At 38.6% G+C, this 493,082-nt stretch overlaps 2 protein-coding genes and 1 long non-coding RNA gene across 8 annotated transcripts; 1 reads left to right on the top strand and 2 right to left on the bottom strand.

The window, feature by feature from the left end:
• Nucleotides 1-5,152: 5,152 nt before the first annotated feature.
• LOC135576389 (uncharacterized) lies at nucleotides 5,153-10,981 on the bottom strand. The gene is made up of 2 exons (XR_010468091.1): nucleotides 10,585-10,981; nucleotides 5,153-8,627 (listed from the first exon to the last, which is right to left on the bottom strand). It is a non-coding gene; the product is annotated as an uncharacterized LOC135576389 (long non-coding RNA).
• Nucleotides 10,982-11,213: 232 nt separating this feature from the next.
• On the top strand, nucleotides 11,214-369,771 carry SYT1 (synaptotagmin 1). Of its 4 annotated transcripts, none has more exons than XM_065041224.1 (11): nucleotides 11,214-11,468; nucleotides 94,403-94,513; nucleotides 138,966-139,027; nucleotides 238,895-239,083; nucleotides 273,461-273,645; nucleotides 287,282-287,395; nucleotides 290,496-290,663; nucleotides 293,997-294,164; nucleotides 315,811-315,928; nucleotides 361,991-362,124; nucleotides 366,617-369,771. In XM_065041224.1, the coding sequence occupies exons 4-11, from the start codon at nucleotides 238,912-238,914 to the stop codon at nucleotides 366,821-366,823; spliced, it is 1,266 nt and encodes a 421-aa protein (XP_064897296.1). In that variant the 5' UTR covers nucleotides 11,214-11,468; nucleotides 94,403-94,513; nucleotides 138,966-139,027; nucleotides 238,895-238,911; the 3' UTR covers nucleotides 366,824-369,771. The 4 variants fall into 4 exon arrangements, with proteins under 4 accessions (XP_064897296.1, XP_064897289.1, XP_064897283.1 ...); XM_065041211.1 differs by having other exon boundaries at nucleotides 11,215-11,468; nucleotides 287,273-287,395; XM_065041217.1 differs by lacking the exon at nucleotides 138,966-139,027 and having other exon boundaries at nucleotides 287,273-287,395.
• Nucleotides 369,772-394,212: 24,441 nt separating this feature from the next.
• On the bottom strand, nucleotides 394,213-477,014 carry PAWR (pro-apoptotic WT1 regulator). Of its 3 annotated transcripts, none has more exons than XM_065041336.1 (7): nucleotides 476,891-477,014; nucleotides 475,897-476,548; nucleotides 435,626-435,754; nucleotides 414,427-414,461; nucleotides 405,269-405,416; nucleotides 403,786-403,890; nucleotides 394,213-399,109 (listed from the first exon to the last, which is right to left on the bottom strand). In XM_065041336.1, the coding sequence occupies exons 2-7, from the start codon at nucleotides 476,389-476,391 to the stop codon at nucleotides 399,023-399,025; spliced, it is 999 nt and encodes a 332-aa protein (XP_064897408.1). In that variant the 5' UTR covers nucleotides 476,392-476,548; nucleotides 476,891-477,014; the 3' UTR covers nucleotides 394,213-399,022. The 3 variants fall into 3 exon arrangements, with proteins under 3 accessions (XP_064897408.1, XP_064897396.1, XP_064897401.1); XM_065041324.1 differs by having other exon boundaries at nucleotides 476,837-476,989; XM_065041329.1 differs by lacking the exon at nucleotides 476,891-477,014 and adding an exon at nucleotides 476,729-476,830.
• Between the last annotated feature and the right edge of the window lie 16,068 nt (nucleotides 477,015-493,082).

The following is a 493,082-nucleotide window of genomic DNA, read 5'->3' on the forward strand; positions in this document are numbered from 1 at the left end:
CCCAATTCTAAAACACACTTTAAACTCCCAGTCTGTTCACCACGCCAAGAAAAGAGTTTCTTCATTGCTAAACTAGCTTTACTACTAGCTTTACTATTGCTATACTAGCCTTACTATTGTATTTGTTTTATATTATACTACTATAGTCTATATATGTTATACTATACTATTGCTCCTATACAAGTTTTGCTACTTTATTTACTATTTCATTTTATTTTATACATTATTTTTTGTTTACTTTACAAAAGACACCATTTTATTTTATTTTTTTATTAACTTACTATTTTATTTTTATTACTCTATACTAGCTTTACTACTACCACACTAGTTTTCCTACTTCTGTAGTATGGGTAAGCACGTCAGAGGGCACAGAGATCATAACACTTCATTGTAGAAAAATATAGGTACCATCCTCCCATCTCTTTATGAGCCTGTTCATGACAGCTTGGAAAGGAGGTTTCCAGTATATGATGAGAAGGCAGAAAGAGTAAGCAAGGAAAAGGTGCTGAGAATTTATTCCAAGGTTGGATTATATGAATGAACATTAAAAGCCTAAGTATAAATCTAGACCTACATCAAGAGTTGTATATAGCTACTACATATATTTTTGCAAAGGTGATTCATGGAGTACACCAAGAGTTGCATATATATACTGTACATACTTTTGCAAAGGTGATTCATGGACTGAGTCTGTACTGTCTTTGGAAGCAGCACCTTGATGTGCACTGAAGTTCCCATCCAAGGTGTGTCCACCAGCTGCATTTACTTTGCTGCAACCTGTAGAATGCAGGAGGCACATTGTGTCCCACATTGGTTTCCCTTCACTACAAAATCTTAGCAGTTGTAGATCATTACAGACCATTATTTTGCATTTATTGGCACTCAATATCTATTTCAAAAACATGCTGTAATTGTCCCAAATACAGGGGTACTTTCTGCTTCCCAAAGCCCACAGTGCATCACAGGCACTCTGAATCTGCTGTGCAAACATCCTGCCTGTGAGTGGTCATTCATTTCCACCCCTCCGTCAGGAGAACCAGGACAGCATCTGTTAAGCAAGTCCTAACCTCCTAGCAGGGTAGACTGGGTAATAGCTACATGCGAGTGCAGTCTACCCTTTGCCTGGCAACTTTGAACAAATTGAACTTATTCCAGCTAGTGGAACAACATGCCTCTCCAGGCCTGGAACAGCTGACAGCAGGTTTTCAGAATGACAGTGAATTTCAAGACAAGAATAATCACATTTGCCTGGTGTTTGGCATACTCCTCTGAGCTCCTGATCTAAGAAGGAAGTCATTACCCCTTCAAGCTTAGTCATTACTGATCATTAGTTTGAGCTAGGAGAATCTTCTGTCAAGATCACAGAGATGCACGCAGGCCTCCTATATATCATCCATGACTGAATGGTTTCAGATGACAACCTGTACTCCTCCAGCACCAGGCATTACACAGCTTCTTCAACTTTTCAGAGCCATAAATGGTGTTCACATCACCAGCTGGTCACCATCCCAGAGGCTCCTGTAACAGGAGTATGGTTCTGGTCCCTCAAAGGCTCGCTCATGGCCTCCCTGACACCAGTTTCATGAAGGAGGTGTAGAAAGCTGCCCCATTTTTGGCTGGTTCTGATGAAGGGTGGGGGTGTACATGCACAGCATTTTGGTTCTTCAATTTAGAGCTGTGACTCTGAACCATGAACATGAATCAGCAGTGTGCCATTGCAGCAAAGAAGGACAACTACAACTACGTTGGCTGTACCAGCAAGAGAAAAGCCAGGAGGTCAAGGGAAGAAATCTTTCACTTCTGTTCAGTACTTGTAAGACCACATCTGCAGTGCTATGTCAGTCTGGGGCATTGCAGTACAAAAAAGATACTGACACCCTTGAGTGAAGATAGGAGAGGGCCGCCTAAATGGTTATGGAATCTTCATCCTTCAAGACACTCGGAATTTGACTGAACAAAGCCCTGAGGAACCTGTTCTATTTGGATCTGCTTTGAGCATGTGGTTGGAGTAGACAACCGCTAAAGGTCTCCCCAACCAAAGTTATTTTATAAATCCATGACTATGTGTTATTAGCAGCAAACCTTCATGACTATGAAATTTAGCACCTGGATACATCAAATCTTATTTTCTCACATAGCTCTCTAACCAGCTCCAGAAATAGGAATAGAAAATCAAATGGATCCTCTCTGTACTACAAATACAGCTCTTCATAGTATGGCAGTGAGGGTTAGAGGTCCTTCCATAAAGGTACATAGGTTGCTGGGATCTCTTTGGAGGACTAGAAGCTGGCCAGACACGGTATGATAGCATCCATAGTGAAGAGAGCCAAAGCACAGAATCACAGAATGTTAGGGATTGGAAGGGACCTCGAAAGATCATCTAGTCCAATGCCCTGCCAGAGCAGGAACACCTAGATGAGGTTACACAGGAATGTGTCCAGGTGGGTTTTGAATGTCTCCAGAGAAGGAGACTACACAAGCTCCCTGGGCAGCCTGTTACAGTGCTCCGGCACCCTCACCGTAAAGAACTTTCTTCTCATATTTTAATGGAGCCTCCTGTGTTCCAGTTTATACCCATTGCCCCTTGTCTTATCATTGGTTGTCACCGAGAAGAGCCGAGCTCCATCCTCATGACACTCACCCTTTACATATTTACATACATTAATGAGGTCACCCCTCAGTCTCCTCCAAGCTAAAGAGCCCCAGCTCCCTCAGCCTTTTCTCATAAGGGAGATGCTCCACTCCCTTAATCACCTTTGTTGCCCTGCACTGGACTCTCTCCAGCAGTTCCCTGTCCTCCTTGCACTGAGGGGCCCAGAACTGGACACAATATTCCAGATGTGGTCTCACCAGGGCAGAGTAGAGGGGAAGGAGAACCTCTCTCGACCTGCTAACCACCCCTCTTCTAATACACCCCAGGATGCCATTGGCCTTCCTGGCCACAAGGGCACAGTGCTGGCTCATGGTCATCCTGTTGCCCACCAGGACTCCCAGGTCCCTTTCCCCTACACTGTTCTCTAATAGGTCGTTCCCCAACCTATACTGGAACCTGGGGTTGTTCCTGCCCAGATGCAAGACTCTACGCTTTCCCTTGTTATATTTCATTAAATTTTTTCCCGCCCAACTCTCCAGCCTGTCCAGGTCTTGCTGGATGGCAGCACAGCCTTCTGGCAGTCACTTCTCCTAGTAAAGCCTTGACAGTTTTCTTTGAGGAAAAAAGGTTATTTGCATGCCAAAAGCATCAGCTCGTCTCTGTGCTCATTCTACATGATGCCTTTCCTGGGACAGCTTCTGAATGTGTTCATCAACACACAGAGTCAGTGGACTATGAGTCAGTGGCAAAAACTGGGAGTGTGAAAATACAACTATATTGAAATACCCACAATATGTTTGGTCAGAACATTCTTCATGTTCTGATTATCACTAGAGGGTCAGTGCTGTTTTTCAGGGCTGCTCTGCTGACAACAGCGTGAGGCTGCCCAGCCCCAGACAAAGGTGAATCTATTGCCATTTTGATTCCTGTAATCTATCGCAGCTCAGCCTGCAGAGTAGAGTGTGTCACAGTAAATGAGACATTAGTTTGTAATTAAACTGGCAATTAAACTGTAAATAACTTCAGCAAATAACCTTTTTTCCTCAAAGAAAACTGTCAAGGCTTTTCTAGGAGAAGTAACTGCAGGAAATATCAAACAAGTTCTCTTTAAATAGAAAGCAAACTAATATAAATCATTTGGAAAAAGTCAAATGTGGACATTTTTATGAACCCCTCTAAGACAAAAAACGGAATGACCAGTTTCCTTAAAAAAAATCAATTTGGTCAGAGATAAAGCTTAATAACTTTCAGAGGGAAAGCCAAAGTGAAGTGTTAGTTAATAAAAAAACCTTAGCATTGAACAGACCTTTTTAACTCAGGAGGGATGACTGTTGCTCTAATAAATCCCGAGGTTATTCTGCAGATACCTTCATATTTATGAAGGGATAATGATTGTAATGTCTTCCTGTGATTATGGTGGAGAAAGTGTGGGTCATAGATTCCAGCAGAAGGGAGAAAGTGAAAGCATGAAGCAGTCCACAGTAAGTCTCAAAATATCTTAATCTAGTTTCTCATCTTTAGAAGGAACATTTTAATTTAGAGTTCCAACATCAAAGACCATATGAAATCACCATTTCTTCGAAAATCCATACTTAAGGACAAGAAGGTATTGGCCAAAATCCTTAAACTAATTAGTACCAAACACTCCTCTGGGCTGAACTTTTCCCTAGGATCAAATTGCTGAGCTTAAGCTAGCAAGCCCTTAGTCTGATCCCAGTGTAGGCAAGGATGAGCTTCTGGTGATGAAAATCTTTATACTTTCTCAGCTCTGTCCTGAATTGCTTTTTAGTCTGTTTTCATTATTTTCTTTCTGTTTTTAATTCTATCCATTAGACAACATTCCTGACTAGTTCCTTCTGTTCACATATAAACAAGAATTAAAAAACCACAATGACTTCTTGTGAGTTTTTTATTCCTCAGCAGGGAACAACCTACTATTGTACTTCATCGTCAGTCATAATTCTGACTGCAGGCTCAACCTCTACCCCCAAAAGAAAAGGACCAACCCTGATTCTTGCCAAAACAGGTCTAATGTCAAGGCTGAAGGGGACAACTGTGACTGTCCAGATAATTTCTCACTTAGGATGAGCAATGTTACCACAAAACATATTCCCAAATGAACAGGAAAGACAGAGAAGAAGGAAGGTAAGAGGACAGGCAACTAAAGAGGACAAAAGCAAAAAAATGGGAAGGTGATAGGGGATTATCATTCAGACATTTATGAGCACCTGGCGAAGACGATCTTGCCCAAGACTAAGAACTACCGAGTAAGGAAGAAACTATGTCTCCAGTGTGCAACTGGAGTCTCTGTTCCCTTAAAACTTCATTTTTAAATGCAGGACTTGAATTAAAATTATTAATTGCTACATTAACACTTCTTTGGGTCTCTAAGATAGCTTGATTTATAGAAGACAGCGGTTGTGGAAACTGTGCTTTTAAGACAGGAGGTCTTACTGCACATTTATACCTGTTCAACTAAAAGGAGAATTAGGTTCACTGGGTATATTTTATTTTTTCTTTGCCTAAGTTTTCAAAAACAAAGGAAGGCTTTTTTTGGCCCCTTTTTTTTTTTTTTTTTTATACTGACATATTGCAATGATTAAAAATTCAGTTTTGACTTGGGTAAATATCTACCAAGGTTTGCAGAAGAGACATTACCACTGACCTTATCATTTTAACGACACTGCCACAGTAAGGGAGCTTTATTCCCTTCTTCGACTCATGTAATTTGAAGGCTATGGCATATACTATAGAAAAAGCAACACAGGAAATAAAACAAGCCCTTTAGTTTGCAAACAAAATGGTGCTGCTGATAGACAGAATTGCCAGAGGTAACTAGTTTACTGTATTGCATACTGGCTAAAACATAGCTATGAAGAAATTGAAATTAAAAATTCTTCTCTCCTGATAATATTAATGACATAAAATTTCCAGTTCATTTAGCCATGTGTTTTGCAAACTTTTAAGCCCAATGAAGTCTAAACATCAGAATTGTACAATGACTGCATTCCTGCAAGAGAAGTAAGTACATTTTTTGAAAAGGACAGAAAATATTATGAAATGGTGACTTCTGTAAAAAAAACTAACAATTTTACGGTTCAGCGTTTTAAATATAAATACTAGGGTAATTTCACTGTGGCTTTGAATGAAATGACAATGTGAGCTAAATGAACATGAACTCCCTTGAGAATTATTTCTTGGGCTACTGATTTTCAAAAGTATTTTCTGGAATGTAAACGACATTAACAAGGTTTTTTATCCTAGTAACTCTATCCCATTTTTTTCTTCACATCAATGTTCTTGGCCTGCTTTGCATAATTAAATGGTAGAAGTTGCCATGCTTCACAGCTGGGCTGGCTTTCTGGCTTTCTTCTTATATGTCTGCTGCATGGTGAAAGTTTTGTGACTATCTCAAATTAGAGACATGAAATTCAAGAAGCCTGAAGCCATGAGATTTTACCTACATTTCAGTGATACATTCTAATGTGGATATTATCACCGTTGGTCCACTCTCAGACTGGTGTAAATACAAGCATATTGTGCACTTCACAGGCAATTCTGTCTCTGTAAACAGAGGTATCCCTATTTTGTACTGGAGGCAATGAATCTCCTCTCTTATGCGCGTTTTGACAACCATCAATCATGCATACCAATTTGAAAAGACCTTGTTAAAGTCTCCTCAAGTCTCCTCAGAGGTAACAGTGACTGCCATTACACAGCTCTTCCTCATGCTTTGTGAAGGTCAGCTCCACAAAATTAAATTAGAAATCCTACTTCCCTTCTTTTTTTTTTTTTTTTTTTATTATGCAGTCATCCATATGATACATACACTTACCAGAGATTAGAGATTTTACATGGGAGAAACCATAATGTCTACCACTATAAGGGTAAGATTGGACATTTATAATATCTGGGCACTCTCTAAGCTAATGGTTCAGTAGTTCGTCATTTTATATAGTAGATTCTGCTTGAAAAGAAACCCATGACTTCAGTCAAGTTCATCCTACCTGCACTGAAAATGCTGTTTTTCTGGAGTATCACCCTGAGCACCACTTTGGCGAAAACTGATGTTCAAAGAGGGGAGGAACATTAGAGATGCCGAGCTGTCAACCCAAAAGAGAATCCCTGAACTAGGGGCACCATCTACAGGGGAACAGACACTGACTCAGATCTGTCCTTGAGTTACACAGCTTATGTCTGTGGAAAACACATGCAGGTCGGTTTGACTACAATTAAACACTCCCTTATACAAGAGTATTTCCATTTTCATTTTAATTTGTGCTGCCACAGGGTCCAGGAGCCCTGAGCACAGAGCAGAAGCTCTCTGTGCTAGCTGCTATACAAATGCAGATTAAAAGAGACCATCTCTGCATAAACAACTTGGAAGAAGCAGCAGATGTGTGCAGATCAAACACAAGAAAACAATGAAATCAAATGACACGTTGAGACAAACATCAGTCAGTGGACTAACAGCATATTTGATTTTACCCATTGATTTTTAGCTAGAATTAAAACCAAAACAAAACCCCAACACTTGTTCTCCACTCCCTCTATACAACTCACAATCTCACACAGTGCTCCAAAAATCACCTTCATAAGATGCTTTTGTTAGTCATGTACAGATGAATAGTTATTCCAGTATTTATTCATTTCACTGAAGGTTAATTCTCACTTACGGGACCTGTCTTTCTCACTTTACTTTCATGTCTTTCATGTTCTCCTGAGTTCATGAGGCTTGGCTTCCTGACTATGAATGTGCCTTCTAAATACATCATCACCCACTATATATTATGGAAACTTCACTGAAATCAAGAGTGGGATGACAGTGCCCTAAAATGGGATTCTAAGTTATTAGTTTTCAGCTGTACATACCAGCCCTTGGATTCCCAGTCAACTGGGAAAAAACAATCAAGAACAGGCGTTTCATTTGCTACAAGAAGTTTCAGAAATGTGTGCTTGAACTCATACAATCGGAAACTCATTTGAAAAGCTGTCCCATTTCCCTAAGCAAAAGCCAATTCCTTTGTCTTCAGGCATTAAAACTACTCTAAAAATGAAAAACTTGAGGATAGAAAAAACCAAACCAGAGAAAAAACAGGAGTAAAATAACATGACAATGAAGAGCAAAGTAAAATCATCTTTCTTTTAAAGATAGGTACTTGTGATCTTGTACAGCTGAAGGCCAGTGAATAATTTCATGATAGTCAAGGTTCAGTCTCTGCTAGTTTACAGTCCTAAACTCTGCCTGATAAGTAAATTAACATGCCACCAGTATTATTTAGTCATTCACCTGCCACTAATTCTCCTTCATGATTTGCCTGACTCCCCATCCTGTATATCTAATTGTGGTGTTTGTGATACACGGTCACTCAAAGGCTGACGTAAAAAAGAAAACCAATGGCAGTTTGTGCCCAAAGTCAGAGCCCTGATTGCTGTTTTGGATGGCCTGCAACTGCTGTTGCTCCTGAATTTGCCTTATTTCAGTGACTGTCCTTCTAGTATCTGCTCTTTATAGGCCATAAAACTTACCAGGACAGGCCCAAGAATATTTTTGTTTCATTTGCTTTGGTCCAGGCTTTCTCCTTTTTTATGGAGCAAGCAGGAGTCTTTTACTTTGAAAACCTAGTTTTTATGGCTCATATTGCTTTCTAATCTTGAGGTTTAATCTTGAAGTCACAGTATACACAGAGCAAAAAATAAAAATTGCAAAGACAAACATTGCATCATTTCTGCCATTGCTTTTTTATTCAGATTCCTCACAGATGCTCCTGTACTTCTAGCTCAGCCAAAGTCTAAATTAAAAACAAGGGAAATGAAGGATATAACAGCGCCTGGTTCTTCATTTGTACTTAGCAGGTTCCCGATGGAACTTCTGAATAGTAGACACTATTTAAATTTCACTTTTGATATACTAACGCACATTAAAAAATAAACAAAACAAGACAGGTCTTGGGTTTAGAAAATCATTTCTTCTGGCTTTGCATCTTTCTTCTTTTTACTCATGATAGTGTTGATTCTTCTTCCCTTAACACAACTGTGGAAGACATAACAATAAATACAATTATCTGTGTTTCATGAGTTTAGTGGGTAGCATTTGGCTAGCACTCCAAGCATTCATCAAATGACTCCTGAGCTCTTCTAGAACATCCTTGTCATTCAGGACATGTATGTTATCCCTCAAGTTTCCCAGCTTCCTTTGGTTTAACTAACCACCATGCCTGGACAGTAACTACTTATTTAATTGTGGATGCAGCAGAGAAACAAAACTCGCTAACTGGACTGAGGACCTCTTTCTGTATGAATAAGCTTTTGGGCCTGAAAGGAACTGAAGGGAGTGTGTGGACTAGAAGGAATGCAACTTTTGCAGCAATTTCTCCATTGCAAATTACCAGATTCAGAAAAAAGACAAAATCTCTCCCACCACCCTCTCAGACCCTACCACACCTGCTCTTTTATTTTTTACTTTTTTTTTCATCTAGCAGAATAATCACATATGGACTACCACAGTCAGAAGTAGAAAAGTGATGGTATACTCTTCAGGGCTACTGTTAGATAGCATTTCTGCTCCTTACTGTCTGTAAACTAAGAGGGGGCCACTGGGCTTAAAAGATGTTTCTTGTCTTTACTCAAATACTACGAACAGGGTATCACGTGTCATGCCTTGTGAATGCCAGATTCCCACAGACTTCTGGCTGTGTGGCTGTTAGGAACACAGCATCAAGCCTGCATAATTATTAACATTGAAATGTGTGGGGTTTTAACTGACCAGATAAATGACCTAGAGAAAGTAGTCCTTGATAACTACTGATTTTGGAGAGAGAAAACAGCCACATTTTTAAGTCCTACAGGGTAATGTGGGCAGAGGTGACAACTTCTGCATATGCAGTTTTCATTATGGTGACTCCTCCTTTCCATAGCTCAGCAAGAGCTGGTATTTGCTTTCCTTTTCCCTTTCATGACCTAATGTTCCCATCCAAGACCCCTATTGTGGATATTAGGAAAAAATTCTTCACAGAAGGGGTTGTCAGGCATTGGAACAGGCTGCCCAGGGAAGTGGTGGAGTCACCATCCCTGGAGGTGTTTAAAAGGTGTTTAGACGAGGTTCTTAGAGACATGGTTTAGTGCTAGAGTTAGGTTATGGTTGGACTCGATGATCGTGAGGGTCTCATCCAAGTGAAACTCTATGATTCCAACAGACCTAAAAACACATGTCCAGCACTGACTTGATCAGAAAATGTGTATTTGAAGTGACCAGGAAGAGGGCTGTAATTTTCAAAGGTAAATCCTACCATAAAAGCATGGTGAATTGCAGGATGACATTCTGTTGGAGGCACAGTAAGCCACTTCTGGGATGTGCCTGGGAGATTCTTGTCATCCCAGTTACCTGCTAAAGATGTCATAGGGGCTCCTCTTTTTGCCAACATTTGCGATTTATCATACTGAGCTATAATTTAAATAACTTTCAGTCTTGTATACTAAGTGAAACCAACTAAATTGTTGTGGAATACAAAACTACTTCTGTTTTCTTAGAAGAACTGTAATTAAGCAGCATGCTGTACTACTGTGCATCAAGCCTGGGCTAGAATCTGTATGTTCAGTACCTGTGACCAGTTAAAGGTTATGGGAAACTCCTACATAAATACCACACTACTATTTTTACAATTTTGCTGATTAAATTTTGTTTTCTTCCTGAGCCTTTGAGGGTATAGATGCAAAAATAATATATGCTGAGGAACAAAGAACTTTAATCCGTTGTGCTTTTAAAAGCTAACCTTACATCTAAATCTATTTCCATTTCCCTCTGGAACCTAGGCAGCTTTTTATGTTATATTAAACATTAGACAAATAGGGTAGATCTAATTAAAAGTTGAAGAAATGTGCTTCCCTTAATTGAATTTGTTACAGTTACATTTTGCAGACCAATGTTAATCAAAGCTCCAGTTCAGAGTGGATGGATCAAGGGAATTAAGTCAACTCCTGCACGTCCTTACCTGAACACGCGATATGGTCTGCTCTCGCCTAAGCCACAGACGCCCATAACGACCCAGTGCTCAGTCGCGACTGCCCGGGGCGCGCTGCCCGAGGCTCCGCCGCACCGGGAGGGCCGCGCAACGCCGGTTCGCTAAAAGTACCAAGTACCGGGGGGCAGCGGCAGCTCCTGGGGGAGGGCCGCCGCCGCCTCCGCTCCCCGCCGCCCTGACGCTCCGGGGCCAGCGCCGCGCTCTGCCCGGGGCACCCGGGTCACCCGACGGCCGCTGTGCCTGTGCCACAGCGCCCTGTGCTGCCCGGCGGCGGCCCCGTGGGCCGCGGTGCCAGACGTGGCCGCCATGCGCGGGGATGCCCTGCTCATCCTCCCCCTCCTCCTCCCCTGCCTGCCGCCGCCCGGCCCCGCCCGACGGGGCGGACAGGGACCGCACGGCCGCGGGATGGGCGAGGCCGGCACGGCGGCTCCACCCATGCTGTGCGCCAGGCGATTGGGTGGCAGTGCCCGTCTCCCCGCCCCCTAGCCAATGAGGGCGGCGGGCCGGGGGTGATGGGCTGCCTCTCGCGGGAGGGATTCCTAGAGACGCTGCAGTGTGGCGGCGCTCCCGGCGCCGCGCAGCCCCCGTGCCGCCTCCGCCTCCCCGCCCGCCTTGCCTTGCCCTGCCCGCCTTGCCCTGCCCGCCGGCGGCCACCGTCGCTGAAACTTAACGCCCGGCGCGCCGCCAGCCCGCCGAGCGCAGGGACTGGGGCAGCTGCCTGCCGTGCGCGGGGGCGGTCCGCCGCGCACCCCGCCGTGCATCGCAGCCTCGCCCCGGGAGGTGCCCGGCCGCGTGTAGTGCCGCCGCGGGGAGAGGCTGAAGGACGAGCCGGCTGCGCCCGCCCCGGTTGCCAGGTAAGGCAGCGCTCCGGGGCCGCCCGCAGCCGCGCCCGGGCGATGTCGCCTCAGGCGGGGGGGCTCGCTGGGCGGGGGTGCGCCCGCCAGCCCGCTGCGCGGCGGGGGGAGAGCACATGCTCCGGGGGCGGCTGGCGGCGCCGCCTGCCCAGCAGCTCTGCCCGTGGCTGCCGGGGGGCGGGGGCCCGCCCCCGGAGCGCTCCGTGCGGGGGGGGCGGCTTAGACAAAGGGGGCGCCCCCGCCCCCCACCGCCGCCGTGCTTCGCCGTCGACCCCCGCCCCGGCTGCGGGCGCGGTGCGCCGTTCGCCCTCCATGCCTCCATCCCTCCCTGCGCGCCGCTGCCCGGAGCCGGCGCCCAGGCGGCCACCGGGCCAACTTGTTTCTCCGGGTTTCACCTGGCTGCCGCTGCCGCGGTGCCCCCGCCCTCGGCAGGGTGGTCTGTCCCGGCGGCCGCCCCGGCTGGGGCCGGTGGGACTCGCTGGTGTGCCCTCCCCGGCACCGGCCCCCGAGCGCTGACCTCCTCTTCTGCCTGCAGGGCTACATCTAATCGTTTGTGTATCAATTTACAAAAAGCCTTTCCTCCATTACTTAGGCTGTCAAGCTAATGCGTTTTCTTTCCATGCAATTTCATTTCGTGTCCTCGGACATCATTTCCCTCATCTTATTTAATACCACTTGCCTTGCTCCGATTTTCAGGTGTGTTATGGTCTGGTCCATATGCACGCACGGTATGGATAGGGGATCAGTGCTCTTTAAAAGTTAATTTTGCCTATCAAACTCTACTAGGTAGAGTAGTAAGAAAGTGGCAAAGCATGTTAATATTTCTTTTGTTTCTAATTTTCTGAAATAAAGATATCAAAAGACTACCAGCTTCTGGTAGGCAGTGTAGTAAGTAAATTAAATGTAGTCATTGGAATGAGCCTTTATGGCACTTTCAACAATCTGTAATTCAATCATCTCTGATACAAGCTGCCTTTTGCTATTATTCATCAGACCCAGCTGAGTGATTTCTGTCAGATGGGAAGTGGTAGAGAGAAATCTCTAGGTAAATGTAACTGAAAAGCTTTCCAAGTGGAGTCCTAAATGAGCACAGAAAAGCACTTGGCCACAATCTTGAGACAGATGTTAGCATCCAAATAAATCATTTCTTTTGATTGTCCGGGGGATGTCAAGTCTTATTTTCCTTATTTAATAGCAATTTGTGGGTGAAGAAGAATGAGCTCTGTGTTTTATTACATTGTAAACTCAATGCAAAATGCTGTAGTGCAATAATATTTCACTGTCTCTGAAATAATATTTTTCTGTACAAAGGTCAGTAGAGTAATTTTAGATACACATATATGTTGTAGACCACAACTAGACTACTAATCAGTCAGCGGCAATATTGATCCTTTGAGTGGCTATGCAGCCTGCCATCCGTGTTGTGTGTTAATCTGTTATTTGCCGTTTAAAGTGCTTTATTGTCCGAGAGAGTTACTTCATCATAAAAAACAGAAGACGATAGTGGTAGACCTAAGGGGAGACTCTTTTCCCTGGTGTGTTGATGTCTAGAGCTACAGATGAGCAATTGTTTTAGGAGTGACCCTGAAAAGGGGAGGGGGAGATTTTGGGTACAAGGACAAGTAGGTGGCAAAGTAATTTGCTTTGTGAGGATATGAAATGATGTATCCTGCCATGCTTAAATGAACCTGTTCAGGAAAAGTGTAAGGAGATTCCACGTGTGTCTAGAATAGTATTTTGTTGTCTATCTTGGAAACAGATGACCTGATTTTTGTCTTGAGTCGAACATGTACCTTCTTACAAGCTTTATGGAAGTGTAGTTCTATTAGTAGTGTCCAAGGGGAATATACTTTAATGCGGTCTATTACTTGGCTTGTGGTATAGTTGCTCAAAATTTGCATGCATGCAATTCATAAATTGAAAACTATATAGCTTAAAAACATAGTGTAGGCAGCTTGAGTGAGAAGAGATAATTTAAAAAAGAACCACAGGGCAGAAGATAATGACATACTGTAGGAAATAATCATACTCCTGCACTTGCAAAAGCATGAAATGTTCCAGTGTAGCCATTTCATACAAGCCCAATTTTCCTTCACATTAAGAGTGCCTAAGTGAGCCTTATTAATGTTTGATGCTAAAGATGCTAAATCCATTTTAAGGATTGATGCTGGAATTTAAAGAGGTAGCTCACAGACTAACAGTGCAGTTCTAACACTTTCCTAGAATAAATGTGAAAAAATAATCGTTTACCATGTATGCCGTAGCAGTGCAAGTGGGATATATCCTTCTCTGTAACGCTCTACGGGTGAGAAACCCTTTAAAACCATAAATACGAAACAGTGTTTGATTTAACAATCCAAAATGTTTTCTTATCTTAATCATAACCGAAATCAGATATAAGAGCCCAGAAGTTGTTCAGTGTTGGTTAGTGTGGTAGTTGAGAAGGTGTGAGAATAAGGGAAGGTTCTGTTTGTCAGAAACACGGAGGGGGGGAATCTATACTTTTCCAGCTAACATAGAGAGACTGGAAACATAAAATCAATTTTTATGGCCTTTTGGCAGGGTTGGCTGTAATAAGTAAAAAGAAGGAACAGCTTAGGGTCTTGGCAGAAGTTTTTAAGCCACTCAGCTCTACAGAACTCAGTTAATTGATGTTTCCTCACATGAGGATGAAGCTCTTATTTAGTATATCGCTGTCTTTTCTTGTCCATTCAGCAGTCTGATTACAGTTTTAAAAATACTTATGTGTGAATGTGTGTACAGGATTTACATTTACATACGTGTTTAAACACATAGGTAAATTCTTACTGGGAACTGCATTCCGAGTAAAGAATACATGCCACACATATTAGCTGCCGTGGAAGAGGTATCGAAGTTTGCAATATGATTGAAAAGGACAAGAAAATATTTCTACATATCCAGAAGAAAAGCATGGAGGAATTATTACTCCTGGAACTGTGATCTCCTTCCCTCTGCTGGTGATGCCCATACAAATATGTAGCTTCACAAAGAGAAATATTTTTATCATTTGGTTTACTTAGATTCTCTATAGAATGTTATTTTAAACATTACTCAGTGTCTAGGAAGAAGCTTAATTAGAAATACACGAAAGGGAAGCTTGTTAGCCAACTACGAATTTGTGTTTACCACTGACATTTACTAAAGATATTTGAGGTTAAAATAAAAGCATTTGCCAGACTGAATAAACAAAGCATTATGTTAACAAATATTTTCAGGATTGTTATGTACCAATGTCATCTCTTCTAGAGTAGGCTTTACTCCTTCCTAATACACCCCAGTAAGAATGGGGATTAGGAAATGCTGGTTATACTGTTATATCTTTTACAGAAGTACCGGATACCAAAGCAGAATGCATTAGGAGGAGGACAACTGACAAGGGGCTCTTCATGATTTCTACTGGTGAGGGGATAAGAGCAGGCTACAAGCAATCTGTTTCAGGGACTACGTGGACCAGCCGAGTGATTTGCATAAACAGTGTGTGGGAAAAAGTTGTCTGGTTTAAATAAAAAAAAAAATATATATTTTTTTTTTTCCTGAAGCATGTAATGATCGAAACCTAGATAACAGCTGTAATAAAAACATCTGTTTAAGTATTACTTTAGACAAATGTCTAATCTGAATGTTTTAGGGGCTGACTTTTCTATTCTATTGTGTTGGGTTTTTTGGTTTTGGTTGTTTTTTTTTCCCCATTGACTTAATGAGTAGCACTTCATGGGTCTTCTGTTTACTATATATGCTTGTGAAAGAGTTGTGTATTTTTCTTAACCTGTTTTCTTATCACTACTGGTATGGAGGTATTTCCCCAGAACAGCAGACATTGAACACTTCTCCTTCTCCATCCTAGAGGGAGTGATGTTGCCGTCTTTTGAATTCTCAGAGGTTTGCCAGCTCAAGATGCCACTTCTCTTTTCTAGCCATCCCTAAAGATGCTGGGAGAAATATGTCAGAACACAAAGTAAATCTAGAATGTCTCCTGCACAGCGTAGTTATCTGATAAGCTATTAATATTTATATGGTTCTTCTAAATGGAACACCATACAAATTTTGAAGTTTAAAGAAATTATCCAAACTATTCATTATTCATCAACTCTGAATAATTATATTAATATGATATTTCAGGAAAATAAAATTTTATTTAGAAGTAGCTAAAAACAGTTTAGTTGCCTTAATGGTGCTGTCTGTAAACTTCCTGGGCATTATTCAGGATTTATGGTAGTAGTCAAATGTACTGTAGTAGTTTTAATAATGTAGCCACGGTTATAATGAGTAGTTAGTACAGTGTCTCAAATATGGGAGGATACATGCTCAGTGATGATTTAATGAAGTTGATTAAAAACCCATTTGTAAGTTTTTCTTTTGTACCTTTATCTTGTGGGTATTGTTTTTCTATGTGGTTGAATATCAGTGTAGCAGTTGCAATATGGGAAAGCTGGTAACCTACCCAGCTTGGCTCAGAGATACAACATCTCCTGCAAACTCCCTCATCGCTGTGTATTTTGAATAACCATCTAGATATGGCAGTTGAAAATAACTGGGGTGCTTTTGTGGAAGGTCCTGTGGAAATAAAGATTCCTTGGCAGATGGTTTGTCTGGTTCAAGACCCTGTCTCTAGCGGTAATACTTTTTCTGGAAAATGCATGCACATATGTCATTGACAGGTGGACATTAGACCTAACTCTTCTTATTTTGAAAACTTAATGACCACTTGTAACATGTAGTTGTAATTTTATATATAAAATTTTACTTCTTTCCAAAGCTCTGGATAAAATTTCTTTATAATAATCTATTTGATTTCTAGTTGGGGGTTAAAGATTAATATTGCAATACATCCCAATAAAAATAGTTTTGAAAGTTTTCTTTTATTAAAAAAAAGACCATTTCTGTTTCTTGTATTGACTGCAGTAAGGCATTTGATTTAGCTTAGAGTGATTTTCTGATTGGAAGAAATCGTACTGTAGAAGGGCACCATTGTCCATATGAACAGATAATTTTAATTTTTTTTTACTTAATAGTAAAAATAGACAGAATAGACAGTGTAAGGGGAACTGCCATCTCTATTATTCCAACTCCATTACCTTTAACAATGATCTGGAATAAAACACAAAATCCATATTCTTGAGACTACCTCTTTTTGTTTTTGTTGTTGTTTGTGTGGGGTTTCTTTGTGGCAACAATTTTAATAGATAAAGTTGGAAATAGTGGTGTTATAGACTGATTGTAATTTGGTTTCTCATTCTACCACATCAGAATAGTTTTAACAAAATGAATTGTAATACTTTTGCCTACTTCTAGTAAAAGAAAAAAAGTTATTTCTCCTTGAAGAGTGGCTCTGAGAAGACTTGGGGATTACATCCAGACAACATCTATCATTATTTTAAGGAGAAGCCATATGCAGCTGTAAACACTGAAGCCTTGAGAGTAGGAAGCATGCCCAACTTCAAAAACAATGTTGGACGATTAGAATTACTTTAGAGGAGGCGCCTAAGAATTGTGTCACTTGAGATGTACCAAATCTGCTTCTTAATGAGACTCCTAAAAGCTTCCCATTCTCTTTGGAAAACTGTACATTCTGAGAGCTTTCCTGTTTCCCACACAGTGGAAATACTGGTATTAAATTGTGTTCTAGGAAGTATTAATAAAAGTTCATGTGCCAGCCTGGTCAGTAGGCAACCCCCACTGGAAATAAGGTGCTTTTCTTTGTCTGTTAATAGACTATCAAGTGTATGGGCCGATTTACTGAGGAGATGACACCTTTCTGCTTGAAGTTGCTAGATCAGTATTTTTCTCTGTAACTAGACCGGGTACAAGTTCTAGATTTGATGCAGAAAATGCTAGATTTCTGATTTGTGTTAATCCATGAGAACAGAGTAGATAATCAGCTGTCCTCCTGGCCCTAAAATCACCAACCCATTGGACTTGCTGCCATTATCTCTAATTGAGTTTCTTGGCTTAAAACATTTTATTTTTTTTTTTTTTGGTAAAAGGTCTTGTGACATGTTGTTCTTGTAGTGTGAAGAGGTTTTGTCTGAATTTCTCTTAAGATGCCCTTCTGTTGTTATGATCCTGTTTTTGTCCCACCTTACTGACAAGCAATTTCTGCTTATTTGTCTAACTGGTGTTAATCTTTAAGACCTGATTTAAAGACCATAGAAACTGATAACTGTTCCTTCCACTTATTTTGTTCCTCTGATGTGTCTTAAAACCATAAATTGTGTTATTAATACAAATTCTGTTTAAAAAGAGAATGCCTATTGTTCTTTCAAATGTGGGAGGGCCAATATCATGTGTCCTATCAGTCTGGCCTGGGCTTGTGTAAATAGGCCTTGACTAGTTTGCAGATGCCCATCAGTCAGATGCTACCTGAAGGACCGTGTTGTGCCCAACCTGATCTGGAGCTGGCCTTGCAGGTGGCAATCATCGTGCCTGGCATCAGAGACAGGGAACCCTGTCATGCATCTGCTTTGCACCAAGGTAAACTTGTCTTGGTGAGAGTCTTCCATGTCCTTTTTCCATGTGTTGAGCCATGGCTGTTTGATTGGTGGTACTGGTGACACAACAGGTGTCTCCCATGAGAGGGATACAGCTCTGCTGAAGTGACAAGTAGGAGTTATTTTTGAGAGTGTCCTCCCACTGAATTGCCGAAGATATGTCCTTGAGTAGTCCAGGCGAGGGTGGAAGACAAACACATTTTTGACTGTGAGTGGAACGATGGTTGAGTGGCAGGCTTTCTGGATCCTGAAATTAAGGTTTACGTAGTTTCTGACAACCCAAGTGTTTATTTAAAGATGTATTTCTTAAACTGTTGCATTTGATCTATTTTATCTGGGACATATTAATATTTCCTCAGGAAAAATCTGCCAGTAAGATGCCTGTTTATCTTTTCTGTAGTTCTCATATTGTCGTAGTTGTTTTTCGTATACTAATAACAAGTAATTATCTTGCACTTGCTCTTCAGATTCGTCCTTACTTCAAGCTTACTTAGCTTACTCAGCTGCTAGTTAGAGCAGAGAAACACCGGGAAATATCCATGTGACCTTGACAGAGGTTGGCTGCTGCTTCATGATATGCTGCAGCTGCGTAAGGCCTTTGCTGCTCTTATCTTGTATATCTGTGGGTTTTTTTTGCAAATCCTACATAACAGGATTAAAGGTTGTTTTCTGTATTAATTTGTATTATATTTAATGCTCTTTTAGCTTGATGAGAAAATGCTAGAAGTGAAAACTTGAAGAGAAAAACATCTGAGACAAAACCACCTAACGTCACGTGCTGTAGTTCTTTCTTTCATTTGTCATTTTGAAAATATACGTGCGCTTTTAATAATGACTTGAACCTACTTTAATATTTGATATGCAAACATTGGCTTTACAAATCGTACACTGGCTCATAATAGTGAGCTGTTTACTCTAGAATAAATTATTCTTTATAAATATTGATGGAAGTTCAGTGTTATAGGTGAATAAGGCATAAAACTTGCTGTGAAAATTGGTATTTTAGAAGAATAGTAATAAATATTTTATCTCAGTGACAACTCAGACTTTTGAGCTGAGTGCTGTTCATGTAGTGTCAATTGGCTTCCAAAGGAACAACCATCCAGATGTCCATTAAAGGTGATGAACCAGACTTCTGCAGGCATAGTAGATACTGTGTATACTGTTACTGAAGGATTCAAATGTATCTGTAAAGACAAAACCTTTTTCTGCCTTTCCAGATAGCTCATGGATATCTGTACCCATCAACAGGATTCCATATAGGTGAAAGGAAAAATAATTGGCACAATTTTAATGGAACCTGTCAATACTACTCTAGTTATAGTTTTAAAAATTTCCTTTTAGTATTAACAAGAAACCAGGAGCATTGAATTTGCTTTGGGTTGAAATTTGGATCTTAGAATGGCTCTGCTCTTTGTCTACTTTTATCTTAAAATAACTTGAGTTCAATTGTGTTAACTGGTTTCACAGAATAAAGCTAAATTATTTGCTGGAAGGAATCATCACCTGGCATCCCATAGTCTGTGGTGTTATTGCCCTCTCCTACTCAGTTTTGTGCCCTTTTTAGTGATGAAGAAAAGTAATCTCTTCTGGGAAGGTAAAACTCCAACCTCTTAGCATAGTTTGCAGTGTTGGCTTTATATGTTTTAAGTACGTGGATGTGTGAATTTGGAAGGCTAAACACAAGAGTGGACAGAAGGCCATAGGTGGATGTACTGAGTGCTAAGCCTAATTGAAGGCATGTTCAGATTGTTATAATTAAGAAATTAGTCCATTTTTTTTTTTCTTAGGCCAAATATTGGCTATTTCGTGGGTCCTTTTGGAATAACGTATTGATGATTTTGAATAGCTGATGTAAGCACTTATCCTTGAACTGTGAAAAACTCTAGTTCAGCCTGGCCTACTTATAGCCATAGTACTGGTAAGATACTTAAAGGTAGCCGCTTCAATCAGGCTTAGAGATAATTGTGGTGAATAGATTCCAAGTACAAAGTTTGAGATGTGTATTGTAAGTAGTGTGGAACTGTGCTTAGTGTTTATCTTAGGCTGAAGTACTTATAAAAAAAATGGTGGGGGAGTGTACTGAAACTTTCTGACCCTTAAAGGCTATCATGAAGTCTAGAGACTGTGATTAATCGATTTTTAGTTTAAAGCTATCACCCCATTATTTTTCAGTGTATATGTTTTCTGTATGTATGTGAAATGTTAGTAGGACTGGGAGGAACTAAAGGATTAGTAGTGAAGTGTGCAAGTGCAGGGGCTGTGTATCGTCCAGTGACGGTCAAAAACACATTGGTGCTAAGGTGATGTTCCACTTAATCTCTGCATAGCAGAGATTGGAACCAGTGTTACCTAGTTAGTTGCAGCAAGTTCATTTCTAAGACTGAGGTGCAATAAGCACATTCACCATAGGGGCCAGTATCCTTGCAAATGTGGATACAGACAAAGCAAGTACAATAGCTATCAGCTGCAGGAGTAGTAAATACGTATGTTTTTTCATAGATAAGGTGCACAGAGCTAGCCTGCAGTGGACACGTGCTGAAATTCGTTTCTTATTACAAAGCAACTGCTTCAGGCCACATTGCTTTTTCCATTGGACTTAGCTTAGTATTGTACGTTCAATTCTCGCTTGCTTAGACTAGAATTCTTGTTAATGTATTTCTCAGTAAATCGTATTTACTTTTACTGGATGAGCTGAATTAGGTCTTTTTTTTTTTCCTTCAAAGCACTTACAGATGAGTTGGAAGGCAAGATAAAAAGTCAGTTATTGTCACCATCACTTTGAATAGCTAGTTTGGCTTTTAAACCTATCTTGGTTTTGTAGGCTGCTTGCTTGCCTGCACGCATGGGAAAAAATCAAAAGCAGTATTTAATTTTTTTGGCAAACATCCTAATGTGTGGTGGTGGGCAAGGGCTTTTTTTGATGGTGGTTGTGGTGAGGGGGATGGTTTGTTTGTTTTTTTGCCTCCCGGTATGGAACAAAGGAAAAGATCTGGGGACGATGGCTTACCTCTCCACATCCTCTGTTAACACAGTGAATTCCAAATGTGGGTTGTAACTGGTGACAGCTGTTTCATCAAGAGCTGTTCCATGTTTGCGAGAAGCAGTGTTTGCTCTGCAGTCTTTTTAGAACAGGGCCTGACATATCTTGCAGTGTGTTTATACTGTGCCTGACATAATAGGATCCAGATCTTTGACTGGGGATGTAGACTGTTGTGCAAAACAAATAGTAATTAGGCCAAATGTTGAAAAAGTGCAATTATTTAAGACCCCCAGAGATCGATAAACTATTCTTTGCTGTAACCATATCAACCTTCTTCTTCAAAGGGATTTTAATTGTATCATGGAAACTTCATACTTGAAAATATGAATGCTTGTCTGTTAGGCACTCTGCTAGGTATAAGCATATTTTGCTGGTAATTAAGGTTGTACCGTTCATACTAGGGGACTTGGACGCTCAGTTTAGAGCTCTAATTAGAACCTATGCTGAGTTACTCTTTACAACCTCTTTATCTTCATCCTGGTGTAACTTATGAATGTATCAGTTTAAATAGAGGAAAAAAGTTTCCTATTTCCCAGTAATCTGATTTGCCACTTTCCCATTGAAAACTGTTTGGCTTGCTACTGAAGAAAGCTATTTTATGCATAATGCCATGCTCACTAGTGGGATTTGAATTATTTGCAGGTGGGATGATACAAAGGGGCTGGATTTTAGCCTTTATGTGGCCAGGAGGGAATTTATCTGGCATAAGGAAGATAAACTAGTTCCAGCTCCAGTAGTACTTAAGAGACTAGTTACTTCATGCCAGAAAGCAATTTCTAAAGGTTGCTATGATAAAGGAATTAGCGAAGTTCTGCTACATCAGCTTCCCCAATGCAGGAGCCAGTTTATCTGTCTGGAGCTTGATGTAATTATTGGAGATTTCTGCTCCCCCTTTCTATGAGAAGTTGATACAGGAGAACATCTAGTCCTGTCCTTACATGATAGGATAAATGGGTAAAACATCCAAAGCCAAAACTGTCACTGCCCAGGTAGCCTGTCTTGGAGGTAGACCTGAAGATTTCAGGTAAAGATTTTAGAATTAGCTTTTTGTGAAGCATACGAGTCTGTACACATCAGGTGGTCATTTATATCGTGCAGGAGCCAATCAAAGTAGCAATCAAAGTAGTGTCCTATTGATGTGGTGAAACATAAATCCCATATGACAGATGGGGTTCAATGGCAAAGGGAGATTAAGGACAGGACTCATCTCATTTAACTTTAAATACCCTCAGAAGGTGATTCATTTGACCTACCTTAGGCGTCTGTCTTGGTGCGAGACGGACTGCTCTCTGGAGGTATCTACGCCTTTCCAGTGACTGTAAACAGTCTAAGATCACTAAATGAGACTTAATCAGGCACTGTTTTGATTAACCTGACATGGGACACTTGAATCATAAGCGATGTGCCTGAGGCCTTACTGGGACGCATGTGGCAAGGCTGAAAACTGAACCTGGGTTTTCTGAATCCAAATTAATATTGCTAATCACAATACCATCTCTTTTGTGAAGTGGAGAATTAGATCTGTGACTAAAACTATTGTGTGGTGACTGCTTAAAATTGCTTTTTAACAGTTGCAAATAAAAAAAGTAATTGGTCTAAAGGGGAGTAGTGGTGTATTTGGAAGTACCCCATTAAAATCCAGCCCAAATTATTTATTTTACTGCAGTTAGTATTACTGTATTTGATTCATGGGAATATGTCAACCTCAGTAGTGCCGTAACTGTGCAAGAGACTAGGTTTAAAAAGAATATTTGGAGATAAATCTTTTGCAGTGTAGAATAGCAAATTTGTCTGCAGAATCTGTGCAGTGCTATTGGGAAGGAATAACCTTTTATCTTGAAGTAGAGTTCTTAATAGTAATGAAAATTTTACTATTAGCTCCACAGCAAGATGGACATCTTGTCAGTAAAACTGTAAATGAAGGTCCATTGTATTGGCATAGGCAATATTTTATTCAGGCTTATGGGCAGTTTGTTGAAGTTGGTCTTGTCCAGTTTGTGCTGATTTAAGTGGGCTTGTGTGAAAGGAGCTGCCTTACGTTACTGTGAATCACAACAGTTAAGTGATAGTGTTTTCTGAAACCTGAATACTAAAGCTGATATGAGGAGTGCTGTCAGCCTTGCCAGACTCTGGATCTTGCCCGAAGTGTGCAGGGAACCAAGTAGGTCTGCACAAATGATAGCGATGGAAATAATCACACTTGGCCAAGTGTGGGCAGGCTTGTCATGTTGCTTCTCCTCTGGTCACCAAAACTCTTGGAGAAGAGGAGAAAAGCAGCACCTCAGGTATTGCTAGAGTGTGTGTTTTCCCCCTCTGAAATACAGTAAGTTTTGCACCTGAATGCGCATGATGTTTTGGGGGGTTAGCTTGTGCCTTCCTTGCCTGCCGCCCTGCACACACACCCACATCACTCCCCATTCCACCTCAACACACTTTATTGGCTGTAGGTTTGGTATGTTTCATGACTGAGATGAAATCGTTTTCAGAGCTGCAGTGCAGACCCTGTTTAAATAGATGTGTGTAATTTATACATACAAATCTGCTCAGATGAGGATGGTAGTATGTGACCCCCTTAAATTCGTGGCATCACATCTCTTTGCATGGGAATACACTGTCATATTAAAGATTCAAGGAGTAAAATATTTTTTTTAATGAAGTGCAGTGGGAAGAAAAACGTGGGGAAAATTCTGCTGTATTAAGATAAAACAGAGGCTATTAAAGTGGAGAATAAAATCTGATGTATATTTTAAGCTTATGGAATTTCTTCCTCTAAAAATTGGGAATTGGCTATTGTTTTCACGATACTGTGTGTAGTAGAAATTGTATCTTCATGTTAGGTCTAAAGTAAAGTTAAATTAGAATGGTCTAGAAACAAAAGCCCAGTACTCTGAAAAATTATATCACAGCAAAATGGTTTTCTTGTTGACATCTTTGGTCACGAGAATTTCTCATCCTTTCTATCCTCCCTCCTTGAGTTAACAGCTAAACATGATGTTTTTATAGCTAAATGAAGCTTTATAATCTAGACATCAACTATATATAAATGCAGAACAGTACATCTAAAATCTGTCACTCTGTCAGAGTACAACTGTTTTCTCTATGAATATGGAAATTGTCACTGATCTGCATTCTTTCCCTGCCCTACTTTCCCCCCATATGTTGATATTCACCCATGTGAAAGAGGCCAATTATACTTTAGCCGTTGTATAAATAATGCAGAAGTTGTCAGTAGCAGAGGAAAACTTATGTTAGAAAGCTGAGAGAGTGAATAAGGAAATAAAAGCACCTTTTATTGAGTGTAGTGATCTCTTGTTTCTATGTCACTTCATGTTAAAAAATTGTATATATAATTTTTTAAATTTTAGTATTTAAAATTCTTCATCTGAGGACTGGCTTTCATAATAAAGTCCCAGTTCAATCTTTCATCAGAATATTTTGCTCTGTGGTGTTTTTCCTTTTTGCTTTTCCCCATGCCCTCCTGGGAGCAGGCACTGGGTCTTTCCCCTTGGCCAGGAGAGGTACTGGGCAGCGCTGGAGCTGGAAGGATGCCCTGGGATCGCAGCAAGGCTCGGAGAGACCCTGTGTTCCTTCCCCCCGGCTTTATGGAAAACATTTGGAAAACACAGTGCAATCTGGAGTTAGGCTACCTTGAAAGTAAATTAATTAGGCTCATTAAAGGTGGAGTTCTGAACTTCAGAGCAGCTGGGGTTGGCTCTCGGTAGCTGTTGTTGATAGAGCCAGGGCACAGGCTGGCTTGGAGTCTCAATGAAGTTGGCCAAGCTAAATAGCACCTTATTAATGTGTTTTATTGATGGCCAGCTCTTCTTTGAGCTGGTGACAATGTGATCCCAGATGATGTGCAGAGTTTGTTTAACTTCTTTTCTCCTTCTTCCAACTACAGTTTCTCTCGAGTGTTATTCTGAGAGAGAGAGAGAGGGGATGCTGGGGACTTCAATTTATATATAAGCAACCACTCAGAGGGTCTTGCTGACCTGACAACAGTCTTCAGCAGTGTTTTCTAGGGTGCATGTCTTCTGGGTCTGCAATGCCTCAGCAGCAGATGAACGATGTACTAGCCCTTGGCTCTCGTAACTGACTCTCTGCTTTCTAGTCGTGATGCTCTTAATGCAGTTGTTAAGAAGGATACTTAGGGAGATAAAGAAGAGCCTGCATCTTTGGTGAGGATTAAAACAGGAGTAATAAGGAGATAAGGGAGTATCTCTTTTTTTCTTTTTTTCTTGATCAGGGAACTGAAATGTTCCTTGCTATCTTTACTCTTTCATGATTGAGCTGTTTGCTTCCAGATGGCTCCTATGCACATGAGGACGGGGACAGCCATGGCCCAATCTGTTCACCTGCAGGGCTCTCATCAAACACAGCCCAAGGTGCTGGGCACACTAGCACATTCAGAGCAATTCGGCAGCACATCCTGTAGCAATTACTATGGTGCTTTCATTTCCAGATATGAAAGCTTTGAAGCAGCATCCTTTTGTGGGAGGAAGAGACTTAAAGGTTCAGAAACTGAAAGGCGAAGCTGCAGCCACCTATCACCTTTCTCATGAAAATTAATTTAGTAGGGTTTCTAGATGTGTCCACAGTAGCAAAACACTTTGAACTTTTTTGTTCCAAGTTTTGGTTTCAGTAAACTATTTTTTTCCCGCTCTTCTATAGCGGAGTTCTTAATGTAACATCACATATGTCAGGAGAAATATGTAAATAATTGGGTTTTTTACTTTGCTTTTGACAAAAGACATCACAGAAGAGAGATGATATGTGAAAATGCAAAGTCAGCACCACGTGTTTAAGGGTAAAATATCACTCTTGCAGAAACCTTAAACAACTTTAAACAACTCTTTTATTTATTTATTTATTTATTAGGAACACCTAAATATGGTTCTGGAATTGATTTTGCTGATGGCTGTATTAGGATTTGAATTTACCAGACACTTTCCCCACGCTTTTCTTCCTTTACAGTGTTCCCTTCTATCCCATACTTAAAAAAAAAAAGGAGGGAAGAACGATAAGAAATAAAATTAAACATAGGTATCTGCAATGAGCGGTGGTTTGAAAGCAAATAGCACTTAATATACTGGAAAGGCTAAGAGGTGTCATATATATACATAAGAAAAAATAACCATCATTAATACAGTAGTCAAGGTGATTAAGTATCACCCTATTGACCCTGAGTTTATCACTGATTCAGCTGTTCTGCAGTGATTAAAGTCTGGATTTCTCAGTGTTCCTGTTTTATCCTCCCAGAAAACGTGGTGGTGCTTGGTGGGTGAGCCCTGATGTCCCTATGGCCAGGCACTTATTCTATGCAGTGCTCTGTGTGAGTCTCTAAGCATCTGGAAGTCCCTCTGAAGTGGAAGTAATCTGTACAAGTGGAAGTGTGCTCCTGTTTAAACAAGCCCCAAACAAACAAAAAAACCCCAAAACAACAATGCAAAAAAACCCACAACAAACACACACACACAAAAACCACAAGCACAAAACCCCAAACCAAACAAAAAAACAGACAACAATTAAAACCTTCACATTAAAACTTCTGAAATAAAGTACGAGATACTGCTATCAAATGGCTACTGTGTGTAGACGTACTTTTGCTAGGAAGAGATCTTGGGGGAACTTTCACCATGCCGGTTTTATTTTGTAAGAGAAACATGGCATATGTGAGCTGAGGATCTCTTCAGACAAGACTTTGTTGGTATGTCCGTTTGTGAAGGTGTACCGGAGAGACTATGAGTATTCCATGAAATATTTCAGATAGTGTATGAAAATGGCACAATTTTCTATTGTTTTACTTTTCAAATCTTTTAAACTCCTGTTAGAGTTGCAGAGCCACTTAATGCTGTAGTCTAAGCAATGCTATTGAACCCTATGAATATTATGGTTTATTAGCAAATGTCTGATCTGAAACCTTAGTCACCTGGCTATTATTACAGCCAGATTTTGTCTCAAGACCTATAAGTGGTTTAAATTTCCTGAAGTTAGTTTAGAAACTGTCACTCAGAAACCTCTGCTACATTTTAGCCGTGTTTAAAAATAACTAAGTGTGTAAGTTCAGATGGCTATATGTAGTGTTAGGACAAGGGGGTAATGGTTTTAAACTGAAAGAGGGCAGATTCAGGCTAGATATATGGAAGCCTTTTTATGTTGAGGGTGGTGAAACACTGGCACAGGTTGTTCAGAGAGGTGATAGATGCCTCATCGCTGGAAATGTTCAAGGTCAGGCTGGACGGGGCTCTGAGCAACCTGATGTAGCGCAAGATGTCCCTGCTCATTGCAGTGCAGTTGTACCAGATGACCTTTGAAGGTTCTTCAAGCCCAAACTATTCTATGAAATAAATTTCTGTTGCTTAAGTAGCTTTACTTTCTGTTCAGCAGCAGGAACCAGTCGTTACTTGAATCACTTGGTGACACTGAACACTTTAGACATATCAATCTTTGTCAAAATGAGAAGTCATTTATAATTCTGCATGTTATAAAAAAAGAACATGACCCTCTAAATTGTTCTTGTTTGTACTTGTGACAAACAGCATTGTACAAACTCGAGTTCATTTAAACTTCCAAATTCCAGTTATGCCAGTAATTGGGCCTTAAGATTACTGTCCTTGTTGTGGAACAGAATGTCTTAATACTTTTTACTGACAAGTGAACAAAAACTAGGTGTACTAAAAGTATAAGGAGTTCATACTTGAAGAATGTTGAGAGAGCTTATTTTTTTGCCTTTTTTTTTTTTTTTCATATTTTGACTTTCTGAGCTGATTTCACTGTGACATTTATAGATACAGGCAATTGTTTGGGTTCTGGGGGGGGCAAGTTCAAGCTGCAAGAGATACCTGGAGCAATATAGAAACCTGACACTAAATAATATCTCAGATTTTTACATGGAAACTTTTCACTGCTGTTTCAGTTTTCAGTAGATTATAGTTTTGGAACTAAAAATCAATTATGCTGACAATAGCAGTACTCACATTACAGGTAAGGAGTTCAAAGTTTTTTTTTCCTGCAAAGAATAGAAGCAAAAACTGCACAGGAGTTCCCTTCCTTGGTGGAAGATAGTGACATATTATTCTGTTCAGTTTTAGGTTGTGCTTCATTGCTTTTGATATAGATCTACTTGGGACATATGCCCAAACTCAAGATGTGGCCAATGTGCTACTATGATTATTTCATCGCTAAAGAGCTTTTTTTTGCCAGAGAAAGAATTATCAAAGACAGATGCTACTGTGACAAATAGCTTGATACAGACTAGAATAGATGCTGGAAAGTTTAATAGTAAGAATGTAACGGTGTCAAGATTATAAATGCATAACAATCTTGTCCATTTTAAGTAGATAGGGGAGGTAATACTGGACAGAAGATATCCCCGAGTTTTTTGGGTGAATGGCAAAACTGAATAGCTAAATTACTATTACTGTTTATGCAGGTCAGGGTTTGTAAATGACTGGTTCTATCAGCAGTTCCCAGCTTGAAGCACGTTTGGAAGTGCTTTGTTTTCAGCATGTGCTTGGCATGCATCCTGCTAAAATCAGGCTTTATGTGCACTTGACCCAAAGGCAAGTTTTATTCATACATTAGAGAAACTTTGAGATAGAGCCACTTTGAGCACAACTGCTACGACTATAGAGAAAAACTGATGCTGTTATAGGCCCATCTTCCCCATCCAGGGTGTCCTGGGTACCGATCAGATGTATCCCATGTAGAATCTTTGAGATAAGCATAAATGTACTGTGTATAACATGTGATTAATAGGTAAGATACACTTTGCTAGACCCAAACCCTTTGTCTTCTCACTACCCACTGAGCAGTTGTACGTGAAAGTATTGTTATAAATTTTGGTACGTTCTCGGTATCAGCTGACTTAAAGGTAGCTGTCTAGCCCAAGCTGTGAAGGATGATTTTCTGTCGTTAATAGACAGAAGATGGGATACTTCACTGTCCGCATCTTAGATAGATGTTTTAGGATGAGGAATCATCCTTTAATGCTGGAGTTCTTTGACTGTTGCCTACAGTGGGAATCAAAGTAGCTGCCATTGATCTAGGAAGGTGTGATGTCTGCATCAAAAAGATTATTGAATTTCCACCATTTTAAGGTGGAAAAGTTAAATGGAATTTTTAAAGTTTTTGTTTAGGTAAACATTTTTCAATAATTTTTCTAATCTTCTATCTGTGAAAACAAGTAGATGATGCTGACTTCTGTTCAGCAAGAAGAGTTACTTGAGAGTAAGTTTCATGGTAAAGAGCTTTGTGGAGAGTTGTACTGAAAGTATAAACAGGTAGTGAAATAAAGGCAATAAGGTACTTTCTTTTTCTTAATTTACTTGTGTGTTTTAATTCTGGGTTTTTATCAGAGGAATATTGTTCATTTTTTTTGTTCCTCTTGGACTTTGGGTATAGTGTCTTAAAGCATGATACTGAAGATGACTTTGAGTATTGAATAAGGAAAAATTAAAATTGATCAGTTTTAATTAATGCTTGTTGTAGTACAACCATTCTACTGTATCTTATTTTTTTCTAATCTGATCAACCTTCCAAACTTTAGCGTGTGTTTTACTTCACTATATCTAACGAAAGCATAGAAACCTCTTTATGCACAGTGGTGTAAAAACTGGACTAAGTAGGTTTCTACGTGTTCACTATCACAGAAGACTATTGAATAAAGATGAAAAGCATGTCCATAATACTTTGTTACCAGGATGCACGTGTCTTGTGTCCACTAATTTGATCTTTATTTGTACTTGTAGCTGATACATGCTTCAATCAGTACTCAGGTACAGATTCTCATTTATGATATTTTGTTTCTGCAAATGGGAATGAATTTCTAAGTCTTCTAAGGAACAAATAAAATACAAACTTCATGGTGACATAAAATGTTACTAAGAGGTTTCTGTTGAGTACCTTTCAGTGCCCTGCTGTTTAGATGATCACTTAATGGGATCCAGAGAGACCAGCCATTAAGCATTTTTCTCTTAAGGTCTTGGAAGCAGGATACCTACTGGTGCACCAAAACTGATTTCCAAATATTGTACAAAATCTCAGCAGAAATCTCAGCAGAAATCTCTTGCTTGTGCTTCTTCTCTTTCTCTGCATATATATTACTGTGAATCCCACATATTTAAGTAGTAGTGTTACTATTATACTTCAGCTGAGTTGAATGTGCACATATGACTATATAGATAAATGTACAGTATCCATTGTCATTGCACAACTTGCACATTTCTGCCAATAATAATGCTTTTAGCCTGGCTTGGTTGTGAATTTTTCTGGCAATGGGTATTTTTAGGAGCTTGTGTCTTCCCTCATATTCTCTGTCACTCTGTATTTGCGGGAGAGAACTTGAAGATGCTAAGTAAGTGTCATTTAGCCAGGGTACTTCAGGAGTGTCCTTAAAGTAGAATTTTGGGTAGCCACACTTAGGGCATTTAAGTATTACGCATGCAAATAGCCTTTTCTTAAGGGTGAGTATGGAAATATGTGTGCGAATACTGAGTATTTTGTATCCTTAAGAACAGTCCTCATCCTTAAGGACAGTGTGAACTTGCGTGATTGTTCTGTTCAAATTACCTGTATTAGTTATCCATCAGTTAAGTTAGAAGAAAATGGTTAGAATAACTAACACTTTAAAGCTGCTAAATTAATTTTTATGCAAATAAGATGTCCTTTTAATAAAACACAATAAAATGACACATAAAGAAGCAACTACAAAGTCTACAAATTGATGATTGTAATGCCAGTGTCAAGCACCAGAAAAATGAAGAGGCGTATGAAGAGTATCCACTGTCACTTGCTATTTCTTTCCTAAAGACAGATTTTCAAGCTCTTCTCTGTATCACCATAAGCCAAAACCTTTTTTTAACAATTCTGTTGGTGGAGCTTGGGTGGATCGGATCTCAGGTGTGAGAATACTACAAAATTCTAAGGGATGACTGCAACAAACTTTAATTCCCCATATATTCCCCAAACAAATAATAGAATCTTTTTGGTTGGAAAAAAGACCTTTAAGATAACCAAGTCCAAGATAAGTGCTTAGGCTTTTGTGCCTAGTGGTAGCAAGCACACTTCATAGAATCATAGAATCATTTTGTTTGGAAGAGACCCTTAAGATGATGGAGTCCAACCATGACCTAACTCTAATGCTAAACCATGTCCCTAAGAACCTCATCGAAATGCCTTTTAAACACCTCCAGGTATGGTGACTCCACCACTTCCCTGGGCAGCCTGTTCCAGTTCTTCATAACCATTTCCATGAAGAAAGCTTTGTTGCCCTCCTCTGAACTCTCTCCAATACCTTATTTTCTTTCCTGTAGGTGGAATACAGTTCCAAAGACTTAAGTGATAGCTTCCAATAACAGTGGGAAAAAAAAAAAAAAGTGGCTTTTTTTTTTTACTATTATGCAATATTAAAAACAAACAAACAAAAACCCACAAAAAATCTCAAACTAACCAACCGAAGAAAAAAACAAAAACCCACATGCATAAGCCAGACAACTTTTTTTTTCTTTTTTTCTTCTTTTTGACCTGCCCCTAACAGGACCCTGGTCCATAACAACACAGTAAGCAATCAAATAGTGAAATGTTTAGACAATTGATGGCTAGAGTGGTGGTTGCTTGTTTAACCTTGTGCTGAGGTTACTTAGTCCTGTTTCCTCAAAGAACCTTAGACACTGTGATGCTGAAAAATCATCATAATCTTGCCATTAGGCACTTGTTACTTAGTATAGATTTTAGAAATTTAGTACAGGAACCATAACTCCTTATACAATGAGTTGAGCATCTCAGAAGAAGTTTTCCAGAAGCTGAAGTAGTAATCCTCAATGCTGAAAATGCTGTAAAGACACTTCTGTATTGGTGCTACCACCTAGTTCCTATCTTTGGGTTACCTGCAAGTGTCCTTGATGGCTTGGGGTTTCAGCAGCCCTGAGCCCTCTTCTCAAAATAAGTGTGCATGTATCATTTTCATAAAGGTACCTTTGTCTGGTTGTTTGTTTGGTTTTTTGTTTGTTTTTGGTAGTGGTGAATATTCTTTATACAGTGATCTGTTCCTTCAAATCGGTCCTCTAGCAGAAGGAGTTCAGAATGAAGATACTTGGCTTTCCAGTCTTGTTCTTAGGATTGCTTCTTTATTTTTTACATTCTTAAGACACTGGATAAAATACATAAGTGGCTACTATTTCCTGGGTTGTTAATTAAAATGGGAGATAGATACCCCTTCCTCATCTGACTGGTTTTGGATTTAAAAATATTGCCTTCAGGTGAACACTGCAGATACCCAAAGCCTCCCCCTGATGTACCCTCAGGAGATAGGTAGGTAGATGGATAGATAGATGGATGAATGCTCAGCGTAGGTGTCCCAAGAAGGTGGAAATTACAGAAGACAAACCTTGGTGAACAGAGGCATGTATTCAGAATTTTTGATACCTATAAAGCTTAACTGAAAGATGTAGATGCCAACCTCTTGGTAAAGAGATTGGGAATTGTGTTCATGACCTGTCATCAATCTGTGAAGTGGTCACATGCAACATTAGAAATTCTCTCTGGCCTTAAGGATGTTTTAATGAAGAAACCGAAAGACATTAGTCTAGAAGAGCAAGCAAGCAAAAGGGATCTGTTGTGCATGTTTGCTCCTATGAAGACTAAATCTCAGTAGAAGTTAAGTATCTCTAAGACTTGACAGTTTCAGCATGTAGACCCAAGAAGATAGCTGTCAGAAACTTATTGAAGAAGACTGAAGTAAATTGAACTGGGATTTAAGATGAACTTTTGGAACTGCAATGTGAATAAGAAGGGGTTGAGTTAAATGTATTCCCTGCATTACAGGTCCCTGCATTACAGGTCTAAATTTATTTTAATAAAGCTTGGAAGCTTTAGCCAGTGTAAGTCTATCAAATAGTACGCAGAAAAAAAAGTGGTTAAAACTGTGCAATATCATAATTTAGCCATCAGTAGTTCTGATGACATATGTTGTTTCTTGTCACGTTGCTCATAATTTCAGATGTTTGATATCTAGCTTTTCTGTCTTGTTTTTATGAGCTACTTAAACCCTACAGATTTAATGAATCTCTCTAGACCGTGCATTAAAAAGAAGCCTTTTTAATGTGCCTGAGACTTATGTAATATGAAAGAAATTGAAAATTTGTTTCTATCAGTCAGATTGGAATGCAAGTTCACAAATTTAACTTTATAAAAGCAGAATTGGTGTATGAATATCATTGTTTCCAGAAGTTAGCTGTGTGTAGGAGCATGTGTTGAGCTGATTTTTTCGTGAGTTCTCTATCTACTTCAAGAATATTTATCATAGCTATTAAAAAGTCATGAATTGACCTAAGATAGAAAACTGTCACAAATTTTTGTTTTACAAATTACTTTAAAAGTTTATCCTCATTTTGATTTGAGTGTAGAAACTCCGTTACATGATGAAAAGTCAGGTAGTCATGATTCATGGAGTTTAAGCATTCGAGGGAAAAAGACTCCAGTTAAGTGTTACAATAACCATGCTGTAGTTTGAATGTGAAATTTATGTTGAATAGGTTCATTTAAAAATGTAGGAACTGAGCTCTAATATTTGCTTTTGCTTATCCAGAATCTGAGTCCAAGGAATAAAAATGAATTGATTTTTCAGTCTAGCCAGCTGCTGTTCCTGCTCACTACTCTAGTGGCATGAAGCTCCTCAGTATGTGACGGAAATATGTCACATGAGTTCCAGCTAAATTGAGTTCAATTAATAGGAGTCACTGTGTATGCTGTTCACTCCCACAATTGCATATTGATCTGTTTGTGATTCTAATGCTCAGTGATTACTTCACGCTTCTGTCATTGCCACCTACACACTGGCAAACTTGATGTTACATCTGGGCACATGAAAAAGGCTGCTACCTGATTTATTTTTCTTGATGCGATAGGTTCAAATAGAATATAACAACACCTAAAAGCTTAATGTGTTACTAGTGGTAATTACTTATTTAAGTAAAAGCTGTATCCAGTTGTTCTGGTGGAGTCATGTAAAAAACTGACATTGGGCTGTAGCTACTTCCTAGCGTTTATGTATTCAGAAGTCTTTGCTGTGATCTGTCAATTAATAAAAATTGAAATAGTCATTGTAATATAAGTTCATTAAAATAATTAGTATAGTGTTAATAATTTGGAAGTATTTCTGATAAACATGCCCAGCAAAGCTGAATTCAGTTACTTCTCTCCATGAACTCAATGGCCAAGCAACCAGAACATGCCCAGCACCTGGGAGCTATGTGCCACCAAAACAGGTAATAGCCACTTTGTCTTCCTGTTCATAAGTTAGTTATCTCAGGATCTAATGGTGACTTGCACAATAGTTCCCCTTGACTGGAGAGCCCTGGTTGTGGAAACCACATAGCCTGTTTCTCTTGAGTTCGTGCTTTCCCTGCAGCTGCCCAGATGGTGTGTGGTGGGAGCCTGTCCCCATTGCTGATGCTTGGGTGGTAGTACCAAACTGGATGCAGATGCCATTCTTGGAGATGAGAAGTTGTAGGGGAGGGGCAAAATGCCTGGTCAAAGGCGTTACAACTTGGAGGCAGTGAATGTGAGTCAGGGAAATAGGAAAGAAAAGGGATCTGGGTGTGAGCAATGAAAGGGAAGGGATGGAGGCACTCGTCTGCTTCATTTACTACACAGTTTCCTATTACTGCAGCAAATGAAGCTGGGATTCTACTGACAGTCTCCTTCACTACATAACCCAAATTAATCCCCAGAGCATCCTGTGCACTAAATGAAGCAGGATCCTGTGGAGAAATATAGTAGAGCCTTAAAAGAAAAAAAAAAAGACACTTTGCACAAGCAATCTCATTCTGGCTTTTCTTAACTTTAGTGTGCTTATCTTAGCAGCTGCAGCATTATTTTAAGCTAAGTTTGGTGGAGGAGAGGGTTGTGATAAATACAGATAAATTTTATGGACAACTGCGAAGTATGCAGGAAACATCCAACCTGCTATATTCCTATGGAATTGCAGCTCTTCCTGACCTTATTGTGTCATTGATTTGAAGAGGCAATTTGCCTTCTACTTAATCATTTTTACTTTCAAAATACTATGAAAAGAGAAGGCTCAGACAGAAAGCTGAGAGGGGGGGTTTCTTAAAGAGGGAACTGTGGAAGGGAGATACTTGCGGAATAGCTGTTACAGTTACCATGAAAACGATTTCTAAATCCTTGCACATCTCCTCAATGATTTCATCTGTATTATGTAAATAGCTATTGCTTCCAGGTGTGTTGACCCACCTAGCAGTCTGAAAGTGAGCACTCTTTGTGAATTATTTAATAGTTGGATTACAAATATTAATCATGAAAAGGACTGAAGCATTTTCTTAGAACACTTTTTGAATCCAGAGCTTTGTTTGCAGGTCTCTTAACGCAGCCTGGGACTGTAACTAATAGGTGCGCATGAAGAAAAACATTTCACTCTGCAGCCTTTTCCACCCACGTCTTCAGGGTTGCCAGAAATCCTATCTGTCAGCTAAAATGATGTTAAAGTTCTACACTGCTCTAATCCAAATATGACAGAGAATAGGATTAGCAGGAGCTGTTCAAATGTGATAAAATAAATGAATAAAAATGAGTTGAAGAGGAAAGCATGATATTAGTGGAACATGACCCAATTATATATGTAAAAATATACACTCAACAAAATAGGTCAGAAATACTTGACTAGATGCATTTACATATTGTTTTGAATGTGGAGTCTCTGCGTAGCTGTAATAGTATTATATAAGATTTTGATAGCTGTGTATATTTGTCTATAATGAACTCCCATAAATATATGTAATTGAAGTGAGATACTGCAGTCTGACTCTTTTCTAGAATGTGAAACTGCATAAACCGGGATGTCAGGCTCCTGAATTGATGCAGGCTTCATTTTGCTTCCTCTTTCTCTTCCACAACTCTGACAATAAAATTTCACTAGGTAGTTTATATAAATTGAGAAAATAGATTTGTTGATCTTAAAAGACCTGGGGTGCCACTGAAAGAAAAATGAAGTTAATTCGTCCAATAATGAATTTCTCAAGAAACAGGCTTTAATAGTGCTTACAGATAAACAACACAATCTCAAAGGTAGTCACAGCTTCCTAAACAGTAGTTGAGTGTAACTCTTAACTCTCAAATTGTATTGTGAATTTTTTTATACTGAAGAAATGTTAAATTAATCTGCTAATTTAAAGAGGCAACATGCATAGCTTACAATTTGAAGTTGTTATCCGGTTCTCCTGGCAATATTAAGATATATTGCAATCGGCTGCTCTCAGTTTCTAATGATAATAAGGAAAATATCTGACGTGGACTGAAAGAAAGAAGACTTTTTCAGATCAGATGTAGCTATTTATTTTGGTTCCCATGTTTTTCTCCCCATGTGAGTGCCCTACCTCTATATGTTGATTAGAAAGTCTAATTTTTGTAATATTAAAATAAAAATATATTTACATGTTTCTAGGCAACCAGAACTACTACCATTAATTGAAGAACATGATAAATCAGAAATTTATAGGGTATTTGCTGGCATTTGTTTTAAAATCTGGGCTTATTTTCTTTGATCTGTAAATAAAAGTAGTCTGAAGATCAGTGTCTTTAAAATAGCCATTGAACTTAAAGTCAGAATTAGTTGAACAAGGAAGTGACCTTTTAGTGTATTATGAAGCTAGTTGAAAATGGTCTTTAAATCCTACTTTATCTTTCCTTGGCTAAAGAAAGCCCACAATTAGAGGCTGGGTTAACTCTTTCCTCAAGAAAGGTGAGAGCAAACAAGACAGCAATGAACAGAAGAAAATAGCAGTAGGGAGAAGGAAATTTATTCTATCAGTCTGCTAAAAACTGAGCTACATATATTGCTTTTATAGATAAGACTTCTTCTAATGTAAGGAGGCTTTAAAATACTAGTATATCATAAATTCCTGTTTCCTGTATAACAATTTCTTTTTGGAACATTCAGAAGAATGTACTTACTGTTTGTGGATGGCTATTTAGAAAACTAGCTGTATCTAAGAAACCAGACATATATTTCATTGCTTCATTCTGACTTAGCGTGATTGAAAAAACTTTACCAAATGGTATGAATGTATAGGAAGACATTGTCTTATCCACGGGAAATGCAGATATTAATAATGGATGCTCTTTTTTCTGATGTGAATTCAGTCAGCTGTAAATAATTACAGGAGGCAGAGCTCATTTGGTTTGTCTGTTAATAGATATCACATCAGATGTATAAAATATATGTTTTAGAGTTGATTTCCCCCAGTTATACCGGGATTTGTACACATTTGTCCAGTGGCAGGATTTGTCTCCTTATATGTAATATGCTGTATAGTATATTATGGGTTTTTTTGTGGTGTGGTATCTAGAAGGAGACATCCTCCACCAGAGGTGGAATGCCAACCTATAGTAGCTCAGCTTGGGCTGCCATCAGACCTCCCCTCATCCCTTTTCCCCCTGACTTTGTGGTCCTACCTCCTCTTATGCTACTTCTTGCACTGGTACTACCAGATGGTAAGTCAGTTCAAGGAACTGAGCCAACAGAAAGTGGATCCAGGAGAGGAAAAATAGTAATTATTTTGGCTGGCTCAGATCACTGGACTTGCTTATAACCTACTCATTTGAGCATGAGTGCCAGCGCAAAGAAGGAGCCACGACTGCATGGCCAAGGGCAGGGAGAAGAGCAAGAGACTGGAAGCCTTCATTTAGATGCTACTATGGAGCTGTGCAGTAAGAAAGAGCTTTCTAGATGAGCTGAGGGTCTAAAAGCAGTCATGATTGATTTTCCTTGTTATGTGGTTGGGGAGGGGAGGGAGATGATTGTTTCTCTTTGTTGCAAATCTGCATTTAACTGTTTCTAATAGAGCAGAGTACAATTATTCCTTTATTGGTAAATTCTGTCTGTTAAAAGGGTTGATTTGGAACTTATCTTGAAGGAAGTACCTTACACTGCATTTCGGATATCATGGTTTCCTAGTTTGGCATTCCCAAATGTCTACCCCTAAAGAATCTTGAATTATTTTTTTTTTTGATAGTCATTCTTCCCTGTGCAATATGCAGACGGACTGAACTTTAAAATCATTGCATTGGTGCATTCATACACAGAAGTAAAATGAATCTAGTATTCCAGTCTGTAATGTATCCTGACCATGTTATCGATCCAGGCACATTAGTGTAAGGCACTAAGCAATTCAGCACTACCTAGTGTGAAATTCTAATTTCAAGGGAGCTTCAGATTTTATGCCTTGATACAGTTCCTTGCAAACCCAAATAACGCAGTCATAGAGATGGAGGAGAACATGAAGGTCTTGCCTGTACGCTATCAAATGTCACTTCATAAAATTCCTCATTTCAGTGGCCCATAATGAGTGTGTTCACATGGTATAAATGGCCAAAGTAACTTCCGTCCACTGGTCTTTCATTTGCTACAGTAGACAGCAGCTGAGACCTGGGATTCTTGCCATCGAACCAGTGCAAAGCAGAAGAAACAAGATGGATAAATAAATAGCTTTTAATCAACAATTTTTCAATTTCCAATATTTGTTCTCAGAAGAAACTTGTATGCGCCAGTCCTTTATTATTTTTTTTTTTTTATCTTGTGCAAATATTAAATATTTACTTGGCTAGGAATATCAACAAATTTTAGTGGCCTTTTTATCAGAAGCTCTACTGTGTCCATGTTTTAGTTGGACTTTCAGTCTGGCTCATGAATAATTGTTAGTGAACAGGCTTAAAATCCATGGGAGTTGTTTTTCTAGAAGACTCTTGAATAAGAGCCTTAGAGTTTAGCAGTTAACACTTTCTTAATATTGCATCTGTGTTGCATATTGCATCTGTGTTTTTTTTTTTAATATTCAGGGTGTTGGAAAATTGTGTTTCCTGCATTCTTAATGACCAACCTCATCTTAACTTGCTATTGTAGAGAAGGAGCAAGGTAACTGAGAAGCAGAGAGCACAGATGGTGGACCTGAGCAGTACGTGGCAATGAGTAATCCTACATTACTTTTTCAGGTTGCTTTTTTCCTTGAGTGAGGGGAATCTAGAATTTAATTTTAAGTTTAATGTGATGACATTAAAAAGTCATTACTTTGAAACTACTGAACTGGATCATCATACCTGCTATTGCTTCACCTGGGTTAAACTGTATTTCAGAGATCTCTTGTCACAGATATCTCAGAATAACTGGGCATTCTTTATAATAATACTCTGCACTTGCAGTTTTATTTTTAAGTTCTATATGACATCTGAGAGTGTAACAAACACTGAAGTCTAATGCCCCAGCTTCAAGGTGAGACCTCTTCATCCATGTCATGAGATGTCAACTCCTGTGAGAGTCAGATCCACTGCTGTATCTAGTTCAGAGCTCAAATGAGGTACCTACAATCTATTGCTACTTACTTGATTAGTGTTTAACTGGCTTTTTGAAAGCCATCTGAAAGAATTTTTCCAGGTTTGGGAATGGGCTCCACATTTGAGTCCGATTTCAAAGACTGTTCCACTTAGACTTAACTCAGTGTTGAAGCATTTAAGAAATACAGTGCCATAAACCTTTCAAATACCTATTGGATCAAGCAAGTACTATTATCCTGGTTTAACTTATGGCTAACCTTAGAATTTATGGTTGTTTCTTCTTTATTTGTATCACAGACAGCTTTGCTAGTGTTGAGTAACTCCTGTCTGGTAAAACTAGGGATGAGGTTCACATCTTCAGCTGCTGTTTCTCTGAAGCCAAAGTTTAATTATAGAGTAACTTCTCCCCCATATTCAGCTAACTGTCCAATATACATACTGAAATTAAAGTGAGATGCTTTACTATTCACTATTTTTTTTTTGTTTGTTTAGTAATCCTCTAATTAATTAAACCACTAAAGTTTTTCTGCAGTGATTTTTTTTTTTTAAGGTCTTCATGAAACTTTTAAAACTCGACAGACCTGAAGAAGATACTTGTGGCTTAAAATATTGTCTCCCAGTGATTTATTAAGGTGTGCTGTAGCCTATTTCATCTAGGCAATCACCTTGTCTGTCCTAAAATAAACTTTGATGATATTACATATCAAAATCCCTGACAGAGTTACTGGCTGCCTGGCAGTGAAAGAACTAGATCTAATGAAATGTATCTAACAAAAATAACAGGAAAATAGAAAAAGGAGCACCCCTTCTAGGAGGAGCCATTTGAAGTACACCACAGTCTTGCTTATTTCTTTGTTGCCTGGTTTGTTTTCTTGAACTATTCAATATACTCATCAAGGACTTGGATGAGGGAATAGAGTGCACTGTCAGCAAGTTTGCTGTTGACAGCAAGCTGGGAGGAGTGGCTGACACACCAGAAGGCTGTGCTGCCATCCAGCGAGACCTGGACAGGCTGGAGAGTTGAAAGGGGAAAAAATGAATGAAATTCAACAAAGGCAAGTGTAGAGTCTTGCATCTGGGCAGGAACAACCCCAGGTTCCAGTATAAGTTGGGGAATGACCTGTTAGAGAGCAGTGTAGGGGAAAGGGACCTGGGGGTCCTGGTGGACAGCAGGATGACCATGAGCCAGCACTGTGCCCTTGTGGCCAAGAGGGCCAATGGCATCCTGGGGTGTATTAGAAGGGGGGTCGTTAGTAGGTCGAGAAAGGTTCTCTTCCTCCTCTACTCTGCCCTGGTGAGACCACATCTGGAATATTGTGTTCAGTTCTGGGCCCCTCAGTTCAAGAAGGACAGGGAACTGCTGGAAAGAGTCCAGTGCAGGGCAACAAAGATGACTGAGTGGAGCATCTCCCTTATGAGAAAAGGCTGAGGGAGCTGAGTCTCTTTAGCTTGGAGAAGAAGAGACTGAGGGGTGACCTCATTGATGTTTATAAATATGTGAAGGGTGAGTGTCACGAGGATGGAGCCAGGCTCTTCTTGGTGACAACCAATGATAGGATAAGGGGCAATGTGTACAAACTGGAACACAGGAGGTTCCAGTTAAATGAGAAGAAACTTCTTCACAGTGAGGGTGACAGAGCACTGGAACAGGCTGCCCTGGGAGGTTGTGGAGTCTCCTACTCTGGAGACATTCAAAACCCGCCTGGATGCGTTCCTGTGTAACCTCATTTAGTTGTTCCTGCTCCGACAGGGGGATTGGACTAGGTGATCTTTTGAAGTCCCTTCCAATCCTTGACATTCTGTGATTTTTATAAAGCTGTAGATACTGATTTAGGCTGAAAGATGGGAAAGCAGGAATCTGCCTTGAGTGTTTGTGGTGTGGGTTTTGGGGGGGGGAGAGGGGGGGGCAGGGGTGGGTGTGTTAAACCCTGGTTCTTGAGTATTTAGATGCTGAATTTTTCTTCTTCAACTATGGAGGACATGCAGAAATTTGGTGGTGGTGGGGGAAGTAGCCAGGCTTTACAAACCTAAAAAGGAACAACGTGATATCATATGGGCCAGGGCATGAGATGGTTGAAAACTGCTTGTGGTTTTGCTTTGTCTGTATAGCTTGTGGTGTTTTGCTATTATTATAGTGCCTTTTATCTCATAGACCATTTGACTGAGTGCTCGCATTGAGAGTGGTTCTTAATGGAAGACGGTGAACGTTTATCTTGCTCTGTTTGGACAGCAGGTCCCAGGAAACAGATGAGAACAATACACTGGTGGCAGTGATCAATTTTAGACTTAGGATCCCTCCTTGTTTTTATTTTTGGTAAAAAAAATGTTGATTTTGTTGAAGTTTACCTCCCTTAGACAAGGGAGGAAACAGGCACTGTAAATCCCAGGTGAAACTTGGGTTGCACTTGTGCAAGAACCCAGTTTTTCGTGCAGCAGTGAAATGACGAAGTGTGGGACAGGACAGATCCCTCCTCATCAGACCAACCAATCTCTTGATGAGTACCTCCATGTCAAGCTGATTCATCTTCACCTCAAGGGTGAAATGTGCAGAGCCAGCAGAATTATCATCCAAATACTGCATGAATGCTATTCCAAGCACTTAAGCCTTCAGCTTAGTGATTTATTTAAAATACTTCAAAAAAATGTCATTAATGTTTTAAAATTGATGATAGGTTTTTTAAGAATAGGTTAGTATGCAGACATTATTAAAACGAAAAGCTCCCTCCCTGTCTATAGCCTGTTAGCCCTTTTGTTCACTTTTGTAGCAGTATCAGGCAGACAGACTGCACTTAAAAATTTGTAAGTATACATGGGATTTGGAAACAGTATAATTCTTTTATATGGTCTTTATTCCTTTCTTCTTTTCATTATGTAATTTCTATCTTTTCATCAGTAAAACGGGGTTGTTAAAGCATTGTGAATGATGATGTTGTTAATGCTGCTTGTTAAAACATTTTGTTCCTCTCATACCAAGCCGAAACAGCTTGTAGGATGAGATGGTAACTAGAAACATCTAATTACCATTGATACTTCTGTTTTCTGTCACAAGGAAGATGGAGATCAAGCCAAAATATAATGATATCTTCTCTGTCTCTGAAGTCCTGGGAGTTTGGTTGTAAGTATCCACTGAAGAGATGGGTGGTGTTATACCTGGTGTCAGTTGTTAGCTGTTATAACATGTAAAACTTGTCTGAAAGCTAATTATGTACACTGCTAGTTGGTTTCAGATAGTGGATTTTAGCTCAAGGAATAATTATTAAAATCGTAATAGGCCAGTGTTTTTACCGAGTGTGCCTCATAAGTGGCATTTACTCACATAACATTTTATGCTAAGTGCTGTTTAAGTGCATGTGTATACTTGTGAGTAGAGTTACGAAGAATCAGCATTGTAGCTGCTGTGGTCTGTAAATCCACTAGAAACTTTTGGGGGCTTATTATAAACAGAGGAAGTCACACACCTTTGGATCAAAGAACAGCCTTTATTGCTAAAGGTTAAAAGACAAACAGCTTTCCTCAAAAGCCAACTTCTCTTTGAATGAAGAAAATACTACAGAGTTTGAGATCGGTGTTGCTGTACAAATGGTGAATGGCTGAGCCATGGACTAGGTACCAGAAACCAGGAAACCAAAGCTATGACAGAAGGGAAATAGCAGAAAAATTTTGCTCTTCAGGCAGCAGTTACCAGGCTCAATGCTGCTGCTGCTCTTTGCAACACCTGCTACCCACTTCAGTGCGAAAATCATTAAAATACGCTGACGTTTGAAATATAAGATAGCTTGCAAAGAGATTATCAATACTGTATCTACTTATAAGACTGTCGTTTCATTCTCCTAGGTTTGCAGTGCAGGCTTGAAGAACAAAAGAATGGTTATAGTTTATTAGTTCATAAATCCTCATTTGAAGCTGCATGGGCTTTTGAAATACACTCAAGGCTGTTCTATTTATTTTAAGTTCATTTATTTCCATCACATCCACCTTTCATCCAAACATCCTCTGACAACTTTATTTCAGTTAACACTGCATATTGTAATTTGGGCTGCTGGCTTGGTGATGAATGTTTGAATTTATAAAATAATATTTTTATCTGTATCTTATTTCAGCCTATTTAAAGCCTATGTCTCGACAAAAAAACCCACACCTTCTTTCCAGTCTGTAAATCTGTCTGTTGTGTTGAGTCCAACCTGTCCTGCAGAAATCTTAGCTTTTTTGCAGAGAAGAAAAATAAAAATACGTATTGTCTGTATAGACGTGAAATATGTATAAAATAACAGTAAAAGCTCTTTCATGCCAAGAGGAAAGTTTCTGTGTTGTAACACTTGAGATAGAGTTTAAGTCCATCTTGTCATATTGAGGCATAGCAGTTCTGGGATATGTTTGAAGCACATCACATATTCTGCCCATGAAAGGAAAGAGAAAGGTATGTAATGACAGAGTCTCCTCTCGGGTAATCTCTGAGATGGTAAGGTAAGTGGTAAGAAGGGAGAGAGCTGTGAAACCTTACAAACAATCATCTTTTAATTAAAACTTGTCTATCAGGAAGGTCTTGATAATCATAGAATCAGTTGGAAGAGACCCTCAGGATCATCAAGTCCAACCATAACCTAACCTAACTCTAGCACTAAACCATGTCCCTAAGAACCTCGTCTAAACGCCTTTTACCCTCCAGGGATGGTGACTCCACCACATCCATGGGCAGCCTGTTCCAATGCCTGACAAACCCTTTCTGAGAAGATTTTTTTTCCTGATATTCAATCTGAACCTTCCTTGGTGCAATCTGAGGCCATTTCTTGTCATCCTATCACTTGTTACTTGGCAGAAGAGTCCAACACCCTCCATGCTACAACCTCCTTTCAGGTAGCTGTAGAGAGCCATAAGGTCTCCTGTCAACCTCCTTTTCTCCAGTCTAAACAGCCCCAGTTCCCTCAGCTGCTCCTCATCAGACTTGTGCTCCAGACCCCTCACCAGCTTTGTTGCCCTTTCCTGAACTCTCTCCAGCACTTCAGTGTCTTTCCTGTAGTGAGGGGCCCAAAACTGAACATAGGATTCAAGGTGAGGTCTCACCAGGGCTGAGTACAGTGGGCCGATCACTTCCCTAGTCCTGCTGGCCACACTATTCCTGATACAAGCCAGGATGCTGTTGGCCTTTTTGGCCACCTGGGCACACTGCTGGCTCATGTTCAGCTGCTGTCAGTCAGCACCCCCAGATCCTTTTCCTCCAGGCAGCTTCCCAGCCACTGTTCCCTGAGCCTGTAGCATTGCCTGGGGTTGTTGTGACCCAAGTGCAGGACCTGGCACTTGGCCTTGTTAAACCTTATACATATAGCATCAGCCAAACGATCCAGCCAGTCCATATCCCTCTGTATGGCCATCCTACCCTCCAGCAGATCAGCACTCCCACTCAATTTGGTGTCATCTGCAAACTTACAAAGGGTGCACTCAATCCCCTCATCCTGATCACTCAAGCTTTGATTTAACAAAGAGCAAATTTCAAATAAAATACTTTGTACTTTGTAATTACATTTTCATAGAAGGCTGATTTATTTGAGGAAAATGAATGTTTTTTGTAGCAACTTAAATTGGCTTTTCTTACTTAAATTTGAGTTCTTTAATATGATTTACAGAGTCAATTAAAATAATTGTGTAACTTACAGCTTAAGTATTATATCAACATTTGTGAATGTGAGTCTTAATACAAAACTTATATGCTGGTACTGCTAGGTTTTACTGAAGTAATTAAAATGATCAGAATAGGAATTATTTTAGGCTATGTGTAAAATGATCAAAGATATGTGCTTGTTTCTTTAGAAGTAGTAACACATGGAGAGTTACTTCATTTGTCAGCATCTTCACAGAGCTTTTTCTCTTTAACCACAATAGCGGGCATGTTTTGGGATTCATCTTCTGTTATAATTTTAATTTTCAATTTGAAATGTTGCATTTTTTTTTTTTAAAGTTACTGATCAGAATATCTTTTTGACAATATTGACTCATCTTGGTTTTACTTTGAGTTATGTGTTTGAATAAGGCAATCAACTTGTTTAAACGGGAGGAAAAATAAAATCAAAAAACAACACACAAAACCACCACAAAAACGAACAAACAAACAAAAACCCAAAGAAAACCCTTCTAAAGCACAGGGACCAGCAGGATATTAATGTCTGTGGATGATTAGCAATCAGCTTGGAGGAGTAACAAATGTATCACAAACCTCTTTTATGGTGGGGAGGGGTGAGGATGGGGGAAGCCCTGCAACGAAGCGCTTGATATGCACACCCCACGATGCTTCCCAAAATATGAGATATAAATGTCTTTTCTAATCTTTCTGCCCAAGGCTGATTTTTCCTTTGGAAAGCATAATAAAGTAGCAGAATAATTAAAACTTACAGTACAAAAGATGAAGCAACGCAGGATTCTAGATTAGTTCCAGTTGTTCCAATTTGAACATCAATAACGCGAAGTAGTATCTAACTGTTCTAAAGATGTATACCCTCTGAAAATCATAACAGAATTAACTAGGCAGAAGAACATTAAACTAGAGATAATTCTGGTTGCTGTTTTTCACTGGGATTGAGAATGCTAATGCTTTGGTTTGTAACAGGATACCAGAGCAGGTATAGTGATGCTGAGGGGGCTGTTAAGCTTGCTTGTGTGTGCAATCACATTTTTTTTCCTTGTTAGACAAAAGCTTTTATTCATGTATTTATACTAATCAAGAAATGCATTTTAAAGCAATTATGCCATCTACAGAATTATGAAGTGCATTAATCAACAGTTCTGATCTGTCTGATGAGTAATTTTTAATCATAAGCAAAGAAGAAAATACAGATGTATTGTAAATAAAGGTAATTGAACTCCATATTCTGTACTGTGTACAGATGTATATAAAGAAACGGTATGGCCTAGACTAGTTGATGGAACATATAAGACGACATTGGTTTGTGCAGGTTTTAAATGAGCTAGGCATGTAAGGATGGCTCGCAGTCAGACATCCCTCCGTGCTGTTTCTTTACTGTCCAGCCGTACACCTTGTATGGTCAGCACTCAAATAACCTCCTATGATGGTGCCTGAGTGTGTAAGAGCAGGTTTCTTGCTTTGGTGGGTTTGTTGTTTTTTGTAATAAAGGCTGAAACCAACTTAAAAAACTCCATAACAAAACCACCTGGTTTGAGTCACCTTGATCTCTTCTGCAGCTGGTTTCTCCCCCTTTGCCTTCGCTGATCTGGGAGTGGGAGGGCAATTAGTCTTTTTTGGTATGTGGGTGGAGATAGTGGACTTGTCCAAAAAGTGGATGAAGAGAATGATTTTATTTACTTTTTGTTAAAATAACTATTCTTCTTAGTTTCCTTACTTCCCTCTCACATTCTCTTGTCAGCCATGCACTGGGAGGGAGCTATAAGTAAAATAGGGTATATTGCCTGTTTATTTTAATACTTTGCTATAGAACTGGTAAATATTTAGCTTTATATTGCTTCTTTTTCTTAGGAAGCCTTTGAAAACAGAATTTACCTAATCCAATGCATGTAATTTTTCTGACAGAGAATGACTTGGTAATGTCATCACATTAATAAACAGTGATCAAAACCGTCCATTAGAATTCACATATCTAATGAAGATATTTGTTTTATTTCTCTGATTATTTTAATGAATTTTATGCTGCTTTCTGAACTGACAGTAAATATATTTTTATTTGGCTATTACTAAATACCATTCCAGAAATTAAGTGATGTTAAGATCTAGTCATGGCATTAATTATGAAGTATTTTTGTCCAGAATGAGTCTTTACTGCCTTTGGTATATTATTCTTCAGTTTACAGTTCAAAGACTTCCTTTGACATAGTCTTGAAGATTATCAATTAATTTGACTTGGTGTTTGGGTGACATTAGAGAGAGAACTTCTTTTTCTCCTAAAAACACATCTTTTTCTCCTAAAAGCATCGCTATGTTTGATAAGTATCTCACTCCCAGGGATAGTCAGGTGCTGTGTTGTGGTGGTGCTGTGGTTTAACCTGCTATCACATCACTCTCACTGAGTAAACTGCTGTTCTCAAACAGCACTTGAGTTACTTGCAAACAGCCTGAATGAAATGCTCAGTAAAGAAGAATGTGTCTCTCCTGCTAACAGCTCCCCCATGTTCACTTGCACAGTTTTCCACAGCTGGAAAATAATACCATGAAGGACTCATCCGCTCCCTTATGGAGACACGGTGACATTCACCAAATTCAGCATGAGTAAACAGTATTCAGGCCTTGGCCAAAATAAGTGACATAATGCTTATGGGTAAGAAAATGTCAGTGTTCCTAACAAATTTAGATTACAGTTTATCCATCTGATGTGTTTGGAATATTGAAGGGCAAATTTCGTAACTATTTCCTTGGATCATCCCCTTGACTGAGTTTAGACAAAAGGGGAGTATGAATGGTCAGCAGTATGAAAATGTCACAATACTTATGTCCTTTATAACTAGACTTATTTCATAGCAGGAAAATTACCTTAGATGTATAGTTTTGATTTGACATAAAAATAAAAGAAAGGAAAACTGAGCTGTGTTTCTTTCTTGAACTAGTGCATTCCCCTCAGTCTTTTATATAGACACTATTTCCTTAGCACTTTATGTAGTGCTTTTCAGGTTCAAAGCTCTTTACACAAATTATTTTAATTAGTTTTCACATCTCCTCTGAGAGAGGTAAGTAAATATCATTATCCTCATTTTTACAGACGGGACTCTCATCTGGAGAGGCTAAGTAACTTGCCCAAGGCCACAAGGGGGAATATTGTCATAGACAGTCTTGGAAACTCAAGTGCTGTTATATTCTGTCCTTTGTTTGCTAGATGACAACTTGAGTTGTTAGTAGTTATTCTTGCATTACAGAAATACATTCTGTGATTTTTACCTCTTTGGTCTTAGTTTAGAAAATCTGATTTCTTCCTTGCTTATAGTCAGAATTTTAGGTACTCAGAAGACTAGTCAATATTATCTTTTAAAAGTATAACAGATGGAAAAGAATGGAAAGGAACCTTGATACTTTAGAAATATATTACATGTCTCTAACAGCTATACCATAAAAATTGGAAAAGTAACAAAGATATATATTATATACATAATGTTGCTACAACTAAAGCCACTTGCTGTTATACTCTGCTGACTGTGTTGAGGCTCGAGTTACCAATAAATTGGGAAATGGGTGAACACTTGCAGGTGTCCAATCAGACAAAGATGGAGGACAAATGGGAAGGTCTTTTAAGGAGGCTACTCTGAACAGTACTTCTAATGATTAGGACAAGAGCTCAAGCCTGGTTCATGCCTTCTCTTGACCTAGCAGAGGCAAACCTTCTCTTTGCTAACTTGAGCTTGAATTATTGTGAGACTTTTCTGTCATCTTTTCCTTGTTTCACAAGGAGGATTGTTGAACTTGAATGATTTACCCAGATAGAGGCACTGAGATGTCTTAGATGGTGTGAGATTTCTCTGCCAGGTGCTACACAAGAGCCATCAGAAGTCTGCACCCCCCTGCAGGGGTGGGTGGGCTTCTGGAGTTGCTTAGTGTATCCTAGGGGGTGGGTACATCAAGTAGCATCCTATGCCTCCCCGTTACCCTTCTGATTGCGTTTTCTAAGTCCTGTAAAACACATAAGAGATTATAAATGCTCTTCTCAGTTACCTTGCACAGGCATTTGTACCAGAGCTGAAAGATTAAAAGTGGATGGAGCCCAAGCAAGACAGTGACATAACACGCTTTATGGATCCAAGTGAACGAAAAAATACTGAGTGTTTTGCCAGACGTTCTGGAAGCTATGTGCTCAGCATATGTGCAGTGAGAGATGTCTGATTAACTACCAACGGGGTGGCAAAATTAGTCATCGGTTGAAGGGTTAGGTAATACTTCATGACAGCGATTAAAGTAACCAAAGTCTTTATGAATAGTTAGTATGTAAAGCCTGAAAAAATAAATTGTCATTGGCTAGCATGCTATCCTCCCTTCCAAAAACACGTACTCCCTTTTTATATTGAGCTGTGGATTATTTTCTCTTTAAATTCAAACAAAATCTATCTAGGAGGAATCAAATCACATATCACTGTTCATAAGATGTGTTGTCAAATGCATTTTCTCCTCAACAGCATCTCTTTGGTTTCAAAACATATGCATTCATTTAAATAGTATTTACAAGTGTCTTATTCTTTTACTGAAAACATTGATACTTTTCATTTTTTCACATTATGAATACAGGATCATTTTAAACTGTTTGTGGGACCCTAAAGTAAATAGTCTTTCATTGGATTTTACCAATTGCAGGAATTAACTATACAAATGAATTCATAAAGTTTCCCCATTTCCCAGCGCTGAAGTCCCCCAGGTTTGGTTGCTTCTAAAGCACCATCTAGAAATTTTTTTAGTAAAACTTTAATGGTACATGATTAATTTCTGTGAGTATGAACTAATGTTATCTTTCACTTTCCCATAGTGGCTTGCAACCTTTCTATATGAGATCACTGCCAGCACTTCAAGACTTTTATTTACTTTATTTTTCTTTTTCTTTTTTCAGACTCTTGGTTGGGCATTATTTAGATGGTGAATGTGCCTCAGTTAGCAAAAAGCTGAAGATTTGTGCATTAGTGGTGAGGAGGTGATAGTGATATCATGTTCTCTGACTTCTGACTCTCTCTCCTGCCTCCGTGTTGTCACTGGCAGTAGAAACCAGTGTTGTCAACCTCGTGTGTTCTGCAGTCATATTTTAACTACTCAAAAACTAAAACGCTGATTTTGTTTGAATTTTGAAATTTTAAATCTGGCCACCTATGTTACTCCTGTGTGTTTGTAACAGTATGCAGCAGAAGGACAGATACTTTCCTAGGGCTAATTGAAACATGAAGGAGAAAGTAAAATATGTAGGTGTGATAAAAGCAAAGAGTTTTTAGGAAAATGTTGAAGGGAATATTTTGGAAACAGTATAGCCTTATGCTTTGTTTTAAACAGAAATGAGACTTTAGAAAGGAGCTGTGTATTCCTGTTGTCTCCCTGCTTTTTGCTTCTTACAGGTAGGTGGGAAGGCCTGTTGATTTGGAAAGCCAGCATCCCATTGCCAAACTCACCATCAGGATCAGAAAGAGAAGCCAGGGAACCAGAGCAAAAAGCCTTATGCTGATTATATCAATATCAGGAGTCGTTGATAATGGATCTCTAGGTTAAATCAGAGCAAGAGATAAGCTAAGATTGCAAGCCAGATACCTGCAGCAGGAGCAAACACTGAAATCAAAGGAAGAAACAAGGTGTTGAACTCATCCTGCTGCTCAGAGGTCTTCCATGTGGCTGCCTGCTGACTCCTTGAGATAGGTCCACCTCTTGTAGAAGTCACAGCTATGATACCTAATCTGCCCCCAAACAGACAGTGATTGATTACTGTCCGTGTGTGACAGGGTCTTCTAAGGCCGTGAAATTGGAAGAAATTATTGCAGAAGATAACAATTTCCATGCAAAAGCTACTTCCTGGCTGCAAAATTCTGAACAAATGCTTAGAAACAAAAATTGTTTTCGAGTGTTGCTCTCTTTAAAGCAAATGTTATCTTAGGACAAACAACAAGGGAAAGTAACAGGACAAAGTGGTGAATAATAGCGTTGCCATTTTTGATGCTATATTCACTTCTCACTGAAGCATAACGTTCCTGTCATGTTCAGCACTGAAGTTTAACTAAAGACTTCTCAGGAAGTTCTGTCTTTTATTTAAATCTTCTGTGCTGCTTTCTTGTGCTGAGGAATAGCAAAAATTTGGCTTTGAAGTTGAATGGATTGCAAGCTGCACAAAGGGTAATTTTAATGTTTTTAGTGTATATATGTTCTTGGCGTGGTAAACAGGTGACATTTTCTTGGATGGTTAATACCCGAATAAAAGGTAAAGCAAGCTAATCTCACTTGGTAGTAACTGGAATAATCTTCCCTTTTGTTAAGGTCACTTGATTTTAGTGCAACTAATAATGTTCATCTCAGATTAGGCACAGGAAGACATACTCCTTCTGTCGCCTTCTGAGGTAAAAATATCCAAAAATCTATTTATTTGCATATGCAGGAGTGATGGACCAGCCAGTCACTTCCTGGACTGTAAGGACCAATTATATTCATATAGATGGTTTGATCTTTTCCGTGTTATTAATGAGAGATGGATCAAACTCCAAATGAATCATTTCTGGGAGAAAAACAAGACAACTGAAAAATAGTCAGATATTATGTAATACCTACTAAACTTACAAAAATGAATCATGTAGCAACAAAAGTGGGAGCTATGATTACTAGCTTTGGCAAGGGAACTGCTGTTGCCAGGAAGAGTCCAATTACTTGAACAGCTCTAATATGTAAGCATAAATCTTTTTTCCCCCTTTTTCTAATAGGATGGGGAAAAGTGAGGTTTCAGCTTGGAGCTAGAACATAAGTAATCTTTGAAGAAATACTCTTCAGTTTTCTCCTATAAAAACTTAATTTGGTGTGCTTGGCTGAAGTCTTACTTGCTGCAGGAATTATATCCTATGGTAATACTGGATGATAATCACACTATTGGTGACTTTAAAGAGTTCACCATATGATCTAGTCCTGGCTAGTAAAACTACGTCTTGTAATGTGTGCTAAATTAAGGTTTTATATACATGTGGAAAGGGAGAGACAGAGCTTTTGCAGTGCCTTGTTTTATAGCTTTTGCTTCAGTGTAACAATCCTCATTTTTACATGACAGTGAATTTTTTTGTTTAAACATGAATATACAAGTTTAAATTAAGCTTCATTTATGTAGCTAAATGGTGACAAGAAAAAATTTTAAAAACCTGGTTATATGATATATCTGCAAGCTAAACTCCATGCCATTTATTAAAATGAAGAAGTATTTTTTATCTTTGCAAATAAAATTTGAGGGTTTTTTTTAGCAGAAAGGAAGAACATGGACCAGCATACTGGTTTCTTGAATATAGGTGAAAATATAGTCTTCAAATATCTGGGCTTCAGACTTGAGGTACAGTTCACCTTTTACTGTGGTGGGTAAGCTAGGTATCATTTTGCAGAACAGAGATATAAGCCTGTGTTGATCTCAGGTGGTTCTTCTCACAATTTAGAACGTGTGTACAGGATAAAATTACAGAGAAGATTAATGTTAAAGCTGTGAAGTCAAGCACTAAAATCTAGGCAATGCTGATTGTAATGTTGCCCAGATAACTTTATTTCCACTGTCTTCATATGTTAGTGTAGGGTTTTTCCCCACTATCATACTGGAAGAGAAGAAGCAAATTTTTATTTTTTGATCAGCGTCTCTAATCTCCAAAGATTATTTTCAGTCTTATTGCAATCCTCAGTTTTGTTTACTGCCCATGGCATTGTCCCTCTGAGGCAGAGGACTGAAAGCTTGATATGTAATTACGAGACCCACAGGAGGGCTAAATGAAGGTTGTCTGTATCTTGCTCTATATGGTATGAGTAAGATGCAAAACATTATTGATACGAGAATCTGAGGAAATGGATGTGGAGTTCATGTTGTCATTAGTTTTATGCCACCTTTGTGTAGCAAGAATAACCAGGTTGGGTTTAGGAACAGCCACAGCTAGCAATTTTTAATAGCTTCAGCCTGACCAAATTTGTATGTCTTTTCATGGGTCAGTGCTTTTGACTCCTTTCCCATATCTCCTCCTATTTTCAACAAAACAAATGGACTGGAAAGAGTGTGGGGAAGGTGGAGGAGGAAGGCGAGAGAATGCTAGTACTTAGAAAATTGCGTCTTTCTTCTTCAGCTGAGTTTTTGAAAATGAGTATTTCAGTCTCGGAGCTTGTCATGTGTCCCACCCCCGCCCTGAAGACTGGCAGAGTAGGAAATGAAGCATAGATTATTTTAGCCCCATTGTTCAGTCTGACAACTAAACAATGACTGTCTAAACAAAACAAAATTGGCTAAGTATAATGTGGGTGTTATGAGCTCTGTATTAGCAATGATCAAATAAGACTGACTATATTTTAATATGATTAATCAACTAGATACCAACAAACTGGATACCAGTTGAAGAACCTGTTTCTTCTAAGAATGAATGTCGAAAGGAGAACAACAGCATAGATCCATTTAAGCCAATCCTAAAATAATGTTGCTTAAGGAGAAAAAGGAAATTAAATGCCAGGTATGATTATTTTGGAAGTCATGGAAAATTGTTTATGGGACCTTACAAGCCATTTAATGATCAGTGAGACTAGAAAACAGTAAATGTGTTTATTGATTGAACATTAGTAATTTAGTTTCAACCCACCATGTTTAGGGTGTGATTCATGGTGCACTAAAGTGGAAACTTTTCAATACCGTGTGTGGAATCATCTGTAGTAGTTGAAGAATACTTAATTTTGATGTAGCCATTGCAGTGTTATTTCTTAAAGGAATGGATTAGTTTAACTCCATTATGTATCTTGGTCAGATACAAAGGGAAGAATGGTTTTAGATACCTTGTTCTTAGTGCAAAATGCACTTAGATGCAAAATGCAGTTGAACTTTATTACACCAGATTAGCAAACCAGCAAATGCTGAAGACTTAGGAAGAGACAGTGCTGGGCCCATCAACACTGACAAGTCCTATTGTCTTGTTTCTGGCCAGTCTGCAAATCTAACCTGACAAAGGCGTAAAGCACCAAACTCAAAGGTCCAGAGCAGTCCTGCCAGGTTTAAAAAGTACGTACAAGGGCAGGGTGGAGGGAAGAGACCAAAAAGAGGAGAGCGGGGAACATTGGCAAGTGTCGAAGAAGCCAGGCCTTACTCTTAATGGGATGGAGATTACGCAGTTGAATAAAAGTACAGAAATACACTGTTTAAAAAAAAAAAAAAAAATCCTATCACAGATTTGCTGTTGTTTATAAGTAAACCTGTTTCTCCAGAGGAATGCTGTTGGTGATAATTGGAGAGCCAGGCTTTCAAAGAAGAGATGAGCTGAACCTTTGACTCACTCTTAGAGTGGTGGGAATACACAGGTTACTTTGTCTGCATTATTTCTAAATCTGGAAAGCTGTGAAATGTCTTACTGAAACATGAGTCCTCAGCTGTTAAGTTTATCTGAAAAACAAACAAAAACAACAACAAACACAACAACAAAACACCTAAAAAATGTTGGTGGAGGTTGCTGCCATTGTGATAAGCCTTCGCAGTCCCAGGAGTTTGGACCAGCCTTTAAGTGATTATGGCCAGCTAGGCAAAATTAAGCTAACTTAACTGAATTCAAACCATACCTTCTGATTAGAGGTCATCTAAACTTTGGAAGAGCTGGTCTCCAGGTAAAAAATTCAGATTTTAGTGCATTTCAGTTACTTATAAAGCAGATGAAATTGGTTACAGTATGTAGCTGGTGCACCAAAGAGCTGTTGTCAAAACCTAGTTCTAGACAACATAATCCACCTGACTATGAAATGCAATAGCAGCTGTGATTTCTAATAATAATACATTTTTCTTTACACCAAAACACATTTATGTTGACATTTAAGTATTGCTCAGCTAAGATGTTTTGCAGCTTGAGGGAGATGAAAATTTTCTCTTTGTCAACACATCATGATTCTGTTTTCTGAGTGACTAACTTTGACAGTAGGGAAGGGGAAAGGACAGAACAGCAGAATGGTCACTGAGGGATGACCGTTCCAATAGAACCTTCCCCCTGCTCTGCCATTTTTCATTTGGGTTCTGTGGTTGCTCTGTTCTTACCTTATTATTAATTGGCCTCAGTGCCCCATCAGGATCCCTCTCTGTGATAACCTTTCCCACCATCCCACATGGTTGTGTTTGAAAAGCTGGTGCCAGCAGTCAGAGCACTTTATCCAGATACTGGATGCCATTGCCAAGAGAAGCTGGTGACTCCAGGCAAGGGGAGAAAATGCTGTAAGACCTCAGCAAATCTGCCCACCACAGCACCACTGGCCATTGCCATCTGGCACAGTGCTCCGTCATAGCTTCAGGCTCCAGAAGGTGTTTTGGAAGGCCTGTAGAGTGACTTCTGATCTCACAGAAATACTTCATTCAGAAATATTCACCAAGAAAATCTGTTTTTTTTCCCACCTGTGTCATTTGTTTACGGTCTATATTTGCCACAAAATTTTGACTCCATAATTGGTGGTGTTTGCAAATATCCAATTTCCTTGATGTATCCAATGTAATGTAGTGCTTTTATGTCCTTTGGCAAAGAGATTTTTAACCTAGGCAGCATTAAAATATCCTCACTTATTAATGAGGCATTTTAGGCTGACATTGAATATGATCAATAGGCTGTATACAATGGAAGGATGCTGCCTCTCTGAACTACTCCTTAAGGAAAGAATAGTAGCAAAATTACTTCACGTCATTTCTCTTATAGCTCGGAATGAGTTACATAGACTGATCGTTACTGTGAGTTACTGCATTTATAAGGCCTTTTAAAAGTTTAGATTACGGCTCACAGTGGTATCTGCAACTCCTCTTGATTTCCTCAGTGCGGTCATATGAAATCTTCAGAGATTAACCTGTAGCACTGTTCTGTTATGTACATTGAACTTGATCTGTTTTATTTTTCTGAGCTGGCAGTTACACCATGTTGTGGGCACATCCGCGAGGTAGTGTCTCTTCAAGTTATTAGTAAAATTACATCCTTCATTATTTTTATTTTTTTACACTGAGAGAATATTTTTCAAGCCTATAGCAAGCAGGAGGCTCAGGAATAATTGTTAGTCCCTCTTGTGCTTGTGGTGGTGAAGTTTTTTTTTTTGCTCCTTGTGACAAAAGCTTCACAAAAACCAATAAAAGGAACTGATATCACTGAGGCCTCATTCAGCTGAAATAACAGTATTCTGTGGTCTGATTAACTTACACAGGGTTCGTCAATGCCTCTGACATAATTTACACCAAGGCTATACTTTCTGGAGAGCTACCAGCAGAGAAAATAACTGTTTTGGTTTTTATGCTGCATTCCTTTGTCATACACGTGTCCTGTGGACTCTTACACGGTGTAATATAAAATAGTGGGACGGAGATCTCCATCTGTCAGGGAGAGGTTTGGTTAATCCAGACTTGCGTCCCTTCCCTGCAGCAGAGCTGCGGTTCATGCATTCTCAGCTGCGTAGCAGAGATTTTCTAAGCCCAGAAGAGCATTTTGCAGTGTGAGCAGCTGTACGCCGTGGCTTTTCTCCTGTGTCACGAGTAGCTACGTCACACGATGCAGACAACCTGTGTATGCTCATATCGTTTTCCCCCGCCCCTGAGACAGTGGGGAGCCTTTTAGTGGGGTCACACATCACCGCATAGGAAACAGGAAAGCTCATGAAAGGATGCGTATGCTTTTCTGTGAGCGATTGCTGGAAGAAGTGGCTAGGTAGAATTAGTGCCATAAAGGCTATATTGACTTTTTTTATTTACATATCCCACTTCTGTCTCAAGTATTTTCATTGTCTTGTAACTCCAACTTCCTAGTGGTGACAGTAACGAATAGCGGTTGTCAGCCTGTTCATTTTCAAATATGTTCAAGTAAAATTTATAGGTCGGAATTAAGATATCTTGTAAAGCTTTGAGGTTTTGACAGTTTAATGTTGAGAGGAATAAGTAGAGAGTCTCAGGAAACTTGAGTGTTTTTTTCTGGAAAATAACAGCTCTGCTGTTCTTATAGATGGATTCACCAAAGCAATTTTGTAAAATGATGCTAAATTTTGAGGAACAGCATGGTGAAGGGCATGGGTAAAGTCTATATTTCTCTTCTTCCATGACATTCTCTCACTTGGAAGAATCCACAGACCTTTTTTTCTTTCTTTTTACTGTTTGAAAATGTGGAATAACCAAGTGAAGCCTAACAGTATGATATTTGTCTTCATTTGATCCCTGCTTTTTTTTCACTAATCTCCCTGATTTTATAGTTGTCTGTCTCTTTTGCTTTAGAGACATGCATTAATAGTTTAGTTTAATTGAAAAAAACAAAACAGAACTGAACAACCCCCCCAAAACTAACTAACAAACAAACAACAACAAACCCAAAATGAAACAGAAACAAAACCAAACTAACAAACAGGGGGTTAAAAAAAGTTCTTAAATGGTGTATATAGTATCAGTGTATGGGGAGGCCATTTTACAAATGCTAAATTTTCAAATGTTCTCTTTTTGGTTAGTAAAATAAAGCCTGGAATTATAATAGCTTTAGGGGGAGGAAAAAGCCACACCTGTTTTTTACCATGAACTGGAAAGATCAATGTAATAATTAAAAGGCATTTTTTGTAAAATCATGCAAAATAGAGCCTCTGCCACTTTGGCAAAACAAACCCACATATCATATTTTTCTTTCTCTGCACTGCTGATATTTTATCTCCTTTCGGATTGTCAACATCATCTGTTTGATGATCTTAAAACTTTGTCAGAGTTGTCACATGTGACTCGTGTTCAAACTTTATATCCATTATTTTGTACGTGGGAAAACTGTAGGAGGTTGAGTACAGGTTTAAGGAAATAACTTTCTGTAACCCTTTTTTCCAGCTGGAATAGGCAAAGGCCTCATGATACATAGGGGAGAGGTGTAAGTGACTTATACCAAGCTACCTTGTAAGTGGGGTTAGAAATCTTATGAATCTTGCTTGGACATGCTGAATTCTCCAAGCCATGATGGGGAACTGGCTTGAGCTACTCCTCCCAGTCCATGTTGCACTGGGGAAGTAACAGGACAAGAAAGTCCATGGCATAAATATTGTTTCCAGGTAGTTCAATCATAGAATCATAGGATGTCCTGAGTTGGAAGGGACCCACAAAAATCGTCAAGTGCAGCTCCTGCCCCTGCATATGACAACCCCACAGTTCACACCATGTATCTGAGGGCATTGTCCAGTCTCTTCTTGAATACTGTCGGGTTTGGGGCCCTGACACCTCCCTGGGGAGCCTGTTCCAGTGCTCCACCACCCTCTGGGTGAAGAACCTTTTCCTAATGTCCAGCCTAAACCTCCTCTGGCACATCTTCCTGACATTCCCTTGGGTTCTGTTGTTGGCTGCCAGAGAGAAGTAGGTCTGAGCTTTGTAAGAGTTAAACACGGAGGTAAGGCTACTGTGTGCTCATAACGCGCCCTGTTGTGTCTAGGTAATACAGCACATATGGGCTTCTCTCAGGAGCCATGGGAACAGTGGGAGAGCGTAGGTGCCATATGTTCTGCTATACCTAGTCACGGCCAGGAAGTTACGGCCGATGTGGCAGCTTAAACTTATAATTTCCTTTTATTGGTGTGTGTCTCAACTTTAATGTCCTCATTTGCATAAGTTTAAATAACTATGTAAATTATAGCTTTGAAACTGACATATGGTATTTTATGTGCACATCTATCCTCTAATGTATACTTAAGGAATACAACACTTTGACTAATAGAGCCCAAATGCTGCGCTAGAGACATGTTGCTTGCTTCTAGCATTCCTACATTTCATGCCTCAAAGAAAGAAAAAAAGTATATTTATTCCAGGACAGTTACATTATGTAGGTGGCTGTTGAGTCTATCTGGAATTCAGACTGAACACAGTATAACATAAACAGTACGTCACTCTGGAGAACAATGGTTTTACAAAGTCCAATTATTTAGATGTTTCAAAGCCCAGGTGAAACTAAAATTTCCAGTCCCTGAACTTTTGAGGATGTTATTGATGTAAAATAATTATTTTGGCACTCTTGACAAATCCTTAGTTAGTCATCTCTTTTTCACACTTGCGAAATTGCAGCAGAAAGCAGCAGTACTTATTCCTGATATAATGTTGCATACAGTTTCTACTGTGCAAAGACAAATGGTTTAGTTGATGCAACGGCCTATATTCTTTATAAAATTGTGATTTACTATATTTAGGGTCTACAGGACAGCTTGTGTTTGTTGAACTGGATGCATTAACATCATCCAGGGTGGTGGGGGTTTTTTGTTTGCTGCTTGTTGGTTACCTTTTTTTTTTTTCCCCCTGTTATATACAGTACCATGAATAGCTTACAAATAGGAAGCAAGTACATACAACAGTTATATTTTATATTCTGATGTTATAGTGTTTAAATTTTGCACATACTATGCTATTGTTCAGTTTTCTATTTCGTCTCCTAACAATAGATCAGATGATCTCAGTGAGGGTAACAGAGCACTGGAACAGGCTGCCCAGGGAGGTTGTGGAGTCTCCTACTCTGGAGGCATTCAAGACCTGCCTGAATGCCTTCCTGTGTAACCTCATCTAGGTGTTCCTGCTCCGGCAGGGGGATTGGACTAGATGATCTTTCGAGGTGCCTTCCAATCCCTGACATTCTGTGATTCTGTGTGATCTTTTGAGGTCCCTTCGAATCCCTAACATTCTGTGAATGCAGCTGATGAGTAATATGTTATGCAGTCACAGGGATGATGCAGGAGACTTTGACAGCTGACACCATTGCTGGGGTCACAGTTCACTAAGTGTTGATCTGTGCTCCTACCACTGATTCTGTGTAGGCTCTGAGACTCTTGAAGCTGCAGCCCTTTACTACACTGTCCAGTCACCTGCAAAGCCATAAAAGGTTTTTGGTGGGACCTTGCAGGACACAGAGAAGTTAGTTTGTGGAGAATTCCCTTGGGACCTTCACAGGTTTGGCATGCAGTGTGTCAGGGAGCCTTGCAGTTTGTCATCGTTACTGCACCAAGAGTTATTCTGGACCAACTGGATACCTTTGTCCTTTGTCTGTTTGGCGAATAGGAGCTGGACACCTGGGTATGAAACACTTAAAAGATGTCTGTAAAATATTTATATAGGATGTGAAAGAAGAAATGAAAGAAAGGTGATGGCTACATCTCTTTGTTACTAAAATTAAATTGGAAAGCTCCCTCCCTCTCCTTCTCCCCCTTCCCCTTTCATTGAACAGACTTGCTGCGTACATCTGAGGTTTCTTGGCTTGCCAGGAGTTCTGTATTTGTCTAACCCCTGGTTGCATCCATCTTTCTGATTAATTTCTTTCTTGAAATCCTTCAGAGAATCAATGCAGATTGATATTTTCTCCCCAAAGTTGTCTTTTTCTTTAATCAGCATATTTAACTACAATAAAGATCCTTCTGTTCCTTTGGAGACATACATGTCTGTTTGTTAGACACGGCGTTATTTTCTATATTGATTAAACAGTTAACAATTCATCACCTCGATGAGAGATAATAGTCTCCCCATATCTCCTCTTCAAGACTTCAGGCAAGATGCCAGACAAGTCACTGCAAACAATAGGAGACATTTTTGGAGTGTGGTACAGACCAAGAACTGGTTCAGCCTACTTAATGCAATAATAAATGTGTATATCTTCTACCTGGCAGAAGTGATGATAATAAACCACTTTGGGTGACACTGGATTTAGAATGACTGACACCCTACATCTTCTATCACAGGATACCGTGGCACTGGGATAAGGGCCAGGAAAGGAGAAAGTGAAATATCTTATGTTCTTCCTTACATTAGCTGTGATGTTGTTTGCTAAACAGGTCCAGAACTTGATGCTTAAAAATGTAGAGTGGAAGAAGTACCTACTTGTGGCTTCTCCTGTGAATGAAAAACGGCGTTTTGCCCATAGGTGATGTACTCTTAAATTCCTGTACGAAGAGGGATATACAGCAACCAGTAAGTCAAAGAAAGACTGTATTGAAGGTTGCACTTAGTTTGCTTGCCAGACAAGAATTTTGTTTCAAGTAACTATTGTTATTTCATTTAGTATGTGTGACTATTATTATTGATCTACATAAAAAGCTTTGAATATAATTTGAATTTCCCAGAATATGGGGTCAGTATGGTATTTATGTGTAACATTTAGTCAGACCTGTATTTGTCATACTTAACTTGTTCACCACTTTCTATATTATATTTTGATTGTATTATAAGAAAAGGGACTGTGAAAAGAGGGGGTGGATGATAATTTTGGTGAGAAGAGTATTGACGCATTGCTTCATGTCAGCAAAGCAGCTTGTGAGCATAGATGTCAGACATCACAACAGTAGCATTTCCTTAAAATTCATACTATTGTTGCTGAAAATAGAGACTGACCCAGCCTTTTTAAATTTTCAAAAGTCTGTCAAATAGTAACATGAATATATTTGCTGAAAAAAATGAACCTGAATTCAAGTAGCACCCAAGGATGTTCAGCTGTTTTGGTTTTGGTTTGGGTTATGGTTGTTTTTTGGTTGTGTTTGTTTGTTTTTTTTGAAAGAGGATGGCAGTCTAGTATTTTTAATTTAAGTGGAAGTGAGATATCTTAGATGATCTGAGAACTATTATACTCAGAAATAATGATAAACTAGAATTATTCCTGGAGACTCTTTTGTGAATTGTGTTTTTAATAAGAATCCATATTTAAGTGTTTAAAATCCAGATTACAGTAATAGTATTGAGTCAATAATAAATGATCGTCGTTCTGTTACATTCTCTAGGTATTGTAACATGATTCATCACGTACATTCAATGTGTATGTAGCTTTCAGATGTTATATGATAAATGAAAACACTTGGTGTTTGTTTTGTTCTAGTTTTATGATGTGTTAGCGTACCCGGCTGGTACTCAGGAGCCTTGAATTATGGTCCTGGCTCTACCACTGGCCTGTGCTGACCCTGGGCAAATTATTCACCATCACCATCTGTGCTGTTGGGAAAGTGGTGCTGCTCTGCCTGGTAAAATGCTTTGAGATTGACTGATAAGTGCCACTGGAGGTCAAGTGGTTCCTACTTATGAGCCAACACACACAGTCCTGCCTTTTAGGATTAGTGGGCAGTATAGCAAAGGCTTTACCTCAAAAATGTATCGGTTTGTTTGCTTCTTCCATTTTTATTCCAATGTTTGGAGTAAATGTTAGAGAGTCCGTGATATGACGATGGCATTAAAATGGACAAAGATTGTAGGTGAAGCCTGTGCTCATCTAAATTACGATCAAAGCGTTGCATTGCTCTGTGTCATGCATCATCTATATCATTCCCTCTTTCTTCTTGCCCACCATCATTAAATGAGCATTTATTTTCCTTGTAGCATTAGCAAGAGGGAGGGAGCAAAAAGGTTCAGATTTGCTTTTATTCACATTAATAACAATATTCCTTTGAGGACCAAAATGATCCCTTGCTAGTCAGATAAGGAAATACAGCAAGGTTTCCCCATCCTACCTCAATGCGCGCAGCCTGTTGTACCATGATTGCCTGTGGGCAGGAGTGCCAGCTGCCATAGGCAGATGTGCACATAGTACAGGAATGTGGATTCACACATTCTTCCACATCTCTGACCTACTTGAGCAACCTCCCTGGGACATAAGTAGCTGGGTTGTTGATGTGCAGGTGCTTTTTTATCCTTCTGATATCACAGTATCCGCGTTGGTCCCTTGCATGGTATATGGTGTACCTGGGCATGTTTTACTGGTTATAGCTACTACATTGTAGTGTAGCCTGTTCTTTATTAATTTGAATATTTTTTATAGTTACATTTAAAACGAGCAGAAGAAACCTTGATTAGGAACAAGCTTGATTAGCTCTGCCCATTATGAAGCAATCAAATGCTTTTAATTACTTCCATGACTATATGTTTGTTTGATAATATTCTTTCAAACTGAGGCTTTTAATTGCTTCTTTAATGGTTCATTTCTCTAGAAATGTCAGTCATATTATTCTTTCCACTTTCCAATCTCCTTGTGCTTGTATATAAATTTCTGAAGGGTGACTTCCCTATGACTTGTATGTATGCCTAAGTATATATTTTTTTTAATAGCACCAACTTCTCCTGTCTATTATCTTTCCTTGACAATGATTGTAGAAGTACACACTGCAAAAACCATCTGCGAGACTGCAGCTAGCTTCTTTGTACCAGCTGTCCATTGAAGGTCCCTTGTCTGGCATATGCTGCTGCCAAAGCTCTATCTCATGTTTTTCTTTCTGGTCTCCAGGGAAAACTCCCCTGTGGAGCAACCCTCCTTTCTACTTCAGAAGCCAATGACTTGCTTGTAAACATTACAGTCCTTATGTGTATTGCTAGGAAAAAAAAAACAAACCAACAAGAACAACATCTACTGAAAAGCCCTGCAATTTATCAGGTGGTGCAAGACCATGACCTTGGCTTCCTATTATTCCAACCTCAGAGGCAACACAAAAGGTGCCACCAGGAAATGAGAACCTGGCTGGTTGATTCCTACTGGTTTTTCACAGTGCTTGGTGAAGATCACTTATCACGCCACCATTTTGAAGGGACTGAGAAAACAAATTCACTCAGCTAAGAACTGCACAAAACAGATCTGACTTCTCTGGTGTTTTGAGTAGTCTTTCAGTGAGACAAGTGTGTAATGATGCAAAATTGCTCCAAGTCTTGGAGTTAGGTACCTCAGAAAGGGAAATCTGAATCACTCTGGGTCAGGGATAGCTGTATCTTGAATGCTCAGCCAATTTTGTGTAGTAAGAAGTATTAAATATAAAAGCCTGCCTGTATTTTAGCCGAAATATACAAAAAATATATATTTATTTTTTTCAGGTTGTTATTATTTGTTCACACAACAGTCTAGTCTAGTTGGAACATACTCCCATTTTTTAACATAGGTACGCTCTACTCTGTACATATGCATAAATTCATCTGCTTCTTCGTTCCTGGGCATGAGCTGGGTTGATGTCCAGCTCCATCCAAGTGTGCTGTTGATGTTCACCTTTCTGAGAAGAGGTCCTGCTATATCTGTGCTGTGTATTTGAGCACAGGCAAGAACATGCAGCCATATTCTTCTCCTCCCAGTAACGCCAGAAAAGTATTCCCATTCTCTCTGCAGTGCACATGTGCAAAAATTATACTTAACAAGAGCATTTTTTACTCTGATTTTTAAAGCAATAAAATGTGCTTTTGTGTTTTCTTGTAGATACTTGACTAAGAACTCAAATGAAAGATTGAAATACCTATTTATGAGATCTCAAATAGTAGTGCAAAGTCTTTCAGACTTCACTTTGCTCCCCTTTTCAGGTTTGACCTATCAAGATTTAATGAGATGTGCAGTGTTCAGAATTACTCTAACATATTTGTAGTTTCCATTATTCTCTTTAAATGCAGAAAGTTTCTATGGGAATTTCTCTTAATGCTTGTTTTAGTCTATTGATGGAGTGACAAGTAGTACTGAATTTCTTTAAATTAGGACTGTAACTATTGATGTTTGCTTAAAATGGGTCCAGATTAGTTGTTAGAGTTTATTTTAAGTCACTCAGCCTCATCTGGGACTAATTCTGACCATGATACAGGAGAATTTCTGCCGTCAGTTGGTTGCACACTGATCCCATTTTGAATGTAACAGCACAAATGCCCGGAGATGGACCATTAAGTGTTCCTTCCATTGCCATCAGGGACATACAGAAAACCAACCATAGCTAATGTTAAGGGGGAAGATGAAAATGAACACTTCATTCCTATAGTCACAGGCACTATATAAAAATTCTGAATAGAAAGATACAGGCAAAACACACAACAGCTACAAAATTTGATTAATAGGAGTGTTAAAAGGAAATCTGAGATAGCTAATACATTCTTTTTCTATTTCTGTTGCAAAGGCACTCAAGCTATTTTAGAAACTGAAGAGTTTGAAGATCCAGATTGAATTATAGAAATTCTTGGCAGTATTTCTCTCCCTTGCAAGGCGTAACACCAGTATAGGTTAGTAATTCAATAAAAAATCATAGTTTCATGGTTTAGGTGTCCAGTCTCAGTCATAAAAAGCATATATGATTTGTGTATAATCTATAGAGTATCCTCATACTGTTGTGCTTAATCAAATTCCCCCAAAAGTGTGATTAGTTCCAGAATACTTCAAAGGCTTTTTTTATTGTCATTTTTTTACCAAGAGCTTCAGTCAGCTCTAACAGTGGTAGTAGTGTAAGAAATATGTGTAGACATGGTGTCAAATATGATTGCTGGAAAAAGAAGGGAGCAAAAGTAAAGCAGCAAGAAATATCGCTGTGAGGTGAAAGAATGGAAGAGAAAAGAAGGAGAAAACGAGAACAGTTAAGGAGGGTGGGTGAGATACTGTTGAGGATCAACATACTCTTGAAGCAGAATAGAGCAATGAACTAAGTTCCTCTAGATTGGACAAAAATGGAATGCAAAATTGCTCTGAAAAACACTAATAAGCAGACACCAAAGCTACCTTCCACCCCCAACCCCCCATTTCTGGGAAAACACTGTGTTTTACAAATCTCTCAAATAAAACAGAATTTTTTTAGAACTCGCAGAACTTTGCCACTTTGGTTTTTCCTGTTAGGTGTAATGATTTGGTAGAGGGAAAGAACAGTCAGTGTATTTGGTTTATGAAAGTTTATTGGTGTGGAGGAAATAAAGACAAAATAGTACCTCTCATAGCCCTAAGTGAGGACTTTCAGTGCTTTTTGAGCTAATTGAATGCAAACTCACTGATGCAAGGAGACTTGATGGCTTCCTTGAGACTGAGAGACATGGAGTAAGCGCTCTCCTAACTGTGCCTTGCCTAGGCTGTGTGAATGATGGGGTTGGGAGAGGGGGAAGAAGGCAGGTAAAATGCTGGCAGCAGCGAACCTGGCAATGAACACAAGGTATTAAATCATTACTGGAACTTGGAATATGATTAGGGAAAGTTAATGGAAAAGTAAGCCACTGTGCCAAATGACTGTTGCTGGGTTAAAGGAAGGCTAATTTGCAACACCGTAATGAAATCAAGCATGCTGCCTTCATTGCTGACATTAAACAGGAGGGAAAAAACAAAGTTGTATGTGTTGTGCATTCATGGGCACTCAACTTTAGGTGCTGGATTTGAAAGCTGGAATGGTGCTGCCAAGCTTGAGTAGCAGTGATTTCTGATGGGCTTTGGAAAGTGCTTGGGGATAGAGAGGTGTGTAAGATGGACTGAACTCGTCTGCCACGTACACTCTTAAGGTGGAGGGATTATAAAGATGTCTTGTCTGTCCTCTACCTTTGAAACAGAAACAATTTTCAAGACGTATCAGCTCTTCTAGTGAAATTCAGAGGAGTGGAGATTTCACAGCGTTCTTAATGAGTCTGTTTAGTCTTGGACAGCAGTTAGGTGACTGCTGGAAAGTTTGTCCTGACAGGAGGTCTACGTTTGTGTTGCTGTGATTTCAGACACCTGCTGAATGTTCTGTCCTGAGTGAATGGGGAAGACGCTTTTCTCTCTCTCCTTTTTGCAGGAAACAGTGTAATTTTATTGCACCTAAATCTTCCTCTAAACTAAGCAAGTGCTGCTTATCAGTAATATTGTTTGAAACTTCTTGATGGAGGAGGGAGTATTGCCTTAGGGGATTTTTTGTTTCTGTGTTTTTTGTTGTTGTTGGTTTTATTTTCCTATGATCTGGAAACAGTGAGTAGAATTCAGCTTACCTTTTGGATCTCTACAGTTATGACCATCAAACTGATCTAGCATCTCTTTCTATAGTCAGAGGAGAGAAACATTCACTTCTAAAGTGAGTTCCTCTTAGCTGCTTATTTTAGCTCTTTTTATTTTTTAATAACATTCATAAAATGAGTAATATTTTATATTGCTTTTCCAATTTATATTATAATCTTCACATAAACAGCAGAAGTGGCAAAAGCCAGGCTATTCAAATTCAACATGGGTCACTGGGCTGTCAAGAATTTCATATTTATGTATAATATTCTTCATTGAAATACAATACAAATGCAATTAGTATTTTTAATTTTTCATATATGTGTGTGTGACTGTTAACACTTTCTGTAACTAAAATTAGGTAAAGGACAGTATATATGATGTTGTTTATTAGTGAGTTTGACCTGTTATGTAATCTTCCTCAGATTTAAAACTGCTGCTCTTAACCATCATTTCGCATCTTAAATAATAATGAAGTGGCCTAAATCTTTTAAACAGTGTAAATATTTCATTAAACTTGAGTGATTATTTTGGAGGAATAGCAGAGGCAGATGTTGAAGTAGAGTAACTCTTTTGCAACTTCCCAAAAAGGGAAATCACTTGACCCAATGTACAGTTTCTTTAACAAGTGAGTAATGTTTATCTAAAACATTTCATCTTGCTAGTATATGTGGATGCTCCTGGCTCGTACTGTGTCAAATGAGTTGTTTGCCTGCTGGGTTACACAGCAAATGGGTGCGGGTTTCTTCGCAGGGACCAGTTCAAGCTCACAAGATTTTGGGATGGGAGTCATATAGCAGGGCTGACGAGAATATTTCAGCTCATCCTTGGTTGTGGTTGCATGTTTTGTTAATCAGCTCCAGAAAGCAAGCATGAGCTTTGCGTGGCAAAGAACTGTGGTTTTCAGAGAAATGTGGGTGGGATTTATGCATTCGCATGGCACGAGACATAGAGAACATGCTACTGCTTTATTTTTCAATCCCTGTGCAAAATGAGTATCAGAGGAAGAATGACAGCCAGACCAGATTATAGCTTAACAGGAACAGTGCCAGAAACTCAGTAAACTTCATGTAACACTGCAATTTATCATACTTTTTTGCCTTTTCCAGGGAGGCGTTTTAGTTTTAATTGTGTCCTTATCCTACAGGCTATTGCCTAGGCAACATTCCCACTCAGAAATTACCACAAAAAATTACTTAGTGTCACGAGCATATACTTTGCATAATTTTATTTATATTCTCCCTCAAATAGAATGTATTTTATATTTTATGTGTATCCCTTGCACGGAAGGTGGCACAGTATCATTTGCTTTAGGGGGGCTGATTCTCTCCTTCATTATATCAGCTAGTGTAAATGGAAAAAATTGTGATTTTAGTCTCATACAGAGCCACTCAAGGCTTCCTAGTACATCGATAAAAATGATATTTCCTGTCTAAAGATGAAGGGCCTGTACCCTTGCACTGATGGGAGTGGGGAAGGAAGAGGCAGAGCCCTGAACATCTGGCGGGAGGAGAGAGCTCCCAGGCAGCTGCTCCAGCCACCCTGCGCTTCTTCCCGATGCATCACCTGAGGCCTCCTGGGGGAGGCAGGCCGGCTTTTCGGGCAGAGGAGCCATTTTCCAACTGGGGTCAGCTCCCTTTGTGTCGCTCAAGGCCTCTCAGAGCACCGGTGTGGTGAATTCAGTCCTACTTGTGCATGGCACCGAGCCGAGCGGTGCAATCCTGGCACCGCCCAAGGATGGCGGAGGAGGTTTGTCACCTGGGACATCGGCCCTGTCGTGCTAAACGTGTGCAATTACAGCCTTCTCACATGTAATTACTCTAGAAATAGGTATTTAAGTACAGGTTTGCTGTACATAATGTAACGCTAAATACTAGCAATTAGCATAACTGCTTTCTATTTGTGATGATCTGAGGATACAGAACTGTATAGGTGTCTGATTTTTTCTTTTCCCTAGGGACAAAATACTCCTTTTCACAGAATCACAGAATGTCAGGGATTGGAAGGGACCTCGAAAGATCATCTAGTTCAATCTCCCTGCTGGAGCAGGAACACCTAGATGAGGTTACTTCCAGTCTGTGTTGTGCCAGTGAAATAGCTTATTTTAATTTATAATTCACTGCATTTATCGATAGTAGCAATTATGTATATAACAATGTAAGATTACTTCCTTAAATTCAAAATGCAAGAGGAGTCAAGTCCTACAGTGAATTTTTACTGTGATTTAACCTGACATTTCTCTATTCAATATCTTGCTTTCTGCTTATGTGTATTTAATATATATAAATTTGATCATCTATTACTATCAAATAAACTGAATTAGGAAAAGGACATGTATTGTTCAAATAATTTTGCTTGATAACTAGGTTTAAACCTGCAGAAAACACAGTAGAAATGCTGAAATTCTCATTAAAATCTGTCTAATTTCTCTTTTACTCATTTTGTTGCACATTAATATGAACCAAAGTTGTTATTAGATAATTTATTGGGCAATTTTCACAGGGGCAACATGGTTATCTATCTGTTATTCTAGAGATAGTCAACTGTAAAACATACTCTATAAAAAGTTTCATCAGAAACAAACCCAGAAGTATTAATTTTAAGCCCAGCGGAAGTAATAAGCAACAAAACCAGAAAGTATCCAGGTAGCTAGTATCTGTCCAGTAAAAAATGCTATTCACATGAACACTTCTCATCTTCCACGAGTTTTTTAAAATGGAGGATCATATATCATCCTTGGGAACTGAGTAGCTTTATGATAATTTCTTGAGTAGTAGATTGGACTAAGGGACCTCAAATTAATCTGTATGGCCATATCATGGAGCTCTGCTGACATAAGGGGTCTTCACTGGAACAACACAAAAAGGCTGGTTTCTTTTTTGGAAGGGAATAAACTATTTTATTTGGAGAACCCTGGGAACACTTCTTAAAAGTATTGAGACTTGCCTTGAAGTCACTGACTGCATACTCATGATCTTGTATTTTAGCATGCTCAACTGGTAGTACTTTAAAGAAGCAGCACACCAACAGCTTCCATTTAGAAGCTATATTAATATCCATGTATGTTGATCAGTTTCATACAACCATTCTCCCCTCCCCTCTTAAAAAGAAATGTATGTATATATATATAACACTGAGGAAATCAGATTTAATAGATATCGCTTATTTAAAAATGAAGTGTTACAAAGTGTAATAAGATGGAGTATCAGCCTAGGTGTTCCGTTTTAATTTTGAATTATCCTGGTTTTGTGTCCATTACTTAATGTGCCCTGTACCTTTGACTTGTGGTTTAGAAGACACTCTTTTTTTGTTTGCCTTGGTGGATATATCTACCTTAGGTATTACATATAATTTTGTTAATTACATTGTGTTACCAAATGTTTTGGTGCTTATAATAGCATGCCATTTACCAAATAGTAAAGTAACCTCTGCTGCAAAATATGTAGACTATTTAAAAAAAAAAAAAAGGTGTTATATTTCTTAAAGCAGCCTCTGGGGCTTTAGAGTATACTTTAGTTAAAGTCACACCTTTAGAAAATGTTTGGACTTTTCATAAGGTTAACACCTATATTAAACAAAGTGCTGACGGGACTTCAGTTAATCATGCCATAGAGTGAGAGTTATCTCAGAGGAGAAGTATTATATTTAGTTTGGGGTGCGGGGAGGTCTTAGTGGATGTGAGCAGCCACTTCTGGGTAGCGCCTCAAACAGCATTTGCCCAGGGAGCTGCAACAGCAAGAGAACAGCTGCTCCCTTTGTATGCTTTTGCAGTTCACTTAACAAACGGCTGATTAGAAATTGAGCAAAAAACGGTATTCAGCACAAAACAGGAAGGTATCTTGTGCTTCTGAAGTGTGCACGTGACACGGTGAGAGGAAAAGGAGATGCAGTAGGAACAGGCATTGTCTCCCTAAAGAGATTTGGCTTTTCAGAGCCACGGAAAATCAGTTTTGCTTATATCATGGAAAGAGAGGTGCTGTAATCCACCAGCAGCTTCTTGGAAAAAAAGAATTAAAAATGAAGTCAAGATCTGTAATTGCATGGCTGAGATCGTGTTTTAGGGCCCACTGCTGTGATTTGCTTTAATTAGTATAAGCATTCCTTGAAATGTTTAATATCTTCTGTTATGTGAAGACACTATTCAAGATGAGGACCAGTAGTTGAAGTTGGAGGTTTCTCTTGAGTTCTGGTGTGAACAATGCGCATCGAATTGATTACTAGAGACCTAACCTTCATCTCCTAGGTTGTTTCCAAGCATTTTCCTATAACAGATACTCATGGGTTCCAGCTAAAATTCAGGGAAGCCATGGTGGTAGCTGCCTGCAGTTGGTAGTAAATGGCAACCAATTTGCATTTACAGGGAATAGGAGAGGACGGGGTCAATGAAACATGTGCTTTGGGCATAGAGCTTCTCCCCATTAATCCACCTGGGCAACTGAGATGCCTTTTGGCAAAAGAAATAGCAGAAGATACATCCTGACTGAACAGAGAGGTATGAATAAAAGCACCCTTGCATAGAAGTACTAGTGATTGCTGTCATACGTTATCTTTTCACCTCATGCCATCACCTTTTCCTGTCTATCTCTCGAAGAAACGGCAACAATACTTGCCTGTATCATGGGAATGCTGTATTGACTACATTAAAATGGCAATTTAGATTTGTTTAGAAATCTTCAGTGACCCCCAGGCTACAGGCCTGCAATTAATTGAGGAGATTTTTTTTCTTTGCAAACTGTTTTAATTATTGTCACTTGTGCTGTCACACATAATCAATGGAGCCCCATTTGTGTTTCAGCTGGAGCTGCCTCTTCATGGACAAGTAAACAGCACCTTCTTTTAATATGGAATAAATTGTTGGCACCCGATGCTAATTCAGAGTTAGAATTATTTAAAAATCCTCACTGCTGTAATCCTGACCGTGACTGCTCAGAGTACTTTAATGGTACAAAAGCTATTGTAGAAAATAGGGCAAGTGTGGAGAATGGTTTTGCAGCCCCTCTCTCCTACCATCCTCTTCTGCATACAAGTCCTTAAAAGCCAGACCCCAGTACGAATGCAGTCCAGGCTGTTTACAATGGGCGAACACCTCAATTCAAACAGCTGTCAGGGAGCAGGTATTAATCATGCCAATATTCAGCAAGCCATGTCCGAGAGCTTTCTTGTGCGTTCGAGCTTAATATGGATAAAGCCAGCAGAGAAAGAGAAATTGGAAAAGGTGGCTTCACTGATAAGAAAACCTACCATAAACTTTGAATTAGTGACAATGTGTACCAGATTTGCCTCTGGAGTGTTTCATTAGTATTGTGTACTGCCTCTACTGCATGTTAGCTTTCTGCTGACATGTCACCCGAGATAACAACATCATCTATTTAACAGGCCCAGGAAAGAAACAAATTAGTTTCCCACTGTCCTAAGAAAACACTGCATTCACAGTGTTTTCACACTTACTCGAAATTGTTCTACTTTTCTGATTTAAGCATTTTTGTGAGGAAACAAACAAACAAAAGTATTTTTTTTTTTCCCCAAAATCATATGACTGATTGGATCAGGGAGATAAATCTTGTTCAGGAGGTGAATCAATGTACAGTAACATCACGCAACCAGCTGCTCTCTTTGCATAGTTTGCCATGTAGATTGCTTTTGCAGAGCCCAACAAGGATGAAACCAATTAGCTAATTAGAAAGTGCCAGAAATAAGAGAGAACACTTAAGTGAAAACAGAGATAAATGTAGTTCTCCAATCGTTTTGCTCAGCAGTACAAATGTAAGGATTTCTAGGAAAATCACTGAGCAATATATTTTGCCTAATATTATATTTATACAACATCTTTTTTTTTAAGCTTATTTAAGAGATCTTGATGAAACTGCAATACTAAACAAGTACAAATTCTGCAAATGAAATGGCAGATTTTAATAAATGAAACAGCTGGGCATTGATCAAAGTCAGTACTCAAGAGCTACATAAAAGAAGGCAAGCTCTAAAACTGAGCATTCTAATAGTTTTAGAGTAACATGAAATAGTTTTTTTCAAGTAATATCTCATTTAAATGTAAATTTGGGGTTCAGTTATCAAAGAGATTTTTTTAATAATTCTGTATTTCTAGGGATCTAGGATCAAAGTCATATATTGCAACCCAGCAATTCAAGATGGCTGGTGATGAGATGTGAATTACCTTGGAGGTAGCATTCAGAACAAATACTAAAAAAATGAATGAACAGAAAGTGAATTCTGGAGGTCTCCGTGTTTTAAAAATCCAGCCTGTACTTTTCAGCTTTCAAATGAGCTCACAAAAACTATAATTTATCAGATTCTGTCAAGACTAGTGCAGAAAAGCCCAAGGGCAGGAGAGAAGTCGGGAATGGTGGTAGGTTTTGCACTGACATGGTGCAAATGCACAGCAACACATCCCATGGCACCACTTATGTCAATGGGCACAGGGCAGACCATATCTTGTGTTGGAGAAATGAAGCCAGTTGAGTGTAAACAGAAGCATTTATAGCTCTCCCTGCACAGATAGCTCGGTGACCACAGTATAACCATTAATACATATCCTTGAACCCTGCTAGAGCAAAATGTCTTTCATTAAGCTTGACACAAACATCCTAGACCTACATGAAGCTCTCTAGGATGGATGCGTCTGTAAGCAAGGTCCAAATGTCTTTTTTTCAAGTTTTGTGGTAAAAGAGGATGAACGAGTTTTTATGCAGAGCAGGTTGAGCTGAAGGCACTGAGCTGTATTCTTTTATCCCTGAACACATATAAATCCTGTGTAACTTCACTGCAGTCAGGAAGTATTGGAAAATAACTGTCATACTAATAATAGAGGCACAAAATTGAATACCTGTTTGTTGCAGGGCACTATACTTCTGTATAGTCAACCAGATAATTGTTTTCTGAATGAAGTTCTTATTACACTGGTGTTTAGTCTTTCTTTTATATTTGTGTATGGTAGATCTCTGATATTGCAATCAGTGTTGCCTTTCCTCATTTACATTAGGCTAGGGTCAAAACAATCTCTAGCTATCAGTACTTGTATATTTTCTCACTGTCTGTTTTGATCTATGTGGTTTCTTATGGATTTATTTAAAATAAAGTTTAAATAACTTGCAAATAAAAGAAGCGAATATTGCAGTAGGCAATTGGATCCAAGGCATGGGTTTGTGCTGAGAAATGTACAGTTGACTTAAAAAAATAGTCTAAGGATAGTATATACATTTGCAAAGTAATTTTGTGAGTACTTTATGTCCCCTTCAGTCAGGTGTCTGAAGCTGTGAGCATCATGAGCTGGTAAGTGCTCCAACAATATGGCAATGCAAAATGTATAGGATGGGGAAGTTTACTGTACTGTAATATCCCAGATGCTGAGCTGGGGACCATTAGCCAGAATGTTGTTCAGTCAACAGCTGTATTAGTAACTTAGCTATGAAAATTCATAATCAAGCATCTCCTACAATGGCTTTCCCAACCAGTTCTTTGCTCTTCATTTGGTCCAATAAAGAGTCCCGACCTTATCATAAAAGAAAGGACTGCCAAGGTCTCGTTGACACTTACTCCTTCTTGCTCCTCAGTCATTTCTGTTCAGGCAAATGAAAAGGTTATTGCTCTTTAAATATCCCTTCAGAAGGGTCTATGATAATTGAACTGTCTGAATTCATGTATCTGGTTAGATAAGACTCTTTCTTTACAAAAAATAAATACTTGACTTTTGTCAGTTCTTACCTCCTTAGGAAGAAATCACACATGTGAGCCTGTTCTGGAAAGTGGCTGTTAATGGAAGAGCAGCACAGATACGCAGTGGCATTATGAAAGCTCTTTTTTCCCTCTGTTCATTCAGACTGCATCAACTAAGTGCATGTTTTATACTGTCTGAACAGTTATGTAAAGACAAAGCAAAACTGTTATGCCTGTACTGTTTTATGGTTTTAAACAAGTAGTAATATATATATATTGGGAGGAGGATAAGTAATAGATTTGCAATGTGAGAAATGGAATTCTTAATGGCTGGTACTGGATGGTATTTTTCTAAGTATTTTGTTTGATTTAAGACAGAGTTGATATTCAAGTATATGAACTTAGCAGTTCAGTAATAAAATGTAGTTGAAGTGGAATGATCACAAATGTCTCTGGGGCATGCAATAGTGAATTCTTGAAAAAGTTAAATAGATTGTTTTAATTAGCACATTTACTCTATGGAAAAACAAGAGTATGATTCTGTAAACAGATAGAGCTGCTCATAAAAAATACTTGTTCCTATTTAAGGAATTTTGAACTCTCTTCAGTTGCCAACTCCAGCTCCTTACTGTTTCAAGCAGCGCTTTGTACTGGTCCAGCTCTGGAGCTTATGAAGCTCGGTGTTAGTCTGGGGAGAGGAGGGGACCTGCATCCATTTCTTCTATTCCAAAGCTGTTCCAGATTCTCATTGTTCTAATGTTTAGACTTCTCTTTTTTTTTTTTTTTTTCCCTCCAATTTTCAGCCTAGCTTTATTTATATGGCCATCTTGTATTCATTCTTTCTTATGCCAGCTGTGGCCCCTAGACTGAGTAATTTTTTTTGTTGTTTTTAATCCTTCACTGTTCAGTTGCCTGGCATATTTTGTCTCAACTTCCACTTCACCAAACCAGATATGCTTAAGCACTTTTAGTCTCTTTTTGTCAGATAGATTTTCCATTTGTCTGATCATGTTGGCACCTCTTTTCTGCACCTCTTCCAATTTAAGCTTATCGTTCTTTAACATGAGTGAACAGGGTTCCATGGCATATTAGAGATGCTGATGATTAGACTTCCCCATCTTGTACAATAGCATCAGTACTTCCTTCTCTCCTGAAAAATCTTTTTTGATGCGGCTTAGGGTTACATTGCCCGTATAACACTGACAACTCAGAGCTAAATCCTATGACTGATCCTTTTCCACCTCAGTCATTTTCAAGTGATGAACTTCTGACTTATGGAAGAAATGTTTTTATTAGTCCTTAGGGGGATGGCCTTGCTACATGTGTGATAGATCTTTATTTCATTTATATTGTTCGTGTTCTCAAGGTAATTGGGTTCTTTGCATATGGATATCCTAATGCTGCTCAATGTTGTTTATCTCCTAAAAAAAAACCAACAAAAACATAAGATTTCGCCAGTATAGTACTGATAGTTTGGCCAAGGTCATTATGAAAATAACGAGATTTCTCCAAAGACTGATCATTGAGGAACTCTTTAATAGCTTCCCTCTAGCCTGATGCTTTTCAACACTAAGCACTTTCATTTTCCCTTTAGTTAGTTTCTTATTGACTTGATATTTCTGATATTAATCCTAATTTCCTCTAGACTGAGTAATGATTTCCCATGGGGCACCGTATGAAAGATGCTTTTCTGAACTTCAGATATGTGAGATCTCTCACACTCCCAATGTTTTGTAAACCCCAGAACCTGGATGAAGGCTATTGATACGATATAGTGTGATCTGCCTTCTCATCCTCCCTTGACCTATGTGTCTTTTCTCTGAAAACTTCCTCTAAAAACATACAGATTATGGAAAGGTGTATTAGAAATTAGGTTTACTGACCACCTGCTGCTCAGACTGCTTTCTCCTCTGTACTGTTCAACTTTTTCCTGTCTGTAGGACAAGGTAGGGATCTTGCTGCCTGAAGTGTCATGTTCCTGTTCTTTCAGAATCTGGGCTGGAGGCTGTCTTGTCACCCTTGACTTAGTCTTCTTGAGCTTTTCTTCTGTCTAAGCTGTATAAATAGCATAACTGATCATGTCTAATTTTCACTCTTGTTATCTGTCCTATCTTCATCCCTGCATTCAGTATTTCCAGCATAATTCTAAATTCTTCACCATTCTTACTCCATTGTGATCTTTCTCATTTTTTTAATTTGTATTTTATTCATATAGGTGAAAAATATTTTACTATTTGTTTTTATTTAAATACAGAGATTTTATCTTCACTTTTTATCATCATCTACGTCAACCACTGGCAATAAGACTAGTGTATTTATTTATTGCTATTTCTACCTTTTGTATATATGTGTGTGTGTATACAGAGAACGAATACTTTAGAGTTCTAAAATATACTTAAACAGCAGGACCCTCTGAATTTTTGTCCTTATATCCATACACAAACTTTGAAGTAACTTTTTATTATAGTACACTGCGTATACATAAGGTTAGGCAGATATTCAAAGGAGCAGCATAATTTATTTGCTTAGGTTTTTACTTAGCTTAACCTGTACAAATAAAATGAAAGAATAGGTTTAAAACTTCATATTATGATCAATGTTAAAAGAAGGCATTGGCTTCTCTTTTGTTGGTTAAGTCAAGATACTGTTCAGATCAAGTGGGGTTCAGGAAGACTGAAAGGAGGAAGTGGGAAGTGCCAGTCAGGTGGTAGTTGGGAGACTGTTCCCCAAAGACAAGTTAATTTATGAAATCACTAAGGAAAAAAAAATTGAACACTCCAGAATGAAAACCTGCAAGTTAAACACAGAGAGCAGAAATAGATGCAAGACAAGAAGACAGGAAAAGAAAAAAACGACGAGGAAGGTCATTGCCAGGCAGTGACGGACAGTGAAGAGGAAGTGAGAGCCAGACAGGTCATGGGGTGTAGGGATTTCAATGGGGTAGAACCAAGTTCTCTGCTATGAGAAGAGTGATGACTGAAATTTCCCACTTAAGGCAATGTGAAAAAACAAGGGGAGAAAAGGAAGAGAAAAAAGATTTTGAGCCTGGAGGAGGAAGATGCATGTTCACTGTAGGCAATCACAGCTTCAGGGGTACAGTGAAATAAAAACTAACACAAAGTAGAACAGTGTACTAATGCATTGTAATAATTTCTTCAGATGAGAGCAGAAAGTGGCAGTCTACGATTCTGGCCACGTTTGGGCTAAGTAAAAAAAATGTGAGAGGTCAAAGTTTGTTTGTTTTTGTTTCCCCATCAAAAAAATTCTGGTAACTTCTGCTCACATTCTTGACCTCCTTTATCTGTATGATGTATTAGTGGGGGTCTTTTTTGCCCTTTGGAAGGAGTACAGTATTTTTCAAGCTTATGAATAATTCAGGTACTCCATAATGTGTTGCATTACTTGCCAGATGCTGGGTGGCTGATGTAATTCAGCTTGCTGTTTAAAAAGAAAAAAATAGTTTAATTGCTGACAGTATTCAGTACTAAGAAAAAATCTGGCTCTTTTGCATATATTTTGATAACAGATGCTGGAATCATAGTGTTAGAACTCTTCAGTATATTAATTTAGAAATACAGAGCGGAGCCCAGAACTGCTTATCTCAAGAGATCATAGGGTTTCTTTTGAGGTTTCCTTTATTTTTTTTTTTAATGACTTATTTTCTATTAATTATTTAATGGTATGTAAAGCAACATGGTCTTGATTTATTTGTAACTTAGTGTCTGAACTGAGAGATTGATGATACCAATAACAATATACCAAACTCTGGGGAACAGTGTTGTTTAATTACATCTGCATGGCCAAGACAGGGACCATGAAAGTGTCATGAGTCATTTGGGTTGCCGAGGGCTTGTGTGCGTGTGTGCATGCACTTGCCAAATTTCTGTTGAGTAACATCTACAACAAGAGGTCAGGATATGGGGATATGCGTTAGAACAGAGGTGGCCGAGCTTTCACAAAGCTCTGCTGGCTCCTTGTGGCTGGAAATCTGGTGTAAATTAGAATAGCCCTTCGCTTGCTCAGGATGGTGTACAGAAAGCAATCCATCACTGTGCCTCTTCATCCCCCTTCAAGTACCAGCTCATTCCTTCAAGCAAAAGTGAAGGATCTGCGATAGACATACAGCTACTGGGCAGTTACCGAGGTGAGACACTCTTGTGTCTTCTTGAGTGGTAGAAAACAGTTCAGTAAGTTTTAATGAAACTGAGAGTCCAATCTCGCGGGCAGTGCCAAACATCCTACATTTTGGGGAAAAAATGGATGAAAACTTTAAAACAGAAGCTTAACTCTTGTGCTTATTGGAGCACCTGATGAAGCTCCTGCCAACTTCTACTATGGGACTGATCTAACACCTGGTCAAGAAAAGTAGATTCATCATGTGGGGTGTTCAGTATACGTAAAGACAAAGACACCACTGGTAGAGGAGTCCAGTTTAAGACAAGAGACAGCAGATGAATATGACAGTGAAAGGGGGTTCAAGTCCCCAGAAATCGATTTTAAGGAATGCGTAACTGTTAGGTCAGTTTTGATCACAGCCAAAGTTAAACAGCTCAATTCTGCAGCCAATGTGCTTGATAGGGTTTAGCCAGGTTAGTAGTACTACTGACTGCATTAATAAGTATTATACTATTCTTTGCAGACATTATGGGTTGAGGCTTTAAAACTAGAGACAGGAATGACTGTTTTGCTTTCTGAAAGTTTAGTGGCCTCTGCAGCTTTGGGATCAATCAGGCAATATGACTCCATTTGTTGTAAACTTTGGTTCTGTTCTCAGCTATTTCATCCTCAGAAGTTTCATTTGTAACAAAAAATAACTAATGAAGGCTATGAAATATGGTGTCACAGCCTCTGTTGTTAGCAAACTTCTAATATTATTTTATAGTATTAGGAGAATGTATTCACTTTAAGTAATTTGTTGCTCTCATGATTTTAAGTATTTAAAGAATCCTTCTAAGGGTTAATTAAGCTGTATGGGGGGGGAAAACCTTGTACAACAAATACGTTCCCAAGGTTTATAGCTTTATGGGTCTACATGGGACTCTTAGCAAATCTGTTCTTTCTATTAGATTTAGGTGAAAGGGGTAAAGATGATCAGCTGACTAGATTTTCTGTCAAAGAATTATATAGATGTTCAAGTGATTTAAAGGAATAGGGTAAAAATGCTCTTTTATCTCAATGGCATGCCAGTTTAATGAGCAATATTGAGAATGGTTGTAAAGAAACAGTACCTAATGAAATAAATTCTCTTCGCACAGCTTTAACAATGCAATTAAAACATAAATGCTATTTATGGAAAAAACTGTTGTTAAAAAACTATTAGAGTAGCTTGTTTTATTATGTTCTTTCGCTGAGAGACAATAAAGACTGAAATTCAATTTTTCTGTTTTCAACTGAAATTCTATTGAATTTTCATACTGGTCATTTTGCTCTTGTTCTCCTCCTTCCTATATATTTCACCTTTAAATTAAGAGCATTTTTTTTTTTCCCATAAATAATTGGGTCATTTTTAGCTACTGTCAGTGATTTGTTAGTCAGAGTAAGGCTTAGTGTAGTTTCAGCCATGGTCCTATGAAAGCTTCCAGTATTACCTGCTGCAAAGAGCTTTGGTGGCAGCTCACTGCCCTCTTCTCCAGTACAGCCCCTTGGACATCCGTGTCCTCTGCCACGTAAATGAAGGCGGAACATGCTGCCCTGAGATGTTCAGTTCTCATACTATTAGTTTTGTTCTGAGCATGGGCTTCAAAGAATGCACAAGCACATGTAGAAATAGTAATGGATGTAAATAGTCCAAGACAGCAGATGAACCTTGTGTTATAAGTCCTTATTTTCATGAGTTGAATGGTGTATATTAGAATAGCCATAACAGAATGGTTCAATATTTTCAAACTGATACATTTAAAAATAAGCTCTACACAAACACAACATTGTGACTAGATAATATGTCAGTGCTACGCTGTTCTGTTTGTTTGTTTTTCTACTGCCTCAATAATTATTGTGGTGAGATGCTCTCTTTATTTACTGGCATTCTGTAGGATCGCACCAGTAATTCACCTGAAATGACTGTCTACAGTCTTACAGGGTCTTATTGCTGAGGTTGTTTGAATGCTAATGTAGGTCATAATTAATCAATAGTGATTGTGCAAAACATAAAGCATTTATATGATCTTCATAAACGACACCTAAATTCTCCACCAGAGACAGCCTGAAATAGTAGCAGAGCTTGGCCTCACATCTCTTTGTTCCAGGCTCATCCCATTTGATGTGCCAGCGTGCTGCCTTAAAATAGCCTCCGAGGTGAGCTGTTCGGATGTGCTGTTTGAACTGAATATAGTTTTGTGTGCTCCTATAGTATATAAAAGAATAGAATACCAAGAGCAATTCTAAGGAGCATACAGCAAAAAATGAAATATTCTTTTCTGCTAATCTTCCAGAAAAGGAATTTTAATGTATAAATGAATATTATTTCTTGAAATACCATTTTGAGGAGTTAATTAACAAAAAGCTGTATGTGGCTATTGAAAGACTCATGTTTTGCTTCCTTTCCAGGTATAAAATAGCCTTTGTCTTCAGCTTCTCCCAATGTTAAGAACAAGTGCATTTTTTTCTCAGCTGTTCTTTATGTTTTGTCTTTACACCTTCATTCAGATGGTATATATAGCTTACATTCTCTGTTTTGACATTCTTGCTGAACCATCTCTGCTGGATAGGGCTTGTAGAAGATTTTCCTGTAGAAATGGGACTTATATGTGGCAATTTCCAAAAGTAACTGGGTACTGTGTCCTGACTCAGTGAAACCTGGACAGACTGCAGGACTGGGCAGAAAAGAACCTAATGAAGTTCAACATGGGCAAGTTTAGGGTCCTGCACTTGGCGAGGAATAACCCCAAGCACCAGTAGAGGTTAGGGGCGGACCTGCTGGAAAGCTGCACTGCAGAGAATGACATGGGAGTTCTGGTTGACAACAGGTTGACCATGAGTCAGCATTGTGCCCTTGTTGCCAAGAAGGCTCCTGGGGTGCATTAAGAAGAGTGTGACCAACAGGTCGAGGGAGGTTCTCCTCCCGCTCTACTCTGCCATGGTGGGGTTGCATTTGGAGTACTGCATCAAGTTCTGGGCTCCCCAGTTTAAGAAGTACAAGGAATTACTGGAGAGAGTTCAGCAGCGGACTACAAAGATGATTAGGGGCCTAGAGCACCTTTCTTATTGAAGACAGACTGAGAGAGCTGGGTCTGTTCAGCCAGGAGAAGGCTGAGAGGGGATCTCATCAATGTTTATAAATATCTCAAGGGTGGATGTCAAGAGGATGAGACCAGACTCATTTCAGTGGTGCCCAGTGATAGGGTGAGGGGCAACGGGCACAAGCTGAAGCTAAGGAGGTTCCATCTGAATATGAGGAGAAACTTCTTTACTTCGAGGGTGCCAGAGCACTAGAACAGGCTGCCCAGAGAGACTCTGGAGTCTCCTTCTCTGGAGACATTCAAAACCCCCCTGGACACATTCCTGTGTGATCTGCTCTGGGTGAACCTGCTTTAGCAGGTGGGTTGGACCTCTGGATCTCCAGAGGTCCCTTCCAACCTCATTCTGTGATTTTGTTACCATTCTGTGACTCTTCAATGCCGATACATCAGTAGCATGTTTAAACTCTGGCTTATTGCTATAATGTTTTTCTTTCCTTTGACTGCATATTTGCACAGTTCCCAGCACACTGAAACTTGTGGCTCAGCTGAAAAAGGAATGAGTTTTAATTACCTGGGGAAAATGTGGCAGAGAAAGATCTGAGATCCCATAAATACACGAGATGAAGTAACCAGTTCCGTCATTCTCTTTGTTGTCCTAAAAGTCAACCCACCAGCAATTAGAGGGATAGTTAAAAAAGATTAATTTAGGAACTTAAATGAAGATGTGAAACCAGGTGGTTAGCAAGTTCATTAATGTCAATTTATGCCAGCAGTGACATAAATCCACAATACTGTGACTACAAAAAAAAAAGTCTTCTATGTGGTTCATTTGTAACTCTTACTTAAGCGTGAACCAAAAACTGAAATGACATGAAGATGAGGGAAAACCTTGGTAAACATTATATCGCAATATATTGTATAAAGGCAGTATTCTAAAACCATACATACACCAGGAAAAACAATGTTGCAATTGCAGAACTTGGAGATTAAGCTTATTCTGTTACCTACGATGTTCTTTTTGTCAAAAGATAGAGCGAATAGATTTTTTTTTTTTAATACCCTGATTTTAAGGTTTGCTATATTGATTTGAGTGTTATATTTTGATGGTTACCCTTTGGAAAAGCAGATTTCTTATCGATGTTACTAAGGATATTTTAAAGAAATATGTGGGGGTGACCAAAGCTAAAGGAAAATACATAGTAGGTTTTTCTGAAGTGACTAAGCATAATAGGTCCCAGACTTCTGCGAAAGTCCACGGAAATAAGGTGCTTACTCATTTAGATGCTTTCATAAACTCCATTGGATGCTTTTGTGCATCATTAGACATCTAAATACCTCATCCACTGGTCTAAACAAAGAAGTTCATGCACTGGCAACATTTACAGTGATGGAAGTCAGGTATGCTTTGACTCAGATCAGTAGGCTCTGTTCATTTATGCTTCTGTCTGAAAATGTTCTGCCTGTAATCTGTTTGGTTGCCAGATGACAAAAAAAAAAATCAACTGAAAAATTACATTTCAAGAGGACTAATAAATGTGTTTTGAAGATGGGGAGACAAAAAGTAAAATTACTTCCATATGACACAAAGCTATTAGAGGTCTGATAAATCTGGATTAGTTTCATCTATAACAATGGCTGATATTAAATCCTTGGCCAAAAAATAGATAATTGGAATCACACAATACACAGCTCTTCAGTTTGGCATCAGTTTCATAATACAATAAAACTTATCATTTGTAAGCTTGTCTGGTTTTCAGAAAAAGACTGAGAACAATTTGATCTGTCCTGGTACATCAGACAATATGGTGCAGGTGGTTTAAAAACAAAACAGTTAATCAAGCAAAATTTTACTTAAACTACCTGATGATTCATCATCCAGTCTATGCGGACTGTCAAGTGTGCCTTTCTGAGCAATTATTTATAGAATATTTAAATAGCCTGGATAGCGTGTGCAACTGTGGGGAATGCTATTGTAATATTAATTACTTCTTCAGTTTGTTTCAATTCAATATAGAATGACAACATTGCAGTGAGTCAACCTTCTGTTTTCTTGAATGCAATGCAATATACCATTTATACTGGAAATTAAGTTCTAACTCAAGTATTATTTATAATGTTATAATATTCCTGAAGTGAACTTCAAAATGGTATGAAAATCAGAATGACTTATTAAATCATCTGTCACTTCTTTTTATATATACATATTATCAGAAACTTTAGAAGTTGTGTGTTTATCAATAAGGGCCACTATTTAAACTTCTACTTGCATGACTCCCATTCAAGAAAAAAATTACTTGGAAACACCAACAGTGATTATGACAGAGTAGTTTCTTAGTGGGCTGGGTGCTAGCTGGATTTTTTAGAGAAATTGAAGAAATGTATAGAGTAGAAGGAAGCTGAGAGATGTCAAATACGCCAAGAATGAGATAGTCCAATACTGGACAAGCTCTGACTGTAAATTAAAGGGCAGAAATTGGAGGTAGTAGAAAGACCAAAAAAACCCCAAAAGTTAAGTAATTTTTCTATTTTTCTTCTGCCGGTATTTGGAGAATGGAACGTGAAGGGGATGGAAATGAGACTGATGGCAATGGAGGTGACATCTAGTTTGAGGACCGTGACCTCAATAGCTGCATCTAGACTGCATGACTTGTGCTTTTGGGGATCCTGGACTGCCTGTTCATCAGTGTGCCTGCAAACCAGGGTGGAAATGATAGGAGAAAGAAAATGGGGAGAAATCATTTGTGTGTGGTTAGATGTTGTCCTGACAAACTGAGACATGAACTGTGAAGTGTATCTGTGTTGGGTCTGACTGGGATGGAACTAACTTTCTTTATCACAGGTCATATGGTGCTGATTTAGGTTAGTGACTAAACCAGTGTTGATAACACACCAGTTGCTAAACAAGGCTTGTACAGCATCAGGGCCTTCTCTTACTCTGCCCCCAGCAAGTAGACTGGGGGTGGGCAAGAGCCTGGGAGGGGACACAGCCAGGACTGCTGACCCAAATCAACCAAAGGGTTGCTCTCTACCTTATTATGTTGTTGTCATCACTTAAAAGAATGAATCCTGTGTGCAATTGCTAACCTAAAAGATATTTAAGTCCTTTCAGTTTTAGGTTGGTCTGCTCATATAACAAAGAGTCACTTGCAAAACACCTAATTAGGAGCTACAGACTGAACTACTAACTTTGCAGCTTTAGACCATTTGAAGCCTGCACAATTAGTTGAGTCTTGCATTAACACATATCTCAAGACCGTTGGATTAAGTGTCCTTTAGATGAATATTGCTCATTATATGCTAAAAGGATTATGTAATGCAATATGCAAATGTGTAACCAATTGACTCTTTAGGGTGTGAATGTAGTGATAAGGTTTTGTATATAATGCCTTTTACTTTTCTTGCTGGCAAGCGGGCTTTATTCCAGCATCCAGACTTGCGCAACTCTGTAATAAATATCTCGTCTCTGTGTGCTAATTTTGGCTCATTTGTATATACACTGGATAAAGAACCCTGTTTTGGGACAGCAGTGTCATTCTCAGCAATAAAAACTTGGGGTTAGTCTTTCCAAAGTAGTTGTCGCTTGGAGGCTGCGTGAGCATTGGGCTGCTGGTGAGAGGTAGGGAGTGATTGCCTTTGCTTCACTTGTGTATTCTTTCTCCTTCTTTTTTCCTGTCACTTATTAAATTGCCTTTATCTTGACCCACAAGTTTCTCTAGTGTTTGTGCTTCAGATTCTCTCCTCCATGCAGGGAAGTGGCATGAATGAGTGACTGGCTTAGTTTTTGGCCAAGGTCACCCTACCACAGTGTCTGAAACTTGAGAGTCCTCTGAATCCCACTGTTTAGAGATAAAGTGGTAGTGTCTGTTTATTTGTAGTTAAAAATATTTCACTAAAAATTTGAAAACAAAAGAAAAAAGGGTAATATTGACACAGATGTTGTCTAATAAACTGTCAATGACCATTTGGGTTTTTTCCTAAGTTCTTCTGGCACTGTGTTACTACTTCTCTGAGAAGATCTTCTGTATCACTTAATATTCTGTTGTAGGTTCTCAGAAAACACTTGTTTATTACTTCACACCTTTTAAGCCTGATCATGTAATACTGACAAGCCTCAGAAAATCCTTAGAAAACTAAGTAGGTTTTTTTAATGTGTTTTTAATGGAGTTTTTGTGAGCAGTATTTTTGAAGTAGTGATTTAAAGACTTATGGAGCCATTGGTCAAGAGATTTTGCTCATCACATGGGGGGACTATATCCATGAGTTTGAACTTACTTTTGGTATTCAAATAATCAAGCAATTTGTATCTGGTTATTTTCTTCACTTCTGTTTTGAGTCTTGAGAGAAACAGAACTATCTACAATAAGGTCACGTTGTCTTTCAGAATGTCTAGTTGAGGTGAAAACTAAAAGACTATAAAACTACATTTCACCTACACCCACACAGAGGCAATATGGATTAGTTTCCTCTCCTATTAGGTGTTGTATAGGCATTTCCTTATAGTTAAGGAAGTTGTATTTCAGAGACAGACGAAAATAATGAAAAATGGTATCATTACCACATCCTGGCTAGTGTGGGATTATGAATTCGATATGAATACATTAATGTTCATTAGTCTATATGCATATATATAAAAGTTAAAAATAGAAAATGCAGATTGAAAAAAATACGTGGGCCTTGCACTCTTTCCTTTGCCAATGCAGAATTAGCTGTGCCATGTATTTGTTTTTCTGAACTAATTTTAAAATCTCATGTATGCTGTAATTTATATCATTCCTGTTGAAAACCTGGTTTCAGTGTTGTAAGTTGACTGTGATGATCCCATGTTTACCTGTTTCCTAATAAGCACAAGTGTAAAAACTAGTGATGTAAGCTGTGTTGCAAAATGGGCAATAGGAACTCCAAACTTAAAATCACTCCCACTCTTAAATGACTCTTTATTGTAACTTACCATGATTTGACTGCTTTATGTGTGTGCCTATTCATTGCTTGAGTGTAGCATTTTAGTGTATATCCTGACAAGGAAGCTTCGTGGACAGTGGATGAAAAAGAAGTGGTGATGAACTTTTCATTCCCTCTAAACAGGAACACCAATTTTCAAGGGAGCTAATTAAAATCTTTATCTGATCCCTAGCTGTGAGAGAGCTCTGCCTGAATGCATGTGATAGGTTCATGCCTTTTGAGATTTCTAATTTGATTGTATATTCTTTTCCTGGTTTTATGGTTACAGCATTTTTATTTTTTATGTTCATAAGTTTTTGCCAGAGGAAATGGCAGCCTTCCTTTTAAATGCCGCAGTTGGGAAACAGTGCTTTGCAAGTGGGATGTTTTTTTTTTTCCTTTGTGCATGTGAGAAGAATGGTAACTCAACACTCATCAAAGCTGTTTGTAGGGGAAAATGCTTCTTCCAACCAAATTGGCTAATAATGTCTTGTTTTGAAGAGAGTCCAACCTGAGATAACGTACAGGAGCTCCTATTGCCAAAGCTTTGTGAAGATTGTTTTGTCATCTTAAAAAGGACGTGCAGAGTTTCCTAGGTACAGACTGGCACATTGTACATCAGCTGGATTTCAGCAAAGAACATTAAACTCTTAATTTGGCATTACAAGTTGTCAGCTGGTCACATCAGTTGACTTTAATAATTGCTAATTGAGCAAATGCACAGAACTGGAAGACAGAACCTCAGAAACTTTCCTTTTTGCTGTCAGCTTGTTAGTTTCATGTGTTGGAGTTGTTTTCACTTGTAGCATGGAAAAAAAAAAAAGTTTTGTTTCCTTCTGCAGTGAGTTCTATACCATCAGACTGATCTTGTGTTTGATGTCTTTCATAAATTGAAGGTCACACTCATAGTTTAAGCTTGAAATTGTTCCTTAGTAACAAGTAAATGAGTTGATCAGTGTGGAATTGTGTTGGTAAGAGAGGTCGGAATGAGAGTTTGAGGGTAGGACTTGGCACAGGACTTGGCACAATATAAGGAAATAATATAAAATTGATGCATTCACTCTGTAGTGAACTATTGATTCTTAGATTCTTACTTTTTATTGCATGCTTCAGCATTTATGTGGAGGAAAAGAGTTTATGCTAAAGCAAGATGTCTGTCACAGGCTGCTTTTGCTATAGTAGAAAAAATAATGTTAATGATCTGAGATGTAGCTAAAGCAAAAAGAATGTTATCAAATAACATCTTTACATAAGTGAAGTGGAAGTAGGAGGGTGATAGTTATACAAAATTTCCACAAAGACCAATAAGATAGGGCAGTTCTTGAAATACTTTTCTTGGCTTCTGTCAGTTAAGTGAGAAGACCAAGAGTGTTACTTTTGCTAGTGCAACCTAAAGTGTGTATTTGCATGTATTTATTGCTTGCTGCTTTTGATTAGGAAGTGGAGAAATGGAGCAGAATTTCCTTCATTAATTGTTTATAACTTTAATAGCGGAACAAGAAATTAAGTCCAAATTCTCCTGGTGAAAAATATCCCCAAAAGGAAAGTCAAAAAATATCCTACTGAGACCAGAGAGACTAGAAAACACATATGAGCTTGAAAAGTGACATGAGGACAGGCACGTTTTCTAAAAGGCTGACAGCTTGAAGATATTGGCCACATGTCACTGAGGTCAATTTTTTATAAATATCTAGCTATGTGCTACCATATGGATGCTTAAAACAATATGGAAGGAAAGGACACGTTGAAATTCACAGTTTCTAGATCAGGTGGTTATAAGCCTTTGTGTTCACATGACTGTGCTGCAGTCAATTTTTGTTCTGCATTTGCTTTACCAGGTAAGATGGAGTTCCTCCTAGTTTATAGACCATCCTGTTGGATTCTGTGTTTACACTTGTCTGCCTCACAGTGGCACATGCTACATAAGGATAGAAAATTGCTTTAAAAATTATTATTATTTATTATTATTATTGCCCTTTTCCTTCTCCATTCTGAGTAACAGGAAAGGCAGGCATGTCGCAGTGGTCTTTTTGCATATTTTAATCCCAAAGTACTTACAGAATAACTGTTTTGAAGGTTCGTATACATTTCATTTGTAGTATAATATGAAACTTTCTCATGCGTGCTTTTTGAATCCTGTATTTTTCTAGATAACTGAGTACTTGTACTCTAGGTACAGTTGTACTACTGCTAAAGGAATGATGATCATAGACATACCAAGTTTAAGCCATAAATTTTTTTCGGTAGAAATTAACTCACATGTAATAGTAAGGATTAGTGGGGAATGTGAATGCATCATGCAGTGGTTTTGACTGATTTCTGGAATACAAAGGCATCTGTTTCCTTGTTTAGGCAAAAGCATAGGTCAAATTCAGAGCATCTCTTGTTCGAATGGAAGAATGGTCCCAAAGATTCAGAGTGAGGATTCTTACAGCCTGGGACTTAAAGAGTCCAGTGTCCTGTCTCCAACAAGTCATAACAGATTTTCAGGGAAGAGAGGAAAATAGTGAGAATATATCACACATTTCTTGAAAATTCCCAGCCTCTGACTGTTGTCAGCTCAGGGGATTTCCTGAGCCTGCTTTGGTTTCTCTAAATCTCAATGTATCTCTCTTCCAAGTTCTTGTTCAGTTTGCCCTTGCAGCTTTTTAAAAACTTCTTTCACCCTTTAGTATGTTTCTGAGCATTTCAAAGATCTTCCTTTATGATTGCTAGTTTTCCTATATACAACAATATACTCAACTCTGATATAAAAATACAGTTGTAGCCCTCTGTTTTGATACCAGTTGTTGCAGAAGATCACAGAAACTCAGCTTTACAACTGAATTTATTTGCAAACAGCTTTACAGAAGGAGAATATAATTTTTACAGCAGTAACAATATAGAAATAGTCAGTTGATACTTTTCCTCACAAAACTGTATTGCATACCTCGTCTCTATAAACATTGTATGATATCCTGTACACAGATTGGTACATATGGTTATCAGGATGTTTGCAGACCCCATTTGATCAGCAGTAAAATGCACTGGGATCATAAACTCTGTGTTTTTATTAGTACTGTGGCAGGTATTCATATTTAACACAAGTTATTTTAGAAAGCTACAAGGATGGTGATAAAAACTGGATTTTGCTGATAGGTTGAATAGCAGCCAAGGTTTAAAATGGAAGGTCAGACGGGGACCTGATATAAATAACATGGGCTGGAATGATGTCTATATGTTGCAATTCTCATTTAAGGTCATTTATCATGTAACAAGCACTTTATAACACTTCTTGACTTGAAGCTTAGAAGTTCTGTGCAGTGTAATTAAGAACCATTTGCAGTAAAATAAAGAGATCATCCAAATCTCTACATATGTCACCTGATAAATTTAGGTCAGTGCTGACTGGAAGATCTTGCTGGTCTACAGGTGCCAGGTTTTTAGAGACTCCTGTGGTTGTTGCAGAGTGGAGATAACTTTAACGTGCTTCAGATGGAAAGAAGTGGGTTTTGTTTAGTACAGGAGATAAAAATACAGTCAGAATTCAGTAAAAAAAACTGTAAAGAAATATCATTAGTGTCTTATAGAATTAGAAAGGTTTGGGGTTTGTGGGTTTTGGTTCCTTTTTCTGCCTAATATTGCTACTCCATGAAATTATTCAGCATCATTATATGATTCTAAAAATTCTGAACTTCGAAAAGGGAAACCAGCGCACACAGTCTAGAGATACATTTTGAAAATTAGCTGAAGGGATTAAAGAATATCTGAATATTGACCCCCTACAGTTTGTGTTTGTTATAAAAATATTCAGCACTACTGAATTGCGGTGTGAGCACTAAATGATAGGGGTATGTAATAGTCAGAGACGTGGTAGGTGGGCTACAGCTGTAGCATTTGCATCAACAGTGGAATAGATTATTATACATACCAACAGGTACAGATTAATTAAATAGTTTTCATCTGAACATTGGTTATTACTTTGTTGTTGTATTACGATCACAGGTAGCGTTTCTGCTTTCTTTCAAAAACATCAAATAAAGTTTTCTAGTGAAAAAAAAACACCCTCAGCTTTCAGAAAAAGGCATTTTATCCCGATCATTTGTGGTAGATAAGGCAAAGGATGACATTGTAAGTTGCTCAGATTGATACTTTTCTTTCTAAATCTGCTTGCACTTTACAACATAACTACAGGCGATCCCATAAGTTTACAGATGTAAATTGCCAGTGTCAGTATGTGTTGCATGTGAAGCAAAATTATACCTTCAGCCAAGAAATGCCTCTGAAGAAGAACCTGCCTAGTAAGCCTCATTGTAGCTCTAAATCATAAAAATGAACAGTTAATCTTTTCTATGGAGAGAGGGTTTGTTGTTTTTTTTTTTTTTTTCCCCAGAAAGCAATGAGAGCAAACTGATTTTATCTTCGTCTTCCTGTGTTCCTGGTTGCATCTTTCATAAGCTGGTCATCAACCTTTCTTGATCAGAAAGCCTTTTTCCATCATCTTTTAATGCCCACTGCCTTCTTTTTCTCTCCTTTTCTCTTTTTTCCCCTGAATGTTCATCCTACTGGGGAGGTATCTGAGAACCAGACTCTTGATGGAGAAAGACTGCTTCATTTAAAAGGCACCACTAGATGAAGTATCTTTTTATGTAATTAAAAGAGCAAGACACAAAATGCAAAAGGAAACTTCCTCACTCCAACCTCATTTTGTTTATGTTTTGCATGTCTATGGAAGACACATAAAGATTTTCCACAGACACTATTAGTATTCTGGTAAGCTCTCACTTGTGATCCATAGACTGTCAAAGTGCTGACAGGTGCAGTATTATACAGCGATGCAAAGATTATATTTGTGTTTCTGTATGTACCCTACAAAAACCCGAAACATTCAAATGTCTCCTTGCTACTCTGTTCCAGCATGCTCAACCCATCTGCTTGGTTTTCCTGCTATGTTTTGTCTCATTAGTCATGTTCACATGTATTTCAGGCTGCTTAATTTCATTACGCAAAGTATTATGCAGTGTTCGTCCAATAAGTGAGAGAGGTTCATTCTGCTCCCCAAGGGACTTGTAAAAAGAAGTTTTAAATCGCTAAGAAAACCTGAAAATTCTTGTTGAAACATAGATCACGTTTCACTGTTACCTTTATTAACATAGTAAAACTTACTTTATTGATTGAGTTATCCATCCTTCCCCAACTCCCAAAGGTTAACTGCCGTCTCCTTAGAAATATTTGCTTCAGACTAGGATTTTTTTAACACAATTAAGATCTCAACACAACACAAAGTGTCATATTTGAAAGTTTCCTTTTTGGTGGAGTTAGTTTTTCTGCCTAGTAATGAAGTTGCCAGTTCTCAACAGAATGTGCTTGTGGCCATCCCTGTGAATATCCACTAGAATTAGCAAAATCGTCATAAGCCTTTTTAAAAATGATAGAATTCACAGAGGAAAGAGAGATCTGTTGATGCCAAAGATGTAAAATCTCAATTTGCGGTCATTGCTGAGTGTGCTCAAGCTTCTCTAAAACCCAAAGGCTGTCTATGAAAAACTTGTGGCATTCCCATGGAATGACTCAATATAGTCATGTTGGAAGACAAAAAGGATAGAAGAAGAGTTTCCAGTGATGGCTTTGGGTAACTCCTCTGAGTGATGGGAAGGAACCAGCCCCAACAGTGAGAACTGGGATGTTGCTGGGACCCCGGTGGGCAGAAAAGCACCAGTATGGGAGAAAATTGGTCAGCATTGGGCTGAGGAGGGAGTGACTGAGCCTTGATGGGCAAAGGCAATGAAGATTAATTGCCTGGAGAATGGGAAGGAACATAAAAATTGGAGATGGAGTGGGAAACTGGGACTGACCAGACAAAAAGAGTGAGAATTGGCAGGGAGCTCTAGGAAAGGCATATTTAATAAGGAATTGGTTACCCGGACAGCAGATGTAGAATTGCCAACACACTGGCAGGAGCATCAGCCAGTAATCCTAGCTGAGGGTGACTGGGACTGGTTGAGAACTGAGAGAGGAAGGCACAAAAATGGAATTCAGTGGGAACTGTGCTTGCAAATATAGGAACATAAGGTACAAACTACATGCTCTAAGGAAAAAAAGGGGGGAAAAATAAGGATCCATTATTGGGTGTAAAAAAATAGTGGATTCTTTTTATCTTGAAAAAATTTCACCATGAAAATAATAATTTTATTTTATTATTATACTCTGTACAGTATCTAAATTTTAGAGCATTTATAGAATAGGAGGTGTGGACCTTTTAAATTCCTTAAAAAAACCCCAACCTAGGTACTGGAGAAGCATGGCTCCTCCCGCAAAATAGATGACTCAGAGACTGTCGTAAAGCCCCAGAAAGAAGCTGTTTTAAACTTTGAGTGCTCTACATTGCAGTGCTGTTCTTTTATTAATGTTGTGGTTTGCATCTAATGAGTTTAATTTTGCTTTATTGTTTTGATAAATAAATATATTCTATCCAGACAGCCACAAGGTGCAAAATAATTGTTGACTGCAAAAGCTGGAACATTTGTAACCAGCTTTCCCTGGTATTTATTTCATTAAAATCCCGGGTCCTGGAGTCAGTTAAAGGATTTAGCCTTTCTTTTATTTTCTGATTGAAAGGGCACATTGTGTGGTGGTGTAAATTCTTGTTGCCCTATGACTTTAGTGACTGTAAATGCAATGCAATGCATCTTGTTGACACAGGCTTTATTCACTGAAAAATTAGAAGGCAAATTGTAGATTTTCACGTTTACAGAAAATTCAATCATTTTTACTGTTGTGGCTAACAATATTGATTTCTTAGTACTTAAACAGCAAAAAAGGAGAGCTTCCAAACTATTAAAAATACTTTCAATGAACTTTTGAATTGTGCAATGCTTTATTGTTTAAAAAAAACTTTATTTATAAGAACTTTTCCTGTTTTAACTATTACCAAGGCTGGCGAATTGAAATAGTGCTGGCATTTCATATTAAGGAAAATAATCAAAAGCACTTGATGTAAGATATGGGGACCAAGGACAGCCTTTACGGTGTATGATTAAGGTATTGGGCAAGTATTCAAGACATCTGATGCTGAGAAGCTCCCTTAAACCAGACTCCTTGTGTGACATTCATTGTTTAATTTGTACCTCAGCTTCAATCTATAGAACAAACATGTTGATATAACTTTACTCCTATACTTTGCCTGTCTCAGGGATTTGCTTTATCAAAATCTTAAAGATCTCTAACAGTCTTGTTCAAACAATTTCCAGCACAGTAAACATTCGGTCTTCACTGGAGCTTCCAGTCATAGCTGTGGGGAAAAAACAACATCAGTTCTCTTAATTTATGAGAACAGGAGATTCTGTAGAAGGAAAATAGAAGAGCTGAGAAGGAAGAAAAAAATAATAATCCCTCGTATAATCTGAATAGTTCTGTGAAATTGTTTGAGTCTTATGTCACTTTTGCCCCTTAATGCAGACTGGTTCGAAATGGTCTGATTGTGTGTAGAAGTTAAAAAAGATGCAACTATGAATCCATGTCTTTTCGGTATCAAATGAATTCACTGGGCATGTTAACTTAAGGATGGGATGCAGCAGTAGGGAAGTACGATGTGTGTGACATCACTACAATTCTCTGTAGTTGGCTCGCTGATGAAATCTATAGAAATGTATTGGAGCACACTAAGGAAACAATCCAAATGAGTTCATGATGAAGAAAACTTGGTCATGGTTTGTTGATTGTTTTGTTGTTGTTGTTGGTTTTTTTTTTTTTTTCTGTGTATTTTAACAATCTGATTAACTCTCATGATAATCAACTTCTGGCAATCAGCAGCTGAAGGGCACTGAACAATCCAAGTATAATTAAAGGAGTTTTTAAGCAGCAGTTGTTTGTGGTTGTGGGCAAAGATGGAAAATACAGCTGCATAGGTACTGGATAGTGTTTACATGGAATGTTTTTCTCTTAAAGGGAGAAAAGGGATTTTTTCCTGAGCTGTGAAGAAACTAGAAACTGACTGATAGAGCCTTCATTCAAGAGTTTCCTGTGAAAAGAAAACTGTGTTGATGCCAATCATATAAGGTATTTAAACAAACATGGATTCTGTTACCTTCCATACCCTCTTAAATGCTTTAATGCATGATGCTTTCTGAGAAATAAAATGGATGTAGTTAATAACCTAAAGAAATAGCTTTTTTATGTAAAGTCTATTAGATTAGTGAATATATAATTTTGTGGTAATACATAATATTTCATACTGACATTAAAGATGGAAAAAAAAAGTCTATATGCATTTAGCTGTTCAGATAGTAGCTGTATTCTTTGCCTTTTCTCACCATCAACTTGCATTTTATCAAATCCCAAGCTGTCATGGTTCATTATCCATAGATGATCTTGAGCAGCCTTGCATCATAAAAAAATATGCTGTGGCATCTGCCGTTGTGCACCACTATACAGATCACTTCTGAGTAAATTTTATCTTTGATTTATACATTCAGCTCTTATATTTTTGAATGTAACTATCTTAAGCAATGGAAACTGCATATACTACATTACTGTGATTTTTCAGGTTGTAGATGTAATGTCTCCTGTGCCTTTTTAGCTAATGAGTTCCATTTGAGTTAATGCTTGTACAACTCAGTCTCCACCAAGCAGTCACATCACTTCTGTAGTCAATTCGTAAGCTCCTGTACCACTGATGTAGGCAGCACATTGAAATTAACAGCTGCAGTTATAGTGTCTGTCTTGCATTCTAGATTCTATCTTTTGACGTTAAATATATGTCAGAATTGTATTAATAGAGACCAATAATGTCCAGAGAGAAATATATTTACTAAGGAAGTCTTTATTTCCTGCAAGGTAATTACATTGGTAACAGACTATTATTATTTTTTTTTTGAAAGACAATTAGTAAAAATGCACAGTGCCCACATATATTAGTAAATAAAGTCGTCTTCATTCCTCTAATTTACATCTCTGTTTAACTATCGTCATTAGGAGAAAAGGAACATATATTTTTCAGGGATGATCTAAGGTAATTTCACTGCTATTCTTTTTTGATGATACAATATTTGGAAAATAATTTATTATGCTACTATTGTTACTGCTTCATCTGGAAAATACTTCTTTCAGCAATCAACAGTGAAAATTTATTACTACCCATTTTAGTTTTATTGTAGCACTTCTTGACTTCATAACTATTTGAAATTAATCAAAGAAGCTGTTTTTAGGAAATTGCATGGATCCTTTTCTGAATATGTTAAATCTAAGTAGCATTGCATACTATAGCCTAGATAGGCTGTCTTCACTCAGTTGCTTTGATGTTTTCTCCAGAGATGAGGAGAGTAAGAGAAACAATCTTCTCTTAAGATTCCGTATAATTGTCAGACTTGATGAAATTTTGGTGAAACATTATGCTAAACCCACTCATTTTAACAGACAAAAATAGTTTCAATGTAGTCTGAAGATATTTACAGGACTTCTGTTTGCACATCACGGCTCTCATACCAGTTAATTGTTTATACATGCCAGGGCTTGGAGGCTTCATTTGTGTTAGAGCTTTTTATGCTTTTTCTGTTTGTGTAGATGTTTCCCAGAGAGCTTGTGGAAGTGGAGATTTTTCACAGGTCAAATGAAAAGCAACAACAAATAAAGACAATGAAATGTCAGAGCTCTTCTCAGTGAAAGTTCACAAAACAAGTGAAAAGCCACACGAAAATGCAAAGCAATATGTCCTCCAAGTAAATTGTCCCCAAAGAAAATAACTCACTTGGAAAGAATAATACTGTTCTTTTGTGTTTTACAGCAGATTGTTGTGAGAATAACTCTCAATGTGTGACTTTAGCAGTGGCTGTCATTCTGCCCACAGCCTACCTTTTATTTTCAGTAATAAAACAGCACAGCTCTGTGCTGAATACAGAATAAGCGAGGAGAGAGAGAGAGAGAGTGAAAAAAATATTTTCTAATTCCCCTGCATGTGTTCCTGTTCCACCAAAACTTGCAAATGAATTTTGATTGAAGTAGTAGTGTGTTCATCACAGTGATAAAATTAATTTCCATCTCTGTTCACTATCATGTGTGTCTCAGTTACAGACAGTTTCTTCTGAGAATATGAAATACTGTCTATGAATGTGTCTGGGAGTAAGTCACCAATGTTATAACTCAAGCTAATTTAAATGAAGGCAAATGTTTTAGGATCTGAAAGTTGAATTTCCATTTGAACAATGGCTTCAAGGACTTGCATGCACATTTGACTGTCTCATGCCCTGAGGTGGATTGCAACTAAAGCGGTTATCCACATATACCCATCAGCCACAATAAGGTTCACAGGAATGTGAAATAGAATAAAGTTGTCTGTAAGGTAAATATGAAGTGGAAAAGCAAATCAAAGCAAAAATTGAATATGAATGAATCCAGGAGAATTTTTTAAAATGTACACTGGGAACTTAGGGTGCAACAAAACCCGAGAATCTGATGCAGAAATCTGAGCTAGAAATGCTTCTTAAACTGTCACTCAAGTCATAGAATTTTAATGGTAGGTCTCTCAGTGTTGTTGTCTATATGATACAGTACAAATTGATATAAAGGGGATACTGTAATAAATAGAGTCAGTAGCAAATATCTTCTGAGACTTTTGGATTATTAGGAAGCACTTGCTGAAACACAAAATAATTGCGGATGTGTTAAAAAGAGTCTCCCTATTTAAAAAAAAATCAGCTAAATTTGTAAAAATGCTCCTTTAATTGTTTTAGATGCAATTTATCCTTAATTCTACTTTCCATTTAGCAATATTCACGGTGTGTTGATTTTGGTGTTGTTTTTTGCTTGCATGTGATGATGGTAGCAAGGATGAAAACAGAAGCGATCTATTACTTCCGTTGTAGTTGCTTTGGACATTTCTAGAAATGGAGAGTGGTGCTCAGGCCAGCACTGGGGGAATCTCCACAGAGCAAAAGAAGAAGGCTGAAAATAGTACATGTCCAGAATCAGGAGGCCACAGACCAACCAGTCGCGATAGTCTGATCCCATTTAATTCAAGAAACCATGCAAAACTCTCATTCATTCTTTTTTCTTTTCTTGCCTTGGTATTTTGTTTCTAGCCCATTTATGAAAACACAAAGAAATCCTGGAATTCCCATTTCACTCTCATGCTTGTAAAACTCCATTAACCATGATGGAGCATGTAGGACTACAAATAAAATACCATTTCAGTCAGTGAGTTTGGCTGATAGAGAAAATGGGTGATTGATTTTAGGACTTATACGCAGCATACTTCAGTAAAACAAAATATCTTATAAACCAGTATTAAATATCTCCTTACAAGGCAAGGGATATTACTTATGTGTTCTCTAAATTGGTTGAGAAAAATGATACTTTTCCAACTTACTCTATTTTTTTTTTCTTTTAAATAGTTTTAGTATGTTTCTACATTTTACGTTCAGCAAGGTCTTATCTATTGGGAAAATGTCCACATATGATCATGGGAGTGTTCAAGAATCAAGGACTAAGGTATTGTTGCAAAGAACACCAAAATTACAGGTGAAAAGTGTTGCTACAGTTTGCAGACTTGTCTGAGAGCAAAGGTGGATAGCCTGTAAACCTGTTTCAAAAATATAAATATTTGCACTATTGCCTTTTTTTTTTTTGACCTTTTTTCTGAACTAACATTTTCCTTCGTGACTCTTGGGAGCCAGCATTCCACCGATAAATGAAAATCCCTAGGCTGTAGATGGGTACATATTGCCTCCTCTAATAATTTCCATCTTAAAGGTAAACCATTAAGTAACAATGAAAATTGAATTGTACATAGATCTGTGGTGCATGCATCCATTAAAAATAAGGAGAACAATAAATGCAAAAATTAATTAATTTGTTGAAATTGAAGTTATTATTGAAGTTACTTCAGCAATAAATGCTGCAATGAGATATCTGGGTCTTGGCAATTGAAACAGGTATACTAAAGGCTTTTTGGGGAAAAGAAATTTCAGAAAGTAATGTAGTTAAATTTAGATCTTACTCTCCCCGTAAGAAAAAGAATAAAATTGCTGGTGCAAAAAAAAAAGGCTTATTTCTTCCCACAGCGCTGCATTTATTGTGTTACAGTCTAAACCAGCAGCAATTATACATAAGCTGTTAAACAAAATGAGAACAATCAAACAGTTGGCTCACTGAGCCAGAGGTGGTACTTGGAGTCCTTGCTGTTTCTCCCAGTCAATCTCAGCATCAGCAATGGTCAGAAAATAGATGCTCATTCTCCTGCATATGTTTATGTGGCAGGGGGGACATGACTTGTCTTTCCTTTTTGGCAGGCAAATAAGAAACTAAAAACACTTGGGGAAAAAACTAGATTTATGGCGGAAATATGCACCTACAAGCGCATACCATACCTGGAAAGAGTATTGTGTATTTTACTGGCTGGTTAAAAGGCCCACTAGATAACTAGAGGATAAATCCAAGAATGTGGCAAAATTCAAAACAGTTCTGAATTTTTATGGTAATGAGAAATGTGGCTGTAAATTCTTGCAAGTTTTTAGGGTGAAGAAAAAAAATGCCACATGTAGGGCAAAATAAATGGATAGGTGGGTAGGATACTCTTTCACGGAATTAAATAGATTCCAGATAACTTCTGCCATAGGTCATGCACATTTTTTTAAATAATTGATGTTGTCATTTGTCAGAAAGAAGATAACAAGGTTAGGTAGGCCATAAGTTTAGTTTGGTTCAGAAAGTCCTCTGGTCTTATCACAGGTTGGGTCAAGTGATGTAGAAAACATTTTGAGACAAATTGGCTAAAAAAAAACCTGACAGGATATTTCTGACTATCTTTACATCTCAATAAATCAGAATGGACATTTTAAGAAACCCCAAGTTAGGGGAAGAGCTGTGATCCAGGTCTAATAAGAATAGTTATTTTCTGAGGTACATTGGAATCATGAGCCTGAAAGAGTCCAAGGTTATAGTTTCATGATAGCATAAAGCGACATTTTTGCTGGAAGTGATGATCTTATGCTCCCTTTTTGTTCCAGCAGTAAAAGTTAAGAGAGTAGTTTTCAGCCAGATAAGCTTTATTGCTGCCACACAAGGAATGGTGCAGTGATGTGCATGTGGAAAGCAGGGCAGGATCTCTTCTCTTTTGGCAGCAGCAAAGCCTTAAATCAGTTTAAGCAGCTTCTGAAAACACTCCAGAACTTCGAGCCTTCGCAGAAGGTGGCTGGGGCCAGTGGGTGCTGACACCACCATTTACTTTCTACGTAGCAAGTACTGCTCACCTCACTATTAGCAAGTGTGCTTAGCATAGTAATGAAGATTGAACTTCAGTCACTTTCATATAATTGGACTACCCCAATTAGTGAAAAACAGTTCCCGAATTTGATCCTGAAGGTGGTGGGTTGACCTTGGCTGTCTGCCAGGCACCCACCCAGCAGCTCTCTCACTCCTCAACAGGACAGGGGGAGAAATTAAGATGGAAAAGCTTGTGGGCCAAGACAAAGACAGGGAGATAGTTTACCGATTACCGTCACAGGCAAAACAAACTCGACTTGAGGAAGATTAATTTAATTTATTGTCAGTTAAAACAGATTTGGATGGTTAGAGACAAAGATGAAAACTAAAACACCTTCTTCCCTTGTTCCCAGGCTCAACTTCAGTCCTTCATTCTCAGCTCTTCTGCCTCCTCGCACTGGGCAGTGCAGAAGGAGAGTCTTGAAAACTTGAGGCGTGTTTTCCTAACCTGATCTAACAGACACGTGTTTTTCAATAGTAGACCAATAATGATTGCATGGGAGCTCTTCTTTCTGAATTCCTCTGTATATATAAACAGAATAAATCCCATCATGTATTTAAGTAAGTTGTTGTTTATTGGTTTTGGTTTTTATTTTTCAGCAGGGCTGTGCTTATGGTAGATACAAAGTTATTTTCTATGTTATGTTTTTGTATCTATCCATTACTGATATTAAGTATTGCTGAAAATTTGTGCTAGAAATGCAAATTAGTAGGGTTGGGTTTTATTTGCCACGCTACAATTAGGAGCCCATATGTCATGCAATGCAGCAAGTTCCTTGCACAGATCATTGTGTGACAGAATCTTGTCTGTAAGCTTTCATATATGGCATTGAAAAAGATAAATATTTTCCTTCCTCTAAAATATTCAAAAATATTTGCCTTCTGTATCACTTTGAATCTTGACAGGCAGGAGGTGGACAGCCAGGTCTCCAGTTTGAGTATCCCTTTGGGTACCCACCTCTGGACCATTGGTTAGGATACAGTCCTGAGATAAATTCATCCTCTGCTGTTCTCCCACTCTTTCTTTTGGAAACTGGATGAATGCTAATTCCTGCATTATTATTTATAACTTCTGTTTCCCAGTGTCAGAAAGGTGCTACACCAACCAGAGTGATACATTGTCCTTTACAGCCTGACAAACTGTTTGGAACTGTTGGCACAAACAACTGATTTATTTTGTTCTCACATTAAAAAAAAGATGCGATATGAAACCTTGTATATTTTTAAAAAAGGAATTCTTATCTGTGTCTGACAGATCTCATCACTATGAGAGGTCCAAAATTTGTGGTTCTCTCTGAAATTTAATTATCTGGCACTTTCCAACAGCAGCTTGTCTACTACTGACATGCAGAATTTCATTTTGTTCAAACATCTTTTGTATGTATGTCTCCTTGATATTGATAACAGTGGCTCGTGGTAATGCTTATCTCCTTTTGATTCTGAAAATGTAATAAAGAAAGAAAATACAAAGTAATAGCTACATGCATTAGTTAGGCAGACATCCATCAAGTCTTTGCATCAGACTTAGCTTTTCAGGTATCTCAGGAAACAGAGATTATAAAAGCAGCTTTAGCACGGGAAACATGCCCACCAAATCAAATAAATCATTGTCCAAACACGGAATGAACCAAGACAGATAGTTCTAGTTCACTTGTGAGTTTCTTTGTTCCTTTTCCAGATAGTCGTCTGAAAAATTGTTAATTACTAATTGCCATGGTTGTTTCTATTCATAACTACCATAATTGGAGTCTACAAGGTATGTGATGCTTGGGTCCAGTCCTCAAGTTCTGAGAGATGTGGTGAGGATAGGAGGTCAATACAAAGAGAGAAAATAGTCTTAATATCTGGTGTCTACAGGTAAGAGTAGTCACCTGGAAAAAAGTGTACAATTGCAAGCATGTAGAATTTAATACATTCTATAAAAGAAATCTGTCATTAAAGAACTAGCAATATAAATACATGCAGCTGTAGACATAACTCTTGCTTTTAGTTGCCAATTTAAATGATTGAAAATACTGGATATTTATGTGTAGAATGTGTTTATATACATGACTTTGGTCTGTACTTGTGGATAATCAAATGGACAATAAGTACAACCTAGTGTACTTACATGTATTTATTGGGATTATTTGGGATAAGATGTAAATGCATCTTAGAAAAATAGGAAATTTCAATGGATTTATGTTCCAATATATGCAGAGTTTTATTAGTACCATGTTTGTTTGCAAGACACAATATATTTATGTTTATTTTTTTTAACATATATTTCTTGGTTGCACAGTGCTATATGTGCTCAATTATCCTGTTACAGGGCTTTGACTTTGTACCTCTTGGTTTGAATAGCCAGATTCACTGCTGACTGAAGACTGCAGGGAGAAACCTGTGTGTTTCATTGGCAGGATATCTGATTTGATGAGAAGAACAGTGGCAATCTGCTTTATATTGTGGGAAAACTAAAAATATTTTTGGTTTTCTGATAGCCTGTCAATAGGCTTTGATAGAAGCAGTAAACAAGTACCACAGAAGAGTCTGCACAGTGTGGCCTGCTTTTCAGGAGAAGCAGAGCTAGAAACCAGGATTTTCTGAGTTCATCATATTGTTTAAAAGCTTGTATGAAAGAAAAAGCAAGGTTGATACAGCTGTGTGACAACCATATCCCTGATGATCGAAGCACAGGTGAGGAAGATGTATACCCACGGATCAGGGATTGCATATTTTCCCTAGGCAGAGGAAGCTCATATTGAGTAGCTGAGGCTGTTTGCATTTCAGTTCCCAGATCAGGTCATGCTTTTGTGGTGGCTTCTAAATTGTTTATTACAGTATTGTCAACAGGGAACCTCCCAACCGAAGTACACCAGGCTGTACAGCTAGAACTATAACAAAAAGCTCTGAAAACAAGCAACTGTCACTCCTAACTTACACCAGACAGTGTCCAAGAGAGGACATATCATGCACACTGCCCAGTGCCTTTTTTGTGTATCCATGTAAAAGACAGGATGGACAGGAGGATCAGTTAGGGCGAGTGTCAGCACAGCCAGCAGGTGGGACAATCAAGGACATCTGGTATATTGGCTTTTGTAAGTAAGGTTTAATGTGTACTGGAATAGTACTTTAAAAAGTTACAGAGGGAGCAGGTGGAGACAGGAGAGAGAGCTTCCATCTTGTCATGCTGTTCCATCTCTGTGTTAGGAACAGATGGCTACAGTGAAATGGGATTCCTTTCCATTCTGTAATCCCGAATGCCGATTAAAAATATATATATCTATATAATTTTTGTGGAAAAATTACCCACATAGAGGTAGACTATGCAGCTCTACATTTCAGGGACAGAAGATACAGGACAACACATGGACATCCTTAGAATTTGTGATTAGTTTTGGCAGGGAAGATGCAAGCCAGCTTTACTGTATTTTGTGAAAGACAGCTGTTACTACTTTTATTTGACAGCAAAAGTCTAACCAGCATCAGTTAGAATTTCCTTCTACTGCAGCAAATAATGACAGTTAAATAAGAGTGACAAATAGTTTCAGCACAAAGTAGTTACACATGAAGGGTGTTGGCTGTAAAATTTAATTCCACTGCTGCAAAACGGTATGTAATTCATATACAAGGGTGTGCCTAAAGTATTTGTAAGCTCAAACTCATTTTGCAAATAAGCCATTGTTTATAACACAGTAATGTACAGATTAAAAAAAAAAATCCTTTTGATCTCTCTCTACTGCTGTGCATTCTGCTGTTTCTTTTTCCACTAGCAAACAAGTGGTTGTTTCTAGATAAATACATTCTCCGTGTGTGCTGCTGGAAGAGGGATAGATTCAGATCATGCTACAGTGAACCGTGTTTTAAAATGTGCATTTTGTTGTCATTTATAAACACCATGGAAGGCAAACCAACCTTGCAAGTCTCTATCCTCTGATCTTCTGTGTAGAATGTTATCTAATAAATGTGAGAAACATATACTCATGCATGCAGCTGTATATGTGTAATACCAGATTGTGCTTATGGCTGCTCAGGCATGTTTGTTCTTGAGCAGCATGAGGAGGTTGGGTAGATAATGTTAACCTACCAGTTACTCCATCACTTTGTGAATCAGTGGCTTCCATTACGAATCAGTACATTCTTTATAAAGAAGAAGGACATAAAAGACATTATTTTGTGTTGGGTAATTTTTACATTAACTTCCCTGTCCTACTCTTTTGTGTGTCTGTATGACTTCACTTACTATTATGTATTAGCAATCTTCAGTTTGATGATACCATTTGAAAACCTCTTTTCATGTTGTTTTATTGACAATGATATTGGTTATGCTAGAAGTTCAGCTTTTGGGAAAAAAAAATGACATCAGAAGTTAAAAATGGCATGGTAACAGTGGCACAATGAATAAACTGGTCTCAATAAAATTAAAGCTAGTTCAAACTCTTGGTCTATGGAAAAATTATAAAAGTAAAATGTTCAAGCATAAATCTGTGTAAGTGTTCAGCCCCAGCTGGCAACTGGGACCATGTGTCTCTTGCTCACCTGGTCCCCCTTCCCCCATGGGATGGGGAGGAGAATCAGGGAACAAAAAGTGAAACTCGTGGATTGGCATAAAACCAATTTTAACAGAGCAGCAAAAGGGAAAAGATGAGCAACAATAGTAGCAATGAAAGAATACACAAAGTGAGGGATACACAATGCAATTGCTCACCAACCAGGAAAACAAAGAGCCGGGCAGCAGTTTGCACTCGAACAGGATTGTGCCGCACCGCGGGCCCTGGGAAACAAAGAGTATCCCAGAGAGCAGTCATTCCCCGACCAGCAAGTGTTCCTCCTCTGGCCAGCTGCCCCAGTTTTATACTGAACATGGCATTATATGGTATTGAATACCCCTTTGACTAGTTTTGGTCAGCTGGCCTAGCTATGTTCCCTCTCAGCTTCCTGTGAGAATTAACCATATCCTAGCCAAACCAGCACAGTGGCCATGTTCTGCCACTTCTCAAAGGATCACGTCCTCCCACTTGGGTGGTGTCAGCAGAACTCCATAGCCCTTCCTGGCTTCCAATACCACATTTTGAGAGGTACCGGTGTCTGGTGGGGGATTTTCTGCTTGTGTCTGGGGGTATTCGTTTGCATCTGTAAATTCCCTGATCATGTGTTTCTTGAATAACAAACTCTTTGCAGGGAGCGTGGATGTTTTACTGACATGTAAGTAATTTCCAGTGAAATCCAGGAGTTCCTTTCTCTTTTCAAATACAAGTTAGCAGTGATTGAGTTGTGTTTCACACAGGCATCACAGCCAGCCCTTCTGATCTTTACAGATGTTTACAGATGAGGATATGTGTCTGCAAATCAGTAGCATGAAAGCATCCAAAATAAGTTTTTTTAATAAAATTGAAGTGTTGTGTACAGATCTTGTGAAAGGATGACACCTTGAAATACACATTGTGTCCCACCTGAGAATTGTTGAGCCAACTTTTGCTTGTTTGGTTATGTTGGTTTTAGTGAAACAATTTGTGGATTAAGATGCTAGCCAAACACACTAGTCACTGTCAGCAACTAATGAACTCAGTGCTTGGCTAGGACTGGAGATAAATCTGAATCTAGTTAAAATTACAACATGTTGTTCATTAGCTTCAGCAAGGGTAATTTCTGAGATAAAGTATTGCTATCACCCAATGTGTTAAATAACCAGTTGGACTAAGCAGGTGGTGGGCAGAGATCAATGACTTTCCATTAAACAATAGGTAATTTCTCAGTAGGAAATTACTCACATTCCCAAATAGGGTCACATACCAAATTTCCTATGCAGGCTTATAGTTGCAAGAAATCTGCTGGTCAAGTATGTGTCCTCTAGAAAATGAAGAGGCAGAAAATCTTGCAGACATTTTGAAGGGTGATCTTATTTATTCTGGTATACCTCAAGACTTTGTTGTGCTTGATGCTGCATGCGCATAGGGTCTCAGATTTACACTCAGGTTCACTGCTAATTTACTTGTACGATGAATGTTTCCCAGTACTACAGTGAAAGTGTACTGTTCTAAAATACCACCCTGACATATGATATTAGGTCTATGGAAGTACTGACTTCTTCATATACTTATGTCTGCTTACGTATAATTTTGTGAGGAAAAAGGATGCAATGGGATAAGAATGCAGATATAGATACAATACTCAGCCTTTTTTATTAAATCTTACATAAAGCACTTCATATAATTTAAAGGGAAAAAGTTCATTATCTTTGCTTATCATTTAGCCACATCATGGCCTATTTCATATTGAAAACAGAAGTGTCAATGCTGAGAGTTGCTCTCCAAATGTTTCCAATGTAGTTGTTTCAAGTTTTACATGCTGGATTTTTTTGTTATGTATCTCAACCTTAATTCAGCCATTCCTGATACTGTTCTTCCACTAATGTGCTACTTCTATTTAGAGATCTGATAGAACTAACAGTGGGTTGGAGGGAGATGACCTGCAGAGGGATGGGTGTTTTTCTTCACCCTTCTCATAGATATTCATAGTATCTTCACTGAGAACATGTCCAACCTGTTCATTTGACTTTGTCTGTCTTTGGTTTACTACAATGCATTGATCTTAAAAAACTGGTTGGCATTTCAGGAGCTACCTGATAGGCCTTTCAGTTGTCCTGCCCTCCAGTTTCTCTTCAGAGAAACTCTGAAGAGCTGGAGGTGATTATACTTTCTGCCATTCAGTTTTTCTGTCTAGCCATCACAAGTACTTGAAACTGGATAAAGCTTCCTGAATTTTTAAACATAAATGGTTGTTTGTGTCTGTAAACATTCCTGGCTTGATATGATAGTATCTTGCACCTACCCGGTCATATACAGAAGGAAACAAAAACAGTCTGACATAATGGGATACGAATGAGAGGTAAGAAAAAAGATATAATTATAAACGATAGATCGTTATTCTTTCCTGAGGTTTTTACAGATATATAGAATAGATAGATAGGTCTAGACAGTGCTGCTACATGTTGACACTGCTATCAACGAACTTCTAGTTTGCTTCACATATAGATATTAATGAAAAAAATGAATATAAAAGTGAATGGCTGTGGGAGTGTTCTTTTAATATTAAAAAGGAAACAATTTTAACCATATTTAGATGTATTTTTTTCTCTAAGGATGTGAAGCTTACCTTATTAATATTTTTATTATTTTTATAGCTATGTGTTTTTAACCAAACTATGGGGTTTGTTTGGGGTTTGAGACTTTTATCCCATTTTAGAAACATTAACAATGTTTAATTTGCATGGATTAAGATGAATGGTAGAGTTAACCAACAGGTTTGCATTAGAAAATGTGAAGGTTTTGTAAGTTTTCTGTAAGTAGATCTTGTCCTCTAATGATCCACATAATACAATAATTTACATTTTTGAGCTGGAGGGCACAGCAGAAAATTTTCAAATTATTGTTTTATAAATCTAGTATATGTGGTATCCGTTATGCTACAGAAATGCTTAATTAAACCCACTTTAAAATAGTTTCACTCTAGATGCAGATTTTGTAAGGAATTGTATGGAAAGAGTTTCATAAGGGAATAAAACATGTCAGAGCACTGTCCCAGTAGGTTAGCTGTGGTAGTAAATTAAAACTCATCAAGCCATATGCTTTCTACTCATTCTTCATAATTTACTTTTATGAATAACTTTATCTTGTAGGTATGGTTATGGAGATGGAATAACAATATATTTCTAGCTTCAAGATGAAAGATTAACTATACTGCATCTAACTCTTGAAGACTAATTTCTGTCTAAGCCTGTTTTTGAAAGTGTGCTTAGAATAATTTTTTTTTCAGTAACTTCTTTGTTTGTTGATCTTGAAACTGTGTGGCTCTTGAGCATCAGCTTCAAAATTCAGGTGATGATCCTGTAAACAATCTGATTCTGTTTTTATTGAGTTGCCCTGAACTCTTGCCTCCAGCTTATTCAATTTATATTCCATGTCAACATTAGCAGTGCATGTAGTATAGCCTTGCTAAACACTACATTTGTTTGATGATTACAATGTCTTTGCTGCTACATTCTTATAGGAGAATTAGAAGAATGTCTCGTCCTTTGCCCATCCTTAGAAACCTGTGGAAAGGAGTGGCAGTAATTAAAGTTCTTTCTAAATCATTAATTTGATCATTAAAATTGTGTTTGTGTCTCTGTGTGCATATATGTATGCATTTTCTTTTCTATGTTTGCAGAAAAAGAATATGTGTGTATATATCAAGAGAGATATTTCCATTTGTTCGTATACCTATGTGAATATCTGTGTATAGGCATGTGGCAATCTTTAGCAGTTTGTTGGTTATATAGGGATAAATTTGGTTTACAAGATTGCAGAGATCATGCCTGAGATTACATTAGAACTTTTCTGTATTGCAACTCCAACCATAATGTATCTCACCGTATTTGTGGTAGATTTCAAAACATGTTAAGCAACAGGAGTATCCACTTCAAATAAGTGTGAAATAAAAGTACATCATTTTATAGGCGCTCACTTTTATCTTGGATAGGCTTCACAACATTAAATAGATAGTGGAAGGCTATCTAATATGGTGCTAGCATTCAACACACATTGAATTTTAGACTGTGCAAACATTAAACTTACATTTTTAAAGTTTGAAGTGAAGAAGTATCTACATCCCGTGTAGCTATTAAGCAGCCCCTTAATTTACATTTGACAAAAAATAAACATGAAATATGAATCCCGTAATGTGTAGCTAGCTAAGATGTCTATAAAGGAAAAAATATTTAATATATTTTTTTTCTTTTTTAACATTGTAATTTTATTTGTGCTGCAATGAGAATAATTTACATGTTTATGGGCAGAAAGCTCAGTAATATTTTCGGTGAGTGTGGAGCAAGAAAGAGACACTGTTGCCTTGCCTCTACTGAGAGTTCCAACCTCTAAATAAATATCTTACAGGTAGGGATGACTTTTTATTTGCTACATGAGGCCAGTCATAATGTTTTGGCAGAAGGCTACAACTCAGTATGAAATAAGAATACCAGACATATTAAAAGGTTTGTGCATACAGAAGTGTTAGAGAGTGTTAACTAACGCACAGGTTACAATAGATCCCTAGTGGTATCGGCTGTCACAGTTGTACATCGTTCACTTTTAGAAGCATTTTTTCTTAATTTCTCTAGCAGACGATATTTCTTACTAGCAGTGCTTCTCATAGGAATGTATTTCTAATCTGATTTAGTTTTTCCTTCTCATTTATATTAATCTTACTTGATGATCAAATTTAAAACTGAGATTTTCTTCACTCTTCCTCTTGTGTGTTCTTTTCCTTTCACTTTAACTGATAGTGGTTAATTTTTAATTTGAGGTACCAATACCTCTGTCTCCTTGTCTGGCAGATTTTGTTGTGTTATTAGACTGTTTCTGAAGAGAAAGCTTTTCAAATCACCAACACCTTTTTTTTCCCTGTAGAGATGAAACTTCTGTCTGGCTTTTCTCTTTGTATGGTAAACTCTTACTCACTTTCTTTAGCCCTGAGTATTTGCGAAGTACCAAATATACTCCAGAACAAGCAGATGTAAAAATCTCTGTGAATTATTTCAGGCTAGTTTTAGGAAGTTGGTTGCTATTGCTACAATTGGTATAGTCATCTAATACAGGCAAAAAGGCTTATATTGGAGCGCCATTAAGTTATGAATGGAATTTCACATTGATGTTTCCCGTAGCGTGGGCTCCAATTGCATCATCCCAGTTAGTGCTTTCCAGATACCATGTATTTAAATTCAGATGGGATACAAATTAAACCAGTCTCTAGTTCGGGGTCTTGCAGCCAAACAAGATGCACTTAGAAGTCTGTGAGGAATGCTTTTATTACAAAATTACCTGATTTGTTTCATTACTATATGCTGTTGAGGTAGAAAGATTAATTTAGCTAATGTGAGTTAGAGTTTGTGATTCCATGAAATTGATTTTTGAAAAATTATGTGATTATGGTTATGTTGAAACTAATAAAGATCACATTGTTTAGGAGCAGCTTGAAAGAAGTTACAAAATGAAGCACAGAGAGAAGTTATGATTTTGTTAAGGCTGTTGAATGTATATGAAATAGGATCTGAGGAGCAGATCAGGAGAGGCTTACGACAGGTGAGCAAGAGTTGAGGAGAAGGCAAGAAGATTATGATTATCAAGACAGAAAAATGCTAGACTGGGGACAGTATTTTTAACTTTGAAGAGAAATAGTGCTATTTGTTTGTTGGATTTTTGTAAAGAAGGAAGAAGCAAGATTTAAATATCCTGATCCACAGCAGAAACTTTCCTATTAATGAGGCTAAGCACTGAAGAATAGCTAAGCCAGAATATGGGTAAAAGATTTAAAGAAGTCAAAGTTGCTCTGGACTAGCCACAGTAAGCTTGAGCTGCTAACAGGCCATTTAGAGTAATGCATTAGAAAGTCAAACATGCGGAACGGGGAACTGTCTGGTTGTGAAACAGAGATGAGTCATTGACTCACAAATTATAGCTAAATCCACATAATAGTCACCAGAGATGAGATTAAAAGGTAGGAGAGCTCCGTACAACACAGAAAAGAAACTATAAGGCAAAAGCCAGATGAGTGAAAACTAAACTACAGGACCACAGAGTCTGAAGTAGATCTTAAGAGAAAGAGTATAGACAGTAATATGAAAGGCTGTAGAGGTGTTAGGATGACAGGATTTAAGACTCATATAAGAACTGATCTGAGTTGTAGAAGACACTGGCAAGGAAATAGCAGGACATACATTTTATAAGGAGGCTGTAAAACTCTGCTTAAAAATGCATCAGAAAGGTAAGGGATGAAGATAGGGCTGTGACATGAATAATAAAATGGCAGATGAAGATCCTTTAGTTTAGAATGTCTATGGACCAGTAAGCAGAAACAGAGATTACTGATAAACTGGATGGAGTAGGAGCAATGAATGGAGTCAGATAGTATAAGTATGGTAGTGTGAAGAGGAGCAAGTAGTAGGGCAAGATGAAAATGCTTTAATCAGTAAACTTAAAAAGAAATGAAAGAAAAGGCAAAGGAGAGAGGAAATAAGCCTAAGCCTATTGATTTTCTTTCAATTCAAAGCCTGAGATCCTGAACAGGTTACAAGAGGAGATAGTACGTTAATAGGTCCTGCTTTTCAATGTTTAGTCATGAAAAGAAAGTTTTGAAATACCTAACAACTATTGCAAGGTTAAAGATTCAAGCCTGTAATATTCTGCTCAAACAAACAGCCTCGATCGCTCTGAGTATATTTTAGCACATGTGGAAGCTGAGGAACAATACAGATTCACCATCTCCATCCAGTTGCCTTTGGACAGATACAGCCAGTTTACCAGCTGGCAAATAGTGATACTGACTATTTAAGCAGCTGTGAATCCTCTTGACAGTCTTTTACTACCTTGATATTTTCTGTTGCTTCTTGTGCAACATAGAAAAGTATCACCTCCATTTCCTCTGGTATATTACTTCCTTATCCATCCTCCGATCCTTATTTTTCATTCTTCTGCATTTATAATCTGTACAGTACTATTTAAGGTACCATCTATGATAATTTTATTCTTCTTTCAAATACTGAACAGATTGAGAACTCTTGAAGCCTTTCATCATAAAATAACCTTTTAATCTCCAGATAAGATCTCCAGGTCCCCCGTGTTAAAAAATTGGAACGTCCGTGACTTTAGTGTCCTGAACAGCTTATGACACTTCAAGACTGCTGTATATCTATAGCTTGCATTTTGAAGTTCTTTAGTTGTGGTGGTGGTGTTTTAAATTACCAACTCTTCTTAAAAAATACAAATTCCACTATCTTATTTTAGATTCTGGTAACCAGCTATTTCTATTTTCTTTGTCTCAACAGCAGTGTTTTCTGACTAACTCAAGTAGCAAAATGAACTCCTAGTCAAAGTCATCCATTTCTACAAGTGGGTGGAACATTAGAAGGCAAAAGCTAGCAAAAACTCACCAGGTCATGTTTACAACATGAGCTTAAACATCAATTACTGAAAATGTTAATACCTGAATTTATTACTATCTGCTAAATCAATATGCCTTCTGGAAAAGTTTGTCTTCAGAGCAGGAAGTGTTTGGAGCATGGAGAAAAGTAGCCTGTATATCAAAGGCTGAACAGTTCAATTTGTCAAAAGAAGTTTCCTTTGCAATATGTATATTTCATTTTTTAAACTATATTGGCCCATAACTTACTGACCGAAATTTTGGTTGTGAGTTCATCAGACTTCTCTTTAGTAAATATTGTTATACCTTTCTTGCAATTATTTCAACTCACACATCCCTGCACCTTGCAGAATAAGCAAGTTTCTTCCATTAACTTTGATCCCTTCTTGAATCTTGTCTATTAGAAGATTGCGTTGGTTGCGTTTTTTTCCCATTGAAAAGGTAAATGGCTAAGTCATTCTTATCTGCTTTGCATTTAGGAAAGCTCAAGCTCAGAGACTAACCTTTAAAATTATATATACAGGTATTGCAAAGATTAAAACCCAGAAATGTTAGATATAGTCCCCGACACGAGGATTTTGTTTTAATGGAACCATTATTTCTCTTGGTTTATAAATAATCCCCTTGCTTATGCAACCTAAGACCATAGTAGGCTTTTTAAACAGCTGTTTTGCCTGACTCTGTACAGATGACCACTACTGCTTTTTACTGTGCTACCTGAAATGTGATATACAGGTCTATGTTGGTCTTGGTTTATATTCACCAAATGTACACCACTTCCTATCTTACATTTCATGCTACTGTTGTCTCTCCATATTCCTATTCTGCTTCAGCTTCCTTGCTCTGGCAATATTTTCTTTATTACATTCGTTTTATTTACAAATCATATTCACAAAGTTTATTTAATTAATTTTAGCCAATGTTTAATGTATTAATAAGAATAATAAGTAAAAATGTTACCTTAGAGTATTATAAACTCAAGGCTGTGCTAAGGAAGGGCTTTTAGGAGCTGATCACTTCATGTGGTTTACGGGAAACTGATTTGAACAGGAGGAATAGCAGAACATTAAATTTTTTTATTTTTTCATTTTTAAATACTTACGATATTTTATTCAAAACATAAAAATAACATCAGGAAATGTTAAGTTCTTCCTTCAAGGTGTTAGCTACACTTCAAGTATTGTTGTTACTATTACTGCAGAAGTTTGACTGATGGCAATCTCAAACACATTTAGCACCTCTATGTGAGCTCAGCGCTAATAGCTGTGATGATAGCCCCATATATTACTGATACTAAGGGAGACTTGGATTAAACGTATGGTGTTGGGCTTTGGGTTTGGGGTTTAGATTTGTTTGGGTTTTGTTTGTCTTTTTTGTTTGTTTGTTTTTGTTTATTTTTTGTTTGAGTTTTTTGGTTGGTTGGTTGGTTAGTTTTGGGTTTTTTTTAGAAAACATATGTCTGTCCTTTAAATAGCATTTTCCAGCAGTGATCTTCAACTGAGTATCTTTTGTGCTGTTTATTTTTACAATGCTGTACAAAATGGCTGTTCTATTTAATACAATTTCTGATATATGAAGGGAACTTTTAAAGTAAGTGGGCAGGTTTTCAAAAATCAGAATCAATTTAAATATTAGCCAACAACATCAGTGACAGAAATGTGGGCCTGTAACTGACTCATATATCTAAAGTAAAAAATACATTTCTAAAATTAATGAGTATTTGAGTAGATGCCAGACTTGTTGACTAATAGCCTTCTTTTACTTTTATACTAATTCCACTGAGGAAAATCAAAACCATTGAATGGCTTTCTTAGAAACATAAAATGTAAAAAAAATTCCTATGCAACCTCACACTCAGTTCAGAAAATTTCTTTCCCTTTTGTAATACAGGCTGCCCAGGGAAGTGGTTGAGTCATCATCCCTGGAGATGTGTGAAAGATGTATAGATGAGGTTCTTAGGGACATGGTTCAATGCCAGACTTAGGTAAATGGTTGGACTTGACTTCGTGATCTTAAGGGTCTCTTCCAATGAAAATGATTCTATGATTCTATCTATCCTTACACTTGTCTCTGCTTTCCTCTGCAATTTAGTGACATATTTCTATTAACTTCTAAATTTCTGAGCTAAACTTTTCTGCTGCTCCTCCAACTAGCTTTCACTTGCACTTCTATTCATAAACTAATCTGAAGGCCCCAGAGATGAATTCCTTTATTTATCCTCTGACATGCTCCTCAAGTTTGATTGAAATACAGTCTATTAAAATTACCCTTTTGCTTCTCGCTTCTGGTGAAAGAACTGGAAGCTTACCAAAGTCACTCAATATTCCCAGCCAAAGTTTGACTGCACTGTGGTTGCAGTGAATTGCCCTAATAAGTCCAGCAGTTTAAAGTGTTTGATGAATGTCAGTTCTATATAAAATCAGATTTAATGTCAAAGACACAGTTTTTCGCACTGTCCTGGTTTTTAAGTACTGATATCCTGTTACAGAACCAAAAAAAAGCCAGCACAGGCAGAATGCTATGGTTGAAGTCAAAGTGAATGTATTTTGAATTGGCAATTTTAATTGAACTGCATTAAAATTCTTTCAGGTATTTGTGATATTAATGGAATTCTTTAAATTGATTTGGTTAAATAAAACCGTTCAAATTTACCCTAAAAATAAGATCTGATGTCAAGCTTGTAGACATCTTGAAAGCAAAATTTTGAATTTTCTGTTTGCTTAGAGTATCACAATACATACTTAAACTTTTAAGTTTTAGGTATCTATAATAAAAATGTTTATTTTGTAACTCAAACTAAATTGAATTTCCATTCTCTCCATTTCTAAATATTTTTTTTTTTCAGTTTTGCCAGAAATATCCATGGTATTAGTATCCTTTCTAAGAGCTTTTGTGTTCAGCTTTTGTGATTTGAAACATCCACACTGAAACAGAACAGCTGCATAAAAATACAGCGAGAATGCACTGAGAGTGCACAGGAGCTGCTGAAGCAGTCCAGTCAGGTGAATTCCCTATAGTTTCTTTCTGCCTATCTGCTTAGTGTCCACTGCATGACTTCTGTAAAACTGTGCTTTTCTTCTCCTCTCTCCTATCAGCTAGTGGATCTTCCAGGTGGACACAGTATTCTGCCCGAGTTCCTCTCAGCTGGAACACCAGCTTTCATCTCTCAGCTAGGTAACTACAGCTCACAGCAGCAGTTCAAATGTATACGAGAAAAATCTCCCTTGCAAGTTTTGAACAGTTCAAACTCTGCTTGTGATACATATATATTTGCCTGCTATAAAAAAAAAAAAAAATGGAATTACTTTTTATGAATTGCTTCAACTGTGCAAGCATATCCTGCCAAACATTCATGGTCTCCATTGTGGAAATGAAATTCTGATGCCATATCTTGTGGTTTAATCCCAGCTGGCGACTACTCACCACCCAGCCACACACTCACTTCCCCCTGCCCCGGTGGGAGAGAATCAGAAGAGTAAAAGTGAAAAAAACTTGTGGGTTTAGATAAAAACAGTTTAATAAGGAAAAGCCACACGCACAAGCAAGCAAAACAAGGAATTCATTCACTCCTTCCCATGGGCAGACAGGTGTTCAGCCGTCTCCAGGAAAGCCGGTTTCTATCATACATAATAATTACTTGGGAAGACAAACATCATCACTCCAAACGTCTCTTCTTCCTCTTCTTCCCCAGCTTTATATGCTGATCATAATGTCATATGGTATGGAATAGCCTTTGTGCAGTTGGGGTCAGCTCTCCCAGCTGTGTCCCCTCGAAGCCATTCATGCACTTTCCACCTTCTCGTTGCCAGGCCAGTTATGAGAAGCTGAAAAGTCCTTGACTGCTTGGCAACAATGAAAAAGTGTGTTATTGACATTATCATTCTTAATCCAAAACACAGCACTACATCAGCTACTAGGAAGAAAATTAACTCTATACGAGACCAACACAGGACACCATATTAATAATTTGGTGTGACAGATAGGGGGAAAACATTTCTGTGGAATTAACTAGGGAGTACAACATTTCTCCACATTCAGCTGCTTGACTTTGCAGATTTGACAAAACCATTGCTGAATCTATGTTTAATCTGTATGTGTGAGTCTGTGAACAATTCTGTGTGTTGACTGAGTAACCTGTATATTAGACTAAGAGCTTCCTATTGCTTTTCTATAAAATATAATCTCCTTAAGGTAACTAATAAATGACTGTAGTTGAATGAGTAGCTAACTTAAGTCCAGTAGGTCACTAGATGGATAGCTAGAAGAGTTACTGGAGCCTGCAGTTACATGTCTTATCAGCATAAACACTACAAATCCAAGCATGTTACCAGTGTCTGACAGAAGTGCTGTGTCTGCATTAAACATCTTGATGAATAGTTACAGAATGCTATACTGCTGTCTCCAAGTCTACCCCCAACAGCTTGCCTTAAGCAACTTTTTCCTTGCATTGCAGCAGACACAGAATGTGGGAAAGAATATAGAAAGGCTATTTGACTCTCTTTAGTTGTATAAAATATTTTCCTTTTTTATACCTCATTTTACTAGCAGCTATTCACATTGGCATAAATGGAATAATCTTTTCTACCAATAACCTTACAAATTGGTTTAGAATGCCACACTTCACTGTGTAGTGACACTTGCACTCTAAGCTGCTGCAAAACCTCATTTTGTGAAACTAAACCCATGTCAGTTTACATGGCAAGAGAGTGAATACTACATTCATAGCTCATATAGAATCTGACAGTTCAAAACTAAAACAAATTTTTTAGAAGGTCAACTCCCTTCTTCATTAACCTTGATATTAATAATGTTTGTGCCCTGGAATGTAAATTAAACACGTTGCCAAGGTCCTTCTCCATCAAAATAAATTAACAACTTTTTAATTTACCTATCTATGAACTCTGGTTATTTTCAAACATGTAATTTTGATCTACCTAAATCAATTTAACAAGAGACAAGGCTAGGATGTGAGTCATTTGCTTCATGCCAGTGGGTAGCATTATGCTGCTAAAGGAAGAAATTCTGACAGATTTGTGCGTCTGAGAACCTTCTTGACTGTCAGCAATTGACAAAATTTTTGTAGCAGCTGATGTCCAAGCGTCGGATCCAGTGCACAAAAGATCTCATCTGAGAGAGATGTACACATTAGTCATGGTAAAAGCTATTTGGACGCTTCCTTCCAATAATTCTCCTTAAACCCCAAGAGATTCTTAGTTTCTGGTGTAGCTCTACTTCATAACAAGAGAAACCCAAATTATGAAATGTAGGTAATTGTAGAAGTAAAGGATGGCGATAAAAAGAACTGTTCGGCAAATGCTAACAGATTGAGAAACACAATTACCTGAAGTCAGTACAGAGTCAAACTGTGATATCTGTTCTTGCTGTTTGGCTCCTCAGAGAGCAAGTTGAAAGGGATTCAGTAATTCTGAGATGGAGGGCAGTCAGCACTTCTTGTAAAGAGCTTTTGGGCTTTCAATTAGGAAAATTATTCTTGTCTCACCTTGTTCTGTCCCTTCTTTCGTGACAATGAGCTGGAATCATGACCTGAAAAAACATTACAATTTCAGCTTCCCATACCCACGCTGCAGTTTATAGATAACAGCAAAATACTGGCTAGGGCTGGAGTATAACTATGCTATAAGGTACAAATATGCCTAGCAAAACATTACTTTTTACTCTGTTTGTTTTGTAATCCAGTGTTGCCAGAATCAGAGGTTTTGTATTACAAGATCTGTGTTTTAACTGTAAGCTCAAATCAAGTTTCTTAATGTGTCCACTAGTTTTTTTAATAAAACGTGCATCGCTTTTTAGAAGCATAGAAATGGGTAGCAGTATGGTCATATCTGAAAGGACAGGCTAGAGTATTAGGAAAAGCTGTTTTATTTATGTATTTTGAATAGAATTTTGATTCACATAATTTCATTATGGAAATTCTTGAGAAAGAATACTATAAGGCTCCTAGATGGGAAGCAAGAACAAATATAAATGCAAGTGCTCTTGAACTCAAGCAAAGAAAATTGAGTGATACTTTGGGATGTCTTGAGACTAATGAATATGAACTGCACTTGATTTTAAGACGTGATATTTTGATCCCACCATGGCCCTCAATGAAAGACTGGTTAATGTGCATCCTGGGTTGGCTTGTTCACTTTTCATTTTGAAGGTCCAGAGGCAGAAATTAGTTATGTATCTTGGTTGGTTTGATTCTGTTCCCTACCATATATTACAGGTCACCAAAAAGAGAGAAATGTTTGTATTGTCACTGTTATACAGGATCAGTTTAATGTGAACATGACCTCTCGAGAAAGATGTTTGCAGACTTGAAAATGCTCTATACACTTAGTTCTGCCTCCCACATCCCTTTGTAGTGTAGCTTTACAGCCTGCTGGCCTGCTCTGGTCACTCAAAATTGCAGGTTGGTTATAATCTTTACTTCCAAGATGGACAGTAGTTACATGGAGCTAACAGCAGCAGTCTCAATGTGCCATGTCTGCTAAAAGAATTTCATGCTTTCAGATAGTTGTGCTATCAGGGTGATAAACACTTGTTACCCATACTAAAATATATTGCTTAATTTTTTTAAAAAAATCCATATATTAATATATACCCACTGTGATTTTCAAAAGGTCTAGAGGTTCAGGATGGTGTCCTTTTCCATGTCCAAAAATAAGTCAGCACATTTTTCTGCTGGGGATTAGTGCTTAATATTCTGAAGTCAGGCATTTTAAAATAATTTCTGAATATAAAACCAATGTGTGATAAATGTAAAATAGTTTGTCATCGCTTCTGGTTACTGTATGTAGAACTGAATCACTTGTGGGAATAACAGTAAGTATGAACTACAAACATTTCTGGTTTTGACATCAGTTTCAATTATGAACTAGGATGTTGAAGCATCCACACTTCTACATTGCAGTAGCTGAGACATATTTTCAGTGGTATAATTGTAGGAAAAAAGTACTGAAACTAGAAATTGCCTCATTCTTGGTTAGTATTTGAAAACAATGAGTCAGAAAATCAGCCAGAAGAGATCATGAGGTCAAAGAGGAGCAGGAAGAATAACAGGAGAATTGAGCTGAAGGAAATAATTGTGGGAGGGATTGGAAACTGGACACAAGAGTCAAAAAGGACAGCTACATTTTACAGAGTTGTCAGGGGATGAAAATTAGAGACAAAAGGTGATAAAGAATAGATTAAGGAATAAGAGCTTAAGAAGGATTTGAGTTGGGAGCAGGAGAAAGGAAGGCAAATGGAAGAAGAAGAGTGAAGAGAAGGTAAGAAGGAGATAGAAAAGACCCAAAGGGAAGGATGACTTCTCTTGAACTGATTAAAGAAGCTGATATATCACAGGACAGCAGGAGTGGTAGAGGTGAAGTGAAAACTATATATAAGTAGAAAGTGTGATATTCATTAGGCTTGGAAAATAATTGCTTCTTGGCCAGGACAGGGACTGAACTGAAAGAGGACAGAACAGATTTGTAGTGAAAGAAATTGATTTGGCCCCATCTTTTCACCCAAGGGCATTCAGACCGAACAGAAATAGGAAATGGAATTTGAAGGTTATAGGTCAGAAGAAGAATGGAGGAGGCGGAGTGATTGCAAAATATATGTTCAGTGAGCTGAAAATAGCTCTGTATTGTTTTAAAAGGAATCTCATATTTCATGAGATCCATCAGGTTTGTCCTGACCTCGAAACATAAATCTCTTGTAAAAACTGACCTACCAGGGAACTAATGGGTGATTTACTTTTTGCAGAGTACAGGATGTTCTTTCAGTCCCTGAGTGTTGTCAGTGCGATTAACATATTTACCTAAAAGCATTTATTTTCAACAAAATCTAAATAAGAAATCATTTTCCAAGCTGCCTTTTTTTTTTTTTAAAAAAAAAAAAAAAGCCAGTTAGCTAAATAAAAACAAAATAATTTTTTTCCTATCACTATGTTTACAGACTTAAATTTCTAAAAAATCAAGAAAATTAATAGCTAAGGAGAGCATAAATCTTTAGTTTTTCTGTCAGGAAATTTTATAATGTGCAAGGTTCAGTATCTAAAGAAAATGAAAGTTCTTTGGGCAATTGATAGCAATGAGGAGGACTCATAGAATGTATTCTCATAGAATGTATTCCTGCTATGGCAGTGACTAAGACTCTGTATTATGAAGCAACCTTGTTTGTACAAGGAGAACATAAAACCCAAACTAAACAGACAATCCTTACTTCCAAGAACTTATCAGGTAATAGGTTAAATGTGAAACATTCCTCAGGCTTTAAGAGTAATGGTGCAGTAGGTAGCTAGAGAATGAAAGCATATAAGATTGTCTAAAACGATGTCTGCTTTCAAATAACTATAGATTTTATAAACCTTCAATTAAAAAAAATCATATGGAATCAGTGTCAGCATTACAAATGTACTTTCATTGTATAGGAAAAGGCATGCTGGAAGAATTGGATGAAATAGTCATTTTATATTAAATACATTCTTCTGTAGTTAATAAATGTTCTGGGTTTCAATGCAATAATTTTAAAATCATTAAAGATATTTTTTTTCGGTATCACTTTTCACAGCTCAGTGAAAGACCCCTTTGGATATCAACATTTGTAATTTGAATTACTTTTCATGTACTTGAATATTTACAGTTTTCTTTATTGAATGTCCTTTTTTATTTAGAAGGGAATGAAAAATTACCTGAGAGCAAAGGCAGCCTTTTTCTTTTTTTTTTCTTTCCCTAAAAGAACTGATTTGCCAAACCTGATCCTGCTAAGGTTGAAATGAATTTTAATATTCTCATTGGTTTTCCAGCTATAGGGTGAATTTCTTTCACATTTGGAATCTCTGGTTCCAGAATAGAAAAATTATTTTAACTTTTCATCTCTTTCCCAAATCATGACAAATGTGAAGTGGTAACATTTGCGAGCTAAAAAGTGTTTACTAGCAATGTATTTTTATACGTTTTTTTAAAATTTGGTTACTTGTCTAGAGTTCATCTATAGATGAAGAAGGGATTGGCAGGTAGATTTATTTCTTTCAAGATTCAAATTGAAGCGTAAGAAGATATTAGATACATCTTGTCTAAGAAGATGTAAGATAGATAAGAAGGTTGAAATATAAATGTGTACTCCTGTATTATTTATTTGTATTTTATAACTTAAATACTTTTTTATTAATACATCAGATACTTTTCTTTTGCCAATGTTAATTTCAATGATAAAGAACTATGGATAGTTCTCAAATAAGGTAATATATCATTACAGAAGTAGATGAATGGAGATAATTTAGAGGTGAAGGACAACACAAAACAATTGGAATCTGCTCTGTAATATTTATTAAAAAAATATAGCTGGTTTTCTTTATAATTAGATTGAGAAAGTGGAACACGAAGACTTTTTAAGAAAAGTCCAGTTAAGTATTTTTCTTTCAAAAGATACTGTTGTTTCTCTAAAGTAGCAAGATTATTGCTTCAGAACATTTTAAAATTTAACTTCTGACAACGTTTTTGGTTTTGGAATTAGATGCCAGTTGTGATGCGTCTCTGCTTGCAATTTTAACATCATTTTGAAGAGAGAGAAAAAAGCACTTCTTTTCATCTATATAGTCATTAAAAAACAATGTCAAGATATTTTGTTCAACCTGAGATATCAGGGAGTGTAGCCAAAAGTTAACAATGAAACTATGTGGTAGGCCTAAAAGGTACTCAACTAGTACTGACAAGGTGGACAACAGGGTGTTCAGAGTCTCTGTGAGGAAGATCCAGGAGATGATCTGGTCTCTGTTGCATGTTAGTATTATGTGAATTTTAACATTTGTTTGTTTACCTTTTACTGGCATATGGGAATGGAATTAATTTCAAGATTAGACAAAAGCATGCAGGAGGTAATGTGTTTGGCATGTGTGAAAACTATGTCTGATGGTGCAAGATAATCATATTTGAGATAGATTATCTATCTCAGGGCATGCTTGGTCCATGTACAGAAATAAATTACCATGCAGCCATCAAAAATTAAAACTGTAAGCATCCCTGAGTAGAAAAACAAAGCAGAATTAAAATGCTGTGATTTTGTGGTTGATTTATTGTCAGAATGCATCTGGACCTTTTCCACCAAATTTCACCATCATGCCTCTCTTCTACTTGGCTATGAGTTGGTTCGTTGGTTCAGTTATACAAACATATGTTTAAGTGCAGAAGTAGTCTCAGAGGTTTCCAGACTACTGAAAGTAGTTGAGTCTGTGCTTAAGCATCTTCCTGAGTGCCTTTATCTCTCTACAACTATAGCTATTGTTTATGGAATTTGGCATCTCACAGGAAAATGCCTTCTGGTCATGTTAAGCTGACTAAATATAAAGTAAATAGATATTTTTTGATCTGAGGGGAAGCGTATATGTTTAGAGTTGAGCAGTGAATGAAGTTAACCTGCCAAACAAAAAGGCAACTAAACAAACATTGCATTTATTAACTCCTTAAAAAACATAGGGGAAATATTACCTAGGGAAAGGAACGTATGGATCAGTGACCTGGATGAAGGGACAGTGTACCCTCAGCACGTTTGCTGATGATACAGAACTGGAAGGAGTGCCTGATGTACTCAGGGTTGGTTACATAAGAAATTGTTAAGTTACACAGAATTGTCTGACTTTGCTTTAAACAGGGTAGGTTGAACTAAGCAGGAAGATGAATGAGGCTGTCCCAGCCAAAAAATGTCAGGTCCTCTATTTTTTTTTTTAGTAATCCTGTTACTTTGGTTCCCAGGGAGAAGGGGTTTTTTTGATGCTTTACCAATAATTTTAGACCAGATCAGTCTTTAGTACTAAGGACCAGCCAAGGCCAGCAGCCTAACTAGCTCAGTGCTATCCCTGGAGCCCACAAAGGTTGAAATCCTTCCTGCAACTTTCTTGACCTAGCTGAACTTGACTCTGTTTTGTCTTCCCCTTTTAATGTTAAGATGGTAAGTGCCCTTGGCCACCTTCATTCAAGGGTAAATCCCAACATCTGCCATCTCCAGTGCAGGGCTACCTGTTACCTTCAGGCAGAAAAACAGGCTATATGGCACCCAAATTCAAGCAGATCTGACTCATGTTTCTCTGCATAGTATTGTGTCATGGATATACTCTTGGTGCACAGGCAATAACTGACAGCTGATAATTTAATTTCTTTCTAGGTTCTTCATTATTTGAAATGAGTTAGCCACTTCATTCTAGGTACTGTAACAGAAAAAATGGGAAGCTATGATTTTTATTTATTATGTTAAATCCAAAAATTCAGACATGAAGTTTTCTACTGATGTTTGGAAAACTATTGTAAGTAGTGATTTTAATAAGCAGACTTGTGGTACAGAATATCAATATACTTAGCAGACTTCCAAAAGAGATGTTCAGCATCACAACCCTTGTCAGTATCACAACCCTTTGCCTCCTGCCAAGGTAATTATCACTATCAATGACAATATCTTTCAATCTCTATTTTAGTTACAGTGCTTAAGACTTCAGAAGGCATTCAGGTGGAATAAAGACCCAGAACCTTGTTAAATAAGGTCTCTCACTCAGTCTCTGTGTGCCGTATCCAGGCTGGATCACACCATCTTCCTTCATTATTCTTGCGCCATAAATTATATAGCATTTGTTGCAGTTGTTATTTCAGAGTGGTACACTGACCTAACTGAAGGTTTTCACACAGCCTGGGTGTCAAAGACGTCACTGGTTTTGCACAGAATGCTATAAATCTCTAATTGCTGCCATGGAGGTGTCTAAATTGGGATCATCTTCCCTCTTCCCTTGTGTAATTCAAGAGTCTATAGCCCTGTATCTTAGATATGGGTGATCCTTTAACAATATATATTTTAGGTGGTAATGTCGCATGACATATTCTAAACACTATACCTTTTTGTATATTCAGAAATGACAATTTTTCAATGCGTTGTTTATTTGCACTTTCAGTTTTATGCTCCTACTGGTGTGTTACCAAAAGTAAATATTTCTGCCTCCGTCTTTTAATCATATAAATAATGTATGTCTGTCATAAGCATATATATGGACCTAATTCAGTAATTTTTTGGTGTAGCAAGTAATCCCCAAGTAAATCCAGGATGGCGGAATGCAACCGAGTTGGAGTTTGGTTTTCTGGGGGCACTGGGTAAGGAAAGGGGGAATATATATGTGAGTGGATACAGCTTGACAAAGGCGCACACACTGCAAACACAGATATGTGCCTATACCTAAGGTAGTATGTTTTCATTTAGGGCTACCATACATAAAAATGCCTTATCATAGCATTTTAATTATGTAACACAATAACTGTGACTAGAAAAAGGAAAAAAATAACACACAGCAAAAAAAAAATCTTTATGAGAGTGCGACATGGAACAGTAAAGAATTTAGAATTGTTACTGAATTCACTTCATTATGTTTGAGCAATCTAGCAAATACTGTCAACTGACAGAAAATACTGGTAAGAGTCTTACAGTCCTTTGGCCATACACTACTTCCTCATCTTTGTTTAAACCACTCCATTTACGTTTTGGTTGAATAATTCCTATGCTGGTGAAGAGATATTACTTTGGGATTTAGTAGGATAAATGTAGTATTAATAGTAGTGGCTGGTGAACCACGTTAAATGTATTATCAAACATGTTGTTTCTTTGTAATATGGCCTTGCCTGGAGAGTCAAATGTGGTGAGCCCTCTACAGATGAATAGTGAGAGGCACTTGTAGCTGCAAAGAATTTTGTAAAACAAGATGGTGAAAAAAGCGAATAGAGGAATAAAAATTTTTCTCTTTATAATGCATTATAAAAGCAATCTTAAGGCATTAGGGCCAAAGGAGAACTCAGACTGTCCTGTAATTTAATTCTGAAAATCATACAAAGTTCCAGAGGTGCAAAATTTCAGTCTCCATAGGAAACAGGTTAGTAATGCAAAGGTGAGATTTTTAAAAACACTCAGGGTTGCCTTGATTCTCTCATGCCGAAGTCAACATTTTTATGGACATAAGCTAAGATGCAGTCCTATAGTCTGATCATTTTAAGTACTGATCCTTATAAGTGGCAGTGTTATTCAAAATACTACAGACTGTAATCCTTCAAGCTCCTTCATGAGTTGGATATTGTGTTTGCGTTATTAGTAGGGAAACCAAACAGTGATGTAAACATGGTATCAGAGCACGTTAGAGACCAAGCCAGTATTACAGCTCTAGAGTTCTAGACTTCTAACCCTGTATTAGCGCCAGCAACTCCACTTACCTCCACAATAATAGCTTGGTATTCACTGAGGGGAAAGGTGGAAACAATAAAATAAAAATTTAGTTCAACCAGTCCTCACTTAAACTAATGTGAGATGATTTCAGCTACCTACTTTATTTTGCTTTTCTTAGTCAAGCTTTAAATTTCACACATACTTGAATTTTACTATTTCCCTTAAAATATTTTAGAGCGAAAGAAGGGTTTTTTTGGTGTGCGCACAGTGCTTTCTTTCCCTATTCAATGCTGTTATGCCTGCTTACAGTGCTGGTCATGTGCCAAATACTGCACAAACTTCAATTTTTCAGATACTTCCTACTCTCTCTTTTCTTATCTGCCTGCCTCATTTCTTCAAAATCTGCCTTTGGAGGGTTCTCTTTGCTTTTCCTAACATTATCAGTGATCTGTTTAAATGGTTTACTATGCATGTGTACAAAGCAAAAAATGAAAGCAGATGTAGTTTTTCAACAGGCCAAGGTAAGGATATGATGTGGAATATGCATTGAAGATAGCAGTTAAAAGTCTAGAAATCACATTGGTCTGTTTTGTTGTTATATCGCATTGCAAACTCATATTTAGGAGGGAGCACTGGGTAAATTACAAGATAGTAGATCTGACTTTCATGTCAAGCAAGAATTGCTCTGCAGTTAGTGTAACTTCTGGTTCTTTATTATGTGTTCTTAGGGTTGTTGCAAGATTCAGTATGAAAGTACTTTAACAAAGTTTCTTCCCATATGCTCAAAGGAACTGTTTAGGTGCAAAGAAAGTTTAAGGAGAAAGTAGAGAAGAAGGAGAGAAAGCACATCAGGAAGGAGCAAATGGAACCAGGGCCAGGGGAGGAGACGTTTGATTTCTTTGGTCTTTTATATTTTTTCTCTTACTGATTTCTAATCTTAGAGCGACTTACTGTCTTTAATTTTCTGATGTACAGACTGAGCTTTAAGAAAATAGTTAACAGAGGTGTTTGATTTATTGATATCTATCCATGTGTGTGAACACACCCCTAATGTTCCTGTTTCAAGTTGCCCATTTGTTCTGTTCATAAAGCAACATTCCACATAGCATACTACAATCTCTATGTGCCACAGAGCTTTGCTGAAGGCTGACACTGTTATTGTGTTCTAGGGGGATTAATTTTGACTAAGAGCCCATAGTTCAGTTATTCTTGAGCCAAGACTGTAACCTTATAGGCAAAACACTGATTTTTGTCAAAGGGAAAAGAAACTGACAGTCAGCTTTGCTAGAGTATGTTGAACATGCATATTTAATGTCACTGCAAAGCATAGATTAGAAAATTGTCTGCATACTTCATAAGTGATAGTAGAAATTGATTAAAGCAATTGATTGTATGCTGTGCAAGGAAGTATTTACAGTCATTACATTAATGCCAAAAAGCACCTGTCAGCTTCAGAAAGGGCATCTGCTGATTTGTTGACAGGCAATTTCAAGTTCTCTTTTTGCAGAAACTCATATTAAGGGCTTCCTTGAACTAGATGATCTTTAAGAGAGATTTCCTTTTTGCCAGATGCTGAAATGCAATTTTAAATACATCATGTGGTGTTTTCTTGATTTGTTTAAAATCCATGCTGAGAGATGCTGAAACAATCATTCTGCGTAGCGATATTTCTTATGTTGTCCTTTCCTAGCCGTGAATGAAGTTATGCTCTCATCTGACTGTTTACCAAAGCTACATTTACATGCACCTTCCTACTGGCAATGTATTCCCTTACATCTGCTTTGTTTAAGAAAAAAATAATCTTAAACCATGTTTAGTGCTAAATTTTGCATTGGATCATTCAGCAGAGAATTTCAGCGTTTCACTGTTAAGCAGCTTCTCTCTGTCGGGATTGCTGTGAGATCTGTAGTGTTACAGCAGTCTGATATAGAAGAAAGGGAAATAAATCCCCCTCTGGAGCTAGACTGACTACAGAATTGAGGATGGAACTGTAGGAACTGGACAAAGGGACTAGAAGAAGTCTCCTAACCTAATCACAGTGTTGCTCCCCTGAATTAGTCTAGCATAATGTGTAATACAGCCTGGTTTAAGGATATATTGCAGTATCAGGTGCTCAGTAGCCAGGCTCGGTTTGTTAGTTAGAAAAATAGATGAGGCACATTTTGGATAATGATATTCTGTGCTGAGGTAGAGTGCGTCCCTGCCTCGAGATGATTCAGACATTTGTTATGTTTTCTAACTTTCTGTTTCTGCCTCTTCTGGGCCATGGGTAGTACAGATTGCTTTTGTTTTATAGTCTTAGCTAATGTGTTTGCAAATTGCTATGAAAGAATCTCAGAAAATTACGCTATACATCAGCTGAGACAGAACAAATGGTTTTTCCCTTCAAACTGCTCCAGTGTGCTATTTGAGTGCAAATCAGTGGTTTTTATGAAGTGGCTAAAGTTTGGTCTCCATAAGCTATATTACAGAAAATCTAGTAATCAAAAATTAAACAGGTTTCCTCAAGATGGATAGGAAGATTAAATTAAAGAGTGGTTTACATTAACATTTGGCTCTACAAAGAGGGAGAAATATTGCTATGTGGAATACTTAGCTTCATTAGCAAAAGTAGCCCAATTAAAATATTTGCCATATGGGTTTTTTAGGGATTTCAAATAGACCTTTCTTGAATTTTCCTTGATTCAGAGATGCTAACATTAAATGTGACACATAGGATGGTAATTCCAAGGTAATTATTTGATTTTCACTAAATAGACACTTCCATTGGATTCCTTCTGGCAATATCTAGCTCAGGAAGTTTATTTTATAGCCAAATACAATATCAAGATGTCTTTTCTTTCCTCAACTATGTAAGGAACAATAATGATAACTACTTCTTTTAATATTCCTAGCCATCTGTGCTTCAACACTTTGCAATGTCTGATGTGCTACTTTTTGATTAGGCTATCAGATTTGCTGAATGTGGACTTGATGCTTCCTTTTTTCCTTTCATGTAGACTTGCAAAACCACCACTTGTCTTTTATCCTGCTTTTTGTAATAATATCTTGGCATGTAGTCTGAAAGGAGTGGCTGTTAAGCTCTTCTGTCGCGGCCCAGGGTGACACCTGTGATTAAAAGGTCTGCCTGAATTCCGCAGTCTCTAGGTTTTTGCTTGTAGTTTCAAGATGAAAAAAGTCATGATACTTCAAAGTTTCATCTGTAGGACTGCAAATCCAGATGCATTTGTCAGGCCTGTGCACATACTGTGTAAAGAAATGTTTTAAGATACTGGAATGAGACTTCTAGATGATATTATACAATTATGAATTTAGTCCCAAATCCCAGTAGCTGTAGGCTGGTTAAAACTTTTACTGTGCTTCCATGAGCGTGGAGATGAAATTTTCTTCAAATGCTAGCCCTACCAATTTGTTGACTAGGGAAGGAAGCCAAGGTGGCCAGGTGGTATGTTACTATGTGCGATTTACTACAGAAAGTAGCATGGCTTAGCCACACGACACTGAGACACCACTGGTAATTGGTTGAGAGCTCTGATGACTAAATTCTGTCCCATGCACAGCCGGCCAGGCTGATGACAATTTATCTCAGGCTTTGAGACATTTCTGCTGAACTGCGCAGCTGCTGCTGAGTTGGCTTTGCAGCTTCTGAGAAAGTAACATTTGCCACCATGGCCACTTACATACCCACTTAGTACTTTTCACAGGCTGTTGTCATCACTCAAGGTTCACTGTTGTCATTTAGGTGATATGTTTCTTCAGGAAGTTGTAGACTGACAGTAAACTCCATTTTGCATTTCTCTTGGCATTCATGTATTTTAGACCCAGATAATGCTTCTCTCTACTATTTTGCGTTTGGTTTATTTGTTGCTCCTCTGTGTCTAGGCAAAAGGAAGAACACTGAAGAAATGGAAGATCTACTGACTGGTCATCTGATTACTTGTTTTTGAGGACTGCTGATACTGCTTAGCACGTCTTATTTTTAGTTCTGTGATGGCACTATATACTGCCTCTTCCAGGAGACACTGCTGTCTGCTACAACGACAGTCACTAAAAATATAATTTTCTGGACAGTACTGAAGAAGAAAGACACTTGACAGTGTCAGAAATAGGCTGCAGCAAATGTTACAAATGTGAATGTAACAGTTTTACAAAATCCGATCAGTTGAGTTCTCTGATTTTCAGGGACATCTCCACAAATCATGTTATTTTGATGCTAATTAATTTTATTTTTTTTTTTCTTGAGATTTTGTATTGTAGAACCATAACTTATCAAAATGCAAATTTTAACAATTGCAAGTTTTTTTGACTAATTAAGGAAGTGTTTCCGGGTTCGGCTGATATAATATTCACAGGAAGCTGGGAGGGGACACAGCCAGGAGAGCTGACCGAAATTAGACAAAGGGATATTTGATACCATATGATGTCATGCTCAGTATAAACCTGGGGAGCTTGCCAGAGGCAGGGACAATTGCTTCTCAGGAGCAGGTCGGGCACTGGTTTTCCATTTGGTGAGTGATTGCATTGTGTTCCCCACTTTGTGTATTCTTTTATTATTGTTGTTTGTCTCTTCCTTTGCTGTCCTGTTAAATTATTTTTATCCCAACACATGAGTTATTCTTCCCCCCCCCCCCCTCTATTCTCTTCCCCGTCCCCCTGGGAGCAAGGAAGAGTGAGCAAGCAGCTGTGTGGTACTTAGCTGATGGCTGAGGCTAAACCACAATGGTCATTTTTGGTGCTCAGTGTGGGGCCTGAAGGGTTGGGATAACAAAAGATCCAACCAGAGCGTGTTAAAACATATTTATTGTATGCGTTTATTATATTAATAGTATCTGGTCACAATGTTGGGGTTTTTTTTCCACATGGTTGTGTTATGTAAATTCTTACATTCTTTGTGTATTCCCTGTGATGCTGTTCATCACCTCTGGGAGACAAATCAAGATTATAATTTTACCGTCCTGTGTAATATTGACTTATGAGAACATCACTGGCCATGAGTTTAAGCTGGTATTTGTATGCAGCATTGTTGTCATGTCCATACCTTGGGCACCATGTCAGATTTTATTAGTAGTCACACCCAATCTATGGGGAAGACAAGGAGGGATACTTTTGCCTGCTTTTTCACCTCCCCATTCTCCCTCAGGATATCCACAACAGTTATTGAGAATTTTGAACATCCTTGGGATGGTGAAGTCAGCATGCTCTTGTTGCTGTGTCTCATGAATGTGCTTCAGGTCTTGTTTAGGGTTACAAAAGGTTTTTCAAGAATACCACCCAGAGATCTGCCCTGAGGCTGGATAGTCATGGATGGCGTGGCACGTGGGAAAACATGGATAGGTGTCTAGAGATCTTGTCATCTCCAATGTTTTGGGGCTTCACTCCTGAAAAACTACAGGACCCTGATGAAGTGACAAAATATTTAAAAGGAAAATGCTGTGGCTATTCCAAAGAGGCACAATTTATTGCATTGTGCTGGGCCTTAGCCAGTATCTGCCAAATGGTGCTCGATATTATGCAGCATCCTCAGGGAGAAGAGAGGGAAAACAGACAGAGAGGCACTGCGGCTACTCCCACCCTCATGACAAGCACTGTAGCTACCCCAACCCTGACAACAGGTACTGCACCTGAACCAGAGAACCAACCTGGAAAGCAATCTTTAAATCTTCAAGTATGCTTACCTTATTTAGTGATCCTATTATTAATAAATTCTCGTACCAGTATGAAAGATAAGTGCTTTCTAGTTTGGTTATTAATTTTGAGTTTTTCCTTCTTTGCTACTGCTAGCCACATAAAGGTACAATGTATCATCTCTTCTTGTAGAGAAAAAACTTCATTTAAGTTGATGACGTTTAATTCTCTTATTAGTTTAAAATGTGGTTCGACAGAATGAAAAAGTCAACTGTGACCATGAAAGTAGTGAAATTTCACATGAAGATTAAAAACAGTGGTCTTAGGATATGAAGCCCTCAGACAGATAGAGAAGGGTGAAAGGGAGCAGAGATCTCTTGGTGTAGAACGAAAGATGTTGCAAAGTGGGTGCAGAGCAAGCAACATTAAAACGAGTGTGAGAGACCGTGGATAGCAACTTCAGAAATCCATGTGCCTGTTTTTATAGGATTTGTTTTGCTGCTTTTCAGGAATCCAAGCACAATGCAGGCCATTACTTCATTGATGAGTTAAGGAAGAGGTAGAGGTAGGCGGTAATTTGGTTTTGTCTGTATTTGGACGTGGCAGACTTTCATATTTCTTTTTAATAATTTTCTTTAGGAGAATTAAAAATGGCAGCATGAATGAAAAATACAGTATGTGAGAGAAAGTGTGGGATAACATTATACCAGTGGTAAATCTTTTAGTGTACATATCTAGGTGAACCTCAGAATAAGTCTGTTTACGATTTTCTCTTACTCTAAAAAGTTATCTTTGAAGGGATGCATTTAAGTGGCTAGCAAATATTGAAGTTGTTGCCACTCTAAGTCTCCTTAGCGTAATACAGAAACGTTATTAGAACAACTCATCCATAGATTACATTGCTTAATCTGCTAAGGTGCTGGTATTCGGTCTCGGGTTTTACGGGTGAATTGCTTGCCCACAATCGTGCATTTTTGTAAAGCAGAATTGAGAAATAAATTTAAAAACCCTTGCACCAAACTTCCAGAACAAAAAGATCAGCAGAATTATGTAACCTATAATCACTTCCTGCAGTGGATGTTGCAGCAGGTTCTTTTGTCCTGTGGTAAATGCAATTAGATTTTGAATCTCTAAACACTGGAATGCAGCTGAGTGTGCATTGAAAGTACTGAATTTCTTTGGGGTGTTTGTAGTTAGATGTCTTGTGTTAGTTCCATAAAATACACCAGCTATTAATGTAAAGATCTATGTTATCTTTCTAGGAAGGATTTGGGAGACTGATTAAAAACCTTCACTGTGCTTCTAAATAAATCTTGGTCTATAGCTGTAACAAGCAACCTAAATATGAGTTTTGAAGCCAATTTTGCTAGGAACTATATTCTTATCTTTTCATATAATCCAAGATATCTCATCTACATAGTGTTATGAAGCAACTCATGAAGGACAGGATTTCTTTTTTCTTAAATGACTCAGAAAATAATGCTCGCTCTTTATCTTTTTGTCTAAGAGAGCCTGAAAATAATTGAAATTAAATTTGATGAAATGCTGTGTCAGGAGTGCTGGTTGTTTCCAATGAAGCCTTGAAAATTTTCAGTCAGGAAAATGAAGTTACCCTCTGATGTATAAAGTTTTTAGGGGTTTTTATGACTATTAAATGTTAGTAGTATTCTCATGATTTCATATTTGCAAATGGAAAAATGTAGGCTTCATGTAAAGTTTGAAAAATCTACTATTTTCTAAGAAAATTGGTGAGACATACCCAGCAATCAGAAAGCAGGAATGGCAAGCTATGCACTGTGAAGATTCCTCCTGGAGAGTCTCCACAATTACTATATGGCAGATGCAGCAAAGTGGTTGAAGTGTCCCTATATAGTGTGAACACATTCAATTTATCTACTTTAATGGTCTGTCATATGCAAAGATTTCCTGTGAGTCTAAGTCACGTTTGGTGTACATCCACATCTCTGGAGCATCTGATATCCTGTTTATACAGCAGGACTCCAGTAGTTCACTGTGAAATGGGTGTTAGTAGAGGAAGAGCCATTTATTGTCCTGGTTAGAAACTGTGTGGAATGCTAGTGCTGGTTGAAATCTGATAATCCTTTGGCATTCCTGCATATAGCCAAGACTTGTAACAGGAACATAGGCTTGAGTTGATTCATATACTGGTTTGTGACTATTGTCACTGACTGTATTGTCACCATTAATAGGTTTTCTTCCATGAAAAGAGAATCTTTCAGTGCCCACTGATTCATATGATTGTTTATTGATCATGAAGTTACAATACTGACCTAAGTGTGGCTGATTGAAATATCAGAGTGGATGGCTCTTTCAACATCAAGCCAAGTGCGAGGACAAAGCTGGAAAAGGCTGTTGATGAGCAACGGGAGGTCTGAATCCACCAGGACTAAGAACCAAGGAGGGCAGCAAGGCATATTCTGTGCCGTGCTGGTAGGAGAAACAGAAGCTGAGAATGTGAGAAGCATCATGCAGCTGGGAGAGAGATGCAAAGGGCCTTGAGGAGCAGCTAGCACCTACTGAGAGTTAGTAGCTGCTCCTTAGCCAGTGTATGAATTGTGTGTAGCAGAAACACAGTATGTCAGATGGAGGTGTGGAATTATAGCAAGAAAAGACTAGCAGTTTCCTATGGGAAAAGGACCATAGAGCCTTCATAGAACTGAAACCCTTGGATCTTTAGTCTGCTAAGAAATTTTGAGGAAGCCATGGTTGAGCAGCATCTTTGAACATTAGGCAGTAGGTAACTAAATACGAGTGAACAGAGGCCAAAAAAAGCAGCTTCATTGCCAGTATTGTAAAAAGTACTTCCAGGGACAAATTCTGCAGTAAGCAGAGTCCTTCACTAAGTTGAGAAATCCCTAGAGCTGAAAATTGTGTTTGAATAACCACATAGGTCACAGGGTTGGGATGGCTGAGCCACAGTCTGAATGGGCAAAGGAAGCAGATTCTAAATACTGGTTTTACCAGTAGTGCCCACAGTGACAGAATGTGTATTCTGCTAAATTGTTGGCTGCTCCCCTATATAGGTACTTTGTCTTTACAAACTGTTCTGAATAAATGCCAATGTGTATGAATGAGGATGGGAGAATTTCTCCTGCCCCACCAGGAAGTATATGTATAACCAGTATCTTTTATTTTTCAATCTGTTGCTCTAAATTTTTCCTTTGACTTAAAAAAGTCTCTTTGTCCTCGTTTATTTTTTTCCTCTTTCATTTCCTCTTTCAATAATTGTTTTCCTTTCCCTTAGGAAAACCAGCATCATGCATAGATACTTATCCATTTCCATGAACTTACTTTCTGTCCTGGTTTTTCCACCTAGTTTTGAGAGGACATAAGATCTGGTAACAAGTTCTTACAGGCAGAAGTTTGCCCTTTCTTGTCACTGTACACTGACACCTAATGGCAGGCACACATCTGAGTTTTATTTTTTTAAAGCCTTAGGTTGCTTTAAAACCCCCTAAACTGTTGCAGTCCAAAATATGAGAGCCGGTGCATACGTTTTTGTGTGGCACTCACTGTGTTAATCCCATTCTGTGTACAGTCTGAGAGGCTTTCCAGAAAAGGGGGTACATAGAAGTGCTTAGCTTTCCTACTACTATTTTTTCCCTTACCAGACTTTTCATGAAATTCGCAATGAAGATGGCAATAAATACTTTTTTTTTTTTCCTAGTTTGCTTATTTGCTAGAGCACTTTTTATTGGATTTTGATTTACAGAATATCAAAGACTACTGAGCCTTCTTTCATTCACTGTTCTGCAACTCACTTTGTGCACGGTCACCTCGTCCATGATATGTGTACCTCCTTGTCAAATAATATTGTTTTTTACTCTTCTTTACTGTTCTCCATCGTTTCTTACTGGCAAGGAGGCAGGGCGATAGGTGAGAGGGGAAGAATTCTGTCATCTAATATATGGTAACTTAGAGAAGTGCTATTTAGGTGTTTTTTTGTGGAGATGTATTTAAAATTAGTTTCAGTTTTGTTATATTACAGGCCTGAATTCTGTCGTTAATGACCTCAATAGTGCCTGTTTTAATGTAATCCCTGCTTGCTGACTGCTGTTCCAAGAATAAAAATTTAAGCCAAAAGATTTAATGAAATCCTTTGGGATTAGTGCTCACTGGGCTGGGGAAATTGCATATCAACCTTTTCTCTGTACTCTAACCATACGGTTTGGTATTTGAATAGGAGGGTGTCCAAGAGAGACAACTCTGAGTTCATCAATAATTTACATTTTTGTTAGTTACAAACCTGGTATTTGGGATTCTGTTGCCATAGCAATCCATCTGGGCCTGAATGGGTAGTGTTTTAAGTGGCGGCTGTATAGGGATTCACAGTGTGTGCTTTAAATCCCTTCTAAACTAATCCTCAGATCTGTTCTGTGACTTATTTGAGGCTTCAACAAAATCAATGTTACTCACAGTAAAAAGTTTACGCTGAGCAAATTAAGCCCATAAAACATTAGAATATGCATATGATTAAGGACTGTAAAGTTCATAATGTATGACAATTTCTGTTTTAATATGTGAAGCAATTAATAAATGCCCACAACTCCATTTTTTTCAAAATACATTTAATTTGTTGCACATTATGCAACTAGAAATTATCCAGACTCTGTACTGGTTATTAGCTAATTTAAACTTCATAATCGAATGCTAGCCTCATTTTCCCAGATGTCAGTTCTATGTTTTACAGGATGTCAGTCTATTCATAACACTGTATAACTTCCACTTTCAATTAATCTGATTTTCTCTCTTATAAATAATTCTAAAGCAGAGAATAAAATTTGAAATTCCCATTTTCATTTCTGACATTACTGAGTTAGGTTCTGAGGCTGCGCTGCTCAATTCAGTAGGCCAAACACCAGCTGATTTTTTCTCTTTTTTTTTCTCATTATTTGCTCATTTTGCCACACAGAATTTCAAAATGATTTGTTCTAAACTTCCAAGATATGCTATGTAAAGGGATGTCCTCAAGTTTGAAAGATGATCAATGAACTCCTCAGCAAACCTAAGCTAAGATTCAGCTCTGTCAAAAGCAAAATTGTCCTGAAACTACTTTCCAGAGCTTTTAGTTCTTCATAACAAGAATGCTGTCCAGTTGTGCCCTTTAAGTGTCACTAAACCATGATGATGATGTATTAGTAGTTCATCATTACTCCAGAGTATAGAGATTCAGTTTGCAAATTTATTCCTCAAAGTTTGAAAGAGAGAGAAAAATATTCAAATAGCAGCCATATGCTCTACTACTGAGTGTTTAGCCCATAATCCTAAAGAGACAAAAATTGTTTCTTCATGGGGTTTGTAAAAGATCATATGGTTCTTCCTGCCTGTAAAAATGGTAACAGAATAAAGAAACTGCAGATGGCCTAAGAGATCTTGAGAAATCTTTAATTACCATGCAACTTCCCTTTTGTTTTTTGTATTACAGTTCGCAATGAATAGTGAAACTTGTAATAGATGGGGCTTAATTTTTCCACTTAATTTCTACTCTGTATCTGTGTGACTTAAACTAGAGTGTCCTGAGAAAATCTACGAAGAATCCCTTCCTTGCAGTGGAGCTGGGTATTGTTTCATGAGCAAAGCTATGCATGTATATTCCTAAATTCAGTGTGGCTGACCGAACTTCGTTTGTTTTAGAGGTCCAGTCCTTCTACTCCAGCTTAATGGTATTATTTCCATAATTGCTTACCACTCAAGGTAACTGAGAACAGAGAGCTTAGAAATAACTAAGAAAAGCCTTTGTTTTTATTGCTTTTGCATATCTTTATGAATAACTGAAGTTGCAGATCATTTACATGATTACTTACCCTAAAATTACATGCCCTAAAGTATCTTCTGTTGGTACCATTTGTAAAATATAGATTATGCTTCAAAGGGATATTACGAGATGTATTGAGGCATATCAAAATGTGTTTCTGTTGATATTTCCAATGGTTTTATTAGGAAAAGTCTTCCCTTGCAAATATTATTGAAACGAAAACGGAGCCTTGGAAGATACTAGCGGCATGACAGATGCTATTTGTAGCTCTGGAAATATAGTTGTCACTGCAGGGAATCTCCTGCACTGAAGACCCATAGGAGTCCATAACCAAGGGTGAATGAATTAATCTTCCAACACATCTCATAAAAAATAGCCTGTGTTTAATAGTAAGTGATAGAAACACAGTTGAATGTCTCTGGCAATTTTTTTGATCTTTCTCTAGAAATGCAAATCTCTCCTTTTTATTTCTCTCTACCGATTTTAGTTCTGCAAATCCTTGCGAAGAGTGCAAGTCTCCTTGATTACTGTTGATTTTTATTGATTGGGTTTTACTTATTTATTCCAGGCCTCCATTATACTTCCGATATGTTTTGGAAACTCAGTCTATCAACTTCAGTGGAGCAGGCGGGCTGTCTCTGCTTGTATTCATTGAAGTAGCACACTTACTTGTGGTTTCACTCAAATTTGCTTCTCTATTCTAGCACATAACCTGTATTTTTGTTCAGTTATTTCCTATTAATACTCAAGTAAACATCTGTCTTTCCATTTTCTGTCTTCGCAGCAGAAGGAAATAGTTAATCTTCTGAAAGGCTCAGTAATAATATGACACAGCGTGACACAGACAGCTTAGAGAAACAGGGGAAGATTGAGACAGGGCACCGCAGAGCAGGTGTGACTCTCTGTGTTCATTTCTCTAAGGCACTTGCAGCTACCTCTCTTCAAATGCAAGATGTACACAGGGAGCTGAAACAAAACCCTGGCTCTGAATGCTGGGAGAAGGTTGGGATTAGAGCTTTTAATTTAAACCTGTTTTGGAGTACGTCTGAATTTCAAATTCCTCAGTTTAGGAGGGCTGGTATGACAAGGAGAAGCAAAGGTTTCATTGAACCCCTTCAAGAGGTATTTGAGTACAGTAGTTCAGATTAGCCCTGTCATGGCCTGTACCAGGACATTTCATACAGCTATTAAGGAGCACCAAGCTATGTAAGGCCTGATAAGACTATTGTCAGATGTATTACAGACTTTGGGAAAGAAGTGAGTTGATCCCGCAGCCCTGTTTTACACCAGCATCTGAATTACTCTAAACTCTTTTGATATAAGGAATTTATATCATTTTCAGCTAACTTTGCATTGTTTGAGTGCTCCACAACTCCTCACTAATGTCTAGGACATAACAAAATCGGCTGTTGGATAGAAGAGCTAATCCATACAGTTCAAAATTTTTTAAACTTAGTAACAAAGTAATATTGTGTGCTTTGGACTCATGGACCATATAGCCCTCAGCTTAACACCTGTTACTTGTTGCCTAACATGTTTCTTCAGTAGACTGACATGCAAGTGATTTCTGGGATATCATAGATATTGACGGAACTATACAGAAAGCAATATTATTTTTTTACTAAAGAAGAAGGGGAAAATAGATATTTTTAATTGGTTATGTTCTGAATCCCTTACTTGGGTCATGAAAGATTAATGTTAATCTAGTTAATCTAGTTAATTTAGAGTGAGATGCTGGATGGAATCATGATTTGACTTTTTTAAAGACCAGAGTAAGGGTCGATGTGATATAGCTTGACAACTTTAGGTAATGACAGTTTCATTTTTCTTTGACAAAGTTGATGGAAAATTAAAAATACATTTACCTATCTTGGTAACTGTGCGTTTGGCTCATTTTTTTAACTCCATCAGAATTGGTCGTCTTTGCATTTTAAGTGCCTTCACAGCTTGATCCTGCCTGCTCTTTCATGTCGGTGTTGCCCTTATTGCAACCCTTATTGCCCATCAGTCCCAATTTTCTCCCTTCTCTCATGCAACCGTTATTAATGAAAATTGTTTATAGTGAAAATCTGCAAAGCCAGTTCGCTGTGTTCCTTCAAATCCTGCCTTCAAATCACCTCTGCTGTGATGCCTGTAAACTGCCCAAGAAAGGCTAAGCAGCTGGTGTGCTGTGATCAGTGCTTATTATGCTAATTGTCTGCATGAAACAATGGGAGTAAGGCATGAAACACCCCTCTGGAGCTTGTCCCTCTCCAGAAGTGGTGGGGAAGGCTGTGGCTGTTGTTGCAGGTACATGTTGTTTCTTCTTTAACTCTTCAGTCTAATGGGTTAATCCAGGCAAGATCTAATACAGCACGAGAATTTAATTTTGAGCAGAGGATTGCCAGACTCACAGGTGGGAAAGCCTTTCACCTTCCCTGAGTTGGGGAGAGCTGCAGGTGCCCAAATGTGATTCAGATGCCTAGAATTTAGTAAGAGGTTTCAAAAGAGATTTGTGCCCTGAACCTGTGGATTTTCCATCTCTGCTGCTATTGTAGTACCTACCACTGGAAACTTTGTTTTTTAAGTAAAAGGATTGATATGGATTTTCTCTTCTGGACAATTTCACAAAAACCCAAGGCTTTAAATCTTGGAGTAAACCAAAACTAAATATGAAAATAGCAAACTTCTATGGCACAAATGAAACTAGGTGATTTATTTTATATGGATGATAAATGCATGTGTTTGTTTTTGTTACAGAAACGTGGAGTCCTGAATAAACAAAGAGAAGCGAGTTAAGCACACAGTCTGTATTGTGAACAGTAAGTGACCGGATTGTATACTCTGAAGCTGAATGCTATTTGTACTTCCATTTTTGTATTTTTTTTCTTATTCACAGTTCTTTTAACATGTGTAAGAAATTAATGCAGTGAGCATTTCTGCCTTTTATCCAACTCAGTTTCATTTCACAGGGGGAGACTTTTATTAATCCTATAATCATCTTAGGTAAGAGGCCCAGATAATCCACCCAATGTGTCTTCATCACTACCCTTACTGAAAATATTGCCTTTTTCTTCTCAGTAAAAGTGAATTGTAATACTAGAAGGTACAAAGCTAAAAATAGTATTAAACTAATGTTTGCTCACACCTGAGATTTTGCAGAAAAACACGTAGATTTGAGTCAGTGTAGTCAGATCTTGTTGGGTCAGGACACAGGTTTTATGGGTTTGTGTTAACCACTTAATCACTGATTAATTGTTCTGAACTGCCATGGTCAGAGCCGTGTTGTTCACTGTACAGTATGACCAGTCACAATGCATGGCTGCACTGGTCTCTAATAACTACGGCTTTATAAAACATTGAGAAATTAAGACTACTTGCTAAGGCAAGAAAATGAGCCGTGGTTGTGTTGTGGATGATGTTATTGATGTTGTCCTTTGGAAAAAATCTCAGGCTGCTGGTGTAGCACTGGTTGTGATACCAGTTATGATACAGACCCTACTTTTATTGCCAGTCCTAAGTAATATTCCATGGGAAATGCAGCAAGGTATATGAATGTATTGCATTACTGGGTATTAATATCCTCTGAGATATAGACCTAATAGAGCCTGCTTCTTTATGGCAGAAGATTGTGGACAGTAAGTAATGTAGAGAGAATATGTGCTCTTCAGAACCATTCTGCTTATAGAATACACACTTGACAGTATGTCATACAGTAGAATTGAAGGAATTTTATTGTCATATACGAAATCTCTTATTTAGTCAAACTGGCATATGGAACAGACTCATTTTGGATAGAAATAAATCTTGAATATTTTTTGGCAAGCAGTAAAAAGAAAACTCTTTTGTGGAAAATAATATATGTAAACCTCAAAAGCTAAAAAATACCCAGTATCTCTCTGGGTAACCAAGTTCAATTATTAGTTTTAACATCATGCTTAATCAAATGGCATGAAAGGAAATGTGTGACATTTTGCTGAAGCTGAGGGCAACGTAATGCTTGTTTGAAAATCTGTATGGTTATTTATACAGTGTACTGAACTGTGCTACCAGTAGGCATTTTTCAGACATATACCAAATCATGCACATGTTCCAGAAGGTCATTAGGGAAAAAAAAAAACATCTTTATAAAAAACTTCTCAAAACTCACCTAATCTTTCTGTTCCTCTTAACTTTCCATTGCTTCTTCTGTCATTCATAGTTTCCTTCAATTTTCTCTTCTTCCCTCTCAACTTGTGGTTTATATTCCTTATGTGCTATCATACCTCTCTTCACCTTTTATCTTTCCAGTCTTGTACCTACATAGCTAATCTGGTCCAGCTTCACAGTTTCTCCTCACATCTCCCACACAGGGCCATCTCTTCTGGCTCTTGGCAGAGCTGCCTTGTGGAATGTTCCAGATCTTTGGCAAATTTTGAGCTTGCTTCTTCTAATATGAAATAGATACTCTGCAGACCAAAAGCATTATTGGCATTGTTGGGTAATAATACACTGAATAATGCTATATACCTCTTTCTAAGGAAGTTATGAAGGGTTGCAACAGATTGCAATATGGGTCAGATCCTGCAATTTTTATTTAATATGTGGAAAGATATGGTGGAACTTTTGGGAGCTGTTATCTAACTAAATCAATTATGCTTTTCCCCTGGATCTTAAGTTTTGGCAGCAGCTGACTGATAGTTACGTGCATATATATTAGCAATTCAAGCCATTTGTGTAATGCAACTGATGTAGCTATGCAAAAAATAAAGGAGATGTTATAGACCTGTTTGTAGACAGTAAATTTCACTACTGCAGATGCTCAAAGCTTTTCTCCTCACTTGTATTTCTGTGTCAAGTGGTCAGAACTCGGAGGCAGCTTTTTCAGTAGTGTGGATTTATCTGTGTATAGTGAGAAAAAATTAATCAACTCTTATTGGACTGGTACTCCATCACATACAAATTCGCTCTCTCCTCCTGGCAGAATAGGTTGACAGAACCTTTTCATAGTATCCATCAGTTAATTTTATCAGTCATGGTATTATGATTATAAACTACAAATGATCTAACAATGAATATATAATTGCAGAAATGAAACTGTACGGTGGTTATTTAACATTTGTAATGTGTAATTTATTTAACACTCTCCTAGGAATATACATGGGAAATTAGAATAATAAAACAGAAATAAAATTACATTTATCTCTCATCCATCATCAGTGAGAAGCAATGTTACCAGCTCCATCAGGCTATACATTCAGCCCTGTAGGGAAGTTCATGTATGCTACCTTTGGGCCTGCTTAAAACACCCTTGTGAACCGTATGTTATACATACACCAAGCAACAAGTCATTTGTCTAACACTGGGACTGACAAATTGTGGATCTTTGTTTTAAAATATTTATTTTTCTCAACCTAAATGAAAAGCTAAAATTTAAAATATCCAGTGCTAAGAGGCAAAAATGTTGGATTCCAGATATAGGAAGAAGATAAAATTAATATTGTTCTTCTTACGAAAAGGAGAAAATAAAAGTCATAATATATACTATATTTGGTCAGTTTTAATTGTTCTCATCTTTGTTTTAAATGCAAACGCCATTGTCATTTGGCTTTGATATTGCAAAAAATCGCAGTCATCCTTTGTGGAGGAGGGAAAAAAATCTTGCAATATGTGTTCCAAAAAAGGTTCCTGTCATCCTCACATATTCAGCAGCAATCATTCATCTGCCACATGCTTTGGTTTATCAAATAATTGACATCTTTGGTGACTGCTGGTTAATAATAGTTTTTTCATTATTCACGTTTCATAAAGACAAGTTCAGGAAATGTGACATAAAATTAGAGACTGCACAAACAAAGCGCTAATACAGGAGGAGGAAGGCCAAGCCCCCCTCCCCTGTGAGCAGATGAGAGGAGGCTTGGCCTGCTGAAAATTATTGTACAGGCAGTTTGACTCCATTATATGTAGAAGAAAACTCATGTTAGACTTACCATTAGCTCATGAGCAGACAATATTATTGTTGTTTACCCTAATATATGTTTCAAAAGCTACTGTGTTTTATATTTTACTATTTACCATATTGTATCTAGAGGCCTGTAATGTACCAGAGATGAAGCAGCTAAATGAAGGGTTCCGTGGTTTTGGAAGGGTCAGTTTTGTAAAAGTTGAATTTATGAGCCTTCAAAAAGAAATGAGCCTGTGGTTTCTGAATGTTCTCTACTAATCACAATAATCTTCCCTTACATTACGATTTCAATCTTTCATTGTAATATAGTAATCTAGAAGCAGCATGGAAGCGCCCTTATTCCCTGTGCTCCCAGGTTTTGTCATTGCCCATTAAAATTCATGTGCGTATACTGCAGGCTTGGGTAAAATAGTTCATTTGAGTGTTCATACTACCTGAATTCTTTAATGAGGTCTTCCCCTAAATTACTAAATTAGTTCCAAGTTTCTTTTTTTTTTTTTTTTTGTCTCCCACAGTGGATGTATGATCTTCTGCTAAATTATATGGCAACATTTGCACAGTGTAAGGTTTTTTATTTTGTCTCTGTTTTGTTTATCGTGTTGTGACTATTCCGAGTAGTATATTCTCTGTGACTCATATGCTTACAAAATTCTGTGACTCAAAACCTCATATTTCTTTTTTTTATCGATCTTGTGTTACAGACACAGCTTTGCATTTTTTAATGTGAGATCTCTGACACGGATTTAGATTCTGTACTGCTTTGAGGTATGCTAGTTATGCAACCTAATTTTGCAAAATGGCTGTGTTTGTACTTCCCTGGGGCTTCAGTTTAGTTGTCATCTATCATTTTAGCACCGTGATTGATTACTCTCTACTATTTAATTTATCTGCTGCAGCTTCTCAGCTTTTTCTTCAGTTGGTAAACACATACTTTTCGAGGCACATTTTCAAATGATGTGTTTTCCAAGTGCCCCAGAAGTCATGTAATCATATTTTTCTCAGCTAGGAATTTAACTGTTTAAGCCATTTAATGGTTTCAATAAATTATTGGTGGATATTTTCTGTATTACTTGGAAGATTTGCACTGTAAATCTGTGTTGCATTTTCCACTTTTCAATGTTATCATATATATTTATTCTGAAATGCAAGTGTATTTAACAACTGCTTCTTTGTCCACCAAAAAACAGTAAAAGAAATGAGCACCCTTTTTAAGTGTAGGAGCCAAATGCCTGAGTGATGCTGCTGCTGTAGACTTTAACCACCTTTGCCCATTTGGTTTCAAAAGCAAAATATTGGTTAGGTTGATTTACTCCTTGAAATTTCACAAGCCAGCTTCAGTCAGTAGGGTTAATGTGTGCTTGTTTTCTTGTCTTACATACTGTTTTCCTGTATTGTAATTTGCTATTTTTAAGCATTACAGTGAATATCAAATTGGATTTGATTTTAAATCAGGCTGTTTCAGGGTAATATCAAGTTCCCATTTTAAACAGATGTTTTTTGTTTTTTTTTTTGCATTAAGTCATACTGTGTATACACATGGCAGCAGTTTTACACAAGTACTGAGGCAACTTCCACGAAGCTACTGTAATGAACTGCATCTATGATCCACATGTCAAAGATGTTCCAATGTCAAATTTCCGTTTCTCCTGTAGTTTTTATTATGGCTCTATGTTATCTGTGGTTCTGAATGGGGAGGCTGATAATTTGTTTTGATTTTTTTTTTTACTTTTTAGTTACTGACTGCATTTAATATTTGTGATTAAAATCTCTCAGTAAGACTTATACTGTGTCATCATAATGCAGCTTTGCTGACGTCGGTAGCTGCTGTTGTAGTCCTATCTCTAAGTACAGTCAAACAAAATGAATAGACATCTGCTTTTTGGGGGCAGTTTGGTGTTCTTTTTTTTGGGAGAGCAAGCTTTAATCAGTGTTTACCTTTTGTTTGTAATTCTTGATCTCTTTGCACAATCCTCTTTTAAAGGCTGCTGGATTAGCTTCCTGGTAGGTAAATTCCAGCCCACATTTCCTTACAGAATTGGAGATAGCCAGTTCTGTCCGTGCTCTGTCAGTCTTGCAGTGACTTCGATTAGGAACTAAGAAGACAGACTTTCTTGTCAACTCCGCTGTTTCACGTTTATGGTATATGAAGGTTAACTCAAAAAATAATTAATACGAGTGATTACATACATGCAGGTTAAGGTGTATGGAGTTGGTGACAGAGAAGGTACACTATGTGGCACTTTTGAATTCTCTACAAGTATAAGTTAGTTCTTCAGTGATGACTTTCTTTGTTTCCTTCGTTCAAAGTTTTGCACTATAAATCTTATTTTGAAGACATATAGCCGTCATAAACATCACATTTTGACAGCTTTTCTCATGTGAATGAAACTCATTCAAATAAGTTTATTCAGAAGTGAGAAAAGATGCATCTTAGACCTGTTTGCAGTCATATCTTTAAGTTACTGGTATAATAACAACATTTATCTCTGAAAATGCAAAGAGAATAGGATATTCTGTTACTCACTTTCTTATGTAAACAAAAATGTTTTGCAAAGTCATTATCAAAGATAGCACATAAAAATATATTTCATGATGTTGATCTGCTTTGTTTATATAGATATCTGAAGTGCATGAAAATGGGCAATGTAGAATTTTTCTAGCAATAAATAATTTTGAAAATACAAAATTCAAAATTAAGTATATATGGAAAAAAACATGATTGGGCAAGGGGCGATATACTTTAGAACAGCTACAAATTAGGAGTGATTGGGGTGCTCTGGAATATATCAAATATGTTAGCTGTGTGTCTGCAGTGTGCTTCTGCTGCTGTACCTTCAGTTTTGTCCTGAGAGCTCAAGATGAAAGGACATGGTTTTGATGTGAGAGGAGCCTCTACACAAGGGCTCTTCCTATAATGTTGACTGATCTATTTCATACTCCTGACTCTTGTAGCTATGTTATTAAATGGAAAAACAGTGATTTGAGCTGAAGGCACGAGTTTTTCAATGTGGCGGTCATAAAGTACGTAGCATACAGGGTGTGTTTCCAGTCTTGCCAATTGAAAAGCTTTAGTTAAGCCATTAAAGATACTGAGATTCTGGTTTTCCCATGGGCTGTGTATTTCGGAGTTTTTCTCATTGCTGCCTGATGTCCATGACTGCTTCAGTTTCTCAAAAATCTCAACATTTAGAAGTGTATTTTTTACTGAAAGATGAGATTCTCATGCGGTCACATGGATCCAGAAGCTGGAGCTTCCAAGGATAACTCCCAAACATTTATTGCAAAGTCTGGCAACACTGTGTAAAATGTGTGATAGCCTGGAGGTCTCTGATAGTTCTGTACAGCAGTACACTTTGATCTTCCTTGTAATAGGTCTCCCAATACCTTTTCATCTCTAACAGAAGTAGTGCCCAGGCTGCTTTTATACAATAAGCCTGTTTCCCTCACCCTTATAAGTTGCAATGCCAAGTGAGAACATTGTTTTAGGAAGAAGGATGAGTAAAAAAGGTATACAATGTCATTTAGACTGTGCAACCTTAACCATTTTTGATGGAATTTTGGTCTTAGAAGTGTGTCTCAATGTTTGAATCTTTAGTTTAAATGAAATGCTTAACACGAACAGAGTTTATTTAAAGATCTAATTTTACTTGAGGGATAATAATTTTAAGAACTTTAAACTGCATTAAACCATTAGTTAATAAACCACTAGCTATTAAATTGTTTATAGTTTATCCTGCAGATAACAATGATTCCTTCTGGAGAGTTATGGTCTATTGGGCAAATATGCATTTAGGGAGGTTTTAAAATGAGAGTTACATCCAAACTTTATAATTATGTACTTAGACATTTCTTGAGGAGAATAGAATCAGTAGCTTTTTATGTATGAAGCCATATGCTGCTCAGAAACATGTAAATGTTAGCAGTACACAGCTATGCTTATAATAAGGAATTGCTACATCTGAGTTGCTGTATCATCATCATCATTTTTTTGTTTGCTCTGAAATTTGACTATTTGCAGCCTCAGTATCTGGAGTTATGGCCTGTCAGTGTAGACACTCCAGTTGCACCCTGGAAAACCAGTCCACATCTCAGTCCTTGTGGACTAGTTCCATATCCATTTAAAAAGAATAAAAGTATTTGAGACCTGACTTCCTTTAAAAAACAATTGTTCAAAAAAAAGGTGGGTTATTTACAACTTCATGCAGCCATTGTTAATGCACCAGAGTTTCGCAAGCCCTCTCTCTGTTTGTTCTGTTTTCATGTGTATTTTAAAGACTGTTTCTTCCAGAAGTAATAATTGTCATTTATATTAATAATCTGCTGAATAAGCTCGTTATATTAAATCACAAGTAGAATTCTACTTACACTTATCACCTTTGAAGCAGAAGCGGTGATTTTAAGCAATGTGGAAAGGGTGTGATGCTATCCAGCCCCATCATGGATCATCTGCAATGGCTTTTGCAGCTTTCTGGCATTCACCAGTGTGGCAGCTGTACTTTCCCATTTCTATGTGGAGCTGTCCTTTGTGGTTACTCAGTAGCGAGACTTCATTTTCTCCAGTCTCTTTGTGGCAGAACTTGTAGGGATCATACTTTGGGCTTCGAAGATGATGAGAGGCTTAGAACACCTTTTTTTATGAGGAGAGACTGAGAGAGCTGGGTCTGTTCAGCCTGGAGAAGAGAAGGCTGAGAGGGGATCTCATCAATGTTTATAAATAACTCCAGGATGGGTGTCGAGAGGATGGGACCAGACTCCTTTCAGTGGTGCCCGACGATAGGATGAGGGGCAGTTGTCACAGACTGAAGCACAGGAGCTTCCATCTGTATATGAGGAGAAACTTCTTCATGGTGAGGGTGCCAGAGCCCTGGAACAGGCTGCCCAGAGAGGTTGTGGAGTCTCCTTCTCTGGAGACATTCAAGACCCGCCTGGACACATTTCTGTGCAATCTGCTCTGGTGAACCTGCTTTAGCAGTTGGGTTGGACTAGATGACCTCCAGAGGTCCCTTCCAACCCAAACCATTCTATGATTCTGTGAAGTTCTATCCTGACTTAGAGGAAACCATTTCTTGTACTTGTCAAGCATTTTTGGTGTGATTTCATTAATGTGTATCTTTTGTATCACATTTTCATTGTGCTATTTCAAAAAAAACCCTGATCACTTAACTAGCTTTACTTTTAATTAATTGGAAGGGAGAAAGAAAAAAGGAAGTAAAAAAAGGTGTGGGGGAGGGGAAGGCATGAGAGAAATCCAGGTGTCTGATACTAAAATTTTCAAAGGATATGTTAGTGGACATCAACAACTTGCTTAAACCCTCTTGAGTAGCTTTCCTTTTAAAAATGAATATGGTGGCACATAACTGTCCAGGGGGTTCGGCATTCACTCCTGTGGTGAAATTCATAGTATTGTTACTGGCATGAAAAGAATGAGGTGATGCCATCCTAGTATTGTGAAGGCCTTGAAGAACGACAGGGCCATGCACTGCTGTTACTTATAATTATTCTTTCAGACTCTGCGACTGTTCCGAGTATTGTTTGTCCAGTAGCACATACTTCTGAGGAGGTGCCAGCATGTTAGTCTATTTGATGTGTGCATCAATACCTAATTGTTTTTGATGTATGTTAAAAGAAACTGAGATTATATCTGTTGTTAACTATGTCTTTTAAAAAAAATGGCTTGCTTGGTGTTTTCTAATTTTGAAAACGCCTGTATAAGACTGTGAGCAAATCCTGCAAACATCAAACAGAGCTTCTTGCTGCATTTTTCACCAATATAAACTCTCCCTGCTTCCCCTATTCATTCTCCTGGGAAAAAACAGCAGACTTCACAAGCCTGAATAATGAGATGGGGCTAGGGAAAAGGAAAGCTCTCGTATAATTATCCTAACCTGCTACTACTGTGACATCTACCCTCATATTGTTTCTGATTCTCTGTTCTACCATTTTTGTTCATATTCCCATGTCTCTCCCTTTGCTACTGTCTCATTGGCAGCTCTGCCTAAATCTTAGTTTCCCTTGTAGAGCTACCTTGACCATACTCTTCTGGAAAAGATCCCTCATTCCCCATTGTCACCTAATTTGTGTTCTTGTAGTTTCCATAGTCCTGACCATCTTCATAACAGTGCTTTCAGAAGGGTAACAATAGGGATAAAATACAGCTTCTTTCACTTATATCTGCTGGAGTGCTGCAACTAGGTTGTGACTGACCTTGCAAGGAGGTACTCAAGCTGGGATGGTACCCATTTATGTGATCAGCAATGTAACCAGACATAGAGAAAGTACTTGCTTTTATGTGCACGTTTCTTCCACACCATGCCCAGGTATTTTACTGTCATACTATAAAGCAGTGAGGGAACCTGGGGTTTGTACCTATTCCCTCTGTGTTTGTTTTCTTGACATAAGCTCAGAGCAATTTGGGCATCTCTTTATCCCACTCAGCAAACTGTCTTTTCAGCTTTGCTTCTACTTCTTCCTTTTCTGTGTACTATGGACATGGGGCTATAAGGCTACATTACTTCAGATGGAACACACTAAATTTGCTTATAGATGATACAAGAATACGTTATTGTGTCTTTTTGTTGATTGTGAAACCCGTAGCATTAGCATATAGTACTTTCTCCAAATTATCTGCCTGTAGCACACTCTGTCTGATCTGTTTGAAGAGCTGCTGTTTTCTGCTGATTAGATATCTTACTAAGAGCTCAAAAAAACCCCACATTTATATTTCTTCCTTTTCTTCTTGCATGCATGTGTGCTTGCTTTCTCGGTTTTGCTTTCTGTGTCTCTCTTGCTTTTTTTCTCTGTTTTGCTGGAACATTATGTCCTCAGTTGTCAAATAGCTTTCTCTCAGCTGAAGTTCCAATGCTGAATTGAAAGAAATCAGCCAGAAGCTCAGGAAAATGATTCATTTTTACAGTGAAACTGAATTTTAGGAGTCTTAAATGAAGAAAAGTGTATTATTAAAAATGCAATATTAAGCTTGTGACAAAGAATCTCTAAGATTGAGCATATAAGAATGGAAATGCTATTGTAAGATTATGAAACCTTTAAGGCTTATTTGAATGATCTGGTTGTTTCTACAGGCTAAATAAAGCTCTGTTTTATTAATCCTAAGTGTCCTTTTGTTTGTTGCAGTATATTAAATCAGGTTTACAGCATCTCTTCAATATTAGCTTCCCAGGAACAAAACCACCAAAGTGCAACTATTGGTCAGCTCGAATGATACAATCACAGAATCCTAGAATGGTTTGGGTTGGAATGTTACCTTGAGGATCATCTGGCTTCAAGCCCCCTGCCATGTGCAGGGACACCTTCCACTGGACCAGGTTGCTCAATGTCTCATCCAGCCTGGACTTGAACAGTTCCAGGAATGGAACATCCACAGATGCTCTGGGCAGCCATTCCAGTGTCTCACCACCCTCATGGTGAGGAATGCTGAAAATAAATATGGATGATTAAGTAATTTGTTATTTTTCAGGAACAGCACATCCATTTCTGTATGGTATCAAGAGGAGATATTAAAAAAAAAAAGTGTATGGGGTTCAATAAACTGTTGAACAATCTGTGATTACTGACTAATAACTCATTTTGTGAGTTAATCTATTGGTCAGTAAAGGAGAAGAGACAGGTTATGAGTTATGAGTATCATAAAGTACATGGTACAAGAAAAGCAGTTAACACTAGAACTGTATGACAGTTGTGAATCATTGCTGCTTAAAGATACAATGGCTACGAGGACACATTGAAGCCTTCTGTAAGGATTCTCTATAAAGTTGATTGAGATATCAGTAAAGCATTTTTATAGCACTCAACACTGCTGTGTTGCCAAAGTTAATGGGTAGCTTTTGAGAAGTGAATCAGCATACAGGATACATGTCCCTGTTTAGCCTTTCCTACTTCCAGTATTCCAGTATTCCAGTTACCAAAATGTTACTTTGACAGGTTTTTTTTAGCTTAGGAGTACAATATAAATGCTGTCACAACTTCTTTAACAGAAAGTTATGGCACAGTAATGGGACAATTCACTTAACAACTTGAAACTCACAGATTTAGAATTACTGAAGCTATGTCAGTTGATTTTACACTCTGGTTAGCTCAAACTGGGGATTTAGAAATACTTATCAGGAGATTTAGATAATGCTTATATTTAAGCTTTTTTTTAAGTTAATTGAAGTGTAGTTAGTTCTTCTCACAGCAATAAGCAGGAGTAGCAGGTGAGCCCTGGGTTTCAGTCACAATTTAGAATGTCATAAACACCTGACTGATACTGAGAAAAAAAAAGAGAACAGGGGGTGTCAGAGTGTTTCTAAATAGAAGCATCCATCAACTGTCATGTTGCTGACTTCTTAAATTCACTTATGATGTTTGGACTTGGTGTGGTGCCATGGTGCCAGTAGAAAAAAAGATTTGCTTATTTATTTTTCAGGGACTAGAATTTTTCAGGCCACATATGGAAATAGTTATACTCAGAAAATGTACTCTGCTGTACTGGACAGAAAAGAAAGAATTAGGGACATGCAGTGACAATACAGAAGATGAAGGACAAAAGATTGCAGTTATTTAAATTTAAAAGGGATCTCCATAGTAACTGCATTCATTTAAAATACTTGATACATGTATTGTTACCTCCGAGTTCTCTGATTGGGTGAAATTTATTTGGTCTCCTAGAATTTGATGTGACTTTTACCATCGATTTATCTCAGAAAGGGCAAGTGGTTGAAATTAAAGAAATAAGGGTGAGCAGGGTGAAATACGGGTGATGTTCTTTGGTAAGATAAGAAGTAATAGAAGTGTATGTAAGAAGAGGCCCAAGAATTACATTGCGAAGGTGGAATATTTATTTATTTGAGTCTGTATATTTATTTATTTACATCTGAAAGATGTAAAAATGTGTAATGGAGCAGACATTTGTTGCAGGTATGATTTAGCTTTATTGGTAACCAAGAGCAATGGCAACTTAGAGCTAGAAGAATATAGGTAGAGATTTTGTCAAAATACTGGTAAGCTCCTCTAGATACCCTGATGAAAAATTACCACTAGTTGTTTTTGTCTTGTGGTTGCCTTGACCTCCAGTATATTTTCTGTAAACTTCTGTCATTCTCACCCAAAATATGAGTAGCCATTCAGAAAGCATTACATTTTTCTAGATTGTGCCTGGTAAGAAAAAGTAGAAGTATTTGTCAGTGACAAATGGTGTCTGATCTGTAGGCAACAGTTTTACTCTGAAATGATGTAGAATGCTCTCAGATGTTCTCACAGGTGCCTGTAGTTTATATTGATGCTTGTTCACAGATTAAGTGGTTTCAAGTGTGTTTTGCATGTGTAGTTTTTGTACACCATTAATGAAGAATTGTAATTCAGTTGGTTTTTGGGGAAACTGATAATGGTACATGTACATCACTCAGTTTCAGTACCTTTATGGAGAGTGTGCTGCAGCAGCTTGAGGACGTAAGAGAGTGTATGTATTTCTGTGTGCTAGTACTTGACTATTTATTTTATACAAACATATTTGCCTTGGTAAGCAAAATCTTCTATTACTTTTAAGGTTTTTTGACAGGAGCTATCCTCATTCATTATCTTGTCATTTTCTGGGACAGTGATGCTTCTCTGCTCATCACTTGTTTTTCCCTCTGGAACAACGAGTTCCAAGACAAGACCTTCCTTAGAAGAAGCCTGAAGTGAGTTTTGTTGCTTTGTTTTCGGGGGGAGTTTCATATATCAGTGTTGCTAATTACCTTATAAATTTGTGATAGTATCACCAATAAAATACTTTACAGTCCACAGAAACCTTACAAGAATTTCCATAGTTACTGTAAACTTAACATGTACTCTGCTTGGATTCTCTCATCTTCCCTGGACATGAATACCCAGTGCCTTATTAACTCATATGAACAATGTAGTCTTCACAATAGCTGTTCTCAGAGATAACCTATGCAATCACTTACACTTTTGTACAGACGAGGCAAATGCTTTTAGTGGTTTTCAGCTATACTTGTGTATGGAGGGTAGTCTGGCAGATGCTTTGCCAATAAAATAGTGGGATCTGTGGCAAGATCCTATGCAGGCCATATCTTCTGGCACAGCTCATGGTCTGCAGAAATGTCCACTAGAAAAATGCTGGCTGGTGTGGGGAACTTTTGAGGGGAAAGATTCAAAGGCTACTTTCTTGTGGCTTTTTCATGAAACTCTTATTCAGTTTTCCAAGAGAAAAAATTTATCTTCTTCAGTGGAGAATAAAGCACATTTCTACTGTAGTTAATTGTGGTTGCTAGGTAGGCTGTGAGTTCTAGGTAGGTAAATCTTGCTAATAAAGAAGGTGAGTCAGTTCTAGAAGATCTCACTCTCTTCTGTTATGATATGTGGTTTTATTCCTCCTTGGCTGTTTTGGCATTTTTTCTTTTTTTTTTTTTAAATATATGTGTTTGTGCTTGACATTATGATATTCTTGGTGTTATGCATTTTACTATGTATGTTCTTTACGTTTAATGTTCTGTGTTAATTACTTTTGGATGTGCAGGTGGCTAGTAAATGTTTGTTAGTTGTCTGTACTGTCTAACCTCATGAGCTTTGAAACTTGAGACTTTGAAAATAGCTTCAAGAATTTTTAATGATCATCGTCCGTGCCAGGAGACCTCGTACTTTAAGAAAGTTGGCTTTCTGTTTCTCAGTCACCACTACAGGACGGACAGATGTCAAAGCTGTCACATCCAGAGCAGGAAGGCAGATAAACACATTGTTTTCTGCTTGGTTTTGCTCCTGCACTCTTCTCCCGCTTACGTGACTTGTCTTTGTGCCTGGTTGTGGAAACTCAGTTTTGTCTCTAGTGCTCACAGTGAATAACACTTGTTATTGGGACAAGCAATCAGTTCACCTCCAGGTTACTCAAATGCTGCTTTTTAAACCAGCAGCTGAGTGTTACTTCAGGAGAGCCCACTAGACGGCCCTTCCCCAGGGACTGAGCCTGTCTGATCCAAAGCACTGTGTGATGCCTTTGATTTATAATTGCTGAAACGCCACCCATTTATTCCAGTAGAGCTGTCAGGATACACAGGTAAGTTTTTAGCTTTTTAATTAAAGATGCATATCTGAGGTAACCTAGCAAAAGGAGTTTGCCTAATTAACTCTCTTTAGTTCACCATTCTGTCGGTTGCTGGCAATTAGTAAATACATGGTTTCTTTAAGCCTGATTTCTGTAGGTGAGTGATTTAGATATTTATTGTTGTGGAAGAAGAGATTAGTTAATTTCCATGTCTTCTACTATGATGCCTACTTGGACTTCCTAGGTCACAGAGTAGCTTAAACAAAAACATGGAAGGAATACAGAGCGGTTCACACATGGAGAGGTGACACTGAATTTTGTCCTAAGATGATGTTTTAGCTACTGCCTGCAAGAATTGATAAAAATTACCTTTCAGTAGAAATTGTTAAATTCTGCAATTCTGTAGTCTTCTACAAGTGACATTTGAAAAGGTGTGGGTTTATTTTTTAAATTTACAGCTATGTTTTTAAAAGTCTATTTACCGTAGGACATGTTCATGGTCTCTTGATGATTCAGTACATAAAAGGGAGTGAATAATGGTCTTTAATAGAATTTGGAATAATATGTAATATCCCTATATCAAATGTCACTATATAGTGCAGTTGTTTTCTGGACTGTGTATAATTATCCCAGTTTCAGTGGAGGTAACAGGCAGCTGTGAAAATGATCAATTCTTATTGCCTAGAATGTTATTTTCTGTTCCACGATAAAAGTTACATGTGGTCTTTATACCTAAATTAATATTATATGTCAAAGCTTGAGGAACAAAGAAAGGGCTTTGGGGGGAGAAGAGATGAAGTTTTTATGTATAATTGAAAGCTACAATGGAAAGGACATTTTGGTTAATGCCAGTTCCCATGGTTACTTGCAAATAATTATGCCGTTTTAAAAACAAAACATTTTTTGCAGCCTTACTTTGAGGCAATTAAGTGTCCAGGAGTTAGATATAGTTAGCTGTGTAAGAATTAAATTATCAACCTTGATCTTCAAAATTCATCTTAGCCTACATATTTTACACCTGTGCATACTGCAATTTTATAGGCTTTGCTAAGACTAGATCTCCAGATTAGGCAATTCTGTCTGGCTTGAATAATCTTATCAGTTCACTGTTGTAGTTCATTCTTACCTCCCCAAGTTTTATGGTAGGCCATGGAAGCCTTTAGAGAAACAGTTATTGTTTACTAGCGCAGCATTTATTTTACTTTTAAGAGTTTTGCTCTTTTCTCTTAGGGCTTTTTTAAATTGTGTACCTAATTTTATTAAAACCATTGAGGTCGTGGAAACGGCAATGATGAAAATACAGCCTGCCGCAAAGGTTGGTCATAAGAGACCACTGTTCTTTTTTGCTTCATTAATAACAAACGTAAGTTTATCTTATTAATAACAGGGGTAATATGATTATTATATTTGTAATACCGTATTAGCATTATGTGAAAAATAAACAGATTAGTTTCAACTGCCCAGGTTTTTCCAAATTAAACAAAACTCTTCACTGTTTTGTTTGCATAACTGCCCTACATTGCCTGCCTTGGAACTGCACGGTATGTGTCATTGCAGAATTAGGGAAGCACAACAGATACAGCTTAAAACTCATGTTGATCACAGTTCTAAACTTCTATTCTGGAAAGATTTTGACACTTGTGTATGAAGCATTTTTAGATGATTCTTTCTGTTTAGGTATGTGTGATATTTTTCATGTTTGCAGCATTATTTTTATGATTTGTCAGAAACAGGTGTAACAAGATAAGTCATTTCATATCAAACCTACTGGTTTCCTGTTAGTCTTTCTTGTCATTTTTTCGTCAAGGCATTTCCGTATTGGGACAACAAATCACTATTTTTGTAACTAATACCTGTGGTAAAATGTTCTATTTAACCATTTTATATACTTATATTTTTAAAGCATGAGAAGCACTCAGTTTATAGTTAGATTAACCACCCTTTTCTCTTTCAGTGTAACACAGAGATCTGGATCCCAGTAATTCCTCACATAGCACTTTGATTATTTTATGTTCTGATTCAAAATCTTAGTATCAAACTTTCTCATAATCGTGAGTTGTGATGGCGTTTTTAGGATGAAGATTAACCATACAATAATGAGAATGAGGAAATGCTACTTGGTCACATTACTTGTTACTCATTTTGCACACTGAGAAGGGAGCAGGTATCAGCAGGTATCTCTGGCAAAGGAAGCAAGAGAAACAATTATATTGATTCTGAAACTGTAGAATCACATAATCATTGAGGTTGGAGGTGACCTTGAGAGGTCTCCTATCCTGGCCTCCTGCTCAAAGCAGGATCAGCACTTCAGTTTAGGCCAGGTTGCTCAGCGCTTTCTCCGAGCAAGTCTTGAAAACCTCCAAGGATGGAGTTCCTACAGCCTCACTAGGCAACCGGTACCAATGCTTAATCGTCTTTTTGTGGAAGTGTTTTTTTCTCACATTCAGTTAGAACTTCTAAGTCTGAATTAATGGTTGTTGTCTCTTGTTCTCTCACAGAACAGCGTGATCTATAAATACAGCTTACTTAAATTAGTATTACATGCATAGCAATAACAAGTCTGTCATGTCATGTTTTGACCTGAATTCATGTACAAAATGTATAAATTGAAGTGTATAATGTATGAAATGTAAAACAGCTTTTAAGACAAAATCCAGAAATGTTGTTAATATAAAACTTTCAATAATGATATTTATTTTTTCCTTATTTACTTTTCAAATCTCTCTATTTAGGGCAGTTTTATCAAGGTATAATATCTCAAAATCACATGTTTTTTCCTCTCTGGTGGAAGAGTTCCTTGGCTAAAATGTGCACAAACAGATTCTCAGAAAGACGCTCCTTACAGCTTCTCAGAGCTGCTGCTTTATGAGAGCACAACATCTGGGCTGTATTGTGAAAAATATATTTGGAATTGTCATTCAAGCAAAACAAAAGTTCTTTATCACCAATATCCTTTATCAGTCTGGAAAGCTTCCATTCTGAAACACTGGGAAAACAGATGTAAAGCATATCTGGATTTAATTATATTAATGAACTTGAAAGGAGATTAGAAGCTTTGCTATCTTGTCAGTTCTTCTAGTAGGGGATCATAAGAGTGACCACACAACTATGTAGGGTCAGTTCCAGGGGAGTACATGTCAGCCTTTTTCTGCCAAAAATCATCAGTCTTCTTATGTTTTTGTTACTAGAATCATAGAAGTATCTAGATTTTTAATAAGTCTTAAATTTACAAAGCTGGACAAGGCAGCTTCTTAAAAAAAACAAAAAACAAAAAACAACAAAAAACAAACAAACAAAACACTTCTTTCCCTATTCTGCCTTCATTTTTCTATGTCATTCTGCTCTTCTTCCCACCACATTTCCATTGAGGAGTCTTCTTGTCATCTTTTAAGTATTCACTTAATGGTCTCCCATTTTTCCTTTTTTGTACTTTTATCTTACTTCTGTGCTCAGTATTTTCTCCTTCTATGCAATTTTGGTTCCCATTTCTTGCTGCTTCCCCTTCTACAGTCACATTTAACCAAAAATGTGAGCATAGGGGCTTACCCTTTTAGCCCCTACAGTTGTTGTGAGCTTGAATTTTCCTGAGCATGGAATTAGCTTGCAGACTTCCACAGAGCTGACTCACAAAAGCATGGTTGTCTGGAAGGCTGGAACAACCCAACCCAGTCTGGGTATATGAAATAACATGATACACTACAGTGGGCAACAGAAACTTACTCCAGAATCCTCCATGCATTGGTTGACATCTACTTGTCAAACATAAGGCTGCAATGAGAATGAGCTTCCCACTTCAGTTCACTTGTAAATGTGACTGCATGTTGAAAGCACAGACTTTACTCAGCTAAGCAGTTGCTCTATTGTAAGTGCTTATTGTCCATTTTGTACTTAATTTGTTCCTGGTTTTACCTTGGAAAGGAGAATATCTCACTGTGGTTAGTTTCCTCTAGGTTTTTCATTGGAGCATGACTCTTGCTTCTTTGGATGTATTGGGAAAGCCCAAGCAAGGTGGAAACCCTCCTTTTCAAGCACCACTTCAACACAAGTCAAGGCATTCAAAATCTGCAGACTGAGGCCAGTTCAGTTTCAAAAAACTCATAAAGAAACACAATATTCTTTGATTAAATGTCCGTGATTGGATTTGGAGTTGTTTGGATTGAAATTATACTCGAAGAAATTAAATGTTTAAAATGAGCTAATGGGTTACAAATCAATACATTTTTAATGGCCTGAAAAACCTACCCTCCAGCTTATTATTCATATGTCTGAATAAATGAAATAATGTGATGCAATGACTTCTGCAGGTGAAAAAACACATGAAGCAATCCCCCAAAAATATGAATAAATGAGTTCAGTATTGTCTAAAAATAATGCAAGTGAGTTCTGTTCTGTCATAACTTATTTCACTGCGAATTAGTGTTATTCTTCGTATATGAATAGCAACAAAGTAGGATGAAAGGTTATTGAATACATAATGACTATGAAAAGGCTACCAGTAGAGGTAACAGACTGTTTTTTTTGGCAAAATATTCTTTGTGATGCTGGATTTTTAAATATCCATCCTGAATTCTGCAATGACATTAGAAACAGGTGACCCTGGGCTTTGGTCCAACATATCATAACAGACTGCGTTATCAGGTAATGTTCTCTTGATGATACAAAGTGTTATCATTATAAATAATGCTTTCATCATATGATAATGTTTCATCATGTATCCAACAAGTCTTGTCTATGGAAAAGACAAATGGTGTTTTTAACATAGAAACAAGATGCATTTTCAGTCCTGTGCAAAAAAAAAAAAAGTCAGTGTTCACATACTTGTCCTTGGAAAAAGATTAAATTTGGATTGTCACTGTGATGGTGAAGCAAATGTAGTCTTTTTCCCACTTATATATATTTGTATAAAACTGCGGCAGAAATGTGTTTATGGGGAGAAAGAGACAGAGAGAGGACTTATTGCACTTTATGTTTATAGAAATATATATGTGTATATTTAATGATGCGTACTATATTTTTGTGTAATGATACGTGTAGGTTCATGTCCATAAGAAGGAACACTTTCTCCCGTTTCGACATTAAAACCCCAAAATAATAAGCTATAGCTAGGCAGTGCTGAAAATACTAAAAGAAGGAGCAGTTTTTGATATCTAATGGCCACAAGCCAAAGTCTGGAATGGAAATAATTTATCGTGAAAAAGTCTCCAACAAATTTTTCCTGTGTTTTTCATACAATTAATTTAATCTTATAATAATGTAGTATAATTGTAGATGCATTATAGATACCCACACACATAGATAGACAAAAAAAAAGGTACAGTTTTTAAATCAAACACTGGAAAATAGGAATTGCTAGTAATAAACAAGCCTTTCCATTGGCTTCAGCATAGGCAATTTTAGTTGTGTAATCATATCCTAAAGGAATGAGGCAGAGGATTCCAGAATACAAGCAAAATGCAGAATGCTCAGGGAAACAGTGGACACTTGGGCTGTTGTTTCATCCTCTTTGTTCAGTGGGGTATTTACATGTGCTATTCAAATCTTTCTCTGAAGATGGGATTATTATTTTTTTTTTCTGTCAGCTTTTCTGTGATACTTAACATCATTATCTAGCAAGGGTAATGGTATGGTACTTAGTTACTAAGAAACTTGCAGCACCCACGTGACAAGAGAAAAAGGTTTTAGTTCCATTTTATAAATGAGTTGCTAAGGCACATAATGCACAGGAGTGTCCATTCATTTTGTGTGTCCAATGAGCACACGACCTTTAACACATCTTGAGTCTTCCAGAATGCTACATTTTTCGTAGCATATAATGCATTAAAAGCCTCCCTTGGAGGGACTTAAAACTGGAAGGAGGCAAGACACGCTGTTAGCAGATTTCACAGTTATTTGTGGAGAGTAGAGAAGGCCTGAGAAACTGAGTTCAAAGCCAGATACTGGTGGGGGAGCTCTTCTGTGTGGCATTGCTCTGGGCTTCTATTTCTGCAACTTCTGATGCTTTTCTCTGCATTTATTCCACCTATAATAGTTCTTGCCTTCTCCACACACAGTCTTCCCTGGACTCTTCCTGCTAGCTTGTCACATCCTTATGTGCTCTTTCCCAGTCTCTATCCATCTGTCTGCCCCTTTGTGCTTCTTTTCCAGTCCCTTCTTGCCTTCTGTCTCTTCTCTCCTTTCTCTGAGGCAGATGCTGATATGTTTTCTCTGGCAGTCAATGACAGAACCCAAGGGAATGGCAGGAATATGTGCCAGGGGAGGTTTAGATTGGACATTAGGAAAAGGTTCTTCACCCAGAGAGTGGTGGAGCACTGGAACAGGCTCCCCAGGGAGGTGTCACGGCCCCAAGCCTGACAGTGTTCAAGAAGTGATTGGACAAGCCCTCAGACACATGGTGTGAACTGTGGGGTTGTCCTATGCAGGGGCAGGAGTTAGACTTGATGATCCTTGTGGGTTCCTTCCAACTCAGGACATTCTGTGATTCCTCCCCGGGCTCTTGGCCTGGCCATGTCCATTCATGCTGCCTCCAGTTTCCATCCCTTCTTCCAGTCCAGTTTCCTTGCCCAGTGTTGGTCCCAGAACATGCAAACATAAACACTCCGACCTGCTCTCCCCTTAGATGATGATTCTTGTCTCCATCTATTCCTTTCTTTCTGATTGAAAGCCAATCAAGGCTTTGTCTTTCATGCTTTTTCATACTGTGTGGTTGCCTGTAAGGCTTTGTGTAGAAAAGATGGTCTTTTTATTTTGAAATCCTGTATGTGGCACTGCAGAAATATTCCTAAAATTTTCTCTTCCTCTACAGTAGAAATCCTTGGTCCTTCCAGTTCTTAGCTGGAACACGTTGACTGCAGATGGAAATTGGATGATAGGGATGTAGCTGCTGATCTTTAGTCTCTACTGCAAATAGACGAACTGAGGAAATCTTTTTTTCTAAAGGCTCATTGATTAGATGGATTTAGACCTTCACAAAAATCAGCACATTTCTGGTGCCAGGGTGAATCTTCTGCCAGGCTGGAAACAGGTGGGGAAGTAAAACTTCTTCTTGAAGGATTTGTGAGAAATGTTCTTTCAAAAAAATGCTCTCTTTTCCCGAGTCTTATATTTTAAATTGATTTGAAAAAGCTACGCAGTGTAGGAATATCAATGGCCAGCAGATTTGGCACAGTAAACAGACTCATATAATCAAAAGTACTGACAGCTCCTAAGAATAGGCCTGAGGTTGTTGCCTTTCATATAGTGTTTAAAATAAATTCCTTGTGTATTTCTCCTTATGACAAAATTCATAAGCTGTGGATTGAAGATAGACATCTTTTACAGTAAACTGCTGAATTTACTTCTTTATTAAAGGCAGTACATAAATCATTCTCATTAAGCTGGAGGACAAAACAAGAAAAAATTCAATTATAGGATCTAATAGAGCATTGTGTTGAGATTTAAATGACTGCCATGAAAGGAAAAATGAAGCATTTGTTAGGCTTCCAATAAGTGACAGTTTACTTCTATTGAAGAACTTAAGCCTATTTTCATAAACTCATTTAATCTTGTACCATATTCCTTTTTCAAGAAATCTGGTTAGTACATGTTTACAGAAAGCTGTTGTGTTGTTTTGATTGTCAGAACCTTGGAAATATCAAGGTCAAATACAGAATTGCAAATTAATGCAAAAATGCATTTAATATACTGATAGATGTTCTACTCAAATGTTCCTATTTTTACACTTATAATTTTTTAATTGTAAAAGGAATTAATTTAATGAGCTGAAAATGATGGCGTAGTGTTATTTGTTGGATTGGAACACTTTACTTGAGTGATATACAGGTTTTCTCATGGAACTCTGCCAATATAATTTAGTCCAGAACAGGAAAAAAAATTACCAACCAAACTAATACTTAAAACTCCTATTCCAGTATTGGCTCAACAGATGAACATCACAGGAGTATTGTAGGAAAGGAAGAGAACAAGTAAATAGTAAGTTAATATAGGTCATAACAGTGACTAGTGGGTATTTTGATAAGGCTGAATCGAGAAAATGATTTTTTTTTTAATGGTAGATACCAAGTCTAACAACTTACTCTATCCTAATGAAAAAAATATTTTTCCTCTTTATTTTCCAAATTTCCTCTTGAAAATTCACCATACTTACAAATGTGTTCTAGAAGACATTGTTGGCTTCTTACACACACTCAGTGTATTTAAGGCAGGTTTCAGTTAAGAATGTCTTTTGAAGAAAAAGTATTTGAGTCTATGTCTGCGAGTTTTTCTCCTTTCCATATTTGAAGTTACAAGTTAAATAAAATGTGTTATTATTTCGTGTCTCAAGGAGATCCTATTATGATGTCTTTCTTTATAAAATAGTAGTTTGTGAAGGTATGGGAGTACCAAGCTATTTTCCTTTGTTAATTTTAAAGCATAAATGCACAATATTAATTAGAAAGCAACTCGAAATATGTTGTCCTACAGTATAATGTCAAAGGAAATGTGTAAGTAAATGTAAACAGACATGAGCTTGGGATTGATTTAGCAAAAACTCTTTTTGGAACATACTGACTTAAATCCTTCCCGCACTACAAAGGCTGGATCTGGGATAGTGGGAAGTGACACAACTGCTGATCCACGTATTATAGAACAGTGGGAGGTTAGAAGTTAAGAGACTCAATATCAGGCCTTGAACAACGTTGACAACTTTTTGCTCCTCGTATTAGTCCCTCCCACTCTCTTTTGTACTCTAGTTCCTGAAGAAGAAGAAGAAAAAAATATATATGTTGTGAGCTGTTTGACTTGTCAAATGAATTGTCAAAAATTAAAACCTACAACTCTGGTTTGGCAATTTGCTGTGGTGATCTTAGGTTATCTTTGATTGTGGGTTCTGTAGCTAAGGATGATGAACAGCTCCACAAAAATCCCAACAGTTAATCACTGCAATGCTTTCATTTTCACCTCATCTTTTCTTTTATACCCTACACCCTGTTTGCCATATATGACAGTGAAGCTGGGAGGGAGAACCGTGTGAGAGAGTCCTCGTAATGCCTGAAAGTACAGACTGTCCCCAGCCAGCAGACAGAATGAGACTGGGCTGTCGGTCAGGATACAATTTTAAGTTAGAGACAGGATGATTTTAGATAAAATGGAGAACAAAAACCACTTGGGCTCTGGTCAGATGTCTTTTCCTGCTTCCCCCACAAATAAAACATTATTTCATTTTCAGGGCGCACCTTGTGGTCTTATCCCTCTCTTCAGGCTGCCCAGAGGGGTTGTGGAGTCTCCTTCTCTGGAGACATTCACACCCCCCCCCGGACACATTCCTATGTGATCTGCTCTGGTGAACGTGCTTCAGCAGGTGGATTAGACTAGATGATCTCCAGAGGTCCCTTCCAACCCCAACCATTCTGTGATTCTTCTCCTTCCTGCTACTCCCTTCTCCTGCATAGCTTTTCATGCCATTTCAATATGGGAAACTGCAGAACAGGAATAATCTTATCTTGCCATTAACATAAACACTTGTGGAGGAAACACGTAATCAGTCTGTGCTTCACTGTAGCTGGACGAATTTTACCGAAAGCCGTGTTTCCAGAAATGCTGTGAGCCTCTGGTCTCTGTCATCAACCAACATAGTCTGCAAAAACCCAGAGGTAATTCTTTTGGACTGTTTCTGATCATGGGTAAGCTGGTTAGATCCAGGGGAAGAAATTAAGCCCAAATTTATGTTGTCCTGCTTCTCATGCAGTTTTCAGCCTCCCTGGAATGAGAGCTCCACTTGCGTGAAAATGTCATCATCTAAGTGACTGTTAAATTGTTGTGATTTTGTAATAGTATTAACTATCTGATGCCATTTCAATAGTAAGTAAATATAATTAATTTTAAGTTCCCCGGGGGGATTTGAAAGGATACAGTGTGGTAGCTTAATGCTGATTATTAGTTATTAGAACACAGGTTTGAAGGGGCTGCGTGCAGTACAACACTGCTTTGTGTCCATGCATGAGGGAGCGAAGATGAGCAGGAAGGAAAAGGAGAAGAGGGATATCAAATCTGAAATCTGACATAACACACGAAACACAGCTGGGCTCAGTTTGGCTCCACCTGATCTAGCACAAGAACAGAGGTTTCCTTCAGCCAGGATGTATTTAGGAGCCACCATTACTCTCTGGAGTTGCAGGGTGGCAGCACCAGCATAGGATTCCCACAGTGGTGAGGCAGGAGAGTTGGGAAGAAACTGCATCATGATCCATCACTACATTAATAAAAAGGGTTTGCTCTTTTCTGTCTCTCACCTCACCCTTCAGGAGGGCACTATCTACTGCTAAGAAAGAAAAGGGCAACAGAGAACAGAGATGAGAGAGGATTGATTTACAGCATGTTTAGAAATAAGTTGTGCTTTTTGAACGGTGAGAGCTTCAAGCGCTTCATGAACATGGTGGGTCATAGTGGGCTGTGTGGTGGAATGGCTTACACCAAATTCAGGCTTTTGAATCCTATACTTATCTGGCTGAATGGTTAGTCACATAAGCATTGCCATTGGTTTCAGTTGTCAGGGTCATGAAAAGCTGTACATGAGCTGCATGTGAATTCTTGGAGCTTGGCTACTATTTAAATCTGGGCTATCTACAGCTAAAGATCAAGCCAGAAGGCTCCCATGCCATGCCTGGAGCTCCCTGGCAGTGCTCCTGTGCAGTCAAATAAAAGCTTGTGAGTGTGGAGGGTTTCCCAGGCTATGATTGCAGAGGTGAGACTGAAGATGGGTAAAGACTCTGGAAATAAATCATCAGTACTGAGACCAGTTCAAGCCTCTCTTTGATTTGCTCTAAGTGGTATAAGAGAGCTTACACATCCTTGCTGTAACAGAGTAACATGATAACTGTAACCCAGTAACAGAGGCATGATAACTTTTAAAAGTTCAGCCATGATTTCTCAAAGGACCATGGAAGCTCCTGCAGCTCTTCATTGATGTGCTGGTTCAGAAGGAGCTCAGTCTCTGCCTAGAGCACTAGGGCTGTGGTTGGTCTTCTGATGCCTTGCCCTTCCTGGCTGGGGTAAGCAATGTTTAACAGCTCAGGCCAAGCAGTTTGGCATAGGGAGGGACAGTGTGTCTGGGCTGAAGCCTTGGTGAAATATCCACTGTCTCCATGCTCCTCCACTGACTCCAGAAGAAAGAAAATGTGAAATACAGTATGGAAACCAAACTACTGTTGCTGTAGCCCAAGAGGAGAAGTACGTTTTTTGGGAAAAAAAAAAAAGTGGTTTGTTGCTGTGGAAACTGAAAGGGGTCTGTCCCTTCTTGACTTCGGGATACATCATTCTCATAATGTCATAATGTGTATTCACCCCTGCTGATGGTTAGAAAATGGAGCTGCCAAACTCAGTGTATCTACTTTTGACTGTCAAATGTGAGGTGTTTTTATTCAAACCTCTGTCCAAATGCAGGAACTGTGCTCAGTAATGGGGCGGGGGGGGGGGGAAGTGTGCTGGAAACACTTTTGAAGATAAATAAGTGCTTACTGGACAGTAAAGTTTAATGTCAAGCTAACTGCTGGTAATTTCATTTTCAAATGATGTCTTTTTGATGGCCCAAGGCTACTAGATTTCTCTTTTCCCCCTTCTTGTTATTTCATCAATTCAAACCTGAAATGTGAAGTATGTTTATTAGGAAACCAGTGTGGTCATTGCTTTGAAAGGATGATGCTGACAACGTAGCTGCTTATAAACTATCTGTGCGTTGCTTTGCCTGAAATTTGGACAAGCTAGCCACTGAAGCAGAAAAAGCACAGCCAGTGTTGTCAAATATTATTGGTGCAATGTGCCTTTATATGTGCCTGGCTGAGCAGCATCAAATGGCATTTGACATGGTTCTTTCCCAAGGCCATAGCTTGCTGCATACAGCAGACTCTCAGTGAAATAATTTTTATGTTTTATATTTGTACATATACATAGACACATTGTGTTTATAATCCATCAGGGTGATTTGTGTGAATTTGTAAAATATTCTTCCACATACCCTACTTAATTTTTTCATTTTATATTAATAAGCCACTTTTAAAAAATCATGGCGTCTTTCCCAAAATAGTATCCCTGAGTTAAATAAGCCTCAATGCATCTAACTGATATACAGCAGTCACAAATATGTTTTCTGAAGTAATAGAAACAGGTCTAAAATTAGTGATTTTGCAGCTGTTAAATTATACAAGTGCAGGGGGGTTCTCAATTATTTATTGGATGAAGACTTCCAGACCTGTAAGTTTGCTTTTTTATGAAGTACTGAACTCCTTCTGTTAGCTATAGGTACGAGGCAATACAAACAACGTTTGTTGTCTCTGCCCTTAATGCAAATAGAAATCCAGCTGCATTATGTAACATGTTCTACGCAGAAATCATGGGAAAATGCCACAATGTATTTAAGCAGCATTGGTTTTGATCAAGTTGACGCTTTAGAAGCATTGCTTTAAATGCTACTTTCCTTTCTTGTTAGGATTCTTCTGTTGAATATTTGGTTTGCAATTTGTAAAAATGTTATTTCAGAGGCATAATAACTTTGATGGCCATGATGTGCAAATTTAAAATGAAATAGTGTTTGCTTCTCATCTTTTACTTTTTGTACAGATCTTCTTCTATCCCAATAAATGGTGTAAAGAATAGATGTTGTCAACAAGAGCAGATATCTGGTATAGGTGTGAAGAATTCAGCATGTACTTCTATTTTAGCTGGATTTTGACTAATCTATACCAAACAACAGTGGCATCTTTTCCGCATGCTGTTTTTATTTTTCTGTTCGCTTTAGATAGAGATGAAAAACACCTGCCAATCCATATTGAAACGTTTGTGTGTCATTGATTGCCGCCTGCAGGGACTATCCCAGTAATGACTGTATAACAACTTGGGGGTGAAAATGATCTCTCTGTCTAGTCTTGGGTGGGATAACTCCCTATGGAGAGAGACAAAGTGGTCAAAGCCTCACTGCTACTTTGCCATAGACTTGCCTTTTCTGTAAGATTTTGTTCACCATGCCTCCTGCTTGCTGCTGGCAGCAAACATGGGTTTTTTTAGCCCTGGCTTATGAAATTACAGTTTTATTAAAGCCTGTGCAGCATGTTTTTAACTTGGTAAGAAAAATCTCTGCATTAACTTTTAACTCAGATAATAGCCTAGCCTGTTTTGTTTTAATTCTTCCAAAATCAAATTCCAAGAAAATAAATATGTAATGGATATTTTTACAAGCTAGAAATTAAGTTTAGTAGGGTCATCTTGTTCAGGCTATTTAGGATTTATCATCTTGTCACCTGTTAGCTCAACTGAATTACAAGTTGGTAATCATAAGTGCACCATTAGTGTGTAATATGTTGCCAATTTAATGATTTATGTTTTAAAGTAGTTTCAGGAACATCACTGCTACTTGAGTTTTCCTCCTAATTTAGGCAAAGTAGTTGTTATTTCAGTGTTCCTTTTCTTCCCCTGAAGAGTGAAAGAGGTAAAGGCAGGATAGGGCAAGAAAGAGGAGGAAAGGAGTATATGGCAGAGAAACTATTAATCTACTGTTGTTAAATGCACAGAATAAACCAGCAGGATCAGAAGCAAGAGAAGAAACCTATAATCTTTTCCAATTATAGCTATATTGGAACATTAGTTCTAAAGTTAGTTAAAAATATTTCAGGCACGAACTTAGCGTTCTCTTGAAAATGTACATCGTGATAAGTGTTGAAACAGAAATAATTATTTTGTGGTTTGAACTTACTGTGGTTCAGTATTATTTAAAAGAAACACATACAAATCATACGACTGCTAAAGTTTTATATACAGTGTTTGGCTAAAGAAGAGGCAGGACGTTATCCCTTCCAGAAGATACCAGAATTTCCAGGCAATCTTTATTCTAAGGACGATGGCTGTTTTCAGCTTTTCTTTTAACAGAAAATCATGCTTTTAAATACATCCTCTTAATGGAAGTTATTTTTTCTTTTCTAGGTGATACATATTTTCTTTTCATAATTTAACTTTTCTAACTTCTAAAATTGATTGACATTGCATTCAAGTTTCAAAATTATTATTCTTTCTTTTTTTCCTATAAAATTGTATTTTTTTAAAAAAGTCATTATTTGCTTTAAGTTCTTCTCTACACCATTCCTCCCTTAATTTGCCTGCCTTTGGACCATTCTGGCCAGGTGTCAACCAAGAGATGATTTTATTTTCTATGTTTTCTAATCACGTAAGGCTTAGGCATGCTTGCCGAGGTGCTTGGGAAATGTGATTTGTGAGTATCCTACTTCTGAGGGTTTGAAAGAGCATGATTTTCAGCACACACTGAACATTAGTTCTATGAAAAATAACAGCTCTTTACCATGAGCTAAATGGTGCCAAGTCATCAGTTTAGAAAGTCGTGGATCTAGCACATTTGTTATTGTCCAGGTGAAGAACTACATCTTGTCAGTGGTGGCTTCTTAATGATTTTGTAATTCCATTGAGTTCTTATGTTCTTTTCTGAGCGAATATGCATTTTCCTAAGATGGATCTGATTTAAGAAAAGCAAGACTTTTTGTGATCTCAAAATTGATGGCTTGCCACATATGATTTCAGAGTATGTGAGCAGCACACTAAACAAGATATTCTGGAGAACAATTTTGAATTGGTCCACTATATTAGTATTGATTTTCTTTGTCCTTTCGAGCTTCCTGATACAAATGTGGAAATAACCGCATGAAACACAAACCAGAAGCCAGTGTCTCTGTAAGTGCACTACTTAGCAGTGGTCTGCTTATGTTTAACACTTGTTTAATATAAAGACAGCAATAAGATTAAATCAGGGTTAGTATTAAGTCCAGCCCAAAGTAGGGTCTTCAGCAACTTTCATTGATTTCAGGCTGTCAGATATAACCAGAGTATTGAAAACTGCTTGCTTTAACAGTGTAAACATTTTTTCTTTCATTTCATGAAAACAGTTTACCCTGGGCAACATATAATGGTAAATTTTCTACTACTTCATTCAAATATTCCTTCCCATCCAAATCCTCAAATGTGCATTAAACTGAAAATTGAAAATAATTTGCCAGTAAAAGCAACAACTTTGCAAATGTGCTATTTTGAGAATAAAAAAAATATATGCAGTTACTGATCTTTTTTTTTTTCTTCATTCTGTAGCAACAGAGGCTTAAAGTTTTTTATTTCCAGCTCTAGAAACTCCTTGTAGCCTTGCCCTTGTAAGTGCATGGAAATCCTAAGTAATCACTCACCCAAGAATTCATTTTGAGGGAATATAAATATATTTATTATAAGAAATAATTTCTTGTGTCTGAACAATAAGTTTGAAGTGACTTCTCTTTTTCTAATTTAATTTCAGTTATCAAATCTGCTATGATACTAGAATACCTTTTATGAAATACATTAGAGAAATACATCAGAAATGTAGAAAAACATTAGAGAAGAATGAACATTTATGATTAAATTTTGTGTTTGTTTTAATAACTCAGACCAAACAAAATGGAGTATAATAAACATCATTCTTTTTATATCACCACTGAATTAATTTTAGTATTTGTGAAATTGTAAAATGTGTGATTCTTCTCCATTACCTCTGAATATTACAGTACTTTTCCATCTCTACATGGGCTGACCAAACTTAAACTTCCCTTTTATACATTGCTTTGAAATAAATGGTAAAAAAATATAAGAATGTAACTACCTGAAATAGTCTCGTGGTAATATTTAGTGTTTGCTGCTTTTGAAATATATGTATGAGTGTGGGAAAATAGCCAGTCAATAAAGACATGCAGTTCTTTTTGGAAGGAAGTTAAAACACCTTGTTTGTTCTTTCCATTCAGGGCTGACTTGGGCACTGGACAGGCCACTGAGTTCTCAGCAGTTGCATTGCTTCAGGGTCTATGAATATAAGCAGGTGGAGGACTCACAGGACTTAAGAAGCATTTCACATATTCATTGGGGAAACTTTATATTTCTCAAGATTTTTTATCCCAAAACAGGGTGCATCAGAGGATTGAGTATCAATTAGCATCAGAGATCTGAGCAAGATTTCTGTAACTGAATAAGATTAGCTGCTTTGTAAAGACTTAATCTGTATGATCAGAAGTGCTCTGAAACAAAACAGACTGGCTAGTGACCTGCTTTCAAATAACTACATTTGTTTTCTCTAGTGATTAACAGATGATCCCATCATTCTCATTTGCAAGTTCCTCATCCTCTTCATATGTTTTGGAATTGTGTTGTCTGTCCGCAAGTACCAAGGAGCTATCTTTGTGATAGGAAACTGTTCTGGACTAAGTGGCTAAAGAATGTTCTGTCCTGGAAGTGAATCTGGTTTGTTACCTGTCTCATAATCACCACTGGACTAAAAAGGGGAACCAGGATCAACAACAGTAAGAAAAGATGATGAGAAAGGGTTAAAGGCAGACAGACCTTGTAGAGCTAGTTCTATTTGCTCTGGAAATCTTTTATCCTATACCTCATACTTCTAGTGTGAGGATTAGACTTAAAAGTTTCTTGAGGAAAAAACTGAGCAGCCTGAAGAGAAAATAGCCCCACAGAATATTGAAATTTTACTGTGCGGACAGTAGGTGGATTTGTAAAGAGACTGAGAGCAAGTTGACTCATAAAATCCTCTATCAATTAATCATTTAAAAATATTTAAATCCTGAAACATGTATAAACACTAAATGGCGGCATCTTATCCAAATTATTAATTTAGCAACTTTTCTTGGGTTAAGACTGGTTTTGATGAACTGATTTAATATTTCAATACATATATTCATTGCAGTATTACTTGGGTATCTCATTCAAATTTGAAATAAATATTTTATGCTATTTTGCAGATTTAAAAATCAGGTACTAATGGAGTTGTCCATGGACTTATTGTAGAAACACTAGATAATAACTGACAAAGGATTTGGGGTGTTTGTATTAAAGACTGAGATGCTCTGTAATGGAATTGAAATATATGAAACTGCTTTGATTTATATTGCTCAGAATAGATTGTTTTGGTGCTTTTATTTTCTGGGGATATTGCATACCATAAAATATCACTTAAAACTGTAATTAAACAGTGTAGATGAAAGTAATGCAAAGAACTTGAAATAATTCTGATGGAAAAAAAATTTAATGTTCAATATGAAGCAAACACAAAGTTGGCAAAAAGTGATGTCTGAATGAATCCATAGCCATTTTAAGCATGTGATGATATTCACTCCTATTACTTTTGTAAATTATATTGCACTTCACAGTAAGAGGAAGCTTTTTATTTCAAAACCAGTCCAAAAGTTGGTCTGCCCTGTTATTTTCAGGGAGTTCAGATGAATTATGTTATACCAAAATTATAATTCTAAAGAGACCTGAGTTTATCGGAGCCAGCTGGAGCTGCTCTTTTGTCCCCTGTCCCTCATTATTCAAGAGCAATAGTTGGACCATTCACAAGTTTCTGCTGCTAGATTTGAGAAGGATACTAGGTATAATGGAAAATGTGTTTTCTAATAAACTGCTGTAATCCACAATACTGTGGCAGTCTTCCTGTAACTGATGTTGAGAGTGCTCTTTGTGTATCTTTCATGTGGCAAAATCCACCGGGAATGTGGGATCTCTCTCTGTTGTCTGTCCTTGTGCTTTCCTTTATGGCGTGAGTTACAGATGAGTGTGATACTGAGCTCTCATAAAGCATGATACTCCTTTATTTACTTGGAACCCCCACTACAAAAAGGTGGAAGCCACACGCATCAAGCTAGTTTTTTGAGTTTGCACTTTGGTGTGTTGATAACTAAATAAGAAATCACCTGGGGAGAGACTTTGATTGCCTGTCAAGAACGATCAGGAGTCACTGGCAGAGAAAATACTTATTCCAGCAAAGTATTCCTAGTGTAGACATGGTCTAGTAATCACAGAGACCCTCTGAGATGAAAACAGCTTCAGTGCAGGATACGTTAGTTGTTAGCAGGTAGCTTTAAAGGAGTAGGCATGGGGAGAGTGCTTTCGCTATGACTCATCTACCACTCTGAGTCTGCCTTCCTAAAAAGCTGAACATGGAACTTCATCTTATTCTTGGTCTTACTCAGTTGAAGGCAGGGCAAAAAATGTGTTTTTAAATCAAGTTTGCAAAGCAGACAATGGTGGTAGTTGTAATGAATTATCAGAAAAATCTGTCTTCATCGTAAGCAAAGCAGAAAGGTCATGGACAGAGTGAACTTGGAAGGAAATCACTGCTTGCAATTTTCTACAATTGGCATTAAAGAACAAAGTCACCTTTGAGTGGAGAACATTTGCATTTTGGATCTTCAACCAAGGCTCCAAGTTGGAGGCCTGGCATTTCCTATACCTGTTACTCCAGGGTCACAGGAATACCAAATTCTCCTCTTTGTTATGTATGAACAGGGAAGTTTTCTCCTGAATGAAAAGCATTTCACTGTGATCTTTGTTCTTTACTGAAATTTAATGTAAAAGCTCATTTAGAGTTCTTATGATGTTGCTGTGCTTTCTTTTTGTTCTGAGCCTGTTGTATAACCAGTGTAAATGGCTTTCAGCAGAAATTCGGTGGTTGGGCTGAATTTTACTTCTGCTAATGCTTAATGGAATTTGATTACTATTGTGATAGTCAGTAAAGCACTCATTATACACCAAGAGCCAACTTGTTTGAATACTATAGAAAGTTGAAACAAAAAATGCAGTCGCTATCTGAAATAATTCGACTCTGAAGTACACACGTTACAGATAAACTGTGTTCTACGTTTTGTAGGATGGTGTATTGAGAAAGTGAATGGATTCCTCTGTGATGGTTCCTAGATCACAGGTAGGACCATGAAAGGGAGAATGACTTCAGTTCTGCCAAGTTGCTGCAACACAAAATCACGGGCAGGAAAAATAGACATCGTATGGGTCAAGTCTGGCTTGCTGGCACTTTCGGCAGCCAGCTCTACAGTGCTAGTGTGGATTTGTAATGTCGTGATCAAGAACCGTACAAATAACACGTAGCAGGACTTGGTTCCTTTTTTGCCAGTCTGTCTTTAGGATCTTTTTTATCCTATTGTTATTTTAGGACACAGGTAATCAATCAAATCTTAGTTACTGTTTCTTCTACAGGGCTGCTGCCACGTGTGAAAGTTACAGTTACAAATGTGTACTGAAATCTACCTTTTTGTAATAAAAAGAGAAGCGAGTACTAGAAAGCCACAGGATGCTATTGCCTTTAGCAGTTATTTGTTTGAACTGCCCAGGTGGAAAATTGCTTAGAGACTTCATGGTCATTTTTGCAGATTGTAGCAGCCTAAAGGTGAAGGTGTGAGGTGGAACGTCTTAGACATTGTCACTGTTCCAGTGTCTGTTTGGTAGTGAAGACAGTTTCTTTCTTGGTGAGAAGAGAGATGAAGTGGAAAAATCCATAAAGTATTCTCTATGACAATGTGAATTCTCATCATAGGGCGGGGGTGGTAGCTAACAATTTTTGAGTGTATAGACACCACACTGTACAAACCGTTAGAATGTGAGAGGGGAATAATATGTTTGTGCAGTGAATTCCAAAAACTTTTCTCTAGGTTATCTGTTCTTCTCTGGCTTCTATATTAGTTCCAGAACTATTTGCATGATGTGGTTTTGTCTGCCTGGGTTAATAAAAATTAAGGTATAAGCATTAACTTTAAATTACTTCTGTGGGAAAAGTAAAATCTGGTTTGTTCAGAAAATAAATTAGAACAACCAAACAAAGGCGGGAAACAGAGTTGGGAAGGATGTAAATGGGGAGACAAATGGATTGGACTAGAAGAAAGTTATTTATTGTGAAAAGTGAATGACATGCTTCACGTTTAGGTCAGTCTATTTTATCTTAAACCTTGTGTCAAAATTCAACCAGCTTTCACCCACTGTAATTAAATTTTGAATTTGACTCTTCTGAGCTAGAGAAACATTTTTGGTGACATGGATAGAAAAACATTTGTGAATAACAGACTGTCCCTTACTCAATTCTGTTATGTAATTTAGTACATAACAACTTCAGTTGATGACAACTGAAATTATCTCTCTATTATCTGCAGAACAATTTCACTATAAACAGTATTGATACAAGCTTCTGCTGATTGCCATAGCAATATACTTCATCTTTGCTCTTTAGGTTCAGCTCTTCATGTGAAAATAGGTCAGTTTTTGTTCTCTGCTATCTATCAGCATGTGTGTCAATCAAGGAGGTGATGAACATACACCCGTTAGGGGTTATATTTAAGATCATCAACTCATTTCATGTAGGCTTCTAAACAGATGGTTTCTCTTCGTCCCTAGAAACATTATCTGAATTTGAACCACTGATGTGAATGTAAAAAAATCTGTTTATATTCACCGATCTGCTCAGTCTAGCTTCCCTCTATTAAAATATTAAAGGCACAGATTTTATTCTGTATGAAGAAAGCATATGAAAAATCACTGTACTGGATTAATAAGTAATTAGTGGAATTTCCTTCAATTAAAACTGAACGCACAAGCCTGCAGCTTTGCATATTGAGTACATTCTTTAAACCAAAGTAGGTATCAGTATAACTTGAGACAGAGCTGTGATATACAATTTTCCAGCATATAGTAGTCTGATAAATTTTGAAGGTGATTTGCTTTTTCTGCCTTTCTTTTCCTGATGGTTCTTTTTAAGCTTTTCTAGCTTATGTTTTCCACTGGATTTTATTAAGTTTCTCAACCATTTAGCGAATAAGGAAATACCATTACACTTCAGAACATAAATGTGCCGCCTAAATTATTTCTGGTAAAGCAAATAAAATACCAAAGTCATCTTACGGATTTCACTGTGAATGAGAAACCTCTTCTTTCAGTTGTGAATACTCCTACCATCCAATGACAGATTTAAGTTACACACTGTGGTCCATGTTTTTTGTCTCATTATTTTATTTTTTCCCACTCTTGCATATTATTGCTACTGTTTGATTTGATGTATGTCTTAAAAGCCACATTCAGGATCAACATGCATAGTTATTCTATGTTGTTGGATGCGACATAATATAAAGACACCAGAACCAGATCTAAGTGAGTTATTGAGGGTACCTGGAACAGTCTATCAAGGGAAGCATAAGTCTTAATCTGTAGTTATTTATTCCTCTTAGCTTGATACAGACATGCTATCAATACAAGACAATTCCTGGGAGACAACCTTATGATTTACTGTTATGTGCATTGCATGTACATGAATGCAAAAGTGTTTCTAAATTGTCTATGTTATATATATTTTTTCATTGTACATTTGTTGTAATGTAGTGCAACATATTGTCTGTTTATGTAAGATTTATTCTATTTAAGCATCAGCCCTGAATTTCAGAACTTCTCAAGCATTTAAAGTAGTAGAGGCTGCTGTTACTGCTGTTCTAATGTAAATCAAATCTTCTGGAAATATTTGGAAAAGTAGTGGAAAGTAGTTAGTAATGACCACAAAACCATTATGAAAGAGTGCATATACTTGGAACTGTGAGAAAGAGAAATGCAGTTAAAATGCCTACTCCTAACATTACCACTTATTTTGACAGCCCTTCTTTGTGAAAAGTGTTGGTACCATGTTGAAGTCAAAATGATAAATATACAAATAAGGGATGAGGGATGGATACATGACTATGTTAAACCTGCGGAGTGTTCTAGATTGATTCTGACAAGCAAAGAAGATGAGATTTCTGTGTTGATAGGCTAGTGTTTGGGAAGCTCACAGAAAAAAAGTACTTGCATTTAGACCAAGATAAAAAATTACATTTATATGGGGTTTTATTTGTTTCTTTACTGGAATATATGTTTTGGTATTTTTAAAAAGTTACCTCCAGATCTAGAATTTTTGGTTTCGGTTTACTTAGCTAAATGAGGTTTAAGTATCAAAAAAACTCAACCCACTTTTCCAGGTATTGTATTCAATTAGCCTTACTTTTCTAATTAGGACTTTAATTAACACAGAAGAGCAAGATTAAAGTGGTTCTCAATCTCAGGTACATGGAGAGGATATTATTTCCTACCAAATGCAGAGGAAGATAAAATGGTCATTGTTCACAGAAATCAAGCATCTGTGATTTGTTATAAACCTCTCAATATTTGGGGTGAGAATGTTTTTAGAGCCATATCTCCGGGAATTAAGTTGTTTACATGAGAATCGCTTCTCTCTTTAAGGTCATTTTCTAATTCTTTCTGGGAAAAAAAAAAAAAAAAGAAACAAAACTTTTACTCTGTTTAGGGTTGTTCTTTTTTTTTTGTGGTGGTGTTTGTTTTGGGGTTTTTTTTTACAGCTCAAAAACTTTACATGCTGAAACTGATCAATAGTTATCCCTTTAAGGAAAAGAAAAAGTTTCCATATACCAGTCTCATGATTTTGGGATTCCTTAAAGGTAGTTTCTGAATACATGGGGGTAACAGTACATTGTAGTTTTTCTTATCTTCATGAGTATTTCAGCATTCACAGCTTAAGTAGAAATCAGGACAGCACTCAGACTACTTGTTAAAACATATCCTTGTAAGAAGCTTCAGGAGTGAAAGGGTTTCATACTGCATGTTGTGTATTTTACTAGCTAAGCAGGCTACCCAAGGCAAACGTGACTGCAATGTGTCTTCATCATAGTAGTGCTTCTTGCTATGGAGTAGCAATCAGATACGATACTTTTATCATAGTCAGTAAGCCATTTCTACTTCTGGAGGATGTCATGTATTCATAAGGAATGATTCAGCACCTGAACCATTGTTTTGTTTACTTGGATGTCAACTTAGTGAATTGGGAGACTATGATTCATGCTGGAATGAAATACCCAGATCTAAGTTATCTTGTGGTGATACGATGTGAAGCTGTCACTAGGGAGCTTTTCCACACTGCACTACTAGAAGTCATGGTTGACTGATGATACTTCATCCTTTACAGCTATGAGGGATCTCTTTAATTTTCTTGTCACAAACTAAAACTATAAACTTTTTTTCCTTAGGCAGAGTCCCTATTTCTGACCAGAAAGGAAGTTTTAATTTAAAATCCTGAAACAAAGTCAGAATGATCATTCTTTTTTTACTTTTCTTTTTTTCCTTTGGTCAGAATGCAGGAAGGTATGAAAATGAAAACTTAAAGGGATCAGCAATCTTAAAAATGTTCAGGCTTATGACTCTTCAGTTTGAGTTGGGTAGAAAACAGGGGTTTAGGCCAAGCTAGAATTCGCTGTCCCTACAGAAGCAACAGCATAGCACTTCATGCAAGTGCATAGTTGTGGACTTTAAGGCAGACATTTTTCAATACTTAGGATACATATATGACTTAGTCACCCATAGTTTTCTTCATAGCCAGTGGAGAAAAGTATGCACTTCAATGACACATCTGCTTTTGATATCTACTTTAAGAAAAGAAAGGTATACTGTACAACTCGACAGGTTGGTCCAATATAGTCAATGCCAACTCTGCAGTCCATTGACTGTAAAGATCTTCTTGGATAACTAGGTCAGATGAAAATGCCTGTATTGTTAATATCTGTGGGGAAGATAGGGACTTGCAGATTGAATTAATCACACTATCTTAGATGTATTCCTTACTTACAATGAGAGGAGTTGTGCTCTAGGCACTTATAAAGATAGTTCAACTGTAGATGTCTATCTATATGGTAGACATCTAAAATTAAGACAAGTTGTTGACTGTTCTGTTCTATACTTAAATCCTTTTGACTTCCTTGTAAAGAAGCTTTGTAAGCGTTTAACTTATTTGTCTTCATCCATTACAAATTCTGTGGCTATTGTAGACACTAATAATTTAGAATTCGGGTTATAGTTTTTGTGTTTATGCATATTGCTGTAAGTCCATAGTCCTAACTCACTTCTAGCCAAGTTTGCTTCGTTCTTGGCTTGTCTTGATGCTGCTTTAGTAACATATGCTGTCATGCTATGTCCAGCACAGATTTGCTTTTAGAATCTTGCTTCTACCACACCAGAAGTGGATATGCTTCAGAAATCAACAAGTGTTAGGAAAATTCTGTTGAAATAAATTGTGCTGTTCTTTGGCTTATTCAGAGAATATCTCTTCATCTTCAGCGAAGACAGGGGAGAGTTCATTGCAAAGCATAAAACATCAATTCTCTTTAGTCACCCCCAGGAAACATGTTTCTTGTAGTGATCATCTCCTTTCCTCCACATCTGGCTCTACTTTGCTCCTCTTTCTTTTTCCTTTCCCAGGAGAATTCTACCATTTAAGGGCTTTGAGGCACAGATATCGAATTTGTTATTTTTGACAGTAACTTTGGCCTTATAGTCTAGGCCCAGCTATCCAGTTTTTGCTGTGAGTTATCCTAAGGTTCACATTAGCGAGACACAATTTTTGTCTCAGGATGAAAGGAGGTGGGAGCTGCTGCCTCCTTAGTTAACTTAGAATTTAAATTATGACTTCTAAAGGTGCTAATGACTTCTGAGTGTCAGTCTAGCTAGTATCACTTATTAGAGGAGAAAATTAAAGAATATGCTGCTGCCTCTTGAGTAATACAAGTAACTGAGCTCACCTCCAAACTGAACATTCCTGGTTGTCTTTGTTTTAAATTTCTCTGTATGTCACTCAGTATTGTTAAGCACACTTATTCTTTAAGATGCTACAAGAAGCAGTGTGAAGGTAGTGCTTGGGTCAATAACTGTATAGTACTGCCAATTGTAGTTGAGGATGTCTTTAAGGTATCTATCTTTTTAAGAAATGCATTCCGTTTGGCAATCTAGTTCATTCCCATAAAAGACATGAAATAGACTTGAGAGTCTTTCCATTAATGAGTTTTCCGGGCTGTAGAGAATAGCTATTAAGATGAAAAAACTGTGATTTAGTGAGGTTAAATTAGATTTGTTACTACTCACACCTGAACTCCCTTACAGTAGCTGGAGTGAGCTTCTAAAGCAGGTGAAAAAAACAGAGCATGAGGCACACAGCAATTTTTCATTGTTATTACAGGTGACGTATCTAAACTGGCAGTATGCAGGCACAGGAAGGGCATATAAATTATACCAAAAGAATTTCTTTAGACTTTTTCAAAAGCATCAACAGGAGTAAGAAAGGGAAGGAGCTTCAGTGTGAATGAACATCATCATCATCTTTACCTAGCTATCTTTCAATGCCAAAGGAAAAAAAAGTACTGGAGAGAAACATCGTTTTGGACCTTTGTTCTGCAGTAAGGCAAAAAACAAATATAACATTTGAGGAGAATATGTACTAACTTGCCCTACTTCCCAATATGGTGTGGATATTACAGTCATTTTTCATTTTGAAAAGAATGAGATTACAAACGACCAATTCAAGGAAAATATTTTTCATTGTAGGCAGGATCTTTGAGTTCCAGGGGTATTACTAAAAAACTGTGAATATCCTACCACCTCAAGTTTTAGTAATATTAGATGAGAAGTAGTTTGCTGGGTGCTAAGAACTGCCACTTCCTGTCATTGGCACCTTTTGGAAGAATGTTTGACCATGACAGTAGAGGACTACAGGCAAAACTGGGCAACAGCTAATTTAGGTATTGTAAGTGCTGTTTCACTCTTTCCTTAAACTACATAATTGTAACTGAAATGAGGCACAAACACCTCTATGGTACTTGATACAAATGCGTAATTAGAGCATAAATAGATTTGTACAAACTAGACAATGTCTTTTCGTAGAGTAAATGAAGAGAAAGATTTTTCCTCACCTTGTTGTTAACTTGTATTAGGTCAGCCACACAATCTTCATGTACTGAAGTGGTACAGTCATCACATTTTCAAAGACCTTTCTGTCCTAATTGCCTTTTCCCTGTCCTGCAAGAGCCTATAAAGGAATCTATCTTATATAGCTATATTTTTTATCAGAGTGTAGTTAGTACGTATGGAGGCAGTCTCCCTCACCTCACTGGTTAGCCCACAGCTAGGTTCTGAAAAGTTTCTACTTTTCAGTATGTCAGACCTAGAAATTGTGTCCAAGAAGGTAGCAAAGTGCCACCATTGCAAGTGTGAAACTGAAAATAGTTTATCACAGGCTTGAAGCCATTCTCTTCATTTGTCCATTATTGGCCTTTCCCCCTTTTCTCCAATGCAAGTATTTTTTCCAAAGAAAAGGAGAAATATCTATCTTTGTTCCATTACTGTCATGGTAGTACTTGAAAATGATAGCGTTTGGATTGTAACTACTCCTGATAAAGGACAGGATGACAAATTTGTCGCGGGTGAACGTGAAAGTTCTGCAATAATAGCAGTAGGATGAGAAATACGAGACCTCGCCTCAGGCAGCGTGTGCCCCCCCAGTGCCACAGGGCAGTGGCAGCTGCTGGCCGTCCCCATTGCTGCCTCACAGGCACTAGCAGACCTGGCACACTGGCATTGGTTTGCAGCTCTCGATCATCCTCAGTGCTTTCCACCCCCGTACCGCACACCTGATGTTGTTGTGGGGTACTGTGTGAGTGAGGTCATGCCAGTGACAGACAAGCTCTTGCTTGATTGGAATATTTGTTTTATGAACTAATATTAATAAGGCAGTGACATCTAAAAGTAGTAAAGCGATAATAAGGAAAGAAGCTCTACCTAAATAACAATGATTGCAAATAATAACACTTGTAACACACAAACTAACTCACAGCCTGCTGGAGTTGCACCCTACCTGTAGGCCATGCCCCAGCCACACCATGGAAGCCATGGACCATGCACCTACCTCAATAGGTGAGGCTTCGTGCCTCCTCCTGTGAGGCCATGCCCCCACACTGTTGCCATGCCTGCAGGATTCTGTTGCTTTTGGGTCTTCAGATGATGTTCCTCAAATACCTCATGGTCTCATGAACATCCTATTTGCTTTACTATGCTGTATTTGTATCACCAGCCTCTTGGTCTAAGCATGTCACGGTTTGCTGAATCAAATATCCGATCATTATCCCTTTCACCTCCTGCTGCCAGTTTCTTCCTCATGTTAATTCTGAGTGCTGATCTCTGGGCAGAGCTCACCTCTACCTGTTCTCTCTGGTCTCTGCTACCATCAGTCTCGAGGTAAACATGAGTTACTTCCTCACAACAGCTGTGTGCCAGATCCGACTTAGTTCTCCCTTCTTACAACTCAGTGCTGCTACGGTGAGTGCAATTGCCTCTGTGTGGACCGCTCAACACACAGTTCTGGGTGAGCTTGTCAAGGGGTACCCATGCCCCTGGCTGTAGGGGATTGTGGGGATGGAGCATTGGGAGTGAAGTAAGGGATGTATTTGTCGAACATGCAGTCCTACTGCCTTTGCCAGAAGGATGGGAAGTTGAGAAAGTGGATGAAATGGTACGAAAGTGGGTTTATTGCCATTTTACAGCCTAATGACGGTGGAAGAGGTCTTAGCAATTAACCTTAATGGGAGAATTCCAATCCATCAGTCAGTTTTTAGCCTTAATCTTATATTTCAGGTACTCAAAAGACAGTATAGCCTCAAGGAAGAATTAGCCAAAGTTTCTGTGAAGTTCTGCAACTTGAAATCAACACGGTAGTTAGGTCTTGCTCTGACTTTTTCTATTAATACAACTTGTTTTAAAAAGTAATCCACAAATGCATTTAATTCCAGAATTGTAGAATCAAATTATAGTCCTCATGTTCTTTTCTGCTGTTTCATCAACATAAACATAAAACAGCCTGTTAAGATTAAATATCACACCACTAAGGGACTACTGCTTCCTAAGAATAAAAAAAAATTGGCAGTTGCTTCAGTCTTGCTGAAGAACTTTTAAACTTGCACTGAAATGCATTACAAGCAGCTTTTTTTCCCTGCCAAATACTTGCAGCATAGTGTCAGATTGGCTGTTGATTTATAAGATATTTTTACCAAGTTTATTTTAAAATAGAACCATAATTCTTTTCCTGTTGAGTGGCACTAAAGCAAAGTTATATGATGTAAGCAATTTAAAATAATTGCAAAGGCTTGAAAGCTGAACACTAATATGTAAAGGGCAGATTCTAAAGTTTTTCTTCACTTTTCTTAGACAGAATTCCTACTCTTTTCGCTGAAATTTTCACCTTGCACGTCCTGACTTGAAGCACACACAGGACCAGATTAATAGAACAGATACAGATAATTATGCTTTGTCTGCCAGATCTGCATCTTTCATTGCATGTGGTTATCAGTACCCCAGATAAGTTTCATCTGGAAAATAGCCGAGTGTGAGCATACAGTGTTGACGTGTGACTCTCTATTTTATATTCTCGATTTACCTTGCCTGGATGCAGTGTCAAATCACCTCAAAAGTTCTCACCCAATATGATTAAGTTCTTTGCGAGAAGTATTAATTACTGATGAATATTTCGGATAGAACAGAAACTTTGTGAGTGCAGTATGCTACAAGAATGTTCTGTTCTTTCTCCAGCAGCAGCATTGCTTTCTAGTACATTTATACATCTTTGCAATGCTTTTGCAACAGGTTTTCAACCATTTTGTTTCCATAGGTTAGCTTCAGTTGCACCTCACCACACTTCTGGAGCTTGCCAACATCAGAACAGGGGTGAGATCAGATAGCAGTGCTGGTTTGACATATTTTAACATATGAAGCATGAAGGTGAAAAGTGCAGTCAGCAGTGCCAGTCAAATGGATTAATTCTGTTGCTGCAACTGGAAAAAAATTACTAGGGCAGGGTAAATTGATCATCTGAAGTTGTTGGTTTGTTGTTTTTTTAAAAATCGTTGTGCTCTCTCATCTCATTTTCAATGATTTGAGAGCTAAGGAGAGGGATTTATTTTGTCCAGTTGTAGATACCTATAATTCTGGTGTGTAAGTTTACAGTACAGATCTGAGCTGGTTTTACAGCCAGTGGAAGAGCAATTCATCTTATTTTATTTCAACCTCTATTATAGGATGGGATGACTCATCTTCTAAGGGAACTGTTTCTGGCCATTGACTATGAAGGAACATAGTGTCTGTCAATTAAATTAGGGCAGATGTACTTGCCATGCAGCTTGCTGTGTCTGCCTCCTGGAAATATAAATCATATCTGAAACTTAAAATACTTAAGGGAAATACACAATTACTTCACAGAACTGGAAACAGCAAGTGTTTGGGTGGAGTTGTATGTGCACTAGTAGTGAATCAAAACTTTAGGTTAAAATTTATAGATAAAGATGTTATTTTTTATGGTTGTCTGGTTTTCCCAATAAACAGTGTATGGTTTTTGTCTCAGGAGGAAAGTAAGATAAGATACTTCTCTATAGTTAAACAAATGGTTCAATAAATGGCTCAGACGTGCCTTTGCCCCATGGATGTATGGTATTCTGAAAAAAGAACTGGGAAAATATCTGAGAAGTGTAAAATTATTTTACTTGATGCTGACATATGACACCCTAATTCAGTGTAAACATTAACTACTGTTTTTTTGCCAGAGCAAGTGAAGCCGATACTTTAAGAAAATAAGTCTTAGAAGCAAAAATCCTTAAAAATTTGATAAGTTGTTTGGTAAAATTTAATATTTAGATCACAGTGATGAATTCCCTAAAAACTAGTGCCAAATAATTTCTTCAAATCATATCAGTTTAGTGTGTTTTGTAGTGGAAATTTCAAATAAAGACAATTGAAATTATCTTTAAAAACATTACTATGCAGATTTTGGTATCAACAAGAAGTCTGGCTCCACAGTAGGTACACCATGACCTTAGTCTCCTTTTTCATGGGAAATGATTTAATGGTTACTGCAATGCTGTGAGTCTGAGGGGATGGCTTGATATTTATATTAGATCAATATCATAATTAGGGAAAAAAACTTCTACAATCTGACATATCTTAATTAACTTTGCAAAATATTTTCTGGGCAGGCAGGGTTCACAAATCATTTGGTTTCTCAACCGTTTCTACTCTGTGTAATTTTGATAAGGGAAGTTCATTAAATAAAAAAAAAAAACCTATTAGAAATTGTGTATGATGTATGATAGTAGGAATAAAGACAAAGCTAATGTTACTAGCATTCTATTTATGAAATCAATCATACTTATAGTTTGATCTTTTTTCTCATGCACTCTCGGAATCATTTTACAGTCTCTTTAATTATACTTGCTCTTCTCCCTTTGTTTGTTATCACTGGACATTTTTCTCCTGCCCCTTTTCTGCCTTCTTTTTTCAATTTCCTAAATAGATTATGAATGTAGTTAAGAACAAGGTGAACTTTTGAACTTAGTGTTCTTCAGCTGATTAGAAAATGGGCATAATAGGGAATCTCATTTTTAACAACGATTTCATAAGAGTAATTGAATAGCATCTTTCAGCTGGAGATCCCAAAGTGCTTTGTAAATGTGAGACAGTATTATTATTGTTGTTCAACAAATAATAGAAAAAGTGGAACAGATAAATTTAGGCATGCTTTTAAAAATATTTGCCTTTGAAGTAGGGTTCTGAGCCCTTTGGGCACTAAAATTCTAGGTCAAGCTTAACTGAAGTAACTACCTTGAAGCTCCCTCTGAACCTGCTGAGAGCTGTTGCAACTCTGTGCCTAAAAATCAGGAAAAAGGGTTGAGGAGAGAACAATTGCACATTTATGGAATGAACAGATGAACTTAATACACAGAAAGTCTTAATCTTCTTGATGTATACATTTGTCTTACCACATAACTTTTTCATGGTGCTGTCATCCTCAGATGCCTAACTATGGCATTAGAATAAAATTTCAGACACCTTTTAAGGGCTTCATCAATGTAGTTTTGCTCAGGTCCTAGAGACCTCAAGCACACAGAAACTTTGCATCTCTACTTTTCTTCAAAGGCATAATGCACAAAGCATCTTGTAGAGTTTGATGGGTGAAAGAAAGAATATGGCCTATAAATGAGCTGTAAACATATCACTTTGCATGAAAGAGAGCTGGCTGATTTAATTAAAAAATTAGGTGATGCAGTTTTCTGTATTGGAGCTGTGATGATGAAATGGATTTGGGGTCCTATAAAAACTGGAAGCTATGCCTGTGCCCTCTCAGATCTGCTTCTGTTGGGATCATTCAGAGATTATTATGGTTTCAATTGGGCCAGAAACAGTATTATTTTGTTTTGTGTTGCCACATAAAATACAGTACTATTTTACAGTGCAAAGTATTTATAGCAACAATAATGATGTCTCTTGCTTTGTGTTCAGAGCACTCAGCCGGTTGCAATGCACCAGTTCCTATAAATCTAGCATTTATCACGTCGTAACGTAAAAATACATTTCCATTCTTCACAGAGTAGATGCGTGCGTATATAAAGAACTAGGCTATGCATGTCCAAAACCTTTGCGGAAAGGTTTATCTTGTCTGCAAAAGAGGAGACCTTGAAGTGATGGACAATGTAGTCTTTTTTCGTGTGAAAAGGTAGTTAAATATTTTGGATTAAAGAATTCTTTGCACTTGAGGAGACAGAGAATTCACAAAGGTGGTGGACAAGCTAAATTGACCAGTAATCAAATCTTATCTTTCCATGTAATTCCTATTGTTGTTTTATGTGTTTATTCATCACTTTAGATGACTTGTCAGATGTGAAAAGCCTTTCATTAACTGTTGATGCTTCCTTTGTCTTTAGCTAACATCTAACAGCAAGCAATTACTTTTATTTCCAGATCATGAGAGGAAACAACCCCATCTTCAGAGCAGTATTTGGCTTTGAGGGAATTAATGATTAGAGAATACTTCTTAAAACCTGAGCTGCTAAACAGGGAGTCTGACCTATATTCCGTCCTCTGCCATGAGCCTGTCACAAAAAGGACTTTATTCTTAAAGAATAGTATTGCAGAAAGCATTAAATGTTCTTTGTGAAGATTTGCATGTTGTGCCCTCAAATTAGTTAAGACATTTGCCATTGACTTCAACATGGTCAATATCCCTTGAATAGTATATGCTTGGTGAAAAGAATTTACATAGATTTCTTCTGTGTGGCACATGCAACAGAATTTAAGCAATAGATTTGATTTTCCTAAGCCATCTCTTGTCCTCCTTTGCTTAGTATTTTTTTTATGTGTTTACTCATGTTTCCAATATCTGGCAGTGATACTTAGCTCAAGTATTACAAAGGGTGTGTTTTAAGATTTATTCTACATACAAAGATAATTGCATCAAGTTTCCAGTGTGGCTTGAAAATGCAGAACCTGCTGGTCTGATTCAGCATTAAAACTAATTTCACCTGATTAAAAAACAGATTCAAAGTGCATATGTTGTATCTTGAATATTGGTGAGTTTCTTGTTGCATACTCAAATCTCAATCTAACCTAAAATAAATTAGGGTAATTATTCAGAGGAAATATATCCATGAGTCATGATAAAATGTTTTGTTGCTGTTAGTAAAAATGAAAACTAGTGGAACATGAAAATATACTTCTAATTTTTTTTTTTACAAATAAGAAACATCATTGTATAGATTCAGATTGTGTAGATTTCACTCTAACTGAAGAGCTAGAGTTCACATCCATGTCTCTACTGCATTCTGACCTTCACTGTCTTCCCAGCACATACTGACTTGCAGCTGAGTGTTCACACAAGTCATCTACTGAGACCCACACTCCTGCCCACCTCTTTAGATGGTGTCTTACCTGCTGTTCCTCTTCTCCATCTGTTCAGCTGTTTTACCACAGTCACTGTGGCCCTTTGTAGTGCTGGCCCACCTCTTTGTCCTTGTTTTTTACTGCCTGTGACTCAACCATTCTCTCAATGCATTCGTATGGATACGTTGGCTAAATGCCTTTTCAATTTGATAATTCAAGTATAAATATTCACATAAAAGTAGTTGGTTTTAAGAAAATTTGATGGAGCATAACTTCAAATTTTAATTTCTTTATATATAAATTTTATTTTTAAAACCTGTTTGGGGTTTTGTTGCTTACTTTCTTCAAATGATATACTGGAAAAGAATTAAAGGACATCCTTTGTAAAGCACGGCTAATTTTTATAGATCCCTGTTTTTTTCCTGTGCAAAAACAAAATATGTGTTGAATATTCTAATCCAATTCAGTAATATAATGTTAAATCTCTATAAAAATATAGAAGTAGCAAGCTGCCACCTTTTTGAGTGTTAATCTCCTGGTGGTAATACTTTTTTTTTTCCCACATGGTATTCTTAGTCAATATAAAATATTCCCCCATCTGTCCTGTTTTGGTTTCAACTGCTGCTGGCTGTGGCAGCTTCTGAGAGTGTTTGTGTTTAGGAACATCTTTCCGTAAAACATCCCTTCAAAGGAACAATGTGTCACTAAAAGCCAAGTGCATGCAGGTGCACTTTAGAAAAAGGTGTTTACTGATGCATCTGCCTCATCACTAACAGTTGACACTCACATTGTGAGATTAAAAGGTTAACAGCTTAAAGCTCAAAAATAACGCGTCATCAGATGAATAGACCAGTAACTGGATTAGTTCCCTGAGTCTTTATATTCTTATTGTTGCTGATGATTATATTAGCAAGTTTGCTGTCGTCAGTAGGCTGTTAATAGGTAATAACTGAGTGGACAAAAGTTAAAAGCAGGCAGTATCGTGTCTTAATATTGTCATAATTGCAAGTATTAAAGAAATCACTTATTCAAGCAGTTGAAATAGTTTTGTATTAAAATGGAAAGTATCATGCAAAAGGTTAGAAAATAATGTCTGTGAATGTGACTAAGGTTATATGTAGAGTTCGTATGTGCTCTATGTATGATTGACAGGGAATACTAAGGTAGAGTGCTTGAAAATATCTGTAGCAGAATAATGCTCAGTTCTTAAAAATATAACCTTGCATTTGTTTGCATGGATCCAATTCTGCAACCTAGGATAGCAGTCTCTTCTGCTGACACTTTCAGTGAAAACGATGGGGTTTTGGAATCTGTTAAAAAGACTTTTGACCATCATGGAATAAGCCTATTACAGCTGAATTTTCTGTGTGAGGATTGTTTGTTTTTCCACAATTTTTAGTAAATTTATTTCAATTTATATTAAAAAAATGAATACATGGGGACAAACTTTTGCCATTCTTGCTGCACATCCTTGGCCCAATACCAGTCCAAAGATCTGCCTATTAAACATCCCTAACACGTGTGAATGTCATGATTCCATGCAAAGGTAGTTATTTCCATGGTACTATGTCTCTCTTCTAAAAGCTTTTCCCTGACTGTTCATGCATTTGGAATTTGAGAGATGTATGGATTGTTATGTAAGGCGTTATCTTTTTTAACACATTCTCTCCGGCTGTGTTCTACCAAGAGTTTATTGACTTTTAAAGTGCTTTCTGTGCCTCTAGGACCTCTTTAGTTACCACTTCTCAATGCTAAAGGTCCAGCATAAAATATTATTTTGAACCTTCTATGAAATTCACTTACTTGGCTGTAACTTTGCAATAAATTTACTGCTATTCTGCTAGGTAGAATCTTGAAGTATTTGCTCTTTTTGCTTTCATGGATAATTGGGCAAGGATTTAGCTCTTGGGAAATAAGAGTGTAATATTTCACAAATGTGAAGAATGAGCATAGAACTGTCTGACCTGGACTTCAGACTTCTTGAGGAAAAGCCTCTTGGATGCTGATTTTTGTCATGATGAGCCTTCTCACTAGAGTCTTTCTTCTCCCTTAAAAATTAGCTTTAATTTTGGCTTTTACTGACTAACCCCTGCCACATACTTGTTTAGAGTTTACTAAGTTTGATCTTCTTTGGTCCTGTTTCTGAAAGATACTAAGCAATAATAATTCATCCAGCATTATAGAATTAGTGGCTCTGACGGAATGAATAAAGTCTGTGACAGACAAAGAGCAGCTAAAGCCATACTTCTGTATGTGAGAATAAGCAGGTTGCCATACTCATACTGTATTGTGGTTATGAAATTCTTTCTACTCCAACAGTCACTAAGGCTACTAAAGCTGGAAGTCTTAAGTCAGTACATTGGGGTAACTTACATCTAAATATTTTTAGAGGATTGGCAAAAGAACTCTCTGGATTATTAATATTGATTTTTACTATAGCTTGGAGCACGGGGATGTTCCAGAAGCCTGTGGGAGTTAAGGTCGTGCTAACCTAGGTAATTATAAGCCAGTCAGTCTGACATCGGTCTCAGGCAAAATAATGGAAATGCAGGTGTGGGACTTGAATAGTAAAGGCCTTAACTCTGCTGAGGAAAACGATGTTTTATAACAAAGCTGTTAAGACATAAGGAAGGTAGCTCAAGTTACAGGATGGTGAGTGCTACTCAGAAAAAACATTTTTAGGTGCTGTAATGGATAATAGTGGATAGAGCTTAAATTTTTCATTGAGAACAGTAGTCAACAAGAGTTAATGTAATCACTGAACATATAAACAGGGTAATATAGAATAAAATAAAGATAATTTTATCTGCAACTGGTGAATACAAAACCTAATCCTCTTTCCCACTGTTCAGCAGGGATGTTGGAAACCTGAAGAAGGCTTGAAGAGCTACAAAACTCATTAGAAAATGTTCCATATAGTGATATAGTATCTTGAGGAGTTTTATTCAATTCATTTAGCCAAAAAAAAAAAAAAAAAGGGAAGACTTGATAATAATCTGTAATTGCATACGTGGAGAACAGAAGACTGAAAACAGAAGGCTTAAAACATAGCAGACAAAGATGTAAACAGATTAGCAATTGAAAGTAGATTAATTCATACCATGGATAAAGAACCATGGTGACATCTCTGAAAATAGCAACTATGAATTCTTTAAGACGGTAAGTCTATAAATCAAAGTCGTGATTTTCTAAGACAGACTCTGCTGCAAATAGGAATTGCTTCTGGGAATTCCCAAGCCCTTTGTAATACTGCAGGTCAGACTGCACAATAACAGTAGTCCCTTCTGGTTTTCTAATCTGCCTCTGTGAGTCAGCAAAGCAGGTATGGCTTTGAGTTGCACTGAAAGTAGTATGTGGCTGTAATTGGGTCTCAGAGCACATGGCGTCGTACTAGAATAGGCCCCTATGGATACCCACTGGATACCATGAGGTGATACCCTCCAACTGGCTCTTGATCACAAGAATAACACTGAAAAATGATTTTGCACTTTTAGCCTAATATTATAATTTATCTTTACAAAGGAACTTCAAATATAATTGCAAATATCAGCATAGCTCTCTGAAAATATGTGCGTAAACACAGAAAGATAAAGAACTCACAGCAATACTAAGAACAAACTAAGTTGTATCATCCATGGTACAGAGATTTGTAATCATTTGCCTTAAAATACAGACTTCCAATACAGAATGTATCTTTCTCTTCTATTTAAAATATACTCTTTTACTCTAATGTTTGTTTTGTTTAATTTGCCATATGACAAAAATGGAAACACGCAATGCTTGATTGTGCCTATGTGTTTATATTGCAGTACCTTCTCAGTGAATATATGTTTCTTATATTGCAGTACCTTCTAAATTACTATATTCCAAGGTATGAGTTAGTATTTTTAGGAATTTTCTGTCCCACTTTAGATCTTTGTAAGTCTGCAGGTGGTTAAGTGAGCAATGTCTCAGACTGTTGTAAGTAAACACACTAGAGTGAGAAAATATTCAAGACTTTTTCAGATTTGTATGGACTTTCTTGGCTTTTAAGTAAGAAAGGCTAGTTAAATTACTTGTAGTATTAATGCGTTATACTAATTAAAAGGTATTTGAGCAATCTGCAGATTAGTGTTGGCCTTGAGGGAAGAAAATCCATTGGGTGAGCACACTTGAATATCATTAATAGAATTTTACTTTTTATTATCTGTGTTAATTCTTTTGTGTGCTCAACTGATGTCACTGGTATAGCCACAGCCCTCCATCGAGGCTATGCTGAAGCTGAGTGTAGGTCAGTTGGAACATCATGCCACCTGGCCCTAATGCCATCACATATGTGCAGTCTGGTGTGAGGTTTGCTCTGGCTAATCTGCTGGTATCAACAGGTAGGAGCTATACGTGGATGAGGAATGTGAAGGGAATTCACACTTGTCCACGTCTGGTTGCTTTTCAGCTTTTCTGATGCTGCTCAGGCAGGTGGGCCTTATGCTTGGGCAGTTTCTGCGGTAATTATAAAAATTACTTATAATCATGTATGAGACCACTGGCATCTTTATCCACTTTGTGTACTCTGTTTACCAAACAAGAACTTAATGAAGGAGCACTGAAAGAAAAAAAAAGAGAACCTGAAAAAGAACAGAAGATAACAGAACAATTTCCTGGGTTTTTTATTGTCATTATTAACAAATATTCCCTCCTTGATATCTGGTTCTGCAGAAGACATATGTATAGTTGCACATATCAAGCAGTGATCTCTGTGACTACTAAAAAAAAAAAAAAAAAAAAAAAAAAAAAAAAACACACCAAACCTAAATAACTCTAAAAATATCAGTAACATAATAACAAACTTCATCCATTCACTTTACATAGTTTCTAAGTAGCTAACAGATTCTCTGTGGCACAACATGGGACGATATGAGTGGCAATCAGAATTTGATACTTATTTCCTCAGTATGCAGGACTTTCTCCAGGTTCTTTAGTTCTTTTTGGTGCTTCTTTTGTGAAGGAGACAGATAAAGTGTAAAGTAATAGTACTTCTGCTGTTTTGTAATGATTCTATTTCCTATGTTGTTAGTTGAAAGAGAAAGGAGTAGGGGGTTAATGTTAACATCACCAGTCACAGCTGCAGGTCTAGCACAGGAACTATATAACCCATGATAACTTGACTTAGTTCATGTGTTATAGAACCCATGGAGCCATAGGACATACTCCAGGGCCCTGCATTTTCTCTTCAGGTACTTGGCTTTTTTCACTAATTCTCATGAAAGCTCTATCTGAGCAAGTAGCCTACAACAAAATACTTAAGAGGATATAATTGGATGTCTTAGGTGCATAAAACACTATGGAAGAGAAAAATAAGCTTTTGAGATCTCATCATGGCTGCTGATAAAAGACTGAAACCTTTGCCACACTAGATTTGAAGTTACTGAAATCGTTGAGCCATCTGATGTACAGGAAACATAAAATCAGAACTGTGTTTCAGCTAACAGTAAACTTTTCTGTATCAGCACTGCAGGAAAAGCTTTTCTCTGACAGGCTCAAATTGTGGCTTGTTATGGGGTGAATGTGATCAAGTGACCTCATCTCCAGTCTACTTCTCTATCTGCAGAAAGTACAGACTGACTTCCTGACTCCACACAATATATGGATTGTCTATAAATACATGGCACGAAGACTGTTTTGTTTGCCTGAACTGCAGCAATCTTCACAAAAGAGCCCTAGACTTCTGTGCTCTCTGTTCTATGCAAATAATTAAGATGTTTGTAACCATTGTATTAATAAATTTTAAAGAGTAATTATTGTAGTAAGTGGCTCCTTACTTAAGTATTATTAAAAAGCAGAAGATTGTGAGAAAAGGCTAACTGAAAATAGTAAAACGAAGGAAGCAGAATGCAGCATAGTGAAGGCAAAAAGTAAGAACAGAAAAGACAGAACACTGCAAACTACAGTCTGTGTTGCTTACGGTACATCTTTGATTCACAGTGGTGGATGTTTTGCTTGAGTGATAAGAAGAGATATAAAGAAGGGATATAAAATTTCAACCATGGTGTGAAAGCAGCGTGCATTGCAGGTGTGAGAATAAACACACGGCTTTCCTCTCAGATGAAGCAGCAGACAGCAACGTGCTGCTCTCATGCAAAGGGGCCATGTTTGTTTTCTAGCACTTCATCACCACTGGTGAGTCCCAATTCATTGTCACAACATCTCAGCTTACTGCAACCCAAGTGTGTCAGCACAGTCCTGGGATTGCATGGCTCTGTTCAGCTTAGTATCTGGCTTCACATGTCTTTTCCCTCTCCTTCCTGGCTGAATAAAGGGAGAAAAGAGACTTCACTGAGTTTGCATCTCATGTTTGTAGGCTGGTCCAAGACAGTCATCTGTTTTCCTGAAGAAGTGCTGTGGAATTGCTAAGAATTAAATTGCTAGAGGGCTCCCGTGAACTCTGCACAGGTGACCATGGTGTAAAGGGTGGGGAAGTTTACAGAGCATGAATTAGAGTACACAAAATCCCAAGACTGTTTTGATACCACTATATAATTTTTGCAACCCCATCCTTCACTCCATCCATGTCTGCCAATGAATATAGAAGTTACCAAAATGAGTTGTTTCTTAATGTCCTTTGCCTATATATTTGTCCTTTAATGTTGAATGTCATTTCTGTCTGTGGTCTAATAGCTCCCTGCCACCAAAGTCAGGAGTATCTGCTTTCCCTGCCTGTGCACTTACCAGTTCTCCCAACTCTGAAACTTGCTGTGAGCCAAGACATTTTACTGATCCAGCGAAAAGATAAGCTAGCAGTAGAAGATGGATAGATTACAGCTGTACTAATAGGTAGAATTATTTCATAGCAGGAGCCACTGAACATCTAGGAGAGTAGAAAGAGTTTGTGGAACGACGTAGCCAGGAATAGGGAAAGAAATAAGAAATGAAGGCAAAACCTCCTCTTCTTGGTATCAATAAGCCCTTAAATCAGGTCAGTTCCTTACAGCCCCCCATTTTGATCTTAGATATCAAAAATCTTATATCCTTTTCTCTCTTTTCTCCGTTTGTCTCATGAAAGCTATATCCTCTCAATGCCATGTTTGCCTCTCCTTCCATTTCTTAAACCACACAGCCACAGTTTTGCAACTGCCCCCTTAAACACTAGACGTCAAGACAGGCACCCCAGTAGAGTCAACATAATTCCTTCTAGCAATATATTTTTTTTTGCATTCATAACCAGATGTCTGGAAAATTAAGAAGACACAGCTGTATATTTTACCAGATAAAAATAATTGTTCCTTGTTCTGGTGTCAGCTGTGGGATTGCTAGTTGGAGAGTACATTTTTTAGGTTTGCCCACAGGGCGAGTGTTTTGAATGCAAATGACCTGTGCTGCATCACTGAAGGAACAGGCTCGCTTTCCACAAGTTCTCTGTTGAATCCTTACATTGCTCTGTACTTTTATACCCTTGTCTTGGATGTTTTGCTAGTCCTGAGGCTTACAGGTCTTACCCCTATGCATAGGAATGTGTAGTTTCGTAAATAAAATAATTGGTCTCTTTTTTTGGATTATGAAGTACCTGGTTTTACTGTTCTTTGTGCTTGTGCATATTCATACCACTACAAGAGTGTTCAATAAGTGTTAACATAAAATATAGGTGAACTTAAATACTGAAACAAGCTGCAGAATACAATAAAAACAGGCAAAAATAGGCCGATTCTTCAGTCCAGAGTAAATAATGAGAAAATATGAATTTGCTGCAAGACTCTAGTAAAAGTTTTAGACTAATATGGGATTTCTGTGTCCTTTTGATATTAAAATTGTAACATCTGTAAGTTTTATAGTTTAAACAGAAGTCCTGCGTAAGAAATGAGTGGACTAAAATCAGATCTGTACTAATTTTGTAGTAAATATAGTATAGCTTTTTACTCTTCAATACAATTTTACAGATTCATCAATAAATATAATTTGTGTGTATGTGTGTCTGATATGTGTGATATTATATGTTAGTAAGATATTACTTTGCCAGTATAGTCCATTATGTTATACAGTCTGTATCCTCAATTTCAGTTTCCTTTTGTGGTGTATTTGCTTGTGTACCAGGACCCAGCTTAGCTAGGGAGAGGGAATTAGCATATTATTTCTTGGGGAATGCCCTTGAACATGCTTGAGTAGCTGTCTTGTGTGAGATGTGAGCAGCATCGCTTGAAGAAAGGGTGGAAGTTTGTTTCCAACACTATCCAGTGACCCTGGGTTGCTGTGCCTGCCTTATAACCTCTTCAGGCTGTCAGGATTGGTGTTCAATGAGCCACAAGTGGCAGAGATGGGCCGGTTTGTCACCTGTAAGTCAGCACTGGGTCACTTCACAAAGAATTTCGGTAGAGCTTCAAACAGGGTCCATATGGGAAGCCAGATAAGAATCTAATCTGACTTTTTGGCCTGAAAATACCACCAAGGAATGAAAATCAAACCTGAGGCCTTTCTGTTGGTTCTGTACAGAGGCTGAGGGCAGAGTGTGTTATGCTGGGGGAGACATGCAATTAACTAAACTGGACCTTTTTTTCCATAAATGTATTTATTTTCAGAAGCTTATTTCAAATTTAAATAGGGATGTGGCTGACAAGCTAACCAAATATTAAATGCTACCAAAAATCATCCTTGGTGTGACCAACCAAGAGAGACAGGCAACATGATTCTTTATTAAAATCACATGCCAGGGAACATTGTGTCACTTGCTGTGATGAATGGATCAAGATGTTGCATTCTGGCACAAAGCTTAGAAATGGAGAAAATTGCAATCAATCAAATACAGCAACATTAGTGAAACTTGGGTGAAAAATCTAGTAAAAACCTAGGAATATAACTGTGTAACTGTCTCCCATTGTTGCTCATTCAGCTCATGCAATCCCATTGTGTGATTTAAGTTTTGTTCTCATCACAGTTTTAATCAAAACTTTATTGTGAGAAGAAGAATTCCATTGAAATGTCCATGAACTGTTGCTTGAGGGTTTTTTTTTTCCCTGTGTTTTTTTCCATCATTTAAATTTGAGAATGTCTGCATGTGGATACAATGTAGCATATTTCAATAGATTTAATTGTGGTAGTCACGTTAGACATAGAAGAAAGTACAAAATTTTTCTTTGGCCTTGGTAATAAAAGATGATGTGCTATGAAGTTGTGAGATACATCGGTCCACATCAAAAAATGCCATTTTACACCTTAGGTAAACCCCATCCCATGACAACAGATATGGGTGCAACAGAATTCAGGACACAAAACAAAAATAAAATCATAGAATTTATTTATATACTTACTTCTCAGTTGATTGTGTCTTTCATTGCTGTACAAGTTATTTGAAATACATTTCTCTGTATCTGTACATATACATGGCATCCTAAACAAGTTTGGCTCCATTAATTTTGTAGTAAATAATATTGCTTTTTGTTTCCCACATACGGAACAGCAACTATATGTGCATGTATACCTTTCTGTGTGTTAAACTGAATGGCCATTTTTGTTATATGTTACACTGTGTTGTATGCTTTGTTTTCAGTATTTTTTCCTGTTTAAAAATTGGCATCATTCCTGGGATGGAAAGAATAGCTGATATTAGATGAAACTTGCAAACTAATAATGATATTTCATTTTTCTTTTATTTTTTCCTTACTTTGCTATAATATAGTAACTGTGTACTGATCATAGATTTTACTTTTCTTAATCAAGAAAACATCTTTGCCATTATAGTCTACTTTTGGTCAATAGCCTTGGACAGAAGCCAAAGTGGTTGTCACTGTTGAAACTGCAACTACCATTTTGGCCTTTTTGTCTTGAAAATCACAAGAACTAAACATCACTTCACTCGGTCCACAAAAAAAAGATGTAAGAACAAGATTTGTAAGAGCTGGGAAAACTGAAATTAAACTGATGAGAGAAAATACATTAAGGCTCAAACTCACAAGGCATTTCTAAGTCCAGATTCAGTAGATTTTAATAGTTCCTGAATGCCTTTGCAGATATGGGTCATGATGCTCTAGGACAAACAAACAAACAAACCAACCAACCACCACATTTCTAGTAAAAGACTTTTTCACAATTGCTGTGGAACACATGGTGGTCTCCATGACACCAGCAGAATCAAAAATTACCATCTTGGATTAATTGTTCTTTACATTATTTTTTTTCCTCAGGGTGAATAGGGACAGTTTCTGATCTTATACTGGTTAAGTGTTATTGCATTGATTAGTGATTTTAATTACTCCTTTAAAAGATCGCAATGTTACAGAAAGTCATTCACGTACAGATGAAGTTCTGATTGTCTATCACACAAGATGTAGTACATTGAGATAGATTTTGCTCTGAGTTGTGTGTGTATAAATCAGGATTAGCTGTATTGAAATAAATGTCATTTTTTCAGTTTATGTGTTTTAGTGGTATTTCTGAGAATAGAATGTGTCCTGCATGTTTTTAGATTAAAATGGAAAAGGAGACTCTAGAAAGAGCATCTAATATTTACTGCCTCGTACCCTCATTTGGTTAAATTAAGTGAAGAAACAGTTAGGGGTTTATTTCCTCTAAGTATCCACTTTCATTGCTGTTAAGCTGTTTTTACAAGCACTGAGACCCAATAAATGTGCTTATTTACTTCCTATATTGTACAGAGTTCTACAGAAGGACTTTCTTTTTTTGTGCTATAGAATATTTCTCTCATTTGAAACTTTATTTTTTTATTTGTCTAGTCATTTTATTTGCCTTTTCATCATTGCTGAATAACTGGGAGAAGTCTTAATTTCCTTTGTGATGTACATCTCCTAACCTCTGCCTCCAAGTCAAAGTATTTCCATTGATTTCCATCAGTGTTTCATTCATTCTGTTATGAAACATCAGGAATCCTTGCATATGGGAAAAGCCTGTATTAAAACAACAATGTATTTTTTCTTATATTTATTCTTCTCTATCCACTTCCATACAAATCCTCATTTACTTTGGTCTTATACTGTTGTTTGCTTATAACTTTGGTTATAAGTTATATATGAAGTGAGTGTATCTGTACAGAAGTTTAGCACGGCATCCAGTGATTTCCACTACCTTACCAAATCAAGCTTTGAGCTGAGTCAGTCTGGCCAAGTGTAACACAGATCCATCCATGAAAGTTTAGGGGGAACTTTTGCTCCTTGTTAGCATCATTAGTAAACACAGATTCTATTAGATATATTCAGAGATTTTATGAGTTAGATACTGTGTAAAATAAATAAATATACATACATATATACATATATAAGGTTTTAGTTAATTTTTATATCTATTTTTATCATATCTATTTACATATAAGTTTATTTTATATATATATTCATTTCCCTTCAGTTAGAATTCAGGACAGTTTCATTTAGCCTTCTCAGAATACCATATGTAGCTGAAATATTGTGAGGTACTAGAGTCAGTGATGTGAACACTGTGGCAACAAAAAATTGAGGTATTTTAGCCATGTATCACCAGTCTGCAGAGACTTCTGAATATTGCTGTATTTATTACTTTATTATCTGTCTCATTTTATCATCCCTCAGTGATCATATATAGTTTATTTTTCTCACTTTAAAGACCATTAAGTCTGAAACAAATCTATTTTGCATTTTTGTAATACGCCATATTGTTTTATATTGAAAGATAAATTTGAAGAAAAGTATATCAATAAAATGTATCCTTGAAATAATATTTAATCTTTTGATGTGCATACACTGTGATAAATAACACTATTATTAAAGGTCAAGTATTGGAACAGAGAGGGAAACTGGAGGAAAACAGTAAATATTAAAGTAAAATATATTGTTCTTTGGCCTTTCTTATAAAGGGCTAGATGACTCTGAACCCTGAAATGTCTTTCCTAATTTTTAAAAGGCAACAGATGAAAGGGCTTTAATTCTCTTTTGAAAGATCATTTGTTGGTTAAACTGAGTCATAAGAGGGTTTTTGTTGGGTTTTTTTTGTTTGTTTTTTCGTAAATCAGAGGCAAGGAATGCCAAAAGCATTTAGACAAATGATAGAGAACCTGTCTGCTTATGGCTGGTACTATTTTATACTGAAGAAGAACAACACAACTATTACTCTAAATATGACATCTGTCTAGTGAGATAATGAGAATCAATGGAATATAGGGTAACCTTTCTCATCTTGACTCTTTTTCTCATACATTAATTTTTTGGGGGTCAAAAATAAGGTGCGAGGTTCACATGTAAAGTAAGGCAATCCCACTCAGCAAAAAACAAGGCAAGCTATCAGCATTCTGAACATGCTGTGGGAAGGACAAAAAAGAGAAGTTTTTCTTGTGAAAATCTTGTTGGTGATAGAGGAGGAGGAGGAGGAAAAATTAACATCAATATTTAAGTGCAATTGGGTTGGATCAGAAGTCTTGATGATGCATCTGGGAGCAGAATAATGTAAATCGCTGCAGGTATAATTATGAAGGTAATTGCAATGCAGTATAAGTAGTACCAAAAAAAATGAAATTAAAAAATTGCAAAGCAAATAAAATCACGAGCAGCCAAAGGACAAAAAGTTTGTGATAAATGGTTCATTTAGACCTGCAGTGCTGTGTGGGCAAAATTGGATTGCAATCATAGCCATTTCAAAAATGAAAACACTAAGAGAAAAGGAAATTGGACAGAAATGGCATGGAAATTACAGCCTTTGATCTGTTTTTGAAGAACCGTTTATGAGACATCATCGTGAGTGGGCAGCAAATTCTTTCCAATCTCCTCTTAAAGCACTTGTGAAAGCTTGGAGACCATGAGACTGAAATAACCATTTTAGCATGGATTGTGGGAGCGTATCTCTCTCTGCTGACCTTTTTTAGCTTTTTAAGCGACACAAAATCACACTGAATTTTTAGTGCAGTAATACAGAATGTATATAATATATGCGAATATGTAGAACATAGCTTAGCACAATGATGTAGGAAGGAAACAATATTTTTCAGTAGTAGCACTAGCCTTTCATTAATTTTCTCCAAAAATCAGGAACTACAGGTGGGGACAGACTGCACGTTGTCTTTAGAGATGTGTTAGATCGAAGTGCAGATGGGTTTTGCAGCTTATGATTTTGAGAGCTCACTTACCCTGGGCTAAGTCTATGTCTAAACTTGCCACAAGTTATATTCCTGAGGAAGGCTGTGGCTTTTTCTTCTTAATAATACATCATTTTGAACATTCCCTGTTATCCTGCTGTCTTGAGGGAATTACAGTGTCACAACATTGAAGTTCAGTGTGTATAAAGAGAAAGAAGTAAATTCTTAAAATCAATAATGTATTGTAATTGCCACAGCATAGCCCAGCTCTGCATTAGCTAAAATTAGATTAAGCTCTGAGTCTATAAAACATAGGTGATCACAGTCTTGTTCAATCACTATTAAAATATCTGTAATTCTGTTGTGAAACATTAATGTATGGATGTATTTGGCAGTGCTCCTTATTCAATACCAGTAATTAAAATCAAAATGCATTGGGTTAGCTGTCCCATTCTGTAAGGTCTGAGTAATTAGCTTTCAGGTAATTGGTCAGATTAGTACGTGTACATAAAATTATTATTGTCGATGAGAAGAAATATGCTACAGCCTGATTTGAAGGATCATGAATGCTGTCACATAAAAGAATAAGCACACTATTTTACATTTCAGTAAACAACAGCTGGATTCTTCCAAGAATGCTGCTTAAATCAGATCAAGCTGCCTGGGGCGAAATCCCTGTTTATTTTCTTATTTTATTTGACTTGACTGGGTTCTGTTTTCATTAACATTTTCTATCTGACCTTTTGAATTAGAGAGCCTTTTTTTTTCTGCAGAAAAAGTCAAGTTTTCTTTGAATTTCTGAAATTTAGGGTCTCTTTTTTTTTTTTAACTTTCTGTAGCATTATTAAGGTGGAAAATACTCTCCATTTGAGTTTTTATTTTGGATTATTGGATTCCTAAATGCAAGGTGAAGCTCTATTTTGCTATTGCACTGCTGCTTTTATCATTATTAATTATTTATATGGTTTATGTATAACTGCTGTTCACATCTTAAGCAAATAAAAAATGTCATCCATGCCCTAAAGTGTTTGCAATCTAAAATTGGACAAAAAAAGCAACAAAAGAGATAACAGATGATAGCAGTTGGCTCTAGGAGTGTGAGGTTTAGAGGAATACGTTGTTGTTTACCTGCTGTCCTCTTACCACTTTCAGTTTGAACTGCTTGCTTTTAACAGATTGCAGACTTGCTGAGGGTACACTTTCCCCCATCTTCCAGACCATTAATGAAGATGCTAAATAGGACTGGACCCAGTGCTGACCCCTGTGGTACAACCTTTAGTTAGTTGCCTCCAGCTAGACTGTATACCACTGATCAACACCTGATCGCCCGGCTGTTCAGCCTGTTTGAAACCACCTCACTGCCTGCTCATCTGGCTTCTTTATGAGGATCTTACAGGAGATAGTGTTGAAAGCCTTATTGAATCAATGCTGAGAAGAGCCACTGCTCTCCCTTCATCTACAAAGTCAGACATTTCATCACAGAAGGTTGTCAGGTTGGTTAAGCATGACTTCCCCATGCTGATTAGTCCCAATCACCTTCTTGTCCTTCATGCGCCTGAAGATGGTTTCTGAGATTACATGCTCCGTCACCGTCCCAGGGATGGAGGTGAGGCTGACCAGCCTGTAGTTCCCTGGGCCCTCCTTCCTGCTCTTCTTGAAGTTTGAAGCAACATTTGCTTTCCTCCATTCTTTGGACACTTCTCCCAGTTGCCACCATCATTCAAAGGTTATCAGGAGTAGCCTTGAAATGGCAGCAGGCAGCTCCCTCAGCACTGGTGGGTGCATCCCATTAGGGACCACAGTCTTGTGTATGCCCAGTTTGCTTAAGTATTGCCTGACGTGGTCCTCTTTCACCAAGGGGTACATCCTCCTTGCTCCAGACTTCCCCTTTGGTCTCCAGGGCCTGAGATTCCTGAAGGCTAGTCTTGCCTAGTAGAGGCTGAGATGACAAAGGTATTCAGTACCTGAACCTTTTCTGTGTCCTGTGTCATTAGTTCACATTCAACGGTGGGTTCACATTTTCCCTAGTCGTCTTTTTGTCACCTATGTGCTTATGGAAGCTTTTCTTAGAATCATAGAATCATTTCAGTTAGAAGAGACCCTCAGGATCATCGAGTCCAACCATAACCTAACTCTAGCACTAAACCATGTCCCTAAGAACCTCATCTAAACACTTTTTAAACACCTCCAGGGATGGTGACTCTACCATTCTTGTTGTCTTTAACATCCCTTGCCAGGTTCAATTCCAGGTAGGCTATGACTTTATTAACTGCATGCTCAGCCAGTATCTCTGTATTTCTCCGAGGCTGCCTCTCTCTGTTTCCAGCTTCTGCATGCTTTATTTTTTGTGTTTGAGTTTTACTGGCAGCTCCTTGTTTGTCCATGCAAGCCTCCTGGCATTTTTGCCTCAATTCCCTCTCACTGGGATGAATCAGTTGCAAGTCTTGGAGAGAACAGTCCCAGCTCTCATAGCCTCTCCTCATATGACAGATGCTCCAGTCCCTTAATGACCTTTGGGGCTCTTCTCTGGGCACGTTTCCAGTATGACCATGTCTCTCTCAAACTGGGGAAAACTAAACTGGAAACAGAAGTCCAGATGTGGTCTCACCAGTGCTTTTTTTTCACAGATGGTCATAGCAAGGGTTTTAAGTAATGGATATGACAAGAGGAGATTGTGATTAACATGTGACTAGCACTTTTATAAGGGCAAGAGGAGTGAAGTTTGCAAGAAAGAAGAGGTAATTAAAAAAAGCAGTCTAAAGAGTGAACAGAGGGAAGTCAGTGGGATAGAAAGCACAACTAATTGGAAGCAGCAAAATAGAGCAGAAGGATGCGGTACATATATTGGGAAGGTGAGTGGGAGGGTGAGGATAAGAAGAAGTAGCTAAAGCTTGAGAAAAAGTTAATTGAAGGCAATGGAAACCTTTTATGTTTATTTCAGCAAATTCTGGTTAAGGAGCAGGTTACAGAAGTCACAGGTTGTTAGAAATAAGACACACCCTGTCTAGACTTCAGATTACCTGAAGTTCAGCCATAACAAATGCTTCTTGGGGCTTTGAAGCTGATTTTTTGGTTGGTGGCTGGTGATTGCTTTGGTACCTCAGTGGGATGTGCTTGGAAGAGGGACTGAGTATAATGACAGCTGTTTCAGAAGGACGTTCTAATTTGCAAAGGTGGTTCTTCTAGTGGAAAAAGCCTCTGCCTGGCTGAAGTATTATAGATTACACAGATGTTCCAAAGAGTGAGTATATTAGTATATCTCTTCAGAAAATAGAAAAGCTGCACAAAATTAAAACAGGGCCAAAGGGATATTTTAAATTGCCAAGTCCTCACAGGGAAGATAAAAGCCAAGCTGTGATTTACTGCTTAAATTATATACATTTTTATACTGAGCCATGAACTGCTGAGAAACTTAAATGGTCCTAATAAGGGCAGCAACAGATTTGAGCAGGTTTATTGTGTAAGAACAGCATTATATATTTTGTATATCTGTGAACCCTAAGCTCTGGTCGGACCACCCTTTATTCTTACTTTCTGGGGGAATCGTTGGTTTGTTTTTCTTTTTAAGTATTTCTGTACCCTTTTTTGTAACTGTTTTATAACTAGCTTGAGTGCTAATGTGCAAAACACATGCCAGTTATTTAGTTCTGCTGCTCTAAACTCCTTCAACCCTAAATCTCCAAGAAGTGTTTAAATGCCCTGTTGAAATCTCCTTGTTAGGAGTATTGCTGCTATGGTCGTCTCCACATAGGAAATGACTAACTTAATAAAATGTCCAAGGCTAGCATGTCTGTATCTGGTCTACATGAAATCCTGTTATAATTACCTATTTTGTTTAATTTCTAGAATCCAGCATCATCTGCATAATCTTTAGTTTCCAAATAATGAAAAGTATGTTCAACATTAAAAAAAAGAAGTTTCCCAAAGTTATCAGTTTCAAAATGCCACATGTTCTAGTATATGTAAGACTTTTGTGTAATGTGTCCAAACAACTGGCATGTCAGGTACCCTGTAAACTGAATAGGAGAGAAGGGAATTAATTCAAAAGGCTAGGAACAAAATAAATACTTGCCAGTAGTCCATTGGCTTCCTTTCCTTCAAATCAAGAGAGTTGTTGTACCATTTCTACTGAACCATAATTACAATCCTGTAAGTACAGATATCCACAGTATCTCCAGTGTAAAATACTTTATTCTAGAACACAAGTATATTAGCTGTAATAGGTATTAACAAATCTGTCTTCTGATAGCAAGTAATAGGCAAGTGGAAAAGGATTCAAAGATGACAGATTGATAACTAAGGCAATACTGTTCAACCAAGGATTTCATATACTTGCATAGGATTATGTGGCAATAGGGAATGAGGTAGATTTCTTAGCCATTTCTCAGTTTCTCATATCTGAGGCTATAGGAAAACATTACAGCTTTTGAATACAAAATGGAGAATTGCTTTAGAGGTAGTCAAAAACTCATTGTATTTTATTTGTTTTGTTTTGGAGAGGTGATGGTGATGTAGGTGATGGAAGACTGGGGTCAAATCCTTTTTTCCCGTTCTTACTCTTGTTCTTTGTTAAGAGTTCTTATCTTCTTTTCAAACTTCAAGAAGAAAATATGAAAAATAGCTTATATTACCATTCTGTGATACTTTGTAAAGATGGTGAAGGAATAGCTCATAAAAAGATATTTCTCAAGTTTTAACATACTGACTTTTTCATTACCATAGCAGGTGGTCATTTTCATATAAATGAAACTTGTATATAGCAACCCACCTTTTCACATGGATTCAATTACAGTGAATGCTTCCAAAAGCCAAATGCATGGAAAAATCCCTTCCTTTTCGTTCTCTCTCTAACCAAATAAAATGAATCTTTTTTCTTTTTTCTTTTTTTTTTTTTTTAATATACTGGTCATAGTGTAAATGCAATCATATATAAAATAATACTAAACTGCTTTTTATACTTTTGAGGTCTTTTTTTCTTCTTTCTGGTTTTCTTCCTTGTAGTTGATACTAAAGCTATATGTAGAGTAATTTAAGCCAAAGTGAAATTTACTTCTTCTGTTTATATATTTGTAAAATAGCTTTCATGTTTCTCACAGGCTCATATTGACCCGTGCTCTGCTTTTCCCCCTCCCTCACTTAATATTCTCATAAAACTCACTCTCTTTTTGGGGGGCAAGGATTGTCTCCCAGGCTGCTGTCTTCTAGAGAAAAAAAATACAGTGCAATGCATGTCACCTCATAAAGTTGTCAAGACATGGATTAATCTTACCTAATTTTAGTTCTTCCTATTCTGCTGTTAGCTCAGACTTAGTATGAAGAGTCAAGTGAGACAAATCCCACTCTTGAAGCCCTTAGTGCCCTAAGAGGTCCAGTTAAAATACTAATCTATCTAAGGATTATTGAAGTTACACAAAAAAGAGGCAACACACAGTACTGATTACTAATGATGTCACTATCATGTATTTGAAATGTATTACAAAAGTTGACAGTATTTTATGGGGTCAAAAAAAGCTTAAATAAAATATTTCCAAGGAAAATGAAATACATCTTGGAAAATCACTGTAAAGTGCCTAGGCAACATTTTAAATAACAATTCTTAAGCACAGCTTAGGGGACAAGAAGTACACCTTATCTCAGAAGTACAGCTTTTAGCCTGCATGACACTAGCACCGAAAATAAAAATAAATACCACTTCCAGTGGGATTCCCTAGCTGAACAGCATTTAAAGAAATTATTCCCTCCAATGAATTTCCGAAGACTTTACTGGTCTAGACTAGTGGAATCAGTGTCCTGGTGCATTGCTATAGTTCCTATATTCAACTCATTAGGTTCTGCTGTAGTAAAACAGATAAAATAACATAAAGAGTTTGCACAAAATTGGTCAGTATAACTGGGTGTCCTTACAACTCTTCAAATCTGTCTGTGTCCATCAGCGTACCAGCAGACAAAGGTGGAAATTTAAATCCTTGGCATTTCAGATCCTTTTAATCATGGGTGATGCAGACTTCCTCCATAAATGTCTGTTCTGTTGTATCTATTGTGCTGAAGAAAGATTCTAAATAAGTATGTGTCTGTTGTACTTTGGCAGAGGTGATTCTCAAGATGGCCAGTATATGTAGTAATTAGATTGCAGTTTCCTTGTCAAAAGCATTGTGATTTAAATTGCTATGCTAAAAACTACCAAATTCTATCCTAAGCGCACTTGCAGGGGTGAGAATGTTGGCATGCACAAATAAAGAGTTCATGATGGCTTAGTGATTATTTTGACATACAGTTTGTATATTTTTTAAATTACTGTTACTAATCTCAACTGCTGATGGAAAATATGTATGCATTAATTAGTACAAGGACCGATAAGCATATTAAATCAGGCACATTATTTTTTGCATATAAATTATGATATTATGGAGGAAAGGTTGTTGGGATGGACATAGAAGTGCTAATAGTGATTTGTAAAACAATTTTTATAATGAAAAGATATTGAAGTTGTTGATAAAAGGGAGTCTCAGAAGAAAGCATTTAGCTTTTTAGAACTAAAGAACTTTTCTTTCACAGAATCACAGAATAGTTAGGGTTGAAAGGGACCTCAGGAGATCATCTAGTCCAACCCACCTGCTAAATCAGGCTCACCAGAGCAGATTGCACAGGAATGTGTCCAGGCGTGTCCTGAATGTCTCCAGAGAAGGAGATTCCACAACGTCTCTGAGCAGCCTGTTCCAGGGCTCTGGCACCCTCAAGGTAAAGAAGTTTCTCGTTATATTCAGCTGGAACCTCCTATGCTTCAGCCTGTGCCTGTTGCCCCTCATCCTATCATTGAACCACTGGCACCACTAAAAGGAGTCTGGTCCCATCCACTTGGCAAACTCCTTTGAGATATTTATAAACATTGATGAGATCTCCTCTCAGCCTTCTCTTCTCCAGGCTGAACACACCCAGCTCTCTCAGTCTTTCCTCATAAGAAAGATGCTCCGGGCCTCTAATCATCTTCGTAGCCCACCGCTGGACTCTCTCCAGTAACTCCTTGTCCTTCTTAAACTGGGGAGCCCAGAACTGGACACAGTATTCCAGATGTGGCCTCACCAGGGCAGAGTAGAGCGGTAGGAGAAACTCCCTCGACCTGATGGTCACACTCTTCTTAATGCACCCCAGGATACCGTTGGCCTTCTTGGCCACAAGGGCACATTGTTGACCCAAGGTCAATCTGTTGTCGATCAGAACTCCCATGTTATTCTCTGCAGTGCAGCTTTCCAGCAGGTCCGCCCCTAACGTCTACTGGTGCCTGGGGTTATTACTCCCCAGGTGCAAGACCCTTCACTTGCCCATGTTGAACTTCATTAGGTTCTTCTCTTCGCAGTCCTCCAGCTTGTCCAGGTCTTGCTGAATGGCAGCACAGCCTTATGGTGTGTCAGGCCTTCCACACAGGTTGGTATCATCAGGAAACTTGCTGATGGTGCACTTAGTCTCTTCATCCAGGTCATTGATGAGCAGGTTGAACAGGACTGGACCTAATACTGACCCCTGGGTAACCCCACTAGCTACAGGTCTCCACCCAGACTCTGCACCATTGATCTGTGCTTTGCCATCCAGACAGTTCAGGATCCATCTCACCATGCATTCATCCAGCCCACACTTTCCTCACCCTATACTATCTGCATCCTATAGCACTCCCCTTTTTTTGCAGCTACTCTCTTTGTACTATTATAAGCACAAGAGATTGCATCTGAGTCCTCAACACTGGCTTTAAATAAAGATTCTGCATTTTCATTGCAAATATTTTTGGTGTACAGATTTCTTATCTTCGGAGGATGGATGAGCTTGTTTCAGTGTCTGTGATAGCGAGGACTGATATTATTCTATTTTGCAGTTCCTCACTACAAACAGAACATGTAAATCTATTGTGCTTTCCAGTTAAATAACCCATAGACTGGTACTTGAAGTACAGAGATAACTGTAAATTTCTTATTCTTCTCATAAAGATTTACTGAAAACTAAGCCATCGGCAGTTTTTAATATTACATTAACATCATTTCACATAATTCTTAACTAACATCTTTCAAACCTTTCTATAGATGTGTAAAACAGCATTGACTGGTCACTGAAGAGCAGTATCAGTGATTTATATGAAGTGTTTTATGAGTGGACATGGTTATATTAAAACTAATAGCCAAAGATGTCTATTTTTTATTATTTATATTTATGTGCAATTTTCAACTCAAACCACATCTAGAGTATTTTAGAAGTAGCATGTTACTGTTTACTTTATGGAAATTATGTCTGTGTAAGAACTGCTGGCTCGTGCTCTCTATATTCATCACGTGCTACTTAAACAAAGATGACTTTTTTGAGTCCTTAAAGCTAAGCACACAGATGCTACCCAAATAAGAAACCTCCTTTGAAGTAATGATGAGAACCCAAATCATGCATTCGTCTCAGAGCTGCCTGTGTGCAGCAACTCTGAATATTCTGAAGTCCTTGTTCTTTGGCAGTCAGTTTGAAAATTAAATCATTTTTTACAATACCGGTTTACCCTTGTGTTTCGTAACCACATCTCCTCAGTAAACATAGTGAAATCACAAACCATTGAATCAGTTCAGCTGAGACATGGAAGACTGTAGTCTAGAAATTCCACATCGGAGGATCAGCTCCATATTTCTTCCTGACAGAAGGGTTATATTAAAGAGAAATATTAATTCCCCAGAAAAACAAGCATAAATATTAGCTATTTTATATTTTCAAATTTGTTTTTATTTTAAACTCCATTTCAATAAGCAAAATAAACTGATTGAAACACATATTTGTTTTAAAATAATCTGAACAATGAGCATTTATAATTGCCATAAGTTTTCCGAAATTATAACATATTTGAGTATTTTTGTTTTCTTTTTGATTTATCATGCCTATTTTCATTTCCTATTGCCTGTGTTTTTCTAAAAACTGTAAATAATTTAGAGATGTCCTAGATTTAGAAAATGATGTTTTAAAAATCTATGATTTAAAGTGTGCCTGGAAAAGGCACTTTATTATACACAAAAATTTTCTTCTTGCTTTCATCTTAAAATAGGATTTGGGCAATGGTAGACCATTAGTCTGACCTCAGTAATATACAAGGATTTAGAAGATATTTTAAGAAAACAGTAATTAAGGGCATGGAGAATAGACCATGTGGAATTACCAAATATAGACCATACCAGACTAAATTGACCATGTTCTTTGATGATACAGAGGTTTTTTTCTTGAGAAAGGAAGCTCAGTGAATTTTAGCTATATGGACTTGCTAGTATTTGATACAGAAACACGTTTTAAAAGAGGTCTTAGTTATGTTGTAAAAGTGATGAACAAACTGTCAGAAGGGGTAGCCATGATGATGGCCTATATTTAAAGTTATTGGATAGGAAGGAGGCTATTGGCACGATTCTTAAAGGACCATTAATCTTGAATCAATGTTATTCATTTAACAACGGGCCCCAGAAATTCAGAAAACTAAAGAAATTTGCTTCTGGTACATATTGTAAAGCGTTGGCAACTTGTAGAAGGATTGATATCTTTTTGTGAAAAGGGTCAAGACTGAGGATAGGATCATTGGAAATACATGGTATGCATAACTAAAAAACGAGAAGGAATCGATGATTTAAAAAAATAATTAAAAAAAAAAAAAAAGGAAATAAAAAGTCTACCCCACCTGGGCTCTCATTCCTTGAAACAACAAAGAAGAAAACAAAATATCAGTTCACAGGTGACTAGAGAAGCCACCATGGAAAACTGAAAGATTTCTAGGAGTTATCGAGTAAGATGTTCAGGAAAAATTGACATGTGTTAATTTAGAAAGACACAGGTGAAATTCCACTTGGAATGCTATATAATACATCACGCTTCCACAGAGATAAATCCGTATTAGAGCAGGTGAAGAGAAGGATTGTTAAAACGATCAGAGGAATGAGGAAACTTATTGCATAAGCAAAATCAGTTAATGGTCAGATGTCTGTCACAGTTGTCTTAATATCCAAGGGCTGGACAGGGACCCTGGAGGTCAGCACAGGCTGGCAAATGGAAAACATACATTTCATGTAGTGTTTGAATGTCTGTGCTGTGTTTTCTACATTCCTTAGTATTCCATGTAAGAAATTATGATACCACATTTGACAATTTCTTAATCTTACCTTTGTGCCAATTTTTTATAAAGCCCATATTAAACTTTGTGCATGTGTGTTATTAAGCAGTATCTTCATGGTCTGTCATTTTAGTAGTTCACAACAGTGAACAGACATCTTCACACTGTGATGCACCAAGATATTCAGTATCTACTAAAACATACTTAGGAAGTAAATCCTTTAGTGACCCGTCAAATTTCATATGAGTTCACTGTGATAGATCATTTCTGTGACAGAACTGAATCCGAAGTTCAAGGCTAGCATTTTACCTGCTGGATTAGTTGCTTTCTGACTGCATTTGTGCAGCTTCATTAGTAAAAAAATAGCAGTAGAAAATCCTTGGAAGTTCAGTCTTATCCTTTCGAAGTGTTGTATTGCCTAACAGTATTATTCCAATATTTTTGTAAGGAGCTGCTCAGTACAGCACTCAGCCAAGTAATAAAGGGAAAACTGCATTAGGACTTGTCAGAAAAATACTCTCTCTACTAAATAATAACAATTTCCAAGTAATATTAGGCTATTCTTCTATTTGGGGCCAGATTATGGTGTAAGACGTGGTCCAGTAATTTATTTATTTAGATATTTACACTGAGCTGGGTCTCCAGCATATTATTTGTTGTTCAGGATTGCTCCAGGACTACAGACTGTGTGTGAATCACATTATGCAGCTCTGGAAATGCCAAATGTGAGTCAATATTTGTGGTGTTTATCTGTGCAACTCAAGCCTAGTCGTCTTCCAGCATGGCAAATACTTTTGAAAAAAAAAGATCGAAATTCAGCTGGCATAAAATGTTATATCATATTGAACCACGTAGGCCCGGCCTTGCTGGGGAGATGCAGCCAGGTGAAGGACAAAGAAACCCAGAAAAATAAATAATTTCACACAGATAATTGACCTTATTGCCTGGCTTCTGTGTAGGAAAGTGCTTGCACTTTCTAAAATGTTTGCCCTCATCTGGTAATTTGAGTTTGTTTCACAAATCTTAGAAAATGGTATTAGCTAGGGAGCTTTCCTAGTGTTAAATGCCTAGAGCCAGGCCTACAAAGTCATATATAATAGTCTAGTAATGTTTATGTGCACGATATGAAACATTCAGGGTATTCAGACATGAACTGAATTTTGAGCAGATGTTTAAGTCATTGAAAATTACAAATTTGGAAATGACTGCCATTAAACAAAAACTTTCATCTGTTATAATGACTGTCATTTCATGTTTGAAGAGTTGCTGGGGGGATTTTTCTGTTTTGAAAAGGCTCAGGATACTTGTTTTATCTAATCATCTCTTCTCTTGTCCTAATGTGTGTGGAGATTTTATTGTCATTGCATTGTTCAGGGAATGAAGTATATATGGATGATTATCTATCTAGAAATGCATTGGTATCTGAGATGGCTTGATATTTTCCTGCTTGCCTTGAAATTTCATTCCTTTCAGTTATCCTTCTAAAATATCAAACACAAGTTTCAACCCTGGAAAATGCTTCTAGAACAGTCACTGTTGTGAGTCTTCCTAAATTCTTAATTTCCCTTCAGAACTGGGTCTCTTCATTTGTTCTTTCCGTCTTGTGAGTTCCCAGGCAAAGTTATTTTATTGAGCTTTCAGTGTCATTGAATTTAAGAACAGCAGCACAGGCCTTCTGCCAAGTCAGTGTTTTGGGACTGAAATTGTCATTGTTTTTCTTTGCTGTTGGAAAAAAATATGATGTTTGAACTTGAATCCAGAGTCCTTTTTTGTAGAATAAATAATTATCCTGACATAATTTGCCATTTGTACGTGTGGCATTAATTTTGTGACAACAGAGGAAGTTGGGTTACAGTTCTAAAGAATTCTGGTTCTGTTTTCTCGGTTTATTCCAGAAATAATTTCTCCTGGCTTTTAACTGAGAATTCCTTGTGGGGTAAAAGGTTTGTATGTTGTGAACTCGCTAGTCTGATGCCATATTTAGGCTGGCAAGAAGCCTTACATTTCCAGTGTTGGATGTTTTAATGGCTGGAAGCGAAGTCTTTTACCCTTGATGAACTCGTATCCCGGATTTCTGTATACATAAGGGCCTTTTATCCTCATTTTTCTCCATTTTGTGTTGCTATCTGGAGGATTGACTATGGCAGAAGCAGCATCACACCCTTGTGTTCTAGCTAGCTGTCTGTATATTAATGTCTCATTTAAACATTAAACCCATGTTTACCTCCAAGTTATGAAGATGTTGTGCTACACTGCTAGTCATTATAGAAAACTAAAACATGAGAGATGCTGAAATGTGAAGCAGAGGAAATGTGCTTACTAGGAGAGTGCATCAAGCATCATTTCAAGATTTGTTTCTTTCACTGTGCTGCTGATTTTGCTTATTTGCTTTTATGTTCTGACTGTATCTTTCAATATAACATTTTTGGTTTATATTGCCACTTAAAAAGCTATGGATGGCAGGGTATTTGCAATATTTTGATGTAAAGATACTAGAATGGGAAATTTGGGAATAAGATTTTCCATAATGCTGTATACAAGCCTGATAAAGTCCTTTAATTTTTCTGTGCCTCAGTTACCCACTTGCAAAACTGAGATAATATCTCCACACTGCCAGCCATACCATTCTTCCACTCCCCCTACAGCGAGCGAATACTCCAAATAGTTAGGTAAGGAACTCAAAATATTTATATTTAAAGGGTTGGAAGAGGGTGTGCCCACTACTACAGAGTTTTAACAAAAGGGGACATTTGTTACTTGTTTATAGCTCATTCATTGCATTTACATTCCATGCCAGTTTGAGAAAAAACTCTCGCTTGTTTTGGCTTGGCACTTGAGTGAATATATCACAGTATAAAATAATGAGGGCAAATTTAGATGAGTCTCTGTTTGTGCATAGCTGCGCTAAAGGTACTGAGGCAGTCACTTCTTGATTTGCCTGAGCATATAACCATTTGACTAGGTAAGGATTTGCCAGTCATATATATCAATAATTAGAGTTGGCAAGTAAGATAAAAGAATAGAGCTGTACATAAACCTACTTTTGCTGTAAAATGGAAAACAGATCATATGCATATTCAGTGTGGATTCTTCAGAAAAATCATTACATTTGTTGTTCAAAGTTTGCTCTAGTTTTGATATACAAGCAAACACCTGAAATTTCAAGAGGAGACACTAACTGCAAATAAGAAATACCTGTTGTGAGTTGTTGCCATGAAAATACAAGTGAGAACAATCAAGGAAGCCACATAAGAAAAACAAATATCAAAGAGAAAAGTCAAGAAATGTGCTTGAAAATATAATTTTCAGTGTGTCCTATAAGACAGTTAAAGCTAGTTATATCATCTACCCATTTTCCCTTATGCCCTCCAAAATCTAACCCCTTCCCACAAAACACAAGCACCTTCTCAGCTCTACAGGTAGAACCTGAAGACTGAAAATAATCAGCAGCAATGCATGCACTGGTTTGAGAGGACTGAGGAAGGAACAGAGGTTTCCAGACTGCAAAGTAGCCGCAGCCCCGGCTGGGTGGTCGGGGCATACCTGGGGTCTGAGAAACCCCCTGACATGTCTTTTGGCTTCTCTCACCTCCTCAGTGCACATTCTAATCGCTGGCTGTGGGAGCAGGGAGTGGAAGTGTTTCAAACTTTACCGAAAAGGACTTTGAAGTTTGTCAAATTCATCTCAGTCTGGAAGGGAAGAAAAAAAAAAAATCTGCTTGATTTATTTTTACATGAGGAGAGAATTGCTTCCTGCTCAGCACTAGGCAGTTTCAGATTGTGGGTCTCAAACACGTACAAACACACTTTCACGGTGTTTAACTGCAGGGTTTGGGTTGGAACCACTTCAGAGGAATATTTGAACATTCCCATTGGATATTTGAATAATACAGGATTAAGATTTTGTCTATGGTATATATACATGTGTGTATTTTTACAGCCTAAGTTATATCACAAAGATAACAGAAAAACATCCTTTTTAAGAACTGCTAGGTGTAAAAAAATCTGCAAAATATAAACCACGCTGTTCAATTTCACATCTATCGCTGTCGTCTAATGTGCTCTTCATTAATAGAAGATACTGGGAGGAGTCAGGTAGAACAGAGGGGTGAAAAGAGGGTTTGAGCTGTGTCAGCTGTCTTTCCCCTCCTGGCTTTGAACAGTTTTGCTGTCCTCGCTGCCCCCGTGCCACCCCCCCGTAATCCTGAGCAATGCCCACAGCAGAAGGATTTGCTGTCTGAACACCAACGCCTGTGCCAGCCTACCTGCTTCTTACACCAATGTCTGAAGATGCGTAACTACTGTTGGATCTGTTCCTTATTGTCTAATTATATTGTCCGGTGAAACAAGTAAAATATGGCAAGATTAATTAACAAACGAAAAGAAAGTCTTTTTTTTTTTTTTTTTTAATTTTATTTTCCTCATCCTGCTGGGAACATACACACAGCCACAGGCTGTGGCTGACCCACTTCTTGATAAATCGCACAGCAAAAATGACACTGAGGCAGCTAATGCCATCTACTGACTGAAATAACACTACCACCGGGATAGTCAGCCTCAACAGAAGCTCTGCAGGGCTGGTAGCATTAGGAATAATCAGTACATTGTGTACACCTCTTTGATTAAATATAAGCTGAGCTCAAGAAGTTAAACCAGATGCTTCAGAAATTAGGGTTCATTTGTCTGAAGCTTGTTCTGCTGTAACAAAGCTAAATTAGTTCATTGTTAGAAAAGTCTTTCAATAACCTGATTTTCAAACTTGCCGAGTACCTTATCTCCCCTTGTCTTCAGTCAAATTTGTGTCTTCTCAGAATCTATGAAAATCCGTGCTGTTGCTGGTTTGCTAAAGATACTTTATATGCTGGAACTCATTCAAAACAGGAAAAAAAATTGCCCTTTCTCATTCCCATTCATTGTTGCAATGAGTTATACCCAAATGTATTACAAAGCTGATTGTTTTCACTTCAGAGGTGAGACCAAGGCTTTTTGATACCTCAATGTAAAGAGATAATCAGTGTTAGGTATGTCTCTGCTTTATAATATCTGCAAATAACCACTTAATTTAAAATACCTTTTCCTGTGTTTATATTAACAAATATATTGCTTCAATGCAATATGTGGAGAAATTTGCATTTGAAATAAAAGCCAGATTTCATGCTAAAAATCATTCACTGAGCAAGGTGGATTACATATAAGATATCAGCATCCTCCAGGTTAATAATGGAGAACATTCTCTCTAATAATGAATAATCACCTCTACACGGTAAAGCAAATCAGTGTGCTCAGCTCTTTTCTTAGACAATTAAATTATAAATCAAAGTCTCATTAAAGCAGACGAGGTACTTCAGTATGTTTTTAAGTGGGGTGGTGTCACCTTAACTGGTGTCACTTTTCTGCATGCTGAAATGGTAACACTTGTGAGACAAAATCCTACTGGTTGTTCAAAGCCTGATAACTTCATAGAAATAGATGCTGCCTCTAGTCAAAGTGTATCTGCACTAGCTGCCTTTCACTCAGCAAAATCCCGGCTGGATTAAACCACTGGATTACTCTTTATTTAGCATTCTCTGGCCTTTTTAGTACACCAAATATCCAAAGCTGACTTCTGGGACAGCAACAACTTGGCAGGGACTTTGTGCATTGCCTCCTGTTCCACAATAGACCTACATCCTCTGGACTGCTGCTTCACTCCATAGCTTTAATACAGAGGCAGTTTAAAATTCTATAGAACCCTTCACAGTTTATCCACTTTTCCAGGTGAAAAGCACCTTTGGTCATTTTGAGAAAACGAGGTCTTTACCTAAAAAGGAACATGTTGAAGGCGGCATCATAATGTAATAGGATATATACTAGTATGCAGGATCCAGTATTTATAGTTGGTGTTGTTCAGGTGATCTGGATCACAGAATCACAGAATCGACTGGGTTGGAAAAGACCTCAGAGATCATCAAGTCCAACCCTTGGTCCAACTGCAGTCCATTTACTAGATCATGGCACTAAGTGCCATGTCCAGTCTCAGGTTAAAAACCTTCAGGGACGGCGAGTCCACTACCTCCCTGGGCAGGCCATTCCAATGCCTGATCATTCTCTCCGTAAAGAATTTCTTTCTTATATCCAGCCTAAATTTCCCCTGGCAAAATTTAAGCCCATGCCCCCTTGTCCTATTGCTAACTGCCTGGGAGAAGAGACCAATGCCCACCTGGCTATAACTTCCCTTCAGGTAGTTACAGAGAGTGATATTACAGTTCAAAGAATAAGTGCAATTAACAGAATTAATTCACAATTTCCACTTTCACATAATTTTACCTTTCTGTGCCAGAATCCTTTTCATTTCACTATATTAAAACTGTATGACATTCTACCAAGTAGTCTTCATTCCTGACTTTAAGTAGCATTTGCCAAGCTACCTACTACATCAAATTAGAATAATTCTTAGTATGGCCAAAATCCTTCCATGGTCTAATTAATTACTCTTTAAAATTTATTCTACCTGATATCTCTAGTAAATAATCCAAGTTTGAGGTTATTCTATGATCTTTAACATTTTAAAATATATCTTCCACTACTTCTATGTGATTTTTTCCCTTAAGTCTATTGTATAGTAGATATTTAAAGACTCATAGAATGTCTTTACAGTTCATTATTTTAATACAGTTTTTTTTATTCTGTTTGTTTTTATTTACAGTGTCACTGTAGATGAAAACAAGTCAAAAATAGATGCAAATTTGTATTAAAACATTCTGTACTCATTGTTAAGATGTTTTTCACCCCTCAAGATTTGACTGCTAATTACTCTTAAAATGTAGAATACTTGATGTGGACAGTATATCTCAGCAATAAGCATGCTGAATAGCAGAATAATAGAGTCATTTCCATTTTTTTTTAATAGCTTTCAGTCTGCCTCTGTTTCAGAGACATAGGTTTTCTTTTCAAAATGTCATGGATTGTACTGTTTCGCAGGTGTTTACAAAATACCAACTCATATAGTCTTGGGTTGAGCTTCACTTTGTATGAGCAGTCAACTTCTGTTGATCTTGGATTAAGATCTCCAGGGCCTCTGAATAAATAAGTTTTACCTAAGGCTGGCGAGGACAATTATAAAAGTGATAAACCATTTTCTTTCCGTATAATTTTTAAATCATTCAACTGGCTATGTAATTTATTAGTATGTGATATTTATGGTGGTTCTGAAACTCCGTATTTATAGTCTTTAGGAGGGGATTTCTTGTTTTCAGTTATATTCTATGGACCCAAATAACAAGTTTGGTAGAATTTCCTGCTTGTTTCATTCCTTCTGTGTTTGATATGACCTTTTCTTTTAGACATTGAGGACACTTTTATTTTGAAGCCTGGCAAAGAAATATGTCTGTCTACATATACAAATCATAATTAGATGTATTTTTACCAAGATACAGTACTATACAGAGTTTTCCTAAGCAGAAAGCATTTTTGGGACAAATATAGAATGTTTTTGTTGCATCTATGTTGATTTAAAGTGTTGTCTGGTGTTTGGTGTGTTTAACATGGCATTTAGGGTTTCCAGCACTGATGAGATTTGTTCCACGTCCTTATAGTAGTTAAAACAATAGTATGGGGATAGGGGGAGAGGTTTTTTGTTGAACTGGTTATTTTGTTGTTTTCTTTGTTTTATAAAGTCATTTAGATTCTCTAGACAAGTTATTTATATTCAGAACATTTTCTAGTACTCACAGAGGACACGCAGGAGAAAATATTGAAGGTCTCATGGCAACAATATATGCGATGGGCAACTCACTGTTGTTTGCTGTATCTAGGAATTTTTAAACAGCTCCATTACAAACTGTGCAGCGTGTACAAGCACGGGTATTTTATTAGCTCTTATAAACTGGGATACTAGTTTCAGAAAAAAATACTTAACATTATGTGATAATGGCTGACCGTGAAGGATGAGGATTATGTAAGGAGCCTTCATAAAGAAGTTGTAGTTATAAATAGAATGTGAAAGCCCATTTTAAATTGCTTCATAAACTTTGATGGCTTTAAACAAAACTTTGTGCCAAACAAGCCATTCTAGTTGTTTTCTAGAGATATGGATTAGAGCAGGATAACTCAACGTGTAGGAGGCACAGACCAGAAGCAGGTCACAAGGGTCATACGAGTTAATGAGCAGAATCCCACAAAAATCCCCCAATCTCTGTGACAGAGCAGAAGCCTTGAATGGGGGCAAAAAAACAACACACCTTTTACAGCTATGCCACTCTCTCTACCTAACCTGCTTGTATATGGGGCCTGTTTCTGCCAGTTTTCATCCATATAAGCCAGGGGTGTCAAACTCATTTTCAGTGGGGGCCGCATCAGCCTCGCGTATGCCTATAAAGAGCCGAATGTAATTTTAGGACTATTTATACAACCCTAAAATTACATTCAGCTGTGCATTATTGTGAGACAGTGAGATGATGGTTTTGCTTAGAGCCCATGAGCTGGTCTGAACGCCTTGCCCTTGGTGTCACCTCATTGTCCTGCTGAATCCTGTGTCCTTGCCAGCTGTCTCCCGCCATTTCTCTAGTGGAAGGAAACAACCGAGTGTTATCCTTGGTTGTCTCTCTAGTTAATATTGCTCCCCAAGTTTTACGGTGCCCAATCCAAAGGTTCTTACCTCTGCCAGAAGATGCCAAAAAGTAAAAATAAATTATGGTTTCTCTTCCTCCTTTTTTTCCCTGTTTAAATACGTAGTCCGTTATATTCAACAGTATTGTGCAATAGGAAGAACAAAACAAGACTTCACACTTTTTTTAATTGAAAGATGTGTAGAATGTATTCTAAGGATGTTGATTAAAATACACAGCCTACATGAGACAGCCTCAGTGCTGGGTATTTTTTTATTTATTCATTCCTTGCACTTTTGACTTTCCTTCTGGTGACCTTTCTTATGACCTGTGAGTCATTCTTCTGTTGCATGCTTTTCCCCCTCTTCCATATTTCACCGTTTCTTGCTGTTCTTTCACTTTGTTCTTCTCCTTTTGTTTTTCTGTTCTCTCCCCTGAATTGCACCCAACAATTACACCTCTCTGTCTGTCGCCTCCTTCCATTACTATTTTACTACCTCTAGCACTTTTAAAGTGATTTGTCATTTGTTTTCGTCCCTTTCAGGATTTCCTTTTCCTTCCCATTGTAGGCATTTTTAGCTTAGAGTTTTCCCTGCAGGTTTTTCTCCTCCCCATCAGCAGTAGTACTGAGTTCTTCCCACTGCAGTAGGAAGGACAGGAGGAACTTCAGCAGATGCTTATTCTGTCCTGAGGTAGCATCACCTGTAAAGAGGAGAAGGAAACCCGCATCTGAATTCAGCCCAGACTTTCCTTTCTGCTGTTGGTACTGCTGGTGTCAGGGGAAGGAGCTGACTTAAGAAGACTGAAATGCCAGTCTGACATATCAATTACGGTCAAAGAGGAACACAGCACTAGTCCTTTTAAATGCTCACTGAGTTTAAATGTTAATATTGAGCTTTGTGAGATACGGGGTTGGGGGATTTATAGCCTCACAGGTTTTTGATTCCATGCCCATTACTATTTAATTAGTTATTTCTCTTACAAGAAGTTCTGCTTTTGCTTTTTCTAGCGTTTGATCACTGCACTCCACAATCTTCTTATCCAAAGTCTCTTAATAAATATTACATAACAAAAGAAGGTGGTGGAAAAAGTTGTGTTCTTGTGGAGTACACTGAATACTGGAATATTACATTAGGCTCCACTGCTTAGCCATTACTTAGTCAAGTCTTCATTGATTTTGTGTACATTATCCAAATTTTTGTATACCTCTATTCTCTAATGGAGCAAGGGAACAGTGGATAAAAATATCTCTGCCTATCTAGAGCAGATATGGCTGAAAAGGCTTTATTTGGGAATGACTCTTCTAGATACTACCAGCCCTCATAGGCAGTTGTTCAGGTGCATCCATCTCTACGTACAAACCTAGACAGGCTTTTTTTTTTAAGGCTTATCATCAAAGGGAAGTCTATATCTAGGTCAGAAAATTGTTTAGCTTCAGGCAATAAAATTATTCTTCAGCTTTTAATGGTTATTTTCTATCCTGTCTCTACAGTGCCTGAGAAATGCTTCACAAGCCAGGTTCCTGAGGTGCCAGGAACAGACACTGGGAAGGGGTTCAGCAGGCAGGGCCTAAAATAACACTTAAATGTAGGTGCATAATGAAGAGGGGATAAAGGTGATCATAGGTAGCAGCTGCACAAGGCAAAACTACATTTCACAGTAATTGTAGTAGCCTACTTGTGTCATCATAGGTTCAGTGCCATCCATGCTCTCTACTTTCTTCTGAGATTCTGTTTCTCTGTAATTTTTTGGCAATGACAGCAGGTGCTCTTAGGACTAATGCGATGTGTCCAGATTAAGAAGAAAATGCTGAAAAATACAAAAATACCTAATAAGATCACGAGGGGACTGGATAACCTGAATTCTACAAAAAGAACGAGCTTGTTCACTCTAGCAAAAAGACTAAGAGGAATATTGAGAAATATTGGTGATATAAATACTAGCTGGGAAAAAACACCGTTGAAACGAAAAGACAACTCTGGCCATGAATAAACATAGACTGGAAATTAAAGGAAGCTTTCCAACCATGAGAACAATGAGATTCAGGGACAATCTTCCTGTGAATGTGGGAAGAGAAACATCCTGAACTGAATTTAGGAGGATTTTGAAAAAATTCTCAAAAGGACTATATGACACAGTCAGGTACTTGAATCTCACTTTGCCTTATCTCCCACCTAACTTTCACATTGGATTACATTCTTTGAAAACTAATGGGGTTTTAGGGTTTTTATAGCGTTTGAGAACATTTTTCTAAAATGCTTGTTTACTCATATATGCATCATCTCTTACAAAAGGTCTCCTCGGAAGCATTTTTTGTAAAAGTCTGTCTATAAAAGCACCCGTTTAACCCTTCTCATGTCCTTGGAGTTATTTTCACAGGGTTTTTTTTTTTAGTTTTTCTTATGGATAAGTGGGAGGTGCTCTGTTCTACCTGTTGGAATTATTTCTGAGCCCATAGAAAAATCTACAAATTTTCTAAAAATAAAAAATATATATTTGCTCACTCATATGATCTTAGCCCTCTGACACAATTAGACTGGGTTCTTTTAACATGGGAACAGTGAACTAAGCTTGCATAGCTCTGTGAATCAGTCATTCTCAATAATAGCAGTTTTCAGCAGCTTTATTCTTTCCCCTTTACTTGTTTTCCGGTGTAATTGGACTGCGCATTAAGCTTACCCACACACTCCTATAAGATGTTATGTTCCAGAAAATGAGTGCTTCACTGTTAGACTGTACCTCTAACAGTCTCCAGTCTATAACTCCAGTGCACGACTCTATTTTGTGTGCTGTTGTCACTGGGTTGCCCTTAATTACATTGATATATTCAAAGACTTCCCATATGTAAAAGACCAAAATGCTGCATCATATTTTGCTAGGATGTTTTCTCTTCCATTAACATTTCTTAAAATGCCTTGGAATTTTGTCACAGTGCCTTCATACATATGCATGACATGTCGCTGCAGAAGACAGAACTCTTTATTTTTAGAACTTATGAAAAATGCATCCAAACTTCAAAGATGAATTAGAAATCAAGATTTCTGATTAGATATTTTGGGATTCAAATCATATGAGACCACTAGAATGTAGACAATAAAAAGGGTGCTATTAATGTGTCTTTAGAGAGAGAAAATACCTTGCTTATATCCCAAGCAGGCTTCTAAGCTTTTAGGAGACAGAAAATACAAAGCATAAACTAAAATGACCATTTTGCTGCCTACAGTTTGTAGCTTGTGATAGTTTTAATATGATTTCATATTGTCTCTTTCCTGCTAAATCACTAAAGATGTGAAGTGTCCTGGAATAATCCATGTTCTATACATCAGAATTCACTGAAAAATAAACAAAACAAAACAGGACATAGTGTCATGATCGAAAATTTCTGTAAGCATTATGTGCTGACATAAATAAATATGAGGGTTGAACTGCTTTATTAATACATTTATAATAAATGTAACATTATTATCTACTCTTTGCTGGAAAAACTTGTTTTGTTACCAGGTAGAAATCCACGAGCAGTTTTGTAAAGTTGTAAACTTTTTATTAACTTTTGGCTCTCACAGATGTACAAATTTAAAGTCTTTACAAGTTAATGACTTTAATTAGTAATTTAAAATATAAATCAAATACCAGAGCCCATTGCTAATCTGTGTTTACTGAATTTTGCAGTATTTTGTATTACAAATATTTGTCTAACTTCTCAAAAAAACCCAAATAACAGATTCTATTATGAAACCTATTATGCTTATATGTTTATTGAACTGAAATAATGGGCTACCTAGACCTGCTAGTATAAAACCAAAAAAATAATGAATAGAAATTATTCTAAATTTTGAAACATAAGCATCTTGCAGTGAGCAAATAGAAATGACAGAACTGCATACCCAAGGGTAGAATTTGCAAACAAACATTAACATTCTAAGTCTTATGCTTGGTACCTTTAAGTCTTATACTTTATTTTCCTGTTTTCAACGGAAAAATCCAAGGTTGTTAAATTTGTGGAGGCTGTGAGATCATTGAACTATGTCCAATGCCTACATAAGTGTCACCATTTGAAAGTGATTCACCAGTTTGATCATTCAGTGATTATACAGTATGCCAGAGAAGGTCTCTCTTCTGTGCTTAGGAACTGAACCCACCAAAAAAAACCCTGCTGTGCAGCTTACAAGCTGTGCAGCAGAACAAAGATGTCAAATCAGAATTTGCTTCCCTTTTTTACCCCCAAAAAAGTTTTCTTGGTTCAGAACTGTCCTTATCTGCATTGGGCCAGTTCATTAACAGATAATGTTTGCCTGCCCAGAGCTCTGCTCATTTACAAAATCTGCACATTAACTATAGTATTTACATAGTTCTCGCTCACAGTTGTCATAGCTCCTCCTAAGACAAGTAAGGTGATTACTGCATACAAGAATAATCCCATTTTTTACTACTTATAGTTTATTCTCTTTAAAGAGCAAAACATTTCAATGAGATCTACCCGAAACATAACAAATTTGCTACAGTCTGCAGTTTGAGATGTGCTCTGTAAATACTGCCCTCAGGCATTCAAAACAAGAACTATGATTTTTATTGAGTGGCTAATGTGGAGAGATTATTTTCAAACATTAGCTCATCCTTTTTCCTCTGCTTTATATCCCTGCCTTACTCAATAAAAATAAAGTAAAACAATCAAACAAAAAATTCCACACTAGGCAATAAAAATCATAGAATGTTAGTGATTGGAAGGGACCTCGAAAGATCATCTGGTCCAATCCCCATGCCAGAGCAGGAACACCCAGATGAGGTTACACAGGAAGGCATCCAGGCAGAATTTGAATGTCTCCAGAGAAGGAAACCCCACAACCCCCCTGGGCAGCCTGTTCCAGTGCTCTGGAAGTTGAAAGTTTCATTTAAAGGAAAGGATGATAGGCAGGAACATACAAAAATCTTAGCCTTGAATATACCAGGCACTAGGTGGTGACCATTAAAATGACTTCAAAGCAATATGCAATACACTACTACAGGATGGAAGAAGCAGTTATTCTAACATCAGAAGTGAATTGGGTTGTTTAACTTCTCGGCTTCTTGAGCATTATAGCCATTTTAGTATAATTAAATGAAGATGAGTTGGATGACTATTACTTTCCCGTATTTAGAGGGCCTAACCATGATTCATACTTTGTGTGTAAACTATGCAACAGAAATGTAGTAGATCTTGGAATATGGCCAAGCACTATTCCGTGTTTAGGAGTACAGAGAAATATAGAGATTTACTATACTAGATTAAACCTATATTCCATCTAGTTTAATATAGGTTAGTCCCCATCCAAGCCAGTATATAATGTCTGGCAGTATTTAGAATCAGATGCTTCAAATAGACATGCAAGAAATCCTAAACCAGCTTGTTGTGGAGTAATCTGTCGCATGGGAAATTACTCCTAACTCTTCACTGCTGACAGTTTGATAAGTGCACAGAGGAAAGAGACGTTGTGGCTTTCCAAGGGTAGTGAAGGTAGTTTCAGAAAAAAAGATTCAGTGTGTGAGAGAAGACGGTTTATGTCACGTTGCAATTCACGTCCCAAAGGGTACATCCAATATCTCTCCGTTTACACAAAATACTTTTTTGTTTTTCCTCTCTCTCATCTCAGGAGAGAGCGGTTCCTGGTTGTTTATGCCTAAAACATAATCAAAGAAACTTGTTAAAATATAAACCCAGAAGAGTTTACAGAAATTTATATTAACAAAGGTTGAAAATTGGTCCTGATAAGTTCTCAAGATGCAATTTCCTTTTACCTTTTCAACACTAGTTTCCATTTCAAGAGGAAATGGTGGGCTCAAAAATATAGCCAATTAAATTCTGTACAGCATCATTAGGCTGCAATATACAATGAGATGAACGGGACTGCTAAAAACCAGTCCTTTATTTTCTATGCTATTATAATGAATTTTCTTACACAGTTCTTTTAACAGTCCCATGTTCTAACGAGACAGCCATTTTAAATTAAAATTTCCATCACTTCTAAACATTTGTGACTCATGAAAAAGACCTGAAAATAATTGGTTATTATTCACTCCAGCTATGCTAAATGAATAGATTTATTTGCTTCTGCTGGAGTTGAGCAGTTGAAGTTACACTCTGCAAACTGAACCACTTCCCTTCCTTAGCCCATTAGATAGAAGCGAAGTATCAGGATCTGTAGATGCATTCTATCAAATTCTTGTTTTGTACCATAATTAACATTATTTGTTGTTTGCTTGTTTGTTTGTTTCTTTCTTGTTGTTGTTCTTGTTGTTGTTGTTTGTTGTTGTTGTTGTCTCTGCATCGAGGACTGTCTTGTCTTCTGTAACTGCTGACCCATTCCCATGTGTAGATAGACTGAAGAGGAGGCAAGTTTGCTGGTGAAGTTGCACTGTCTTGTGAAATCGGGTAATGCAGGCTGGCAAAGGCAGTTTCTACTAGGATAATGGCGTATCTTACAAGTTTTGCTGACATATTTGCACTGCAGCAATCTGCTGGCGTAGCTGTGGCCTCAGCTCCATAAGCAAAACTGAATGAGGAGAACAGAGGATGGAAGGGACAGCCGATGAGAGGAAGGGGAGTTAAGAGTAAGAAAAGGGTTTGCTGCATAACAAGAGAATTATGAAGGTGTAGGAGGAGAATTTTCAAAGGCATGAATGATAGCTAAGTGTGTAAATTTCACTTTCTGCTTCTGAAAATCTCTTATTACACAGAGACTGAGGTAAGAGAGAGGCAGAATAGAGAACAGGAGAGAATGTCTGGAGGAGGGATCTAAAGGGATAGGCTGAAGATGGTTAATGAAGCAGAGAAATGTGATTCTTGGAGTAGCATGAGTCACATATCAGGATAAGAAAAAGGAGGACAAAACAACAGCCATGACCAAAGGGAAGAGAAAAGGCTAAAAACACCAAATAAGCAGAAGAAACTTAGCATTCAAAAAAAACCCAAAAACGGTACAAGTACTTTATTTAAAAAGAAACAGACATTAATGCAGGTTGTACTGAGGTTTCCAGTGATGACAAGGAGAGTGTATGTGTCTAACCTTGCCTGCACGTAGATGCTGCTGCAATGCACCACGGGGTGCTGGTTGTGCTGGTTCTGAATATCTAAACTGAAGGCCTGTTAGAACATGTCATGGCTTCCACTGAGACTGCACATGTAGATGTCAGGTGTAAATGCAGCCTTAAGTGCCTTTTTGGCTAGTATGTTTATTTAAACATAACTCACAACCTATGTTATTGACCAGGTTCTCATTTCACAGCAGGTACCACTCTCCCGTTTTGCCACAGGGTAGCTTGTCACAAGAAGTGTGAAGAGGCTTCAACAGAAGGAAGCAAACTTCACCTACTGTACCACCTTTGCCTGTCAGAAAGGATTAAATAGAGAAATAAATATACCTAACTGTCATGTTTCTGACCACTGCTCTAAATTCTAGGCAATAGTCACCCTTGTTAAGCAGAATGTAGATACCTAAGACCCCAGTCTCCATTATTTCCCTGCTGTCTTACAACTGGTTTTTTAACAAGGCAAAGCACGTGCCGTTCTTTTCCATGTAGAGTAGATTCAGAAACTACTGCTGCTAATACTAAACTGTGCTGTAAAGTAGCTGTATTGTAAATCTAAAAGCTCTTGATTCAAGCGCTCCAAAGGACTCAGTAAAATATTTAATGATCATATAACTTGAGGTTATTGCTATGCTAGGTAAAAAAGTAGAAATATAAATGCTTCAGGGGTATCTTTGAGAGTCTTCAGTGTTCTTGTGGCACGGCTGTAGGTAAGTTCCCTCTGAAGTGAGCTCTGACCACAGGACTTAATGCTGTAGGGTAGTTCTCATCAGCCGCAGTGTCTCACCTTGTAGGTCCCCGCTTTGAATCCAGCCCCTTCTGTCAGCAGTAAATGCTGCTGTGTTGAGCTATTCCCATATCATAGGCAATGTGCATTTCTTGAAATTTATGCCATCACAGCTTCCTTGGTGAAGCTGCACTAACAGGCTACGTCACCTCCCTGAGTTTCATTCCTTAAACTGTCCCCTGATAATGATAAACTCATGGGGCTGGGATGTGGGATAAACAAATAGTTAGTGAAGCAATCACTGAGCTCTAGTCAGGAATCTGCAAACACAGAGAACAAGAAATGTTTGAGTGAGAGAGGTAAAGAATACTTGTTGAATCCAAACTAACCGAAAAAGCATCTTTGCACTACACAGTTTCGACTAAAGTTTCCCCTTGTGTACAGGCAACGGCATTCCAGTGCTTCAGCCCTCCTGATCCTTTCCTCCTTCTTCTACTGAAGTTGCAGCCTCCAATTTGTTCCCATTAGCAACCCACCCTGTCAGCCAGTCCCTGGCTGATATTGCAGTTCTTTGCTCTTTAGCATTTCTTCTACCAGCGCCGACAGTGTTTCAGAGAGATGATGCTCTTCCTCTTTTGAGACTGCCAGCTGCCACTATATTTTCTTCCCTCCCAATGGTGTATTTTGGCAGTAGATTTCTTTTGCAGCTGTGAATACAATTTGCATTTGGAGAGGATCGGTTTAGAAAGAGAAGGTATTTAACAGAGCTAACAATTATTGTTTTCAAATGGTTGGAAAGGTGATGAAAATTGCAGTTAGTGCTTGTGCTTGTGGATTAAAAACAAATATCACTCGTTGCCACAAATGCTGCTTCTCTCTCCTACTGAGACAGCTGGTAATGGCTGAAACAGAGATGCCACATTAGCCCAGGTTTCAATAGGAAGGGACTTTCAGTGGGGACTGGCTCCAGGTTTGTTAAACTCTTCAAAGCAAGCTGGACTGCATGTGTGTAGGACAAGGAAGCTGCAGTTGTTCTGACTTCTGAGGAGATAACTTGGCTTTTGGCTCTTTAGGTGCTCTGTGAACTTAAAACTGATGTTTTTATAAAGGGCAGAAGGAGGAAAAAAGTGCTAATTAGTGTGTGTTTTAAAGGAATTAGATAATACACTTTTCCGTTTACATAAAAAGTCTTTTTGTCTAGGTTTAAACAATTTTAAATTATCCTATTTATATTTCTGGCAGCAAAAATATGAAAAGAGTGAAGTTAAAAACTATGTTGTTTCAGGCTTTTATCTCCTTTTTTGCTAGCAATTAATAACAAACAAACAAGAATTACAAGCTTATAATTAAAGGTTTAATAGTTGCTGCTTCATTTAAAATGACCTTGAAGTGGTATTCTTTTCATCTTTCTTTTCCCTTTGCTAATGTACATTCCAGCAGGGCTAATTCCTCTTTTTCTTTCTCCAAGGGCTTTGTTGCACAAAGGCAAAACTTTGACTTTCCTCTCTTCATATTTATGATAATCTTTTTCTTGTCACATTCTTAACATTTTACTGCATCCACTTTCATTCCATTGTGAATGTCCCTTGTGCTGTAAGTCCAATTTTCTGCTTTTACCTCACAGTGCTTAAACTATCCATTCTATTCTGCTCTGTTTTCATCAAGAACCAGCCCTTAGCAACTAGATAACAGCCTGATACTGAAGATTTCTTCTTTTCACACACTATAATACATCTTTTCTCTTCCAAAGAGGTTTCTGGAGCTCATCAAATGCCCGTGCTACAGAACAATGCATCCATGTGATTTCTCTCAAATATCTTTTCTCTTCACAGAACTTTGAAATGCTAACTTATTTATTACTCTCTTCTAAGGAGAAAGCAAACAATTTCATCAATCATGTTGAATCCTTTTGTGCTCCCTTTTTATAATGTAGGTATAATCTCAGGAAAGCTCTTGGCTGCAAGTTTTTTAGAGAAAGCCAAGGATTCCTGTAATAATTAGTGCTCCATTTGTTATAGAGGACCAAGCATTATCATTTGATTTCAGTCCTGTGTTTACATGCTTTCATGAAGATAAAATGCCAATGCCACACCACAGAAACACATGCATTGAAAGGGTCTTAAAGGTGATGCTAGTCTCCCTACATCCTGCTTCTGTTTTGGTTCAGTGTCCTCATCCTTTTCCAGAGCAATACACTTTGATTTACAGTTTGCAGAGGGCAAAAAAAACCCAGCTGCCAGAGGCTGGAAATGAAGTTAAAATTGTTACTTGTCTGTCCTGGCCGCTTCCTCCTGGCAAGCACACGGAGCAGCAGGGAGCGTGATCTCTGCCTTGTGTCATCCTCCTTGCTGGCCAAGTTTACCAGCCGAGCACACGACCTTGGAGGATGTGTAGCTTTAGTGCTGAAGCTCTCCAGCTGCAAGTATGCTGTGCCACACCGTGCTCAGCAGGCCACAGACCTCATACTAGTAAAAACAATACTATTTTTAGCTAGACATTCGATAAAGATGCATAGTTGTACAACAGCTATGGTGACCTAAAAAAAAGTGAGAACTGAGTACATCACTAATTGTCTTTGTTCTGTGCTCTGTGATGACAGATAATCTTATTTTCCATGCACATATGATCAGTAAGTTTTTTGTTTTCGTTTTTAAATGGATCACCATTATAGGTTAGGGTTTGTGACCAATAAATGGTTATAATGCCAGAGCTGTGTATAAAGCTTCACAATAAACAAAAAGGGGAATAAAAAAGAAAACTGAACAAACAAACCAAAAAAGGCATTATCACATTGAAGCATTCAATTAGACAATATGATCATCAAAGAAAATAAGATCTGAAACAGAACAGATTTTTTCAAATATATCAATAAGATGAATATATGAAGTAGAACTCTTAGTTTCTCTCATGTGCATTTACTCACTTAAAACTGTTGTTTTTCTGCATGAATGTTAACTGTATAGCACTTAGCGTACACACAGCCCTTCTTCTGATATCCCAGTTGGACAATTAGCTCAATCAACCACATCTACAGAAAAACATGGGGTATGTGACAATGTGCACTAAGGTGTTTAACTGCTAGAGATCCAACTGCAATAGCAGTACCTGCTGATCTCAACCTGTAACCATCCTGTAGCCTAGGAGGTGTTCATGGTGGTCCAAGTTTAATTATGAGTAGGTTAAGTAAAATTTGCTTGAGTTTCCAGCTAAAAACGTGAAAAACTGCATTACCCTTCTTACAGGCTTTTGATGAACAGCACGTTCCCCCCAGCAAGCACTGAGTCAATGGTTTAAAACAAAGAGCACTGTACTGGGCAGAAGGAAGAAACGCTCAGAACAAAATTGGGAAAGCCAGCAATAGCAATAAATCAGCCATGCCTATTAAGTAGGATTTCTATCTCCCTCAGGTTGTTTTGGCAATAGCGCTAACCTTAGTTGCCCTCCTGCAGCAGTAAGTGGCTAATGAGGCAGAATAGTCTATCAATCACTGCCTCAGTCAGAATGCTACTTACTGCAGACTGTTGTCAAAATTTAGGGTAGATCCATCCCTCAGTCTAAAAGGGCAGGATGCTCTGGGACTTTAGCTGCCATCCTAGATGAGGCACTCAGGAGGACTGCTTTCGGAATTCAGCCCAGGCATCTCAGTTGGCTCCAGTCCACCAAGTTCCTTTCAAAGCTGTGCTGAACTTCCAGATGGAAGTGGCAAATATTCATGACCCAGAAGGATCATACCATCAGCCAGGGACACTGGACTGCTTTTGTCATCTTATTTATACAAGCAGAGCAAATCCAGGTTGTGGATTTGATTAGAGCATCCCTGATGCTGTGCATCTAAATACCCCTACTCTCTACAACCTTAGGCTGTATCTTCGCTTTAAACCAGGCTTCCCATATAACATCCAGAAGATGTGAGTACCTCAAAATGGGCTGCTCAGCAGCTGGCATGCTGAGTGAGAAGCTGCCTAATCAGCAGGCTGTGCTAAGAACAGTAGTGACTCATAAGTCCTTTGAACTGTCTCCAGCACCTTCTTCCAGGTGATATTTGTGTCCTCTCCTGAAGGTGGGTACACAAGTCATTTTTAAAAAAGCTGAAGAGTGATGATTGATGACTCTTCCTTTTCACAGAAGCACAAATGAATGGAGGCAGCAACATTGTTGTATGCAAAGTTCAGTGATAGGTGAACTCACTCAGTGAAGGTAACCTTAGGCTAAGGTTACCAAAGGAATTCAAGGCTACATCCTGTGAGCTTTCTCTGGTCTAGAGAAGAGATGGGGACGTGGCCACACCAAGCATTTCCATGTGCAAAAAACCTGAAGGTTTTAAATTTCTGAAAATCCCCGAATTACTGTTCAGTCCTTAATAACATTTAAACAGAAAATATTCCATTAGTTTTAATTTTTCCTTTTGTTACTTCCTCATCTTTATTCTGAAGTTGTTTTCTCTAGTATTGCTCTTGTATGACTCAGATACAACATTATCGAGAATGAGATCCTTGCTAAATTGTTCATCCACAGAAATAATGGCAGAAAAATAAACAGTTGTACTAACAGCAGAAAGTAGTGCTTAAACTAATACTTTATAAACTGCCTCAATTTACGGTTATCGGTTGTTAAAATAATTTCAGATACATATAAGGGCATCTTTTAAAAAATGGCTTTCCAAACCACTGTAGGGAATGCATGATTATTAATCTAAAATTGGGATCTCTTTTTGTTTTCTTTTCAGTGGAAGAACATTACAAGTTAGGAATTAATTGTCACATAATTGATTGATAATTTTGCCTCCTGCTGTGTGCAGAAAGCTATTGGATGATGGCGTGTCATTCTCAACAGAAGGAAAAAATACCAGTCATTATGGGACAATTAGTTCCAATTTCCACTCTTTTTCTTCCACGTGCTGATAAGATTGCCTTCAAAGTGTAAGTACGATAGTTAACCATAAATATCAAGTAACTTTTTTTCAATTTTTAACTTAAAAAACAAATCTAAATGCAGATGCTTCCGATGCCCCATGCTCTTCTTTTCTGGACTGATGACATTCTCAAAACAGTAACTTTTACATAACTGCAATTTACAGAACCTGTCACAGTCAGTCAGCTTACGCTCATGGTTTAGCAGCATTGTTCCTGATTTCAGTGCTGATATGATATGGCTGAAGAAAACCCTGAAAAATCTGTTTTATCAGCATCTCAATTTATGATAATTGTGTATTTCCTAACATACCCACCATCTGTTTACAAGAAAATTCTTGGATTCAAGCTGTCATTGTTTGCTTTATTAATAGTGAAATCATAATACGTGATCACTGTATAGCAAGTATAGTAGCATATCATTAATGCACACATGGGAGGAATATACCTGTGATACTATGTACAGAGATACGTATTTGTGTACACACTGGTACTTTACTTTGTGTGTTGAACTACTGAGATTTTTTAAAATGCATCTACCTGAAAAGTCTGAATCTTTTGTCGCACAGAATTTGCAAAGCTTGATCTACAAAATTCACTCACATGTGAGTATTTTTCCCATTAGTACACTTGGGTGATGCATTTTAAAGCTTTAACGCCAAATACCAACTGTTTACATTTTTCTAAATGCCAGCCATGTAATTTCTTCACAGGATCCGAAAAACTAGCTGAGCTGTTTCCTTCTCTTAGCTACCACCAAGTAATGCAGCCTAAATTTCATGTGCTTGGCTACAAGGATAGAATCCCATGCCTTCAGCTGTAACTGTGTAATCTGCAGTAGGTTCTCAAAGACATCATTAGCTGGTCATTGAAATTTAGTTTATAATTGCATTAGTGATGCAGAGGAGGAATACAATCTTATTGTGCTCTCCTTGTTTTCTTAGCTTTTTGAGACTGCAGATGTAACAGGGAAAATCGCACTTCATGGTGAAGTTGGAATGTGGTACTCATTAAATTCAGCATATATGACTGAGTGTACATAGAGAGCAGATCTGTCTTCAGAAAGAAGGTGCCATTTTTATATAGTCACTTGTCAGAATAGAATCACACTCTGAGGTGCCAATTATTTCACAACCTAAGTCCAAGACTTAACTAATCTGTGAGGTACCACTGAATTGCACATCTCAGCTCCCAATATTTGGTTCCTTAGTGCACATACCATCCTGCTTGTTCCTAATTAATTTTACTAACCCCGTGGTTACTGAGTGTAGAAATTGGGACACATAGGGAATCTAAATAGAAGGAAAATTCAAAGGGGAGATAGTGAATTTAGAGCTATGATCTACAGATAACGAAACAAGATTGTTATTAGCATTTCTCTGTATTATTTTACAGTTTCTGTTGTCTTGTTCCATATGAATTTTACCATGTCATAGTTAATCTCCGTGGCACTTCACTAGTTTATAGTCTTTATTAGAGCCATTGATTGGACAGGAGCCAAATATGTGAATATAAATTGATTTTATGCAATGTAAACAACAAGCATGTTATTGATATAAAGGGCTTCGTTATTTGTAGGATTACTCTAAAATGGTTTTGGAACAGTGGAATTCTCTGTGGACTATATTAGAATTTCATGCTTAAATGCAGTTGAACACTAATTTTTATAAGAATTCTTTTGTCTTACACTTTTGTAAAAGGGAAGTCTGGAAGTAAATACCAGGGGAGTAAAAATGCAGATTACAGCTTGAGGAAACAAGATGCAAGCGTGAAAGATGGCAGAATGATCATGTGGGAGGAAATTACTGTAGTTTCTTTCCCTTATTCCTATTCATAACTAGCTATTATCAAGGACCTCAGTCATTTAGAAACAGCATTTGCAGTTGTAGAGGAAGACAGAGCGGTTAAATTATACATATTCTGATGCTTTGACAGATTGGGTAACCTCACTGCTGCTGAAACATGACAACAATGTCAACATTCAGAGAGACAGGGCTGTCTCTAGCCCCACTACCTCTAAAAAGCAGAAGAAATATATGACTAAGAAATATCGTATACTTAGGGTAAAAGAAGAGTTTCAGAACACGGCCAGGGAACCAGACATTTATACAGTGAATCTCTGCAAGGGACTCACTGCTCCTGACTTGCTGCAATGCTCCTTGCTCTGGATGTTTCTCTGTGGATGTTTCTGTTTCTTGCTCTGGATGTTTCTTCATGTTTCTCTCTAAGCTGCTGTGACTGACTTTTCTGGCTTCCATGTGCTCCTCTGCATTGCAGGAGCAGAAGCTTGAAGTACAGTCAAAAAATTGTGGCTTTTGGCTACCAGGAAAATAGTGTTGGATACACCCTTTCGTTGAAATTAACAACAGTCTTACCAACAACTTAAGAAGTGTCTGAAAATACCATTTTGCATAACTTCGCTCTGCAAAATATACAGTGATTAGCTGTTCATAGATTACATATTGGACTGAGGTTCTTTCTGAAAATGTGAGCCAAAATTTCTCTTGCACAGACTCTGCAACACAAGGTATTTTGGAGCCCTGTATGTTGAACAGTTCCACCATATTTAATAAAAGGTGACCAGGAAGCCGAAACAGAAACATGTAGCTTGTGCCACGTGCTGAGGAATTAGTCTTTCTCCAATCCATATCCCTCACAAAATATTCAGATGGCTTCCTGTCCACTGGGCAGGTAATTTTCTGGGGCATTATATGGTTAGCTTTGAAACATGCTTAGAGATAAACTTATATGCTGTAATGATTTCAATTAAATAAAATGTTTTTATTGTGACAGCGAACTGTGAACTATTCTATGCTTTTTCGATATGTATTCTACGCTTATGAGATATACAGTGAATTTAAAAAGTGAAATAGGTTAAGAAAAGTACATAGAGATTTGGATATTATTTGAATATAACTCATATTCAAATAATAGGTTTTCAGCGTGAATATTAGACTGGAAATCCTACAATATTTCATTTTCTCATTACTTTTCCAGTGCTTATTATTGTTGCTTTGTCTGACTGTTAGAGAAGGACCCAGCTGAAATTCATAGCTGCTTACTCAAAACTTCTGGATAGCTACAATGCTGGAAGCACTGGGGATGGGAACTAAATGGATGTCTCAAGAGAGAAGCAAAACATGTTTTAACTTACTGGGTAAAAAAAAAATGTTTGGATTTGGCTATTAAGTTAGTTTCTTTCAGCTGTTTTTCTAAAAATATTTGTTTCTATTTTAAGCAAATTCTGGAGAATGATGCTGAGCTCAGGTCTAATAATTGTAAGATTTGTTGCCTGGTCTAGGACTGTGCAGTCAATAACTCAATCTTAAGTAGCTGCTGGCTCCCAAAACTAACAGTTTTGACTAACTGTCAAAAATCTTTCTGCCAAGCTCTCCTTCTCCCTGCTATAACACCTTGGAGTTGCAGCACTTCTGCCTGACTTGGTATGTGACCTCTTTGCTACCCTGACACTTGCTTAAACTTGTGCTCAGCCATGCCCCCCTCCATGTATGTGGTGTCCTTGTCCATACTGACTCAGGACCTCTTGGTTCTCTTCTCATCTGCATCACCGTGTTCTTCCATCCTGCCCCATGACCAGTGATACTCCTTTGGCAGGACACTCTGGCATTGTCATTTCTAAAACTCAACAATAAAGTAGCCATGGGCTTTTGGGGAGAGAGTTACATGCTTTATCTTGTTCATTTAGTCAAGCCAATGAAAGTATTTGTGTGGTGTTAGTAGCAAGCATTGGAAATTAGAGTTAAAAGAGCTAACGTGCAGCTTGGATCTAGAAAGTGTCGAGTGAATTGATGTTTCACATACGGCAACATGAAGAAATCTCTCTCCTCCACTGAAAGTGGTGCAAGGTCATTCTGGGGGGGGCGTTGTTGGGACATTTTCTGTACATCAGTAGCAGCATAGATAGGACACCTGACTCCCCCCACCCAGCTTCTTCATCACAACATTTTTCTCCATTAAATGCTGGGCCTTTCATGTACTTTCTCTAAAGCGGTGCTAAATCTGGATTGCATTGTAAGCCTTTGTGGTAGAGGTGAAAAGGCTGTTTTGATATCACATCTTTACCATGACCTTCCATTCTTCTGAAAATGTACTTACAGACCCATCTTTATGAAAAGCCAAGGAAGTCTCTTTTCTGAGCTTGTCTTTTAAAATAATGTCCATTACTGAAGCTAGAAAGATAGTGTATTTCATTAATAGGAAGATGAATGAGTGAAAAATGTATTATTAACATCCCAGAATACTTAAATCTAGGAAGAGATAATTTATTGTAGATATCTTTAGACATTCTGGTAATGTTCCCATCTTCGTAATGACAAATTAATTTCATTAAAAACATTCTAATGGAATAGGGTAAATTTTCAATGTGGTGTCAGACCTTTCTCTGGTAACAGTGCGTGCTTAGCCTGGACGTATCAGGACTGAAAGCTCATAGTTTCTTCCTCTTTCAGTGCACAGGAGCAGTGAACAAAAACAGCAGAGGAACACAACTGATGTTAACATGTGATTTTTTTTCTTTCTTACATAAGTTTTGTGATCACAGTTCAAGGTGGATGTAACGGCTGAGGTGAACATGTTTGGGATGCTAAAAAGATAACCTGTCCAGGAAATACTGTTTCATGTTATAGATCCCAGTTTACAACTTCGTAGGTTTCTTGAGGTACAGTGGCCAGCTCTACTACACTTACAGCATTAAACATTGAAAGAATGCTGACAATCACTTCTGAAAACTTACACAATTTCTCATAGTAACACTGTATTTGTATGTATGTTTTTAGTAATTTAATTGATTTTAATTTTTAGTATGGCAGAAATACTTGAGAGGCAGCAAGGTAAAAGGACACTTTCCAGAAAATTTCTCTTTGAGAGGAAATTATTTGGTCAGCATGGAATGTCTGACATATTCACCATGTCACTCCACCCAGTTTGTATTCAGCAGATAAGAGGAGGAATGAGCAAAAGTAAACTGTCTGAAATCCATCATGCAGAAGGAATGTCATCAATTTTATATACATGGGATTAAGTATTCACTAAGTTCTTCAGCAGCAGGTATGGTGTACCTGCTGTAATTATACCACACAGAAACCATACAAATTCACTTTGTTGCCCTTTGGGCCTTTTTCTTTTTTTGTTCAGTTTGTTTTATTGTTTGTTTGTTTGGGAGTCTTGGGCATTTTGGTTTGGGTTGGGTTTTTTGTGTTGTCATTGTTTTGTTTTTTTTTCTGTTCTGGTTTGGTTGGTTGGTTTGTCATTCTATCACAGATTTCCCCATGATTTGCGAGATGATACACTACTCTGAGTTTAGCTTTCATTCCAAATCCTGAAGATCCCTCTTTCATGTGAATCGCTGTGAATATCCCACATCTCTCTCACTGATTTTCTCACTATTCGGTTTATTTTTAAAAAAAGAATTTAAAACAAGTAAAATTGTCTCATGGGATTAGTCTCCCCACACCTCACTTTGGAGATGCCTAAATGTTTGCAAAGACAGACTGCTGCCCCTGGAACACAGTCTTTCAGCTTTCACATTTCCAGAGGCTACTCCATGCTCTGCAATCAGCTATGTCTGAAGCCTTGCTCCTCTCCCAAGAGACACATGGTGTTCATTTGGGGGCTGTCCTATGCAGGGACAGGAGGTGGACTCGATGATCCTTACAGGTCCCTTTCACCTCAGGACATTCTATGATTCTATAAGGAAATCTCTTGCTTCTTGTGAATCTGGCAACTGCATTTGTATATTATTCTGATGCTTTCTTTTTAGATGAAAGGATGTAAAATGATGGAGAAGTTGCCACTGATACTAATTTTTGTCAGTATTTTTCTTGCATAGGGAAGAGTAAGTTTCCTCAAGGGTTCAAATCATCATCTCTGTATTTTTGGTCAACACTTGCCTACTTCTGTATAGAGACAGCAAGCGTTACTTTGAAGTATTCGACATATTTGTTCATTTCTTTGTTTTACATCTGCCTTACAATGATTATGTGGCACTAGCATGGGTGGACAGAAATATACCAAAGAATTGGCCTGGTCAGGGAAGACAGTCTATGCTGTGTTTTACAGAAGCATGTAAATGCTTTTATTTATGCCTACAAATACACTCTTATTTATGACTGCATGTTGCACGTGCAACATGTAATGTTTCATACCTAGCACTAGAATAATTGTAGGGGACACTGATCAGAATTGAATTCTATGACATTTCATTTTTTAACCTGCAAGAAATTTTTGCTTCCAACTGCCATTTCATAAATGGTAGATAATCTGCTAGTATTTTGTAGATCTTTACCTTCAGTGACCCCCTTTTTTTGTAAAAGGCCAACTTAAATCTAATTATCCAGTACTCCGCAGTCTCTAATAGTACCACAGTGTTTATACCATTATTGTGGAAAGCCGCAGCATTACAATAATAGAAGCTATCAGTTGTTACCTCTATAAGCGAGTGGGCATGTGCTCTTCAGAAAATTCTTTACTGCAGAAAGCTTTTTCTGAGAAAAGATGCTTTTCCAGCCCCTTCACACCTATTTAAAATATCAGGACAGTGGTGTTGGCATGTAAAGGTCGAAGGCTCTGTAGCAAGTCTCAAAGTATTTGTGCATGCCTCATTAGATATAGTGACCTCTAACTGCACTAAGACTCTACCGAGGTTTGTTCCTGGAGATCAGAGGAATACTCTGTTTTGTTATTTTTTCCTTCTTTTAAATAAATGAAAGTGTAAAGCTTCAAATTTGTTCTCCTAATATATTTTCAAACTATAGCTCCAAAACTGGAAGCAAATAAATTATATTTGCCTTAATTTTTAATTAGCTGAAAGTCATCGCTGCAAATTGTGTCTTCCATTACAAAATAAAATAGTCAACTGCCAGGCCTGAAATAATTAAGCAATATATTATAATTAAGCAACTTAATTTTGATTTAATTATGATATATCCAACAACTTTTCTTCTGATTTAACTGACATGCATTGACAAAATGCTGTAACATGAAACAGCACTAATGTTTACAGCTGGTGGCTCTGCATGTTTTGCTTCATAGTGTTTGGCATTCATCAGAGCATATGGAAAAAGTCTTCTAGTCTGGAATAGTTGGCACGTTATTTCAAGCTAGCCAAATTACCCACTGCATGTTTTTTTTCCCCGATTGTTATTTTGGGAGGCAAGTGGGGAAATCTTCACAGACATCAGACTTGAGCCAAAGTTCATGGGTATTAACTGGAATCTTTCCATTAACTTCAGTCTGCTTTAGACAGTGAACTGCTCCCATATTGTTACAGGCAAATAGATAAGACTACACGCTGATTAAATATTTATGGAGCTGTATCATATACATATTCTGTGTCAACATCAACATGATTTTATATTAGGCTAGAGACCGTGAGGGCAAAGGCAGAAGTGATGGGTAGGCAGGGAAAACTGCTTTATTCAGTGCTTCATCAAAAAAAAAAAAATTGCTGCAAAATATCCGCCAAATTGCTTCTTCGGAACAAGGCCAACCCCCTATTTAGTTAAAATCTTTTTTCATTGGATGAGAGTATTGGAGAATGGCTTCTACTCCAGGCTATAGTTGTGTGTAAACTCCTGTTTAATGACAAGCATGATGAGGGTGGTGGCAGAGGGTTCACTCTGCCTGCAGTGAGGTCTGCGCTTTCATGTCTTCCTGACTGCAGGCTCATAGAAGCGAAGTTGAAGGACAAAAATCCAGTCCTCAGCTTGATTTAGTGATTTGAGCACTCTCAGCAACATCCATGAAAACAGTCACGTCAGGCAGGAAAGCTCATGATTCATCCTACTTCATGCAGTTGGATGCTCTTATGCCCCTTTAATCTTGATGTGTTGCTTTTTTTTTCCTGTGGTGATGTTTAAATTTCTCAGCAAAAGGTCAAAGGCCAAATGTCTTTTGGGGCTGAGAGCAATTGTACAATAATGAATGTTTGTTGTCTCTCAAATGCTTTCTCCCTCTGGTTTTCTGAAGAAAAACAGAATGATTATTCAGAGATATTTAGGATGCAGCAGAAAATCAGAACAGTACATTCAAAACCAATATGAACATTTCAGCCAACCTCCTTGTGATATTGAAATTGCTTTGTGCATGCCATCTAACCTTCACCCCACTGGCCCAAAATTCTTTGCTTTGTAAGGTTTTGCAAAATGCCGGTTAAACACATGAAATTTAGAATATGCGGTTGTGGGATTATGATTGTGACAGATATTTCAATATGGCTGCATTTAGTTACCCTACGGATGTCATAGCTTCATGAATACACCAACGAAACAACTGAATAATTTAAGAGAATATTGTCAGTAGCAAATGCCACACAAAATAACTGGAAGGAAAATTGCCTTCAATAAGTGAAGATAAAAATGGATGCAAATCAATTTCTGATTGATATACAACTTTCTTAAATAGGAAACAAGAGGTTATTACTTTGACAGGAAATCTTGAAGTGTTTTTAGAATCACTTCGTTTATTTTATGTAGAAACTGGCTATGATCTACACCTCTGTAACTCATAGAAAAATCATTCTGTAAATACACTGTGAAATTTGCACATAGAGAGCATTTATTACTCAATTTGCTTGTACTTTCAAAATTGAGGAGCAAAACATAAATCTGCATGAGATTTTAATAGGAATTTTAAGGTTTCAAATTCAGCAGTTCAGCTGGAGAAGCACTCTAAGCAATAAAATGATTCTGGCTGAAATTAACCCTGGAAAAGACTTTTCTCTCTTACCTGATAAATATTTTATGAAGAACATGAAGCAATATGCTGATGCAGTCAGATTTACCTAGTAAGCATGAGCACCAAGTGATATTCTGCCTATTTAGTCTTTTACTGATGAGAGTCCCCTTTCAGTGATTTAAATATATACTTTTTTTATTCCAACAGCTTAACCAGGGGTTAAAATGGTGAGTGAAAGTCATCCTGCGGCCCTGGCAGCACCACAAGCTACCACAGCAGCAGCAGCCCCTCCGAGTAATGTCACCGAGCCAGCCAGTCCTGGAGGAGGGGGAGGAAAAGAAGATGCGTTTTCAAAGTTAAAAGAGAAGTTCATGAATGAACTGAACAAAATTCCATGTGAGTAAGACTTGATTGATTAAAACGCTTCTGTTGGCAGATTGAACATTTTCTTCTTTGTTATTTATTTAGACAGCATACTAAATGTTTTCTAGTGAAAGTAGAAAAATCAACAGAGAATGCTGGTTTTGTACGCTCCCCAAAATTAATCGCAGTAGAAAAAATAGGGTCAAAGTCATATGTAGTTTGAGTCTATTTTTGATATGTCAGATTGCCTTGATAATTTTTACTGATGAATTATTGGTGAATCATTAAAATTGTAATGGCAGAACTAAGCAGTGGTCATGGAACCAATAAGCAAAATATTTATTTACAGTAACAGTTACGGTTTTGTGTTTATGCCAAATATGTGTGGTGTGTCTGCCAAATACGTGTGATGTGTACTATCTTAAAGCAAAATTTGGTCAAAACTCATAAAAATTGAGGAAGTGGGGAAACTGTTTCTTTGAGGATTAGAAAATGTTAAAAAAGTGGAAAATTACTTTTTAACAAGAAAATAGCTCTAATACTTCAATAATGTATGAGGATAGCTTTGCTTTTCCCACGGAGTAATTCTGTTAGCTGAGCCATTTAAGGTTTTTTGCATGAGTTCCTGTACCTACACAGAATACTTTAAAAGTATCAGTGTAGATTTCTGTGAAGTCAGTAGGGTTAAAGTTAGCAGGGTTCTTTTGGTCTGTGCTAGAAAGTATTGATTCAAACTTGAGGCCACAATTTGTTCAGATTTGTAAAAAAAAAAATACAAGCACTAGCTTTTTGCTAGTTCTTGAACATGTTTGGTATGTTTTATTATGCATACACTGGCATTAAATATACAACTAATTAAACATTGTCAATGTAGTTTCACATAATGAAGAAAAAAACCCTTTTTATTACTGACAGAAAAATTACGTAAAGTTACATGCAGATAATTTTGGCACTTTTGTAGATATGAGGGTGAAGCCTGTGTGTATATATATATATATATATATATTTAATAACAGATATTAGAAAGACATTCAGTCTTTATTAATTTTTACTTCAGAAGAATCAGTAAAATATTTTCAGGGAAGTATTTTAGCATATGTAAGAGCTCATTTTAGAAGGTTATCATTTGGATAAAGAAATGTGTGACTGATAAAGATAGATAACAAATTAGAATATTAATCGATTTTTTATCATTGAAGTAGATCTTGGCAATCTGGCAGATGTGGGTTTTGCAAAATTGATAGCAAATAGCTTTGCTCTGTCACTCAGAATTCTCACTTGCAAGAACAGAGTTGTTACAGTGGTAAGAAGTCTCTATGTCATTAGTTTGGAAATCTGCACAGTCCATTGCAGACCATACTGAAATGAAATTGCCTGATGATACCATGGGAAAAACAAAACTATGAGAAGAAAAAAGAAAATACAAGACATTGAGGCAGAAATGGTCAGCACTTGAAACATTTTCTCTTATAATTTTTAGCTCACCATGCTATGAAATGAGGTAGAGGACACTTTCATGTGGATATTTCTTTGTTTTTAAACTTTGATGGTAACATTGAGAAGGCATGAATAGGCTTCTAGTGTATGGACTCTGTAATTGGCAGGTCTGGGAAAAGGTCTGTAGATGGACAAGAACTTTGAATGCATTGCTGCATACTTATTTTCAAACAGCAGTGAAAGCAAAAGGAAAGTCCAGTCTGGAGAATCTTTCCAAATACTTTTTTTCCTTTTCTTTATTAGGTGATTAAAGTGCTTGCTGAAAAAAAAGTGTACTAGGTGATAACACAACTCTTATTTATTATGAGATACGTTTTAGTTACTATAAAATATGGTACCTTGTGCTGATACTGAGACCAGAACATATTACACACATTTTAGAAATCCAGACTCTTCTCCAAGATCGTGCAGGTATTCTGTGGTGAGTGGAGAAATGAACCTGCGGTAGTCACAAATCCCACACATATTGTCTGCTCTCCTCCTAGAGGCTGCAGATATGATTGAATCTTCTCAGCATCTCCACCAAATACCGGGACTGTTTAACATGACATTCTGCTCTGTATATGTATTTTTTTAAATTTTGTCTTTTCAGAAAGAAAGTCAAATATTAATTGTAGCACAAAGGGGCAAAGGGCTTGAACATGGAGGTTTTTTTGAAATATTTAAATATGAAATAGTGCCATTGAAACGTTGAGGCATTTAATATCCCAAATAACTTATGTTTTCCCCATTAAGAACAATATCAAATCCTAACGAATAGATGATAATTAACAAGTCTAAATGTGTTTGTCATTTATACAAGATCACCAAATAAGTTCAAGTAGGCTGTCTCCAAAATATTGAGGGTGGAAGGGGAGAGGAGAACCCATTTCTTTATCAGAAGGTTGGAGCATTTCCTTGCTATTTGTTCATGTATGTCTGTAGTGCGTTGTCAGCGTGGTGGTGTTGGCCTGTTACAAAGCTGAGGATTTAATTGTGGTAGAAAAGTTGTCAGACCTTACCTCTTACAGATGGCTGCAAATTTGGGGGGGAATCTCTCTTAAAATGAGCAGAATGTGAATTTATTTCAACCAAATTGTTTTTATAGCACCCTTCTGGATATTTCTTGTCATGTGAGAGAGAATGAAGATGGTGAATGGGCCTCACTGAGGCAGCACAGGTACTTGGGTCTAAGAACACTCCCAAGACCATGGACCAAGTTTTCCCTCTGGTAGATTCAAGCTGAAGACCCAACCCCAAATCTTATGGCAGAAGAATGCCGTAGTCAGCAAGTTCTCTAATTTTTGCAGATCAGTGACAAACCTGTTTCCTAGTTACTTTCTCATTTAAAACTCCTAAAGGCCTTGTCTTCATCCCCATGTGACAGGGAAGGCTTTGACAGGTTGCTGAAAGAGGATTTTCTTTTCAGTGCTGTTTTCTGTGTGCTAGAGAGAAACAAGTAAATGTTTTAGTTGCCTCTGCCTAAGATGTCTGCAGATGGAAAATAAGCCATCATGATTTAGTGAATATATAGCACCAGAAGATGTACCCATATTGTGAAAAAGCTCACTTGCAATCAACCTGGCTTGAGTGATAAAAAAGCTCAGCCATAGGAAGGGCTAATTTATAATCTCCTCTTTCTGACTTTTCATAGAAATTACATAATATCAAGTTATGCTTATTTTAAAAAACCCCAACATTAAAATAGTGCAATACATTATGAGAAAAGTAAAGGCACAGTAAATTACACTGAGCTGAATAAATATGGTTCCTTCCATATGACTTGTAGTAGAACAGTCATCTTTTTAAAATAATATATTTTGTAGAACACATAGAAGTCACAAGATAAATAGTCTAGACATACTTAGCTGACTAAAAATACCAGGATTCCAATGAAGATTTAACTTTGCAAAACTCCAAGATAGGGCCTGTGCAATTTAAATTACACTGATGTTTTCTTTTGTAATGTATGTACCAGATAATTCTTATTTTATTGAAAACAGATGAATTTAATAGAATGAGGAAATAAAAGTTCCAAGAAGAAGAGAGGTCCCATTTATTTCAGTATATATTTATTACAAGAGCAGTGATGCAATATGTAAACACAGTTAAAATTCTGATTGATGCAAGCAGAAATCCTGTTTTTTCATAGATTTGTATCTCTTTAAAGTAGAACATCCCACCTTTTGTGGCAGGAGAGTGTAGGCTGCCAAAAACGCACGAATCATTCAGAATGGTGATATCCTAACATATATTTCACTCTGGATAAAGCAAGTGGGATCACTTTATTACAATGAGTCGTACAATAAAAGTGCAAAAAACCTGTGAGTTTACTGAGGCATAACTCTGAAGAATTTTTTTCTCTGTTACATAAATCCCTGCATTTTGGTTGTGAATGCTTGGTTTGCATAATCACAGTACAGTTGTTTTTCCATAACTGCACTGTGTATAAAAGTCACTCTATCTTAATTGGTTCTTATGCTTTCTGTCCCAATTTGTCTTTAATCGGTGGAATTTTTAAGCTGTTTACCAAAAGGAGAAAAAAGGCACCATCTCTGCTTTTGCACTTTGCATTTTAAACATAGTAATTACAACACCTGAAAAAGTGGGTAAAAAAAACCCAGATAAAACGGCACTTACATGTGTGAAAAGAAAATTGCATTAAGACTTTGTAAGATACATTGATTCTTTCCTTCCTCCTTCTCACCGCTCTTCCATCTGTGCCTTTGTCTACAGGCTAGGAAAATATCTGCCATACATTTACAGTAAGTGAGTTCTAGCAAGACTATGGAAATGCAAGAAAGCAACAGCTTTTGGACACAGGCTTTCAGTGTCGAGATGCTGATACTAACCACACAAAAATAAAACTTAACATCAATCAGCATTAGTTTACTTAACAAGCACATTTGTAAAAGCAAAGTGATCTTTATGTGTTTCCTGAGAACACATTCCTGTATGAACAGAAGACCTCATTCTGCCAGTACGGTAAATAAAACAGAAAAAATCTCATAAAATTCCAGCATACATCCAACTGAATAATGATAATCTTTTAATGCTTCTCATATAATCTTGAATAGCTGTAATACTGAATGCATTGAGTCCAGGATACTATCATTACTTCTTTAATAGGAAATGATTGCATATTTCTAATAGTCTTTGCTCTCTTGCATTGTAATTGGATAAAAAATTACATTTCCATACCAACCTTATTCTGAACTGTTTGGCTGGCTTGCAACTCCATTTGGCTTCAGTAGCTGGAGCTCAAAACCCCTGCAATTTGATTTATTGGGTACAACTGACTGATAATCCCCCAAACCAGGAGCTCAAACCTGTGAGATGATTCAGACTAAAACCCAATGTTCTGTGCAGGCTTGTTTCACATTCTGTTTGCACATATTCAGAGAAAGGTTTGTTTACCTCTGCTTGGCTTAGTGAATAACTGTCAAAACAAAATGGGACTGGAGGCTATAAAGGAAACCGTAATAAAAAATGTAAAAATAACTGGAAGACTGAGGTCTGGGTTAATACTAAATAATATCATAGTAATCTGAAGTACAAACTTGTAGGTATCTGTGGGTAAATTGGCAAGTAAAATAATTCTGGAATTATACGTTTAGCCATTGAAGTTGAATCTTCAGCTTTCAGCAGTCATCTTGGACAGACTGCATAATTTCTTTTCCCCTGCTGGTGTCTGCTTTTTTGCCCTTCTGCCTTTCTTGGTTGACTAACTGAGGGTGTATGAAGAGTTCTTATTGCCCTCTGTAAGTGGCAATAAAGTTCATTTTTTAATTATTCTTTCTTATTTAGCATTAAGATTAGCAAGGACATATTATAGAATTTTGGCTATTATTAGAAAATTGATGATTTTATGCATGGGGTATTTCTGAAACTTAATTTTTATGGAGCTCCCAGCTTGATCATTTGCAGAAAATAAATTTAGGCAGTTCATTTCACTGCTTCTTCTAATGGTTCCTGGAGTACAAGTGTCACTGGCACGGGGATGTGAGGGCACATTCTTTTCTAAGTTCATAAAAAAGAAGCAAAATGCTGGTAATAGAGTGCTTTCAGATTTCAAAACTGGATGAATAGAGGGTGACAAATACCATAAAATCACAGTAAAGTTCTCAGCAATACCTATTCTTTATATTTCCGTGACACGTAGCGGTGTTTGTCCTTGCCTAAGATCTTAGGTTAGCTGGAAAAAAAATTAGTCTTTGTTTCAGAGACCTTCCTGTCTAAATATAAGGCAAGGAATAGCTGTCTGCCTACAGAAAATAAGGACTATGTAAACATATGTTCATGTAGATACAGATGGATAGATATGTACACATGTATATTTGTCAATACAATAAGCAGTGATCTCAGCTGAGGAGCAGTCTGACATTGGCAAACTGTTTAGATATCTGGGCAAAGAGGACTTGTAAAGAGAGATTTAGAAGAGAATAAAGAAGTTTCTTGATGTTTAGGAAAGAGCGAAGAACAGCACTGGAGGAAGAGGAAAGGCATAAATCCAAGTCTTCTTGTTTCCCTTCCAGTCATCAAACCATCAGCAATTTCTCATGCCAAGCAAATACATGCAGCTTTACACTGGGAAAGAAACAGGGGAAATCAGAAATAAAGATTTATTTTGGAACACAGAACAAGCACAAGAAAGAGCTATGACAGTACAATAGTAGAGGGGGGAAATAATTTCTAAATACAGCAATTTAAATTCAGATCTCTAATTAATTTGTTTTCTCCCTGAAACCCCAGTCCCAAAGTACAGTAGTTGCATGAGAACTTCAGAATTATTTTTTTTCATTGAAGAAAAGTTTCTAGATCACCTGCTGGTGGGGAAAAGCTTGGAAATACTGCCCACACACCCCCAGAAGACACCAAAATCGTGAGACAAAGAAAAACAATACAACTCTGTTATTGTATAAACTCATAGTATGAAAATACCTTGGTTATTTTTAGGGTTCCCGTATACTTTGAATGCTTGAAATTAGGAGTCCTGAAAATACAGCTTTTAAATCCAAAGTATCCAAATAGATACTGAAGAGTGGAAGAATGGAAGTGAAAAACTCATGAGGTAGAACATGGATGAAAATCCTTGTCTGGAAGAAAGAGCTCATGGTCTGAGATCCTGCTGAAGTACACTCTGTTGATATTTTAATATTGGAGTCTGTCACAAAGAAAATTTTCAAAATCTGTGAGTTATTTTCATATGCCTTCTGATAGGATCCCCTTAACATGTCTTGTAGTTAAATTTTTGGATCTGTGAAAGCTACCAGCTTGATCCTCATACAGGACTGAGCTAGGAACCTTAAGCTGTTAGAGGTATGAGCTGCTCTAACATGACCTGAAAGTGCTGCTGCAGGCTACAGCTGGATCCGGCACCATCAAGCACACATGCTTGCCATGAGGTTACACATCCCCTCTGATCAAAGCAACCTCAGCTCACACATCTGATGCACTTAGGTTTGAGGAATGGCCTGTTCCTGTGCTGGCCCTTATCTTGGCTCCTTGGACAAGCAAAGGAGAGAGATCAGAATCATAGAATCATTTTGGTTGGAAAAGACCCTCAAGATCATTGAGTCCAACTGTTAACCTAACGCTGTCACTAAACCATGTCCCTAAGAACCACATCTACATGTCTTTTAAACATCTCCAGGGACAGTGACTCATCCACCTCCCTGGGCAGCCTGTTCCAATGCCTGACAACCCTTTCCATAAAGGAATTTTTCCTAATATCCAATCTAAACCTCCTTTGGTGCAACTTGGGGCCATTTCTTCTTGTCCTATCACTTGTTACTTGGGAGAGGAGACCAATCCCCTCCATGCTACAACTTCCTTTCAGGTAGTTATAGAGAGTGATAAGGTCTCCCTTCAGCCTCCTTTTCTCCAGGTTAAACAGCCCCAGTTCCCTCAGCTGCTCCTCATCAGACTTGTGCTCCAGACCCCTCACCAGGTTCATTGCCCTTCTCTGAATTCGCTCCATCACCTCAATGTCTTTCTTGTAGCGAGGGGCCCAAAACTGAACACAGGATTCAAGGTGAGGCCTCACCAGTGCGGATTACGGCGGCACAATCACTTCCCTAGTCCTGCTGGCCACACTGTTCCTGATACAAGCCAGGATGCTGTTGGCCTTTTTGGCCACCTGGGCACACTGCTGGCTCATGTTCAGATGGCTGTTGACCAACATCCTCAGATTCTTTTCCTCCAGGCAGCTTTCCAGCCACTGTTCCCCGAGCCTGTAGCACTGCCTGGGGTTGTTGTGACCCAAGTGCAGGACCCGACACTTGGCCTTGTTGAAACTCATGCCCTTGGCCTCAGCCCATTGATCCAGCCGGTCCAGTTCCCTCTCTATGGCCATCCTACCCTCCAGCAGATCAACACTGCCATACAACTTGGTGTCATCTGTAGACACCTACAACTTGGAGCACCAGCTGCAGCACCCTCCATTCCCAGCACAGTTGTTGCACATTTAACCCATGTTCTAGTCTGCAGCACCTCGGGGGTGCACTGTCCTGTCTGGAAGGAGATACTGACCCTTAACCAGAAGCATACTGGGAGCATAACCTCAGTGTCAAACAAAATTATACATTATTGATTACGTGTGTCTGAAAGATTGTTTTCAGAAACAGCAGTTGTTTTTGAGTTGTATAATCTGAAAGAAGGAGAAGCAAGTTCTCCTTCTCTTGTAAAATAAATGATCCTGAGAACATTTCAGCAAAATATAAGAAAACAAAAAATCTCCATTCAAATTAACTTTGACAGCCATGGGGTGAAATCCATCTATGGCAGAAACAGGGGTGAGCACCTACCTTTGGTTTGGTGACAGGGTTTTAACAAGGGGTGCCAGCATATCCTCTTGGGTCTCCTCTAGCACATCACTGTGATTATTATTTTATATGTTACAACGACCCTGGTAGGTATTTTATTACACTATAGATATGTCAAGTTGTGCCGGTGCCTTATAAATTGACTAGAGAATTCAATTTACAAGCAGAAAACTGAACGTGGTTGCTGGATTATTTTTAGTACTAGGAATGTATCTTAAAATTTCATTACTTTGTGTGAGGGAAAGTGCACTAAAATTATGTTTACATGTGTAAAATAAACACAGTCTTTGCTAGTCTTTCTCAAACTTACCTGCAGATGCAGTATCTACAGAAATTACCCATTATCTCTTATAATTCAGTTTGTAATCTTGCTCTGAAAATGCTCTATAAAGAGAGTTCATGGAACGATTGTTCTGAACTTAAAACTGAGAATACATGTAAAGATTGATTCTCAGCAGCATACTGCATAAAAGGAAAAAAAAAAAAAAGCACTTGGGACTATGGTTAATAGATTTGCTTTTTAAAAACGTGGTGTAAATGGGCAATGAAAATACAGGAATTGCTGTTAAGATTGATATTCCATACTCTACCTCAGATACTTGTGCCTAGGCACTGTGGCAAGCTAGAAGATATTTTTATAAGAACCAAGAACAGATAATGAAGTCTGTGTAATTCTGAAGCATTGTTGTAAACTAGAACAGATGAAGAATAGAATGTCATTTTCTGTTGTTATTGTTAGCAGTTCTACTTAGAACTGAGTTTGCAGCTGAGAATTATCCAATGTCTTCCCTGAGGGATTATAAATATATAATACCTCCTTATTTTGGTTGATATATGATTTTTAAAGTATTCAAACTTTTTTAAATAGACAAAAATTCGTTTATTGATATAGAAAGTGTTTAAGATATCATCAGTGCCAAGGTGGGTGAAATACTAAACAACTGACCACCAACAGAAGTTCTCAGGAATTCTGTAGGTCCATAGCATCTTTTCTTGCGTTACTGTTATCTCTTTAGTCTTGGCTTGTATTTCAAGTGAGATCTTGAACTGGTCTAGATCTGGAAACCTCTACTTCTTCCAGAACATGCAGCCAGTTTGCAAGAGCTGTGGAGGTGGCCTCAGATCTTTAGAAGGATCTTGGTATGGGTAGACTTTGCTCTGACTCTGCGGAAGGAAGCTGTGCTGTTGAACTTGAATGACTGCCTCATGAAGGCTGAGTTCCAGCTGGCAGCTGAGCGAACCATCTGCCTACTCCTGTGCAGTTTTCTGAGTCTGAATCTAATCTTAATTATCAACTTCAGCAAGAGCTCCCTAATTTGCTCACAGGCCCAGTATCATCTGGGGGCATGTTTCAGTACTGTAGCTGGCTCTGTTTCCCTATTGCAGCAAGAGCCGCCAAAGTGAAAGATGAGGTTTGTCCTTTCAGATGGGAAAGGCATCTCAACCCAAATCGAAAAATGAGTTCCGGAAATGTTCAAGGTTTCTACACTTGGCTTTTAGGAACCAGGCTTTGGGACTCAAATACACAAACCTGAATTAAAAGCCTTGGTTCTCTTCAGAACGACACAGAAACAGGATGCTCAGGTTTATCCAGAAGGGAAAAATGGACTCCGAAATCGTAGTGGTCTCACAGACTTAAGTATCTAGGAAGAGCTCTAGGTTAACCCATTATAAGACAGATTCACAGCCCAAAATCACTTCCCCTGGACTTAAAGAACTGCTTTATCTTGTGTTGAGAGTGATTGGTTCACTCTCTTCTGTCAGTGTACAGTGGGTTGAAGAGCAAGAGAACTCACCAGAGCGGAGACCTGGCTGAAGGACAGAATATGCATTTTGCTGTGAAATGCTGCTGGACAAAATAAGCAAATGACACTGGGTATTTAGGGCTCCTTACTCTTAAACAAATGTCCCACAGTGGGCTGCAGATTCTGACCCCACGTATTCTGCATTTCTTTCCCAGCTGTTCCTGCAGGAAAGGTAGATCCAAGTTAGCTTTCCAGCTTGATCCCTTGATTTCCTTTAGTCTCAGGAAAAGCAGGAACTTGGGTATTTTAAGATGCAGCCTGAAATTATATTCCTCGACCTTTGATGGCAGCTCCCAGGTCAGTTTGAAGAAGCCACATGAACCATTTGTTTGACTCAGTGGAGTAGAGGTGGCAGTTCCTTGAAGAAGGGAGAAGGAGTATCCTAAAGCTGATGAGCTGCCAATAGGATTGGAAGTCATTTCCATATGAGAAGCTTTCTCCTCCTGGAGCTGTGTTAGGACCATCCCCCATATGGCTGTACCCCAGTGGGCAGGAAACCTCCAGGACTAGGGCAGACATCAGACTTTTTTATTATTGGGAACGGTTTACAGAGAGGCAGTACATTCTTCACGTAGTCAACAGTGTTGGTAATAATTTTTATACCTTTCTTATAGATATTTTTATGGTCCCTCTCTACTAGAGTTCATTGAATTTTCTATCTTCCTTCTGTGTTACTTCATTTAGGTATTTATTAACACTTTTCTCCTACCCAGAACTCGTATTAAAAGATTGGCACAAGCAATATATTTGTTAGCCCAACATTCAGACTTGTTTCTTTTTAAGTTCAAACCTCACTTCTCCAAAGCCAGCTATTTTATCATGTTGGTCCTAAGACCTCAGTGGCAAATTTTCAGCAAACATTCTCTAAGCTGGAATATAGCATTTCAGGTCTCAGCCCTGGAGTCAGTTATTTGTAATACGCCATAAATGCAGATTTACTCACAGTTTGGTTAAGAGAAGGAGAATGGGGGAAGATAAGGGAAGCTAACTATTAATAAATTTCAGTCTAGCATAGCATTTTAGATTACAACTGGGTGATAGTAATCACTTTATAGGAAATTGTTCCAGAATACCAATTTCTAATCTCTTTTGCCTCATGGGATATTTATTGATGGGTTTTAAGTCCTAGGACAGCAAGGTGGGCAAGATGGCAGAAAGTAGTATGGGGGGTGGAGAGTACCAGTGGGCAAACAAGAAAACTTACTGTTGCCTGAACTTGGGGCGTAACATTAATGATGATAAAATTGACTATTCTGAAACAGCCATGCATTTTTTTTACAGTGGATGTATGGTACAAAATACTTAATGCACACATAGGAAGAGGTAAAATGGAAGAGGGGAACTATTTACAAAAATAATTTTCCCATTCAGTTAATGCACTGACTGACGTGTTTGAGCTGTGGAACATCTTTGATTTGCAGTAGCTCATTTTTGTTGGGAACCCACAGACAGCTGGGCTTTGATCGTGCGAAGCGCATGGATCTATCCAAAATCACTACTGCTTCTCACTGCCACCTAGAATAAGAAAACTAGCTATAATTTTATAATGATAATGACAAGAAGCATTTTTGTTCTGTTGAACTCAATATTTGTCCCGGTAGAAAAAGAACAGAAAATGATATATCCTCTTGAAAAACAACCAACCAATAGCCTAAATTGTGTCCCCATTTGGTAAAATAATGCGTGATACCAAAGCCCTGATGTCATAGCAACACCAGCTGAACCCTGCAGTGCAGGATGAGTGCAAATTGGTGAACAAGATTTTTCTTGTTTTCTTTTTCTTGACTGGCCTACACCACTTCTGTAAATAACCTAAAAGGCTTGTTATAGCCGTGCAAGTATAGCGTGGATATGCAGGCTGAGTTCAGGTACTGAAATGATACACAGCAGAATTTAGAGTTTCAAAAGGTTTAATCCAGTAAAGTGTTTAAATAGGGACTAACCTTTAAGCTCCTGAATAGTTCATTGAATTAAATTTGTTACACACAAGTGGTTTGGAGGATCAAGACTGTAAACACATTTCTAATATATGCTGCAATTTACGGGATGAACTGCTACATTAATTCATATTTTAACATAAATTAATTTTGCTTTAGCTATGGTTATTTTAAAAGTTTGTAACTACCAGAGATGTAAATTTAGAGACGCACCACACACACGTATAGTGGTAGTAGCAAATTTCTTTTCAGACCTTTTTCAGTGTAATTTTTTTACTCTCCATTTCATTTTAGTAGGCTGCTTGCTGAGATTTATACCCTCTTTTGTCACATGGCTTATTACCACAACACAGATTTTCATGATTGTTGTCAAAAAGAAGCATTTAGGGCAGTTGTTTAGTTTAAATGATCAGTAGAGTGCTACTTTGAGATCGTTTGGGATGGGGATGACTGAAATTTTCCAATGGAAACCATTGGAAGAATGCAATTACCTCACTCGGGATTTGGGCCAACCCTGCAAACATCCAATTTCCACAGAAGTGATTGAGGTTCTTTCCATTTAGTTTAATGAGAGTTGCATGGGGCTGTAAGACATTACAATCCTTTTGGGGAAATCCCAGGGGATCTTTCATCACCACAAAAGCTGAGGACATTGGTTTTATGCTTCCTCCAAAGCACAGCAGCCCTTGCATCAGCATGTCTCCACTGCTGCTCCTCAGCATCACTGGCTCAGGGGGAAGCAGGCCACCACGGTGCCACTTTCTGTGCCTGACAGGGATCCAGGATACTGGCAGATGATATTGTTTAGCTTTCTTCTGGATTTCGATCATCCGTGAGCTTTTGGTTCAGCTGTTTGGTGGGTGTACTGGAGTGCTGTGGCAATGAGCAAGGAGCAGATGTGATGCCGCACTGATTCCTCCCTCCTTCCAGATTCAGCGCTGAGAAGCATCTGAAAGTCAGCATCAGGCTAACAGAGAGTTCAAGACTCTTTCAGTGGCTGGATTCCAGCAGTACTTTAATTCTTGCAGACAGAATTATAGGATTGCCTCCAAAGCTACTGATAGTTCTCTTGGCAGACTTCTTTAATCTTTTCCCTGATATCAGGAGTATTTATAAAGTGCTAGGAGTGTACATTGTGTCAGTCATGTATGCTAACATGGATCACTTTGAATAGATAAACAAGTGCTATAGTGCCTCTCTCTTTCAAAGTTGAGTTTGCTTTGTTTTTTTTTCTAAGAGGTTGTAATACACCTATGTCAACACAGGACTAAAGTAAATTATGTCCATGCTTACAGTTGTAGGTGAGTGTACTTACAGTCCAGTTTCCGAAGTTAATGAGGCTATACCCAAGTTCTGTGGATGTTGAATTACAGCAGTTTGTTACTCATACAGCATTGTCAGAATAAGGGTTGGGAGCCATTAGGAGCCTGAAGTGTCAGTGAGGATTCTTGATGTAGCAAAGCAACGCTGATATTCCCTGCTTTCCCACAATATTTTATGGTGCAAAGAAAATAAAGGGTTTTTCCATTAGTACTTTGTTTGTACTGACATTTGCAGAGTAGAGAACTGAGAGCTGTAAAATATGTATGTTCTTGTTCTGATGCTAGTTAAAGTTAAAATTGCCCTTTCTAAGGTAAAAAAAAACCCACCAGAAATCAGTGTCTCTTTCTCCAAGAAGGTGCAACATTTTCTTCCACTGGACAAATAATCATTAATGACAGTATTTGTCTTCACAAACTCCATGTTGATAGGTTTGATGTTCTGAAAATTACTATTACAGTGTATGTTGACGAGATGTATGGCTTCTAAGCATTAGAGGTCACCTCTGTGATCTGAAAGTAAACGATAACCAATTTGTGACTTACAGCTCCAGTTTTTCTTACCATCTTTCATCTGCTGCCTCTTTTCCTTACTTCTTCCTGGCTCCCTCAACACACAGCACCTTCTCCTGTCATTTATGGTTCCTGTCTCTTCAGAAAAAAGTTTGGCCGTTCTGAGACTTCCACGGATAATACAGCTACAGGAGGCAAAGGAAAAGTTAAGGCCTCTAAAGTTTTTTTTTGACATATGGTTGAGAAAGGCACAAGGCTCCCTGCCAGTACTAGGCTCTGCTCCATTCTCCAGGCTGGCTAGCTGCCATAGGATGCTTCTGATGAAAAAGAATAAAAATAAAACAATATTTCTCTAATTTTCTCTTTACTTCACACAAAGCTTGCTAAGAAGGAGTGAAAAGCTTTCAGCTAACATTTTAGCAAAGCAGACTGAATTCTGATGTTTATTTTTTAGTCACTTCAAGAGTAATGTACTGTAAAATACACAAATTTTTCTCTCAGTGGCAGAAGTCATGAGGGTAGGTCTAGCTGTTTTTTCGCTCAAGACTAGCAGGGCTTCTGTCAGTGGTTGTTCTTTATGCCATTAATATGTTAAATGTTCCTTCACTGAACCATGAACCTTATAGCCCCACTCAATTGTTTTCTAACAGCCACTAACTATACTGCTAGCTGGACAATTTCTGGAAGGAGAAGCAGTAGAGAAACGTGTGTTGCATATGACCCTGCCATGTCAACGGCAGTCAGCAAAATTGTGTGTGACCTCAGATAGGGATCAACAGCTGAGACAAGCCAGGATAAGTCACAGCATTGCCAAGTTTAGAGAGAAGCCAAAGGAAAATTGGTTACGGCGCTGGCTTCCACAAAGTTGTTTCCTGGCATGAGCTGGCTCAGGTTGAAGGCATGTGAGGCCAATTAAGTATGTACCAGCCGCTCACAAGGGTTATGCCTGTGAGAAACTGCTTTCATAGAGGGATAAAAGGGCTATCAATCAAAATATAGTCTACATGTTGGCCATAATTAAAACGCTTTGACTAGAGAGCTGTCTAATAGGGTTTAATTTGGGGTGGTATTTTTAACTCTTCAGTGGTTGAATCCGTGGAAGCCACTGCATATCTCTAAGCCATCAGCAGTGAGGTATGTGGCATTTAGTTTTGCTCTAGGGAAGGATTTCTTCTTTCATCAAGTGTCACCTCCACCATGATGTGCCTGAATAAATATAACTAGCTTCACTTACTTTAGTGGAGTCTCCTGGGAGAATACTGCCAACATAAGTTATTTATTATTGGGGATGGGTTGAGTACTAGTCACAGCACAAAAATAGTACCTTCCAAGTTTACTGGATATTGCAGGTGACAGAGACAAAAACTTTGTCCTTATTAAAGGACTATTTCACCATGATAATAACATTTATTGGCCTGTTTTTACCTCTTTCAGCTGCAATTCTCATATACTATAGCGTTCCTGGATGGAGTCATAACTTTGGTTCTGAAGCTCCATTGAAAAGCAGTATTGATGAGGTCTTCCTGTTCCTGAGCTCAAGGACAGGTTTCTCACCACTTGGAAGATCCAGGAGTCTGTGACAGGTCTGATTAGAAAGACTCAAACCATCATCTCAGAATAAGCAGAAGTTATCATCTGCTAGTTTCTGAAACCCTTTTTGAGATCTCACCGAATAAGTCCTAATTTTGCTGTAGCGCAAAGTAATCTGCTAGTATCAGCAATCAGAAAGTGAGGAAAATATTTGCAGATTTATTTCTGAGATAATTTGAGCAAAAGAGTATTATATTGCTGCATTCATTTGTTATTGTAAATATAGCAAAGGCAGCACAGGGTTAAGATTCAAATTTTATTAAGTGTTATGGTCACCAATATAGTCAACTTTTAAGTCTAGAAGCAGTTAGAAACTTTGCATCACTTGTCCTATGTTGTTTTTAAAAATAATTTCTGTTTTGCTGTATCTTATCTGTTTTTTACCACATGTAAATCAGCATTGTGTATTTATGGTGGCTTAAAATTCCGTGCCGATTTAAAGGCCATTTGCAGGTGGCTGAGCCATGATCAGGCCTTCATACGTTATAAAAGCAGTTTGTCTTATGAGTACCATATATTGAGCAAACATCAGATAAAAGTGTGATCAAAGTAATACAAGAGTAATACTAAAGATAATAAATAAAAATACACAAATAGTAAATAAATAATGACTAATTAGTAAAATGAATAATATATGATATATAACAAAGACTAAAACAAGTAAATGCAATGTCCTTAATGCAATGTAGCTACAGCCACATGTTTGTACCATGCTGTAAAAGCTCTAAGTTGTACTGAAATCAAAATATTATATAAAAATGACAACATGTTTGACAATCCTCTTTTCATTCCTTAGGAAATGTATGATACCATGATAAAATCCATCAGGAAAATCTAGATCTGAAGAAGAATTCCTTCTGATAAAGTTAAATGCTTTCCATTTAGAACTTTTCTTTATGCTACATCTTTGGGAGAAAGAACACGCTTTTTTTTGGAAGCCTCTGTTGCCCTAAGGCTTTTTAATGTATTGCACAGTACTGCTAATCCTCAGTGCACATATTCACAAAGGGCAATATTCATTCTGCTACATGGGCTTCTGTGACAACCTGTGCAGCATGTAAACATCACCTTAATATAAGTTTTGAATTATGAAGGATGCCTTTCGCGAGCTTCTACAATGGAGTAAATTTCACAGCAGCATATAGAAAAATACCATGGAAATGACTATTTGATTAGCAATTTCAGACTGACATTTCATTTGAAAATTCGTTATGGCTTGCCAAAGTATCCCTTTTCTATGAATCACCACACATCTTTCCTAGGCTCAAGGAATGCTGTCAAAAACACACAATGCTTTTTTTCCTGTTTATTAGTAAGTTCACCTCAAGACATAATCCTACAAACATTGTTCAGCATAGTTTTCCTGGAATTAATGAAACTATTTACAACTGAAAAGACTCAAATCGGAGCTCTACTTGTCTAGAAACACCAGGCAGCAAAGAAAATTACTTTAATGGGACAATTTTGAGAATTTTCATCATTTATTATTCCTTTTTTATAATAGAGACCTCTATGTGCAATTTTCAAACAGCAGACACGATTTTCACTATGGGATTTATCTGTCATATCTATTATTCTCTTGCTTGGAGGTTCTATTTTCGTTCTTGAAACTAGTGGGACTACAATAGGGCTAAAGCAGGAAAGGGAAATGCTGATAGTGTTGTCGCTAAGGCACTATCACGAGAGGAAGAACATGGCTTGCATCTTACTCAGCCTGAACAAGATTTTTAAACCCACAAATCTCACCCTATAGAGAAGAGAGCGAGCCTATGGGCTGTAGGTTAACTGCATGAAGGATGCCTTACTCATCCTCTGTGGGGGACCCTGTGACTCGGGAATATTGTTCTGTGGGAGAAGTGGCTTAGCTTCTGGTATGTGTGGGGTAAATAGCTCACCGGTTAGGGTATCAACTAAGAAAAGAGAAGTCTCCAGAGCTTTACTCTCAAGCATATTTCGATTTTTCATAAAGTGAATATTTCACCTAAAGCGGTAGGAAGAGTCAGTTTGCTGGTCTTCTAGGAGAGTGTCATATCTACAGTGTAGTTCTTGCATGCTCTCATTCTATGAATCTGCTCCAACATGAAGTGTTGCTTGATGTGGAGAATTTCCCAGGAATATAGATCGATGCCTATCCCACAGAGTCAAGGACATATTGGAATTCAACATTTTAGCAATCTGCATGGTACTAAATTCAGAATTCTGGCAATCTAGATAGCACTAAATTCAGCATTTTAGCAATCTGGTGAGCCTTGAGAAGGGGAGGAAGAAGAAAAGCTATGAGATTTGGAGAGTCTCTTTACCCTGCGTGGCTTCAGACTCCTGCCACGCACTATGCCTTCATATCTTGGGCTTTCTACAAACGTCATTATTTTAGGTTACAACAGGATCGAGGCAGTTCAGACTATTTCTCTAAGGTGGGAACATGCAGAGTATCTTTGTCTACTGTAATACTTTATGAAAGAATGTTGTGATGAACTTTTCATCAAAATTTGTTCTCCTTTGACCTTCTTTCATCTGAGAATTGATGATTTAAGCATTTTAGGACAGTTTTCTAACATGAAGTTACATATGCAAATTTTTGAGAGGGAAAGAAAAACGATAAAACACTGGTATTTATTCCCTTACATTGGTCTCACAGCCTGTAGAATGAGTGCTGGGTAGATGGTTATGCACATTATTTTATTACCTCATGGCTATTTTTGTTCTCAGTGCTAGAATCGCTTATGGCAGAATTTCAATTGAAAGCAATAAGTTTTCATACTGAATAAAATGTTTGAGGAATGTTTATTTGCAAGAAAAAAAAAATATTCTGAGGATTCTGTAATAAGAATATTTTAAAAGAAATCCCTCAACAAGGTTTTGCTCATGCCTGATTTTACTGTGAACAACTCACATCGGCAATGTAACACATCTGCAAAAGTGTTTTTTTGTAGTTGACTTCTGCCTTAATAAGTGAGGCTGAAGGATGATTTACAGCTTTAAGATTTTTTCTTTTTTCCAACTGTATCATTTTGCCTAATGAAAGGACATTACCTCCCCCAGTCAATGTGGCCTCCACTGCTGTTGTAATGTATCTGTGGATACATTATCACTGCTTCTGCTTCTGTGAATGAACGATTCCAAAGCAGCTACAGAGAATTTATGTGCTGATTACTCACCTGCTATTAAAGCGATTCCAAATAAAGTGAAATGGCAGACACACTGGGTCTTGGAAGCTCCTTCCAACAATAAAAGGAATTCTGTGTGTTCTCTGAAGCACTCAAGCTGCTTTACAGATGCACAATATTTAATTAGATTAGTTTTAATTAGACTGCAGATGCAAAGTTGCATCTGTGTATCACTATTAGTTTGTTTTGAGACACTTTCAGCCAATAACAAACTACCATCTTATTTGCATTCATTTAAATGTGCTAGCCTTTTGCTTGCTGGAATTATCACTATAGAAGAACATATATAGCATAGAGATTAATGTGGTGTTATTGTCATGTGGCACCATATGCAGAAAGTGAAGTAGCCTAAGAGACAATCGTTCAAGGGAAGAAGAAAAGAAAATTGCACTGAAGAATTAATTCACTCTTAAATAAATCTTTCTGAGAATTGCATTTTTACTTATTTGAATTCCTTTGGAGTACTTATTTTCCAAGACAATCTTTGCAAGCTTTGGACTTTATTGATTGCTCTTCTACCCTTAATGTTTGTTTTCTTTATGATCTTTTCATTTTTATTTCTTCATGCTTCACAGAGTCCATTTTCTTTTCCTGCCTCTCCCTTTCTGTTCTGAGCTTAACTCAGTTCTGAGGAGACAGAGGATTAATCGTTCATTACTGGTGATGCTACAGGTTTGAAAGAATTGTTGATTAGCTATTGCAAAGTTCTTATTAGGTGAAAGCACAGCCGCTCCTTTAGTTAATGGCACAGAACTTGCAAGAGGAATTGAGAATCACAAACAGGATCCTCACTGGACAAAAGTCATCAGGACTGTGGGCATTGATTTCAGCAGAATGAGCCTTTAACGCTGACTTCTAATTCTCTTTTCTGGCCAAACTTCAGGTTAATCACTTCAGGTCTGATTGCATTTATGTAGGGACAGAAGCAGGAACTCTACTGTGTACTTTTAATTTTCAGATTTTATCATTTTCTCAGCCTTTTTGATCAGTAGCAATGAAATTAATCCAACAAAAAGAATGGATTTTAATTAAAATATTTTGATAAGTGGGATGCACTTTTGAACAACAAAGAGATGCAATGCTTATTAAATAGCGATGAGAAGATGTGTCCCTGTAGAGCAGCTCCTAAAGTTGACTGTAAATACTGGAGCAAAATATTACTAGAGTAGAAACATGCCACTCTTAGGAGAGAAACATACACTGGGCATTGCATTAGTTTGACCACTCTCAAGTTTTAGTGACATTATTTGTGATCCTGAAAGCAAGTCACGGGTCATCCTCTCCTCATTTTCCTTCTTTAAAATGAAATTGATACTTTTCTCTGGCTATACAAATTTGCAAATCTTCATTGAGAAAGCAATGGACGTGGCGTGGTGACAACTAGAGGGCTGTAGATACAAGTCTAATATAGAACTTTGTAGTCAGACCCTGATGACTGTTCACTGCAGTGAAGTAAAACAAGAAAGTCTAATAATTGATTTTCAGTGCTGACATAAGATTCTGTTTCCTATTCTCTTCCCAATGAATAGAAGAAGCCGCTGACATTTCAGCACTGAGTTTTCAATATGCCCTTACAGGAATGCTTCACTTAGTGGAGAAAGTCTGGCCTAGATGTACCTATAGGGATCAATCTGTGCTGAGCGCTCTCAGTGTCAATAGGACTCTGCAGAAGGAGATGGAGGAAAAGGATGCTCTTTCTTTGAATTCAGCTCATACAATTAGATCCCCTAAGGGATATAAGTGCCTAGAATGTGTCTGGTTTTTGGGCAGTGTAAGGCAAAACTGACACCTACTGCAGATAATCAAAGGTGGACTCTGGTGTTGAGAGAGGGGATTTAGTTCTTTCTGTCATATCCAGGAAAAATGACTGACGTAATTTGAGAAGAGCTTTCAGGCCGCATTCAGTGTTACATGGCTGAACTTCAGACAGCACAGGTAGGAGTCAAGGGGTCTCAGAATGATGAAAAACCTCCCAGGCTGGCTGGCCAGCAGCAAGCTGGAAACAGGGCTGTAAAATGGACGGTTTTAATCTGAAACCCTTTGCACAGGTTTCAGAGCAGCAGCCTGGTTCACCTGTCCACTTAACACTGGGGACTGAAAATTCTGCTCTGAAGGACAGGTGCCTAGACCCCTTCTTTTTGGGGAATGGGGATAGCAGTAGAATGAGGCTGGGTCTTCTGGTACTACACTAGTAGCAGAGTTCACCACTTTTAATATATTAATCTGAAAGTTAGAGTGCTCCTTCAGGAAATTGAGATACTGATTCAATTTCTTCATCAAGCCACAAGCTCTAATGTATGACAGCACTTCTAGCTCATGCTGAAGTCACGGCATTGTGTAGGACATAATTCAAACTATAGGTCAAAATGAGAGGGGAGAACAGATTTCTGGTTCCCATTCTCAACATTGTTAATTTTTAGAATAAGCAGCAATCACCAAATAAAATACAGAAGTTGGTGAAAAGAGTCTTCCTTTTCATGGTTCCTTTTCCCAAAGCTTGCAAAGTCATACTTCACCTCTACTTTATGTCAGGTTTAAAAAAAAAGGGGGAGATAAAAGTACTAGATGAGATTTTTAGGGAGAGGTGCTGTCTTAAGAAACAAACTGATAGTAGTTGCTTTTGTTGATAGCCAATAAGATTAACAGGACAAAGAAAGCATTGGGACAAACTGCCCATATTAATCCACGCCATACAAGAACATTTTGTGCTGTCCTTCAGGTTGATATGTGTGGTTATAAAACAATCCTTGCCAGGCTTCTTTCAGATTCACATCATCCCCTAAACTAAAACTATCAGCCTTGGGTTGCAGCTGTAATACACGCTCATGGCTTAGCTGAATATAGGGCCTGACTAGAGCTTGTGTAAATTAATTATTCAGGCTAATTAGCAGAATACTGAAGAACAACATGAGAGAAAACATATTCCAAACATGCTAAATTAATAACTTCTAACACTGCTAGGTAGGCAAATTAAGAAGCGAGGAGTGTGTTATAATTGTACCTTCCAGAAGTAAAGATGAAGGATATAAGAAACAATCTCCAAGTAGTATGTAGGAAATGTGGATTAAGAGATCTAATGCAGTCTGCAGTGTTCATTTCACAGACCTGAAGAGCTATATCTATACATCAGCCAAATAATTTTGATGTAGATTTCAACATACTAACATGGAGTTCCGGATGTGTATACACAAAGGTTTTATTCTAGTTTCCTTCAGCAAACTGACCACTTTTCCAAGAAATACAGCTTCCCTGGTCTTGGATGGGTAGCTTTTAGTGCCTCCATGAATGGTTTTAACTTCTTCCAGACTGAACAAGAAGGAAAACTTGACTGCCCAGCATTTGCACAAATCATTTTAGAGAGAATTGTGACCTTACCTCGATGGAAAAAAATTTCAACTTTTGTATTTATGGAGACCAGAAAAAAGCCTCAGAATTCCTTTCCTAAAACCAATAGTGTTCTTTCTTAGGGAGCATAACTCCAGATTTGATTAGATCTATTAATGAGGTCAAATGATGCTTTTAGGCTGGTAGCTAATGTAAACCGAATCTATTTATCACTTTGGCAGTGGTTCCTGCAACAAAGTTAATGACCATTACAGCATTTCTAAGTTAGCCAATCAAGAATGGTGCTTTTTTGTGCAAAAACGCAGAAGTTAGTAATCAATCATCATCATCCTCATCATAATAGTGCTGCTTGATGAGCTTCTTAAAAAGAAGAGCAACATGGCTATTAACCTTAGCCGTACCTTGAAAATAGATTTCTTCCTATGAAGGCCACTACTGGTCTGTGGGTTGCAGCCTTGATAACTTCTTGCAGAATAAAGGAGGCTGAAATACTAGGCAAGGACACAACCCATATTTAGATTCTTTGCTTCAGTTTTTTAAAATCAAACTAAATGCTTAAAATGAGAAAGGTCAAAACCTGCTATTTTTTTTAAATAGCAGGTGAAAATAACATTTTGTCGAAGGCACTTGAGTGGTATGTAGTCAGTGAATAATCAAATTAAATTTCTTTTTATCTGTATTAGCAGTCTAAGTGTCTAATAACATAGAGATTCCACAAAACTGTATCTTTACAATATCTTTTGATACACATTTTCACAGTGACAGCCGTGTGCAGGTGGAACAGAAGAGACAGCTGCAAAAGCTGTTGTGCACATTCATGCCAGTGGTGCTTTCTTGGGAAGTTTCGCTTGGGAAGTTTTGCTTGGTGGGGAAGGAGCGAGGGCAGTTGTCTTTTGTGGTGCTGGTTGAGGCAGAGGTGAGGTGTGCCATGGGAATGGGTCTTCCTTTCCACCACAACACTGGGATGAGGCTTGGGATAGCTGGGCTGTTGGTAGCTACTCCCTCAAAATTTCCAAAGGTGGTGTAAATATCCTGACCAGCACCTCTGCTTAATAGATAGAGGTCATAAAAACATTTTAATTTGGATGCCTGGGGCAAACCTGGGATCATTCAGTCCTTCAGCACACACCCAGAACAGCTCGCTAGCTGCCCTGGCCTGCCAGGCGTGCATCATATACCAGTGCAGCAGGACCCACACCATTATGCCTCCAGTCCCACAAACCAGTATCATCCACGTAATGTTCTCAAAACAGCTGCAGCATGGATGGTTTGCTCTCTGCCCTTTCCTGAGCTGAGCAGAGTGCCACAGCAAGGACAGGGGCCTACCAGGAATGCTCTCCCACACACCCCTGCACAACTGAATCTATACCCACTTTGAGGTTCCTTGGAAAAATGAATCCAACCAGCCTCGCTCAGTGCTGCTGAGGTGCGCAGAGCCAGCCAGGGGTGGAATAGCACTGTTGCACATCCTGCACCTTGCTCTGCTGCACTCCACAATGGACACACAGTATGAGCCTTTGCCGGTGTATGATGCACCCAGTCAGGCATTGTTGGCCTTGGACTGAGACCAGGATTATCTAGCAACCCTAGCATCCACTTGCATCCAGATTTGAGAGGGCACTAGACCAACACAGTATATCTTATTGACAATCTCTGTGAACATGTGTGTGGCACATGCTGGTTGTCATCTGCCGACAACTGCACATAAGTGTTATAGGACCATTCTTGGTGTTACAGACACCCTAGAAACAAAAATGACTGTATGGGAATATATCAGAAGAATGGCTAGGAGGTTGGTTAAATGTAAATACGCTCAAGTGACTTGCAGCTCTCTGTAGAAAAAGCACATACATCACACTGATTGTTTTACTGACCTCATATGCTTGACGAGTAGAACCTCTGTGTTAGATAACATAGACCTTTGAGAAACTGTAGACAACTTATCACTATGTCTGAGATTCCTGCTTTGTTGTGAGAAAGAGCTGAAGGCTGTGCCTACCTGAAGCCTTGAAATACAGGTGAGCTCAGCAGGCCCAGTGATCTTCTACTAGGGCTGAATTTCTGCAGCACCTGTGTCCCCACTTGTGTCACCTCTGCCTGGGAGCTTTGGTGCTACTTCAGAGATCCCCCAGTAGAGAGGTAACTAAAATAAAACTTCCTCTTTGCAAATGCATCCGTGGCCTCTGACTCTTCTTGCAACGTGCCTGTACCTGTGCACACAGTGACGAGCCATGTGGGATGTTTCAGTCATGGTGACTAGAGATAGGGAATGTCATCTCACACTGAGGGTTCATCATGAAAGTGCTTGCCATACAACCACTTATGGAAAAAACAGACAAGACTCAGTAGCCTGAAGAATTATTGAATGTATTGAATTTGGGGCATTCCTATTAAGAGCTGACACCTAGATCACCAGAATGAGCCATCATTGAAATCTGGTTTGTCTGGGGCTATCTGCTGTTGTCTCAATAACGCAGTCAGCTCAGGCACTCCTTTTGGAGGTTCCAGGCCAAAGAGAGTCTCTTGGGGTTTTGTGTCCTTTGTTTCAGGGTCCAATCTTGGCCATAACCTTGGCCACTGGTGAGCTATGGAGGTGCCAGGCTGGCTGCCTGGGTTCCCTCCAGAAAGAGGGCATTCATATCCTAGGTAGACAGTATCCTAGGAGGTTCTTGTTGGGGTGGTAGAACGTGTATTTAGCAAGGGATGTGCACCAGGGAGTGCTGGAATATGTGCTTGGACAGACTGGATTGGTAGTGCACAAGCTTGGTGCATTCTCGTACGCTGATAGATGGACAAGGACACAGCTCTTTTGAGCAGTCACTTAGACCAAGATGCGCACGTACCCACCACACAGGCTTGGGACCTTATGATGTAAAGCCTCTCAGGCAAGACTGTCTTTTTATTTCATCTGCGTGCAATGTCTAATGTGGTGAGGCATTTCTTCTGAGTCGGTGCCTTTAGGCACTACCCACACACAAATGAATGTCTATTAATAATGATAATATTTAATGAAAGAATCTTGTTCAAAGATGTATCTGTACATTTAAAATAACAGATCAAGAAATGCAGATATTCCATTGATTTCACAGGGTATAAACTATTGCTCAGCAAAAGAAACATACTTTTACAGATACATTCCTGTCACAAAAAGAAATATTGCTTCTCATATGAGCATTTACTCAGGTCTTTTCAAGGGCTAGATGAAAACAGATACATGAACCTGCTTAGTATCTGTTCAAAGTCAATAATATGGCTCTACCAGGCTGTGTATTGGACAGAGGCAAAAGATCAAGTCCTAAGGGAATGGTGTCATACTTTTTACAAACAGAAAGAGATGGTTATTTACAAGTTAGAAACACTTTACATTTTGACATTTGGTCTTGTTTCACATGGAAAGACAGTAAATATCACCGAGAATTTCACCAACTTTTTTAATAAGGTGGGAAATGAAAATCTGAACTGGTAACAAGGCTGAGGAACAGGAAGATTGTTTTGGTGAGTTAGTTCATCAGTTCAGCATGTATGCGAAGTAAGTTTTACTTACTCTGTGATATCCCATACTTCAGTGTTTTGCCTGAGTGTATGGGCTCTGCATACAATATTAGTATAATAAAATGGCAGGAGTCAAGGGAAAAATAAGATTGTTTTTAAAGCTTTAAATAAGAAGTGAAAAATTATTATCAAATTTGTACATCATGACAAATGAAACTTAATTCTATTTGTTTGTGCTACAGCTCTATAGTGATAAACAAAATTAAGTTTTAAGGTCCCAAACACTCTTCAAACCTGGAACACTGCCAGAGCACAGCATGTCATTACACTCTCCGTGGGACAGTAATTACCCTGCTGACAGTAACTTCCACAGCAGGTTGGGAAGTGCGGTGTTTCAGTCCTTCTTTTCAGCAGCATCACTGTTTTGTGTGAGACGGCCACGCAGAAAATCTGGAAGTCGTTCCCTGACTTGCTGCTTGGGAAGCAGCAGGGCAAAGGACGTACCTGAAGGGCCGTGTGAGGCTCCTGGTGCTGCGGTAGTTGAGGTGCCACTGAGATGTGATGGAAAGATTGCAGCCTTGAGGAGCCTGGCACTGGGACCTGGGGAACCTCTGCTGGGTGCTCAATGCTAGTGATTTAATGTGCTGGAGAGGTTCCTTCTGGGTGTGAGTTTGTGTTGCCTCTGTAAGACTGGGAGCTATGCAGCGTCCACGCACCCAGGGTGCTGCTTGAGGTGCTTCCTCTGGTGGGACCTGAGGTTGACACTGCACCCAGGCTGCTCTCTGGTGCACTCACTCACAACATGCCCATGGCATCCTCCAGCACGTAGCTCCCTACACTTGCACGTACATGCTTAGAACCTGCAGCTGATGTGAACTCTGCTGCTGGCAAAGACATAGCAGGGATTTTCAGTCCTGGAAACATGCTCACAGCAAATAAAGCCCCTGTTGTTCCCTGTGCTCCACACCAGCCAGTAATATAGACTAATGCTCCCACAGTGTCTTCTGTATGATGCTAACCAAGGTCATTTTGTTCTGTATGTATTGATGTCTGCATCTCTGCAGTTTACATATTATTACCTGCCTCCTTTATAAAACACTTTGTGATCTACTGATGAAAAGTGCTATATATGAGCCATTTTTATTTGAGACCTCCTAAATGAATATTAACTCTCAGTAAGGAGTAAAGCTGGTTATTACTTTCAGTGGGAACTTAGTGTATTACTCCAATGGTTGTTAATTCTTTTAATAGTAGCTCTTCTCCTTTAAACCCTAAGATATCATGTAATAGCATCCTGCGTATATGTTAACAGACCATTGGCTTACAGACAGATAATGTTTCTATAAGTTCAGCTTGTCAGAAATCACAAATTAGCTCAATTTTTAAAGGATTTGCCCTTGCATAATGTTTTATAACAAAATGTACCGAATTACCTTTTCCTTCCTTGAAACTGGAATTTTTCATCTAATTTTGAAGCTTATAACATTCAAAATGTACTATGCATAACTGTTTCTTGTATGCAAGAAATGTGACTCTTGTTTTGAAGATTAAAATGCAACCCTGGCCTTCATGTATGCAGGGCAAACCTTGAAAATGTGACACAAATAATATTCCCAAATGTTCAAAACTGGGAAGGAAGATAAAACTAAACCAGCGTTCATTGTATGTAATGGATGAAATCAGCTAAGAAAATCCAGTATACATAGGCATAATTAATTTTTTCCCATAAATTTCATTACTTTTGAGTTTTATTCTCTTGATTTCTGAGTCCCAGCATTGATCCAACTACAGTAATTTTGTACCTTTGAAAATTCCAGTTCCAAGTCAGACGGAGTCGCATGACTTTTTTTTACTGTTGTTTCTGGTTTTTTTTCCTTCAGACTATCAATCGAATTTTGAAGTGCAACATATTGTATATGTCACAGAAAAAGTGAAATGTGTTTTAAGCACAAAATACAGTTGTCCACATGATGGAAAGCAGTCGTCTCAAGCTTCTACAGATTTGTTTGTCAGAGTTGAACATTAGACCCATGAGTTGTTTTATCCCTTCTCAGGAAAGTATTTGGCCTCAGCTGATGTTGGTACATACAGTTTTCAGAAAGCCTTCAGCAAACCTGCTGGCTTCCAGGTCTAGTTGGAAACTTCATCTTCCTTCACCTTCCCCAGCTGCTCGGTATGCCCAGTGCTTTCACTGCCAATTATCTAGAGCCTGAATTCATTCATTTTATTTTAAAAGCTTTATGGCACCAGATAGATGAACGGATAGGAAGCATCAGTCTAAAAATATTATGTACTTGATTAGAAAGCATCTTCCACCAAAGACTTTCCTTTCCCTACTCCGTTTTCTGTAGTAAGTGACCTAGAGGTTTGCTTGGCAGGGGAGGCTGTTTTATTTGTCATGCTGGCCGGCATTGTGGTCTGTCACAGGCCACACACTGTGCAGCAGGGAGCTGGGCGGCTGCTCCTGCCTCTGGGCCGTTGTGTGCCAAGTGGGGGAATAACATTCTTTCATGGAGGGCAATGGAAGAAATGGCTGTGTTTGCTGGAGGAGTTGGGAGGCAGGAGGGCTGGGAGCTGTGAGAGCAGAGCTGGCAGCCCCACAGAAGCACAGCACTGCTTGGAAGAGCAGCCAGGCACCAGGGACCACGGGAGGGACCTTCACTTGGAGCCATGTGGCCACCAAGGAGGCTGTGCAGTGGTGGTGAGCTGAAAAAAGCCCAAGAGAGCAGCCCTGACTGGTGGTGACACGGCTATCAGAGGGGAGATCTGTGCTAACTCTATTTGGTTCGTATTCTGTTTCATTTTGATTCAGGGTGGAACAGGCAGGTTAACAGAGGAGCGATTTTCTTTTTATATACAGTTGAAACCTGACATTCGAGCTTGAAGGCCTTTGTGATCTCTCTGAGGTACTTCATTCAAGGAGACATCTCAGCAGCTTCTCTTCCTCACTGTGGCGGCCTCACTGTCCCTTCTCACCTAGAAACTCCCCTGCCTTGATTAACTGCTCCATGTATCTCAAGAGATGAGGGGCAGAGGAGCTGATGACACTGAGCAGTGAGGAGCTGGCGGAGAGAGGGAGCAAAACATGTGGAAAGAAGGAGAGAGAGACAGCAAGAGACAGAAATAGTTCTGCTCTGCAGAAAGACGATATGCTGTTGAGTAGATGTGGTTTACCATAACAGAGAACCTGTCACGTGCCCCGAAAGGTGAATTAATACCAGCAATAATAAACATAACTGACCTGCAAATTCCAATAGGAGGTGTGGGTTCGCCTTCAGGTAAATATTTTAGTCATTTTATGCATTTTGACTTTCAGCTCTGGGAGCATAGAGTAGATGCGTCAGATTCTCAAGCACCCCAAGCACCTCGACTAAATTTGTAGCCATATCTAGAATTACTGCTAAAATCAATGTCAGTTTATTTGCAAAGACTGGAATGTTCAGTCATACAAAGTTTGCATAATTTTGCATGATAATGTCTAACAAAGAAGCTATAGGCAGGAGTATATTCAGTGAGTGAAGCCCATCTGATCAGTGTGCTTCCATAGACTTTTGCATGTGAGGAGTTTTCACTGTCGAAACACATATATCTTAGCTCAGCCAAAGCTTTAGTAACTTTCATAAACTATTCATTGACGTAGTATTATGCAACTGCACACATGCTCAAAGAAGGGTGGAAATGTTAGTGTGAGAGTATTTGTTAATATATTTATTAATGGTTCCTCCTTGTGGCAGGTCAAATGTAACATCATTAACTTGAACCACATAGAAAAACCATGATAAATGTAAGAAAGTGAAAATAATATTTTACAAACATACTATTGAAGTAAGAGATCATATGTAAGAGTGTTTGGGGTGGTTTCTGCTGTAAACAGTGGTATCTGTTACCTGGCTCCTTGCTTTCAGTACAGTAACTTCTAATGAAAGTCATACAGAATGTGGACCCTGGGGAATTTCTATACAGAAAGTCTGTAAATGGCTATATATGGGATTTGCTGTAAGAGCAAAAAGCTAAGATAAAACTATGGCTTAGTAAATGAAAACTGCCAGTCCTCCTATGTTTAGGCTACCAGAGCTTTAGATTAATGCAGTGCACTTCACATACAAGTGAAGTTGTATTCAGCAGTTGCAGCTTCCTGTTAAGTATCATGCCCCCTCTGAAATGTAAGTTATTAATATTTATCAATTCCGACATGCCATGGGCCTCCTTCCAGAATAATATGGAAGTTGCCATCATCTGATAGTCCTTTGCTGTCACAGTTTAAATGGGGCTGCTTAATTGCTTAATTGGGAGTTGTCAGTAGACAACATTTTTGGTATGGAAGTCTTCACTTTTTAATTCATCTCTTCTCTTCAGTTCTTCCTTGACCTTCCTTCTCTTTGGCTTCTAAGTTAATAAAGTTTCCTCTGACATTGCATACGAAAGGGAAGAAAATTATTAGGATGAGGGATTTTATTCTCTTTTACAGACTGCAGCACTTTGATGCTGTTACATGTTTTGTGACATCCCTCTTACTGTCTTTCCTCTGGAGTCAAACATCCTCTGGGGCATTTGATAATTTTAGATCATCTAATGGGAACGTCAGTTTTAGACTCGGGGCCTGTAACTCTCCAAGCATTTTGTGTAAGGCCAAGTAAGGATATCTTTACATAAAGGGCATAATTTGTAGCTCTTAAATTGAATAACTCAGTATCCTTTCCTTTCAATGCAGTGTATTCATTGGAACAAGATTTAATGACAGGTTGAGACACAAGCTGTATTTAGTGCAGCACTGTAGTAGCAAATCAGTGGAGTGAAGCAGTCAGTCCTGAGGACCCAACCCCATACAGCAAACTTTGTGGAGGTAATGCTTCAATTTAGGTTTGCTCCCGTGAGCCAAGTCAAGTGCCTTTTGCAGTTGGAGCTCCGTTAGGTGAGCCGTGGGAGCGTATATTCCCATTTGGTCCATTGTGCCCTTCCAGACCACTGCATAACATGAGTCCAGGCAGGGTGTGTGGGTATGGTCTGGAGATATGCATTATAAATACACTCCTAAGCCCAAACAAAAATCATAGTGTAAGTGCATCACAGCTGCCGTATTTGTGAAATGCTACAAGTGCATCAAATGGCCCACAGTATGCACACAACCCTGGCTGGTGTTCGTGGAAGGAAGCAACAGGGAGGGATGAGAGAGCTCACAACTCCTTTAGCTGCATCCAGGTCTGACTGATGTTCAGCATGAGTGAAGGATGCAAAATCAGTACCCAAAATGCCTCAATTATCAATACCATCTACAGCTTAGTCTTTTCAGTGTACTGCTATTGCTCAGGAGTAAGCAATGCATTTCATTTTCTCTACACTCTCTTTTTACAGATAGGCTTCATTCCTGCATTTCTGAGTAAAGTTGTGGAGCATACCCTGTTTAGATTGGATCAATAAGACTAATTCAAGACCTTATTTACTAACTGTGCTAGTCAGCAGATCTCCTCCTGTAGATTTGTCTTTAAGAGCCTTGTAGAATCATCAAATCACATAGCAATTCATGACAGCTTCTTCAAAATAAGTATTCTGTATTTGCCCACAGGAGCAGAACAAAGAAAATAGCACTGAAATACCAGAAAGTTTACACGTATATTAATTATCCTTAAGCCAATAGCTTTTCCTTGATCGCATGGGTAAGTATTGCTTGTTTCAAAGCACCCCCTTGTGCAGACACTGGGTAAGACAAGTTGTACAAGAAACTTCTGGCTCCCTGACACCTCGGTCACTTGGTCAGGATCTGTGTTTTTCATGTCACCCACTATGCTTTGTCTGCCACAGAGGTCTTTTCTTCAGTGGATTGTGTCCAAAGACCTCGTGAGGTTTCAAATTGTGCTACTGAACCTGATTAAATTGGTTTAATATAGATGGAAGTAGTCTTCAAACTGTAGATTTCCTTTGTTGTCCATTAAAACACACAAAAAAAAAAATGAAATTATTTGAAAATCTTTCGTAAGAGTGGGTAAAGTCCAAATGGAATTAACCAATATGAGTCTCCAAAGTGAGCCACTGTGCAAAAACAAGCAAGTTCATATACTGCCAGTAAGGTTTTTTCTAGGTATTATTTACAGTTAGCAAAGGCTGAAAAATTAAAGGCCATAGACCTGAATCTTCCAAAGTGACTCGTGACTTCAGTCGTTTCAATCTGGTCTGTCCATCTTGAGATGAATTTATAGAGAACTAATTTTTTAAAACTCATCTTTTTCAAGCCCTTCTGGCAGCATCATGAATTGGAGAGTGCAGATATGAAAACCCTCAAAGTCTTTAGTAATTGGGAAAACCGCCTGTGTATTATGTAAAATCGTTAACATTTAAAGTTATTTAGATAATGCCTTTGAAAGGAAACAAACATTGTTTCAAAGCCAGTGGTAATTGTATGTTTCACTTGTCTTAAATCTAACATGTACATCCACTGACTGGGCAATCTCTGTCAGTGGCAATGTTCCGATGAGCCATCTCCTTGACAGACATAGAACACTTTTACTGGGAAAAGAAGAAAAAAAATCCATTCCTTTCTGCTTTTTCAGACTTAAATGTTGAAGTTGTTTTGGAAATGTCCAGATTTTGGGTTATCCCAATTTTTTTACTTTATTGCTTATGGTTATTTTAATAAAAAAAGAAATTGTATTTTCTTTGAAAAGATAAATAAGGAATTGTACATAATTCTCGGTGCTCCAGATATTAATTTGATGATCATTTAATTGCATCACAAGAGCTATTGGGTGAAATGAAATTACAAACAGATGAGAGCTGATAATGCATTATAAAAGAGAAGCTGAGGTATCTGGAAGTGTTTCACATGCTCCCCAAGGCACCCTACGTTGTTCATGCTCCAGAGAACCGAGGCAGCAGTGCCAGAATACCACTTTACACAACAGTTGCAGCACAAAGACACCTGACTTCACTTCCTACACATGCTCTTTTATCTGTAGGATGCATATGTTTATATCCTATTAATGCCCACATTCCCTGTCTCCTCAGTTCCTCAAGCTTACCCGTGTTTGATGTGTCCCTCCTCTCTTTCCTCCCACGGTGCCATCCTGCTGGCAGAACTCCATCCCATATTCTTGCTGCTCCCCATACTTGCCGGCATCGTGCTTCAAGCACTGCTGACAAGGCAGCTAAAGAAATAGCTGATAAATTTGGGCACAGCATTCATTTCATATTGACTTAACTCCTGTAGATTAGCTCAGCTATAAAGTATAGTGTTATGTAAATACCATTTCAGATGCTAAGTGTCTGACAGCCTAAGTACACATGTGAAGTTTAGAGTTTGAGAAGAGCACACATTGCCTCTGAAAGGCATTGGTTTTACACTGGTGAGTGTAGGATAAAGAAAAATGTAGGAGAGTCAGTTGTGCTTCAGAGTGTTACCACACCAGATTTGAAGAAAAAAATAAATCATTAATGCATGAAATACAGATTTTAAGTTGTGATAAGTGCAGATCTAATGCAACTTTAACTGCAGGATTGCTGCTGCTGACTCCATAAAATGCATCCCATAAACAGCTGTTAATCTATTCACTGTTTATCTTTTAACATTCATTTGTTTAGTAATCAGTTCTCATTTGTTCTACATATGGTACAGCTTCCCTTTTATAGCAGCTGCATTTAGTGAACATTTGGAGGCACAAAACTATTAGAGAAAGCATTGTTTGACTATTCTCCTGCATTATTTTTGTATCTGTCACCAAGGACATTTGAATAAAAGTTAGAAAAAATGGTCATTAGAGAAAGGAAGGTGTAGGTGCTCTGTCCTCTCCCTGAACTGGCAATTTGTAGTCAAAGTTCCTGTGATCACGCTTTGCACTCTGCTTAGCTCCTTTAAGCAATTAATTTTCTCTATACTGTCCATTCCCTTTTGTGATTCACTGACGTCAACATGTCAAATCTGATTCACTCTTTGGTTTTGGTCTGTATCGTATTAGAGACCTTTAGGTAATGCGCTGAGAGAGTATCTTGCAGACCTGATATATACTGAGTGTGTTTCAAGATTTTTAGAAAATGACAGTTTAAAGGATTTAATGTTTTCTCAGGTGTTCTGGTTAAGTATGGGAATCAGTGGTCATTAAAGCTGATTTGTATGAAGATAGCTCACTTCTGGAGTATTTGTGTTTACGTGCCATCTTAATTCCTTTTTTTCCCAAAAATATCTCATCTTTAACAAGACTATTTTATCATATCAAGTGTTCTGTGTTATTTATTCATGCTTCAGCCATGTCCAGCATCCTGGACTGAATGAATAAATGAAAGATAACTCTTTTCCTTATAGGAAAGCGTAGATGAGAATATAGCTATGTACTGAAACTTTGCTAACGTTCAGGCATGATGAGAAATAGGACAAATGCCCTTGGATTAGACAGTCCTTTGGTCAGTCTTTACTGGTGACCTTGACCTGCCTCTGTCGCGAGGAGCCTGCGAGTCTGTCAAGTACAGCAGTGGGCAGAGGAGAAGGGCTGTTCATTAGAACTGACTGCTGAGATCGGATGCCCTTCCAGAAAAGGGAGATTCCTTGTCAGTTCCACCCGATTCAGCCACAATGTCAGGTGGGTTGGGGAGATGAATAAAGAAAGAAGCAAGTAATTGCCTAAATGTGCTGAGCATTTTACAGATTTGCATGGTGTATATATTTTGGACATATTGTTTTCAGACAGTTGATTAAGCAAAATAGCTTCAAGTGAGTTTGATATATGTCACCAGGCATGTAAATAGATGGATGTGTTAAATTGGTGTTGTGTGTGCAAATGCTCAGTTGGGAAAATATGCAAACGATGACAGGATATTTTAGAAAGGATTTCAGGTATTTCTGTAAGGCATTTTCATTGAAAAAGGCTTAGCTGTGAGAGAAATGTGCTTGTTTCTAAATTTAACCCTACTAACAGTTTTCCACCTTCTTTTTGTGTGTGTTTCTTTTTCTCTTCCAGTGCCACCTTGGGCCTTAATAGCCATAGCCATAGTTGCAGTCCTATTAATCCTTACCTGCTGCTTTTGTCTCTGTAAGAAATGCTTGTTCAAAAAGAAGAACAAGAAGAAGGGAAAGGAGAAGGGAGGGAAGAATGCTATTAACATGAAAGATGTTAAAGATTTAGGGAAAACCATGAAAGACCAGGTAAAGTATCTCTCCTTTTCTTGAACTTTTCTTGAACAAATGAGTTGCATTTGAAGGTTACTGTTTGATGTTTCTACATAAAGTTCTGCTTGTTGCCTCAGTGGCTCTGTGAAGAGAAGATGGCAGCATCTTCTCAGTGGTATCACAAAAGATTTATCTGGGTGTGGTGTCACTGATAAAGCAGTCAGCCAGTTTCCCTGCTCTGCTATAAAAAATGAGCAAGCATATGACAACTCATCTGGAAGGGGCAAGTTTCTAGAGAGTATCTTGGTTGTCTCAAAAATGAAGCAAACGTGTGCAGTTTTCACTGTCCTCTTTCAAAACTTTCATCAGGAGCTAGTACGGTGTTTGTATATCTTTCTAGCAGTATTTCTGAGCTTACATGATAAACAAAAGTAGCTCAGAGCTCTAAATCTCTTTTTACACAAAAGAAGAAGTTCAGCAGAGAAAGAAACAGCAGGATAGAAGAAAAAATGAGAATTGTATAAACAATCGAAAAGGAAGAGTACAGGGGCATTCAACACTATGTTGGGAAAATTCGTTTTGTACTAGATTGGAGGAGATTAAAGATAACAGCCCATACTTCTAGCTGTAACTCAGCTGAGTAAAGTGGAGGAAAAGATTAGCATAATGCCCTTTGAGTAGCATCATTTTTGTAAGGGCAGAAAAACTTGTCCTTTGGATCTGCTTCACACAAGAGAAGCAGAAGGTTGCAGGACCTAATCCTTGGGGGCATAGACTTGACTAATATGTTCCTGAAAGAAAATTAAGCTGTTTTCTTTTATTTTAACAGGGTTTTAGTATTGTCTTTCCTGAAGCAAACTGTTGAGAATAAGCAGAACAATGGGGAAATAAATCTGAAGTATCCATGTGTACTCACTCCATTGCCATATTTCCTAGGCTAAGAATAAAAAGGGCTATATTTTTTAAAACAGAAAGTGCTGAAGAGATTTAGAGAATTGCTTTGTGAAGCCTCTTCAGTAGGAGCCGGTAACTCTTAAGATATTGTGTCGTCAAGTCTGTGCTCCCAAGACCCCGGTAAGGTTGAGCCAGAGTAGTCCAGGAGTGTTTATCCAGACAAAGAGAGAGAGGATAAAACCATGGTCAGGAATGAGCAGTTCCTTCCACGTGTTGGAATCTAGTATATGAAGAAAGCTGGGCTGAAGGCAGGTTGGTTAGAAGTACAAGCCAGAGCTGTGTGCCTGAGGACTATGGCCAGCTGGTTGAGAACACGATCCAAGAAAAAAGCCTAGAGCACAGTAGCTAAGAGGCCCATGGTCAGTCCAGAACAACTGGTGAGATGCCACTGTACAGTGACGGAGAAGCCATCAAAGTGGCTCATCAGCCAGTCTTAAGAGTCCTTGAACAAGTTAGCATGCTTCTCCAGGCACGTAAGACGTGATGGGGGAAGAGCAAAATCAGGAGAGTGGATGAGGAAGCCTTACAAGTCTGATGACTGGGAGCAACTGGATCACCAAGCAGAGTCTGAAAAAAGCTCAGATAAGGAGAGGAAAATAATGGATGTGCTTCAAAGGTACAGAGCTATCAGAGCTGTTTTCAGTTTCCATTATCAGACAAGAGGACAGTTTTTGATGATGTTGCTCGGTAGACAGTATGGCAGGAAAATAACTGAAGATCCAGTTGTTTTGTTCCCGTTCATGCTACTCAACTGAAGCAGCCACTGCCAAAATCTTGACTCATTAGACAGTAATTAACATTTCTAGTCTATCCATTATGCCAATAAAAGAAGCCTTGGCAAAATTCATTACTTTCAGGCTGTATGTATCAACATTTTATAGTGACCACTGTACAGACTGTCATCATTTGAGTGACGAAGGAAAGAGTGAGGCTTGATCTGACCCAATCTGGTTTGGTTCTCAGACCATAAGTACACATTGCATACTTACAGCTAATGAAGTTCATACCAGTTTCCCATCCTAGGTATACTCAAGTGTCTACTTGCTAGTAGGCAGTACAAAGCAGATTTCTCTATAGCCATCCCAGATTGCCTTACCACAACTAACGGAGTCCTGCACAGGCACAGAGAGTCAATGTGTGGAGACTCTTGCATCCGCATTGCAAGGAAAGCACTTAAGATAGTGCCCTGGTATGCAGCTTCAGCCTTGGTTCTTCATGTGCCACACTGGTGTACTGGAGGGCACGACACCAACACAAGACAAGTTCACACCTGAAAACAACCTCAGCAGTGCACAAAATCACTAATGTAGATGTGACTATTCCAAGGTTAGGAAAATTAAAAACAAAAAAGAACACAATTAAAAAAAAAAAAACAGAGCTAAAATTTTGAATACTCCCTCAAAAAAGAACTTATGCTGATTTCGTTTTCTCCATATGATGAATGTGAAGCAAACCCCTTTTCTCTAAGCACTTTGATTTGTCATTCTTAGATTCCCTTTATTTGATCTATAGACTTTGTTCTGGGCTATTAATATTAAATAATTGTGATATATTTCCCCCTCAGCAATATATGGAAAATCAGATCATCAATTTTTGGTTTACCCAGGGCTACTGTTAGCCAACTTCCTCCCATTGAACCTATAATAGTTTTGAAGAACTGTTTGATTATGCTTGTGGAAAAATTCCTTGAAATGGTTGTTATGTTCTACCAATGATAACAAACCTAATACTTTGTTGTAGGACAAAAAATGTGCAATTTGTTGAATGATATTTATGTGGAATTTGTTCCATATCGTGTAAGGCCATTGTTGTACTTACAATTTACATTGTTGTATTTACAATCTATTATTAAGTGTTTTTTATTATATTCATTAGGACCTGGATAAATGACCATGGATTCTTGGAAAATAGATCTATTAAATGCAAAATTGCATTATGTAATTAATATTGAATTTTATTTCTATTTTTGTCATAGGAAAATTTGATATGGAGCTGAATCATGCGGCTCTTGTCTATAAAGAGAACTCAAACTTTGAAATTTGCACAGATAGTTATTGTAAGATGATTCCAATCTAAATATTCTGTATAGCTATTAAAACATACTTTTTCCCAAGTATTTGGGGTTTTAATCAATATATCTTGTTTTGCACAGTTAAATGTAAGGAGGGTAGTTTCTTAGTTGAGAAATGTAAATGTTAGACCTTTAGTAAGTGGATGAATCACCAACTCTCCAGTCAAGCTTCCTCTTCACTGGGATTTCAAAAGACGCTACTTAAATTAGCCCCTTAAACTTATACCTATCAGTCAGATAATATACAGTGCATAAGTCCTAGGCATTCTGAAATTCCTAATTTATGAAATCTTAGCTATCTTTTATTTTTGTTCAGTGTGATTGATTGTTTATTCTGACAGTTTATTCTTGAATTATCAATGGAAGTTTTAATATACCAAGCTGAACTCAACACAATGCTAAGTGCAGAGTATTTCAGTTAAGAGAGTTGAATCACTTTAGGGGCTCTGGCATAAAGTACAAAGGTGGAAAAATGCCTTTTAGCTCTTCAAAAGAAGCATATTTTAATGTTTAAAAAAAAAAAAAGTAATTGAAGATCAAGATGTAAATCTAATGCCATTATAAAGGGCAACACACAATACCAAAGATCTGAAATGTTGTCAAAAAATCCCAAAGAGCTTAGTTCAGTCATTGTTAGGCTTGAACCTGCAAGTGCTAATTACCTGCTGCCTTAGTTGAAAGTGCATAATAGCAGTTGATAGGCACTTGGCATCTTGCAAGATCCTAGTTCCCTAGGCACACAAAACTTGAAAGGGAGTAGCATTTGGTAAATTGAAAGTATCAGCTTCTGGAAATATAATTTCCATCTTAGTCTGGTTTTGTTTGTCAAAGAGAATTTCTACATGTACTCACGCTGACCTGCACATCTGTGCCAAATCATTACAGGGACATGTAGCTTGACATAGTTAAAAGATCCTTTTGACATAGAGATGCGGTCAGATCCATACTCACACATGATAGTTAGATATTACAGAAAGTGGAATGAAATTTTGGTCTCTGTTAGAAGATTCGTGCTTCAAAATGTCCACTTTCCTGAACACAACTTCTAGTATGATATTTCAAATGAGAAACTTTATGAAATGAGAGCGATGATGAGCAAATATAGTTGAGGTAAAGTGGGAGAGAAGTTGAAAATAAGCTCAGGTTTTTGGTCTTGAAACCCATTTTCATTGCAGGCAATGCTTACTTTTTCAAGTAGAGTATACAACTCCGCCAATGGCCACTGGGAGGATTAGATTCTTTCTAGGCGAGGCAAACCATTAATGAACATACTACTGTAAAAGGTCATTTCTCCATGGTTTTTACTAACGTTTGTGTGTGGATGTTTTAATTTTTATTTCTTCCTTCTATGTCCTCCTTGTCTATGTTGTGTCTCATGACTGTTCTGGATTGTCACTTGCGGTAGGTTTATTTTGCTATTTGGACGCACCTAGTCTAAAGCTCTGATACATATGGTTTTCTGACAGCTCTGGCTCCTCAGCTGAGATTTATATGTAGTAGCTTTGATACACACATCAAGAGGCTGAACTAAATTGATTGGGTATTTCTTTGGTTGAGTATATATTTAGGGGGGAGGCTGGAGGAGGGCAAAAGAAAAGCCATTGTCATTCTTTCTGTAGCTAAAGTATTAAGTCAAACTGTACTAGAAAGCTCAAGTTTAAAATTGATAGGCACATCAAAACAACTTGCTAATTTTATTTCCTTTTTGTATAACTGTCACCATATCAAAAGCAGATGAAAGCAGTATGTATTTTTAATGCCTTACTTCCTAAGTATTGCTAAACTTTTTGGTACCTCATGAAGCTTGCTGTGGGCTCTCATATCATCTCACTGCAGTGCCTACACTTAAAGTTCTTAATGCTCCATACCAAACTCTTTTAAGTGGTCTTACTCCAGGTTTCTGTTCGTGCAACTGAATGACAACTAGCACCAGTGTTTTTATATGATCTTCCCATTACAGTTTTCATCTTGATAACTTTCCATTCTCTGCCATGCCCTTGGTGCTCTCACTACTCTTTGGTTTAGGAGGAAAAAAAGCCCCCAAACACCCAGGTCCAGAGACACTATAATAGCTGCTGATATACTGGGTCTGAATTTAATGCATTGGTACAACAAAATTCTTGCTTAAGCTCCGCCTGTGGGCCGAGGAAAGGTATAGATGTAATCATTCCAGTCATGAGCAGCAGCACTGAAAAATTACGAAAATTTAGCCCTATTGCTTGGAGAAATACTGTTGTGGTGGTCTGAACATTTTATTAGGTCACAAAGCATTTGTGCAGAAAGAGATTTAACAGCTCCGTCTTTTCTCATTGCATCAGGCTGAAACAATGTCACTAGTGAAAGATCTTTGGCTTACAGTGAATGTGTCTCTTAGGTGAAACAGGAGATTTGGGATCAGATATATGTACTACACCCTGGAGTATGAGGAAAATATTCTTGGCTCTGCAAATGACTTACTGTGGCCTTCAGTCAGCCACCTGACTTCTCTGTATGTTTGTTTTTCCTTTATGTAGGCCTTCCTTTTACATCAGGGTTATCTAGTAACTTAATCAGAATATTCTGATTAATGTTCATGTATTAATAGCAGTAAAATATCAGGGCATTATAAAGTAATATGATACTAAGACTGCAATTGCACCTAACTGAACTTCAACATTATATGGCTTTCTTAGACTATTTCGCTTTATGATTTTAACTGTTGAATAATAAACACTCTTGCCTTCATGCAGACAAAATACTGAAGGAACAAGCTTTTTAATGTTAGGTGCCCCCAAATATTTCAAAGCAGTGTGTGTTGACCTGGGACCATGAAATCAATAGCCAAAATGAAGTCAGTAAAATCTACACTGACATCTAGAGAGCCTGGATTTCTTTCAAAGGAACCCAAGCCTTTAGTGCCAAAAATAATCCAAGAGGATCTTTTTGAGGACTTGTTGGCAGTGGTCTTCTGCAATTTCTGCCCATGTGATTGTTTTCTCAGTTGAATATCCAGAGAATAGTGAATGTACTTATTCCACAATGCCACCTGTCTTGGTCTCAACATGCCAATTCCCATTCGTTGGCAACTTCAGCCCACACTGATGTTAATGGTCACCATACCTTATCCACAATGCCATGAGACATCCCAGTTCACACTCAAAAAGACAGTATGTGCTGCAAAGCTATTACAATGCAGAAAAGTAGTCAGAAACAGTGAGGACAAGCCTTTCTTAGAAAACAAGCCCACTAACTATACTGTGGCAGTCAAAATGGATTGACTGTGTCCCATTTGTACATTAATTCAACCCAAGGCTTGACCAGGTATCCTACTTTTTCACATGCCTCAGAAAGCAACATATTTATGAAGGTATGATGTTATAGACTAGTGTTTGTGTTCTGCAGAATTTTCTGCAAAACTCTTTTGTAACGTAGATTTATACTAGACTTCAGAACCCTGAAAATATGGAAGCAACAGCTGTGAGCCACAAGGCTGGGATTATTTCCGTTCTGTCTCCTCCTCTCAGTCACTCCTAAGAAGACGTAAGAGCTTTCTCTGCATGTCTTCTGAGTTTCTTTTTCCTCCTTTTTAAATAATATTTTTTCCTGTAAAATAATTAATTTACTTTTTTGGTAACCTATTGTACTCTTAGTATGATATGAATGTACAGATCCTAATCATTTTCTTACATGCCTCATTTTCTACATTGAAGGTCATGCCACTGGAAGCTTCCATAGTCAAGGATGTTTCTTTCTTGCATTCTCTTGATTAACAGACCAAATTTTGAATTCTTTATTCAAGATCAGAGTCTGCAGGTTCCTAATGAGTAGTGTCTAGGAAGTATGCAATTGTTCCCTAAATTAAGTGATCTGAATCACACTCTTGAGACATTTACCTGTATCTACTGATTATATGGAGAGCTATACTTGTGTACTAAGTGCCCGATGTTAGTGGGTATGAAAAACATACAACAGGAACACCAGTTCATATCAGTGATATATACATTTCATATCCTGTTGGGAATATTTAATTGTTTACTTCTTAAGCAAAGGCATTTATTCTTTACAAAATTAGAAATAATAAATATAAATAGCAAAATAACCTTCAAGCATGAGAATATCAGGTACCTGACGAAGCCCTATTTAGAGGATGGCCAGAGGGTGATCTTATTTCTTTTTAAGAGCCAAAAGAACAGTTCTTTGCCAACTTTTTTCCCATATATCCATATGGCACCCAATAAATCATGTCTGCCTGTATTCAGGTTAATTTTCACTGTTAAATAGATGTAGTCCTAATTACATAGTATGACAAATTTCTCAAACAGAAATAAATGTAGTACTCAGAGTGGTCCTCCCATGTTGAGGAGCCAGCTCTGTCCCAAAGCACACTTCCATCTGGCCCGCTGCCATTCATTTGGGGGGGAAAGAACAATTGATTGAGCAGCACATGCTGGCCAAGCGGCCTCAAGCTGCCTCCTACTCACAGCCTGCTGCTTAGCGCAGCCAGGCACGGCCATATGGGAAGTGGGGGCAGAGAATGCTGGCAGACTTGCAAGAGCTTTTTCTTCTTTTCGTTCATGTGCATGGGCCCTGCGTTCAAAGCAGAGCCCTGACCCACAGGGTGAACTTCCAAAACAGGCCCCCGGACTGAGATTGGCTACATCTTTTTTTCAGCAAATAAACAGTGGCTACAAGAAAAACAGGTTGATTTGGGGGCTTGACAGCTCCGACTTGAATGTATGTAGTCATATTTTACATTTAACACCTCCAGCATCTGCTGTGTTCTTCTATTGCACCAGAATAAGTTGGTATTTTAGTAGAATCACAGAATGTCCTGAGTTGGGAGGGACCCACAAGGATCATTGAGTCCAACTCTTCTCCCTGCATAGGACAACCCCAAAATTCACACCATATGTCTGAGGATGTTTTCCAGTTGCTTCTTGCACACTGTCAGGCTTGGGGCCATGACTGCCTCCCTAGGGAGCCTGTTCCAGTGCTCCACCACCCCCTGGGTGAAGAACCTTTTCCTACTGTCCAACCTAAATCTCCCCTGGCACATCTTCCTGCCATTCCTTTGGGTCCTATTGGTGGTTGCTGGAGAGAAGAGATCAGCACCTGCCCCTCCTCCTCCCCTTGTGAGGAAGCTGTAACTGCGATAGGTCTCCCCTCAGTCTCCTTAAGCTGAACATAATATCCGCATGTCACAGAGCTTCTTAAGAAAGAATGCCTTTTGAATAATCCAACAGACCAGTTAAAGCCTGGATAACAAGCAAGGCAGTAACGTCAAGGCCTTGCATGCTGGACACAGCAGGGTCTTGCTCATTGTATACATCGCTGTGGCCCACTGCTGGTGTCTGAGACCAATGCTCTTACAGCAGTAATGGCAAAGCAGATTTCACAATGACCAAAACCTGGCTCAGCCACTGGAAACCCATGTGCAACATGCTTTTTAAATTAATTCAAGGAGAGAAAGCAGATGCTGAAAGAATGAAGTGTTGCTTATCCTTCTGAGGGACTCTGATAGAGAATGTGCTACAATTGCAAGCTTTTCTGCTTTGTGATAGGGAATCGGCCAGGAATTTTTAAAAGGTTTTCTTTTCATCTGGGATAAAAGTTGGCCAGGTCAGAATTACAGTGTTTCTGAACGTAAAAACATTGATAAGAGATACACTAGCATTAGTGGAAAAGCAGCCATTCCTAGGTGTGGAGGAAAAATTGCCTTTCTGATAAATTCATTGTTGGACATGGCACAGGACATTCTTGCTACAAAATAATATTGTTTTATTCCATTCAGCTCAGCAGGCATTGCACAAGCCTGAGGACTGGGCATCATTCACTCGTTAAAAAAATATCCCCTTCACCATGTGAACAAAAGGAATGATTGATGGGGCAGGCAGAGATGGAACTCGGGACGGCAACATGCACTGTGCAGCAAATAAACTTACAGGCTGCAGTCAGGGTTATGTTTTCCTTCCTAACATCTCTTCTTCTCGCTTACTCATAACTAGCTCCCTCAAAAGGTAGGCCATAGGCCACCCCATGAATGGAAGATACCCTAAAAACTCTGTTAATGAAAGTGCTTCTTTATATCCAAGAGTGAGACACTTTCCTTGCATTCTTAAATAGCTTATGACATGAACTAGGCATTAACAATGAGACACGAAGGTAACCGAGACCAGAATCTATGATCAAAATACATGTTCATGGGTCTTTGCATCCTCCTGGGAACTCAGACATGATTGTGGCCTCTGCCTTGCCTTACAGGAGGCAAGGAAGTGCACATGCTCCCCCAGCTGCTTTGTTTCCCAAGTCCCCTATCAGTTTGCCTTCCTGGAACTTCTGCACACGTGGAATCTGGAGGCAACCAGCAGACCAGCTGTGGGAAATCCCTTGCAGACTCTCTAGATTTCTACACATGGTTTTGGGAGGGATTAAATGGAAGTGTGCATAAAGCTGCTTTAATCCCCAGAATCTCTCTTGTGGTTTGTGGTAGATAGCAGTGGGGTTAACCCAGCAACAGGGTGAAAGGTTTTTAGTGGAACTGAGCTGGAAGCAAAGGACTTTCATGGTATCAGAGGAGCAGCGTCACTGGAGAGAGGCTTTTGTCGTCTGGGGGAATGGGAGGAGGAGGAAGCCCAGGAAATGTAAAAACCCACTGCAAGGTGTGGAGTTTGCAGAACTGCAATTACTGGCAGTTCTGGGTTTTGTTTCATTTTTATGCAAAAGATGAAACTACCAAAAAAAAAAAAAAGAAAAGAAGCATTTTCTTTAATAACCGTGGAGACTGCAAAACTGCTGTTAATTACAATAGGGAAGTGAAAAAACAACAGCAGACTGAACTGTGCATCCCAGATTGCTGTAATTTAGCCCTGTTTGTCGATAGGAACCACTGAAGAATAGATGAGCTTGAAAGCAATTGACTAAACATGGCACAGAAATGAAAATCCTAATGCCATATGTAGATTTATGGCTGCACCCTTGGTTAGAACTAGTTACAGAGGTCATTCAAATATGGTTTAAATGAGAAGTTGCTTAAAAAAGCATTTTGTTTTCCAGGTCTAAGAAAATAAATATTTTGTATTATGTGGGTCTGTTGAGGTCCCTGTCACAACATAACTTTTCCCACTTGCTGATTTCATGACAGTTATAATGGTTGAATTGAATTGACACTGTTTTTGTACATTCCTGCACCTGCTTATATGTAAGCCTATATTTTTCAGATACTTACACACATGTAAGAGGATACAGAGTTTTCATGGTTGTGTGTTTCTGCATACATTATGCATAAATGAAGAAACCACTTGAGTGAGCTTCACTGTCATCCCAACTCAGAAAAAAATAATGCTGAACTTCAGCAAAATATAATAATGCATTTCTGTGCTGCTTATTTCACAGAAAAGGCATTTGAAATGTCATGGAATTAAAAGAAATATTAGGAAAGGAATGGCTTATATTCCTCTACATCTAAATCCAGGCCTTCTGAACACAGTTGTGTCAGTTGAAGAGGTTTGAGGAAAAAGCTGGCTTATAATTAAAAATATTTTATTGTTTCTAAAATCAATAAAATATAGCTGCTTATTTTAATTGATTGTAGCAATACAACAGTAAGATCCAATATAGTGTGATACAGTGGGCTATAAATTGAGGGTTGCAGTACTATTCCATTAAATATTGATCTTTCAGAGAATCTCAATACAAAATGAAAATCCCTACAGGGTATTTCAAGTACTTTGGAGCAATCCAATTCTTCTTCCTCTTTGGAACTCAGCAGCTGCATCAAACATGAGAAACCTCTGTGCTTCCTTTGACTCGGCATCTTGAAGCATTGGTCTCTAGTTTGAAAGCAAATACCTCTCTTGATGGGAAAAACTGTTATGTACAGACTGCTGCAGAGATAATAATTTGTCGTTTCTTTCCTTCTCTCATGCCGTGACCTTGGCCAAATCTGAACACTATCTCATTCTTAGTGTCTCTTAGTGCTTCAGTGTTTCTGAGTCAAGGTCAAAAAGAATCATATAGCTCCTCAGCTGATATGAGTAATGTGCAGTGTTTTCCAGCTTCCTTGGGAAGTAGCTTTCAGCTTCCAATAGACTTCTTATAACCTGTGGAGAAGAGTCTCCCAACCGTGCAATGTTTCCTGCCTGCACTTCAAAACTCCCTTTCAAGAGGGACATTAGCTTCGCCTTGTATTTTCTATAGTGATAGTAAAAAGTTTTTCACATTGAGTTACCCACAGCTCTGGCATCTCCTGAATTGATCAGCTATGCAGAAGAGTATATAGTTTTTTTAGAGAGAGCATGGATAAGTAACTATTGCCTTAACGCAATAGTTCCAAATCCCTCATACCTAGAAATTACCATTGAAGGTTCTTTTTGCATTTTCCCTTTTATCCCTGAGGAATGGCTGTAGAATACTTCCTCTCAAACAAAATTCAGGTCAAAAGTAGGTAGAACAACAGAAAGTCCAGTACTTATCCCAGAAATGGTGATATACTGGAGCTGTTTATCACTCTTCTATCATGAAGTCCTCTGCTAGGGCAATACTGAGACGATTCAGAGCAGTCGGTCCTGGAGTTAAAATCCCACTCTGAGTTATTGCATCCTGTTGTCTCCAGGCTCAGATAAATATGGTTGCTTTGGTTGGATTGAGCCACATTTGTTTTCTCTTGATCTCAAAACCTCAAGTTTATTTTTATTACCAAGGCAAGCAAGGTGTTTGGTGTAATTGTATCACCCCATGTCCTTAAAGTCCCGCTTATGGTCCTGCAGGGGATGTACCTCAGATTGGCTTTGGTCCAAGGCTATCCTCTTGCCATTGAACCTGTCACTATTGAAGTGTCATGCTTGGTTTTGTACTGAGAAAAATGTTGTGCTACAGCTAAGGAGCTCACTAGGAGCTCAGCAATTAAAATGCGTCAAAATAATTTTCATTTCAGGCAGTACAACCCTTCCAAATAGAAATGGTTTAGTTCAAAAAGTATTGCTCTTCCAACATCACAGGTGATTCTCATCCATTATCAACCTTTCCCACCAATCTCGTCCAGGTACACTGTAATTTATGTTCCTAGTAAAGAGTCTATCATTCACTAACATTCAGATATTTAACTCTAACCCGGCTCCTCAGCTTGCGTAAATCAATGTTGTTGCATTGATTTCAGTGGAGCTATGCCAGCTGAATTTCTAGCTTATTTCAAAAAGTGGAGAAATAATTGCTGCACAGTTTTGAGTGTGACCTTTTGAATTTAGATCTGGCTTCTGAAAAATAACATTTTCTACCTCAGAGATCAATCTTGCCTCTTACCACGCCCACGCAAATGTTGCAAGGCCCCTACTGCCTTCATGGCTGAGTGAGAATGTTAATGCTTTCACGCTTTTTCCTTCACCAGCCACCACCGTCCATGGGTGTAGCTACTTTCCACCCTTGCTGTCTCTTTGGATAGCAAGCTCCAGCTGCAACCTGTTGTTGTAGGTTTCTTCACCTCATGTTGTGAAAAAAGGAATTACTGAGCAAATCTTATTCTTGTGCTTAAAAGTTGGTTTCTGCAAGCAGAAGCTTCATACAGAAAGAACTTCCATGCAGATAGAGCTCTTACAGATAAGCATACTGTTTACTGTAACATGCAAACAACAATTATGAATGAATGCACAGTATTGATTCCTTGTTTTCACACTCTCAATTTTATTTTCACATTTTTCACCATTTGTCTCATCACTTTTGCCCATTTTCCAGTTCTTACACAGGTAAGAATCTGCTGGAATAAGATCTACATAGTTAGTTATGGTTCATGTGGTTTAATAATTGTATGAATTCCCTTTCCCACAGTGCAATACTTCCGCTTTCTGGTACAGCAAAAAACCTGATTACATCGTTTAGTATTTTAATTATGTATAAAATGTAAGATAACTGCTGTGTCCTTGAAAAATAGCAGGTTTTATGCAACAGACAAAGCTGTAAGCAGTTCTGTATTTCTTTGTTTTTGTTTCTTTCTAAGCAAACTAAAATCAACTTTCAATCAATTTGGTTCAGCCAAGCTTTATAGCGAGAATGAATATAAAGGAAATTGGTCTCAGGAGGGAGGGAAAAGCACAAACATGCATTTGCTAATGGCATGATGAAAACTTTGCTTCCATATTCATTCTAAATAAACATGAAAAATGTTTGGCATATGATTGTAGGAAGAACTCATCCACAGCACATGCTCTTTATCACAGTAATCCTACAGAAACCTGTTGCCAATTGCAAACAATTCACAGCATGCACAACCAGGTTTGACATTGCCAAGATATTCTTAAGTTGAATGAATGTGTGACTTTGCTTATTTAATAGCATGTTTGCCTCCTTGTGCCTCTTTAAGAACCAGTGTGAGCCCAGAAGAATTTGTTGATATCAAGATGGTATTTTGTTTCTACTTTCAGGTTTTATAACAGTTGTTGCTTGTACTAGTCCAAGAAGCTTTCTTCCTACTTCCATTGCTTGCTTGCTGATTTATAACATCTTCTTGAGCAACCTAAATAGTATAAATATATATGTAAACTGCATATTTGGATTTCTGCTGTCATGCTTGCTTTTAATGGCTTTAAAATAGATTTGAGGACAGTGTCTATTTTAAACTGGTACTTAAGAGTTTGTCTTATTTATGAATATTACCTTCCTTTTTTCTAGGCTCTTAAGGATGATGATGCTGAGACTGGGCTGACTGATGGGGAAGAGAAAGAAGAACCCAAAGAAGTGGAGAAACTAGGGAAAATCCAATATTCTTTAGATTATGACTTCCAGAACAATCAGGTTTGAAACAATGAAGCCGTAACATTTAATTTCTGTGTGTGCAAGTGGAGAATAAACTTATATATTTAGTTACAGTAGATATTTCTGAACTCCTTCCTCCTTGCATGGAGTAAAAGGAGAAAGCAAGACTAAAGATTCATGACAAAGGCACTACTAAACTGATATTCCATGTACCCCGTGTTTATATTACACCTTTAATCAACATTGAAGACACAGTTTTATTTAATTATTATTAATAACTTATATTAAGGCATCACCAATCAATGTCAACCCACATTATATTATGGAGCCTGCATGCAGACAGTAAAAGATAGCTTTAGCCTTTGGGTATATAAAATGTAAGCAAACAAAAGCTGGAAGGAAATGAGAGGGATATAAAAGAAAGTTTATTCATTGCGAATCTTTTAGCAAGTTGATAAGGTTTCCAGGACTAGCTTTCTCTCACTTCATCAGGTGTGCACTTTGACTTATTAACTAGCTGTGTCAGGTTCAGTTGCTCTCCATGAAAGTACATCCACTAGCCAAGAAAATTTTACTTTGGAACAGAAGCCCAAATAAAAAGGCCTGTTCCTCAGAAAAACAGGAAAGTTGGATGAGAAGAATCTCTCCAGTCAAGGACTGATACTTCTTCAGTACTCTACTCTGGAGCTGAGAAGACCAAACTTTGGCATACTTGGCTGAGTTTTCCGTAGAAATACACACCATATTTTGCGGTGGAACTAGAATCAACCTACTTAACAGATCGGGCCACAACCTGAACTAGCTTATATTTAATTCCCCTCCCTGGCCTCTTGCTGCGTGGTCAGGATCACTTTTGTCAATTATACCAATTCACAGTCTCACTGTGCTTAACTTTGGACCAAAGTACACCAACACATCTGACTTCTTCACTTCTACTACATGTCCTTCAGTGAACTTGAGAATACATAGCCTGCATTTCATTTTTTGACAACTTCAGTCAAAACCACATCATTCTACTCTATTTAGGGAAAGAAATTACTATTAAATCCCTCTTCATTGTTATTCTTCATCTGAACAGACTTCCACATGTACTTGTGATTTATTTCCACATTCAGATTCTTTATTTGATGCTGTTCATGGTATGAAGTACACTTGTTGCGAGACGAAGAAAATGAGAGAAATTAAGAAAAGTGTCTATGCCAGCAGCAGGGTATTTACGCACAGCTATGACCTGGCATAATACATAGTATTTCCCTGTCTTTTTAACTATCTATCTTCTGACTACCAGTGCTTGTTTTTCAATGCAAGAGCCAAAAAGTTTTCTGAAGCCTTTCAAGAACCTATGGTTAAAGGAGCTGTTGCTCGACTCCCAGAGCAAATTCCCTGGCCTTGTGATGAGTCACACTGATATCCCTTGAAATCTGTATGAAATAAGTATGAAGCGTTAGACCCTTCAGAAGCAGAAGATCTAAAGAGGGGGAAAGGAAAAGCTGCAAATGTGTTCTGACAAATGGATTTCAGTTTCCTTAGAATACAAAAACAAACTTTCTGTGTGAATGTTATTGAAGGAAATGTTGATTTTGTGAACTATGTTTTACAACAAGGAATAGAGTGGAAAGCAACAAGTTTGTAAAAGTGTGTAGTATTTAATTAATGTAATAAATTATTTCAGTTAGGATTCCTATTTTATTTTGCCGCTTTAAACTATGTTGTAGATTGGAATTTGTCCAATTGCACAGGGTTAAGAATGGAGACATGATGACCAATGCACTCTCTGGAGCATGATGTCTCAGTTTTCGAGGCAAATTTTAAAAGGGAATTGAATTCCTTTTCCACTCTGTTAACTAAAAGTCATAGACTTGTTTTTCACTCTTTGATGTGAAAGACTTGATGTAGATCCTGAGCCTATCCATGTATTTATGAACTGTTATACATCTAGAATAAGAAAGAGACAGAAAAGGAGAAGTGTTACGGTTAAAGGAAAATATTTCATGGAGCTTGAGAGTTTTATAGGTGGGAAAGCTTGCAGGCCATATTGTGAATTTAAAGCTGGTAAAAACAAGTCCAACTTTGAGGAATCTCTCAGAAGCTTCTTTCCTAGTTTGACTAAATTGTTCTGCATTCCAGTTGTTAGAGCTTCTGTTTCCAATTTTAAACAACTCGTCCATGAGAGAAGCAAATATATTGTGACTGAAGCACTGATTTAGAAGAAAATATTCTCAGACTTCATTCCTAGTTGTTAATATCTTGTCTCCAGATTGACCTTGAAGAGTCACTTGAATGTTTACCTTAGTTCTGTGTCTGAAACCAGATTTAAAGTGTTTTGTTTCTCTCAGATCCATTATGTTGATGAGGTCTTATACAGGCTGGGGTGTCTAGATAACGTAACATAACATAAGCCTTCATTTATAATACTTAAAACATGGCCACAGCATTTACAAATTTCAAATGTGCTTCTGTCTTATTTTCAAAAGTGTATAAGAAATTTAAGAAACTATTTTTTCTGAGATTACAAATTGTTACTAGGATTTAGTTACCAAAGGTTAGTTTTCATGGGATATTTTTTTAAAATGCTGTCCTTAGTTTACTACCTAAACCCATCTGTATACATAGCAAGGGAAGTTAAATATAAGGAAGACTGCAAGATCCATTGGTTTTCAATAATGCTCTGTCTGAAGATTCGGATTTGCTATATCACCTTTTTGTGTTTGGCTGAGGGGAAGGTTACATGTTAGGGACTTAGAATACAAATTTTGTAGTCAAAATTAGACATTCTTGATTGTTTAATAATGTGATTTCTATTCATGGTGCCCAGCATAGAAAAATAATGCACAAGAGGAGAGAGCAATTGAAAGTTATTTGATTGCAGTCTTTAAAAAGATGAAGTCTGTATTTAGCTGTAATCAGCTGCCCTTTGAAAACCTCTTTTCTGCTTAAAAACAGCCTTTGTACAGTCTGCATCTGCCATAATTGGTTTTCTAAAGTCTATAGTGTTGCTTCATTTGCCTTCCTTGAAGGGGGCGGAGGGGGAATAGTTTTTTATAGACCAGAAATAGAGTCTGCATGTGTATTTCTCTGTTACAGTTTTTTTATAAATATCTGTTTGATATTTCTTTCTGCTGTTTTTCTCTCTTTTCAGCTTCTGGTTGGGATTATTCAAGCAGCTGAGCTGCCTGCATTAGATATGGGTGGTACATCCGATCCCTATGTGAAAGTTTTCCTTCTGCCGGATAAGAAGAAGAAATATGAGACAAAAGTCCACAGAAAGACCCTTAACCCTGTTTTCAATGAGCAATTTACATTCAAGGTATTTTTTTATACTTATTGAAACTTTTTTATTTAGCCACTATGTATCTCATGCTTGCCTACAAAGTTAGATGCCCTAGTTAATTGCTAACAGCAGCATAGGGATTTTTTGTTATAGAAACCTGTGATATTCAATCTTACAATGAAAATGGTTTAACATAGGGTCAGACCTCAGTAGGTGTAAAAGGTACAGTTTGATTTCATTCATTTATTCATTCAGTCATCCTGAGGTATGACAATTTGATCCATATTTTATGGCTGGATAAAACTTACAAGAAAGTCAGAAAACAGTGACAGCTTGACAAATGTCAGGTAAATTTCACTAGACCAGCATTTTCTTTAAATATCTTTGTAGTCTGATTTATGAATTTCAGTATACCATTTCTTTTTCCCTCAAAAATAAATTAAATCTCAAAGAAGGTAAATGGATGAAGGACGATATGGCAGATTAATCTTGCTAGACTTTGTCATAGCAATTCTTTGCTGTGCTACTTTACATAGGAAAAGAAATTATGTATCAGGTTTAATAACATAAGAATTAAATAAATGTAGCTAAGCCTTACCTTGCAATATTTAAGTCCTTCTAATAGTATCTATCAATAGTGTTTTTCTAAAACTGTAGCTGTACCTAAACCCCAGTTAAGTACAATAAAGGAATACTACACAGCATGTTTCATAGGGTTTCTCCTAATATACATTCCTTTGCTGTTTCTTTAGGCCTTTCTATGCCCAATCTTATAATGGCAGCTACAGATTGAAAACAGGAACAGTGAAAGACTCAGGCTATGTAATCATTCAATGAGAAAGATATCCCTGGAGGCCAGAGCTACTACTGCATATATAAGCTTATTTTTTCCCTTGAAGATGTTCATAAAAATAATCTTTTGTGGGGAGTTATTTTTTTCTTGATCTTTCCTAAGAGAATATTTAAAAGAAAACAGAGTTATAAATTACAGATTCCCGTGCAGTTCACAAAATAAAAGAAAGGACCAATAATACTGTCATCTAAGATGAAGGCACATATTATAAATCAGATCATCCACTCCTGGACTATAATGTCCACTTGTTTTAAGTCACATTTTTAATATTCAGATTTTATGCTCCAGAAGAAAGTTTGCTTTCCACGTCAGACCTTACAGTGTTTAGGTACATCCCAGTATGGTCCTGATCATCGCTTGGTTGCTGTGGTCTGTACTCAAGAGAAAACCAACAGAGCACGCCAAGTACTATCATTATTCTGGGGACTACAGTGAAAAATACAAATGACCATTTAATTAGCATTGCAGCTGTAATAAATAACTTCTGTGACCCACTTCAGGTGGTGCACAGTTTCTGTGGGTACCCTTCCCATCTCTCTCTGTCAGAGCTGCCCACCAGGCAGCCCAGGCCCATTTTGTTACCCTCTCCCAGGGCACAGCTCTGAGACGCCTGCCTTCCTCACAAAGACAGGCTAGTGGGGACCAGATGGGTTATGTTTCTGCTGTATTGCATCTTGAGCCCTGGACCCCATTCCTTCTCTTCTTTGAGTGGTTTCCTGTGTTAGTCCCCGTTTCATTTCCATTTCCCAGACATCGAGGGTGCTGTTCCAGGGTGCAAGTGTTCATCAGGCTCCAGCTGTCTGAATTGTGTACCCCAGCTGTGCTGCCAAAAGGAAATGGAGAAATCCTGGCTGGACTGCACCAGTCTGGCAGAGGGAGGTGTTCCTCCTCAGGCCCAAAGCGAGAAGAGGGTTCATGTCTAGAGGAGTGGCATGTCTCTGACAGAAAAACACTCCTATACTTGTCCTTCTACCAAGGTCTCCCCTACATTACCTCAAGAGGCTGTCTCTGAGCAGAGCAAAAGGCAGGGAGAGGGAACAAACCTTCACAAGAGCTGAGGACATCCTTGGTATTCCTGAACAAAGGTGGAGGCTGAGGCTACTTTAGAGATAATGAATAGAGGAAGCACTGCCACTAGATCTTCTTTAAAAAGGAAGGTAGCTAGAATAAGCATTACTGAGGTTAAGATACTGCTAAAAATAAAGTAAATAATAGTACATGTAGTCTTTTCATGCATTCTAGATATCCAGGATCCATTAAGTGGTATTGTAAACTGATGGAGAAAGAAGGTTTAGAACATTTCTTTTCTGTTTTTGAGACTGCATAAAGATAAAAGTGAAATTATGTACAATTTTTCGTTGTACATACTTTTGCCTTTTATAGCTTTTTAGAAGCTACAAAGAATTTACAGAATCAAAATAGATTTTACAATAGTATTTACTACAGTACACAACTCTGTGCTCACTGAAACTGTTGTACTCAGTAATGGAAGCTGGAGCTGGTTCTCAACTTGAAAAGCTTCTTTTAAACATTATAAAACATGTTATGAAAAACTACTCATGTTATTAGTAAGTATTTCTAAAAGCAAGTGGAAGCCAAACAATAACAAAGGACATCAGTCCTAGGGTTTAAACAGACCGGAACATACTGCAGTTAACTAGGCCAATGACAATGCCATGCTTCCATTTCTCTTTTTATATAGACAATTAATAGATAAATGTTTATTGAAGCCCATGGAAACCATTTATACCTGCAGAATATATTCAAATTGACCAATGTTCAGTGTAAATCCAAACAATTCCTAAACCAGGCCTCTCCAGACAGCCACTCAAGTGTAGCTTAACTGAAATGCACATCTTCATCTGAATATTAAAAATGTGACTCATAAGCATCCTAACCCACAGCATCTGTCTGAAACACATCAGAACAGCTGGAGAATTAGTTAGTACTTGGCCTTCTGCCACCACAATTCCTAGCAGTATACTGTGACTTAGAACACATCTTAGTGTCTACAATGTGAACGGTATAATGATGAAAAATACACCTCAATAAGTAATAGGTAGTGGTACTGTGAGAAAACTATTTAGTGTCTAATTACTTTGTGTCAGATACAGTAAGCCAATTCAGGTTTTTTTCATCAGTCTGGGAGCTACCCATTTCTGAGTGATGACAGGTGATTTATTGAGGAAAAGACACTATTGTGTGAAAAGTTCATGTGTCTTCAGTGCAAATAATTGGGCTTCCTGTTTCAGTTTCATCACCTTCAAAATGATTTGAAGTAGAAAGAAAAACCTGAGGCGTGATGAGTGAGCTGCCACCTTGTTCTATTGAATGCCAGAGCCCAGCCTTTAAAAATACTGCATCTGGTGACTCTGAAACAAATATACCTCATAATTTTCTCTGCAGTTCAATTTACCTGAGATGACAGCTGATAAACCAAATAAATAGATTTGCATTGTAGTGGACTGATCTTTATTGTCTTAGATACAGAGTTTGTCATTTTCTCTTCTTTGCAGGTGCCATACTCTGAACTGGGTGGAAAAACTTTAGTGATGGCAGTTTATGACTTTGATCGGTTCTCCAAACATGATATCATTGGGGAATATAAGGTTGCGATGAACACAGTGGACTTTGGTCACGTCACTGAGGAATGGAGGGACTTGCAAAGTGCGGAGAAGGAAGAGGTAAGAAAAATGAGACTTTTTTTTCCCCCAGGACACTTTTATCCTCACCTAGAGAAACAGTCAAACTAGCAACATTTTTTTTTTCCCCAGACAGCTCCCATCTGTTATCAGCATTTCTCAGACTTACTTCACCTGATAAATTTTTGATAAACATCTTTTCCAATACTCATTGAATGGTACATTCTCCTTTGCTAATCCTATTTTCAATCTTCTAGATATTTTAGGCAACATATTAAGAAAGTTTTTATGAGTTTGACTTTTTCTTGAATTGATACAGTGTGGGTATATAGAATTTGAATTTGAATTATAAGAGCGGTGTGCATTTAGGCTTCTTCTGGCCCTAATCATTCTCAGTGTCTGCATCTCAAGACATCTTATTGTGCATGAAGATAATGGTAGGTTTTCATTTAAACATCTTAGCATTTTATTGAGCTGCTGTGCAATAATATCCATTGATTAGAATTATGCATTTGACAAAGACCTTGGAACAGCATCTGACTCAAATATTAATCACCCTTTTATTTTTGCTTTCTGTGCCAACATCCTGTGCATTCATTATTTAGTAGGTACAGTGCTACATGTACACAAGTCACTTTTTGGAGATATTTCATCACTTAATTGTGGATCCTGTCAGGTTTTTCATACTGAGACATCCACCTTTTTGCTGATTATAAAGCCATTTTGTACTCAGTTTTACATTATTTTTCCTTTTGATTGCTAGATAGTATGTGCCCACTCACCATAGTCAGGGTGCACGGCTTGCTTCAGTTCTCTGGTGGGAGAAGAAGGAATCAGAGTCTGAGTTCCTTGATGTCTAATTTAGCTGATAAACTGCTTGAGTTTCAAAACTTAGTTTCTGTAATTAAAGGGACAATCTCTGGATGAAATCTTTCCCTAATACAAGTAGCGAAAACCTGAATATGTGATCTAGACTACAAGTTGTGAAAAATTCAGCAGACGCTGAGCCATGCAGCCATCTCAGAGTTTCAAAAATGGTAGATTTCAGTCTTGCCTTTTTGAGTGTTTGTTTTTAAAGACTGTATTTTCAGATGTCTTTCTTCTACTGTTTATTGATTTGAAAGCCACTGCTACATTGAGACTGTTCTGCATGGCATTGTTTCATAGTGACAGCATTCGCAGGGCTCCCTTATTGCATGTGACATTGCTATACATGCTAAATGGGGCTTTTTTCTTCCACTCTTAGAGCTGAAGATGAAAATGAAAAAAAGAGAAAGAGGAAGTTTGCAGTTCAAGGGCCCTGTTCCTTTAAAGCCTCAGCATACCAGAAAGCTAGAAATGTGAAATCAGGGTGTATTAATCCTTCCAAACTTTATTAAGTATCAAACTGGACTTTTATTGCACTATTGTGTGCGATATTGTGTACTTCATGTTTTACTGTTGCAAAAATAACAGCCAGATAGTACACAAAGAGGAATCAAATCTTCATCTTTTTGGTATAACTTCAAGCTTTTAGAACATGAACAATGATATGCAGGTGACAGAGAACATGACATAGATTCATGGGGGTTTCATCTGTCTTGTGGCATATAATGTTGCCTCTCACATTTTTTAGTTGAAATCCACAGTGAGATCTGACTCAGGCCCTTGGTTGCTTCACAAAGTTCATATTCTACAAATGCAATATGATGTTAAAGTTGTTTGAAATATAGTGTGAGATACTTGCAAAAACACATTCTAACTTGGAAAGAATTTTTATTGACATAAAAGAAGATAATTAAAATAAATAATTGTTACAGTATTTGGATATTAGAAGAATATTACAAGAACTTTTAATAGTTTGCAGTAGGTATGAAACCTAGGTTGTACTTTATTTGTGCTTTCAGAACACAAGTGAACTGATAGATGTATGTTTTTATATGTATTTGCCATTTGTCCATACAAATATATTTGCATGAGGGTTGTGTTAACTAGAAGAAAATAGCCTTCCTTAGTTCCTCTTCAAGTGTCTGCCCTCACCTTTCTTCAAATTTCAGGTACCGTATATATAAAAAAAAAAAAAATAATTTTTGTAAAGTTTTTTGATAGGGCCTTTTTGAAGCTGCTACTAATGTGTGGCTTTTTTCTCTGTAAGAAGCTCGGTGATATCATCCCATGAGAACATCCTGAAAAACTGTGCTTGCACCAACTCTCTAAATATTTTTGCATAATGCAGGAGGTCTTAGGTTCCATTTTTGCATCACTATTCTCATAAGTATGTGAAGTATCCAATACATATGGTAAAATATAACAGGTTAGTTTGAGACTTTGTTAATCTTAGTTTCCTGTGTATTAGCTGCAGCTTCCCTACAACAGCTCCTGAGTTTACTGTACAAATAAAAAGTGACACCATGGAAGAGAGTTACTTAAGATGTAGGTCAGTCAAGTGTATTTAATCCAAAAGGTCTTCACTTGTTTTTGCTCTTTTATGGAACCTCTACTGTCATGTTTGTGTTGAGCCTGATTCAAAGGATTGCTTAGCCCAATTTGCAGAAGAAATCCCTACCAAGAACCAAAAGAGTTACATCTGTCAGTGGTTTGGGAGCTTTGTTTTCCAGGAAATGTCATTCATATTTCCATATTTGACTACTGCTGAGTACCTCACCATCTTCGTTATTCTGGCCTCTGCTCAGCAGCAAAGATGTCCTAGAAATTCTAATAGATTTTAGGAGAAAATAAGTAGGTGACAAAGAGGGATGGGAGAGGTCCTGTCACCATAAGTCTTTTGTAATCTATTCTACATGTTACAATTGCATAATGAATTTGTCCTTGAAAAGCACATCTGTATGTGGTCTGCAATATTTGAAGAATGACATGACATTTCCTTTTTTGCCCTCACAGAACTTAGGTAGGTTTTTCAGTTCTTAACAACCTAGCACTAATTAGAATTCTAAATTTGTTTGCAATTAAGTATCAGATGCCAAACTGTCCTTAATGTTTTAATTATGAACCCTAAACAAGATGTACAGCAAAGCACATCCATGGCAGTTGTCACCAGTCACTTTGAAAGAACCATCTAGGTGGCATCAGTCAAACTGAGTACAAAAATCTTATTTTTATTTCACTTTATGTCTAATTCAGTTGATGCACATCACAGAATATACAATTTAATTAACACTGCAATCATAGAGGTCAAAATCATTTTACGAGCAGTTACTCTTCTTTTTGCTCATAAAGCTCGACTATACTTTCAATTCTTTTTTCTAAATGGGCTTGAAATTGAAGGCAGAGGTTGAAGGTTTAATGAAATATTTGAAGCTCTACCTCTCACAGCCCAGCCATTTGAATGGCATCTCTCTGACACTGCATCCTCATCTGGGAAAGCTCTTATTAATATATTTATGTTGATGAAGCACTTTGAAGGTACAATGCTTTATGTAAGCATTTGTTATGACTGTGAGAAGGCTTTGGGAATGTACAAGTCTGTACAATGACTTCTAAATATTGGGGAGGCCACTCCTAATGAGCTGCATACCTTGAATCCTCTTTCCCTGGCTGCTTTTAGCTCTGCTGTCCTTGTGAATATATGGAGGTGATTTATCTAGTAGTCCTTCAGTCTCATATGACTGAGAGCATGGGAGGGAAGAGTGGTAGATATTGAAAGATTATTCACTTTTACCAAGTGTGACATATAATGGTTTGGGCACAGAGTGTTAAAAAACAGATGATAGGAGTTTGCTCCTCTGTGTCATCTACCAGATGTCACTGCCATTAACTTTATCTGAGTACACACTGCATTCAATATCTGTTATCACTCCAGTACAGAAGGCCAGACAGACCTCTTTGCTCACAGCAGTGTGAATCATACTGAGAGTCATCTTCTGAATACTTCAGCTGATTTCCCTCCAGACATTTTGTTATATTGGCACTTAAATTGAAAACCTGTTGTAGCAAACATCCCAAGAAATGTTAGGGAATATAAGGATGAGCAAAAACAGTTCTTTCCCTTGAAAGCAGTAGAGAAGCAGGGCGTTATTCCATGAGGAGAAGGATCTTTGACCTGCCGTTATGTAGCACCAAGAGTTCTGCAGACCTCTTACGACTAATCTGGCATCCACCATGGATAGGTTACATGATGGGTGCACGCTCATATCAAAGTGGGTTGTGATGTGTGTATTTTGTACATGGCTTCTGAGTTGGAAGCCTGTAGGAAAACACCAGCAAGATGCACAACAGCTTCTCTCCTGCATGGTGCACAATCCCAAGCAGGAGAGATGCTACAGCATTGCTTTGCACAGGGCTCAGATACAAGTGATCTGCAGCTGGTAAGTGGGAGACCAAGTCTGTGAAGCTTGATGTGTGCCACTCATGAGGATTGCTCTTTCCTTCCATTAAAAACATTTTAAAAAATGGAAAGTTGAAGGAAGGAGATGGGAAATGGATATATTTAATACCTTGGTATGCTTCACGGAAGTTGGAAACTGACAAAAGTTAGTAAGCCATCTAGCTTATTGAATCCTCAGCACTGAAACTTGCAGAGACTTAAGAGGAAAGGACATTTTTACAAATGTCACTGTCAAATCTCAGTAGCAAATCACTGTCATTTTCTGTTGTATCAGAGATGGACAGATGATCTAATAGGCCTTTCCCATCTCTAATAACAACACTTAGTTCTTATACAGCTTTGCAGCTAGCACAGTGCTTTGCAAAAGTAAGCATCATTTTTCCTATGGAGATGCTGTCAGAGTGTCAGACACTTTAAAATGTGAGGTCTCCTTTATTTAGCTGCATATGATATTGGATCACCATGTTTTCTGCATGATGTTCAAGTTTTCTCAAGTTCACTTCTTCTTATACCCAATTAATACTTTAAAATGTTAAATCTGAGGGGGGGTTAATTTTCAGATTTTGTGTCAGAGTGACATAGAATAAATGCACAATGTTGAATGCATGTTCAGCATTGTAAGTGCAGTATCTGTCCTGCAAAGGAACTGAATTTGATAGTTAGGGAACAAAACATAGGTTTTTAAGTTTGAGAATAATCAAGCCTGATTTGAAATTCTTCAGCAGTTAATTAGTTGGTTTTCATCTTGAAATTGAAGATGTTGAAATGTTGTGATTTTAAAAGTAAAACTATGTGACTCAAGTAGAACAGTTACAGTACTGTTTTAGGCTATTAAAATTAGACATTTCTTTTCTCGCCTTTCGTACTCAAAATGCTGACAATTCCACTATACCCCTTTGTTGAACATTCTCTTTCTTAACTCCATCTCTGGAAGAGACACCTACTTTAGGAGGTCAGAGGCATTCTTGTGTTATAACAAAAAGAATATAATTGGCTTACTTGAAATCAAAGGGGAACTTGTCTTGATTCATCTCAGACTGTCTGGCTTTACAGATATTGAATTCAAATACAGATGAGAGTAGACAAGGAGAAGTTCAGTGGTAGTGTTAAATTCAAGCTCTGCTGGGGTCCTTCTGTTTCTGAACAGTATTCATTCTGAGATGAGAAAAACTTGTGTTGCTTATTTGTCAAAAACATACTTATTACTATTTGACTTTCAAGTGTTGAAGGGCATCTTGAGGTTAAACTGTGCTGAGAGAGTAGATCCTACACTTGGTATTAAGCATCAAAATAATAATATTAATGTTGATTCTAGATAAGGCATATACCTGAAGACCATGTAGAAAGTTACAAGGCTGAAGGAAGGAATAGTGGACAATTCCCCATCTCTGCCTCTTCATGTTATTGTGTGGGGTTTTATTGCTTAAGGATAGGATATTTTAAAATGCTTAATAGAGGAGAGAGTCCAGACCAGCCAAGGAGTTCAAAAGCACTGGACTTGGCTGTTAAACATAAAGTGGCATTTGGAAAGCAATGTTCTGAATGCTGTTTTTGTAGGCTTTTGAGAAAGATGCTGAGAGGGATCACAATCATCTTTGAGTTCTTCTTAAAAAGGCTTAAGCGGAATTCATATCACATAGATGCTGGAAGTATTCTCCATGTACCTGCGGGTGATTCATTCAGATAGCTGATCTATCAGTCATTTGTGTGGGTTGAAGTATATTCCAAACAGAAGAAGCTGAAGCTACACTATGAAAAGAAGTTTTGGGTGGAAGCTGCAGAAGGAATCCCAGGGAATTCAGCCATAATCATGGAGTATTCCTGGTTATAAAACTATGTAATCTGGGAGGAATTACAAATGCATCCTCAGAATCAACTGATAGCTGTCAAAAGGCCACAGAACATGCTATATATTGAATTTTCCTGCATTGTTCTCCACCTGGACTTTTAGGTACTTGTTTTTCTGACTACTAGCACCAGTGAATGCATCAGAGACAGAAATTGCATTTCTCACTGGGATTCTAGGCAGAAGCTTTGCGTTAGACTAGGGTAATACCTTATTTCCTTTCTCCCCTCCCCTTGCAAACCAACAGCGACAAAAATAATTATCTGATTACTGTTACAAACCAGGATCAAGAGCTAAGAGAAGCTGTAAGCTGGCTGTTTCAAAATACTCAATCGTAAGTATCATTAGATGTACCTTCAAAACACAGACGAGCATTTTAATAGTCAAGGAAAGTGCAACTCTCCCAAAGGAGACAACAGCTTTTTCATTCAAAGGTTGAGCCATACCATGCCACTCTGATCTCCTCATTTTGTTTTGCCCACTCCACATAGATCTAAAAAATCTTGGTTTCCAGAAGTATCAAAGAAAGATATATTTTTGAGAAGCTTAAAGAAAAGGATTTAGGAATAGTGGTCTGAGAAAGAAAGGGATTAGCCATTTTCTACATTTTTTTCCCTCTGTCAGGTCTTAAACACCAATTTAAACCATGTCAGGGATTACCATAGTAACCATTTAACCTCTCTTCAGAGCCTGTTGTGTTTCAGTTTAGTTTAACAACGAGCTTAACTGTCATTTCAAGCACTTTATATTGTAACTGTGACAGGAATTAGCACCAAATGCCCTTATTTTAGAGGAATCACAGTTAGAATCTAGAACATAATACTGTATTTTCAGTTTGGTGGTATCAGGCTTTTATTGGTTTTATGCTAATATTTTTCAGAGGTAGGGTGCATTGATTTAGGACATATTACCAGGTCTTATTTCTAGGCTAAATAGAAGACAGACTGTGATAACTCATTCCTGAAGCTACCTGTTTGATTGTATCATAAAGCTCAGCCTTCCAGCAAAGGCCAAAGAAATTCCTCACGTTGGCTGATGTGTTGTTGGTGTATTATAGGTGATGCAGCTGGGTGGGTTTAGTGCAATCAACCCTGCGCTTCATTCTTCTTTCTTTTCCGTGGCCTTCTGCAGCTTTTACTCTGTGATTGTTATCATCATAACCAGAGAAACACTCAGGACGTGATGATTTAAATTAGATTCTAAAAACCCTTGGAACAGCATAGCCTTTTTCTCTTGTTCATGTCTAATTCAGTCTGGGCAGGATGCTCTTGCACAAAATAATAACTTGCAGAACAAACTATTTTCATAGAATATCTCTGTTTCTGTGTTTTGTGCATTCTTCCCTTGTTGGTTAGTGGAGAACTGACATTTCTAGTTTTTAAGATCTTGCAGTCCGTGACATACACACAGTTCTTCTTGAAGGACTGATTATGGCTGGTGTTTCACTTTCAATCACACAGATCAAAGCAAATGCATTATTCTTGTATGTTCCTAGGTAAATCTACATCATACATAAGATTACAAGATAGATGTAAATGCTTTTGTGAAGCTTATTAGAGCACAAACATTTACAATGTTGGTGCTATACAGCTCAAAGCTTTTTTAACCTCTCTGTCATCCAGAATTCTAATAGTGAAGAATTTTACTCCAAGAATGATGCTACTGTCTAAATATCAAACTATTTCTTCTCTCTCTCTGTCTCTCCAGACTTTCATAGTACTGGCCACATGAAGGGAGAAAGTAATAAAAAGCTGACTGATCTCTCAGTTTCTTATTCTTCTAGGTTTTTTCTTTTTTTTTTTTTTTTTCAAATTGAACCATCGTTCTATACACCTGAGTGAGTCAGTTCATAATTAAGCTGCACTTTTTAGCCTCCACAGTCCACAGCTGATGTTACTTTTTCATATCTATGTTGACCAGAGATCAAACTTCTGTGAATCACTCCATCTCCTCACTTCTCAGCATATTCTCACTGTGTGTGTTTGTGCGTATAAGATGTAGACTCGAGTATGGAGCCGAAATATAACTTTATTTCATGACACATCTTCTGTGATGGGAGCTTTTGTGCAGACTTTAGTAGTTTTGTGAGTGGCCTTTAATTGCATTAACCAGTAAGTTTTGTTTCAGATGGCTGCCTGGCCAGCTCGCTCACTAGATGGATGGAGTGGTACTGTAGATGTTCTGTCCTTTACACTGATGGAGTTTACAGAGCAGGATTTTTTTCTGTGGAGGGCTTGAGCATGGTAACTGCCACAGAATTACTACTCCAGCTGTCTCCTTGGAGCAGAATATAACTCACTTTGAGCTACAATCATCAGTGTGCAGATGAAATTTATTTCTGATCTCCTTTTTGAACCCAAATATTGCCTCTATATGCTTCTTGCTGGCCAAGCACTAGATGAAGAGAAGTTCCCAAAATGGTACCCAGTGACATGCAAGCCAAGACATTTTCCCTGAGCGTTATGTCAGCAGTTACAGTTATAGAAATAGTGCCAAAGGCAGGAGTTTCCAAACTAGCAGTGAGAGAGTTCAAAGTGATATGTTATTGCTGCTTGATCAGCTGGATGCACTCAACTACAACAGAAAAGAATTAGGAGTTATTGCTACTTCTACTGTCACTGATAATGGCAACTAAATTTGGGAACCCTTCTGTAGTGCCTTTTTCCACTTGTGGCTGACCCTGAGTTCAAATCTCTTCTTCTTAGACAGAGACCTTGCCATAAAATTCTAACCCAAGTTATTCCCTAGACAATTACCATTATGTGGGATTTATAACTTGCTTTTGGTGCCACCAGCACAGAACACAGCACTGCAGCTTCTAGGTGGTATCGGTGGCACTGGGAAGACAGCACCTGAGCTTCTCATTAGATCCTTAACCAATTTTAGCTGCTACTTTAATTACTTCTAATAATCTTCAGAACTACTGGGTTGTCTGGAATCTAGTTATTTTTCTCTCTTTTTTATCTTCTTCAGGAACTGTGAAAATTAACAGAAGGATCTCTGTTGATGAGTGCAGCTCAGGCTTCAAAATCGACAGCATCTTGTTTTCATATGAGTGCCCTGAGGTCTGCAGCTGACATCTCCTGTCTGTTAATGCCCAGCCCAGAATTAGACAGCAGCAGATTATGCTGAAAGTGTTCTTGTTCATTCAGGCTTCCACATTAAACAGTCAGGCCAGACATCAATTTTCTGTTTTAGAGCAGGCAGGTTTTCCAGGAGATGTGGGTCATTTGAATTAGTTTTGATTACTCTTAACTTTTTTTCTTGTACTTATTGTACAGAAAATAGCTGCAACTATTACAATTCTGTGACACAAAGTAAGAGCTGCGGTTCTTCCACAGCACATCTCCATAAACCATGATTTCTTTGTTGATATAGTAGATTTTAGTCCCTGCATTTGCTTTTTCTATCACTCTTAAACATTAACATGTATATGACAATACATGAAAGCCCTCAAAAAAAAACCAAACACCTGTAACTTATGTGTCCTCCAAGTATGTGCATGCTTCCTTGACCTCTTTTTTTACAATGAGGACCAATTTGTCTCATTGCAACTTGATATAGCAAATGATGATGTTTCTCAAATATAGAATCATACCTTTCCACATACCCTTTAAATCGTGAAATCATTTTAAATCTCTCAAAGACAAGATTCTTTCTTCAGAGTGTCTGTTTGTGATACTTAACTATTAGTTGATTTCTTAATGGAGAAATGTATACTTTTAGTTTTATCCATCGGCCTAAAGGAAAAATATGCACTTTTGATGTATTGAAAGTAAAAACTTTCATGATTAAAAACATATAATAAAAGATGTAATTTTCTGATAATTGTAAATGAGAACAAATTTTAATTAAGCTCTACTAGATTTTCTGCAGCAATCATATGTTCCAGAATGACTCGAGAATATTGACTTTCTGCTTGGATTTCAGCTGTAGAGTTCTAGAGTTGGCATAATGCCCTGCAAGTACAAACACCCGTCACATTATGTAACAATTTAAGGCTCTGAAACTTCCATGTTTACATGTTCCCTACCATGAAAACCAGCTGCTAATCAGCCGTGAATATCTTGTGTGTAAACATTGGGACGTGCTCCTCTGACTTTTTAGCTCACCTGTTCATTGATTCCTTGGATTACCGCCAGAAGACACCACTATATGAGCTCTTACAACTTGCTGAGGATGAGAGCTTTATACATCTGATCTGTTTTACTTGCATTTAGCCTAGGCTAGATAACATTAACATTTTCTTTCTGCAGAAAAAAAATCTCCCCTTTCAAAAAACTTTGTTTGGAAATACTACTATTTCTTATCAAATTGGGTATTTTTCTAAATGAAGTGAGGTTGTCTGTGCTAAATCCCGATGACTCCTAGATCTTCAAGGAATATTTTAAAGAACCTCATATAACCAAACTCAATCCAGTAAACAGGCAGCATCCAGGAGATAGTAGTGTTGCCCCTGTGCCAAGCGGGGATGAAGGTGGTGCAAGGAAACCCCCTTACAACCTTCAATGTTAGACCTTGCTTAGTTTTGGAGCAAAGATCTAGAAACCGTCTTTTTTTGTCCTGGCTGCATGGCTCTAGACAAACTCTGAAGGCTCAGTTTTCCTTATAGCATACTGATTTCCAGCATTATCCTGCTTTTTTTTTAGTGGAAGTTCACCAAAAGCAAGTTTCTCATGACACATTTTAATATTATCTGATGAGAATTTTGTGGGAATTCCACTAGAAAATTCTGCATGAGACCTTATTGTCAAAGGTTACAAAGAGAAGTTTGCTGACAGTATGCCAGCATTTGTTATAGGCAGCTTTGCACCTTTGCTGGAAAACTCTTAGGTGGTCTTCAAACCCAAAGAGGTTACAAGTTACTGATTTTAAGACATCAATAGATGGAGAAAATAACACATCCGTCGTAGCTTCAGCAGTTACTCTATCTCTCTGTTAAAACGTGTACTTTGTTATTTGAGTGTAGCTGGACTCTACTGCAAGTCACTGATCGTTGTTATGCCCTTCTTCAGTAGATTCAAGCCTTTTAATACGTGATGCTTCCTCTTCCCTACAGTACTTCTGCACTGTAATCAAGTCACAATCCTCTTTTCAGAAAGCTGCAGAAATTCATCTTTCATGTTTTTCACAATCAGGTGTTATCTCCATTTTTCCAATAAGAGTTGTGACTTTTTACCTTCTTTGTAGTTTTTAGCACCTTAAAAATATATATATGTGTGTTCTCAAGAGCTCTGCGCAGTGTACTTCATATCCTTGCTAGACAGGCCAATTCACCAGCTGCTTCTGCTCACCTCTGCTATTGAGTGTTTTGCACAGCAGTACTCTAGCAGTTCATGGTCTGTAGCTTATGACCCTAAATCTTCAGCAGGAGGCACTGCCTGGTAAGATACATTTCCTGATTCAGTAGATACTTTAGAAATAGTCTGGAGTTCTTTGTCTTGGGATGTAGAATTTTTGCTTTTGGCCGTATGAAAATGTACTTTGTGTGACTGGTTACAGCTAAGTGATTTAAAGCTTTCTGACCAACCTGTTGCATTACTATTTACCAATATATTAATTATTGTATCACCTGCTTACTTTATCAACAGAAATATCTTCTGCCTCTGTAAAAACAGCAGCAGACCTTGAACAGAACGAAAAAAAAAAAAATTGTATGTTTCCTTCATCAACCAATTTTACTTTCTTATCAAGGAATTAATCTGGTTTTAGTTGAAAGGACCTATTTTCCATAAAACCATGTGACTTCACATTGATTATATTCTATATCCTTTAAACCATCACTAATGCAAACTTTTATGAGTTGTTCCTTTGTTTCATCTGGGTTTGATAAAAGACAAATGGGCGATAGGTACCACCTTCATCCCATTTGGTCTTTTTTGAGTAAGACGGGCATAACATTAGCACTGCGCCAGTCTTCTGGAATTTCCCTTGTGGTCTAAGATTTATTAAAAATGAACATCAGTGAGCCAGAGATCTCATGATAAGTACAGTCTTCTTTCATAGATTTTTATAGATGACTGCAGTGACCTCTTTCTTTTTACTGAAGAGATTAATGAAATTCAGTGTGTGGTACTGATTGCTATGATGACCTTTGATGAGCTGTCTTGTCTTCCTAAAGAATGTGTTAAGAGAGTTTTTCAAAGTGAAATAGCCAGAGGAAGTGGAGTAATAAAAGAGGTTTTTGCCTATATGTATTTTCAAAAAACTTGAATATATTTCAGTAGTTTCATAAAAATGTGGTTTTGAATGCTTAGTTTGAGAAGTGGATGTGAGCCTGGCAAGGGTAAGTCAATAGATGTGAATATATAGCACTAGTTTAAAGGAACTCGTTATTGAATTAGGCACAAATTTTTAACAAGCTGCACTGGAAATTTATAATGGAAGGAGTTGTAGAAGGAAGCATATACTAGTTTCTTCATTTCAACTGGAACCAAAGACAAAAATATTTAAATTATCCGAGAGAGTATTTTACATATTTCTGACTTCCCAGAAACTAGGAAGCACTAGAACAAGAGTGGCTTTGAGCTTTTCTGAGGGTTTTCAGCTTGCTGCTCTTCCAGCTGCATATCCTCTACCCCATTACATATTTTTAGACAGTTTGAATGATCTGGAAAAATCTCCAGTACAAAAATCAGTAAAAGAGGACAATGGAAGAGAACTTTTGAATGAATAGCAACGACAGAGGAAGGGATTTCAAATCCTGCCTGTGCTTGTAGCACAGAAGCAGTAGATAGAAATAAAAGATGAAATAGACTTGGGTGAAATTATACATGAAGGAAAGTCTTCTTCATATTAATAAATTACAGGTAGAGAACCGTCTCATCATGAGACTTCACCTATCAGCTGTTAATTACATCAGCTGCCTGTGGTTTTTCCATTAGCAAATCTAGTTGTGTTTCAGCTGTGAGTCCCCTGGTCTGCAGTCTTTTCCAGATCACCACTGTGGTGATCCTGACCTGTCTGTGTGCCTGAGTTTTTGTTGTGTCAAGATGAAGGCATAAGCTGTTTTTGTCACAGAACTGTGTTGCATGCTGCCCTGGACTGGAGGCTGGTGAGCACAGTAAGAGGGCACCTGTAAATTTAACGGAAAGCAAAGCCTTAGGATAGATACTCAGATTCTTGACCTGTTCAGGGAAACCCTTAGGCGTGTGTCAGGTCCTCATGTGTCCTGTTTGGCCTCCTGCTAGCTAACCAGCAAGCTTCTAGTTTTAAAACAATGGCATCATGTACTGTCTCTTGCCTAACTGCCCATTTAAGAGATTTTGGAGAAGGTTGTTGTGTTGTGTGGAGTTTGTGACTGGGGTCATGGAAGAGAGCTGGATGCAGTGCTGGGGTATATTATGGAGGAACATGAAAGCTGAACTGGTGTTACAGCAAGCAAGAGATGAGAGAAAGGACATATATCCATAGAAGCAGAGTGAATGAGGCTCTGGTAGTGTCACTAGAAAAAGGGACTATTTATTTATAATGTAGATGGGACTGGTACAAGGTGCAAGGTATTTTGGTCTTAGGAATTTGTTAGATAGAGAGGAAAGGGAAGAAGATTGCTGGCTACAAAGATAATCCACAAATTCCGCTTAATTTCTCTTTGTGGTTCTTGCAGATCAAATAGAAATATATTGTCTAGCTTCAGTAATGAAGGCCCTGATTTCACCTGATAGTTTTTCCCTCGAGCTGTTTAATTTCAGCAGAATTTACCAGCAGCTGTAGGGGATTACTCATTCCATCATGCCAGTCATTCCCACCTACTGGTTTCTTTAATCTATTTGTTCTGTCTTTCATTGATCGATAATGTGTGGTCATTGTTGCAAGGATTCTGTTCATGACAGGTTTTTTAATACACCAACTCATCCAGTTATACATCTCACAAGTAAGAAACCAGTAACTGATTTGATTCTTAATTACAGTTTTCTGCTGTTTACTGATCCTGTATATTTTTTGATATATACTGTAATTTCAATCCATAAGCTAAAGTTTTGGGTCAGTTGCTTTTAGAAGCTAAGATGCTCTTGGTAGTAGAAGCTACATTAACTAAGTCTTAAGGTGCCATACTTACTACAGGAAATGTTTTCAAATCAAGTAAGGGTACTGTACTGTGGCCTCCTCTGTCACAGGAGGACAGGGATTTTCTGCAAAATGACTGCAATGCACTTACAATATTCTAATAATTATAGAAAAGCTTTGTGATTTGACTTCTCACGGTGTTTGATAAGCCAAAGAAAACCTTTCAAGTGTATTACATTTCCTTTCAATGTTGTACTTAGACTACTCACTAGACAACTAGCCTTGTGACATGCTATAGTTAATAAGTTTTCCATGCTGTCAAAAGTAATAATGTTAATGTGACATTCAGTTAAATTAATTTTGTTTTGTGCACTGGCCTGCATAAACGTGAGTGACATTTAGAAATACGATCAGGCAGGAGCTGAGGAGAAGCCAAGTGGCAAAATAGAGCGAGATTCAATCATTAAAGCAGAGCAGCCGGCTGCAAGCATTTATGGGTAGGCAAAGAGTTACAGAAAACCAAGCTATGATGTTTGGGCGTATGTGTTTCTTTTAATTCATTCCTCCCTTTCTCATTTATTTAAGAAATTCATTTTCTTCCTGTTTTAATTAAGAACTCTGTATGTTTGGTACCGTGGTCCCTTGTTTGGAAATCAAATAGGCTGTTTCTGCTAATCTTTGATTTCAAGTGCCTTCAGCCACAGCGTTTTTCATTTTGCCAGAGGCAGCTGATTGTAATGCTTTTAAACTGATGACCGTGAAGTGTCATTTTCTACTAATAATAACAGTGTTTTCTCTTTCCATTTCCTCTGCTTTTTGGAAAGAAATAATAGAAGTGCTTTCTCGAAACAGTTAAAAAGGTAATGAAGAGGACTAAAAGGAGGAAGCTGACAAAACCTGACTTGTTAATCTTTTAATAACATTGAATGGTTCAAATTATTGCCCAACTTGCTTTCAAGTCTGATTTACCATTGCATTGGAGAATATTACATAATTAGGGCAGTTAAAAGAAACGCGATGTACTAACTTTCTATATATATATTGCAATAAGAGGACAGAGATTTGTGAAGAATTTCTATGTCAAGTAGTGCTGTTCAGAGGAGGGGGGAAAAAAAAGGTAGATTTTATTTCCACAGAAAGATCCTGCCAGGTCTGTTCCCTTTAAGCAAAGGTAAAAAGTAGTGCTGGCATACAGAAGTTGTATCACAAAAGAGTCAGAGAGTAGGACTGTAGTAGGAAAATCAGTCAAAAGGAATGTGCAATTAAACGGCTTCTTTTGGCTCTTCCTCACTCCTACTTTATACTGTTACTTTATCCCTACAGATACCACCTCCTGATAACTTTAATAATTCACTTCATTTGAAAGATTGTTCCCTGTCTACCCTAAAACTTCTCCCTTTTAAAACTTACCTCATGGACCTTTGCTTCTATTTCTGTTCTCTGTTCACCTAGCATCAGTCTCCTTTCCATCTCTTCTTCAATCTGTTGTCACTGCTATTCCCTTTTTTACAGCATCCAAAACGAGCCCTCTGGATCTTTGCCTCAAGAAGCTTCTGTTTCTTCCGAGATCTCCTGCTGTAACCTATTTCAGTCTGCTATGCTTCTTAATTTACTTGTTATGTAGCTTGCAAAGGAACACTTTACATTAACAGGAGCTTCCTTTTATGGCCAGGTTTGCACATTTGAAGAGGGTGTAACCTATGAAAACGCTTCTGAAATAATGTTAGCAAAAGCAAACACAGGAGAGGCTTTTAATCACAGATGCTTTGTACTTCCATTTTGTAAGACAAGTGGGTTATTTCTTCTAATAAAGACTGATCCCTGAGTAAGGAGATACACAGTAGGGCATTATCTGTTCATATTCTATTGTTTTAAAATATTCTTTTCAAAAGTGCGGTATGTACAGTTATGAAGAAGGTTCTTCCTTCTCTCCAGAGGCATTTAGTACCTATTTACTGCTAGCTTTATAAACGTCTGGCTGCTCCATTCATGGGCATGAAATTATTTTAGACAGCAAAGGAATTACTCTGCTTGTCAGATTAATGGTTTAGCCGTTAAAATCCGTAAGTTTATATTGACTGGGTTTACAGTTAACATTTTGCAAGTCTGAAATAGCTACTTCTGTAATCAGCCTTTTGATTGAAAAGAACTCTGCCTCTCCTGTTCACTCTCGCTACTTTATCTCAAAAGTAGTTCATTGACTTTGGGGTACAGTGGTACTTAGTGTGCATACATATTCATGTGATAGTCTCCAAAAGTGTTGTAATAATGAGCTGACACATTAGCTCCAGCTTTTCTTTCTCTTTCCGGTTCTCCTTTATCTTTCCCTGCTGTACCATCTATTTCTAGACTATTTATGCAAACTGAGTTTTAAGAGCTTCTTGATCACTTCCCACTCCTTTGCCTAATTGTGGCAGAATCGTCTGCATATTGTGGGGTCATCTGGTCCCTGATTTGCAACCATAAGAGAAAAATATTGTCTTTGTTTCGTAATTGTACCTTATGCAGGTTTGAAGTGTTCTGCTTTGCTCTTTAACCATGTATTTGTAAAAATTCAGTGTCTTTGAAACTGGTGATGTTAAGGACAGCTGCTGTGGCAATACAATTTCAGGTTTAAAGAAAAAAAAAAGGGAGGGAGCCAAACAAACCAGTATTTTCTTTTCCCAGTATGATCTCTGTTTGTCCTAGGGGTGTGGAGGAACAATATTTTCCCAGTTATAGATCTCAGCTATGCATATGGGTTACTAATTCTGCCCACGTGCTATGGTGGCTTAATTGAAGTTGTGGCCTGTGTCATCTATTTCTGCATCCATGTGATGCTGCTAATAGTGTTATTGTGACAGCTTTGTGGCTTAGTGTATTTTCATGGTTTGCAGGCCAAGAAAAGGAATTTGTTGGATTTGAGATCTCCATGTGTAGACCGAGTATGATTGCCTCAAAACTGTCTGAAGCCTGTGGATATGGCAACTAGGATTAGAGATTCTGTCATTACAGTTTACCCAGGTTTCCTGGATTTGAGAGGCTCTGATTTGGCTTATAACCACCTTTATGCTGTTCCTGTTTTCTCCACAGAGTTTTAAAACATTTTGGGTGGTATGGAAACCACAATGAACATTTTGAGTCTCAGTTGAAAATCTGATTTGTGGAAACCACATCCTATTGTTTTTCTCTCTGGCTTATGCAAATATCCACAATCAAAACCAGGTATTGAAGTTGGAAACCCTCCTCACTGTGTTTACATTTTGGAGATCCAATTAGGAAAAAGCATATGGTGCTATGGCTCATTATTTTGGTATTGTTTTACCAACAGAGCTGCAAGCATCGACTTTCTTGCAATATCTTCCACAAAAATGTGGAGAATGTTTATATTAAGAAGACAGATATTGCTGTTAGAGATTCTGCAGTGCAAATGAGAGTAATCTGCATAAATAGCATTTTTCTATGTAGCTCCTTAGGAGAGTGTGCTGTCAAGGCAGAAGTGACTGCTGACAAATACAAGAAGAAACATGAGACAGGCAGGAGCTGCTTGGAGTCATCTCTCCAAAGTCCAGGTTCACAACAAGACTTAGAATAGCCTTTTCTAAGCTGAAGGAGTGTTACCAGCTCTGTCTGTGTCATTTATGTTCTGCTTCGTTGCGTCCTCTTTAAATGTAATGAAGTTATGGAGTTGCTTAGATGGAGAGAGTCTTTTGATTGCTGTTTAGGCATTATACAGGAATAGGTTAATGTCTATGAACCTCCCAGTTGGAAGTTTCTAACACTAACTTACAGTTTCCGTCAAAGTAATTTACTAACATAAATTATTTATACCTAGGGCTGAAAGAAATTCATAATAACAATAAGGCACCTCCATGAGATAATCACCACACCAGAAGCACTCATCTGTACCTCATAGCCCTGCAGGGGTTTGTAATTATCTCCTGCAAACCACACCTCTAGTGATTGCTTTTTTTTGCTTCATTGCAGTGCTGCCACTTGAAGTATTTTGCCTAACAAATATTTTAAAATTTAAAAAAAGAAAGAAATAAAAAGTTAGGAATAGAAAACTCGTGGCAGTCATGCAAAGAGAAGATGTTAAAAGTACAAGAAATATTGAAGAAATGCAGTTAATACAGATCTTAATAACAACAAAAAGTACTAAATGTGATTCTGTAGGCATTTAAGGAGGTACTTATGCTTTTTCTTCAAGTTATTCACTGGAATGAGCCTATCATCTGCTGTCATTTCCCATGGATTGCTGGTGATCTATGGAAAACTGGCTGTTTACATGGTGCTGACTCCTTCTACGTGCTTCCTGCAGCTAAAAACACATTAAAAGAGGTTGAAAATGCATTAAATGCTCTCATAAAATTACTCTTCTGTGTAGACAATTGCAGTATTTGCACAGAGGCATAACATGATTACAGATGGAGAAGGACTGGTGAGAGGTGATGGTCTCCGTGGCAATAACTGTGTTTGTAAAGTACCTCTTCCGGCCTCTGCTGAAGTACTCTGATAAGAAACAGCAATTCTAACACAATTTTATGCTTACTAAGCACACTCTAGTCTCAACACAAGTACAAACAACCAAAAAATTAAAAAAAAATCTAAAATCCTATCAACAGAACCATTAGAAGCATGGTATTGACTTAAAAGTACCTTCCAAAATAGAAGTTCAGATAGTTTGTCAATGAGGTACATTTCTGAGGAATACAAATACCCATGCTGCTACAACCAAAGCTCTGCCTAGTGAATCTAGGAGTGAGGGCAGAGCCCCTCAATGTTGGGTGATACATGAGTACAAAGGTCTCTAAGATGAGGGACTAAAATGAGCTTTCGGTCTTACTCAGAGCCCCATGAATCAACCAAGCTAATTTAAACCAGGTCTACCATATAATAGAACAGCAACTGCAGAAAAGAGCGGGTGACTGGGTGAGCTGTGATCATGATAACACAAATCAATAAGCAATTGACTTCTTCCATTCTGAACAAGCTGCAAGTGATAGGTCAACTTCACTGCTAGCCTAGTCAATACAGACTTTCAAAACTGAACGTCAGGGGAACTGGAGCGTGTTGTGCTGTCACCATGTTGTGCTGTCACCATGCCGTTGCAGGCTCAGTTAGAGCTCCAAATGAGATGTGCAGATCACATGGCTGAAATCCATATCTCCATGGTCAGAATGTATGCTGGGATTCATAACAGTATATGCAGACAGGGAGGAATAGTAATTGTGTCCTTCCACAGCAGTGTGGTCTGTGGTTATTCTAGGTGTGAGTTAAAAATGTAAATTTTCTGATAGGATCTCTTCTTCTGAGCAAGGTCATAACATTATTATAGCTTTCCTGGGTCATATCAAGGTCTCTAAGATACTGCTCCCCATCCAGCCCCTTTTCAGCCTAGAGTCCTAATCTACTTAGCTGTTCCTTCTGCAGAAGCTGTGTCATACCTTTGATCATTCCTGATGCTTTTCTTGCAATCTTTCCCAGTTCTACCTTATCCTTTTTGAGATGAGGAGGGCACCGTAAGTTTCCAAGATACTGGCACGTTTGCATTCTGACAGAGTTTTTGTATATGATGCATACATTTAACGTCATGAGCTGTTTTGTTGTGTTCCTTCTGAGCATTCCCTAATTACACATAGCTTTATGTTTGTTCTGCATGTTTTCTGACCGCTGGTGATCTCTGAGCTGATGTTTTGCAGGAAATTATCCATTACAGTCCCTGGGCCTCGTTCCCAACCTGTAATAATCAATTCAGAGTCTGTCACTTTCTAGATATTACATTATTATTGCAGTTTCTAAGTGCTCAAAAATCAAAAGGAACGTTAACTACGTGATGCCATATATACTGCCTCAGGCTTTTGCTTGGAACAACATAAGCAGAATCCTGCATCCCCAAGGAAGTCTTCTGAGACAAGCCCATGCACCTTTCGATAGGAGAGTAAGATGTAAACTCTGAAGTATAGCCGAGTATCTGTCATGCATCCCTCAGATATACTGCAGATGCTTATCCAAACCTGGATAAAAAGTGATGGTGTGTAAGAGCTATTAAGTGAAGAACTGCCACTGATGCTGGAAATTTGGTTTAAGAGATGAAGTTCAGTTTCTCTTAAATGTCTTGGAAATTTGAGCTTCCAGCTGGAAAGGAACATTTTGATTCCTTTTAAAAGTGCTTAGGACATCGGCTATCTTTTATCTAGGACATACCCACTACATCCATGAATATGTGAGCAGTTGCTCTCGGAAGTGTTCCCCCAGCTCTTTAGGTCGGGTTGTGACTTTGCCTTTTCTTCTTAGCAATTTGAACCTGGTAAATTGCCATCTCCCTTTTGCATTTGTGGTCTGGGGAAAAGGTGCACAAGTTTTGCAAAAATTACCTAGTATCTTAATGAAAAGCTTGGATACACCCTCAAAATTTTTCAACAACAAACCTTCCAATTTATTCTAACAAATCACTGGAACCAAAGCAATATATCTTGATAGAAACGTACTTTATATTCTACTGCCAAAATAAATTGTGGAATCACACGTGCCGTAAGAACTAGTGTCTTTGAAAGAATAACACTGCTATCTGAAATGCTTTATTGGACTATTCAGTGTAATCTCATTCTTCTTGCCTCAAAAGCAACATAGTTACCCCCCCTAGAGATACTATTGTGCCTGAAAGGAAGGAGGAAAGCAGTTCTGGTCAACCTAGTGATCCTTTCTGAGCAGTACTCCACTCTTCTCTTTCTCTCATCTGCAAATTCAAGTCTGTTGCTCCTCCTTTTATAACAAAGTTCCTGTAATTCTGAACATAATTCAACCCTTCCCTCTTTGCCAGGACTGTTAGGAAACTACTAAGCAATGAATTGCAAAAAGTTGTGTTTGGTAGGATCCCAGATGATAGGCAAGGCTGAATGCAAAACCAAATATCCTTCTAGCCATTCCTGATGTGAGGGAGGGATGCACAGTGAGCTTTGCCAGCCTGTATCTTCCCTTGTTTTTTTTTTCCTTTTGTACCTGTCAGATGAGAGAGAAGTCCTTTTTTATACTGGATGTTTTGTGCTTTGTGAGTTTTATACTGTTTGCTTTTCTGACAAAGTGTGGTGAGAGACATCCATATTACTGTTCCACGGAAAACAGTCTAGTAGTTGTGTATGCACGCGATTTCCACTGGAACACAACCTGGAAGAAAAGAAAATACAGTCACGTCTTGGTTTAAAGGGCAAACAGTATTTGTGGCACCCCGATTGTCAGGGGTGAAATGCTGAGTAGTATAATGTACTTTGCAGCCATCACAGATCTTGTCATTTGGCTCCGTACAGGGCAGCTGTTGTGGACTCCAGTTGCTGCAGCAGATTTGAGGCTATCAAGTATTTAAGCTGGGCAACTTGTGGCACATATCTCATATTCTTCATTTAAATGTTTTGTTTAACAGGAGGAGTTTGAGGTATAATCCTGTTGATTTTCTGTGGGGCTTTCAAATTTACATTTTTAAAAGGTACAAAAAATTATTAAAATATAACACCATGTCTTGTTTGCTTTCACAGCAAGAAAAACTGGGTGATATCTGCTTCTCCCTTCGTTATGTGCCTACTGCTGGCAAGCTGACTGTAGTCATTCTGGAGGCAAAGAACCTGAAGAAGATGGATGTCGGTGGACTATCAGGTATGTGCATGAAAATCTGTTTGTAGATTTTGCAGGCTTGTAGAGGCAGAAAATCAACTCATTTTCTCTTGGAGATCTCTTGGTTGAGCAGGTAAGGGCTCTTGTTCACTGTCTGAAAAATATGGCTTGTGTTCTCTGAAAGTTAGGGTGTGGCTGAGCGTATCAGAACTCATTCTAGCTTAAAAAAAGGAATTTCATTATATGTCGCATTCTGCTCCAAGACGAGGTCTGAAGAGTTAAACAGTCAGATGACATTGCAAGCTTTCTGTGCTTTCCTTCTCTCCTGTTGCCTGGAGATAAATACAGACTATTCAGGCAAGAGAAAAAAATCTCACTACAATCCCTATTGTCTGTTTAATCTCACTAAATGTGAGTATTTCCCTGCAATGTTACTGATAATACATAATAGAGGAACTTGCCACAGGTCACCGTACTGGCTGCTGGTTGAGGTGCTAGGATAATTGTTTCTACATTTGAAGGTCTCGGGTGTCGTTGCTCCCATGTGCAGAGTTGGGAGTGCTCTGCTTTGGTGGGTGCACCAGCAATCAAAATGACAATCTTGTACTTGTGGTAGTCAGTGAGGTTCATATTTCCAACACACTCAGTACCTACAAATAGTCCTCGTGGTCTTTGCTGATAGTGAGGCCGTACACGCCGTGAGTGAGGTGATGTACGCCATCTGTAAGGGAGGGTGCAGCTAGCACACGTGGCATCGAGGCCGTGTCCCAGGGACCTGGTGGAGCTCTGCGTAGGCTTCTGTTCTCTGCTCTGTCTCTGATTCTTGGACACCAATTACTGTCTAAATAGCCAATTAGCTAAGAGCAAATTAAATAACAAGATGCTTTATAAGGAAAGGTCTTTTCAGGATAATTTTATTTTATATACCCTCTGTTTAAAAGAGGCAGTTTCTACTGACCATTGAGAATGAGGATATTTCTAGCGCAACTCTAGAACTGAAGGCTTTTACAGCTGTCCTTAACACACAGATGATATTATCACCAATATTGCTGACAAGAAAAATGGTTTTGGTTTTTATTTTCTTATAAACTTAGCACAAGGTAAGAGTTTTATCCCAAATACACAGAGAAATGGGGACCTGCTAAAAGCAAGCTTGAAGGTTTTGTTTGCCACTTTTGATGAACAGTAACAGGAGGAGCTTCACAAAGTTCAAGGGAACAAAGTCTCTTACCAGTAACCAGTTATCTTTTCTTTTAATTGCTTCTAAAGTCTTCCACTGTACAGCAACAGAGATAATAAAATAAAAGGCATCAAAATATTGTTGTAGTCATTACCTGAATCAAGTCTGGGTTTTCCTTGTATAAAATGGACACAAGATTAGGATGCAACACTAATATTTTCCTTAATGCTTGTACTGAACCAATTGCAAATTAATGTTCTTAAGAATATTTACTTCCTAATTGTTTGCTAGTGAAAGATTAGGTTCTCATAATGAGGAGACGTGGGGGTGTTTGACTGAAGTGTAGCTCTATGAGCTAGAGCATCTATATTCTTTTCCAAGCATTGTGAGAAATGTGATGGATAATGGGTACTCAACTCATAAAAAAAGAAAGGGTCAAGGAAAGCACTAATGAACTGAAGACCACCTACAAACTTCAGATGGAAAATATAATGCATTGTGTTGGAAATAACTATAACAAAATGAATGGGCTTACTCTCACTTAAATATTTTTCTAGGGGATGACAGGTTTTGTTCTCCTTTTTTTAGGGCCATGCCAAACTAGAAACATCATGTTCTCTCAGAGACAAACAAACCCGATGGGATACCATGGTTGTAGCAGGAATTCAAAAGTCACTGACAGTGATAAATAGCAGTTTGTACGGTGTTTCTGAGGCAGTAATTATAGATGAAATAATGTTGGTTTAAAGTGGATCCAGTATCTTCCATTAGGGAATTTATCTTTTGAATAAATTATGCAGAAATAACTTTTTAAATCAAACTGAGCTTCTGTTGTCATTATTCACACTAAATAATACCTACTCTCAAAGTACAGTATTGCTAAGTGGTAATGAAGGTGGAAGGATTTTATCTCAATTAGCGAATGCTTTCCCCACTAGTTTTATTATTTTCTCTAGATACTAAAATGGCTTTTCATCTTGCAAAACTGAAAGTTTTGCACTGCAGTGGAGGTGGGAAAATGTTAACAATCAAATGTGATCTCCAACTGGATGTTACCTATATACTCAACAGCACTTACTGTCACCAAGGGAAAGCCATTAGCAAGAGGTGAAAATTACATAGTTGTCACAGGAGAAAAAAAATCTTAGAAGTTTGTCAAAAATAGGCAGAAAGGATCTGCTTTTGAGTTTAGAATATGTCTTTTTGTTGTTCTCTCCGATTTTGGAGAAGATGCTGGAAAAGCAGAAGACAGGCATTTGGAAAGGGCTCTGCTTTCTCTTGCACCCAGCCTCTGTGCCTCTCTGGGGAGCTGATCTGCCTTGCAGAAAGGAGGAACAGGGCCCTGGCTCCCACAGGAGCTCTGGCATCGTCAAGTGTTCGCAGCACCGCGACAGGCGACCTTGTGGTTTCCTTCTGGCTGCTTCTCTCCGCATCTTGAGTATTACTGCTACTAGCAAATATCTGCTCTACCTTTGCACCTCAGCAATGTGGAAAGCTTTGGTGTTTATGTTATCTTTAGTCCTGGGGTGTATTAGAAGGGGGGTGGTTAGTAGGTCGAGAGAGGTTCTCCTTCCCCTCTACTCTGCCCTGGTGAGACCACATCTGGAATATTGTGTCCAGCTCTGGGCCCCTCAGTTCCAGAAGGACAGGGAACTGCTGGAGAGAGTCCAGCACAGGGCAACAAAGATGATTAAGGGAGTGGAGCATCTCCCTTATGAGGAAAGGCTGAGGGAGCTGGGGCTCTTTAGTTTGGAAGAGACTGAGGGGTGACCTCATTAATGTTTGTAAATATGTAAAGGGTGAGTGTCATGAGGATGGAGCCAGGCTCTTCTCGGTGACAACCAATGATAGGACAAGGGGCAATGGGTATAAACTGGAACACAGGAGGTTCCATTTAATTTTGGGAAGAAACTTGTCAGTGACGGTGACGGAGCACTGGAACAGGCTCTGGAGACATTCAAAACCCACCTGGACACATTCCTGTGTAACCTCATCTGGGTGTTCCTGCGCCGTCAGGGGGATTGGACTAGATGATCTTTCGAGGTCCCTTCCAATCCCTGACATTCTGTCATTCTGTGAATACAAAGAACCAGGCACTGTGGCTCAGTAGTCTTCCAAGCTTCTATTTAAAAATTTATGAGATCCATAATTGTGGTAAATCAGAATTAAAAACATGGTTGATTTTTATCATGTGTCTTTTTGTTGTGCAGCTAGAGAGCCCAGTTACAAAAGCACCCGTCAAAAGCAAGAGACCAGTCAAAGTAGATTGAGAGTACCACCTTTCCTAGCATTTCTGCAGGGCTTCTGCTGGTGAAACCTTAATCCTGCCAGTCAGCACATAAATCCTAATCAGTGGTTACTACAGTTGAAAAAAAAAAAAAAAAAAGAAAGCCTCTATCTCCAGCATTTTGAACTTTTCCATAAATTTTATTAGCAGTCAAAAGCCAAGCGCAAATTACTTCAGAAACAGGCAATAAAAGACAACAGACTAATCATCAAATTCATTAGACTCTTTGTAACAAAACCAGATCACCCATCTGAGCAATAAACTCCCAGGTCTTAAACTTAATTGCAACATCAGGCTGGGGCTAAAGCAAACCTTGGCTCACACACTGGAACTGTTCAGCCTGAGCTCATCAAGTCGCCACAACCAGTGGAAATTATTACTTCTGGTGAGCAAGGGCCTCTGGCAAACAATTATGCTTGTTTTTAAATGGCATTTTAATTATTTAAATTATATTCAAATGCATTTTTAATGAATATGACATCTGGCAGGTGACATGTAGGCATGTAAGCTCTAAAGAGATTATTTTTATTTGTCTGAATTTGGTAAACTCTGGTTACATGGCTTTATAGGTATCCTTCACTCCAAATGTCTACGAGACTTAGAAGCTTAGGTCTTACAGCAAATCAAGGGAACTTAGACTCCCAAGTCACTGTGTAGTTGTTTTGGTTTTGTTGTTTGTTTTCCTTTGGTTTTGTTTTGGTTTCTTATTTCATTTAGGTGATTTGCAAAATTGCAAGATTTCAAAACCAGTTTACAGTTTAATCTCTCCAAACAGGCCATAGAGACATAGTCTGACTAATTCCTTGATAAGGGCATGATACAGTTCAGCAATGCCGTTCAGTTCATGAGGGCTGTCTATGAATTATGATACTTTATTCAAGTTTGCAATCCCTTCTGCTTGAGAAAGAGGGCAAGAATTATCTGCAGCTCCCCTGTGAGATATTCATTTAAATCAAAGTGGTAGTGATTTCCTAGATGGATTTAAATTAGTATGAAACTTTAATCTAAATTAATTTTCATCTTGTTTTGTATTTGTTGTTTTTACTTATTTTCTAAAGAAAAAAATTGTTGTTTAAACCTCAACATATCTGACTAGCAGCTAAAATGTGGTCTGTGCAATAAATATGTTCCTTCTTTTTATTACATAGGAAGATTCCCAATATTAATACGTGTTTATGCAGGCAATTCTATAGATTTCCCTCTATTTAGTTGTGCCCTCCATTTGTATTCATTTTTGTTCATGAAATAAAAGCTTTCATTTCAACTTCCAACAGCTTTCCCTGCTTTGGCCAAGCCAATCATTGAAATAAGTTACCTGAATACACTGAAAAGCCTTTTCCCTCTCAATCTGCAGAGAGAATCTGCAGAAGAGGCTGGTGCTGGCACCTGGACAGACTGTTGTTATGGGTGTTTGGCTACCCAGACCCTTTGGCATAAATACTGTTTTGTATCAAAAAGTCTTCTCTTAGTATCTGATAGTAAGTGTAAGGCTTAACATAGCTTATCATCATTTCAGGATTAATTTCCGTATGGTTTATTCCTTCTAAAAATCTTTGAAAGCTAATGTGGTTTGTTCTCTGTGTATTATTTTAGTATGCTTAGCTTTTAGTGAATCTAATTACCAGGAATCTATTCCAGTAGCAAGCAATGTACCCTCTGCTTATCTCCTCAGCACTGCTGCACCTCACCACACCCCCCAGTCAGAGCCAGTATTTCAGATGCCATAGCTGGCATGGGCTCAGGTATTGCCTTAGGAACTGTTGCCAAGTAGCAAATATTGTAGCAGACCCTAAACTATACCTGTTTATGCCAAATTAATGCTTAGGAAGAACTGCAAGGAGAGGAATGTCATTGGATCTCTGTGCTCTTCCTTCTGCAGAAAGCTGCAGCTTCAGCCGTGAAGAGAAAGCAGCCTATAATCCTGTCCATTATGTGTGAAAGCTAATCTCAATATTTATGAGTTATAAATAGAAAATACACAGCACTTCTTTGTATCTGCCAAGCAAATACTATAAATCAGAACCATCTCTGGGGACCAAATGGTACTAAAGCAGAAACAAAGCTAGTTTTATACAATTAGACATTTATTTTAAATATTGCATTCAAAATCAAAAGGCTGGTTGAATGTCTTAGAAAATAATTGAAAAATTAAAAGTTGTTTAGAGACCAGCTCTTTGAAGACAGTGAATGCTCATGAATTATGCAGGGCATTCAGTTTAATAACTTCATTAAAACATAAGAAACCTTAAAAGCTAGCTAACACAAATGCAATATTATGGGAAGAGAAATATACCATGGTCCTGCTATAAGCTATATTGTAAGCATAACTCAGTGAATATTAAGGGAAAACAGCGCATTAAAAGACAATAGTAAAAATGAACAACAAACACCACCACAACAGCTGCATTTACAACTAGCCTAATCCTGAAGAAACCAAGAGAGAACAGTACCAACAAATATTTTAAGATTTCTACTTACTCTGAGGATTTCTACAACATCCCATATCTCAGTATATCTACTGTAATACACTAGCAGAAGTTCCAACAGTAGGTGGCTGCAGCAATACATTTCTCTAGCACTTGCAAAGCGGTCTTGCAGCATCACAGTAAATTCACCGTGGGCTCCTTACAGTGGTGATGGGATCAGCCACCAAATCCCCATCATGCTAAATTTTTTTTCTGCTACCTGGGAGAATATTCTTGTTGCTGACATCTTCCCTAAGACTGGACAGTGGAGAGTGGGGGGGTTGTCTGAAATGGTCCTCTTTCAAGGAATAAATATGATCTTAGGGACTTGTTTCTTCTAATCCCAACTCAAGCCTTCGACATCAAACCACCTTCTTCCTCAAGTTAAAAGCTGAAGGAGGCAATTCCAAAATCAAAGTGTATTTTGAATTGCAGTATATTCATCATAGAAGCCTTGTTAAAGGATACATAGACTCTCACACTCCAAGGCATTTTAGAGAGTCTTACGAAGAAGCTGTCAGGTGATTGTCCATTTTGGAGTAAATACACAATTTCCACTGAATAATATGTTACAGGCTATTGCACACAATAATATATTGTATTAAATGAACCATCAAATATGACAATTCCTACAAAGAAATAGAGTCAAATTATTCTGCTCTTTTTCTCCTCCTGTGCTGAAACAGAGGAAAAAAAGAAATTGTGCCTGTTGATTACCAGTGAAATTGTACAAAGCCTGTAGGCATTGCACTGAGAAACCTTAGGACAAACACTGTGCCGAAAAAGCACCTCAGCTCAGGAGGTGTTTGAACAGCTTCTTGATATGAGAAAGGAGAGAAACCTTATAGTATGTGTACATCTCCTTAATCGTGCACACCGACCAAATGATCAGCATCCAGCTGTGTGGACTTTGCCAGCCAATAGTCACAATTTTCTGGCATTGCTGTTGATTTTTCCCTCACCATCCCTTCCCCAAAATAGAGAGCAGGAAGACTTCTTATTCTTTTATTTGAATAGCCACTTCTAAATAATGCATTTTGTATGTGTTTGCATGCGTGCTTCTTCTTGATTAAATTAAAGTATGTTTTTATTCAGTTATGCAGTCCCAAAGCAAGTGTGAAGATATGTGTGTTAATTACTTATATGAAAATGAGATAGTTAATACTTTAGGTTTTCAAGCTCTCCAAGAATTTCATAGCAATGTGAGTGGCTGTAAAATGTATGTAGAAATACTGTAGATAGATCCTGGAGTCCTTAGGGAAATTAGTCAGTTCTCTTACAAGTAAATTAAATTTATTTTTACTCTCTGAAAATTGCAGCCTATGTCTTTTCATTTAATGGGTTTGAAGAAAAAAATTCAAATATGAACTCAAAAAGAAAAAGTCTTTTTTCATCTCTATAAATACAGTTAAATCAGTGATTAAATGTCCACAGAAAGTGAGCAAAATATAGTTGAGGGGATTTCCTTTTCAGGACCGTATAAAGTCATACAGGTTTTCAAGACAGCATGATGAGCATTTTATTAGTGCTGTTAATGTGGCTGCGGTTTGCTGAAGTTTGTAGGACTTTCTGAAGAAAGAGAAACAACTTTAAATTTGAGATTTTATATTACTTTAAATCTCACATCCATTTTTTGATTAATCCCATGTGGGCAAGGAAGATTATTAATTTCTGCTAGATCTTCATGTGATTACTTCTTATAGGCCTCCTGAATGTTTCCAATGTGTAACTCCTTTGTGTGCACATCTCAACGGAAAGAAACACATCACAAATTAGACCCTCAATCCTGATTCTCAATCATCCCTGAAGAGAACAGAGTTTGTATAGTGAGGAGGGAACTGCACATCTCCTCTAGTACACTGTGCTGAAAATGGGTCTGTGACAACAGAGAAAATGTATACCTCAGTGTAAGAAGGTATAGGAAAATGGGTGTTTCCAGTTCTTCGTTGGTATAATTACTTTGCACCTATGCTTTATGGGTAGTTATTCAAATCAGTTCACACATTTGGCCACTGAAGCTCTCCACTGGCAGCTGTGAGATGCTTATCATTCAACAGAAATGGAAAAGAAGTTTTCCTATTGCCAATTCCAAAATTTATTTTCCAAAACTTTTCTAACTGAAGGCGGAAGTCCTGTCTTCTCTTCTATGGACACAGTTCTCCAAAAAGGTTCCATTACTTTTCTTGAGGTAACAGGTAATAAATATAATCTAGTTGCTGATTGAGACTGAGGTGCCAACATTCAGTTATTCCCATTGAGCCTATGAATCTCACTGGAATTGTCTTTCCAAAAATTTTATCCTTCACTTTACTTCCATGATGCCATCAATGAGGCAGAGAAACCAACATTTGGGCCCTATTTCTTCCCCCAGAATAGGGCATGCTGCCTTAGAGCCACCTTGTTCTAGCTGAATCAGTCACAGGTGGGGTAGATGGTTGATTAGCTGCAAATTACCTGCCGACAAGGTGGAAAAGTTGCAGAAATGCAACTTTTCCCCTGTGTATGTGTCACTTCTGTGAAACTTTCAGATGTATGGGAAGACCAGGCTGGATAGGAGTGATGTACCTACACAAGCAACACCTTTATTTAGATGTTTAGTCTATTTAGAACTGCTAAGGTGCTAAGCAATTGTTTTACAAAGCTGAAGAGAAGAATCTGGTCTTTCCTTTTCTCCCTTAACAATATGATTGGTTTTAAACTAAAAACTGTGGGGGGTTTTCCTCCATTATACCAGTCTTATGGATAAGATGGTGCCAGATGAGTTTCTTTCAATTGATGCATCGATCACCAACCTAATGCAATAGTAAAACCAGTAATACGAAGGGAACATCTCCTGACATTTTAGGGTTGTTACTGTAGTGACTCTAGTCTATAGGAGAAGATTAAGTTTTTCTTCCTCTTGTGTTCATTAAGCTTTTTTCTGTCTTGATGATTAATATGCTGTTGCTCATTCCCCCCATGAATTCCTTTTGTTTCTGCTGAGCCGTCTTCAAGTTTACAAATAGCAACATTTTTTGCTCTCTTTAAATCAAAGTAATTTATGTTCAGGGGTTTTTTGCTGCATCCCATCACATTAGATATTAATGTAATAATTACTGAATAGTAAAATTCTCTCCTTAAGAAAAGATACAAAGCACAGATCACATAGCATCTGTCCAGTATATGTGCCAACAGACAAACTTCTTTATTTGTCTGCGAAATTCAAATGTTATGTAACACAATTGACCAATGTGCAATGGGTAACATTTAGAGCTCTTCTTGCAAAACATGCCTGAAAGGAAATCTGTCATAAAGAATCCCACCCACTGCAAAGCTCAGCTGTTTTCTACTTTTTCTTGTGAAAGCAGAAAGGATTTGTAAACTCTGTGTTGTGAGCTTTGTTACAGCATCATCTCTCTCAGATTTGAGTTTGTAGAAAACCAATAAAGATGCTGATATACATTCTAAAACTGTGCATGATCTAATAGTAGGCAGAACCAAATTCTAATTCTTGTCCTGTGAGCAGTGACACATGAGGATTTGGGGATCCAAATGTAATCTCTGCAGCTCAGCAGCCTCTCTGTAGGAATTGCTTCAGGTCAGAGAACTAAGGGGTTCTGTTTAATCTCAGCTATCAAGTCAAATTCGTGGGACCTCCTTCTCATCAGATTCCCAGTGGCATCACAGAACATTTACATATACAGGTCTGCAGGTTAAATCTACCTTCCCAGTGAAGAGACTATGATAATTTCCTGATTGAGCTCTAGTGAGAAAGCATCTTAAATTCTGTTTGAGCCTCTCCAGAAATCTTTGCAGTACAGCTGTCTCCAGGGCCAGTCTCCTTACAACATCATTGTGAGGGGATGCATTCCTGTAGCAAGTTCCAGGAGCTGAGTGGAAACACTCAGCTATATCAGTTGCTTCCCATCAGCAAACCATCACATGCTTGTCAACATCTGAGGGATGCTAAAAGTGGCAATTATGAGAGCATGCAACATAATGGGTTTTTTAAGTTCAGGAGCCCTGGCTATGTGGGATGTGAAGAAATGCTTATGTAAGGATGTGAGAGCATCAGCAAGTCTTGTGCTGCAAATTGTTTCTCCTGGTTGGGAGCTAAGTTAATTCAGGCTGCTCCCTCATGGATAAAAAATAGTGGGGGGCAATGTTTAATTAAAAAGAAGTGCATGGTACATTACAAATAAGGAATTTGGGATCAGGATCTGGAAAGCTATGGGAGCAAAGGTATTTCTGGGAGAGATTTTTCTACTGTTGTCATTCAAAGTCACTTCCAGTGGCATTAAGCAAGCTTAAAGGGTATCGGACCAAAGTCCTTTGTGGATGGTGGAAGTTAGGGGCTGTCTCAGCCATTCCTGGAGACTATCAGTAGTGCCCCATTGCTCAGGAACATCTACTTAAGGAAGTTACTGTCTGGCTTCTGGTTGGAAAGCAAGCACTTGACAAGAACAATCTTTCCATCTGCTCCTCTGCTCAGTCAGTGTGTCTGGTAGTCCCTGCAGGAGTGCAAGTGATTTCCTAAATTGATTGAGTTCTTTGACCTGAATTAGTTAAGAAATAGACTCAAGTATGAGAGAGATTTTGCTTTTGTCTAATCTGGGCATGGATTGTGTCTTTTTGCTCAGGGTCTGAATTCTTCTCGCAACAAAATGGAGGAGTATAAGAGAATCCACACCAAAGCATAGACAATCATTTGTTTATAAATGAAATTATTCAGACAAGCACATCTTCCACATACACCAGTGCACACTTTCCTTTGTGTAACTATAATAGTATGTCTAGAATATGATGAAATACCAATTGCTGAAGTGTCTAGGTATAATGGTCCTCAGCTTCAGGTTCCATGAGGCAACAGGGGATATGGACATGACAGCTTTTCAGCATTAAGGTGGGTTTTGCACTGATGAAATGTTCCATTGCATTAAGAGTTGGCAAAAGCCCAAGGCCACGAGTAGTCCTCTAGTAAGCTAAAATATAGTTCTGTGAGCCGTGAAATTATAAGACATGATTTCCTTTAAATTTCAGAGTGTGACTAGGTATTCTGATGTCTAAGAAAATACCTGCTTCAATTGAAACTTTTTTCCACAGTTTGAACATCCATAATATCTCTTTCACACGTGTATTTTATGGTGTGTAATAAGAGGTGAGACCATGTTGCAGCTTTCACCTCATGTAGGGATACTTAGTAGGCTCTCTCTGTCCCAGCTTGTTGCCTACTTTCACAAAGCTTGTAGGGATTTAATATCCTTGAGAGGCATGCAGTCCTGTCAAGTTTGATTGACACTGGCCAATACAATAAAAAGGTATGGAAAGCAGGCAGTCAGTCACCTGGCTGGTACTTGCACACAAAGAAGACAGAATGATTACCTACAAGGTGTTTCCTTGGAAACTCAAACTAAAAGAAAAAAAAGTACTTTGTTTTACTGAAAATCCAGTGACAAACATGTTTTGATGATTCATATATAAATCTATTCTCATTTTTTTGTTGTATGGTTTGATTTTGCCTTCTTTCTCATCTCTGGAAAAAGCAAATTAATATATTTTTTTTTAAATTTAGATAGCCGCTTCAATTCATTCCATTAATTCCTCCCTAGTTTTAATTGCTTTCCATGCACAGGAAACCCTGAATCTGAATAACCTAAGGCATACCCTGATTTTAGAAAACAGAATTTGGTGCTGTTGGCACCATCCTTCAGCAAAGAGTACAGTCCCCAAGCTTTCCATTACTGTGCATTTGCATACAGGTTTGCAGAGCATTCACAGGATGCGCACTTTGGCTTTTCTTGTTTACGTGCTGTTTGTTGTATTTTCTCCTTGTTTACAATTCCAGCGTATTTGAATCCTGACAGGTTAAATGGAAGGAAAGACTAGCATCAGCCAGAGTGCTGCTGCCTGACCTATCCAGCACACACAACTTGCTTTTAGAAAAGCCCCGTCATTTTTCATGAGCGCTTTGAGCTACATTCAAATCTGCTTTGGCATCTGTCCAGCCCTGCGTAGTACCAAGCAGGGGACATCCTGTCTGAGAGAACAGATTGTTAGTTCAATTATATTCCTGAAACTGAGTTAAGTTTCCATGAAATCTGCTTCAAATGTGAAGAACCCCAGGGGAATGGGCGTTTTTTGTTTGTTTGACTTATATTATAGCAATCAGGCATACTAAATGAGGTGCATTATATAAGCGCGTGTTCTGAGTGCTGTTTATGTCATGAGTTTGATAACAGGGTGAAATAAGTAAATCGATAGTACTGCCATCTGTAGACAAAACAAAGTTATTATACTCAGCTTCATGAGAAACATGGAGGAGCTTGGATTTCTTGTCTGAAAGTTTGTTAATAATGTTATATTTTAACCAAAGAGAAGAAAGAAGAGCTCTAAGCTGCTTCTGAATATGATTAATGATAGTTCCTCATTAAGGGTGATCAAATTTTATGTCACTGCCCTGGGTTTCTGAAGTATGACACAGTAATTAAACAGTCCTTCAGTATCTTTGGGTCAGACTTGGTTACCAGTGCCATCTTGGGACCATTACTAATCCTACTGGACTGAGAAATGTCTTGCTAGTAAGGATAGCATCTGGGATATTGAAAAGAATGGTAGCCTCCCTGTAACACCCAGCATTACAGTCCTTTTCCTGGTAAAAGGACAGATGATGCCATTTTTCCGGCAGAGGTCCAAGCATCCATATGGTGCAACAGCGTTCGGTATTCATTCTAGTATCGTTTCATTGAAATATAACATTCTGGTCAAATGCAAAACATTCATGTATTTTTTTTACCTCTGTTTTTCTCTGTTAATTTTTATTTATTCTCAGAAGCATAAAAGCCATCTTCTCCATCTGCCAGTTTTATCTTTCCATGTACACTGAATGTTTATTTTCACTTCTGTCTGCCAAATTGCATACATATCTTCAGAAGTGAAAACTGCCTGTAACACCCAGAGTTAGATTCTGCCATTCCACAACATACCAATAAGACGTTTTCAGATTGTCCCACTGATTTCCACCAGATTAAGTTTTTATTTCATCGTGTAAGGCGTGATAGAATTGAGATTTTGGAGGTTCTTTTGATGCAGTTTTGTTTAAATATCTACATGGCCACAATTAATAAAGGCTTTGACTGTTGTTGGAGTAATCTGTGTTGTCTGGATGTTTGTTCTGCTTGTGTAGAAATGAATGCCACCTTTTTGCCTCTAGGAAATGAGGAACGTTGTCTGTGGTTTTTTATTTCTTGTCAACAATTTCTATGTGAATTTTATATGGGGATAATAAAATAGTCTAGATAGCACATATTCCTAAATGATATTAAAGAGAAAAAGTGCAGCAATTAAAGCACGTCTCACAAACTAATCAGAATGAAAGAAACAGGGTATATAAGCAATAGTAAATCACTTAATGACTTAATCAGGTTAGCATGATAAATAAAGATACTCAGCAAGGTGGAAAAAAAACCCAAACACCTAGTTACAGTGAAAAGTATTTGAAAGAAATTGCATGCAAGCTGCCAAGAAGGCAGAACTTTGTGGTTCATAAAAAAGACACAGGGAATTGCCATATGTGCATCACCAAAGACCGGTGAAGATAACACAGTCACAATCATGGTTTTGCCAATAGTAATAAAACACAAACCACGGTAGAACAGCACAAGCTTTTGAATAGCCACGCTAAATCCGCATAAAGCTTGCCTTTTCCTCTCCAAAGTCCTGGTAAGATGAAGCATTAAAATTGGGTCAAATGTATATTTTCAAATTTGACATCGACAGATTTGACTGCATATGCTGATATCAAACCTCCAGTTCTACTCTGGAAGCTCAACAGATAACATACAAAAAAATTAAATGCAATGAAGGGCAAGACAAGCCTTACTAAAGTGATCAGGAACTACTTCTGCTAATTTTATTTCAAATAAGGACAATTCATTAATTTGAACTCCAGTGGGTGACAGGAGTTTTTGGTTTCTTCCTCTTCTAACCATAGACCATTGATTTGTCCTCTTGCATATGCAAAACTATGGCATGCAGTTATTCTTATGAGGCAGATGATTTTTAATAGACAATATGAATAACCATATACAAACAATTTTGCACTTAGCAGTGGAAGAAAATTGCTAAGTCAAATGGATAATTTTACAGTGTTTTTTAAAAACAGGAGCATGGTGACCACATTTTTAAATTAATTTGGTTATCTTGAGATACAGAATTATAAGTCAGATGGGATTTTCAGTAGTTCTCTGAAAGGTGCTTAGCTATCAACTTTTGAAAATCTCATCATACTTAGGGTTTTAAATACATTATAAACTGTATTTTTATCAACTTTTTCTGATTCAGTCAGTCACAGTGACCAAATTTCCACTAAATCGGCAGTTCAAGGCCAAGCCTTGATACACTGAACAGCAGAAGGTTGGTGTCTCAGTTTTATCAAAAATCTTTTACACAGCTCTGACAGCACAGAGAAGCTGTTAATGTGTTGGGGTTTTTTTCCAATTAATAAGAGGTCTTAAATTAAAAAAAAAACTTTCTAATACTTAAGGCTTCATAGATATTTTAAGGCTTAATTTAATGTTTACCTGAGTCTCTTAGATGTGCAGTCAACAGGGAGATGACAGAATGCATGTGAATTTAACCATCTATCAGGTGACTTGGACAGCCAAATTTGAAAAAGAGCACTCAGAAGAAAAATGTGCATGTTGCACATTTCCTTGAGGTCTTTTGTCCAAAAACTGATTCCTGGATGTCAATGAACCACATAGGGCTAGGTGATAAAAATAGTTAAATGAGAGCCTAGACTAGTAAGTACGCTTAACTTGCTCAGGCATCAAAACAAAACCAAAAGAGAAAAAGTTGGACTGCATTTGTCTGAGAAGTACCTCTAGCATTTCTTAGGGAATCTCTAAACATTAGTATGGCTCTGCAAATGCAGTTGCATGAGGCAGTGGAGATACGGGTTGCATGGGAACCTGACTAATTTATTAGCAGCTTCTGCTCTGAACCTTTGGAGAAATCTTACTTTCTGGTTCCACTTGTGGGTGGGCTTTAACTCTTAACTTCCTGATGTAAAATACTTGTATGATCCCAGCAAAGTAAAATCTCATAAACTAGAGACCTTCTTCATCTGTCCTCATCTGCCTGAGTGTCCTTACCAGTGGTTTGCAAAGTGGTTTCCTACCAGACATCCTTCTTGTCCCAGGAGCCTTTATTTCTTTTAGTTGTGTTGAGATTTGAGAAAGGGGTTTAATTGCCCAACCACCAGCTGAGAGTATACCCTGGTGGATGGGAAGTGTTCAGAGGAGGTAGAGGATTAAATTCCCTCATGTCGTGCAGGAACAGGACCGGGGTTCCCTGATTCCCTGGTGCACATTCTCCTCGCAAAAACTCAGTTTTCAGAATGACCTTCTCTTTTTCCAGAAACAGGTAGATTTTTTTTTTTTCTCTTTTCCCAAGCACACGAAGGCTGTGCTTCGTGCAGATCTCAGTCGCAACTCCTCAGTCTGTCTCTGTGCTAAGCAAGAGCTGAGCCCAACAGGGTGCAACCCAAAGGGATTGGTAGTGTGCAGTTTTCCATGTCCTAAATGTTTAGGAGGGTGAGGGTATCTCTGCATGTTGGGAAACCAAATGAACATGATCTGTGAAAGGTGCAGTGATGGGATTTTGGACACTTAGGAAAATATTATTATTTTTCCAGAAAACTGACAGCTATGTCCTCTCTCAGGCGTATATAAGGTCTTTTTACATTTACTCTTTTTGGTACCCAAGATGTACCAATGTTGTTCTGGCACACCTAAATGCTACGTTGAACCTTAAGGCTAACTACTGTTCCCAGATTTGCTAGTAACTTCTTGTTTGACCATGTGTAAAGGTATTTTGCTAAATTTGACCTTGGAGAGTGTTTCTTCATGCCTTTGTTTGCACTCATATCATCTTCAGGGTGGGACGGGAGTGATTCTTATCATATAGAGCCAATGTCCAACTGAAAAGGAGTCTCTGAGTGCTTCTGTGGTAGTAATAATGTAAGTCCCCAAAGCCATGTAGCAGAATTTTAAATATTCTTCTTCCTTGCCATCACTTGAACATGAATCAGGGATATAATGGATGAAGAAATGGTAAGCAGTCCTTATGCAATGCATAGAGTTGGGTATTTTCTCAGGCGGGTTAACTTGTTTACATGGAACACAAGCCTGAGAACTGTTAGCACAACACAGTTTGAAAACTCACAGCTGAAAATGTACTCTGCTTTTTTTTTTGGTATTCACAGAAATTGAGGCACACAATTCTCTGGTTCAAATTTGTAACAGATTTTTTTTCAACTTATCTGTGTATTCAGTCAGACTGACTGAATGTAGGAGCATCTGTAGATTTCAAAGCAAATTCTGGTACATCTGTAGCTGAAACTGTCTCCAGTTCCCATTGAATCAGATAATTCTTATCAGATATCCTTGAAGATGATAAGAGGATCAATGCTGTCAGCAAGTGCAAAGCAGCACAAAAATACAGTTTGGTGAAAAGCAGCTTCATTGTAATGCAAAAACCATCTCAGCACCCCAGCCATTCTGGGAGTGTGTGTGCAAGACTTTGAGTGATTTGAATGCAGGATTCTTGATACCATAATTTCAGCCACGCGTGAGAACTGAAATGATTACTTATCCCTGTAGGGTAACTGGACGTGCTCATCATGCAGGTCTGTGTAGAGATAATGTATACACCTGTTTGGAAGATTTAATAGTTGTGGTTGAAATACCAGGTCTGAAGCTCAAGGGTTAGGAGGGATGGTTAAGCTTTAAAATCACTTGGAGGCAGCCGATTTTAAGTTGCCATGGCAAAGGATTTTCAGACAATGAGAAGCTTTTACATTAATATCTTTGTAAGCCTTGTTGTGATCGAATTGTCTCTGTGAAGAGCAGTCTCTTTCTTGCTCCTGCTGACACATGCACTGATAAAATCATAAAGTAATTATATAGTGCTATAATGATTTTTGGGTTTCTTCTCAGAGGGATTTGCCATTGGTTTGGAGATTCTGTCTCTGGTAGGTTTTTATAATAGGCAACTGTATTATTCAACATCTTGTTATTGAAAAAATATCAAGATACCCCTTCAGTTTGCAAAAAATGCCTCTGTATGGAAATGGCAGTGATTTTCAATTGTGTTAGTCTATTAACTTTGAACAATAGTTGAATAAAATGAAAAATAATCTTCTCTTTGATTGCCTTTTTTTTTTGCTTTGTGGCTCTCGTGGATGAAGATTTTTGCAGCATATATTTTGCAGTTAGGTTCTATGCTACTCTGTCTTCCTCCTCAGTAGACAAAATACAGGTCTGAAAAAGTGTCTCCCATCTAAGACTAGGCTGAGGTAAGAAACTTTATTTATTGGTAAGGGGAAAATTTGTGGAGAATTTTGCAGGGATTTATTCTGTTACTCTTTTGGGGGAGGAGAAGGTGTCATATCCACTCTTTTCAGGACAGGTTGGAGTTGTCCTGGTTGTTGGTGGTTGAGGTGAAGGTTGCTCCTAACTATTTGGGGCAGAACCAGAGCCAGTTTCGGTGTTTAGCTGGCTACGGTTGGTTGCTCGTGTGCACATTGAATCTGAACTTGGACAGGACTGAAGGCCAGTTTTATTATTGCTGTTTATCTTTGCCAGCTGCACAGAAGCTGACAGCTGATGCAAGTGGTACGGATAGCACATTCTGTATATCGGGAGCTGGGAATAAGTAATACCTGTGCCTGTTCGCTGCCACCTCCCAGAGGCTGCCTGTGGTCCTGGGTGTTTCAGAGAGAAGTTTTCTTTTCCTTCTGGCTGCAGAAACAGGGTGCAAAAGGGGAAATTTTCAGGCCAAGGAAGGGCTTTGGGAAAAGCAGCACTGAATCTCTAGCAGCACCGAATCTCTGACATTCATACCCAGTGGCACATTGTCATATTGAAATTTAATGGGCTTCAGGACATAAAGTGAGGTGTATTTGTTCTGACACACTTTTAATTAAGGTTTTTATCAAATTCTTTTTAATTTAATTTTTGCTTGACATTGACCATTCCTTGTTTGGGCTTCTGCAGGTCTGAAAAGCTTTCAGATGGGGTTTTAATTGGAGGTTTTTCAATGTAATTATTAGTTGTGTATTACATGGGAATGAAGCTGATTCTTTTAAGTTAGCACAGTATAAACACTTCATACACTCAGCTGCTATGCTAATGCCACAGAACTGGGATCTGCATTACAATACATCATCTCCACTGTCTGTACTGCAACACAGACGGGCTATTTACTCAGTTTAGCGACAGCAGCAGCACACAAGTAATTGGGACCTGACAATTCTCTATGGGTGTCATTAATTTAGTGCTAGATTTTAGTCATGGGAGGTACCCAAATGCCATAACAATGTACAAGCATATTTAAGCATAAACAGATTGATTGGATTACATAAATGGATTGCTCGCATTAATCTCAAATCCATAGATTTTTTGATGTGTGTTATTAGTTATGTGAAGCATGGAGCAAACTGATGCACATGTATGGAAAAGAATACTTTGTGCAGCAGTACAAGCTCTTAGTTGTTAACTCTTTGAAATCAGTCAAAACATTTAAGCTGGGTAAAATGGATAATATAGGAAAGCTTTAGAGAGAACTGAAATGACTCACAAGATTAATGATGTATTTCAAGTTCCCCAAAACAAAATAGTCCAAAGTTACAAAAAAATGACACAACTATGTTGAGAGAAAATTTAGTAATAACTGGGGGGGGGCGGGCCAGAAAGATATGAAATTAAGGATCCTGAATAGTGGGTGGGTATAAGTTCATTTTATGTAACAGAATAATTTAGAAAGTGAAATACAAAAATAGATGGGAAACTAAGAAATAACTGCATTGCAGCTTTCGCATATTCTCACCTCTTCCAAAAAGCTTGAAGTCTGTAATTTAAAGCAGCAATGAGGAACTATTCACCTGGTATGGGAGCACAGCAGGGCTTAAATTCTCCAATCTTTCTCCCATCGTGCAACTGAAAATATGCTCACCACACGACCAAAGAGCTGGTATCCCCTTCCTATCTGTTCGCAAGCTGTGGATGGAAAACCTTGCGGTCACAGGATGAATGTGGTTGTAGTCAGGCAATAAGAGGAGCTTTGTAAGGCCACAGGAAAACTAATAACAAGAAGGATGGTGGGCAGCTCCTGCAGCACTTGCCCCACTCTCCTCCTGGAGGACACATAGAGAAGCCCTTGCAGTCCAGGCTGTTGAGCCATGGATTTCCTGAAGGGTTCGATGCAGACACTCCCCAAACTGCAGAATGGCTTTCTAGCTCTTCTGTTTTAATTTTATTCTGCAAAGCCATAGTCCTGTCTAAAGCCCTTAACTGGTTTGAGCTGGAAGGCTATTGATCTGAGTATGCAAGACAGCCATTTATTTTGGGGAGGGAGTCCTTTGCCTTAGGGTAAGTTGAGATTTAAAATAACTATATCCTTTTAAGAGTAGATAGTTCCACTACTTTCTGAAATCGTGTAAACTGGGTTAGCATTTTCTAGAGAAATCGGTTGCAGTCCTGTCTCTTTGCTATAGAAAAGCAAGGGCAATTTCCACTGAATTGATTCTCCGAGGTAGGAAGAGATGAATCACCCGGGAGTGGGAAAGGGCATCAGCCAAACAGGCACCTAGCCAAATGACTAGAAAACATTTTCAAAAAGTTTTCAGTTGGCTGAATGTCACTGAATCATGCCAGATAAATCTAAGGAAATTTGCACTGCTGGGACAGTGTTTTGGTCTGTCATGGGTACTTGAGAATACATACAACTTCATGTAGGTAATAGGAACAATGTCGTGAAGCTGATCATTTCATTATTTAATGTGTTAAGACTTTTAGGAAAATGTATATAGATGCATACCTGTTGTTGTGGTAATAATAATGGCAGTAAACATAAAAGAGTATGGTAGAAAAATAATGCTAGAAGGACTGCAGCTGTAATTCATAGTTACGACAAATGAAGACAGGAGCAGAATCGTGGGTTCCACTTTGCTATGCTCAGTGCTATGGTCAATAATCTATAGTGTACAGCTATTTATGTAGTAAATAAAAACCTGCAAAAATGCTTTTCTATTACTATGCAAATCCCTTGCGTGGGAGTAATGCAGGAGTGGTGCTGAACAGGTGTCATCCTCCCTCACTCCCACACTGTTTCCAAAGCAGAATAATTTGTAGTTCCTGTAACCAAGACATTCTGGAAGAAACGAATAAACATTCCCCCTGTACAATATGGAATTAACATTCTGCATCATATACAGCCAGTCCTGTAAGGTCTATGGGATAAATATATGTATTTATGCATGTTTATGAGAAAACTATATGTATACATTAAGTTAATATACATGGATGCAGAGTTTTGTCAAGGACTGACAGTATTTTAGCATAACAGCTGGAAACATCTGACATAGGATCAAAAAAATGAAGACTATGACTATATTACCAGAGCACTATAAGACATACATGAGATTTGTGTCAAGTTTTATGTTCAGAAATCCAAAGTATGTCACTGCTTCATGGATTCTTGGGGCTCATAAGTTGTACCATCATCCAGCATCAAAAAAACAGTTCCAAATGGTTGCCTCTTGTATGCTAAACAACAGGATGGGGTTGGAGGGAGTGAAAACAAAACTGCTTCATAGCTCAGTGTAATATTAGGTTTATAATGGAAGGCTACTGTATTTCTCTGAGCAACGGTAACTTGCACCTGATAGAAACTTGCACTGTGGCTGACTTTAGGTATTTATAGGTACTAAGAAAACCATTGCTTATTGCCAGTAATTGCAAATGCTTTCTCATCTATTTTGGCTAGGTGGCATGCTTTGTGAAAATTTGTGCAAACCATTTTTGTAATGCTTTTTGCATGTTTTCCTCCTTTTCTTATTTTTATAGCTTCACCAATAATGATGCCAGCTTATACACAAACAGTTGTTTTAGATGAATACTATTTTTATAACTTTACAAATTACCTTGTGAATGAAAGAATAAAGCAAAATTTTTACATAAAAATACTTTTATTTTGAAGACTTGAAGAACTTTATATCCACCTTTTATAGTGCTAGTTTAATGTACCCCACTATACAGTATCATCACAGAATTGGAAGAGTGACAAATACCTTTATCATGTTTATTCTGTTTTCATGGCATGTGTGAAAGAAATGTGTTATTTTTTTATCTCAGACACTCAAATGACATTCTCCTGACTTATGCAGGCAATATTTGTATTATTTTGTTTCTATAAAGAGAGTTCAGTGCCAAAATTCTGAAATATTGTTTGACTGTTCTCTTTTAACAACCTATGCTTATCTTCAAAGAGTGATTTATGGGCAGTTTGAAATACAGATATCGATGCCCAACTTGGATTAAGCTAAGCATAACTCTGAGAGATGCTAATGAATGCTTTTGCTCAAGAATGCAAAATAAAAACATCTTGTCTTCCTCATACAAAAAAAAAAAAATCTGTAATGCAATAGTAGTTGACATTATCCTGACAGTTCAACCTATAATTCTTTAATACAGCAATCGTGTTGTTACTGTTTATTTGTGCACAGTAGTCTTGGTCATGGATCAGGCTTCAACTCAGTTAGACTGTGTAAAGAGAGTTTATGATGGTAAACTAGCAGTGTTGTGAATACTAGCCTCCAGCTGTGAGTAAATTCTGACTTTTATGTCATGTAAATATTGCTGTGCTAGCTCAAGTATCAATCACATGAAAAAATACGGTATGAATTTTCAGGTTTGGTTTAAAGGAAGAGGATTGCTTACCTCAAATTTGTTATTTCTACCTACCTCTTTCACTTGTGGTGGGGTGTTGCTAATTGCTAGATTTTATTTATTCCACCACTGAGGAAGAAATTGCATATTGATGAATGTTTTCCAAGAAATTATCTAAACTGATATTCTGATTGTAGCCTGTGAGATGGAAAAGGTATATACATATAACATTTATAGTTTTAGGCTGTATCTGTATTGCTGGCTGTTTGGGGCCAGGTTATCTCTTACTCTGTACGTGCACGGACAATGAAACTTATTCAGAGACACCTGATGAAAAAGACAATTCTGTATATGAATGACTAGCGCTAAAATACTTGCAATCTCTTTCTAAGATTGTGTTGGTCTCAAAATGAGCCACCAAGCCAATTTCTGAACATCAGTTCGAGCAGAGCATTGTTCCAGCTACTCATATGCAGCAAAAGAAGGATCTTGAAAACAAGGGAAAAGCATTTTTTCTAGCCTTGTATGAGGAAAACTTGAGAGCTTGGTGCTAGTAATTTAAAAAGGAAAAAAAAATATAAAAAGGCAAGATCCACAGGTCATTAGTTCTAACATGTATATCAACAAGATGGCCAGCAGTTAAAATGGGCTCTTTTCATTATTTTCTATACATTGGTAAGATTTCCAAGAGAAGAGAAAGACTTCCTCTTTTAGAATTATTGCAATCTTAACCTCAGAGTATTGAGAATAACTATTTCATATTATTACGTGATTAAGAGACAAGAGATTAGAAAAGAGATGGGGATTCCTTTTGTTCAGGCTGCTCTGCTTGTTGTGCCAAGCAGACCCTCGGCTGCCTGCCTGGGAGTGCGAAATATGTTGGAAAATGCAAGGCAACAACCTGAGCCTGTGTACAGCAGGTACCTGGAGTTCAGAGCAGGGCAGCTGAACAACCGAGATGACAAGAGCCTTTTGACTAATGTGCTCTGGCGTTGAGAACCCCCATGAACTAACAAGTATTTTAAACATTGCAAAAATATTATCATACTCTGCCCCACTGAAGTATTTTAAATGGCCATAGAATCATTGAATACTTTGGATTGGAAGGGACCTTCCAAGGTCACCTAGTCCAACCCACTGCAATGAGCAGACACATCTTCAACTAGATCAGGTTGCTCAGAGCCCCGTCCAGCCTGGCCTGGAATGTCTCCAGGGATGGGGCATCTACCACCCCTCTGGGCAACCTGTGCCGGTGTTTCATCACTATGAAAATGCTCATTTTGTTGTAACCAAATACTGTGAAAGTATAGAAAACAACCATTAGTCTTTTTTAACTTGTTTCTGCTAAGAGCAAGGGCCATTTTGAACATTATGATAAACTTCCATTTCAACATCCTTAAGTACTGAAATTGAAGAGAGGCAAACAATGTTCATAGAACATATTCTATTAAGTTAGCATTTTATGAACATAGTCATATAAGCATTATTTCTGATAGATTATGTGCTAAGAAAATTCGGTCATTGTGTAATCCAGTCAGTACTACATTAGCAGATTCCTTTACAAAATTCGAGATGCCGTAAAATTTCAAAAAAATACCTACAACAGTAAACACAGGCAGAATGCCTTTATCTATGCACAGTGTGCCTTTGCAGTGTATCTTACATACTGAAAGAGATATATATCTGTAGTTTGTATCCTTTTGGATTTAGACTTAAGCAGCCTTATTATGGACTTGAAGCTGATGCTGTAAGGGTCTGAAAAGTGTGTGCAGTATCTGTCAAGCTTAATATGACTGAGCAGTAGATTGCAAAAAAGAGGTTACAATCGCAACAGTAAATGACTTCCCTGGTGCAAGATCAGGTAGGGGGTTTAGATGCCAGCAGGGGACATGGACTGTCTTCCCTCAAGAGAGAAACAAAGAAGGAACAAGTAAAAAGTTATTCACATACAAATGAAGACAGTACATCCCTAACATATGTTTTGGTGATTTTTAGGTCTGAACAAGACAGATTCTCATGACGGGGAAAATACAGTTTTCATCTCTCCTTAGTCCTTAAATTGAAGTTCAGATTGCAAGATGGAAAAATCTTTATTAGGGAATCGGTTGAGAGATGAGCATGAACCTGATTTTCTAGTTCAACAAAAGACTTGTTCAGTCGTGTAGCTGTGTGTGAAAGATAGTGCAGGGTGCTACCAGACTGTAAAGGCATGGTTCTATACTCATTCAGCACAGATGTAAACAATTTAGCAAGATGCAAAGCAGTGAGATCAGGCCTAAAAAAAAGGTAATCCCATTATTTTGAACAACTGAATATGTCATGTTGCTTGTTCAAGGGCTGTTACTGATATTTTAAATGTTGGATGGTGTGGTTAGGGTCAACTTTTCAAGTCTTGACAAGTACGCCTTTTCGCTTGCTGGTCTTGATATGTCTAGTGGACTTGACTATTGATCTCAATTGAAACAGGCAGACCAATTCGAAAATAAATTAAGATGTCACTATGGAATTTATCAAAGACGAAAATATTATCATTGTTTTTGCTTAGATTAGGAAGCTGAGAGGAGAGAAAATAAACAGGGAACAAAAAAAATAATGGGAAAAAAAAAAGATAAAGCATGTCAGAATTATCCTAATGCAGCAGGTAGTTGTTCTAGTCTGGTGGATATACTGTGCTACAATATCTGAAGCAGTGCCCCTGTTGTGATTCATTATCATTATATAGCACTATTGGAATTAATGAAAGACAATCATAAACTGAAGATAGAAATTGTGGTGTTCCTACATGGTTTTATAACTAAGTGGCTAAATAACTGTTTTTGTGGAGATAATTCCATTATAAAGAAAACAAAGGTAACCTTTACAGATAAGTAGTTACATAATTCAGTCTGGTAGGGCATTATTGGCCTAATTCTCTGCTTATCTGAACAGATAAAATTTCACCAATGATGACAGTGATGTGCCCATTTATTCTAGCAGGGAGCCGTGCGCAGTTTTAAATTATCTGATGTCGTCTGACGTGCCTCCTTGTCTCTTTGCTTTGTTAGAATCAGTTTCTCACCATTTTCTCACTGGGGTTGCTTCAAAGGCGGCTTTGGGCAGTACGATTGGTTTTGTGGCACAGGGACCGAGCCTGGGATCGGGACCTAGCAGGGTGCTGGCGAGCATCTAAATATGTAACACAATGTGGTCCTTATTCTTCTTTTGCGGCGGTGCGCCACATAATTTTCACCGATCAGCTGCCTTTGTCTATTGAGCACTAGCTGGGGAATTGTGTTTCCATGGCCATAAATGCGATAATTGTGCCTGCCTTTACTTGATGTGTGTCACGCAGAGCTCTTAGTCAAACACAAATCCCACTGACTCACCTCTTGCGCGCTGCCCTTGCACTTGCTCTGTCTGCAGCAGACTCGGCCAATCCTTATTTCTCAGTATATCTAAGTTTTTGGATGCAGCATTTTTAACTGCCAGTAAATCCAATCTGGGATGCCTTGTTTGTGCAACACACAGAGTTATATTATCGTGCCAGAGGAGGACTGTCAAACACTGCCTGTGAAAAGGAATTTTTTATTTCCATTGTAGGAGAGAACAGCATGAAAATAATGTTTACAGAAGTGTCTAGGAGATCAAGACAACAGTTTAGAAAAAAGAAAAAGGCTAGTTTTAGGCTCAGAGTTCCTCAGAACTCTTTTAAATTCCTCAAAACTTGAGAGTACCAAGGATTCTCCTCCTGGGAGAAACACAGCCAAGAGGATTTTCAAACTTGGCATTTGGGGAGTGTAAATTCCATTTGGAACAGGGAACCAAATCTCCTCCTTCCCAGGGGAGTCTCCTCAACACTAGGTAATTAGCTACTAGAATGTAACTGTGCCCAAATTATTCCACTCTTATAAATAACTAAATACTCACTGGAGGAAGGGCTTTAACCCCTTTCACCCACCCTTCAGGTAAACTTCTTAACCATTAGATTCAATGCTCCTTCCTTACCCCTTCTTTCTGTTTCTCTCACTCTGGTTGGTTTGTTTTTTTTTTAATTTAGGGCTAAACAGGTTGTGGCACTCAACTCCATGGCCCCTTTAAATGTTAAAAGTTCTAGATGGAATGATGATGTGAAGACTAGCTAGCTTGTCTCTTGCACTTCTTAAGAAATGTCACATTTGAAACCAGTCTACTGATTTTATTGACTCTGTGCCTGCATATGAATGGGTGCTTCCAATTGTATTTGATTACCTTTCCCAGGACTTAAATCATGTTTTCATGTAATCCTTTGGAAGACCTATAGAGCACCACGAAGACAGAGAGAACTTTTCCAATTCCTCTCCTAATTAGTATTTTGAAAAAGTTATGGCAGTCAACAGGTGAAAGACAGATTTTACCTTCTTTAAACAAAGCTGAATATATTCAGGACAGTCATTGTACAAAGCTGAAGCTGTGGTGACATGATTGTAATGAGTTTAAATACTTCTGTAAGGTGTTGCTTTATGTAATGTAGCTCAACTATATAATTGCTGTCAACTACTAAATCATTTTTTTGTATTGTGCAATAGTTGTGTTACTATGCTATTTTCAGTTCTTAACATGAAACAGTGAAAACCAAGTCATTAGAGAATGCTGCCACATAAACTGAAACTACCAGAATCAATACATGAAGAAATAAAAGACTACATACATTTCAGAGACCCTCATAACTATTAAGAGGTTTTTGAGTTTGCTGGATTTCTTTAAAATCTAACAAAGCACCTCAGAGCAATGGGGATAATTGATAAGTGATAAGAGAGTGATCCCAGGAGATTTCATGTGAAAGCAACTTAAAGACCAAGAATATGAGCTAACAAAGCAGCCTGAAGCCCGTAAGTCTGGTTTGATGTCTTTCTAATGATCTCCTTTAGCTTGGCCGGAAAATACTACCTTGATGAAGTAACCATTTGGTGAAATAACACGTGTGTGTGCTACAGATCAGATTGGCTGGTTGCAGTGTTCCCGCTTTTCTTTTACATGTGCGAATAAAATCCAATGAAAAGTCAACAATAAGGGAGCTTGTGCACTGAATTCTGGAAGGAGATGTCTGGATTCAGGTTACAGTCGTGGGCAACTATCCATGGAAGTCAGCTGTGCTGTGCTATGAATCAAGACAATAAAATGATGATCTGGATATTTACTGCTCCCTACTTTGAAGTCTCTTTAAGAGATGGATCAAATTTTTTAGGGCACGTCATAAACAGATGTGAAATAGTTACCTTCTACAGTCAGGACATAAAGAGAAAGGGGAATTGTGGTTAAAGTGATCCAAATCTTTAATCTGTGTTAACAAACCTGGGCAAGAAACCTGGCAATTGAGCATGATAAAATGCAGAGTTCCCACGAGCACTGCACGTCAGGATGAGGGATACCAGACAAGTCAGGAATCTTCAGGATAACAGTTAAGCTATAGACAGAGCCTTTTTTTTTGCCCCTTATCTCCATTTGTAAGCAGCAGAGAAGGACAGATTTTTTCCAAGTGATTCAGAGGAAGAGCGTGACTCAGGTGCTGGTCTCCTCATGACCATGTGAGACCAGCTGTCCGAGGAGCCACCGATCACGTACCGACCTGTTGCTCTTCTGTGTCCATCCCTCTTGCGTGACACCCTTCTTTCATGCTTTCCAGAGCTCAAAGTTTGATTTTTTTGACAAAACCAAAGCAAAATAAACAGGCACCATCTGAGAATGACGTGGCACAGCTATTTTGTTGTGGAAACTGCAGGGAGGGTTTTGTATGTCCAGCACTTCAAAACCCTACGTTTGTCTGATTGGTCCTATAAATTCCTTTATGTTCTTCTCAGGAGGAAACCTAAATAATAATTGAGAAGGGAGCTTTCTATCACACTTAAGGCTGGGAGAGGGCTATAGGAAACATAGCGATAAATCTTCTCCCAACAGTAAAAACACTGCAACAAAAGCTACAGTAGTTAGAAAAATATTTATCAAAATGGTGAAAATACCTGTATGGATGAGTTCATGCTGAACTGATAGCGAGTCAGTCAGTACAGTTCTGGTGCTTTCCCGTGTCTGTTTTGATGTTTTACCCAGTCCAGTATGTTAGCGATGCCACCATCCTAGTTCCAAGGAGGACACCAACAAGAATTTTCTGAAGACTTTATTTTGACTGATTCCGACTCAGTTCTGAAAATTTCCTGGGAGAAATGTCAGGCAAAACTACCGGTAAAAGGCCTTTCTGACGATGCTTTTAAAGCTTTTATCACTGCATGTCGACAGTGGTTGAAATGGGAACTGAGAGAAAACATAAGGAAAAAGGTCACAAATAGCTCAGTTTTAGAGCATGCTGTTTGAAGGCAGAGGACAGTAGCGATATTGCCAAACCGAAGTTCTCAAAATTCTTGCTCTTGGCTTAAAAAGAAATGCATTTTGAGTAGCAATAAATAAATTCCTCCTGATTGGAAGCTTTGGATTCTATGCTTTCAGACTTTTATTACTGGCCATTAGGATTAGAGAAATTATTTTTGCTTGAAATGCAAGCTGAGAATCTCTCATCATAACATAATGCTGAGAAACTAAGGCTTTGAGAAATATACTCTATCTCATGGACTGTGATAAAAACACAAGAGTTAGCAGCAGTGAATATTCTTAAAGTTTCCATACAGTAGATTTTGCAGTCTTACTTCTCTAATGAAATAGTACTTAAAGGAGCTGATTTCTGGTATAAATATCAATGACAGAGTTCCTCGGGGGGTTATTTCTGGTCAGAAAATAGGCTGATGACTTAGAATAAGGTCTGAATTTTGATCCCTAATGAAAGAGAAGACAGATGCAAAAGCAAAGCTAACCCCAGGAATCATAAGCAAGTAGAAAGATTTTTAAAATACATTTTTATATATGTGTATATATATATATATATATAAAAGTTACAAATTTGTTTATGAAAGTATAGAATTTTATATTATTATCTTGCAGAGATCTTGGCACCTAGTTTGGGGCATTACTCTGGTGTTTCATATCAGCCTTTACCTGTGACTTTACAGTTTGTGGATGCCACGATGCACTGACAGTTGCAAGAGGCTGTCAGGAGGAAAGGATTCTGCCTACGTTTTGCTATAAACCTGTAACATTAAGATAAGCTGCATTTTGGATAAGAGCCTCAGGACAAAGCACTAACTTTCACTCTTTTTGAAGCAACTATTTTTTAAATTGGTTTTGCCTTCTGATATATATATTCTTAAATAAAAGACCTTACCATTTGAGGCAACTAAAACTCTCCCAAAGTAACTCTCATCCTGGTGTACAAAGTGATTTAGAACATTCAAAAACTTTTGAGCTATTGTAACAATCTAGTAGGAAATAGATGATTATTTTAAGTGCCCCCAATAATTTTTTTTCCTAAAATGTGTTAGGTTTCTGGATAATAATAACAAACTTTTTGAAGTTAGGCTGCTTGCTCTCCTTCACTTAGGAGATCAGCCATTTTTCAAAGCAAAGAAGTTTTAGCTGAAAGTTTCTAAGGTACCTAATACTGTATTCTGGCCCAGTCGATAACTGCGAATGATAAAAGGTTTTCTCTCAGCCTTTGTGCTCTCTGGCTGCATTAGAAACTGAACGAAGATATATGAGATGACACAGCAGGCTTTTTAATCCTTTAGAAATGGTTGGCAAAGTCACCTCTTTACTTACAAAAAAGTAAAACATATCAAGTTGGGGTATATGGGTATTTTTTTTTTAATAAATGTCAAGTCTTTTTGTATTCTACTGTATTTTCACAGTCTGGGGTTGGGTGAAGGACAATACTTTGACATGTTTATGGCAAGTTCAAAAGTTTATGAAACAAAGGCACTGATAATTCCAGGAGAAGCAGGAAAATACAGAGCCTTTGAAAAGCTTCTGTGGGTTTTGCTTACAGCCCTGTCTGGAATTTGCTATGGCTAGAATGAGACAGATGCTATGAAAAATAAATCTGAAATGCTGTGGTGTCATGCATAACGTGTTGTAGGCAAATTTGTGTAATAGACTTTACTTTAAAGCTTTAAAGGCACTTGAAGCCTTTATTTTGTCAAAATCTAATCGAGATACCAAATGTGTGCCAGCAAGAGCTTATGTTCTACCCGATTTGGAGAAAAGTTAGCTGACAGAATATTGTAGCAGAATGAAAGTTATATTTTTCATATATTTTTCACTGTTTTTCTTTTCAATCTGCAACTTTTGCTGCAATAATTGTGTGAGATATTAACTCTTAATTGAACAATACTCCTCTGTAGGTGAGCAATATCTGTGACAAAGTATGTAGTAACTGTCTTACGAAGGAAAAACTAGTGAACTTAATATGAAGTTGAGTCTTCTGTACTCTGCCCTGTGTGTCCCTTTTCAATCAGTGGTATAGATACAAGTCCCATAACCTGGAATGGAAGGGAGCAGGGCTTCCAACCTCACAGTTCCATATTGCCCTTAATTCCCACCCAGCACACCAGCTTTTTTTATCAGCCACAAACATAAAAGAGAAAACAGAATGTAACTTCCTTCATCACTCCGGCTAAAAAGGAAGAATGAACTCAAATTAGAAGGAAGGTGGTTGTAGGCTGTTTTCTAGTTTGATCCTCTAGGTGCCACCACATCACCTTTTAGGGTGAATCAGCCTGAATTCAGCTTTAAGCAGAGAACTGTCCCACGCCCCAGGGGGGAGCCCAGTTTCCATGCTCCCACTAGTGACCAGTGCTTAATGGTGTGACACCTTGCAAAGGTATGTTTGTCATCTTCCACCACTGCTTGGTGTCATGACCTTTGATTTTTTAGGGAGTGGATAGGAGCATCTTGACGCAACTTCAACTGTATTATGCAGTTTTTAATTGCTAGTGTTCCTGTAGTTTATGGATATTTGCATAGTTAACACTGGATTTCAGGAAATCAGCGTGCTTGGAGCTGACAACAGCGTGCAACTACAACACCTTAGCAAGACAGGAGAAAACATAACAATTAAATCACTACGCTAGAGGGTGAGCGCTTTATAATTAGGAAACTGCAGCTTTATTCTTGTCTCAAAAGCTATAGAAAGCCATGACTACCATCCTATTTCTGCATTCCTTCATCTATTGCTTATTTTTATACCAAGACAACATGCTGGTTGACAGCATCCTGCTGATTTTCTTCCCCTGAACAAATACAAGACAAACATACAATCTTCTCTTTTGTTGTTAGTCTACCACCTTTCATAAACCACCTCTCCTCTCAGAAGAGGTGGCAATATTTACATGGGCAAAATATGATTTTTGCCGCTATCTTTACAACCCTTTGAATAAAATTCTGTGAGGAAACCACCTCATTAATTTTGGTTGTATGAGACAAGGGATGCCATGGGAGCCTAATGGGTGGATATGACAGTTCCCTACCCATTTCAACCAAAGGCAACCATCGCAAGTGACATGCAAGGTTACTGAGGCTGAAATACTGTTGTTGCTCAACAATGTATCCATCTCCCTATTTTTTCTTACTCTCTACACTGTTTTCTTTCTGTGGAATAACAGGTGCTAAAAACAAAGCTCATCTGGATTTCAGCACAGAAACCGAAACCTCACCTATACCTTGATTTTGTTAGGCATGCTGTTGGGTGCGTACTTATGTGTTTTGAGAGGAGGTGGAATGGTTGTGCTGGGAGCTGCTGAGTAGCAGGAGGGGACATGGCACATCGCCAGATATGTGGGACTGGTTCATGGGTCAAGACACCAAACCCCAGCAGTCCTTCCTCTCTGTTGGGATGGTTTATAAATATCTCAAGGGTGGGTGTCAGGAGAATGGGACCAGACTCCTTTCAGTGGAGTCTATCCAACGATAGGGTGAGGGGCAGCAGGCACAGAGTGAAGCACAAGAGGTTCCATCTGAACATGAGGAGAAACTTCTTTAGTTTGAGGGTGACAGAGCCCTGGAACAGGCTGCTCAGGGAGGTTGTGGAGTCTCCTTCTCTGGAGACATTCAAAACCCACCTGGACATGTTCCTGTGTGATCTAGTTGAAGCTCCTTTAGCAGGTGGGTTGGACTAGATGATCTCCAGAGGTCCCTTCCAACCCCAACCATTCTGTGATTCTATGATCTGAAGCATCTGCACCTTGTGAGCATCCACCACCTCACAGCACCTGCAATGCTGAGAGTAGAGCCAGGAGTTCATAGCACTAAGTTTGGACTCCCAAATGCCACTTAATAGGAGTAAAGACTTACCCATATTTTACAGGCTGTGCACTGATGTGCCTTGCAGATCTGGCCCTTATTCATGCACAGCAGATACAAAACCTATAGATTTGAATTACATCTGCGTGGAATCGCATCCTTTCACCAATGGCATAATGAATAGTTATCTTACAGACCCTCTTTAATAAAGATCGCCCAAAGTACATCCATGTACATATGCAGAGGTGTATTAGCAAGTCCTGTGTTGTGCCTCCACGCACAAAGAGCTGAATCATTAGCAAAGCTTGTACTTCAGGTGAGATTTCCTTCTACAAGCTGATCACCAGTGAAAGAGTGACTACATCTGTGATTAGTGGAAATCTTGGTGGAAGGGCCAGATTGGCTATAAACTGAAATTTGTGTAAATAGAGTGAGAGCAATTTACACTGGCTCCACTGCAGTATAATGATGGCTTTCCAGCCAAAAAGAATGTGTTAAAAACATTTGAAGCTGATCATTGATATGTATCTTGGGATTATTTCACTCCACAGCAAGAAATGTAAGGAACAGGGTTTGCTTGTATCTTCAAATCTACTTTCCAGCTACACTTCAGTAGGAAGCACGATAAAACTGAAAAGAGATAAAGAAGCAGTCAGTCCTACTGCCTGGGATTTGTTTTTTAATTATTATTTATTTTGTTTCCTCAATCACTTTGCTTTGCTCATTTGGCTTGGAGGCAAACGCGTTCCCTGTTGATTTCTCTCTGCTCAGCAAGGGGCTTTTGCTGCTCGCTTTAATTCCTAATATGGTAGCAACAGCAGATTTTGTCTGACTTCCAGAGGGCTTCTCTCTCTCAGCTCCTGGAATGCAGCGGGGAAAGAGTCCTGCAGAGACCAACAAAGGCGGTTGTTGCACTAAGACTAATAAAGACGGGAAAATGGGCTTCCCCACAAGCGCTGAAATTCCTGCTTTCACTGCTTTCTAAATCACCGCTTTTGTCTTACTTTATGGTAAGGCTACAGATTGTTACCCAGCTGAATGTTCTTTCTTGGTCACATCAGAAAATGTATTTTTCAGTAAGTTTTGAAAACACCTACTCCATCACAATAAATGTTTTATTATACTAGTGCATGGCTTGAAGCATGTTGCTGCAGTATGAGTGGATCAGCACAGAGGGATAATGCATTATGGGAATTAGTATTTCCCCTTTTATTTTGTTTTTCTTACCTATGTTTCAACGCACTCAACTTTTCAGTGCTCTGAAATCTCTGCTGTCCATTATGGACAGAAACTGATTTTCTATTTATTTTTTTTTCCTTTTAATAAAGTGTTCTTCAGGTTGTCAAACTCACCAAATCTAGAAATGGCCCTTGCTGGTGAAACACCAAAATCCAAAGGATTAAATTCCTCCACCAAGCAGGGTCCCTAAAAGGTTAATATGGAGTTGGAAATTAATTTCATTCCAAATACAGAACAATACTGTGTAGTGACATGACTTTGTGATAAGCATTTGTTAAAGCTAAATCCTCCCTAAGCCCTGCAGTTGTTTTCCTTTGTGCTAATGGCAAGCTAACCGAAGGCACTCCCTCTCTTTCTCCCTGACTCTCTCTCTCTCTCTCTCTCTCGGGTCTCAGAAAGGGAGGTTTATTGTTTGCGAACCTGGCTTTTTTTTAATTAAAACCTCAGTTCTCCTCAGGTCATGCTTTGTAACATTTGTGATCTTCATCTCTGAAAGGGGAATTTTTTGTCCTTCTGAAATCCGCGGATTTAATATTATTGCTTGTTGATTGTCCTTACTGGCATGCACATTAAGCAAAAAGAATTTAAATTATTTCTTGTTGCTGATGAGTGGCTGCCTTCACTCTCATTGTTCACAGCCAAATGAAAAAAACCACCAAACAAACCTATTGTCACCTAGGTACTAACTCGTGCAGAAAAATGTTCAGTAGGAATTTCTAGAGGAAAGAAGCAGCCTGGGATTCCAGGGCAATTTCTTCACATTCTTACCAGTGACATTTAACAGGAGTGAGGCATTTGAAAATGGACCTATCTAGAGTTTGAATACTAAATACCTTTGAAAATCTATTCTAAATTTTGCTAACATTACTTGAAAAGAGTATTGCTTTTTGAGCTTAGTTTCCCTGAAATTATTTATATTCTCTGAATATAGTTTCTGAAATTTATATGTGCTTTTTGGATTGTTGGGTTATTTGATTTTATTACAGGTCATGATTCCTTGACTAGACTACATCAAGGTCTTGTTTCAATGGAGTAGCACATGGAAATATGCTGAGCTGCCCAGATTCAATCTGGTTTGTCAGTGAAGCACAAGATCAGATTGCTCCACTATTTTTGTACCAAATTGGATATCTGCTATAAAAATTTGTAGCAGGCATCCAAGCTGAAAACTATCATGTACCTTTGGATTTCTGATAGGTTGTATTGCATTTGACTGCCTTTTAAGCTAAAGTGGTGTACAGTAAGTGGCGAACTTGTCAGTCAAATATCAATTTGTGCCATTAAATGACTGGCAGACTTTGAAGAAGAATTTGGGTAGGTTGGGTCATGAGCTATTGGTCGTGTTATCAGAAATACTTCCATCTTTCACCTAATAGCGCCATTTGTCAAGTTGTCTGTTCTCTTGTCTTATAGCAGGAATAATGTTCTCAGCAGCAAAATGTTCTTGCTGGAGATGCCGTTGGCCTTGAACACTTGTTCTTTAGTCTACCTTGGATGTTGGCCCTTAAGTACCTCCTCGTCTTGTTGTTTCTTGTAACTTATCTGGGGTAAACAAACAAGGTAGATTGCTTGTTCTGTCAAGGACTTTAGCACTTCTGTAGCTCTTCAGTGGCCATAACCTAGATGTTACTGTTGCCCAAGTAAAAATTTGCCTTAAGTTTCAGGTCACTGCTTCTCATTATGTGGAATTGACAGGAATGCGTGCAGCCTCCCAGCCATTCTTCTGCAAGTACCCGAGTTAAAAATCTGACCTTCGGGCTTTTCAAAACTATTTTTTTGTCATACTGCAAAATAGGTTTTCACTCAGCTGTCATTTTTGAAAAACAGACATAACTTAGCCGAACTCAGTTGAAACTGCTGATAAATTTAGCCTACGTTGTAACTTCTCATGCCGAGATTGAGATGATGTTGCCCATCCCAAGCAAATCTGCTTTTGATCTTCTTTTACTTACTGTGTTTAAATTTAGAGCAAAACAAAAGCAGTCTTCCCAACAAAATTGGGAAACGCTATCCAGAATGGCCCCTTTCACTCCCTGAGCAGATACAGTTCTTGCACAAATATAATCAACTGTATCATGGCTTGCTTTAGGTTTCATATATGGGGTTGGTGGTGTATGTGTTGAGGTAGTAAAGACTTTGATCACATTAAAATTACGTGTCTCAATTATCATATATGAATGCCCAAAATAGTTTTCAAAATCCTGCTTAACAGAGACTGGGTGTGTTGGGAAGCAGGAGAGAGGGGGAGAAAGAGAGCTGTGAAGTATTTTCTTCAAGTAATTCTGAATGTATGTTTGTAGGCAAAAAGCAAGACTGCAATCATCTAGCTCCCTCCTTCCATTTACATGTTTTCCTTAAAGCTCAAATCTTAACAGAAAAATAATGAAAACAGAATGAGAACTGATATTTATATAAGTATAAACTTCTCAGGTAGAGAAAGTACTAGGAGTATTATTTCAAATTGAGACTGAAAACTGGGTGCTGATGGACTCCCTTTACATGCGGCCACTGATGAATGAGATGTAGTTTGAATGTCTTAGTATGATCTTAAAATAAATACCAGCCTTGATGAAGCATAACTAAGGTTGCTTTCTCAGCTGTGAAGAGCTCGGATCAGGCGGCCTTACTGGTAGTCACCGATGTTGTGAGATTTTTCTAATTCCTTCTGTACTGCAGCATTCCTGCAGCTTTTGCTCTCAGTGCTATTTCTAGTTTAATCATCTGAATCAAAAAACAGGTCTCTTCCACGTTGACTAAGACCGAAAGCTTACCTGAATGAGAAAAGCAGTTTATAAAGTAGAAGCAATAGGTTTTGATTTAAAGCATCAGAATTATTTTGCAGCGTATTGGTTTGCATTTTTCTGGTGTCTCATTTAAATTGGGTGTTCCCTGCCCTTTCTGTCACATGTAGGTAGAACACCCTGCTGCTTTACTTTTCTGTTTTTGCTATCCTCTGTTTTTCCTTCCAACTCACCTATCCAAAGTAATGTTACTTTGGACTGTGAGGATATGGAATTTACACTCATAACTGCATTCGCTGCATTTGAAAAAAACTCTCATGTGTAAACAATATGATAGTTCAGTGGTTTTGATGTGAGGCAGCCTTTGTCACTGCCTTTGTCTTCTTCCGTGTTCCTTCTAACCCTCTGTGGGAGAGGATGCAGATTACCCTTGAGCAGGGTATATTAGCTTTTTTCCACGTGAAGACAATCACGACACAGTAATACTGTGCTGATGTGCAGTCAAGCTATAAAACCTTACTGTGGCAATGCTGACATGAAGAGTCTGTAGCAGTAAATGTATGTTCTTACTAGAGTAAATTGCTGATACACTGGTTAGACCAGTTTTGGTTTTAATAGAGTTTATCTGTGTTTCAGGGTTGAGTAATTCCTTTGAATAAATACTGCCACTCACTCCAATGTGGTTTGAGATTAGGACTTGTTTTGCCTCACAGCTACTGGAATTTGGTTTGGGGGTTTTTGTGATGAGTGGATATTTTGAGGGGAGGGAAGGGGAGTAACCAAAAGAGGAATATCTTTGTTATCAGTCAGCAGTATATGAAGGGAAAACAAAATGTGTCAACTGTTTCCAGAGAAAGAAAGTGGGCATGGAATGTTGTTCCCTACCACACCACAGTCCCCATGTTTGTCCTAAGTAGAAGTGTCTCGGTGCTTGGTCATGGCAAAATATTCTTTTTGGAATAGGTATCATCTATACTTATTTCTGACCGGCATTACTTCCTTTCAGTCAGTTCTTTCTATGAGTACAGCCTTTCACTACATGAAAGAAATCCCTTTTTTTGCTTTCTCCAGTTATTTTTGGGTGTGTGTGTCCTCGCCCTTGTCTTTGTGTGGCACAGCAACTTTCCTTGGGATGGTCATCCCTGCTATTAAAGCCTGGAAGCACAGAGAAACATCGCCGTGCAAATAGAAATTCTTGACTAACCAATATTTGTAAATGCCCTGGGGTTTCTTTCAGTTAAGTCTGCTAAAATCTTGATAGTTGCACTACCACCCAGCAGCATCACCTACTGGGATTCCTCAAGCAATTGCCTTTTCACCATCATCCAGGAATCAAGGATCCAGGCAAATACCTATATGGAGTAGATATCTGCAAGAACAGAGGTCCAAACAAGGTGGGCAAGGGCACTCCAAGAAAGGAGACCTGGCACCAGCCTTCGCTCCACTGAGTCATTGAAAGGAGCACAAAAAATACAACTTTCTTCTCAGCAAAGCAGACCGAGAACCTGTTTCTCATGTCTTATAACCTTTTCTCACTGTCTCAAGAGGTGGGAAATGTAGGTTCAGATCCCTTCAACCAACAGAGTGGTCTGAAGAGCATTTCCTAAATCAGCAATTAGCAGTTTAACCTCTTGGCTATCAGCAAAAGAGCGGTGGAGAGAAAAAGCCAGTGTTTAATTGCTTTGTTTTGTAAAACAAAGTAGATAAACCCCAAATCCCCTAAACTGGCACAGCTGTAGGAAAACAGTAGAGACCGGAAAAGGTGAAGTGTAATTCCTCTCCATCACACTTTTCCAGGTGTGTTGAGGCAACTCTGCACCCAGTTGTCTGGCCCAGCCTTTGCCACCTGATGCTCCTCATGTTCTCACTTTTTCAGCCTGAATTTTTAATTGTGGCACCATGTGCCTCAGAGTGAGATAGGGTGGTTCTGACCTCCTCCTCAGATGTTGCTACCACTCTTTACGTGGCCTTATTAGATAGCCAGCTCAGGTCTGGAAGACTTCAAGGTACTTGCCAACAGTCCAGTGTGATACATCATTATGTACCCTGCTCCTGTTGTTTTCTGCTAAAACATCCCACATGGTCTGCTCCTTAACCTTGAGTTTTTTGGGTTTTCCTATATTATGCGCTTCTGTTTCTCTTTCTGCTCTTCTGCCTGTCATGATTCCTCAGTCAATCTGTATTCCCTCCTTCCTCCTCCCCAGTTCACTTGAGGACAGTATTTTGAATCTCTCTAAGCCTCTGTGTATTATCTTCTGGCATTTTCAGTACCACCAATCTAATAAATATAAATTTAGGGTTTGTGGTTTTTTTCCTATATCATCAAAAGGCATTACATTAATTCAAACTCAGTATTCTGATGGAATTGTCTGCCTGAAGTATTGCCAGTTTGCTATGGTTTTGTCTGAATTCCTGTGCTGGAGAATCTGCCTGTATCAGCAGCCCCAATTAATATCTTTCTACCATTTGATGGTAATGCCTCCCCCATCTTAGTTGCTACTGTACTCTTTCTGTTTGTATACAAACATGACATGTTACAATATGCTTTTTTATTTTGTTGTTTCTTATGTAAGATTGCAGGTGCCCTTCTCCTGTATGTTAAAATTTTAATATCCCATCCTCTGTCTCCCACTCCTAGCTACATTCAAGCTTCATGAGCAGTCAGTTCCTCCCTTTTTGGTGCAAATACAGGGGAGCAAGGTTTACTGCTTCGATGCTCATTGTTTCCATGTAATCACATTTACGAAGTGCTTGGTTGACTTGCTTTGCTTTTCCACAAGCGCATTCTGTGTTTACCCACAGCCAAAACTCAAGGTGCATTTTCCTGTTGGTTCAACCCACATGTGTTGCGCTTTATAAAACACTTTGTTTTGCTTTGTGTGTAACTATGCTGAAATGAACTGCTTGGATGCAAGAGAGACAGATCAGCTGCCTTTGCTCTGGCGGTAAACTTAATCATAAGCTCATATGCACTAATTTGCGCTGGTTTTAAATAAGAATTTTAGCTTCTCTTTTTTTCAGTTTTCTTCTACTTTCCCCATCTGGTGCTGTAACATTTGTTGTTATGTTCCAGTTGGAAGCGCTGTGGGTGGAATTGCAGACTCAAGTGTTGGCTGAATAGCCCTTAGGCCACACATTTCTGTTTCCACTGTCAGTTCTACATGTTTAGCAACCTCAGTTTGGATTCTCCAATGAAGAAATCATTGGCTTGCTGTCGGTTTTAACAGCACGTCCTTCATTGCAAGGCTCCCTGGTTCTCTGAATTCAGCATTTCAATAGCAACTCGAAATTCATCTAACTGCACAACAGTGAAGAGTTGTTATTTTGAGACCACTTTACTACATTCTCCGTGTAACTTTTTTCATTATAGACAGCCTATTGTTAGTTTTTATAAATACCAACCCTTCTTCCCCTCTATAAATGGATTATTCCTGTTATTGAACATGAAATCACAAATGCTTTAGTTTATAAATTACCCAGCCTCACAGCATCTTCTTTTAAAGATGCTGGTGGGAAAATGTAATCCAAAGTTACACCATGACATAATACGAGCAAGGAAGGGCCCAATGGGCAATGTGTGCATGTGGAGCAGTCCACCTGTTGGACACAGATAGACATTAGCAAGTGTAATATGAGTCCTTTCAACTATTTGCAGCTATCAGGGCCACTCTGGCAGCCCATTTGGGCTGCTTGGAACTTCTCAACTCCATTCATGGCCAGTGCCCTACTGGCTGGTGTTGGGAGAATCTCCCAGGCTCACCATTTAATCCTCAGCCCACTTATTAAAGTGATTTTTGGAAGTGTTTTGCTGGGATCAGAGCTGGTATAGATGCTACACATGAACCTACAGCAAATACTTTTGCCACCCACCTTTCCCTTGTCTATTGATCAAGTACTGACTGCAGCTAAAGATTTGGCCCATAACATCAAGTAATGTACAGCCCAGTGGGGTTATGGAAACTATGATCAGCTCTCAAGTAGCTAAATATGAACATTAGCTGAGGACTGGGCATTATGTAGCAAATTAACTTTAGAAAAAAGAAAAAAAAAGTCAGCAATCCTGTTTTCAAGGAAATGCGATAAGAAAAAAACCACCAACCCTATATTTTATGCCAAGAGAATTGTTTCTAATGAGAATGTTTTCCAATATTCCCCTTGAGACATCAGCTGCTCCTTAAAAATAATGTTCCAACTTCAATTTGCTCATTTGTGGAGGAAGGTAGATGGCCCAACAGCTTGCGTCAATGAATGTAAACTATAATTTCTCTGCAATCTAGACTGTACCATAGCACTTGTACTCCTTGGTAATTGTATAATACCTTATATTGTTTCTTCCCCAGATAACACATTTCCCACCCCTCCGGCTTTCCTTCCTGTTCGAAGCTTTCCATTCATCTGAAAAATACTAGTTTAGACAATCCAGGCACAATATCACTTTAAACTCATTATTTCAGAGACTTTAATTATCCCATCTCCATCCATACACAAATAAATAGAAGAAAAAAAGTCAGGGCAAATTACCCATGGCCTGGACGCCACAGGCATCAATGTGAATCATCCCTCTCTTGGGAGAGAAGGGCTTATATGCCCCACGGAGGGAGCATTTCCCGTGATCCTTGGGAAAAATCAGCAGATCTGTGGGAACTCTCAGGAAAGTTCATCCTGTCCTGCCCCGAGAGCAGAGTCCTGCTGCTTTCCATCGCGCAGCCATGGTGGCCGCAAGCACGCAGGCCTTCATCCCCAGCACAGGCTCTATAGAAAATAAAGTTGTTTGCTGGATAAAATTGCTGTTCTTCCTGCTGCCGCTTCTGAAAGCCAAAAAAAACTTTGTCTGAAGGAGGTTTGTGTGGAAGAGGAACAGGTTAAGGGTGCAATATTGAGTTTAGAGCTGCCTCTGCTCCAGTCCACAGCGCTGGCTTGGCCTTTCCTCAGCTTCCCACCCCACTGTGCTGCTGCAGGATGCGAGTGATTGTGGTTCTTTAGCACAGAACTCAAGATCCACCCTGCAAGTTACCTCGGTCCTGAGTGTGTTTTCAGAGCCATTTATATGTCTGCATTTCCAAACCTGGTTTTCTTCAGTTATTGAATCAATTGTTGAGCTCTTCAAGAATTCATTCTGCTTCCTGGAATAGAAACTTCACTGTTTGCTGACACCTTTGCTCTAAATGTCAGTGATGTGTCCTTTGGCATGGGTTTGGCATAAATTTTCTTCTGATGGGGAAAAAACGTGTGCTAATTAGCACTCAGTTATCCCGAACATTTTTAAGACAAAAATACAACTGGAGGCAATTCTGGCACTGTGTTTCTTCTCGGTTCCTACATTTGAGTTGAGAACATCTTTTTATTACTGTGTTTTGTCATATGAAACTTTATTCAGCTGTATCTGTAACTAATTTGTTCTGGTTCAGTTTTTTTCCTATTAATCATATTAATGATTACTCAAGGCTTGTAGAGGGTTTTCTCTGATCCCACCACTCAGAGCTGTGTGGGATACTTTTTTTTAAACCCTTAGGTGTCCCCCGCACGCAGGCTCAGGACTCTAATTGCACACCCAGTCAAGTCCAGCATTACCCCTGTATCATTTTTCAAATGTCGATTTTTGAGGCACTTGCTTTTCATATTTTGATGAGATTACAGAAGCCTTGCAAATATTTGTCAAAGATCGGCACCATCCTTATGTTTGCATTCAGAATAAACCATTGTAGTAAAACCGTTCCAAGTTGAGTACTGTGTTGACGCTTTTCTGGTGAAGATCCATACAGCTGGAAACTTGTGTGCTGAATTTTCTCCTACCAAGGTGAAAAAAGATTTTTCATTAACTACTGATCCCTATAAAAAATTTTTCATCTTAAAATCCACTGACAAGTAGTCATTCTCAAGTTCTGCTTTTTCCTCAGATATTGTCATTAGCCACAATTTTCTTGAGCTGTAGTGTTTTCAGCTGTAAATTTGCTTTTCTAAAACCTCTAATAATTAAGTGCATCTTGTCTACGAGATGATGATGATGAACTAGTCATTATTTTACGGGGCTTCTAATTGTACATATGTGCCTCACAGTCCAAAAGACCTGCTATTACATACCATTTCTGTTATCCTTTAAATAATGTATTGGCATCTTACTGCAAGCTTCAGGAAAACAAAATGTGTCAGCTAGTCCCCCAGTGCTTTTAAAGCTGTTCAGCTTGCCTCCCTTGAGATGTTGTTGTAAAATCTACAATGCACAATTAGTTATGAATTTTGCATCTCTTTAGTATTCATGGCTAGACCGTTAATGAGGGAATAAATAGCAGAATTTTATTTAATCCCACACGTTGCTTAACATGAATTCTTAAGCAAGGGACACAGAACTATTCTGTCCCCTTTCGCAGAGGGACATTCATAGTGCTCTGGATGCAACATCCCTTCTTACAGATGGATGGGTGGATGGGCAAGGTCCATCCACAGGTACCTGTGGATGTAATGTGGATCTAAATCCTTGTTTGCTTGAAAAGAATAAAACTGGAGGAAAAAACAGAGCAGTGTTCACCTCTTCTAACTCAAAATTTCTTTCATGTAACTGCTTATGTGAATGCGAATAGGCTGTCTTGTATCAGTGTAGAGAAATAAATATTTAGGGGTGCTATTTATTTGACCAAAGACAGATATTTACTCCAGAATGAGGTAACTATCCAGAATACGTCAAGAGAAATGCTTATTTATTATCATTGGCGTCAGATACAGACAATTCTGCTTGGTTGAAAGAATTCTGCCCTTTATGCCCAGTAATGCACTTAACAGATAATTTATCATTGCTGGGCTGTAATAACAGTTTTGTCATCCTTACTGGTCTCACTTATTCAGTGAGACTATTTACATATTAAAGTATTACTCAGCATGAGTAATGGTGCCAGCACTGAGGTTATGTTGCAAGTAGAGAGAAGAGATGTTTCCATTAGCACTAAACCTTATCTCGGAAAAATCACTGGAGACTGGCACTTCCCAGAGGTTCTGCTTTCTTTTTTATTATCTTCTCTTCTTCTAATAATTGACTCCAAGCAGTTTAGCTTCTCTTATTTGGTGGAACAAAATCTGTCTTTTTCAGAGATTTATTCATGAAGTCACAAGAAAGTCTGTGCTTGGGAATCGAGTTGTCTGTGTAGATCACAAGCAAACAGATTACAGGAGAACTGAGGGATTTAAGGATAATGTCATGGGATATGGGAGAGTGTAACTGAAGATAATGCAGTGGTGGAGCAGGCCATATATGAGGCACAGAAGAATGAAGAGAGGGGAGAACTAGGTAAAACCAGGGCACTTCAAGAAACAGGAAGTGAATGTACAATCTAATGAGAAGAAACTTAGAGTCTGTAATGGCACATCCACTTACTTGAGATGGACACTCAGTTCTGATTTGCAGTGGGTTTGTGATCAGTAAACTTATTTAATACCTTCCTCTGAAACTAGAAAAGAAGGTACATGATTTCAGTTAGGTGATATTAAATTTGTATTTGTTGTGGCATGACAACTTTACCTTGGATTAAAACAATTAGGATATTATTCCATATAAAATGTCCTCTTCTGTGCTCCATTTGAGACCTCTGCCACATGATTCTATGATTCTATGACAGTTCTGCACTACCGTGTCAATCTGGTACCACTGGGATCTTTCCTACTAAAAACCTGGCATTTGTCTGAGCCTAACTCAAATCCCCAGACAGACAAACACAACAAGCTGATCAGGACATGAAAAAGAAACCACAGAAACCTAGCTTCTGGGCCTTGTCTCGTGGCCATGAGTTATCCAGGGTCAGATTTTGCTCTAATACCAGCATGAAGGTAGAAAACCTAGAAAGTCAATAGAAGGGAATCACTTAAAGTGACTATACATGTGGACCCTGAGCATTCACGTACACTTGAATTCTAGGTTAAAAATATTTTTCTCCAAAATATGGAATGTTTATCAAAATAGGAATATATCTGCATTGCTATATAAATCATTACTATACAGTTCCTTATGGGGGTATAAATAATCAGCAAATCTCTGTATATTGCCTGTGCACAAGCACAGGTCAGCAAAGGATTGACTTACATCAACTGCATTTATTTTAATAATACCTCAGTTCTAATCCTCTTAAAAATAATGTATTACTGCACTGTTTAGCATCCCAGCTCACTCTAGTTACTCAGATTGTATTTTAACAGCACCTTATCTCATTTTCATATCTTAATACACTACCACTGGCTCCTTGACTACTGACCTTTCTTACTATTTATTAGTTATACCTAAAATGTCATTTTGTAACTGTGCGTTCATCATAGAGCCTCAGCAAAAGTAATAAGGCAGATTAGCTGCTCTCAAGTATGAGCTAATGTTGAAGGAGTCCAGATGTACCAGGTTTCCACCTTCAAAACCCTGTGTGCAGTGATGCTGAACTGTATATTCCAAAAGAGCTAGAACTCTGTTGCCTTTTCGCTAGCATTTCTGCTCTTCACATGATGCTCCTTAATTCATACATTGTGCAACCAAAAGGAACCCTTGCAGTCCCCTGTCTAGCCTTGAGCATAAACCTACCCAGATTCAATTTCTATTTGAACTTGAGTCTTTTGACGAAGAAGGAATCTTAACCCCCCCGTAACAGAGTTCACCACAAATACTGAGAAGCCACTCCAGCTGTTTCTATAGTCTTCCTACTGAAGTACTCGCCTATTTCTAAGTTAAAATTTGTCTAGTTGCTTCTCATAGTCGTTGGGTCTTATTATACCTACCCATGTCTTCTGGCTTGAAGAGTCCACTACCAAATTCTGCTCCCTTCAGAGGAACTGTAGACTGTGAGTATGTCACTCCAGTAACTTAACTGCCCCAAACTCCTAGATCTTCCACAGCAATGTATATTTTGACTGTAATGGAATGCTGCTCTTCTCAGACACTCCAAGCATGAATTTCATTGCAAAATCATAAAGCATGGCTTGCTCATAGTGATAGTATTTAATTTCTGTGTTAATTTGCCATTCTTCTTCTCAGGAGGGAAAGAAAAAGCCCTTCCCTTTGACAGTTTGCGTTCAGGCTCTCTTAGTTTATGCCACAGATGACTTGTGGCTGGCGGACTCTTCGTCCTGGAGGGAAGGCTTGCCTTGACCTACATCACAGTTTGGCTGCCTAAAGCCAAGGGAGGTACCTAGCCAAATTTTGGTGACAGTACCATACAGGTTGTTGAAAAGGATGAGCTTGAAATGCTTCAAATGGTGTTTCACATTAGGCCTAGACAGAAAAACAGCTGAGCTCAGGTGAAGGTACTGCTAAATAACACCAACATGAAAGAACAACTGCTAGTTCATTCTCTAATGAACTTTTAAAGTACTTTCAGTAATTAAAAGGAGCCTATAAGAAGGATTGGGACAGACTTTTTTAGAAGGGCGTGCTATGACAGGACAAGGGGTAAAGTTTTTAAACTACAAGAGGGGAGATTCAGGTTGGACATGAGGAAGATATTTTTTACAATGGGTTTGGTGAAACACCGGCACAGGTTGCGCAGAGAGGGGGTAGATGGCCCATCCCTGGAAACATTCCAGACCAGGCTGGACGGGGCTCTGAGCAACCTGATCTAGTTGAAGATGTGCCTGCTCATTGCTGTGGGGACGGACTGGGTGAGCTTTGAAGGTCCCTTCCAACCCAAACTGTTCTATGATTCTAGGATTCTAAGTGGAAACACGGCTCTTGAGACAGATTATAGACTGATAATGCTATTCTTTTATACATGCAAAATTCCCTTTGAAAGTATAACCACTGAGATGCCACTTCATAGTAGTAACATTCATGAGAGTTTTGCTTGCGCAAGGAATACCTGATTAGGTACCAGATCAGTTCTGTCCCTTAGCCATCAGAAGTAACACAAAATAGCAATGAGAATTCAACAGAGTAGCAAAAACAATTCATAATTTATACTGTACCATGGCCTACACCTTATGGTAGCTGGATCTAAGGTAGAGGTAAGGTAAGGTAGAAGACTGGTATTTAAAGGTTAAAACCCTCTCCTGCCATGCTGTTGGCAGTAAATAAAAAATGTTAAAGTAAAAACGTTTCCAGGATGCTTAACGAGCTATGGAACAAAGTTAGGTGTGAATTTACCCCTCCCTTGCATGGTTAAGGAGATAAAGCAGTAAGGGTTTTGTACATCTTTCCAGCAGGAGCACTTTGTAATCATACAGGAGTTTTTCTATAATGGAAATTAGGATTTTGTTTAACAACAAGCTGTTTGTTGCTAAAGGTTTTTCTTCTTTTTTCATTGAGCCTTAAATTTGCAGGATTAAAATCTGTAGCTAACACACTGAACTTCCCTTCTTAGCTCTGCTTCTTCTCTTGATTACTTAGATCCCTATGTGAAGATCCATCTGATGCAGAACGGTAAGAGGCTGAAGAAGAAAAAGACTACAATTAAAAAGAACACTCTGAATCCCTACTACAATGAGTCTTTCAGCTTTGAAGTACCATTCGAGCAAATTCAGGTAATGTCAAACAGTGTTTTGGCTTCCCTCTGCATTCCATTTCTCAGTCCTTATAAATATTTAAAAGGAATCTTGTTAATTATCACGTGTGCATGCCTTCATTAGCACCTAGGTGCCAGCCCTGTGCTACATTAGATGAGTGTGACTGCTTCAAGAGGGAAATGATAAAATGCACAGTACTTATGAAGCTTTGATTCATCAGTGAGAAATAGATAACTGACATTTTCTGTTAACAGAAATGGATTCTGAAAAAAAGAAAAATCCACAGGGAGATGGTGAAGGAATGTGCCAGAAAGAAAAAAAAAAAAGTATAGGGATAAAAGAAAAGGCATACATAGTAATTTTCCCCAAATTATTTGAAATAATAAATTAGCATCATCAGTCACATTTGTGTTCCCTGTGCATTTATCAGTCCTGTTTGTTGAAAGTACTGCTGCATTCCTCTAAAGTAAGACACATAACTCATGTCATTTTTTCAGGGACTCAGTTACCTACCTTTGGGCTACTGGGAGGCAAATCATCTCCCACTCACAAGAGTGAGATTTAACATCTTCTGATGTTAACTAACCTTTCCTCACGAGAGAGAAGGTCTTCTTAACCATCCCAGGAGGCATGCGGGAAACCCACATCCAATTCACTCCTCTCCCTAAGTGAATTTGAACCTGTATCTTCAGTGTCTTTAGCAAGTGCTCTTGTCGCCTGTGCCTATGGCTTGTGTTGGGAGTGCAACATCATTTCTGCATAAATAATAAGTATATGAGTGGCCACAGAGCATAACATCACTTGTTAGTTGGGTGGTTTGCTTGGAAATTGGGAGGCTTTGGTCTCTGGTCTGATCCAGGTAATGCAAACCACATAAAGATTGGTTGGTACAGGCCTTCTCCATTTCTTTTAAGCTGTTATGTTAAACATGTTGTTCTTTTGCTCACTTGTTGGAGCATTTTCTGGGAGGGCAAGACATATTGGTTTAAATATCCTCGGGAGAGAAAAGAACTGTGTGGTGGCTTCCCATGTGCCCCACGGAGCTCTGTGACCGTGGAGATGTTAAGCAAGATGGTAGCTTTCCTGGGTGGAGATGAGTGTGGAAAGTGTACTTTCAGGGGCCTCCCAGTTGGAAAGACCATAAATAAACCAGCCTGGGAACACATCCTTTTGTGGCTTGTAAGAGAGGACTAGGTAGGACTTAAGTGCCTTGCTACTGTGAGGGTTTAAATAGCATGAACCAAATTTAGTGCCAGAAGACATTGCCAGAGAAAACTCCCAGGCAATAGGGACACACAGACACCTCTTGATTAGATGAGAGCATGGTATGGGTTTTTGAGACTCTGTGTCTTGGATTTTGATAGCAGCTGTACTGTAGAGAAGCCCAGGAGTTACGGCATACATTTCAACTGAAGCTGTGTGCTTGGTTTTTATTGACTTGGTGCCGACAAAGATAATGAAACTAGACAAGGTGAGGCACTAGGAATAGTGACTTGGGTGCATGAGTAGCACATTCAGGAGTTTCTTCATGCCCCGTGGCATGTACAGGTGTCTGTGGACAAAAAGCAGGAAACCCAGTGAGGTCTAATTCCCCTTGATATTAATGAAAGCTGGTTGTGGAGAATCTCATAACAGGCATCAAAGACCCAGAGGAAAAAAAAAAGGAAACATAAAAAGATCAAGCAAATTGAGCCTCTCTGGCAATTTAGGCAACAAATGTCTTGATTTCCAAATAGGGACAGGACTGGGGAACTGGAATGGGCACCTCCAAGCCATCAGATCTGAGCTTTGGTACAATGAGGTGTATTCTGTAGGTACTTGGCCATTTTACCTTCTAATCTTGTCAGTTTTATAAGGTGGATATAGACCTTTTGAAAAGTATTGCAGTTTAGCAGTTTAATATTTTGCACTTTTTTAATAAGTCTATTAGAATTAGTTTATAGCTATTTAATTTAGTATATAACCACTACTTAAAATCTGTAATTGTGGTCTTTGACCATATGCCAATGTATTTTGGAGTTATAAAAGGCTTCATTTAGAAGTGATTTCATCATTAGAAAAACACATTTTAAATGTTACTTAGACTTAATATGGTAAGAATCCCTGTGACTTTTGGGTAGCTCTTACAAAAAGTCATGAAGCAAACTTTCACAGGCAAATAATGGTTATAAAAATTTCATGATTGTTGGAGAGTGAATAGAGGAGAGCTCATGGAAGGAAAGCACCTCTATAGCAGTATATCTATGTAATTTAAATTGGGCCAAATATCATTAACATTTTCAACAATTTAATAGTGACTATGGATTGTGGCTCTTAAAGGAAAGAAAGTTATGTCTTTAAGGGTAATGGGAGAACACTGCTGGGAAGTCAAATACTATTGCTACAGGCAGATCAAGCACGTTTTGCCACTTTAAAGCCAGAACACCTCTGTAGGCAGCAAGGTCTCCAGGCCTTATCAGCCCAAAGGATGCCTGTTTATTAGCAGAGCTGGTGCTTTCTACTAGCACCTGTTGGCTTTTGCAGTTCAGCTGTTCTTTTAATACATGCTATGAAGGCAAAGAGATGCTTACATTGCTCTGTAGGTTCAAGCGAGAGACCATGAGGTCAAAATCACCTCAGAGTTAACCATCTGAGCTACTTGTTCTTACATCTTTATAGAGGAGGGAAACCACCTTTTGTTTACAATGCTCATTGTTGTCTTATGATTAATACAAAAAAAAAAATATAATCCAAAGTAACTAGCCCCCAAGCTTCTAGGTACAGCAGGCAACTTTTTTTGTATCATAAAATTATAGTCTTCTGCTTACTTTTTATATCTGTGATTATACCATGCATCTAAAACATAAATGTTCATTTGGGGAGGTAGCATGAACATTAAAAGTGAGTATATTGCAAACAGCAACACTGAAACTTCATTTGGCATCTAGAAATACTTGCTTTAGGATATTGTCTTTTATCGTGAGTGCTCGGGGGAGAGAGAGTCTTGAGTTTGATGTACACTCTTGTCATCAGCAACTATATAAATACTTTAGTGCCTGTTGGAATCATCTTTTTCTCTGGCTCAGTGAATTGTACAATCTTGTAAGGGAATGGACTCTGGAAAATAGACCTCATGAGCCTGGTCTTGCAGATATGCTTAAAAGAGTCAGTTACATGTAAAAGATGATCCTGCTACAAGCACTGAAATTAATCATTGTAGTAAGAAATACAGATTGTACATATATTTAAAACCTTAAATTTAAAAATGTGATACTTGAGAATCAAAGATTTTTCTGGAAGAAATGTGTTTCAGGGCATTTCTTCCTCCGATTCAGGAAACTCACAGTGGAATAAGGGGCTGTGTGTATTTACCATGAGATAGAAAGGAATAAGCAAAAGAACTGTATGTTCATCTTTAAAAATCAAGCTCCCTAAAGGAGAAGCATTTACAGTTTAGTAAAATCAGCCCAAGGCTGTTAATGTCTTAGGTGCTGTTGGGGGAGAACACCACTCTGAAGGAATAACGTGTTTGTGTTCTTTCAACAAATATTAATGACCCCATGGAGAGGGATGTGGGCATGTGCACGCAAATACATACGCAAATGCCTGGCTTGAGCGTCACCTCCCAGTGTGCCCCAGCCTAAGTGAATAGAAAATTGTCTATGAGCTGTGACAGGTGGGCTCAGGCCAGTTTGGTGGGAGTAGTTTAACCCTGTTTGCCAGAGGTCACTGTTCCCATAGCAGAAGCGGCAGCTCCAACACCGGCTCGGTCCCAGGCGGCACCGCTGTGTCAGAGTCCAAGACGGTGGGGTTTATACTTCTCTGCAGCTCCCCTGAGCCACTTTTCTAGGCTCCTTTATAAATATATAGCATATACACACATACTTACACATGTGCACAAGCACACCCACACACAGATGAGTATGTGTGTGTGTATATGTGTATAGTAACCATAAGGGCTATCTTCTGAATTCATCTGAAAATAACTGATTAGCATGCTGGATGGATGCATAAGAGTTGTTTAAAAGCAGAAAAGCAATTAATAGAATATAGTACGACATTGCAGATGGTAACTTGGGGTAGAGCCATTTCTGAATTTCACATGATTTTTACTTATTTACTTAAATGATAAAGGTGTTTTAAATTGCACTACTTTTTTACTTAGCTTACCTTGAGATCTCGCTTTTAGCCCTACAGACTTCTAGCAGTCTGGGTCTTCAATGAAACAACAAAAAAATCCATAGGTTGTTAATCTGTTAATGGAAAAAAAAATCAACCTCGGTTCTCATATGAAGCTCTTTGATTAAAAGGGGCAAGTTTCACGTTAACGGGGAGATTACGAACTTTTATTTGGAAGGTTCACAAGAAGCAAAAAGACAAAAGTTTGAATTTGCTTCTCGCTGGGGGAACCTGCTCTGGCTTGTCACACACTTACCCCTTTCATGAAGTCTCCGTTGTCATTGTCTGTCCCAAGCTTCATCCCTGCCCACCTTCCCCTTATTGTCACTGGCCTTTCTCTGTCTCGTTGTAGAAAGTGCAAATTGTTGTGACTGTTTTGGACTATGACAAGATTGGCAAGAACGATGCCATCGGGAAAGTCTTTGTGGGCTACAACAGCACCGGAGCGGAGCTGCGGCACTGGTCAGACATGCTGGCCAACCCTCGGCGGCCCATCGCACAGTGGCACACCTTACAGCCCGAGGAGGAGGTAGATGCCATGCTGGCAGTCAAGAAGTAAATTAAATTAAATTAAAAATTATAAAGAAGAAAAAGAAGAAGAAGAAGAAGCCTTTCTGCATTTGCCCACATAGTGCTCTTTAGCCAGTATTTGTAAATACCTCTGTAATATGGGTCCTTTCATTTCCAGCCACGTGTTCCTGACACAGATCAGTTGTACTTTTCAGTTCCCTTTTTAATTTGCACAAATTTAAATGTAGAGAGCCCTCTAAAGGCGCTTCATTTCACCACTGCCCCCCCAGATCTACTCTTCTTTTAAGCAATATGATGTGTAGATAGAGCATGACAGAAATTATTTATTGTATCACACAGTTGTATATATACACCAGTATGCTGAGAATTTATTTCTAGTTTGTGTATTTGTATGTTGTAAGCGTTTCCTAATCTGTGTATATCTAGATGTTTTTAATAAGATGTTCTATTTTAAATTATGTAAATTGACTGAGATATAGGAGAGCTGATAATATATTATAGGGTAACTATTGTATCGTCTGCATTCCAGAAAAAAAAAAAAAAAAACAAACACAAAAATTCCAACTTGTAAGGCACTAGTAGTGTTACACTGACATCTTAAAGGACAACTTAAATCTGAGCTTTCAACTGGACCATCCTAATAACACGCTACGCGTCCACAGTGAATCTTGGAGGGGCAAATCCAACGGGGTAGACTTCTTTCACAGGCAACTTAGCATGATCTGATCCTCAAGGAGATGTAGCCAGAAGACAGGATACAATTTTTGTGTATATATTCCAAAGCAAACACACGACAGACAGAAACGGCTTTCGATTGAAAGTTGAGGAAGCATTTCTGTAGGAGGCAACGATTTCATTGAACATACAAAGTAAGAGACCATTGCCAAGGTTGTGCAGGGAGGGGCGGGAGGGAAGGGGGGAGATGCAGCAGTAGCAAAATGCTGCCACGAAAACATGAAAAACAAGAGTAGCTCTCCGTTATCACCTTTATACAAAATTTGCATACTGTGAATTCCATCCACGATTTACATTATAATGAGTTTGCACATTAGACTTTGTAACAAAATATTTTATTATACTAACTCAGATTAGAAGGAATGCAGAATATTTTTTAGACACAGCCGTGTGGGTTTATTATACAAAATAGTTTCATGGTAAACAGACAGTATTGTAATCCCATCAGAAGATGACAAAATTTAGCCATAGTTCTAAATGCACTTCAAAGTAAGCCAAAAGAGAACAGCTAGTGACCTTTTATATACTATTTATACTTAAGTTTTAATTTGTCCTTTAAAAAATAAGTGAAAACAAAGAACAAGTTCTAGAAAACTGAAGCAACCTCTTCTGTATACTAGATGCTCGTTTCAGGAGGAGTTTTTAAATGTTTTCAATGTTATTATGTAGTAAATGGCACTATTATGAAGCTATTAGTCATTCCATAAGAGTCTTGAAAGACTGCTCTGTGTATCACTGTGACTGCCGTGTGTGCTTAGAAATGTAGTTTTCTCAGTGGATAGCAATCAATTTATTCCGTAGTGATATTGTAATAATACTGCCATTCCCTTCTACTGCACTGCCGAAGGAACGCGTAGCACAAGCAGTTCTAGTTACGATGGACCAATTTAGAACTGGAGAGCTATGCAGGAGACAAGGATGCTATATTGAATGGGTTGACCACGCAGCATTTTGTCAAGCCCTGTGCAATACTCTACATGTCCAACCTCCCTGGCCCTTACCCCCCCTCCCGCCGCTTTACTGTAGATAGTCACCTTATGGCTAGCCAGCACGTCATCCCAGCTTGTACCATCTCATCAAGTCATTTAGGGCATCACTTCTATCTCATGTACCGTCCTTCGAGGCCTCTCACTTATTTTTCCAAGCTGTGAATATATTTATAATGCTTTGAAGAGTTCATTTATTTTCAGCAATGCAGACTACCCCAGAAATGTGGAAATGCTATACCTTTTGGAGGGCGGCTTGAGAAGTTCACCATTAATGTTCTTATCCATTGTACCCAAAAGAAATGACTGAAAACGAAGAACAAAGATGAATGTAATCGGAGAACTGTGTACTGAAAACTAAATTCCACAGCCTCCCTCACGGCTTCGCTCCTTGGAGAGCTGTGACAGCCTGAGAGGTCAGTGCAGTGATGGCCAAGCACCATTTTCAGTACATTCGAGTTAAAAGAGGCAGCAAAGAATCGGGAAGAGAATAAAAGCCTGGATCTCTCCCCACCTCCAAAAGGGAGAATAGCAAGACCCGTTTTCTTTCTTTTTTACATGAAACACGGAAAAAACACAAGTGAGACATTTTCTGATAGAAACAGGCGCATACATGCAAAGCATCAAGCTGGAATACTTTAAAATCTTAACTTTAAGGACCAAACCCCACCAAAGAGCAGAAGTAGACAGTCAGCTTTCCAGCATAAGAGCTTCATGGTCTCCAACTTTCAGTTGTTCATCCAGGATAGCTGCAGGTTCAAACTGCCAGGACTGACTCCTTGTGGTAAGGTTTTCTTAATGCTATCTCTTCCTACACTGCCAGACTGAACGTCACCCTAGAACTGGTTTGTAAGGTACAATGATTGTCAGAGACTGAACCTGCCACGTGACCGAGATGACATTTTCATCCTCAAAGAAGCCACATGTACCTTTCTGACAAAGCTGTGTGAAGTATTAGAATCTGATGCTGTAGAAAGATCCTAGTTGCCTTTGTGTATATTTACTGCCTGCTTGAGTGTTTCTCTGTGTGGGTTTTCTCTGTATCTTGTAGAAATGTTTGGGGTGTTTTATCCTGCCATATCGCTCGTGGCCCACGAGCTGACAACTTTAGCCGTATTTTACCTTCATTTTTGATGAGGTGGTTTATATTTTGTTTCACTTTGTGTAGTGACTTCCCACAGTAGAGTTTTCCAATTGTCGTTAAAATAACATACATATTACACAGATATTCAATAAAAATGTTTTATTTCCTGTTGATGTTCTAGCATTTCTCTTTTGATCTCAGCTTTTGAAAACACATTTCACTCTAGGACTTCAGCACAATCATAAACTTCAAAGTGTAATAGCACAACACTTTTTTGAGGGGCTATGAAAATCCTGCTTTCAACCATGTGGTCCGCTGTAAGAGTCACAGCCAGCACAGCTCCAGTAGATGAATTCTCCCTATCTATTGCAGATGAAGAACTATTACCTTGTTTTCCCAAGAGCCTGATTATTTGCCTCCAAAAACATCATTCTCTATCAAATCGTGAACTTGTTTCTATACCACAACAAAATCTCCAAGTAGTTACCTACGCATCATTACTTTTCAAGCCAGTTGCATTAGAGCTGTGATTGAAGTTTTCATTTGGAGAGAGATGGTATATTTTAACCTACAATCAAGAGCCACTTCTAAGCTGGCCATAAAATGAAGCCTCGTGTAGACTAAAGATTGTTAAATAAGAGATAGAATTGTAGAGGGTCGAGGGGGAGGCAAATGCGTGGGAGGAAGTGAATCCACAAACGAAAAATGGTTGAAAAACATTGTGCTATCAGTTTAAGTTCTTGAGTCTATGAAGAGAAACAGCTCAACCCTGCCCACCCCCCCCCCCCCCAAAAAAAAATCCCAGACCTGTAGCCTTGTTTATGTTATGTAACCATTTTCCACAGCAATTCCCTCCCCTGCCTCCCCTTCCCTTGCTTTTTTCCCCAGTCTGAGAAGAAATATTTCTCGTTCCTTTTGGAACTGATACGCACCAGTTTAACTACAGCCGTTGCTTACCCAAGTCCTTACTCAGAGTCAAAAAGCTCACTGTAAGTTACTTTTCCAAATCTGTGAACGACAGAGCCTGTGTCTGCGGCTTTCCAGCTCTGCTAGGAGGTGACACCTGCTTGGTCTGTAGGAGCTGCGGTAACGCTCCTGGGGGGCAGCGTAGTTCCCCATGGATACACACTGGAACCATGCTATGGAAGTATGAGATGCTTCTACTCCCTTCTTCACCACCTAACCTGTCGCATGATCAGACCAAGCATGTAATTCCCCAAGAAGGGCATTTTGCTTAAGAGCAGAACCAAATCTATCAAAGTCAATAAATAAAAACACCTTGATCCAGGTTCTATACGCACCAGCCATTTTTGCGGACCCTGAGAATACCAAAATGATATCTTTGTCAATCAAAACCAGTTCTTCCAACAGGGCTAATCAGTTAAAGGCAGTCGTTACAACTAATGTAAGGAAAAAAATGCTTCATATAATAGCTGTTACACTAAGTGGGAAAAGCAGCAAAAATTACCAATTTTATTCAGCTCATTTAACCCCTAATCAACTGTCAAGAAAAACATTCTTCCCAACTGACAGACTGTTACCAAAGCAAAGGATCTACGTCTCTCGATCACTTTTCCCATCATGAGTCAATGAAAGTTAATTGCCTGTTAGTTATGCAAAGCAAGAATTAGAACATTATATTTTCTGATTACTCTAACAGTCAATTCCCTTATTTATTTATGCATTAGCATTTTCACTCCAGGCTGCCAGTTCAGTTTCTTACACACATACTGAGCTGTTTTTCAAAACACACATCTACCAAATTCATGTCCTGATTTTCAGTGTCAGTTCAGACACTATTACTCATCCAAGCATTAAAGCATGGAAAAAGGGGTTTCTATACATACAAGAACTTTCTCCCCAGTCTTAGTTACATTTACCTTATATGCAGTAAATTCTTTTATATTCAATACAGAGAATGCTTTGAATATTGCACTAAAAAGTAGCTTCAAAAGTATGCGACGAACTAGTACAGGGAAGAATTTACTTCTATACGGTACTGACTGACACCTGCACCAATATTTTCAGACACAAGAGCCATACAAAGAGCTTTATTTTAAGATTATGCTGTATTCAACATAGAAAGTTTACGAACTAGGGACTGAGCTAGACATCCTCAATGGAGCTTATGGAAAGGCCAAATAGGCTGGGAAGTGGAGACAGTTCTTCCAGGCTTTGGGGGTGAAGGTGGAGGGGTCAGGGAGCATGGACTTTTTGTTCTATGAGATTTTGAACCGCCATTTCCACCAAAAGAATAGATTTTCATTTTCTGACAGAACCAGTCTCATCAGTTTGACAGCTCTCATTTAATTTCTGTCAACCATTTCATATCTTTGTACACTCTCTTATTACTTACAGCAAGGAAAGCATGAAGTAGGCGTTGCACTGATGTTTTACACCAAATAGACCAAACATCAGTTTTTCCTCATAAACAAAAGAACAATGCACAAAAGCAGCAAAATATTCTTTGTTCCACTAATCAAGATTATCCCACAATCCTGCACAAACCTCCCTAATTTTGCTCACATTCTCCCAGAACCCAGGGACAGTTCTCTCCTTGTATTCATTGTGTTCACATACTTGTACGTTAGCCTAGAAGACTTCATGACTCTTTCATAAGAAGCAGTGGTGCCTACTGGCACCAAGAGGTTGTTCCAAAACCCTGATGTGGATCTGTCACTGAAGAGCTCCACATTGGGTTGTATTTGTCTTCTCCCTTGGATCATTCATCACAAGGAGAAGGAAATCAGGCAGTAAATCCTGACTGAAAGCCTGACAGGTTGGAACCTGGAATGCAACGCTGAAGTCAATTATTTCACACTCAGAGACATGATCATCCACTTGTTTTGGTGAAAGACAGACTCTGAGGCTTCACTAACTCACATCCTGCTGAATATGTGTTTGATTCTTTTTTCCTTCATGAAACTGGCAATATTATTAAACTTTTTTTTTGAGAGAGAGTTTCTGTGACATTCACAGTCAAAATGACTTTCATAGATTTTCTTTCTTTCAAATACAAGGTTGCCTCTAATGTTTAACTCAGTTAAGAATTTCTAAGCCAACTCTTCGAAGTTAATAATAAGCAGCTAAATTGTTTAATTGGCTTCAATGCCTTGTTTCACTCACTCCTCTCCAACCATACACCATGATCTGACACTGATTGATCCACAACAGCCCTGATGGAAGGCTATCAAGGAAATTAAGTAATCAGAGTGACTGATAAGAGTCCTTTTCCTGGATTAAATGAAGATGAAATGGTCAAATTCCAACATAGTGTAAGATTAAGGGGTGGAGTGCTAAGTGGTTAATTGTTGCAGATGAATATTTATTAACGATCTAGAAAACAGATGAGTTGACACAATTTATCTATAGCGTAAAATCGTTTCAGCTGAAACAGATCTAAATTATGAGGCCATCTCTAACTTCATATATTGAGAATCAAGTGCCCAGACAGGCACTTCAACTCAAATGATATTTATCACCCAAGTATTCTGGAGAGATTTGTGAGCAGTAGTACAAAAATGTATGTAAAGATGATCTCAAATAAGAAGAGAAGGTAGGAGAGCTAGTCGAACCATTAAGGAAAATAAAGGCAGAACGTTTTTGTACAGGAATTGCTGACAGAAAAATAGATTTGGCTTGTCAGTAATCTCCAACAACACAATGAAAGCTTATGATGAAACACAAAGGGTGTTCAAATTACTATCCTCATATACATATTTAGACTTCATATATGTTATTTGGTATATGTTAAGTTGTAGACACACTTCATACATCCGCAGAATATGTCCAGGTGTCCCAGCGCAGCACTGTGTGCCGATGCCAGGATGCTTCCTGACCTCAGTAAAGGCATTTCTCCATTACAGTGAGTAACGCCACTGAGATACAGCACGATCCACGCAAATGCCTCAAAGTGCTTTTCAAAGATCAAACTAAGCCTTGAAAATTACCTGTTGGAAAACACTAACCCATTAAAAGCTTTCGTATGATCTGGTATGGAGTAAGAATTTCTCTGTGGCACCTGCATCAGGTAAGTCTGTGTACCTCGAACACTGGTATAAAAAGGAATTGAGTGAGTCCTTGGCGGGAAGAAGTTGTGAGAAGTAAATCTAAAATAAGCAAATCTTGAGGGAAACGTAAGACGCTTATGGAGATTATATAAATTAGCAGAAAAATAAATGTGGAGCAAATTAATAAATATATACCCTAGCAACAGACTTCTACCATACTATAAAAAAATATAGTATCTAGCTACAGATTTGTATCACAGCAAAGATGAGTCCTACCGAAGCCACATACTATCTTTGTTTGAGCCTTCCAAGGCTCCAGAATAAAAACCCAAGAAGATTCAGGTTATCACTGCTGCTTTTCTGAATGCTCCCAAAAAGTGCCTTTTTCCCCACACAAAGACTCACATGTCAGTCAGGAGCAGAGCTGGTTCACGCTCACTCCTCGGATTTAACACAAACTAATAGCTGCCTGAAAGGTTTGAGCACCGTGACCATAATTAAATCTGCAGTAATTAGTAATGCAACAACAGCAAGCAAGAAAAACAAGCAAGCTTCATCAGCTGACAGTTTTAAAAGTATAGATAACACAGAGAAATAAATTGGTAAAAAAATGCAGGAAGAAAAAGCAATCACTGGCAGATCAGGGGAGCAAATCTTTGTCTCCCACCATACTGCCTATGGTCTTACATGGTTTTGTCTTTCTCTGCGTCACTGTTATGTCAATAGAGCCACAAGATCTCCTCTAACTAAACTTTTGATCCTACGTTTGCTACTGTTTATGTTGTGTTTACCGTGCTCCCTAATCCAGCTGAGCACAAGCTGTTCGGTTGTTGATTCTTCTCATGCTTTCCCCGCTCCACTTGTGCTTCGCCAACTTTCTGTCCTTTGTGAAGTTTATTCAACCACTGTGTGACAACTGGTGGCTCACAATCTCTTAGGAGCGTGGTGATCAGGGGAAAACACCAAGCTGCAAAACCCTTTGCAACCAATTAATACCTATTTAAGTTAAATTACAAAGGTGCTACAATATTTAATCGCTTCCCACAGTATAATACCCTTCTGTACATGTGCAGTGTAAAATACACTTTTTTCATGAAGTTATTCTATACCTTATTAGCTATGCTGAGTCATACCAGCACTTCAAAGCATAGTAGCACTTTTGATGGAGAAGAAATGTGATGGACTGGGTGTCACAGAGGGCTGTTTTTCCCCGCCACCCCGCACCAGAAATTCTAAGTCAGTTCCTACTTTGACTTTTATCATCTCCAGTGCCTTCATCAAATCTCTGGTAGCCCTTTCCCTGAGAGAGAGCGAACACTCTCTCTGCCCAGTGCTGTGGTTCAAGCCCATCTCATTATACCCAAGGTAGTCGAATAATCAATATGAACTGCACATTACCCTCAGCCAGTCTCCTCCCAGCCTTGTTTGAAGTTGGCAGCATGAATACATCTCCTCTGATCACACGCTAAGAGGACTGACTGTCTCTGCTCTTGAGCTGGCTTGGGCCAACTCATGTTCTCTCTTGAAGGCACCTCACAGGGAGCAAACATGGTTGCACCACTATCCCATTCCCACTCGCAGTTATCTTAAAAAGCAAAATTTACCTGCTATAGAGTAGACAGCAAACATTAAACAGAATGTCAATACAGTTGAAATGAAAACCAACCTCACTGGAATCAAGATTTTAAAATGCATTGAAAGAATAAGCAAGTTAAAAGCATTAAATGTCAGGGAACTCCTCCATTTCCCTGCTAGCCAGGCAAATGGTTTTATAGTGTCTTCACTTTCTTTCGTATGTGTGTGCATTCATTATCTCCTGGGTGACAGCTCCATAAATCCTCTCACACTCTTGATATGTTCAAGGACAGATGAGGAGCTCCTTCACGACAGAATATTTCATGTCCCCACACAATTGCGCAGCACGTTCCTTGACTAGCAGCTGTTAAATACAAACATGCACTGGCACACAGTGTTCCTCAGCACCTCAGAAGAGAGTAGGTCTCCTTCACACATAAGCAGCAACGCACCGTTCCTTGCTGAGTGTGTCACAGGGCATATACCGCACTTCCCTACTTCATTCATACTCCCATTGTTGCCACGTTGGACTTCTTTTCCTGTGGTCGGCAGCACACAGGTTTATGGTTCACAATTTGGGCACCTGGGCACTACCGAATTGCCAATGCTAGCTATTCAAATTTAAAAGCCACAAGATCCCTAGCTTTAAACATTACAAATCTGAAAGTAACATTGACACAATCTGCTAAACAATCATATTATCATCAGCCAAATCATCTTAGTCAAAAGCTATCTGGATTTTCACATCCTTAAAGATTGCCATACTCTTCTTAAATAAAATTAAAAAAAAAAAAAAGGAGAGAAGATTAATGCCACTTCCTAATCACCTCATTAACAATATATTTCCCACATTGTAGAACAGCCACTTACTCTGATGTGACTTGGCAGAGCTAGATCATTTTCAAAATCCTGCAAGATTTGTATCCTTTTCATCTAAACTGCTTAGAACATATGAAAACATTTGATCCTGGTAATTATCTAAAACAGTTATCCATGGAGCTCACTTGGTCCTATTAGCAGCAACACGGTCTGTTCCTGGCCACGCTACACAATTCATTGCATGGCAGGTAACCCAGCCACAGGGTACAAATCGGGGGGAAAATATCCCTGCGCTGTGGAAAGTACTAATCCGGCTAATGCCATGAAATAACTGACTCCTAACACAGGGCGCCTGGAAACTGTCTGGAGAACGCAGTTCACTGTTAGCCTTACATGTAGTAACAGAAATCAGGGACTTACAGGGAGCAGTGAGTTTTTTGCTGAGTTTCTGGATACAGGCGAGCAGTTTTCCTGTGTTTAGTAAGCGCAGGGCATGTAGCAAAGACATAAGGCCAGGCCTCCTGCTCCACCAGAACTGCAGGGTGAAACGAGGAGGGTCCTGCCGAGGGGCAGAACTGGATTTTGCACCAGCTCCTTTTCCATCCCCTTCCTCCTCCCTACCTGGCGTAAAAGGTACAAAAGGGTGTCAGGTCAGAGATTTACTGGTAAACATAGCAGCAAGGAGCCAAAAAGTATCTGCACTTCAGGGATGTCCAGCATTAGTCCCACCAGTCCCGTGACCCCAGCAGCCACCATCTCTCACCTGCCAGCTTAACCTCCCCAAGCTTCTCACCTTCACATCAGTGAGCACCAGTTCATGCACAGACACGGCTGATCCATCTTCAGTGCTGATTTTGTCAATAAAAACTGAGTAAAATGCTGCCTTTATGTGTACCCCGCAGCTGGATGTATCCTGTATGGTCTTCTCTGCTCTACAGTCTAAGGCTACATTTCCCAAACCTTCTCTGATCCCAACCACAGCTGCAGCTAGTTTTTTCTATCAGCCTCACTATCCTAATTAATTGAACCTTTCGTGTGCTTAGGAGCTAATTAAGTAATTGCTGACCTGACTGGCAGAATGCTTCATTGTGATGATCAGGTTTTACTCCTGACTCGCTCTTTTTCCAAGGAATCTTATGTAATTTACTTCACTTTTCTGCTACCCCTGCTCCCATGTGTGTAATTCTCCTTGAGAATTTGAGGAAGAGAGTTTTGTAGGCATTTATATATTAACAGGAGTTGTATATTAACAATACCATTAATTCTTTAATTAGGAACTATTTGTTTTTTTTCAGTGTGCTGTATTAACCTTGACCATTATATCAAAATAATTATTTCGGTAATGAGTTGGTAAGCAGCATTACTCTTCTTCTGCAAGCAGAAATTGAATGCCAGTTGTTTGACCTCAGGTCAGCAACGCAGGGCTGCAGCAGTGATTAGAGTTTTGGTCCAGACCTGAAGAACATCTGGACACTCTCACTCAGCCACAAAGCACCACTGAAGAGTTTTTAGAGATTTCACAAAGCTGCTTGTGCAGTATCTTGTGAGGAGTCACAGCAGTAACTACTCACCGCTACTCAGTGGTGTGGGACGTGCTTCCACGCATTTCTGCCCCTAAAGGAAGCCGCTTATTTAGAAAACAGCCATTGTCTCCCACAAGAAACACATCCTACCACCCCCCAGTAAAATTTGTGCCAAGGTAAAGAAAGGGTACGCCACGTGCAAGCAGTACACATACTTCATCACTCACTCAAGATGGATTAAGATGAGAAGCCTCTATGATTTCTGGGTCTAGAGCACTGCAAAGCTAGATTGATGGATTATCTCTCCTTCACTTTCAGCTGTCAAGCTTCAACTTTTTTTCAGTGCAGAATATTATTTCTTTATGCTTCAGTCGTTTTTCCACATCCCTTTCTCTTAGTGCAGCTGTAGCTCCACTTTGTGGAAGATGAGGAAAGCAGAGAGTGAACAGGTGCGCAAACTGCGGGGCTGTGCAGAGTTTCTGAACCTGGCAGATGTGTAAAAGATGTGGGTCTTCAGAATCAGTCAATGGTTAGAGAGGACTTAGACCATTTCTCATTCTTTTTCAACTTGAAAGGCACCTACACCTTGCTGTATTTCTTCCTTCTACCTAGTCATAAATATACAAAACCAACCAAACAAACAGACAAAAACCTGTAAAATACAGCATGCAAAAAAAAAAAAATGAAAGGAAATGTATTTCCTATATATCCACATATGCAGCCATGGAAACTGCCAGACCACAGATTCATTTTTCATAAAGAAGGAGAAAGATTTTTTTAACCTGCTCAGTACCCTGTTGAATGTTCTGATAGAAATTAATGTATTCCATCCCTCAGGAAAATCTCCAGTTCTAAGGTTAGTGCTGGAGCCGAACTGGCATGGTTTTATGTGTCCGGAGGCTGTAGTTATGAATGTTTTTAAAGGTATTAAATAATTAATAAGAATACTTAAATTATATTTACCAATTGGTTTCTAAATCTGGTTTCCATACAACAGAAGAGGGCTGGATTTCTCACAGGGCTACCTACTGGCTGCACAGAACTGAAATGATTTTTCAAGGAAGGCGATTTGGAATATACTGTCTTTAAAAAAAAACACTGGTACTTCTGGATGCTGCAAAATCAAGACCACTTTGTAATGAGGTTGGGGATTTGGCTTAAGATGTCTGGCTATCGATCTCCACATACAGGTGTCTACAAGTGTACCTGATGCTTAATTCCAAGTACAGACAGCAGAGATTTAGTCAATGAAACAGCAATATTTCACGCAGGGGGCACCGGGTGGGTGCATTAGGGAGCAGCATCACTCACTGAGCTGCAGAGACTGCACTGGGGGTTCAAGCACCCAGTGCTCATGCAGACACCTTGTAGGTGGGCACCTCAGTTTAATGCCAGTTTCACAATAGATCTCTCCCAAACCAACCAAAGCTGCTCTCTGGCAAGTTGGCCCCGCACAGTACAAAGTGTTATCCCTGCACTTATCTCTGAAGAGACAGAGAAGCAGTTCAGGAACTCCTCTCAGCGCCGGCCCCGTTCTGTGTTTTAGCACAGCCTGCTCTCTTAATTTCAAGTTCATGTCATGTCAGACTGTGGCAAGAGGCGTAAAGCCTCACTAAGTGCTGGTCATGTCAGTTTGATCAAAACCACATCAGAATAACAGGAAGAGAGAGGAGCTGGATTATCCTTTTTAGTAGGTGAAGGCATTATTTCAGCTTTGGATTTTAGGGCCAATGCTTTTAATGCTTTGTGGGCTGTACTCAAACCAGAGTCAGCACAAAACAAGTGAAAGCAGCTGAGGTGCTTTGAAATGCTCACCCACGAATCTGTTGACTCATTATTTTCATTTCAGGGTCTTGTCTGAGGAGCAGGAGACAGACATGTTCTGAACAATCTTCACAAGGCATTTGAGGACTTTTCTGGAAGGCAGACAGTAAGGGAAAAAGGTCATGAGATTTTTGACATGATGTGGAAATCGCTGAGAAAGGTACTTCAGCTTCTACCACATCTGGAGCTCTGAAGACCACATTAACACCAAGAAATGGACACCATCTTGTAACGTTCAGCTCTGTCGCTCTGTCCACACAGGCTAAGGCATGCCAAGGGAGCACCGAAAAATCAGTGGTGCCCTAAAGGAAGAACATGAGCTTAGATATCTCACTTGTATACATACAATCTAGGGAAAGTTCTTGAAGGATGGTGCAAGCAGACCCGAAACCTCCTCTTTGGAGGCCATGTAGTGGGACAGTGGTGGTGTTGATGGAGAAGGAGGGAACCACACAAAGCTCTGGCAGGGCCTGCCTGCTTGAGAAGTCAGAGTTGGGAGGAGAAGGTGTTCACAAAGGTTTTGTTTAAACAAATTCGAGGAACTAGCACAGCTAGTAACTGGTGACGGTATGTCCCAAGCCCAAGCATGCCACATCCTTGACCACCTTAAGAAGTAAGCAGGCATCTGGAGCAGGGGCAGCAGCCCTCCTTTTGGGACTGCTGCCAAACTCCTCACGCTAATGCCAAGGGTTTCAGGCTTTAAATTCCCACCAGCTCTCCACACAGACCATTCATTTGGGGGGAGTTTCCCAAGCAGACTTCTCTGGAGAAAATCGTCTTTCTTTCCAGGGTTTAGCATAACGCCAGGGAAGCGGACCATGTAAACAGTCTGAGCCTCTGAATGAAAGGAATGCAGAGAGGAACGGAGATGAAGGACTTGAATGTAATTCCTGTAAACAAAACCATCAGCTTCTTTTAAATTAAACACATACCTATCTTCCCACCGCTTCGCACACATACGCACAGCAGCTCAGTAAATTCCTGGGAAATACAAGAGGCAGTCGTCTAGCATCCAAGAAAACATCATTGCTTTATGCTTTGCTTAAGGAAATGAAATTTATGAGAGTCTAAAACCTGTACTGTTATGAGGCTTTGCTGCTACGTGACAGAAGTCCCAATGCTGCAAGTCAGACGCCAAATGCATTTAAAAAATTCATTAGACTTCACAGTACAGTTTAAATGCACCTTACATATTTGATATGTTTTAAAAAAATGCTCACACACACACACATCCTGCCCTTTTTTAAAAAACGACAGCAAAATCAAGAATTCTGCAAGAGGCACTTGGAAGCAGGAATAACCGCAAACACAGAATTTATGTGACATTTTGCATATGCAGGTAAGTTGATGAAGAAGGGGACAACAAAGACCATTTTGACGGTTATGAAACCTTAGTATGACCATTTCATAGAAGCAGTTATGGTGGTTTGTGGTTTTTTGTTTTGTATTAAGCTCTAAGGCCCTCATTAGTTGCCATACAGGCTACTGTGTAGTATGGAAATGCCACCAGAAGATGTCAGGCACGGAGCGTGAGCGGGGGCGATGCCTGAATAAGCCAAACCCACAGAAATAAACACTCAGCTGAAAAGCATTTGACGGGCACAGATGTCACTGCTAATACTGTGTCAGTACTTTGTCCTCAAGGAAAATGCCAATGTGGGAAAATAGATGCTGTAAAATCTCAAAATTAAAAGTAAAAATACCTTTCTCATCTCTTCTTACTAGTTCACGTAATGCTTCAGAAGAGCAATTCGACTAAGACTTGAATGCTTCAAACCAACACACCTGCCTATGTGTTGGGGTATACACATGCACAACTCTGGGAACAAGCACGACATGTTTGATACGTGCTACAACAACTTCCTGAAGCTAAAATTAGTGTATTAGACTACAAAGCCCATAATGACTGAAGAGGCTCCAATGCAATTAATTAGAACTGTTTTATTCAAGAAAACAGAGTGAATTGTGCTTGACTGTTGCACTTTCTCTTTCCACAGGTTCCCTTTCAGGGTACTCAAGGGAAGATATTGATTACTAAGAATAGAACTGAGCTCAGTATATTGCAGACCTAAAGGTTTATGACATTTAAGATTACAGTGCTTATCGACTCTTTGGCTTTTGCTCTCACTACAAAAGATTTTACTCCAGTAGATTTTTATTACTTCTTTTCCATTTCCTTATACCCATCCATAATCTTTACTGAGTACTGGGATGACAAATGGGGCAATAACAACCCACCTCTGTGGATTCATTTCTGTCCTGTGGCTAGTGCTAGGCAAGCAGCAACTAGTCATCCGTCTGAAGACATTCTGAACTAATGTAATCTGCCAACTTTCAGATGCTGGATTGCAAGTCTTTCTTTTTCTTTTTCTTTTTCTTTTTCTTTTTCTTTTTCTTTTTCTTTTTCTTTTTCTTTTTCTTTTTCTTTTTCTTTTTCTTTATTTTTCTTTTCCTGTTTCTTTTTTTTTCTTTTTCTTTTCCTTTTCCTTTTTCTTTTCCTTTTTTAATAATAAATGGTCCTGCAGAAACAACAAGAATCACTAGTGCTTTATCAGGCGTAATACCCTATAGATTTGAGACTATGTGATGGAACTGTTTCGCCTTCTAGCTGGCAATCCCCATGTGGTTCAGGTTCACATAAAACCAAGAAACAGAACAGTCTGGATTTCAAAGGAAGAACCAGTGACCTTTTTCATTTCCCCAGGACAGAACATTTTGCTGTCCCAGCCTTCAGCAAAAGGCAGGGTGGGGGTTCTATCTCCAGCATTAAAAACACAAATAAAGCCAAGCTTACAGTAAGAAATTACTGTATTTAAAATGTTCACAGCCTTACAAATAAGTAATAGTTACTGGAAGTTATTTACAAGTGTATACTAATTCAATTGCCTGGGAGAGGACTGTTCACTTTAAGGTCTAGAACAGAAGCAGCTCCAATACTGCAATTTCATTAATGTTTTAGCTTCCTGTAGCTGTAATTTTGGCACACGCTGTCCATACCTCTCAGAAGTTGATTAACTTTATATTTCTTGTCATTTTGTTTCACTTCAGTTGAGTAAAATCAAGATAAACCACACCTAACTTGAGTCGGATTCAACCACGCACCCCTATCTGCCCCATGCCAAACCAGCCTGGAATTATTTAAAATCTTTACTCCATCTACTGACCTGCAGGACTGGAATTCGTAATGGGAGTTCATAACTAACACTGCAGGTCAAGAGAAGAATGTTGAAAATGGGAGACAGTAAACAGATCGGCCAAGAGACGTGACTTCATCCAAACTCCGGCTCCTGAGGAATCCGGAGGCTGGGAGAGCCACATGTGGTGTCCTCGCACACCTTCAGGCTCCGCTTCTAAGAGCTAGGTAGAACTGCTCAAGTTTATTTTATGAACTGTATTCTGTGAAATGAAATGACATTAAAACGTTCTGTATAGGAGGAAAGGCAGATGATTAATTTGTATTCCCCTTTGAATTAAATTGGCACTTGAGTCATCATCTGGGCAAAACAACGAGCCCCACCTCTTCCTTCTGAGAAAAACTTACCAAGTCCCTCAATTAAAAAGCAGTCTGCTACCTTTTAATGAAGATAGCATTAAGCTCCTTTAGGTTTGGGGTTTTTTGTTGTTACTGGTTTTGTTTTGCTACTTTTTACATAGCTCTAGTAGTTCTATAAAGGTGTTTAGATGAGGTTCTTAGGGACATGGTTTAGTGCTAGGTTATGGTTGGACTCAGTGATTCTGAGAGTCTCCACAAGTTTTCATTTGCGATATTCTGGCCTCTTCAGGCCTTGTGAAATGACCTGGCCTCCAACAAAACAAGCCTTCCTGTCCCATTTCAGATTGAGAATTCAAATGAAGAGCCTCACTACAAACAGAGCTGGACATCTGGATGTCACCAGGCATCTTATTCTCTTACCGTGTGTCAGGGTAGGGAATCCCTTCACGCCCAGCACACAGCTCCCCTTCTCCCTTACCTTGTCCCAAGGGCAGTCACAGGGGTCTGCTGGATCCCTTTTCCCTTTCTGCAGGACAGGGGCTTTTCACGTCACCCCCCCATTTAGATACGTCCCTTTCAGACTTACCGGAGGAGGAGGAAAATGTGATACCTTACATGCAAGGCAGCAGTTTGCCACCAGCTTTTCTTCTTTTTCCTTGCCCAGGCCTCTGCTCTGGCTCCCTCAGAAAGCTCAGAAAGCCATCTAGTCTGCTTTCTCCTGAAAGGGCAGATTGCTGAACGGGCTTCTGATTTAATTCCCCAGCTGGCTGCTTCCCACACTGTGATTTTTTGATCCCAGCCTTTCCCCCTTGCCCTGCAGTATTTGTACCTTGAGTCCAGCTCAGAGCAGCCCCAACCAAGCCCAGCCCAGCAGAGGCTGCAGGCCAGGTCTCTGAGAGGCAGCCGCCTCAAGAACTAAACAGCTGATGGGAAGGTCTTGATGGAGAGATCTAAATATCTCTTATCTAAAGAGTAACTAGGCTACTGAAAACAAAAATGCTGGTTTAGGATGGAGTTCATAGCATCTGTTGTATATAATCTAGCATGTACACAACCCAGTAATAAACTGGATAGAGATCCCGTGTCCTCAGCAGCAAGTCAGAGAACAGGGCAAAGAGAGTTATCAGAAAGACACCATTAATTGTCCAGAGAGGTTGGTGTTTCAACCAGTTTGAGTGATTTGAGCAGCCTGTGGTCAAGCAAGCTATGGGATTTTTCTCTCCCCTACTCTTCATCGCTGCATCCAGCCTGGTCCCTCCTGGGCCTGACATCCTTCTCTAGTCACCGTGCTTGCAGACGCAGATCTCATAAACAACTTAATACCTGTGGTTTCCCAACTGTGGGCCACAAATCACATGTCCTTCATCTACAGAAAGCTGGCTGGCTCTGTCAAGCTGACTCTACTCATTTCACTTGGGGGGAAAAAAACAAATGAGAAAAAAATGTACTGAAGAGAAAAATGGATTGTACAGTTGTATCTGTCTTAAATTACCAGAAAAGGAAAGAAAACCTAATAGAGAGACAAGCTAGAAACACAGATGCTTTCCTACTGTTGCTTTTCCATGTAAGCATTTTCTGTAATAGCTACAGAAGGAATTATGCAATCCTGAACAGATCCTCTATTTAACATGGTTATATCTGGGAGGAAACTTGGGAATTAGTTTTTGTTCTTGTACAATGAAATTACTTGTGGTGAGACTGCCCTCTTCCTGGCTCTCTGGCATACAGCTCTCACAGGAGGACTGCATGGTGACAAGGGAAAGTACATGGAGACTAATTAATCTTGTGTTGCATCTGGTTTTGATTCCTAATTTAGAAATATATTAAAAACAGATTCTAGAATGGCCATCCAAAGTTCTGGGCATGTTTTCCAAAATATCCAGCTCTCCAATAACACTAAAACCCATTAAACCACAGTCTTAGCAATGATCGTCAAATCCACCTCTCCCCTTCTAATAAATAACTTTTTCAAATCCTTTCCCTAACATTTCACTTGAAAGGGAAAGGAATGAGATGTGCTTACAGCATCTAGACAGCTAAAATATTAGTTCTTTTGAATACTAAACATGAGTTATAAAACACAGAAAACTTCAGAGTTGAGGAGTTCTTGTGGAAAACCTTACACTAAGAGATCTATTCCCTTTACAGAAAAATAAAATCTCTTAAATACAATCAGAATCCTTCTACAGCAGATGAGAGCTAAGAAAGGTAAGCTCTGCTGGCTTTAAATGCACCTGGTGCTATGAGTGGCATCGTGGCATTTCTCCTTCCTTTTGAAGAATCTTTTCAAAGGACTAGATGCTGCCCAGGTTGGTTGGTTTGTTGTTTGTTTGTTTTAAACACGGAGCACAGAAACCACTCCACAGTAAGACCATCCCGTGCTATCCTTTAGTTTCCCTCGCAGACCCTACTCTTACTTTGCTGTGATTCAAAGAACAGGTTACTCCTGGTAGTGACACTGGTCTGTGGAGTTTGTGGTGTTCTGTCCTTACTGCTGTTACTCATAGTCAAGTTCCCTCCTTATTCAGTGCAAAATCCCACCATAACCACTCTGTTCTGCATCAACTGCCCTGTAAAATCTGGCTGGTTCTTGCAGGGTTTGTGGACTCCCAGCTTTCTCTACAGCTCCACCACAGCAGTCTCACTCAGCCAGGAGCAGGGATGTACCCACATGGCGATTCCAAGGAGAGCCCCAAAGAGTCACACAGTACACACACACTCACAGCTGCTGCTCACAGCTCGCTTCTGCTGAGCCACCTTCATCGCCTGCGGGGAGTTTGACTCAGTGATACGCAGTAAAAGGATAAATATTTTTTCAATTACATGTGCCAAATACACTTTCAAAATATATCTGAAAATATGTAATAAGTTTCAAGCCTTCTACTGCGACCTTCGCCAAAAATTATATAGGCTTAACAATAGCGTATGTATATATATGCATCTTTGTGTGTGTGTATATATATATATATATATATATATATATATAGTTTTTATTTTTAATCAGCTGAAAACTGACAAAAGCTGTAGCCTTTAAAAGCTTATCTGCCTGAAAAGGAAGAACCTCCCGGCTCTCACCTTTCACAGCCCATAGTCTGGATGCCTTTCTGGTTGACTGCTGTTATTTTGCTGAGCGCTGGGACAGGCTGTCTGCTGGCAAGAGGGCTCCAGCCACCCTCCTCCCGCCTTTGTTTCACAGCCTGTCTGCAACGTCCCGCTCTCTGACCCCACTCTCTGCCCCTTTCTGCTTCCTCTGCACCCCATCGCTCTGTCGCACCAGAGAAATAAAAGGGAAGACAAAATTGGTACGCATAAGGACTTGTTTTTAAATGATAATGTTTTCCACAGGTTCAGCACAGCCTAGCTACTGTGATAACTATTCCCATGCCAACGTATCAACCAAACAGCATTGCCTTTTCCCCTCCCAAGCCAAATACCATCATCTCGTACAAATACACTCCATGCAGGTGTGCGTACCAGCGCCTCGGTCCCTACCTGCCATCCGGCCTGACCTTTGCTTGCCTCCCCATCTCTCGCCGACACACCCTAAACTCTCGCTCTTGACACACAAACAAAACAATATACTGTAGCAGACCTGCAATGAAGTCGACCAGCATAAAAAGCGTAGTCAGAAACGTGAAAAAATAAAACACCCAGCCTTGTCCCCGACTGGGTGACACTGAATTTGAAGCAGAGGCCTGTTTTTCCCGGCCTTGCAGCGGCCCACCCCAGGGTTGAAATCCCAGAGCCACGTCCATAAAAAATGTACACACGTACTCAGTCTTTGCGACTCACCAGGCAGAACATGACTCACTCGGAGCTTGTGCTTAACAAGAGCGTTTCCTTTTCTATTTTGGAAATAGGCCTAATATTTAGTTATATTCTGTGCTCATTGGGATATTGTTTTACAGAGATCTGATTTCATAAGCACCACAAGAAATATTCTTCAGAGCGTCATTTTATCTCTTCTTGCAAGCACCAAGAATGCCTAACAAGCTAAATAACGTAATGCAATGCAGGGGACAAAACAGGGGCAAAAGAGTTCTGCCCATGATTTCAAATTCGGATGCTTTATTCAAAGTGATTTAATTATTACTTAAGAGCTGACTAAAGTTCATTAAAATCCAAAGTAACGCTTGCCAAGATCTCTAAACGGTTTATTATTTTAATTCTTGCATACTGATGAGGAGAAATATGTTTTGTTTCAGTCTCTTTGGTGAGGAGATATGGCGCCTTGCCAGGTTACAAGGAGGAAAAATTCTTCTTGGTGCCAACGCCTAGTAAACTGCATCCTGCGTCTGAGTGCCGCGGTCCTGCACAAGGCAGCTGATAAACCACTAGGTGACTTTGCTCTAAAACCTTCCTGTTTCTCGGTATCGGGACACGCTGTTATTTGCAAAAGAGCGGCGAGAAAAACGGGTAAAAATGTTAACAAAGGAAGAGCAGAGGAGGAACATGACATTTTGCCAATTTGCAAATAAATGGAAGCTGATTCATCCTGTCGGGTGGCTTTTCGTATCAGCACTCGGTTAATGATACTGCCCCGAAATATGTCGGTTCAGCTGTCTGGCTGCAGCAGCTTAGTGGGCAGCACAGCGATTCATCTAGTGCATGGCCCCAGAGAGGAAAAAAACCATACACTAAGTGCTTACCTATAGCTGTAGCTCCCTGCATAGGTACTTCAGTTGTTTACTTTCTGCAATCACACAGCTCTGGCTGCAGCATGGGGCCAGAAAAGATTGCTAATAGATCCAAATGTTGAGTATTTGGCAGCATCGACAGAGGCATTTCCTGTACCCGCCAGCTAAGTGGTTTTGCCTCCGTGGCATTAGAAAATGAGTGAAATACACAGAACATTCCAAGTGCAGAGGTAAATAGTAATCTGTTGGGATAACCTTCCTTAGATCTAGAAAGTAAACTGAACTATATTTCATCTTAAGCACTAAAAATCTCAACAGGTATCAATAAGGTACGAGATGACAGAATAAAATTAGACGAAGAAAAAAAGACAATTACACTCATCTACCATCTACTGAAGGAGTCAGATGAGATCTACTTGTCTTTGTTTGAAGTGTCAAAAGAACTAATTCAACACTGTTAAGAAAAAAGGATAGCTGAAGTGACAGACCTGAAAAGCTTGAGTTTTTCTTTACCTATAGATTAGATAGAAGCACAAAAGCAAAACACCTGAGAAGTCCATCCACATCTTCACTTACCTACAGAACAGAAAGCCAAAGATGTCAGCTTTATCCATCCATTTCAGCAACACACTTTTGGAAACAGGAGTTTAGTTTCTACTTTGAATAACTCTTGGACCTCTCATCTGACCTTACATCCAGTTTACAACCTCCCTGTGGATCTCTGTTACCAAAATTCAGGACAGTGTATTACTCTGCGCTACGGAGGTCCCTGTGAACACCCGCCGGCCACCGCTGCCTCTGAACCACTGAACATTTGCACTTCTTATTACAAATCCCAAATCACAATCCAATTTCTTCTACTGGTGGAGTAAGTTACCCAGTTATTGCCAGGAACAGTTTCCAAATATCGGAATCCACTCCCACAGAAGGAAGCCAGAGCGATTCTTTCTGCTCTCAGCTGCCTCAGCTACAATATTAACAGCATTAAAAAAGTCGTGTAAACTCAATGGACAGGTTGCCAAACAAAAAGGATGTGATTCCTATGCAGAGAGTTCCTCAGTGGAGAGCATGCTTACAGAACTGCAACAGCTGCTTTATAAGACTGATAAATAAGAAATATAAATAAAAAGCACCTCTTTTGAGATCCTTACCCAGTTCTGGGCTTTTACAATTAAGTGCAGCCAGAGGAGTATCCTTTTCCATGCCGATCGATCAAAACAAAACATATGAATTCTCAGTGAAACAGATGAAGAAAGTGAGTAATTAATGTTACTGAATAGTAAAGTAGGAAAATGTAAACAATGTTTTCTTTTACTTAATTTTTAAGTAGTTTTAGGTATTACTTATAATATACTTAATTAGCACTGCACTTCTTGCAGGAACATGAATTTAAAGCCACCAATTTTTGGCTTAAAATTTTTAGTATTAAAAAATGATGCATCATTACACCAGCAGCAAACTGCTAATTCTAGTTAGCATCTCTTGTAACAAAACAGTTAATATTTCAAGCAAGTAAAGCTATTTAAATGGATGTACGGAAGCACCTCAATACAAAGGTTTTCAGTTCTAAAATATCACTCTAACCTTGTAAACATAACCCTGTGATATACAGATTTGTAATAATTTTAAGTGTTTTTAAAAATTCATACAAGCACCACCACTTTAGACCAGACAGGCATAGTGAATTACATTTAAATATACTTAATGACTTAACTCAGTAAAAAGGGGCTCCCACCATATCCTGAGAATCGGCTTTATCACATTTCCGCTAGAGATGTTAATGCCTGGGGCAAGCCTGACACATCCCCAAAATCATCAAATATACTAACTGACGTTACCGCAGTAGTACCACAAATGATGCAATATTTGAAAAGCAACGTCCAAAATTTTTGCCTACTCATCTACAGCCTACCACGCTCTAGGAGAGATACGATCGAAGCTGTGATTTTAAACAGGAATTTGGATTTCTTCAAGTGTGGAAAGTCTTCTCTTTCACAGAATCACAGAATGACAGGGATTGGAAGGGACCTTGAAAGACCATCTAGTCCAACCCCCCTGCCGGAGCAGGAACATCTAGATGAGGTTACACAGGAATGTGTCCAGGCAGGGTTTGAATGTCTCCAGAGGAGACTCCATAACCCCCCTGGGCAGCCTGTTCCAGTGCTCTGTCACCCTCACTGAGAAGAAGTTTCTTCTCAAATTTAAGTGGAACCTCTTGTGTTCCAGTTTGAGCCCATTACCCCTTGTCCTACTGTTGGTTGCCACCGAGAAGAGCCTGGCTCCATCCTCGTGACACTCACCCTTTATATATTTATAAACATTAATAAGGTCACCCCTCAGTCTCCTCCAAGCTAAAGAGCCCCAGCTCCCTCAGCCTTTCCTCATAAGGGAGATGCTCCACTCCCTTAATCATCTTTGTTGCCCTGTGCTGGACTCTCTCCAGCAGTTCCCTGTCCTTTTTGAACTGGGGGGCCCAGAACTGAACACAATATTCCAGATGTGGTCTCACCAGGGCAGAGTAGAGGGGAAGGAGAACCTCTCTTGACCTACTAACCACTGCCCTCCTAATACACCCCAGGATGCCATTGGCCCTCTTGGCCACAAGGACACAGTGCTGGCTCATGGTCATCCTGCTGTCCACCAGGAGCCCCAGGTCCCTTTCCCCTATGCTGTTCTCTAATAGGCCATTCCCCAACTTATACTGGAACCTGGGGTTGTTCCTGCCCAGATGTAAGGCTCTACACTTGCCCTTGTTATATTTAATTAAATTTTTGCCCGCCCAACTCTCCAGCCTGTCCAGGTCTCGCTGGATGGCAGCACAGCCTTCTGGTGTGTCAGCCACTCCTTGTCCAAGCTGGGTGTCATCAGCAAACTTGCTGACAGTGCACTCTATTCCCTCATCCAAATAATTGATGAATATATTGAATAATACCGGCCCCAATACTGACCCTTGAGGCACTGCACTAGATACTGGCCTCCAACTAGACTCCGCACCATTGACCACAACTCTCTGGCTTCTTTCCTTCAGCCAGTTTGCGATCCACAATGTTCTGTGGATTTTCCATGTTTTTAAGTATTTGTGCAAAGCAAATAAAGGGCTGGAGATCACATTTTTCTCGTAAAAACAGTATATTGCTGTGATAACCAGAATCATTTTTAGTTCCTTATAAAATAAATTAATTCGGCTTGTTATCCTTTTCTTGTTGAAAACTGTGAAAACAGTGTTGGACAAAACATAGATTTTCTTCACCCTGACACACTTATTACTCTCCCTGATATTCCATCCTGCACAGTCTCAACCCAGGTATTTTCTCATATTTTTCTCCCTGTCTTCAGTCACCTTCATAAATCCTAGAATCTGGAGAGTGTAAATTATAAATGGTCAGTTTTTTCTCATAGAAAGCCAGAGTAATACAATTACAGGAGGTTTTAAGTGATATTTTATGACAAAACTATAGTGAGCAGAAGCAGTTAAATGGGAAGAAAGAGTGATTCAGTTGGGAACAATTAGCATTTTCTATATAATTGCTTCACAGAGAAATATGAGAGTTATTTCTAGAGAGTCTCAACTTGCAAAGCTTCAGTGGTTTTATTGTCCCCACCCATTAAATATATTTGGTAGCTGGCTGTAACCACACTTACACTGTTGCAATCAAAATTTTAAACTCCAAAATGCATCATTGTTGTAACGAGCCTCCAGGCAAAAGCAGAGATTAACATTTCTGAGGGAGAGAAAAAACAAAGATTTCATTCCAAAGGCTCTCAGACTACAAAACCTGATTTCCAGACAGTGTCAAGATGCCAATTATCAAGTTGCAGTTTTTTCAAATAGAATCTTGTGCAACAGAAAAGCACTGTTTTTCTTTTAAGTTATGCTTTGGGTTCTTAGAAAATACCCTGGTACAAGGGAAGGACAGGAGTTAAAGCTGCTTTGTTGCATGAGATACGCAATGGCTTATTGAATGAGCCCATAATACCTAAATACCTTCAGGTCACTTCATCAGGGGAAAGCCATAAAAATTGCTTCAGTTCCTCTCCCTAAAAGACTATGCAGAGATGAAGTTCTCATTTTTGCTGTCACCAAATTATAAGTGCATCTTTTTGCTATTTTAGAAAGCATGGAATTAGTTAGCTGTAACACCTCAAGAAGTCAACAACAAGAAGATCAATTATAGAACCAGTTCATCTTCAATAGTATTTCTGTTTACCAAAGGCAGATCAGTAGCACCAAACAAGCATATATTTTCATTACCTCCCTTATTAAAGAAATTCCAGATATCAAAACAAAGTTTGATACCTATGCTATTTAATATTCTTTAAAATTTATAGCATATTGATTGAAAATCAGCATAGACGTGGATTATTATCTCTGCAATATCGATAGGGCTTTTATCTTTTGTTATCTGTAACAGATCTTTACCGCGTAACAAATACCTGTAAGTCAAAGGCATTAATTAAGCATAATGAGGATGGCAGCTTTTACCTCAAAGATTCTAAAACTTATGCAATTATTGCCAAAGTTCACTGTTAAATCTCTCAGCAATTAACATCACTGACACACTTCTTGAAGAAAGGCTAAAATATGAACAAAACAGAAAGAGAATCTCACTTTTCTTACTCACATTCACAACATCCACTACAATCCCATCACTACATACTAACCACGTTTTGCACAGTTTGGCCCAAACCAGTAGAAAATGTAAGTCAGACATTTCTAGAACTCTGCTGTTAATCTTTGCTATATTAAGCAACTTTCAGGACTTCAGTGTGCAGGGACTATTGTGTTCCCCAGAAGCCCATTAGTAACTACCAAGCTGGTCCCTCAGAGACACTGCTGGGTTTTGTCATTTTAGTCAGATTTTCTTTAACCAGGAGAACAAGGACTTAAGAGATTTCTTTTGATCATAAAGCCCTTAACCCTCAAATCTGCTCCTAGAACTTTTCCAAAGACATTTATCTTCTAGTGTCTGTTAAAAGAAGGCCTGGAGGTTTTGAGTTTGTAGGTACCCCCATCAGACTGTAAAATGAGCCCAATTTAAAGGTGTTAAGATTAAAAAGTCTTCACTGGAGGCCGCAACTTTCACTTCAAGAAAAGGCCTAAGGGACTTGACGTTGCCCAAGAAACTGAAGCACTGATTCTTTACATGGTATAGAAGACTCCACCCCTTTCATAATAAAATACTAAATACATGTAAAATGCTTAATATTACTTCAAATGTCTTGAGTGAATCCAGAAGTTGCCAGTCAGTTTTGCTTAAACAGAAATCCCTACTGAGACACCAGCAAGAGAGACTCTGGCTACAGGCTGTGGAATGAGACCTTGCTGCTCCAGGGTCGCCAAGGGAAATGGGAGCATCAGTTCCCGCACCCAAAGGGTTGTCACCACTGGGCTGGAAGCTCTCGGCTGCCAACCCGGAGGTGTTAGTGGAAACCCATGAGATCTCCATAGAGAATTGTGCAATTTGGGACTGTTAGATACACATCAGAAAGATATATCCCTGTTGTTTGCTCCTGCCCAAATGCTGTCCATAAGTCAACATCACTCTCGCATGTGATATTCCTACAAGGTTTCCTTCTCATTTCTACCAGTGGGAGACTAACAGAAATTTTTATGGTATAACTAGGCCATTGGATCACCTCAATATCCACATCAATATTCAGTCTCTCTCAAAACCGTGGTAAGTTCTTGGTGTCCCAGAACAACTTGCAGCTGCAGTACATTCCACAGTGTAATTCTTCACCAAATGAGAAAATTTTCTCATACAAATATTTGAGGTCTGTATAAGAAAGGGAAAAATCCAGCAAAGAATAGTTTCATGGACATTGTTACACTGTATAGGTACCACTTGAAGGTTCTAGAAGAACAAGGAAAACAAGATACAAAAATTACAAAAGAGAAAGGAAGAGACGTGCTATGAAAGAAAAATTAGAACATCCACAGGAAAACAGAACAAGTGCTAAGATCAGGTGTATTTTGTACAGCAAGTTCAGAGACTACAGGAGGAGCATGGACCAGGCACTTCTGTACTGGGCTGAAATTTCCCAGCAAGACTGAACAACCTAAAATGCCAAAGGCAAAAACTGAAGGACAGACTTTTGTATTTCAAAACAAGGTCTGACAGCCACAGGGCTTTCATAAAGGAAGTCAGTTGTAGGAGTAATAGTCCTAAACTGAATTCACCTAAAATTTTAAAATTTACCAAGTGCAAATGCTCATAGCATCCTTATCCATAATGGTATCATGGTGTTCAGTGCCTGGTTTCTTATGGTATTTATGTTTTGAGTTGTTTTCTTAAAGAGTTATTATCTCACTGGTATTTACCGAGGATCCACTTGTTTTCATTACATGTAGCCTGCAGGTCGCCTTTAATGATTCTGCCTGCGCAGGAGAAGAGAACATGCATTCATATAGAAATTTCAGCAATCAAATCTATTCTGAAGTCACTTCATTTGTAGAAGTAGCACTGTAACATCTTTCGGTACATTTTCCCGAGAAGGGCTGTACTTGAGCTTTGAAGTACAGGCAAAGGTCATTTCCATCTAATTCATGGGAGGATACTCGCTACATTCCCAAAGCAGACAATTAGTGTGGTGAAAATACGCAGATTTCTCTCTTGTGTGTGTGCAAACACAGGCACACTTAAAGAACTGAAACTCAACGTAAAAATAATTCTAGCAGTTAGTAGGACAATATTAATTATCTTTAAAACACAATAAGTAGCCAGCCTGGATTAAAAATACTTCTGTTTTATTTGGACAAAGGCACACAGTCTTTATTGTTAGATTAAACACGTATCTTTTACCTGCAACAGTAAGAATCTCAACATCATTTTAAATCTGATATCACAAACAATATCACAACTAGTCAATGTTCAAAACTAAAACGGGTATCTAGTTATTTATAGCTTAATGATGCTTCAACTTTCTAAATGCATAAAATGGATATTTTTTTAAAAAGACTCCACATTATGAGACTATTTTCAGTGGAAAACTCAACTATCATAACTTTTCCAGAACAGAAAAAAATCACAACTAGCCCTGAACAAGAACAGTTACACCAGAAATCCAGAAATAAAGGCAAAAAGATTAAATTAACAAGGTAATGTACATCTGCTACAGTACGAGGAGAAACGGTAGACAGAGATCTGCTACAGTACGTCAACATACTTGGAAGATCATGAATGCTGCTAAAATAGATATCAAAGTCCTTTTTTGTCCTGGATATATAAAGTAGTCCTAAAGAAATGTTTAATAACAGAATAAGAAATACTTCTAGAAACACTAGTGTCAATACCTTCTGCATGTATTGACACCAGAATGATTGGCATGGAACAGATCTGTAGTGAACTTCTTCTGTAGTGAACTTCTCTATCAAATTACACGACAAGATCCAGAAGTCATTTGTTTCATTTTTAACAAAACTTTAAAGTATAATCCTTAGCCCCTCAGTCTCAGCAGCTACATGCACCAGCATAATTTTTTAAATTGTACTAAGTCATGGCTTGCAATGGTATTTTCTCCAACTAAAGTATTTGTTTCTTATTAATAATGTTAGATGTTTTTCACTAATACTGATGCAAGTGGACCGATTCAACTGACATCTTCATAAAGGGTCTGAGCCCAAGAAATACTGGCACTCAGTCATATGTCAATGGCATCCATAGTTATTGCTCATGTATTTGTTTCTCAATAATTAGCTTTCCTTTTGGCTACTAATACTGATTTGTTTCAATTCAAGCTGGAAATATTCACAAAGAACTTACAGAAAACCATAAAATAGCTGGAGTCACTCTAACTGCTCTCCTAGCAAAATGTTAAGAAGTAATTTGATCTCCAATATTCCCTTTGGTCTCTCTTACAGTAGCAAGTCTCCAAGCTGTAACGATACCAGACAAGTTGAAAAGAGCTTTGATGTAGGTTAATCAGTTGTTTCCAACATACTAAAACCCCTATATATTTGTAGTGCTTATACCAATCACAAATCTTCCCACAGGTAATTCTCAGTACAACTGAATTAAAAAAAAATAATCAAAAATCATTAGGTTATACTCGCTACTTTGGACATTATTGATTTATTTCTTGTTACCCTCTTTTCTCACTCCACCTCTCAAACTCAGAGCCAATCTAACACAGAAATAATTAATCTCCGAAGATGTAAACACAAATCTGGTAATTAACCAAGACATTTTCGCTTTAAAGACAGAAAAAACCTCTCATTTGCCAACACAGACGGGAGTCTTTCCGTTAATATATACATTAAGTAACACTGAACTTCAACATGGCAACTTTGTTAAAAAATTAAAAATGAACCATTTTGAATTTCCTTGTAAAAATCACCAGCATTTTTATATGGTCGAACTTCTTTAGGGAACAAATGCCACAAAAATTAGTGTATATTATCAATTATAAAAATATTTCTGCACAATTTTAACCTTCAGCTCTGGATGTAGTATACGTTTTCTATACAACAGTATGTGACTGTAACAGGAGTATCATTGTGCATTATCAAAACAAGAATCGTGCTGCTCGTTATTAAAGTATTTTGAAAAAAAGGATGCCCTTTTTGCTCTAGTCAATGGGAGTACTTTTCTGTTCAGATTTCCTAGATGACCCAAGTGACTCAGAAACAGAGATGCTAGACCTAAGTGGTTCAGCTTGACTTTTAAGACATGAATGTCTGGAAATCTCCAAGAGACTTGTCTATACAGTTAATATTCCATACTAACACCCCCCACAAGCCCTAGTACATTGATTAAGCCTAGGTACGTTAATACCCAGATTCATTCAGGACTCATCTAGCCTTTCCAAGTGAGGAGGGTTCCCACTTCCAGCATTCTCCCCACTTTTAAATCACACAGTTGAGAACAATCAGTGCGTTGGACTGGCAAGGATGTGGACATGGGTTAGTGAATTGCTGGTAAATAGGAAATTTAACACCTTCAGATCACCTAGGATAAAAATTTATTCTAGGTTTGAGCTTGACTCTAAGAGTACTCTCCTGAAATGAAATGATAATGGCAAGTAACTGACTAGACAATTATTAACATTGTATGTAACACATCATTTTTCCTAGAAACTACTAAACTTCTCCTAAGAGCCTGATAATGTGATAATGAATTGTTACTGACATACTTTTTTCCAAAAAGCCATCTAAATCTTCCAGACTGTCAGCAGAAGTGTTATGCTTCAACATACAATTTATGGTAATTTTTAAAACCATGGAGAGTTTTACATTTATATATAATACACAACAATAATGCCCTGAGGTACTTTATCTGTGAGTTCCCAACAGCTCCTTTGTTCACATGTTCTGCCTGAGCCGTTACTGGTTTCAAATATTTGGAAACTTCACTTGCCAACACCCCTTCAAGGTGGAGTATCAGAAGTACTTCTGCCAAATATTCCTGTCAGCTGGATGGCCTTAGCGCTGCTAAATTTAAGTCAAGACATATGCAAACCAAGAAGAGGTACTACGAAGGCAAGTAATTCTTGTTTATGTTCTTTGTTGTTATTGTTCTTTGGTTTGAAATCTTTTGTGAAATACAGTTTATGAAATATCTCATTTACAACTTCATATCAATATATGTGTGTATGTGTGTATTCTGCATTAACTCCTTAATGATGCTTCGGTATGTTTGACATTCCATGCCATAAATCAGTGTGTATGTTCCTACCTAGTACACAGAGAAGGAAATCAGATTTGCTTCCAGAGAAAATTTCATATTTATTTAGAAGACATACATCTCAACTGATTTTTTATTGCTTCCAATTTTTAATTCCATGACACTGATAAATTAAGGGACTTCATACTGTTATAATGATATTAAAGGCAATATTAATTGGTGTATATCATAGTTGAAGGGCCTACACACCCCCCCCCATACCATTTATACCCCTGAGTAAAGGTTTTAAATGGTCTCCCATGGTTTCTCATCCACTGTGAAGGAAAACATTAAGGCATCCTGGAATAGAAGTCTTGAAGAATACTTTGAAGCTTTGAGAAGTTCCTCCTCATTAGAATACACAAATGCAAAAGAACCTATCCTAGATCCAAAACAATCCAAGGCATTAACAGGAATACCTGGATTTTAAATTTAAGAAACTCTTACAGTGGTTAAATACACATTATGAAAACAATTAGCAAATCTGAAAAGGTGATTGTTACTATATATTGAAGTTGCTTTGAAGTTTTAAGTTAACAAAAACTATATGCATGCAACTTTCTGACACCAAACTTCAAAATGGTTAAGAAAAAGCCTGGACTCTTCAAAGTGTCTTCATTTTTAGTGTCCTGACTCAAATGACATTTATTCTGATCAGGAATGAAAAATGAGCTGTACTAAGACAAAATAAAGTACAGGAAATGTCAGTCTAACTAGAATTTTAAGAAGAGAATTGTCTGTGGTCAATGTAAACCGAAAACTCTGCCTACTATCGTGTTATAGAAGAATCAGTACACAGCCATAACTGCATTGTAGCATCTAAACAGACACTTTTTAAACAACTTGTTAGTTTAAAATCAAGGATAAAAGGTTTTCTTAAATCATTTGATGTTTCAAAAGGGTATGAATCACTTGTGTGCCTCTGCACTCCATTATATACAGACATTTTCACCCAGCTTAAAAAATGAAAACATGGAAACCCTCAGATTGGTTATGATCACTACAAATTTCAAGGTGACAACTTAAGTAGAAGAGTATTGCAAACCTGTCTTTGCTAAAATGAAAGCTCCAGGCTTTTTTTGAATTCTCAACACAGCAAACAAACTTCCTGTCTGACAGCAAACTTGCATTTCAGCTTTAAAATAAACTGCAGTGCACAACTTCAAGATGATTCTAAGAACTTATTAATGCTGATACCACAGGTGGTTTATTGTTTTTTGGTTTTGTCTTTTTTTTTCTTTTTTTTTTCTTTTTTTTTTTTTAATAAAATCTCTGCTTCCTGCCAGAATACTGTTATACAGAAAAAAGAAAGCTACTCTCTACTACTGTCAGTCTTTCAGATACGATAAAAAACCTCAATGTACAAGAGTTTCAGAGCAAGGAATCAATCTGCAAAATGTTATACATCAGTAATAAGGCATCCACTTTACAGCTGCTTAAACAAAAATGAAATTTTTACCAAAATATATATTTTGGATCTGTGTAAACAAAGCTTATACGTATTGCTCCCATTCATTTAAAAAATATACACCCATGTGGACTGAAAGTGACCTTGGTGCTATGAATTTTAAATTACTGTAATTTATCCAGATGTAGCCTGAAGATAGAAAACCCAAATATTTTTGAATGTAATATTCCAAAATATGTCCAAAATTTTCATTATTCTTACATGAAAAGCAAGCTAAAAATATACCCCAGATTTGATGCCATTTCATTGAATGAAGAAGAAAATACTATGAAAATAAACATTCATCTCGTTTCCTAACAATAAATATAAACACAGTTATTATAACATACTGCAACACAGGAAGTATTACTATATTGACCTTAATGTTCAATCAGTAGTTTTTAAATCTTTCCTCATTGAGGCTTGAATCTTCTACCTTGTCAGCTGTCCAACAACTTTTAAGAGGGTTTTATTTTCTTGCTTCAATTGTTCATTTTCATCTTCTATATCATCTAGGTCCTGTGAAAGGAAAAAGCCATAAATACAGGCCATAAATACAAACTCTCAATTAGGTGCAACGGGAATTTAGAATCTCAGCTCTGAAGTGAAGAAGTTGGGAAGAATTAGTGTCACAGTAGCTACTCTTTAATCTGTTAAACCAGACTTTTTCCAAGTGTTACTGTAATTACAAAATATTAATGTTATATTCACATGTACAAGCACCTTTAAATGGAAACATAATCAAAACTGAAGCTACAGCAGGAATTAATGCATTAAGAAACCAAAATAGGATGCGTGTGATTATTTTTTGGCATATACGGAGATGATATTAGTCAGTTAGTGCTTCTGCTCCCCAGACTCTGCTTGTCCGCAAGTGTCCCACTCACATACACACATCACTGCTTATTACTGCAAGACAACCTGCTTTGTGTGTTAAATCGAGTATCAAATTTGTGAGAGAAAGTAGTGCCTGAACAGGCATTTTGGAACCTTTGTCTAAACTGCTACTGAAAGAACAGATAGCACACACAGTAATAATGGGTGTTTAAAATAGATTGCTCCCACCCCAAATGTCTATCCCTTTTCCACCAGTTACCATATTTACCCAGTTTCCATTGCACTTCTTCACTTCCTACCAAATCTTTTCAAGCTTTTAAAGTGGAAACCAGTCAAATTGGCTGCTTAATATAAGCAATACTTCAGTAAAAATAATGTTACTGTACCAAAAAACCCATCAAAGAAACAGAATGAGAATGAAAAAATGAAGAAACAGAAGAGTGACCTCAATGACAGCACTTTTAAGGAGGAAAATGAAAGGGAGGCAGAAGAGGAAGAACCAGGAATCTCGTTACTGATCTTAGATGCCCTTGAGTGTGGAAAACCCTACTGTTGCCATGCTGGATTAAACATAAAACAGTAGAGAAAATATATTCTCTCTCTTGTTCTTTCAAGTTCTTCGAAAGTGTTTGACATAAAGAGCCTCCTGTCTCGTTTCTTTCTAGTGGGGCCATTCCAGAAGTGCACGCTAGAGCTGTTGTGTTTAATCAATACAATGATCTTCAAAAGCCTCTTCAGTTTGCCAAGCCAGAATCCAGAATTGCAATAATTTGCAATTATTCTGTTGGTTTTCTAACGGGGAATCAAGAAATCGCCAGCAGAAATTCCTCTTTGCCTCACAGATGTAATGCTGCACCACAGGATGAATGACTTCCAGGAAAAGCATTTGACCACTCCGACATAACAGATACAAGTGACTTAAACATCTAAACATGAAAAGTTTTGGGGGATAGCTACTATAAATACAGTTTACTATGTAACTGTATGAAACACACTCGATTTTCTTTCTTGTGCAGTTCAGATAAATAATCAGATGGAAGGGACAACACTTTTTCAATAAAATGTTATTTTTTTTACTTCAGCATTTATAATACTGTGTTTGAACTTGTTATTAAACCTAGCCATCAGATGCATCAATTAAAGCTTACCTAAAAACCTTCTGCTTAAAATACCTGTAATTTACTCAAAATATTAAGTTTGTGAGATGTTTAAGCTACAAAAATAACATTCCAAAGATTATTACAAGTAAAAGTTCCTTGACTATGAGCCAGGAAAAATATCTACTGCAGTTTAAATATCTGCAGAAACAATGGACGGAGAGATGCAGGTGTTTTTTGCCACTCTGAGATTTAAAGTTTCTTATTCAAAATTGCAACACTAATTCATGCTTATTAGTAAAAAACATGCAACAGCAGGAAAGCTTGGCCTTCACATACCAAAGGAACCAGCAACTACACAACTGACACTAACTGGATCGTAAATCCTCACTGACAGATTCTCTCCAAACACCCATTTAACTAAAATGACATCTTAGTGAGGTCAGAGATGACCAAGTGTAAACTAGTCGACAGTTGAACTTAGCCTACAAATATTTAAATGTCTTGAGATGCCTTTCCCTTCAGACACTTGAGGTTTTTATGAAGCAATTACCCCTTTCTTTCAAAAAAATGTGGTAGACATACTTTTAGTGGCTAATGTACTGGAGCGAAAGAATGTCATTTATGGCAGAAAGCCTTTTCTGTTTCTCAATATAAATGCAGTTCATGCTCTTCAAGTGTCTTTGTGATGTACTGACTGATTTAAGTAAAATTATATTGTTAAATTAAATAGACATATTTACTTAAAAGGACAAAAAGTCTGCCAAGAAGTTTCAGGATTCTTGGAAAAAGAGTTTTTCAAATATAACACAAGATCCCTGCCCATGAAGGATACACATCCATGGTTATGAACTGGCTGAAACTTCTAGAAAGAGCGTTTCTTTAAATATGAGGGCTGAGCAGTCAGAAGCTATGCAATGAAATGGCATTTTAAAAAGTTATTTAGACTCTTTGACTTGAAATTCTTTCCATGTCTGTGCAACCTAACATGCAATAACTGCATATGTTGATTAACAGAAAAGATGGAGGAACACCTCGAACGCGTAGGTGGTCAAATTTAAAGACCACTATTTAGGTTACCTACCAGCAGAACCTTTTAAAAATATCTCTTCATTAGCTCACTAAATAAAGTTTATTCCTCGGGACATCCTTTTACCTCAGCACAAGATCACAACTGATGCCAAGTCTACAGAGTAACATTCCAAGAAGAACAGATGGATGCCCAAGTGCTGGTTCTCGTGATCTCAGTTACGACAGTGAACCTTAGGCAAACAGGATTACCCTGTTAACTTCCACCATGAGAATGATGCAGTGTTTCTGTAGCTTAATATTCTAAATCTTTCCTCTTTCTAAATCCACATGGATAGCCAATATAGAAGCAGTCATAAATCCAAGAGCTATTAAAAAAGAAAGTAAAACTGCATCTGTTTCAATGGAAGCGTTACTTGAGACATGGGTTCAAACTTTTGCAATACAAACTATTAGGCTGGTCATAAAGTCAAAAGGCAGCCATTTCAACATTAGGAAAACCCCAAGGGATGCAAACACAAGTAACCTGCACTGCAATTAAGCTAACAGACAATGTTATAGCCACGATAAATGCTGACTTGATGGAGAAAAAAAAAAAAGAAAACATTAAGAGAGGTTACTTATCGACCACCAATAAATTGGCTTTGTGCATGTCATGGAACAGTACCATTTTAGTCATTTTATAGTAAAGAATTTTTTGGAAGGACTATACTCTGTTTATGTTTTCTTTCTGTGCAACAAGCAGAAATTGCCATCATACTTCAACAAAGGCAAGGCACAGGCACTGCTTGACTTCACTGCAAACATTGAAAGATGGTTTCTAGTCAGATGCTTGAGGGATTTAATTTAGGACATCAAACTTGAAACAAAGCAGAAAAAAACCCTAAATTTGTTTCTGGAACAGCAAATCTTACAAATAGTCATGGTCCTAAAAAACAAGCTGTCAGTGATTTAGGTACTTTTGATCTGTTCTTTCTGACCTCTGAGTCAGGAAGTCAGGTGTGACCAGCAGTATTAAGTAGCTTTGCCATCCATTATGTAGAAGGAATGAACACTTGCCTTGACTGTAATAAGGTTATCGGCTTAGATGTGACAGATTCTTTGCAGAATGGAAGAACAGCATAAAGACCAATTATGAGATTAAAACAGAAATCTCTCCAAAACAGACAAGACTTCATTTGCCCTATGAATTAACTTCCAACTTTCTTTATTAAAAAAACAAAACAAAACAAAACAAAAGCTGTTTCAGAATAATCTCAGCTACTTTAGTCCCCTATATTAGTTTGCAAAGTTTTGGCGTCCTCCTTTGCTATACATGAATAGTACAAATGACAGTTTGTCACTAGGCACATAGAGTTATTGCCTCCCTTCACTCCAGTATTCACAAAAGCCAGTTCTGATTTTTTGTCTTTTTCTGAATTTTTATGGGAATACCTGCACTGGACCAGCAGAAGCACATTTCCCTAGTACAGCCAGGCTCTGCATCTCAGCCAGTAAGTGCAAGATGAGGTCACTTATCCCTCCAGATTCCAGATTGCCCTTAAAACTGGGACTTAAAATCACAATCTTCTATCAACTTTAAGACTTCTCATGCTGTCCCATTCCTAAGCATGTCTCACTCTCCTGCCCCCTCTTCTCCTGCCTACACACCTCCCCTGAGGGATGCTTGCCCAAGTCTCCTGCCCTGTCATCTTCTGCCTTTACCTGGGGATCAACAACAAAGAGTATAAGAATATGTGTCAGAATATAAAGCACTTATTTTGAAACTTTCTAATATCATCTACACTATTATCAGTAATTAAAAGCTCACTACAATGAAATTAAATCTATAATTATTTTGTCTAACAAAAGTCCTAAGTAACAATTTCTTGAGAAAACTGTCAAAACCCCAACTTTATTATTTCCTGGAATGCTACGTACTGAATTGGAAAAGAAGAGGCAATGCAGAAGTCTTGCTTTTATAATCTGGTTCTACGAACACTTAAAGCAACAAGAAATCCAGGTATTCCAATAACACGCAACTTACAGAAGTTAACCATGACAAACAAGTCACCTGTAAAAGATATAAGCTATTGGCATGCCTTTTGAACAGTTAAACAAACACAAAAAAACCCCACATTTAATTTCTTCTGACCTTGCTCAGTGGATGCAGGCACCTGAAAAAGAGCACAGAGAATGCAGAGATTTTATCTCCTCTTACATACAGCACCATAAAAGAAAGTATGTGCTTACTCTGTTTAATAAATCAATCTCCTCCTTCAGCTTTCCAATTAGTTCCTCTTTATCCTGTGTCATCTTCATTAATCTCGCATTTTCCTGTCTCTCCTTTGCAAGTTCCTAAAACCAGAATATGCAATGAAGTTTGAAATGTAATTTTTGCTTTTAAGAGACAGTTTAAAGCTATTAGCATTTAAAACAAACAAAGAAGAAAAACCCCCACACACTGCTTACCTGTAATTCCACATCTTCAAGCCCTTACATTTTAAGGAGCTTAAGAATCATGTCTAAGAAAATATTTACCCACAGCAAACCAGTTTGGTATCTCTGAGTCCAGATATATTTTAATTAATATTTAACTTAAGCATGAACCCAAAATTGGATAGAAGCCCAAAATATAAGTAAATAAATGTGAAGTATCAGGTTCCAAATCTGTTATATTAGGAGGATTACTCGCCTTTTTTTTTTTTTTTGGTAGGACAGTGCTGGTGTTGTGTTTGATTTGGCTTTTTTGGGATGCTGGGGGGTCTATTACTGTTAACAAGGAATGAAGCCTCACTGTTAGATCTGTGGGCCTGAATATGAGAAAAAATAAAGATGTCCAGTAGGAATTCAGTACATGAGGGTTCAGGATACTGAAATAAAACCTTTAAATCTTCCTCTATTTTCTGTGTCACTGGCAGTTAAATTATTTCAGAAGGAAGCTGATTTGGAAGTGAGAATTATGGTGCATATCACTCAAATCAGGTTTCCCCAGTCTGAAAAAAAATACTAATTTCTACAAAATACACTTTATTTTCAGCCTTTAAAAAAAAGATCTATTCATATTGTGTTTACTTAGTAACTCTCATCCATATGAATGCAAGAATATTTGGCAAGTTATCCACAAAAATCCACTTCAAAGAAGACAGATAAGCCAGCAATAGATTACACAGATGACTCTATTTAGCAAAATGCTGTTTTAGGTGAAAATCTCAGCTTTAACATTATTACACTCTTTCAAAATTGTCTGTATGAAGAATGTCTGGTGTAATGAAAACTTTCTTTTAAATATGTACTTTAAATGTTTAAAACTTTAATAAACATCTGGATAGCAATTAACTTTTATACTTCAGTACATTAAAAAATCCTAAGCAAGAAGGAGATTAGAAGCAGGCTTGCTAATTTTCTCAATAGGTAGTGAGCCCCTCCTTCCCCAAGTTATTTGCCCTTTGTGTCATGAGGTATACATGAGAAATACACAGATCACAGCTGGCTCTCTAAAGGTATTATCTTTACCTTAACTATTTCTCAGTTATATACCAAATGAAAACTAAACATTTGTGATTAGAAAGTTCACTTTCTTCTCAGTCTGACTCTATACATTTTTATTGGCATACCTATCTGTACTTCAACCATTTAGCATCATTTCTATACCTTTTACTTGCTAATTTCTCCATGGGGTTTCAAAGGGACTTCATTTCAGATGTGTGGCAAGTAGGTGTTAGATGGTACTTACCCTTTCAAGTTCTTCAACCCTCTTTTCCAAAGCATTACTTGGTAAAGAACCGCCAGAAGAATTTGCATCCCTGCTGTATCTGCTGTAGGTTGTCCTCTCTGTTCGGGAATATCTAGTTGGAGCATCGTCTTCTGGTGCATTAGCTGTGCTATAAAGGCAAAGAGCAAAGCAGAAGCCTATTTACACATTTAACAACATGAAGACGATAGAAGTAACAACAAGTGCTTTCCAAAGCACCCAATAGGTCAGTCTAATAAACTGCAAAGAACTTATTTCACAGCTCTTGTGTTGTTGAGAACTCACCAAATTCACTCCCTCCAGGAGTCGAATACTTGGATAATGCAGCTCTCATGACATAGGTAATCGACTCTCAAGACAGACTTATGCTATCATAAAGTATGAACTGTGCACATTAGAAACCAAGCTAAACAATTCCATTTAAAAAAAATGACGTACCACTGCAGAGTTTAAACCAAGCACCTTTTTAAGCTGATGAAAACATAAAGGATGAAAAACAAGCACATGTCCAAACTGTAAGAAGCTTACATGTGTCCACTGACATTGCAGGAACTATGGATATGGCCTGTAAGGAACTGGAAGTCAAAGTAAGAAAGTGATGCAGCCCAACATATTAATTTTATGCCATTTCCCAATATTTTACTTCAGAACTTATACACAGCAGGTTGTCACAGCTCAGTTGGTAGGCATTCCTTCATTAACTGCTGATGTATTTCTTTTTGCTTTAGATCATGTGTCTGTTCCTTAAAAATCACTGCAATGGAATCTTAACAGATAAGCACTGCAAAGGCACCTAAACTAGTTTTTTAAAAGCTTATGGGTTCTCCATTGTGATAGCTATGTACAAAACCGTGCTATTTTAAAAATACATATTACAAGTCAAGCATTTTCAAGGTCACAGATTTAACAGTGTTCTTCCCATAGCTATTTTCTTCCCAATAGCAATGTTATTTACCTTCTATGTAGAATCCAATTAATAATCAAGGGTAGCAGAACAGAGTGCCCTGGGACTGGGCAGAGAGATACAGATCTTTCACTCCCCGATCCACCAAAAGCACACTTATTTGACTTTGAAAAAATACAGCTACACTGCCCAAGACAGAAAAAAACAAAGCAAAACCAAACAAAAAAACCCCACAAAACCACACCAAATAAATAAAAATCAAACAAACAGAACCCCAAACAAACAAAAAATCCCCACAAATGGCAAAAAAAAGAACCCTTGTTCAGTCTTTACGAGGAGAACTCGAATAGTGACATTCAAAAGGCATGTGGACATGGTCCTGGGCAACTGGGTCTAGGTGGTCCTGCCTGAGCAGGGAGGGTTGGACAAGAAGCCCTTCAGAGGTCCCTTCCAACCTCAACCAGTCTGTGACTCTGTGAAATCATGTAGCTGAAAATACGTATACGATGGTTTTCTAGAGCACTTAGGAAAAGAACGAAAAGCACTATGAGTATTCCTACAACACAGAAGAGAATATGATTAATGTGTCCATTTAACATTTCATAACTCTAGAAAACCCCTGGGGACAATGTGCAAATCTAGATGGATACAATGCAAATCAAAAGCAGGAGTATCTGGCAAAAGGATATCTTTTCATGGATATAAATACTGTTTTGCTCCAGTATGTGTGAAGTTTCCAAGGCATACTGACACAATTGTAAGGAATTTTGTAGCTTAACATTATTACCATATTTAGCACTGTTTATTCTTCATCTAGAAGGTTTTTTTTAAAAACATTTAGAGGACCGGATATGCATGTTGCAAAACAACATAAGAGGAATATTTTAGTTTAACTATTAAAGTTCTAGGTTATTTGGCATTCTGCAAAATGTGTTGGTTTGTGCTATTAATATCACAAGGATAGACCACACAAGAAAGTCACAATTTTTCATCACTCAAAAATGAACTCTTTTGCCAATATACTGGAGTATCTCAGCTCAGCTCCCGTGATTGATACTGGCAGATGCTCCTACATGAAAATTAGAAGAAATAATACCAAGATAGGAAGGGTATTTCATTAATACTGAAAATTAACACATTTTCTGCATTTTCCCTGAAACTAACACTCAAAAATCTCCTATTCTCTTCAACTGGGGAGCAGACCTTAATGAAGCAGATTCCTTTTCAGTATCAGCAAGTACAAGGGACAAATCATGAAGACTTCTAGGAAACGAGATTTAAGAAAACATTTAAGGGGATATTAGTTTGTAACCTAACACAAGAAATGTGACAGATACAAAGTTCACTATTTTGGCTGTTATAACCAATGTCCAATATACAACAAAAGCAAAAATGGTACCATCTGAGACATGGTAGAAGTATCTTTCACACAGCATGGAATTTTAGCCTTCAGATACAATGACAGTTTGTGAGCATTAAAAAAGAAAGAAAACTTATCTAGAATAACAGTATCACTGAACTTGGTGTCTAAGAGAAAATATCTATCAGCCAGCCCCAAGATCTCTCTATGGAGATAAACCTGTTAATTTTATATATATATATATATAGTACTACTAATAATGACAGTTATGTCCAAACTGAAGAGAAAACAAACTGAGTTTGTGCTTTCTTTTGGGGAAGGGCAGGAAAATTGCATATATGTGACAGCAGAACACATTTAGTTTGAGACTACAACCAAAACGTTGCTTCCTACACCTCCTACCTGAACAAAGGTTTACAAATACTTGCAACTTGAAATTGCTGGAATCTCACAAAAGGTAGGAAAGGAAAGAAAATCTATTGTCCGTAGATGTACATTGGGTAAAAGCTGTCATTAGCACCAGAAGAAAAATGATGGGGGTCTGCAAGCTGAAAAAATGTAGAGTCACTGCTCAAGAATGCAAGTCAAAACTTACTCCACATTTTAGCAGGCACATGACTGTTTCAACACTTGCAGTTGAAACATCTGCCCACAGGCTGCAGGAAACAGTATTTTAAAAATTATTTTTCAACAAGAGTATGTGAGATTGTATTTGTTGCCATAGGTACACTGGATCAGAGTGCCCACCCGGAGAGTAGCAAATGAGAATGTGGGGGTACAGAAACATCCCTCACTGCTGCTTCAAGAAGGCATGTTCAACCACATGTTCAACAAACTCAACCTGCTGTTCCACTAGCTTACTTTTAATTGGAATGCTGAAAACAGAAAACACTTTTGGAACTTAAGAAGACCTCTTTTAAAAGGTTTTCTGGCTGTACTTCAACAAAAATCACACAGCAAAATCAACCCATATCACAGATTGACTGCTCTTACATAGAAACAAAAGTTTTGTTTCAGAATGTTGTTCTAGTCATTTTCTTTAAAATAAAATCAGTTATTCACTCAGGGGCAGGTTTAATAGCAATGTTTCAGAAAAGCAGAATAACTTTTGCTATTTCCAATGCCTCTTTGGTTCTCTCAATGTCTTCCAGAAGCACTGTCCAAAGAGAATTTCATCCAATTAAAATCACCCAGTCAAAACCAGATTGCATTGATTTCAACTACAACACATTTATTTTTACTTCCAGAATCTTGTAACTATACTTGATTCGGAAATTTCTAAATAATTATGCCATTGCAATCCATTCAGTTGCTAACACCTTCAAATGAGCAAAAGGCAATATTTCTAAAGACTATATTGGGCTTCTGTTAGTTTGGACTGCTTAAGCTGAGCCTGTGGCTTTCAGAGCTGAGCTAAGGAAAGGCAGTCTTGTCTTCTCTAGAGCCGCCCATTCCCAGCCTCCTCCACTTATCCTGGCTCTGGCCTTCAGGTGACTGTGTAAGAAACTGTTCGAGGAGCTGACACAGCAATCCAGGAAAGTAGCATAAGGAAGTCATCGGCTTCCAGCCACAGCAGCTCCCTGAATCATAGAATCATTTTGGTTGGAAAAGAACCTTAAGATCATCAAGTCCAACCATAACTTAAACTAGCACTAAACCACGTCCCTAAGAGCCTCATCTATACACTTTTTAAACACCTCCAGGGATGGTGACACCATCACTTGCCTGGGCAGCCTGTTCCAATGCCTGACAACCCTTGCTGTGAAGAAATGTTTCCTAATATCCAAACTGAACTTTCCCTGGTGCAACTTGAGGCCATTTCCCCTTCTCCTGAAGCATCACCCTGTCCAGCTGCAGGAGCACTGCTACAAGGGACAGTGAAGCACTGCAGCTGGCTCAGCTTACACCACCAAAAACTTCTGCAGAAATAAACCCTAGGTGTTTATGCCTTCCCACAACATCACCATTGGCTGAAAAGGGGATACAGAAGTCAAGAAAAGCACCCTGAGTGACCCCTATCTAACTTAAGTGTCCCTATCTGCAAAGCATTGGTCCTAATGGAACAAGCCAGATGAGGCAATGCTTGCACAGCCACCCCTCGCCGCAAAACTCCCAAACACAGGCGAGCAGGCAAGTCTGTGCATAGCGCTACGAAACAGTATTGTGCAGTGGTATTTTTTTGGAATTAGCGAGACCAAGGTTAGTCTGATGGAATGTAAATTGTTACAGTTTAAGCTTTGTAGAAATCTAGAAACACTGAGCAAGAGAATTTCAGTAGCGCTCCAGTATCTCCTTCAGAGCAGCTCCATTGAGTGCCCTGACGCAGGATAACTTCTCTTCTAGTGGTCTCTTCTTCCTCTTCTATTTTTCAACTCTGATACAATGCAGTCTTTTAGAATTAGTGGGCAGGGGTCTCTACCTATTGGGTTCCATATTAGTGTGCTGTACTAACCTAAAAGAAGGGAAAAAAAACTCTGATTTTGTCTGGAAGCCATAAACCCATACAATATTTTATTCATTTCCGCTAATAAACTTATAACGAGAACACACCCCTGAACCACTATGAGATTTTAATCTAACTCTTTCTATAAACTGATCCGGCCTGATCTGTCTGATCCCTGAACCATGCAAAAATCTTCTCAGTTATTTTAAATCCTGATTTGCGAGATTTTCTTTTCATTTTAAGACATTTCTAGAAAAAGAAGCTAAATAGGTTCAAAAGCTAGTAGGATAGTCCTAAAAATAAGCTGCCAAAACAAATTCTTTGTGCTTATAAAAATATTCCTATGTCCTGCTTCACTGTTACTTGCAAACAGAGCACAAAAGCAGCATCATTCATGTATTCATGTAGATTATACACAAATATTTCAATCAACAGAATACCCTTTGCCATTGTCATTTGAGAAATCAGTGATGACACCAACTATGCTGATAGCATCAGGCCTGAATGAGAAAACCATTCTTAATAATGGCAATGTGCTTTTTGCTTTAAAATAACTACTAACAAAGCAGAGCAAAAACTGGTAGACCCAACCACAGTAACAGCAGTTTGGAATGGCCAACATGAGGTGTATCACATTAAGCAAAGCTTAGAGAAAAATGAGAGATGAGGAAGTTGATAAGGGCTGTTATAGCTGAAGGACACCTGCACCTTTTAAACATATGAAGCTCACAGTCAGCACAGATGGCTGATCACAGCTCCCAAATACTCTCATGAACATGTCCTGTGCCCTTCATGTCAGCACGACCTTGAAGATTCTGGTCATGCTTTTAATAGATCTCACAGTACCACTCCAGACCACAACAGAACCATCTTTTAAAAACATTTAATGCAGTCGATCATGAAACTACAAAGAAACTCCTCCACAAACTTTTGGGGTGTAAGCATGGAAATTTTTGAAGTAAATTCAGAAGACAGAATGCAATTCTCAGCTAAGATCCTCATCCCAAACTTGTATTTACTTTACTGGACAAGGATACAGGCTCAGCTTGTCCAAGTCAGCCAGAACAGAAGTAGAATAACACAACAGCAGCCAGCAGAGTTCATTTGTAAACATGTCTTCCAGTCAATGGACACTCAGTGAAATGGGTTTCTCGGCAATGCCACATAAATGTTTAATCATGGACTGCTGCGTCCATATAAAGCAAAGTAGCCAGTGTGTTTGATTAAGTAGGAGGTAAAATCTGTGCAATTCCCTGGATATATTGAGAGAACAGTGATTCCATGAGAACACAGAGCACAGATCCTCCTTCTCAGCTCTTAAGTCTCTCTTGTATTGTTAGGTCCAGGAGGCTGGGTATCTCAGTGTAGACATGAAAATAGTGATATGGGAAGGGAAAGGGCAGGTACTGGAAGGCAGGGATGGCATCAGTAACCCAGGATTTACAAGTCAGAAGGGAAGATGAAGACAAAACAGAAAAAAAAAAAAAAGAAAAAAAAAAAAAACAACAACAAAACAAGAAATCAGAATAACAAAGAGAAGACTAGAACCTCGGTGGTTAAATATAAGGATGCAAGCATGCAAGAGAAAGGGGGAGAGAGAGGAAAGGGCATTCAACTGGGCTAGGAAATGGAAACCAGTGAAGTGAAGAAAAAAGCTGAGATTAAGAAATGTCACTTCCGATGAGGAACAACTGGGGAAGTAGGAGAAGGCAAAAGAGAAGCAGCAAGAGCAGTAAAGATGGAGGAAAATGTCCTGAAAATAATGCATTCTTTCTATGGGGGAGGGAGTCTATAACAGAGCCCAAGACTGTAGAAAAACATCTTTTCAACTTTTACTGTCATTTGCCTATAACACCTTCTTCCCCACCCACAAAGTACTGACCACCTGTTGTCAGAGAAACACAAATAACAGTTTCAAATGGGATCTCAAAGGGGTTGTTCCTATGGGAGAACATGCTTCGCTCTCAGTTGGCTTTGAAAACCTAAGGGAGCACACCCAAAACTCTTACAAGCACATTAAGGAGAACATATCTGAGCCTTCACGCAGCTTATGGTCTCAATGCAGCCTTTTGGCATTCACATTCCAGCTCTAGGTGTAATCACAGAACAGCATTTTCGGTTTCCAAAGGACTGCTACTGTCTTTGGGACTTAAGGGAGATCTGAGTGATCTGAACCAGAATTACTGTAGAGGAGGCTGCTTTCTGTAATACCTTCCCTTACTGCAGATGTTGGAAGAGGCCAACAAGCCAAACCTTGTCCTAACAGAAGAGGACTCTGGTCTTGACTCCTTTGCCATGCATACCAGAAAGCGAAGCCACTGGGAGACATCCTTTGTGCAAGCACTCTTACCTGAAGAATGACTTCAGGAGAGGTAGAAATTTTCAAATATAGAGGAAAAATCAATAGATACTGTTAACTCTAATCACAGTTGACATTGTATAGTTCATGGAGGTACAGTTAGAATAAAACGCACTGAGTCTTTGTGAGCACTGGGCACTGTGCTGCCTTCACAGGAAAATAATCCTTTGTTTTCAACACGAGCTTTGAAGACTATACAATGAGTAGGATAGATGACAACATACATAACAAAATATTGAACAGCAGCTTACAGCAAGTCAGATTCCTTCTGAATGTGATGTCAGTCCTGAGGGGGAAAGCTGACAAACAAAAGAATGAACAACCCACATATATAATAACTAAAGCTGACTGAACAAAGACTGCACAAACAAGTCTTATTTTAGCATTTACTAGGTTTGGAGTTTCCTATTTTTGCAACATTAACCAGAATAATTAGTCAATTTTCAAATAAGCTAAGAATGTGATTGTCCAAACTACTATTTATTACCACCCCAGTAAGTGCAAGTGAGTGAGTATACACAACACATGAACAGACTAAAGATAAGGTTTATGAAAAGCCACAAAGCACTATGACACACACCACTAAGTATCTGGCAAATAAAAACAGCAACAAAACTCTGCACAGCGACTGAGGAAGTAGAGACTGAACTAAAATGTGTTTGACTAATAAGAAAGTAATCATGAAATTATACAGTTGTTAAGATTGTGGCAGTAAGTCCACCCATTCTGCAATGACTAAGTGATTGAAAAAAACCCAAACCTACAGCAACAAAAAGCATCACTCAACTAGGTTTATGAGAACCCAAGAATACAAATATAAACCATGGCACCATGCTAAGAAATCTAAGGTATGACAGGATAGGATATTACTTTTTTACAATTAGGGTGGTGAGGCACTGGAACAGGCTGCCCAGAGAAGCTGTGGATGTTCCATCCCTGGAAGTGTTCAAGGCCAGGCTGGAAGGGGCTTTGAGCAACCTGGGCTAGTGAAAGATGTTCCTGCACATGGCAGGGGGGTTGGACCAGCCCAGAGGTGTCGAGCTGATTTTCACCAGGGGACACATCAGCCCTGCGGTTGCCTTCAAAGGGCTGAATGTAATTTTAGGACTATAGTAATGTGGGAATTATTACATTCATACAGTCCTAAAGTCACATTCAGCCGCAAGACTGATGTGGCCCCTAGCGAAAATTAGTTTGACACACCTGGACTAGATGATATTTGAAGGCCCCTTCCAACCCAAACCATTCTATGACTCTATCGGTGAACAAGTCTGAGGGGTGGAAAAGACACCAGTGAAGACTACATAATTGTAGGTACTCTTTGCACTTACTTCTGCAGCCAGAATATACGTATACAGATGAATTAACCACCTACACATTTGATCTGAGTAAAGGATATCTAAAAGAGAATACATTAATGTATCAAATAAAAATACATTTACGCAAATACCTTGCTTCAGTTAATATATTTTAGACTTCAGGTTACCATCACATTTTCCTAATAATTGTGATAGCTGTGTCCATATTAATTCCACATCGGCAAAGATTTCACATACTGGTCAGGTGCATAAACAGCTTCTGAAATATTTTTCTGATGGAAGAACTTGAGTCACGACCAGGGTAACACTTGACTCAAAGACAAATAACAAACAGGACCTGCTACATGTGGGCAGCATCCCCTACAACTGGGACAGTAGTATGACAAAACTATAGCAATTTCTTTTAATGTTACTGTGGAGAGCAACAAAATTATCTTCCTGTATTAAAGTTCACAAGAAAGCAGTTCACAAATCAATGGTGAAACTACTAGCTCCTAGGTAACGTGCAGTCAAGTTAAACATTTGTTTAGGAAACTGTTCTGCACTAGTAAGACCCAGCAAAATAATAGCTGAATTTATTTTAAAATTGTAACATAACAAAAGGGTTTGGTTAAGTTTGCTGCATCTCTCAAGTCCTTACCCCAAAATCTACAGTATCAATATGATGGCCTCTACAAAAAGCACTCATTTAATCAGCTTTATTTCTGGCAGAACTATATACATAAAGGAATGTGTTGTGTACAAAGATCTCATACCTTTTATACCTGCTTGAAACCATCCTGGAGGAGTCCTAAAAGAAACAGAAAGGAAAAACTAATTAACATTTTTATTGTATTTGTACTTCCTAAATATTTTCTCACTCCACGGAAAATGAAGCCTGCAGTTAAGAGCAGGAGGCCCGTGCCCCAAAAAGCTGTTGTACAACTCAGTTTTGCACTAGTTTGCTGTCAGGAATAGAATAGCAGGATTATTGTCACCGTGTTATTATTATTGAACACCAGCCTCCAGTTACCTCTTAAAACTGGATGCACGTACTGGGCACTCAGCATCCAGAACGCGCACCTTACCAAAACACCCCATTGTCAATACACCATCACTGCCACTGCAAACAGGGAACATGCCTGTGCACTCTGGCAGCTGCTCATCTGCTTGCCCAAGGGCAGCAGAGCAAAACTGTTGTGATTCTCCAGTGCCACCACTGTCCCGGACAGAACGAAAACTGAAGCCAGAAAATAGTCAGGGTTGAGACCAAGTCAATTTATTACGCATCGGCTGGGTCACAGTAACTACAGTGATGCTCTTCGCCATGCTAACCCTGATGTTGCAACCTGGCTCACCTCGGTTCCTCTCGGGCTAACTGAAGTGGTCTCGTCCTGGCTTGTGCTGTCAAGAGGTCTGGTAGGGGGATGTTGCATGCACTCAAATGTCAGACAGTGACATGTCAAGCTATGGTAAGTCAATTTTTAGATCATTGCTTTCTAAGCACCCGCAGAGGCTTTATACATTCTGACAACAAACTTAAAAGAATCCTCTGCATCTGCTTTGATTGCTATTTGAAAACTGAAATTGTGAGAAAGAGAACACATTTTAAGCAAGAGTACAGATTTTAAATACCAGTTCAGCAGTGCAAGAGCTGTGCATCTAGCCCTTCAAAGATACATACAAGAATTACTTGCAGACTGTAAGTCTCGCCATATTTTTTTCTACTTTAAAGTAAAGTATTTCATTACTTTTCAGATTCTCACAATGCAGTAGGATATTTTCACTAACATGACATTTTGTTCAGGTTTTTTTGTTTGCTTGATTTTAAATTTGAAAAAAAAAAACACATTACATTTTTACTCTAGCTCTGTAAAGATAGAAATGGAAACAAAAAGAAGTGTGGGGAAAAGGGCTCATTTATTGCTACACAATCCATGAAAAAAGCATCGACGCATTACGTACCAATGAGAAAACCTGAAAGAGTATATATCCATCAATAATGTTATGCTTGCAGCTTCCCAATAGCAGCCTGATCACACAGAACAATTAAGACATGTTTCAACTGGTAAATGATGGCTAAGATTAGACAGAGTAAGTCCACAAACATTTTTCAGGATGTGGTAAGAAAAACACAACCCAATTATTTTATTAGTCATAGTCAAAACTCTCCCTAGCATCAGCAAGTATTAGGTAAACGTTAATGAACTGAACAATTCCTTCACTGGAAGGAAAAAAAAAAAATAGAACAAAAAAAAAGGACAAAAACAACAACACAAAACCACACACCAGGAAAGCATGAAATTCTGTCTACTGGTGACACTAACTGCAGGCAACAGAACAAGTTCTCAAAACAAGATACAAGAGAAATTCCATCCACTCTGAAAACTGTGCAAAATATTGCTCCACCTTCCCTGATCAGTGCATTTATGTCTTTGTAAGTAAATAAATCAGCTAGAAAAATAGGATAAAAAGACTATTATTCTATTACAGAAAATAAAGCCGACAAAAATATTTGTATGACAGAAACAAAACTTGATCTTAAAGTGCATTTTATTTTATGAAGCATTTTCAAACTCTGCAATATGTGCTACCCTTTCCGTAATATAAGCAGAGAAACAATATTCAACAAAGTTAGGTCATGGGAATTATTTAAAGAAACCCACAGAGTGGTGTAAAATTACTGTTTTAACACTGATAACTATTTTATCACTGATGACAGCATTGGAAAAGTAGCAACTCAAAGCTATGAAACAGCAACCTAATTTCACCTCTAAAAAGGCAAGGAAACAGAATTTTAAATGGTACCAATGCTATTTTTAAAGTTTAGTAAGCGTACATTATCTTTAAAAGGTCGTGGCGGTAGGGTGTGTTTCTGAGGACCAGGAGCAAGTACAGGTCACTCCTGTCTTCAAGTAGAATCCAGGGAACTACAGGCCAGTCCTTACCTCAGTCCCAAATCCTGAAGGACAAGGTGGTGATATCACCATGGATATATGAAGGGGAAATCCTGCCTGACTGACCTGACAACCTTCTATGACGAGATGACTGGCTCAGTGGATGAAGGGAGAGCAGATGATGTTTATCTCAATTTTAACAAGGCTTTCAACAGCTTCCCACATAACATATGGACAGGTCAATTGCTGAAATATGGACCAGGTAAGTGAACTGTGACTGGACTACCAGGCCCAAAGGGTTATGAACAGCAGCACGAAGTCCAGTTGGACACAAGTCACTTTGCAATGGTTGATACAGGGGGCAGCACTATTTAACATCTTCATTAATGACCCAAATGATGGGACAAAGTCCACCCCCAGCAAGCTTGTAGACTGCAGAGAACTTGGATGAGCAGTTAATAATACATCATCAGACAGCTGGGGTGCCATGCAGAGGGACACTAACAGGCTGGAAGATCTATTAACAGAGACCTCATGAAGTTCAAAAAAAGGGAAATACAAAGTCTAGCACCTGGGGAGGAACAACCCCAAGCATCAGTACACGTTGTGGACCAGTTGGAAAGCTGCTGTGCAGAAAAGGACGTGGTGGTCCTGGTAGACACCAGGTTGAACATGAAGTGTGCCCTTGCAGCAAAGAAAGCCAATGGCATCCTCAGGATGCACTGTCAGCAGGCCAAGGGAGGTGGTCCTTCCTCTCTGCTCAGCCCTGGACACAGAGGTGGAGTGCTGGGTCCAGTACTGGGCTTCTCAGTATGAGAAAGACATTGGAGAGGCTCCAGCAATGGGCCACATAGATGATTAAAGGTTTGGAGCATCTAACACATGAGGGGAAAACGAGAGTGTTGGGAATTCTGGAGTTCAGCCTGGAGAAGAGAATGCTCCGGAGGTATCTTGCCAATGTGTATAAACACGCGATGGTGTAAAAAAGACGGAGTCATACTCCATTGAGTCCGGAGAATGGATGAGAGGCAATGGACAGAATCTGAAATATAGGAAATTCAACTTAAACATAATACTTTATTGCTGTGAGATGAAACACTGCGACAGGTTGCCTCGAGAAGTTATGGAATTTTTATCCATGGAGATAATAAAAACCCAACTGTCCACAATCCTGAGCAATTTGCTGGAGTTGACCCTGCTTTGCCTGCAAGGGTTGGACTAGAGACTTCCCAAGATCCCTTCCAGCCTTAACGATTCTGTGCTTCTGCTCTGCTTGTGTGGTGTTTCCATCTGCACTCTTCTCTCTGCTTCGTGAATTTAAGCGAACACATACACAGCACCTGGTAGCTTCAGCGGAGACCACGTCTGGAATATTGTGTCCAGCTCTGGGCCCCTCAGTTCAAGGACAGGGAACTGCTGGAGAGAGTCCAGTGCAGAGCCACGAAGATGATAAAGGGAATGGAGCATCTCCCTATGAGGAAAGGCTGAAGAAGCTGGGGCTCTTTAGCTTGGAGGAGACTGAGGGGCGACCTCATTCATGTTTATAAATATGTAAAGGGTGAGTGTCATGAGGATGGAGCCAGGCTCTTCTTGGTAACAACCAATGGTAAAACAAAGGGCAATGGGTATAAACTGGAACACAGGAGGTTCCATCTAAATTTGAGAAGAAACTTCTTCTCAGTGAGGGTGACAGAGCACTGGAACAGGCTGCCCAGGGAGGTTGTGGAGTCTCCTACTCTGGAGACATTAAAAACCTGCTTGGACACATTCCTGTGTAACCTCATCTAAGTGTTCCTGCTCCGGCAGGGGGATTGGACTAGATGATCTTTCGAGGTGCCTTCCAATCCCTAACATTCCGTGATTCTGTGACAAGGTGATTTGACTCTGAGGTATGTGAATAGATTCAAGTAGTTTAATCTAATACGTTAAGATAAATGTTCATTGTATATGAAAACTGAAATGTTGTATCAGTAACATCAGTCACAGCTCTTGGTGGTGATGGTCTCAGAAACCTCCTGTTGTCCCATTAGCCATGGACAAGTGGTTCTACCCTCTTTTTAAGCTTGGATGGAGAAATAGAGACACATAAGTGACTGTGTCAAAATTTCACCTAACTGTAGATACAACTCTTACCAATAACACAGGAACTCTGAGCTCTAAGCTTCCTCAGCTCTTATTTTTTAAAAAGCTTCTTTTTCAGGAAAATGCTAAAGCCTTGAGGTTACGGCCAGGCTTACAGTGAAAGGCAGAATTCACAAAAAAGACAGAATCTGCATGTGACAATGGAGTCTAGTGAAACACACATACCCTTGTACAAAGAAATCTCTGGATCTTGGATGCTTGTTTTCTACTCTAGACACCAAAGGATGCAACATATGCACCCTACACCCTCAAATTTGCCAAAACCCTTTTCATATAAGTGAATGCAAATATAAGCTGTAAAGCAATTTGTATACATAAGACTTGTATATTTACCTCAACAAGAGACCTTTAAAAGTTTGGCAGAAAAAACAGTGCTTCAGAAAAAAGAAAGCTGGGAAGGGAAACAAATGCTCAGGGACAAAGTACATGGCAAATACTCTCAATTGCTACAAAGAGCTGTTAAAACTATAAAACTCAATTAAGTAGCCCTTTTGGTACTGATGTTACAGCAAATATTAGTGGGTTTTATTTTTGTAGCTTATCTATGAACAAAAAGTTAAAAATACACATCTGAGGCATAAAAACAATTTCCTCTAAGACGCAAATTAATACTGCAGATTTGGTAAACTGTGACTTTTATTATTCTAGAATGTCTAATTTAAATGCAAACCAATCATTCTTTTAAGTGTCAATACAAGCACCAGGGAAATATATTATTTATCTCTGTTTTCATGTTATGAAACTTATGTTTTGTAATTTATCCAAAAGTTACCAGGAACAGGAACATATGTACTCATACTATCAACAGTATTACCTGTCTGTTAAACAAAAATGAATCTAAGATTTCAAACTATTCAAAAGCTCTTAAAATGAGGCAAACATCTCTTATAATTTAAGGTCTTGTCCCCTCCACTACTTTTGGAGAAGAGGCTGGCAGAAAAAGAAGGGCAAGGAAAAAGGAGTGAGATACCTGTTCTGCAAAGAATTAACCTAAAAGTAGATGATTAGACATGTACACAAATACCAATTTACAAATCTTGCTTAAATTCTTTAATATTTTTAAACTTCAAGTTTTAACCCCCATTTAAAATATCTAGTCAGCAATATAAAATGAATGATTTGTCAAAATAATTGCTTATGAGCAATGAAGAGTTTAGTTTATTTGAACGTCTCCCTTTAAAAAATGAATTAACTTTACTGTCTGTGGAAATCCTGAACAGAAAAGCAATCAGCAAAGAAGTGACCCACAACAATTATGCTAATAGTTTCCTTCATACTGGTGAAAAAATATTGCTGCCAAAGTAATCTAACAACATCAGTTCTTCATCCAGGGTTGAAATCAGACACTCGTTTCTATTATACAGTATTCAAAACACAGCTTTAACATTACTTTTATTTCTTGCATGTGATCTCTGGCAGTTTTCATTACCTTGTTACAGGATATACTACTGCCAATAAACTATATACTCAAGTAGTCTTGGTCTTGCTCCATCTCAACTGGGAGTTCAAGAACACTGCAGACTGACATATGTCAGCACTGCTCCAGAAAACTGGTCACGCTCCCTTTTCGTCATGTCTACAAAAGTGTTTCTGCAGCCACATACTAATGCACAACAGGGTGTGATCTGAGTGAAAATAACCGAGGAAAAAGCAAAGATTTGTCTCATTCCACACGAGCTCTTTCATCTGATGCACCACAAGCCTAACACACACACACCTGTTGCACAAGAGAATGTGCAAGGGGGAAAAAAGGCAGCTGAGACCATTGCTATTAATGAAACCATTTACTGCCAATTACATTTCTGTCAAACTAGGTAGGATGTAAGCAATTTTGCTAACTCCCCTCTCTGCTCCTGCTCATCTGGCCAATACAGAGATTACATAAACAAGCTGGTGATCAGGCTTTAAATAAATAGAATTGCTTGTGTTTACAAGGGCCTGACAAAGATTTCCAGATGTTAAACCGACCCTACCATTACAAATCCGATAGTTAAAATGCACTAACAAACATTGTTTTAAAACATGTACAAACTCTGGACTCAGCTGGACTATAAAAATGGTTCACTGGAATCCTCTGAAAGACTACTTAAAAGTTTTGCAAATAATTAAAGCAAATTGCCTGGATCAAACCAGGCTGCTAGGGTACGCGAGTCTATATACTGGCATGCAGAATACATACAGTGTTTTAGAATTTGACTATATACTAGTGCAAATTATGACTAATTTTGACTGAAATTGGGCCCTCAGAACAATTTCTCTTCTCCAGTGCAATCCAAATATGGGCTCCTTACAAAGTTTCCTGTATGTTCTTCAAGATGTGAGCAGATAGAGCTTCACTGCATGGAAGAAGCAGCATTATTGCTGGCGTTTCTTGCCTTGTTCCATATCAAGGAACAGGTAGATTCTTCATCTAGCCAATGAAGTTAACTCCAATCTCCTTCATGAGTCACATCTTGATTAACTACAGTACAACTTTACGTTGCCATTTCCTTGGAAACAGCAGTTAAGTATCTTCTGCAACACAAAGTTTCATTCAGATATTAAAGTGAGATAACATCGGAATGCCTGACAACTGCAAGGTAATCTGATCCTAATATAAACCAAGAATAACTGCAGATATGAAAAGCAGGAGAAAGAAAATGAGATACACTTCTTCCCCTTCCCACCAAAATTCCCCCAAAAGAAAGCATCTTTCATGAGCAATAGAGTCATGGTGACACAATTTACCTTCCATTCCTGGCTCTAAACCCTCAAATGTTTCTAAAGATGTTTCCCATGGAATTCAACACAAATTCAACTTTGAATGGAAATGCTTTCACCGCTCAGGGGAAAAAAAATCTCCATTCATTATTTGCACAGAAACCATTCTTTCCTGAAGCACTTTAAGGTGCTTTCAGTAAGCTTAAAGCAGCAATTGTGTCACTCAGATACTTGCACCCCTTGTAGCTGGGCACTTTCTAGATCTCTGCTTGGGCAGAATACTTCACATACAAAACCACCCCAGGCTCCTTCACCTCCCCTTAATTCTCCTAGCTGCCAAGATTTTACGTCTATTTCCGAGATTCATTACATTTTATTTTTTCCTGAGATGACCTTAAACACTCTTTACTCACACAATAAATCTATTTTAAAAGCAGACATTCTAAAAATGAGCTTTGCTTTCTAAAACTATTAAGAAAGCATGAAGTTACCACCACCTATTAATCAGTTACAAAATAAACTGAAACAGGAACCTGGTAAGGTTAACAAAAACAAAAGCTGACCTACTGTTCTAAATAGCCTGACATTTTTTTTTATATTATGATCCTCCTTTGATTTGTACTTTTTCTAGTTAGAATCAACACATTTTAAAAGTGCCTTGTTTAATTTACATCCAACCGATCTTTCTAAAACACACCATAATGAATAACACTTAACAAACCTTTGAGTAGGAAAGAGACATTCCTATATTCTGGAGGTTAAAATTCAATTGCCAGAACTATTTTGATATTGTGGCACATGAACATCTAATACAGAACAACCTCTTTGTGTGAAGCAGTTGATGTAGACAAGCAAGACCAAAAAAAAAAAGTGATGGGGAAAAGGAAGATACAGTTTCTTTACCAGTGCTGCACAGAGGATATTTAAGGTTAATATCTGAAATACTGGCTGATTGATTCACGTAGGCATTAATAGAAATTGAAAGGGAATGACATTACAGTCTATAGAAGAATGATGCTTTCTTTAGGAAGGAAGATGTAAGAGAAAATATCAGTTCAATAAGTACATTAATCTGATAGAGCATCAGCAGGGGGTAGAAGGGAAGGAAAGAGACAGACAGACCAACTGACCAACCAAATGGAAGATCCAAAGAGTACACACCTCTGCAGTCGTAGAGTAACCTACAAATAAATTAGGACAGCACCACAAGTTACTAGTTCTCTACACTGACTTTGAATTTCCCAGGCGCTTTTGCTGCACCCCATATGAAATACACTCACCTCAAACAGGTTCCAGGCAGTCTCATCTACCCCTTGGCTATGCAACCCTTTGGGGAGAAAAGCTATTCAATTTCTTTATTCAAAAGGGAAATCTGAAAACACATAATTCTCTGTGATGTCTGTGTGTTTCTGGACTGTGGATGAATGATGTCCCAGGTGAAGACACTGCAGTTCTCTTTACCTGACAGAGCACAGCCTCAATGAAGAACTGCACACCCAACACACTTGTGCGCCAAGTCTGTTCATGTGCTGGTGTTGCTTTTCTAGAAATTAGGAACAATGAACACAACCACGCAAATAATGCCTCTTCTCAAAATCCGCTAGGATCCAAGGGTACCTGTGAGCACTGGCTCCTGCAGAGTGACCCAGATGTGCTTGTGGGGCAGCCCGTGGGGGCCCAGCCCCGCAGAGCCCGGCCCAGGTGTGCGGCAGCATGGCCCAAAGGCACCGAGTGTCCCCAGCACGGGCAGCGATACCCAACTCTGCCAAAAAGATGTTAATTGTGTCCTGACCTACTCAAATACATGTGCAGCATGTTCCCAAAAATACTGCGTAGTACACACATTCTTTGTCTCTAATTGCTTCATAGGATAAAATTCAGCTATTCCAACTATTAATTGTTTGTCCAGTTATGAAGAGAAAACCCAAATATATTAGCACACCAGTTATTAAACTGTGGTACTTTAGGTCAGATTTATTGCATAACATGTTAATATAATTTAAAAACCTTAACATAAGGTTTTGTTTTTTAAATCTGCCCTTACATAATTCCATAGTTGCAAAGGCATGAAAGTTTCATATAAAGAAAAACATCAAAACATGTAAGTTCATGGTGGTTCTTTCCCTAAAAAAGCCAGTATGAACTAAATATCTAATGCATAACCCTTTGGGCTAATTCTCAGTTAATATGGTTTACAAACCTATTTGCATTTTTATACAAACCAATAGAGGACTTAAAAGTTTATCAGTTCTTATAATTCACCAGTACCTCTTAATTACCTTTAGAACAGATGTCAATAACACAGACTTACAGAACGGTTAAGGTTAGAGGGACGTTATATTTCTAGTAAATATATTACACACTTACATACGAATATTTTTATATATCTTCTCCTGTTAGATTGCAGCATATAGTTTACATGTTGATTGATAAACATAGTCATGTGACTGAAGTAAAACTATAAAACTATAGGGTGCCCAAAAGGGGACACACACACACTCAACATATTGGAAAAACAAATTTAAGTCAGGGAAAACTTAAGTGTCCTTAATTCCGTTTACTTACTTAAGTGAACCTTAACCTTGTTTTATTACAGCCTGATCTACTACCTTTAATTAATATGTAAGTAATGAGGACTTCAAACAAGAACTAACACAGACGTGTTAGAACGCCCGGGTGCAAGCAATACGTATTATTCCTGCAAAGCCAAAGGAGTTATGACTCATCTCCCTGTTTACATAGAGCCAGGAGGCCATGGAGAAACACTGCAAGACCAGGGAATCCAATCAGATGTCTAAGAGGAAGATTAAGTATCCTCAATTCCTACCTATGAAGCAACCTATCAAGGACATTGCGTGAGAGGAAAAAAATAAAGAAATACCTGCAGGTAAAACAAGTAATTGACAGGGAAGCCAAGTATAATCAAGAAGAAAAAAGCTCCAAAAATAAGGGAACTGGAAATACTCACTAAAGCATATAAGCAGGGCTTTTTTTTCTTTATTCAGTAGCTCTCTATATCCAAGCAATACTTGACACCAAAGAGCCAGAGCAAGAGTTCAGGACAAGCAGGCAGGCACCCAGAACAGAAACTATGAAGGAGCTGATTAGATAAGGCTGACAGAGCCTGACTAGATCTCAGGTGACTCACTGACTGAGCAGAGCTGGAAAAATGATCAGAAAGACACTGATTATATCCAACATATGACCTCCATGGATCAGTGCTGAATAGTCACAAACTGAAAATACAGGCTTTCTAAATCCTTGAAAAGAAAGGGAACCTAGAAATATTTGCACAAAGCTCTGAAATTCAGTGTGTCAGTCACTCGTTAAAAAAAAAATAAAAGAAGAAAAAAAGAAAATACAAAGAATCAATACATCGCCTGAGGAATACCTCCAGGAAATAAGCAAAAAGCATGGGATCTAAGACACACAATTTGATGCTGAAACAGGAGAACATTTTAAAAAAAGACAAAATTCAGATGCACATAAACCTCTATAACTCAGAGAAATTATGAGAGTAGTGTCAGTTCTTAAGCATCTTTTCCAACCTAATGAATCTATGATTCTAGGATCTAGTCACAGAAGAGCTAAGTCGTTATATGAGACCCACAGCAGAGATGATGAGGGTGGAAACATGAACAGACCTTGCTGAAAGCACTTTATAGCAATGGTAAATATAAAGTCCTGCACGGAGCTATGTGCATAGACCCTTCACAACACAGTACCCTGTGTCCAGACATACAAACAGCCAAAATTCAATTTCCCAAAGTTATTTTTTATGAGATTTGTCTTAAATTTTACAGAGCATGTTAACTTTTTCAACTTCACCTCAGAGCATCAAGCTGCTTGTTGACATGTCCACACAGTGGTTTGCACACTATGTACTAGAAACACAACTAGAGATAAGACCAGCTTCTTCAGTGGAACCAGTTCAAAAGAATGAACGATCCTGCCCATCTCTACTAGGTGCTGGTTCCAAGAAAAGAGGAGGTCCTTGTCAGTGTGTTTACCAGCAGAATGGGCCTGACAGATTCTTCTAAAAAAGGAGTAAATGGAGGCAGACAAACCAGAGCCTACGCCGTGGCTCCAAAGCCACGCAACGGTTGCCACATCCATACTCTGAAGGACTTGACAGTGAGTCTCCTCCATGTGGTGTCCCCGAGAAATAACAATCTGTAGGTTCCTCCCCGTTCAAAAGTATCTGAAATAATGCAAGGGCTGAACTACAGCCCCAAGCGGTGTTTTCATAGCGTGAAACTGAGGTCTGTGCTGCACACCTCAGCGTGTTGATTAAGGGCATGGAGCTGTTTCTGAGCTAGCAAAGGCTAGTAATGTCCTTGTAGCACTACGCAGGCAGCCAAACCTGATGCTGTGACATGCAAGGACTGGTTCCTGGCACTTTATTCCTCAAACAGTCCCCAGGTATGATACAGGAGAGCGCTAGGTAGCATGAACCAAAACCATGCCAGAAAACCTTGCTAATAATTAAGCCATAGGCTCTATCAGCAGTGCAGCAGTTGAGCTCACACCCAGGTCTTGCTCTTTTTAGCAGTATAAACTTAGTCAGAGTGTCTCCACCAAACAACTCTGAATTCCAGATGCCTCCTCCCTCCTGAGCCATCACATTTATTACACCACACTACAAGGATGTAGAGAAGCAGGCTCCCCCCCGCCATTCTCACATCACTGCGGAACCGGAATACGCAGCTTCTAAAGGCAGAAGCGCATCTGAGTAACTACCAACACGATACTCTCTAACTTAGTATAAATAACACAAATGCATGACCCATGTTTTAAAAATGTTTGACAACTATTGCTATGTCTACTTCTGCAGAGCTGTATAAATTTCTGCTCATCTTTCTGCGATAGTGAGCAAGCGGTCTTCCCCCTCCACCTTGTACAAGGACATTCATTCAGCAGGGACTCCCTTGGCCCATGTAGTTTCTTGCCAAAAAGCGTCCTCCCCCACTGTACACACTCGGCATGTACTTACAACTTCATTATCTAGGCGTCCGACTTGTTCCTAGCATGAAAACAGAATTAAAAGTCTCTCTCTACAATAAAACTGCAGGAAAGTGTGGGAGTCAGAAGTATCAACATACCTTACACAAGCGTTTGATATCAGTCAGGCTGTGTCATCTATCTGTACAAGCAGATATGGCAGGTAGTCCTTCCTTTTTCAATAAATTTGCGTTTACCTGAGTACTCTTGTCCCCACAGAAACCTCAGCTACAATGTATCATTATACTCTACTGACCACTTTTTTTTCCCCCCAAGAAATTTTAAGAGAAGACTGGGAGGAGATACCCACTTAGACATCGTCATTTTTGACAGCTGAACAGAATTTCCATCTTGACTCTTTCAGAGGTAAAACAATCTTCTCAAACCAGCATTCAAGTCAGCTGAGTTAAAAAGGGATGCCAGTCGAAAAGAGAAAGCATGTGGGAAAGAAAATGAATTCTTTCACAGGAGGCCCCTGCTGACTGCTCAAAACATTAGCTGGGAGTTTGAGAAACTGTTTCCTATTCCTTATGGCCATATAAAGGCTCCAAACCAGCTAATGCCCCAGTTTATGGAATTCTGGAGCACAGATTCATGAACTGAACAGGGACAGAAACAAACAGGGCAACAACAAAACAAAAGCCTGCACATCCAGCCTGAGAACATTGCAGAAACATCTGTAGATTTAAAAAAAAAAAAATCACAGAAGAAAAGTAAACAAAGCCCCTAAAAAGTAAAATCCTAATGAAAGGATCACAACCAAACTTGAGAAAAACTACAAGGAAGAAATAACTTAAAGACTTTGCTTCCTACTTGGTCTGCACAAGACTTAGAAAAGACTTGAAGAAGCAGCTGTGGTGAAGCCCCCGCAGTTCCCAGGGACAATTGTGAACCTAAAGCAGGAGTAAGAAACCTCCACACCACCTTGCCTTCACAGACACAGGCTTGATTCACTCTCAGTTTTCATGCAGGTCCTGTGACACAGGCACACAAAACCCAGTATTCAATTATGAGAGACTTCATTGGGTACATTTAACTCTATTTACTGGGGGTGAAATGCATTCCTTAAACAAAATGTTAAGATTAAACCACTAATCCACTAAATTAAACTTTACTGAACACAGACATTAAAAATGTTCACCATGTTGCATTTCTTTCTAAGAAATGTAAAGTCTGCTTGCCAAAGGTAATCAAATTTATGCTGACAATGATCAGGCACTGAACGCAAATGGTGCCTTCCACAAACAAGCTGAAAGATTTCTCTTTTTGATCAGCTATGATGAAGAAAAATGTTGATAAACACATATTCGTACTTCCCTACAAGAGCGGCGGTCAGATGTCTCCAAACAGGGATGCCCAACCTGCATCCTCAAGGCTACACCACCCTGGCCAAACACCTTCATCTGGCTGTGGCCAGTTGAGAGCCACCCGCTTTGCCTTCGGCCTCACACGAGTCGCTGCCGCCTCTCAGCTCCCTGACTTCTTAGGGACAAAGGGGACCCTGATTTCACTTGTAAGCACTTTCTGAAAGCAGCAGTATTAGATAGTGCACATGCAACACAGTTCAATCGGATTGCTGAGCATGTGCAGATCCTTTGGGAATGTAAAACCCACTGATGGCACACGGATCAGCAGCACTACACGTAGGCACACATACACTAAATTTGTTCACATGAGAGGAGAAGGATTTTGGCAGGGAAACCTACGCTGCAACAACGATCTCTGTTACATAGCCCGTTCTGCTGAGAAATCCAGACTCCGCTGTTTCAAAACTCAAGTTTCTATTAAAAAGCACACACACGATTTAACTAAAAACTAGCAATCTCAGTTTTGCAAAATAACTCATCCAATGTCTTTAAAGGCTCCAGTCATACCAGACAAGACCACCACACAACATTACTACTCCTAAACTCAGAGAAGTTACCTTGAGGATTAATTAAATTGTTTTTGTTTTTTTGGTTGTTTTGGTTTTGTTTCTTTTTCAGTGTCCAGTAATACAGACAAAAGGCATGTAAAGAAAACCAAAGCTGCAAAGTCAACCAGTTCAGAACGAGTCAGAACACTGTTGACTTAAGTAACTTTCATTCAGATTCTTACAACTACATGCATGACGATACTGCCTTTCCTGACGCCAACACACGATGTCTTTTTCCACAGGATCTCTTAGGTGAAACACAAAGAGCACTCAGTGAGTAGTGTTGAGTAATTTGTGTTTGCTTGTTTCTCACAAAGCGACCACCATGCCTTACTTACTGCTATTAACAAACCTGAACTGCTCAGAATACACCCCCATATTGCTACAAACTACTTGAGTGATGGCCTGATCGTATGTGATCATTGAAAGATGGAATTTCTGTGCTCCTGTTTTCCTTACACAGATTACTGGGATTGTTTGGGTATCCCAAGCCCTACCAACCATGGCAGTTAAACATATGACGCACCTGGTTCTTGTCATGAACTGTACAGGGCAGCAAATTCCCTGCAACTGATGTCACTTTAAAAATGCTGCACATACAAGACTGACTTTAGATGCAAATGGATTTTAAAAATTAAGTGACCTCTTAATACTTAAACAAGATTGAATTTGAATACTTTTCAACCCATTTTTACGCAACATTTTTAGACATACAATAAGATTTCCTCATGAGCCTCTCTACTGCATTCACTCATTGTTTAAGTGCTTTGTGAATACTAATGACTTTTCATACCATCTCTGTGAAGTAGATCTGGAGATAGAAAACCCAAGATGAACATTCTCTGGTAATCAACTGTCAAATACCAGAGTCCCACAACCTGATTTGGCAGAATTACATATAACCTAATGTATTCAAACACAGTTCCTCCTAATTTACATATGTTAGTGTTTCAATCACATTTTATTTACTGACTTCTTAAAATAATACTAATATTATAATCATGTTGTTACAAAAAATAATCCTTGGCCTAATATCTGAAGAAATATAGCCTATAAAATAAAACACATGCCTTGATACATCTGGGCATGCCCTGTACCACACCTGCATTCTCTCTATGGACAGAAATTAACACCAAGCAGTATCATGACAATATACTTAGACAAGATGAATTACTACTCTTGAATGCATGTACAGAGTTCTCCTTCGCAACAACCACCTGAAACCTAGAAGCAAAACATCTTTCAAAAGCTGTGGTCAGGTATGAATAGATATAAATGCCATGACCACATACTTTGGATAATGAGACTAATTGCAAAACGATGCTGTGTGACATTACACTGCTGCACAAAATAAAAAGCCGGGAAATGCATAATAGACAGGCACAAACTGCAATGCGAGTTGAGAAGCTTATTTGGCAGCATCTTCTTGGCATAAGATTGAAGCACAGAACTCTGGGGAAGGTTGTGTCAGGCAGGTTTTCAGCCGTGTTTCCTAATGGAGATACATGTAATACTTCAGTTCCTTGCATTCCTTGCACTTTGTCACACAGCTAAGAAGTCACTAGAAACTTTTATTCCCTAACTTTATTTTATTTACTGCTTTCAGCAGAGCTTGTAAGGTGCCTCTATTAAACATTTACAGCTTTGTAACACTGATGTATATCACTTCTTCTGAAAATTCCAATGTGTTGGGCCACATCTAAAGTAAAAGATGGTATTTAAGAAATCGGAATCACACCAGAGCACTTCTGTGGGAGTATCTTTGGACCGTGTTCTTCTTAGAAAATGTCTGCGATGTTCTGGTGAAACGTTAAGTCTTTTAGAACAAAAGGTTAAAAAAAGATCAGATGTGGTTTTCCTTCAATTCTCACAGGCTCTTGGATGACTTAGGACTACATGCACAAGTCATAACTAAACGGTCATGCTAATAAATCAAGTTTAGATTACTTCACCAGCCATCTAACCTATTCACTAATGAAGTTAACTACGGTGAACCCAATCTGCTGCAGCACGATTTTATAATTATACCACCAGATGAAGATGTAAGATTCAACATCAGCATTTCTTGAATTTCTTGTTGCTGCACAATCTAAGAGCAATGTGTGGACTCCAAGAAACGCCCATTTCAGCTGCATAGACAAAACAAATTAATGGCTGGAACGAGACGATCACAATTTCTAACTAGTGTGCATGGCTCTTAAATGAGGTCCTGGGCTTTGCTGCACTACGCAATACTCAGGTACAGCAAAACAGTCGGCGTGGTTTAACAAGAAGAGTGAGTCATGTCTCCCACTGGGGGTCCCAGGCTTTAGAATGCCTGAGAGGCAAAATTCCCCAACCAGTTTCATGCCAGCAATACAAATTCTAAATCAGGTTTCTAGCAGATGACCACAGAGATCTTCAGCAGTCATTCCAGACATGAAAGGTCTTGGTAACTGCGACGGTTATCTGCAGTGTCTTCACTTGGAATTAAGAAATACATTGGACAAATTTTGCTACTGTGTGACAATAAGAAAGATCAGCATTCCCATTTTACAGCAGGATACTGTAAATCATTCACATTTTTATAAATCATTACCTTTCACTTGAAGGATTCAGAGTATTTAGTTCACAAATGTTGAACCTCATTATCTACGTGACTCAGTTTTCCTTTTTCGTACTCACAGGCACAAAAACTGGTATCTCGCACTCTCTCTAATTGCCCCCTATTTCTAAGTTATCTTAGTAGCAAAAATCATTCTGACACGCCTGGTGCAGGTTTGCCAGGGAGACAAAAGGATTCAGCACGTCTAATTTTAGCCCATGTCAATGCCAAAAATAACTGAAGATCTCAAATACCTTATTGTTTCTTGCTGCTTTTGCCAATACACATTTACTCAACTATTCCCACATCTTACACTTAAATGTCAAACTGCTCACAACTGATGACGTTTTCTGCAATGTGTTCATACAGTGCATAGCACGACAAGTAGCATTCACAGGCACTACATGATGGTATCACACTCAGATCTCACTTCTGTGATGATGAAGTCATATTAACCCTTCCCACCACAGGACTACACTGAGGACACATATTTGTGCATCTAGTCTCCTAAAATATTCCCCAAACAACTGAGTTCCAGGAGGCAGGTGACCATGGAATTGGCACAATCCGGATTCTTTGATGCAAAAATGTCAGGCCTTGTATATACGTATTGTTTGAGTATTAGCGTATTTTCTGGAATTCAGCCAGTCTTCTAAGAGACTTAGAAAAATCATCAGGAAGTTAATCATTTTTCTAGCCAAATCTTGCAGGTTTTTGATGCATGTTATCTTTATACCAAGTGCCTGTTAACATCATCTTCAATTACGAAAAGAGATGAAGTTCATTACCTTGTGCATAGTATAATTTCTGTCCCATTGCAAGAAAGCCATTGCTATCAGATAGTTTTTGCAGTATTTTCAATTTTACAATTGCTACTAAGAAAGAGCTAGATTTTTGTAATTGCTAGACTCCACGGATTCCTAAAATAGTAACATAGGTAACTTTAAAGGAGTAACATTAACTATGATTGTCATTAGCATTACAAATGTTTAGCTTATTTGTAAGAGTTCTAAACTTCATTTCATGTAACTTATTACTCTTAGTCTGCATCCCTGTACACATCAGTGAGTAGTCCACAGCACAGCGACCCCCAAGCTGAGAATCACTGAATTGAAGCATTAAAAATAAGAGAAAAACCAGGCAAGGAAATCAGAGCCAGATGTAACATTTGTTTTGTGTTTGGGAGTGGATTTATTGTTGATTCACCTGGAGAGGTGGGGCTTTCCACGCTGTCTTTTGCTGATGTTAAGTAACAGTTCTGATTGTGATTGTTTTTTGATGTTTATAGTGTTGCCAGACCTGTCAACCTCCACATCTCCATTATAAAAAAACGGAGATGCTGATTTCAGCCATTAGTTCTACTTCTATCACAACTGGTGTATTTTTAGATCTATTTTAAACAAATCAGATATCTCTGTGCTTTGGATCAAGGACTTTAAATCCAGCCAGAGTTTTCAAAATCTGTGCATTTTGCTCGTGGCAAGGATAACAGCAACTTCTGACATTGTTGAAACAGAACTGAAGAACCAGGTTGAAGGTTGGAAACCAAACACTATTCAGCAACATATTTATCCATCATATATTAGGTAAATATTGTCTTGTTTCCCCTATAATTGTTACAGTAATTATAGAATGGACAAATCAGTGAACACATCTACAACTACAGAAATATATTTTGCTGAGTAGGTAGAACTAACATAGATATTGGTCAATAGCAACTGGAATTGACTGAATTCTTAAATCTAAAACATAAATTCTACTTTTAAGAACAGAATTAGGCTTAACTGTTGCACAAAGCAGACTCAAAAGGAAACTAAGTCATCAAAGCCGAAATAACACTGCTGTCAAATTCTGTTCAAATTGGGCAAGTTGTAAGTCTTCTAATAAAAAGCGAGTTGACAGAGTCAGTAATAAACCGATTAAGTCTTAGCAGCTACAACTTTCTAAGGTTCCATCTGTTCTGTACATGTGCCATCCTGGGTCTTTGCCAGATCTGAGGCCTGGGACTCTCTTCTGTATTGTCAGAGACAGGCCGCCCCTGCTGTGCTCTGTCAACAAAGTAGTACTGCCTGTTGGAATATGGAGGTGACAAACTTGGAACGATGTGGGACACAATTAATACAGACAGCCTGGTAAATAGAAACTGAGGTTGTTTGTCGAGAAGAATAGAAAATATGGATTAAAAGAACGGGGCACGGGAATACAGCCAAAGCTTTATGTAATAATACCACTAGGGGAAACTAAAAGTGACAACTTTCAGAATATTAGTTGAAGAATTGAAAACGGAGTGAATACAATAAGAGAGTCTAACAAACAACTTGGAAAAAGCATAAAAACATTTCAGAATGAGGAATCCTGGCAAAGAATCTGCAAAGACAATAGATCAAGTTATACGAGGCAGTGTGCTCAAAGGAGACAGTTTCTCTGCAGAAATATTTTTGCTGGTGTTCATAATGGAAAATCATGGTAAGAGTCTCACATCAGAGCACTTCTTCACGGAAGACTCAAAGGTCTGTTTCGAACAGAAGTGCTGGTAGAACTTTAAAACAAATGAACAACATGGAGAAAAAAAAAAAAAAAAGCTAGTTGCCAGAATAAGAAGGTATTTACTCCTTGAGCTTTGAAGGAATTATTGATGTTACTGAAAAACATAACAGCTAAACTACTCAAGGTTGTATATAATCTCCCACTTAAAACTGCCCTAATACTAGCAGTTAACTTAATCACTATCTTTAAGAAGATTCTACAGTAGATGAGAAACTATAGACCAGTAAGCTTGATATTTATACTGAATAAAGTGGTGCTAGTAGGTCTAAAATAACTGGGGAATAAGTGAGCAAATATGATAATAGTGTGGAAGAATCACCAGAGCATTTATAAAACAGTTAGACTCCACAAATCCAATACAGCTTTTAAAATGAAAAAGTGTCCAGAAGAAAAGCTGGTTGGCAGCCTACTGAGTTTCAAAAAGTCACTCCTCAAAGCCTCTTAAAGAAATTAAGCCACACTGGAATAAGAGCCAATGTCCTTCCATGAATAAATCACTGGTGAAGAGAAGAAATAATGGTGGGCTCTGATGATCAGCTCTTGCAGTGGATGGAGCACCCAAAAGAGTTCCACAGGAACCTGTTTGGGACCTGTGCTTTTCTATATTGTCGGGAAGGAGGTGTCCAACGATGCTGTTCAAAACAGAAAGGATGAGGGTCAACTGTGAAAACATGCGGGATTTCTCTGTTGGGAGTGGCTGAGAGGTGAAACAGGAGATGAAATTTAGTGTACCTAAGCACAAAGTAGACAAAAGGGTAAACACGCTTCTAAATTTACATATGCATCAGCCTCTGAGCTTGTTATGATCGCTCACAGATAACTCAAAAATGTTAAGTTAGACACACAACAACAATAGTAAACTCAGCAGACAAACAGGCAGATACCAGGAATTGTCAGGAAAGAGACAAAGAACAAAACAAAACAAAATCGTTAAACCATTCTGCAATTGTATGCTGTACTGAACTCTTCAGTTCTGTTTCCTGATCCCAAATGAAAATATAGTCAAACTGGAAAAAGTACAGAATGTTACTGAATACTTCCTGTACAAGCAACAACTAAATAAAACAGGATTATTCAGCCTAGAGAAGAGGCAGCTGAGAGGGGTCGTGCTCCCTCTGTGGCACTTGGTCACATACAGACTAAGCAGTTGTTCCCCATGTCTTGCACTGGGACACCTTGGTGAAATCACATGGAACAGATGGCAAGGGACAGGTTCAGCTTAAGCAAAAGGAGACTGTTCTTCACATTCCAGGTGATTAAGCTGTAGACTTCTTTGCCATAGACTCTTCTGAATGCCAAATGCATCCATGAGCGTATGAAAGAGCAGGCAAAATTTTAGAAGGAAAGCACATCCTGACTTACTAAATTCAGCAATGTCCCCTCTGGTTATGGGTGGTTTGAAAACTACCACCATGTGCTTGCTCTGTTCATATATTTTTCTCCCTATATATGTCCAAGTGCCTCTGTTGGAGTCACCAGGCAAAGCTGGATGGCCTCAGTGTGTACAGCTGGGTTTGCATATGCTGTTAGTTAACAGAAGAGGAGGAGAAACAAGACTGGCTAAAGAGACTAAGGCCACAAAAGGGAGAAGACAGAACATTTGCCAGGGGTAGTACAGGACACAAGAGGCCTGTATTGGGCGTAACTGTAATGTTTTGATAGAGCTGAGGCTGCAGGACTGAGTGTAACCTGTGGCGAGGGGACTGGAAAACAAAAAAAAATGGAGAAGAGGTGACACAGTGGCAAGGGGTGTATTCCCTAAGAGTGTGCATGTCTATCTCAATCCCAGAATCAGTAATTAGAAGGTTTTTTTAATTGACAATAAATTGAATTAGGAAATAGGGTCCTGATTTGAAAAGTCTACCTCCAATTAACTGAATATTCTAAACCTGTGAGTATTTTTCACTTGAATCTCCAGGTTTCTCTTTTTGTCATCAAATGAAAAGTTCTATGGTGAACATCAACACTGTTGCCTTCAAAGGCCCTTCAGAAATAAAACTGGCCCTCAGTAGTGTTGAGTTTGAGGACTGGAACCTCATACTCTGTTTTTAGTAACATGACAGCTCCCGAACTTCATGTTTGTTTCAATATAGCATATGATCTACTGTTAAGGAGGAGTACAAAGAAGGCAGCGGTATGAGTTTTAAAACTGAGTAAAATATCAAAATTAACAAGTGTTACGATCTCACCTGTAGTAAGTATGAGCCAGGGGTATCTGCACTGGAACTCTCATTTTGTATTGTATTCTGTTGGGTAATAGCATCCTCTTTCTTCCGCTCCTTCTGCCCTGCTTCATCATCTTCATACTCGTCAAGGCTCTAAAACCAAAAATATTCAGTTACAAAACAGTCTTCGTATATTGCTTTACAGGCTTCCCGTATTTCACAGAATTCACACATCAGTGCATTTTTTCAAAGAATAATTTCATATTTCAGAAAAGCTGAATTCAATGCTTAAACGCTTTTCTTCCCATGGATATTTATATCTCCAATATAAGAATAAAGTTTGACAATCAATTACTTTTTCTTAACCACAAAATAAGAAAAAATCTAATCAAGATCCAACTTGACAAAGCTTCTGGCAGCGTTGTCCGAGTTCAGTGCTAATCCTGCCGTGAACAGAAGCCTGAATTATACCCGAGTCCTTCCATTGGAATGACTCTACAATCACATTTACCATGAGCAAAAATTTTACCCCTACATAAGAGATTTTGAGGAAGCACAGAAAAGGAAAAAAAAAAAAGAGTTAATTATATACTTCCATCAACAGCTGACCATTTTGGACACAGTGGCATTGGCTGAGATTCAAGTGTCAGTCTCAATCACCCATCCTTGGTTTTGGTTTTGTCTTTGAAAATTCACCATCAAAAATAAGTCATTTTTAAATTAGTTGGGCAGTCATTAATTACTAACAATAACACTTATACATAACATTTTAGCTCTTCAACACGTTTTGTATTACATTTGCTGAAATACTTGATTCAAAAGGACGGAGTTTCTAAATCACTGACTGCTGACAGGTGAGAGACAGGGAAAGTAAGGAAGTAAATAAATAAAAATCAGTAACTCTGCCTCTGTTCTAGCTCAAAGCCACACTGAGGCCGGGGTAGAAATGTGAGGACTCAACCAGCTTTGGACTAAGACAACTACGTCTAAATAGGTCTATTAGCTTAACGTATACAAATTTATAGAAAGAAAAAAATCCCCACAATCTCATGTTTAGAAGCCTCACATGAAGCAGCCATGAAGCTCCAAAAAAAAATCTGATCAAAACATCACAAACTGTTTGCCAGCACTGCATTTGGTCTCTTCTCCCAGGCAGTTAGCAATAGGACAAGGGGGCACGGGCTTAAACTCTACCAGGGGAAATTTAGGCTGGATATTAGAAAGAAATTCTTTACAGAGAGAGTGATCAGGCACTGGAATGGCCTGCCCAGGGAGGTGGTGGACTTGCCATCCCTAGAGGTTTTTAAACTGAGATTGGACATGGCACTTAGTGCCATGATCTAGTAAACGGACTAGAGTTGGACCAAGGGTTGGACTCGATGATCTCTGAGGTCTTTTCCAACCCAGTCGATTCTGTGATTCTGTGATTCTGTGATTAAAAAGAGGTGTGTTACACCTTGTTACAAAAACCTGGGGAACTAACCGTTCTAAGTCATCAGAAAAAGCTTCTAGGTTAATGTGCAATACCTTGAGAAACAGACAAGGCTGCAAGCAAACAAAGGTGAATGTCAAATTATTTCAATGGAAGTTTCTAATGCACAAAACCAAAAATCACTGTTTGGAGGCCTAGATATTGACAATCTCCAACATCACCTTATCCAGCAGACACAAAACTCATCAAAAGTATATAATGACAATGCTAGAATGAAGTATTTTTTAAAAAGAAACCCAGTGTTATTTACTAGCTAAAAATAGCACTAGTATGTAAAAAACTAATTTTACCTGCTCCAAAGCAAACACTATGGTGATAGAAGTGCTAGGAAGCTGACAAACTGGGAAGGTGTATGTTTCCAAAAGTGAACATAATAAAGTGAACTTGAATAAAGGCTATTTAAATTCTCTACAGTAGCACTCATAGCAGAATACTAATGTGATTTCACCAGTCTACTTCTAACCAACATTTTACTGTAACCGATATAGACCTGTCTACTAATATCCATAAGAAAAGGCTTACTTGAAAGATTATTACAGCTGAATCATTATACATTCAAAACCACTTTCAATATGTGGTCTTTTCAAATAAAATAACTAGAGATAAATAGTTAAATTGGTTCTCTCAGATCCATTTTTATCAGAGTCTTTAAAAAACACTGTCACAACACATTCTAAGAAATGAACTTCAAATCAACATCCTCTACCTTTTACAAACTGTAGAGCTTAAAAATTTTGGTAAAACAAACTTATGTCTGTATCATAATTTATTACATTATCCTAGTAATGCATTCTGACGTGACAAAATAAGAAATAATGAGCCACTACTGCAAAAAGAAATGGTGTGATCTTCAGCTCTTACAAAATCAGTCTTCTTCAGAAAGAACTATGAGGCTCACAGAAGGTATCGCAAAAAAGTATCACTAACGTCATGCAGATGAAGAATGATACTGTGTTAGAAAACCAGGAAAACTTTTGGATTGTTCTTCCAGCCTCCAGGTTGTTCATGTAAGAGAACAGAGATCCCAGATAAACTCCAAGGAACAAGACAGTTTTGACATGAGTTTGAAAGAGCAGCCTTTAATAAGTGTAGGAGAAAAGTGCCTGGAGACAGAAGACACCAGTAATCTTCACACACCTCAAAGAAGTTTTGCATGTTGAAGTAACAACATTCTTTAAGGAGAAGCATAAATCTCATATTACAATACTGTAGACAGAAAAAAAAAAATCTTTGTAGCAACTAAGTAGACAAGTGCACCTTTCTTCAAAAATGGTCTCCTTCTCTAGATACATACTTCCCATCAGCTTCCCAGAGACCACCAGCACTCCACTGAAATATTTTTCTCTGAATACACAATTACATCTGTGAGGAAGAATGCTCTCTTTCAATTTAAGATCATAGAATCATAGAATGCTAGGGATTGGAAGGGACCTCAAAAGATCACCTAGTCCAATCCCCCTGCCGGAGCGGGAACAACTAGATGAGGTTACACAGAAACGTGTCCAGGCGGGTTTTGAATGTCTCCAGAGTAGGAGACTCCACAACCTAAGATCACCTGCTACTAACTATTCTCTTACATATTTTGGACAGGAACAATATGTCATCATCTGACACAAAATTTCCAGCCACAAAATTTTAAACTAAGAATTTTCAGTTAGGATTTACCAGCGATGCCCCTTCTGCCCTTTCCCTTCTTCTCGGGAAGGTCCAAGCAGATCACCAGTCACTGTCAAGGACCTTCCCTGGTTTGCCAAACACAAAGGTTATGTTCCCCTTCACAGAATCACAGAATGGTTGGGTTGGAAGGGATCTCTGGAGATCATCTAGTCCAATCTACCTGCTAAATAAAGCAGGTTCACCAGAGCAGATCACACAGGAATGTGTCCAGGTGGGTTTTGAATGTCTCCAGAGAAGGAGACTCCACAACCCCTCTGGGCAGCCTGTTCCAGTGCTCTGTCACCCTCACTGTGAAGAAATTTCTCCTCATATTCAGATGGAACCTCCTGTGCTTCAGTCTGTGCCTGCTGCCCCTCATCCTATCGTTGGGCAACACTGAAAGGAGTCTGGTCCCATCCTCTTGACACCCACCATTGAGATATTTGTAAGCACTGATAAGATCCCCTCTCAGCCTTCCATACAGACATGCACATATTCACACACTAATTTAAACAATGACCATGAAACGCCTGCTGAGCACAAGGTGACATGATAATAATTACAGAATTTTAACATTTTACTACTTTTTCTAGAGTTATTTTGTTTCAATAACCATTAGCCTTAACAGGGAAAACATGATGAAATAAGCTTTCATAATACTTTACATTCAATGTTTTCCTTATGTACTTCTCCATCAGCTTCAGTTAGACTGCTAATCTTAATGCTCTTTATAGTCCATGTAACTTTTAGAATAATAAAAATCAACTAAAGCAACTTTTGGTTGACAGATTAGTTATTATTGAAAAATTAAAACTGTATTAAGTGTTGTCACACACTTTAAAAAATATTTTTGTTTAAACTGCCCTGCGGGTGAAACTGCCCGAGCCCACAGGACATTTCAATCAGATGGATTACTGTGTTGCTCGCATTGCAGGCTCTTCTCAAATACTACGTTTACTTCAGAAACTAGTTTTATATCATTGAAAAAGACATAAACGGAGTAATTACTTTGGCTGTCAGCACAGCAGAGAAATGTACTTGTTACCACCGAGTTGCAATTCTGACCCATTATATAATTCTCTCTGTCCATTCCCTTCCCCCTGCTTCTTTATTTTGCTGCTAGGCACATACCACTTTGGATTCTTATTTTCCATTAAAATCATCTGAGTTTTGTACAGCAGATATTCAATGTGACATTCCCACATCTGATCTTAATATAAGGAATCCACAGAAATTCTTTAGGTTTTCTAGCATTTCAGTAAATGTTTGAAGCTGTAGTATAAACATTTTTCTGTAAACCTCTAGTATGGAAAACACAAGCAGAATAAGATGCTTTCAAAAGAATCAGACAGATGAAGGAAACAGCCACAAAGACATCCCTGCATTCCATCACACTACCAGTCCCCAGTTTAAAGAGACATCATACAAACAACATTTCTAATTATTCACTGGTTTGCTTCCTATAAACAATTGTGCATTGCTAAGAACAAACAAAAACTGGGGATGGATTGTCTTTTCCATGAAAACAAGCTGTATTCCTACATGCAAGACATCAGTTTCTGAGTGCACACAAGCTGCTCTCACCACACGAAATAGTGCCAAGTCAAAATGTCACTATCCCCATCCCCCTTCCAGCACCAACCTGCTCTTCCTTGTGGCTCTGCTGGCCGAGCACACATCTCAGAGCTTCTCAGTTCATGTCACGAAAGGTCAGGCAGGTTAGTCTCAGCACTATTAATTAGCCCAGTCGATTTTGCCCAAACTAGATGCAAGCCCATTCAAACTATTTGTTTCGCAGAACTCCATGGATGCTTGCGCTACATCAGCAGGATGAGCACTTGAGATAATAACATATTTAACTAGTACAGCGAGATGTGCAAGCAGACACATACTCTCAATAAACCCATGTTGAACTCGACATTGGGCAATAAACAGAATCTCTACAACACAAACACCATCAGTTATCTGAACATTTTTTTTAGCTTCTTAATCATGCTAACAAGCTAGGAGAGGAAACAAATCCAGGCTTTTTTCCATTGCCCCAAAATGACTTTGAACAATTAAAAAGAAAAGCTAAAAAAAAATACTGCAATGGTATTTTCTGTGTTTAGTAAAAGTTCATGTCAAAATACTGAAAAAGTGCAAAGGTTCCTATTAAATGTAAACAATTCCCAAAAAGCTTCACAAGACAATATATAAGAATTTTGGTTTTAACTCTGAAAAAAAAAAAAAATGTAACCAAGTAATTGACTACAACAAAATACATTTTGGGAATAAACACTATATTTCCTTCAGCTGACCATTCAAAAAAGCTTGGAAAAGTTAACTGCACATAAAAAGATGACTATTTTACACGTAATTTCTTTATAATCATTCTTCTTACTAGAGCACTGAGAATCAAATACGTCCTTGCTTTACCATGCACAACTCTGATATCTGCTAAGTACCATCCTCATACCTCTTTGCACAATATCAAACCTTATTGTCATCACCTTATATAATACACAGCAAAACCAAGCAAAAATCATAAATCTCAACTATTTGAGATTATATTACCTTTCCCCTTCAGCATTATAATCATATTTTTCAAACACAGTTTTATTACAATGTCCAGACAGTACCCAAAATATTTAAGTAAAATGGGTTTAGAGTTATATAATCTTTTATAGAACAACAGTATAATTGGAAAAATCGCATCTTTTTCACTATGCAAGCGTTTCAACAGGTTTAGCTTCCCTAACTGCTGTTCCTTACAAGTTGAAAAACATCCTTACAGAGATGAAAAGAGCTAATGTTATTCATAGGAACTATCTAAAGCCTATAAACAGGGTTTATTTATTTATTTTTTATTGATATAAATTACCCAGGAAAAGATTTTATTTTTTTAAGAATACTTGACCTTAGTTCTCACATTAAGATAGTCCAAAAAAGGATTCTGAACTCAAACACGTTATCTGAATGATCTTTGTGCACTTTTGAAAGTCTACCGATCCAAATGGAGTGGTCCAACATCAACAATTAGTGTGATCAAGACCATGGATTTTCCACCCAAAATAAGAATAAAGGCAGGAATCTTTGGTATCCAAGATCAAAGGAGACTCGAATGCAGCAACGGGTCAGTGACCAGCAGGTGGGCCAGGGCACAGCTGACTGCAGCCATCGGACGCGCTCATCCTTGACCACGCTGCCGACAAAGCAAACCAAAAAGACGAGCATCTTACAGATCAGTGAGATGCACATCCTGCTCTACAGAGCTCAGAGCATTCGTGATTTTAAGTCACATTTACATTTTGTTTGAATTCTATCCTCTGCTCACCCATAAGGAGAATTTACAAGTGCCTGCTTTGTACACTCAATGGTATTTCAGAGCGAATACAATCTGCAGTCTTAAAAGCCACTTAGAAATGGTTTTAGAAAAAAAAAAAAAAACAAAACAAAAATAAATCAACATACTTGTCTGTATTAGAGCAAAATAACAAAGTATTTTGAATTCTTTTAAAGCTTCAAGTAAAACATCAGCTACATCAGCACCAGAATGTCAATTATCCCTCCATTATAATAACAAAAAGCAGCTATGTTTGCAGTTTGTTATTCAGCAAAATACACTGTTTGGCCACCACTGTCTTCAAACATACCACAAGAATGAGTTCAAAAGTCAAATGTTTAACTTAAACTAATCGCGAAGAAATCCTTTATCACAAGGCTTGTCAAGAATGATTGGTGGAAATGCTCAATTTAACTACTCAGTGTGTGACATTAATATTAAAGTCACAGAATAAAGCGCCAGGGATACAAGAGAAACTGCAAAAGACAAGCTATCTAGCATTATTAAAACCCTTCTAGAAAAGAGAAAAACGTAAGCTATCAGAATGAAGCGCCAAACTATTTAATACTACATTGAAAGTTCGCATCTTAGACCCTTTTCAGATTGATCAGTATCTGAGAACCGAAGTACAGCAGAACCGAAGATCCTTATGCGAAGAAGTCAAACTGCTGATGCCAGTATATTATAACATGAATGTACTAATGACTCATGCAAAAGAAGTGCCAATGTCCTGCTCTTAAGAAGAAAACAAAAAACAACAGCAAATAAAGGGGCTAAGAGAAAAGCAGCCAAATCCTCTTCTTGCTCTTGGTATGAGCCCCAGGCAGCTCCTGCCCCCCGACTTCCAGAACTACAGGGCTCAGACTTAAGATACAGCACAGCTCTATACACTGAAGTGTGAAATTAAACATCCCCCTCCTTTTTGGAATTTTGCACACTGCTCTTCTTACCTTTATGCTCTAATCAAATTCTGCTAGTGACAACTCATCTTTTCCCTCTCCTGCTAAAGGTTTACATCTGGCATAGAGTTAATGAAGACTACACTCTGCACACAGAAATCACTAAAGACATTGAATGTACAAATCTAAAAGTTATAGCAATGTTCCCAAAAAAGCACACAAACTACAGAAGAAAAAAAAAAAAGTGCTCTAAAGCAGAGTCACTCACCAAACCCACCTCCTTAGCCTCCTAATTAACATTCTGATTTGATGCATCCTACCTAATATAGAGATCGCAAACCAGTGACTGAGAAGGAAACTGACAAAACAAAGTTTGCTTCTTTCAACCAGGAAGAAAAAGAGAGAATTGTTGAGGATATTTGCACTGTTCACAGGAAAAATATTTCTCAGTTTGCATCATGTCGTACCTGTTAGAAAAGAACAATCACAGATTGCAATAGCAGAAAAAGAGCACTCATCCTGGATGTACAGAAAACAAGCTATAGCTTACAGACTTGACACCCTTCCACATGATTTTTCCTATAAAACTTGCTCCTGTATTAGATAGGATTCTGGGAGATACAAGTATTAGAGACCATGTAATCTGTCTGAAAGGACAGTAGTTTACCCACTGGGAACAACGCCTGAACAAAAGCCACTCAAAGAACAGTTAGATAATGAAATTAAAATGTCTGTAACCACCATCATTTTGACCTCCACTGCAAACAGAAACAACATTTCAAAAGAGAGAAAGATATATTGTCAGGCAGATAAAGACCATAGAGATTAAGCACCCTTCTCTTTAAACCAAGAAGAACATGGAGATAAACAAATCTTGGAGAAGATAAGCACACTATTCTCAAAACAGAAGTTTTCCTCTTAATGTGACCATGTAATATAGAACGCGTCTAATTCCTGTCTTCTTCCCTAGTATATCTAGGGTACTTCTAAAAAGAAATTAAGATGAGATCAGTATTTGAGGAATGTTCTGACAGGAGAGCAAACGTTAATCAGTGTACTGTCTTTCTGACTACCCTATCCTCCCAAGCATGCAGTTTGTAGCAATTTATATTGTCTGAATATCAAGGTTTATGTAAAATGTGGTTGCATTTTTTTTTTTAATGTAGTAGAGTGCCTTCATAGGTTTCTGCTTTCTTGCTTAATGGGCTAATTGTCATTTTTCATTTTTCTACCCAACTGACTCTCACCCAGTGTTTACACACGGTGGGTGTGGGATTGGTCAAACTAAACAAAGCCAAAGAGGCTGCTGACAACCAAGTGAGCATGGACAAGCCACAACAATAGACCCAGAACCAGTTCCAAAGGAAAAAGAAAACTTCGGCACAATGCTCTTTGAGAGTTGTACTGCATTTCTCGTTTGGGATCTTCTAAATCCATAGAAAAGCTGGTAAAAATACCAACCAAGTTTTCTGCTCCCCCAGCTGTTTCTTTTGAGTCTTAATATAAATAGCTGTTCTAACCAGACAGATATGAGGACTCTACACTCAGCTGTGGGGCAGAAAGGGAGAGCACCTTAAACAGGACAGGCACATATCTGGACAAAAACTGCTGAATTTGACTTTCAAGGCAATAAATAAGCACTTTTGAAGACCTCAGAACTGGTGTCAGGAATAGACAGTACTGAACGAAGCCATGCGGCAGACAAAGCACATTTGTCGTACTAAAGCCTGCAGGATGGCAATACCCAGATAAGATCAAAAAAATTTAAAGCTGCTGCTGCAGTCAATATTGTAATTATTTATTGGGAGAACACCTTACACCTAGAAATTAATCCTAGAGACAATGCTGTTTAGCTGGTTCACCCTTTAGCTCTGTATTTGGAAGGAAGGCCTCTTCCTCAGGAGCTCTGCCAATGCTTAATTTTTAATAAATGCTTGTATCAATGTCCAAGGCTCCTGATGGAAATCCAGTCCAGGTTCTCAAAGTGCAATCCCATGTCTTAACAGCATGACAGTCTTCTGTCACCAGCCTTTGTACGCCTCCTTCTTATGGAAAGGGTGCTCAGAAATCACAGTTCTTTTGTCCCCTTATTTTCAAGAAATCACTAGTGATGGGGGGAGCGAGGGGGGCAGCGGTAGTGTGTTCTAGACAGCAATAAATAACGTTTGATAACAAAGTAGTATCTTTAAATATGAAAGTTGCACAAGCGTGGTGTTTCTTAATTCGGGTTTACTGCAAGTGAAAGATGCAGATTAGCTGCCACAGTAACTCAAAGGCTGGACAAAGCAGGCCCTTACCCTTCCACCTGAGCAGTCAGCGCTGCATATCCAGCCCTGAACCAGCTCAGCGGGTGTTTGACTCTTCCCATTCAAAGGCTCTGCGAGGAACTGAGGGAACTATAGGATTGACCTACTAGTGAGGAGGAGAAAGTGTGGGAGACAAAAATAGCTGTGGGAAAGGATCGAAGAAAGAACACGAAGCTGATGCCTGGTGAGAGGGAGCTACCCAAGTAAACTGAGATTACAGCAGCAAAAATAAGCAAGCAAGCAAAGAACACATCTGCTTGGATCAGTCTGAGAAGGAAAACCAAACATCATACTTTTCTGTGGTCTTTCTGTCACTGTCAGGAGTGATCTGTCTAATTTCCCTTGCAGCACTCACCCCAAATCTTTACATTTTGATTACTGGATCTAAAACAGAGCTGGACATATTTCTCTGCCAGAAGATAAGGAAAATGAGGACTTTGGGATGGAAGCATGCAGACAGACAAGACTCCACCGCTCAGGAACATTTCATGTGCTGACTTTAAGCCCACACAACAGTACCAGCGGGTTCAAGTACCTTAGCACAGCAGTAGTATTTGCATATGGTGACCTCAGAACACAGCAGAACATGCACGAACACAAACCTAAATCCATCTAGGTGTGAGGCAATGTAGTATAGGATCGTGATGAGACACGTCATATGGCTGGGTCAAAACAACTGCACTCACTGGAAGCCTGCAGTATTGTAACACACAGCATAAGAGAGCTATGGTATTTCTACAGCAAATCAAAACAGAATAAGGCAGGAATAAATAAAGCAGGGAAAATACCAGCCTAAATACAAACCTTATATTAATAAGTGCAGAAAAAAGTAATTTTTCATAGGCTGATTTTTTTTTTAAAATTGTTGAGTGACAGTTTTAAGGTTTTTTTAGTTATACAGTTACTTGCGTACAACACAGTGTAAGTCTCGGCCAGGTCTGCAACTACTGAGAAGTTCTTTGCATGTCAACAGATCTACCATTTCAGCCCAGACAGCTCAAGCAAATCCTTAAGATGTCAGCTTACAAACCAGTTGTTTTCTCCATTCAAAAGAACTGTAACATGCATTTCCCAACTGTAAAATATGAATAAAGGGTACAGTCCTCTTTTTTGAAGTATTTAGAAATCCACCCATCAAAGGTGCTCAGGAAATGTTGTTACATGCTGACATGGATCTACTCTAAGCTCCAGACCCAAAACATTGCACTGGCAAGGGTCTCCTTTGCTGAAGTACCAGATAAACGGGCCCCGATACCCCTTTTGATACCCCTCCCCCCCTGTTTTCTACTGAGTATAAAGAGAGCATGAGGTTAAGACTGGTACACAGTTAATGTGCATCATCTTCTCCACGGTAGCTGTTCATATGTGTTGCTTTCTGGTCACCAAATTGTGGTAGACACAAGGTAATTCAAGCTTTACCATCCCCCTGTGAAAGAAAGGCAAACAATTGTACATGTCCTGTAGGTACCACAGGGTAGAAGCATTCACAGCGTTACCATGGAGCAGCCCTGAGCCATTCATGTGTCCAACCCCACAGCCTTTCACTCTGACCGAAGAGGACAAGGAGAGGAATTAGCATCAGCTGACAACACTGCAGATGGGGTTCAGAGCTCAATCCATTCCCTGCAATAACCAGTCACAATCAAATGATACTTTAAATCAAGAACAAAATCTGGGTTTAAGAATCTTAATGACAAAGGTAAAATGATGCTCCAGTAGGGGACTTCATGTTGTAAACAAGAATAATAAATAAACCAACAACAAAACCACGAACAAAACCACCAAAAACATAAACCCCTCAGCCATTGCTACACTTGTACACCAATCCAAGCCAGGGGAACGTAAGCGAGGAAGTATCCGAGGCAGAGTCAGAACTGAGAACTCTGCTGTTCACGTTATTAAAACGTGCTTTTAATTTCTCAGACTGCAAGCTAAAGCCTGTAATCACGTCACTTGGAAAACAGAAGGCTGAGTGAGCATCTGAGGGTGAAAAGGAATGTTTTCACAGGCGCAGTTAGTAAATACCACTGGCTCCTGCAGACATTCTTCCTTAAATGGAAATTAACATTGCTTTAGGTTAGAAAAGAAAAAATCTCTTGACACAATAGGAGTGCCAGGCTAGCTATTAACCTCTTAGCACCTGTGCTACAAGATACAAAAATTAGCAGAAGGCTTTACATACACATTACTTTTTGTCCAAGAACAATTTTAAACTCTTCCCCTCCCCGCCACAGGATTCTTGCCTGTAGATTTGGAAGAGTAAGGAATCCAAAAGTCTCTCAAATACCATAAAAACAACGTGGAAGTAAAAAGTCTCTCTGCATATCTATGACTAACTGTATGAGGGCACCAGACAATTTAAAGAAAGGAAACTACTCTAGATAGAATCAGAACTGAACCTTCACCCCAAAATTGAGCCAAACTTTATTCAGACACTGAAATAACTCTGCCTTGCTTTGATTTTATTTTTACTTCCTATTTTTTATTTTCACATGCCCCCCTGCAATTGCTTTTTCCAGCCAAGAAAACAAGACTGTTCTCGCTCCCCCAGGATTCCTAACAAATTTAACATGACACACAAAGGGCTGGGGCTCCACAACAGTTTAAATCACCCTGTTCCCATTCAGTCATACCCCAGCCCTCCCTTTTCGCACTCCTGCCCATGGGCACTCACTAGCCCCCTGCAACACCTCCCTGGCACAGGGAGGTAACTTACCAGCAGAAAGCTAACCCTACAAAAAGTGAACAGTCTTAGCTAACACATTGGTCTAGCTAACTAAAGGATCAAGTGAGTGCCAGAGGCCACATAGGCAAGGCAGGTAAAAAGCAAGGATCCAAAGCAGCCCTGACGTGGAAAAGGTTAAGCTCTCACAAAATTAAAACCTCAGAAATTCAAACCAGAGAAATACCGAAGTATTCACCTAAAGCACATACTAATGTGGAACATCATTAACTGTTTTGGGATATGTCCCTGATAACAGTAAACACTCTCTACTTCTGAGAGGAACCAAACTGTTGATTCAGAGTTCAGAGATCTGACACTTGGCCACGGTGATTTCTTTAACCTGCAGGTTGCATGGACTACAGAACAGCTTTCCCCCAGTAATTTGCACAGTTGCTATCACTGGGAGTAGCAACAAGAGGACTTCTGCAGAGCTCATCCATCCACACGTTGGAAGTTTCACCAGCGTGCCACATAAAGATACAGCCCCATGTTATAATTCCTTGGGTAAAAAGGCCTATTGAGAGTCATGGATAGTGGCTTAACATGCTCCTTTCTCCAGCTTGGCTCCACATGCAGATGGGCCATTGGAACTGAAAAAAGTAAACGGAAACATAAATATAAATAAGCAGGATGAAGAGACAAGCTGGATGTCTCAACTTGGCTTTTCCACCACAAACAACATGAACCCAGAATTATCTATAGACTGCTCAAATAGCCTTGTGTCATCTTCTGCTCATCCTGGAGCCTTGCACTGCGCATTTTTCTGTCCCGGCACAATGTTTACCTGTACAGGAATTGATCCCACTGTAAATTAATTCATCAAAACCCAAAAATGTTATTTTCAGATCTGCCACTTCTACTATAAAAACAGATGTCCACACACAATAGGGACGGCACAAGGACAGGAACCCATAGACCTGGCCTAAGTCCTGTATCGAATTACCCCTCTCTTGGCACAGATATGCAAAAATGTCATTAAAATATGTGTATGTATACCTTGTATATGTAGCATTCCTGACATTAGTGATTTCTCCTGCCAACATATGCAAGTAATTTTAGGAAGAGATATCAGTTGAAATCAAGACCACAAATATCATAACACAGCTGCTACACTATGTCCTATGTACAAGGGTTTTGGTATTCTCTTATTATTCCTTCAAGTAAAATGTTCCACATTTTTTTAAATGGAACTCATTTTTCTTAAAACTATTAGAGCTTCATTCACACTTCCATGATTTTTTTTCATATACTTCTGACATGGATTTGTAATAAGATAAAAAGAAGGCATTGTTAATTCAGCTGTAGTAGTTTGCGCTTGAAATAGCAGTCTGGCTCTAGGAACTTTCCTGGCTGTGAATCTGAAAATGTGAAACAGCTAGGTTAACATTTGGCTATCTTTATTTGTATATAATGGAGTATCTAATTAACTGGATTTGGGGTAATAAAAGGCTCTGATGCTCTCCTGTAGCTGCTTTTCAGTTTATGGTTTGTGTTTGAAGACTTTTAAAAATGTGTAGAGAGGAAGGAAGACATAAGTACATCTATAAATTGTCATATCAAACACCTACAAAGGCTTTCACAGTCATTCACCACTGATATGAAATGCTGTGAGAAAGGCTTTCTCCCAAAAATCCAGTTAACATTATAAACAACTTATTGGGTCAGTGAGAGCAAAAAATCACCTTGCAAATAAGATGCAGACTGATTCACTTATGCATCTCACTAAACATAGTAAGATTTTGTTGCAAAAACAACAGTAACATTACACAAAAAACAACAAACAAAAAGTCTCACACAAAAAAAAGGGGCATACAGCCGTCTGCCGAAAAAGCAGTTTCCATTACTGGAGATCTTCAACAACACACCAATGTCAGATACGTGTCAGGGATAACAGAGGTACAAGGATCTTGGTGAACAAGATGACAACCAGATGATTCTTCAAGGTCCCCTGCAGCCTTCTTTTCCAGGATTTTATAACAGTAAACTGTGCGAGGAAAAGTTTCACATATAACAAATAGGGATAACAAATTGCACCAAGAACATATTTCTTGCCACCAACGTTCATGCACACACCCCACAGAAACCAACTGTAGTTGCAAAGCGAACTGGGAGAAGCGAGCATATGAAGCCGAGCAACTCCCCCACGGCATCATCCAGCATTTCTGGGGCTGCAGCACTCTGGTTCCTCATGAGAAGACATGAGCACATGCACCAAGAACTCCCTAAACTGACCATTGCTCTAATCTGGGAAGGTAACAGTATCAAAAAAAAAGAAAGTTTGTTCTATGTCTGCTTTGCTCTCGAACACATTCCTACTCACCGCTGCCAAGAAAGGATGCTGGGATAGTTGGAAAGTTTCCCTGAATGAGGACAACTGCTCTTATGCCATTTCAATGCACAGACTTTTTTTTAAGCACAGAATATCAGATCTTAAACTATGTTTTTCCCCTCTTGACCTTATCCAATTGTCTGCATCATAGTATTAACTTAAATTACTACTAGTCATCCTCTATCCTATCTACTGAAGAAACTGTGACCCATGTCCATTTTCCCTACTTGTTCAGTCAAAATTACTAACCTTCTTACAATCTCTGCCTTACTATTAACACAAGCTATTCACAAGAAGCCTAAGAGAGACTTCTGTGATGAAGGTCTCAAAGATCCAGGCAAAATCCTAGGAAAAAAAACCAAAACAACCTCGTAAATTACACTGCCTGTTCATTAGTCAAGAGAATTAAATAAAACAGAACCACTACTAATTTACACGGAACTGACATCTATCCAGCTACCCTCTGCTAATCTAGATTTATGCTCCTGGATTTGCTTTCTTATTAATGATTTTAATCAAAATTTTATACTCAAATTCTTCTCCAGTATTACATGGTTTCTTAGAAATCAGTATTACTAGACCAGAAACCACTCTGGTCAACTGCTTTGAGTGCAAGTGACGTGCTCATTTCCAAATGTTTATCCTTACTGGAGATGAAGTAGTTCCCTGGAAAACCCTCTTCTGACATGAATACTTATTCCTGTCTCCAACAGGCAGAAAACATCTTGAACATGTACTCTTAATGGCAAGCACTCTTCGGTGTAGCATAATAACACCATTCTAACCAAGATGATAAAACTACATGACTTAGGTTATGACCAAATAATTGTTTGAGAAAAAAATCAGCACATTTAAGTGAGACAAGATCCAAAGGAAATGCAGCACACAGCCACGACCGTGCTACCAGACCTCTGAAATGTAAGGATTCATTTAAGGTATCAAAACCGAGTATTTGAAACAAACTGCTTATTTTGCATTGTAATGCACTAGCAGCATACCCACTATTAGTAACTCTACCTTAAGTGAGAAAGGCAAGTGAGAGGCACAAAAACCAGTATTAACACCATTGCAGCTGATGGCACCATAACCCCAAGCCTAAAGCGGTCGGCCTCTTGCGGATCTCTCTGGCAGAAGAATGGAACTTCTACTGGAAGCAGGACAGGTGCAACCTGACCCGTAGTGGTCACAGTTGTCAGTAACAGATGCTGCTGTGAACTGTCAGAGGAAAGATCTGAAAGCCACTGCTTGAACCACCCATCTGTGTGTGGAGCCAAGTGTTGGAAACACTGGGGATTTACCTGACTGCACCGGCTTTGATACATTACTTGTCTGTAATCTTTTTAAAAAAGAGACAGGAATTGTAATTTTTTTTTTCTTTTTAATCAATCCAAGAGTTTGTTTTACTTATTACACTCCTACAGTGCTTTAATTTGTGGTTTTCTTCAAATGCCACCCTCCACTGAGCTGCCCCACTGGCAAAGCGGAGCATGCTGAGCAAAAACTCATTCAACAGTGCAGACTAAACATTTACCTCTATTTGCCACAAAGCACATGCGCTATTATGGTCTATTCTTAAAGACAAAATTTTAATTGAAGTATTTGTAAAGCATGCCTATTTTGAAACACAGCTTTCAATTGCTGTGTGAAACCCTTTGGCAAGGATATTGTGCATTCCTTGGAGGATTTAAATTAGTCGCTGCCGAACAAAACCTGGGTTACGGATAGTAACTTGGATACAGTCACACACACACCAAAAAAAGTGAACGTTCTCATTCCTCCTGATCCTTTTCCTTGAAAAACATAATCATCAACATGCAAAGTTCATTTTAATACGATAATGTGATGGTTTTCTTGGTAAGTGAAAAGTACTTATTGCAATACTGTTCCTAAACTAAATTAAACCTGTTTTTACTTCTCAAAACCACTACAGAATCTGGCTTTGTAAATCCTATGAAATTTGCTAGCTGAAGCTGCTAGTTTTAAACTGACATGTGAAAAGATAATTTTGCATTCAGGACTGGAATTGTACATCTCAATTTCAAATGTAATTCCCGTTTTTTTTAATAGGATTTGAGACATGCTTATCTTAAAATAATTTATTTGTTCATTCCAATCTGATTTTTCCCCTCAGCCTATCAGTAGGGCATCAGAAGAAAAAAGGGCCTTAACATAAAAAAAAGACTTAAAACAGTCTCATTAAATCAAATCTTCTCAGCATTCAGTTCCCATCTTAGGGGAATCTTCATATACATGATAATTAGTTTCCTGAAAGGCAAAGGCTTAAATGTCATTTCTTTGTGTTGTAAATTCCAATTATTCATAGTAAATAAATTAGTAGTAACTACTCTTTTATCGCTTAAAGCAATGCAGAAGCTTGAAGTAATCATACAAGTGGCAAAAATTAGGAGTTCCCAAAAAAGGAAGCAAAACTTCATTCTTCACATTCCAGTAGACTTAAAAAAGGCTCCATTAACACTAACGGGGAAGGGGCCAGTGACCTAGAACTTCACCCATGGTCCGAAACTATTAATGAAGCCTGAAGAATAAAGAGTAATGGGTATTCAAAATCCAACTCCCGTGATGTAGGAGGAGAATGAATAAGCTGTGCTCTAATTTACTCTGACGGGCAGCACATCGCGGCTGCAGAAGCAGCGTGTCAGAACAGACCATCTTCCAGGAGTCACATTCTTGGGAAATGGCTGGTTCCTGGGGATTCTCACACAACCTTGAGTTTAATAGTAAAACAGTAAAAAAAACCAACCAAACACAAAACCACCACCAACAAAACCACCGAACAAACAACTTTTGCTATACACAATAGCCTCATTTGAGCAGAAGGCCATAAAGTCCAATGGATTTTATCACTAACATTATTATTGAACACTATTGAGTGTTATCCCATCCACAAATTTTACACTACAGATGTCACATTTATTCACCAGTGGAAGACAGAGCCCACCTGAGTATGTCTCTTGAGAAACTCCCTCAAATGGTCAAAGACAAAGTCTTTTAGGCATCCCAATAGCCAGCTGTTGGACCCTAGCACATGCTTCACTAAAAAATAAGAACAGAACACTGACAAGTATTAGGATGACAAAATTACTTTGAACTTTCCCCAAATTGCTTTTGGGCTCCAAGACTATACAAAGATCAAGCACTTTACTCATGAACAAGCCATTCCATGGCACTCTGAATAACAAAGTGCAGATTTCTTTTTTTTATTGCCCAAGTAAAATTTTAATATCAGTGTCAATCAAATCGAAATCAAAGGATGGACTTTATTTTCAACCCAGGAACAAAGAAGAACTTCGCCAACGGAAAGTAATGTTTGAGGATTCATACTGTGTATTAAGGGAAGATAATAATACGAAAAAATTTGGACACATAATTCAGAATCTGGCTTTCTGAAAGGAAATCAGGGAAAAAAACACCATTCTTGAAAGCATCAAGCTAAGTGATGCTTCACAAACAGTAGCTTTATTCATCTTCCAAAACCATCCTGTAAAAAAACCCACTATGCAGCCTATTGTATCTCCAAACATTTATTGAAACTTTAAGAAAGAACAAATATGCTTCTTAAAATACTGGAGTAAGTATTTTTTCTTATCAGCATGAAGGCGGCAAATAATTTTTATCAAAACAAACACTATCAGAATGATTAAGATATTGGCATGGACTTGAAGATTTATGATATTTTTCTACTGGTCAGAATAAACATTTAATACTGTTTTCACATTCAAATTTAAACCTCAGCTATCTATAACTGAAGAACAGATATATTTATATGTGCATGCCATAATTCATCAAGATTATAAGTCTCCTAGATGGCTGCTGCAAGCAATAGCAGAATTCTTTAGAATACTAGAAATATGTGAATACATATCTATCCAAATAAACACTGACTATTTTTGTTACTAGAAATACTTTCGGTTCTGTTAGCAATCAAAATGCTTCAGTTTAAAGAATGAGGAACAACCTAAAAAATACTTCCTACTTAAAATTACTGTATTGGACATATCTTTTGTAAATCCATCTTGATTCCATCGTTGAAAGAAGAGTTTACTTAATTAAGCTCCCTAGGCCTCTGAAACATCTGGAAATAAAAGGATCTGAGAAAAATGTAAGCTTGAACTAGCTTCAGAGAAATAATGATCTGTGTTGCAATGTAATTTTCTTTATGTCTTTCTTCTTAAAAATCTCCCAAACCACACCCTCTCTGATATGCTTCTGATGACCAGTAACTCCAGCAAGGAGAACCAACAAAAATGAACTTGGCTCAGATAAGCTTCTGCTCACTGACAACCAGGGCAAGGAGAATCAACAGAAATAATCAATAATGCCTTAAACTCCCTTTACTTGCATAAACCAAAACTGGAGTAATTTCTGAAACGAGGGAAGCAAGTGAACTGGAGGAAAAGAAACTAGAGGGGGTCTATAGAGCAAAAGCACATGAAGAAGGGCTTGTATAGTCTGCTGAAGAGGAAGTCAAGGAGTAATTTAATAGCAACCCGGAACTATTTCAAGGTTGGTTACAAAGACGATGGAGCCAGGTTCCTCTGGGAAGCAGCAGATGATGTACCAAAGGGTACAAAATGCATCAACTGTACATGGGGAACAGTGTGAGGGCAGCACAGCGCTGGGTCAGCCTACCCAGAGACAGAAGAACCTCCATCTTCAGAGGTTTTCCAGCCTCAGCAAGACAAAGCTGTGGCTGACCTGACCTGTGCTGCTGAAAGTACTACTCTGAGGCTTCCAAAGGCCCCCTTCAGCCAACATTTCTATGCATTATAGGGCTTGTTTGATTTCTTTTTCGTGCCCTGTCCCCCACTTTCCCCCAAACTGGAAACCTCAGGGTCCACATTTGGGCAACAGCCGGTATTAGTACTTCCTTCCATAGATGATCCAGGCAAAATGTTCTGTGATTCAAAGCTCCGTGTAAAGAAGGATTCAGGCACAAATCCAAAGATGCATCCAAAAAAAACACCCAAAAGTAAACCATTTGGAAACAAACAAACAAAAAATCCAAGCAAACAGGTAATCAAATGCATTTGTTAAGAAGAATGTGTAGAAAATTTCTACTAAAATATACAAAGGAAAAGTTTTAGAAGCCAAAGTTTTTGGTTTTGAAACAACTGATATGCTATTATCCATGAGTAGAATGGAGAAAGAGGGACTGTTTATAAAATGCAAACACCTTATCTGGAGAGATGTGTACTTCTTCCTATAACATCTGCTTATTACGTTACTCACCTCCAAAAAGTGAGCTGTCCTACCAAAGGTTTCTTTATTGCTTTACTCTTCCAACTCTTACTCTATGGTCTACATACACATATATATATACAGAGTCAAGTCACAACTCGTATCACACACTGCATGACACAGACTGTATATTGAGCAAGGAGCTCTGAATGCACCAGATCCAATGGAGGTCAGATTCCAATGGATTTGTGATCTGATGGTTCCCTGAAATTAGAACAAGTTGACAAATTCAGAAATCTCTCTCTTTCGCAAAAATTATTTTCTGCTGTTTTCTGGTGATGCATTTGATTACATTACATTTCCTTCTGTTGCACATTAACCGACTCTCTTCTTTTCTTGGCCTTCCAGTAAGGAATCTGTAAGAGCTTTATTATTACTGAGAGTGGCAACATTCTGATTTACAGAAAAGAAGAAATGGGACTCCTGGGTTAAAAGCTGCAGAGGAAAAAAAAACCCACAACAAAATATTCATTTTTACCACTACTTTCCCAATGAAGAAGCTATCAACCCATATACCCAGCAACCCTGCTAATCTGAACATAAGAGACAATATGCAGGTTTTTCATGTAGATACTTCACAGATCCTATTCCTTGTATACAGTACAGTACAGTGCAGCCCTTAACTGTTCATTCTGCATGGCACTGATGAAGTCCAATGAAGGCCACTGGCAAAGGTACACTGGATATGAGCCCAACTGTCTTCCCAGTACACGTGAATAAGACCCGGCTCTATAACTGAACAATTTTAAGGCAGTTTGTTTGGCAAGGTTTCCTGAAGCAGAGACTCCGCCACAGATTCCAGAAATTCTTCTTAAATAATTCAATAAGCTAAAGCAGTCTATCCCCTAACAGTAGCCTACAGTAATAATGATTTCACATCCATTTCCCCCCCTGATTTTGAAAGCCCGCTTTTCTAGGTTCCTGAGCAGGACTTCTGAGGAAAGGGGATACAAATAAATGTAATATAAATATGAGTTCTATGGAATTTCATGAACTGAATTCAGATTTGTCTACAAAACTATTTATTGAAGTCCAAAAGGTACCTACTGCCATTAAACTAACTTATTTTCATAATGATTTGGTGTACAAGGCACACTAGGCCAACTGTATCTTCATTATAAAGTAACTTCTCTAGTTTATTTTCCCAAATGCCCCATTTAGATAGGAGAAGACTGTTTGATGAAAACAAGTAAACCTGCAGTCAATACTACGGTAAGCAGTGGGTGTAAAGACAAAGGCAGATCTATGCCAGAAATTAACTGCTGGTAAATATTTTGTCAAAATTAGGAACCAAAGACAAAAACAATGAAAACCTTTGGCCAAATCATAGCAGCATAAAATAAAATTCATAAAGCCTGTCTTGGGAATGAAGGCTTCCTTCAAATTAAGCTTAAGTAAAAAAGCACACAGCTCAAGTGTACTTTAATTTTACTCTGTTCTCAAAACCAATTGCACTCAACCTTCCTAGCAGACATTACCATTTCTGTTACTGTACTCCACCAGCAGGTACAGCACAGCAGTTTCCACTGTGTAAGCTTCACAACACCTTTACCCCTCGCTATTTACTACCAAGGGACTTTTTATGGCAGCCGCCAAATGTCTGAAATAGGTAGGCAGACAATGACAATTCATTCTGCCTCATTACAGGCACATTTAAGTATATTGTAGTATGAACTAAAGCTTAAAAAAAAAAAAAATAAATTAAAAAGTCTCCACTTTGCTTTGTAGTTCTACTTCCAAATACTTGAAAACAGTTTGGTGGGAATTGTTCCTTCTCGTTATCTTTGTCCAGGTTTTGGTATTGGTGCCAATGACATAACAAACAACTTCAGTCACTCCAACAGAGAAGCAAGTTTAAATATATCATAACCGTGTGAACTGAATTCCTGACAAGTTCTCTCTAGATCAGCTGATGGCAGCAGCGGACATCTAGCCATATTTTGGCAAGAACCAACTCAGTGCCATGGCACTACCTTCAAGTCCAATGTTCCCTGAAACTTAAGGGAATCAATCCAACTGCTGTGTAGAAAACATTCGGACCAACAGATAAATATTCAGAGGGCAGGATTATGTTCTGAACAATAAAAAGAGCCTTCAGGAGATAAAGGGTTTTTATAAAGCTCTTAGAAATAAATCCACCTTCCAAGGGCAGTTCCATCTTTAGAAGAGGATGGGTCTTGAAAGTAAAAAGCACTCATCTAGAAACTCATTAAAATTATAAGCAGCAAATGCATTTAAGCAGAAAACAACTACATTGTTGAAAAGCTTCCCAATTAAAAAAAATAAAATAACGCCTAAACATTAATGATTACACTTGTACTTATTTATATTGTCGACTTTCAAAGGTGTTAAAACATTTGAGCAGAAGTAAGAGCAACAAAATGCAAAGCACAGCAAATGTTTATTTTGTTCAAAACAAAACCATTTTGCAACTAATAAACTGTTTTTTAACTGAAAAGCAAAATCCACACACGCTTTTTCATCACAACACTGCCAGTTCTGTAATCCCTTGGAACACATTGCCTATTCTGGGTAAAATGCATTTAAATCTCTTGAAAATAGCCCCCTCCCTCTTGCCACATTCCCTTCTCCCCCTACTCACATTTTCAACTAATACTTTGACATTACTGGCCTCACTAAACTCAATCCTGCAAATTCCTGACATTCATGTCTTCTTAATCTGAAACGTAACTTGAGGAGATGGTTAACATTTGACCTTTGCTCTACCTCAGACATACCTGCAGACAAAAAAAAAGTCCGAGGCATGCAATACGCATTCACAGTCTGAAAGGATGTTTTATTTTAAAGTGCTCAGCACACAGTCTTAAAAAAAGAAAAACCAACAAACCCATTAAAACTTCAAAAGGTGATTCAATAAAAATTCCCCTACAAGTATAGTTTTGCATAAACATTACAAACTCAAACCAAGAATGAAGATCTAAAGCAGTAAATAAGAAATAAATCCCTAGAAGTATACACCTAAGAGTCATGGTGAATTTAAGAATGCAATGGCTACCATACTAGTAAAAACAGTAGGTCTAATTTAATTAAATTGGATGTTATGGCAGAGAATGAACAACAATAAAACATACACTGATTACAGAAGTAGGCGTGGTACCAACAGGCTATTAAACAAATTAGTCAAAACCAAATTACTGAGACTATAGAGTATCAGGTTAGGGGAGACAAAGCAGAAATAAAAGTGCAACCTCTGCAAAAAAGGAAGCCCATCTATTTGCTAAGTGAAGCCAAGCAAAGACACAGATACAGTTCCCCCTAGTCTTTAAGAAATAAGTTTTAACACTGAATCTTCAAAATTATTCTAGTTTTTAGCCAGTCTACTACTCTCCTTCATTACATACACACATACATTCATATAGAAGCTTGCCAGATGCACTTTGAATGGGTTACTCTCTTTGTTTCCCTCAGTAAGTGGTTTTTTTCTTGTTGCTCTACTTCAGGAAAAAGATTTACTACAAATTAAATCCTCTCAACGATCAATGAGAAATGTTGTACTGATAGCATAGATGTTTACCTCAAATGAACTTTTTTGGGCATATAGGCTTCACATCCTCCTCCTCTTAATTACTAGTGCATACTACTGCCAGTGTCTGGCAGTGCCAGAATTTGGAGGGAAGAAAGAAAAGAAAGGGTTGGAATGCCAGGGATGAACATGATTGTTTAATGAGCCAGTGTCTCTCTGCTAGGAGATAGTCCCCATTTGCTTGTTATCTCTATCGGCTTCAGGCATTTTGTTTGTCATACAGTTAAGGCATGACTGAACATGCCATTTTGAGATTGTTCTTGTTAAATAAAACCTGCAGCTACAACTGATTGAGGGAATGTCCTCTTACAGACGTGATGTACGACACCTGAAATTTTAATCAAGTACCTAAAAGAGTGAAAAATAAGGTGAATAATTTGGTTTTATTTTCAGGAAAATTTCACTTTCACTTACAATTGCACTTTTCAAATGAACCTCTACCAACAGCTGCTAACTCATGAAAACACTGACTAGAAAATACATCATTTTTTCAAAGCAAAATATTCGAAGGTATAGATTTCTCTAACAACAAGCCAAGTAAACTGCAAAACTTTGTTTTCACAAAGGCTTCGCCTATATATAAAAAAAATGGAGCAGACAGAACATACTATCTGAAGTCCGCTTTGGAAGGGCTGCCTATCACACAGAAAATGTGCCCTCCCTTGTACCTACAGGTGACTCAAAGCCAAGGCCTTTCCAAATCAAACCAGCGGCATTTATTTTGGTTCAAACCTGGATGTGGAGCTGATATCACAGTCAGGAGCTGATGTGGAGCTCATATCACAGTCAGGAGCTATCTCCAGGCACAAGCATCTGTGACCACTGAATTCTTTAAGCTTCTTTGCCTGGGCAGGCTGCTGCCCACCCCAGCCAGGCCGCTCTTGCACATCTCGTTCAGCATATTCAGTTCCCCACACCAGTACCCCTCCCTCTAACCTGACTTCTTACACCCTGTCAATAATGAAGTTCATAGCAGGCTGGCTTACAAATAGTTGGCACACATGAAGAGAGCTAGAAAAGTGTGGTCCGGGCTAAATTCCACATATAAAGCAGCAGCAGAACTGGGTGTTAGGGAAGTTTCTACTACCATGGGCAACAGGAAAGTGTTGTTGGAAGTTTGACCGTAGGAATGTTACATTAATTAAGCGCTTCTTTCACAAAGAAGTCACATTTATTTCACAAAGATATTAAATACTCTAGTAAACTCAGAAATGTGATCGTTTTTCAGAACTGGGAATCTACAGCTGAATGTTTGAGCAAGTAGCATGTATTTGGTGTGCTAAGTACTCTACTAAAGCAACTTCCAGTGAAGTGTATTGGAATTGGGCACCTTGAGCATACTTGACAATTAAATTAGGGGCCTGCACTTGACAATCAAATATTTACGGACCTGCATTCAGATACTTCTGAATAATGCCACAGCTAGAGCTTAGTTGGCCCTAACATGTCTGTGAAAGAATTTCCTGGTTGGCCTATCTCTCTACTAATTTGATTTGTTACTAATCAAAAGAATTGAGAAAGGACAGAGTCCTTCACACTTCTTAATGAACTTCCATGGCTAGAAAGACATAGAAACCCTAAAGGTAATTCTTTGTGAAAAGGGAAATACAATAAAAATTAAGAAAACTTGTAGAGTAAGTGCACATCAAGGTATTTTGTGTCCTGTTGATGTGCATTGTAATTATCTTGCATGAAATAAAGACACCTCAGGCAGTTGACTTTTACAGCAAAATGCAGGAGTTATTTTTAGCCTGAGGCAGAAACTGAGGAGCATCCTATTATCTGACAGTCTTCTTTAGTCTAAAACATAAATGGGTGTTTTAATATAATCCCATTTTGTGGGTTTGCTTCTTCCTTTCAGTCACAAAAAAACCCGGGCTCCTCCGATGCCAGATCAGTTTTTGTGAAACGTAGCCCGAGGCTATTTGAACGCAGGTGTTGCTAAGCAGCTCAGCACTGGAAACCACTTCTTAGAGAACCTTACAGTTTTTTGTAAAGTGAGAGAATGTTTGAGAATCAAAACAAGAAATCAGAAAGGGGTATATTCATGTATTTATCAATTGATGTATTTATTTATTATGAAATAATCCCGGCTACCGTGCCGCTTTCCTTTCCGATTCTTCAAATATTTTTTTTTTGTGTCCCGTTTATTTAGAGAGATTTGGAGGTTGTTTGTGTGTTTGTATGTCCTAAAGCTTTCAGCACTTAACTGCAAGCTGGCTCAGAGAGACTGGAAACTCAGATCTGCAGCCTGAAATCTCCACATTGCAAGCTATCAGTTCATTATCTATTCCACTATGATTAGCACAGACATCCCTACAGCTTTTTATAAGCTCGTACAGCTCATTCATTCAGGTTGAGGGTTGTTATTCTCCTTTGAGATCCCACTTGGGTCAATCTGTGTGTTTCAGAGCTCAGTTTTGAAGCAGTGATATTACAAATAGCTTTTGTACCACTTTGGAAGAATGGAATGCTAAAGATATATCTGAAACTGTGTTCTGTCCCTTTAAAACATGCCTGTAAAAACCTTTAATTGTTTGTTTCAGTATTGTGTTTTGGGGTTTGTTGGTTTTGTGGGTTTTTTTCAATTAAAAACAAAGTAGATACACTGAAGTTCGAGTAAATGACCAAAAAGACTAAACTGAAGGATAAATTCAAGATGGGGCCGTCCCTTAATATGTTACAGAACTTCAGCAAAGATCACAAACGTCCTGATATTTAAAAAAACAGATGATAAGTAATGATAGCTAACTATACACATAGTTTTGTGAATTTTCTTCTCCATTAGGACGCTATCTGCAGAGAACTGATTAACAGGACACCTCACTAAACAAAGGTGTAAGAATGGATTGAAGATGACATTACTCAGATAAACACTTGTAACAGGTTTAATAACAAGCAAACTAAAAGCTCCTAAATGTACAAGTGCACAAGCTATTGTTTTTTACTTCATTACTGCCATAATTGATCATTATACTTTATTTATCCTAGTAAATAAAATGAACAAATGGAAGTTTAGAACAGATTAAGTTCCCTTTGCTGCTAGAACATCAGAACTTTAGTCAATAACATGACATGAAGAAAACAATCACTTTTTGGTAATGTTTCCTCCATGATTTTGTGTCATCCATTGGTTTATTTTTATCTCCATTTTCTTTTACTCTTTTTTTGTCTGTTGAACGCATCATGTATCCAGTGCGCATACTTGCGTATGCGATGACGTTTATAGAGCCTTTTGGGCTTTGCCATAATTCTGAGAATGAGATAATTTCTTTTAAAGAACCCTGGAAAAGAACAGGCTGGGTTGGAGTAAGCATTAATTGCTTTAAATCTGCAATAACTAGATGACTGGACTTGCCCTTAATTTTCCAAAGCGATTCCGAAATGAGTGTGTGACAGACAAAACTTGTATCGGAAAAACAGAGGCGAGCACATGGCAAAGAGAAAGTAGAGCAGCAGAATTTGAGTGTGAGAAGGGAGAAAGAAAAAGTGTGTTCCAGTCAAATTGTGTATACAGTTCTTTTTAGTTCTAGGTTCTGAAGTGGAAAGCATGTTACAGGCATTCTTAGAACACAGGTGACCAAAATTTTAGTTCATATAAATGTATATGGATACAAGCTAAAATGTGAAAATTAGCTTGGTTATCGTTATACGAGCCACTGTTTAAAATGTACAATTTAAAATGTACTTCTTTATTCCCCCATGAATTTGAGAAATTGAACTGTTACTATTTAAGTAATGAATAGTTTAGTGCAGCGATCTAAATCTCAAACAAAAAGCTACAGAGACTTTTTTGTTTGGTTGGTTTGCCACCGTCATTGGTTCTGCATAGCAGGACTCTGGCTGAAGTTCGGAGGGACTGTATGAACTAGGATCTGTTGTTGGGCGAGTATTTTGTCAATATCGAAAGTTACTGATTAGCAAAAGGGAAGTAGGGCCTGTAAAATACTTTCTCACAGCTCTAAGTGGAATTTTTTCCCATTATCATCTGCTTTTATCCAGCTTTCAGAACTCAGATTTTTCTCTCTTCTGTGCAAGGATGGTTCTTCCACTTGCACACTATGTTTATTAGGAAGCTGCACTAATACATCATGAATTAATCCCCTAAAATATCACAGTGTAGTGGGGGAGGGGGAGTATATGTCTTTTAACATTAGGATTTGTGTTTAACGAAAAACTTGAGAAATAAATGAAAATATTTTTCGTTAGTTTGTAAGTACAGCTTAGATATTGCCAACAGTACCACAATAATAGATTGTGGTTTTTAACAGTACAAACATATTCTAACAAGTCGAGTAGTTTCCAGTCATCAACACACAAGTAGATGGAGATTAATGAAATATGAGAGGAGTATCTGACAGGGGAATCATGAAATGCATTTACTAAGTAGTAAAATTTAAAATCAGTACTTACAGATCATATTTGGATCTTCTAGTTGGTCACAACTCAAAATACCTGTTGGTTATTCGATTTCACGAGGAAAGGCTAATTTTGCATCTGAACATGGCTACTGAAGCTGCATAGCAGCAGGAGCTTCTGCAATTGCTTAACTGATCAGTAACAATAATGAATAATTCCTAGTTTAACCCGCAAAGACAAAAAAGGGTTTTTATGGAAGAAACTGAAATTATACTTCACATCACCGACTAGTCTGTTTGTTGCACCTTGGAAGAACTATGCAGATTAAATTAGTTCTAAGAGCTCTGAGAGCAGACTAAGAGTCCTTAGAGCTCACTCACAATACACTGTAGTTTCAAGAGCTTTTTTGAAGGTAAGTTTGTTTAATAATCTGCTTCAGGGTACCACAACATTAATTAAATCCTAAATTTTGCAATAAATGTCATCTTTTGTAAGCTCAAAAGATCTTTAAGAATATATCTATTTTTAAATTCAGGGAAAACATATCAAATTGAAAAGCTTCATACTCCTCTCCAGAAAAACAAATGGTCTTAAAAAAAAAATAAGGGGGCGGGGGGGAAGAGGGGGAGGAAAAGCTATTTTGTTAAAAAAAAATAGTATAACAGTTTTCTGCTTGTTAATATTAAAAAAAAAAAACACAAACAAACAAACAACAAAACCAAAAGACATTAGTATGAAAACATGTACTAAACATGTCTTTTAAGCAGCCTTGCTCTAGAATAACTAGCGAACAGGGATCGTGACATGAAGCTAACAAATATCACGTTGGGTTTTTGGAGGGAAGAAGAGGAAATAAAAATCATTAATAGGTGGTTCCTCATATATAAGGGTTCTTAGAAATGTAAACCTCATTGCACAATGATTTTTTGTATACTAGCAATTTACACAGGTTCAAGCGAAAACTGAACGAGTACTTGGCAGACAGAAATTACAATGAATTTATCTATTTGGTAACTTTCATCTGATGCTGCAAGTCTTCAAGATGAAAATTTCTAAGAGTTAGAAAAATACTTCACAAGATATATCTGATAAGATTTCTACTTTCTTCCTTGCTAGCTGTTCAAGGCGATTGTAGGAGCAGGACACTGAGCTATGTGGCTCTTTAATCAGACCCACTATAATCAGTTGTGGGTTTTTTTGTTGTGTGGGTTTTGTGGGTTTTTTTCCAGTGTACAGAGAAGAAAAATTAAGCTACAGCTCCACAAAGCAATTAAATGCACCTTATGCACATCCAGTGAGAACAGATCGGTCCAGATTACCACAGGTTTCAATTGATACCCCATGTTCCTACAAACACTAAACTGCCCTCTGCACATAAAATAACTTATAAAATACATACCCATAACTACAGCAGACAAGTCAGAATTGCACAGGTTGCTATGACTCATAAAAAGAATTAACAAGGTCAGAAAGTGCTCAGAGGAGCAACAATGAAAGAAGGGAAATCCCAATTGCTGCTTGCTTGGCTTCTGCCTACCACTCTGGGTCACTGATGCATTTGGCTTAGACACCAGACATACAGACAAACCGCAGTTATTCCACATCACTTTTTCGACATCTGAGTGCTGTATGCATTCTGCCCAGCTACCCTGCCTCTGTGCCTCAAACCTCATCGTAGCACCTCTTATTTCTGCTCAGTAAAGCACGCCTAGGTTGTTCCTCTGCCAAAAAAACAAAAGCATCTTTTTTGCAGTTGTCCCAGGCAGCCACTGAGTATAGAGGCAGGCTCTTTGCAGCCGCGCATGGCCGGAGACAATGGGCGTAAAAGAAAGGTTCTGACCAAAAGATGGAAAAACACTTTGATTGTAAAGACCGTCAAGCACTGGAACAGTTTCCCAAAGGGGCTGTGCTGTCTTCATCCTTGGAGGTGTTTGACATCTGACTGGATAAAGCCTTGAGCAACCAGATTGGATTAAAGACCTCCTGAGGTTCCGTCCAACATTAATTACACTCAGATTCAATATCTACATGCACGGAACACTCAGTGCTGTCTCAGACTGCTTCTACAAGTCTCTCACCTACTTAAAAGTCTCTTAGGAAGGTTCAAAACATTAGTTACCTACACAGGCTTCAGATCAAGAAAATCAATGCTATCTCATTGTTGATACTGCATAACACACTTTGCAAAGGTGCCTAGCATGTATTTTTGTTTGAAGGTGAGAGTTGAGAGCTCAGATAGGCAAAATTTACAGTTGACACAGTGTTGTTTTGTTTCTTGGAGGGTTTGTTAGTTGTTTGGTATGTTTTGGTTTGGGTTTTTTTAAGCTTACCTTCACCCAGGATGATGTTCTTACATTGGGCACCAAACCCAGCTACATTTAAGATGACATGGTTATTACATGATGAGACTACACCACAGAGTTGTACATTACATTTACAGGCCTGGAACAGGAGACTTAAATGTTCCATCCAGTCCTTCCCAGCAACATGCAAGCAGATCAAACACAGTAAAATCCTGAAATAAAACATCAGGGTTGTGGTTTTTATTTTAATTTCCCATGACCTTGTGAAGCACGGGAAATAGTCATCCACCTACAGTCTTCCAATTGGGAAGTCTTTAAATACACAGCTCCAACTTAAAAAAAAATAAAATAAAATAAAAAAAGTTAGCAGAGAAAAACATACCCTAGTTTGCATATATGTAACAAAGGTAAATCAGATAGTTTTAAGAAATCAGTACAAACTTTTGTGGAAGTGGACACTTAACGGTGACCTTTCCAAAAGTCCCCCATACACTTGGAGCTACAGGAGGATTTACACAACTGTGCTCCAGAGATGCAAGGAAGTAAGAACCATGAGAAGCTTGTGCCAATAAATATTTTACATATCAATTCATATTATTGTATTTAATTTAGAGTTGGCATGGGGTTTGTTTTAACTTTTCCTTGGAAAAAAGTAATCTATTTCCCACCAGGTCTTAACGGGATATACAGAAACTACATTTTTGACACAGTACTTTTTTTTAAAGTGGTATACAGAAAGATCTCCTCAAACAAAATTAGTTGCCATCAGGGACACATGAATATTCTAGCTGACTAAAGTAAAATTGAAACAGGGTAAGCTGTAGTCAAGAGCTGGATGGTTTTTAGGGGGATGTTTTTTTGCTCGTCTCACATAGGAGGTGGAGGATTATTTGTTTTGGGAGGTTTTGTGGTTTGGTTTTTATTTGTTTGTTTGATCTTGGTTCTTTTGAAAGTAATTTCTGGGATACAGTACATTCGAAGCACAAACAGGCTGCTGGAAAGTCATAATGCAAGTCTGGAGAAATTATAAAATAATTCACAAGACTTCTGGTGGTTTATAAATGAATGCGGAAATTAATCCATTTGTGGTTTTTACTCTCCTGTATCCTCAGAGAAAGCTACATCTGTGGAACTCTAGTGGAGGAGAGTTGTATTTTCTGCTTTTTTTTCCCTTTTTTAAAAAAATTAAACTTATGCAAGTTCTTACAGATAGAAAAATGTTGTTATAGACATACACAGCCCCTAGTCTAGACAGAAATCTCCCATTCTTCTTGTTAAAAATGCCCTCCTCTCCCTTTCTAGAGGGAGTATTCTTCAGCCTACTGAACCTACAGTAGAAAAATAAAAATAAAAAAATTGCAGACTAATTTACTTTATCTTTGGAAATTAAGAACTAGAATCAGCACAGTTTCACTAGAAATAATCAAACCAAAGTCAAAACGGGGAAGTCTAAAATGCATACAATCTGTAATTTGTTCCTTCTTCTAAAGAAACGAACACATAAGCCTAATTTTATCTTAAAACAGATTTCGTATCATTTCCTTCCTGATGTGCTCAATAAATGGGTCTCTTAGGAATTAGTTCTGAGCATTCAGGTTTGCAATGAATCAGGATCCCTAAGTCATTAAGGCATTTTGAAGACATGAAAATTCCAAATATTGAGGTTTCAGAAGTAGTAACTTTAAAGGGCTTCTTTGTCCGTCCTTTCACTTTTTTCAGCCTTCGCGATTTACTCACGAAGTTATTGTTTCCTCCACAGCCATGAATATTAGAACTTACTTTTAAAAACACTATTACAAATACCTGAGATTGCTTTTTAACCCCATTACCTGCAGAAGACAGTTCTAAATAAGTGCTACAAGAAATGAGATAGCAAAGGTAGATTCAGTTGGAGGATGAAGCCAGAGTACCAACTCATTATTCACCATTCAGGGCAGCTTCACTACAATATTACAAAGTTTTAGGGGTTTATAATATTGTTTAAATAGCAAATATCAAATAACTACAAGTTTTCCACAGAAAATCTATTTTAGTACTCCTCTTTCAAAGTATTAATAGCTTCATCTGCCTGAGACAATACAACAGAACAACAAGACGGACTGACCTCTTGCCATCTTTCAAACTACTTATTCTTTTGTCCTTCTGCCTTGGAAAGAGTTTTCCAGCACTCCCACTACAAAAGAGAAACTAGAAAACCCTAAACAATTTCCCTCACATAGGCAACTTTAATGTCTCAGCTGTATTAGTGCACACAGCTCTCACATTAAGGTTTTCTGCACCAGCAGTTCCAGAAACTTTGAAAGTTTCCTTCAAGTCTGAAGAATGGCCTTTGGCTTGGTCTCCCTGTAGTATTCTTAAACCCAAACCGATTAATTATGGCCCACAGAAGTGTACTATTAGATGGTGGAATATCGGCTGCATCTTCAGGCTCAAGAGGTTGAGACCAATATTATAAACTCCAACTGACAGTTGAGCAGCATCAACAGGCATTGATATTAGTGCCAATAATATGCAACATCTTTATGAACAACCTGAACAATGGGGTGGAAGGTGCTCCAAGCAAGTTTGTTGCTGACACCAAACTGGTAGGGTAGGGACTGGTATGGACTGGTTGAGAGGCTGGAAGGCAGAGCTGCTATTTGTATCAGCCTCAACAGGCTGAGTATGTTCATAACTTTACTAGACAAGACCCTAAGCAACCTGATGAAAACTGGCCTCACTTAGAGGAGGGGAACAGGCCAGATGACTTTTTCAGAGATGTCTTCCAATCTATATTACTGTTACGACTCCTTGTCTATTACAGTGTAATTTATTATATACCTATGCTGAAAAATCTTCAGTACCTAGCTTTAAACATGCAGGTTGTCCATATCGGTCTCTTGTGATGAAGTTTAGCTACGGTATAACATCACAATATTATTATTATTATTATTCATATTTAGGATACAGGTTTAAATCTCTCAAGATTAACCTGAAGTTATACTTTTCACGTTTATGTCTGAGCCACTAGTTTCAAATAGCCAAAGTGGCAGAAGTTTATTTTTGTTTTGTAGGAAACCATCAACCTATCACTTCAGTGAAAGATTTCCAATTTGAGGATTAGATAAAGGCATTTTTATAAAACAAAAATAATTAAATATTATCAGAGCAATTACTGGTTACATTGAAGCTACATACAACTTTGGAAAAAACTGTCAGGTCAATTTTGAGTAGTACTTAGCCGCACATTCACATCAGTGCAATAGTTGGTCATATCAACTCTTCTCTCCTTGTGCTTTTCAATGAGGCCAAAGTCACACAGTTTCCACTGGAAAGCAAGAGCCTTCAAATATTTCAGTGTAAAAGTAGACAAATGTACAGCTGACAGGCTGTTTCCATTCTTTGCCCTACAATGTTTTTTCCCATATTATCTTGTCTTTTAAGTAGGCTTTAGGAACAAACAACAACGGGACAGACAGTGTTTCAGTCTTCAATATTCGAGAAATAGCCCAGAAATATTTAGGAATATTTATCTTCAGTCAACCAGCATCTACATTCATTTAAGGTTACTGGCTACATGACAGACTGGCAAGAAAAGGCAGTAACTGGCAGTAAGAAGCTTTCAACCACAAATTACAACCTAAACTAAACACTCCTCTTAATCTGTGTAGAATTCAGTACTCAACAGAAGAGGAAACACTTTTCTTTCATTGCATTTATTTTCCACCTAGTAACTGTATCATTTTAGATGATTCACCCCCAAAACAGAAAAGTGAAAAAAACCAATCATACAATAATGTTTTCCAATTACACCTAACTATTAAAAGATTGTTTTAAAAACCAACCTTCCCAAAACTGCATTTAGAGATAAATGCAAAGTTAAAAGAACTAGAGGGGAAATTAATGGCTTCTGATACTTCTGATACTTCTCTGTCACTGTCCCTCCCATTCCATTAGGACCAAGTGCTGAACCAAAAAGAACAGAGTATGTAAAAAAAAAATCAGTACTTTCTGGTTGAGTCCTGTGAATTCCAGCTGAACATGTTGGTCTACAATCTGTTTCTCTATGAAGACAGACTTACTAAATTCAGTAAGAATAAAGTTACCCATATCACCCATAGAAGAGAAATTGCACTACTTCCATATATTTTTTCCACTAGAAAACTACTGCACTGTCTAACCTCAACAGTGCTATCCTAGGGCACAGAGACCCCAGATTTGGAAGATGCACATGTAGTGATTTAGAAGCTGCTACAAGGGTTCTAGAATTGAAAACAAACTTAGAAATCTGTAAAGTTATGTGATGTATTTGACCAAACATCTCCTTGACCTAGCAAATTGTCAGGAGTTTAAAGCATACCGTTAAACATGACAGGGGAGGAAAGAAGGGGGAAGAAGAGGCATGTAAGTTCATCATGTTCTAAAAAAAGATGGAGAGAAACAAAGAATATGTCCTTGAATGGGTATTGCCCAGAGGCTTGGTCAAGATCAGAATTTACAAAGGCATCAACAGCAAAACAGACTGGATGCAAACAATCTCGATAAGATCCTTTTATCAGAATCTGAGAATGCTTATATTGCTTCTTTCACCCTGCCATGCCTGAAGGAAGAACCATAAATGGAACTATGATGACTGAACTATAAGATGAATGAGTTCACTAGACAAAGGAAGCAGGAGGATGGCCTGGCATATCATGAATGGTCATCCACGTCAAATAGAATAATTTTAGTTGAAAAAGACTTTTAAGATCATCGAGTCCAACCATTAACCCAACACTGCTAAATCCACCACTGAAACATGTCCCAACGTGCCACATCTAAACATCTTTTAAACACCTCCATGGACGGTGACTCAATGACTTCCCCAGGTAAGCATATAGTATATTGCAGGTAAAGACAATAATCTGACAAAAACATCTCCTCACTCCATTAAATGAGCATTTCCTCTATGAAACAAATTTTAGACTGCCATCATAACACAAATACCTCTGCATGGATGGTAAGGGTACCAGTGGTCAGAAACAGTGGCTTTTTCCCAGTATTTTGGACAAACACTTACTGAGACTCTTTTTTTTTTCCTCCAACATATACAAAAAAAACCCAAGTTGTTTTATGAGAAATGCACAGAGATGTTAGAAAATGCAAAGACAGTGACTCATGAAGCCACTTTAAAGATCACCTAGTTCCAACCCCACTGCCATGGGTAGGGACATCTTCCACTAAACCAGGTTGCTGAAAGCCCCATCAAGCCTGGACTTAAACAGCTCCAGGGATCGGGCACCCACAGCTTCCCTGGGCAGCCTGTTGCAGTGCCTCACCACCCTCATGATGAAGAATTTCTTCCTTATATTTAAGCTAAATCTACCCTTTTTCAGTTTAAAGCCATTATCTCTTGTCCTGTCACTACACGCCCTTGTAAAATCCCCAAGATACTGCTCAAGGCAAACTCCTGGTCAAAAAAGTCCAACCACTAGTAGAGGATTCCACTCCTCTCTGTAGTTTCCAGCCATTCAGAGAGGGATTTCAATTCCTTTGCAATGTACCCAGTAATTCCTGTGCTTGACACAATTGGCATTTAAAGTTTCCTTAAGTTTTTCCAACTGGAACACAGCGACTTTCTGTCAGCCTACACAACTCAGCACACTGGACTACTCCAGTAGCAGGAACTTTTTCCCCACAGAAAGAGCTCACTGCTCTCTGCTTACTTACAATGCTGTCATTCGGTGTGGTACCTACCCACCACCACCCCCACGGTGTCTTCTAAAGAGGCAGACAGACGCCTGGTTTCAAGAAGTCATACCCTTATTGTTGTTAATAAAACAAGAGCTGGACACAGACTGGCTATACGTCCTACGCAGATTCTACATTTCAACCACTTCTACCTTTTACTCTATTAGTATCTCCAGTATTTCCTGCAAATGGGTCAGGAGACTGTTGTGTCTCAAATCTGGCAGTTTCACGTGCAAAATACACAGATCCGAGTTCTTTACACCTTTTTAAATCATTCATCACCTTGTTACTAACAGAAGAACGCTTCTGAATTCAGATGACTTCCATCTGGTTAGGTGAAAATGTAAACTTCGTCTAGAAGCACACATTAAATAAAAACCAGGTATCGAACTGTCCTTCCTACATGGACCAAGATTTTGATTATATATGCACCTTTTTTAAAAAGGTAACCACAGAAATAGCTATTACTCTTCTGGTTGGGGTTCAGAAAAAACTTACCCACACAGCTATACCAGCAGAATCCTCCAGTGTAAACAGTTGCAAAACTAAAACTGCACTTTCACCATGGCAGCTTGTTTTGCTTGGAGCAGGACAGAAGAATTACTAGAACAATACAAAACATAACTTTCATCTTATACGTGGGTCCTCACAAAGCACTGTCAGTATAGCAGAACGGGAATTCTATGTGTTTCTTGGATGGGTACCAGCACAGCTGCAAATGAGAAATACATTGCAAGTAAACTTGACACCTGCATCAAGTGAATACCTATGAACTGAGAAACGCTTTCTAACATAACTAAATGCAGTTATAAAGCTTAATATTTAAAAAGAGAAAACTTGCATAGTAATGATAATTACATACAATTTAGTTACCTTTCACAACCTGAAGAACTGTTACAAGTCAACACACCCCAAATCCCACAGTGCTTAATATTTAGACTGAAATCAACTTTCAAGATTCAACAAGATATCAAGAAACTACTTTACAACTACTGAAAAGGAAAAAAGTTTCAAGTTGGAGGAGAATGAGGGGTGACCTCATTAATGTTTATAAATATATAACGGGTGAGTGTCACAAGGATGGAGCCAGGCTCTTCTCGGTGACAACCAATGATAAGACAAGGGGCAATGGTTATAAACTGGAACACAAGAGGTTCCACTTAAATTTGAGAAGAAACTTCTTCTCAGTGAGGGTGACAGAGCACTGGAACAGGCTGCCCAGGGGGGTTGTGGAGTCTCCTTCTCTGGAGACATTCAAAACCCGCCTGGACACCTTCCTGTGTAACCTCATCTGTGTTCCTGCTCCAGCAGGGGGATTGGACTAGATGATCTTTTGAGGTCCCTTCCAATCCCTGACATTCTGTGATTCTGTGATTTCAGAAGCCATTTTCAAAAGCCACTATTACTTAGATAAGCACTAATGCTGAGAAGATAAAAACAGCCTTGACTTCTGTCACAATGGCCTCTAAATACAAGGTGTTACCACTACTCCCGTCACCATCTGTTTTTACAGCTTCCCCTATGGTTTCTGTCCTCTGCCACCTTCAATACAAAATACATTTAAGACACAGAACTTTGTGACCTAGCTCTATTAACTTGCTATTGAACAGAAGAGAAATTAATCATTAATGAATAATGATCTGCTAACGTTCTTCATGCCTATTTCAAGATAACTAAGGCAACAAAAACTTTTACTTTCCTTATTCCACCACATGTTATATCATTCCATTCTCCAGCTGCATTGCAGCTGCCATTAGATGACACTTCTTCGGGACAACAACTGGGTTTGTATTCCATTTGGGGCAGAGAAGCTTCTAGACACTACGTATGTCCTGTGAGTGCATTTTGTTGACAGCTACCCATTTTAATTTCAGAGTATCAGAATCTCCTATCACAGCTCTCCACCAGAGTAGCATGCTGATCATAAAAGGGAGATGCTTAGCATAAAATGGCTATCCCGTTCTAGATAAACACTATTCTCTTGAAAAATAAGACAATAAAACACACAGCAAAGCTCTAACAGAACATCTCCTGAAAAGTAATTTTAAAACAGAGCACTCACAGCTCTGTGTGGTGTAAGACGTTACATTCAGTGTGTACTACTACTCAGTCACTACGTATAGGATAGTAAAGCATGAGAAAGACAGCAAGAAACTGGAGTGTTGTAGATCATTCCAACAAATCACTATCTATATCACAGCCTTCTTTTGTCCAGGAACTTCAGTTGATCACATTGAATCCGTGCTTTAAAATCCTTTCTCATGAATAAATGGATATATGAAACACAGTACAAGTAAATACTCTGCAAAACATTCTTTGGTAAATCGCCACTCCCATTTGACACTGGGGAGAGTTTTTGAAGCCACCCACCATCAGGAATGACCTAGTGTTCTCCAGTCAAATAATTCTTAGGAATGCACTTGGTAATGATTAAAAACTACTAAGAAATGTGAAATACTGAAGAGAGAGAGCTTTGCATTAGTTTACGCCACTCAAAAAAGCAACATGTGCTACTAGCAAGTTTCCCCAATACTACATCGTACAACAGGTATCTACTTTTATTAAAATTTGACCCTGAAAATGTGACAGAATGCTTAAACACTAGTTACAGAAGTAATTAGTATCAAGGTACAAGAAGTTTCCAAGAAGTGCCAACATCTGCCAACAGGCTGCAAAGTTATTGGGCCCTCAGAAACATGGCAACAGGCAAAAACTTACTTCTCAGAGCCTAAATATGTTAACCCTAATAAATAAGCTGCCCTTAATAATGCAGCAGAAACTACAGCAGCATATTCCCACATCAGACTCTAATGGCTGCTGAGATAGGAATGTCTTTTCCTGGAAAGCAAACATGTTTTGAGCAATACTTACACAGAACAAACAAGCAAAAACCCCAACCACCACCAAACTAGCAAATTCCAAACCACATCACCCAAAAAACTACCAAAAGAACACTAGTTCAGAAAACTAGTTCAGAGAACAAGGGCACCGGTCTCAAAGAACAAAAAGAGACATCACCCAAACCCGAACAAAGACAACTGGGAATGTGGTACACAGCAGAGGGCCCTAAAATATCATGATGTACAACGCTTGCTGCAAGGTGCAAGTCCATTATTAACTGGGTTAAGACTAGTTTACTTAAGGAAGTGCATTTGAAGAGCTCCTGTAGAAGCACAGAAGGCACGTATTTAGGGGGCTTGGTATAAAACAAACCACAGTCTAAGAAGCTTGCATGCTCTGAAGCCAGAGAATTAAAGAACTCACTTGTATTTCTCACTCTACAAAGCAAGAATACTGAGTATTGAAAAAATATTGAAGACCTATGCCAAAACACTTTACCTCAATCTAAAGACATACAAGTAACTATTCTCAAAACCCACAACTTTAAAGATTTCTACTGTTCTAAAACTCATTCCACACCTTCCAATACCTTCTCACATTTAAGTGTGACCTGTAAAAGTGTGTGCTGTGAAAGTGCTCAGGATGTCACAAAAAAGGGATTACTGACTTCAGGTATGGAGAACATTTTTTCATCTTCTGCTGCTTTAGAACCAAAGATCTTACTTTCTAGTGTTATTTTAATAATCTATAACATTAACCAAGACAGGAACTACAAGTTTTTTTTAGAGGGATGGTGGTCATCATGTGCAAAATTGTAGACTAAAATCCAGCTTTGTTCAAAGTTTCCTGCGGCCTTTTTTATTAACTACAAAAAAAGCTAAAAACTTAAGTTATCATTCTTCAGAATTCCTCTAGGAGTATTATAAATCAATGCCAGATTTTTATACTAGTAGCAAACCACAGAGGACAGTGGTGTTGGCTGATAAAAATATCTTCCTCTGTCTTCAAAAAAATGCTTTTTAAACCACTACATTTTTTCCAGTGCAGGAAATACTTTTGGGTTCCAAACTGAATAATATTTACACCTGAACATCTAGTCAGAGCTGATAAATCAGCCTTCTTTCATTACTATTGTTTTGAGCATTCTTTAGCAAGGCACGTTTCTCAGTTTGATCTTCAAAAATACCTAGAACTTACCCTCTGCCAGTAGGAAGACAATGAAAAAGAAAAAAAAGGTCACAGGTCGTGACAGGTCTGATTTATTTAGAATAAATAGCACGTTTTCTGTCGGGACGCGGCACCGTATCGACCACTGTACAGCCTCCCCGCAGTCCATCACACTTTCCCACACCGTGTGGTGGCGATCCCTCCCCACGCAGCCAGCCCACGCCAAGGTGCAGCCACGGGCAGGACCGCTCCGCACAACCGCACCGGAGCGACAACCGCACCGGAGGGCAGCGCTGCGGCCCCGCGGGACGAGCCCCCGCCCGCACCGGGCGCTTCCCGACGCGCGCTCCGGCCGCCCCTCTCCCAACCCCGCGGGCTCACCTCGGCGGCCGGGATGTTCACCACACCTGTCGACCTCCTCTTCTCCCTCAGCTTCCTCTTCTCGATCTGCCCCTTCCCCTTCCTGGCGCTGGGACCAGAACTCTTCCCCTTGGCCACCAGCTTCTCCTCGGCCTCGGGGGAGCCGGGCGCGGCGGCGGGAGGGGGCTTGGCGCCGGGCTCAGCCCCCCGGCCCCCGGCGAGGGTCGGCGGCGGTTCCTTGGCAGGGGCGGCCCGGCCCAGGGCGGCGCTGGACAGGCTGACGCAGTTGACGGCCCCGCCGGCTGAGGGCGCCGGGCGGTCGGGCGGGACGGCGGGGCCGCCGGAGGGCAGGTTGTTGTTCAGCTCGGCGGAGGAGGCGCCCCCTGCGGGCCGGGCCTCCCCCCCGGGGGCCGCGGCCGGCGCTTGTTTCGCCCGCATCTTCTCCCGCTTGGCTTTCCACTCCTCCAGAAAGTCCGTGGTGCTGCCCCCGGTGCCGCGATAGCCGCCGGTCGCCATGTTCCCGGCGGGCTGGACGGTGAGAGCGCCCCACCAGCACCTCTGCCGCCGCCGCCCGCCCTGAGGCGGCTCTGGTGCCGCCCGGAGAGGAGAGGTCCCGGCGGGGCGGGCGGGAGAGACGGGGGCGGGGAGAGAGACTCAGAGAAGCACAAACACCCTGGAGAGAAACAAAAGGGGAGATGTGAACCGTCCCGCAGGGCTGCCCGTCCTTGTCTCAGCTGCCCAGGGAGCGCCCGGGTCTCCATCACCGCCCGCCCTCGCACGCCGGACACCCGCAGCTCGGACGGCGCTGCCCGGCCCCGGCGCACCACCCCGCTCCCACCGGGGCTCCCCTCACCCCTCGGCGCGGGGCCGCCCCGCGGTGCCCGCCTGCCACGGCAACGGCGAAGCGCCGTCCCTCGCCCCCGGGGCCGGAGCGTGTGCCATCCCCCCGACGCCCGCTTGCCTGCCAGGGGACCGTGTTCCCGCGCGGGGCGGGGCGGAGGCGGCCGGCGCTCACCTCCCGCCCGGCGGGGCCCCGGCTCGGGCGCTCCCCAGCGCCGGCGGCACCAGGTGAGCGGCACCGCCTCCCGCCGTCCCGGAAGGAGCGGCGCGGCCCCGAGGCTTCCCGAGCTCCCCCTCTCTCCCTCCCTCCCTCCCCTTTCCCCATCGCGGCGCGGACAGAGCCGAAGCCAGGGCGGAAACTGCCGAGATGGCCTCAACAATGGGGTGAGGGCGGGGAGTCCCCGCCCGGCCCGGTGCGCTGCGCGCCGCGACCTGACCGCGCCGGGTGCCGGCCCGCCGCGGGGCCCCGCCGCCCGCCCGGGAAGGGGACACGGACCCCGGCGCTCTCGACGAGCGGCAACGCGGGCGGGAGGGGGCGAGGAGCAGAGCGGGACGCCGCCGCCCGCCTCAGTCCGCGCTCCCGCCTCACGGGCAGCTTTAACGGGCGGGGGCTGCCGGATCCCGGGCAGGAGGGGCAGGAGGAGGCGGTCTGCTGTCACCCCCCCTGGCCCGCGGGGGGCTCCGAACCCGCCCCGCACCTGCCGGAAAGCCTCCGGTGAGGGGAGCCGAGGAGCCGGCGTGGGGCCGCCTCACCGCGGGGCAGGTGCCCGGGCTCCCCGGCCCGCGGCGGCTGTCAGCGGCGGCGGGGCACGAAGCCTGTGTAAAGCCCGGCTTGGCCAAGCTGCGGCTGTCGTTAGGGAAACGCCGCGCTGGGGACAGAAGCGCCGGTTCGGCCTGAAAACGCGGTGACTGCCGCTGCTGCCGCTTCGTCGCTGAGCGGGGTCGATGCACGGTGGGAAAAGCCTGAAGTTAATCGCTCCCGCAGCACAGTAACTTCCTCTGGTCCGCTCCTCTGGCGGGCAGAGCCAAGTTGTTCAGCGCAGTTCGCTCCCGCAGGCGGGAGGCTGGGAAAGAGCCTGCGATTTCGTGGTGTTACAAGAAACAAAGATTCAAGGGGGTTCCGCCAGTCACGCTGCAAAGGCTTGAAAGATGTCTCGTTTATAAATAACACAGCCTTCAGCGGGGAAACTCAACCGGGTTAAACGTTAGGGGAAACCAACCTGCAGGGAATGTGGTGGGAGTGTACAGTACCCAATAAACGGTTTGTGTAGGCGATCAAGTGGCTGAGCCTGCACGGAAACCTCAGCTTTTTGGGGTTTGCTGAATTCGCTATGTCTTAATAGCGCCCTGAAAATCGGTCGTGGTGTTTTTCGAAATCGCTGCTTTCAATACATTTGTGGTTTGTTTTGTCCCGCTTTATAAAAGAGTATGCTGAGGAAATGAAGGGGTACATTGGTGCTACCTTTCCAGCAGGCTCAGGACAAGATACAACCTTACCTCAGAGGCAATCCATATAGCGTGGGCTTACAGAGCTGGGGCACATTCTCACACCTCATCACCTTTCTTTTTTTTTTTCTTTTTTCTCTTTCAGATTCACTCCTGAATTTAGCTGCCTGGTGAATAAAATTAGTTAGGACTTCGGAATATAAACCTTGCAAAAGTTTTTTGTTTCTTTATACAGAACAAAAATAATAAATAGATGCCACAGATGCAGTTAAAAAATATTTAGCAAAGTGAGCAAAGTGGTGCTCTCCGCATGCTACAGTATAAATAACAGGCTTAGTCCATGTAATTACTTTCACCTTAGGTGTGTCTCTACCTCATTCTCTTCCACAACAGTGGGCACTGTTTCACCCTACCAACCCTCTCTGCCCTTCTGATGATCACTCATTTACTTGGACTTTTTGCTTATATCTGATTTCTGCTCTGGTTTGGGTTTAGTTTGTTGTTATTGGGTGGGGTTTTTTTTTGATGTGGCAGTTGTTTTTGAAGGGTTGTTTAAATGTTTGTATATATGGAAGTAACGGTTTCAGCATCCTCAGTGCCGACAAAACCTCAGATCTTTCAGGATAAGTGAAAATCCCAAAACAGAGCAGGCTGGTTATTCTGTGTTATGCTGGAAAGCTGTAAATAGGCAGAAAAGTAGATGGTGAAAACATAGCTCTGTAATAGCTCTACTTTTAATACTCAGCAATACAAAATTGATAAAGTCTTATTTCTATTTGCAGATCAGGCATTTAACAAAAAGTTGACCTAACAAAAGTTTTGACTAAGCACCCTCCTGAAAAAACCTTCCTCACTCTGTAGAGTTTTTAAGTTAGAAAACTACTCCATTGTATTTTTAGAAAACACAACTTAGAAAAAGGATCCTTCATGTGAATTCTTGTCTTTCCCATTCTGCCATTTTTTTTCCATTTATACAATGAAGAACATTTCTTGAGAGAATCATATCACTGTGACAATACCAGTATTTCGCCCCTCACCCCACGAGCAGCACATCTGGCCAAAAATGAGTAAAAAGAGTCAGATGAGAAAGTCGTTACTTATAGTATGTTGTGTATATGGAGAAATATAGCAATGTATTTTATTAATAGTTCTTAGGATACCCTCAGCTGCTTGCCTGGGCCCTTCTCTCTGTGGCAATCCTTAGCAGCGAACAAGGCTTAGATGTGCTCACCCTGCTTCACATCTTATCTGCCCACCTTTCTTATATGTAGGAGGTGCCCTTGCCAGGCTTTAGCTGCATCTGCCATTGCTGTTGGATAAGAAAAACATTCCGGTTTGGGTTTGGTTTTTTGTTGTTGTTGTTTTTTTTTTTTTTAGTGGCAAAAAGGCTTTGTGTTCCTTACAGTCTGTTATATATTAACAGAAGTTATGTTGTGGTGAGTGAGGTTGGGCTTAAGTGCCCAATACAAAAATGCTGACTGTCAGATGTTTGCATCTCAGTAAGGTTGTCTGTGCTGGAGAGCTTTCAGGGATAAAGTCCCAAATAGTTTAAGTATCACACTGCATGTTTTACTCTGCCACAATGGAGAGAGAACAGCTTAATAGCTTGCAAACATTTTTAGACCAGCACTTTTTTCTTACCAAAAAAATGCTCAGGATATTCTTAAGTCCTACAAATACAATTCATTTTATTAGCTATGTTTTAAGCTGGCATAATGACAAGGATCCCTAAGCTTTAAGAGACCGTTTTTTTTATATAGTCAGTATTATGGAATGAGACTCTCCCCTTGAGGTAGAATTACCACTAGGACTGGGTAGGATGATCTTGACCATCTCTGCCAGGCATAAAACAAACACTTTTCATTTTTCAATTTAGAGCAAAACCCATCATTTGTTCTTAAAATCTTGAGGAAATGAAGAGCCTTTTGGGGTTGGGTGCTTCAAAGCTGTTTCCTTTGTAAAGGGTTGAAAACTGAATCTCTTCTAGAGATTCAACAAAATTATCCAATTCTGCATAAAAGTTTATCTGAGCCTTAATCTTTTCTGAAGTGGCAGTTTTCAAGGTCTGGAAAATAAAACAACGAACACAATAACATATTAATGACTGAGGAAATTAAGGACAACATCCAAATTCCAGCCTAATGTCTGTCTGCTTGTTACCATTGTGCTCTCACCTTAGTGAACATTTGTTACACCGCATCTCTGGAAGATTTACCTGCCTGTCCACAAAGATGATTAAGGGAGTGGAGCATCTCCCTTATGAGGAAAGGCTGAGGGAGCTGGGTCTCTTTAGCTTGGAGAAGAGGAGGCTGAGGGGTGACCTCATTAATGTTTATAAATATGTAAAGGATGAGTGTCACGAGGATGGAGCCAGGCTCCTCTCAGTGACAACCAGTGACAAGACAAGGGGCAGTGGGTGCAAACTGGAACACAGGAGGTTCCACTTAAATTTGAGAAGAAACTTCTTCACAATGAGGGTGACAGAGCACTGGAACAGGCTGCCCAGGGGGGTTGTGGAGTCTCCTACTCTGGAGACATTCCTGTGTAACCTCATCTAGGCGTTCCTGCTCCAGCAGGGGGATTGGACTAGATGATCTTTCAAGGTCCCTTCCAATCCTTGACATTCTGTGATTCCGTGCCTCAAACACACCCTTCTGCTCCAGACTTCACCCACCTCTGCCTGTGTCACCTGAGCTTCCATGAAACTCTTTCACTTTGTGCACCCATCTACAGCTTCCCATGTCTGATCCCCTTTGATGTCCATTCGATCAACATCCTTCATGTTTCTTCTCCCAATGCAAACTTTTTCAGTCACATACTTTTTCTATGATACATGCTTTATTGCTTATGCTTTATTAAACTATGTTTATTAAGCTCACTCCGGTCCTGTGCCTTTAAATCTTCGCTTTAAATTTCACCTGCTGGATAAAACCTTCACACCCATTGCTGTACCCCAACTAACCTATCTACCTACTTATTTCTGCTCTAGCCTTCCATGTTGCTTAAAATGGCAGAGAAATCTTACTGCCATCTTTCTGTAGAAATATTGGTTCCTCTTTTTAACCATAACATTTCAAAAACCTCTCTTTAAACCTTTCACACTGATTCTCTCACCGTAACTTCCCTCTAATCTTTCTGTAAAATCTCCACTTATGCTCCGTGACATTTCTAATGTCAAATGTCCCCCTAAAAGTAAAATAATCCTCAAGCATAATACCGCTATCCCTCTTGACTCTTCCTTGTAACCTTTTCTTACTCCTGCATCCCAAGCCCATGCTCTGCTGTCCCGCAGCAATCCTTCTCTCTCCAGCCACCCTGCTGCCTCACCCAGTGAAATGTGCATTGCAAGCGTCTTCCTCTTTGCGTTCCTTTGTTATTCCCAGTTATATTGCTAACAGAACATTTAATATCTCCAGAAATGGTCAAAAGAGTCTGGAAAATTAAGTGGTGCTCCGTACTCTTGAGCACCGGCCTCTTTCCCATGACTTCAGAAGATTCGTTTGTGGAGCATCTCAGGGAAGTTGTGGAAGGTAACATGGAGATGCTGGTGGTCTCATTGCTGGACGGTGAAGTTATTGGATATTTTGTCTCTAACCAGCATCCTTTTTTCAAATATGCAGAGGGAGTCATCATTTCTCTGCTCACATCTCTGCTGTGTGTTTTTCAAATTCTCTCGTAATATTTGGTTGATCTCTTCTTACCCACCAAATTCTGTTAGTGCTTGGTCCTGTTTTTTGCATTTTTGTCTAGATGTGGATAAACCTTGTGGTTTATTAATACCACTTTCTGCTACTTGTGAGCTATTCACGTTATCTACAGAGGCTTAGCCTATCATAATGGATTTTTATTTCCTTTTCTTCCAGGAATTAATTAAATTATTCTTTTTTTATCCCCCCACTGGAGCTTGGTGTCACAGTACTAACCTCTTGGCAAGGTTTTCCTCTGTAAGGTTCTAACGATTATGTTGTAGTCACTGTAGTCAGTGGTTTAACTAGATTACATTGTTATGACTTGCACCTGGAAACTCTAGAAATCTGACAGTTCCACTTTTACTGAAATATTAATTTTTATCCTATTTGCTGTGCTACTGAATTGGATGCTTAAAACTTGTTGGTTTTTTTTTTTCCAGTGGCTAGGACTTGATTTTAAATCTTGCATGTAAATACAACAGAGCTTTGTGAAATAGCTGGATTTATCAGGAGGTATTCACATTCAAGATCAACCCTAGAGTCCATCTTCTAGTCTGGTTTTTGCATGTGTATTACCATTCTCGAACTCCGCTGTCGCTTGACCAAAAATAACTTGTAGTTTCTTTGAACTAGTTAGGTTTGACAGGCAGACTAACATTGTTTCCTGCAGCTAAGTTCATGCATTTAGCTGATGGAGAAATGCAATGTGAAAGGAAAGGAAAGGAAAGGAAAGGAAAGGAAAGGAAAGGAAAGGAAAGGAAAGGAAAGGAAAGGAAAGGAAAGGAAAGGAAAGGAAAGGAAAGGAAAGGAAAGGAAAGGAAAGGAAAGGAAAGGAAAGGAAAGGAAAGGAAAGGAAAGGAAAGGAAAGGAAAGGAAAGGAAAGGAAAAAGAAAAGAAAGAAAAGAAAGGAAAAGAAAAGAAAAAAGAAAAAAAGAAAAGAAAAGAAAAGAAAAGAAAAGAAAAGAAAAGAAAAGAAAAGAAAAGAAAAGAAAAGAAAAGAAAAGAAAAGAAAAGAAAAGAAAAGAAAAGAAAAGAAAAGAAAAAAGAAAGAAAACAACCTTACAGAAAGAAGTTGGCTTGATTTTTCAAGTATTTCGTCTTAGAGTATGAGAAATCAATGCAGAGATTGACATCTGTCTCCAGCTGGCAGTTGCTGGGGATGGGAATGGATTCAGTGTCTGTGCAGGGGCCTGCAAAGGTGTGATGAGAACATTTTCTGCCACAATTCATAACCTCACTCTGGAATAGGGTCTGTTGCTGCTTCTCGTGTTCTGCACCGTATGAGGGTACAGACCGATGACTCGGCTCATCTTAGTTCTTGCTATTTCTGATGAAGTTCAGCCAGCATAGCCCTGGAACAGTTTATTGAGCAACCATGCTGCCTCTTTTTCCGCCCACGTAGGTACTCTCTGAGGCCAGATTTGAACAGTGAACTGGGTAAGTTTGCCCTCAAGCACCTTGCTGAGAAGTAGGGATGAAAAACAGACATGGGGTCAAAACATTTCATAGCGAGGTATAAGAAGGCAGAGAAAAAGTGACCCTGACAAGCCTGACAGGGCTTCGGAGAGAAGGAAGGAAAGGGTGGATGTCTATGTCAGCTCTATGTCAGGCTATGATTGTGCTTGAGGACCATTCTGCAAACGGCATGAAAAGCAAATCCCCTGATGGCAAATCAGTAGGGCTGGGGTATGGTCACTACACAAAAGAAGCACATGGAGGAGATGTTTTTACCATTATGGCCCTCACTTCTGTGTTCACTGTGAAGGAACCCAGGGAGCATCTCAGAATGGTGCTCTTCATTATAGAGGGTCCATCGAAATCAAAGTATTCAAGAAAACCCCAAAAACTGGGGAAGTGAAAACTAACAATTTGCCAAACAGAGTGGCAGTGATAAAGCAGCAGATGGAATTCTGTGTAGATAAATGTAATGTTACTTACGTTGTGGAAAATTTTCCAAGGTGACAGGCTACCTAGGCGTACTTGAGCAGTGCTGAGTCTGTCAAACTGAAATGTTCCAGCAGAATGCCTGTGCAGCCTCACAGTAAGAATACCAAGGACTGTAGCACAGAGGAACTGGATTTGGCCATACATTGGCTCACCAGTCCAGTCCCCACACTGGCCCTTTTGGGAACAAACTGCTTTCAGACAGAGGTGCTGCTGGGTGATAAAGCTGGTGAGGGGTCTGGAGCACAAGTCTGATGAGGAGCAGCTGAGGGAACTGGGGCTGTTCAGCCTGGAGAAAAGGAGGCTGAGGGGAGACCTGATCACTGTCTACAACTACCTGAAAGGAGGTTGTAGCATGGAGGGTGTTGGTCTCTTCTCCCAAGGAACAGGTGACAGGACGACAAGAAATGGCTTCAAGTTGCATCAGGGAAGGTTCATATTGGATATTAGGAAAAAATTCTTCACAGAAAGGGTTGTCAGGCATTGGAACAGGCTGCCCAGGGAAGTGGCAGAGTCACCATCCTTGGAGGTGTTTAAAAGGTGTGTAGACAAAGTTCTTAGGGACATGGTTTAGTGCTGGAGTTAGGTTATGGTTGGATTCGATGATCCTGGGGGTCTTTTCCAACTGAAATGATTTTATGATTCTATCTTTACATTCCTCCACAAGAGAGCAAGCTCATGTAGTCTTCCAGTCATAAGCTAGCCTTGGGTGATTTCTGGGGCATGTCTCTGTGCCACATCGCCGTCTAGAGTCCTGAGTTCCCAGGGATACCCTGTGTGGGCACCTGAGCTGCCACCGTTGTAGCCAGTGGGGGCTACCAAGCTGATGTGACATCTAAGATACCATCTGTCACCTAGGTAATGGAGACCTGACTGTACCTATCCACAGGACAGAAATAATATTGTAGGTCTAAGTTACCCTGAAGATAACCTTAAGTTATCTGAATAACACTAAATTTGTTGCTTTTGATGTTTCCAGTGCCTACAGAAATTCATTCTTAAAGACAGCACCCTCTGACCACAGTCACCTCTATACAGCTAGTTCTCATTGCAGCTTAAAACATTGTTAAGCACATTTTGGTCCACAACAAAGACAACTTGGTTCTTGTCTTCCTGTATCTCCAAATAAAAGCATGCTAATGGGTAATTAGAAAACAAATCCAGTGGTTACTGGCTTACCGTCAGTGCACGTCTTGTTGGTACTGGTTACAATTCATAACCCTTCAGGGCTTTTTCTTTTTTTAAAAATCAACAGCCCTCTGGCTTTTAAGAATTATTTTGATTTTTTGAAGAACCAATACAAAGCCAGAAAAATAAAGAATGAGTTCTCTGGATTCTCGCTGTGTACCTCTCGGTTAAACTGTTTTACGCATCCTTTGGGTCTAACCTCATGCAGGTGACGAGCTGCACGCACCAGCAAAGTGCAGTGGGCACAAAACTATATCCCAAAAGAGTCATCGTCCGGGCTGACGGATCTCCTCGGAGAGCTGACTAAGAAACTTGGCCTTCGCTGAAATGCAGCAGATGATGCATGCAGAATTTAGTGTGATGGCTTTTCACAGTGCTTTGTTTGAGCTATCCGTTCATTTGGCGATTAGTTTTCTCCTGCACCGCAGTATTCCTAGGGCCTACTGTGTTTCATATGACAGGCCATAACGAAGTTGCCTTGTAAAAGGAATCAGGCAGATATTCCAGGAATTTAGTGCGGGTTATTAGTAGCAATCATCTGGAAGTGTCCAAAACAAACACAAACAGCAATCAATCAATGGCTGTGACGTATCAGTGAGTGTAAGCAGAGGAGGGGGAAGCACTTAGAAGAGATCAGACTCAGCGTGTATGAAAGCAGACAGACTACAAAGGGAGAGAATAGCTTAAAGAACATAAAACATGAAATACACTTCCTATTGTCCAAATTATGTTGATATTTTATATTATGAAACTTATTTTAATGATACGTGGCCATTCTGTAGACATATGGGATGAAAGCTTGGGACTGAATTTTTGTGTGAACAATTAGAACATAATCTATGTGCCTATATTGTAATGATTTTATATAAACAAACGTAGACAATGCTTGAAAACAAATTTTGTGTTTTGCTCATCATACACATTGTTTGCTCTTTCAAGGTGAAAATTGCCAAGGTATTTAAGATTACAAGCTTTAAATACATGTTAACAATATGTTTAAAATTTTAAAGTTGCTTAAAAGAGGACAAGCTGCATACTTTGTCCTTTGCGTTCAAGCAAATCCACAGCCAGTGCTCAGTTTATAGTTTTTATTCCCAAATTAGGCATTAGGACCCCACAGGCCTTGCCTTCTGTATTTGCTTTATTGTTGGACACTCGAAAAGTGATGAAACTGATGAAGAAATAGTGAATGGCTGTTTGCCTGCAAACACCTCGATGGGCTGAAAACAAAGGAAGGAGTGTAAGATCTTTCACTGTTTTCACCCTGAAACTCTTTAGGGAGAAGGAGGAAAAATAGGAAAGAGGCCCATGGAAAACAGCATTGATTCCTGAGGAGAGGAATAACTGGATTAAGTGGGAACGGGTGACTTGTAGAGTGTGTTTAGTTTATGGCAAAACCACCCCATTGGATTAGAGAGAAATGAGAGTAGGTGGCAACTGAATGGCTGGATAGAGACATTCCTACTGAGTACAGAAAGATTAGGTTATCAGTGAAAGAAAGATCCAGTGGTCAGGAAAAGATTAACGGGGTCTTTGAAACCATGAGGGATGTGTGCTTGTGAGAGCTGGGGATACGGTGGTGTGAGGAAAGGGGGAGGTGGCTGACAGAGGTGGAAGGAGAGCACACCAAGTGTTGTGGAGAGAGGAGTTGTGGACAGCAGAGAAGTCAACAGAAAATGCAACTGTTTGGGTAGAAGTGACCAGTGATTAAGTCTGAAGGGGGAGTGAAACAGGAGAGAGAAGCAGCAAATGAGTAGAAAATGCAAGAAGCAAGTGGAAGGGTGGGAGATGGTCTATGGGGACAGGAATAGACAAATATTAGAGAGACTGGATGAGAAGCCCAGGGAACTGAACGTCCAAGGAGGGTCTGGGTGGTCTGGGTGGCACGCAGGAGTGACTGAGAGGACTGACAGCTGAGACGAGCAGAAGACAGAGCAGAGCCTGTTCTCTCCAGCAGCTGTGGCATGTCGGCAAGCTTGTACCGACTTGTTAGTAAAATATGAAGGGAGTTCTTACAAACAGTGTCTGCGTGTAGCAATTCTGAGGGCCACTCCCCAGACAGGGGAAATTCAGGGCACTCAAGGTCCCAGGGGAAGCAGCTTCTGGGATCTTTTGGTTGGTGTGGCTGTCACCCTGGATAACAGGGAATGTAATCACAGAATCACAGAATGTCAGGGATTGGAAGGGACCTCAAAAGATCATCTACTCCATTCCTCCCGCCGGAGCAGGAGCACCTAGATGAGGTTACACAGGAAGGTGTCCATGTGGGTTTTGAATGTCTCCAGAGAAGGAGACTCCACAACCTCCCTGGGCAGCCTGTTCCAGTGTTCTGTCACCCTCACTGAGAAGTTTCTTCTTATATTTAAATGGAACCTCCTGTGTTCCAGTTTATACCTATTGCCCCTTGTCCTATTGTTGGTTTTCACCGAGAAGAGTCTGGCTCCATCCTCATGACACTCACCCTTTACATATTTATTAACACTAATGAGGTCACCCCTCAGTCTCCTCCAAGCTAAAGAGCCCCAGCTTCCTCAGCCTTTCCTCATAGGGAGATGCTTCACTCCCTTTATCTTCTTCGTTGCCCTGCTCTGGACTCTCTCCAGCAGTTCCCTGTCCTTCTTGAACTGAGGGGCCCAGAACTGGACACAATATTCCAGATGTGGTCTCACCAGGGCAGAGTAGAGGGGAAGGAGAACTTCTCTGGACCTACTAACCACCCCCTTCTAATACACCCCAGGATGCCATTGGCCTTCCTGGCCACAAGGGCACAGTGCTGGCTCATGGTCATTCTGCTGTCCACCAGGACCCCCAGGTCCCTTTCCCCTACACTGCTCTCCAACAGGTCATCAGACATCAGAGTCTTCTCTTACACAGAAAATAATTATATATGGTATATAATTATGTATGATAGCTTGGAAGCAGGGGCAGAACCCTATCCATGCAGAGCTGAGGACAAAAGGTTGAGGATATTGGAGAAGGATGTGCCTGTGTTGTGCTGCAGGTGCTTTCAAGGCAGTGCAGAGGGAGGAGAGGCTGAAGGGGGCAAAGAGAGACCTGCGAGGACCTCCCAGTGCACAAAGCGCTCTGGTTACAAAGCGAAGCAACACGCTTATATAGAGATCGCGTTGAAAGGAGGTTGAACAAGCAGGTGTTCTGGCATTTCAGCCGAGTTCAGTGCTGCTGTGAACTGCTGGCTCAATGAGGTTTGATACAGAGAATTCGAATAATTGATTTTTAAATTTGTTTTTGCTTTTCCCCTCTCTGGGCTGTAGCAGAGCCATCCTGTGGGGCTTGGTGAGTGTCTGTACATCTCTCTGGGCAGTATGGGAGTGCTCGCTGTGCAGTGGGTCCCTGCCTGCCCTCACCGAGGTGTCCCCAGCCCCACTGCCCAGCCCTCCTTGGGCTGCAGCTCTGCCAACCCATGAGATGGGTTTCAGCTCACCCGCCCGGCTTAGACCTCTCCCTGCCGTGCCCAAGGTGTTCAAATCACGCAGCTCCCTTCGCAGGCTTGCACCATATTTAAAAGGTGTACTTGCTGCCTTCAGACTAACTCGGCGTCTGGATTGATTTGTGATTGCTGTTCTCTGCCACGCTTCATCTGTCACACTAGAACCGGCTTAACTTACAGAGGAGGCAGAATTTCCTCGACTCGCTGTCGTTTGAGTACATTTTATTGTTTGGGGGGGTGGGGGCTATTAAAAAAAGGGGGAAACCAGAGAAACCCGGGCAGGGCGGGTGTCCGGGCCGTGCGTCGCTGCCCGGGTCGGAGAGCCCGGAGCAGCCCGGGAGAAGCGAAGCCGTCTGGTGCCACCTCCCGGCTCAGCCGCCCGGCCCCGGGCCGGCCTGGAAACTGATCTCGGTGTCATTGTTCCCAGGAGGAAACCGGTAAAGTTATACGAGCACTTCAGTCCCCAAGTAGCAGTGCGTCCCCCTCCCCCCACACCCTTTCCATTTGAAATAGATTTGCGCCTTTTGTTTTGTTTTGTTTTGTTTTTTTAATGCACAGGAATAAATACTCGTAATAAAAGCCCATAGTGAAAACTCTTCTATTTTCATTTTCAAGGCTGGGCTGGATGGGTCTCTGAGCAACCTGATCTATTGAAAATGTCCCTGCTCATTGCAGGGGGGTTGGACTAGATGAGCTTTGAAAGTCCCTTCCAACCTAAACTATGATTCTATGATTCATAGAGCACTGGCATGTCATACAAGGGGAGCTGAGGATGAGTTAGTAGGCAATATACTTAACATAATGCGGCACCTATAGCCATGGATTAAGTGGGAGGAAATAACTTAATTTGCTACGTTTGATTCAGCTAAAAATAGAGGTGAGCTGATAACAGTTGGAGAATCGTGCCTGTGGTACCAGCAGTTGCTTTTTATTTCTAAACAAGCTTTTTTCATTAAATCTTTCCGAGCACTGACTAGACTGTGTATCTACATGTGTATATTATGTAAGTTTTGTAAATGTGTATTTAATAGCAGGTGATAGAATGAAGTCACGGTCTTCTATTTGGAAGTCTTGGGGTGCAGACTCACTCACAGAGAGCGGTAGCTTTATTTTAGCTCTAATGTAGCAACGCCCTCAGACCAGGCCTGTCCTGAGGCAGAGACGTGTCATTAAAACAGGGGTATATAATGTAGACATAAATGAGGGCAACAGGGCTATTAAGAGGAATTCAGCCCAGTGAGTCTCTGCTCAAAGGACTCTGTAGTGGAACAGGTGGAGAGCAGCAAGACGGGACTATGGAAATAAACAGGTTCTGCTCACCCCCAACCCCCATTTTTTGTTTTGTTTCCTCTCCAGCGAATAAAACAAAGGGAAAAGACCACACTGGGAGATGATTTGTGCTGTCTTGGCCAACTGCTGCAGAGCTTTAATAGGTTTGCAAAACAGACGCGTAGAACTCACGTAAGAAGGGTGAAATAATTAGAGTTGGAATGTGGGGCTTTTGTCCCTGCTGTAATTACCCCTAGGCCACATCAGAAACATTAGACATCCAACAGGTGATGCTTTTGGATGGAAGAACTGAACAGTTCCTCCTTTCTCTAAAGGCTACATACTTTTCCTATCTAATCAGTAATACAAAATGGGGAGGTGCTGACACAAGCAAGAATAGCTGATGACTTCACCAGTGTGGCAGCAGCTCTCCCTTCAAAGTGTGAGCAGTTCACTGTGGGTTTAGAAGGTTTTGTGTGTGCTTTTTATTTTATTTTATTTTTAAAAAAATTGTCTGTTATGCTGGACCCTGCAGTCAATCACCTTTAGGACTGTTCTAGCCTTACTTTAAATCTATGCTGAGGTAGAGCACAATATTTCTTCCTATTACTCTCTAACAAACCCCAACTGCTGCTCTTGCAATCAAAACAAATGTAAAGCAAATAACTCCAGTTACCAGCATTTTTTAGCCTTATTATTAGTGGCTTTGACCTAAGAACTCAAGGAAGCTGAATCACCGTAGCTAAATGTGAGTATTGTGTACATAACCATGAACAGCAAGAACTTGTTCTGAAAAACTTAAGCGAGTCATTTCTTCCATTCCTCAACAGACAAACTGGCTATTTCTACATGGGAAAAACCTGCAATTTCATAAAGGCGACCAGCAAAGCGACAACAAAACTATTCCAAGATTTAAAGCAGGTGGGAAAGCATCTCTCTACAGTGCAGTTACAATTGTTTCCCCATCCTCTATAAAATTAGGCTCCACAAGAAATTCTGTAATGTTTGCATGGCTATGGAGCTTTTATTTTTTGAACTGTACATTATATAGTGAATTTGTGTCATGTTTTGCTGTGACGGTCCTCTGGATTGGAGCTGGAAATCAGATTTCATTTATAAACGCATATTAACCTCTCAGTTCCACAATCAAAATTACCTGCTGCCCACACTGCATCATGTCAATTTGAAGAAGCTGAAGCTGTTAATATCGCTAGAAGGGGAGAAGTGTTTTGCGGTGTAACTCAAGTGTGGCTGCCCACCCCTGCCACACGGGACAGGCTGGAGGCCACAGCCCCCGAGAGCCCTGGGTCCCCTCACCCCACGGAGTGTCTGGGGCGCTCTTGTGGGGGCCCAGCCGGAGCTTCTGGGATCCGCAGCTGCACCGTGGCAGATTTGGCCACCTCCGCTTAAGCCGTTGCCACAAGGCTACAAGCAACATGATAAACGGGTGAACGTTCCTTTCCAGAGGAGCTGGTGTGTTACACAGGCAGGCAAGACCTCAGGGTGCCCATAGGGGAAGTGTAAAGTGCCAGCTGTGCAGAGTCATCACATTCCCAGGGTCATCCAGATCAAGTAAGGGTCAGTGTAAGGATTACTTTCATCATCCCAACTTCATTTAACAATAAATTAATACCTCCTCTTGAGCAGCAGCACAAGCCATAATTGACACTGTCACTAACTTTGGACAGTTTTTGTCTGTTCAGGAGTTCGGGTATGACTGGGGCCCCGAGCTCTGACTTCTGACCGGTTCTGTTCTGATGTGTGCCCTGCCTTTCTCCATGTGAACTGTTCAACTGACATGGTGTTGCCTTTCCACATCGAGCATTGTGGCACGCTTCCTCCTTGCCACCTGCTTTTCTTTGTGTAGATTTCCTACCTACCACCATATGGATGTTTTTGGCATTATGTGGTGCCCTCATGCCTGACTATAAACCTCGTGGTTAATTCAGCTGGCAGGGGTGGGTGCCATCTCATCTGCAGCCCATTTCTGTATGATAAATGTGAAGGACATAATTAAGATGTCTCCCTTGACACAAGCCTCCTATCTTCAGCTACCCAAAGGAAGCTTTTATTATCTTCTATAAGATGACATCTAAATAGCTGCTCTAAGATATAAATGAGAGGATGTGTGTTCTATGACAATACATTTGCTCTTAGAAGACCACCAAATGGCCAGTGGCCAGGGACACTGAACAGGTAAAGATAATACTCATTGATTTCATGTTCATCAGAGCACAAACCAACATTCAGCACGGAGGATATTTCTAAAGGGAAGAATACTGCAATTTGTGTTTCATGGTTGGTGCTGAGCAAACAAATGCACCAACCTACCCTGTAAGACATACAAGTCTGATGAGGAGCAGCTGAGGGAACTGGGGCTGTTTAGCCTGGAGAAAAGGAGGCTGAGGGGAGACCTTATTGCTGCCTATAACTACCTGAAAGGAGGTTGTAGCACGGAGGGTGTTGGTCTCCCAAGGAACAAGTGACAGGATGACAAGAAATAGCATCAAGTTGCACCAGGGAACATTCACAGAATCACAGAATCGACTGGGTTGGAAAAGACCTCAGAGATCATCAAGTCCAACCCTTGGTCCAACTCTAGTCCGTTTACTAGATCATGGCACTAAGTGCCATGTCCAATCTCAGTTTAAAAACCTCCAGGGACGGCGAGTCCACCACCTCCCTGGGCAGGCCATTCCAATGCCTGACCACGCTCTCTGTAAAGAATTTCTTTCTAATATCCAGCCTAAATTTCCCCTAGTAGAGTTTAAGCCCATGCCCCCTTGTCCTATTGCTAACTGCAAATTGGGTATTAAGAAAAATTAATTCCTGGAAAGGGTTGTCAGGCATCGGAACAGGCTGCCCAGGGAAGTGGTGGAGTCACCATCCCTGAGGTGTTTAAAAGATGTGTAGATGAGGTTCTTAGGGACAAGGTTTAGTGCCAGAGTTAGGTTATGGTTGGACTCAATCTTGAGGGTCTCTTCCAGCTGACATGATTCTATCTATGATTCTCTGTGAATGATAACCGCTCTGTTTGGAATCTGGCAAGGAAATAGCAAAAGTCTGAAAGCGCTATGTAGTCGGAGCTAGGGAGGTCCAGAGGGAACTGTTTATGGTGAGGGAGAGAGGGTGGGCAAAAAAATGAAGTTCCAGCTCCCAAGTCTTTTCTTCCAGGTAACTGAAAATCAAAGTTGCTGCTCCGAATTACCATTCACGCTGCTGAAGGAGGCCTGCCAGAGCCAGCAATAATACATTTCTCATATGCAAACTGTCTGCTGAATAATAAAACATTCCTCCATTACCCATTTTCTCTCCGTGGTAGCCAACTTTTCTGAGGATGTGTTTGATCTGCAACACGATCAGTGCAGTAAGACGGTGACACA

This window comes from Columba livia, chromosome 1, assembly GCF_036013475.1.
Source record: "Columba livia isolate bColLiv1 breed racing homer chromosome 1, bColLiv1.pat.W.v2, whole genome shotgun sequence".
Lineage (NCBI taxonomy): Eukaryota > Metazoa > Chordata > Aves > Columbiformes > Columbidae > Columba > Columba livia.

Excerpts from the sequence above, each read along its gene's own strand:
- SYT1 (XM_065041217.1), top strand. The coding sequence starts at position 238,912 with ATGGTGAGTGAAAGTCATCCTGCGGCCCTGGCAGCACCACAAGCTACC. Across the intron at positions 290,664-293,996 it reads ATGAGCAATTTACATTCAAG|GTGCCATACTCTGAACTGGG; the intron begins GTATTTTTTTAT and ends TCTTCTTTGCAG. Across the intron at positions 294,165-315,810 it reads AAAGTGCGGAGAAGGAAGAG|CAAGAAAAACTGGGTGATAT; the intron begins GTAAGAAAAATG and ends TTGCTTTCACAG.
- PAWR (XM_065041336.1), bottom strand. The coding sequence starts at position 476,391 with ATGGCGACCGGCGGCTATCGCGGCACCGGGGGCAGCACCACGGACTTT. Across the intron at positions 403,891-405,268 it reads GGGTTGAAGAACTTGAAAGG|GAACTTGCAAAGGAGAGACA; the intron begins GTAAGTACCATC and ends TTCTGGTTTTAG. Across the intron at positions 399,110-403,785 it reads AGATTGATTTATTAAACAGA|GACCTAGATGATATAGAAGA; the intron begins GTAAGCACATAC and ends TTCCTTTCACAG.